The sequence below is a fragment of the Mobula hypostoma genome, chromosome 11 (assembly GCF_963921235.1).
Source record: "Mobula hypostoma chromosome 11, sMobHyp1.1, whole genome shotgun sequence".
Classification (NCBI taxonomy): domain Eukaryota; kingdom Metazoa; phylum Chordata; class Chondrichthyes; order Myliobatiformes; family Myliobatidae; genus Mobula; species Mobula hypostoma.
In genome coordinates, this window is record NC_086107.1 from 48,475,149 (window position 1) to 48,993,163 (window position 518,015).

Below are 518,015 nucleotides of genomic sequence, written 5' to 3' on the forward strand. Positions count from 1 at the left end.
GAAGCTAACCTCCAGGCACAGCTATAGACCATAAAGGCTGCTACAGCAGCAGAGGAATCAAAAGGCATTCAACATTCACTCGCCTTCCGCAGTCACCTCGATGCTTCAATTTTCGTTGTTGCTTGAATAATGGAGGCTTTAATTGACAAAATGGAACCAATCATTGGTTCATGTACTGTCTAAGTTTCTTCACCTCGAGGTCTCAAGATTCGAGCTCAGAGCCAGGAATCTTCTTGGAGACAGCAAAGCATTGCATTACTCAGTCAATCTCCACATTGTAAATCACGGGCTCCAACTGTTTCAGAAATACAGTTAAGATGAAAAACAGATACAAAAAAAGTGAAATAAATACTTTCGTGGTCTATCCAGAAGATGTCAACCAAGGGCATGTTTTACACTGAGGCCATCTTGACCAATTCTTTTAGATTTGGAGAATGGGAGAAAAAGTGCACAAAATGCACTCAACTGCATCAAAAGGTGACATTTAAACACAGTAAGAACTTAGGGGGACCTCCACCTCATATTCACCAAGGTACTAGATTCAGACATGGCAAAGGTGCTCTCATCTGGTCAACTTTACAATGTCCTCTTCATAAAAACTTAGAGGCTAATGTCTATGGAGAGTGGTCCCATAATTGAATCAAGAAACACCTTGAAATTCTGTAATATCCTTCAGCAACACATAATTGCCAAAACCCAGGTTGAAAGATTTTCAGCAAAACTGTAAGGACAATCAGTCTCAATCTCATAATAATGTCCTCATTACTACAGACTGTTCTTCAGGTAATTTGATTCCTAACTCATGGTGTCAAGAATTGGCAGAGAGCACTAAATACAGCGAAGGCAATGGGACCAGAAGAATTGCAGAGGATCTGTGATCCAGAATTAGCAATATCCCGACACAAACTGCTGCAGTCCATTAACAACACTGGCACCAAATCGATGATTTGACTGGCTAGTCGTTACTTTTGCTTAGGTCACCATTGTCAAAATTGTGGGGGCCATCAATGACTGCAAACTTAACTACAGACTAACCAAATGGATACTATACCTTTTAGACCAGTTCAGAGAAGAGGTGTTCCATAATGACTTAGATAGTCATAGTCATAGTCGTACTTTATTAATCCCGGGGGAAACTGGTTTTCGTTACAGTTGCTCCATAAATAATAAATAGTAATAGAACCATAAATAGTTAAATAGTAATATGTAAATTATGCCAGTAAATTATTAAGTAAGTCCAGGACCAGCCTATTGGCTCAGGATGTCTGACCCTCCAAGGGAGGAGTTGTAAAGTTTGATGGCCACAGGCAGGAATGACTTCCTATGACACTCAGTGCTGCATCTCGGTGGAATGAGTCTCTGGCTGAATGTACTCCTGTGCCCAACCAGTACTTAGGTAGTGGATAGGAGACATTGACCAAGATGACATGCAACTTAGAGAGCATCCTCTTTTCAGACACCACCGTGAGAGAGTCCAGTTCCATCCCCACTACATCACTGGCCTTACGAATGAGTTTGTTGATTCTATTGGTGTCTGCTACCCTCAGTCTGCTGCCCCAGCACACAACAGCAAACATGATAGCACTGGCCACCACAGACTCGCAGAACATCCTCAGCATCATCCAGCAGATGTTAAAAGACCTCAGTCTCCTCAGGAAATAGAGACGGCTCTGACCCTTCTTGTAGACAGCCTCAGTGTTCTTTGACCAGTCCAGTTTATTGTCAATTCGTATCCCCAGGTATTTGTAATCCTCCACCATGTCCACACTGCCCCCCTGGATGGAAACAGGGGTCACTGGTACCTTAGATCTCCTCAGGTCTACCACCAGCTCCTTAGTCTTTTTCACATTAAGCTGCAGATAATTCTGCTCACACCATGTGACAAAGTTTCCTACCATAGCCCTGTACTCAGCCTCATCTCCCTTGCTGATGCATCCAACTATGGCAGAGTCATCCGAACACTTCTGAAGATGACAAGACTCTGTGCAGTAGTTGAAGTCCGAGGTGTAAATGGTGAAGAGAAAGGGAGACAAAGACAGTCCCCTGTGGAGCCCCAGTGCTGCTGATCACTCTGTCGGACACACAGTGTTGCAACCACACGTACTGTGGTCTGCCAGTCAGGTAATCAAGAATCCATGATACCAGGGAAGCACCCACCTGCATCGCTGTCAGCTTCTCCCCCAGCAGAGCAGGGTGGATGGTGTTGAACGCACTGGAGAAGTCATAAAACATGACCCTCACAGTGCTCGCTGGCTTGTCCAGGTGGGCGTAGACACAGTTCAGCAGGAAGACGATGGCATCCTCAACTCCTAGTCGGGGCTGGTAGGCGAACTGGAGGGGATCTAAGTGTGGCCTGACCATAGGCCAGAGCAGCTCCAGATCAAGTCTCTCCAGGGTCTTCATGGTGTGGGAGGTCAATGCCACTGGTCTGTAGCTGCTGGGGCGCAGTGTCTTCGGCACAGGGACGAGGCAGGACATCTTCCACAATACAGGAACCCTCCGGAGCCTCAAGCTCAGGTTGAATACATGGCAAAGTACTCCACATAGCTGAGGGGCACAGGCTTCGAGCACCCTGGTACTGACACCATCCGGTCCTGCAGTCTTGCTTGGGTTGAGACGTTTCAGCTGTGAAGCCCACCGTGGTGGTTTCATGTGGGGAAGGGGTATAGTCATGAGAGCAGGGTGGGGGACTGTGAGGAGGGGTAGGAGGGGAGAGTGGAATATGTGTTGGTTGGGGGCCGACAACAGATGGCTCATGTGTGGGATGGGCAGGGGCCACACTGTCAAATCTATTAAAGAACAGGTTAGGTTCATTAGCCCTGTCCACACCACCTTCCGCTCCTCTGTTGCTAGTTTGCTGGAACAGTGATGGTCCTCATCCCCCTCCAGACCTCTCTCATGTTGTTCTGCTGGAGTTTCCACTCAAGCTTCCTCCTGTACCTGTCTTTAGCCTCCCTGATCCTGGCTTTCAGGTCCCTCTGTATTGCCCTCAGCTCCTCCCTATTTCCATCTCTAAACGCCCTCTTTTTAGCGTTCAGGATGTCCTTAATGTCCTTTGTCATCCATGGCTTGTTATTTGAATAACAAAGGACAGTTCTTGTCGGAACATTGCAGTCCACACAGAAGTTGATGTAACCAGTGATGCACTCTGTGAGCCCATCAATATCCTCTCCATGTGGCTCACAGAGTGCCTGCCAGTCTGTCACCTCAAAACATCCCTGGAACGCCTCATAAGCCTCCTCCGACCATTTCCTCACTGTCCTCGAGTTTGCAGGTTTGCTCTTCACCAGAGGCACGTAGCAGGGTTTTAGATGCACCAGGTTGTGATCTGACCTTCCCAGTGGGGGGAGGGGAGAGGAGCTGTATGCATCCTTAATGTTAGCGTACATCAAATCCAGAGTCCTCTCCTCTCTGGTTGTACAGCTCACATACTGCGTGAAGTTGGGCAGTGTTCTAGCCATGGTAACATGGTTGAAGTCACCCGAGATGATAATGAGGGCACTCCGGTGCGGGGTTTGTAATCTGGCTATGACGGTGTAAATGCTGTTACACGCCGACGTCGGGTTGGCAGAGGGAGGGATGTACACAACAACCATAATTGCATGCGAGATTTCCCTTGGTAAATAATATGGCCGGAGTCCAACAGCAAAAAGTTCAATATCCGGGCTACAGACCCGTTCCTTGATCGTAATATGCCCAGGACTGCACCATCTGTTATTTATCAGAACCGCCAGCCCCCCTCCTTTAAGCTTACCGCTCTCAGTGCAATTCCGGTCAGCTCGAACGGTCTGGAAGCCCTCTAAGGAAACGTTTTGATTGGGATACTCCGTGCCTCCTCATTACCTTTCCTCCACCTGTAATACACACACCAAGAATGTGTTAGAATACTACTCTGGCTAATGCAAGTCCAACAACAATCAAGAAGTTTAGTACATTTGTAAGAAGTCATTCTTTCTACCACTAGGCAGCATTATTTCAGTGTGTAAACTACAAAATGCACAGAAGCCCCTTCCCAAGGCTTCTTTCACAGACCCTCCATACTCATAGCCTCTCCAGCCCTTCAAGGTTAAACTCGAGCAGCAGCTGCAATTAAAGGTCAGCTCTCAGAAATGTTCTCTCTCAGAAATGTTCTCTCTCAGTCACCCTTCAGCTGAACTCAGAAATAAATTTCCAGCATCTGCAGAATTCCTCGTGTTTACGTTCAGAAGTATATTGCTATTTTTTCATTGCCAATACTGGACTGTCCATCCACAGCTTGGTGGTCTTACCCATCACCAGCCAAGCTGTGGCAGTTCACTACCACTTTTTCAAGTATATTTATAGTCAGGCAATAAAGTCTGATCCTGACAGCACTGCCGTCATCCCATTTTTAATCAGTCTCCTGAGTGTGAGTCTGTCACAATTAGTATGCTTTGATCCATATTTTTCTCCAATAATACATGATGGGTGTGTTCTCTGTAAATATGCTGCAGATGGTGGGAGGGGTTTGCTGATGGACAGTGGAGTTTGCAGATGGGAAAGGAATGACATATTACCTCCTGTTCAATAATTCAGTAGATGGCGCTGCAATTACAGGTGTCACCAGATCTGCTTGTCAAGTTCAAGTTCATGTTTAATTGTCATTCAACAATTTATGAATACCCGTGAATTCACGCAAAATAAACAGCGCTACTCCAGGGCCAAGGTGCAAAACGTAGAACCAACAGTCATGCACAGCACAAGGCACATATAGCACATATAAGATAGTAAGCACACATAAGACATCAGTAAAATATGGTCACACAAAAAAAAATAGGGTCCAAAACCCTGAGTCCATGAAAATTGCAGCAATCTGCAGTCAAACACATTGCAAGTTGTCTTCTGCTGAGTGAACAGATGTCTACTCAGATGTCTCTCTCCTGGACAGCTGCAAACAGACAATGCCGTGGCTTCAGGCCTAGTCCTCACTATAACCAAGGTTACACAGCTCCCTTGCCGTCCAATAAATCAGTGAATCAGGCTTGCAGTATTGCATATTGCTGTACCTGATTGAAAGAAATCAAATAGCATTTATATTGTTACTTGTGGCCTCAGGTTATGCAAAATGCTCAATAGTTAAAGAAATGTAATCACTGTTCTCATTTAGAGAATACAACAATAAATATGCATTGGAAAATATATCTGTAGTTATCAGGCAACACACACAAAATTTTGGAGGAACTCAGCAGGCCAGGCAGCATCTATGGAAAAAAATATAATCAACATTTCAGGTCAAAACCCTTCAGCAGGACTGGAGAAAAAAAAGATGAGGAGTAGATTTATAAGGTGGGAGGGGAGGGGAGGGAGAAACACAAGGTGATAAGTGAAACAGGGAGGTATCTGTAGTCATCAGTGTTGGGTAAGGGAGATGGGTAGTTGGGTAATTGGAGAGTATATCTGTAGTCATCAGTGTTGGGTAACTAGGGAATGTGCTGACACATTTTCCCTGAAGGGTTCCGTTAATCTCAGGGAAATGCTGCTATTCCTTCCCTGTTCAGCAGACCCCCAAAGCCACAATCTGGGGTGAGACCAGACTGCTGGACAGTTACAAGATTGTTCAACCTCTTCAGCCCTGTGCTATGGGTGTCTAAAGTTGACTCTGCAAGGTAATGAATCTGGAGAAATGACAAGAAATCCTCTACTTTGGAATACAATGCCCAAATCTTTGTAATGCTTATTAACTTCAGCCAGGATGTGCCAAGGCAGTGGGGGATGATCTCAGAAAAGGTTTATTCTAACAATGACTGGCAATTCAACTGGCGGTCAGTTGATGCTGCTCAGGTGGAGGGCACTTGGACACCCAGTCCTTCCTGTATTACCACTGGATTTAACATGTTCAACCGATACAGGAGCTGTTCAGTATACTTTGTGAGTAACTAGAAGTACTTTCTCAGTTGGAGAATCCACACCAGGGGTGCGTAAAAAGAGCTACTATTTAATCAGAGCAGTGACCAAGATTTCAAAGGCAGAGTTTCACAGCAGCTTCTCTGAGTTGAGGAGTGACCAATGAGCAAAACAGATTCATTAGAAAGGGCCAATAAAAATAGAATGTACAAGTAGAGCTGCCATTGTGAGTGTGTTGGTCTTTGGAGTGGTTATGGATCATCAGGCTTGGTAAATTGGCTTGTAAGTTACTCTCTCTGTGTTCTTATTTGTTCATTCCTCATCTATTGGTGCATAGTATAGTGAGAAAGACTCCAGGGGCTGCATTTTGTAATGTGTGTGAGATGTGGGAAGTCTGGGAGACTGACGGTCTCCCAGATAAACACATCTGCACCAGGTGCGCTGAGTTGCAGCTCCTGAGAGAATGTATTAAGGAACTGGATGACCTTCGACATATGGGAGGATGAGGAGGTGATAGGCAGGAGCTACAGGGAGGTAGTTACTCCTAGCTTGTAGGAGATAGGTAACTGGATGAGTATCAGGAGAAGGAGGGTAAATGGGCAGCCAGTGCAGAGTACACACCTGTCCATTCCCCTCAATAATAAGTATACAACTTTAGATATTATTGAGGGTGATGACCTACCAGGAGGGAGCCACAGTGACTAGGTCTCTAGTACTGAGTCTGGTGCTGTGCCTCAGAAGAGCAAAGAGGAGAAGAGGACTGAAGTGATGATAGGAGATTCTTTAGTCAGAGGAACAGAGATGAGGTTCTGAGGGTGCAATAGAGACACCTGGATGGTATGTTCTCTCTCTGGTGCCAGGACCAGGGATGTCTCAGATCATGTTCATGGCATTCCCAAGGGCAAGGGTGAGCAACCAGAAGCCTTGGTGCATATTAGCACCAATGACATGGGTAGACACGATGAGGAGGTCCTGAAGAGAGATGTTAGAGAGCTAGCTAGAAAGCTGAGAAACAGGACAAACAAGGTAGTAATTTCTGGATTGCTGCCTGTACCAGATGCCTGTGGGGGTACGAATAGGAAGATCTGGCAGGTGTATGCATGGCTGATGAACTGGTGCAGGGGGCAGGGGTACAGATTTATGGATCATTAGGATCTCTAATGGGGAAGATACGACCTGTACAATAGGAGTAGTTTACACTTGAACCCAATATCCTTGTGGGCAGGTAGGCTAGAGTTGTCTGAGTAGGTTTAAACTAATTTGGCAGGGGAATGGGAACCAGAGTGATAGTGCTGAAGATGAGGTTTATAAACAGTGGCAATATGTAATGAGATTCCTATCAAGGAGAGGCTGATGATAGGGCAAAATTGCTGTCAAATAGGATGAGTTGCAATGTAAAATGTGGACAAAATTGAAAAGGGTGACTACAGGACCAAAGGTATTATGTTTGAATGCGCACAGTATACAGATGCTGGAGAAGTAGTAGTGGGGGAGCAAATAATTGGCAGATGAACTAATAAGCATTTTGCACTGTAGAAGTCACTAACAGTATGGTAGAAGTTCCAGGTGTCAGGGGGCATGAAGTGTGTGAAGTTGTGATCACTAGGGAGAAGGTTTTTGGGAAGCTGAAAGGTCTCAAGGTAGATAAGTCACCTGGACCAATTGGTGTACACCCCAGGGATCTGATTGATGCAGCTGAAGAGATTGAGGAGGCATTAGTAATGGTCTTTGAAGAATCACTAGATTCTGGAATGGTTCCAGAAGATTGGAAAATGATAAATATCACTCCACTCTTCAAGAAGGAAGAGGGACAGAAGAAAGGAGATTATCGGCCAGTTAGTCTGACCTCACTGGTTGGGAAGATGTTGATGTGGTTTCAGGGTACTTGGAGGAACATTATAAGATAGTCTGCAGTCAGCATAGTTTCTTTAAGGGGAAATTGTGTCTGACAGATCTGTTGAAATTCCTTGAAGTAGTAACAACCAGGATAGACAAAGGAGAATTGGGTGATGTTGTGTACTGGGATTTTCAGAAGGCCTTTGACAAAGTGCCACACATGAGGCTGATTAACAAGCTATGAGCCCATTGCATTAAGGCAGTGTCTGACTGGCAGGAGGCAAAGAGTGGGAATAAAGGGAGCCTTTTCTGGTTGGCTGCTGGTGACTAGTGGTGGTCCATCGGGGTCTGTGTTGCGACTCATTTCTTTTATGTTATATGTCAATGATTTGGGCGATAGAATTGATGGCTTTGTTGCAAAGTTTGCAGACAAAATGAAGATAAGTGGAGGGCCAGGTAGTTTTGAGGAAATAGAGAGGCTACAGAAAGATATAGCAGATTAGGAGAATGGGCAAAAAAAGTGGTAGATGGACTATAAAGTTGGGAAGTGTATGGTCATGCACTTTGGTAGAAGAAATGGATGGGTTGACTGTTTTCTAAATGGAGAGAAAATACAAAAATCTGAGATGCAAAGGAATTTGGAGTCCCTAAAGGTTAATTTGCAGGATGAGCCTGCAGTGAGGAAGGCAAATGCAATGTTAGCATTCATTTCAAGAGGACTAGAATCTAAAAACAAGGATACAGAGTTGAGATTCTATAAAGCACTAGTGAGGCCTCGTGAAGTATTGTGAGCAGTTTTGGGCCCCTTAGAAAGGATGTGCTGAAAGTGGAGAGGGTTCAAAGAAGTTGAAAATGTTTCCAGGATTAAGCAGCTTGTATATGAAGAACATTTGATGGCTCTAGGCCTGTATTCACTGGAATTCAGAAGAATGAGGGGGTTGACCCAATTGAAACCTATCAAATGGTGAAAGACCTTTATAGAGTGGATGTGGAGAGGATGTTTCCGGTGGTGGGAACGTCAAAAGACTGATTTATACTTCTGCGTTAACTTGATGCCATAACCTACGCAAATGACCTATGCGTGTTGTGAGCAATTATACTTGTGCGTTGGTGTATCTGCGTCACTCTGCAATTCGTGCAAGTCACTTGTGTGCACACCTGCCTGTGCAAGGCTTCGTGGTCATGGTAATCTTTCTCGGGGTAAACAAGAAGCTAGTGTCTTTTTTCGTAAAAGCGAAATGTGTCCTCCATAATTTCGGAGGTCTGTAAAGCTTTATGGAAAACATTGCAGCCAGAGTTCCTTCCCTGCCCTTCAGTCGCCCAATGGGAAGCTATTGCAGCGTAGGCGGAAAAGCGATGCTACCAAGCGGACCAATCACAGCTGCTGTGATCTGTGTTGCCACGACGCGTAGTTACATTTTGAGAGAGGTGCGCGTCAGGCTACGGCGTAGAGATCTGCGTAGGCACTGCATAAGGTTTGTGGTTATGCCATACCTACAGTGCCAAGTTGACGCAGAAGTATAAATCAGCCTTAAGACTAGAGGGCACAGCCTCAGAATAGAGGAGCATCCTTTTAGAATGGAGATGAGAAATTTCTTTATCCAGCAAGTGGTGAATCTGTGGAATTCGTTGCCACAGGCAGATGTGGAGGCCAAGTTTTTATGTATATTTAAAGGAGAGGGGAGAGGTTAATAGATTTTTTTGATTGGTCCGGGCATGAAGGGATACAGGGAGTGAGGGCGGGAGGCAGGAGATTGGGGCTGAGAAGAAAAATTGATCAGCCATAATGAATTGGCAGAATAGACTCAATGGGCCAAATGGCCTAATTCTGTCCCTATATATTGTCTTCTGGTCTTTCTGCTACTCAGATCCTACTAGAAGGAAAAAAAAAGATTGATCAGCTGAGGAGATGAGAAAGAAAAATCGGGATGAAGTTTCCTCCCAATATTTGATCTGAAGCCATGGGATTTCAGATTTGATAACAAATGTGTCTAACAGCACACACACACACACACACACACACACACACACACACACACACACACACACACAGCAAAACGTCAGCAGGTCAAGCAGCACCTGAGGAGGGAAATAAACATTTGGCATCTCAGGCCAAGATCCTTCATCAGGATTGCTAAGTATGTCTGTATTATAGTCTATATAGTTCTGACTTGAGCACAGGGAACACACTTGAACACAGGGAAGCTCTTCCTGTTTTGGTCAGGCTTCTAGATGCTACAGAGGGGTGGTTTGCAACATCAATAATTGATTAAAGCTATTTGCTACCACTTGCTCATGCTTCATATTTCCTCAAACACAGAAGGGTATTCAGCCCATTGAATCAGCTCTTAAAACAAACTTCAACTTCCCTGCGATTTATTCTCTCACACCTACTGAGTAACAAACCCCGAGCCCTGATTCTCCTGCCACACCACAACACTGGAAGTAATTTACAAGAGCCATTTCTTCTAACAACTGGCACATCTTTGAGGTGTGAAAGGAAAACAGATAATCTGGGAGAAACTCACATAGCCACAGGGAGAAACTTTTTATTTAAAAAAAAGCACCAGAAATCAGAATTAAACCTGGGTCATCATTTCTGCTGAGACTATTACCATAATTGTCCACATGTTGAATAAATGATCTAGTTTTGATTTATGGCTATGATATCTTGTCCTTAACTCTTCCACCAGAGAACAGTTTTTTCTTTGTTTACCAACAGACTGAGAGAAAAAAATGATTTCAAAGTCTTTATAAAATTCAGTCAAATAATCTTCTATATTCCCCAGAATAATTTGCACACAATTTCTCTTGGTCTAACCACTGAAGCCCTAATAAAATTTTAGTTCGTTTTCGATCCTTTTTTCTAGTGTGCAGTTTCCAGTAATGAACTCTGTTCTTCCCTTGTGGCCTGCTCTGGGTTTTGTACAATTATAATAAAAGGCCTTTTCTGTTATATACCCGTCTGCTCGTTTTAATGGCTAACATTTCATTGCACATAAGTTTTTTGAATAATTTATTTAGTATTTTAATGACCTGTATGCTTAGATTTTAAGCTCTTTGGACCTTGCAGTACAGGCTACCCCCTTAACTAACTCCACAGGCAACGCCTAATAGCAAAACAAATTACCAGAACACTAGATCTCCACTTCAAAGTTCAAAGCATTTTATCAGCTGAAAACCAAAGTAAAAGAAAATGGTTTCATATAAGGCTTGATAAACGATACAGAACTATTTTAAATTGCAAATATTAGATTGGTATTGAACTAAATTTAAAAAGGAAACACTTCTTAGGTATCATCATTCTGGATTTTCACCAACTTCTGTCCAGCAGAGTCCAACAATTCATCTCCTGATGACTTAATCATTTCCAGATGCAGTTTACCCACATTTTGACTCTTGATTTATTTTGTACATGGCACTAAACCTGTAGTTAGCAGTGCTGAAATTAAGACTCTGCCTGGCAATAAAGTCACAACTATCTTTTCCACATTTGAGAACTGGTTTAAAACAGGGAGTACCACAAGTATTTCAGTGCAGTTTTGAAAAATACTTCACTTGATATCATTTATTCATGTTCATTTTGTTCGTTAGCCTGTAGTGAGGTCCTTTCACTCCATCTGCTAACTTTTCTAAGGAAACTACTGTCTTGTTGTGTAACAAATAAAGTGGCTCTTGTTTCTGAAACTTCATACAGATTATCACCACAATTTCTGACAGTGAGGTGAAGCTAAAAGCAGAACTAAAGCTGATTCTTTCCTCAACTGAAGTCTAAAAATATGCATTTAAAAATACCAACTAATGAAGCATTTGTAATGAAAGTTCTGACATTGCCCCTCGAGAGGGCTTCTCTGAATTGATTAACAATGTCCAAAGTTTTTGCAATTAGCTGACAATCACCTGGGAGGTTATTAGCTGACAACCATCTGGCATGTTAGAAAAGGCTCTGAAATAAATGGGGAGAATTCTGGTTAAGAATTATATTCTCCCAAGTATTATGACCCGTAGCTTCACATACGTATGCTTGTGTTTTTCAAAATAGTTTCCCTTCTTGGAAATTCCCTGTCAGGGAATGATTGTTACAGCAAAAAACACAGCCTAGAGAAGATCCAAGGATGCAATTTACATGGTGGAGAATGTGCGTATAATAGTCCAAAAAGTTGGCAATGATCACAGGATTTCAAAAGCTGAGATGGGAGGGTCAGAGGATTTGGCAATTTTTGGGGAGTGAATGATGACTGCCAGGCAGATTGGTGGTTGTCAAGAGAAATTCTCAGAAGTAGAATCAATGAAACTTATAAAATGGCAAACTAAATTAAATTTATCTTGACTATCAATGAACCAATTTCCAATCAAATGTTAGTGTTTTATTTAACAAATGTCCTACGTGCCACTACAAAAACTTAGTGAGAGCATATAGTTTGTGGCCTTTCCTTTATTAATATTTTCCACTCTTTCCTGAAAAAAAATTATATTCCCTTTTGTAAGTCTTTCCCACTGTCCTTTATTAGTAAATTTATAAACTGACCAGCAATTTACTAACTTACTATCATTTCTTGGAACTTACTCAGCTTTATTGATAGGCTGCTTTCTTGTTTTTACCCATTATAGCCCTTTTTTCATGAACAGGTCTCATATTAGTAAATTTCCAGCCCTTTGTCACAAATTCAACATCTCACAATGTTTGAATGTTTGTGGTTATTGGCATTCTGTAGCATTTGAAGAAACAGAATGTTGTGGTCTGCACTCCCATGCTTTCAGTTCCTCAGTTTTCCACACCACCTTACCAACGTTCTGCTTTATTATTCACCTTTCTCTTTGTAAGACAGATCTGTTGTAACTAAAGAAAAACACTCAGTTAGTTATTTGCATCATTTCACCCTTTGCCCTGGGATAATTTGCTTTTCCCTTTCTAATTGGTCATACACATTATTTTAGTTCAGCTTTTTACATATATATAAGATATCAGAATAAGGTTTAATATCATCAGCATATGACGTAAAATTTTTTAACTTAATGGCCGCACTACAATATAATACATGATAATATAGAAATAAATAAGTAAATCAATTACAGTAAGTATACATATATATTAAATAGTTAAATTAAAAATAGTGCAGAAACTGAAATAACATATATTTAAAAAGTGAGGTAGTATTCTTGGGGTCAATGTCCATTTAGGAATCAGATGGTAGAGGGAAAGAAGCTGTTCCTGAATCAATGAGTGTTTGCCTTCTGGCTTCTGTACCTTCTTCCTGACAGTAACAATGAGAAAAGGACTTGTCCTGGGTGATAGGGTCCTTAATAATGGATGCCACCTTTCTGAGGCACTGCTCCTTGAAGATATCTTGGATACTACAGAGGCCAGTACCCTAGATGGAGCTGACTAATTTTACATTTTCTGTAGATTCTTTTGATCCTGTGTAGTAGCCCACCCCTACAACTGACAGTGATGCAGTCTGTCAAAATGCTGTCTGCAATGCACCTGTAGAAGTTTTCCAGTGTCTTGGGTGACAAACCAAATCTCCTCAAACTCCTAATGAGATATAGCTGCTGTATTTCTGCCTTTATAGCTGCATCGATATGCTTGTTGGGACCAGGTTAAATCCTCAGAAATTTTGACACTCAGGAATTTGAACTTGAATATTTTGTTACTTCCCATTTGGCTCATATTTGTCTTCCTATTCTCTCTTCTTTCGCTCTCTTACTCTTTTTTTCTCTTTCTGTCTGTCTGTCTGTCTGTCTCTCTATTAGAATTTATAATTGTTTCTTTCTCTTTGTCATTTATAAAAAAAACACTTAACATATACAATAATTAGGAAGGGTCACTTTAATTCACACTTTAACTTGAATGAAGTAATTTCAGATGCTATTTTGGCAATGTTACTAATAAAAGACAAGGAATTGAATATAGAACAGTGCAGCACAAAATAGGCCCTTTGGCTCACAATGTTATGCCAAACTAATTAAACTAGAAATTAACACCTAAATAAATTATGCCCTTCTGCCTAGATGGAATGCTTATCCCTCCATCCTTTGCACATTCATGCCTATGGCTTAGCCTGGCAAGTAATACATGTAATCTTTTCAGATGGCAAACACTATTTCTTGATTCTCTTAAGAGTATAATAACAAGAGAAGGCTGTTTGGCCCTTTGAACTTCCTTAGCCACTCATTGAGATGGTGGCGAATCTACTACTGAATCTCATTGTACTCCCCTTCTCCATAGCCCCAGATTTCCTTAAAATCCAGAAATCCACCTGTCTCTCTTTTGAAGAATCTCTGAAGTCCCTGTGGAAAGAATTCTAAAGATCCATCATATCTGCGTGAAGATGCTTAATCTAATCTCAGTCCTAAATGGCTCAGCCATTATTCTAAGATTGTGACCCTTAATTCTAGACTCTTTAACCAGGAAAAATCCTCCATGTATCAAGCCAAATAAGACCAGAAGAAGTTTGTAAATGTTAACGAGATCTCCATTCATTTTGCTAAACCCCGGAGAATTCAGGCCCAATCTATTCAGTGTCTCCCTGTATAAAAAAGGCAGGAATCAATCTAGTGAACCTTTGTTGCATCTTCTCTTTGGTAGTTATATTTTTAGGTAAGAAGACAAAGAATGTGCACAAAACTCCAGATGATGTCTCACAAAGACCAGAAATAACTGCAGTAAGAAATCTCCATTTCTATACTCAAATCTTCCAGTAATAAAAATCAATTAATGTTTCTTAGCATATTCCTGAAGCAAAGTGCTGCATAAGTTAAAATATGTACTGAAAATAGTTACTAATATGGTTTTATTTAAGTGATGGAATAGAAATTTCATCACGATCTGGTCCAATTCAGAAAGGCTATTCTTCTGTAGAGAATAGTCTGGAGAAAGTTTCAGACAGAAATAGGTTTTCTGAGGCTAACAGTAAAAAACAGGGTAGATTTTAAAGGAACAACCACATGTTCCAGTCTATGATGAAGTGGCATCTGCTAAGTTACCCTTAACCACAGTGTCCTTTAAAATAAACAGGTCATCTGGTGGTTAAGTAGAGAATGCAGCATTTGCTTATTCCGCCTTTCTTTGTCTGACTGTAATAATCCAGGGCTAAATCTTGCAGACCATAAATTTGTCAGAGCAAATCCTTTGGGAACAGCGATCAAGTCTAATTGATAGTTACAGAAGGTAGTATATATTTATATAAAATTCTATGGAAATTGCCATTAAAATATTTTTTTCGGGGGAAGACACCAGGCTAGATTTCCAGAAGCAGCTTCTGGGAGGTCTTGAATCAAATGTAATTTTCAATACTTCAAATTCCAAATTTTGGATTGAAAATGAAACTTACCTTACTGATCAGCTTAATAGACTTCCTTTGTTTGACATAAACGTTGCCCTTAAATTCACAACCCCAATGAGAGGCTTGAGTTGTTCCCCAATATGATGTAAAGGCAATGAATTAATTTAGACACGATCAAGTTGTACTGTCTGCAGACAATTATTCAAGCAGTTGTCTCAATTTTATAATAGTTTGTACCAACTGAACACAGTGGATGAGCTAACTATCACCCACTTGCCAACTTTCCCATTGTTATCTACCAACCTTTTGTAACACAGATCTGCTATAAATAAGAAAATAATCTCTATTTCCTATTTGCCACATATTTGTCTTCCTATACTCACACTCTTGTCTCACCTTCTCTTCTCGAATCTATAACTTTCTCCTACTCTTTATCTTTTATAAAATTCATTCAGTGGAATATCTAGATGCAGTTTGCTAAATGAGCTAGCACTATTTAATCCAATCTCTAGGTATAATTCTGTTCAAACCTTTGTTGGGATGGATCACAATTGTAAACTTCTCCTTTGTTTCAGTCAGGTTATTTAGAAACTCACACGAGCTACTGTCTTCAAGTAGTGTACATTGATTTCATAAACAAGAGAAAATCTGAAGATGCAGATGCCAAGCAAGACACATCAGAATGCTGGAGGAACTCAGCAGGCCAGGCAGCATCTATTGGGTCCTGATGAAGGATCTCGGCCCAAAAGGTTGTCTGTTTACTCTTGTCCAAAGCTGCTGGCTGGCCTGCTGAGTTCTTCCAGCATTTTGTATGTGTTGCTCATATTGATTTCACGCTTTCCTTAGTCATCTTCTGCTCTTTGGAGCCACTTTTGACTATTGCAGTAATTAAAGCGCAGGAAAGCTGAAGTGTTAAAATAGTCCGGCACCATAACGTCAACTCGAAGGTAAAATTCTCCACCAAATGAAGGCATGTACACTCAGTGGCTACTTTATTAGGTACACTTGTACACCTGTTCATTAACACAAATATCTAATCAGCCAGTCATGTAGCAACCACTCAATGCATAAAAGCATGCAGACATGGTTGAGATACAGACCAAACATCAGAATGGGGGAAGGAGATGTAATCTAATTGACTTTGACCATGGAATTATTACTGGTGCCAAGCAGGGTGTTTTGAGTATCTCAGAAACCTCTGATCTTCTGGGATTTTCATCCACAACAGTCTCTATTGTTTACAGAGAACAGTGCAAAAAACAAAAAAAAAAATCCAGTAAGTGGAGGTTCTGATGGTGAAAACAACTTATTAATGACAGAGGACAGAGGAGAATGGCTAGAATGGCTTGTGCTGACAGGGAAGTACTTGAAGGATAAGCCTTGAAGTGGACGGGCTACAGCAGCAGAAGGCAACAAATGTACACTCAGTAGCCACTTTATTAGGTACTGGAGGTACCTAATAAGGTGGCCACTGAGTGTAGTTACTAATTAGTAATTTTATTGAAGGGAATTGAAAGATTTGATGTGTTTGTGATTGAAGGCAGTTACAGGTATTAATGGTCATTCCTCAAAATAGACAACTTCCTGACTGAGCTGGATGTTCCACATGAATGGTCCTTGCCACATTCCCACCACTCATCTCTCTCTATTGGCATAACCTCTGTATCAAGTGTGCATAACTCAAGAAGTGTAATGTGGTGGAGTCCACCTCCCTCTTTTATCTCCATGTTGCCTGGGAAATAAGTCTTCATGAAGTACACAAGAAATAAATACCATGGTATTTGTGGGAATACCAATTCTGTAGCTGGTTAATGCACTAGCAAACTACTTAACCAAAATGACTTCAATAGAAAATCAAAGCAATTTGTTAAAATCATTTCCAAAGTTTATTGCTTTTGATAACTCATTAGGAAAGTAATTAGTGAAATTTGTGCTCTCTACCATGTTAATATTTTCAAGTATCGTGTCTCATTCACTTGCTAAGATACTGAGAGATTAGTGGTTCCTTAAGCTGATAAAAAACAGAGGTGTTTTATTTCTGAAATAAATTACAGAGAGCCAGGCAGTATTTCTCCATTGTGTATTCAATCCACAGAATTAAGGAGCTTCTGAGAAGTTCTGTGTGAAAATATCGTTACTACAAGTGTAATGCAATTGGTCGCATGATACAATTCATAATGTGATACCATTCATTGTTATACATGCCTCTCATGTTAGGAAAATATCTTCTACTTGTTCACTTTGCTCCACAGTGCATGTGGGCCTTCCCCCTCACAGACAGCTAATAAATCTTGGAGAGTGTTGACAGGAGTTAGCTTGGACTCAGCCAAAAATCTCAAGCCATACAGGCCAACCATTTGATGGCAGTGGGTCCTACATGAGTATCACAGCTTGGCTTTTGACAGTGGCATCTGATGATTAAACTATTTAATTTCTAACTCGTTTTCCAAGTTGCTTATGTGGGGAAGGGATTCATCACCCGCCCCCCAACCCCATCCTATAAAGCAATGCACCATGTAGATTGTAAACCTCTGATTGTGAATACATTATTGGGCAAGTAGTACTAGTTGGAATTGTCCAATCCCAGCTCCTATGCTGAGGTTTGCTATGCTGCAGATCTCAGGGCCTGGGGCACAGGTGAAAAGGATCATTGTTGTTTTATTGGATCCTGCAGCAGTTGGAGCTCTACCACAGCCCTACTGCCATTCAACAAAGATATCCATGAAGCATTGACCCTGGTATTGATGTGCACACAAATGCTCAAACATATGTTTATTGTCATTATTATATCTGACCTGCAGTTTGTTATATCTAACCCTTGACTTCTGAAAACCAGAATTTATTTAAACAAGGAGTATCCCACCTTAACAAAATCTCACTCTATTCCAATGCCTGGTGATATTCAGTTGCCAGCAAGCAGTATAGAGGAACAGAGGGATCTTGGTGTCCAAGTCCATAGATCCCACAAAGTTGCCACACAAGTTGACACGGTGGTTAAGAAGGCATGTGGTGTGTAGGTCTTCGTTAGTCAGGAAATAGCATTCAAGAACCATGAGATAATATTGCAGCTCTATAAAAGCTCTGGTTAAATCACACTTGGAGTATTGTATTCAATTCTGGTCACCTCATTACAGGAAGGAGATGGCAGCCTTAATGAGAGTGCAGTGGAGAGTTACAGAATGCTGCCTGGATTAGAGAACATTCTCTTTGGAGTGAAGGAGGATGAGAGGAAACGACAAAGGTATATAAGAGGAAAAGGGGCATAGATGGAGTAGACAACCAGCACCTTTTTCCCAGGGTGACAATGACTAATATGAGGGGGCATAATTTTAAGGTGATTAGAGGAAAGTAATGGGGGATGTCAGAGGTAAGTTTCTTGCACAGACAGAGGTGGTTGCGTGAAACAGGTGCATTCAGGACATTTAAGAAACTCTTAGATAGGCACATGGATGATAGAAAAATGGAGGTTTATGTAGGAAGGAAGGGTTAGGTTGATCTTAGAGTAGGTTAAAAGATCGGCACAATATTGTGGCCGAAGGACTTGAACTGAGCTGCACTGTTGTGCTGGTGATACCATTCAGACCAAGATATATTGTAGCTTGTTATCCTGGTGCTGCAAAATTTCATATTGCTTGAAGCTAAGTAGTCATGAGCAATCAATCTGTCCTTCCACACTTAATGGACCCAAAGATGAAACTCGTAGAAGAAAATGGCAAGGATTAATGTGAGATTTGTGAGTCACAGGTGGTACATTTGGGGGATTGAGGAAGCGAGGGAGTCAGGGAGAAATGCAAGGGGATGGAGGTTGGCATATATTTATGGGGGAAGTTCAACATAAAGGGGGTTGGATGAGGTGTTGGTGAAGGTGTGTGGGACATAGGCAAGCTGGAACAAAAGACATAAATTAATTTAACATGAACATTCCTGAAGCCTGAACTGATTTTGGACTGTACATCCTGAGGTTAGGCAGGTCCTTACCAATTTGTGATGAAATACTGGTTTTGTTATTGGTATGAGTTTATTATTACCACATGTACCAAGGTACAGAGACAGACTTATCTTGCAGACTGCTCATAAAGATCAAACCATTACACAGTGTATTGAAGGAAACCAAAGTAAAACAATAACAGTGCAGAATAACTGTAAAAGCTGCAGAAAAAGTCTAGTGCAGGTAAACAATAAAATGCAAGATCATAACTGTAGTGGTGGTTAAGAGTGATACCCGTATGCCACTCCCACATGGGAGAAGTTCACATATTTCACAAGCAGGGTTGTCAATAAAGTTCAGTTGAGCATCCTACGGGCTGGATTCCCGGTGTGACTGGACGAACCCTCAATATTGATCACAACATTGTGCCAGAAGTGGTTGATCATTGATGAATTTGTGCTACAGGCCAAGTGAGATCCCCAACAAGAAAGAATTTACAGTTCCCCTCTAACTGTGAAAAATATTTAGAGACTTATCAACCTAAACTGCCTATGCCAGTTTGCTAATTGTATGCACCATGAGACCTGATCTAGGAAAGGGCCAGAGTTGCTAGGCAACGTCTTCAAGCTACACCCCAAAGTGGATACATTATAATAATTTATGAGCCACTAGCCTGGGAAAATACACAAAGACACTGACACAGCAGAGAAGTCAGAGAAGTTGGTCAAACTCCTGGGGAGAGAAAAGAAGACCTTTGTAGTCCAAATAAATAAAATAATAAGTAAACAAACAAACAGGAAAATTGAGCAAATACCTGCAGTACCTACATCTACATTCCTAATAAAGACCCCGGTGACATTTGATTTCTCTAAACCAGGGGAATTTGAGAGATGGCTCAGACGCTTTGAGAGATTTAGGGTTGCAAACAATCTCTTTCAGGTTTCAGAAAAGCATCAAGTAAGCACACTGATATACCGCATGGCCGACAAAACAATGAAATCATGGGTGGATTAGGACTTACAAATACTCAGAAAAAGGAGTACAAAACAGTACAGGACAAATTCGAAGAATATTTCACAGGAAAGCAAAATGTGATATATGAGAGGGCAAAGTCCAACTCCAGAAACCAGGAGCCAGATGAAAGTATAAATAACTTCATCACAGCATTGTATGCCCTGTCAGACAACTGTGCATATGGAAATCTGAGCGATGAGTTCACTAGAGACAGAATTGTTGTCAGTTTACTAGACACCAAATTGTCAGAGAGACTTTAGTTGCAGGCAAATCTCACACCAAGGAAAGCTATTACTATGGCCAGGGAGTGTGAGAGTGTCTGTCAGCAACAGGCAGAACACAGGCACAAAACAATGCTGAAGTAAAGCTAGCAGCTGTGCTAAAGAGGGGCACAAGTAAGGTGCAATCAGAAAGAGGGGACAGTAGAACTCAGCTCAGACAAACTAGAGAAGTGAAACAGAGAGCAGGTAAAATTTCCAGCTGCGGGAGATGCAGCAAGTCTCCATTCAATGTCAAAGAGCTCTGTAGCAAAAGCAGTGAAATGCCACCAATGCAATTGAGCTGGCCATTATGAAAGCCATTGTCATTCAACAACAGTTCTTCCGGATATCCAAGGAGGCTATGATTCAAATCCAGAGAGAATTTTCCTTGTGGCTCTAGATTCAAATTAAAAAAAGCTGATGTACTACAGTTCAGTTGCAAAAGGAGGAAGTGAGAAACAGTTAAAAGAGGATGTCTATGTTGTTCAGAATCTCCTCTTGCAACTACAGGGATGACATGCCATCAAGCAACTGAACCTCATTGCAAGGGTGGATTTGCTAAATAATGTTCAGAGGCAAGAGAAGTGCCTGGAGTTGGTCACAGGCCTGGGGGTACTGAAAGAAGAGAATCTTATCCAACAGACGCCAGGAGTGACACCCTCCTCTCTGACTACAGTGAGGCACATACCAGTCCAATTGATGAGCAAATTTAAAGATGAACTTGAGAGAATGGAGGTGCCTGATCATAACTAGAGTGAATGGACCTACTGACTGGTTTGTGGGCATTGTTCTTGTTCCCAAGCCAGATGGCACATTGAGGACCTGGGTTGATCTAACAAAATTGAATAATACAGTGAGGCAGGAGAAGTTTATTCTGTCCCCTGCTGAGCTCACATTGTATATCTTGGGTGAAGCAAAGTTCTTCACCAAACTAGATGCAACTCAGGGTTCTGAAAGATGTGATTTAGCTCCTGAGTCTTAGAAGCTCACAATCTTTATCACATTATATGGAAGTCTTTCAGATGAGGATAAACCAAATTTCGGAGGCAGGAGTAGTCTGCCACATAGATGATATACTCATCTTCAGAGGCTCAAGTGAGGAACATGCCAAAAGAGTGGAAGATGCCTTGGAGAAACTGAAGCAGGCTAGAGTCACCCTGAGCAAAAAGAAACGTTTATTTGCAAAGTTGGATGTGAAGTTCTTAGGCCACCATCTGTCCTGAGAGGGAGTTCTACCAGATTCAGACAAACTGGCAGGAGAACAACCTACAAATGTATCAGAGATCTGCAGTTTACTTGGCAAGGTAAACCAGCTGGGAAGGTTCATTCTGGATTTGGCAGAGAAAACAAGGCCATGACATGACCTCGTTTCTCAGAGAAACATCTGGACCTGGGAAACACCACAGGAAAAGTTATTCTTAACACTTAAAGCAAAACGTATCTCTCTGCCAACATTGGCGTTCTTTGATCTGAGTATAGTGACCAAGGTCCCAGCAGATGCCTCTTCCTTTGGCCTAGGGAGAGTGCTCATACAATACTGCAGTGGTGTATGGAAACCGGTGGCATCTGCATGAAGAGCACTGACTCCTACCAAGCAGTATTACGCTCAAATTGGAAAGGGGATGGTGGCTCTCGTGTGGGCTTGTGAATGCTTGAGCTGCTACTTGACAGGCACTAAATTCCTACTTGAAACAGACCTCAAGCCACTTGTCAGCCTCCTCAGCTCAAAACTCTTGGATGACTTACCTCAACATCTACAAAGATTCAGGATGAGGGTTATGTGATACTGTCATGACATTGACCATGTCCCCAGCAAACCTTTCACAATACCAGACTCTCTGTTGAGGATTCCTTACAGAAGTGAGTGGATGGAAGCTGTCTCCACCCTCATGGAAGATACCAACATCCACTTGGCTCAGGTACATGAAAACTTTCCTGCATCATAGAAACATAGAAACATAGAAAATAGGTGCAGGAGTAGGCTATTCGGCCCTTCGAGCCTGCACCGCCATTTATTATGATCATGGCTGATCATCCAACTCAGAACCCAGCCTTCCCTCCATACCCCCTGACCCCTGTAGCCACAAGGGCCATATCTAACTTCCTTTTAAACATAGCTAATGAACTGGCCTCAACAGTTTGCTGTGGCAGAGAATTCCACAGATTCACCACTCTCTGTGTGAAGAAGTTTTTCCTAACCTCGGTCCTAAAAGGCTTCCCCTCTATCCTCAAACTGTGACCCCTCGTTCTAGACCTCCCCAACATCGGGAACAATCTTCCCGCATCTAGCCTGTCCAATCCCTTTAGGATCTTATACGTTTCAATCAGATCCCCCCTCAATCTTCTAAATTCCAACGAGTACAAGCCCAGTTCATCCAGTCTTTCTTCATATGAAAGACCTGCCATCCCAGGAATCAATCTGGTGAACCTTCTTTGTACTCCCTCTATGGCAAAGATGTCTTTCCTCAGATTAGGGGACCAAAACTGCACACAATACTCCAGGTGTGGTCTCACCAAGGCCTTGTAGAGAGTAAACTGGACAAAATTTTTGCTGAGTTGAAAAAGGACCAAATCTGAAGCAAGGTCATACAATACTGTAAGCATAGATGACCAGCTGTTCCAAAAGGAGCTCACAAACTCGCACCTTACTGGCTTGAAAGAGACACACTCACCATTCATGATGGCTTGCTGCTAAAGTGCTCCAAAATCATCATTCCTGCTTGTATGCCACTCAGAAGTGGTGAAGCTATATGGGTTTCAGATAAATTCACCAAAAGAGCAATAGTTGGGCAGCATATACCATGGTCCTTTGTGATCAGAACATCACAAGGTGAAATCAGGCAGAACAGGCATGCACTTGTGCACCTTCGAAGTCCACAGTATGTAGACAAAGAAACAGAGTGGCCTGATCCTTATGACAAGGACCATTTAACTGAGGCGGACGCACCTGTTCAAGAATCTCCATCTGTTCTAACACTTCCAGGAACCTATATTAGATTGGGTCATTTATCTGTCCCAACACAGATATACTCCATAGCTTAATAGCTTCGGGCAAGTGACTAAAGAGGCAGAATAATCCTCTCACTTTGCCAGAGCATTCAAGTAGCCTGCCCTGAACTCCATTAGATTTAGTGCTTTAAAAAGAGTTCTAAGGTTGAAAACATTTCAGATGAGGAGACTGTTCTTAAAACATGGGAACTGGTGAAAGAGGAGGAAAACAAAGAGAGAGAGACCATTAAAAGCAAAGAGAAAGAGAAAGTTATAATGTTAGTAATTCTTTTTTATGTTTATGTAAGGAGCATATCTTATGTCCTATGGGTAAAGTGAACTGAATTGCTCACTTTCAGTGACTATAATTTCAATGCAGTTCTATAGACAAGAGGTACATACTAATTTTTTCTTTTTTTTTAAGAAGGGGAGATGTAATGGTAGATAAAATTGTTATTTTCCTATGCCACTCAGATAGCCACTCTCACATGGGAGGAGCTCACACACTGTACAAGCAGGGTTGTCAATAAATTTCAGTTGAGTATGCCGCAGGCTGGCCGTGAATCTATTGGGGCTGTCAATTGTGTTTGGTGCTTGATGCACTATCAATTGCTCCAAAAGACTGGAAGTAGAGTAAATACTGAAAGACTTTTATTAGCAGTAAAATGTGACCTCGACCATGCTGAGTATCTGCCCTGGACTGAGGGGAGGAGCAGTGGCACAATCGCCTTTATTCAGGGGTCTGTGGGAGGAGCCACAGGGGTGTGTCTAGACAGGTAACCCAGTTACAACATATATATATGTGGTTTACCACATTCACCCCTCCTTTTTTTAAAAAAGAGTCCCACAGGGTGAAGTGACTAACAATATTTAAAACAAGTATATTTACAGGTCAAGTCTATCAGGCGGTCGAGTCCGTCGATGTGATCTACGTAGCACCGCTGGTAATTGCATCGGCGACGGCGGTTGTGCTGGCTCCGGCCTGACTTCAGGTGCCAGCACGTTAGGCGTTGTTAATCCCTTGTGCGTGTGTGTCGCGCCTGGTATGGGAGTGTCGTGTGGTGTCTGTGTAGGGCTTGGAGTGTGCGGTGTCTCATGGGTATATATATCGGTGGGTATGGGGTTAATAGTCACCACGGAGTGTTCAGGGTCGGGGCCCGGTGCTCCTGCCGGCGCCAGGTCGCGGATACAGACCGTGTCCTCCCGCCCGTCAGGTAAAACCACATAGGCATACTGGGGGTTCGCATGAAGTAAGTGAACCCTCTCGACCATCGGGGAGTATTTATGGCTCCTCGCATGTTTCCGGAGCAGCACTGGCCCCGGGGATGTCAGCCAAGTTGGTAGGGTGATCCCAGTGGTCGACTTTCTGGGAAAAGAAAAGAGCCGTTCATGAGGTGTGGCATTAGTGGCTGTGTATAACAGGGAGCGGATGGAGTGGAGTGCCTCGGGAAGGACCTCCTGCCAGTGGGAGACCAGCAGTCCCTTTGACCTGAGGGCTAAGAGTGTGGCTTTCCACACCGTGCCATTCTCCTTCTCCACCTGTCCATTCCCCCCGGGGATTATAGCTCGTGGTCCTACTGGTTGCAATACCTCTAGCCAGCAGGGATTGGCGCAATTCGTCACTCATAAATGAGGACCTTCTGTCACTGTGGATATAGCATGGGTACCCGAACAGAGTGAAGAGCTTGCGCAGAGCTTTTATAACTGAGTTGGTAGTTGTATCGGGGCAGGGGATGGCGAAGGGGAACCGCGAGTACTCGTCGATAACGTTAAGAAGGGAAGGGGGTCCTTAAAGTCGACACTCAGTCGCTCAAAGGGGCGGGTGGCCTTGATTAGTTGTGCCTTTTCGGGTCGGTAGAAGTGCGGTTTGCACTCTGCGCAGACTTGGCAGTTCCTGGTCATCGTCCTGATCTTCTCAAGGGAGTAAAGCAGATTCTGGGCTTTCGCGAAGTGGAAAAGCCAGGTGATCCCTGGGTGGCAAAGATCTGCATGTAGGGCGTATAGCCGGTCGATCTGCGCGCTGGCGCACGTTCCTCGGAATAGGGCATGGGAGGGCTCGTTGAGCTTCCCAGACCTATACATGATGTCATAGTTGTAGGTGGAGAGTTCAATTCTCCACCTCAGAATTTTATCATTTTTGATTTTGCCCCGCTGTTGGTTACTAAACATGAATGCGACTGAGCGCTGGTCAGTTAGCAGGGTGAACCTTTTGCTGGCGAGATAGTGCCTCCAGTGCCTAATAGCTTCCACTATGGCCTGGGCCTCTTTCTCCACCGCAGAGTGCCGAATTTCAGGGCCTTGAAGGGTACGGGAGAAGAACGCCACCAGTCTTCCTGCCTGGTTGAAGGTAGCAGCCAGCGCAAAGTCGGAGGCGTCACTCTCTACTTGGAAGGGAATGGCCTCATCCACCGCATGCATTGCTGCTTTGGCAATGTCCCCCTTAATGCAGCTGAAGGCTGCGCGGGCCTCGGCAGAGAGGGGGAATGTGGTGGACTTGACCGGGGGCGGGCCTTGTCTGCGTAATGGGGAGACCCATTGGGCGTAATATGAAAAGAAGCCCAGGCACCTTTTGAGGGCTCTGAGGCTGTAGGGAGTTCCAACAGGGGGCGCATACGGTCAGGGTCAGGGCTAATGACTCCATTCTCCATGACACACCCAAGGATAGCAAGTCGGGTGGTTCCGACACACACTTGTCCTTGTTATAGGTGAGATTGAAAGCTTTGGCCACTTGGAAAAATTTTTGGAGGTTGTTGTCGTGATCCTGCTGATCATGGCCGCAGATGGTGATGTTATCCAGATATGGGAACGTGGCCTTCAGTTGGCACTGGTCCACCATCCGGTCCATTTCCCTCTGGAAGACAGATACACCATTTGTGACACTGAAGGGGACGCGCAGGAATTGATAAAGCCTGCCGTCCGCCTCGAAGGCAGTGTAAGGGCGGTCCTCCCGGCGGATGGGGAGCTGATGGTAAGCGGATTTTAGGTCTACGGTCGAGTACACCTTGTACTGTGCTATCTGATTGATCGTATCCGTGATGCAGGGTAGAGGGTACACGTCGAGCTGCGTGAACCTATTGATGGTCTGGCTATAGTCCACGACCATCCTATTTTTCTCCCCGTTCCGAACAACGACCACCTGCGCCCTCCAAGGACTTGTGCTTGTCTCAATGGCCCCCTCCCTAAGCAGCCGCTGCACCCCGAATTAATGAAGGCTCTGTCCCCCACGCTGTACCTCCTGCTTTTAGTTGCCACGGGTTTACAGTCGGGGGTCAAGTTGGCAAACAGCGGTTGGGGAGGGATTTTGAGGGTGGAGAGGCCACAAGTGGTGTCCGTAGTGCGGCTGTTGGCATGGTGTTGGATGGGATGTGCAGGCCGGTGTGTGTGTGTGTGGTCAGTAGCAAGATATGTGACGTATCCCGACAAAACTGGGGATTTACGACAGTGATTGGTGGGAGGGGCCCGTCATACTCCATTGTCACACTTTTCAGGTGGCTCTGGAAGTTGAGCCCCAATAGCACAGGGGCATACAGTTGAGGCATGACCAGTAATGTAAAGTCTCGATACTCTGTGCCCTTCACTACTAGCGTCGCTACACAACCCCCCCCCCCCGGATGTCTGCTGTATGCAACCCGCAAGCCATGGAGACCCTCTGACTTAGCGGCCGTACCGCGAGTCCGTAATGCTGCATCGTGTCCGGGTGGATAAAACTCTCCATGCTGCCCGTGTCAAACAGGCAGCTTGTCCTGCGCCCCTCTACCAGGATGTCCATTATTGTTCTTGCCAGCTGGTAGGGAGCGCTTTGGTCGAGGGTCACAGAGGCCAGAGTTGAGTAGCTGTCTTGGTCCGGTGCGGTGGGATGCCTCGTGAGCACCCGTGGGTCGTAGGCAGTGCGAGGTGGCACCGACGAAGATGGCTGCCCCCATGTCTCGCACATGGTGGCGGTGTGCAGGCAAGATGGCGACCCCCATGCCTCGCACGCAGCGCTGCTCGATCCCGCTCGCGGTTTGGACTTACAGGCCTTGGCGAAGTGGCCCTTCTTTCCGCAGCTGGAGCAGGTAGCTTCTCGGGCCGGGCAGCGTTTCCAGGGATGCTTCTCGAGTCCGCAGAAGTAGTGCTTCGCAGACTCGTGACTGGCAGCAGCCGCAGTTGATTCGTCGGTGGGTTGTGTGGTCTGCAGCATCCACGAGGCCGTCGGGAGATCGCGTGCCTGGAGAGCCTCAGAGTTGGCCAGCTCAATCGCCGAACGTAAGGTAAGATTGGCGTGTTCCAGCAGCCACTGGCGCACATACACTGACCTGATTCCCGTGACGAAGGTGTCTCTTACTAGAAGCTCTGCGTGCTGTTCAGTCATCAGTTCTCGGCAATCGCAGGTCCACATGAGTGTCTGTAGGGCTGGACGAACTCAGCGCTCAACTCTTCGGGCCGCCACTGCCGCGTCGCTAAGCAATGTCGCGCATAGATGGTGTTTAACGGCCACAGGTATTGTCTTTTGAGGGCGCTCATCACACCGTCGTAGCTCAGCTGGTCTCTGATCATCGAGTAAACTCGTGGACTGACCCTGGCAAGAGAACTCTGCGCTTCACGGTGGGCTCGGTCATTTCAACCTCTTCCAGGTATGATTCGAAGCAGGCCAGCCAGAGTTTGAAAGCGTTTCCGGCTTCTGGTGTTTGTGGGTCGAGGTCTAACTTGTCGGGTCTCAGGACATGTTCCATGCTTTAGAATTACTGCTAATAAAAATGATGCACTATCAATTACTCCAAAAGACTTGAAGTACAGTAATTACTGAAAGGCTTTTATTAGCAGTAAAATGTGACCTCGACCATGCTGAGTATCTGCCCTGGACCGAGAAGAGGAGCAGTGGCACAATCGCCTTTATTCAGGGGTCTGTGGGAGGAGCCACAGGAGCAGTCAGCAGAGGGGCGTGTCCAGACAGGTAATCCAATTACAACATATATATATGGTTTACCACAGTGCTCCCAATGCACCTTCCCTACATTGGTGAGACCTGTCGTAAATCGGAGGACCACTTCGTTCTGCACCTCCACTCCATCTGCCAAAAGCAGAACATCCCGGTGGCCAAGAATTTTAATTCCCATTCCTTTTCCTGTTCCAACATGTTGGTCTATGGCCTCCTCTTGTGTCACGATGAGGCCACGCTCAGGGTGGAGGAGCAACACCTTATATTCTGTCCGGGTAGCATCCAATCTGCTGGTATGAATATTGATTTCTCCTTCCAGTAAAAAAAATTCCTTCCCTCCTTCCCTCTTCTAATTCCCACTCTAACCTCTCATCTACCTATCACCAGCCCTTGGGTCCCCTCCTTCCCTTTCTCCTATGGTCCTCCCTTCTCTTATATCAGATTCCTTCTTCTCCAACCCTTTATCTTTCCAACCTACCTGGCTTCACCTAAGACCTTCCAGCTAGCCACCTTCCCCTCCCCCTCACCTTTTTATTCTGGGTCTTCACTTTTCAGTCCTGAAGACGAGTCTCAATTCAAAACTTTGACAGTTTATTCATTTCATAGATACTGCCTAACTTGCCAAGTTCCTCCAGCATTGTTATGTGCTGCTTTCGATTTCTAGCATCTGCAGACTTCTGTGTTTTGCAGTTTATGGAGATACTCAACATGTCAACCAGCATTTGAAGAGGGAGAAACAGAAATGTTTCAGGTTGGTAGTCTGTAGAATATTCACACAGTTCTGGTTGACCAATAATGATTTGGAGGCACTGGTGAGGATGCAAAGAAGATTTTCAAGAATAGCATGAAAATGTGAGGGAATATGCCTCATGAAAGAGTGAACAGAATATGTCTCTTTTGTCTTGAGAATCAAAAAAGCTCAGGGATAGCGTACAAAGTGCCGTATTTGATAGAGTGGATACGGAGAGAATGTCTCCTCTTGTGAGGAAGAGCATAGCAAGGGGCCTTTATTACTGTGTAGGGGACTAGCCGATACATCCAATTCAGAAGAATCTTATTTACCCTCAGAGGGAACTTGTTTCCTCAGGGAGTGCTTGAGGCAAATAGTATAAATACTTTGAGGGGAGGCTGGACAACCATCCAAAGAAGAAGAAAATAGGTTACTTTGATAGATTTAGTTGAAGAAAAATGGGAGTTGGCTTAAATGGAGCACAAATGTCAGTGTCAAAAGACTCCTGTGCATGTGTCTCAAATAAATACTCTGCTATATGACAGATTTCACATCACATGCCGATGATAATAAACCTGATTCTGATTCTGATGTATTTCAAGTTTATTTTCAGATCCTCTGGTGCCAATGTAGCAACTTCACCCTCTTCTACAACAAAACGGACAATGAACACTGGCAAAACTGTAACTCACCTTGTTACTACATAAATAATCATAAATCTGTTATTATATAATAAGGAAAATCTTGCAACCAATGTGCATTGTCATATCTGTAAATGTTAGTAAAATTAAAATAGAGAAGATGGTTCCAGCTTTCTCTGCCTTTATTGATCCTTGGGGTTATTAAAACTAAATTTAATGCATCACAAGGAAGCTGACACCTAAAATACAGCTTCTTCATTTCTATAGAACCATAGTGCTCACAGGATATTAAGATAGTTACAACATTAAAATCTCAGTTTTACAGTGTGAAATAGTGAAGGAATACTTATTCAGAAGAATGAAATTTCTAAAGCACTCAAAGAGTTAAGGGTTTGCCAGTTCTTTATGTATGAATGTTTAGAGAAACCAATCGCTCAAAGACGCCAGAATTTGTTTCATTTTGGGTAAAATATAAGAGGTGAGGGGAGCTGAATGCCAGTGTGCCCCTGCCTGAAGGCCTCCTCCTTTTGGCACAGCTGGAATGAGAGAAAGGCATTTCAGCTCAATTTCTCCGCAACTGGCTTCCTGTTTGGTCAGGTTTTACTTTCTAACATTACAGGAAGAATAATCACCCGCTAAAGCTCAGCTGAACACTTCCCTGAGCTTTTTGCTTTCCAAAGGAAAGGGGAAACAAAGAATAGGCAAGGCAGGATGGATGACTTGGAACACCGACCTAAAATGTGGAGACAGAAACGTGAAGAGCTTTGGCGTCAAGCAGAGAGGTACGATTTGTTGATGTTTTGATTGTGGTCTTGCCTCTGTTCTCTGCACAGCAGCTTGTGCACACTGCAGAATGCAGCAGTTCCATGGAGTTAAGGCATTAATAACACAGCATCTGCAGTCCCCACTTTGTTATCATTAAGATTGCTTTCAAGTCAAGGCACAAAGTTATTCATAAATCTAACTGATCATTTTAACTGAACCTAAAGCTCTGGAGTTTTGTCAAATGGAAAATGTAGACTAGTGACTTGGATCTTTAATAGTGACAATTAACAAATGGATCAAAGATATTTTTGCACAATGGTAACCTTTGGAGAAATTGTTTGAATTTATCTTTTGGTTTATGCTGTAGGCTAATTTTCTGTATTTACAAACATCTCTCATGAGTACTGATGAGTGATGGCATGTTATGGATATTGGCTGATCCAGCTGTAATTTACTCTCTGGAAATAAGAACATAAAATTTATGTATTTAACCCTTTTTGACATATTCTGTTAAAGTTGAGAAACCCACGAGAAGGCCCGCATCCTTCTGTAGACCTCTGAAAACCCAAAGAATTTGCTTTTATCTATAAATTCTTTCTCATTTCAGAGTGTGCACTTTCTCTTTACAATCATTTTTGCTCGGTAATGATAATAATTGGCCCACAAACTTAGCATCATTATCTCTGTGTGATAAGCTCACAAATAGTTATAAGACTTCTGGGATGATTGTGGTGTTTAACTGTACAATAACTATTTTCACTTTCCCAGCTGAATCCCCAGCTGGGAAGGTTTTGATTTTGATGGAGTCACAGGAGCAAGCATCACAGGGGATGAAAGTTAGAAATGTTATTGTGTAGATTTGCATTTTTAAGCAGAATATCATGGGGCTTCTTCAGAATCCATTGCTATTATATATGTTATATGTGCAGAGCAGGCTCCTGCAATTTATACTGCATAGATGTCATGGTGCAGTGTTTCAATATGCTTATTCTGTCGATGAGTGACGTGAGCCTCGAGTGCAGAAATAATTCTTTACCAGAGGTCAAAGGCCTGTTCCTGTATTATGTAAAAGCTCATTCTCTAGCTGGGCTACTGTGAAGAATCGTCAATTAAATTTTGTTCTTCCTTAAGGTAAATTGTTGAATTCCATTCATGTCATTAGTAATTGCCTCATGCACCCCTTCCCATGTCTACCTTCACATCCTTCTGCCCTTACTCCCTTGTCCCTTGCCAACATAACTGGAGTTAGCTGTCTTCCAATTCATTTCAGGGCCCTTCAGAGCTTCCCCTGATCCCTGACCACCTTTTTACTCAGCCTTCAACTTGACATCCTATGGGGAAAATACAAGATTGAGTAGAGAGATGAAAAATGTTGGAAAATAAATTAGCCATGGGGCTATTGAGTATAGTTTTCAAAACAATTTAGTGTTTGATGATCAGACTAAAATATCCATAAACAAATTCCTCTGAGCTGAAGGAAAATTAAATTTAGTGAAAGAGAATGGGTGGTAGAGTGATGATACAGCTAGCTTGGTTGTCTGGCATCTGGTGTTGTCTGAGTGACATTTGCACATTCTCTATGTGACTACAAATACTCTGGGTTCCTTTCACATTCCAAACATGTGTTAGCTGATCAGTGAACTTGCTTCTTTGAATTGTCCCTGATATTGTAGGATGGTGGGACAGTCGGTGGGGTGGATGGGCAACTGGAATAGAACAGGTTGTGGAGAAATAAGTGGACAATGGGATTGATGGGATTGTCCAAAGATGGATATGAACTTGATGGGTTTATTGCCTCCTTCTATCTTGAAAGGACGAAGCTATGCAATCAACTGTCTTCAGTTGGCAAAATTATGTTATGATCATTGCAGGGTTTTCAATGACAACCTCAAATTAATGAATAAGTTGCTGGCTCGTAGTAGTGAGTGTTTAGCACAGCAGAACAGGGGCAGTGAGGTCGTATAAAGATCACTGTGGATAATTTATAAATACCATACTTTCAAACTAATATTGAGATATGGTAAAGGGTGTAAAAAGTTACAAGTATGTTACTCCAAATATTACTAGAGACTGAACATGTTGGCTTTTCTTTTGTTTTGAAAATTGTGGTCTTTAATTTGTAAAGCAAATAGATAGCATGTGCTAACAGGTAAATTGGATCAGGTCACACACTTCCCGTGTGCAAATCATTCAAAAAATAATTAAATCTGGAAAAGATTGTGTTCTTAGTGACTTTTATCAGCAAACAGGACAGGCCACTCTTGTGTACTTTTCATATTACCATGTCCAATAATTCTTTGGCATATGATGTATACCTAATGATATCACTGTTGATGCTGTGGCCATTGCTATCTTCACCAATACATATTGGAGCTTTAGAGTGTAGCCTACATTCATCATGGAACAGTCTCTGTACCACGGGACTGAATTATGCTGGTTATTTACAAGAGAAGAAGTAGGAGGAAGAAGGCTACTGCAGAAAGAACCCTCTCAGCACCCACAGTGGTTAGCACAACACTTTGTAGCATTAGTAAACCCAGAATCAATTCCCACTGCTGTCTGTAAGGTGTTTGTACGTTCTCCCATGGGTTTCCTCTGGGTGCTCTAGTTTCCTCCCACAGTCCAGTTGGTAGTTTAATTGGTCATTATAAAATGACCCGTGGTTAGGCTAGGGTTAAATCAGTGTTGTTGGGTGGTGCAGTTTGAAGGGGCAGAAAGGCCTAATTCAAGCAGTACCTCAATAGTCAAGTAAATAAACTTCAGCCAACCTCTCCTCCACAGCTAACCAGTGAAAGAGATCCTGCCAGGTATAAAAAGGACTCTTAGATAAATGAATCTTTTTGTTACCCAAGTGACTGTCTCCACACTCCAATTGATACTAACAACCAAGTATACCAATACTGACCGGGGAACCCAAATGACAGTGAATAACTCTTCCCATGTCATACACATCCCTCTGTGAGTGTCCTGCTACGTATTCCTTTAGGCAGATGAGACTTATTATTTGCATTCGGACAATATTCAAATATAGGATGTTAAATGGTTTGTTTCAGGTTTCTAGATAGGGGGCTGCGAGTACCAAATCCTTGCAAAGTTAATAACTTCTTGCCGGGCTGCAAGCTGTTGGGAAGTGTTGCACTGCAGACTGATTCACTGAAACTTAAAAGAGTACATCTGTGGAATGGGAACTGTAAGAGTCAGACAACAGCTGAAACTCATTAGTCTGTCAGGACAAGGTCCTGCGAGTGGGTGTTTATTTAGACTAATCTTAAAAGGCAGATCGTGAGAAGAATTTACAGTAACTTGGCAAAAGCTCACAAAAAATATTGATTTATTTGTGCTTTCCATCAGAACTCACTGATTCTAAAGAAGCATAATTCACTTATTTTAAGAAAAGGTTGTAAATAATTTAAGGTCCTTCGGCTTGTAATGAGGAATTGGAGATGATGTCAGAAACTATGTAATATCTTTCTCATGGTAAACACTTTTGTAAGTGTTACAATACATTCACTGAAAGGAAGTCTCCTTGTTTTCAGAAAATCTTTGCAAACCATGCCTATAAAAATCACCTTTCATTCACAAAATGAAAGAGAAAATCATATTCAGTAACAGTTAAGAGGAACATAGTCTGGAACTGGCTAACTGCTGGGTAATGCCTCCAATGCTACCAATGACACTTTCCTTTGCAAACAGCTGCTGATTGCCTCAGCATGTAAATATTCTTTGTCCACATTTTCAAACCTTTTAATTTATGAAAGAAAATGTTCCATTTGTGTGCATTCTGCTTGAGTACCACATTTTCACACATTTATTTTTAACACATGTCAGATTCATATGACTGGATATTACAGTTAATCTGAAGAGAAGTGACTGCATTGAGAATCCAGAAGAAAGAAATGATGGAATTACACAGTGGGTCAAAAAGGATCTTTGATCACTGGCCTTACATTGCTATGAATAAAGTTGCAGCTCTCCCTAATTTATATGAATGAGAAACATTCATTTATTTTATCTGTATAAGAGGCATTATTTTAAAATCACCATAATCTTCAGAATATAATACGTTATAAATATCACAGATTTATTTATCTTATGAAAACAGACCTCTGTATCAAAAAGCAGAGGAGGTCAGTATCTTAAACTGAGAGTGAAGTTGCATATGTGGTCAATTCTGTTCAATTACCCCTGCCCTGCCCACCCCCACAGGTTCTACAATTCATTTGCACGTCTTTGGGATGAGGAGAGAAATTGATCATGAGATTTAGAACAGTTTGCCAAATGTCATTTGTGAATCTGGGCAAAATTGGTGAGAATGTTAGATTAATGAATGGTTAATGGCTAATATGGGCTGAACAGCCTCTCTCTGTGAGTCAGTCATATTCCTACAGATACACCGACATTTTCAGTAACCCTCTAGTTAGCGCAATCCTGAAGATAGTGACTGTAATCTGATCATCAGATGAAATCTGTAATGAACTGTGTTGAAAAACTCAGAAATCTTTCTGAAATGTCACTGTCTATAAAATTGACTTTAAAATTGAAAGATCTATGTGCATTAGAATATAATCTAGCTTGATCATCATCATCCTCAGTATATGTAATTCATTTTGACCACCAAACTTTGAAAATTAAATATTTCTCACATATTTCATCATTTTTTTTTCAAAACCTATTTAGATGATGTTTTATGTATTATATCGCAAAATCAGTGAGCCAATAATTAATGAGAAGGTGTTCATGGAGTTCACCTTCACTAGTTGCTATCCATGTGGCACAGTAGCACGGTGTTTTGCACAATGCTTTACAGTACAGGCGACCAGGGTTCAATTCCTGCCACTGCCTGTAAGGAGTTTGTACATTTTCCCTGTGCCCATGTGGGTTTCCTCTGGGTGCTCTGGTTTCCTCCTATAGTCCAAAGAAATATTGGTTGGTAGGCTAATTAGCCATTGTAAATTGTCCAGTAATTAGGCTAGAATTAAATCGGGGAATTGCTGGACCCCATGGCTCAAAGGATACACAGTATTTCAATAAATAAGAAAATAATATTGAACTGTGCAGTATATAACAAGTAAGTGTATAGAGAAGTACATAAGTAGCATATGAGGAGCTCTAACACACTTGCTGAATTTATTAAACTGGAGAGGTGCGTGATAAATGTCAGTGAAAATAATAGTCCTTCAGCACCAAAATGGAATGGTATAATACAAACAATGATCCTTTTTCTTCTGCTCCTTATCAGAGAAACCAGTTTGAGAGCTGATACAGCAGTGCTTAGCAGCCAACTCTTTGTAGAATGCCAAGACTTTGTTCAAAGATGTTTGTGGATAATTTTAGATAGATTCAATTCTTGTATTAACCAGAAACAGTCCATACCAAAATGCTATGTGAAATTAGTGTGGAAGAAAGAGCAATTTCCTTTTATGTAATAGAAAGTGGGAAATTATTGACTTCTTTAATGAATATGATTTGGCATCCAAATTACAGTGTGAATTGCAAGCCCCATAATTTGGAAATCTGTGCAGAATGTTTGGGGTGTGCATTTGCTAGGAGTTTGTACAGTAAGTGGTTGTTCTTATAAATAACCAGGAAGTGTTGATCTGACACAAGCATTGTTAAATGGAGCCAATATCATTAAAATCAATGAACTTTATAAATTACACATTTAAGATGTAGTTAGCCACAGGAAGGTCCTTCCACCACTACCCTTACTCATTCACATGCAGGTTTGAGGTTGAGCTGGACTTTTATGATTATGGAGAAACTAAAATTTTGGTTAATGCAAGTACTTGTTGCAGAATCCTTCAGTCACTGTGCAGGCTGTGAATCTGGTACTTTGGTGGCTGTGTCACTGAGTTGCTCAAGTTAGTGAGGATTAGGAGAGTATCCATTGAGCTGAGGAAACTTATGCATGAGAGCAGGAGGAGTTGTTGGAACTAAGGCTGATGCACTAAGACTAGAAAAGTATAAGTTTGGTTTCCCAACTCTGAATTATAGATGATTCTTGAGCAAACGGTAAATTGTGCCTATCATCTCTCGAGGGAAAACCTGTCTCTTCTGGCATATGAATGCTAGGCAAACTTGAAATTGCTTAAATTCAAAGGTAAGCCAGAATCAGGTGTTTCTGGACAGCATAGAAAGATATAATCAGTTTCTTTCTGTCTTTTGATATCTTTAACCCTTTTCTTGTGAGATCTTTGACCTTCTCTTGACCTGTATTATTCCATTGCAGTGTGAAGAGTAATTGGTGAACAAAAATGGGGGTAATGATCAGAGTGAAAAAATATTTTAAAAAATAGTTTCATCCTCCTGTAGTGCCATTTGTTCATCATAGTCCTTTTCCAAAACTTGATCTGAAATTGATCCCAAACTACATCATAGTGAGATAAATAGAGGTTAGCTAATAGAACAAAATCTCTCCATTCCTGGTCAAAAATTGTGGCAACTAACAAATGATGGAACCTGAAAATCAATATATAGTCACTGTGGAAATACTTGAAGAGCTTTAGTTGGTTGTGATTTGGAGATTTGGAGGAGGGAGCAGAGAGGGACTACTGGGAAGTTTTAAAGATTTTTTTGCTAGAAATTAAAGTAAATTGGAGACTAATGAATATAAATATCCTCTTGAAAGAAGGATCTAATGGAAGTTTAAAACAGTATTCTTAATGAATTACGATGCTTTGGAATTTGCTTTCCAGTCTGATGGAGATAATTTGCTTTTCTCTTGTTTCATGCAGTTTGCAACAGAGAGAAATGATTTTGACAATGTGCTGGTGCTAAATATCCAATATCACTCAGTTAGAAACACTGACTTTTATTTTGGAATTTTCAATCCAGCAAACAGTTTTGTGACAATTTTGAGTAGGTGACCCCATGCTACACCAGATTCACCAGCACCTGCTACAATGAACAACTTATTACTGTAAAAATTAGTTTTTTGAAAACAGACATTAAAACTTTTCATAACTATTTGGATGTTTCCATGCTCATTTACAATAAAATTGTATCATTGCAAAACATGATGAAGAAATAAACTTGGTATGTTCTGCTAAACCATTGTAGATTTTAGCCTGGATACTGGCACCCAAAATAATTTGTTCCTGGAAATAATATTGGATTTATTTTCCTCAGGGGTAAATTTCTTTGCTTTTGAGAAGTTTCAGTTGTTTTTACTTTACTCAACCCTGTGGTATCCCAGCTTTAGACTGTCAATGCTTTAGTGGTTTTACAAACTTTTACCAGCATACAAGCTCTTGGGAGTTTGCAGGCTGAGGGTCGCTCTGTGGCCGATACTATCTAACCCCTGACCTCTGTTGCTCTCATTTCACCTGCCCTACTGAGAAGAAGTATAAAGATGTTCTTTGTATAAACTCACAAGAGGCTATCTGTCAAAAAAACAAGTGCAAACTATTATTAAGGGAAAGAGTGGATTAGGATAGGCACAGCTTAACAATATCATTTTTGTGTATGAATTAGCACTTTTGCCCAAATCCTTTCATGCATAGAGGCTGAATCCTGTGGAGTACTAAAATTCATACTTGCTCAGGACACAAAATGAATTGATTGTTTTGGAATAATTTGCTTAAATTCTTGCAACATCTTTTGTTGAACTGTTAGAATATTTAGTGATGCACCCATGAAGGTTCCCTTTTTGATAAAGGGTAGTACCTAAGAACATAAGAAATAGGAGCAGGAGTAGGCCATCTGACCTATCGAGCCTGCTCCACCATTCAATAAGATCATAGCTAATCTGACCATGGACTTATCTCCACCTACCTTCCTTTCCCCATAACCTTTAATTTCCCCCACTATGCAAAAATCTATTCCACCTTGTCTTAAATATACTTACTGAGGTAGCCTCCACTGTTTCATTGGGCAGAGAATTCCACAGATTCACCATTCTCTGGGAAAAGCAGTTCCTCCTCATCTCTGTCCTAAATCTACTCCCCTGAATCTTGAGGCTATGTCCCTTAGTTCTGGTCTCACATACCAGTGGAAACAACTTTCCTGCCTCTATCTTATATACCCCTTTCATATTTTCATATGTTTCTATAAGATCTCCTCTCATTCTTCTGAATTCCAGCGAGTACAGTCCCAGATGACTCAATCTCTCCTCATAGCCTAACCCCTCATCTCCGGAATCAACCTGGTGAACCTCCTCTGCACCACTCCAAAGCCAGTTCCTCAAGTAAGGAGACCAGAACTGCACGCAGTACTCCAGGTGTGGCCTCACCAGTACCCTGTACAGTTGCAGCATAACCTCCCTGCTCTTAAATTCAATCCCTCTAGCAATGAATGCCAACATTTCATTTGCCTTCTTGATAGCCTCCTGCACCTGCAAACCAACCTTTTGTGATTCATGCACAAGCACTCCCAAATCCCTCTGCAGAGCAGAATGCTGCACTTTGTACCATTTAAATAATAATCTGATCTCTCATTTTTCCTTACAAAGTGGATGACCTCTCATTTACCAACATTGTACTCCATCTGCCAGACCCTTGCCCACTCACTTAACCTATCTGTATCTCTCTGTATCTTCTGCACAATTTGTTTTTCCACTCAATTTAGCATCATCAGCAAACTTAGATGCACTACACTTGTCCCCTCTTCCAGATTATTAATGTATATCGTGAACAGTTGCGGGCCCAACTCTGACCCCTGTGGCACACTACTCACCGCCAATTGCCAACTGGAGTAACACCCATGTATACCAACTCTCTGTTTTCTATTAGTTAACCAATCCTCTACCCATACATCACCCCCAGCTCTATGCATCCTTATCTTATAGGTAAGTCTTTTATGTGACACCTTATCGAACGCTTCCGGAAATCCAAGTAAATAACGTCCCCTCTATCCACTTTGCTCATTATATCCTCAAAGAGCTCCAGTAAGTTTGTCAAGTAGGACCTGCGTCTGCTGAATCCATGCTGCGTCTGCCCGATGGATCCATTTCTATCCAGGTGCCTCACTATTTCTTCTTTAAGGATAGTTTCAAGCATTTTCCCAACTACAGATGTTAAACTAACTGTCCTATAGTTCCCTACCTTTTGCCTACATCCTTTTTTGAACAGTGGCATGACATTCGCTGTCTTCCAATCCACTGGGACCTGCCCAGAATCCAGAGAATTTTGGTAAATTATCACCAAAGCCTCTACTATAACTGCTGCCGTTTCTTTCAGTACCCTGGGATGCATTCCATCAGGACCAGGGGACTTATCTGTCTTTAGGCCCACAATTATTAGCCCAAGACATCTACTCTATATCCCTGCCCTTAGATGCTGCCTGATCTGTTGAGTTCCTGCAGCTGAGTTACTCTGGGTTTTCAGCATCCGCTGAATCTCTTGTGTTTAGAAGATTCTCTTCCAGTTCTTCGTATCTTCATGTGGCAGAGAAGGAGGAGAAATAAATGGAAGTTTAAACAATGATCAACATTTTACAGAAAGGGTTGGTGTGGAGAATAGTGCTTAAAATATACAGAAATTTAATGTTAGACAGCATTTGAGAAGCAGTTTCACCAGATGTGTACATGCTAGCATCCTAAACATGTTTACTGATTATTGTAAAGGGTGGTGGATGGTTGGTAACACTGCAGTTGTGTCCCACTCTTCTGCACGATGTTTTTTAATGATAGAGGTGAATCAATTAACCAATATGGAAGCCTATTAGCAATCTTGTGAAAATAAACCTGTCCACTCTCAACACCAGCCCAATCTGTCCTCACTGCCTTGGATTTTTATATTTTACCCTCCAGAAGTAGCTGTGCTTCACTTCATTTGGACTTGATAGAGCCAATGAAGACAGAATTCCTTACATTGGGTAGCATCTACAGTTGAAGTCAGAAGTTTATATACACCTTAGCCAAATGCATTCAAACTCAGTTTTTCACAATTCCTGACATTTAATCCTAGAAAACATTCCCTGTCTTAGGTCAGTTAGGATCACTACTTTATTTTAAGAATGTGAAATTTCAGAATAATAGTAGAGAGAATAATTTATTTCAGCTTTTATTTCTTTCATCACTTTCCCAGTGGGTTAGAAGTTTACATACACTTTGTTAGTATTTGGTAGCATTGCCTTTAAATTGTTTAACTTGGGTCAAACATTTTGAGTAGCCTTCCACAAGCTTCTCACAGTAAGCTGCTGGAATTTTGTTCCATACCTCCAGACAGAACTGATGTAACTGAGTCAGGTTTGTAGGCCTCTTTGCTCGCACACGCTTTTTCAGTACTGCCCACAAATTTTCTATCGGATTGAGGTCAGGGCTTTGTGATGGCCACTCCAATACCTTGACTTTGTTGTCCTTAAGCAATTTTGCCATAACTTTGGAGGTATGCTTGGGGACACTGTCCATTTGGAAGACCCATTTGTGACCGATCTTTAAGTTCCTGGCTGATGCCTTGAGATGTTGCTTTGATATATCCACATAATTTTCTTTCCTCATGATGCCATCTATTTTGTGAAGTGCACCAGTCCCTCCTGCAGCAAAGCATCCCACAACATGATGCTGCCATCCCCACGCTTCACGGTTGGGATGGTGTTCTTCGGCTTGCAAGCCTCACCCTTTTTACCTCCAGACATAACGATGGTCATTATGGCCAAACAGTTCAATTTTTGTTTCATCAGACCAGAGGACATTTCTCCAAAAAGTAAGATCTTTGTCACCATGTACACTTGCAAGCTGTAGTCTGGCTTTTTTATGGCAGTTTTGGAGCAGTGGCTTCTTCCTTGCTGAGCAGCCTTTCACGTTATGTCGATATAGGACTCGTTTTACTGTGGGTATAGATACTTGTCTACCTGTTTCCTCCAGAATCTTCACAACGTCCTCTGCTGTTGTTCTGGGATTGATTTGCACTTTACACGCCAAAGTATGTTCATCTCTGGGAGACAGAATGGGTCTCCTTCCTGAGCGGTATGACGGCTGCGTGGTCCCATGGTGTTTATACTTGTGTACTATTGTTTGTACAGATGAACATGGTACCTTCAGGCGTTTGAAAATTGCTCCCAAGGATGAACCAGACTTGACATCATTTTCTGACCTCAATACGATAGAAAATTTGTGGGCAGAACTGAAAAAGCGTGTGCGAGCAAGAAGGCCTACAAATCTGACTCAGTTACACCAGTTCTGTCTAGAGGAATGGAACAAAATCCCAGCAACCTACTGTGAGAAGCTTGTGGAAGGCTATCCAAAACGTTTGACCCAAGTTAAACAATTTAAAGGCAATGCTACCAAATACTAACAAAGTGTATGTAAACTTCTGATCCACTGGGAAAGTGATGAAAGAAATAAAAGCTGAAATAAATCATCCTCTCTACTATTAATCTGACATTTCACATTCTTAAAATAAAGTAGTGATCCTAACTGACCTAAGACAGGGAATGTTTTCTAGGATTAAATGTCAGGAATTGTGAAAAACTGAGTTTAAATGTATTTGGCAAAGATGTATGTAAACTTCTGACTTCAACTGTATACACTGAGATATTAACCTTGTGGTTGGTTAAGTGCTGCTGTAAATAATGCTGCTACCTTGCATCTCCAGTAATGAAGATTATTTCTTGACTTCCGATACCCTCCGTGTGGAGCTTACACGTTACCCTTGTGACTATGCGTGCTTCCCATGGATGTTCCAGTTTTCTCAAGGAGCTGTTAATTGGTAGGGTAATTGGCAATTGTAAATTACCCTTGTTGTAGGTGGAAGGTTGGGGAATTAAAGGAAAGTTGATGGACCTGTAAGGGACAGTAGCTTGTAGGAAAATAATTTGGGGAGTAGTTTGGATGGGATATAGACAATGGGTGATATAGACAATAGGTGACATTGTGAGGAAATATGAAAATTATCAGGTAATACATTTTGGAAAGTATCAAAGTTAATTTTTTATGAGTTTTGTAGCCTGGGGAAAAATAGACATGCAAGACAATGAACACTTCTTTGGGTCTTTAATTCCTTTATCTGTTTTAGATGTTTTTAATGCAGAAAGAAGGTATCGAAATAAAAACGAAGAAATGAATAAAAAAACCCAGTTCCTGTTGTTACAATCTCAGATTAATTTCAGACCATACTCTTGTTACATATGCTGTATGAAAATAAATAAAAGAAAATATACAAAACCTGTATGGTAGTGGCAATTCTACTAGGCCGATAAGAAACTTTGCACAACTGCACTATTCCAGCGCTGATCAAATCACTTGCGAAAATCTTTCCTCACCAAACCTGGGAAAAGCATTCGAGCATTATTCTCTCTAGGACATGGCAACTCTTCATTCTATTCCACCCGTGCAAAAGGCCATCACCGTTGTCTCTTAAAGGCACAGGCAGCTGTTTTAGCATTACCAGGGTAAATACATAAGTGCACTTTAACAATAAAAAAAAATGATATTCAACGATCACCTGGTTACATGAGTATTGAGGAAGATTGGGCAAACACATAACAGGTAATTGAGTCATCATCCTCAAGATGTAAATTGAACATTGATGATGATGATGATGGCTTCCGTCTGTCTTGATGGAAAATGGACAGTGGCACTGGAGTGATCTCTCCAAGGCATAAGCCTGGGCAGAAGGTATAGAGATTCTGGGGTGCCCAGTCATCAAGATCCCTTTCTCAGCCTCACCAGTGTAGACCAAAGGAAAGTGAAGCAATACATTTGGCACCAGCCTGGCTGCAGGAGCTACTGGAAGGATGATCAGTGATGCCCAGCTGCCTTAAGGTCTCCACTCCAGACTTTCTGTCTGGGTTTACTCCCGTAGCCTTTGTCTCTGCTGAGGCTGCACACAAGGCAGTGGGGCTATTTACCTCCAGTGGGGGAAATTGGACATTAGTTCCTACTCAACACCCTGGTCAGAATACCACAACCGAGGAGTAAAGTTTCTATTTATATTCTGCCAAGTTAATCACTCTCTACCAGTTGGATCCACTGCTGTAACTGATGCCTTATGTTATATAGCTAACTCTACGATGTAGAGTTGGAAGTGAGATCATGGGGAGCCCTAGTCAGGGGTCACTGCAAAGAGCTATAGACCTATCTCTTCAGCTCATTTCCTTCCCTGGAGCAAAAGGCCATGGAATGAACCATAATATCATTTTGCCAGTCAGGTTTTGACCTCCAACCTCTGTGAAAGAAAGTGCTATGGATAGACTATGGATACATAGTCATATCCCGGGAATTATCACTTCTTCAAAGATCAGCGATGTTAGTGTTTTTGATAGAATAGTTCAAGGAAGAGGCAGGCAAAGATTAAGTTTAACGCCATCTCTCTGTTCTATGGAAGCAGGTCAGGCAGCATCTGTAGGGAGAGAAACAGCTAAGATTTCTTCAGATATGAAACATTAAACCTGCTTTTTTTTCCCCACAGATACTGTCGAACAATTTTTCAATACTCTCAGTTTTATGTTGGATCTCCAATATCTTTTGTATTTTACTTTTGGAGTACCTAGCAAGAGCTGCTCCTCCAACACATTTTCACACATTAGATGTTTGACTGTCTTTGTTGTGTGTGTGTGTGTGTGTGTGTGTGTGTGTGTGTGTGTGTGTGTGCCTGCGCGCGCGTTGTTTTTTAAATGGGTTCTATAGTGTTTCTTTGTTTTGTGGGATGCCTGTAAGAAGACGAATCTCAAGATTGTATATAGAATACATACTTTGATAATAAATGTACTTTGAATTTTAAACTTTGTACTTTGAACAGCACATGTACAATGACAGCAGTTTCTCTTGTCCCTGTGTGTCCTGATCCACTGTGAACTTGGCTGTGCACTCTGTCTCTCACAAATATCTGATGAATGGAACAGGAAACAGATGTAAGGCAGTCCCACTTTGATCTGGTAGCCAAATTCAATAAAGGAGGAAGGGAAAGTTCCATAATCTAATATTGCTTCCAGATTGTACATTCTGTGCAGTTGCCATAGATACTGGGCTTTTATTTCGATGAGCCACACTTTGAAAACTGTGCAATTCTGGTGAAAGACTTCTGAAATAATAAATTCTACTGACACTCATTAGAACCAATTGGTACGGACTAAAGGTTCACTGCAACCAAAATGAGCAAAGATGACCCAACCACTTATAGCTGTCAGAAGGAGAAACTGTACAGATTTTGGCCATGAATTTGAAATGAGCAGCAAAGCACACTTTAGAGAATCACACACCATCGACAGATTTTTATACAACATTTAACTACCAAATGGGTCATTTGTTACTTTTTAGAGAGATATGACTCAAACTGAATGATGTATGTCAAATGGGCATTGGCAAAGGCTTAATAGAGGACAGCTTGCAGACTGGGCACTAGTCTTCCATCTGAGGTTGGTTGTGTCACAGGGAAACAAAATAAAGAAAAACTAAAGATATGAAAGAAATATCAATACTTTTTAAAAAGGCTTAACATTGAGCTGTGTAACAAAAATTATCATAAGATCAAATGATGGGTTAAGGTCAATTTTATCTCTAGGAAATCTTGAATGTTGCTCTTCCGATCAGAGTGGTTATCAAAAGGAAACTTCGGTTTTATACAGAAAATATTATCTGTTACCTTTGCTTGTAATTGTGAGATGTAATAGTTCCATTTTTTGTTGATCAGCTTCAACATGATCCCTCTGTAGTTCATTTTTAACATGCTATTCTGTCATTGAGCACTTTAGACCTTAGAAGACTGAAGGATGATCTTATTGAAATATATAAAATCCTAACCAGGCTTGACAGGAGAGATGTCAAGATGTTTTCATTAGTGGAAGAATTTTTGAACAAGATGACAAAGTTTTAAGGTAAGGGGCTGGTTGCTTAAAACCAAGGTATGAAGAAATTTTAACTTGCAGAAGGTGGTAAACCTCTGGAGTTTTCTGTCTTGGAGAGTTGTGGAAGCTGGATCATTAGAAATATCTACGGTAGAGGTAGATGGACTTTTGAGAGCCTGAAGGATTGAGGGCCATGTTGGTCTAGCACAGAAGAGGAGTTGAGGCCTCTGTCAGATCAACAATGATCTAATTGATTGGTGGGACAGGCTTGAGAAGCAGAGTGACCTGCTCCTGCTCCTATTGTGTTAATTGGTAGGATGGCTAGCACATGATGTAGATTGTCCTATGTGTTCAGCCATGCAACAGTGAGCTTTCGCTCAGTAAGGCCTGACCTCTACTGGCTCGCTGTAAGAATGCTCTGAGAAAATGCCAGCCTCTCACCTTGCCAACACCCAAAGCTATGCCACCTCCACCCTCCAAAGGATAGGAACAATGAGTCATCCTGTGGTTTCGCACGAACCTCATGTTGTAAGCCAATACAGAGGCTCACAGGCAGTCACAGCTCACTCGGTGAAGCAAAAAAGACAAGCAGTTTGGGACATTCCATTGTAACGTGGAGCCAATGAGCAGAATTTCTGAAGCTTAGTTACTGTTGCAATTCAGGAAATGTTTTGTGTGTAGAAACTGAAGCAGATGCTGAACAGAATTGTTATTACATTAAACAAAGAATTTTCTCTCAAATTGATCATTCTGTTGGCTTTGGAGATGGCTAACTGCAAACCAAAGATGAAATAGGAAATCAAAATGTTATCTTTTTAAATAACCACAGTGAAGTCTTTATTGGTTTACAGAGACACAAGAGATTCTTCAGATGCTGGAAATCTTGAGAAACACACGCAAAATGCCAGAGTAACTCAGCAGGTCAGGCAGCATTTACAGAGGAAAGTAAACAGTTGTTATTTCAAAGGGTCTTGGCTCAAAACACCAACGTTTCAAACCCTCCATAGATGCTGCCTGACCTGCTGGGTTCCTCCAGCCATTTTGTGTGTGTGTTACTCTTTATTGGTTTATTCTTTTTAACCTCCATTTCTCAGCGAATTTGTGCATCCAATAACTGATAGTACACTCGTAAACTTCCTGGTATTTTTATAGTTACCAGTTAGCAGAACTAATTTGGTTAAACATGTAGGAAGCTAAATATGCGCTGCTCTCAGCACCAATCCGGAGAGATTGTACTCTTGGTTCTGGCGTCTAAGCACTCAGTGGTTCATACCTCTCATAAATTAATCACGGTATCGACCCAGGCTGCATGTTGTTCTGCCCAGAACCTGGTGCTCTCACAGTCTTGAAGCATCATCACGGGGCTGGGTGCACACTGTGCAGAGCCTGCCTCTTGGGGGCTGTAAGTGGGACAGCAGGTCAGTACTGTAGTGCAGGGCTTGGGGATGCCCACTGGCTGGGTTAGTGAGTGCTGGTGTTGCTAGGACTACCCTAGATGATGACAGACCACTTGGATTTCCTCAGACCCTGTTGAATATGAAGGAAGCTGCCACATGCCCCCTCTCTTTGGCTAGGTTGGCAGCTCCCACTACCCCAGTATAACAGATCATAAGACCATAAGACATAGGAGCAGAATTAGGCCATTCAGCCCATCAAGTCTGCTCCAGCATTCCATCATGGCTGATCCCAGTTCTCATTCAACCCCATACACCTGTCTTCTTGCCATATCCCTTGATGCCCTGATCGATCAGGACTTCCACCTTTAATATATGCACAGACTTCGCCTCCACTGCATTCTGTGACAGAGCATTCCACAGATTTAATACTCTCTGGCTAAAAGGATTCCTCCTTACCTCTGTTCTGAAGGGTTGCCCCTCAAGTTTGAGGCTATGCGCTCTAGTTCTGAATACCCCACCATAGGATACATCCTCTCCGCATCCACCCTATCTAATCCTTTCAACATACAGTAGGTTTCAATGAGATCCCACGCATTCTTCTAAATTCCAGTAGTATAGGCCCAAAGTTGCCAAACGCTCCTCATATGTTAACCCCTTCATTCCCGAAATCATCCTCTTGAACATCCTCTGGGCTCTCTCTAATGACAGCACATCCTTTCTGAGGTATGGGGCCCAAAACTGTTGACAGTACTCTAAGTGCAGCCTGACTAGTGTCTTATAAAGGCTCATCATTATCTGCTTGCTTTCATATTCTATTCCACTTGAAATAAATGCCAACATTGCATTTGCCTTCTTTACCACAGATTCAACCTGTAAATTAACCTTCTGGGAGTCTTGTACGAGGACTACCAAGACCCTCTCTACCTCCGATGTTTGAACCTTCTCCCTATTTAAATAATAGTCCGCACTATTGTCCTTTTATCTGAAATACATTATTGTACATTTCCCGTCTAAATCCTGCTGCAATCGCATTGCTTCCTCAACACTACCTACCCTTCCACTTATCTTCATATCATCCTCAAACTTTGCCACAAAGCCATCAATTCTATTATCCAAATCATTGACAAACAATGTGAAAAGCAGCAGTCCCAATACTGACCCCTGAGGATCACCAGCAGCCGACCAGAAAAGGCCCCCTTTATTCACACTCGCTGCCTCCTGCCTGCCAGCCATTCCTCTATCCATGCCAGTATCTTTCCTGTAACGCCATAGGATTTTGTCTTGTTCAGCAGACAGAGTAGAGTTGTTTGGTTGGCTGGCTTGTTACCCTGGAGGCTGGAGAGAGCCAAGCATCCAAACAAGGAGGTGACAACAGTTTCCATCCTATCCAGAAACAGGTGATTAGAGAACAGTGCTGCTGCCCGAGTCAAATTAACTTGGTACATGGATGGAATTGTGCTGTGTCATCTCAGGTTTGCTTCATTAAATATAAGATATAGGGAGGTGTATATCAGAATAATTGGATTATTAATTGTCTAAGGCCATTCAGCCTATTGAGTTTATATCAGCTCCTGTAAATGCAATTCTATCACTTTTATTCACTGTTTTTAGCCAACATTCCTGTGCATTATTCTTTTCTAAGTCCCTGTACAATCTAGTTCCTTTTTGATACTTTTGAAGGTAATAAATTCCAGACCATAACTATCTCGTGAAAAAAATTCTTGTTCATATATCTCTCTTGAAATATGTAATCTGTGTGCCTGGGCATTAAACCATCTACTAATGAGAACAACTACCATAAGACCATAAGATATGAGAAGAATTAGGCCATTTGGCCCATCAAGTCTGCTCTGCCATTTCACCATGGCTGATCCACTTTCCCTCTCAGCCCCAATCTCCTGCCATCCCCCCATATCCCTTCGTACCCTAACTAATCAAGAATCTATCAGCCACTGCCTTAAATATACCCAATGACCTAGCCTCCACAGCTGCAGTGGCAATGAAATCCACAGTTTCACTACTACCTGGCTAAAGAAATTCCTCCCCATCTCCATTCTAAAAGGACACCCCTCTATTCTGAGACTGTGTCTTCTGGGCTTAGACTCACCCACAATAGGAAACATCCTCTCCACATCCACTCTATCAAGGCCTTTCAACATTCAGTAGGTTTTGATAATTACCTGCTTTTTTGTTAATTAAACTGGTAATGATCTTGTTCTTTCTAATCAAATCACTTCTCAGCCCTTGTTCCTCTGTGGAGAACAAGGAGATGACATTGTAGTTAAAATCCTTCATCTCTCGAACCATTCCACTAAATCTTTTTGGGACCTCTCTGTTTGTATACCTGTTGTGCAAAGTTAAGCATCTTACACTTCTCTCATTTCTTTCATACCATTGTAGGCAACTTTACTTAGTGTTGTTTAGACCCAGACCCTAGAATTTCCTTCCCGTCTCCCTCTCATTCCTCCCTTAAAATCCATCTCTTTGAATAAGCTTTTCCTCATACGTACTTTTTGCATTCTCTAATGACACCATCGTAAATGTTCCTCTGCTAAGGAGTCCAAGCATAAGCTATCTTCTTTCATTATTGGAGGAAATAAGAAATTCTTTAACTATGGCACTGGAGTTTACCCTTGAGGAAAACCGTGGTTTAATACACAGGTGCAGACACAAAGGAATGCCTAATGTCTAACGGAAGGCATAATTTTTGGCAAGAGGCTGAATCATGACTGGATTAAAATCTTTGTACTAAGTACTATGGTACTGTATTTTGGAGTTTGTCATGTGCCCTGAGACCTTCCCCTGCAAAAAGCTCAGCTCTTCCCTCAGCATAAGGTATCAAGGAAGTTCAATGAACTACTGTGAAGTGAAGATTTCCTATTAGGAAGCATCCACTTTCTTTTCACAGCAGTTCCCCTCCAAAGTAATACGTCTTCACTTGACATGAGCACCTGTTATACTATCGATTACCAAATATTCAGCAGCCTGGCTGAAATGTGACTCCTCCTGATCCTTTGATTTAGCATTCAAATAGTAAATCATGCCAAGAGTGATTACATGTTACTTCAGTATGGAAAAATCTATGTTAATGCTGCCGATCAAAGGACAAACCTGGCGATAACAATGAATAGGGGTGATACATATTATATACTGTATAGTACAACTAATTCTGAAGCTAACATTACTCAGAAAAATAAGACTGAAAACCTTGATTTATTAAAGCATTCAAAACATGAGTAGATCATTCAATACCCCAGATCCACCACACCACTTAATTGATCAGATCTGACTGGAACCACAGCTTAATTTTCCTGCTTTGGTTTATGATTTCCTAATAAAAATCAATTGATCTCATGACCTTAAGCAGACGGATTATGCCAGGATCTCCAGACTTTGCAGTCCCACTATGCTAAGTGTGAAAATTTGCTCCCTAATTGCCTGCCAAAATGGCAGAGATCTATTTTTCAAATTATTTCCCATTTTTCTGCACATGCCCTTTTGTACCTTTTCAACATTTTAAATAGCCTTACCTCAACTTTCATTCAGCCAGACACGGAGGGAATTTGGGGTAATGGTGAAGGAGACAGGCCATTAAAATTGGCCCAGGGATTGCAATATTTGATGATCACAGGCCTATTCAATGATCAGTTTCCTTTACCATAATTACCCATTACAATCAGTGCTTTGTGCAACCAGAGCTGATCATGCCACTCCACAGATCTGCTAGAGTCCAATATTGCTACATTTTTAAAGCTAGGTCTACAGGACAAAAGTCTCCTTAAAGGAAGGTGCAATGTGGTCTCTGGTGAAGCCAAGAACATCCATAAACAGCAATGACCACAAGGGTGAGCATAACCCAGGAGTTTTCTAATGCTAGACATGAAAGTTTAGTGGTGTCCTGTATCTGCAAAGGGCCAGAGGCCTACTAAGTATAAGACAACCAGCTAAAAATGCTTAAAACAATTTAATAATTAAGATATTAAGTAAAAGTAATTAAAAGAGGTGTTATTCTGAACATAGCTCACAGCAACCCTGTAATCACCATTCCAAAAAGTGACCTTGTGTGGGTGTTGTGTGACATGTATCCCAACATATTGATGTAGTCATAAAGAAGGCAAGACAGCGGCTATACTTTATTAGAAGTTTGAAGAGATTTGGCATATCAACAAGTACTCTCAAAAACCTCTATAGATGTACTGTGGAGAGCATTCTGACAGGCTGCATCACTGTCTGGTATGGAGGGGCTACTGCACAGGACCAAAAGAAGCTGCAGAAGGTTGTAAATCTAGTCAGCTCCATCTTAGGTACTAGCCTACAAAGTATCCAGGACACCTTTAGGGAGCGGTGTCTCAGAAAGGCAGCGTCCATTATTAATGACCTCCTGCACCCAGGGCATGCCCTTTTCTCACTTTTACCATCAGGTAGGAGATACAGAAGCCTGAAGGCACACACTCAATGATTCAGGAACAGCTTCTTCCCCTCTGCCATCCAGTTCCTAAATGGACATTGAAGCTTTGGACACTACCTCACTTTTTTAAATATACAGTATTTCTGTCTTTGCACATTTTAAAAAAATCTGTTCAATATATGTAATTGATTTACTTGTTTATTTATTATTATGTTTTATTTAATTTATTTTTTTCTCTCTCTCTCTCTGCTGGATTATGCATTCCATTGAACTGCTGCTGCTAAGTTAACAAATTTCATGTCACATGCCGGTGATAATAAACCTGATTCTGATTCTGTTGTTGAATCTCAGAAAGCTCCTCTTTCATTGATGACACAGTGCTGCAGCTTGTAGACCTGTTGACTCACAGGGTCAGAAATCTCCTTTCAATTCTTATGTCCCTTGTTGTCTTTCTGGCATTTTCACATCCTCCTTGTGTCTACGTAGCATTTGCTCTGGGTGTTCTAGTTTCATCCGACCCTCCCCCACCCCCACCAAAGATTGGCAAGTTGACGGTCCACTTTAAGTTGTGTGAATGAGTGGTTAAGTCTGGGGTGAGTTTGTGAAAATAAAGGGAGAATAAAGTGGGATTAATGTGTAAATCGGTGAATGATGGTCAGTGGGTCAAAAGGCCTGTTTCCTTGCTGTATGAATGACTCATGACTCTGTGAGTACATGTGATGTCCAAGGGCAGAGAACAGCTGTGAAACAGCCTGGGAAATGCAGCCAGTCAAGTTTGGATCTCTCATTCATTCCAAATTTTTGAAGGTGCTGGTATTCACATGGATAAATTTATCTGCAAAATCTGGGCCATTACACTCACCACGTTTTCCACTGACTCAGGAAGGTTTTGTCTAAAGATATAAATTAGATCATCAAAGCCTTCTTTCAAAGTTGTGAGTTTGTTATTGTTCCACCTATTGGATGAGCTTCATCTGTTAAAACTGCACTGGAATCTTCTGAACTTTTCTTGCACAAGTAAACCACTTAAATATTTTGCGCCAGTTTGAATGCTATAAAAATTTATTTTGATTTAGTAACATAATTTTTCGGTAAAGTGAATGATTAGTAGAGTCTGGCTTAGCCATTCACTGTTTCCTTGTAGTCTCAGGAGGATCAGGAGGTGTTCTCAAGACCCAACTTAGAAACTTTAAGTCAAAACCAAAAGTTGATGGTTGGGATCTGAAATTTAAAAATCTATGTGTTGGAAATCTATAGGAGGCCAGGCAGCATCTAGAATGTTTCAGAAAATCCTTTACCAGTAATGATAAAGGCAAGACATTTAATATTTAATTCCCACAATCCTGATTGAGAAGTTGCAGATACTGGGCCTCTGTACCTCCCTCTGCAATTGGACCCTTGACTTCCTAACCGGAAGACCACAGTCTGTACGGATTGGTGATGACATATCCTCCTTGCTGACAATCAACACTGGTGCACCTCAGGGGTGTGTGCTTAGCCCACTGTTCTATTCTCTGTATACCCATGACTGTGTGGCTAGGCATAGCTCAAATACCATCTATAAATTTGCTGATGATACAACCACTGTTGGTAGAATCTCAGGTGGTGATGAGAGGGCGTACAGGAGTGAGATATGCCAACTAGTGGAATGGTGCCACAGCAACAACCTGGCACTCAATGTCAGTAAAACGAAAGAGCTGATTGTGGACTTCAGGAAGGGTAAGACGAAGGAACACATCCCAATCCTCATTGAGGGATCAGAATTGGAGAGAATGAGCGGTTTCAAGTTCCTGGGTGTCAAGATCTCTGAGGACCTAACCTGGTCCCAACGTATCAATGTAGTTATAAAGAAGGCAGGACAGCGGCTATATTTTATTAGGAGTTTGAAGAGTTTTGGCATGTCAACGAATACACTCAAAATTTCTACAGTTGTACCATGGAGGGCATTCTGACAGGCTGCATCACTGTCTGATATGGAGGGGCTACTGCACAGGACCAAAAGAAGCTGCAGGAGGTTGTAAATCTAGTCAGCTCCATCGTGGGTGCTAGCCTACAAAGTACCCAGGACATCTTTAGGAAGCGGTGTGTCAGAAAGGCAGCATCCATCATTAATGACCTCCAGCACCCAGGGCATGCCCTTTTCTCACTGTTACCATCAGGTAGGAGGTACAAAAGCCTGAAGGCACACACTCAGCAATTCAGGAACAGCTTCTTCCCCTCTACCATCCGATTCCTAAATGGGCATTGAGTCTTTGGACACTACCTCGCTTTTTTTTTAACGTACAGTATTTCTGTTTTTGTACATTTAAAAAAATCTATTCAATGTACTGTAATTGATTTACTTGTTTATTTATTATTATTATTATTTTTAGTTTATTTTTTCTCTCTGCTAGATTATGTGTTGTATTGAACTGCTGCTGCTAAGTTAACAAATTTCATGTCACATGCTGGTGATAATACACTTGATTCTGATTCTGAAAATCTGTAGATGCTGGAAATTCGTGGCAACACACACAAAATTCCGGAGGAACTCAGCAGGTTAGGCAGCATCTATGGAAATGAATGAACAGTCAACATTTCAGGATGAGATCCTTTTCCAGGACTGAAAAGGAAGGGAGAAGACCCTTTTCATTTGGCACCTTCCTCCCTTCTTATCAGAAATGGTATTAGGTTTCTTTTATCTCAGTCAACTCAGACAACCTCAACCCTGTTCTCAGTACCAGGCTGGCTGGCTCCTGCTTCCTGCCTCTGCCCCAGTCCATAGAGCAGCGCACTCTCTATTGTTTTCAAGTAGGAGGCAGTTCAGCACAACTTAAACAGAATCTCAAGAGTTAATAGGCTGGGATCACATGCCACCATTCATTCTGAAAGTGCACAGAATACTCTACTGAAAACTTGGTGCCTAGTTGCAGTCCTTAATTTTGGTCATCAAAACTGAGCTTTCTCAGGTAAATACAAAAGACTGGGTGATACTGACTACACAAAGAACATGAGAGGTTCTCTGCTGCTCTGCCCTAGTCCAACCTCCGCCTCAAACAGCACATTAAACAGATTAATTAATCTTTTATCATTTTACCTATTGTTTTCCCAGCTGGGCTTTGCATGGGGATTTAAAGTTATCAACATTGTGGGGAATACGTGGGTGTGTTTAACATTATCGGGCAAATATTCAAGCATCTCTGTGATGGTTATTGGTAGCATCCACACCCTTCCTTGTACACATCTCCATTTCCCAATGTGTTATACTGTGAAAATACTTCAGATACTCTATTACGAAACACATGGGAAGAAGTTCTTGGGCAAGAAATCTGCCTTGGGCAGCACCACAAAGTGTGGGGTATTGGACCAGTTCCATTATACGTACAACAATGATGGTAAAAGATGATTATCAGGTGCTGTGCATTATTGCCAGCCAATCTTCTATACTATTTTGTGCCATGACAAAGAAGAATTTCTATCATCTTCTGTTGAACTACATCCAGTCTTCTCTGTTTAATTTTCTTTTTGGTATCTTTAGCACCTAGCTTTCCCATATGGCTGGCTACCCAGGTCAGTTTCGACACATCATGAGCTAATACTTTTTCACAACTGTGACATTAATGTTATAAAGGCATCAGCTGAAAGTAGCATGCTTCTCTTTACAGAAATGCATCAGCCCTGTACATATCGGAGTAGACAGTGTTGATTATATGCCAGATGTTTAAATAATGCTGATTTCCATAGCGATTAACAAACTCAAATAAACAGAAACTCGCACCCAGACTGAAGTCTTCCTAAAGTGCACTATACGGCAGCATAATTATTTTTATGTTCCCATAGATTTCATTGCTCTGTCATGCCCTATCCATCAATTTTGTTCCCACAATGTTTCTGGCTGAGTAATATTGCTGCTATGTCTGAGGCGTGCACGTTGCTTGGCTCCTTGCCAAGAAAAGCATTTTTTGCATGACCCTACCTAACTGCAGGCTGCTGCCTGTGCTTAGGGGGTACTGACAAATGCCAGGCCAAGTGCAATGCGATGTTACAGCAGTCTGAAAGGGGCCAAGGGAATCTTTGCCTAAATATTCACCCAGTACAGCATTAAGGGATTATGTTCATCTCTCAGGCCAGCTTGTATATTCACTTGTGGAGGATCCTTGGTCACATCCATCAGTTTTATCAGTTCTGACTCTCGCAAATGTGTCTTTTGCTTTTGAACTCCTTCAGCGTGAGAGAGGCAAAGGGACCTTTTGGGGAAGCAGCAGGATAGTTTTCTGCCCTTGATAGACATCTATGTTACTGGGTGGAAAATAACACTGGTGACTTCATTTAATTGCATTTCAAATTTGAGTTTTTGACTTTGGTCTTTATTTCACTATAAGAAATGTTCTTGCCTGCAGCTTTGGTAATTTTGGGTAATTTTGGGTAATTTTGAACTATAATCTGACTAAAATACCAGATATTTTGGTGAGTACAATGCTGGAATTCAATGATTCATGAAAATCTTGAAAGCACAACAAAAACTGAACTGATCCACACTGGAAATGGAGCCTATCACGTGATTCTACTCAGCTGAATCCTACTTGAGACTTTATTGTCAAATTCCTACTGTAGTGGGCCTGAGGAAACTTTGGGAACAGTTCTGGACTGCTTCCAGGTAAGGAAAAGGCTTTTGAGTGGTCTACTTTTTATTAATACTGTTCCCAGTGATGTGACTATTGTGGATCCCAATCTTCAGTGGCTCCAATAATTCCTAATATTCAGGGCACTTCCAGCCCTTGAAGTTGCATTATTATCTGCCTCTACACTGGATTTTCCACTGTAGCATCACAATACTTTAGGTATACAGCACTATAATCTCTCCTGACATAAATGTGGCTTTGAGCCATTTGTGAAAGCCTAAAATGGCCAAACCAAAGATGCCATGTGAGGTTAACATCAGTATGAGTGAAAGTTTGGTGAGAGGTTGGATAGTAGTATCAAGCACTCATTACTGCTACACTAAACCCATTTTAGTCTCCCCACATTCCCATCAACTTACCCTACGTTCTACCCACATACCTATAAAAAGTATGATTTACACGAGCCAATTAACCAACCAATCAGGATATGGGAGAAAGCAAGAGCACCTAGAGGAAATTACACAGTCACAGAGAGTGCAAACAAATTCCACACAGACTAGACCAGAGATCAGGATTTGCACTTGGGTCACAGCAGCTGTAAGGCAGAATTTTTATCAGCTGTTTCACGGTGCTGCCCATTTTGATTCCAGTTACCTCTGAGCTATTAAGACAGGAAATTCTAGCCGACTGCTCTTCGCAATCTAATCTAGTTTATATGTTAACTTAATTTAAGTGACAAATTAGATTATGCTGAGAAAAAGCAGAAGTAAATGAAGGGAAATGGCCACGGGACTGTGTGGAGACATCATATCATGGAGGTGTGGCAGAAAAAGGCGATGTTTAGGGAACTGGCAGAGAGGATAAAGTTGTCTGCACCCTTGTGAGAGAGTGGGAGCAAGTAAGGGAAACACTAAAAGACATTTATACAGGTGCATAGAAAACAAAGGTTTAAAGGGATAGGGTCCAAAAATGGGCAATTGAAACTTGCTGAGATAGGCACCTTAAAGGACAAGTTGGGCTTAAGAGCCTATTACCAAGCTGTGTTGCTCTATGGCACTCAGCAAATTTTCTGAAGAGGCAAATTAAGAAAATGTAGCCATAAAGCTGTCTGGGGTAAAGGTCTGTAAGTTCCAGTAATGCCATGCTAGCATTTTCTATCCCCTTTGGTGTCACACAGACCATCTTCCAGTGCTCTGCTTTAAACACTCGGGACTGGGAATAGATTGCCAATTTAAAATAGAAATATGATTAGACTATCTTCAAACTGATTAGTATTACTGATCCATCAGAAACAAATATTAATTATTTGATGGGAAATAACAATTTTAAGTCAGATGACTTTAATCCAACATAATGTTCTAAGAAGCAGTCCAAGATCATTTAGTAATATCTTTTTGAATCATATTTATCTTCTACCATTTATTACTGTAACTTAAACTAAAGTCAAAGCAAACACTCGTGACAGTAATATTTAAGTTGATCAGTACAAATTGGATTAAATAATAAATCGATTTTACATAGTAACATTGATGTCTTAGTATAACCTGTTCAAGCTAGTCTTACTGTTACGATTGATATGATATAAATGGGAGAAGGATGATCTAATGATGCCATCATTAAGTCAGGCCCCTTATTTATGAGCCTGTCTTGTGAGATAATTTTACTTAAAGGGGCCAGATCGGTGTTGCAGCTGATACCCATCTGCTCTGGGAATATTCATCTTTCCATCTATGGGTAACTGATCTTGACTTTCATCTCTCAGCAGCCATCTTTTCTCATGAGGAGAGCTCCTGTAACTTTAACCCTGAGATCAGCAGCTATAGGGTTTCACTGAAGTGTTCAAATGTAAGTCTGCAAGGAGATTTTCTTGCTAAGTTTGTCACATGGCCCAGACTCTTGGCATTAAAGAGAAGAGCAGGTGCTATCTTTGGACGGACTGAATTCGATACCATTGATGGAAGAACGACTATGACACCCACTTTCACAAGACATTCTGTGTAACATTCTGAGAAACAGTCTGAGGTCTAATTAAAAAAAAGACATTAGCATCCTCCCAAATTAAATTTCCAATTTGACACATGCCAATTTTAGCAGACTGGTACTTTATCACTCTGGAAGTTACCTCGGGGCAAAACATATGCATGCTTGTTACTTTTACAGACTCTCTTAAAAGTTTAAAAATCATTCCCACAAGAAAACTAGTCTTCCATTGTTTCAAATGCTATAATTTGTCAATGCTTGTTTCGTACATAAATGATTAATAGAAACTTAGTATTTTCCACAAATTACAGTAAATGCATTTCAAGCTTTCAAGCTTTCAGCCTTCGATCATTACAATACATTGTTCATTGCTTTGCCATCACATCTGAAGGGCAAATCCACATATGGTTCAGCAGACTTTCAATTTAATCATTTTTCTATCTGCCCTGAGTCTATGGAATGGGACTCGGCAACCTTCTGATACTTTCAGCCCTGCTGAGTGTGAGGTTCAGCTGATTATTCTAATCATTTCCAGGGAAATAAACCACACTTGAGAAGTTCTCATCCCACCAGCAATGCTATAATCATACCTAAGTAGTTCCAAATGAGTTTGAACAGTTTTGAGGTGATTAGCACATTGCTTTCAAATCCTAGCCTTCATTTGTTCTGTTTCATTGAACTTTGAACTCCATTGAGAACTAGCAAGCTCCACGACATCCGTGTGAATTGAATTGACTTCATTTCTTACATCCTATACATACATGAGCAGCAAAAAATTTTACATTACATCTCGTCTAAATATGCAATGTGCAATTTACCATGATGTAAAATTATTTTTATTTTTGTGACATCATGTTTTCCTTTACAAGACCCAACTATGGGATCATTGATCTATTAATCAGCCGTGAGGGTGGAGAGGTAAATGTACACCCAAAATGCAAGGGCACCTTTTTTCTTCTCTCTGATGTATGCTTTGTGCTCTAATATGATACTTCAGTGTCAAGTAGGCAGCCAACATTACTTTATTTCCAGAAAATTTACAAAGAATATGCTCAAAAATGAATAGCAGCTTGAACTTTAAAATATAATAGTAATAATAATACTAATAATATAATAGTAATATAATATAATAGTAATAATAATAATAATAGCTTGAAGTATAAAACCAAAAAATGATTCTTAGTAATAAAGCAGTAAACAAATAATAATTAAGTTGAATCAATAAATATTATGTTGAATCAATAGATATAATGTTGATGTACTCTATTAAAATAAACTTTGGAATTACATTGTGCCTGCTAATTTTCATTTGGTTCTTCAGAATTGTGCAGAGTTAGTGAGAAGACGAGCATATCACTGACCAAAGTGCTGTGAAATGATTACTTATCCTCTAGACTCTAGAAAGCTACACTTCACACAATAAATATGCATTGATGTGAGGACACACATTCATATATCAACCTAAAACCTTTCAATTTGTTATTCATTTGGCTCGTTGCTATTTGATATCATCAGAATGGATTGACATGTTATCTCTTCAATAATTCATTGAACTTTAATTTCATTTACAGAGTGCACAGCATTTTGAGGTGTCAAACACACACACTTACACAAGCAGGAAAGAGTGCGTATTGTATCAGAACCCGTCCAATGTGTGAAAGTGTATTACATCTCAATTGCAAGCCTCCATTCTCTTCTTGTTGTCTCTTTCCAGCTGTGCAAGATATTAGCATTTAGCTAATGTTTACTTCTCCTTTGACAGATTATTGATATTTCTTACGAGAAGGCAACAACTTCAAAGGCGTTAGAAGTTGGCAGTATCATCCTCTGAATCTATTTCTTAGGGCTTTAGGTATGAAAGGTTCAATTTTAACCTGCTCATCTGATGGCAGTTAAGACCTCAATCAGATACTGATAGCTACATAGAATTTGCAATCAGGTCTGATGCCATGTTAATTTCTGAACTTCAGCAAATATGTTAAATTAATTGTATCTAAAAATGTGTTTTTCATTTTTTTCCTCATGTTTCTTTCTTATGCCTAACGTATGTGGAAATTGAGTGATGTCATTCCTCCTTCATGCACACTTTCCAGGCCACCCAGCATCTGAAGAGAGACACAAAGCCTCCCTCCTCCCCCCAGTCCTTTCACTACATTCTTCCTTTGTTATTGTTGCTGCTGTTATTTCTCTTTTTAAAAATCACCTATATCACCTCTTTTGTACTCATTTCACGTTAAAGAGAAGTCCCAGGTTTACCCTTCTCTAACTTCCGCTAAGACCCCACCTCCCCCTCGTACCCCATCTGTTACTTATTTTTATGCACACATTCTTTCTCTCACTCTCCTTTTTCTCCCTCTGTCCTTCTGAATATACCTCTTGCCCATCCTCTGGGTCCCCCCCCCTTGTCTTTCTTCCCGGACCTTCTGTCCCTTGATCCTCTCGTATCCCCTTTTGCCTATCACCTGTCCAGCTCTTGGCTCTATCCCTCCCCCTCCTGTCTTCTCCTATCATTTTGGATCTCCCCCTCCCCCTCCTACTTTCAAATCCCTTACTCACTCTTCCTTCAGTTAGTCCTGACGAAGGGTCTCGGCCTGAAACGTCGACTGCACCTCTTCCTACAGATGCTGCCTGGCCTGCTGCGTTCACCAGCAACTTTGATGTGTGTTGCCAGTTTACCCTTAATCTTTTCAAGTAATTATTCACACCAGGCCTTTCCATGGATGGTCACAGTATTCAGATAAATCACAAAAATGGCAAGAAACAGGTCGGTGAACCAGCTTGAAGTTTGAGATCCAGTGCAACTTGGAGATCTGTGAAAAAGGGAGGAAGAGTCCACAGAAGAGAAAATCTCTCCTGAGGCCCTTCAGGGTAAAAACTGGAATTCTTGATGTTACTGTTTTGAAACTGGCAATTAATCAGAAAGATGGGGATCAAATCGGTATCCAGGCAGCAAAGAGTTGTTGGAAGCAAAGAGTTACAATGTAGTTATCAGTGGATAGAATGACTCATTGATATGGACGAAAGTGATTGCAGATGTGGAACTAAATTCAGTCCTCTGTGTCCTCTGTTATCACATGGTTGAAACCTGTCATTATTAGCATGTGTAGGTAGTTGCAGAATCAATTGTTTTCAATAGAAATATTTTTATGACATATTATGATCAAGCTGAGAGAATCCTGTTTTCTGTTCTGAATGTCTTCAAACAATTACAAGTCATATATTATGAGTTTTGCTATTAAAGTTCAATGTAAATTTATTATCAAAGTACAGACATGTCATCATATACAACCCCCAGATTCAGTGTCTTGTGAGCATTTACAGTTAATACAAGGAAAACAATAGAATCAATGAAAGACTGTGCCCAGCAGGATGGACAAACAATCAATGTACAAAAGACAACAGCTGTTCAGTACAAAAAGAAAGAAGAAAAAAATTAATAAATAAGCAATAAATATCGAGAACATGAGATGGAGTGCCCTTGAAAATGAGTCCATGGGTTGTGGGAACAATTGAATGTTGGGGTGGATGAAGTTGAGTGAAATTATCCCCTCTGGTTCAAGAGCCTGACAACTGAGGGTTAATGAGTGTTCCGGAACCTGGGGGTGTAGGTCCTTAGGCTTGTGGACTTTCTTCCTGATGGCAGCATGGCCTGGATGGCAGGGGTCCTTGATAATGGATGCTGCTTTCCTGTGACAGATGTACTCAGTGGTGGGGAGGGCTTTAACCAAGATGGACTGGGCTGTATCCAGTACTTTCTGTAGACTTTTCTGTTCATGGACATTGGTATTTCCATACCGGACTGTGATGCAGCCGGTCAATATACTCTCCAACATATATCTATAAAAGTTTGACAAGTTTTAGACGACATGCCGAAATTTCACAAACCTTTAAGAAAGTAGAGGTGCCGCCATGCTTTCTTTGTAATGGGAGATGCGTTGTAGACCAGGACAGATCTTCTGACATGATTACACCAAAGATTTTAAAGTTGCTGACCCTCTCCCCCTCTGACCACCCAACCCCCCCCCCCCCAATGAGGACTGGCTCATGGATCTCTGGTTTCCTCCCCTTGAAGTCAATAATCAACTGCTTGGTTGCTGACAATGAGTGTGAAGTTGTTGTTGTGGCCCCACTCAGCCAGACGTCCAATCTCCCTCCTATATGCTAATTCAACCAACGACAGCGGTGTTGTCAGTAAATTTAAATTTGGCATTGAAAGTGTGCTTAACCTCTCAGTCATAAGTATAATAATGAGTAGAGCAGGGGGCTAAGCACACAGGCCTGTCATGCACCTATGCTGATGGAGATTGTGGAGGGGTTATTGTTGCCAATCCGAACTGACTGGGAATGAAGGATCTGGTTGCACAAGGAATTACTGAAGACTAGGCATTGAAGCTTATTAATTAGTTCAGAGGGGAAGATAGTATTGAATGCCAAGCTATGGTCAATGAAGTGTATCCTGATGTATGGATCTTTACTGTCAAAGGTGTTCCAAGGTTAAGTGAAGAGCCAAAGAAATGGCATCTGCTGTTGACCAGTTGTGACAATAGGCAAATTGGAGTGGATCCAAGTTACTTCTCAGGCAGAGGCTGATATGTTTCATCACCAACCTCTCAAAACACTTCATTACAGTGGATGTAAGTGCTTCTGGATGACAGTCATAGAGGCAGGTTACTACAGTTTTCCTCGTGTGAAAGACCTCCTAGATAAATCAAAACATACTTTGTAAGTAGCCTCATGTTTGAGTTGTTACAGACTAAACAACGCAGAAGTAAGTAATCATTGTGAGAGGTCCATGGGTTAGAAGAGCTTACAGAAGATGGAACTTGACATAAAGATGCAGGATACTCCATTTGGGAGGAAATCAAAGAAGATAGTTAAGTGATGGAATCACCTCAATGTCTCAATAAGATGGAGAATCAAGAACACATCCATGTGGAGGGAAAAAAGAGGATTGGTAGCTGGAAGTGAGAGATGGATACTACTTTCCATGACAAGTATGTTGTTGTATCATGACAGTAAGGCAAAAATAATGATGGCAGAGCCTTCTCTGTTGTAGAAATATTGAATGTATCCAAAGCATAATAGTACTGATGAAAATCAGAAATATGAGAATGCTGAAAATACTCAGGCCACTAGAAAAGAAATAAACTTTAAGTTTGTGCCTTTTCATTAGAACAGTTCATTTCTGATGCAAGGTCAGCAAGTTAAAATGATCGACCCATGTTCCCTTCCACATATGCTGCCTGACCTACTGAAGGCTTCCAGCAGTTTTGCTCAAGCGAGGACTCAACTCTCTTCTAAAAGGTTTTGAGAGGACAGGAGTTCGGTGTGCACAAACAATATAGAGGTGCAAGATGATGCCTTTGCAATGGAAAAGAACCCTACGTAAGACTGCGCTGTGGTGCTAGATCGTCACGTGCTGAGGTAGCTGTGAAAAAATTGCCTTGCACACTTTCCATACAGATCAATTCATTTCAATGGTGCATTTGAGGTAGTACAAGATAAAACAACTACAGTACAGAGAAAGTGCAGGTAGACAATAACAAGGCAGGTTGTGAAATCAAGTCCATCTGATCATACTCTGGATAGAAGCCATGCAAATTTCTGCTCTGCAGTTTATTGCCAGATCTAAAGACAGTCATTATTTACATTTTCAATTCCCCGCATCATTTCTCATTACAATTCTTTTATCAGTTAGTTTATGATCAGATCCCTCAGGAACTTATAGACAGCTGACAGCAGGGACAACCAATTCAATAGTTGGAGGTATATTCAAAATGGTCTCAAAGGTGAAAAGGCCACATCTAATTCAGCTCCCCCACAGTCTATTAACAATGTTCTAGGATACAGTTCCAAAAAAATGCCAGTTTTGGATGTGTTTGTTGAGCTTTAATAGTCTCAGGCATTTCAGGATATGATCAAAATCAAGTCCTTTGATGAGCAGAATCCTGTGTTGGACAGGAAATGTAGTTTCTGGAACATTGTGGTTTCATTACAAATACAAGGGGTGATTGATAAGTTTGTGGCCTCTCTGAGTGAGTATGCAAAAAGCTTGAAGTTAATAGCTCATCTCTTTCTATCTAAGGCCACGAACTTATCAATCACCCCGAAGATTTATTAATTTCAAACTTTCTGCATAATCACTGAAAGAGTTGAACTGCACGTGCATGTAATGAGAGCTGTATAACTCATCTCCTTCTACCTTAGGCCACGAACTTATCAATCACCCTGCTGTGGACACTTTCTGCAGGTCCAAGATCCATATGCTCCACAACTGCTGGATTAAGTGTGTAAATATAGGAGGGGACAATGTAGAAAATTAAATGTGCTAGGTTTTCTAAAATTGACTCCTTCTACCTTAGGCCACAAACTTATCAATCACCTCTCGTATGTTCAACTCCTCCCCAGCAGCATGACCAGATGTAGCTGGTACGCTCAAAAAGCTGTGTGCATGGGGGCACAGTCACAGAGTCGCTAAATTACTGGACTAGCAGCTAGAGTCAGTCCCCATCTGGAGACATGGGTTCAAATCCCATCATGGCACCTGAGGAATTTAAAGCATTATTGCCAGATTCAGTAACAACAACCATGAAACCATTAGATACTTGTAAATATCCTTCAGGTCACAAGGAAGGCAATCTCACTCAATGTGATTAAAATTATATCTACCTGTTTAACTGTTAACTTCTTTCTCAGTGAAGGGAAATTAAAGATGGATATTAATTGCTGGCATTTATGATGGAATAAAATTATGGGAAACTCCCGAGCTGGAAACCTGATGTAAAAACAGAAAATGCTGGAAATACTCAGCAGGTCATGCAGCATTTGCAGTGACAGATTTCAGGTCAATGTCCTTTCATCTGAGGATGAAATTGTATTTGATCTGAAATTGTAAATCGGTTTTTCCCTCAGCAAGTCAGCATGAATCACTGGAGATTTAACACATCTTAGGCTTATGAACTTGCATCATCTAAGTTTTTGGTCATGACTAAAGTTATAGCATGGCATAGAAATGCATTAATAGACTTTTATTTTGTAGCTCACTTCACAAACTTTGCAAGCATGGAAGTGTTTTGCACCCAATAGAATAATTCCAAAGTGTAATCACTGTTCTAAATGCGTTAGCAAAGGCACTAATGGAACTTCACAGGGATGTTAAGGAAATGGAAGGAAGCTTTTACAATCATTTACAATCTACTCTATTGTTAGTCTACCAGTGTGGTCAAACCTGGATGAGGAGTGGGCTCACAGAACAGGCATTACCCTTTCAGATGCCAACTGGGTATTTGCTGAGATTGTACTTGTAGTACTGCGCACAGAATTGTTTCCTTTATTTAAGGTGGAATATGTTTGCACTGGAAGCAGTTCAAAGAAGGTACACTTCGTTCATTTCTGCAATCAAATTTTTATGAGGAATGATTGAGAAAGTTGGGCCTCTACTCACTGAAGTTTGCAAGAATGAAAGGTGATGTTATTAGTGCACATAAAGTACTAAGGGTGATTGACAGGGGAAACTTGAGAGAACGATTGAGTATGGGGGCATCTAAAACTAGGAGCATCATTTACGAATACCTTCTAGATAGTAAATACATCCAAGCGTCCAGATACAACACCATAAGATACAAGAGCAGAATTAGGCCATTTAGCCCATTGAGTCTGGCTCTGCTATTTCAACATGGCTGATCCAATTTTCCTCAGCCCCAGTCTCCTGCTTTCTCCTAGTATCCCTTCATGCCCTGACTAATCAAGAATTTATCAACTTCTGCCTTAAATATACCTAAAGACTTGGCCTTCACAGCAACCTGTGGCAAAGAATTCCATGGATTCGACACTGTCCGGCTAAAGAAATTTCTCCTCATCTCTGTTCTAAAGGGAAAGAATGTCTATTCTGAAGCTGCATCCTCTGGTCTTAGACTCTCCCACCATAGGAAACATCCCCTCCACATCCACTCTGTCCAGGGCTTTCACCATTCGATAGGTTCCAATGAGCTCACCCTTCATTCTTCTGAATTCTAGTGAATACAGGCCCAGAGCCATCAGACACTCTTCATATGACAAGCCATTCAATCCTGGAATCATTTTTGTTAACTTCCTTTGAACCTTCTCCAGTTTCAGCACATCTTTTCTAAGCTAAGGAGCCTAGACTTGCTCACAATACTCCAAATGACACCTCACTGGAGTTTTATAAAGACTCAACATTACATCCTTGCTTTTATATTCTAGTCCTCTTGAAATGAATGCTAATGTTGCATTTGCCTTCCTCACCACGAACTCAACCTGCAAATTAACCTTTAGGGAATCCTGCACAAGGCCTCCCAAGTCTCTTTGTTTTTTGTATTTTCTCTCCATTTAGAAAATAGTCTGCAGGGATCCCTCTTCAATTTGGCTGGACATTGAAGCCTCACAAACAAAATGCCCTCTTAATAATTTGCTTTTTGTCAATAAGATGAAATTAGTTAAGGAATATTGTCACAATCCAATAATAGTTAACACAATCAGGGCTTGGAGGGCAGTGTGACAAATTGAGGGCAACGCAGCGAAAATATCACCCTTCACTCCAATAACCGGCAGTCCAGATTTTCAGCCTGGCATACTCGATCCTGGATTTAAACTTTGTATTTCTAAGGGTATTTTCCATCCAGAAGACTTGGTTGATGAAGGAACAATGATGTCTTTTAGTCAAATAGTACAGAAATTCAACATACCCAGCAAGGGTCTTCTTCGTTTCTTTCAGGTAAGAGATTATATACGGAAAAAAAACATCATTGTTAACTGATGTTAACTTTTTTTAGTTGTCTTCTGTTGGTTTTTAAAAGCAACCCAATCCTTTAACTTCCCACTAATCTTTGCTCTATTATATGTCCTCTCATTGGCTTTTATGTTGGTCTTCACTTCTCCTGTTAGTCATGACTGTGTCAACTTTCCTTGAGAATACTTCTATCTTTTTGGGATGTATATATCCTTTGCTTTCTGCATTGCTTCCAGAAATTCCAGCCATTGCTGCTCTGGTGTCATCCCTGCCAGAGTTTGTTTCCAATCAATTCTGGTCAACTCCTCTCTCGTGCCTCTGTAATTCCCTTTACTTCACTGTAATACTGATACATCTGACATCAGCTTCTCCTTCTCAAATTTGAGGGTGAATTTGATCATATTGTGATCACTTGCCTGTAAGGGTTCTTTTATCTTAAGCTCTCAAATCAATTCTATTTCATTGCACCACACCCAATCCAGAGTAGCTGATCCTCTAGCTGCTCAAGCATGAGCTACTCTAGAAACCCATTTTGTAGGCACTCTAGAAATTTCCTCTCCTGTAATCCAACACCAACCTGATTTTCCCAATCTACCTGCATATTGACGTCCCCCACGACTATTGTAATGTTGCCCTTTTGGCATGCATTTTCTATCTCCTGTTTTAATTTGTAGGCAACATACTTACTACTATTTGGGGGCCTAGATACAACTCCTAACAGGGTCCTTTTTACCCTTGCAGTTCCTTATCTCTATCCACAATGATTCAACAGCTTCTGACCCTATGTCACCTCTTTCTAATGATTTGATTTCATTTTTTACCAATGGAGCAACGCCACCCCCTCTGCCTTCCTGCCTGTACTTTTGATAAAATGTGTATCCTTGGACATTAAGCTCCCAGCTATAATCTTTCAGCATGATTCTGTGATGCCTACAACATCATACCTGCCAATCTGCAACTATACTGCAAGTTCATCTACCTTATTCCATATACCGCGCGCATTCAGATACAACACCTCCAGTCCTGTATTCTCCACTTCCAATTTTGGCATACCGTGCTCAATCTTTTGTTTCCTGGCTCTGTCCGAGGCCTTACCAACATCTGCCTCCACAACCTCTCCACTAACTGTTCTGTCGCTCTGGTTCTCATCCCCCTGCACTCTAGTTTAAACCTCACCGTGCAGCATTAACAAACCTTCACACTAAGATAATACTTATTCTCCAGTTCGGGTATAAACTGTCCCTTCTCTACAGGTCCCACCTTCCCTGGAAGAGAGCCCAATGATCCAAAAATCTTATGCCCTCCCTCCTACATAAACTCCTTAGCCACGTATTGAACTGTATAATCTTCCTTGTTCTGGCCTCACTAGCACATGGCAGGGGTAGCAATCCTGAGATCACAACCCTGGAGGTCCTGCCCTTTAACTTAGCACCTAACTCCCTGAACTCCCTGTGCAGAACCTCATCACTCATCCTACCCATATCATTGGTACCTCCATGGACTATGACTTCTGGCTTTTCACCCTCCCACTTAAGAATGCTGAGGGCTCGATCCCAGGTATCCTAGACCCTGGCACCCAGCAGGCTACATACCATCTGGGAATTTCATTCTGGTCCACAGAACATCCTGTGCCTTCCCCGAACTAATGAATCTTCTATCACCACAGTATGCCTCTTCTTCTCCCCTTGCCTTCTGAGTCACAGAGGCAGACTCAGTGCCAAAGAACCGATCACTGTGACTTTCCTCTGTTAGGTCATTTCCCCCACGACAGCATCCAAAGTGATATATCTGTTGTTGAGGGGGGTGGCCGCAGGGTACTCTACACTGGCTCCTTGGTCCCTTTCCCCTTCCTGATTGTCACTCAGTTTCCTGTGTCCTGCACCTTGTGTGTAACTATCTCTCTGTATGTCCTATCTATCACCCCTTCAGCCTTCCAAATGATCCAGAGTTCATCCATTTCCAGCTTCAACTCCTTAACTCAGTTTGTTAGAAGCTGCAGCCGGATGCACTTCTCATAGTTGTAGCCATTAGAGACACTGGAGGTCTCCCTGCCTTCCCACATCCCGCAAAGGGAGCATTGCTCTATCCTGCCTATCATCTCTACCTAGCTGAGCAGATAGATGGAAAAAAAACGAGCTTTTCTCTCCTTTGCCTTCTCTGAGTGAAGCCTTTTCTCGCTGAAGCCTCGAAGAGCTAAAGCCTGAAGATCACCATTCTGACTATATCCACACAGACGCCAGCTATAAAAGACTATAGAAGAGTCAGGACTGGAAGTCAAAGAGGCACTGAATAGAAGAACAGGTTCGAAAGGTCACATGTCCATTCCAGCTCCTACTTCCGATGTGCTTACAGATCACACTTCAGCCTGGCAGAGTTGAAATTCATCTGTTAACTCCCAAGGAAAAATGCCTCGCAAATATTCCAAGGTTTGCAAAGGCAGACTGTTGACTACTTAAACATTTTCACATACCCATGAACCATTCTACAGTGCAAGAGTCATATTCTGTTTGGGTAACTAAAATAACCCACAGGCTAGAAGTTACTATGAATAATATGGCTTAAAAAATGCTGTTGACATTGCAGCTGGAGGATCAGAGGCACAACTACCATAGTCACCTGATTCTGGAGATATGAAATAGAGGAAAGAGGAAAGATGTTTCACATCAGTGATGAGGGTCTAGAAATCACTGCCTGAAAGAATGGTAAAGGCAGAAAGCCATCTGCCATTTCACAGTGAGCGGATCTACACTTGAAGTGCCAGAACCTACAGGGTTACAGATCAAGTGATTAAAGATTTAAAGATTAGCTTTATTCATAGAAACTTTAAAACACACGGTGAAATTTGTCATTTTGCATTAACGAGGCTTGTGCTGGGGCAGCCTGCATGTGTTGCTGTGCAACAAGCATTGATTACAACTCACATGATGTCGGGTAACTGTATTGACAAAGAAACAGTGAGCCTACTACTGCAAATTTTCTGTAAATCTTTCACATTATGAAAACAAGTGATTGCTATACATGAGAAAACTCTCTGATCATAAGAGGCCTAGAAATGAAATTTCTTTTAATAATATTTACAAGTATTGATAGAAGCCTAGATGTGTTAGGAGTTTTCTATTTGCTATGTTGTTGATGGACCATTGTGCCAGTTACTCAGGTGTGAAGAGCTGATATCTCTAGGTTAAGATGATGAAATTAAGTCATCTATCTCTATACCCTGAGATGGAAGTAAAATATCCAAAAACACCTAGAAAAAGGAGAGATTTTCAAGATTTGTCCTCAAATTATATCAATTAATCATGTCATCTGTTGATTATCACAGTGCTATTAGTGAGATCCTGCTGAACGTGAGTTATCTGCATTGTGAAATTGGAGAAAGTTTACACTCTGCAGCAAACCAAGCAGCATCTATAGGAAGAGGCGCAGTCAACGTTTCAGGTGAAACGTCGACTGCGCCTCTTCCTATAGATGCTGCTTGGCCTGCTGCGTTCACCAGCAACTTTGATGTGTGTTACTTGAATTTCCAGCATCTGCAGAATTCCTGTTGTTTACTCTGCAGCAAAAGTGTCTTTACCTTAAATTTTCTTCATGAAGACCGCTATTGAAATTTGCATGGAAGCCACGAGGGGGCGCTCGGGATCAACGTCTGCTGGTTACCAGCGGTTTCTTCACACTCAGGTTCGGCAGGAAAGCAATTAACAGCTCTTACCTACACTCAGCAGCTACATTTTTATCAAGGTACACCATCTCTTTCTGAGACTTACATTTCAAATCAGCTATAATTGTTTCCAGCTGTTTTCTCTCAGGTTAACACAGTAGTGGAGGATAGTTTTAATCCACGGCCCACTTTTTCAATACTTCATACAAGATGTCTTGATTGAATCATTGAGGAAGTGTGCTGTCATTGTTAACTGCCATTTCAAACCTTCAGCTCGCACATGTTTATAATTTACAAGGAAACCACAGTGACAACTAGAGCTACATTATACGTTTTATTAATTGCTGAAATGTAGCTGCCATTGCCAAAACCGCCATTTTTTTCTGCATTCTCTGTCCCTTTATGTAAAGAGGTGGGTTTTAAAGGGGGTTTGAACGATACAGTAGAATAAACTTCAGTAGAATGAAAGGCTGTTTACATTGGCTAGACCATACGCAACAGGAGATTATAGTCACAGGAAAAGGGGTCAACTAATCCATAAGGAGCCACGGACAGTCTGCTTTCAAGCATAACTGTCTGAGAGATATACAGTCAGTGACCACTTCATTAGCTAGAGAGGTACCCAGTGTGATCCTCTGCTGCTGTAGCAGCCCATCTACTTCAAGGCTCAAGGACGTTCTCTGCACACCACCGTTCTAACACATGGTTATTTGAGTTACTGTCACCTTCCTGTTAGTTTTCACCTACAGAACTGCCGCTTACAGGATTTTTCCCCCACAATTCTCTGTTAACTCTGGAGACTGTTGTGCATGAAAATCCCCAGAAGATCTGCAGTTTCTGAGATACTGAAACCACTCCATCTGGCACCAACAATCATTCCACAGTCAAAGTCACTTAAATCATATTTCTTCCCCATTCTGATATTTGGTCTGAAGAGCAACTGAACCTCTTGATCATGTCTGCATGCTGTTATGTATTGAGTTACTGCCACGTGATTGGCTGATTAGATATTTGCATTAACGAGCAGGTGTGCAGGTGAACCTAATAAAGTGGCCACTGAGTATATTTATCAGACAGAAAATATGTTCGATTGAATTTATTGATGGGTGTTTGATGCAGTTGTCAGAGATGGAATTTGATAATTTAATCCATGACTTGACGGTGATCAGAAGTCACTGAATCCATGTTCTTAGAACTCAATTCATGGCAGTGGCCTGGGGTGTAATTTTCTCTCATGGGTGTTTGACTTTGGACTCAGAGGGTTGTCTTTACCCTTGAGAGTGAAGGATTGCTCTCTCTCCATCATCACATCCACTGGCCTACAGCCCATTTCTGAAAATTGCTCTCTTCCATGCCCCGTCCTGATTCACTCCAATTTAGCCTCGGACACTAGGCTCTCTAATGATTCAACCTATAGCTGGGGAAGTGATAATCCCTTCCTGTTTAACTGAGGTAACTTATTTTTATTCATTCTTACTTCTCTTCTAATATTTATATATTTGTGTATCTGTGCACTTGTAATGACACTGTAATTTCCTTTGAGATCAATGAAGTCTCTACCACAAAAAAGTATCTATCTCAATAAACTATCTCAATGTAATTAATGTAATGGGCAATTACCATATTCTCACTTTGATTTTTGGATGATGATACATCATTATCATCATTGAACTGTGCTAAAAGCTGAAGCCTTCTTTGTAAAATAGAGTCTTCTGATGTCAAAAGTGTCTATAAAGGGAAATGACAGGAAATGTTGACACAAGAAGGAACTACCCACATTGGGCACACATCAAATGCAAAGTATAGACAGCAATTCAGCCAACTGTAGGAAACCACATTGAAATAATGGAGGAAGGTGAAATACCAACAGTCATTGAAAACATGGTTTTGTATTTGTATAAAGTGGGAAATGTGGTAAACTGTCAATATAAAACCACCAGGAGGAATTCTGCAGATGCTGGAAATTCAAGCAACACACATCAAAGTTGCTGGTGAATGCAGCAGGCCGGGCAGCATCTCTAGGAAGAGGTACAGTCGACGTTTTGGGCCGAGACCCTGACGAAGGGTCTTGGCCCGAAACGTCAACTGTACCTCTTCCTAGAGATGCTGCCTGGCCTGCTGCATTCACCAGCAACTTTGATATTAATATAAAACCACCGTCCTCCACATAGTAAGTTATTGCAGTCAGCAAAAAGAGACATTTTAATGGACCTAGTTATTGAGCTGCCCACTTTTCTGGGTTGGATCTTAAGACTGGCGTGTCCTAACCCTCACATCTTTCATTTGGATGGAAACCATTCTTTTAATCCCAATGTTTTGAAAGTTTACTTCTGCCTTCAAAAGCAAACTGCTGAAACCAAGAAGAAAATCAGAACATAGAGGTTTATGATACTCTGTCGTAAGAGTACTGTACGCATTAATGAAGATGATCTGGAAACTAAGTCCATTAAGGAACGGGTAGGGTAGACTTTTCCCTGCAGCAGAAGTGTCCACAACCAGAGGACACAGATCTGAGGTAAGTGATGGAGGATCTGAGGAAAGATCTTTCACCCAGTGCATGGCTGGAATCTGGAATGCGGGGAGGTGAAGGAAAGGGCTATCACAACATTCAGGTAGCATCCAGACAAGCTTAAACAACAGGAATTCTGCAGATGCTGGAAATTCAAGCAACACACATCAAAGTTGCTGGTGAACGCCCCTGGCAAGGCATGGAAAGCTATGGACCAAGTGACAGTAATTCGACTAGAAGCTAGTTACAGGATGGTGATCATGTACATGAGGGGCTGAAGGGCATGTTTCTTTATTGTTTGAGTCTACCATATAATTTATGCAAATGGTGTACAAAATTGATTTTACCTGAAGCACTTTAGACATCTTGAATTGCATTGTGTTGCATTCCCACCATATCCTTCCTCCCCCACGTCTCCATGGCTTCCTTTAATGCAGCTGTTCTGTGGTCACTGTGAGAGGAATTACTTTAGATTTAACTGCCTTCCTAGACTTCAGTGCAGCAAAATTTGACAATTATGAACTTTTCAGTCAGTTGATATGAAGAACTTTTATTAAATTAATAGGATCAGGAACAGAACATGCTCCACTTTAGTGTATCATTCTGTGTGAAAACCGCTAAAATGTTGTTTCAAATGAATTTTTTGGCCAATTTAATGTATTTTTGAAGAGTTTCAGATTGGATGCAACACATGTTTAGTGCTCTAATAAAAGGGGTGAGATCTAATTTCTAATCAAAGTGCCTAATGTGCTTCACAGCTGATGAAAGATACTTTGATCTGTGTTTTCCATGGTTCATTCAGGAAACACCTAATTTATGCACAGCAAATCTCCACAAACAGCACTGAGATATTGCAAATGAAAACAAACTGTGAGAAAACAGAAAAAGCAAACTCAAATTGTTGGCAACATTCAATAGATAACAGAGTTGATGTTTCAGATTGAAGATCCTTCTTCAGAATAATTCTGACAAACTCAAAGTTAACTGTTCCTCTTTCCACAAAAGCTGCTCAACTTATTGAATGTTTCCAGCATTTTCAACTTTTGTCATGCTCAGACACAGACACAAGTGAGAATCTGGAAAGTCTTTGAGAAAGTTTGCTTGCTGTTGGTGTAATCTGTGTTTGCAGCAAAATTACAGACCAAATTTAGAACAGCTCTTGGGAAATTCTAGGACAAGAAACTGAATCAGTTAAATATTCAAATTGGCTTAAAATGCTTTAAGGCAAATATGAAGAGACTAGGTCTGTTCTGTTGGCTTAAAATGAAGTAGAGTGATTTTTCACAGATTTCTGTGTGACTTACAGACTATCAGGAAATTCATCTCTTCATTTTTCAGTGGGGGCCTTCTTTCTGCCAAACACGTTTTTCCAGAGTAAAACTCCCCCAAATTATATCAGCTGTAGTACATCATGAAGCATCTGTCTGCTCTTCTGCACACCACTGTTGTAACGTGTGATTTTTTGAATTACTGTCGCCTTCTTGTCATCTGGAGCCAGACTGGCCATTCTCCTCTGACCTCGCTAATTCTCTGACTTCTGCTCACAAGGTATTTTTTTGTTTCTTGCACCATTTTCTTTAAACTCTAGAGGCAGTTGTATGTGGAACTCACAAGAGATCAGCAGTTTCTGAGGTAATCATACCACCACATCTGGCACCAAGGCATCCGGCGATCAAAGTCACTTAGATCATATTTCTTCCCCATTCTGAAATTTAGTCTGAAAATCTTGACCATGTCTGCATGCTTTTCTGCATTGAGTTGCTGCCAAATGATTGGCTGATTAGATAAATGCATTAATGAGCAGGTGTACAGGCATACCTAATAAAGTGGCCACTGAGCGTATACAATTGAAACATAATGTCAATTCCTACACTCATTGTCCTGAAAGGTATAAGCAAATGTGCTAAATGCCTTTCTCACCATCTTGTCTTTTGTATAACGCTGCTTTTAATGAGCTACTGTATGCACTTGTACTCGAGGATCCCTATATTCTATGATGTTCACTACTACACTACCATTCGCAATATACTCCTTCACGGGTTTGACTTTCCAGAATGCAGCCCTCCACACTATCCTGTATTGAAATCCATTTGCCACTCCTTAGCAACTTCCCTAACTGATAAAGATCACCCACTTTAATCTACAATAACATTTTTCACTACCAACAACACCAACTTTTGTGATCATTTGCCAACTTGCTGATCATACCCTATGTACTCGTGTCAAAGCACTTATATAAATAACAGATAACAGGGTTTCAACACTGACCCATGTGGCACACCGCTTGTCACCAGTCTCCATTCCAAAAAAAACCTTCAACCACCACCCACTGCTTCCTAACTCTGAGCCAGATTTAAATCTAGTTTTAAATCCAGTTTTAAAGCTAGTTTTGAACTAGCTTTCCTGGAATTACTTGAGACCTGACCTTCCAGACCAGCCTACCATACAGAATCTTGTTGAACGGCTTACTAAAGTTCAAATAGACAATGTCTACTACCCTACCCTCATCTACCTTTGTGATTATGTCTCCAAAGTACTCTAAAAGGTTCATCAAGCAAGAACTTCCATTCAAAATGCCATGCTGATCCCCTCCTATTCGGACTCTGTCTAACCAAAATTGGCGAGCCCTGTCCTTCAAAGCTCCCTCAGGTAACAACCCAACTACTGAAGTCAGGCTAACCGCCTTGTCCTTGCCATGCTTCTTAAACAACAGAACCACATCAGTCACCTTCCAGTCTTGGGGAACTTCACCAGTGGCTAAAAATGAAGCAAATATCTCTACAAGGCTCTCTGTAGTTTCCTCTCTAGCCTCCCAAAGTCCAAAGATGTACTTGGTCAGACCCTGGAGATATAGCCACCTTAATGAGCTGTGAGACATCAAATATCTTCTCCCTGGTAATACAAGTGTCCTCCAAAATATCTCCACTTGTCTTTCTTATCTCTTGAGAATAATCAAGAATAAATTTGTTTAAAATCCTACCAATCTCCTGCAGCTCGAGACATAGATGCTCCTGCTAGTCTCGAAGGGAGCCTGCATTCTCCTCAGCCACCCTTTTACTATCAATCCTGTTTTGTAACTTGAAAGGATAACACAAAGCTGGGAATAACTCTTGTACATTCCTAGTTTTACTTTCAGTAAGACATGCACGTGCAACGTATGCCATTCACTTACTTCTACAATGCATTATGGAAACAATAAAGATGCTTAATCAAACAATATGTTTGCAATATTCCTCAAATATCTTTGAAATATTAAATACACAACAGTCCAGCACCCTGCTGAGTTATAACCTCCAACTCAATATAGAATGCAGCTTAACAAACATACAATATACTATATAGTACAACTACTATATAGACATTCTCAGCATAGTAAATTTTAAATTGTCCCATTCAGACCTAAAGATTTAATCCCCTTCTCGCAATTCCTCCGTCTCTGCCGCATCTGCTCTCAGGATGAGGCTTTTCATTCTAGGACAAGGGAGATGTCCTCCTTTTTTAAAGAAAGGGGCTTCCCTTCCTCCACTATCAACTCTGCTCTTAAACGCATCTCCCCCATTTCAAGTACATCTGCTCTCACTCCATCCTCCCGCCACCCCACTGGGAATTGGATTCCCCTGGTCCTCACCTACCACCCCACCAGCCTCCGGGTCCAACATATTATTCTACGTAACTTCCGCCACCTCCAAAGGGATCCCACCACTAAGCACATCTTTCCCTCCCGCCCCCTCTGCTTTCCGCAGGGATTGCTCCCTACGCGACTCCCTTGTCCATTCGTCCCCCCCATCCCTCCCCACTGATCTCCCTCCTGGCACTTATCCTTGTAAGCGGAACAAGTGCTACACATGCCCTTACACTTCCTCCCTTACCACCATTCAGGGCCCCAAACAGTCCTTCCAGGTGAGGCGACACTTCACTGAGGCTGGGGTGATATACTGTGTCCGGTGCTCCCGATGTGGCCTTTTATATATTGGCGAGACCCGACGCAGACTGGGAGACCGCTTTGCTGAATACCTACGCTCTGTTCACCAGAGAAAGCAGGATCTCCCAGTGGCCACACATGTTAATTCCACATCCCATTCCCATTCTGACATGTCTATCCACGGCCTCCTCTATTGTAAAGATGAAGCCACACTCAGGTTGGAGGAACAACACCTTATATTCCGTCTGGGTAGCCTCCAACCTGATGGCATGAACATCGACTTCTCTAACTTCCGCTAATGCCCCACCTCCCCCTCGTACCCCATCTGTTATTTATTTTTATACACACATTCTTTCTCTCACTCTCCTTTTTCTCCCTCTGTCCCTCTGACTATACCCCTTGCCCATCCTCTGGGTTCCCCCCCCCCGTCTTTCTTCCCGGACCTCCTGTCCCATGATCCTGTCATATCCCTTTTGCCAATCACCTATCCAGCTCTTGGCTCCATCCCTCCCCCTCCTGTCTTCTCCTATCATTTTGGATCTCCCCCTCTCCCTCCAACTTTCAAATCTCGTACTCACTCTTCCTTCAGTTAGTCCTGACGAAGGGTCTCGGCCTGAAACGCCGACTGTACCTCTTCCTAGAGATGCTGCCTGGCCTGCTGCGTTCACCAGCAACTTTGATGTGTGTTGATTTAATCGCTGTGTTGGATTTCTTATTCTTGTGGGATAAAATCTTTCCTGACATGGTGGGCTGGGCGGTCACTCCACTTGGCAGGTGACACATGTAATTGTGCAACAATCTGAGAATCTGGAGCCTCCTCCATGGTGGTTGCAGGAGTTGACTTTGAGAATGCAGAAAGTGATTCCAACAGCTCCAACCACTTTTCTTCTCTAACAATTGATTCTGCTCTCCTCAACTAATCCATGTGTTACCTCCAGATGATATCAGATGCAGTGTCCTCTGTGTAGAGGAGTGGTCCAGTTTTAATCTTTTCATGTACACACTTCTGATCCTCTCAGCAAGACTGCTTGGCCAGGAGTGAAACATTAAACGTCCTTGTTTGAGGAGCCCTCGATTTATCTCAGCTGTTTGCCTTGCATATTCAGGGTCAGTGTAGTGTGTTCTGTTAACATTGCTCGCAGTCCTTTTTTAAGACTCTAAACAAACCTTCTGCTAAGCCATTTGTATCTGGGTGGTACAGTGCAGATGTAATATGTCCTATTTCATTCATTTTCAGGAATGACTGAAACAGATCTGCAACAAACTGTGGTCCATTATCACTGACTAAGTATTCTGAAACACCAGTGCTTGAGAAGAGGCTTCTCAACACATCAACAGTGTGCAAGGCTGTAATGGAAGCTATTGAGAACACTTCTGGCCACTTTGTAGCTGGATCCACTACTACCAAGAAATATGTGCCCATGAATGTTCTGGCAAAATATACATGAGTCCTCTGCTGGACAATGCAGGCTGTTCCTAGGATGGGGCGGTGCTGCTCTTGGCATCTTCTGAACATGGTGGCATCCCAAACAGTGCATGAAATCTGCTTGATTTGCTGAGCTATCCCAAGGAACCAGCCAAAACTTCAAGCCAATGCTTTTATTTTGACCACATCTAGATAACCGGCATGTTGCTCTGCCAATACTTTAGCTCTCAACTTGGTTGATATAATGGATCAGACAAATTTTGCAAAACTTGGGTGTCACATTTTCATTAACACTCTTTTACCCTTGACGTGCTTGAAGTTTATAATGCAATCCTTGAGCATTTCTGTGGCATCACCCAGTACCTTTCTTAATTCACTTTCAGTTGACTCTCTTGTAGGGAATGGAGCATGCAAATGGTGGATGGATATCGAATCAAGTTGTAGTTGTCTCAGCCAATTGTGAAACTCACAATGCTGGCCCTCCTGTTTTTACCACATTTAAGCCCAACGGTTGTTGTATTTCACTGTTACGAATGTCTTTCTCACAGGACTGATCTTTGCTTAAGTCTAAGTTCTTTGTTGGACATCTGCAGGCTTAATTTCAGTATCTTTGAAATGCCATTTTGTGGAATGTCTGAAACAGCCAAGCCAGTGTCTAATTCTATTGTAATTAATTTGCTGTTCGCTTCTGGTGTAAGCCATATTGCTTGTCTCATGTTAGTTTTCATGTTGTTAATCGCAAGGCTACTCAGTCCTATATCACTGTCATCATTTTCGATTTTCTCATCAACAGCATGCAGATTAATGCTTTTTTGAAACTGCAACTTGACTTTTTATGTTTTTCCCTTCCCTGTGCAGTGCATTTATTTCTGTCTGCCCAACATGCTCTTTGTATGTGTCCCAACTTGTTGAATTTTCTGCAAGTTTCACCCTTTAACCTGCATTGTTCTAGTGTATGTGAGGCCCTGCCACAATGGTAACACAACTTCAACTTATTTGGCAAGGTAGTATTCTGTTCAGATGTTGTAACTTTCATTCCTGCCTGCCGCTCAGTTGTGTCTCTGCCTGCTGTTTCCAATGATACAGCAATTTCAACTGTTCTTTAAAATGTGAGTTATACATGTGTTAGGAGCAGTTTTTGGTATACTTTCTAATAAAATTCCACAAACTGAACAATCCCTCAGTGCATCCTTAAACACATTACCAAACTGACAATACTTGGACAACTTCTTCAATACAGCCACATACGCTGAAGTGGACTCTCCTTCCTTTTGATTCCACCTATGAAACCTAAAGCGTTCTGCAATCAACAGTAGTTTCGAATCTAAATGTTCCTGTAATACTTTCATGATATTAGCAAAGCTCATTTCAACTGGTTTGGTTGGAGCAGCCAAATTTCTAAGCAAACTGGTTACACTTCCTGTCATGGTCCGGATCGGGGTCTCTTTAAATTTACTTTGTTTATGTTACGATCCAGACCGTTGACTCCCTGTTTCCCTTTGGTTCCCTGTTTTCCCGTGTCCCTCGGCTTTGGTGATTGGAGGCAATTACTCTCGACTGAGCCGGTAGTTTATAGTCTCTGGCTTTCAGCCGTTCGGTGCGGGAGCGTTTGCAAAGTCACCAAGGTAGGGCGTGCCAATGTCATCTGGTCGGAGTAAGCCTAGTCTCTGCCCGAAGCAAGTGCTGGTAATTCGCCTTTCCTTACCGGAGCAACCTTGTCAAGTTACCTCACCAAAGCGAGCCTGCAAAGTTTCCTCACCGAGGTGGGTCAGTCAGTTAACCCGCCGGAGGGAATCAAGAACCACTCTCTACTGTTCCTGGGCCGAGTCGAGAGCTCGCCACTACCCGGAGGCTCCAAGTCAAGTCCTGGCTCCGGGGGTATTCAAGTACCAAGTCAAGTCCTGACCCTGGCAGCATTCAAGTACCAAGTCAAGTCCTGGCCCTAGCGGCATTCAAGTACCAACTCAAGTCCTGGCTCCGGGGACATTCAATTACCAAGTCAAGTCCTGGCTCTGGCAGCATCCACGTTCCGAGTCGAGTCCTGGCCCTGGCGGCTTCTAAGTTCCGTGTTGAGTCCTGGCCCTGGTGGCTTCCAAGTTCCGAGTCGAGTCCTGGCCCTGGCGGCTTCCAAGTTCCGAGTCGAGTCCTGGCCCTGGCGGCTTCCAAGTTCCGAGTCGAGTCCTGGCCCGGGCGGCTTCCAAGTTCCGAGTCGAGTCCTGGCCCTGGCGGCTTCCAAGTTCCGAGTCGAGTCCTGGCCCTGGCGGCTTCCAAGTTCCGAGTCGAGTCCTGGCCCTGGCGGCTTCCAAGTTCCAAGTCGAGTCCTGGCCCTGGCAGCTTCCAAGTTCCGAATTGAGTCCTGGCCCTGGCGGTCTGTGAGTCCTGTCCTACCCTCCCCCCCACCGTCTGAATCCCTTCTCTGCCCCTCTCGCTTCTAGCCCTCGTCTGCAGCCCTTGCCTGCACTTCAGTCCAGTTCTATCACCGGAGCTAGATAAGTACTGTCTGGTGTTCTTTCGTGTTGGTCTTGTCTTGTCCTCGCCTCCATGGGGTAAGTCAGGCCGTCTTGGCATTGCCCCGCGGGGGGTCATGTCTTGTCTTGTCTTGTCCTCGCCTCCATGGGGTAAGTCTGGCCGTCTTGCCGTTGCCCCGCGGGGAGTCATGTCTTGTCTTGTCTGGTCCTCGCCTCCGTGGGGTAAGTCTGGCCATCTTGCCATTGCCCCGTGGGGGGTCGTGTCTTGTCTGGTCCTCGCCTCCGTGGGGTAAGTCTGGCCGTCTTGCCATTGCCCCACGGAGGGTCATGTCTTGTTTTGTCTTGTTCTCACCTCCGTGGGGTAAGTCTGGCCGTCTTGCCATTGCCCCACGGAGGGTCATGTCTTGTTTTGTCTTGTTCTCACCTCCGTGAGGTATGTTTGGCCATCTTGCTGTTGCTCCACGGGAGGTCATGTTTTGTCTTGTCTTGTCCTTGCCTCGGTGGGGTAAGTCAGGCCATCTTGCCGTTGCCCCGCGGAAAATCATGAGTCCCGGCCCGATGTCCTGTACCCCAAGGAGGGGTACTGGCTCTCTGTTCTGTGTGTGAGTCCTGGCCCTATGTCCTGTATCCAAGGAGGGGTCCCGACTCTGTGTTCTTTGTGTGTGTCCATGGTTCCATGTACCTGCTCTGCCGAGACCGAGGCTCCATTTTTCCATGTTCCTCCTCTCCCTAGCCCATGTGATGTCCTTGCCTGGTTCTGGGGTCCGAGCCCAAGGCAAGACCCAGGTACTGGGTCCTGACCTAGTCTCTGGCTTGGAGTCCATACCCTAGCCTCTTCATGTCTCCTCTAGTTCTGGGATCCGATTCTGAGTCCAAGCCCAGGCCCTTAGTCCCAGCCTAGTCGTAGTCCTGAGTTCTTGTCCAGTTCGCTATTCCTGCTCCTGCCTTGCTCTCCTGGTATGGAACAGTAAACTAAATTTAATTAACCTTACAAGATGTGTCTTGCATTTGGGTCCACCCTTGGTCCCAATGCCCCCGCCATTGTGTCACTTCCACCCAATGCATTCAGCAAAACTAGTACTCACTTCTCATTCACTATTTCGTTTGTTTCGAAACACTGCTCAATTCACTCAGTATACATATTGCAGTTATCTCTTGTGCAATTGAACACATCTATCTTTCTAATGTAGCCAGCCATTTTTGCTGCTTTTTTAAAATTATGATTATTATCACATGGTACTCATTGTTTATGAACCTGTTTCTACCTTTTTCTTAACTCAATGTCCCGCTCTCTACTTGTGAAGAAAAAAGGTGCTTCACTTTTCTTTTAACTCAAACGTCTCGCTGTGCTACAACAGGTCTCCTTGTTTAAAACTTCCTCAATTCCACTGTTATGTTTTGTTACTCCAAAACATAAAAGAAATTGAAAGGAAAACTCAGAGCCAGGAAAATATATGTGTACCTTTTTAGTTTTACTTTTAGCGAGATGCACATGTATGACATGGTGGCGTGATGACATATGCCATTCATGTCATTTTACATATAACCCACAACAAAGAATGCTTAATCAAACAATATATTTACAATATTACTCGATATTTCTGAAATATTAAATACGCAACAAATATAGCCATAGAACCTCTTGGAATTTTCCTTAACCTTACCTGCCAGATACATCTAATTCCCTTTCTTTGCCCTCTTGATTTCCCTCTTGAGGGTATTTTTTACCTTTTATGGTCATCAGGGGATTCACTCATCTCTGGCCTCCTAAAAAGAATGTTTTTTTTCATGACCAGAGCCTCATCAGCCAAGGTTCCCTAAATTTGTGAGATTTACCCTCACTCTAACAGGAGGGTGCTGCACTTGGTCTCTTGATATCACACATTCAACTCCCACTTCCCATTCCTTCCCTTCCCTTCAAACAGGCTCACCTCTGATAGATCCTGCCGAATTCCCCCAAAATTAGTGCCGCTCCAATTTAGGATGTTAACCCTTGTCCTGTCCTATCCTTTTCTATGGTACAGCCCTGCTAAAGGTAGCCTGTTCTTCTACTTTCTAAATTCTACCCGTACGTCCTCACTGAATGATCTCCCAAGAACATCATCTCTAAGTACTGCTGTTACATTCTCCCTTATCAAAAAGGCTACACACCCTTCTCACTTACCTGAAACTCTGTCATACCTGTAGCATCTGTGTACTAGAATATTGAGCTGCCAGACCAGTCTTCCTCTCAGCTATGTTTCCATTATGGCCATAATATTCCAGCTTCCAGAGCCAGTCTATGATCTGAGCTCACCTGCCTTACCTATTAAACTTCAAGCATTGAAGTATACGTAGTTTAAGTGGGTATTTCTTTTCTTGCCTATCCTGATTACCAAGATTGTTGTCGCTGGCTACTGCTTTATCCTATGACTTGCTCTTACTCAGAGTCCCATCCCTCTGCCAATCTGGTTCAAACCCTTTCAGGTACCATTAGCAAACTTTCCTGTGAAGGTGTTGGCCCCTGTCTGGTTCAAGTGCCATCCATCTCTCTAATACAGGTACCCGCTGCCCGAGAAGAGTATGGGGGCCACAGTAGCATAGCAGTTGGCATGACGCTATTATAGCTTGTGGCATCGGAGTTCAGAGTTCAATGTGACATCCTGTGATAGGAGTCTTGGTACGTCCTCCCCGTGCCTTCCAGTTGATCCGGTTTCCTCCCACAATCCAAAGACATACCGCATAGGTTAATTTGTCATTGTAACTGATTCAATAATTAGGTTAGGGCTGGATCCGGTTTGTCGGGGGTTACTGGGTAGTGTGGCTCTAAGGGCTGGGGGGGGCCTATTCTGCAGTGTGCTCTAAATAAATAAAAATAATGGTCTAAGAACCTGAATCACTGCCCTCTAAATCAACTCCTCATCTAGCCTATCTTTCGCTTCCTGACCTCACGAGCATGTGGCACCAGGCGTAATCCAGAGATCTCTACCCTTGAGGCCCTCTTAACGCCTTACCTCAGTCCCTATACTCATTGTGCAGGATCTCATCCTTCTTCTGCCACTGTTGTTTTATTAACATGGGCAATGAGCTCTGGCTATTTACCCTTCTGCTCTAGAATTTTCTGAAGCCACTCAAGATGTTCTTGAGCCTGGCAACTGAGTGGAAACACACCATCTTGGCATCTCTTCTGTAGCCACAGGATCTCCAGGCTGTCCCCCTAACTAGTCTATCACTATCCCTGTCTGACTTCATCCTTTCCCTCTGAACCTCAGAGCCAATCATAGTGCTGGAGACCTAACCCTTGAATGAGCATCCCTGCCAACTGTATCCTAAGAGGTATACTAGTGAGGGGAGTGGACAACGGAGAACCCTACACTGACTGAAAATCACCTTCCTTTTCTTGGTGGTCTCCCATTTTACTGAAGCCTCTTTCTTAAGTGCGACCACCTTATCTATCATGCTCTCAGCTTCCAGGATGATCCTGAGAATATTGAAATCCATGTCTGGTTGCTTGACCTATGTCTGTCAGGAGATGCACCTGTATGTGCAACTGTGTGTACCTCCTATAGATGTAATCATCAGGGAGACAGTAAGGTTTCCAAATCTTCTTTTATTCAGTAGCAGCAACACTCTCACGTAGCTGGAAGAGTGCTGCTTATATTGTGTTATGTGCCTTTAAGAGCTGATGGTCTGGATTGTAGGGCTTCATTCTGACTGCTGAACAAACTTGCAATATATCAATAGCAGTAGCTGCACTAAATCCAATTATTCTATTTAACTGTGGCGTTAAACAGGGAATCTCAACTGCACTGTTCTATGAATTTCTCAGCTGAAGTTCTGACTCATTATGGTGACCTTCAGAAAGAGCATTAGGATGAACCATATTGCTAGTTAAACACCAAAAGAATGGTGTGAAGCAATTTCTAGATCATACTGCTCCCCATTTCATATTTGTTGTTTATTCTCCCCAAATCTGATTCAATTTTATATTTTCTTTATCAATAAATTTGATGACTTTCATTCACACAGTCTAAGGAAGAATATCATTGCTTCAAGCCCTAGTCCAGGCAGAAGATGATACTTGTACAGTACACAGGGGAGTGCTAAACTCTGCAAGGTGTGTTTTGGATAAAATAGTAATTGCAGTTCTTTCTATCTACACAAAGGACTTCACACTCTACTGAAGACGAGTATTCAGACTTCACTAGTTATGTTTGGGAGAGAGTAAGATAAATAATACAGAAATAAAGCAAAGCCTTATCTTTCCTGGTCTTGAGATTTCAGTTTGAAAATGGGCAGCAGAAAATTCACTTTGAAAATTTTGTTCAGCTGATATTGTATTTTCTGCCACCAGTTTTGAGGGACAAGATTAATTGGTGTACAGCTGATACCATTTCAGACAGTTTCAAGCATTCCTTTTTTTGGTATCTTGCAGTTTTCTTTTAGATGCAAGCAGTCTTTCTGAACTTCTTAAGATTCCGATAACAAATGGGGGTGTTACTACTAGCCAGCTTAGAGAACTAGTTACTTAACTGGATGAGAGATAGCACATGTTGTAATGCTGGTTCCTAGCCACTAAGTACGTTCACAAGCGGTGACTGGCCCATTCTAATATAATTGGTCTGTCACATGCTTATCCTGGCTGAGGGACACCACGCCAGTTCCTCACCAATGCTGGACCAGCTCTCCAGCACTGAATTATAATGTTCTGGGCACATTGTTGGCTCAGTGCGTGGTGATGGAGTGCTGAATAAAGACATCAGGATTAAATCCCCTGCAAACCATGGCCTTGGTTGGAGTTTTCCTGCTCTCACCAATTGTTCTCAAGTTGAAGTATGGGCTATCCCTGGTTTACATCAGGATTGCATTGCATGAAGTGACCTTAAGCCAATTTCTCTGTAAGTCAGAAATGTTTTATTTTATATATAGCTACCTATATATAATCACCTTCTATAATCTTTTCTCATTTTATTGAATAAAACATTGAATAAAACACTGTAGTGCTCCCCATAATTAAGCTAAAGCAGACTTTCCAACCATTTATGAGTACCATGAAGCATTTTATTAGTATTTGTTGCTTTCCTATTGAGGTTGTACTGTAACTTTGAAAATGCATGGAAGATTTGCATTCAGTCGGATTTCCATAAGTCCTGTCTTTCGTAACCTCGGGAGCCCTTATATGTATAAAATCCATTTGTATGGGTGATCACCCTTCTAGACCTCAGCCACCTGGCTCCCTCTGGCAACGTTGGGCTATTCTGAAATGAGGAAGAAAAGTAGCACTTTAAAACACACATCCTACACGTTCTTATATTTGGTTCATTTTGTTTTATACCTTTCAGTAATTTTTTAACTCTAACTCAAAATGTTGCAAAATGCCCAGTTAAAAAAAGGGGGCTGGTTAACCTTGCTTAACCATACTTGTTTAAAAACACAACAGGAAAGGAATTGTGTACCATCTTACATTTTGTGCCTTGTTTACTTTCACTGAAGGTCACTTATCTGTGATTGTATCATCTTTCTGAGACTCTCCCTCAACAACTCAGTCACCTTATTTAGGAAGCCATTTTTGTGCTGAACCTCATTGTTTTCCATATCCCAAAAGAAGACTGCAGTTGTGGTCGGTGATGTTAGTGCAAGCTGAGCCCGTCAGAACTGTCTGTGCGTGAATGCTGTAGCAGCAACCCATGTTATTGAAAGCCCCAACACTGGTTCTGAAATGATCAGAGACGGTCCATGTTCTACTGTCAGTCTGAGCGACCCAGTTTATGAGCCAGAATTTCTGTACTGCACACTGCCTGTTCTATTGATGGAAAGTTCATCCTGAGATGATATGTCTTCTGTAGATTTGAAAGTCTCACCAGCTGAGTGGAGAATGAATCTGAGATTTCAGTTCATAGTTGACGATCTTGAGGTTCAAGGGTTCAAACAAGAGTGATACTTAACTTCTGGGTGTCAGGTTTAGAGTCCCTCAAAAGAGTGGTATAAAAATTAATTAGTGTAGCAAAAGACATTTGATCCTCAAAAATTGGCTCCATAGACTTTAAACCAAGCTTTCTTGAAAGCTACCTCAGCAATATGAAAATTAGCTTTACTGTGCAAATGCTTGAGAACTACAGCTTCATTCACATGACTTTCTGGTGGACAGGGCAACTAACCTAGAGGACTTGGATAGCTAAGTGAAGACTGGATTCATTTAACATTTCTTCTGGTTTGGTTTTCATTTCTGTTTGGTTATGCCTCTGCAAAGTACATTAAAATGCTGATAAATAGAGATTTTTTTTGTTCCATGTGATCTAACTGAAAATTTGTAACGTGGCTTTCCAAAGCGGCTGATTGATGAAGTGCTTACCAGTTTGGAAATTTCCCAGAAGAACTTTTAATCCAACTTGTTTTTAAGATTATGTGGCAAAAAAGTACAGTTAATTTGGCTTTTGGATAAAATTGCAGAAACAGATAAAAATATATTGAGGGACAGTCTCAGCTGTCTTCATAATGGGCAAGACTGATGTAGACAGCAGACAACTGCAGCCCATTATGCAATATCATAAGGAGAGAAATGGAAAATTCTCACTTCTATAATGGGCTGAAGTACAAACATGGGAAGCATTGCCAACAGGACTGGAAACAGATCCACACAATTAGCAATACCTGAATTGGACCTTTGAAATGGGCAGTTGTAGTAAGTTAAGAACATTTGTGTTGGTGGAAAATGGGGAGTTCGTTATCTTGCAGCTAATTCTTTCTGTACTTAACATAGAGGTTTTTTTAATGGGATAGAGCTGAGGGATCAATTTATGTGTAACTAAATCTGTATCCGATCCGTGAGCCTTGATGCTCTATTGAAGAATGCAAAAGCAGTTTTACTCTATAATAGGAATTGTTCTGTACCACTGAAATAGTTACTTAGAAATACTTGAAGTTTACAAATGCAAATGAAAAATATTTGTTTCTTCATTTGCAATACTCTTCCCCTTAAAGAACAGAACAAAATAAGTAAATCCCAGTATAGAAATGGGAGCTCAAAGTAATAAAGTTCAGATGAACAACTTTCTCTGTAATAGTCATTATTTGACATATATATTTAAGAACATGGAAGAACACAGTAAATGTACAGCCAAATCAGTTAGATCATCCAGTAAGTTTTTAAAGCTGCTAGACTCTTACCTAACCCTAACGCTTTTATTGGCTTTTATATTACTTAGTGGGTTGGCTGGAAGTGTTAGAATTAAAGAAATAAAGATATGTGAAATGAACTTTAAAGAGTAACCTAAATTTATTTTATTGAATCATTTTCCTTGTTAAGCAATCCTCTTGTTGATTTAAAATACTTATCTAACGGTAAATTCATGGTTAATTTAGTGTCAATGCATAATGCTGCACAGTATTAACAATTATGCAGGGAAATACTGTATAATTAACAATCAAAATGCCATTTTTTGCTTCAATCCTCTGATTTTCTAAGTAATTCTTTAAGGATTTCTCTTTGCTGAAAACATATAAACGATTGATAAGGATTTGAAGTACACTGTGAAAAAGTATGATATCTGAATCCTACCCTCCACCTCCAGTAAGTTTCAGACCCTGGAAGAAAGAGCTTTCAGCTTTGTCTGGAAGCTTTTCTATGTCCTCAGCATTCCACACAGATTATGTCAGTCTGTTGGGAATGTTGGTCAGGATTTTGGGGCAGCAATTGCATTGGACTGGTTTCTTGTGTCTGTAACCAGAGGCGTTTTTTCCACTTTAAAAGAAGAGGAAAATGTGAAGAAATCTATGAAAAAAAAATCAGTGTCTGTAATATGAGGAAGTTACACTTCAGGGGTTGACATGAGATTCTTTATTTTTAATGTTCTGTTTCTCTTTTTTATGCTTTTCTTGTTTCATTACCTCATCCAAATACTTATCAAGTATGGGCAGAGATAGTATCAACAGGACTTTGAACCTTGGAAGACATTACAGAAAGGGCAGAAGTTCAAAATCACAACAGTCACATCAGTAGCCTGCCCTTCAACAAATGGAATTAAATTTCAGTAAGGTTAGTGAGAGGCAACTTTTCAGAATTATTTAAGCAAACATAGGAGAAAGTGAAGGCTTGTTCAGGATGAACAAGCCAAATGGGTTAGATATCCTAGTCCTGCCACATTTTGCTCTCAATGTCCAGATCACAGCTGAGCTCAGTCCTGATCCCAATCAATAAACTGCACACACTTCCTGAACATCACCCTGTGGCAGCTGTGGTTCAGCTGAACCTTTGTCTCTAAGTCAGATAGTTACACATTCCAGGAAGAAAGGTGCAGTTGTCTCCGGCAACCCAGCCAACATTTATCCTTCATTCAACAATATTAATGCAAACTATCAGTTCTATATACACTATTGCTTATAGGAGCTTTCTGTACATAAACAAGCTGGCACAGATGCTACACTTATAAAGCAATGGTTCATTAGTGGCAAAGTGCTTTTAGAGTGAACTGAAATGAATGATAACAACATTTAGATATACATATATACCTTCAAAGATATTTGAAGCATTCATAATATCCTTACCATCTCTTCAATGAAGGTAGTGCCACTCTAAGCAAAGAAGAATAAGGCATATTTGAACTGTACTGATTGTGTACGGGTAGAAGATAGAGGATTATCATTTATTTATTTATTGAGATAAAACGTTCAATAGGCCCTTCTGGCCCTTCGAGCTGCACCACCCAGCAGTATCCTGACTTAATCCTAGCCCAATCACAGGACAATTTACAATCACCTATTACCATACCAACTGGTACATCTTTGGCTGTGAGAGAAAGACCGAGCACCTGCAGGAAACCCACACAGTCATGGGGAGAATGTGCAAACTCCTGGCAGGCAGTGGTTGGAGTTGAACCTAGGTCACTGGCACTGTAAAGCTTTGTAGTAACCACGACATTACTGTGCTGCCTCCTAGCATGCACTGGGACAGAAGCTGCGAGTGTGCTGGCTCTGAACCAAACAGAAACATCATTGTATAAAATGTGATAGGTCAGTGCCACTAAATGTCAGCAATAGGCAGACCTTCTGGAAACAGTGACTGACAATAAAATGTATGTCCTGAAGTACACGCATATGTATTAGGAAAAAGAACATATTCAGAAGCTTGCCCGTGTCAGCAAATAACGGAGGTGATTAAAAGCAACAAGTGGAGATATGCTGGAGAACTATTTTATGTCTGCAGTTAGAATCAGAATCAGGTTTATATCACTGGCATGTGTCGTGAAATTTGTTAACTTAGCAGCAGCAGTTCAATGCAATTACTAATATAGAAGAAAAAAACTAATAATAATAATAAATAAGTAAATCAATTACTGTATACATATATTGAATAGATTAAAAATCGTGCAAAAACAGAAATAATACAGTGTATTCTAAAAAAGTGAGGTAGTGTTCAAAGGTTCAATGTCCATTTAGGAATCAGATGGCAGAGGGGAAGAAGCTGTTCCTGAATCACTGAGTGTGTGCTTTCAGGCTTCTGTACCTCCTACCTGATGGTAACAGTGAGAAACAGGCATGCCCTGGGTTCTGGAGGTCCTTAATAATGGACACTGCCTTTCTGAGACACCGCTCCTTGAGGATATCCTGGGTACTTTGTAGGCTAGTATCCAAGATGGAGCCAACTAAATTTACAACACTCTGCAGCGTCTTCCAGTCCTGTGCAGTAGCTCCCCCTTTCGAAACAGTGATGCAGCCTGTCAGAATGGTCTCTATGGTACATCTATAAAAGTTTTTGAGTGTATTTGTTGACATACTAAATCTCTTTAAACTCCTAATGAAGTATGGCCACTATCTTGCCTTCTTTATAGCTGTATCGATATATTGGGACCAGGTTAGGTCCTCAGAGATCTTGACACCCAGGAGCTTGAAACTGCAAGGAGAAGCTGTTATCACCATTCTGCACAGATTGTGGTCTTCCAGTTAGGAAGTCGAGGATCCAATTGCTGAGGGAGGTACAGTGGCCCAGGTTCTGTATCTTCTCAATCAGGATTGTGGGAATGATGGCATTAAATGCTGAGCTATAGTTGATGAACAGCATCCTGACATAGGTGTTTGTGTTGTCCAGGTGGTCTAAAGCCGTGAGAGAGCCATTGAGATTGCATCTGCCATTGACGTATTGTGGTGATAGGCAAATTGCAAAGGGTCCAGGTCCTTGCTGAGACAGGAGTTCAGTCTAGTCATGACCAACCTCTCAAAGCATTTCATCACTGTAGGTGTGTGTTACCGGGCAAAAGTCATTAAGGCAACTCACATTATTGTTCTTAGGCACTGGTATAATTGTTGCCTTTTTGAAGCAATTGAGAACTTCCACCTGTAGCAGTGAGAGGTTGAAAATGTCCTTGAATACTCCCACCAGTTGGTTGGCACAGATTTTCAGAGCCTTACCAGGTACTCCATCAGGACCTTCCGCCTTGCAAAGGATGAGGAACTCATGTTAGACCTCATGAGAAAACCAATGTTGATTAGCAATAGATACCATAACAGAGGAGACATATGTTATTGCATTAAGTGATATTAAATCCCCATGTCTCTATCCCAGATGGCTTCTATCCTATGGTGTTAAAGGAAGTCAATGTTGGATAGTGCCGTCTATAAGATTTGCTTTTTATGATGGGCAAATATTGACAGATGGATTTCACATGAGAGGACCCATAAGAGAACACAATGGTGGTTGACCTCATCAACAAGAACGTAGGGATGGCGTACAGAGAGGAGGTAGAGCGGCTTGTAGAACGGTGCAAGCACAACTTGAGTCTCAATGTGGACAAGACTAAAGAGATGATTATGAACTTTAGGAAGGCACAGGCTAACCACTCCTCCCTGCATATAAACAGTTCCTCCATGGAGAGAGTTAGGAGCACCAAGTTTCTGGGGGTGCAGGTTATGGATGATCTCGCTTGGACCATTAGCACTACCTCTTTGGTCAAGAAAGCACAGCAGCATCACCACTTCCTGAGGAGAATGAGCCAAACGAGAATGTCCTGACCAGCTGCATCACTGTGTGATACTGGAATTGCAAGGCATCTGACTACAAGACCCAACAAAGGATTGCAAGAACTGCTGAGAGGATCATCGGGGTCTCTCTTCCACCCATCCAAGATAGTTATCAGGAACGCTGCATACACAAGACCCTTAGCATTGTCAAGGATCCCTCCCATCTGTCCCACAATCTCCTTGATCCCCCTTTACCATCGGGCAGGAGGTACTGTAGCATTATAAGAAGGAACGTTTGGAGGGAAAACACCTTCTTCCCCCAGGCTTTCAGACTACTGAACTCCCTGCCACCATCCAGATATCATCACGTATGTGTTAAACTGCTTACTGTTTAACTTTTGTCATAAATGCACCTTATGATAAATGTCAACCTTCTGAAATATATTTTATTACTTTTTAATCTATTTGTGGTTATACTACTTTATCTATTGTGTGTGAGTTATATGTACTGTGTTGTGCACCTTTGTCCAGAAGAATATTGTTTCATTTGGTGGTTTACTTATACAGTATACGATTGAACTTGAACTTGAGAAAGTATTTCCTCTGGTTGAAGAGTTCATGATTACAAGATGGTGCCAAAAATTTGGAGCTATGGCTTTGTTATAAGACATTTTACTGTGTAAAGGATTGTGAAAGTGTCGAACTCTTCTTCACAATTCGCAATTTGTCCGAGGTTAGTTACAAGTGTAAGTTTAATAAATTTTCTACCCAACATTAAGAGACCTAGGTGAACATAGGGGTGAAGTTGAGTCACAAATGATAAATTGGTAAAGTGGTTTAATATTGTCAATGTACTGAGGTACAGTGATAAAATTATCTTAATACCATTCATACAGATCAATTCATTACAAAAATGCATTGATGTAGTTTAAGGTAAAACACAAACAGAATGCAGAAAAAAGTGTTACAGTTACAGAGAAAGTCAGTGCAGGTGAATAAGAAGGTGCAAGATCATATAAAGCGGTAGATTGTATGGCCTAAAGTCAAGAGTCATATAGCAGTGGAATAGAAGCTGTCTTTGAGCCTAACAGTGTGTGCTTTCAGACTTCTGCATCCTCTCCCTGATAAGAGGAGGCAGAAGAGGTAATGTCTGGGGTGGGTGGGGTCTTTGATTATGCTGAGTCAGCAAGGTCTAGACAGAGCCATGGAGATTTCCATGACCTGCTGAGCTGTATCCATGACTCTGCAGTTTCTTGTGTTCACAGGCAGAACAGTTGCTATAGCAATCTATGAAGCATCTGCATAGGATGACTTCTATGTTACGTCAATAAAAATTTTTAGGGTCAAAGGGGATGTGCCAAATTTATTTAGCCTCCTGAGGAAGTAGAAGAGCTTTTGTGGCTGTGGTGGCTTTGTGATTGGACCAGGGCAGGGTATAGTGTTGTTCAATCCTAGCAACCTAAGGCTCGAAATCACTCAATCTCTGCTCTGTTGATGCTGATGCAAACAGGAGCATGTGCACCACCCCTATCCTGAAGTCAATGACCCAGCCCTTTGGTTCTGGTGACATTGACAGCACCATGTTACTAAGCTCTCCGTCTCTTTCTTGTACTATGGATCATCATTATTTGGGTTCAGCCCACTACAGATGTCATCTGAAAACTTGTAGATGGTGCTTGTGCAGAATCAAGCCATGAAGCACCAATAATGATGATAATATTGGAAGAAGTATTGCTGCCTATCCTTATGGATTGTGGTCTGTGATCAGGAAGTCAAGTATCCAGTTCCAGAGGGAGGTGTTGACTGCCAGGTTTAGGAGTTTGGAGATGAGTTTGTTTGGAATTATAGTATCAAAGGTGGAGCTGTAGTCAAAAAACAATTGTCTAACATAGACTATATAACATCTAATTGAAAGGGAGAAAGTATCGAGACCTAGGTATCCTTCACATCTTCCTATGTTTCTCTGTTCGTTAAAGTTAGTTCTATTTTGTCTTTTGGCATGAGAATAGAGTCATAGAGTTATAGAGCACCACAGCACAGAATTAGGGCCCATCTCATCAATGCCGAACAATTATTCTGCCTAGTCCCATCAACTTGCACCTGGACAATAGCCCTCCACATTCCTCCCATCCATGTAGTTAACAGAGAGAATGCAGAGGATAGTGAAGAAGGAATACAATGCCTGTATCCGACAACAATGGCTATGTTTCCTTGATGTCAGGTTTTGCATTTTGTCCTGTTTTGCTTTGGCCTCCACCTTACTGTGCAGGGATCTCCATTGTTAATCAGCCTTAAATTGCCCTTTTATTAATAGGACAGCAATATTCCCTTGAGATAATGCATGTTATTTCTAAACAATGCAGAAAACACAGATAACTGAGTTTGAAAACAACAATAGCGTTTCTATTGACAGCTCCTTCTGGTATTTGTCTATTTTACTGGATAGCTGATTAACAGGATTCATTGGGGCATTCGATTCCATATATCTTTAAGTCAGATAAACACTGTTGTCAGAACATTTACAATTTCCTTCAAAGACACATCCCAGGGACTGGATGATACTAGAGAGTGACCAGTGAAACTTTTATTGCTGAGCCTCAGTGCAGATCATAGTGAGTGAAATTAAATGAAAGCATGCAAAAAATGTTAAGTGAATTAATTTCAGAATTCTGGAATAGTTGAGTGGTTAGCGACTAAGGACAAATAGCCAATGATTTGAATCACTGGGGAACAGACTGACAAGGGAAAATAAAATGTTATATTTTTCAGTATAACTTTTTTTTGAGGTTATGATAAAGGTCACTGTTCAGGCACAAGTGTGAAACTTACTCTGCAACCAACAATATTATATTTGATTAAGGAAAGAAAGATAATAGAATTAGCCACAGGAATGGTCAAAGATATTTCCTTTGTACCTTGATCCACAGTTCATGAAGATATTATTTTTAAAAATTGTTCTTGTATTTTTCATTTTGCAGATTTTTGATTCCTGAAATCAGCACCAGTTACTAAAATGTGACCCTGCACAGAGGGTACATCCAGTGAGATTACAAGTATTAGTCCACCATTGACCTCAGTACATTTCACTTCTCACTTACAATGAGGAACTCACTAAGCTGAAATACAAGCATGCACTGTGCTCAACTTATTGATCATTATTACCGTGGGGGTCGCGGTAGCATAGCGGTTAACACGAAGCTATTACAGCTGGGGGGTGTTGGAGTTCAGAGTTCAATTCCGATGTCCTCTGTAAGAAGTTTGTATGTTCTTCCTATGGATTGTGTGGGTTTCCTCCGAATTCTCCGGTTTCTTCCCACTGTGCAAAGACATATCGGTTAGTAGGTTAATTGGTCATTGTAAATTGTCCCATGATTAGTCTAGGGCTAAATTGGGGGTTGTTGACAGTGCAGCTCTGAAGGATGGAAGGGCCTATTCTGTGCTTTATCTCTAAATAAAATTATAATGTTTTAAATTCATGCCCAATTTCTAATGCAGCCTTGAAAAAGGAATAAACATGCTGGAAACAGCTTGGGAGGCAATGTTAATATTTTTGTGAGTCCTAAACATGTCAATGTCTGGAATGCAGGCTGTTAACTGTGCATTTGACAGAGGGAGAATTTGCAACTTAAATGCATTTAACCATATGTTTCTGACAGACCCAAGTGACTCTGTAGTGGACTAAGGGCGTGTGCATTTGATACTTTCTATAGCTGTCACTATTTTCCATTCAGTTTGTAAATGAAAACGTAGTAAAAGCTACAAGTGGTTGACAGACTCTTGTATTGACATCTTCTTTTATCTTTGAGATCTTAATCAAAATCCTCCTTTGTAATTTTATTGTAGTGCTACTGCTATGCTATCTGAAACGGGATGGAGCCCTGGGCTTTTAATCTACTCACTGTAAGACACTAGCCTCTTTCAGCTCTTTGCCCCTCTGTGCTCTGTACACAGCCACTGCTCCTGAAGTGTGATATGAATGTTTCTTTATGCCATTCCTGTGGTAAAACCGAGAATAGTACATGACTCTCATTATTAGTTTCAATCATTACAGGCACTAAAATATTTTATGTGATTATTATTCATTTTTCTATTGAGCAGTGCAAGGCACAGGTTATAAACCAGCTTCTTAATACAGACCATGAGAGGACTCAGGAATAATTTTGGAAAGATCTCCAGTTTGATTGCAGATTTGTGTTAACATCAGTTGGAGCAAGACGATGCTAGATACACTCAGTGGCCACTTTATTAGGTACACCTATGTGTGAATGCAAGTACCTGGTTAGTCAGTCACCTGGCAGCAGCTCACTGCAGAAGAGCATACAGACATGGTCAAGAGGTTCAGTTGTTGTTCAGACCAAACATCAGAATGGGGAAGAAATGTTATCTAATTGACTTTAACCGTGGAATAATTGTTCTTGCCTGGTGGGGTGGTTCGAGTATCACAGAAACTGCTGTTCTCCTGGGGTTTTCATGCACACAGGAGTTCACAGAGAATGGTATGAAAATCAAAAAAAAAGCATCCAGTGAGTTGTGGGCAAAAATGCCTTGCGAATGAAAGAGGTCAAAGGAAATTGGCCAGACTGGTTCAAGATGACAGTAGGTCAAATAACCATATGTTACAACAGGGGTGCACAGACAGCATCTTTGAATGTTGAATCTTTTGAATCTTGAAGTGCATGGGCTAAAGCAGCAGAAGACCACAAACATACACAGTGGCCATTTTTAGGTACAGGAGGTTCCTAATAAAGTGGCCCTTCAGTGTATATTTTGCCTTGGTGACCCTAGCCTTTCAAAGATGGGGGGTGAGTTTTCCTGTGGCAATTGATGTTACTGACAATACAGTGACTGCTGCTGCCAAGTGGGTGTATGTAACTGGTGGATGAGTGGTTGAGCTGCAATGTGATCAGTAATATTGAACTGCTCCGCACATCTCTAAACCAGCAAATAGCTTGTCCTTTTTCAGTGGAAATAAAATTCGGAAGATGTAGAAATGGGCAGTTCATTTGCAATCACTCACAGTCTCAGATATTCCAAGTCACCCCAATAGTTTTGGAGCTGAAGAAGTACTGCATGACTACAGCACACAGTCCCTCACAAATATGCTTTGCCATCAATAAAATCCTGGCTGATCCCATGTTTCTTCCTTCACTTTACCATGTATTCCTTCGGTGCTCAAAAATCTATCGATCTCATTTTAGCATGTATTCAGTGATTGGCCATCTGGTTCATAGGATTCCTTTTCCATACTACTTTCCTCAATGGATGATCACTTATCTTGGGGCCCATGGTTCCAGAGTATTCAAAGTGCCTGGATATATAGTCTGTGACTTCTCTCGCGATCCAAATAAGATCACCTCCAATTTCTCTAAACTCCAGCAAATATTAACTAGTCTTACTCTATCTCTCTTCAAAAGATAACACCTTCGTCCCATGAATTGCCTACTAAGTCTATGCTGTGTTGACTCCAAGATAAATGTAACTGATGTAAATGCAAAGACCAGAACTACACATTACAGTATGTTCTAGGTGAGGTTTCACCAAAACTCTACCTGTATATCTTCTCCTTATTGTTTGTTCTCTTTGTCTCATAGATCAGAATTCCAAGAATGGTCTAGACTCCTATATGTATAAGTTTCAAGCCAATAAATACTACCAGCTTCTTTATTCAACCCATCAAATGTGCATGACCTCATATTTTCCCATATTAAACTTCACTAGCCACCACCTTGATCACTCATTTTACCACTCCATTAACCATTACAGACTTTTTGTTTCCCCTTGACAGTTATCTTTGCCAACTAGCTCTGCATTGCCAGAAAACATGAACAGATTCTATTCCCTCTTCTACTAGTAATTATTGTGAATTGTAAATAGCTGAGTACCAATGACTATGATACCATACTGATTATTATCTGAAAATTATTTATTCTGACTGTGCTCAAACGTCAGTTTATGCTCATATGTTACTCGAAACCATGGGTCCAGGAATTCCTAACCTTCTTTATGCCATGGACACCTACCATTAACCGAGGGATCCTGGACACCAAGTTGGGAGCCCCTGCTCTAAACCCTCACTAAATATAACAATCTTTTGTGTTGTATCTTTTTAGAAAACTTCTGAAAGTCCAGAAATACTGTATCTATTGATTCCTCTTTATATACTCTGCTGCGTATATTTCAAAAGAAAGCTCTGTAGCTTTGTGAAACTGTCAGTACCTCCAGTTGAACTCTTTTTATGTTTTTCCCCCGGCCATCAGTCTGTGGTTTTGTATTGCCATGTGTTCCTATCCCCACTCCTGCTGTACTCTGGCCCTTGTGTTGCAGAGTACTCCGTCTGTTTCTCATTATTACCTGTATTACTGCCACCTGTGTCTCATTGTGCTCCACCTATCATCTGCCTCTCTGTTTATTGCTCCGTGTATTTCAGTCCTGTGGTTTCAGTTGTTTGTTGCCAGATTGTACCAGTGAGTTTTCCCGAGCCTTTCCAGCATTTCTATCTGTACTCTGTCTGTCTAAATATTGACTCTACCTGTTTCCAGGTTCTGGTTTTTGGATTTCAAAAAATCCAGAGAAAGCAGGATCTCCCAGTGGCCACACATTTTAATTCCACATCCCATTCCCATTCTGACATGTCTATCCACAGCCTCCTCTACTGTAAAGATGAAGCCACACTCAGGTTGGAGGAACAACACCTTATATTCCGTCTGGGTAGCCTCCAACCTGATGGCATGAACATCAACTTCTCTAACTTCCGCTAATGCCCCACCTCCCCCTCGTACCCCATCCGTTATTTGTTTTTATACACACATTCTTTCTCTCACTCTCCGTTTTCTCCCTCTGTCTCTCTGACTATACCCCTTGCCCATCCTCTGGGTTTCCCCCCCACCTTGTCTTTCTCCCCGGACCTCCTGTCCCATGATCCTTTCATATCCCCTTTGCCAATCACCTGTCCAGCTCTTGGCTCCATCCCTCCCCCTCCTGTCTTCTCCTATCATTTTGGATCTCCCCCTCCCCCTCCCACTTTCAAATCTCTTACTATCTCTTTCTTCAGTTAGTCCTGATGAAGGGTCTCGGCCTGAAACGTCGACTGTACCTCTTCCTAGAGATGCTGTCTGGCCTGCTGCGTTCACCAGCAACTTTGATGTGTGTTGTTTGAATTTCTCTTGATGTTTTGATCTCTGCCTGAACTTCAGCGCCAACTTTGTTTGCACCTCAGGATTTGTTACTCAATATCACTGTGTGCACAGTACTGGGTCTGCGATTGGATCCCTGCTCCAGTGTCCTGACAGAAACATGCTTTTCCCTTCATAAGACCAATCCTGATATGATTTACTTAGTATCTTAATTTCTTTAAAGGTTTCTAAAGGTTTCCAACATTTTGCTGACAGCAGATGTCAGGCTAATAGGACTATACATTACTTTTATCTCTCCTCCCTCTCTTACATAATATGTTACATTTGCTTCTTTTTAATCAGCTGGGAAAGTTCCAAGTGAGGAATTTGAAAGATCATAATTAAAGCATCTGCTATTCCTGCAGCCTCCTCGTTTAGAACCTTATATTGGTGTTAGATCTGCGGGGATATTTATGATTTTAATACTGTAAATTTCCTCAGTTCTTTACCTTTCTATATATAAATTTTCAAGTTCCTAACTATCATTAGGTTTGCAGCTTCTGTTGTGTATATTGTGTTTTCTGATGTAAAGACAGACATGAAAGATTATTAACGCTTTACCTATTTCTTCATTCCACTTAGAGACAATTTCTCCTGTCATTATTTTAGTGGAAGCCACATTTATTTTTACTGTTCTTTCACTTCTTACATTATTATTAGAATTCTTCCAAAGGCAGTGCTTAAATCTTTTGTTATTTTACTCACTTGGGTTTAATTTTTATCAATTTCTTGGCCATTTATCGTTGCTTCCTGACATTCTTTCAATCCTAGGCTTACAGCTCTGTAAGGCAACATCATAAATCTTTTTATATCATTTTATGGAATGTGGGCATTGTTGGTAGGAACAGAGCTTCAAAGGTTTCAAAGGTACAGAGCTTCAAAGGTTTCAAAGGTACATTTAATGTCAGAGAAATGTGTACAATATACATCCTGAAATTCTTTTTCTTCGCAACCATCCATGAAAACAGAGGAGTGCCCCAAAGAATGAACAACAGTTAAATGTTAGAACCTCAAAGTCCCCACCCTGCGCGTAAGTGTCAGCAAAGAAATGATGCCCCATCCCCCTACCGGCAAAAAAAAAAGGATTGGCACCCACCAGCGAGCACTCAAGCATGAGCAAAGCAACAGCAAAGACAGAGACTTGCAGTTACTCCAAAGACTACATGTTCACTGGTATTCGAGATACCACAGGTTTTCTCTCTGTCTCTCTAATAAGGCAGAAAGAGATGTCTCCATTTTCACAGCGAGCAGGGAGACATAACAAACAACTCGTTGGTTTACAATATTAAAAGTCTGTTTCATCACTTTTTTCGAGCTCTGTGCCCAGAGATCTCGAGTCTCACAGCCATAGATCTGCTGGCTCCCCCGACAACAAACGGGTCTCCTACTGTGACACCGACCTCTGGTTCGCCTGTCTCCAGAGCCCCAAGATCCTAGGCCTCTGAAGTCGAGCCAAACTCGTAGGCCGAGCCCTTGGCGTACCAAACAACAGCCAATTGTGAAACCCCAAGATGGGTCCCATTCCCGCAAAGAATCGTAGTGAACGTGTAACTCCAGGTCAAGGTCTTCAAAAGAACCCTGAAAAGGAAAAGCAGAGATATTAGAGATAGAAATAGCTGTTTCCGTAGATGCAAGCAAAGGAGGCACCGTTTAGTGCCATCATCACTTTGCTCCTTATCAACATCAACTATATTAGCCTGTCCTTGCGAAGAAAATGAGCCACGACCTTAAGACATTGTAATATTTCTGTTGAAGGTACTCCGATGCTGTATTGGATCGGCTGTTCCAGGATACAGTATAGACCTAGTGACAATGATGGACCAGTACAGCTTTTCCAAGTCAGGTTAGTATGTGGCTGCGAGAGGGCAATGCAGTTGGAAATTTTTCATGAACTTCCTGCTCGTGTCCATTGTTAGGAAGGTGCTTTTAAAGTAGCCCAGGTAGTTACTGTAGTATGTTTTAGTATTGAGTGAACAATGTAGCCAGTGGGCACTGGTGGTGGAGGGAATGACTGTTAAGGATGCCAATCAAGTGGGCCTTAAGTCCTACACAGAAGTCTGGAGGAACTCAGCCTCCAGGAGGAGGTCAGGCAGCATCTATGGAAAAGATTTTGTGTGTGTTGCTTTGATTTCCAGAATCTGCAGATTTTCGTGTCTTTGGGCTTTAAGTCCACTTTCAAGGACTCTCCAGCCTGCACTGATGATCCCTCCTCTCATCTTCAATCTTCCTCCTCTTCCTGGGTACACTGCTATGGTCTTCTGCCTGTTCGGGATCTTTTCTTTGTTAACTGCCAATGAGACATCATCCGTCTTGACTTTACCATTCCTCTCTCCAATTCTAATCTCACTCCTTCTAAAACGCACTGCTCTTCGCTCTCTCTGCACTAATCCTAACCTCACCATCAAACCCGCAGGTAAGGGGGTGCTGTAGTAATCTGGCAGACTGACCTCTTCCTTGCTGAGTTCAGGTGACAACTCGCAGACACCTCTTTTTTCTAATACCTTCAAACAGGGCCCCACTAAGGAGCATCAGGCCATTGTCACCTGCACCATTGCTGACTTCATTAGCTCCAGGCGTCTCCCATCTGCTGCCTCCAACCTCATAATCCCCTTACCCCATACGTCCCATTTCTATCTCCTACCCAAAATCCACAAACCTGCCTGTCCAGGAAGATCCATTGTTTCTGCTTGTTCCTGCTCTACCGAACTTGCATTGCAAAGCTCAACTCTATGTTATCGCCACTGGTTCACTCCCATCCTACCTACATCCATGACACTTCACACACACTAGATCTTTTCAATGACTTTGTTGCCAGCTCTGATTGTCTCATTTTCACCATGGATATCTGGTCCCTTTACACCTTCATAGCCCATCAGGAGGGCCTTAAAGCTCTCTGCTTCTTTTCAGACAACAGACCCAACCTGTTCCCTTCCACCACCATTGTCCTCCATCTGGCGGAACTGGTCTTCATTCTCAATAGTTTCTCCTTTGGCTCCTCAGAATTCCTTCAAACCAAAGATGTAGGCATGGGCACTTGCATGGGTCTCTACCATGCCTGCCGTTTGTCGGCTGCTGAATTTGTTGACTTCATCAACTTTGCCTCCAATTTCCACCGTGCCCTCAAATTTACTGGTCTATTTCCAACAACTCCCTCCCCTTTCTCGATCTCTCTGTCTCTGGAGACAGATTATCTACTGATATATTTTCTAAATCCACTGGCTCTCACAGCTACCTCGACTATACCTCTTCCCACCCTGCCACTTGTAAAAATGCCACCCCCTTCTCTCAGTTCATACATCTCCACTGCATCTGCTCTCAGGATTTTTCATGGAGAGGCTTTTCATTCCAGTACTGATGAGATGTCCTTCTTCTCCAAAGAAAGGGGCTTTCCTTCCTCCACCAACAATGCTGTGCTCAGCACATCTCTTCCATTTTGCACACGTCTGCCCTCACCCCACCCTCCCACCACCCTACCAGGGATATGGTTCCTCTTATCCCCATCTACCACCCACTAGCCTCTGCGTCAAGCAAATAATTCAACATAAATTCCATCGCCTCCAATGGGATCCCACCACCAGGCACATCTTTCCCCCACACCACTTTCCACTTTCTGCAGGGATCACACCTTACATGATTCCCTTGTCCATTCATCCCTCCCCACTGATCTCCCTCCCGACACTTATCCTTGCAAGCAGAACAAATGTCACTCTTGCCCCTACACCTCCTCCCTCAGTAGCATTCAGGGCCCCAAGCAGTCATGCCAGGTGAAGCGACAATTTACCTGTGAGTCTGTCGGGGTCATCTACTGTATGCGGTGCTCCCAGTGTGGCCTCCTGTATATCGGTGAGACCCAACGTAGATTGAGAGACCACTTCGCCGAGCACCTACGCTCCATCTGCCAGAAAAAGTGTGATCACCCAGTGGTTCCCACTCCCATTACGACATGTCGTGATGAGATCACACTCAGATTGGAGGAGCAACACCTTGTATTTGGTCTGGGTAGCTTCCAACATGATGGCATGAATATCGATTTTTTGAACTTCTGGTAATTCCACCCCCCCTTCCCTCTCACCATTCCCTATTCCTGTTTCTCTCTCTCACCTTATCTCCTTGCCCACCCATCACCTCCCTCCTGTGCTCCTCTCCTCTTCCATGGTCTGTTCTCTCCTATCAGATTCCCCCTTCTCCAGCCCTATATCTTTTTCACCAATCAGTTTTCCAGCTCTTTACTTCGCCCCGATCCCTCTCCCAGTTTCACCTCTCACCTCTAACCTATCACCTCATACTATATCCTCTCCCCCATCTTCTTGCACTGACCTCATCTTTTTTACCAGTCCTGAAGAAGGGGCTTGGCCCAAAATGTCAACTGTTTACTCCTTTCTGAAGATGCTGCCTGGTCTGCTGTGTTCCTTCAGCATTTTGTGTGTGTGCTGCTTTAAGTCCAGGAGATACTCAAGGCTTATGAGTCCTGATGAAGGGTCTCGGCCCGAAACGTCGACTATACCTTTTCCTATAGATGCTGCCTGGCCTGCTGCATTCACCAGCATTTTTTATGCATGTCGCTTGAAATTCCAGCATCTGCAGATTTCCTCGTGTTTGCTTATGAGTGTTGTTCAATTGCCACTCATCCTGGCAAGTTTTGATTATGCTATCAAATTCCTGATTTGTAGCTTATGGATGGTGAAAAAGCACTAGGAGATGAGTTACTTCCTGCTCATGTGGACTAAAATCATTGCCCCTCATGTAGTCCTTTCTAAGCTGGCTGATACCTCTCTTTTTTTTTCATTTTAGTTGTGTCTACATGCTTTCAATATATATTTCCAGCCTTTGGTCACTCATGCTTCCACATTTGGTCATTCCTTTGGACTCTATTTTTAAAATTTTCTTACTGAGGTTCAGCGCAGAGTAGGCCCTTCAAGTTGTGCTGCCCAGCAACTCCTGATTTAACCCTAGCTTAATCACGGGACGATTTACCGACCAACTGGTACATCTTTGGACTGTGGGAGGAAACCGGAGCACCCAGATGAAACCCACACAGTCACGTACAGGCTGCTTACAGACAGCAGCGTAAATTGAACCTGGGTTGCTGGTACTGTAAAGTGATGTTCTAAACACCATACTCGCTAACATGTAGAGTGGCAGAAGTTGCAAGTGTGCTGGCACTGAACCAAACTGAAACATCATTGAATAAAATGGGAAGGTCAGTCACCCAATAGCTCTATTTGTGCTTCTTGTTTATCTTTGTTTTTCAAATACAATACCTTTACTTTTATATTTTTACATCAGTCCCTTAAACCTATTGTTGTGCTATTAGTGTTAATTCCTCTCTCTCTTCCTACTCCCTTCCTTTTCCACTTACCACTACCAGCATAACTGCTTTGCTCTTTGGATTGATTGTCTTATCAAATCTATGACTCTGTTCCTTTTGCTTTCAGTATTCCCCAGTTTGAAGTGTTGAACGTAGACAACTGCTTCCATTTTTAAAAACTGATTTCTTATGCCTTCTTATTCATTCTCTATCTCTATAATTTTGCTAATTGTGGTGGGTTATAAAAAAAAACTATTCTTTGTTGTAATTTTTACCAAGATGCTTCGAAGATTTGGGCTATTCTGATTTGGGCTCATCTGTTACAGTGTTTTATGTTGCTCTGCCTCTAATTCAGCCAATATCTGTGTCATTATTTTTGGCATAAAACTCGGCCATTCAGTTATTGGTGCTATGCTGGTTTACAGAAAAATTCAAACATCTGATGATAAAAGTTTGAGATTGAACAGAAAATGCTGGTTACTGCAGGAGCGGCACAGTAGTTACAGTAACCCTATAGCATAGCAGTTAGAGTAACCCTATTACAGTGCGAGAAACCTGCAGTCAATTCTGCCGTTGTACGCAAGGAGATGTACATCCTCCCCGTGACCACATGTGGTTTCCTCTGGGTGCTCAGTTTCCTTCCACATTCAAGACACGTAGGGGCTGGTAGTTGAATTGGTCACATAGATGTACTTGGGCAGTGTGAGCTTGTTGGGCCAGAGGGCCTGTTACCTTGCTGTATCTCTAAATAAACAAAATAAAATAAATAATGTGATAAATCATCTTATCCCACTTTGGAGGCGTATTGAACACGAAGGCTTACCTATGGACTAACAATTTAAATGCAGCAGAAATGAACAGTATCCAGACAAAACAATTTTTAAAATCATTCCAAACTTTGCCCTATTTCAAACGGCTTCATTGTATTAAAGATGTTTCCACTGAGCTATCTGTTTATGTACACTGAATCTTGAAAACAGGCTCATAATTCCTTTGTTTTGAACACTGCTATAGATCCAAACCTTGAGGATAAACTGGGAACGGATTGGAGGCAGCTCGATTTTCCAAATAAACCCAGTTATTGAAGCATCCTCCAACATCCATTGAACAGAACTTGCATTTCCCTCACTTTATTAATTAACTTTGTCAATTATATAGGACATGTGTGGTTGAATGAGATAGCCTGTTTCACGGATCGTACTTTGTTCATCTGCCAGTGGGTCTCCTACTCCCATCAGTGCATAAAGGCAGCAATCAGACTGCATATCGCAAGCAGTTCCAAAACTATGCACGTCACTATCTTGCCTTGAGGTGCAGCCACTGTATGCTTGGTATGAGTGAGTAACACTAGTGGGTTAAATTATGTACAATCCTTCTAGAGTCAAATTCTGCATGGCATGTTAGATCAGTCCCTTGGGCTTAGTCTGCACGTATCTTTTAAAACAAGGATAGCAGCAAAACTGTATAAGCTTCTGATGAAGTGTGTATCCGTTCTAGTCATTCAGCTAGATCTATTTTCATGTCGCCCTATTACATACATGTGACCAATTAATCTTCTAATCCATACGTATTCTTTGGTAAGGCATAATTTTACTGACCAATTACTCTCCTGTAATACTTAGGGGAAAAACACAACATGTAGAGATTGTACCAGGCCAGTGTAATGTTATATGATTGATACTCTGTAAAATGAACATGATAATATAACATAATAACAGTCTCCATGGCAAGACCAGACCCAAAACATCTTTTCCTATTAATATTCAGTTTGTCTCTTCAAGATTACTTACCCTATCCTTGTTGGAAGTGTATTCTGAGTTTATTACAAGCCCACTGATTTTTTTTTTAAATCATCTTGGTCTCCTAACTCTAGCCTCCCAAACAACCACTGGAGTGAACATGTGGCTGATGAGACCAACGTGTGAACCACTGATATTTACATAGATGAGGCAGAAGATGGCTGATTTAGTGAATTGGAGGGAAGTTTCCTCCACTCAAGGCTTTTGTGTGTTCCTGATGTACAGATGCAAAGATCTCAAGACCACTACAAACAAGAGAAAATCTGCAGGTGCTGGAAATCTAAGCAACACACACAAAATGCTGCAGGAACTCAGCAGGCCAGGCAGCATCTATGGAAAAGAGTACGGTCGACGTTTTGGGCCGAGACCCTTCATCAGGACTCACAAATGCTGTTTCTCACAAGACCATCACAAATGCAGTTTCTTCATTCTGTGTGATCATTGGTCAAATGTTCTCAGGAGTCAGTGGGAGTGCTGCATTTCTTCAAGAAGGCTTTGAGCTATTATTGAATGTTTTTTTCTTTTATCTGCCTGGTTATCTTTCCATGACAGAGCATTGTCCTGAATAAATATTTCCCGACTTCACTTTGACATCCCTGGTGCCCTTTCAGCAACTCTCCTCTGCACTCTGTCAAAGGCCTTACTTTCTTTATAAACTGTGGCATCAAAACAGTATGTACTGCACCCTAGCTATGCACTAAGGCTTCACGGAGAGTTTCCTCCACTGATGTGGTTTTTCATCAAACGCAGCCTAACTGCAAGAATGTGAAGATGACACTCGGAGCAAGTCAGGCTGCTGGTGAGTTAAGCAGGGAAGAAGTGCCCCCACCACGAGGTATTTCTTCCAGGGGAGTCTGGAAGCTGTTTCTCACTGTGCGTCACGTCATCTGCAAGACAAGGAACATGAGTGAGTGTTGGATAAAAAGCTGGAGGTGCTTGTAAGCAGACAGGTATGTGTGGCTAACAGAAGAGATGAGTGTGCGTTAGATTTTCTAGTGCTTCAGATTATCACTATCACAGCAGGTGGGAACAGATATACCTGCATTCAAACAGGTGGCAAATTAGAACAATGGTAACTATGATGGTAGGCTGGAATACCAGATGTGCTGCTGTGGTTGGAGGGAGAGGGGTGCAAGAGGAGTCTGCTTCATGGGCAAACAGTCTAACCCGTTGGACACACATGCTCAATAATCACTTGTGCCTTTTTTAAAAAAATACTGTTTGTTTGAATTTGGATGAGTCCCATTGAATGAGGTGCATACTCCCCACAGAATACCAGCCAGCAGAAATAGTTGATCTTCCGGTGGGAAAAAAGCAATTCTGCTGGAAAATTGGTACCAGACCTCAGACAAAATCTGCAATGGTCTCATCTGCCTCTAGCTCATTACAAATGGACTCTCCACTTGTGGATAGCAAACCAAATGTACTAAAAGACTTAGTTTTGCTTGCCACTTTCTCCCTCCTACGAGTCGAACTTTATGATTGATATTACTTGAAATAAAAATAAATTAACAGAATGTGTAATGAATTAGCATCTTTTGTGAACTCGGGATATCAAAGTGCATTTAACGGCGACCGAAGTATTGTTGAGGTGTGGTCACAGTTGGAATGCGTGAGGCACAATCAGTATCTTGCCCAGAGCCAAGTTCCACTGACGGTAGTGCAGAGTTAAGTAAACTTGCTGAGCTCACTATGTTGAGCTCCTATATTTCAATTATCATCAGCTACAAAGATTGTCCTGATAGCGAACCTTTAAAAAAACTCAGAGTTAAAGAACAAATTATCATGTATTTGTTAAAGAATAGATTGTGTATAATTTGTATTCTGTGCATTGTCTGTACTTATAGTACATATCTATCCATACATAGGCGTGAGGAGGTTAGTTCACAACAGGGGGATGGGAACCAGTGCAGAGAGACAGAGGGGTGTAAAGTGAGGGTAGAAGCAAAAAGTACTAAGGAGAAAAGTAAAAGTGGCAGGCCGACAAATCCAGGGCAAGCATTAAAAAGGGCCACTTTTCAACATAATTGTATAAGGGCTAAGAGAGTCGTAAAAGAGCGCCTGAAGGCTTTGTGTGTCAATGCAAGGAGCATTCATAATAAGGTGGATGAATTGAAAGTGCAGATTGTTATTAATGATTATGATATAGTTGGGATCACAGAGACTTGGCTCCAGGGTGACCAGGGATGGGAGCTCAACGTTCAGGGATATTCAATATTCAGGAGGGATAGACATGAAGGAAGGGGAGGTAGGGTGGCGTTGCTGGTTAAAGAAGAGATTAACGCAATAGAAAGGAAGGACATAAGCCGGGAAGATGTGGAATCGATATGGGTAGAGCTGCGTAACACTAAGGGGCAGAAGACGCTGGTGGGAGTTGTGTACAGGCCACCTAACAGTAGTAGTGAGGTCGGAGATGGTATTAAACAGGAAATTAGAAATGTGTGCAATAAAGGAACAGCAGTTATAATGGGTGACTTCAATCTACATGTAGATTGGGTGAACCAAATTGGTAAAGGTGCTGAGGAAGAAGATTTCTTGGAATGTATGCGGGATGGTTTTTTGAACCAACATGTCGAGGAACCAACTAGAAAGCAGGCTATTCTGGACTGGGTTTTGAGCAATGAGGAAGGGTTAATTAGCAATCTTGTTGTGAGAGGCCCCTTGGGTAAGAGTGACCATAATATGGTGGAATTCTTCATTAAGATGGAGAGTGACATAGTTAATTCAGAAACAAAGGTTCTGAACTTAAAGAGGGGTAACTTTGAAGGTATGAGACGTGAATTAGCTAAGATAGACTGGCAAATCACACTTAAAGGATTGACAGTGGATATGCAATGGGAAGCATTTAAAGGTTGCATGGATGAACTACAACAATTGTTCATCCCAGTTTGGCAAAAGAATAAATCAAGGAAGGTAGTGCACCCGTGGCTGACAAGAGTAATTAGGGATAGTATCAATTCCAAAGAAGAAGCATACAAATTAGCCAGAGGAAGTGGCTCACCTGAGGACTGGGAGAAATTCAGAGTTCAGCAGAGGAAGACAAAGGGCTTAATTAGGAAGGGGAAAAAAGATTATGAGAGAAAACTGGCAGGGAACATAAAAACTGACTGTAAAAGCTTTTATATATATGTAAAAAGGAAAAGACTGGTAAAGACAAATGTAGGTCCCCTACAGACAGAAACAGGTGAATTGATTATGGGGAGCAAGGACATGGCAGACCAATTGAATAATTACTTTGGTTCTGTCTTCACTAAGGAGGACATAAATAATCTTCCAGAAATAGTAGGGGACAGAGGGTCCAGTGAGATGGAGGAACTGAGCGAAATACATGTTAGTAGGGAAGTGGTGTTAGGTAAATTGAAGGGATTGAAGGCAGATAAATCCCCAGGGCCAGATGGTCTGCATCCTAGAGTGCTTAAGGAAGTAGCCCAAGAAAAAGTGGATGCATTAGTGATAATTTTTCAAAACTCATTAGATTCTGGACTAGTTCCTGAGGATTGGAGGGTGGCTAATGTAACCCCACTTTTTAAAAAAGGAGGGAGAGAGAAACCGGGGAATTATAGACCGGTTGGCCTAACGTCGGTGGTGGGGAAACTGCTGGAGTCAGTTATCAAAGATGTGATAACAGCACATTTCGAAAGCGGTGAAATCATCGGACAAAGTGAGCATGGATTTATGAAAGGAAAATCATGTCTGACGAATCTCATAGAATTTTTTGAGGATGTAACTAGTAGAGTGGATAGGGGAGAACCAGTGGATGTGGTATATTTGGATTTTCAAAAGGCTATTGACAAGGTCCCACACAGGAGATTAGTGTGGAAACTTAAAGCACACGGTATTGGGGGTAAGGTATTGATGTGGATGGAGAATTGGTTAGCAGACAGGAAGCAAAGAGTGGGAATAAACGGGACCTTTTCAGAATGGCAGGCGGTGACTAGTGGGTTACTGCAAGGCTCAGTGCTGGGACCCCAGTTGTTTACAATATATATTAATGACTTGGATGAGGGAATTAAATGCAGCATCTCCAAGTTTGCGGATGACACGAAGCTGGGTGGCAGTGTTAGCGGTGAGGAGGATGCTAAGAGGATGCAGAGTGACTTGGATAGGTTGGGTGAGTGGGCAAATTCATGGCAGATGCAATTTAATATGGGTAAATGTGAAGTTATCCACTTTGGTGGCAAAAATAGGAAAACAGATTATTATCTGAATGGTGGCCGATTAGGAAAAGGGGAGGTGCAACGAGACCTGGGTGTCATTATACACCAGTCATTGAAAGTGGGCATGCAGGTACAGCAGGCGGTGAAAAAGGCGAATGGTATGCTGGCATTTATAGCGAGAGGATTCGAGTACAGGAGCAGGGAGGTACTACTGCAGTTGTACAAGACCTTGGTGAGACCACACCTGGAGTATTGTGTGCAGTTTTGGTCCCCTAATCTGAGGAAAGACATCCTTGCCATAGAGGGAGTACAATGAAGGTTCACCAGATTGATTCCTGGGATGGCAGGACTTTCATATGAAGAAAGACTGGATGAACTGGGCTTGTACTCGTTGGAATTTAGAAGATTGAGGGGGGATCTGATTGAAACGTATAAAATCCTAAAGGGATTGGACAGGCTAGCTGCAGGAAGATTGTTCCCGATGATGGGGAAGTCCAGAACAAGGGGTCACAGCTTGAGGATAAAGGGGAAGCCTTTTAGGACCGAGATTAGGAAAAACTTCTTCACACAGAGAGTGGTGAATCTGTGGAATTCTCTGCCACAGGAAACAGTTGAGGCCAGTTCATTGGCTATATTTAAGAGGGAGTTAGATATGGCCCTTGTGGCTACAGGGATCAGGGGGTATGGAGGGAAGGCTGGGGCGGGGTTCTGAGTTGGATGATCAGCCATGATCATAATAAATGGCGAAGCAGGCTCGAAGGGCCGAATGGCCTACTCCTGCACCTATTTTCTATGTTTCTATATAATTTCTTTTCTCATTCCTTCTGAGTGGTGTGTATGTGTATTTTTCCTTCGATCTCAGGTCCTCTACCAGATGCCTGGGAGCTAAAGGGTTCAGCACAGTATCCTTGCTGTTCCTGGTGGTAAACTCTTATGGACCGAGATCTCAGATGTTGTTCCCAGGATTTGTTGGAACCACTCTCCCAGTCCAGGTGCCACAGCTCCAAGTCCTCCTATCACCACTGGGATTACTCTGGCTTTAACCTTCCACATCCTTTCTATCTGCTCTTTCAAGCCCTGGTATTTCTCCAGCTTCTCATGTTCTTTATTCCTGATGTTACTGTCATTCAGGATTGTCACATCTGTTACCATTGCTTTTGTCTGGTATTATGTCTGGTTGGTTGGCCAGAACCTGCTTATCAGTCTGTATTTGGAAGTTCCAGAAGATCTTAGCTCTGTCATTCTCCACAACCTTCTTGGGTGTTTCCCATTTGGACTTAGGAGTGCCCAACCCATACTCTGTGCAGATGTTCCTGTACACAATTCCTGCAATTTGCTTGTGCCGTTCAGTGCATGCGGTCCCTTCCTGAATTTTGCACCCTGCTGCTATGTGCTGGATGGTTTCAGCAAATTCCTTGCACAGTCTCCATCTTGGGTCTTGTCTGGTGTGATAGCCCCCTGCTTCTATTGCTCTTGTGCTCAGCGCCTGTTCTTGTGCAGCTATGGGCAGCACCTCTGTGTTGTCCCTCAGCCCTGCCGTTTCCAGCCATTGGTAGGACTTTCCTATGTCAGCCATCTCTGATATCTGGCGATGGTACATCCTATGTAGTGGCTTGTCCTACCATGGCCTCTGGTCCTCTGGCTACTTGGAAATATATTTTAAAAGTTGAATTACATAAGTAGAGCAAAAAAAAGTAGTGAGGTAGTGTCCATGGGTTCAATGTCCATTCAGAAATCAGATGGCAGAAGCTGTTCCTGAATCATTGAGTGTGTGCCTTCAGACTTCTGTACCTCCTTCCTGATGGTAGCAATGAGAAGAGGGCATGTCCTGGGTGATATGGATCCTGAGCAGTGGATGCTGCCTTTCTGAGGCATTGCTCCTTGAAGATGTCCTGGCTGAGTTTACAACTTTCTGCAGCTTATTTTGATCCTGAGCAGTGCTCCCCCTCCTATACCAGACAGTGATGCAGCCAGTTAGCATGCTCTCCACTGTACATCGGTAGAAATTAGTGATTTTTATTGAATCTTCATCTCATTGTACTTGTAATCATAATAATAAATACAACTTGACATGAATTGACTTGAAATCTCACTAAGATTGTACACAAAAATAAAGGTGCACATATATGAAAAATATGTAAATAATGTTTCATTTAGTCGCGTATGGAACCCTGCAGTAAAGAGCAAAGTATAACGATAAAAGACCATGGAAATGACCTGAAAGTAGTAAAGTTACACGAATGTGGAAGGATGTCCTTCAGAAACTTCCATAGCATATGCACACAATTTTATATCTATACATCCTCGACTTACAGTTAGCTTATTTTTATACATTTCCTAAGCAGCATCCTCCACAAAACATGATTTCTTGCTCACAATATGGGGAGAACTGATCTGCTGTCGATAAATTGGCAAAGTACATGATCGATAGCTGACTATAGCAAAATTTCATAACTGATCACATGCTCGACAGCACACCTAGCCCAAGCCAAATCTCCCCATGATGTAACAAAACAAAATCTCTTTCACCTGTTGGTATTGGTCAGTTATTAATGTCAAAAGGACATTTATGCTGTTGGGACAGAGGAAGACCAGTCTACTAATGGTACTTAACTTTGTACAAGACAATTATTGGATGAATTTTAATCGCCTGGTGAAATTGGGTTGGTGGGTGGTTAAAATCTACTGAGTAGCTTTCGAACTCTGTCCGACATCAGTTTTCCTGTATTTTCATTTAACCTGCTCTTTTGTGCAGATAGAAAGGATATCCACCTGATGTTTTGAGAGTCCTTGTTTAAGGATGCACATTGGCAACGCAAATTGTCATTATTGCTTGTGGTTGTAGTGCAAAAGCCGTTGAAGCTTTTCCAGTAGGTGGAAGGCAGTAGGAAGAGACAAGCCCAAACAATTTTTCGGTTTTGCTTTCCTTGCGGGCACAGAAGAAAGAGTTCTCTAAACCCACATGAAAAGTTCTCACCTTGTCTGCTTCAGGCCTTCTCATGCAGTTAAGATCATTTTGCCGCAGCACCTATCTTAGTATTCTCATTGCTTCCATCAAGAAGAAGGCACACGATCCCGACGACATTTCAAGATCAATTCCTTCCCCTCCACCATCAGAGTTCTAAATGGACAATGAACCCACGAACAGTACCTCAGTACTTTTTCTCTTTTTCTGTTCTACTTATATAATTTTTTTACAAATATCTATAGTGTAGTCTATAGTGCTACGATTATGTATTGCAATGAACTGCTGCTACAAAACAGCAAATTTCATGACATATGTCGGTTATGTTAAACCTGATTCTGATACCGATTTTGAAAACAATGGCTATGCTTGGATATGTTTGTTGCTCATTTGTTTTAGTTACTGTGCTGGTTCTGTAGAATTGCATCTAAGGTCACATGCAGTCATCTATCAACCATTCACAGTTTCACTGAGCACTAATATTGCTGGACAACACAGAATATGTGTAGTCTCTCGGTGTTGAAGAGTTTGTTCTGTCATTTACCATTATTATGATAGATGATCTAATACAGATGTACGTGTAAGCTTCAGTACTTCAAAGATTACTACTTCTTTATTATTACCTAGGAATTGTCCTTTTGCGCATAATTTTTCTGCTTATGAATGGCACTGAGAAGCACTATAGCCCATTGGTATTTCAGTTTCAGTGGAATGTGAAGGTTAAGTTCTAGCAAAGATAATAAATGTTACCTCAGAAAGTTGCATAATAAAGAACTTACCTTCTTCAGAGTGACATGTTAGCATAGCAGTGAGCATGATGCTGTACAGCCTGTAAGGAATTTTTACATTCTCCCCATGATTGTGTGGGTTTCCTCCCATATTCCAAACATGTCCAGGTTAGGGTTAGTAAATTGTGAACATGCTATGTTGGTGCTGTAAGCATGGCAACTCTTGTGGGCTGCGCCAGCACATCGTCTGACTGTGCTGGCATTGACACAAATGCACTGCACCGGTATGTGTGAATCTGTAGAAATCATTCCCACAGAGGGAGGTGGAGGCCAAACCACAAGGTTTACTTAAAGCCGAGGTTGACAGGTTCTTGATTAGTCAGGACATCAAAAATTACAGGGAGAAGGCAGGAGAATGTGGTTGAGAGGGATAATAATCAACCATGATAGAATGGTGGAGCAGACTTGATGGGCCAAGTAGCCTAATTCTGCTCCTATGTCTTATGGTCTTATGCTCTCATATATATGTGACAAAGCTAATCTTTAAATCTTTCTTGGGAGGAATCGATTTCTATGCTTTCCTATGAACAGTTCATCTCTGTGCGACAGGAGGACACACATCATTGTATAATAGTCTCTGTTTTATCGTTTCATAAATTATTATCGCACATTAGTAAATTATTATTGTGTATATTATTATTCTGTGCTTTATTATTGGTTAAGTCTGCATGCTGCTAAGTGTGTTTTTAAATGTTGCTGCTGTGACAAAAGAATTTCCCACTCGGGATCAATAAAGTATTTATTATTATTATTATTATTATCATCATCATCATCATCATCCGCCGCGGTTCCATCCCCTTACTATCTGTATGTTTCAACAACCAGCACCCCCAACACTTCCCCCATCTGATTCTAGTTCCATCTGCCCTTAACTTCTCCCTTAACGGTCCACAGCATTACCTTCCTTACTTCTCAGATTCCTGTACTGATGGTCTTTATTTATTGGCCGATCACCCTCCTCTCTGTCTCCCCTTTCACCCACCTTCCCCCTACTTGACTCTCTCTGCCCATCATCCTTCACTCTCCTTAATCCACCAAGCACCTCTCATCCCTATTTCAACATACACCCATCTCCTCTTTATATAGCCTATCTCTCCTCTTCTTTCTTAGTCTTGATGCCATGCTTTGACCTTAGATATCAACAAACCTCTTTCCTCCCACAGATGCAGATGGATGAGCAAATATATTGTTCTCCTGAAGGTAAATCATGGGCCCTAATCATAAACTGCAGGAGTTCCTGGTTGCAACACGTCTGTGGAGATAAAGTTAAAATGAAATTTAAATTTATTATCAAACTATATAATTGTTACTATATACTTCTGTGAGATTCATTTCCTTACATATATTTACAGGGAGAAAAGAAATACAATAGAATTTTAAAAAAATATAGATAAACAGACAAAGACAGGCAAGCAACCACTGATGTACAAAGAAGACAAACCGAGCAAATAAATAAAATAATATAAATGTGAGTAGTTCTACAAAATGCTGACTCCTATGTAGATGATTCAAACCATTGCCTGACCTTCAGTGGCTGCATCAAGCTAAAAGTCAGCGTGGTTACCCAGCAACAGATAGGCAACTAGATGAGTCCACGAATGAAATTTAAGCATTATATCATCATCGACGCTATCTTTTTTTTTAATGTAAAACTGTGGCAATGAACTGTAATTAAGTCCGTGTTTTGTCTTTACATTTCTGCATTTTAAATGGTCTGTGATGCCACTTTCGTAAATTAGACTTGAAGGAGTTAATAGGTGTGAGGGAGGAAAAAATTACATGGTTGAAATTATAGGAATGTAGAAAGTCAAAGGTCAGTGATATTATCTGTCAGTTTAATCCAAATCCCTCCCATTCCTCCTGGTTAGCTCTGTCCTATTTCTGCTGTTGTTGCTGCAGTTGCCGCATTCCATTGAGTTCTCATCTCTTGTCAGCCAGCACCCTGTAATCATACGGATTCCTGTTGTCTTTGATACCATTTTCCTACATTCCCTCCAATCAGTTCTCTAATTTTAATTTAGTTTTTTTAAGTGCAAGATTTTGTAATTTATGTTAGTTGATAGTGAGATGATGATGATTCCCATTGTAATTTTTGAGGACTCATGAAGTAGTAAAGTTTAATCTCAACCAAGCACATTAAAAGGTTTTACAAGTCCTATAATTTTTTTCTGTGAAATTTCTTTCCTGCTGTGCATCAATATGGTCAAAACAGGAATTATTATAACTTTGCATAGCATCTGCCTCTTGTAATGGGAGTGATTGCACAGAATTAAAGATAACAGACAATACAATTACGAGCCATTTCTAAACCGCACAAGTTTCCTGCAATATCATCCATATTATATATGCCTTCTATCACACAATTTTATTCCTCTTTCTCTCATATTCTCATCTGGTGTGCAGTTCTGGTTAAACAGTAATGATTGGCTAGATTAGAGAGATATTCTGTAGCAGCAGTTTACCATCAGTCATGTGCAGTAGCTGTACAATGTCTCATGCCTTTTCTGAAATATCCCACATTGACTTTAATTTCAGAAGCATTTCAAATCCTTAAAATCCCATTCATCCTTCTAAATCCATGTCAGCTTTTTGAAGAGGGATCCAGTTAGATCCATGGACTTTCCATTTCCTTCAGCCATGATATTGTTTTCTCTTCATGTACTTATTTACTAGTTGAAAGCCATAATAAAAATGCGTTCACCATCCACTCGGCATTGTATTCCAGATCAAATCCTTTCAGTGTAGGCAAAGGTTTCTCCTCAAGACGCAATGATTTTTTTTCATCTGTCATTTCAAATCTCCAGTCTCTTATTCTCAGCCCTTTCACAATTGCATCCATTTTTTAAAAAAATTTAATCTTTCAGAAATTTAGATTTTGAACAAATCTCCTAATTAACCTTTTCTGCTCTAAAGAGAATAACCCAGCTTTTGTAGCCTGTCTATGCAACTGAAGTCCATTATCCTTGGGACTATTATAGTGAATCTTTTCTCCAACTTCACTTTACCCTTCTCATGTTTCCTAAAACTTGGTGCCCAAATTTAAACAAAATAGGCCTGTTTTGACAGGAGCAGTCTTTTAGAGTTTATATAACTTATACTCTTTTTCAGATTGGCATCTGCAAAGGCAGATAGAAGCTCAGCTTCACTTTTCCCCTGAAAGATGAGATCTATTAAAACATCATTCAATACTGAACCAAAAAGCACACAACAGAAAGAAATTTACAAAAGTGCTATCTAACTATGGGTGAATTTTAAACAACACATGTATAATGTTAAATGAACTCAGTAAGTCAGGATATATCTATGGAGAGGAGTAAACCATCAGTGTTTCAGACCAAGACCTTTCATCAGGACTGGAGAAGGGTCTTGTCCCAATACACTGACTGTTTATTCCCCTGCTTAGATGCTGCCTGACATGCTGATTTCCTTCAGTATTTTATGTGTTGCTGAGTTTTTTCAGCCTCTGCAGAATCTCCTGATTTTATGGATGATTTTTTTTTTGTTTTTGCTTTCTAATCATGAAAGGAACATATGCACATAGTGAGTAGTCATGTTGTAGCTCTTCATCTCTTAACTATAATTTGAATTAGAATTATAAATTTGAAGAGAGTTGCATATAGGTAGGTCAGGAATAGAGAAAATGGACAAATGGAGAAAGCAGGGCAACTAAAAAAAATGCCAGCTGAACTTCAGTTGAACCAGAAGTGTTGGGAGAAGAGGGTAATAGATATGTCACTTCAGCTAATTTATACTCTAAAGGATAAATCTTTCATTGGCAGGAGGTCACATTCTTGGCTTTTTCTATTGCGTTGTTATCGATAAGTCCAGCCTTATTTGTTAGTTTTAGTTCTGAGTAGAAACAAGAAAGACTCGTACAGGTAAGTTGATAAAGTGTTTCTCTTGGTATTACTTCATAAAAATCATCGGTATTGTTACTTCAGGAAGCATTGGCAATTATTTCAATTTTTATTAAGTTTGACAGGATTGAGAAAAAACATAATTTATTTTGATTTCAGATTAGATAGAGGCTCCAAAATAAATTTTGTGCTACCTTAGCTCAGGCTTTAGGGCATCTTTATTTTAAACTAGTTTTGCAGCACCTCACCATGGTTGAAGAGAGGAGGAGACATGACATGAGCATGTTTGGGTTTAAAATCCCCAAACATCACTACTTGGGTTGCAGTCTGTGAGAAGCCTGAAATTAGTCATGTGTAGGGATACTGGAGGGAATTGAAAATGTGATGTTGGTACATGATGCTATATTAAAGGCATAATATAAATGTAAGAATTTTGTTTGTTTTGAAACAGAATGAGAGTAATAAAGAGGAAATATATTTAAATCTCCCACAAACTGAGAGAGGAAAGTTCATGATTAGTAATGGTAGGATAAAATTTGGCAAGTGGAAGATTTGAGTGAAGCCAACACACACAAAATGCTGGAGGAACTCAGCAAGTCGGGCAGCATCGATGCAGAAGAATGAACAGTCAATGTTTTGGGCCAAGACCCTTCTTCAGGACTGGTGAAGGGTCTGAGCCCAAAACATCAACTGCTTACTCTTTTCCATCGATGCTGCCTGGCCTGTTGAGTTCCTCTAACATTTTGTGTGTGTTGCTTTGGATTTCCAGCATCTGCAGATTTTCTCAGGTTTGAATGAAAGTCAGGATCTGGAAGAGAGAGAATATTTAAATGTTTTTGCTGCTCTAGATATTTAAATGCATCCACTCAGATGATGTCATTGGGGAGATGGGCACTTTGTTTACAAGTATATGAAGGATACCTACAGAAAATGAAGAACTGAAGGCCCTGAATTAGCTTCACTGATTCGTGAGTAAAAGACATTCTGAGGACAGCATTTTCATAAATCACATTTTCATTATTAATGCTTCATTGAATATTTGCAAAAGCATTGTTTTAATTTCACTGACATTCTCCAGCTGCAGTCTGACATTTAATAAGAACTGGATTTTCATTTTCACAAGTAAGTTTTTCATTGTGTGCTTTTAACAGCCTGTCATTCAACTATATGACCAGGACATCAACCTTATAGGTAAGTGGCCCACATTGAACCAAGAGCATACAAACTATGGACTCTGTTACTGACGTCGGCTAGGCAGTGGATGTGTGTTGCTTTGTGGCTAGGAAACAGAGCTGAAAGAGTCCTTATCATCATTGAAATTGACCAAAGCAATCCAGCTGTAAACCGCACATATGTGGCCTTTGGAAAGAAAAGGACACGACTCAGTTGCAATCACCCCACCCGACCCCTTATTCACATGCAAGTGCCTCGGGTGCATTCCATTTAGAATTGTTAGGAAAAAAATCTCTTTGATGATACGTTGTCACCTAGCCATAGTTCAGCACAACTTGATCTCTTGGAATATGCAAATAAGTGTGCTTCATTGCAGACTGTTCTTGCAGATAGGAACATGCACTGAACTCCCTTTGGCACTGATATGATAAAATAACCAAGAGCATCTTCAGTGACATTTAATCTGTGCTTTCCTTTTACTAAGATTGGTCCTTCTGAGTCCCAAAAAAAAGGTCAGAATATGGTAATTAATTAAAAAAAACAATAGCGTTCTGTGCTGGACCCCTGCTTTAGAAGTTGCAGAGGAAATGTTGCCTGATTGCCATTCTGCAAAGTCTCATGGTTGCCATTTGGTATCCCAGGAAAACATGTCGGATGCTGTCCTAGCTTTGCAATAAATGCTGCTATTGCTCTCAGAGAGAGGGCTTTCCACAAGGTGCTACAAGGTAATCATAAGCAAGAGGCAGAGGCTTGAGCGTGGCAGAGTTCAGAAAGAAAGAGGAGGTAGGGGTAGAGAAGGGAAGTAGCAGAAGGGAAAGCTTCATTGACTGCTCCCATAGCTTGCTGTTGGGATGACATATGGTCAGATTGGCTGTGATGAAGACTTCCAAAGTATCCAAACTTGACCCAGGCTGAGGTATCCAATATTTGTTTTGAGGATGCAATAGGAGCATGCATAGGCTTTTATTCAAGGGATTCACTGCAACAACCCACTCCACAGCTATTCCATAAAACTGCACCACTAGCATTTCAGGTGGAAGGTTGTTTGCCATTGACAAGATAAGGAACCTTTCTTGAACTTCTGGTAAATGTCCCCTCTCCTTCACCATTCCCCATTCCCATTTCCCTCTCCCACCTTGTCTCCTTAACTTTCCATCACCTTCCTCTGGTGGTCCTTCCCCTTCCCTTTCTTCCATGGTCTTCTACCCTCTCCTATCTGATTCCCCCATCTCTAGCCCTTTATCTCTGTCACCAATCAACTTCCCAGCTCTTTACTTCACCCCTCCTGGTATCACCTACCACCTTGTACTTCTTTCTTCTCCCCACCTTCTTACTCTGAGTTCTCATCACTTTTTCCCAGTTCTGATGAAGGGTCTCAGCCCAAAACATTGACTGTTTACTCTTTTCCTTATATGCTGCCTGGCCTGCTGAGTTTCTCCAGCACTTTATGTGTGTGGCTCTTTCCTGATCCTACTAAATTGGACAGGGCGAGCAACAGAGACCCACAGTGAACATTTTGACATTGGAAGCATCATTTTGTTTTCTGGGGGCTTCTCACTGGAGCTAAATAACTTTTAAGCATGTACCAACAAAGCATTAGAGTGTCCACAGAAGGAATCAGGCCCTTGCTGTAAATGTTCAGGATTTACCAACAGGAGAATGATGCCAGTATGCCTACATGTAGTTTCTATTGTATAGTCAACCAACAATATTAAATCAGAATTTTTGCCTTATGTTTTGTAGTAGGATATGTTTTGCTCCATCCAAAGCCCTGTCCATTGTGTACTGTAATGAATGATAACCTCTCAGAACAGTTTTACCTGCTCTTCTAAATTAACAATCTTTCTAAAGAAAACAAATGGCTGCCATTACTGGTGCAGGCTGCCATTTTCATGTCAGCAGCTACTCGGAAAAAGACAATGGCCGGAGAACTAATGTTTTAATGATGATAAAGTTGTGTGCGGATATGTTCTAATCACTGTTGACACTGTGGAATCTGATCTGCAATGTAAATGACATATTAGCATCAGGAGCCCAAGCAGCTCTGCAACGTAGAAGCAGACCAGTGGTATAAATGAAGCTATTAGTTTTCCACTTGTAATTAATCTGCAGAGAATGTGTTATAAAATATGAAAGGCAAAGGGAAAAGAAGCACTTGTTTGGCTCTTAGTGAGAGTTTCCAAAACAGATGCACTGAGCAAACCTAACTGGAAATGAGTCACTTCAGACAACTTTGCATCAATGGCTAGGATTTAAAAGGTCAACTGAGATAGAGAAGAGTGAATGAGTGGTTATCCTGTATAATAGCCTGGTGATTTCCTGGTTCTGGGATTTGGCAAAATGCAAATATAATCAATGTAGTCAATTTGGACTCTATTATAATGCTACTTCAAAGTAGGGTTCTTATTAATCTTTATGTAGCTATAAGATTGGTTGGACTTGAACCCCAATGTTAAAACAAAATAAAGAGCATTCAGGAGATCAATGCCATAAAAAGTTATGGCATAGGAAAAGAATTGGGTGAATTGTGAAGCACTTAAGTTTAATCTACTTGAATAAAACCGTTTGAATAAATTTGATTATTTTCTTCAGCCAGAAGTACGAAGGGTTCTGGACTCTTTCCGAACCAACCATGGCCTGTTGGCAGCAGTAATGAATAAATGCAGCCAACATCTGGAATTGATAAAGGGCAACTGAACAGCTTCCTTTCTAATTTAGTCTATAAAAGCCTTTCAGGGTTTAAAGCAGAACAGTGTCTGTCACCCTTCCCCTTCCTAATAAATTCACATTTCTGGGTTTTACTCACCGCGGGATTTTGGGATTGGAATGAAACATCTTTTCAAAACTACCGCCATTCCCTTCCTTACTTTCCACCAAAGCTGGCCATCTTCTTCCGGGGACAGTATTGGGAGCTTCACATTTCAAAATGCAAAAGAGCTTTTTTTAACTATTTACCATAGTAAAGTACTGTCAGTATAAATAGACAGCTGCTGATCTCAGCTTCCTTTGGTTACTTGAGGGGACAAAGGGGAAAGACATTTAGAGGGAAGCTAGTAGGCAAAAAGTAAAGTGATCTAGAAATTTACATAGAAACATGCCGAGACAACTTTGTTCATATAACTCTAAATGAAAGTTGTGTGTGCCTTAGAGAAAAGATCTTAAACTGGAATAGGGCAACTTTGTGAAAACGTTTGGATGTCTAAATCTCTATCTTGACATTTGCTTCCTTACCTATTCTCGGAAGTCTTGCTCTCACTCAGACTTTTACCCACCAAAGACTCCTCTCAAGTTATGTCAGCTGTAGCACAACCTGCAAAAGTCATCTCCAGTCAGGTTTTTATCCTCCTTGGTCTGAGTCATAACAGCCCTATTTGCTTGTGAAACCAAATGATGTTACAAACCCTAAAAATTGGATGCTTAATGGGTCAATATCTAAACGGAAATCTTTGCCCCTGCTGAGATCTGTGACTTCCTTCAGCCTCACATATAATCTCATCTTTGAGGCAGGATCAGCCTGAGTCCAGTTACAGGTTGCTGCTGTTTATCTGTGCCCATCTCACAGCCTGCAGTTTACTGCTTCATTAGGGAAATCACCCAAACTCTATGCTCAAGCAAAAGAAGTTTCATCTCTTTTCCCTTTAGCCCGCAGACAGAGGCAGAATGGACATGCAGATTTTCTGGAAATCTAGGACCCTGCAAAGCACGGTTATACACTGCAACACACACACATAATGCTGGAGGAACTCAGCAGGTCAGGCAGCATCTATGGAAATGAATAGATAGTCGACGTTTCAGGCTGAGACTCTTCTTCAGGTCTTGAGGACAGGTATTCACTGACTGCATTCAAGTCTAAAGCAAACTCCAGGCAGCCTACTTATCTACCTTAATCTCACAATGACCCAGGGCCATCTGGTCCATGTTGCCTTCCAGGGAAGCAATTCCATCAGTCCCATTCCACTCTCCTTATTTCCCTGTACTCCCTCAACTTTCTCTCATGCTTGCCCTCAACTCTCCTTTCATTCTTTTTCTACCTATCTGTACTATTTTATAGTGAACCTATCAGTATGTCTTAGGATATGAGAGGAAACCAGAGTACCTGGAGGAAACTGAACCTGTCATGGGAAAAAATGTGATGCTTACCTGTGAATGCTTTTGTTGTAGTAAATATTTTAGATAAAGGACCAGTTTTCCTTCAGAAACAGGTCTGGCCTTCCAGTATCAGCACAACTTATGTTAATACAATCACAACAATTATGCTGCTTTTAGTTTTTTTTAAGTAATCAGGCAACTCGACCATGTGACCATTCTTTGGTGAACCTTGGTTCTTCTTGTTGACAGACTGAAATATTGTTGTCAGTATTTGAGTCCAGACCAATCTTATCCTCATTTCTGAGCTCCACCCTTTCTGGAAAAGTTCCTTTCAGCATTGGCTGATTGGAAGGAGGCAAAAATAAATGGAGCCTTTTCTAGTTGTCTGCCGGTGACTAGCGGTGTTCCACAGTGGTCTATGTTGGGACTGCTTCTTCTTACATTATGTGTCAATGATTAAGATGATGGAATTGATAGCTTTGTGGTCGGGTTTGCAAATGATACAAAGAGAGGTGGAGGGGCAGGTAGTGCTGAGGATGTAAAGAAGCTACAGAAGGACTTCTGTAGCTACAGAGGCTCTTGATTTGGAGAATGGGCAAAGAAAAGGTAGATATAATAGTGTCAGGAAGAGTATGCCATGCACTTTGGTAGAAGAAATAAAAGCATAGACTATTTTCTAAATGGAGAGAAATTCAAAAAATCCATGGTGAAGAGACTCGGGGGTCCTCGCCCAGGATTCCCAAAAGGTTAATTTGCAGGTTGAGTCTGTGGTGAGGAAGGCAAATGTGATTTTAGCATTCATTTCCAGATGACTGGAATATAAAAGCAGGGGTGCAATGTTGAGGCTTTATAAAGCATTGGTGAGGCCTCACTTGGAATATTATGAGCTGTTTTGGGCCATTTATCTCAGAAAGGAGAGGGTTTAAAGGAAGTTCACAGAAATGATTCTGGGATTGAAAGTTTTGTCATATGAAGAGCATTTGATGTCTCTGGGCCTGTATTCACTGGAATTCAGGAGAATGGAGGGTGACCTCATTGAAACCTATCAAATGTTGAAAGGCCTCGATAGTGTGGATGTGGAGAGGATGCTTCCTGTGTGGTGTAGTCATTCATATCCTCAGATGAGTCCTTGAACACGGCCCAGTTCACTGACTCAAGTCATTCCTCTAACCATTCTTCAGCTTCCCGTGACCACCTCTTAGTTGTTTTATCTCTGGAGCCCTGCTTTTTAGCATCTGTGTGTATGTAGGTCTGATTTGCCAAAATGAGGTCTCTGAAAGGAATGATAGGCATTCCTTATTGTAGTATAACAGTGATCCAGTGGGTTGGGACATCTGGTGCAACAAGTTACATGCTGGTGTTAATTGGGCAGGATTTTCTTCAAACAGGCCTGGTTAAAGTTGCTAACTATAATTTGGAATGTGTCAAGATGGCCTGTTTCTTGCCGGCAAACAACATTATGCAGTTTCTCAAGTGCTTGCTTATAATTGGCCGCTGGTGGTATATAAACTGGATGAGAACTCCCAAGGCAACTGGAATGATCTACATTTAATTGTCAGAAGTTCTAAGTCAGGGGAACAAGAGGTCAACATAACCCCAACATCCATACACCAACGTGAATTGACTAAAAAGCACAATCCACCACCTTTTTTCTTACCAGAGATCACAGTTTGATCCGTTCTGAAAAATACTACTCTTTAAAAGCCCGTTTTCTTTCATTGAAGACGTAAAATGTCAATGCTTGTGATCAGTGCATATTGTTTGTACAATTACTCCAGAATTTAAAAGCATGTAGATTTGCAGGCACAGAACACGTTGCTCTCTGCCAGGTCAATACCATGGCAACTGAATGTGTTGTTCCCAGCTCATGAACTCTAACAGCATAGGAAAGAACTCCTGCCACTGCTAATGGAACAATATAAATGGGATTGGAAGATAAATCTGTCCAGATGTGGTATATCTCCTCAAGAGGTAGCACAAAGCCAGGGAGTCTATAATCTGGCTACATCAGAATCAGAATCAGAATCAGGTTTAATATCACTGGCATATGTCGTGACATTTGTTAACCGTGGCAGCAGTACAATGCAATACATGATAATATTGGGAAACAAAGTAATTAATTAATTAATTAAAGTATATATAGTATGTATATTAAATGGTTAAATTAAAAATAGTGCAAAAACAGAGAGAAAAAAGTGTGGTAGTATTCATGGGTTCAATGTCAGTTAGAAATCGGATGGCAGGGGGAGGAAGTTGTACCTGAATCTCTGAGTGTGTGCATTCAGGCTCAGTACCTCCTTCCTGAAGGTAACAATGAGAAGAGGCATGTCCTGGGTGATTGGGTCCTTAATAATGGACACCTCCTTTCTGCGGCACTGCTCCTTGAAGATGTCTTGGATACTGTGGAGGCTGGTAACCATGGTGGAGCTGACTAATTTTACAACTTTCTGTTGTTTTTTATAATCCTGTGCAGTAGCCCCCACCCCCATACCAGACCATGATGCAGCCTGTCAGAATTCTGTCCATAGTACACCTGTAAAAGTTTTTGAATGTTTTTTGGTGACAAACCAGATCTACTCAAATTCCAAATGGAATCCACTGTCTTGCTTTCTTTATAGCTACATTGATATGTTGTGACCAGTTAGATCTTCAGATATATTGACACCCAGGAACTTGAAATTGCTCACTCTCTCCACTTCTGCTCCCTCTATGAGCATTGGTTCATGTTCTGTCATCTTACCATTTCTGAAGTCCACAGTCAGGTGTTTGGTCTCACTGACATTTAGAACGAGGTTATGGAGGCAATACCACTCAGCTAGCTGGTATATCTCACTCCCATATGCCCTCCAGTCTCCATCTGAGATTTTGCCAACAATGGTTGTAATATCAGCAAGTTTATAGATGGCATTTGAGCTATGCCTAGCCGTACAGTCATGGGTATCGAGACATTAGAGCAGAGGGCTAAGCACATTTCACTGAGGTGTGCCAGTATTGTTTTTCAATTCAATTCAAAACTTTTTTGTCATTCTAACCGTACATCAGCTCTGCAGGGCAGAATGAGACAGCGTTTCCCAGGAGCAGTGCAATCTAAACAAAACAAACACAACACTAAATAATAAACATAACAATAAATAGTAAAACACAACAGCCACATGTCAGTTAAAATCAAGTTATAAGTGTCCAGTGTAAGTTAAAAGTGTCCAAAGCAGAGTCAGGTAGAGCAGCTATTTAGCAGTCTGACTGCCTGTGGGAGGAAGCTGTTTAGTAACCTTGTGGTTTTAGTTTTGATGCTCATGTAATGTTGCCTGATGGCAGAAGAACAAACAGTTCATGGAGAGGGTGTGAGGGATCTTTAATGATGTACCATGTCTTCTGGAGGCATCGACTCTGAAAGAGGTCTTGGACAGAAGGTAGGGAGACCCCAATAACCTTCTCTGCTCCCTTAACCACCCTCTGCAAGGCTTTTTTGTCGACAGCACTGCAGCTGGAGTACCAGGTTGTGATGCAAAAGGTCAGCACATTCTCAGCCACGCCTCTGTAGAATGTAGTTAAGATGTTAGTGGGGAGTGATGCTTGTTTAAGCTTCCTCAGAAAGTGCAATCTCTGCTGGGCCCGTTTCACAATCCCAGTGGTGTTCCTGATTGTCAGTGAGTAGGAGATGTCATTACCAATCCGCACAGATTGTGGTCTTCCGGTTAGAAAGTCGAGGATCCAGTTGCTGAGGGAGGTACAGAGCCCCAGGTTCTGTAGCTTTTTAATCAGAACTGTAGGAATAATGGTATTAAATGCTGAGCTATCAGAAGCTTGATGAAACCAATATGTCAATCAAAAAGGACATTTTAATTCCTTTTTTAATATTTTGTTTTGCTTTGAATTATCTCCATTCCCTTCTTCAAGATATTGCCTCATAGTTCATCAGGGAGTATTTGTGATTAAATGGTGCATAGGAGAGCACTCAGCCGATCCCAGTCCCAACCTCCTGACATCCAGACATCCACAAATTTGCACTTCTCATAGTGAGAAGGTTAAAAAATTAACACAGTTGACCATTCTCTATTTCTAAGAAGAGATATTGGAGTAGATTTTCAACATCACTGATCTGTGAACTTGGCATCACAGATTGGCTTGGCCATTTTAAATACTGCTTATTTTTATTTTCCAATGAATTGACATCACCAATAACTGAATCCTTAGGGAATGGACGAGGATGCAGATTATGGTCAATGAAGATGAGAAGTAAAACCCTCACCACTATTAAGCACTTCTACATGGAGCTCTGCCACAAACAGCATTCATTATCAAAGACACCCATTGTCCCAGCCACACTCTTTTCTTACTGCTACCATCATGCAGGGGTACTATAGACTTAAGTCCCATACTACCAGGTTTGGAAACAGTTATTAACCTACATTCACTACGGTCCTGAACTTCACTTACTACAACTCTGAACTGATTCAATGACCTACAGACTCACTTTCATGGACCCTTTCAAACTTGTGTTCTCAGAATTATTTTCTTTATTTCCACAGTTTGTCTTATTTTGCACAATGGTCGTTAATGTATTGTTTTTCTTAATTTCAATGGCATTTCCTTATTTTCCTTGTAAATGCCTGTAAGAAAATGAATTCAAGGTAGTATATGGTAACATAAACGTACTTTGATAATAAATTTACTTTGAACTTTGGGCTTCAGTGCAGTGAACATGTGATACAGGAATAATCACATTTTAAGAGGCCTGTGATATAGTATGACATTTGATACCCTTCCATTAGCAATCTGGATAACCCACACAAACCAAGCCATTTGCTTGTCTATTTCTCCCTTCCAAACAGATGCTCTTGTCTTGTGTTCACAAAGCATTTGAAACTGCTTGAGGCAGATTTGAAGATTTCTTCAGAAAAGAAACGTTTTCTTGCAATGTATTTATTGTAATGTGACTCAGTTGAAACCACTGATGCTCAAACAAATCATTTAACTTCTTTTGGCTGGTACTAATCCAACAGTACATTTGTACAAAAAGAAACAGTCTGTTTCCATTGGCAAACCCTGCTCAAATTCTTGCTGCTTTTCTTTAAGGTTTCATTGTCCAATGCAGTGAGATGTCCCCTACGTTGGAATTTAACATTCCATTTTGTAGCATCATTTTCTAACAAAGAATACAAATGAATGCAGATGTCAAAACAATGAAATGGCCCTGTCCCCAAATATGCCAGTGGCATCAGGAATTCAATGGACTAAATGGATTGAATTGCCTGCAAAAACATCAGGGGGACTTCTTCAGTTGATCAGGAACATCTCCTGTGATTGCCAGCAGCAGAGATATGGAGGAAAAATCAAAAGGTTGTTGGCCAGTGAATTAATTGCAGCCATAGGTATAGCCTCTCCACATAGTTGCTGTTGTTTTCTGCTGGTAATGTAAAAACAGCAGATGGCTGGCAGGAAGCAAAAACAAGTTGAAATTGAATGCCCTCAAGAAAATGAATCTTAGGGTAATATATGGTGACATACATGTACTTTGATAATAAATTTACTTTGAACTTTTGAACTTTGAACAATGAAGGTCGATGCCAGCTATGCTGATGTCCTGCTCAAAAACAGATGTCTTGGTTGTCACCGCATATCAGATAAATAGGCTAAAATTTTAGTTTTTTTTATATACTACTTCCATTCTTTTTTGAACTCCTTTTAAAGTGATGAAAGTGACATGATATTGGTGAACTGGTATGAGAGCTGTTTTAATCATATACTTTAATGACACAGGAGACCAATCGCATCCTTAGTAGTTCCAACTAGAGCAAATCTGATGGGTTTTAATCCCGCTCTTCTAATTTTCCTGTGTTCTTACTTTCCCTCATGTTTTCACTCCCATTTGGCTCCTTTTGCCACTGCCTACAAAAAGGGTATTTTAGAGTACTTAATTTACTTCCAGCATATCTTCGATCTCTGTATGGCAATTCCAGACTTACTGGAGCAAATTTCAAACCTGGAGTCAATCTTGTCTGACAAACATGAGCTATCATAGTTTCAACTATTCTGGTCTTTCTGATAGCTAGACATGGCTTATCAAAATTACACCTCCTCTGCTGTAGCTGACAGCAGAGTATTGCAAGCTGGTGTGTTTGATGAACTGCACATGAATGCAATAGGTATTCATTCAAGAACAGCCATAGGGATTTTCTTTGGGAATGCTGACATCATCCTATCTATGGTTGTTTCCCATATTGACATAAATTAGACTTCTGATATTTGTCAAGAATAAGTATTTAGGGAGTATAACTGATTATCAGTAAATGCGGCAGTCCCAATATAGGAGGACCATATACACCCCTGGACACAGTTCAAGTCACTGACTGAAACAGAAACAACATTCTTTAGATACAAGGCTAATTGATGTCTAAGTACTTGGTTAGTCAATGATATCACCATCAACACTTTGGCATTGGACCAGAGCATGAAGGTTTCAGATTTAACCTTCCTTGCAAAATCCTGTCCATTCTGAATCATTTCCAACTGAACCAAGGACTTTGGTTGCACATAAAGGATGAGGAAAATCCCCATCTTTAATTACAGCGACAATATTCAGAACATGTTTCGCCTCAGGAGTCCTTGTCCTAAGCATGGATCCTGTTCAGTCGTTGCACAGCATCTCACAACATGGCCTCATCTGAAGCTGGGAGTGGATGAACAGTTATCTGTCCCTCAAAAAAAAATGGAATGGAGGAGAAAGAGCTAAAATTGCATTGAGTAATAGCATTTTACATCTATTTACAATTTTAAATAACTGTGAACATTTCTCCACATTACTATTTGGAAAGCATGTTAATATAAACTTCTTAACAAAGAATAGATTTTTGATAAAGTGGACACTCATTTTGTCCTTGTATTTGCTTCGCACAGTGCAGTAGGAGGATAAATGCGTGCCCCGTGTTCTTCTTGTGGTTAACAACACTGGCAAGAGGAGATGGGGGAGAGTAATAAGATTAGAGTTCACTTCAGGGTTAGCTGCTTAAGAAGATAGAGCTGCGGCTGTAAACAGATGTGTGAGGAATGTGAATTAGTTTAAACCTGTGAGAATAAATGAACAAGATTTGGTCTGAAACAAACAGAGAAAGTGTAAATTGGCTATGGCATGTTGTTTATATAAACACCAGTCAGAGGATAATCCAGTTTTAAAACAAGAATTCAGTGGTGATTACATTGCACAATGTGGTTGAAGACAGAAAAGATGACATCATTGTAAATAAATGCAACCAGATTGATCTATGTTCACTTTGCATCTCAAAGCACAAAGATATCCTAAGCAACAAGTATTCTATTTAATAGTAAACTCATGATCTTTGTGTTGGGTAAGAAAGTCTCCGTGGAGCTCATGTAAAATTAAAAGAACTCAAGGAGTGGAACTCATTGGATATCTTCACCAAAAAGGGAGTGGAGGTCCAATGAGTCAAATGGACTCTGTTGTTGATCTGTGTTTCAATGAAGAGTCAGGTTTTGGTGTGATACTCATCATGTTCAAATAACCTTTTCTAGCTCATACCTCAGACAGACACTTTAGGACAAGGATCTGAAAATTAATCCACAGTTCAAAAGGAGCGCCAAGCTGGCAATGTATGGTGGTCAGTGCTTGTTTTCTGTGTGGGTCTGTGGAATGCCTTACACGTTTAATGCGTACAAAGGCCTTTCTTCTTGTCCCTTTGCAATAGTGAGGTTAATCGGTTCATGGAACCCAAGACATATTATGTTTGTTGGATCATGTAAATTACAGGAGTCATCATGGGGAGAGGCTTGAGAGAGTAGGCTGAGGGAAGGACAAACTTACTGTTGTTAGGGTGACTGAAACCTGAAGGGTGAGGTCAGGACTATAGGGAAGGGGCTGTCAGAGTTCTAATCAACCACTGGTTGAGAGCTTGTGCAGAAACCTGTGTGGGACAGGTCATCTTGCCTGAAGGTTTCAGTGGTGGAAGATAAGTGCAGCACGTATACTGAAATCTCAAAGGGGACTGAGCAAGTGTTGAAGTCTGTGGTAATGGACTAAGTAAACTAAATCTCCTTGCCCTCGCCCACAATAAGGCCACATTTGCACAAATGAATTTTAAATGAGTAATTTGTTTGCATGCTGAAAGACCTCAAATACCATTGCCTATTTCCAACCGGCTCCATAAATTTCACATGCAGATATGACCAGACCAAATATGGCATCAATATAACCTTTAATGGAAATACAATTTATTTTTAGCTGAGATTTGATTTTGTAGCATGGAAAAACATCTTAGTATTTCTGGCACAAAAGTCTTTTGTCTCAAAGCAGAGTCAGAAACAGCAAGGATGAACAAAAATGATCTAAAACAATCCTCACGCTCTATAAATGTTCACATGGTTACCTCTTCTCCATATGGCAGTAGCCAACCAGATGATAAGATCTTTATTGAAGCATCAATCTTAAATTCATTCTATGGAAGGAGAAAAGAATTACAGTGCATTTCAGAGAGAACTAAGCTTCATTTCATGGGATAACTTTATCATTATTATCTATCCCAGATGTGCAGTGATCGTGTGATGTCTACCTGCATGTTTACTATTGCCAGTAATCTTTTGATGTATCCTCCTTATCTATTGTTGGATGATTATGCTATCAGTCTCTCCCCGGTACTGGACAATGATACCTCAAATGGTCCAGTTGCTGACTATGAAGTGTGTATAACTGATCTTCCATTTTCAGGCTCATGGAACTTGTCAGAAACAATGAGAAAGGGTGAAGCTTGACAGGATGCATGGCAAAAATAAAGTTATCTCAGTATTTAGAATGAGAATCAGAATCAGATTTACTGTCACTGACCTATGACGTGAAACTTGTTGCTTTGCAATGGCAGTACAGTGCAAGACATAAAATCTATAAATTACAAAATCAAAGGTGGTGCCATATTGGCACATGAGGCCAACTTTCAAGGATTCTTCATCTCACATTCTCAATATTTTGTCGTCGTCTCGTCTGAACCCTTAGTGCCTAGGTGGTACATGGGCCTTCACAAGGGTTTCTCAATATTTATTGCTTATTTTATTTTCTTTCTTTCTTTCTTTATTTCTGATTACTTTTATATCCATACAGTTTGTTGTCTTTGCACGTTAGTTGTTCGTCCATCCTGTTGGGTGCTGTCTTTCATCGATTCTATTACGTATGGTTCTTGGATTTACTGAGCATGCCCCAAAGACAATGAATCTCAGGGTTGTATATGGTGGCATATACTGTATGTACTTTGGTATTAAATTTACTTTGAACTTTGAATATGAGTCCGGTTGCTACATAAAGTGACTTTAGAAATGGGCAGTTCCTCCAGCTGCCACTTATCTTGAAATCATAAATATGCTGAAAAGCACTGGGCTTGGTTTTCTTTTTTTTAGCAGCTGATAGCAAGGCATTGTCAGAAGAATGCCTTACATTATTTTTGTAGAACCCTATGAAATTTTCCTGTTTTCTATTTCAATAGAAGAAATATCAGGCCAAACCTATTTAATTTTACTTGAGGGCAGTTGTTGACAAATGCAGTAATTCTCTTGTTAGGGACAGTTCCAATAACTTGTAATGTACCTGATATAGGGGAATGCTGTGAATGAACATCAAAAATGCCTCATACACCAACATATCCTTCCAATTATTCTATAATAGAAACACTCAAATGTATTTTTATCAAAAACTGTGAAAATACACCGAATATTGTGCCCATACAGTCATGAATGGTAGCAAATTCCCTCCGTTGCTCTTCAGACAGCCACCATTGGAAAGATGGATTAGCTCCCTATGGAAAGACTGATCATTCATCAGAGAAACCCACACAAGCAGCTGAGGTGATATTCGATTAGTTTTTTTTTCTCCAGCTCTCTGTTAAAAGCCAGGGGGGCCACCTTTTCCTCATTAATCCTGGTCTGCAGGCGGCTAGTAAACATAAAGCAATCGTGTGCAGGGCTCAGAAAACAAGGTATGTCTGTGTTTCTCTTCTCTGCATGAGCTTTCTCCTCAGATTCATGGCAGCCAGTTTGTTTTCATTATCAGGGTTTAGCAGCAGTGAGCCCACCCGAGTGCAGGCACAGGGTAAAGTCCAAGGAACAGTAACCAAATATTCGAGACCACATTTAAGCAAGAATGTCATATGATTATGTTGAGCCTCTTGAAGGATAAATACAGCAAAGCAGTTCTCCTAAACACAAACTATTCATGTTGAAAGCACTTTAAGGAGTAAGCCTGCAGAGTTATGTGCTGAGTAGAATATTGGCAGACCACTTGGTCGAAATGATCCTGTATGTCCTCCACATAGTTCTGCCACCATCATTTTCCATTAAATATAACCGATATATTATCTATTTCCTATATACATCTGTCTTTTACTTAAATGCGACAAAGTGACTCACCTTAACTAATTCTAGTCATTATGACTTCCACATTTAGTTTTAGATTTACTTAGAGAGATAGTATGGTATGAGCCCACGCCACCTTCTTTCTTTTTAAATCTTTTTATTAAATAAGTATACAAAGGGTAAAACATAAAGGCACTAATACACTGTTAGAAATTACAGGAGATATTAATACAGAAGGAAAAATTGATACAAACAGTGCAATTTAAACATAATAATATAGTAAAATAATAGTATACTGATTTTTATATATATATATCAATAGAGAAAAGGGAAAAAAAACCCAAGAAAAGACCCCAAAAAAAAACCCATCGTGCAACTAAACTAAAAGCAAAGCAAAGCAATGGGCTAACTTGGAAACAGGTAGAGTTAAAGAACTTAAAATCACGTCCTCAAACCCGACCTCCATTAAAAACAGTTAGAAAAAAGGCAAGAAGGGAATATAAATATGGAACAAAAGAGAAAAAAAATTACATTAAATGAAAATATTGAATAAAAGATCTCCAGGTCTGTTCAAATTTAAGTGAGGAATCATAAAGATTACTTCTAATTTTCTCCAAATTTAAGCATAATATCATCTGGGAAAACCAAAAAAAGGTAGTTGGAGCATTAGGCTCTTTCCAATGTTGTAAGATACATCTTTTCGCCATTAAAGTAAGAAATGCAATCATTCTACGGGCTGAAGGGGAAAGATTACTGGAAATTTTAGGTAATCCAAAGATAGCTGTAATAGGATGAGGAGAAATATCTATATTCAATACCTTTGAGATAATATTAAAAATGTCTCTCCAAAAAGTTTCCAAAATAGGACAAGACCAAAACATATGAGTTAAAGAGGCTATCTGCCCCGGACATCTAGAGCCCACGCCACCTTGTTACACCCATGTGGTGAATTGACCTGCTAACCTGCACATCTTTTGAATGTGCAAGGAAACTGGAGCACCTGGAGGAAACCCACTTGGTCACAGAGAGAACATACAAACTCATTACAGACAGTGGCAGAATTGAACGCAGGTTGCTGGCACCAGAATAGCATTACACTACTCTCTATTCTACCATGTCACCTGTTCTAACATCCTAACCAATCACTGGATGAAGGTGTTTTTGCTGAATTCTTTATTGTCTATTTTAAGTTCCTATCTTACATTGTACCTTATGGTTCCGTTCTCACCAGGAAATTTTAATATCTTGTGCTGAAATGCCATCACACTAGTTTGGAAATTAGCAACAGCAAACTGATGCCCATTAATTTGAAATAACTTTGCCACCAGAATCGGCTTGCGGGTCATTCCAGGCTCTGGAAATCAGGTCCCTGCAATTCCAAAATAAAGTGGCTTTCTGCTCCTGAAAATTGACTTATGCCAGGATGGAGGAATTCTATGCAACACACACAAAATGCTAAAGAAACTCAGAGGGCCAGGCAGCATCTATGGAAAAGAGTAAACAGTCGAAGTTTTGGGCCAAGACCCTTCATCAGGACTAGAAAAGAAAGGGAGAAGTTAGTTTAAGAAGGTGGGGGTGAGGGGAGGAAGAAGTACAAGGTGGCAGGTGATAAATGAAACCATGACAGGGGGAGAGGTTGCAGTGGAAGAGCTGGGAAGTTGATTGGTGAGATAGATAAAGGGTTGGAGGAGGGAGAATCTGATAGGAAAGGACAGAAGAACATGGAAGAAAGGGAAGGGAGAGGAACACCAGAGGGTAATGGACAGCTAAGGAGATAAGGTGAGAGAGGAAAACAGGAATGGAGAATGGTGAAATTGGGGGGGGACAAATTACCAGAAGTTCAAGAAATCAGTGTTCATGCCACCAGGCTGGAGGCTACCCAGATAGAATATAAGGTGTTGCTCCTCCAACCTGAGGAATTCCAACAAGAGGAATTCTATGCATGTTTCTGAGAGCTTTAGCAGCTGGCAGAAATTTGCATTTTTAACATCATCAATAAACTACAATCTCTATTTGTAGGCCAGCATATCCTGTTGCGCTGTGACGGGCCAAACAGTACTATATTATTTAGTCAAAGACCAAAGTAAATAAGTAGATGCAGCCAGAGACCTGACTGAAGCTACATTTGCAATATGATCACATCAGTAAGAAATTTACACTACTGAATCAGCAATCAATTTAAGTTATTGCCATCCCTGATCAAGAAAGCAAAATGCTATAAAAATGTAAATAGGAAATGCTGGAATTGCTCAACAGCTCAGAGAGCATCAGTGAAGGAAAAACAGAATTAGTGTTCATGTCAATAATCTTTCACACCCGACGATTGTTATTTTTTTCTTCTTCCAACATGAACTATATTCCCACAGCAACAAGGAGGCTATTGCAACTTCAAAATTGCTCAGCTAGAGAAATATCAATATTATGGAGTCATAAGTTATTGTCTTTATTGTAACTTATATGAAATATATTAGAAAAACATTCATTCTCATTGTTTAAACATTTTACATGATGGTTTAAAATTATACTTCAAATGAAAAATAGAAGAATTTAATCCTCTTTCATATTGCTGTATAGGTGGTTAAGACTGCCCTGTTGTTTTTTTTACATCTGGGGCAGGAAAGGGTGTGAGCTGTGACACTGAACCCCAGAGAATATCAGGCACTAAAATCTGCAAAATCGGCAGGGCTGTCAAGTTATAAATCTATCTTAAATGTGATCTCAGTTAAAGAATGTGAAGAAAGGAAATGTATGACGCTTCTGATTTTTAGCTGTTTTTGGTTATTTTCCCTGATTTCAAGAACTATTTTCTGAATAGCATTCACTACATTAGGACCATTTTCTGGATGAGTATTGTCAAGTAACATCATATTTCTGCAATATGTTTTTACTTTAAATCCTTACGTTTGTACGTCGTATTGGACATTACACTGGATGGAAATAGTTAAGTACAGGAAACATTTTTACTCTAAAATGTAATTTGATCTTAAAGTAATGTTCATTCCAAACAAAAAGCCTGGATGTTATTGAAGGATCATTCATTCATAGCCATGTTCCCATATATTAAATTCAATTAGATTCAAGCATTCTTTCATGACTGAACTGGTGGATAAATAAAATGTTACAACCAGTATTTTTCTCTCCCTTTCTGAATGCTTGCACGCTGGCTACATATGGCTTTCTGCTTCCTAGATGCACTCTTGAACGTTACACAATTACTCTTTTTTTTGGGCAAATTCAGACAACATCACGTCTGTGTTCTGTTATATGTGTGATGGACTAGGAAGCACAACCCATTGCCCTGATACGAGGTTAATCTCTTCCATAGCTCCTGAGGGCAGGTTATTTTACACAAGTCACATGGGTGCATGCAATAATATTGGCACCTGAAAGGAAGGCTGGGCAAAACAAAGCACATGTTACTCATGGGGTAAAGCAAGGAGTATCAGCTGAGATCTTTAACAGTCCTATTTATAATATACATCCATTTAACATCTCGAATATTTCAGGTCTGCCTTCAGACTAATTACACTGTGACAATTTACTAGAATAGATATCTCAATGACGTGCAGTTTTAGTTGATGCTGAGTAAGTCAACTTCAGGATACATTCTGGTCCTTTGGTTCCGTTTGCCTGGAGTGGGCAGAACACTTGTCTGTTCCTGCCTAGAGGAAATCATCCAGTAATGACCTTTGAATGGTTGCAAGACAAGTTAATGCAATTGACTTCATACTTTTGAAATCTTGGTATAATTATGGTGAATCAGTATTGAATCCTCTCTAAGGCCAATATATAGTTCCTAAGGTTTTGTGCCGAAAACTGACTGGAGTTTTCCAGATGGAGCCTGACCAATGTTCTGAACAAATGAACCATCACCTCCTCACTAATAAATTGCAGTCCCTTTGGATGGATAAAAATCAACATCTTATTGGTCTTTCTGGATACTTTTTATAATTGCAATGAACATTTGTGATTTTTGTTGTCAGATAGACCAAAAAACCTTGGCTCTTCATTAATCTGTATATTTCTCATTATTAAATACTATGATTTCTCATAGCCAAAGTGGATGACCTCTCAGTTCTCCATGTTAATTGTTCTAATCCCATATAAGAACATAAGAAAAAGTGGGCAACTGTATGCCACTCAGCCTTTCATACCTATCGCACCATTCAATGACTTTGATCTGCTTCCATATCTCCTTTTCTGCTTCAGTTCCCAGAACTTTCTTAATTTATCATCTTCTTTTCATTTACTCAAATGATCTGGCCTCTACAGTTGTCTGGGGCAGAGAATTTCAGAGATTCATTGCCCTCTGCGAGAAGATATTGAAATCCGTTGGCCATTGACCATCTATATCCCTTTGTATCTCCAAGCTCTAATGAAGCCGGAAGCAGACTAATTGTGCGTTAACGTTCTGACACATATACTGTATCAGGCTTAACATCAGTGCTCTGCAGTATAAAGGAAGTCAAAATTCTGCTAAAAGGAATGGAGCAACGCAGTAGACCTTGACATTGCGCTGCAGAGAAATGGACAAAGCTGATTTCCTCTTACATTCCCTGACTTCATTAAAGGTCTGCAATCTTAGTATGTTGTTTGTGAATTAGACATACCAGCACCACTATCCAGAATAGAACTCCCTGCACCTTTCAGAACTGTACAATGAGAAAGGGCAAGGAGTCTTTGTGTCATCTGAAATGTCTCCATCAGAGTGCTAATGTAAAAGTAAAGTCAGAACCTAGATCCACCACACGATCACTTCCATCAGCAGTATTTGATTAATCACTGCTTTGGGGAGATTCTCTCCCACTAATAAGATCACATACTGTATAAAATACAAATTGACAGACATGAGAAGAGGAGTGCTGAGGTGATCACTTTGATTTCTTGGAAAGCTTGTTAAACAGCCATTTACACACATTTTCCTCCCACTCCCCCCCCCCAGCTGTACAGTCAGTTTCTCGTTCAAGTGATTCCTTTTTAAAGGCTGCTACTGAATTTTGCACACCAGCCTTAAGACAGAACTCTTTAATATTGTACTGAAGTGATTCTGCACTTAAATCTGAATGGTGCTTGAAAATGCAGCCTCCTTTCTTAAGTGCTGAGATTATTTTAAATTGCCACTGAGAATAAATGAGTCTCTTTTCTGAACCAGAACCAGAATCAAAAGGGAAGAAGTTGAAAGTGAGGTTATGCATTACTTTCAGTTCCAAATGATATTCATTTCTATCTTACAACACCAGGATATTGGGACAACTGAATTGTTTCAGCTATCAGGCAGTCATCATTTTGCTTTTGCCAGGCATTTCGAGAGCACAAGTTAAGCTGACATCTTTGAAATATAGATTTCAGGAAAAAAAAGCCTGAAGGTATTAGATGCAAAATAAACAAAACTTCATTTCTTATAATATGGAAGCAAACTAAAGCCCATGTATATATGACTTATACACAAGGCATATTGATACTAAAACTAATAAATAAAGGAAATTTTACAATGAAAGTAGTATTTTCGACTTTTGCACTGTGAAGTAAAAGCAGAGTAATTGGAGTCAAACTGCTACAAACAGGCCCTTTGAGAATCGATAGTGGGGGGGCTGTGGTGGGGTTGGACACTTGAACAACAATTGAAATCAAAGCATACAATGAACTGGACTTGCACTCTGTAGTTCTGTAGTTCACAAGACATTTTACGAGCTACATCCGACAATTTGACAAGGATCGTTTATTTCAGTTGAGTCAAATAACTGCTACCCAGGGTTTAATGCAAATAAATGGCTGCAAACGCGCGCGCGCGCGCGCACACACACGCACTGCTGCAGCAAGGCATCCTTCTGAGTATTGAAGGATGATCAGTTTTAAGTGAAAGATGGCAGTGATTATTGGAATGAAGTGCATGGACTTTGCTTGACATTTGCAGCAATTAATCTAAACAGCCTAGAAATTTTATCAGAATGTTACCTCTAGCTTGAAACAGACTACGCTATTTAAACAGGTTGTTAACTCTCAGCCTATTACACTCAAGGGGATGACCGACTGAGGTTAAATGTTATGAGGAATCCACATTACCTTCTCAAGAGAACAAAAATATACAGAGAAGGATTCCTCTAGTCACAATGAGCAACGGTGTCATAAATATAGTTACACAGTTTTTTTCACTTTTGTTATTACTGCCGAAAACATGAATTGACATATTAATTTAAAATATTAAATACAAAAATTATTCCCATTTATGGAATTCATACTTCCATCATCAAATAGCTATCCCATATTTACAAGGGGTGATTGATAAGTTTGTGGCCTAAGGTAAAAGTGGTCAATTTTAGAAAACCTAGCACATTTATTTTTCAACATAGTCCCTTCCTACATGTACACACTTAGTCCAGCGGTCGTAGAGCCCCCTTCTTTGTAGAAATGGTCCACAGCAGGGGTGATTGATATGTTTGTGGCCTAAGGTAGAAGGAGATCATTCAAAGAGTTGAACTGCACGTGCATGTAACGAGAGCGTCTTGGACCTCCAGGTGGTCCATAGCAGGGGTGATTGATAAGTTTGTGGCCTAAGGTAAAAGGAGATGGGTTATACTGCTCTCGTTACAAGCACGTGCAGTTTAACTCTTTGAGTGAAAATGCAAAAAGTTTGAAGTTAATAACTCATCTCCTTCTACCTTAGGTCACAAACTTATCAATCACCCCTGCTGTGGACCACTTCTGGAGGTCCAAGACACCGAATTCTACAAAAAAGGGATCTGTATGCTCCATGGACCACTGGACTAAGGGTGTAAATGTAGGAAAAATAAATGTGCTTGGTTTTCTAAAACTGACTCCTTCTACCTTAGGCCACGAACTTATCAATCACCCCTCGTATTTCAATTTTTTTTTCAAAATCAAGTCAAAGTACTTGTCTGTAATCTAATTTGAATCAGATAGTTAATTTTATTAACAAAGCTTCTGTATTAAATTTCATTATCTTTTACTGTTGATGCTGTTGCTAGGGGAAAATGCTGGCATGCAGATATGAAAGAGATACCTCTGCAATTTTTTGCCATGTGCCACTGATGGATTTAGGGGAATGAAATTGAACTATGATTTTAGTTACAAATAAATACTTCTTCAGTCATTGTTGTGGGAAATTTGAGTCTCTTTGGATTGTTAATGATGCTTGTAATTTGAAATGCTTTGACTCTAGTCCCAGTGACTGCATCAGGGGTTACAGATATCAATGCAATCCGGCACTGACCCTGGGTGATTTATGGGGTAGTAGATGGGACTGGTAAAACTCTTGTCACTTTCCTATACCATATGCTTGGACACTATATCCTTGTTAACTTTTTAACAGAAGAAATAAAAGCAGGACTAGGTCAATCAGTTGCTTGTGTTTGCTCCGCAGTTCAAAAAGACCATGCCTTATCTTTACTTGAAAATTGTTTTCCAGCACTAACCCCATATTTCCTAAAAACTTCATGTTACTGAGGAGAAAGGATCATATGGGTTCCTTTGCCTGAACACTGGCCATACTTTTCTTGGACCTTCCAGTAAAAGAGCTGACAATTATACAAACAAGGTCACATCATCTTCATCCAAACTCCGTTCTGAGTCGACTTTATAAATTCATTTTTTCAGCAACATATGTGACCACAAATGTGAAAAGCAAACAATGACACATCCTATCAATGATTTCTACTTTTAAGAGTGAGCTTGGACATTTATTGAACAATAGTTTGTACTTAATATTCATGGACTTTACATAAATATTGTTTAATGTCATTTCGAGTACACAAGTGTAAAGGAGAATGAATCTTAAAGTGTTTAATATGTTCATAAGATGTTCTTAAAGTGGAAGAACATTGATATCCTTCAATTGCTTTTCTAACCAGGTAAAAGAACAAAGTAAAGCAGGAGGAAATAGGGCTTTTGAATGAATGTATTTTTAAGAAATCTCTTTATAAATAGAGTTCATTGTACTTGTGAATCTTTCTTTGGCTATAAGCCAGTAGTACTGTATCAAATTTAAAATTCCAAGCATTCCTTTTCTCTGTTAAAGAGACAATTGCAATCTATTAGGCAAGTCTTCAGGTGGATTTCTTTCTAATTAAAGGAACGAGCCCAAGTTACTCAGGAGTTTTTGGGCTGAATTGGTGTCTATTGAAGAAGCATTTTCATCTCATAAAAGAGTGTTAGTCCTGGCATATTTCCAGTGAAATGTGTAGTCTGACACTGCCACAAAGGGCTGAAAAGGGTTGTTCTGGTAAAAGTCTCTTTTCATTGGGGAGTTTTAGGCCAGCTCAGTTCGTGTTATAGGGATAGTCCCGGGGGTGGGGGGTTTGGAAATTTTTAGACATATTCAGTTCCTTCAAAGAGGCCAGGATCATCTCAAGGGAGTATTCGGCAAATATTCAGCTCCAATGAAAAAGGCAATCTCACCTAACTTGGGAACTTTGCTGTGAGCTCAAATGCCAAAGGATCATGAATCACTTGTTTTTAAAAGGAAAATACTGCAATGTCCGAATTTAAGAAATAGAAGGATATTACATTGTAGCAAGGTTGTGATGTCTGAAAGTACTTTACAGCCAATGAAATGCTTTAAAAGGTTAGTCAAATGGGGAAATGCAGCTGCCAATATCTAGACAACAAAATCTGGCGCACAAAACTAATAAAACGTAAATGAACAAATAGTGTGTTGCAGTGATATTAATCTAGTGAATGTGATATTGAAAGAACTTCCCTGCCCATCTGAATGATGGCCACTTCTACTTTCTATGGCAGGCGCTAATCAGGCACAAAATCATCAGATAATAAAACTAATCTGAATGTAGTGTGGCTGTCTGAATTTTGCAAGAAGCCCCAGTGATGTCCCACTCTTGAGATTCTCTCTCAAAAGGATTTTGAAAGTGAAACTTGCCAGCTTCCAAAGCCAAGGTACATTTCTTCTTCTTACTTGTTACCTACACCTGTTAGGGTGCATTCTGCAGATACCTTATAAGGTAACCGTAGCCTTCAGCCAGGAGCAGATGTCATCAGGTGGTTCCCAACCTTCACAGAGTGTTTCGACCCTTAACCACAACACTCTCCAGTTGGTGGGCCGGCAGTGGTGGCCAAATCACTGCCCATCTGCTCTGGCTTCCAGCCTCCCTCCTCTCACCTACTCCCAAATCCAACAAGAGACATGTTCTGCCTCTTCCCCCATCCTACGAGCTGCTTGTTTTTTCCTCCTTCATCCAGGCCCAGAGCTGACAACAACCGCCATGCTGATTTGGCTGGGAAACCTCTGCAGCCGATCTCCACAGGGAACAACCATGCCTGCCATCCCTTGTCTTCACACTCCTGCACTAAGGGCTGGTACTTCAAGGCCTTTTTCTTGTGAGCCTGTTCCCATCCCTCCTCCCATGGCACAGTCAGCTCAACCAGAATTACTTTCCTATCTGCAGTTGACCTCAGTGCAACGTCCAGGCGTAGGGTTGTGTGCACCTCATCCGGGAACTGCAGCCTCCTTCCCTCATCTCCCAGGACCCGGCCGTTAGCAGCAGATTGAGCTTTGGTTGTTTGGTTATGAAAGGCCCGGCTCCCTCTTTGATGAAGGTAATAGGTTTCTTCAAATCTGTGCCAGCCGTCCTCTTCTCGCATCTCTCTCACTCTAGTGTGTTAGCAAGGGCCAGAAGCACCTTATCATGGCGCCACCTATACCGTCCTTGAGTTACAGCTGTTTTACATCCAGACAGTATATGAGCCAGTGACCCCTTTTGACCACAGAGCTTACAGTTTGGGTCCTCTCTCATCCCCCATGTGTACAGATGTAATGGCAAACGAAGGGTGTTATGCACGGATCACAAGAGGAAGGAAATATGGAAGGGCTTCAGTCACCATAACTCTGCTCATGAGATCTTGCGCTTGGGCAGATCCCATTTTGTCCAGGCACCCTGGGACCCTTGTTCCACTGCCTTTGACATCCACTTCTCTTCCTCACAGATCCGTACTTCTTCCTGTACCATGTCTCGCCTGTTCCTGATGCTTGCGTTTCCCCACTGCTGGAAGTGAACTGAGCCGAGGCCTTGCCGCCCGACGCAGGGGTTGTCGATGATATCTCGCAGCTTCAGAGAACACACTGCCTGCTCCACAGCTGCGTTGGCTGCCCACTTGCGCCCAGATCTGGTTGTAACGCCTGCTTGCTTTACCAAGAAGTCATTGGAATCTCTCAAGCTTAATAAGGCACTGCATTTTGCCACCTTGAATTCCTCCATAACAGATTCCTCCCTGTTAAGAAGAAAAAAATGTACCTTCTTTTCTTTTTAACAAGGAGAAAAGAAGGTACATTTCTCCAAATAAGTACCGCAGAAGATTACAACAGAAAATGTGGGGGTATATTTGCCCCCAAGAAGAAAGTGGCTTTCTGGTTAATGTTCAGATGTCTGGGCAGCCATCATAAAATGTAATGTACGATTTCCTCCTTTGTATTGGCATTAATACACTGACCACTTAAATCATTAAATAGCCAACATGCTACTTGTCTGCATGTGATTCTACTCTACCTCCTATCTCCTGATGCTCACTAGATTCGATTCTGGAGAAGGTTTGCTGAAATTCTGTGTGATACAAAAGAACAGTGGAAATAGGAACAGAAACATCCATTCCATCTCTCGAGCCTGCTCCACCAGTTAGTGAAATCACAGCTGATTTTGATACACCAGCAAGTCACTGCAGGAAGAAAAACAGATAAAGAAAACTGCATCTGTGTAGTAGGATTGTTTCTTTAAATTTTGTTCTCATGGGAAGACCTCTTTAATAAAGAACCTAGTTTGATGCAGCTCAGTATTTCATACAAAGAGCCTCTATTATCTGTAGGTGCCTCTAAAGAATGAAACAGCTGCTTATATTGTATTCTATAAACACTCTCAAAGGACTTTGCAAGCAATGATTTACTTTGAAATGACTTGTTGGCAGTGGCAGGTGTGACAGCTTCTTTTGCATTTTACACAATCTTATAGCTATGAGTAAAAATGTATTGGTTGAGTGATAAACATTGACCGAACGAGTGAAAAGATATGCCTCTGGAATTTTATCTCCTTTTTCAATTCCTCAAAGTAAATGTTTCTTCCTCAAACTCAAACGTAAATTCCTCAAACGTGCACTATACAGATGTGAATTCATTTTGAATGAATAATTCACTTTTGTACTTTTCTGAAAGCTATGAGTTATTTTCCAAGTATGAAAAATATATTGCTCTTCTTTACAAAAGAAACTTCACTTTTATCCTTGGATCATGTATATGGCTGATGACTGTATAATCAAATTAATGACAGAAGGAAGGAAAAACTGTTTATGTTGTAACTTATTTGACACTAATGCACTTGATCACAAAAGCCTACAAAAAGTACTGGATACAGCCCGGTTCATCAAGGGTAAAGCCCTCCCCATCATTGAGCACATTTAGAAAGAGCGCTATCGCAGGAAAGTAGTATCCATCTTTAAGGACCCCCACCATCTAGGCCATGCTCTCTTTTCACTGCTGTCATCATGAAGGAGGTTCAGAAGCCTTTTGTCACACACCTCCAGGTTCAGAAATAGTTATTGCCCCTCAACCATCATGCCCCTGAACCAGAGTGTATAACTACTCATCCCAACACTGAACAGGTTCCACAACTTTGGACTCACTTTCAAGTACTCTACAGATCACTTTCTCAATATATATTATTTATTGATTTATTATTATAATTTTTTTCCTCTTGTGTATTTGCACAATACATTGTCCTTTGCACATTGGTTGTTTGTTCGTTTTTGTCTGTGTGCTAATGAAGATTGTGTTTCTTTGCATTTTCTGTGAATTCTCACAAGAAAATGAATCTCGGGGCGGAATATGAATTTGGTGACATATATGTACTTTGATAATAAATTTACTTTGAACTTTGAAAAGATGGTGATTAAGACAATACATATTTCCCTCCAAATGCCCACCATTTCTCTGATGGCTTTTTCAGTATGAACATGTAAACAGGTAGTGATTTTCAAAAGGTGGTGAAAATTGACAACACGAATAGTATTCATCCATTTGGCAAAAGAAAACAAATGAATATGGCTTCCTGTAAATGCTTCCTGAACTGGTTTCTGCTCAAAGGCATTCAGCCAACTATTAGTAAGTTGGCAAACCAATGACATTTCTGTTAAAAGGTGAAATATTAGTTCCTTATGAGCTTGCCTTTTGATACCCACTAGAGAGACTAATTTCTGTGTGACAACACCTAAAGGAGCAATAGCAACGCTAAATCTGAATTGTCTTATCACAATTGTGAACTACAGTTGTGTTAGTGCAGTCTGTTTTAATTATTACTCAATAACAAAGAATTAATGAGACGTTGGGTAATCAAAAGAGAACAAACTAAGCAATGATTTTGGAGAAATGATATAGGAGCTCAAGGAATGGTCACCAATGTTCTTACTGTACATTTTAGACCAATAAACATTATGCTTAGTGATTGGGAACTAATGTAGTTAATAAAAAGAAATATCCATCACCAGAGAGACATGGGAAGGAAAGGATGCCAGCCTTCAAATGCCTATCTTTCCATCAGGCACTCAGAATGGATCTACGGTGCACTTTAGTTACAGACAATGTCACAGCTCTCTATCAGGCTACCTGGTGAATGAAGACATAATAGTTGTGCACCTCCCTTACAACAAGCATACACATGGTAGACCTCTTCCTCTCATGCATTCATGTTACTATTGATGGTGAGGACATGGATGTGCTGAAGACCTACAAGTACCTGGGGGTGCACCTGAGTGACAGACTTAAATGTGGTACCAACACACAGGCTGTGTTTAAGAGGAGCCAGAGTCGCCTCTACTTCCTGAGAAGACTGAGTTCCTTTGGCGTATGCAGGCCTCTCCTTCACATGTTCTACCAGTCTGTTGTCACCAGTGCAATCTTCTATGCATTGGTGTACTGGGGCAATGGCATCAACATGTGTGATGCCAGCAGGCTCAAGAAACTGATTAGAATGGCTGGCTCTGTTATAGGAGTCAAACTGGACACACTGGAGGCTGTGGTAGAACAAAGGACCCTACGGAAAATCCTGGCAATTCTGGACAATGTTTCTCACCCTCTGCATGCCACCTTGGCTGAAGAGAGGAGCATTTTTAGTGACAGACTAAGACAACTGCACTGTCCAAAGAACATTATATGAAGTCATTCTTGCTCTTGGCCATTTCACTCTATAATGAGTCAATCTATAGCCAGGGAAGTGATGTCCCTTTCCTGTTAGACTGTGAGATAACTTATTTTTTATTCTTTCTTACTTCTAATATTTAGACAATAGACAATAGGTGCAGAAGTAGACCATTCGGCCCTTCGAGCCTGCACTGCCATTCTGAGATCATGGCAGATCATCTACTATCAATACCCGGTCCTGCCTTGTCCCCATAACCCTTGATTCCCCTATCCATAAGATACCCATCTAGCTCCTTCTTGAAAGCATCCAGAGAATTGGCCTCCACTGCCTTCTGAGACAGTGTGTTCCACACCTCCACAACTCTCTGGGAGAAGAAGTTCCTCCTCAACTCTGTCAGAAATGACCTACCCCTTATTCTTAAACCATGCCCTCTGGTACTGGACTCTCCCAGCATCTGGAACATATTTCCTACCTCTATCTTGTCCAATCCCTTAATAATCTTATATGTCTCAATCAGATCCCCCCTCAATCTCCTTAATTCCAGCATGTACAAGCCCAGTTTCTCTAACCTCTCTGCGTAAGACAGTCCGGACATCCCAGGAATTAAGCTAGTGAACCTACGCTGCACCTCCTCCACAGCCAGGATGTCCTTCCTTAACCCTGGAGACCAAAAACTGCACACAATACTCCAGGTGTGGTCTCACCAGGGCCCTGTACAAATGCAAAAGGATTTCCTTGCTCTTGTACTCAATTCCCTTTGTAATAAAGGCCAACATTCCGTTAGCCTTCTTCACTGCCTGCTGCACTTGCTCATTCACCTTCAGAGACTGATGAACAAGTACTCCTAGATCTCTTTGTATTTCTCCCTTACCTAACTCCACACCGTTCAGATAATAATCTGCCATCCTGTTCTTGCTCCCAAAGTGAATAACCTCACACTTATTCACATTAAACACCATCTGCCAAGTTTCTGCCCACTCACCCAGCCTATCCAAGTCACCTTGAATTCTCCTAACATCCTCATCACATGTCACACTGCCACCCAGCTTAGAATCATCAGCAAACTTGCTGATGTTATTCACAATGCCTTCCTCTAAATCGTTGACGTAAATCGTAAACAGCTGTGGTCCCATTACCGAGCCCTGTGGCACCCCACTAGTCATCACCTGCCATTCCGAGAAACACCCATTCACTGCTACCCTTTGCTTTCTATCTGCCAACCAGTTTTCTATCCATGTTAATATCCTCCCCCCAATGCCATGAGCTCTGATTTTACCCACCAATCTCCTATGTGGTACCTTATCGAATGCCTTCTGAAAGTCAAGGTACACCACATCCACTGGATCTCCCGCGTCTATCTTCCTGGTTACATCCTCGAAAGTCTCCAATAGATTAGTCAAGCATGATTTGCCCTTGGTAAATCCATGCTGGCTCAGCCCAATCCTATCACTGCTATCAAGATATGCCGCTATTTCATCTTTAATAATGGACTCTAGCATCTTCCCCACTACTGATGTTAGGCTAACTGGACGATAGTTCTCTGTTTTCTCCCTCCCTTCTTTCTTAAAAAGTGGGATAACATTAGCCATTCGCCAATCCTCAGGAACTGATCCTGAATCTAAGGAACATTGGAAAATGATCACCAATGCATCCGCAATTTCCAGAGCCACCTCCTTTAGTACCCTAGGATGCAGACCATCTGGACCTGGGAATTTGTTAGCCTTCAGCCCCATCAGTCTACTCATCACCGTTTCCTTCCTAATGTCAATCTGTTTCAGTTCCTCTGTTACCCTATGTCCTTGGCCCATCCATACATCTGGGAGATTGCTTGTGTCTTCCCTAGTGAAGACAGATCCAAAGTACTTATTAAATTCGTCTGCCATTTCTCTGTTTCCCATAATAATTTCTCCCAATTCATTCTTCAAGGGCCCAACATTGTTCTTAACTATCTTCCTTCTCTTCACATACCTAAAAAAAACTTTTGCTATCCTCCTTTATATTCCTAGCTAGCTTGCGTTCATACCTCATTTTTTCTCCCCGTATTGCCTTTTTAGTTAAGTTCTGTTGCTCCTTAAAAATTTCCCAATCATCCGTCTTCCCACTCACCTTAGCTCTGTTATACTGCTTTTTTAATGCTATGCTAACTCTGACTTCCTTTGTCAACCACTGTGGCCACTTTCCCCCCTTTGAATCCTTCCTTCTCCGGGGGATGAACTGATTTTGCACCTTGTGCATTATCCCCAAGAATACCTGCCATTGCTGTTCCACTGTCTTTTCTGCTAGGATATCCGACCAGTCAACTTTGGCCAGCTCCTCCCTCATGGCTCCATAGTCTCCTTTGTTCAATAGCAATACTGACACTTCTGATCTGCCCTTATCACTCTCAACTTGCAGATAAAAACTTATCATATTATGGTCACTCACCCCCTAATGGCTCCTTTACTTCAAGATCACTTATCAAATCCTGTTCATTGCACAACACTAAATCCAGAATAGCCTTATCCCTGGTCGGCTCTCGTACAAGCTGCTCCAAAAATGCATCCCGTAGGCACTTTACAAACTCCCTACCCTGGGGTCCAGTACCAACCTGACTTTCCCAGTTCACTTGCATGTTGAAATTCCCCATAACTACTGCGACATTTCCTTTGCCACATGCCATTGTTAACTCCCTATTCAACTTGCACCCAATATCCATGCTACTGTTTGGGGGCCTGTAGATAACACCTATTAGGGTCTTTTTGCCCTTACTGTTCTTCAGTTCTATCCACACTGATTCTACTTCTCCTGATTCTATGTCCCCCCTTGCAAGGGACTGAATCTCAGTCCTCACCAACAGGGCCACCCCACCACCTCTGCCCACCTTTCTGTCCCTTTGATAGTACGTATACCCTTGTACATTCAATTCCCAGGTCTGATCCCCCTGCAGCCATGTCTCCATTATCCCAACAACATCATAGTTACCCATTCGCACCTGAGCTTAAAGCTCATCCGCCTTATTTCTGACACTTCGTGCATTCAGATATAGAATTTTTAACCCATTTCTCCTCTCTCTGTTTAAATCGCTGCCTATTGTGCATAACCCAGCTCCCCGAACTCTCACCGGGCTATACGCCCTTTGAATTTTGTTGTCCTTCTTAAATTTACTTACTCTTTCTGCACATTTAACTCCATGCTCTGTCAGACCATCCCTCTGCACATGTACCCTCCTTATCACTCGTTCCGCCTCACCTTTCTCTACTTTACACTTAATATTCCGGAACCGTGTAGTCCCCACCTGTCCTTTATACTTCATCTCGCTATCCTCTCTCACAATCAGGATCCCTGCCCCCTGCAAATTTAGTTTAAACCCCCCCAAGCAGCACTAGCAAACTTTCCTGCAAGAATGTTAGTACCCCTCCAGTTCAGGTGTAAACCGTCCCGTCGGAACAGATCCCACCTTCCCTGGAACAAAGCCCAATTATCTAAAAACCTGAAGCCCTCCCTCCTGCACCATCCTCTCAGCCACGTATTGATCTGCATAATCCTTCTGTTCCACGCCTCACTCGCACGTGGCACAGGTAGCAATCCTGAGATTGTTACCCTGGATGTCCTGCCTTTCAGCTTCGCACCTAATTCCCTGAACTCACTACACAGGACCCCCTTCTTTGTATGTTTATATATCTGTGCACTTGTAATGCTACTGTGATACTAATTTCCTTTGGCATCAATGAAGTATCTATCTATCTATCTACACAACTCTGTAATTATATTCAAGTAGCTCACCAGATAGGCACTGACTCAGGTCTAGAAATTACTCTTCTATCTCTTAACAGCATTAAATCAGTGCTGTGGGACATTCTGACACTGTTTATGAAAGCTGCATAAGATTGAGATTCCAGCATCTGCAGAATTCCTGTTGTTTAAAGATTGAGATCTTCAGTTCTGAGATTCACAGAGCAGTGTTGTTGGCCTTCCCTGTGCTGTCGTACTGAAACCTACAGAGTAGACTCAGCAGGACCTCCATACTGAATGACTGAACATTCTTGCTGCTGCCAGCATGTAGCCATGGTTTTTCACCTGGAACCTACCAGCCTTCTCCTTCCCACCCTCCCCCCACCTTCTTTGTAGGGCCTCTGCCCCTTCCCCCTACAGTCCTGATGAAGGGTTCCGGCCCGAAACGTCGACTCATCATTTCCATGGATGCTGCCCGACCTGATGAGTTCCTCCAGTGTGTTGTGAGTGTAGCCATACAGCTGTGATCTCAGCACCCAGCTGTTACAGGGAGATACAATACAGTAGCTTCTATACATCCTGACATTCTTGTTCTTCTCAGACATCCACAAAAGCAGAAGAGTTCCTCAAAGAATGAGTGACAGTTAAAATGTTAGAACCCCAAAGTCCACCACACAAGCAGCAATAAGCGACCCTCCCCATCCCCACCCACCTCCGCAATAAAGCGTCAGCACACTTCACTCACCAAACATGCAGTAGCAAGGGCCCCAATAAAGACCATGATCTGCAGTCCAACAAAAACTAATCGTTCACCCGACAATTCAACATACCACAGGTTTGTTCTCCCCCTAATGAAATGAAAGAGAGGTGTCCTCTCTTGCAGTGAGAGGGAGACATAACAAAACAAGTTACTTATTTACGTTGTTAAAACTCTGTGGTGCTGCTTTTCTCCCCAAGTTTTCCAACTGGAGAGTCGGCACAAACTCTCCATCACCAACAAGAGAGAGGGAGAGAACATGCGATTCGCCTAGTTATAGAGTCCTCATCAGCTGTTCCTGATGTTGCATTTTCGCCTGTGACACTTCATTTGGTGATGCCGGTCTAGAATCAGGACCGCGAAACCCCAGGACCCTGAAGATACGCTCGTCTTCTAGGCCACGTCCTTGGAATTTCGAAAAGTAACCAGTCGTGAACCCCCAGGGTGGGTCCCACCACCACAACGAACTAAATTCTGAGTGTAACTCCAGGTCAGCGTCTTTAACAGAATTCCATCCACCCTGAAAAAGAAAAAAAGAGAGACATCAAAGATAAAAATTAAGCTACTTTTCATTGATTGACTCAAAGGAGTAGCTATTGAGTGCCATCGTAACTCTCCCTCACCTACAAAGCCTACCAAGTGACAGACTTTAGCAACTGGGGATCTGGCAGCAATGATGCGGGGGGAGGGGTGGAGAAGGGGAAGGGTATGAGGTGGAGGAGTGATATCAAGGGTTCAGGAAGAATTAGGCAGACGTGAAGAAAAATGCTGGAGGATACGTTGATTATGGGGAGTGGGGGGGGCGTGCAGAGATACTTTTGTGCTCACAACAAGGTAGACACTGAATGACTGTGCCGAGAGGAAGCCTACAAATGGCTATGTTTGTGCTTTCTGCTACTGTCGTCTAAGGATAGGATGTTAAACTATTATTTTCTCTGCAAATCCTGTTAACCTGTTGTAGTCCATGCTAGCCAGCAGGAGTTTAGACCAAGTACTTCTAACCCAGTTCATGATCGCACAGCTGATGACCCTTCCAGCATCAGGCATGCTGTTAATGACATCATTATTTGCCAAATGCCCATTTCCTTCTTTACTGACATGACAAAATTCATAACATATGTGGGTGATATTTAACCTGATTCTGATGTGGGCCTCTAGATGCAACCAATGGTTTTCATGGAGTGCAGTTAGGAGCAGCTTATCATCTTTATTTAAAAAGACACCCAACTGGCGTTAGGAGAGCTGACCAGGCAACTTCTGAACTGAGGAACTGCTCAAACACTTTCCAAAATTCTCCATGTGTTCGATGTCTAGCAGAGACGGTTTTCCCTGAACTATCTGTTGCTTTCCTGGTTTCTCCTACTAGCTCACAGTGCTACCATTGTAGCTGGGCAATCAATACAAACAAGAGTCATGCAAGTAACAGGGTGGTTGTCACTCAGTCATAGAGTAATACAGCACAGAAACAGGCCCTTTGGCCCCAAAGGTCCATGCTGACCATAGCATTCTCCCTGCTAGTCCGATTGCCTCCATTTGGCCCACAACCTTCAAAGCCTCTCCCTCCACGTACCTATTGAAATGCCACGTGGAGCCTCCACCCACCACATACCTATCCAAATGCGACATGGAGCCTCTCCCCTCCACGTACCTATCCAAATGCCACGTGAAGCCTCTCTCCCCCCACGTTCCTTTCCAAATGCGACATAGAGCCTCTCCCCTCCACGTTCCTATCCAAATGCCACATGGAGCCTCTCCCCTCCACGTACCTATCCAAATGCGACATGGAGCCTCTCCCCTCCATGTACCTATCCAAATGCCACATGGAGCCTCTCCCCTCCACGTACCTATCCAAATGCCACATGGAGCCTCTCCCCTCCATGTACCTATCCAAATGCCACATGGAGCCTCTCCCCTCCACGTACCTGTCCAAATGCCACTTAAATATTGCGCTGTACCCACCTCCACCACTTCATCTTGCAGCCCGTTCCAGGTATCCACTGCCCTCTGTGTTGCAAAGTCATCTCTCAGGGCTCTTCTATATCTCTCCTTGCATCTGTACCATCTGATTTTGGACCACCAACGCTGGGGAAAAGGCTATGAATGTCCAACTTATCCATACACCTGACGATTTTATGAAGGTTTGAAGTTCAGTCTCCTGAACTTCAGGCAATAAAGATCCGGCATGGCCAGACTCTTCCAATAACTCAAGCCCTCTGGTCCAGGCAGCATTCTGGCAAATTCCTTCTACACCTTCTTCAGCCTGACAATATCTTTCCTATAACAGGGTTGTGGGACTCTGAAAGTGATATTCCATTGCAGCGTCTACCTCAGGTACCATACAGTATATGCCTAACTGGCAAAGCAGCTTTATGACGCTGTGCTGGATGCTACACAGCCTTGAACAGCCAGGGAACCTCGGAAACATGAGGCACAGCCCAATGAACAGCAGAAAGTAGAGGGGCATGAGAATGAAAGCTGCAATATTCCAACAGTACCACAATGTCACCTTCTGGTTCAGTGGGTAAATGAGGCATTAATTGCAGAGAATATAGGAGATTACTTTATAGAAGAACACTTTCATAAAAACCCTGTAAAGTCATAGGCTCTGAGAATTTATTGTGTGCAGTTCTGATGTGTTTGAGCTGGAGAGAGTGCAGAGGAAATTCACCTGGATGGTAGCTGGATGTTAGTTATGGTGGAGAGGGAAGTGGATATTCAAAATACTGAATGTGTTTTCCATGAAACAAAGGAGGCTGAGAGGTGACTTGATAGATTTATATAAAATTATGAGAGGGTAGATAGTTAGAATCATTTTTCCAACATAAGGTTATCAAAAAACAGAAGCTTAGGTTTAAGGTCAGAGGAAGGATATTTGAAGGGAATTTTTTTTACACACAGTACGTGATTGACATCTGGAACTCTGCCTGAGGAGGTTATGGAGCCAGAAACAAGAGACATTTAGACTCGTGTTTAAGTTGGCAAGGTAGAGAAGAATTCAGATTCAGATGAATATATTTAACACGTGAACATCAAAACATACAGTGAAATGCATCATTTGCATTAACGACTAACACAGACTGAGATGTGCTAGGGGCAGCCCGGTTGGTATCTTCTCACATTCTGGCACCAACATAGCAAGCCTATAATTGTTTACTGGATAATACATGCAACAACAACAACAAAACAACAGTAATGAAACAAGTCCCATACCTCCCTCCCAGCCACTCATGAAAACACACAGACTGTTCTCCAACCCCAGGATAGGCTGTCTCCAGCCTCTAAGCCTCTACTGTCTAGTGGATTCACTCGCAGATATCACAGATATCAGCCCTTCAACTATCCCAGTGGACTTGCAGACACAGGGTTCCAACCATAGGGCCTCAACTTCCAGACTTCCGATTGACCTTCAGGCTTTAAACTTCTGTATTGACCCAGGTCACGCCCATGATGATGAATGAGGATCCAGAGGAAGACCCTGAACTCCAGGCTCTGAAGACTGGGACCTCCAACATTAGGCCTTGAACTCTGATCTTGCCAACTTCGTGGCTAGATGTTCACTTGTCCACATAGAACTCCAATCCTGAAACCCACTGATGACTCGACGATCTGGGGCGGGTGGTGGGGGACATTAGTCCTCATCCTCTCTGGTCTGCTAGCCCAAAATCTGACCATGGATGTCCTTTGTCTCATCTCCACGTTGCTGACCTTTGAACGCGGATCAGAGGCCTAGACTCCGGCCTGACCACTAACTGCCTCACATACCTGTCCCTAAACTCTAACCTGACACCTAACTCCCCTCCTTGTCCACAAAACCATCTGGAAAACAACTAAGTTTGAGCTGTGACCTCAACAGGGACAGCAGCTCGGCACGAGGTGGAGGATGTGAATCTAATGTGGGCAAATAGGGTTAAGATGTGTAAAGAAATTGATTTGCAAGTGATGGGATGAAGGTCTCTTTTCAGTTCTGTACACCTCTATGACTCTGCAGCAATAAAAGTAAAGTCTGGAACAGATATAGGTAAGCAATCTCACAACCAACAGAATGGATGAAAGAGCTGTAGCCTTGTCAGATCCAGATGTGAATAACGATGGACAGTTAACAGCAAACAGGAAGAAGAAGTTCCATGAGTATTCCCATCTTCAGCAAAGGCAGGCCCAGTATATGAGTGCCAATGAAAAGGCTGAAGCATTTAAAACCATGTTCAGCCAGAGGTCAATCTTAAGCAAATTTGATTTACTCCATGTGATATCAAGGTACTCTGAAGAGCACTGTAAACAACGGCTACAGGACCAGATAGCATCTTGGCTAAAGTACTGAAAGAACTCCTGTCCTTCTGCAATGACAACTGTCTACAGAAAATTGCAAGGCTTCCCTGTTCACCAAAGGCAGAACAAAACAAAGTTGTGTAATTACTGGGAAGTAGTCTGACCTCAGTCATCAGCAAAGTTTTGAATAACATTGCTGATGGTACTAGCAAGAGGCACTTACTTATCAATAACCTCCTCACAAATGTCCAGTTTGTGTTTGGCAGAACTGTTTGGCTCCAAGCCTCATCACAGCATCAACCGTGGACTGAAGAATGAAATTCTGGAGGTAAATTGAAAGTGGCTGCCCTTGACATCAAGACATTATTTTACCATGAATGTTTTCAAGGTGCCCTAGTAAAACAGAAGTACACAGGCATCAAGAGGATAACACTCCAGTGGTCTGCATCATACCTCACATAGCGTACTGATGCATTTTCACCAGCTTCATCAATGACCTTCCTTCCATCCTGAAGTCAGATCTTTTTTTTCCTCTGATGATTGTACAAAGTTAAATTCCTTTTGCAATTCCACTTACATGTTGGGCCTAGTACACTGTCCTTACAAATTCTTTCAGTGATGCCTTGTTTTGTTTTTAACTTTATAGAGAGGCACGTACATATGACGTGGTGACATGATGACGTATGCCATTCATGTTACTTTTGCATGTAAACTACAATACATTATGTGAACAGCAAAGAATGCTTAATCAAACAATATACTTACAAGATTACTCAAATATTACTGAAATATTAAATACACAACAGGCAACAAGGATTACGTAGTGGGCACTAGTGAAGTCTGACACAGCTTTACCTACTTGGCAATCATAAATTTCTTTAAATGTTTAAATTAAAAGATTCTTCAGCATCTTGATGTATCGGTTTAAGGTGGCGCTGGTGAACTTAAGCAACTTCTGGTTGGTGGCAAACAAAACAAGGAAAACAACTAAATACTTTGTTAATCACACTTTTTCAGGCAAATAATCATCAGAAGTAATAGTCTGTAACTTCCCTTTGAACTTGAAGGCAATTTGATGTGGCAGAACTGAGGTGAGGCGGCGTACCCGTTGCCAAGAGTGAGGAGGATGCGGGGTTTGATCGATTTAAGTGCTGTGCCGAAGGCCAAATGGAGACAGTGAGGGCAATCTGATTTGACTGAACTCAATGTTTGGACGGAGACTAAGTAATGTGCTGAATTGGAAAGGTTGGTTATAGGCCGGATCGAGGTTGTGGGATCCAGGCCCTAGAGCATATCGAGGCAATTGAAGCCGAAGTTTAGATGTTGATTTATATGCCCGGCAAGAGTGAGTAAGTCAGGGTGTCTACTCAGCTCTGCACTGAACTGCGGGACTCTCTTGCGGATTACAGTTCAGAACGCTATTTGCTTGCAGGTTTTTTTTCTCTCTACACATTGGGTGTTCAATGGTCTTTTTTATATGGGTAATTTTATTTTTATGGGCTCTTTTTATGGGCATTTTGTGTTTTTTTCTCTCTGCACATTGGGTGTTCAATGGTCTTTTTTTATATAGGTTCTTTTAGGTTTCTTTGTTTTGTAGCTGCCTAATAGGAGACAAATCTCAAGGTTGTATAATGTATACATAGCTGATAATAAATGTACTTGAACTTGGAAGATATGACACAATATTTTCTGTTGAACTAGGCTGAACCAGGAAACACTGGAGAGAAACAAATAAATCTAGGAATGTCAGTAACACTTAGGGCAAAGAAATCACTTTTACCCAATTCAGTACATTTACATTATGCATCAGTAATCAATATTACTGAAGTTCAGAACCGTTTGGGAATTTTTCGGTACTATCCAACTCAGCCCAATGTTGCAGTTTGAAAATAATGTTTTATTCTAAAACAAAGTAAGCTTGAAGGACACATAGAAAAGATAAATGTGACTCTAAGTTATGTCATACTTGACCCATTTGTCTTGTACTCTTATAAACTTAGCACTCTTCCTGACTCAGTGAAGAGTCAGACAACCTTGTGGGTGACTGCTAATCCTGCAATGTAGTCCTTGCCTGTCACATAAACATAGCTCCCTGCATCTGGAGAAGTCTTTCTACCTTTGCACTCTTTCACTGGGGTGAAGTCGGAAAGTTAGAAGAGCCAACAACCACCAAATCTAGGAAGGAAACACAATCAATTGCTCAACATCCATTCTGGTAGAGCCTAGGTTTAGCCCACCATGTTACCAAACGCAAAATGAAATCTCCCTCTCAGCAGGAATAGCTGTCAGACTTTTAAAAAAGATTACAGCAAATGCATACTTTTTTTTCAGAAGAGAGCTGTTTGTGAATTATTTTTCCAAAGAAAAAAAAACTGGATGTAGCTTTCCGATCAGAACTGAGTCATCACAAGAACCCATCCTCAGAGAATAGAGTTGCCAACATCATGAGGCCATTAAAAGGCAAATTTATTATTGAAAAGAGCAACAAAAACCACAGACTTTTAACATACTTAAATCTCAGCAGGATCTTTTACAATCTGTGCTTCTGTCATTAGGAATGAGTGTGATTGACAACATTCCCCTATATGCCTATGTTTTAATTGGAAAAGATGAGTATTGTATAGGAAAGCAAGTCTACCTTAAGTCAAAGGGAACCAGTGCTGCCCAGTGGAAAGCTGGGAGACAATGCAAGCTTGAGAAGAGCAACACATACAAAGCGTTGGAGGAATTCAGCAAGTCAGGCACCATCTATGGTGGGAAATAAACAGTCGCTGTTATGGGCCAACATGCTTTTTCACTGCCATCTTGAGAATAGCAAATGTTCTGATACTGGAGATCTGAAATAAAAACGCAACATGCTGGAAATGATCAGCAAGTTAGGTAGCATTTGCAGAAAGACAGCATTAATGTCTTAGTTTAATTATCTCTAATCAGAACGAGAAAAACAAAATTAGAAATGGGAGAAGCTTTAAGGAAATGGGGAGACATGAGGTGAAAATTAAGAAAGAGAAGGTCTTTTCAAACTTGGAAGACTAAGGGTATTTTACGGTTTTTGGATTTATTTTTAGATGGTTCCCTTATGTCTTTTGAACAACTATCTAACAAATATAATTTATCAAGAATACATTTTTTTAGATATTTGCAAGTTAGAAATTTCCTAAGTACTATACTTTCTTCCTTTCCAATGCTTCCTCCTACATATATTTTAGATTCGATAATTAACCTTAATCCATGTCAGAAAGGTGCATCGGCTATGATTTATAATATTATTATGAAACTTAGGAAAGCTCCATTTGATAAGATTAGGGTAGATTGGGAACAGGAATTGGGGCTTACCATTTCTGTGGATGATTGGCGGCAGATTTTACAATTAGTTAATACTTCCTCTATTTGCGCTAAACATTCCCTAATTCAATTTAAAGTTGTTCATAGAGCACATATGTCCAAAGATAAGTTAGCGCATTTTTACTTGCATATTAATCCCTTTTGTGATAGATGTTCGGGGCAGATAGCCTCTTTAACTCATATGTTTTGGTCTTGCCCTACTTTGGAAACTTTTTGGAGAGACATTTTTAATATTATTTCTAAGGTGTTAAATATAGATATCTCTCCTCACTCTATTACTGCTATCTTTGGACTACCTAAAATTTCTAGTAATCTTTCCCTTTCAGCCAGTAGAATGATTGCATTTCTTACTTTAATGGCGAAAAGATGTATTTTACAACATTGGAAAGAGCTTAATGCTCCAACTACCTTTTTTTGGTTTTCCCAGACGATATTATGTTTGAATCTGGAGAAAATTAGAAGTAACCTTTATGATTCTTCATTTAAATTTGAACAGATTTGGGGATCTTTTATTCGATATTTTCATTTAATGTAATATATACCCTTCTTGTTTTTTTTTCACTGTTTTTAATGGAGGTCGGGATTGAGGATGTGATTTTAAGTTTAACTCTGTTTGGTTTCAAGTTAGCCCATTGCTTTGCTTTGCTTTTAGTTAGTTGCACGGTGGGTTGTTTTTTTGGGGTTTTTTTTTTCTTTTTTTCTATCGATATATATATAAAATTTAGTATACTATTATGTTATCTTGGTTTCTTATGTTTAAATTACATTGTTTGTAGTATTTTTTTTCGGTATTGATACCTTCTGTACTTTTATTATATTTTAACATTGTATTAATGTTTATATGGCTTACCTTTTGGTATACTTATTCAATAAAAAGATTTAAAAAGAGAAGGTCAGCAGGAGGGAAGAGGCCGGGAAAGATTGAGAGAGGTGAGGGCTGAAGGAAGATGGTTCAGTGATGCCATTCTACAGCCACCTAACCTTTACAAATGCTAAACGGAAAGATACCTGGATTATTATCGAGTGCGAATCAGCTTGAAAAAAAATTATATTTTAAACTGAAACTAATTACCTGTGGTGTTGGGAAATTCAATGGTCAGGGGAACAGACAGGAGGTTCTGTGGATGAGAGTGAGATTCCCAGATGACATGCTGCCTCCCAGGTGCCAGAGTCAGGGTCATCTTGGATCGAGTCCACAGTACTCTTAAGTGGGCAGTTGAGCAGCCAGAGGTAGGAATGACATGGGTAGAAAGGGTGATGAGTTTCTGCAAAGTGAGTTCAAGGAGTTAGGTGACAGGTTACAGGACATTCAGGGTTGTGACCTCAGGATTGTTACCCAAGCCACGTGCTTGAGAGGCCAGAAATATGAAGATAACATGTGACTAAGGAGAAGGTGCAGGATGGAGTTCTTCAGATTCTTGAATCATTGGGCTCTTTTCTAGGGAAGGTGGGACCTGCATAGGCAGGATTGTATGCATCTGAACTGAAGGGGGACTGATATCCCTGCGGAAAGATTTGCTAGTGCTGCACAGGGGTGGGATTGGAACCAGAGTGGAGTGGCTGTAGGGAAAGATGTTAAGTCTGCATACAAAGTCAGGAATTAAAAACGTTGAGCATGGTGGGACTCACTTTCTGAGTTGTGTATGTTTCAATGTAAGGAGTACTGGTGGAAAGGTGGATGAGCTTAGGGCATGGAATTATGATACAGTAGCTATTTGTGAGACTTTGTTACAGGAAGGGCAGATCTGGCAGCTCAATGTTTCAGGATTCTTTGTTTTAGATGAGATAGAGCAGGAGGGATTAAAGGGGAAGGGGTGGTATCGCTAGTCAGGGCAAGTGCTCAGACAGGACAGACTGGAGTGCTCATCTACTGAGGTTATATGGGTGGGAATGACAAATAAGAAAGGGACCACATTAATGGGATTATAATATAGACCATCCAATAGTCAGCAGGATTTAGAGGAGTAAATTTGTAGAGAGATCACAGACTGTTGCAGGAAACATAAAGTTGTGATAGTAGGTGATCTTAAGTTTCCACATATTGATTGGGACTTTCATACTGTCAAAGGGCTGGATGGGATAGAGTTTGTCAAATGTGTTAAAGAATGTTTCCTTTACCCGTACATAAAAGTCCCAACCAGAGAGTGTGTGACACTAGATCTCCTACGAGGGAATGAGACAGGGCAGGCGACAGGGTTTGTGCAGGGGAACACTTTGCACCCAATGATCATAATGCCTTTAGTTTTAAGATAATTAAGGACGAGTTGAGATACTAAATTGGAGAAAGGCCAATTTTGATGGTATCAGAAAGGATCTGGCAAGTGTGGATTTGGACAGGCTATTTTCTGGCAAAGGTGTACTTGATAAGTGGAAGGCCTTCAAAAGTGAAATTTTGAGAGTACAGAGTTTGTATGTTCCTGTTTTAGGGAACCTTGGTTTTCTTGGAGATATTGAAACCCTGGTTAAGAAGAAGGAGGTTCCTAGCAGGTATAGGCAGTAAGGAAACATTAGGTACTTGAGGAGTATAAAATATGCAAGAGAATACCTAAGAAGGAAATTAGGAGGGCTAAAAGTAGGCATGAGTTTGTTCTAGCAGACAAGGTGAAAGAGAATCCCAAGGACTTCTACTGATTAACTCAGAGCTAAAGGATAGCATGGGACAAAATTGGTCCTCTTAAAGATCAGAGTGTCATCTATGCATGGAAGCAAAAGAGATGGAGGAGATCTTAAATGGATTTTTTTTTACATCTGCATTCACCTGGGAGATGGACATAGAATCTATAGAAGCGAGGCAAAGCAGCAGTGAGGTCATGGAGCATGTACAGATTATAGAGGAGGAGGTGTTGGTTGTCTTGTGAAAAATTAGGATGGATAAATTCCCAGGGCCTGACAAAATATTTCCTCAGACTTTGTGTGAGGTTAGTGCAGAAGTTGCAGGGGCCCTAGCAGAGATATTTAAAATTACCTTAGGAACAGGTGAGGTGCCAGAGGATTGGAGGATAGCTAATGTTGTTCCATTTCTTTGGAAAGGGTCTAAGAATAAGTGAGGAAATCATAGACCAGAGGACCCTGACATCAGCAGTGGACAAGTTTTAGAAAGATATTCTAACAGATCAGATATATAAGTATTTGGATTGACAGTGACTGATTAGGGATAGTCAACATGGCTTTTGCATGGTAGATTGTGTCTAACCAATCTAATAAAGTTTTTCTAGGAAGTTGCAGGGAAAGTTGAAGGCACAGCAGTAGATGTTATCTACATGGACTTTGACAAGGTCCCACAGGGGAGGTTTACCAAAAAGGTTTATTCACTTGGCATTCAGAATGAGGTAGTAACTTGGTGCTGAGTCTGTTGTTGTTTGCCATCTATACTAACAATCTAGATGATAATGTGGTAAACTGTTCAGCAAATGTGCAGATGACACCAAGATTAGGGGCATAGTAGACAGTGAGAAAGACTATTAAAGCTTGCAGAGGACTATGGACCAGCTGGATAAGTGGGCTGAAAAATGGTAGATGAAACTTAATGCAGACAAATGTGACAAGGCAAGGTAGATCTTACACGGTGAGTGGTAGGGCACTAAGGAATATGGTCGAAAAGAGGGATCTGGGAATACAGATTCATAATTCCATGAATGTAGTGTCACAGGTAGATAGGATCGTAAAGAAAGCTTTTGGCTCATTGGACTTCATAAATCAAACTATTATAAGAGTTGTGATGTTATGTTGAAACTGTATAAGACGTCAGTGATTGAGGCCTAATTTGGAGTATTGTGTCCAGTTCTGGTCACCTACCTACAGGGAAGATATGAATAAGATTGAAAGAGTGCAGAAAAGATTTACAAGGATGTTGTCAGGACTTGAGGATCTGAGCTATAGAGAAAGGTTGAAGAGGTTAGAACTTTATTCCTGGAACAGAGGATAATGAGGGGAGATTTGTTGGAGGTATACAAAATTATGAGGGACATAGATAAGGTAAATGCAAGCAGGCTGTTTCCACTGAGTTTGGGTGAGACTAGAACTGGAGGTCATGTATTAAGGGTGAAAGGTGAACTGTTTAAGGGGAACATGAGGGGGAGCTTCTTTACTCAGAGAGTGGTGAGAGTGTCATGTTGAGAGTCATGTTGACTATCCTGAGTCAGTCACTGTCAATCCAATTACTTACATATCTGATCCCCTCGAGTATCTTTCTTTCACTTACCCACTGCTGATGTCAGGCTCCTCTGGCCTATAATTTCCCAGCTTATTCTTAGAGCCTTTCTAAAACAATGGAACAACATCAGCTATCCTGCAATCCTCTGGCACCTCAGCTGTTGCTAAGGCAATGAACTGCTAGCAAAAATGGTGGAAGACAGTTCGATTTCAACGTTCAAGAGTAGTTTGGATAGGTACATGGATGGGTGGAGTGTGGAGAGCTATGGTCTGGGTGCAGGTTGATGGGACTAGGCAGGGTAATAGTTTGGCACAGAAGAGATGGGCTGAATGGCCTGTTTCTGTGATGTAGTACTTTATGATTCTATGAGGCCCTCTGCTTTTGGACATCAACTGTTGATATTATGTCCTAGCTGTCCACGTGATATGCAAGCCAGTACGCAAACCATGGCAGTACAACGTAGAGAGCAAGCTGATGCCCATGCAGCAGGCATGATTAATCCAAAGAAACGACAGAGACCAATACAGCTTGGCACCAGCAGTGTAGCAGGAGTTGCCAGTCAGCGTTGAACCCAACGTAGGACCGCCTTAGGGACTCCAGCTCCAGATTTTTCCTTGGGGTTTACTCCTGAAGCCTTCCCTGTCAGTGGGTATAGTTGCAAGGTAGTGGAGGTTTGAGGTTAGAGTTTTCATTCTCCTAGATGAGCTGCCAACCACGGCTGATGAGAACGAAGCGACTGGTGTTAAGGCACCAGTAACTGGCCTTTGCACCTTCTCCTGTCAGTAAAAATGGTTCCACCGGGTGTAATAGCTGAGCCAAATGTTGAGACCAGGGGCTGAACTGAGGCATCAGTAACCCACCTTTGCCCCTTCTACTGTCAGCAAAAATGGTTCCGCCGGACTTTATAGCTAAGCCATACATTAATGCCAGGATTGGGCTGGTTGTCAGAGGCTATTTGAGATGCACGCAATTGGGAGCATTTAATAGGTAATGGGAGACAATCTTAAGGAACCATATCTCTATAACCTTATTCTAAATCATAGAAGCATTCACAATAGAGAGAAGTCATGTTAATACACCTGTGTTGGCTCTTTGAAAGAACTATCCAATTTGACCCACTCTTCTTTATTTTCACAATAGCCCTTACATCATCTTCAGATTCAGATTTATTTCTCACATGTACATGGAAACATATGAAATGTGTTAGTTGTGTTAACAACCAACACACCTAAAGGTGTGCTGGGGGCAGACTGCAAGTGTTGCTACGCACTCTGATGCCAACATAGCATGCCCACAGCACTTGGCAGAACAATACAGAACACTTCAAAACAGAACCCAGCGAGCAACAAAGCAACATCAACACGTTTCTTCCCTCCCTCCCACCATCTGACACACATGGACCTCCAATTCCAGGATAGGCCTCCAGTCTCCATTGGGGTTCGGCCATCGGGCTTCAACTTCTAGACTTCTGATTGACCTTTGGGCTTCGAACTTTGATATCAACTCCTGGACAAGCTGATGATGGGACTCCAGGCTCAAACTCCAGGCTTGCCAACTGGCTTGAACATTGATTTACCTACCATCTTTTCCCTCCTCCTCCTTCTCTCTTTTTCCATCCTCCATTAAGGTTCCCTCACCCCTTCTCCTCACCTGTCCATTACCTTCATCTGGTGCCGCTCCTTTCCTTTCTTCCATGGTCGACTGTCCTCTCCTATCAGATTCCTTCTTCTTCAGCCCGATACCTCTTCTACTTATCACCTCCCAGCTTCTTACTCTATTCCACCCTACCCCCATCACCTGCCAGGTTGTACTATGTCTCTTCCACCCCCTCATCTTATTTTGGCTTCTGTCTCTTTCTTTTCCAGTGCTAATGAAAGGACCTCAGCCAGAAACATCAACAGTTTATTCCTCTCCATAGTTGTTGCCTGATTTACTGAAGTCCTCCAGCACTTCGAGTGTCTTGCTCTGGTTCATTACAATTTACTGCACAAAACATTTCTTTTTCATTATCTCCCTCCCGGATTTGACAGAGAACTGACAGATTTAAAAGCAACAAGCAGAAGCTAGTGTCAAAAGGTTAATTTTGAAAGAGCGAAATTAGAGCCAGTTTTCTTTGTCTCCAATATTAGGTGGAATGTGGTATTGCCTGAGATTTTCTCTCTCCCTTTCCTTCAGGAAGGTCACATGGCCTCTGGAGTGTGTGGATTTGGGTGAAGGGAGGGAGGGAAGCGATGCAATGTGCGCTAACAGTGCTGAATGAGAAACACATGCACTATGAGTGAGTGTGGAGTTACTGGGTCTGTCTGACTGCGGAATCGTACAGAGAGGGAGAGAGAGAGCTGAAGGGATTAACACTGCAGTTCGCATGAGAAACCCAAAAAGAAAACTTTACCCAACAATAGGAGACCTGCGTTTTTAGTGGGGGGAAAGCATTTGCTGTACTTATAAGCTATTGAGCTTTGGTACAAGAAGAGACACTTATAGTCGGAGAAAACGGGAGAAGACTTTTTCCTTTGTTTTGTGTTTGTATGATTTACACTGAAGGACATGACCAGTGCAGTCTTTCGGAGAGGATCTAGCAAAGAGGGTTTGAAAAACCTCTTGCGGTAAGTGAAAATGTGCCCGAAGGATTTATTGCCCTGCTAGAATTCTATATGGAACATTTAAGATATATTATGTATTTGTAAGTGAAAGATTTGTCCAGGAATTCAGCTTTCTGTATTGCATTTGTACACAGATTGTATTTTTGTGAGTAGATGTGCTAACATTATATTGCAGTATTTAACGAGTATAGTACTGCAGATCTACACATTTCATGAGATTTGCTCAGGATTTTGCATGAAAATAAAATTCACTTCAATTTATTTTGGAAAGGATTTGATTCAGAGTTCCAGACGTTTTGAATTTTCCTGTTTCTCAAGAGCTACACAATACATTGAGTCAAAGGTTGCTTCCTCAGCTGTGTATCTCTGCTCTGAACCCATAGTAGCTTTCATTCTGCTTTTAAACTTGGAACATTACAGAGATTACCGGATCTCCAGCATTGTTGCTTCAACTAGTTTTACAACGTTTAATCTTAAGAGGCCACCATTCAAAAGAAAAGTTTATTCCATTCATTTAAAATGCTTGTTATAATTTACATGAAAGTACAGTTATGTCATGATATCACATGAAACCATTATAACAATAGTTACAGTTAATGGTCCATGCAGAAAGTCGAAAAAAGCATCTCCCCAAATTTTTACCCTCTTTCCCATTTTTATAAATCTCATTAGCGACCCATCTATCTCCCCATCTCCCACTTTTCCTCACATTTTTCTCTAGCCCTCTGTGTGTCTGTCTCTCACTTTTTATTTGGCTGATTATTCTGTTAATATCTATACAGTAATTTGCTAATAATTGAGATCTTCATTTATTATCCATTATTTTAGCTGCTGATAAATTGATCTAAGATATTTAATAGGATGCTAATCTCCCAGGGGTTATTATCTCTAATTGCGAGCCATCAAGGTACAATGTGGATAGGCAAAGTAAGATGGGACTGAGTCATAGGAACAGTAAGGAATCTGTTCTCTCATTCAATGACATCATGCCGACTTACAACTTAACTACTTCAGCCTATTTTTGCACATTTACCTTCAAATTTTTGATTAATAAAAATCTGTTATTCAGATTTAAAATTAACATCAGTTGAAAAGAGTTCCAAGCCTTTATGATCCTTTTCAGGTATTGTTTCTTTAACTTCATTCCTGAAGGACCTGGCTCTAAATTTCAGACAAAGTTCCCAGGATTCACCAACCAAACACATTTGTTCTTCCGTCTACGCTATCAATACCCTTTATTATGTCTAAAACTTTGAAGTCAATCACTCCACTTAAATATCATATTTCCAGAGAATTGTGCTAATCTTTTGTATCTTTTATCATTTCAATCTTGGAATCCAAGTATTGATCCACTATCGTGTGTCCCTGATCCATGCTTCTGTGGCAACTAGGAACTATATGTAACCTTAGAATACATTTTACTGTTAGATTGGTATAAGGTTGCTGTTGTTACAGAGATATAGCACAAGAATAGTTGGTTGAGCAACTCTTAAATCCACTGTTGCTGTAATTGGAAAATATCATCATAAGTTCGGAAATGAAGTGCAACATGAGCAAGACAGAAATGAAAGAACTGAAAGAGCTTTAGTCTCCAGTGAATTCTAAAATAAAAATTAACTTTCCGGGAAATGGTGGGTTGTATCAATGCAACAGTTATGGCTGCAAAAAGCTCTTTGTAATACAACTACATTGACGTTATCCTCACCGTCATATTCAGCTGTGCCTCAAGGAGAGCAGGTGGCTTCAGTGAAGTGGTAGTGGTTGTGCTTGTCTTGCATCTGAGATTGAATCAATTTATCTGTGTGGAATAAAATGGTTTTTAGTCTGCAACCAGCTTTTTAGAAAATTTCAAAATAAACTTTATAAAATATTTACACAAATATAAAATACACTGTATGGCACTTTGCTTCTGTAGTGTGGTTGAGTCTCTATATTTCATTGTAATTAATTCTATACAGAGGTACTGTTCGCACATTTTGTGTACGTAGTACCATTGCCACATCTGCATTCCTAGGATGACACTAATTTCAGGTGCCTTCAAGGCTTCTCTCCTGGAATGAGACCCTCAGTAATGTCCAGAATAAGGAGGTGGGGGAGTGGGAGGAGTAGGATAGCAGGTGAGAGGGAAGGTGGGTGGGTAGGGTCAGAGGTGATGATGTAAGAAGACGGGAGGTGACAGGTGGGAGAGATGAAGGACTGAAGAAGAAATCTAATGAGAGGAGAGAGGACCGTGGAATGAAGGAAAGAGGGTGTATGTGAGTTCTGCCGGATATTTTGGATGGTCTGCTCACCATCTACCTTGTCTGTCCAACAGTGCCTGCAGGAAATTCCTTGCTGACTACTGCCAGATTTGTGGTCCAAGGTGTTTTCCTGAAAAGGTTTCTGTGAAGAATGGGTTGTGTGGCAATGTCCAGCTGATTGAGATGTTGCACGGCAAATGCCTATCCTTCACAATAACCTTGTGCTTCATTGATTCCACCGAGCAGCAAAAATGAAGTTTCTAATGTCATCACACATTTTGGAGATGTGTACTGTCATCCAATTCCTAAATAGACATTGAACCCATTAACACTACCTCACTTTTTAAATGTTATTAACAGTAGAAAATTTGCAGATGCTGGAAATCCAAGCAACACGCACAAAATGCTGGAGGAAATCAGCAGGCCAGGGAGTATCTCGGAAAAAAGTACAGTTGACATTTCGGGCTGACACCCTTTGGCAAGACTGGAGAAAAAAAGCTGAGGAGTAGATTTAAAAGGTGGGGGAGGTGATAGGTGAAACCTGAAGGGGGAGGGAGGGGATGAAGTAAAGAGCTGAGAGTAAGTTGGTATAGGAGACAGAGGCCATGGAAGAAAGAAAAGTTGGGAGGAGCACCAGAGGAAGATTATGGGCAGGTAAGAAGATAAGGTGAGAGAGGGGAAAGGGAGGTTTGAGGCTACCCAAACGGAACATAAGGTGTTGTTCCTCCAACCTATGTGAGGCCTCAATAGGAGGAGGCTGTGGGTATCAGAATCGGATTGGGAAGTGGAATTAAAATAGGTGGCCACTGGGAGATCCTACTTTTTCAGGCAGATGGAGTGTAGGTGCTTAGCGAGGTAGTCTCCCAATCTATGTCAAGTCTCACTGATATACTGCGTAGGGAGCACCAGATACAGTTCAGGTGACCCCAACAGACTCACAGGTGAAGTGTCTTCTCACCTGGAAGGGCTGTTTAGGGCCCTGAATGGCAGTCAGAGTGGAGGTGTAGGGGCAGTTGTAGCACTTGTTCCACTTGCAAGGGTATTATTTATTTCTGCACTATTTTTAATTTAACTATTTAATATATATATATACTTACTGTAATTGATTTACAGTATTTTATGTATTGCATTATACTGCTGCTGCTAAGTTAACACATTTCATGACGTGCTGGTAATGTTAAACCTTATTCAGATTCTGAATTGTTTTTGAGTCAGTTTTAAGTTTTCATGAACAGTGATGGTTTTTGCTTCACTTAACAGCATACTAATATGACACCAACATCTTGCATCTATGTAGCAGCTTTACAGTGAGGGGGAAAGATTACATGGTGTTTCATAGAAGAGCAAACTGAGTGTTTGCTTTGTCTGGTTTTGTTGGCTTTAGATACTATTTCACAGCATCAAATAAATGCTAATCGCATTAGTTTTAGAAGCACTTGATGCATGGATTTCATGGTGATAATAGGACAAAGGAGTACTGCATGTGAATGGAAAAGAAAATGTTAATTGCTGTCCTATGAAAACTGCAGGAGAACAAGCCTCTAAAAGGCCTGGAGTAAACAATCCTTTTCAGACCCTGCCTGTTAAAAGCTCTGTGATGTTCTGCCATGCTAGACACTTCAGTGTATTAGCAAAATGAGAGACTACTGATAGATGCATTTAAGATGCAGGAACAGAATCATTTCAACATGATGTTAGCATTGCAGAGCATTCCTTATCACTGTCGTGGGTGAATGAAAAGCCCCCTGGGTGGTATTAACCGGAACCTCTTTTGCTTTTAGCTTGGTCTGATGCAATCCAATCTTTTTACGCCTGTGTATCTTTATGCGGTATCCAAACAAACTGATGTAAATGTTTCAAGGCCAGCTTTTGTTGACATTTGCTGATTAGTTTGGAGCTGAGCCAGGTGGACCCGTGATATTTTCAAGATTTTCAGTTAAACTGGTCTCATTTGCAGAGTAAGACCATGCCATTTGGCCCTAAGAGTCTGCTGTGCCATTTGATCACAGCTGTTTTATTATCTTTTTCAAACCCATGTTCCTGCCTCCTCCCCATAACCTTTTGTGCTCTTACTAATCAAGAACCATTAACTTTCACTTTAAATATACCCAATCACTTGGCTTCCCCAGCCAATTGTGAAATGAACTACCCTCTGGTTGAAGAAATTCCTCCTCACCTTTGTTCCAAAGGGGTATCCTTTCATTCTGAGGCTGTGTCCTCTGGCCCTGGACTCTCCCACCATTGGAAACATCTGCCCCATGTCCACTCTATCTATCCCTTTCAATAAGATTCATTGAGATCCCCCTCATTCTTCTCAACCCCAGACCCACCAAACTCGCATGTTAACCCTTTCATTCCTGGGACCATTCTCGTAAATCTCCTCTGGACCCTCTCCAATGCCAGCACATCTTTTCTTAGATAAGGTGCTCAAACCTGTTCGCAATACTTGAAAAGTGATCTTTATGGAGGAGGGGCAGAGTGGAAATAACGACAAACTTTTATACTACAAACAAGAGAAAATCTGCAGATGCTGGAAATCCAAGTACCACACACAAAATGCTGGAGGAACTCAGTGGGCCAGACAGTATCTATGGAGAAAAAAGTACAGTGGATGTTTTGGGCCAAGACCCTTCGGCAGCCCTGATGAAGGATCTCAGCCCAAAACATCGACTGTACTCTATTCCATAGATGCTGCCTGGCCTGCTGAGTTCCTCCAGCATTTTGTGTGTGTTCACTCCCCTCTACTTTTCAGTCCAGATAAAGAGTTTCAATTCAACATATATGAAGTTCTATTTCCCTCCACAGATTGCTGCCCATCCTATTGTGTTCTCTGTGTATTGCTCGAGATTCCAGCATCCGGAATCCCTTCTAATGCCACTATGTACATATTAGCCTGCAAACAGCAGTTATCATTGAAGGGTTTTTCGTTGTCTGGTCCTTTTTCGTGGTCTTACCCGTCTATTACTCTCCTCAGCCGGATGCAACTATCACCTGCCAGGTCTGGCTCGATCCCTTCTCCTCCCCTCTTTAGACTGGTATCTCCCTTGTATTCCTTCAGTCCAAGTTCAAGTTTATTGTCATTCAATTGTACACATACATTCTGTCAAATGAAACAATGTTTCTCCGGACCAAGGCGCACAACACAGTACATACAATTCACACACAACACATGAAGTCATATTACCACTGGTAAGTTAACAAATAATAAGGTGCATTTGCGACACAAGTTAAAAAGTAAACAGTATAATGCCACTGGTGCTTCATGCATGCTGAGACCTGGATGGTGGTAGGGAGTTCAGTAGTCTTGTGGCCTCGAGGAAGAGCTGTTTCCCATCCTTACAGTTCTTGTCCCAATGCTACAGTACCCAGTACTATGGATGGGAGAGATCACTGAGAATGCTCAGAGCTCTTCACACACAGTGCTCCTGATAAATATCTCTGACAGATGGAAGAGGGACCCCAATGATCCTCTCAGCAATCCTTGCAATCCTTTGTCGGGACTTGCAAACAGATGCCTTACAATTCCTGCACCAGACAGTGATGCAGCAGGTCAGGATACTCTTGTTTGTTAAAATTCGTTGGTGACGGGAACAGTGGGAAGCCTCACTCACGTCAATCTCCTCAGGGAGTGAAGACACTGCTGTGCTTTCTTGATCAAAGAGTTGATGTCATATCATCAGGTCATATCGTCTGTTAAGTGCACTCCCAGAAACTTGCTGCTTTTAACTCTCCATAGGTGAGCCATGTATGTGCAATGAAGAGTGGTCAGCCTACAGCTTCCTAAAAGTTCAAAATCATGCGTTTGGTCCTGTCCATGTTGAGACTCAAGTTGTTCTGCTCGCACAATTCCACCAGGTGCTCCAGCCCCTTTCCGTACGCCACAACATTCCTCTAGTTTTTTTTAACAGCTGCGCAGACCAACCATTGCTCTGAGCAGGAACTTTTTACAGGGCCTGAAAATCGTGTGGTCCTTTAATAAAACATTATGTAAATGAAAATTCCAGCTGTGTGTGCGTGGGAGCATTTCAGTTACTGTGAGGCTGTGCACCCACATGGCTTAGAGGAAACTGTGGCCCTGTATCATTGTTGTTGATGAGGCCAACTTGATGATTTTGTTTGAAATGGACCGAGCTGTGCAGTCATACGTCAGCCCCAGGCTGAGCACGGAACCCTAGGGGCGCCAGTGCTCAGCGTGATGGAGCTGAAGGGGATTCTCCCAACAGGAAGTGACGCACAGGGTGGACTTGTGGTCAGTCTGAATGCCCTGCCTCATGCACTTCACAGAAAGGGCTGTATTTCTGTCAAGAAGTCCAAGATCCGGTGACAGAGAGGGCTGCTGATAGACAATGACAGTTTACGCACCAGCCTTTGGGGGATAATCGTGTTACACACTGAGCTGAAGTCGATAAACAGCGTGCTGGCATATGAGGCACCGTTTTCCGGCTGGGCCAGGATGGCGTAGAGTGCAGAGGCTATGACATCATCAGTGGATCGATTTGAGCGATAAGCCAAGTGGAAAAGATCCTGTGTACTAGGATGATGTGAGTTAATGCAATCCAGCTGCTCAAAGCACTTCATTACTGATGAGGTTAGTGTCACTGGATGGTAGTCATTGAGGTAGGTTATACTAGCCCTCTTAGGCACCAGGATGATGGTGGCCACCTTGAAGCGTGAGTGGACAGTGGACTATTGCAGAGACAGAGCCTGCTCCTTGTTGGGGGTGGGTGTGGTGGCATTAGGGGACTTTCCTCTCAGGCATGTTGTTCCATGAATCAGTGTAAAAGACATTCAGCCGAACAGGAAGAGTAGAATCACTGTCTTTGACATGCAGGGTGGACTTGTCAGTTTGTATTAGTCTGAATGCCCTGCCACATGGGTGTCACAGAAATAGCTGTATTTCTCTGTGAATAATTACGTTATCGCCTTCCTGATGGCACAGAAAAGTGCAGCCTTACTGACCTGAGAGCTGTCTTAAACCCCGATCTGAAGGCAGCATCCCGATCTCTCAACCATGCTTGTTAGGCACGCTTTGAAAGGGAGAATGAAATTACAGCTGTGAGAATCCCTGCAGCACCCGGTGACCCTGTGAGCTCTGTCTCGGAGGGCAACGTCAGATCGTCTTTCAAGAGGGTGAACCCTCTCAAGTCGACAGGCCCCTGGTAGGGCTCTGAAAACCTGTGACACACAACTGATGGGCGTGTTCAAAAACATTTCCAATCTCTCATTGCTACATTAGAGTTCCCACCTGCTTCAAAAGGGCCACAATCATTCCAGTACCCAAGAAGAGCAAGATGAGCTGTTGTAATGACTATTGTCCAGTAGCACTCACATCTACAGTGATGACGTGCTTTGGGAGGTTGGTTATGGCTAGAATTAACTGCTGTCTCAGCAAGGACCTGCAATTTGCCTATCGCCACAATAGGTCTACAGCGGATGCGATCTCATTCGCTCTTCGTGTGGCCTTGGATCACCGGGACAATACAAATACCTATGTCAGGATGCTGTTTATTGACCACAGCTCAGCGCTTAACACCATCATTCTAAGGTCTGATCAAAAACCTCCAAAGTCTGTGTCTCTGTACCTCTCTCTGCAACTGGATTCTCGACTTCCTCACTGGAAGACCACAGTCTGTGCAGATTGAAAATAATATCTCCACAGTCAACACGGGTACACCTCAAGGATGTGTGCTTAGTCCACTGCTTTACTCTCTCTGCATCTATTACTGCGTGGCTAGGCACAACATGAATGCCATCTATAAATTTGCTGATGACACAACTATCATTGGCAGAATTTCAGATGCTGATGAGAAGGCGTACAGGAGCAAGATGTATCAGCAAGTTGCAGCAACAACCTTACACTCAGCATCAATAAGATCAAAGAATGTATTGTGGACTTCAGATGGGGTAAGATGAGGGAGTATACACCAGTCCTCAATGAGGGAACAGAGTGAGCATTTTCAAGTTTCTAGGTGTCAGTGTCACTGAGGATCTATCATGGGACCAATGTATCGAAGCACCTTCAAAGAAGGCATGACAGCGTCTATATCTCATCAGGAGCTTGAGGAGATTTGGTATGTCTCAAAAGACACTTGCACATTTCTATAGATGTACCATGGAGAGCATTCTAACTGGCTGCATCACTGTCTGGTATGCGGGGGTGGGGGGGGGAGGGGAGGCGCATTGCACAGGATTCAAATAAGCTGCAGAAAGTTGTAAACTCAGTCAGCTCCATCATGGGCATGAGCCTCTCCTGCATCCAGGACAGCTTCAAGGAGTGATGCATCAAAAAGACAGCATCCATCATTAAGTACCCCCGTCACTCAGGACATGCCCTCTACCATCAGGAAGGAGGTACAGAAGTGTGAAGGCGCACACTCAATGATTTAGGAACAGCTTTTTACCCTCTGCCATCAGATTTCTGAATGGATATTGAACTGATGAACACTACCTCACAACGTTTTTTTTTTGCAATACTTATTTAATTTAATTTTTATTTATATATATCTATATATATATATATATATATATATATATATAGATATATATAATACAAACTTAAACTGAAGTATTGCAATGTACTGCTGCCTTATAACAACAAATTCCACTACATAAGCAGTTGATATTAAGCCTGATTCCCATTCTGAATTCTGTTGTCAGCCATGGCTTCTGATTTGTGACAATGGCCCCATAATCAAAAATCATTGATTTTCATTCTGCAGGTTCTCAAAGAGTGACTATTTTGTTGATGGATAAGAGGGTGCTTTTGGAAACTTGTAACACCATTTTAGGCCAAAAGTGTGTAAGTTATTTTTCTAAAAATGACGAACTTGGGAAAATTTACTTGTATGAAGTTAACATACCGAGTTATTCGGGCAAAAGAATTTTCATTTTATTGAAATCAAAGGAACCAAATTTCAGGATTGTGTTTGACTAGCAGTTGCTACATTAGCATCTGTTTAGCTCTGGCATCTTTAAAAATCACTTATTCGCCTTGTATCATAACATGGGATCGTGCCCTCGACCCTCCTAATTTCGCTAATGTAAGCAACACACACAAAATGCTGGAGGAACTGTTTACTGTTTTCAGTGAATAAATAACCATGCTAATGTACAGGTTATTTTTGTGCTTGTCAATTAGTGACCATCTACACACATTCATTGAAGTTTATAGCACATCTTAAGGCTACACCCACACTACGCTGGATAATTTTGAAAACGCCGGTTTCGAGTAAAAACAACAGGCGTACACACTAAGCGTTTTTCAAAATATCTCTGTCCACACTAACACGGATATTTGGGCGAATCTCCTCTACTGGGCACGTGCAGGACCCACAGAAAAGAAACGAAGAGGAAACGGTATACAGTACTTAGTGCGAGTTTGTCTAGTTACAGAGTAAAAAAACTTAAAAGGAATTGCTCTTGCCTCTCGCGCAGGAGGACTTAAAACTAAAAAAAAATACTGGAGCATATGGAGGCAACCGACAGGGAGTTCATGGACAGTATGACCCGGCTGAGGACCAACATTCAAAAACTGACTAACTCTGTTGCATTAATAAAGCACCTTGTTAAATGTATAAAACATGTCTGCTTCAGTGTTATCTTGTATTTCCATACAATGTTACATTAGGCTGTTATACATCTATTGTCAAAGAAGTACTTGCATAAATAGGTAAACTACTTTCATACAAGCAAGGACAGAAAACAGGGCAAAGTGAGTATACTTATTTATTCAGTAAGCTATGGGTCAAAGTATTTGGTGAGTACATTTCTAACTCTTCTGGCTTCAGTCTCGTTGCCGTCTGTTCTGAAATTGTTAGGTTGTGTGGGGGGTTGCGTTCAAGAAAACAATGAAATGCCGCGCTGCGGCTATCTGTTCCGGCACGTCATGACAGCGTTTTTAAATAGTAAAAAAGCTCACTTTACAATTTAACTCTTACGCCGTTCACACCGACTGCACTTTATAACAGCTGTACGGCAGTGCTTGCGCAGTACCAAGCAGAAGCAGAAAAAGCATTGTTGTTGTGGTGTTGTATGACAGCGTTTTTAAATCTCTCCATTTACCCCGTATACACTACAATGGATATTAGGCGTTTTCAAATTTCTTCACTCTGGAGACCTTTTCTGAAAATCTCCGTTTTCGGGGGATGAAAACGCTGCTTTAGTGTGGACGGAGGGTCAAAATGAAGAGAAAAAGCTTCGTTTTCAAAATTATTTGGTGTAGTGTGGATGTAGCCTAAGAGTTTTTAGTGAAACACCACCCACCTTTATGTGCATTATATCATTTGTATCTTTAACCGTCTCTGGGCTGCAGGTTTGATATCAGCGCAACCTTTTTGACCTGACTGTGATTGGAAATGTATTGAAGTACTTTGTATTTTTATATTTAACAAAGAAACAACATATAAAATGTAAGATGCAGTTTGGTGGATACCTAGGAAATGTTAACATTTTTAGATAAAATCATACTTCAGTTGCCAGTGTGTTTTTTTTATAAATTTCTATTAACCAAAGAGCAGAATGGAGAAGACTTGTATCACTTGTTGATCTTGGGACATAATTTATTTTGTCCATTTATAGCATTTGGGCATCACCATTAACACTTACTGCCAATTTCAAATTACTCTGGTCAATTAGAGCTGAGCTGTCAGCTTGAACATTTACAGTCCCCAAGGCAGAGGAAGTCCCATGTTACTCCCGGGTAAGGAGTTCCAGGATATTGACCCAACGTGAAGAAGGAAAGATTGAGCAACATGTACAAAATGCTGGAGGAACTCAGCAGGCGAGGCAGCATCTATGGAAATGAGTACAGTCGACTTTTAAGGCCGTGACCCTTCCTCAGGGCTGGAGAAAAAAGGATGAGGACAGTAGAGTAGGTCATGGAATAACATGTCAGAATGGGTTTGGCTCCTTGACATGTCACTCCTTTGCCTTCTGTACTGTCGTGGTGAGGCAACAGGTTGGAGGAGCAGCTCCTTATATTCCGTCTGGGTAGCCTCCAACCTGATGGCATGAACATCAATTTCTCCAGCTTCCAGTAATGGCCACCCACACCCCACTTCACCATTCCCCATCCCCCTTTCCCTTTCTCACTTTATCTCCTTGTTTGCACTCTCTAGTGCTCCTCCCCTCTTTTCTTTCTTCCATGTCCTTCTGTCCTCTCATAATAGACTCCCCCTTCTCCAGCCCTGTATCTCTTTCACCAATCAATTTCCCAGCTCTTTACCCCCCGGCCCCCCTCCCCCCCCGGTTTCACCTCGCACCTTGTGTTTTTTCCTTCCCTCCCTCCCCACCTTCTAACACTGACTCCTCATCTTTTTTTCACCAGTCGTGATGAAGGGTCTCAGCCTGAAACGTCAACGGTACTCTTTTCCATAGATGCTGCCTGGCCTGCTGAGTTAGTCCAGCATATTGTGTGTCTTGCTTGGATCTTCAGCATCTCCAGATTCTCTCTTGTTTGTGGAAGGAAAGGTTGATCTACGAGGTGGAGGAGTGGCCATGTACCTGCTTCCCTCAACCCTTTAAGTGGATGATACTGTTATGTGGAAGAATTTGGGAAGAATTGTGATGGTGTATAGCATACTGTACATACTGTAGCCCTGTTTCACGAGTAATAGAGAGATGATAGTGGTGTGTCAATCAAACACACTGACACAGTGTTGTTGATGGAAGTTGTGGAAGATTTCTAATAATAATGCAATTGACAGTCAAGGGGAAATGGTTAGACTCCCTTTTCTAATGGTCATGGTCTAGCACTTGTGTGTCTGTGTGTTAACAATTCTCAATGTTGAAAATCTCAATATTTACGATCATATCAGTAAATACAGAGATTTTAAAATTCTCTGCCTGCAAATCTGCACAGAGATCCACTGACTGCAAGATTGAGAAGACAGTGCAGTTGAATGCATGGCTGAGGAGGTGATGCAACAAAGAATCACTTTAAATTTTTGGAGCATTTGTGAGCTTTCTGGAGTAGGTGAGACCTGTACAAAATGCATGATTTAGACCTTAAAAGAGCTGAAATCGAATTGTTGAGGTGGTTAGTCTATGCCACAGAGAAAAGTGTAAAATAAGTTTTGCAGTGAGATGGGGATCTGAAAGAACTTTCAGTAAGGAGAGAGACCAAGTTGCACATGAAAAGGAGGACGTTAATGAGTTTGGTAGAGAGAAAAAAAGGAGGGAGGTACAGACAACAAATAAATGTGCATTGCATAGACACTTATATGAATGCAAGGATAGTATACAAGTTAATTGCTAGACAAAATAAGGTAAGTTAACAGCCTTTAAATGGAAGTATGACATGATGTAACTATTACTGCAGGGTGGTGAATCTATGGCACATGCAATAATTTTGTTGGCACATAGCATGCGGAGCCATCCTTTGACTCTTCACCTATAATAAAAAGATACATAATGATGGTGAACGCAGCAGGCCAGGCAGCATCTGTAGGAAGAGGTACAGTCGACCTTTCAGGCCTGCTGCGTTCACCAGCAACCTTGATGTGTGTTGCTTGAATTTCCAGCATCTGCAGAATTCCTGTTGTTTGAGATACATAATGATTATCTTTATTGCCAACTGAAGCAGTGATGGGAAATATGTCAAACAATAATGGCTAGAATGTGCCCTTTTTGACAGATTTCCAGAAAAGGATAAAATTTACCATACCACATAAGAACATTTTTTGGAAGATTATCACCAGTTTGGGCAGATGCATTCAACAAATTTCTCCATCCCTATAAATAACAAAATGCCAAGATAACTCACTCATAGTTGAATTGTTTGGAAATGACACTGAGAGTGGGAAGTAAAATGAAAAGGGTCAGTGTTGCTGACGAAGTACCTGCTGCTGTGACGAAGGATATTAAAATGGTCAACAAAGATCTCACATTGGTACAACAGAGGGCAATAAAAGGATAATCGGACTGCTACAAGTATACTATTAACCCCAGACCATTAGGGGGAGATAGAGAGCAAAGATGCAGTCATATATGAAAAGTTCAAAAACAATTCCATATTAATAATAAGGGATATCAATATGTTAATATTAACAGGACCAGAATGGCCTAAAAGGTATGCAGGATGCAGAATTCCTACGATGTATTCGAGCAAATATTTTTAAATAAGTACATAGCAAGCTCAACAAGAAGTAATGGAGATGAAAGATTTCTGAACTTTTGGGAATATTTCTGGAGAGATGGAAAAAAGGAAATTTTTTACTGATCATGATTATACCTGATTAGCAGAGTAATGGAAAAGTGTAAAGATTCAACTGAAAGTAAAAATTCTCAACTGTTCTGAATCTGATTGTATTGAGTTAAGAAATAACTTGACAGGAACTGGCTGGCTGAAAATGATGTGATATAGTGTCAGTTTAAACGCAAACAGGAATTCTGCAGATGCTGGAAATTCAAGCAACACACATCAAAGTTGCTGGTGAACGCAGCAGGCCAGGCAGCATCTGTAGGAAGAGGTGCAGTCGACGTTTCAGGCCAAGACCCTTCGTCAGGACTAGCTGAAGGAAAAGTGAGTAAGGGATTTGAAAGTGGGAGGGGGAGGGGGAGATCCAAAATGATAGGAGAAGACAGGAGGGGGAGGGATAGAGCCAAGAGCTGGACAGGTGATAGGCAAAAGGGGATACGAGAGGATCATGGGACAGGAGGTCCGGGAAGAAAGACAAGGAGGGGTGGGACCCAGAGGATGGGCAAGAGGTATATTCAGAGGGACAGAGGGAGAAAAAGGAGAGTGAGAGAAAGAATGTGTGCATAAAAATAAGTAACAGATGGGGTACGAGGGGGAGGTGGGGCCTTAGCGGAAGTTAGAGAAGTCGATGTTCATACCATCAGGTTGGAGGCTACCCAGACGGAATATAAGGTGTTGTTCCTCCAACCTGAGTGTGGCTTCATCTTTACAGTAGAGGAGGCCGTGGATAGACATGTCAGAACGGGAATGGGATGTGGAATTAAAATGTGTGGCCACTGGGAGATCCTGCTTTCTCTGGCGGACAGAGTGTAGATGTTCAGCAAAGCGGTCTCCCAGTCTGCGTCGGGTCTCGCCAATATATAAAAGGCCACATCGGGAGCACCAGATGCAGTATATCACCCCAGTCAACTCACAGGTGAAGTGTTGCCTCACCTGGAAGGACTGTTTGGGGCCCTGAATGATGTTCTCTGTTCTCAGTAAGGGCCTCACGTTTGTCCCCCTTCGCCCACACCTCAACGAGTTCCGTGTTCGCCATGATGCGGAACTTTTCTTCCGCCGTCTCCGAGCCTACTTCTTCGGCAAGGACTCTTCCACCCCCACCGATGACCCCTTCTCCCATCTTCAACCCTCCTCTTCTTCATGGACACCCCGCTCTGGTCTTCTGCCTGCTCTGGATCTCTTTATCGCTAATTGCCGGCGGGACATCAACCGTCTCGACTTCACCGCACCTTGTCCCCATTCCAACCTCACTCCTTCGGAACGCTCTGCTCTCCACTCCCTCCGCACTAATCCTAACCTTATTATTAAACCCGCCGATAAGGGGGGTGCTGTTGTAGTCTGGCGTACTGACCTCTACCTTGCCAAGGCACAGCGACAACTCGCGGATACCTCCTCTTATTTACCCCTCGATCGTGACCCCACTAAGGAGCACCAGGCCATTGTCTCCCACACCATCACCGAATTTATCCGCTCAGGGATCTCCCATCCACTGCTACCAACCTTATAGTTCCCACACCCCGCACTTCCCGTTTCTACCTCCTACCCAAGATCCACAAAGCTGCCTGTTCTGGCCGACCTATTGTCTCAGCTTGCTCCTGCCCCACCGAACTCGTTTCTGCATACCTCGACACAGTTTTATCACCCCTTGTTCAATCCCTTCCTACCTATGTTCGTGACACTTCTCACGCTCTTAAACTTTTCGATGATTTTAAGTTCCCTGGCCCCCACCGCTTTATTTTCACCATGGATGTCCAGTCCTTATATACTTCCATCCCCCATCAGGAAGATCTCAAAGCTCTATGCTTCTTTTTGGATTCCAGACCTAATCAGTTTCCCTCTACCACCACTCTGCTCCGTCCAGCGGAATTAGTCCTTACTCTTAATAATTTCTCCTTCGGCTCCCCCCACTTCCTCCAAACTAAAGGTGTAGCTATGGGCACCCATATGGGTCCTAGCTATGCCTGCCTTTTTGTTGGGTTTGTGGAACAATCTATGTTCCGTGCCTATTCTGGTATCTGTCTCCTACTTTTCCTTCGCTACAACGACGACTGCATTGGCGCTGCTTCCTGCACGCATGCAGAACTCGTTGACTTCATTAACTTTGCCTCCAACTTTCATCCTGCCCTCAAGTTTACCTGGTCCATTTCCGACACCTCCCTCCCCTTTCTAGATCTTTCTGTCTCTGTCTCTGGAGACAGCTTATCCACTGATGTCTACTATAAGCCTACTGACTCTCACAGCTATCTGGACTATTCCTCTTCTCACCCTGTCTCTTGCAAAAACGCCATCCCCTTCTCGCAATTCCTCCGTCTCCGCCGCATCTGCTCTCAGGATGAGGCTTTTCATTCTAGGACGAGGGAGATGTCTTCCTTTTTTTAAAGAAAGGGGCTTCCCTTCCTCCACTATCAACTCTGCTCTTAAACGCATCTCCCCCATTTCACGTACATCTTCTCTCACTCCATCCTCCCGCCACCCCACTAGGAATAGGGTTCCCCTGCTCCTTACCTACCACCCCACCAGCCTCCGGGTCCAACATATTATTCTCTGTAACTTCCGCCACCTCCCAACGGGATCCCACCACTAAGCACATCTTTCCCTCCCCCCCTCTCTCTGCATTCCACAGGGATCGCTCCCTACGCAACTCCCTTGTCCATTCGTCCCCCCCATCCCTCCCCACTGATCTCCCTCCTGGCACTTATCTGTGTAAGCGGAACAAGTGCTACACGTGCCCTTACACTTCCTCCCTTATCACCATTCAGGGCCCCAAACAGTCCTTCCAGGTGAGGCAACACTTCACCTGTGAGTCGACTGGGGTGATATACTGCGTCCGGTGCTCCCGATGTGGCCTTTTATATATTGGCGAGACCCGACGCAGACTGGGAGACCGCTTTGCTGAACATCTACGCTCTGTCCGCCAGAGAAAGCAGGATCTCCCAGTGGCCACATATTTTAATTCCACATCCCATTCCCATTCTGACATGTCTATCCACGGCCTCCTCTACTGTAAAGATGAAGCCACACTCAGGTTGGAGGAACAACACCTTATATTCCGTCTGGGTAGCCTCCAACCTGATGGTATGAACATCGACTTCTCTAACTTCCGCTAAGGCCCCACCTCCCCCTCGTACCCCATCTGTTACTTATTTTTATGCACACATTCTTTCTCTCACTCTCCTTTTTCTCCCTCTGTCCCTCTGAATATACCTCTTGCCCATCCTCTGGGTCCCCCCCCCCTTGTCTTTCTTCCCGGACCTCCTGTCCCATGATCCTCTCGTATCCCCTTTTGCCTATCACCTGTCCAGCTCTTGGCTCTATCTCTCCCCCTCCTGTCTTCTCCTATCATTTTGGATCTCCCCTTCCCCCTCCAACTTTCAAATCCCTTACTCACTGTTCCTTCAGTTAGTCCTGATGAAGCGTCTTGGCCTGAAACGTCGACTGCACCTCTTCCTACAGATGCTGCCTGGCCTGCTGTGTTCACCAGCAACTTTGATGTGTGTTGATATAATGTCAGTGGAGGATTATCAAGGAAGAGAAAGTGAGTGTTCAAACCAAAAAGAAACAGGAGGGTGTACTGCATTTGAATCTCTGAATATTGAGGGCCAAACAGTGGGACATGATTGAAAGTTGGTGCAGTATTAAAAGATTAAAGAGAAAATAGCAAAATAAAATGAATACATAAATGAAGGAAAGTGCAGTTTATTTTCAGAATGCATTGGGTTGGGGGGGTGTGGAATGAGGGTCTATATAAGGCAAAAAAGTACGTGTAGCCATGAAAATTTGGGTGTGATTCCAAATGACTACATTGCTTATCTCTTCTAGAAAAGGCATCAATTCAGATGTTACTGTGAAGGGGGAAGAGAGTGAAATGATAATGCTAAGAGCATAGAATTAATAATAAACCATGCAGTCTCTCAGACTTGCTCTGTTCTTCAATATCATGACTGATCCTTTGCCTCATCTACTTTGTTCAATCCCCCTGCCCTCTGAATATAAGAGAATCACTGAGTTTGAACAGAGCACCCTCACTTTCTGAGGTGGAGATTTACAATTATTTAAATATGTTTTATTTTAATGTTCCTTCACTTCAACTTAAATAGCTGAATTCAGATAGAGAGAAAATATTAAGTGACTTAGAGATCTTCATTAATTAGATAAATCACCATGCTGGGATAAATAATGTTCTGGGCTACTAGGGGAGGAAGGAAGGAAATAACACACCTCTCATTTCCTATCCTCTGGTAACTACTGTAGTGCTGGAAACATGAAGGTTGGAAATGTGATATTTTATTTTTAAAAGGACAGGTCAGTCAGACAAATGACAGCATGAACTAAGTATTGCAGAAGATTTTGGGTGTGAGTTTGAATCATCTGTTAGAAATGTACTAAGGAGAACTGAAGAGGAAGGAACATTACATATAGCCAATATCAACCCTGGCTAATCTCACAGTTTTTTAAAAAAAGTTAAAACCAGTGAGGCCCAAGCGAAAGATCAATATAAAATTGATTGTGGAACAATGCAGTGTGGGTCTTTGTAACTGGAGGGATGCTGGCAGAAAGGTACAACAGAACTTTGTGTTATGTCTGTATTTTATGCTGAAGATGGTTCTGGGCATAATTTGGACACAAGTTGGAAAACTGGGTGTGTTTTTGATAATGAAGTGAAAGGGTTTTTATTTCAGCAAGATGCAAATAGACTTGGTGGATGCCATAAGTCAGCGGTCCCCAACCACCAGGCCGCGGACCGGTACCAGGCCGTAAAGCATGCGCTACCGGGTCACGAGGAAACGATATGAGTCAGCTGCACCTTTCCTCATTCCTGTCACACCCACTGTTGAGCTTGAACGCACGCGAGGTCATTACCTGCGCGTCATCCATGTCAGCGCGGGAAGGAGATCAACTCCTCAAGCTTGCAAATGACAGCGGGCTGAAAAGTATGTTTGACATAACATCTCTGCCAGCATTCTGGATCAAAGTCAAGGCTGACTATCCTGAGATAGCCACGAAAGCACTGAAAACGTTGCTTCCATTTCCAACATATCTCTGCAATGAATGCAACGAAAACTAAATTGTGGAATAGACTGGACATAAGGAACCCCCTTCGAGTATCGCTGTCTCCCATCACCCCTCGATGTTGCAGGGAAACAAGCCCAGGGCTCCCACTGATTCAGCGATATTGGTGTGTTGCAATGATTTTATACGTTCATACAGGGAAAATATGTGCTGTGTGTTTAATATCTAAACATTACTTAAAACGTTATGATGCTATTGACTTATATAACCATATAACAATTACAGCATGGAAACAGGCGATCTCAGCCCTTCTAGTCCGTGCTGAACATTACATTCACCTAGTCCCACCGACCTGCACTCAGCCCATAACCCTCCATTCCTTTCCTGTCCATATACCTATCAAATTTTTCATTAAATGATAATATTGAACCTGCCTCTACCACTTCTACTGGAAGTTTGTTCAACACTTACTTCAAGCTCCCCTGTCCTCCCCTGATAATTGACTTATGGCTGTATTCATGCGAGAAAAATATGCGCTGTGTGTTTAATATTAAATTCTTTAGATAAACCCTTTGAGAAACAAAATTGGGTGTATTAGCCACTTATCACCTATATTGCTGTCGTGATTAACACCCCCCCCCCGAAACAGAATCGCCAAAAACAATTTGCAGGTAAGAAATCGGCACGAACAGGCATGCGCACTGGCGCCTGTGCGAGGCTTCATGATCATTGTAGTCTTCCTCGGGGCAAACCCAACGTTTTGACTGCTACTCTTGGTCGGCCGGTCAGCAAGAATATTGTCAATATGAAACCGGCCCGCAGTGCAAAAAAGGTTGGCGACCCCTGCCATAAGTAAATTAACTACAACTCACTTTGGAACTGTAAGGTGATGCATTTGGGAAGAGGAAACAAAAAAATGGGAGTGGCAAAAGACACTGAAGCCTCAGGAATTCAAGATCCATGAAGTTGAGGAAGATGAGATCATTAAGACATAAGGGGTACTTGTCTTCAGTGGTGGGAAAAGTAGAGGTGTTATGCTGGGATTGTACAAAAACTCATTCGGTTACTGGTATACTGATGGTTATGGTTCTGGCTTGCAAATAAAGGGAAATTTTATTGGAAAACTGAAAATGAGGTGAGATTTAATAATGGAAACAAGTTAGGGTGAGGAAGAAAAATTTGTCCCCTTGGTAGAGAGGTGATAGTAAATGGGCATACAGAGGGTTTAGAAATGTGTAAATTTTTCGCACAATTAGTAATTGGTCTGGAAACTTGCTGCCTAAGACAGAGACCCTCATTGCATTTAAAAACTCCTAAATGAATAATTGGGGCAGTGTAATCTGTAAAGCGATGGACCAAGAACTGGAGGCATGAAAGTGAAGGTGAATTGACTTCATCGTGTGGTTTAATTTTTCTATAATTGTATGACTGGACAATGGATCTTTTGATCTGATCCATTTGTTAGAGAGTTTCTATGTTGAACGAGGGTCCATTTTTAAATTTTTATTGTTATTTACAGTTTTAAAGTTTTTTATGTTTGTATATTCAGCTGCTTATCTATAAACTTTTAGTAACTGTATTTTCTTTATCTGCAAAGTTGAAGTGCAACTTAGTCAGTACCTAGTCGCAGAATCTCAGCGCAAGAGTGCTCAAATTCCCTTATAACTTCTTAACTTGCCTTGCTTGTTGGTATAGGCTGCCCTTTCTGACCCGTATATCTGTGAGGAATAGCTAATAAAATGGTTGTAACTATAAGATGTTCACCCCATTCTTGACTTCCAGGGACCTTCTGGACAAATTCATGTCCAATCTAACATCTAGCTCTCCTTAGTTTGTGTAATCATGTGTTGTTACTTCACCAACTCTATTTTAGTTATTCCAGCTGCTGTTTGTAACCCTTTCTTGTAAGCCCCGGATTTGCAACAAAAAATCAATGTCACTGAATGTCATTTGGTGACTGAAATTTGTTATGTGTGGGTGCTACACTGTTTCTGAGAATGTGACCCTGCAGTTGTATATGTTGCTAAACTAGCATAGCACTAAACTTCTAAGTAAGAATAACTTGTCTCCTAACTAGGGTTGCCAACTGTCCCATATTAGCCAGGACATCCCGTATATTGGGCTAAATTGGTCTGTCCCATACGGGGCTGCCCTTGTCCTGTATTTCCCCCCGCTAAAGTAGAGCGTTCCTATGAAACCGTACGTAAGCCAAAATGCCGTAAAGTGAAGAAGCAGTTACCATTAACTTATATGGGAAAAATTTTTGACCCAAAAAATAACCTACCAAATCATACCAAATAAAACCTAAAATAACACTAACATAAATAGTAAAAGCAGAATCGGGAAGATTAAGCCAAAGCCGATTTGTAGGAAAATATCAGCACATACACGCATGTGCACACAGGTGCCCGCGCAAGGCTTCATGGTCATGGTATCTTTCTCGGGGTAAACACAAGTGTCCCGTATTTGACTGCTACTTTTGTCCCTTATTTGGGAGTGAGAAAGTTGGCAACCCTACTCCTAACAGGAAAAAAATGTAAGAAGGTCGATGTGTACCAATTGGGATTAATGATAATCCCTTTACAGCACATCCCCAGTTTCAAACATATATGGCTGGACATCTTCGGCTTACAGAATGTTTCGTAGATTTGGTGTTGTACTTCTCTACCTACCACACCTTCATTGCCCCCTGGATAAGTTCTGTAAATTCATACAAGCTCATGACACAAGAGCCTTTGGTTCATCAGTAAGGTATTAATCATATTACACATTACAGCTCTGTTGTTGACGGCTGTGCTCCTACAGAAGAGTTCAAACAGATTGTGTTCCTATGACTTCACTGTTGATTGCGGGATCTTGCTGTGCCAAACTGGCAGCTGCTTAATTTATAGCAATGATTAAACTCCAGATAAACTGTAAAATGTTTTTCTTGTGTGGCGTCTTGAGGTTGGGCATGTAATTATATATGGATGTTTTTCCAATGTGTGATAGTCTGAGCTAGTCTTACTATGCTTGGGGTTGATTGCACAGAGAAGCGAGCATCCTGAATTTCATCTGCCAAGTTCTGATTAATCTGCCAGTGTTTTACCCCAGTATGGTTCCATCTGTTGATAATATGGTGTCCGCAGTGTCCAGTCATCACCAAAAAAGCATCTTTTTATACTTGCTCAACCATAAACATAATGTGATTCACTAAGATTCTTATGCAAAGCTCAACATGCCCTGTGGTTTCTAAGTTTATAATTTAAAAGTTCCAAGTTGAAGGTGAGGAAATTAAATTGTTATTTATAAAGGTAACATTTAATATAAACAGAGAGCATTATTAGAGCAACAAAATACCAGATTCTGGAAGTCAAAATTGGAAACAGAAGCAGAGTTAATTTTTCAGGTCAAGCAACACAGTTAAGTCCATATCTTTCTCCACTGATGGTTGCCTGACCTGTTGAGATTTCCTCAAACAGTTACCCCACTATGACCCCCCCCCTCCATCTGGCACAACTGCTTCTCATCCTGAATGATTTATCTTTCGGCTTCTCTCACATTCTCCAAACTTAAGAAACTTAAGGAGTTGCCATGGGCCCAGCTATGCCTGACTTTTCGTTGGCTACCTAGAACAGTCTATGTTCCAAGCCTTCCCTGGTAATGCTCCCTAACTCGTTCAGTGCTACATTGATGACTGCATTGGATGCTGCTTCATGCACCCATGCTGAGCTTGTCAATTTCATCAACTTTGCCTCCATCTTCCACCCTGCCCTTAAATTCACTTGATCAATATCTGACACATTTCTCCCCTTTCTCAATCTCTCTGTCTCCATCTCTAGGTGGAGGCAAACTGTCTACTGATGTCTTTTATAAAGTTACAGATTTCCACGGCTATCTTGACTACTTCTTCCATCTTTTCTCCTGTAAAAACAATATTCCCTTTCCTCAGTTCCTTCATCCCCACTGTGTCCCAAGGTGAGGCTTTCCTTTTCAGATCAAAGATATCCTGACAGGGTATTCCCTAGGACCTTGAGGGGAATTAGTGTAGAAATAGCAGGGGCTCTGACAGAAATATTTGAAATATCATTAGAAACGGGGATGGTGCTGTAGGATTGGCATATTGCTCATGTTGTTCCATCGTTTGAAAAGGGTTCTAAGAGTAAACCTAGCAATTATTGGCCTGTGAGTTTGACGTCAGTGGTGGGTAAATTGATGGAAAGTATCCTTGGAGATGGTATATATAATCATCTGGATAGACAGGGTCTGATTAGGAACAGTCAACATGGATCTGTGCATGGAAGGTAATGTTTGACAAATAATTGAATTTTTTGAAGAGGTTTTTAGGAAAGTTGACGAGGGTAAAGCGGCGGCTGCTGTCTATATGGACTTCAGTAAGGCCTTTGACAAGGTTCCACACAGAGAGTTAGTTAGGAAGGTTGAATCGTTAGTTATTAATATTGAGATAGAGAAATGGATTCAGCAGTGGCTGGATGGGAGACGCCAGTGAGTGGTGGTGGATAACTATTTGTCAGATTGGAGGCCAGTGACTAGTGGTGTGCCTCAGGGATCTGTACTGCGTCCAATGTTGTTTGTCATATACGTTAATGATCTGGATGATGGGGTGGTAAATTGGATTAGTAAGTATACAGGTGATACTAAGATAGGTGGCGTTGTGGATAATGAAGTAGGTTTTCAAAGCTTGCAGAGAAATTTAGGCAAGTTAGAAGAGTGGGCTGGAAGATGGCAGATGGAGTTTAATGCTGATAAATGTGAGGTGCTACATTTTGGTAGGACTAATCAAAATAGGACATACATTGTAAATGGTAGGGCATTGAAGAATGCAGTAGAACAGAGGGATCTAGGAGTAATGGTGCGTAGTTCCCTGAAGGTGGAATCTCATGTGGATAGGGTGGTGAAGAAAGCTTTTGGTATGCTGGCCTTTATAAATCAGAGCATTGAGTATAGGAGTTGGGATGTAATGTTAAAATTGTACAAGGCATTGGTTAGGCCAAATTTGGAGTATTGTGTACAGTTCTGGTCACCGAATTATAGGAAAGATGTCAACAAAATAGAGTACAGAGAAGATTTACTAGAATGTTACCTGGATTTCAGCACCTAAGTTACAGAGAAAGGTTGAACAAGTTGGGTCTTTATTCTTTGGGGCATAGAAGGTTGAGGTTAATAGAGGTATTTAAAATTATGATGGTGATAGATAGAGTTGACGTGGATAGGCTTTTTCCATTGAGAGTAGGGGAGATTCAAACAAGAGGACATGAGTTGAGAGTTAAGGGGCAAAAGTTTAGGGGTAACATGAGGGGGAACTTCTTTACTCAGAGAGTGGTAGCTGTGTGGAACGAGCTTCCAGCAGAAGTGGTAGAGGCAGGTTCGATATTGTCATTTAAAGTAAAATTGGATAGCTATATGGACAGGAAAGGAATGAAGGGTTAAGGGCTGAGTGTAGGTCGGTGGGAATAGGTGAGAATAAGCGTTCGGCATGGACTAGAATGGCTGAGATGGCCTGTTTTCGTGCTGTAATTGTTATATGGTTATATCCTGCTTCTTCAAACAGTGGGGTTTTCCTTCCTCCACCATTGATGCTGCCCTCTTCCATATCTCCTCCATTTCCCAGACATCTGCACTCACACCATCTTCCTGCTGCCTTAACAGGGATAGAGTTCTTGTCCTCACCTACCAATCCATGAGCCACCGCAGCCAACACATTATTCTCCACAACTTCTGTCATCTTCAATGAGTTCGTACCACCAAACACGTCTTTACTTAGCTCTAACTTTCAGCTCTCTATGGAGCTCTGTGATTTATTTGTCCCTCCCCACTCATCTCCCTCCCAGCACATATCCCTGCAAGCGAGAGAAATGCTACACCTGTCCATTCACCTCCATTCTGGGCGACAAACAGTCCCTTTAGGTGAGGCAACACTTTCACCTGTGAATCTGTTGGGGTCATCTATTGTATCCGGTGCTCTCAAGGCAGCTTCATCTATGTTGGTGAGACCCAACATAAATTGGGGGACCGCTTTGTCGAGCAGCTCCCCTCCATCTGCCAAAAGCAGAATTTCCCTTTGACCAATTATTTTAATTCCGATTCCCATTCCCATTCTGACATGTCATTCCGTGGTCTCCTCTTTTGCCACAATGAGGCCATACTCAGTGTGGAGGAGCAACACCTCATATTCCATCTGAGTAGCCTCCAACCTGACGACATGAACATCGATTTCTCCTTCAGGTTAGTTTTTTTTTCTTCCTCCTTTCCTCTTCTTCCATTCCCTAATCTGGCCTCTTACCTCTTCTGCTCATCTGCTAATCACCTCCCCTGATAGCACTCATTCTTTCCAAACCCCTCCCCCCGATACCCCTTATTCTTCCCTTTCTCTCATGGTCCACTCTCCTCTCCCATCAGATACCTCCTCCAACCCTTTTCCCTTTTCCACCCACCTGGCTTCACCTACTACTACCTAGCTTTTCCTCCTTCCCATCCCCTACCTTTTAATTCTGGCATCTTTCCCCTTCCTTTCCAGTCCTGAAGAAGCGTCTTAGTCTGAAATGTAGAATGTTTATTTATTTTCATAGCTGCTGACAGATCTGCTGAAATCCTTCAGCATTTTGTGTGTGTTGCTCTGGAATTCAAACATGTGCAGAATCTCTTGTGTTTATGGGTGTTTCCCTGTTTTGACTTGATGATACTGTCCTCTACTTTTCATGATTTAGTAAGTGCTGATTGCCAATCCCTTATTGTTCTTGAGAAGGTGATAGCGAGCCACCACTTTGAACTGCTGAGGTCCTTCTGGTGAATGTACAGTTGGCCCTCCTTATCCAGGAGGGATTGGTTCCGGGACCCCTCGCGGATACCAAAAAACGCAGATGCTCAAGTCCCTTATTCAACCTGTCTCAATGCGGTGGACCTTAGGACACAGCGGAACTCCGACCTTATTTAACCTGTCTCAGTGCAGTGGGCATTAGGACCCGGCAGCAGAGCTCTGAATTCACAGTGTTTCTGTTCACGAAAATAATCACGATCACGGTTTAAAATAAAGTGGAAATAATAAAGCGATCAGAAAGAGGTGAGATGCTATTGGTCATTGGAAAAGCGTTAGGCTACAATCGGTCAACGATCGGAACAATTTTAAAGAATAAGATGAGAAAGGCCCTGCCCAATTAAAGTTACAATTATTACTAAGCAACGCAGTGGTTTAATTATTGGGTTTTGGGTTTTTGATCCTCCACATCAACCCGGCACGGATGGACAGCGCGCTCGAGAACGATCTGTCACTGAATCGAACTCGGGAACTTCTGTTCCGGCGCTGAAACATATGTCTCTTAAGTATTTTATATGCGTAGGAAGGTAAAATATATGCTATATACTAAGACAAACGTTTGACTAACTGACTCTAAATAATACCTGATGTACCTGTTCCACCTTACTTAGTAAGAGAACTTTCGTTTTTTTTTATCCCGATCCACGACAACCTACGCACGCACTCCCGTGTACTTTAAATCATCTCTAGATTACTTATAATACCTAATACAATGTAAATGCTATGTAAAATAGTTGTTATACTGCATTGTTTAGGGAATAATGACAAGGAAAGAAAGTCTGTGCATGTTCGAACAATTAAGCGCTGGAAGAGCACTTCTGGGTTTTCTCGATTCGAGATTGGTTGAATTCGCGCATGCGGAACTTGCGGATAAGCAGGGCTGACTGTACTGTTATTGTGCTCTCAGGAAGTCTTATGAACTTGTCTGTGTTCTTCCAAATAGTAGAATTTTTGTTAATTTGGTACAAGTTGTTAGAGTGCCCACGTTTTTAGATGTCACATGTTGCACCCATGATATACTGTACCAGAGGTGGAGAGAATGAATGTTTTGGGTGGCAAATGGGGCATCAATTAAGCAGATGCTTTTTCCTGGGCGGCGTCAAGTTTCTGGAGCATTGTTTTGAAAATGCAATCATCTAGTTAAAGTATTTTAAAGCCCCTAAATTCTGCTTTGGGTGGGCCACGTTCTGGTAAATTTACAGCCTTTGTAGCCGTAGTACTCATGTGGTCGGTTCATTTGATCTTCTGGTCCATGGTGATCCCTAGGATGTTGATAGTTGAGGGCTGTGTGTGGCACACTGACACAGCTGTCAGAGTGCTGTCTCGTAGCTCCAGTGACCTGGCTTGAGATGCTGCCTGTCTCGTTCACTCATTCTCCCTATAAACTGCACTGGTTTCTTCCTGGTGTTTCACAGAATCACTGGGCAACTGAAATAGATAGTGGTGGTGGCATCATTTGGGATTTTGGGGAGCTTATAATAAAGTTTTCAGCTATCCAAAAACTAATACACCCTCCCTCCTCTCCATTAACCCCACCCCCCACCACTACCAGAAATTTAACCTCAGTAAATCAAAAGTGGGGAAATAGATTTCAAATATTCCTACCTTTAAAACACATCATTGACTACATATTGATGTAGTCATAAAGAAGGCAAGACAGCATCTATACTTTATCAGGAGTTTGAAGCGATTTGGCATGTTAACAAATACACTCAAAAACCTCTATAGTTGTACTGTAGAGAGCATTCTGACAGGCTGCATCACTGTCTGGTATGGAAGGGCTACTGCACAGGACCGAAAGAAGCTGCAGATGGTTGTAAATCTAGTCAGCTCCATCTTGGGCACTAGCCTACAAAGTACCCAGGACATCTTTAGGGAGCGGTGTCTCAGAAAGTCAGTGTCCATTATTAAAGACCTTCAGCACCCAGGGCATGCCCTTTCCTCACTGTTACCATCAGGTAGGAGATACAGAAGCCTGAAGGCACACACTCAGCGATTCAGGAACAACTTCTTCCCCTCTGCCACCCGATTCTTAAATGGACTTTGAAGCTTTGGACACTATCTCACTTTTTTAATATACAGTATTTCTGTTTTTGCACATTTTTTAATAATCTATTCCATATACAAGTAAATCAATTACGTATATTTATTATGTTTTATTATTATTATTTTTCACTCTCTGCTTGATATGTATTGCATTGAACTGCTGCTGCTAAGTTAACAAATTCCACGACACATGCTGGTGATAATAAACCTGATTCTGATTCTGAAAATGATTGTCTGCAATGAATGAGTATTTTTGTATTTTTAAAATAAATTTGTTGGATTAAAGTATTTAGGAAAAAGCTTTGGATTTAAAAAAAAAACACAGATCAAAAATTCTATTGACAAGATGCTTGTAACTTCCAGGTTTTTCCGTAATTGTTGACCTCTGGCCTACTTCCTTGAGTTAGGCCTTGGGTGGGCAGTCTTGGAAATGTCCTTGCAAACGGAGTGGTCAAAGGGTGACAAGAACAAAAAATATGCTTACTCCAGAGACATCTGAGGATTTTTTTTTATTAAACTCAATCTTTCTAACAAAGATGTATTCAGTTTCGTTCCTGTTAGATGGAATGAAATACTGACCACCACGGAGCGCTACAGCTATACAGTGTAGCCATGGTGCTGGGTTTCTGCATTTATAGCTGTAAATGACTACTTGCTCTAGGGTCAGCACTGTTTCGAAGCACTAGTTATTTTAATTGATTTCCCTGATAATTTAATTTCTGGAACATATAAAAATGCACAAGTGCAACTGTTGATTGTTCAGGCTCAAAAATATCTCTTTCACAGACAAAAATATACATAACCCCAAACGTGTACTCTACACAATGCAGACATTCAAAGGAATATAAAATAGTCACCTCTACATATGGGGTTGTTTTATATAATCAGTTTTCACATTGGTCCATATGATTATCTGACTCCATGATTGTTTCAGAAAGAATGGCATAACAGTGCAAATGCAACTCCTGGAATTACCTGAGTTACTTCCCACAGAGCAAGCAGAAGATACCTGTAATGAAGTCAATATGTATTGGATGTTGGAATTGTTCTGAATCCGTTTTCATCAACGATTGCTATTGTCTTCTAACTCTGGGACAGAATTGGAGCTAATCAGTGGAAACTGGTGAAGTATCATTTGAAAAGTACAAATATATAATTCCTATAACTCTGGTAATTGAATATTATATTGGGAATCGGGTATATACTTATTGGGAATTGTATCAGTTGTAATTTGATACACAGCAATATTAGAAAGTTGGGAATTAAACAGAGTGATCCAAATAGAATTCTTTCAAACGATGCCAATGGGTTGCATGTACTTGTTGAAATTGGTACAAAATGATAGAATTGGTAAGTTATTGTGTTAATATATTTGTGAAAGTAATTAACAGAAGCCTAATAAAGTTGAAAGAAAATTTATTATCAAAGTACATATATGTCACCTTATACAACCCTGAGATTCATTTTCTTGCATTCACAGTAAATACTTGAAACACAGTAAGATCAATGAAAGACCACACCTACTAAGGCGGACAAATAACCAATATGCAAAAGACAACAAACCATGCAAATACAAAAAGAAAGAAATAATAATAATAATAAGTAAGCAAGAAATATCGAGAACATGAGATGTAGAGTTCTTCAAATGAGTCCATAGATTGTGGAAACAGTTTAGTGATGGGCTGAGTGAAGTTGAGTCAAGTTATTCCCTCTGGTTGAAGAGTCTGCAGGTTGAGGGTTAATAACTGTTCCTGAACCTGGTGGTGTGGGCCTTGATGCTCCTGTACCACCTTCCTGATGGGAGCAGTGAGAAGAGAGCATGGCCTTGGATGGTGGGGTTCTTGATGATGGATGCTGCTTTCCTGTGACAGTGCTCCTTGTAGATGTGGTCAATGATGGAGAGGGCTTTACCCATGATGGACTGCTCTGTATCCACTACTTTTTGTAGGTGTTTCCGTTCAATGGCATTGGTGTTTCTATACCAGGCTGTGAAGCAACCAGTGAATATATTCTCCGCCACACACAAAAAAAAAGTCAAAGTTTTAGATGAAATGTTGATTCTTCCTAAGCTTCTAAGAAAATAGAGGCACTGCCATGCTTTCTTTGTAATAGCACTTGGGCGCTGGACCCTGGATGGACCCTCTGAAATGCTCCTTGGTCCTGCTGACATTAAGTGAAAGGTTATTGTTGTGGCACCACTCAGCCAGATTTTCAATCTTCTTCCTATATGATGATTTATCACCAATGACAGTTAGTCAAATCAAGAACGTCATAGGAGATGTGCTTCAGTGCACAGTCATAAATATAAAGTGAATAGAACAGAGTGCTCCTGTGCTGATGGAGATTGTAGAGGAGATGTTGTTGTTAATCCAAAATGACTGGTGCTTGCAAGTGAGGAAATCGAGGATCCAGTTGCGCAAGGAGGTATTGAGGCCTAGTTCTTGAAGCTTATTGATTGGTTTTGAGGGAATGATATTATTGAATGCTGAGCTGCAGTCAATGGAGGGCATCTTAATGTATGCACCTTCACTGTCCAGGTATTCCAGGGTTGAGTCAAGAGCCAATGAAATGGCATCAACTGTTGACCTGTTACTCCAGTAAGCAAATTGGAGTGAATCCAAATTGTTTCTCAGGCAGGAGTTAATATGTTTCATCACCAACGTCTCAAAGCACTTCTCAGTGGATGTGAGTGTTACTGGATGATAATCAGAATTGGAATCTGATTTATTATCACTGACATTAATACGTGAAATATGTTGTATTGTAGCCGAAGTACAGTTCAAAGACATAATCTATAAATTATAAATATAAGTGTTTAATGCAAAAAGAAAGAATAATGAGATAGTTTTTCTTGGCCCATTCAAGAATCAGAATGAGGTTTAATATCATTGGCATATGTCATGAAATTTGTTTTGTGGCAGCAGTATGTTGTTATACTGTAACAAAAATATTTTTTTTTAATTACATTAAGTATACAGCACCGTGCAAAAGTCTTAGGCACATGTATGTAGCTACGTTATTTTTTCAACGTGCAGCAGAGAGCAAGTTTGTAAATCTGGTGGGAGCAAACGATGTTACAAATAGTGAGGGTGGAGTGCCATGGGAGTGATTGCAGAGGAGTGCCGGGGAGGGGGTTGGTGCAGGTGCAGACACATCCAGCTCTGAGACAAGGCAAGGTCATTGGATTCCAATCAGTTGGTTTATTGATCATTACAGAATATTTCTCTGGTGCTTCCCATTCTCTCCCCTTACTGTTCCCCTCTTCCCACTATGCTTTCCCTCTCCCTGCCCTCTTCCCATGCTCAGTCCACAATAAAGTCCCATATTCGAATCAGATTTATCATTACTCACGTATCTCGTGAAAATTGTTTTTTTTTTGCAACAGTAGTACAGTGCAATACATAAAATGACCACAGTATATATTGCTAGGATGCCCAAGACTTTTGCACAGTACTATATATATATATACACATACTGTATATTCGATAAGTAGTGCAAAAGAGAGGAAAGAAAAGAGTGAGGTAGTGTTCATTGTTTCATTGTCCATTCAAAAATCTAATGGCAGAGGGGAAGAAGCTGTTCCTGAAACATTGAGTTAGTGTCTTCATTCTCCTGTACCACTTCCTTAAAGAGAAGAGGGCATGTCCTGGGTGATGGAGATTCTTAATGATGGATGCTGCCGTTTTAAGGCATCAACTTTTGAAGGTGTCCTCAATAGTGGGAAGGCTAGTGTCCATGATGGAACTGGCTGAGTTTACTGCTTTCTGCAACACACAAAATTCAGGAGGAACTCTGCAGGCCTGGCAGCATTTATGGAAAAGAGTGAAAAAAACTGACATTTCAGGCTAAGACTTTTCATCAGGACTCCTGAGGAAGGATCTTGAACCAAAATGTTGACTGTTTGCTCTTTTCCATAGATGCTACCTGTTCTGCTGAGTTCCTCCAGCATTTTGTGTGCTGCTCTGGATTTCCAGCATCTTCAGATTTTTCTCGTGTGTTTTTGTTACAACTTTCTGTGGTGGTTCCTCCATACCAGAAGGTGATGCAACCATTCAGTATGCTCTCCATGGTATATCTGTAGAAATATGTAACTGTCATTGGTGTCATACCAAGTAATCTCAAAGTCCTAGTGAAATAAAGCCACTATTGTGCCTTCTTTGTAATTGCATCAACATGTTGGGCCCAGGATAGATCTTCAGTGATGTTGACAGACAGGAACTTAAAACTGCTTGCCCTTTCCACTGCTGATCCTTCAATGAGGGCTGTTCCCTTGACTTCCCTTTCCTGAAGTCCACAATCAATTCCTTGGTCAGTGCAAGGTTGTTGTTGTGATGCCACTCAACCAGCTGATCTACCTCGCTCCTATACGCCACTTTGTCACCATCTGAAGTTCTGCCGACAATAATTATGTCATAGGCAAATTTAAGATGTTGTTTGAGCTGTGCTAGCCACATAATTGTGGATGCAGAGAATAGAGCAGTGGGCTAAGTATGCATCCTTAACGTGCACCAGTGTTGATTGTCAGCAAGAACGAGCTATATCTAATATTTATAATATGCTGTTGGGAATGAGAAGTGTTCCTTTAGATAAAATTAAAAATCTTTGGGAACAAGATTTACAGACTTCAATTTCTGAGGAAACCTGGAATCAAATTTTTAAATTGGTCAACACTTCATCCTTATGTGCCCGTCACTCTCTACTTCAATTTAAAGTGGTCCATAGGGCCCATGTGGCTAAGGATAAGTTGTCTCATTTTTATTTAGATAGATCACCGTATTGTGATAAATGTAATAATGGAGAAGCTTCACTCATTCATATATTTTTGACATGTCCGAGTCTTGGAAAATATTGGAAAGAAGTATTTCAAAACTTTTCAATACTTTTTAAAGTAAATTTCAAGCCTAATCCTTTGGCTGCTTTACTTGGTATTGTTGGAGGAAAGGATATTATTTTGGAGCCATCTTATTTGCACATTTTGGCTTTTATGTCTCTTATGGCCAGAAGGTCGCTTTTGCTTAAATGGAAAGATGTGGCCCCTCCTACTCACACCCAATGGTTATGTGATGTGATGTCGTGTTTAAATTTAGAGAAGATTTGATGTTCAATCTCTGAATCTAATCAAGACTTTCAAACATTGTGCAGATCTTTTCTGAATTATTAATGCATAGATGATGACTAACAATCTTTTTTCTTTTTTTTCTACTGATCAGCTTTGGTCTTGGTAGTGGGTTAGATTTTTTTAATATGTAATAAAATTATTATTTTTCAATGTTACGAACTAATTGACTTGTACGAATATAGGGTAAGGAGTCTTTATATGTGATTTAGTTTAATGTATTGACATTTTTTCCCTGTACTCTGTATTCTTATATATTCTTAGATATATAAATTAATAAAAATATTGGAAAGAGCAAGAACGAGATGTTTTTTTCCAATCTGCACAGATGGTGGTCTCTCAGTAAAGAAGTCAAGGATCCTGTTGCAGAGGATGGTACAGAGGCCCAGGTTCTGGAGCTTGTTGATTGGAACTGTGGATATGATTGTGTTGAACACTGAGCTGTAGTCAATAAGTAGCAGCCTGAAGTAGGTATTACTATTGTGCAAGTGATCCAAGGCCAAGTGGAGAGCCAGTGAGATTGCATCTGCTATGGGCCTATTATGGCAATAGCCAATTTGCAAATGGTCTATGTCCTTAGGCAGGAGTTGATTCTAACCATAACCAACTTCTCAAAGCAATTCATCACGGTAGATGTGAATGCCACTGGGTGATAGTGGCTGAGGCAACTCATTCTGCTCCTCTTGGACTCGCGTGATCGTTACCCTTTGACTCTGACTGCAGCAGTGAGAGATTGGAGATGTCCTTGAACACCTCCACTATTGGTTGGCATAGTTTTTCACAGACCTCTTAGGAACACTGTCACCTTCTTGAAAGGTGCACTGACATCGGCCTCTGAGACAGAGATCACAGGGTCACCAGATGCTGCAGGGATTAGCACAGGTGTGGTCCTATTCTTGCTTTCAAAGCAATCACAAAAAGGCATTGAGCTCACCAGGGAATGAAGCGTCACAGTTATTCATGATATTAGGTTTCACTTTGTCTGCAAACCCTGCAGGGCTGACATCCATCCAATTATGTCTCTAACCTCAACTGGAATTGTTTTATAGGTCTTAAAATAGCCTTGTGTAGTTTGTACCTGGACCTCGTAGAGTTCTGGATCACCGGTCCGGAATGCCACAGATTAGCACTTAGTTACAGATCTCCACAATTCGTGGTCTGTGTACCTCCGGTATGTTTTCAAAGGTGCACACTCATCCACAGAGGTCTTGATGAAGTCGATGACAACTCTAGCGTATTCGGTCAGATTCAAAGATGAAGCCCTGCATAATGTCCAGTACCCTCTCAAAGCTGTCCTGTAACGCTCCTTCACCTCCCTTGACCTGGTCCTCACCTCACCTCACCTTCCTGGTCCTCACCACTGGGGCTGCAGTCCTTGGGGCAGCTTGCCATGTTCTTCGTAGGCACCGGTATAATTGAAGCCTGCTTGAAGTAGATGGATATGTCAATCATCCAAAAAGAGAATTATTATTATTATTATTATTGCTATGTGTTTGCCACTGCTTTCCAGACAACAAGATGACATTTCTATAAAGAAGAATGGACCTTGATTCCAGAATGAGGACAACAGAATTTTTCATCCAAAAGTAAGGGATGATTTAAGTAGCAATGATCAAAATATAACAATTTTTTTTCTCTTAGCAGTTACATCACATAGTTAAATGAGAAAAAATAAAGAAAAGGGGATCTAGCTCATGTTAAATGGAAAATGGAGCTGTAAATAAAAATAATAACATATTTAAACTGCAAAAAGAAAAGCTATAAATATAAATGTAAGAAGGAAGAAAGGTCTGTGTCAGGAAATGAGATAAAATTTGAGAAAGTATTAGTATTTATGGGAAAAATAAAAATAGTCTAGGGAAATTTAAAAAAATGTTAAAATGAGATTAGGGAGGCTGGAACTGGAAAGCTAGGAAAGTGTAGATAAAGACAAAGCTCCATAGATTACTTTCTGTAAGTATAACGGTAAATGAATGTAAACACTCTTACCTTGCTAGTCAGCAGTTCCCAACCCTTTTTATGCTTTGGACCGAGAAGTCCGTGGATCCCAGTTTGGGAACCCATGATGCGAGTGATTTCTTGTATAGATTTCAGCAAAGAAAGATAAGATAAAGATTATTTGTAACATATTAATTATTGTGCCTGTCTTCCCTATATTTCTATGGTTTCTGGAAGGATCACCAGGATCCTGAAGAAATACTGGATTAATAGTATCCATAAACCCGAAGGGAAACTCAAGTTACAGCTTATACGGGTCAAAGATGACCTGGGACTCGGGTCGCCTGACAGTTACAGGATTCCCTGTGAATATGGAGCACTGTATATTGGCCAGACAAGACGCATGATGGAAACCTGCATCAAGGAGCACAGGAGGGGTATCTGTTTTGGTTACCCGGAAAAATTGGTGGCAGCAGAACACTGCATTTGCAATGGCCATCGGATTGACTTTGATGGCACAAAACTACTGTGCCAATGTCTTTTGGGACTGCCTGGTAAAAGAATCCTTTGAAATAAAGCTAGAGGAAAAGAATTTTAACAAAGGCGAAGGGCTCACTCTGAGTAAGAACTGAAATTCGATTGTAAACAAGTTGGGAGAGTGGAAAGCTGATTGGATGAGGACTAACCAATCAGGAGGGACTGACTACAGGGGGTATAAATATCACCGGGTGAGACATGCACCGCCATCATCCCTGAAGAAGATGACAGACTTTGTCATCGAAGCATCGGTTATAATTGATACCTCTACCCAGCTAGAAGCCCAAGAAAACATTACTCATTATCTGTGACATGTTCAGGGAAACATACAGTGAAATGCTTCATTTGTGTCAATGACCATCATGGTCTGGGATGTGCTGGGGGCAGCCCCCAAGTGTTGCCATGCTTCCATGCCAATATAGCATGCCTATAACTTACTAACTCTGATCCATGCATCTTTTTAGAATGTGGGAGGAAACCCACATGGTCACAGGGAGGACGTACAAACTCCTTATAAGCAGCCATTGGAATTGAACCCACATCGCCGGCACTATAATAGCTAATCACTATGCTACCATGCCGTCCACATGATATTCAATAGTTCATACAAATCACCAACAATTAACATGACCAATTAACATGACCCCAAATGGAAGATGAATGAATTACAGATGCTGAATCATTCTTAAGTCCTTCCTTCAAGGAAAAGGTGAATGTTCATGCCACAGAACTTTAGAAGCTGATTAGCTGTTATACAAGAAAAAAAAACTTCCAGTAAAGTCAGCAGGGTCTGATTTAATTATGTTTTATGACACTGGGGGTACCTGACTACGGCCTATAATTCTCAGCTGTTTTTCAAATGGGAAAATCATCCTTGCCTTTCTCCAGTCCTCTGTTTATACGTTTCCTCCACAGATTTTAGAAGACCTCCATTCAATGACGATTTTGACGAAGGGTCACGAGGATACCACTTAATTGAACTCTGACTGGGAAGCTATTTGTTGGAAACTGTCCTTTCACTTAACTGAGTTTGTTTTTCTCACTTAATGTCATTTATTACTTTACTGTTCTTAGCTTAAATGTCAAAGAATGGCACTGAGTGTAAAACTCACTCAGTGATATGCCCAATGTGATAAAGCTACTTTGCAGGTCCCTTACAGATGGTACAGATCCCTTACAGATGGTGAACTCTGAACTCCAATACTCTGAGCTGTGGCACCCAATCTAGCTCCAGTTCTTGTAAAGAAATGGGTAATCTTTCTAATTTAGATTCTTGTATTTTCTTACAATTTAGAAGAAGGCCATTCATCAAGTTTATGCTGGTTCTCAGAGCAACCCTATCAATCCCAGACCCTTCCTTATTTTTCTGTAATCCATTCTTTCTCACAATCTCATAAAACTTCCTGATTCTCCTGTCACAAACTTGCACAAGAAGCACTTTGAACCCAGCCAACCTTTGACATGGACAAAAGGAGAGAGCTTACATATCCTACTGACAGCATTGTACTAAGGGAAGAGTAGGGTTTCGAGTGATCTGTTGAGCTGGTGTTGATTTCCCCGTGTCATCATGAAGCCTGCATTATCTCAGTCCGAAAGGACTCTTTGTGTTCAGCTGGGTTGCTTTGCCTGCAACTGCAGGTGTTAGTAATTGACTAGCGCTACTTTGAAGGCCAGCTTGCTATACCAGTAGTCAGATCACTGGAAGAGTCTTGTGAGACATTTGAGTCCTGCACTGATTGATTTTCCAAGCACATCAAAATGGTTTCTTTTTGCCATGTTGAAAGAACATTCCTGGCTGTTATTTTCCAATGTAGAGCAGAATCTGCACCTGTTGCATACTAAATGTAGATGAATGGTAAGCCAATGGCATATAAAATGAATGGGTATATTGCTCCTCCAATTCTATCATAAGCTTTAAGAGTTGTGCCTTGAGAAGGAAATCCCCATAAGATTTTCCTGAAACACTCTAAGGGTTTCTTTTCTGAATGAGTGGATAGTTCAAGAAATAGCGCAGGTTTTCCCAATATAGGGGTAGCACATGCTGGAAGTTAGAATTGCCCTTGAAAATTCCAGTTCTTGCATCCATGCCAGGGGGAATTTAAGTTGAAGCGACTGGATCACTGCAAAGAAAATTTGGTTCATTTGGGATAGCGCGATAAACTCTTTATCATTAGACTAATAGATTATGTCCAAGGACTGAAAAATGTAAATTAATGTTAATGGGCCAGCATTGAAGTGGTCAGGCTTTAGCTGAAAAGGCTTTGGTGAAAACAGATGAGGCGAGTACAAATCGCAAAGGTTTCAGAGAGAAGGCGCAGGTAAGAATAGGCACACTTTTTTATTGTGTAAATCCTTAGTCCTTAGTTCAGTGTAGACAGGATGTTTAAGGTGGTGGGATACTCCTCCTGTGAGATGTGAGATTTCAGGGTACTTGACAGTCTTCCTGATAACTGCATCAGTAGGATGTGCACCCAGTTTCAGCTCCTGACTGACAAGGTCAAGGAACTGGAGCTAGATTGGGTGCCACAGCTCAAGAGTATTGGAGTTCAGAGTTCACCATCTGTAAGGGATCTGTACGTCCTCCCCATGGAATGCATGAGTTTTCTCCTGGTGCTCCAATTTCCTCCCACAGTCCAAAGGTATTCCAATTAATAGGTTGATTGGCTATTGCAAATTGCCCTTTGATTAGGCTAGGGTTAATCAGGGGTTGCTGAGCAACATGGTTCGAAGGGTTGGATAGGACTATTCCACGCTGTATCACAATAAATAAATAAATGTATTCAGAACAATTTTGGAGGCTGAAAGCCTCATCGATTAAACGTTTACTGAGGCCATACCCAGAGCGCAGGCTTCAGCCCGTAGATGGGTGACCAGGAGAAGAAACAGGAGTAAGCAGTCAGTGATTCCTTCCCTGGGACCATTCCTCTGAGCAACAAATATACCCTTTGGATACTGCTGCGGGGTGGGGGAGTGGAGGAATGATCTGTCAGGGGACTGTGACTAGCTCTGAGGCTGAGCAGGGCAGGGTAAAGTCAGGCATAGTGACAGGATATCTGATGGTTAAGGGGACAGATAGGTGATTCTGTGGCTCAGAAAGAGACACCAGGATGGTGTGTTGCCTCCCAGGTGCTAGAGTCCAGGATGTTTCAGAGCGGCTGTAGAATATTCTCAAAGGGGAGTGTGAGCAGCCAGAAGTCATATGCACATTGGCATTATTGACAGAGATAGAGAGGGGAAAGCGGTCTTGCACAAAGAGTAGAAGGAGTTAGGGAAAAGGCTGAAGAGCAGGCCTTCCAAGGTAGTAATCTCCAGATTACTCACTCTGCCACGTGCTAGTCAGGGCAGGAATAGGATGATCGTACAGATGAATGAGTGACTAAGGAACTGGTGCAGGGGCAGGGTTTCAGGTTCTTGAAACTTTGGAACCTCTTCTGGGGCAGGGTTGACCTGTACATGAGTGACAGGTTGCACCGAAACTGGATGGGAACCAAGATTCTGGCTGGGAGGATCAATACTGCTACTCGGCAGGGGAATCTGAATCAGAGCATCATCATCATCATCATTATGTGCCAGGTCATATGATGTGGATCATCATGGTCTTCCGTCTGTCTTTAATCTGAGAAGTTCCAATAAGCTCTTCAAAACTTTAGCCTGTTCATCCCTTGATGTAACTCATGAATGTCATGCGACTTTTTCTTCCATCAGTTTTTCCCATCACTGCAAGTTGATCGAGTTTCTCTTTCCTCGTTACATGTCTCGTAGAATCCAGCTGCCATTTCCTGATTGATGATATCAGCTCTCTTCTTATTCTGGTTTTTCGCAACACTTCCTCATTTGTTCCTCTGTCCTTCCATGACATTTTCATCGTTCTTCTCAAAAAACATATTTTTGCAACTTTGAGTTAGTGTGGAGTAAATGTAGCAGCACAAAACTCTGAGTTGCATACCTGTAGAAATTATGTTATTCTTTAGTATCTTGCATTTAGCATTCCAATCCTCCTAATTTTAACATCAGCCCTACTGTCAGATGTTATTGTGCTCCCTAAGTAATTGAACTTCCACGTTTGCTTATTTGCTTCACATTTCTGTATTTTGTTCTTCCTTGTGACAACCATACATTCGGTCTTCTTGCATATTGATGGTCAATCCTCTCTTTGCACTTCCTTCGATGACTTTATCTAGTATTTCTTGGAGCTCCTCTTTGGAATAAGGGTTTTCAAATTGTATCCACCATTTACCATGCCTGGAATACTGTTATTTGTTTCTTTGAATCTTCTTGCTATAAAGGTTAAGTGGGTTGGGTGAGAGAATACAACCCTGTCTTACTACCCTCTTAATCTGGACAAAATCACTTGTCTCAATTTCAACTCTCATTCCTGCTCTTTGTTCCCAATACAAATTTCTGTCAATTCTGATATCTTTCCCATCAATGTTCAAGTACTGAAGAATTTTTATAAGCTCATCATGTCTCACCTTATCAAAAGCTTTGGTATAATCAATGAAACATAGGTATGGGTTTTTCTGGTCCTCTACAGCATGCTCACAGATCATTTTAAGGATGAAGGTTGCATCTCACATTCCATTATCTTCAATGAAGCCGTACTGCTCTTGCACAATCTCCGGTTTCATGCTTTTATTTGCTCCCATGACTATGATTTGTAGTAGGACTTTCACAACATGACTCATCAAACTAATTCTGTTGTGTAACTGGCGTTCTATTACTCTAGATTCTTTTTGATAGGGCAATAAATAATGACTTGCTCATTTCCTCAGGTATTTCCTCGCTATCATATTTCTTTCAGCGAATCTGTCAACATTTCAATCTGAAAATCTTCCAGCACTTGAATAATTTCTAGAGCAATTCCATGGTCTTATTCTTTTACATGTTCTCCACTGTTGCTTGAACTTCTGATTTCATAATCGGTGGGCCATCCATGTTTTTAGTAATTATTGACTTTTCTCCTGTCGTATCTTCAAACAAGTTGGCTTTGTATTCAAACCATCAAGTCAATGTATCTGCTTTTTCCATGAGCATTGATCCATCTTTCATCTTCAAACACCTACTAGATATACACAAATTAGTGCCAAGGTGCATCCTCACCTTCTTGTTCATATCAGCAGAATTTTTCAGTTTCTCTACCTCTTCACATTCTCTGTTTATTCATTGTTCTTTCACCACCCTGTATTTTCTCTTGATTTCTTTGTTCAAAGTTTTATATTTGTCACTGTTTGTGGGGGTGATTTTCTGTCTTTCTTTCATTAGATCCAGAACTTCATCTGTCATCCATTTTTTCTTTTTTTTGGTGGTAGTGGCAACTATATTAGGGAGTTTTAAGACACATTTATATAGGCACATGAATGTGAGGAAAATGGAAGGATATGAACATTGTATAGGATGAAGAGATTAGTTTAGATGGCCATTTGATTACTAATTTATTTGGTTCAACAAAACATTGTTGGCTGAAGGGTCTGTTCCTATACTGTTCCATTCTGTGTTCTAAATGGAGAATTCAGTGATGTATCACCGCTGGAAACATGAGAGGAGAAAATAAACTGGTTTGAGAAATGAAGCAACAAATGAATTTTAAAAATTACCTTTTTAGAACTGCCAAACAGAATTAAGCTAAAGAAATTGAGCACAGTTATTTTAGTTAAAATTTTCACTGTTAGTGGTATATTATTAGCGGGTATATTAACAGCAATTAACACTTGTCACTTCAATTCTTCCAACTTTTAACATTGCTGCTCTGCCATCATCCCTGCTAGTGAGCCCTTCCAATCAACTTTGGCCAGCTGCTCTCTCATGTACTTCCCTTTACTCCACTGTCATACTGATATATCTGACTTTATCTTCTCTTTGTCAAACTGCAGGGCAAATTATAGAAATCTACAGCACATTACAGGACCTTCGGCTCACAATGTTATGCTGACCATGTAACTTACTCTAGAAGCTGCCTAGAATTTCCCTACCGCCCTCTATTTTCCTAAGCTCAATGTAACTAAGTAAGAGTCTCTTAAAAGACCCTATTGTATTTGCCTTTACCACCTTCGCTGTCAGTGCATTCCACTGTGACGACAAACCAAGTTATCAGATGATTGATGCTAATGAGAGAGATAAGGGAGACAATGGAGAAACATTCAAAATGTTAATGAGAGAGGAGAGAGAGATAACGAAAAAGAAATACAATTCAGAATATTGACAGACTGGTTGCTTTGAACCTGAACTGTTTGAAGTTTGATGGACAGGCGATACCCCAGCAGGGGGATAAAAAGAACAGGTTCGCTAAGGCACGACACACACCATGAGATCACGAGATAACGAGATCCCTGGGAAGAGCAGTGTGCCCCCACCAGTGGTCGGAGTTTGGAGGTCCGGTTCGCGGGAACCGACCTTAGGCTCACAGGGTGTAAAGGTACGATCGGTGGGAACCTGGCGTGCGTGTCCGCCCTTGCCTGGGTGCCGGATTCACTGCGGAAGAACGGTCGTATCCGGAACGGAGGGGTCACAGTCGGTGACCACAGTGGGATAGAAGACATAAAAGAGTCCGCCCGAAACCACCTGTGAAGACATCAAATTCTGCCTGAATCAAATTGCATCTCTCTTTCTCTCTCTCTCTTCCCCCCCCCCCCAACGACACAACAGCGATTACTGCGAACTGCACTAAGCTGAACTGAACTCTGCATCACTTAAGACTGATCATTTTACCCCTAGACTGCGATAGAGCTTGGTTGATTCCTATTACCCTAGTTCTGTGTACATGTGTGTTTTATCATTGCTAACTTGTTGCATTTATATCCTTACAATTACAGTACTGTGTTACTTATTTCTTTAATAAAACTTTAATAGCTCCTAGTAATCCAGACTCCAACTAGTGGTCCATTTCTGCTGGTTTGGCAACCCAGTTACGGGGTATGTAACACCACACACCCACCACTCTCTGTGTGAAAAATTTACCTCTGACATACTCTTGTACCTACTTCCAAGCGCCTTAAAACTTGTTAGCCATTTCTGCCCTAAGAAAAAGCCTCTGGCTTTCCACATGATCAGTGCCTCTCATCATCTTGTACACCTCTATCAGGTCACCTCTCATCCTCTATCGCTCCAAGGAGAAACGGCCAAGTTCACTCAACCTGTTCTCATAAGGCATGCGCTCCAAACCAGGCAACATCCCTGTAAATCTCCTCTGCACTCTCTCCACAGCATCCACACCCTTTCTGTAATGAGGTGACCAGAACAGAATTCTATCATATTTTGATCACTGCCTCCTAAGGGCTCCTTTATCTTAGGCCCCTAATCAAATCTAGGTCATTGCACAACACCCAATCAAGAACTGACTTGCCCCTAGTGGGTTCACCACAACATGCTCTAAATAGCCAGATCATAGGCATTATACAAATCCTGCTCTTGGGATCCAGCACCAACAAATTTTCCCTATCTACCTGCATATTGAAATCCCCCATGACTATCGTAAAGTTGTCCTTATTACATTTCTTTTCTATCTCCAATTGTAATTTATATCCCACATCCTGGGTACTGTACAGGGGTCTTTTTATCCTTGTAGTTTCTTAACTCTACCCACATGGATTCTACATCTTCCAATCCTATGTCGCCTCTTTCTAAAGATTTGATTTCATTTTTTAGCAACAGGGCCAAATCACTCCCTCTGCCTATCTGCCTGTCCTTGTGATACGATGTATATCCTTGGATGTTCAGCTCCCAACTATAATCTTTCAGCCATAACTCAGTGATGCCCACGATATCATATCTACTACTCTCTAACTGTGCTAAAGATCAACCTTATTCTATGTACTGCATGCATTCAAATATAACACCATCAGTCCTGTATTCATCTCCCTTTTCAATTTTACCTCCATGTTGCACTTCAACTCATTCCATTAACTGCAATCGTGCCCTATCATCTGCCTGTCCTTTCTTACAGTCTCACTACCCCCTGCATTGACGTGTACACCAACTGCCCCATCCTTGGCCCTATCACTCCAGTTCCCATCTCCTGCCAACTTAGTTGAAACACTTCCCAACAGCTCTAGCAAACCTGCCCACAAGGAAATTAGTCCCCCCTCAGGTTCAGGTGTAACCCATTCTTCTTGTATAAATCATACCTTCCCCAGAAGAGATCCCAATAATCCGGAAATCTGAAACTTTAAACCTCTTCCTCAGCCACTCATTCATCTGTACTATCATCCAAATTCTGCCCTGACTAGCACGTGGTAGTGGGAGTAATCCAGAGATTACTACCTAGGAGGTCCTACTCTTCTTCCCCAACTCCCTATACTCACAGCATGGGACCTCTTCCCCTTTTCCACCTATGTCATTGGTGCCAATGTGCACCATAACCCTTGGCTGCTCACCCTCCCTCTTGAGAATTTTCTGCAGTCACTCTGAGACATCCTGAATCCTAGCACCTGGTAGGCAACACACCATCCTGTTTTCTCTTTTGCAGACACAGAATCTGCTGTCTGCACCCCTCCCCCCCCCCACCCATCTGTTGAATCTCCTATCTCTGTCGCTCTGCCTGACTTTACCCTTCTCTGTTGAGCCTCACAGCAAGCCACAGTGCCACTGGCCTGGCTGCTCCTGCTGTGCCCTGATAGGTATCTCCCCCAGCAATATCCAAAGGGACATACTTGTGGCTGAGGGGAATGGCCACAGAAGAGCCCTGTGCTGACTGCTTACGCCCCTTTCTTCTCCCATCTACTATCTGAAGCCTGTACTCTGGTTATGGCCATCTCAGTAAAAGTTTTGTCTTTGAAGTTTTCAGCCTCCGAGATGGTCCTGAGTGCATCCAGCTGCAGCTCCAGTTCCTTGATCTTGTCAGTTAGTAGCTGAAGTTGGGTGCACTTCCTACAGATGTAGTCATCAGGGGGACTGTTAGTCACCCTGAAATCCACAAAGTCCACAACGAACTGCCTTACAGTTCAGTCTGTGATCTCCCGCTCTGCGAACACACTCTGACAGGCTCTGCTCGCTTTTTAAAAGTGGCACGTAAAGTCCACGAGGAGCTGTCTTCAGCTGGCTCTGCAATCTCCTGCTCCACAGACCAGTCCCAAAAGTACCCGCTCGCTTTTAAAACTGGCATGTAAAGTCCTCAGAAGGACTTCTCTTCTTCTACAACTCTACTTATTCACACAAAACTGTTGCACCTCATTAGCCGCACTACAATTTTGAAAGCAAAATCTGTTCCATTGTTAAGATATACCGATCAAACTGACCTGCTAACTTGGGTTTGAACAACTGTTTACTTGTATATTGTTTAATACATGATCAGTTCCTGTTCCACAAAATATGCAGTATATTTTGTCTTAACAGATCAGTACTTTAAAACAAACACATACATTTAAATAGTGAGAGCAAAACCACACTAACTTTAGCTAGAGTGTCATCCGTGATATATGACCTCTGTGACCTTTCTTGAGGTGGCGAAGGACTTAATGTAACACACATCAAAGTTGCTGGTGAACGCAGCAGGCCAGGCAGCATCTCTAGGAAGATGTACAGTCGACGTTTCGGGTCGAGACCCTTCGTCAGGACTAACTGAAAGAAGAGCTAGGACCTAATGTGCTGCATCTGTCACTGGTTTGATTGTGGTGATTTGTTAAAAGCATGTGAGCTCCGAAGTATTTTCTATGGTATATTTTAAATTGCATAATTTTCTTTGAGCTGGTAACAAGTCAACAGTATAATTACAGCAGTCACTTGGTTAGATGTTAGGTTAGCTTTCAACTTGGGCTTTCTTCAACAGTGAAGGGTTGGGGGTGGGTGCTTGGAAACCTATTTGGTGTTTTTTCCTGTTCAAGAGGAATTCCATGCACACTATTTTGCAACAAATATATCAGGCTTAGTAACTGATGGTAGTGGACCAGATATGAGGTGATTTGCAAATCCAAATATATCTTCTTTATCGAGGAATATATGATTTTCTTAAAGTATCTTCAATGTGTTTTTACCAGTGCATTTCCCTTTGCATTCTAAAATTTGTGTTCATCTTCTTCAATCTATAGTGAACTATTTTATTACAAGTTGTATTTATTTTCATTATATACAATCAATGGCTGCTTTATTAGGAAAGGAGTGGAACACCATCCATAGTCATAGTAGTCATAGTCATACTTTATTGATCCCAGGGAGAAATTGAAAATTGATTTTTGTTACAGTTGCACCATAAATAAAATTCCATTTCAATCATTATTGATAAAGAACATTTGTGACTTCTTTCCATTCATTATCTATGCAGACTGTGTGTGATAGCTATAATGTCGTTGCTTAGGTGCTCTTCACTGCTCTGCCCACACTTCATTATTAGGAAAAGTAATTGTGGATGTTTGATCAATTAATCAAGTAGCTCCAATTACAGTCCATTCACAGTACACTATTTGTAGATTAATCTTAAACTGTAGTTTCTCATGTTTTTAGTATGCATTAGTTCTAGAACTTGTCTTTAGACCCCTCAATTTTTACTTTAAGAAAGAGAGCTTTGACTGTATGTTTATGTTGCGTTTTTGTATTCCAAAAGATTCTATAGCCAGTGAATAACATTTTTTTAAAATTCTAGTCATAATGTGAATGTAGAAAGCTGAGGCACTTATTTATGTACAATTGACCCCTGTAAACAGTGAGATGATGATTGGATAAACTGTTTAGAGCTGCCATTTGAGGAGTAAACTTTATCCTGAAGTAAACAGGCCACCTGGAAGGACTCCTTTAATCTGCATTGAATAGTGCTAATTGAAACTTCTGCATCTGCAAGAAGATTATTAGACACATCAAAGAACACAGGAAACACTCCTTTAATTGAAGTAGAACAACAATGGGATTTGCACAGATCATTAATTGGCCCAGTATTTAACTAAGAAGGAACATAAACAATTGATCCTTATCTCAGGAAACTGCATTAGAGATGTAAAGACTGATACTTGCTGGCAACAGGAATTCTGCAGATGCTGGAAATTCAAGCAACACATATCAAAGTTGCTGGTGAACGCAGCAGGCCAGGCAGCATCTCTAGGAAGCGGTACAGTCGACGTTTCAGGCGGAGACCCTTCGTCAGGACTAACTGAAGGAAGAGTTAATAAGAGATATGAAAGTGGGAGGGGGAGGGGGAGATCCAAAATGATAGGAGAAGACAGGAGAGGGAGAGATGGAGCCAAGAGCTGGACAGGTGATTGGCAAAGGGGATATGAGAGGATCATGGGACAGGAGGCCCGGGGAGAAAGACAAGGGGGCGGGGAAACTAGAGGATGGGCAAGGGGTATAGTCAGAGGGACAGAGGGAGAAAAAGGAGAGTGAGAGAAAGAATGTGTGTGTAAAAATAAATAATGGATGGGGTACGAGGGGGAGGTGGGGCATTAGCGGAAGTTAGAGAAGTCAATGTTCATGCCATCAGGTTGGAGGCTACCCAGATGGAATATAAGGTGTTGTTCCTCCAACCTGAGTGTGGCTTCATCTTTACAGTAGAGGAGGCCGTGGATAGACATGTCAGAATGGGAATGGGATGTGGAATTAAAATGTGTGGCCACTGGGAGATCCTGCTTTCTCTGGCGGACAGAGTGTAGGTGTTCAGCGAAACGGTCTCCCAGTCTGTGTCGGGTCTCTCCAATATATAGAAGGCCGCACCGGTAGCACTGGACGCAGTATATCACCCCAGCCGACTCACAAGTGAAGTGTCACCTCACCTGGAAGGACTTTCTGGGGCCTTGAATGGTTTTGAGGGAGGAAGTGTGAGGGCATGTGTAGCACTTGTTCCGCTTACAAGCATAAGTGCCAGGAGGGAGATTGGTGGGGAGGGATGGGGGGGGGGGAATGAATGGACAAGGGACTCACGTAGGGAGCGATCCCTGCAGAAAGCAGAAAGTGGGGGTGGAGGGAAAGTTGTGCTTGGTGGTGAGATCCCGTTGAAGGTGGCGGAAGTTATGAAGAATTATATGTTTGACCTGGAGGCTGGTGGGGTGGTAGGTGAGGACAAGGGGAACCCTATCCGTAGTGGGGTGGCAGGAGGATGGGGTGAGAGCAGATTGTGTGTGAAATGGGAGAGATGCGTTTGAGAGCAGATTTGATGGTGGAGGAAGGGAAGCCCCTTTCTTTTAAAAAGGAAGACAACTCCTTCATCCTGGAATGAAAGGCTTCATCCTGAGAGCAGATGCAGGGGAGACGGAGGAATTGCAAGAAGGGGATGGCATTTTTTCAGGAGACAGGGTGGAAAGAGGAATAATCCAGGTAGCTGTGAGAGTCCATAGGCTTATAGTAGACATCAGTAGATAAGCTGTCTCCAGAGATAGAAACAGAAAGGTCAAGAAAGGGGAGGAAGGTGTTGGAAATGAACCAGGTAAATATGAGGGCAGGGTGAAAGTTGGAGGCAAAGTTAATGAAGTCAACGAGCTCAGCATGCGTGCAGGAAGCAGCACCAATACAATCATCGATGTAGCAAAGGAAAAGTGGGGGATGGATAGCAGTATAGGCTTGGAACATGGACTGTTCCACAAAGCCTACAAAAAGGCAGGCATAGCTGGGACTCATAAGGGGGCCCATTGCTACACCTTTAGTTTGGAGGAAGTGGGAGGAGCCAAAGGAGAAATTATTGAAAATAAGGGCTAACTGGTTAGGTCTGGAATCCAAAAAGAAGTGGAGAGCTTTGAGACCTTTCTGGTGGGGGATGGAAGTATATAGGGACTGGACATCCAGGGTGAAAATAAGGCGGTGGGGGCCAGGGAATTCAAAATCATTGAAAAAATCCAGAGTGTGAGAAGTGTTACGAACATAGGTGGGAAGGGATTGACAGTAATGATTGAAGGTGGGTAGAAGGTAATGGACAGATGATGTTTTGTTTCGAGATCCTTTACCTTTCATCTTTGTGTATTTAATATTTCAGTAATATTTGAGTAATATTGCAAATATATTTAAAGCATTCTTGTTTTAAATAATTCATTATGGGTCATATGTATAAGTTTGTGAATGCCATATGTCATTGTGCCACCATGATATAAGTGCGCACCTCGCTAAAGGTAAAATGAAACTAAACACATGCATCTCCTTGCTTCATATTTTTCTTTCAATCAGTTTTATGCTTTGGAGTCAAACAGACCTGAGATGACTACCTACCTGTTGAAGTGCAGTGAGATACTAAGCGATTTTTTAAAAAGTGTGGCAGGTGCTTCTTCGGAAAGGGACAGAAACATTCTAATTTTTTTTAAAAAAGCAGAAAATGGATGAAATACAAAGGTTCATAAACAGTGATTACCAGGTGATAATCATAAATTTAAAAAAAGGAGAATTGACTGACTACATCAGAAAGATAGAGGCGTTTGATTATGAAAGAGATAACTGGATATTGTATACTCAGCAAACTGAGCAGGGTTCCCAACCTTCTTTACACCGTGGAACAGTTTAATATTGACAATATTCTTGTGGACCGGCTGATGGGGGGGTGGGGGGGGAGGTGTTCAAGTTCAACATTACGTGACGGAATGAGGAAATGTGCAGCTGAATTTCATATCGCCAAATCATATTTCCTCGCAGCCCGGTGGTTGGGGACTACTGTTTTAAAGCAAGTGGGAAAGCCAATGAGAAATGGAGTGCCAGTTTTACTGAGTGTAATAGGTGGGAAAGCATCCAGTTTGTTTTGAAGTTTGACAGCTCAACCAAACCAGCCAAAATGAGCTTTGCTGATATTTCATGAAAGTAATGCAGGAACGTTTAGAACTGAAACCATTATTGATTGCAGAACACATTAGGTTTCAAAAGCAGAATCTAAAGGAATGGGAGTCTATTTCAGCATATGAGGCTGAATTGAAGAGATTATCTGAGCATTGTCAATTTGGTGAGGGGGTTTGATGATACACTATAAGATTGTTTAGTTTGTGGAATCTTACAAGAAAGTATTCAAAAACTGGTTCTAACTGTAGCACACCTCACACTTTAAAAAAAAAAGCAGTTGAAATTGCTGTATCAATGGAAACAGCAGACAGAGACACAATTGAGTTGCGGGCAGGAATGAAAGTGAGTGAACTAATTTGCAACATCAGGCCTTTGGTCTGGCTTGGGGTGTGAAACCTTTCGAGCAGTTCTTGTAAAACTAAACTATTGCATGGAAGAGATGTCCTAGTCACTTTCCTTCTATTGGTCTTCATTAAGACACACATAATTTCCAGTTAATAGTAGGACAGGCAATAAACAGAAACCCGGAAGAAAAACAAATCTTAAGAATATACCAGGGATATCAGATGTGAAATTGACAGTATATAGGTGCACTGTACAAAGGCCCCAGTGTCAAAATTTGTGCAAAGTGGTTGTAGTTTCAGTGTGCCATGGCCCAAACAGAAAATACACTGATGTTTTGGTGTGTTACTAACTCTGCTTGGTGGATTTATAAGTTCAAAGTAAAATCTATTATCAGAGTGCATACATGCAGCAAATCTATAGAACTCTAACTGTAAACAGGAGCTGTAAACTGTAAGCATCAGGAACTGTAAACAAACTGCAAATGCAGATAATAAATAAATAGCAATAAATAATGAGCATGAAATAACAAGATAAGAGTCCTTCAATGAGTGTAGTTAACCCCTTTAGTTCAAGAGCCTGATGGTTGAGGCACAGTAGCTGTCTTTGAACCTGGTGGAGTGGGCCCTGTACCTTCTACCTGATGGCAGCAGCAAGAAAAGAGCATGGCCTGGATGGTGAGGATCTTTTGATGATGGATGCTGCTTTTCTACAACAGCGTTTCGTGACAATGTGCTCAGTGGCTGGGAGAGTTTTACCCATGATGTATTGGGCCGAATCCACTACCTTTTGTAGGATTTTCTACCTAAAGGCATTGGTGTTCCCCTGCCAGGCCATAATCAGAATCAGGTTTATTATCACCGGCGTGTGTCATGAATTTTGTTAACTTGGTAGCAGCAGTACATGCAATACATGGTAATATAGAAAGAAAAGTAAGTAAATGAATTACATTAAATATATATGAATATTGTTTAGTTAGATTAAAAATAGTGTAAAACAGAAATAATACATTTATAAAAAGGTGAGGTAGTGTGCATGGGTTCAATGTCCATTTTGGAATCATATGGCAGAGGGGAAGAAGCTGTTCCTGAATCACCTGAGTGTGCGACTTTTGGCTTCTGTACCTCCTTCCTGACAGTAACAATGAGAAGAGGACATGTCCTGGGTGACGGGGGTCTTTAATAAAAGATGCTGCCTTTCTGAGGCACCAAGATGTCTTGGATACTATGGAGGCTAGTACCCAAGATAGATCTGATTAATTTTACAATTTTCTGTAGCTTCTTCCAGTCCTGTGCAAGTAGACCCTCCCCTCCCCGCCCCCCCCACGATAGCAGACAGTGATGCAGCCTGTCAGAGTGCTTTCCGCAGTACATCTATAGAATAGAAGTTTTCGAGTGTTTTCAGTTTAATGCAGCTGTTGTTAATTGTACTTCATAGTTGAATGGTCAGGCTGATTTATTTTGTGCCCAAGTTTCTGGGTTCCACTTTCAAGACTCAATACAAAAATTTGGCCAACATGTCAATAAAGCAATGATTGTAGCATTCTGAGATGCATTCATTTGCTAAAAGTGTTAAACACAGATTCCTTGTCCCTTTCATTTGGGTATGTATGACCTTAATGCACAAGTGTCCTCTATGTTCTGTCCAACATTAATCTCTAAAGCTAAATAATAAGCCAGTATAATTAAAGCCAAATGATTTTGTTATTAACTGATTCATGTTTGCCTGTGCTGTCCATGCATTTTTCATATTAATTCCCATATTACACATACTGCAATTTAGCAGGACAGTGGATTCCGGTTAATTGGGACACATGAGGACCAGTACATTTTGGCCCAATTAAGTGGCTGACCCAATTAGCCAAAATTTCATGGAAATAGTTAAAAGGGAAAAAGAAGTTAAACTGCTGTTTAACTGTGTAACAATTTACCGTATGTATTTAAATGAAATGTAAGAAATACAAAACAAATTAGAACACTATCAATACTTCAATACTATAAACTGTATATTAGTTCCTAGTAGCTTTTGACAATGTTTTAGATGACTGTATCCTTCAAATCTTTATTTTCATTGTAATATTCGAGATGATTGGAGATATCTTCATAATCCCTAACTTGTTGAAGTTGTGAAGTCATTTCACTTTCACTCCCAGCCGGCTATTTCTGGCATCTGTAAGCCTGAATGCTTGAAGCCGTGGTGAGCATAACAGTTCTGTATTGTCTTACTACTTAATTATTTTCAAAATCAGTGACTAATCAGGAAATAGCTAGGGAATCCTGGTTACTTTCTTATTTAGTTTTGGTTCTTTATGAATTGGCCCAAATAAACAGCTGTCTTGATTAACTTTTGGCCCAATTAACTGGAATCCACTATACTTCATTAGCTAAGTGACTTTCAGAGATTCTGTGGTTGTGAAAGTAGTATGCAATTTTTTTACACCTGATCACTTTATTTAAGATGGCATAGGATGCTTTGTTGCTTCTTTTGTATTTAGGAAATTACCACAGAATTGAAGAGAGCGGTGTGGAGAGATGTTGAGATGGTGATCAAACTACTTAGAATCTCATGTAATGCAAATAGACATAGTTGTAACTCTGGTGAAATTAAGCTCTTGAACTATTTTCAATATTTTAAAATATCAGTTATATCTAAGGCACTCAGGCTTTGAGATGGACAACATGATCTTAATTAATAGTGTTAGCTATCATGCAAAGAAATGCAGCATTAAGGGCAGATAACTCAGATGACGTCTCTTTGACCTGAAACTTTTAACATAATTCCTTTTTCTACAGATACTGCCTGACCAGTTTAGTCTTTCTGGCATTTTCTGTTTGTATCTTGAATTTCCCCAAATGCACTTCTTGATTTTTTCATATCAACTCCCTTTCACCTTACTTGTTGATTGCTGAACTTGTTAATTAAGATTTCACTTCACTGAACAGGCATGTCCACATAAATAAATGGCCACCAGCTGTACCTTTTGAAGTTGCTTGTCAGCCTTGTGTGTGACATATTTATGCCATTTAAAAGATTTTGCATTCGTATCCACCTTGCAAAAAATCATCTTGATCACTGCATGTTATTGTAAAGGAGAACTGGTGAGCTTTGAATCTGCTTATCTTTCTATCATGTGACCTATCAGTTTCCCACTGATACATGCATACTCTTTTAGTGTGTTAGCCTAGAGAGCTAAAAACTCAAAATGGCTGTGAATTCAAACCCTAGCTCAACAATTTATGAAGATACATTGAATTATTTATTGCAATTTTTGAATTGGTTCCATTAAAAATGAGCAATTCTTAACTACAAACTAGTTTATAAATCAATTCATAGAAAATTTTCTGCTCTTCATGAGGATTATTTTTTAAATTGGTGCGAAGTTGAAAGGTGATACTTGATTATAGAACAGATGTGGTCTTTGTGTGCCTTCAACGCAATTCACTGAAAACACTGGACAAAAAAGATTTTGCTTCCTGAATACTTTTGGGTGTATCTTCTGGATTTTGAGCTGCTGATCATGAAAATAACCGTGAAATTTTCCTATCACACACCATTTTCTTGTAATCGCCTATATTTGTTATTTCACTTCATAATCCAAGCCAATTAAAATATTGCCCACAATGTAAGCTGAAAAGGTTAGGCATGCTTAGGCAGGGCGGCTGCTGCATGGCAGGACGGGTTTTGGAAGGGCTATAAAATCATCACACTCACACTGTTCAATGAATTGCATTTACATGTATATCGGCTAGCGATCATGTTGACGTGCATGCTCTATACACAGAGCATATTGTGTGTACTCATTATAATAAAGTAATTGTATTTTCAGGAGTATTTGCGATAGCAAAATGACTTGCCAATTTTGCAACAGCCACGATACTTTGTTATATTTGAGGCAAGTTTACGCTTAAATCTCAAGAGGGAGCATGAGTTCTCATATTAAGAGAAACTACACGCTTTACTTTGGGTGAAAAATTGGCAACCAAGGTGGCCTGGGTGATCCGCATTTATTGCACAACGTGCGCTATTGATCTAAAGCCTGATTTATACTTCTGCGTTAACTGGACGCCGTAACCTACGCAAGTGACTTGCGCACGTTGTGAGCATTTATACCTGTGCGTTGGTGTGTCTGCGTCGCTCTGCAAATCGCGCATGTCACGCATGTGTACTCACCTGCCTGCATGAGGCTTCATGGTCATGGTAGTCTTTCTCGGGGTAAACAAGACACGGGCGTCATAAAAGCGAAATATGTACTCCATAATTTCGGAGGTCTGTAAAGCTTTATGCAAAGCATTGCAGCCAGAGTTCCTTCCCTACCCTTCGGTCGCCCAATGGGAAGCTATTGCAGCATAGGATGACATGCGATGCTACCAAGCGGACCAATCACAGCTGTTGCGTTCTGCGTTGCTGCGACACACAGTTACATTTTGGGAGAGGTGTTACATTTTGGGAGAGGTGTGTGTCGCAGCAACGCAGGCTGTCGCGTAGGGTTCCGCGTCGGCTTTGCGTAGGGTTTGCGGCGACGCAGTACTTCCACAGACACGTTGACGCAGCAGTATAAATCAGGCTTTAGAGTATGGCTCAGAGGTACTCAGAAGTCAATGCCATTCCCTGTCCCGATAATATGGTGAGAGCAGAAGGACCATGTGATAGACTGCTACTTCTGTCTGACCAGTATGTCTGGTTTCTCTGCTAAAAACGAGAAATCATTGAATATCCCTATCTCCCTTCAGCCATCAGACCTGTGCCTCATGACGATAGGCTTCCAGTACCGAAGCCACCAGAGACATGGAGTCTAGGGGAGACAGACGAAGATGCAATGATACACGAGCTATGAATGAGAAACATCACTGATACTGATACAGATTTTGAACCCGTGAGCCTCATCTGATAACTCAATCTGAGTTAAATGACCTGGCCAGAGACTTGCAAACATGAGGAAATCTGCAGATGCTGGAATTTCAAGCAACACACATAAAAGTTGCTGGTGAATGCAGCAGGCTAGGCAGCATCTCTAGGAAGAGGTACAGTCGACGCTTTGGGCCGAGACCCTTCGTCAGGACAAAGGGTCTCGGCCTGAAACGTCGACTGTACCTCTTCCTAGAGATGCTGCCTGGTCTGCTGCATTCACCAGCAACTTTTATGTGTGTGGCCAGAGACCTGGGTTTGTCAAAGGAAAAAGCAGGCACAAAATTTTCCGTGAAGGATTTCGATATTTGGGACGGATGTTTCCCAGAATAACTGATGCCAAGATTACGGAAGGCATTTTTGTTGGTCCACAAATCAAACAGGTCATCAATGACAGGCAATTCAAAGAACTTCTAGTCGGACCAGAGAAAATTGCATGAAAGGCACTCAAGTATGTTGTTGAAATGTGTCTTGACAACTACAGAACACCTAACTACATGCAGCTGGTTGACAACATGCTTCTAGCATACAAAGCAATGAAGTGCAACATGTCACTAAAGATTCATTTTCTGCATTCCCATTTAGACTTCTACCTTGCAAACTCTCATGTTCTGTCTGTCTGTTTGTGACGTCTAATTAGCGCAAATGGTTCATTACAGCGGCACGTTTTTTGGCTACATCGAATTAAAATGTGCTAACTTACAGAATGCAGGAAAGTTCAGGGTTATATATTCATATAACATTACTCATTCGCCAAAAATCAACAGGCTCCCTTTTAACCCGAGAGCCGATCCACCATCATGGAAAGCGGGACGCAACAGCCCGACACATGCGCACGGCCAGCCTTAGCAGCGACACCTACCGGAGCAAAGGGGCAGGGCAGCTTTATTTTGAAGGGTCACATTCTGCTGATCACCATCAGCATGTGCAGGATTGGGACAGATCTAACTGCCACCCATCAGTAAAAGATAATTAAATCTTATTGTAATGACGTACTTCGAGACACCCATAAAACCCTTTGCTGCAGTCAAAGGACAGCGGTGACTATATCACGTCCATTTAGGAGAGCGCCAACCACATTACCGAGAATAATTAGCATCCTTTGGTGTTACTGCTTCATCTTCTATCCAGCATTAGGGTAAAAAAAAATGGTCAGCCTGATTATGTCGTGTGGAAAGGGAAGGGAGACTGACGCCAAACGTCGTCGGGAAGCAGCAAGTAGAGGGAGAGGACAAGAATCAGATGAGGCCAGGGCTGCACGACTCCCAAGATCAAAGAGTCAGGACAAGAAAAATCAGAGAAAAGAGACAGAGGAGGAGAGGCATGCACATCTCCAGGATTAGAGACAAACAACAAACAGCAGAAGAGATGAAGAGACGGGGTATGAAAGAGCTGCATGTCTCCAGAATGACAACAAGAGCCACAAGGGTGGCAGATAAACCAGAAATGATGCCATCAAAATTGTCCTTCGTTAAATGAGGAACAGCTATATTTGCTTTGCTTTGCGTCGTTCTTCTCTCCAAAGCAAAGCAACACCAATAGCATTCAGGAAAATGTAATGTTCATTCTGGTCACATCAGACTGCACTACCCTTCTCTCAAAGGGTGCCCCAACGGGTCACCCCATTGCCTAGTTATTCAATTAAAGGCATTCTATTCAACAAAAGTTAATTTTTCTTTTCTCCAAATCCCTATGTGTTACAAGTAGTCTGAAATTATATTTGTGTAAAGCTTCAAGCGGGCTATCATAAACACAAAACATTTCTGAGGAAGCAACACTGCAAAAAAGTTTGCTGTCCAGTGAAATGAGCACACAGCTTCAGCAAGCAATTAGAACGTAAGCAAAATAGTGACGCCCATTCCAGGAGGGTCTGAGTTCAAGAGTAACGACATGGTGCTCCAATCATATAGAGTGCTGATGATATGGCATCTGGGATGTTTACAAATTTGGTCTTTGAATGCAAGGAAATATACACTGCACTTGCAGTAGACTGAGTGCAACAAAGGTTCAACACATCGATTCCTAGGATGGTGAGTTTAATGTACAAGGAGAGATTAAGCAGGATGAGTCTGTAGTTAGACTTTAGGAAAAAGAGTATCTCTTTGAAATGTCTAGAATTCATGAGGGACTTGACACATTTGATGTGAAATAATAATTACTCTGGCTGAGTGTTCAGAATCGGGTCTCAACCATTCAGGTGAGATTTGAGAAGGAGTTCTTCACCTGGAGAATAGTGTATCTTTGGAATTGTCCCTCTAAGATGGCTGTGGAGGGTCTGTCGCTGAGTATATTCAAGAAGGGAAAATATTTTAGATATTTGGGAATCAAGGAATATGACACAAGTTTGAGAAAATGATACTGCAGAGAGAGATTAACCAAGAATGTCAGAACAGATCTACTCTGCTTCTATTTTTATCATTTTAGGATTACCTCTAGTCAGCCCTAGAAATAATTCTACTACACCCTCGGTTGATGCTCAATACTCTCTGATGTCAATCAGCAAGATGTGTAGTTCTATAAGAACTGGTATACCAATCTATTTCTCAGACCAAACAGGAATGGATGTGACCATATGGATATTGTCCATGTCTTTAGGAGAAAACTGGGGGAACAAATGAAAATTACAGTTTCTATTTCTGAAAGATAAAGATAGTTTTGACAGTTTAGTGATGCTGGATCATAGCTGCGAACCCACTGTTGCCCTTACCTCTGTAAAGAAATGAAAATCTATTCACATTCTAATCAATTCACTTCTTAATATGTTCTACTTTATTTGGACCTTGTACTGGTATGAATGTGGTGGTCCAAAAATGACATAATCTCTTTTAGCATAGCCAATCCATGACTTCAGCACTAGGTAAACTGAAATGAAATGGCAATTTGCACCAGAATGCAGGTAGAGTAACTTCCTTCGAGTCCACTCATTCCGTTTTTGTAGAAAAGCAAGCTATGGTGATGGAGGTTAAAAAGAAGTGGAGAAGTCTGTTGGTGATGAGGAATGTTGAAGTTTTATTGGCTTTATGAACTTAACAGCTGTCAGGAAATTCCACAATGAATTAGTAATTTGATATTCATCATTTGGTGTTGCCAACTATTTTGACCACTGCTTAAGTGTCTCAGTTCCTATCTACAGTGGTTATTGTTTTCTAAATTAAGGGTAAATAAAAGCAATTGGTAATCTAGTTGGGAAAAAGTTTGATTTCACAAATAAGCGTGATATATTTGTGAGATTAGACCAATACAAACTGATAATATAGGATCTAAGATTGGATGATTCATAGGAATTTGATCAACTCCACTCTAGAACAGAATCTTCCATTCTTTAAATTGAGATGGAAAAGACAATAAGATATAGGAGCAGAATTAGGCCATTTGGCCCATTGAGTCTGCTCTGCCATTTCATCATGGCTGATCCCGTTTTTCTCTCTCTCAGCCCCAATCTCCTGCCTTCGCCCTGTGTCCCTTCATGCCCTGACCAATGAAGAACTTATCAACCTCTGCCAAAAATATATATACAGACTTGGCCTCCACAGCTGCCTCTGGCAAAGAATTCCACAGGTTCACCACTTTCTAGCTAAAACATTCTATAATGGACATTATTGTGTATCATCTGTTAAAACCATTCCTGAACTCACAAGAAATTGGAGCAGAAGAAACCATGTAGCCACTCCTATTTGTTCCAATATTTATTAAAGTCAAAGCTAACCCTCAGCAACATCTGGTCTGTTCCCTTTACTCTTCAATTTCCTTTGATTCTGTCAGTCTCAGTTTTGAATATACGGTATGCAATGACAGAGCACTTGCACATCCATGTGGTAGAGAATTGCAATAGTTAATAATTCTCATTAAACCTCATCATCGTAGTTCTAACTGACTGGCACCCCACCCAACTTAGTCTGAAACCATGTCACATATATCTCAAGTCTCAGAATATTAGAATCTTCACTGAAAATACCTCTCAATTCTGACAATTCCAGAAATGTTATTTCATTCATAGATTAATTTCTTATCCTAGTAGTTGATTTAATGAAAGCCAGTATTTGCTTTGTGGGCCATTGAGACCAAAATTTTTCCTGTTTTTCCAGGTGTACTGTAGTTTTAATCATGGCCTGAACAATTAAAGCAAGAATTCCCACTTGTGTCTTTCCTACTTCCTAAAAAGTCAACAAGCCCTTTCCATTTCCAATTCCTTATTCTATCTGTACCATGCTCTGTTTTCTGTAACCTAACTTTAAAAATATATTCTCAAAATAACTTAAACCATATTTTAATGCTTCTGAGCAAAATGAATAAATTCTCATTGCCACATATTTTACTCATCTGCCACATTTTTGCTCACAGATCACCTGGCTTGACTCATTTGTATCATCTTTAATACTTCTTTTTACCAGGTTCGATTATTGCCAAGTTTGGATACCTTAGCTACTTTTTAATTTGAAATCAGTTTTGGACAGATATATCACTCTGAATTTCAATCAAGCATTTTGTCATATTATGACTCCTCCTCTGAGGACATCTAAATATTGGGATAACTGAATAACTTTGTAGGCTTGTGTAAGGCATGATCAAAAATAATTTGTCTTATGTTTGGGTGCCATGATTAATTATATTGGAAAACTCATCTCAGATTCATTCTTGGCCTGCAATTCAATTACACAACTACTTTTATCATCATCATCAAGAAATAGTTCTTGCTGGACTGAAATGCAATTTTGGGCTGATTTTGCACACTATCAGTAATTCATTTGGGCACCTCTTCATCTCAACACATGGGATGACATTGACTTCCTATAACATGCTCCTTCTGGAGCATTGCAGGTCATATTTGAACCTTGTCTTTTTCCAGGGGGCACTGCCAAGATGTGTTCTTCTCAGTACACAGGACTAGGGTACCCAATAATTAAATACTTGCCTTCCCAATGGTATTGGGTGTTAATTTCTCTGTACCCACAAGACCCTAAATCGTGTCTGCCTGTTCATGATATTCACCCCACCATCACTTCTCTTCATAAAGCCTGATTGTTAGTTCCCATCCATTCACAACCAGGCATTCAGGCCTCACTCAGAATCAGGTTTATTACCACCGGCATGTGTCGTGAAATTTGTTAACTTAGTTCAATGCCAACGTCCAAACTACTGGTAATCAACCAGTGCCTCCCAATTCTGGTCATCATATCCTGAATAGCCATACCTCACCATTGCTCATAAGGGAAACTGTGTCCTCTGCTGCAGCAGTAGCAGTTTAACATGTTGGGCCATTGTTTGCCTAAAATTAATCCCACACCCTGTGCCCCCATCCTTCAATATGGTTCAGAACTGCCATATTTTTAACCACGTAAACACGAGGAATTCTGCAGATGCTGGAAATTCAAGCAACACACATCAAAGTTGCTGGTGAACGCAGCAGGCCAGGCAGCATCTCTAGGAAGAGGTTTCGGGCCGAGACTCTTCGTCAGGACTAACTGAAGGAAGAGCTAGTAAGAGATTTGAACGTGGGAGGGGGAGGGGGAGATCCAAAATGATAGGAGAAGACAGGAGGGGGAGGGTTGGAGCCAAGAGCTGGACAGTTGATTGGCAAAAGGGATATGAGAGGATCATGGGACAGGAGGCCCAGGGAGAAGGAAGTGGGAGGGAACCCAGAGGATGGGCAAGGGGTATAGTCAGAGGGACAGAGGGAGAAAAAGGAGAGAGAGAGAGAGAAAGAATGTGTGTATATAAATAATGGATGGGGTACGAGGGGGAGGTGGGGCATTAGTGGAAGTTAGAGAAGTCAATGTTCATGCCATCAGGTTGGAGGCTACCCAGACGGAATATAAGGTGTTGTTCCTCCAACCTGAGTGTGGCTTCAGCGGAACAAGTGCTACACATGCCCTTACACTTCCTCCCTTACCACCATTCAGGGCCCCAGACAGTCCTTCCAAGTGAGGCGACACTTCACCTGTGAGTCGGCTGGTGTGATATACTGCGTCCAGTGCTCCTGATGTGGCCTTCTATATATTGGCGAGACCCGACGTAGACTGGGAGACCGTTTTGCTGAACACCTATGCTCTGTCCGCCAGAGAAAGCAGGATCTCCCAGTGGCCACACATTTTAATTCCACATCCAATTCCCATTCTGATATGTCTATCCATGGCCTCCTCTACTGTCATGATGAAGCCACACTCAGGTTGGAGGAACAACACCTTATATTCCATCTGGGTAGCCTCCAACCTGATGGCATGAACATTGACTTCTCTAACTTCCGCTATTGCCCCACCTCTCCCTCGTACCCCATCCATTATTTACTTATATACACACATTCTTTCTCTCTCTCTCCTTTTTCTCCCTCTGTCCCTCTGACTATACCCCTTGCCCATTCTCTGGGTTCCCCCTCCCCCTTTTTCCTTCTCCCTGGGCCTCTTGTCCCATAATCCTCTCATATCCCTTTTGCCAATCACCTGTCCAGCTCTTGGCTCCATCCCTCCCCCTCCTGTCTTCTCCTATCATTTTGGATCTCCCCCTCCCCTCCCCCTCCCACTTTCAAATCTCTTACTAGCTCTTCCTTCAGTTAGTCCTGACGAAGGGTCTTGGCCCGAAACGTCGACTGTACCTCTTCCTAGAGATGCTGCTGGCCTGCTGCGTTTACCAGCAACTTTGATGTGTGTTGTATATTTTTAACCAGTTTCCTTTTCCCCTCAATTAGAGGATGTTAACTCCTGCCTTTTGGTACAGATCCACAAATCTGCAGGTATGCTTCCCTAAACATTGAGCGGAGTAATATGATAATAGATTTTTCAGAATCGGAATCGAGTTTATTATCTCCGACATATGTCGTGTTTTGTTGTTTTGTAAGACTTTCCTTATTTCATAAATACCCCATCACTTAGGACCTCCTGGAAGCTGAACAGACAGTGCATTGTGCAAGGCTCATTGCATCTAGATCAGAAGTGTCCAAGAGCCAGAAATGAATAGATTATGCTTCCTTCAGTTAGTCCTGACGAAGGGTCTCGGCCTGAAACGTCGACTGCACCTCTTCCTAGAGATGCTGCCTGGCCTGCTGCGTTCACCAGCAACTTTTATGTGTGTTGCTTGAATTTCCAGCATCTGCAGAATTCCTGTTGTTTGAGATTATGTCAATCTTAATTTCATGCTATTGAGGACAATTATAGTGCACTTATAAGACTTCATTGCAATCAGACACTTAGTAGGGACTGAACCTGTGACCACATGGTCTTTTATTTTCTTTGGCCCAATGGGAAAGTAAAAAATCAAGCTGAAGTCAGTTCCATCTGGTGTCCAGGGGTGTTATTGTTAGTGTGGATTCCAATATAGGTGCATTTTGTTTTGCCAAAAAAAAACAAATGGTCAATACACTAATCTCTAGTTTCTCAGCCTCATTTGAGGTGGAAAAATAAGTGCGAAGTATTATCATTCCTGTGTGTGTGTGTGGGGGTGGGTGGGTGGTGGTGTTGGAAATTAATCCTGTTGCAATGGCGATGACAAGCTCTTTACAATTTGCTAGATGCCAGCTATTTTTAGGAACTTAATTACATTGTATCAAAGGCATCTGTCTCCCTCCGCACATTCACAGAATTACAAGCAAACTGAAATTCCATTCAGTCTGTATAAAAGTGAAACAGTAGCCAGGGTGGGGACATATTGATAGGTGCTGCCTGTGAGATATTTATGTCTGTGAAAATGCATTTGTTTCACAGAGCTGTCTTAGAAAAATCAGAACAAAAGGCAACCAAGAGGGTTTATTCCCTGTTGAACTTCTGTTTGTTCATGGTCATTTTCAAAGCAACAGTTCAAAGGCCAAAATCCTTGACAATTTCAACTAATAAAGTGATAATTCATCTTGTGGGCCACTTCCCTACTTAGTGTGCAGGCTTACCCTCTGCCAGCAAATCTATTTTTTTCCCCAGAAACTTCTTTCATCTCCATTTGGAGATGTTGAATATTTAATTTTATTTCAGTATCTGAAATTTCTTTAATAGCCATCTTAAAGCATTTAGGAAGCTTTATTGTCTCCTGCACTCATGAGGTACGGGAGTTGTTATGGCAAGCGCCGCCATGAGTTGGATTGTCCCAGTTTCTTCCTTGTCTTCATACTCGGAATTTCCCATTATTTTCCAATTGTGCATTGAATTGCCATTTCCAGGAGGCTTCCAGGTCTTCACCCATATTCCTAATGTGAGAATGTCCAGCTTTAAGTTCTTCGGTGTAAACGTCACTGAGGATCTCACATGATCTGTACATGCCGGCTGTGTGGTGAAAAAGGCGCAACAGCGCCTCTTTAACTTCAGACGGTTGAAGAAGTTTGGTGTGGACCCCAAATCCTAAGAACTTTCTATAGGAGCATGATTGAGAGCATCCTGACTGCCTGGTATGGGAACTGTGCTTTCCTCAATCGCAGGTCTCTGCAGAGAGTGGTGCGGACAGCCCAGCGCATCTGTAGTTGTGAACTTCCCACTATACAAAGACAAGTGTGTAAAAAGGGCCTGAAGGATCATTGGGGACCTGAGTCACCCCAACCACAAACTGCTACCATCTGGGAAACGGTACTGCAGCATTAAAGCCAGGACCAACAGGCTCCGAGACAGCTTCTTCCACCAGGCCATCAGATTAATTAATTCATGCTGACACAAACTGTATTTCTATGTTAAATTGACAGTCCTGTTGTACATACTATTTATTATAAATGACTATAAATTGCACATTTCACATTTACACGGAGATGTAACGTAAAGATTTTACTCATGTATGTGAAGGATGTAAGTAATAAAGTCAATTCAATTCAACTAATGTCAAATCTTTCGCTGTATTCTTTACCTCTACATTGACTGTGACTAGATCAGATACCAACCAGTATGTCAAGCTCCAGGTTTAATTGGCTGGGATCAGTAGAAACAGAATTGTCTTGGGGTCTTTCTGCTCTGATTGCGTTGATCCAATTAAGAAACTGGGAAGAGCAGATAGATTAAGCAACACACACACAAAATGGTGGTGGAATGCAGCAGGCCAGGCAGCATCTATAGGAAGAGGTACAGTCGACGTTTCGGGCCGAGACCCTTCGTCAGGACTAACTGAAAGAAGAGATAGTAAGAGATTTGAAAGTGGGAGGGGGAGGGGAGATCAGAAATGATAGGAGAAGACAGGAGGGGGAGGGATGGAGCTGAGAGCTGGAAAGTTGATTGGCAAAAGGGATACAAGGCTGGAGAAGGGAGAGGATCACGGGGCGGGAGGCCTAGGGAGAAAGAAAGGGGGGAGGGGAGCACCAGGGGAAGATAGAGAGCAGGCAAGGAGTTTTTGTGAGAGGGGTGTCAGGGGTGTTGGGGAGGGGTAGCACCTCTGGTGGGGTAACATGTTGCGTCCTTTTCAAGGGGGTTAGTCCACCTTTGGTCCCCACCTGGCACTCAGCTCTCACCTGTGGCTCCCTGTAGCTGTTTGCATGCGACAGTGGCCACACGCCGGGCAACGGCTTCGACAAGCCGGCTAAACCAGGTGAGGGTAGCTGACGGGTCTCAAACCCTCGGTGAGATAGGGAGTTGTCTATCCCAGCATGTGAAGACAGACTCCAGCAGATTGAGTGGACGAGACCAATGGAAGGTCCAACGGTCAAGAAGGCAATCTCTGCAAGCGTCGTGGAATGTGTAGAGCAGGACAAGACACAGAAGACGTCCTGGTCATCCACTGCGCCTAGTCCCATCTCCAGCCGTCTCGACTCTGTCTTGCCACTGGATCCAGATGGGAATTGGGAAGAGAGAGTGAGGCTGACGCTGCGCAACTCTCCCTCACTTAAATCCAAATCACGCGCTAGTCTCGACACCATCAATAATGGTGTCGAGGTCCTCATCGACGTACGATGGACGAACAACAACAAACAACATTGTGAGAGGGACAGAGAGAGGAAAAAAAAGCGAGAGGAAAAAAATAACAAACAAATAAATAAATAGATAAATAAGGGTTGGGGTAAGAAGGGGAGGAGGGGCATTAATGGATGTTAGAGAAATCAATGTTCATGCCATCAGGTTGGAGGCTACCCAGACGAAATATAAGGTGTTGTTCCTCCAACCTGAGTGTGGCTTCATCTTTACAGTAGAGGAGGCCATGGATTGACATATCAGAATGGGACGTGGAATTAAAATGTGTGGCCACTGGGAGATCCTGCTTTCTCTGGCAGACAGCGTAGGTGTTCAGAGAAAAGGTCTCCTATCTGCATCGGGTCTCACCAATATATAGAAGGCCGCACCGGGAGCACCAGACGCAGTATATCACCCCAGCTGCCTCACAGGTGAAGAGATGCCTCACCTGGAAGGACTGTCTAGGGCCTTGAATGGTGGTGAGGGAGGATGTGTAAGGGCATGTGTAGCACTTGTTCCGCTTACAAGGACAAGTGCCGTGAGGGAGATCGGTGAGAAGGGATGGGGGGGACGAATGGACAAGGGAGTTGCGTACGGAGAAATCCCTGCAGAAAGCAGAAAGAGAGGGGAGGGAAAGATGTGCTTGGTGGTGGGATCCCGTTGGAGGTGGTGGAAGTTACGGAGAATTATATGTTGGATCTGGAGGCTGGTGGGGTGGTAGGTGAGGACAAGGGGAAGCCTATCCCTAGTGGGGTGTCAGGAGGATGGGGTGAGAGCAGATGTGCGTGAAATGGGAGAGATGTGTTTGAGGGCAGAGTTGATGGTGGAGGAAGGGAAGCCCTTTTCTTTAAAAAAGGAAGATGTCTCCTTCGTCCTGGAATGAAAAGCCTCATCCTGAGAGCAGATGTGGTGGAGACAGAGGAATTGGGAGAAGGGGATGTCATTTTTGCAAGAGATGGCGGGAAGAGGAATAGTCCAAGTAGCTGTGAGAGTCCATAGGCATCAGTAGATAAGCTGTCTCCAGAAATAGAGACAGAAAGATCAAGAAAGGGGAGGGAGATGTCAGAAATGGACCAGGTAAATTTGAGGGCAGGGTGAAAGTTGGAGGCAAAGTTAATGAAGTCAATGAGCTCAGCATGCTTGCAGGAAGCAGCGCCAGTGCAGTTGTCGATGTAGCAAAAGAAAAGTGGGGGACGGATAGCAGTATAGGCTTGGGACATGGACTGTTCCACAAAGCCAACAAAAAGGCAGGCATAGCTGGGACTCATATGGGGGCCCATGGCTGCACCTTTAGTTTGGAGGAAGTGGGAGGAGCCAAAGGAGAAATTATTGAGAGTAAGGACTAATTCCGCTAGACGGAGGAGAGTGGTGATAGAGGGGAACTGGTAAGAGCAGATAGATTGTCTCAATTGCAGTCAAAATTTATTGGAGAATGATTACAGCCCATATTTCCTGCTGAGCTAATGAAACAGTGTTGGGGCACAGTGCACTCACCAAACATCATCTTAAAATCCCTCAATGGGGTGCAACAATTTCTTAGTTAAGAAAGGCTGATATAATAGCTTCCGTGTGACTGCTGATAATCTAGCATTGTATACCAATGAAGAACTTTATGTGGAATCTTTGTTGTAATATAGTTAATTTGTCAGCACAATGTTGTATAAACTGCTCCCTACTATCAAGAAAATGTTAAGTTCAAACCATGTTGCTCAAGAGATCAGAGTAAACTTCTGTTTCAAAATAGTAGACTTGATCCTGCAATTTTCTGAATTCATCTGAGCAATGATGACTAACACTTGATACATAGTTGTCAAATAATGTTGGTATATTTCTAGCACATAAGGGAACAGGATGATTGTTCTGATGCTTGACATGTCATTCAAGATGTTACCAAATTTTGAATGTTGACTGATGGAGACTGAAAATCTCAGAAACGGGGAGGGCCTGGAAGATTTTTTTTGCTGATTTATAGGTAGCCAGTGGAACACAATGGAAAAGACTTGAGTCTGAACCTTCTAAGAAATGTGAAAGCTCTCAGTAAAGTGAGACAGCTTGGGCTGAGTAGTGGCCATGGACTTATCCCTCCTGAGGCAGCATCCTTTGGAAAGAAGCAAAATGTAGAAGAGATTTTGAAAATTGCTAAGTTTCCAAGGCAGACCAAAATTATATATGCTGTCTATCAAGGAACACCCTGCAGAGATGCAAGAGGCTGTCGATGCTGTATTTTTTTGAAATGAATTGACTTTATCTCTCACGTCCTTCGCATACATGAGGAGTAAATATCTTTATGTTACATCTCTGTCTAAATGTGCAATCTGCAATAATAGTAATTTATAATAAATAGGACAGTCATTGTAACAGAAATACACTCAAATCAGTGTGAGATAATCAATCTGATGGCCTGTTGGAAGAAGCTGTTGGTCTTGGCTTTTATGCTGCGGTACCATTTCCCAGATGGTGGCAGCTGGAACAGTTTGTGGTTGGGGTGACTTAAGGTTCCCAATGACCCTTCTGGCCCTTTTTACACACTTCTCTTTATAAAAGTCGTGAATCAAGGGAAGTTCACAACTATGGATGCGCTGGGCTGACTGCACCACTCTGCGCAGAATCCTGCAATTAAGGGAGGTACAGCCCCCATACCAGGCAATGATGCAGCCAGTCAAGATGCTCTCAATTGTGCCCTTGTAGAAAGTTCTTAGGATTTGGGGGTCCATACCAAACTTCTTCAACCACCTGAGGTGAAAGAGGCACTGTTATGCCTTTTTTACCACACAGCTGGTGTGTACAGACCAGGTGAGGTCCTCGGTGATGTGGATCCCAAGGAACTTAAAGCTGATTACCTTTCAACCCCAGATCCACTGATGTCAATAGGGGTTAGCCCATTCCTCCTGTAATCCACAACCAGCTCCTTTGTTTTTGCGACATTGAGGGAGAGGTTGTTTTCTTGACACCCACTATGTCAGAGAGATGACTTCTTCCCCGTAGGCCACCTTGTAATCTGGAGCAAAAAAAAATCGGGCAGTATATGTGGAGGCAGAGAGGGATGGTTGACGTTTCAGGTCGAGTCCCTTCATAGGTTCTTGACCTAACAATGACGGCCCCTCTACCTCCACGTGTGCTGGCTGACCCACGGAATTACTCCAGTAATTTATTCTTTCTCCTTACATCCTACAGATATTTATTTTGCAACTTAATCTGTCTGTTTCCTCTTGTTCCTATTCCCTAGATACAAATCTCAGGCAGATCTAAGTATTGGTGCTCAGGAGATTGGATAATGAATAATTCCACTAATCCCATATTTGGTAGTGTAACCCAACAGCTGTCAGCCAGCTCAGTTTGGCTGGTGTAAGGAGCTGCAGCTTTTCAAGTATGTAGCCAAGGGAACTGTTCGGCGTGGCACAATTAAAAAAAAGACTTATCATCTAGACAAAATATTTGAAGCAAGTTGGGGAGTTTTGTAGATTTTCCAGTTTCTGCACTTACAGCATCAGCACTACCTTCCTCGCCGTGTGCTTTCTTGAATTTAATGTGGTACCATCATTTTAATTGAGACAACCTGCCATCTTTTGCTTTAAAATCTTTGTGATCAGCTTCTTAGCTAGCTCTCCTGACTTGTTTTTCTTTAAACATTGGCCTACTGACACACACACACACACACACACACACACACACACACACACCCCTCCTCTAGTTACAATGGAAAGCCATTGACCGATGTCCCCCTCAACATGTTGATTCTTACCTTCACACTTCTGTTTTTTAGGAATGTTCCCTGTTGTCTCTCATGTAATGCCCATTCTTCTTGCAGTTTATCATGTAGATATATCAAGCGTGCAATTATAGATTTTGGCACTCCAGTTATATCTGCCAGTTGATGATGAGTGATAGCTTTTAACTTGGGCCAGTAGGGTAACTTTTTCGACTAGTGTCAGATCTTTTCATGGCATCTTGGCAAGGGGCTGAAATTTTAAGTCAGAATAATGAACAAAATTAACGTCCACTTACTCAAATGGATAACATAACACACGCACACGACTGATGCTATTTAAAAACTGTTTGCTCTAAGCACGGTGTAGAGTCTAACAGCCACATGCAACGGGCGTTATTTAGAAACTGATTGGCAACAGTCTCCAGTCTCAATTAAGCAGCATAGTGTCCAAATGAACAAAGGGAAACTGGACTATTTTCTTAATGTTTTTGTTCTTTAAGAGTTGCTCCAAGTAAGTGGCTGCCCCCAATTAAGTAATGGCCCAGTTAACCAAAATCCATTGTATTTGGAAAATACTTACACCTATTTCAATAGTTTTAATTGTTACTGACAACTGGACATGTTTAGGAACAGTTTAAAGCTGTTGCCTGTGAGGCCACTCCAGTTTATGGAAAATCATTGGGTAAGAGACATCAGCTCATTCAACGCCCCCAACACCACCCCCCACTCCATCCAGAGGAAAGAACCATGGGGAGAGATTGGGCAGAGGACCAAACCTGGTATGACCCTTCTGCCCACTACAGTTAAGAACTAGAGTATAGGGTAAGCTTCCAATCACTGACATGTTGGCAATTTGGGCTGTCCTAGAAGTTAAGATTTTCTTTACTGTGTGGGATCCATCCATACATATTAACTGATCATGTTTGTGTAAAATAGCCGCTAATGAATATGTAATGAAACACCTTCAAAGTGCCTACTTGGGATGCTATAAAAATGTGTGCAGGCATTCCTCCTCCCTCTTTTTTTTCCTTTCTTTCACCCTCTCCTTCCTTTCACCTTCTTCCTTTCACCTTTACTCTATTCCTTTTGCTCTTTTCTCCTTTGCTGTTTCCTCCCCTTCCCTTTTTTTTGCAGCCTTTCCTCTCCCTTTATGCCTCCCCTTTTACTCACCCACTCCTTTTATTCTCACCCCTCTTGGTCTTTATGTTTGCTGGGTCTTTGTCACAAGCTTACAACTGTATCAAGATTTAGATTTTTGGAACAACGCTACAATTCTCGAGAGCTCACATAGCAAAAGATAAAGGTACTTACAAGCACTTACACACCATTGCATGTTGATGGGCTCTTGTGCAGTCTCAGCTAGGGTGGTCTTGATTAGATTAAGTCAATCCTCAATACTCGAATGATATACATTGTTTGTAGTACTTAAGTGAATTCAGAGATTATTTTGCCAAATGTACATGTCTGTTAGTAATCAAAACCCTTGCCTTGGCTGGCTAATGTCAGTGAAATAATTACCTCAGACTACAGCTGAAGAAGCCATGTTGAATGTGGTCTCTTTATGGTGTGAGTGTCACATTGAACAAGTCTGTATGTTTTTCCAGCCTCACTGGTAGCTGTGTTGAAAGATTGTCAGACAAATTGCAAACAGTGTGAAAAGATCTCGGCGTTCAGTGCAGTTTCCTTGATCCTCTGCAAAGGTTTGATAGGAGTGTAAGAGAGCCTTTGTAGAAAGCCTGATCACTCTAAGCAAACAAATTCATGAACTACAGACAATTGTGTTCCATCTTTGTTAAGGTATCTTCTGATAAGGACAAGTTTGTTAATGTATGATATATTGGGATTTAGGCATCCCATTCACTGTGTATTCTGATAACTACCTAGGTTGTAATCTGGTTACTGTGGTATCCTCCTGTTTGTTTCCACTAATTGTATCATTATCATTTAAAACCTGTAATCATCACAAAGTAAGTTTCTACAACTGTATATTAAGAAACTGAAGACTAAGAAAATGAACTGCAGAAACAAACATTATTTCAAGTGGCATTAGCCAAATTTGATGTTCTTAGTATGTTAATGTCAGTCATGTATAAGATGGATGACTTGGTTGGGAGGTTGTGTACCAATGTACGTGGCATCAGGCAGTTCCTTTTCATTTCTCATAGTCTGACAGCACAGAAACAGGCCTTTAGCCCATCTAGTATGCACTGACTGTCAACCATGGTTTACTTTAAGAAAAATTGTATTATAGCCCAATTTATTCTCCCCAGTTTAGATTTCCAATTTTCCACCTCACTCACACCCACCCACCCAGCCACCAGCTCTCAGGGTGAACCTCAAGTCATCCTCATGCCCTGAAACCTTGCCTCAAGGTCCCTCCAGGCTCCTTCTACTGAGACATACCACTTGTGACATTTTTGATAAGTGCAACTTTTGCATTCAAATTTGGAAGAGGCATTGGACTGCTCTCTAAATTACAGGCCTTTATGGAGCACTCTATTGTCTTCACTCTGCCCTCCTGCACCTTACCTCTTCAGAAGTCTGTACAGGTTCCTTTGCCCGTGAAGGACTCTTTCAGCCTCTCCTTCCTCTATAAGCGAGGTTAAACTGAAACCTTGTATTGTGGAGCGATTTCTATTACTTCCTGAGGTCAGAGACAAGAGGAAAGACATAACTAACATGGGCAAACGCTTGTGAACCAATTGAGTTCACAAGTAATGTTTTGGACAGGTGGTAATGAATATAAGAAGCACATTAAGGAGTTCATTAGCACCAGAAAAAAATGTGAATACTAATTTCTAGGTTTTGAGTATCTACTGAAAGCTTGTTGTTTTTCACAACAATTTGGAATTCCGTGCAAATCAATGTGATCACAAAATCTGATGCATTTCCAAAGAGGAAGTAAAATGGTCACAGATCAAGAAAGTGGTGAGGCAAAGAGATCAGAAAAGGCTATCTGGAGAGAAGAAGCTGAAGAACTGAGGAACAGCCATCCTTGTGGGTGCTGAGGATGTAAGGAAAGAGAAACCACTTCTGTTTGACAAAAAAAACCATTTGAATAGCCTTTACTTACAGGAGGAGATCAGGGTGGGTGCTGGAATTTAAGTCTGACTGTTTTTCGAGGGGCACTTTCAACATGTGTTATGACACATATCCTTGAGTGTTAAGCTGCCTGGTTACTGGGGAGTAATGACTTGGCCTTTGTGTTGCATCCTCCTCCCTCCCATTTACCCCACCTGCATTGTTCCAATCCCTGCCTCAATCCCATGTGCTTCTGGAGGAGATAAAATGATGATTTTTGTATCTTCAGAAACCCAGTTTTTTTTTCTTTGGCTTTCGAATCTGATCATAAGCAATTGAGAAAAAATATTTTAGTGTAATCAGCATGCTTTCTGCAATTATTCGTCCAGAACTTCTTCCCTACGCAAGTGAAAATGCAGTACTCGCTAATGTTGATCTTTCTGCCATTTAATTTGCCGTCTACTGTGAGCAGATTAATATAATTTCAAATTGCTCTTTTCCTAGGTTGACTGCACAGAGGAGTATAGAGGACGAGGAGGAGATAGCCCGTGAGCGCCGGCGTCGGGCACGTGAAGCACGGCGATATGACGAGGATGACAATGGGTCCTATGCTAGCAGCACTTCCACTCCAGTGTTTGAGAGCCACCTAACCACTAAGGAAAACCAGTAGGTCCTTGCTCGTGAACAATTGGTCATGTTTACCCAATCTATTAGAGTTTTTCGAGGAGATTACCGGGAAAGTGGATGAAGGGAAGGCAGTGGATGTTGTCTGCATGGAGTTCAGTAAGGCCTTTGACAAGGTCCCGCATGGGAGGTTAGTTAGGAAGATTCAGTCGCTAGGTATACATGGTGAGGTAGTAAATTGGATTAGACATTGGCTCAGTGGAAGAAGCCAGAGAGTGGTGGTAGAGAATTGCTTCTCCGAGTGGAGGCCTGTGACTAGTGGTGTGCCACAGGGATCAATGCTGGGTCCATTGTTATTTGTCATCTATATCAATAATCTGGATGATAATGTGATAAGTTGGTTCAGCAAATTTGCTGATGATACAAAGATTGGAGGTATAGTGGACAGTGAAGAAGGTTTTCAAAGCTTGCAGAGGGATTTGGACCAGCTGGAAAAATGGGCTGAAAAATGGCAGATGGAGTTTAATACAGACAAGTGTGAGGTATTGCACTTTGGAAGGACAAACCAAGGTAGAATATACAAGGTAAATGGTAGGGCACTGCAGAGTGCAGTAGAACCGAGGGATCTGGGAATACATATACAAAATTCCCTAAAAGTGGCGTCACAGGTAGATAGGGTCATAAAGAGAACTTTTAGTACATTGGCCTTTATAAATCAAAGTATTGAGTATAAGAGTTGGAATGTTATGGTGAGATTGTATAAGGCATTGGTGAGGCCAAATTTGGAATATTGTGTTCAGTTTTGGTCACCAAATTACAGGAAGGATATTAATAAGGTTGAAAGAGTGCAGAGAAGGTTTACAAGGATGTTGCCGGGACTTGAGAAAAAGTTACAGAGAAAGGTTGAATAGGTTCGGACTTTATTCCCTGGAGCATGGAAGAATGAGGGGAGATTTGACAGAGGTATATAAAATTATGATGGGTATAGATAGAGTGAATGCAAGCAGGCTTTTTCCACTGAGGCTGGGGGAGAAAAACCAGAGGACATGTGTTAAGGGTGAAGGGGGAAAAGTTTAATGGGAACATTAGTGGGGGCTTCTTCACACAGAGAGTGCTGGGAGTGTGGAATGAGCTGCCAGATGAAGTGGTAAATGCGGGCTCACTTTTAACATTTAAGAAAAACTTGGACAGGTACATGGCTGAGAGGTGTGTGGAGGGATATGGTCCAGGTGCAGGTCAGTGGGACTAGGCAGAAAAATGGTTCGGCACAGCCAAGAAGGGCCAAAAGGCCTGTTTCTGTGCTGTAATGTTCTATGGTTCTAATTTATAATAATTTTCCATCAGCTTGGTGATGTAGTTTTGATACGAGGAGACACTAAAAGAGGAATGCTTTTGCACTTGGTGAGCATGAGCAGTGAGGTACCTGCACTTCATTAAGGGTTTTTCACCCTATGGAAGCTGAAAGCCTCATTGTTCCTGTCACCCTTTGTGTCAGTTTTCATTTTATGACTCTAGTGTGCACTGGACATCTCCAGAGGAACCTGCCTCTGGCGCTGCACCTTCAGAGGGGATGGTGCCATCTGGCTCGGTCCTTCCCGACTTACTGATTTCATGCTGCAGTTATGTTTCCACGATCAGGTGCTTGTAATAGTCATATTACATTTGGAAATGGGAGATAAAGGGCTTTTCGGGAATGGTGCAAGTGGGGAAGATAAGCTAATCAGAATAATGCACATACCTTCTTGTGGTAATGCCACATCTTGGAGCTATCTTTCATTATCAGTTCACAGTGAGCAGAAGATTCTGGGGATTGTGGTGGGCGAGAGGTCCAGAATGCATGCAGAGGTCTAAATCTCAAGCTGTACTCTATTCAGTTACTCCATTTATACAACAAATGCAAGTTACAAAATTTGCTGGACATGTTGTACAAAAGGATTATGACTCAATATGTTTTTCCATACTCCTCTGTTGTTTAAGCCAGAGTACAGGAAGGAACAGAACACGAGATAATTGTAACAGAATTTTAACCTGATGTTCTCTGGAAGTAGTTTTGGAATCTTACGACTTAGCCCTTTGAAATCCCTGGGCTATCAAATCCAGAAGATAGGCATCTAACCGAATGCCTACCCCTCCTCATAAATTAGTTTTCAAAGTTAGTCCTTTGTGGACTTTTTACCGGCATTTAAAGCATTCTTCCTTTGAAGAACCGGATAGATCTTCCTGTGGATACTGCGCTGAGCTGAGTTTTTCCCAGGTGAAGGCTGTGGTACAGTTTTCCATTCAGTATGGAGTCAGCTGTGAGACGCCGGCACTGTGCAACAAGAGATTTCCGCAGGTGTCCTAGTTTGTGAATAGAAGATCCACCCACAAAAACATGCTCGGTTAATGTGATGCTTGTATAGCAATCCAATGGAAATAAATTGAAATTGGCTGCCAGATAAAGTAAAAGTTCTTATCTGATTTAATCAGGAATATTTAAATTAAATGTTACTAATTTGCATGTGCATCTTCGGTCTCCACAGCTCAAGAACAGAATTAGGGTGGGGGTCATGGTGGTATTGTAGATAGTCTGCAGATATCTGAAGATCTGGATGGAGGGTGTACATAATGCAGTTGAGTTAGCTGAACACTCTTGCATTCTTTTCTGCTGTCAAGACCATCACAAGTCTAAGATAGCTAAGTACTTGACCAGAAGGAAAACTGACAGCTCATCGGGGATGGGGAGACTGTGCCTGCCTGATGGGAGCCCTTGGGAAGGCATCCTACCTAAAACTCAGCCTTTGGTGCCATTGCCCAAAACTCCATTCCAGAGCTTGTTGCATGTTACAACCTTATAACTTCGTAAGAAGGTGAATCTGCCATCCATCCTCTTGGGAAAAAACAAGCCCTCAAAGCAGACAAAATCCCGGCCACAGCCCAAAACAACACATAGTGAAAAAGTGAATGTGGTGTGAGTTCATAACTCCATCTCTCTCAGAATGAGAGTCAGAATGAGGTTTAATATCACTGGCATAGGTTATGAAACTTGTTGTCTTTGTGGCAGCAATACATTGCAATATATAATAGAAAAGCAAATGTGAATTACAGTAAGAATATACTGTATATAGATATATAAATATATATTTTAAATAATTACATTAAATAAGTAATGCAAAAATTAAAAATTAAAAAAGTAATGAGGTAGTGTTCATGGGTTCAATGTCTATTCAGAAATTGGATGGTAGAGGGGAAGAAGCTGTTCCTGAATCATTGAGTGTGTGCCTTCAGGATTCTGTACCTCCTTCCTGATGTTAGCAATGAGAACAAGGCATATCCTGGTTGACGGGGGTACCTTTTTGAGGCATCGTTCCTTGAAGATGACTTGGATACTATGGAGGCTAGTACCCATGAAGGAGCTGACTAAGTTTACAGCTCTCTGCAGCTTATCTCAATCCTCTGCAGTAGCCTTTCCCTTCCCCGCCCCCCCCCACCCTCCCACTTTACCAGACGGTGATGCAGCCAGTTAGAATGCTGTCCATGGTAAATGTGTAGAAATTTGCGAGTGTCTTTGGTGAGGAAGAGGAAGGTATACCAGGTGCTCTGAAAGAAGTCAACTGATTGGAGTGATTACACTGTGCTCTCTTTGCTGTCCATCACAGGAAAAGATGTTATGAGACATTCTCCTCCTTAGTGACCAAAGGGCTCCTTCGGATTTAGAACGCATATTCTCCCATTCATAGCCACAGTCGTCATGATCCTTACAGCAAGCCCTAGAAAGCAGCACTGACATCTCATCTTCTGGGACCTTGTAAAAGTCATCAACTTGATTAACTGAGTGGGATTATGGAGAATTCTGTTCAGATTTGGTTATCTAATAAAGTTTGTCACTATCGTTGCTTTGCTGTACAGTGGCATGAGATCTGGAATCTTCAGCAGACCCAGTCTCATTGCAAAGAGTCCTGCAAGGTTCTGTTATAAGTCCAGCCATCCTGTCAAATTTCTTTCACCTCCAGCCAAAGCACTGGCCCTCTGGAGTGGAGTTAATCTATGGGACTAACAGGGAACTGTTCATCCTTCATCAATTCCAGTTCAAGACCAAGATTGCCCCAACTACAGTATATAAATATTTTTTGTGTTCCTTTCCAGTCAGAGGCTGAACTTCAAACCATCAGTGATTTGTTCTTTTTTTTAAAAAAATGTACTAGAGATAGGGGGCCCACTAAATATCCATAGATCAAACGTCCACACTAACTTTCATCTGCTACCGAATACCACACCCTAAAAATCAGGATTCACAATGAAACTCTGGTCAACATTGATCGCTCCTCCTACCTTTGGGCAAACCCATCAGGGGTAGGCATATATCAGTGGCAAAATCCTCAGCAATTTCAGTGCATCAACACAACATCTAGCTATTGGTTTAACACTGTTGGCAGTCCAAAACCTCAGTTTGGCACCGAACCATTGATCTAGCATGCAGCAGTGATGCTTCCCTCCAGTAAGCAGAAGGGCCTACTGTAAGAGACTGGGTGATCTTACAGTAGGAAATTCAGAGCACAATGCTGTCATTGCTGAAAAGTCTCCATTTTTGCTGATAGGATGGACGAGCAATTGTTAGGGTCTCTTCCCAGGCCAAGGTCCCTCAATCTTGAGGCAGCCAGCTCCTTCAACCAGCTTTGAGTAAGCCTCATCATCACCAAACTTCCAAAGGGCAACCTACTCCAAGGTATGACACAGGATTCATAGGATTACAGAGAAGCCAATAAGCTCTTTAACTCCTACTTAGAAAAACTGTGACATCTTCATGGTCAGATGGGAATTTCTGATGCAAGACTATCAAACTTTTGAGTTCCTCCAGTGGGGGTCCATAGAAGCCAATCACAAGTAGAGTGGAAGGTGTGTGCAAGGACATCAATTATCCTCCCATCTGAAGAGATAATGAAAATTGCAAACATTCTTTGGATGATCAAAGTTATCTGTTTTACGTATTAGCAGAGTACACTGGGCCCCGAATAATGGATTTTACTCCTTTTCTCATAGATTTCTTATTAAATTCAATCCTTCAGATTCCAATAGCTGCAAAAGCATGGAAAATTTGTGTTTTGGGTGATTTTCATAGGACAAAAATCCCTGCTAATCAATCCAGTTTCAGAGCATGGCGTTCAAACATTTCCTCAAGGGAAATAATCTGTAGGACGTTCTATTACACTTTGTGCTGCCAAGTGCTATTACATAACAAGGTGCTTTTTTTTTCTAATTGTGTGGTTGCATCCTGGATCATTGAAATTAGGCCCAAACACAAAATAATCTGCAGATGCTGGGGTCAAAGCGACACTCACAACATGCTGAAGGAACTCAGCAGGTCAGGCAGCATCCGTGGAAACGTCGACTCATTGAATTTAGGCCGTTGTCAATGTTTTAGTTGGGAATGTTTTTCCATTTACAGTGGGCTCTTTCAAGTGTTGCTGAGGTCTTTATAATTTATGATGAGGAGGCTTGCATTCCAGTTTTTGTGAAAGTTGAGGTACAATAAGTATTCCTGATAGTTCCTGCCTAACTGTAAAAGGGTGGAATGTCCAATTGTTCTTGTGCATGGGTGTAAAACACTATGTAAAGCAGCAGCCCATTTTATTGTAATAAGGAGAGATAGAAAACGTCTGGTATGAAACATTGGGTAAGTCACGATCATTCTCTTTATCTTATCTGTGTTGGGCACGTGGCCAAGTGGTTAAGGCATTCGTCTAGTTACCTCAAGGTCGCTAGTTCAAGCCTCAGCTGTGGAAGCGTGTTTGTGCCCTTGAGCAAGGCACTTAATCACACATTGCTCTAGTCTGTGTGAGGAGTGGCGTTCCACACAGACTTCCAATCTGTGCCTTGTAAGGCATGAAAATGCCCGACGCAGGCCTCTCATGGTCTGAGTCGACGTTCCCCATGTGGGCACGTGGCCAAGTGGTTAAGGCATTGGACTAGTGATCTGAAGGCCATGAGTTCGAGCCCCAGCCGAGGCAACGTGTTGTGTCCTTGAGCAATGCACTTAATCATACATTGCTCTGCGATGACACTGTTGCCAAGCTGTATGGGTCCTAATGCCCTTCCCTTGGACAACATCGGTGTCGTGGAGAGGGGAGACTTGCAGCGTGGGCAACTGCCAGTCTTCCACACAACCTTGCCCAGGCCTGCACCCTGGAGAGTGAAGACTTTCCAGGCACAGTTCCATGGTCTTGCAAGACTGATGGATGCCTTTATCTTATTTGTACTGATTTATGTCACCCGCAAATAAGGCTATCACAGATGACATCCTCCACATGCTCCATGAAACTGCTTCTTTCACTTCTTTTGCGCCTTTTCTTCTCTTTCAAATGCGAGCAAATGAGCAATCTGGCACTTCGCTGTCTCTGAGTGGGTTCCGGGAGGCGAGTGGCCTCCTCGAGGCCAAGAACCTTGGAGACAGGGCATCAGCCCATCATCGGCCTCATATCTTGCCAATAAAAGCAACGAGGAAGATTGAAAACATCGAGGTGAGTCAGTGTTCAGCACCTTCTGCCAGCTTCTCATTTCCTACTGCTGGAAAGGGTGTCTACCTGTGACGTTATTGATGCTGTTTGTAGATTGGACTGTAGCTCTCATTACGATGTGTTTTCTTGTTTTCTGGTCGCTCCTTTTCTGTCGCTATTTTTGGGATATTTTGAATCAGGATGGCCTGCAGAAAATGTTCACTGAGCTGATCTGAAGATGGACTCTTAAGTTTTTGTATTTTTATTCTGTGTCTTTGCTCATTCTTTTTGTTGCCGTTTGCGCGGTGTTGTTTTGCACGTGGGTGGGGTGGGGTTGATGTTTTTCTTTGAACGGGTTGCACAGCTTGCTTTCTTTCATGGCTGTCTGTGGGGAAGATGAATCTCAGGGTTGTATACTGCAGGGGTCCCCAACCTTTTTTGCACCACGGACTGGTTTAATATTGACAATATTCTTGCGGACTGGCCGACCGGGGGGTCGGGGGGGGGGTGTTCAAGTAGGGTTAAACTACCTCAACATATCTTTTACAGTTAGGGTTGCCAACTTTCTCACTCCCAAATAAGGGACAAAAGTAGCTGTCAAATCCCGGGACACTTTACCCCAAGAACGGCTACCATGACCATGAATCCTTGCGCAGACACCTGTGTGCGCATGCGTAATATGCGCATGTGTGTATGTGTCGATTCTTTTCCCCCCACAAATCGGTTTTGCCTTCATCTTCCTGACTACTGTATACTGTACATACATTATTTCTACTTTATATAGGCTGTGTATTTATGATATCATTCCTGCTTTTACTATATGTTAGTGTTATTTATTTTCGGTTTTATGTGTTATTTGGTAGGATTTGTTAGGTTATTTTTTTTGAGTCCGGGAACGCACAAAAATTTTTCCCATATAAATTAATGGTAATTGCTTCTTCGCTTCATGCCGTTTCGGCACGAAAGGTTTCATAGGAACGCTCTACCTTAACGGGGGAAATACTGGACCAGGGCGGTCCCGTATGGGACAAACCAATTTAGCCCAATATACGGGATGTCCCGGCAAATACGGGACAGTTGGCAATCCTATGTTCAAGTTCAACAGTACGTGACAAGGAATGAGGAAAGGTGCAGCTGACTCATATCGTTTCCTCACAGCCCAGTAGCACATGCTTTGCGGTCTGGTGGTTGGGGACTGCTGGTATACTGCATACACACTTTGATTATAAATGTACTTTGAATCTTTTGAATTATAGTCCCATGTCACAAGCTACAGTGAAGAGATTTATTTTTGCAAGCTGTCCAGATAGATGAAGCTGTGTATAATTACACTGAGGTAATGAAAAGAAAACAGAATAATAATAATATGCTGTTGCAGGTACAGGTACAGAGAAAGTGCAGGCCGACAAAGTGCAAGGGCATGACAAGGTAGAACGAGAGATCAGGAGTTCGTCTGCTATGAGGGGCTCACTCAAGAATGATAACTGCTTGAATCTGGTAGTTCAAGTTTTCAGACTTCTGTATCTTCTCCCCAAAGGGAGAGAGGACAAGAGAGAATGACAGGGGAAGGAGAGGTTTTGATGAGGTTGGCTGCTTTCCTGAGGCGGTTTGGAGTGTAGGCAGAATCCATGGTGAAAAGCCCTTTTTTTTTAGGTGGATTGGACTATGTTCACAACTCCGTAATTTCCAGCAATCCTGGGCAGGGTACTTGACACTCAAAGCTGTGATATATCCAGAGAGGATGTAGATAGTGCATTTATAAAAATTGTTAAGAATCATTAGCGACATCCTGAATTTTCTTAGGCTTCTGAGGAAGTAGATGTGCTGGTGTGCTTTATTGATCATCGTGTCTGTGCGGTTGCACCAGGAGGAGTTTTTGGTGATACTTTACACCTGGGAACCTGAAGCTCTTGGCCACTTCCACCATCAACAGCACTGGTGCAAAAACCCTACTTCCTGAAGTCAATGACCAGCTCCTTTCTTTTGCTGATATTGAGGGAAGATATTGTTGCTTTGACACCAAGTTCATTGTCAAAATTGCTACCACTATGCTTTGTGGTACTGATCAATACCAAGTTTTTGGCACAAGCAAGAAGGCTCACGTACTGCTCTCCTTCCTTCAGAAGTTAAAGAAAGAGGTAAAGAGAGAGAGAAAGAGGAAAAAAAGGGGTGACATAGGATTAGAAGATGTAGAATCCTGTGGGTAGAGATAAGAAACTGCAAGGGTAAAAAGACCCTGATGGGAATTACATACAGTCCTCTAAACATTAGCCAAGATGTGGGATACAAATTACAATGGGGATTAAAAAAAAGGCATGTAAAAAGGGCAAGGTTACAATCATCACAGGGTATTTCAATATGCAGGTAGAGCTGGCTGAAGTTGATTGGAAGGGGACAATAGCAGAGATGAAGTCAGAACAGCAATGGCTAGAGTTTTGGGGGGCAATTGGGAAGGTGCAGGATACATGCTACCCAAAGATGAAGAAGCATTTTAAAGGAAGGATGAGTCAACTTGGCAGAGAAGGGAAGTCAAAGGCAGCATAAAAGAAAAAGAGAAGGCATATGATGCAGCAAAAATTAGTGGGAGGTTAGAAAATTAGGATGCTTTTAAAAACCAACAGAAGGCAATTTAAAAAGCCATAAGGAGAGAAAAGATTAAATATGAAGGTAAGCTAGCTTATAATATAAAAGAAGATGCCAAAAGTTTTTCAGCTATATAGAGAGTAAAAGAGAAATGAGAGTAGATATCAGACCACTGGAAAATGATGCTGGAGAGGTAGTAATGGGGAATGAGAAAATGGTGAACGAACTGAATAAGAATTTTGCATCAATCTTCACTGTGTAAGACACTAGCAATATGCCGGAAATTCTGTCATGGGGCAGAAGTGAGTGTAATTGCAATTACTAAGGAGAAGGTGCTTGCGAAACTGGAAGGTCTCAAGGTAGATAAGTCGCCCCAATACAGAGCTCTGAAAGAGTTAGCTGAAGAGATTGTGGAGGCATTAGTAATGATCTTTCAAGAATCACTAGATTTTGGAATGGCTCCGGAAGACTGAAAAATTGCAAATGTCTTTTTACACTTTAAGAGGGAAGGGGGCCCCCGAGATCCTTACTAAATTTTATTGATGCCTCATAGGAAGCATCCTATCTGGATGCATAACATCTTAATATGGTAACTGCTATGCCTATGGCCTTAAGAAACTGCAGAGTTGTGGACACAGCTCAGCATGTCACAGAATCCAGCCTCCACTCCATGGAGTTGACAGTTCTCACTGCCTCAGTAAAACAGCCTGTATAACCAAAGGCCTCAGGCGCCCTGGAATTCTGTCGTCTTTCCTTTCTCATTGGACAGATGACACAAAGGCCTGAAAGCACATACCACCAGGCTCAAGGACAGCTTCTATCCCACTGTTGAATGGACCTCTTGTACAATAAAAGGAACCTTTGACCTTCTGATCTAATACATTATAATGTTGCACCTTGTTGTTTTCCTGCACTGCATTTTCTCTGCAGTGGTTACACTTTATTCTGCATTTTTATTAATTTACCTTATTCTAGCTCAATGCACTGTACGATGATCTGATCTGTGCGAACAATATGCAAGGCAATCCTTTCACTGTATCTTGGTACACATGACAATAATAAATCAAACCAGGAAAATCCTGTTGAGTTCCTCACTTGTTTGTTAGCTTATTGAAGATTGTGCATTGAACAGAGTTACGTTCAGCACTTACGGAAGAGAAAAACGAAAAACATCCATGAACTTTAGCTGCCAGTGGAAAAAGAGGAAACTAATTCTGACCATCTTGGGAATTGATGTTTGTCTTTACCTGATGAACTATCTTGGGAGCTCATTCGTATGTATGGGTGCCTGTAAGTTAGGTCATTACCAGGGGATGGCCTTTAGTTGATGTTGTTCACCGCCATTAAAAGATATTATTTTTTTGAACACTTATCCTTGTGACCTGCATTAGTAAACAATCAAATATAGAATAATCAATTCAAAGGTTCAATATAATGTCAGAGAAATGTATACAATATACATCCTGAAATGCTTTTTCTTCACAAAACATCCACGAAAACAGAGAAGTGCCCTGAAGAATGAACGACAGTTAAATGTGAGAACCCCAAAGTCCCCCCCCCCGCCAGCTCCCCCCTCCCGCACATAAACGATGGCGAACAACGATTCCCCCCTCCCCCACCGGCAAAATAAAAAGCGCACCCGCGACTGAGCAATTGATGTTACACTGGCCTTCTTTTGCCTTACATTTTTAAAAACTTCTTCTGCTTTCAAGACTACCTGTCAGCCAGAATTTTGCTCCCAGCCAAAGCATTTTGCACAGAAACAATTAAAACCATTGTCTTTTATAGAGACAAGTAGATGGGAAACTGTCTTTCACCTTTAGTCAGTATTATTCTTGTTCTTCTCAACTGCCCATTCACACTATTGCAATATACAACATAAATGTAGCTGCTGCTTCATTACGATACATAATGCCACACTGCCACACCTTTCAAAGGTATTTATCAATGGAATTCTGAAAGTACTTGCTATTAGCATATTGGTGAGCACTCTCCAGTGTTTGTCGTCCATTGGAATATATAAGAAATAATAGAGAAAAAGCAGGCCGGTGGAGGAATTCAGCTGGTCGGGGAACATCTGTGCACATTGAGACTCCAGATGATGGTCTCAACCTGGGTCCAGATGAAGGGTCTCAATCTGAAATGCCAACTGTCCATTTCCCTCCATGGATGACATCTGACACATTGAGTTCCTCCAGCAACTCTTCTTTTCCCTCCAGATTTCAGCATCTGTAGTCTCTTATTCCATGAATATATGAGGGGTGATTGATATGTTTGTAGCCAAAGGTAGAAGGAGTCAATTTTAGAAAACCTAGCACATTTATTTTTCAACATAGTCCCCTCCTACATTTACACACTTAGTCCAGCGGTCGTGGAGCATACGGACCCCTTCTTAGTAGAAGTCCAATATGGGTATCCCAAGCTCTCCGCTGCATGCCATTCAATTCTTCTCCGCATTCCCACAGAAGTATTTTCTCTTCTCCTAGCCATCTGGTTCTGGTTCCATCTGCCTTCCATCTCTCCCTTAATGGCTATCACCTCCCTTACTTAACAAATACCAGCACTGCTAGCCTTTTGTGTTCCTATTAATCACTCTCCCAGGTGTATCCATCTTCAACCTTACTTGTCTCTGACTGCCCCTCTTTTGTTATTCTTTGTGTGCACTTCCATTTATCACAAACCTGCTTCTGCCTTCTAATTCCACTCAAGTCCTCTCCTACCTGGTTTAATTTGTTCATAATCCTTTATCTCTTGATCCACCAATCACCTCTGTCTCATTATTCTCCCTCTTCATTTATAGCTACCTGCATGTCCATTCTTAGTCTTGATTTAGGGTTTTGACCCAAGATGTTGACAGTCCACTCCCCAGATACCACTTCACCCACTGAGTTCCTGCAGCAAACTGCTTGCAGACAAATGCTAGAACTCAGCCCTTCAGTAGAATGTGAAACAAAAATGAACAATGTCCCAGCCTCCTTCATTGACTTACAAAATCCCACCCCCCCCCCCTCTCTCCATCACTTTCATTGAACATAGTTTTTAGTCCTTGGTGCTCATCTGCTATCTAGGCTAAGTGACTGTTACTGTTCCTCTTGATAATGAGTGCAGGCAGGCTCTTTGTGTCTGGGTATAACGAGTGAGCTGCATCCCATCCTAAACAAGGTTCCCACTTGTTCGGTCCAGAGAGACCAGCCCTGTAATGTTCTGTTATGTCTTGTAACTTCAAAACATTAGACTACAAACTTTGTAATTCAGCGAAACTCCCAGGAGTCTGTAAGTACAAGTGTAATTCAAGTTTACTTTAAGCGAGCAAGTTGTGCACACATCACATGTATAGGTAGCGTGATGACTTATGCACTTATTGTATTTTTACATATAACCCGTAATTTAAATTATTGTAATATTAAATACACAGCTAAGTCAGTACTTATTTCTTTCCTCAGCAGGAAGGGCATGAGTTCCAAGTTATTTTTCACAACCTGACCTTTCAGGCTGACAGTTTGTTGCAGCCGTGTGGGATACTGTTCTTTATGCACTTATTGTTTATACCACTTTTTGTTTGAAATGTTAAGCTAAAATCTCATCTGCTTGTTCGAATTGTTCAAGTGCAATTTAAAGATCCTGTGGCGCAATTTCAATGTGGTTCTCATATCAAATTAATGTTTTTCCTTTGAAGCAAGGAATAGATAACTTGTTCAATAACTTTCATAACTGTTTATATGAATTTTCTGTATGCATGGCACTGCATTTAACATGGTTATTTAAGTAAAGTGGGGAATATGGTAAAATACTGTATCAAAACTATTTTCCTTATTTTTTCTTCTTACCATTCATTTCCTAACCTACCCTCGCTAAGTGTGCTTGCTAGGAAGGATCCCAAACATATTGACCTGTGTGCCAAAGACGTTTCAGAACAGAACCTGGAAAATATGACATTATCTTCTAAGACTTCCAAGATCAAAACAATATGTTTTCCCAATTTATTGATTTTGACATTTTTAATGCACTATTGTGATAATTTCTTGTGTATTCTTTAAACTCAGTTTGGTCAGTTGCCACAATACTTTGTAAGCTGAGATCACATGAAACGTCCAGCTCAAAGTGAAGAAAGATAGATATCTAATTGATCCCAAAGGAAATTCCAGTGTCACAGTAGCATTACAAGTGCACAGATATAAATATTAGAAGAGAAGTAGAAAGAATAAAAAGTAAGTTACCTCAAGCAGTCTAACAGGAGTGGGGTCATCACTTCCCCAGCTATAGGTTGACTCGTTATAGAGCCTAATAATTGAGGGTAAGAACGACCTCGTATGTTGCTTTTTGGAGCAGTACAGTTGTCTTAGTCTATTGCGAAAAGTGCTCCTCTGTTCAGCTAAGGTAGCATGCAGAGGGTGAGAAACATTGTCCACAATTGCCAGGGTTTTCTGTAGGGTCCTGCAAAGATTATTGTACATTCTAAGGGCATTGTGAACACCCATATTCTGGTATGTCTGTCCACGGCCTCCTCTACTGTAAAGATGAAGCCACACTCAGGTTGGAGGAACAACACCTTATATTCCGTCTGGGTAGTCTCCAACCTGATGGCATGAACATTGATTTCTCTAACTTCCGCTAATGCCCCACCTCCCCTTTGTACCCTATCTGTTATTTATTTATTTATTTATTTATTCATTCATTCATTCATTCATTCTCTCTCTCTCTCTCTCTCTCTCTCTCTCTCTCCTTTTTCTCCCTCTGTCCTTCTCACTATACCCCTTGTCATTCTCTGGGCTTCCCCCCTCCCCCTTTCTTTCTCCCTTTGGCCTCCTGTCCCATGATCCTCTCATATCCCTTTTGCCAATCAACTTTCCAGCTCTTAGCTCCATCCCTCCCCCTCCTGTCTTCTCTTATCATTTCAGATCTCCCCCTCTCCCCCCCCACTTTCAAACCTCTCACTAGCTCTTCTTTCAGTTAGTCCTGACGAAGAGTCTCAGCCCGAAACGTCGACAGTACCTCAGCCTATAGATGCTGCCTGGCCTGCTGCGTTCACCAGCAATTTTTATGTGTGTTACCCTTATTAATTTCTGGCTTGTATCTTTAAGTGTAATTATAGACAATGTCACATTACAGGAACTATCACAAAAAATCTTGTCTGTAAGATACATCAGTGTTTCCCCAAAATCAAAGCTGACGTGTGTTGGAGCATTGTTCAGTTGAAGTCAGCATTTTCCAGTATCGTAACTGGGTTAAGTTTCACAGGACGAAAACAACTGCCTCCTCCTCTATTAAGTCAGATGTAAGTGTCATCAGATATTCTGCTTGATGTATGTTGTTGGTCGTCTGTGAAACTTGAAACATATGCCATTCTGAAGCAAAGTTATCATTCATTTTAGAATCTTCAGATCCCTTGAATTATTTGGCAATCTATTAAAAAAAACTCAACATGTACACATGCAGTTGAGTCTTTACTCCACTTTCATAAAATAAATATCACAATGACACACTCTTTTCATAAGATTTTTATTTAGATTTTCTCATCCAGTTAAAGTTAGTAGTTCAAATAATGCTAAATGGAAGATCAAGACCTTGTATCAGGGCACCAAGAAAGGCTCCAACTGATAAATTATAACCATCTTTTCTGCTTGGAAAGTGAATGGAGAAATAGTTGCAATGCTGGAGAATTGCTGACTTCAAATGACCAATGCTTTAACACATGTCAGCTATGATCCTGGGGAAAAACCAGTATAATTTACAGACAAGATTTTGTGATAGTTCCTGTAATGTGGCTGAAGCACCTTCAATAATTTCCAAAAGGCTGAAGTAGGGTAAATACTGAAAGGCTTTTATTCGCAGTAAGACGTGACCTCCATGCTGAGTGTCTGCCCCTGGTCTGAGGGAGAGGAGCAGGGCAAAATCGTCTTTATTCAGGGGTCTGTGGGAGGAGCCACAGGGACAGTCAGCAGAGGGGTGTGTCCAGACAGTTAACCCAGTTTCAACTGTTAGGTACCCCGTAACTGGGTTGCCAAACCAGCAGAAATGGATCACTCAGTTGGAGTCTGGATTATTAGAACTGAGGAAGTTTTATTAAAGAAACAAGCAACACAGTACTCTAATCAAAAGGATAATGAATGCAACAGTTCAGCAATGATAAACATACATGTACACAGAATTCAGATAACAGGATCAATCAAGCTCTATCGTTGTCTAGGGATAAATGACCAGTTTCAATGTGACGCAAAGTTCAGTTCAATTTAGTTCAGTTCAGTTCGCAGTAATTGCTGCCGTGGGAGATGGACAATTTTTGGGGAAGGAGAAAGAGAGCAAACGAATGAATATTCAAAACGACTTCCACACAGACCTTCGCAGTCAGCTTCCGGGCGAGTCCTTTGTGATGTCATCTGAGGTCACCGACCGTGACCCCCTCCGTTTCCAGATACGAATCGTTTCCCTGCGGTGAACCTGGCACCCAGGCAAGGGTGGACACACACCAGGTTCCCGCCGATCGTGCCTTTCCAAAACTTCCCACCAACTTGTGAGAGACGCACCGCTTCCAGGGTCTCGTTACCTCGGGTGGTGTGTGTGTGTCCTGCCTTAGCGAACCTGTCCCTTTTATCCCCCTGCTGGGGTATTGCCTGTCCATCACTTCAAACAGTTCAGGGTTCAAAGGGGGAGCCGCTCTTGACAGCTCTCCTTCCTTCATTAACATCTCCAATGCTGCTCCATTGTTTTCTTTATCTCTCTCTCTCCTGAAGACAGGTGGCAGACCAACTGCTGATTGCACTGGTGCCAGCACAGGACAGCTACATCTTAATCTATGTGTATTCTCGTTACACACATATAAATATGGTTTACCACAGTGGCATTGCTGTATAATCAACTTAATTGTTAAATTTACAGAAAGGTGCAAGCCAGAAGTGAATAAGGGTGTTCACAATGCCCTTTGAATGTACAATAATCTTTGCAGGACACTTCACTCTGTGCTCGATATTTCTTGTGATCTCAGTTCACAAAGTATTGTGGCAATTGACCAAACTGAGTTTAAAGAATACACAAGGAATTAGCCATACATCTTGTTTCAATGATTCTCCTTTAGAAAGCGCACAGTGGCTGCAATGATGAACTTGTATTACAGTACACGCAGTCATTGAACGACATTAAACTATACAACAGGAAACCACACTATTAATGTTTGCTTTCTTTCTGAGCCAAGATTTTTGCTGGCAAGTTATCTACAACCTAATTAAAAGCAGGACGAATGCTTGTTTCTTATACCGTTAAAAAACGTTTCAGAGATTTAGCATAAAAATTCAGTGTTAATTCTCCTGCATCTGTGCTACTTGACACTTAGCATGGCTCTAGTCTGCAGATAATCTTCAGAGACTCTGCAACTGGCACAGCCTAAATTCTTGGGAGAGAAATTCTTTTAGTTGCAGTATTCAGGAAGAATAATAACTATACATGCTATTTCCAGCAAACGACTTCAAATATTGTAAAAAGTGAAACTGGGGTCTGTCATGCCTACATTGTCTTTACAAATACGGGTTTGCTGTAGATGTCTTACAAGGTGAGGCATCCAGTAAGGTGCCTTGTAAGTGCTTATTACATAAAATACTGGCTCAGCGTGTTGGAGTAATATATTATTGCGGATGAAGTTCAGCAAATAGGAAGAGAGAATAAATAAGTTATAATTAACTTGGTGGTAAGTTATTAGATAAGGATAATTGGGAAGTGATGTACGTAGAACTGAGTGTAAAACAAACATTGGCTAATGATACAATGTTGTGTGGGAAGAGGTGCTAAAAGGAGGACCCAGAGGAATCAAAAAGTTTTAAAAGGGCTTCTGATAACCTGTGCACAAAATGAAGTGATCAGGAAATAGAATGGAATGGTGCAAGTACATTGTCATGCAAGAGTATGTTGCCGAGACCACACCTACAATACTATCTATGAATTTGGTCACTGTACATACAATTTGTTCTGCAGTTCAATAAAGTGATTCATCGGGTAAGAGAAGGTGACATTTGTTAAGAAGGAAATTGTGAATGTCATTGTTCAGAAAGGAATCATGTGCCCTGACCTTATTAGTGCTCCCACAATGCCTCCCCACATTTTCACCTGTTTTAAACTCCATCCACCATTTTTCAGCCCCTTTCAGCAACACGTATCTGTCTGCAGACCAAGACTGTCTTCTGCACCATCAACAACTCTGCCAGTCTTGGTGTCATCTGAAAACTTACCAATCATGCCTCCCACATTCACGTCCAAATTATTCTCATATAACAGCAAGGCTGTCAGCATTGCTGCTCACGGGCCCCAACTAGCCACAGAAACAGCCCTCTACTGTCAGACTTATCAAACAGATGCTGGGCATGATAGATCTAACTTTCCTTGTACTGTGTCTCAGATAATAACATAGGCCACCACTGAGAACTGCAATAGATTCCAAAATGAGGTGATTTGCATATTTACAGCATGTTTTTGTGTGCCCAATCATGAAAGAAAACATCAATGAAAACTTCTGGTGAAACGAGTTTTATGACGTATTACTTTTGTGACGAGAATACACATAGATTAAGATGTTAGCTGTCCTGTGCTGGCATCAGTGGGATCAGCAGTTGGTCTGCCACCTGTCTTCAGGAGAAAGAGAGATAAGGAAAACAATGGAGCAGCATTTGGAGATATTAATGAAGGGACGGGAGAGTTTAACGGAAGGAGAGCTGTCAAGATCGGCTCCCCCTTTGAACCCTGAACTGTTTGAAGTGATGGACAGGCGATACCCCAGCAGGGGGATAAAAAGGGACAGGTTCGCTAAGGCAAGACACACACGACACCACGAGGTAACAAAACCCTGGAAGTGGTGTGCCTCCCATAAGTCAGTGGGAAGTTTTGGAGGGCTTGTCGCGGGACCAAGCCATAGACGTACAGGTTGGAAAGGCACGATCGGCGGGAACCTGGTGTTTGTGTCCGCTCTTGCCTGGGTGCCAGGTTCACCGCAGAGAAACGATCGTATCTGGAAACGGAGGGGTCACGGTCGGTGACCTCAGAAGACATCACAAAAGGCTCGCCCGAAAGCTGACTGCGAAGAATATCGAAGGTCTGTGTGGAAGCCGTTTGAATATTCATTCGTTTGCTCTCTCTCTCCTTCCCCCCACTGTCCATCTCCCACGGCAGTGATTACTGTGAACTGAACTGAACTAAATTGAACTGAACTTTGCGTCACTTTGAAACTAGTCATTTACCCCTAGACGACGATAGAGCTTGATTGATCCTGTTATCCTAATTCTGTGTACATGTGTGTTTATCATTGCTGAACTGTTGCATTTATTATCCTTTTGATTAGAGTACTGTGTTGCTTGTTTCTTTAATAAAACTTTCTTAGTTCTAGTAATCCAGACTCCAACTGAGTGATCCATTTCTGCTGGTTTGGCAACCCAGTTACGGGGTACGTAACATAAGTGGAGTTCTCGTCCGCGATTTTGAACGCTAAATTTGGGACGGAGTAAATTGATTGGGTTAAAATTCCCGAAAGAAAGAAAAGACAAACAGCAGAAATGGAGGTTGAGGAATTTATAAAGGCGCCGACCTTGGAGGCATTAGAGGATGCCAGGAAAGCGGAATTGGCAGCTGTGGCCAAACGGTTGAATCTTGTTAAGGGGAAGTCGACAATGAGGAGAGAGGAGATACACAGAGCTATCGTAGAGCACTATGTATCTAAAGGTGTGTTTCCCCAAGGGGAGCTGGAGGTGGTGTCTATCGAAAAACCTGCTGGAGACACGGTACAGGTGCAGCTTGAAAAACTGAGACTCGAGCACGAGTTCAGGGTACGGCAGTTAGAACACGAAGAGAAGCAGTTAGAAAGGCAGGAGAAAGAGAAAGAGTTAGAAAGGCAGGAGAGAGAGTTAGAAAGGCAGGAGAGAGAGAGAGAGAGAGACAGTTGGAGCGAGAGGAGAAACAGAGGGAAACGGAATTTGAGCTGGAGAAGTTAAAGATAAGGGCAGAGCAGGGGCCCGTGCCGAACCAAGGTGGAGGGTTCTGGGCGACCCAGGAGGTTAGGCTGGTTCCCCCATTTGACGATACCGATGTGGATCGGTACTTTCTCCATTTCGAAAAAGTTGCTACAAGTCAGGACTGGCCGAGGGATAAGTGGGCTGTTTTGCTTCAGAGTGTACTGAAAGGGAAAGCCCAACAAGCTTACTCAGCTTTGTCCGCGGAAGATGCCCAGAGGTATGAGGTGGTGAAAGAGGCCATCCTCAGGATTTATGAGTTGGTCCCGGAGGCATACCGGCAGAGGTTCCAGAATGCGAGGAAGCAGTGGGACCGCACGTATTTAGAGTTTGTCCGTGAGATGCAGACATATTGTGAGCATTGGTGCGCCTTGAAGGCCTTGAAGGGGGTAGATGGGGATTATGACAGACTGCTACAGCTGATCCTGATTGAGCAGTTTAAAGGTTGTGTCCCTGGGGGTATGAGATCCTACCTAGATGAGAAAGAGGCAGCCATGTTAGCCGCAACTGCTAAGTTAGCGGATGAGTATGCGTTGACGCATAAAATGAAGTTTGCCCCGAGTAAAGGCTACCAGAAGGGTAGTCAGGGCGGTGGGGAGAGTTCGCCAGAAAAGTCAGAATGTAAGCCGGGGACTAGTGAGAAGGATAAGGTAGACCGGGAGCAGTCTGGTCGGAAGTCTCCTGGGATCGTCTGTTATAATTGTGGGAAAGTCGGACACTTGGCGTCCAGGTGCTTTGCCCCAAAGAAGGAGACGGGAAAAGGAAAAACGGCGATTTTGACTGGCTGTATCGAGCTGGTAAACGAACCGCTAGGAGAGGAAAGGTCTGCCAAAGTTCAGGAAGGGCGCGAGAGGTTTATCTCGGCCGGATTGGTGTCAGTGAAGGAGGGGTTAAAACCAGTTCCAGTGCGGATCTGGAGAGACATGGGAGCGTGTCAGTCATTGATATTGAAGAGTGTATTAGAGTTTAGCTCAGAGACCCAGACTGGGGAGGTCAAGGTCAAAGGTATTGGGGGAGGGACAAAGGCAGTCCCTTTGCACCAGATACACCTACAAAGCAACCTGGTCTCTGGACTAGTCACGATCGGGGTGAGACCCAAATTACCGATGAAAGGCGTGGAGGTCTTGCTTGGTAATGACCTCGCCGGGGGAATCGTGTTCCCAGCCGTGAGATTGACAGGTCAGCCTGCCAGCATTGAGGCCCCGCCCAGGGACTCACAGGTTCATCACGGGACTGCTGAAGTAAATTTAGCTGAGACATTTCTGACAGCCTTGTACGAGAAGGGGGTAGAAAGTGAAAAGAAGGAGTGTAGTGAGGCAAGAGGTAGTGAGGGAGCTGAGACAGACTTAGCATTAGCCAGGAAAGAATTTGTGCAGGCACAGGAGCGAGATGAGAGGCTGATGGTTTTGGGGGAGACAGCTCTCTCTGATGCAGAATTAAAAAGGGAACCAGTTGGCTATTGTGTGGAGGAGGAAGTGCTAAGGAAGAAAGGGAGACCAAGTACCGTACCCGCAGATGAGGAATGGGGGGTGGTGCAAAAGAGTTATGGGGATGAGATTTTTAACCTGGCCCACAAGGTACCCCCCGGTGGACATTTTGCGGTGCTGGAGGAAACAGTTGGTGGAATCATGAAAGGGGTTTACCAGCTGCACAGGAGGAAGGATGTTATTGATTATGGCAGACGCGAACTGAGACGGTCACAGGCTTTTGATATGCTAACAAACCTAGTCGGTGTTAGCGCGGAAATCAATGAAGCTAGGGTCCCCCTGATAAGAGAAAAAAAACATTTTGAAAAGATGAGTATGGTACCGACCAGATGGGAGAAGGCTATTGTTTTGGCCAGCTCTGCTGATAAGGTCTCTCCCTTAATCCCCGAACAAAGCGACTCTTTAGGAGAAGTAATTAAACGACTCGCACACGTGTGTTTGATTGTCCCGAGGCGATGCAAAGAACTGGGACGCTGGGTGGTGTTTGTTACGCTAGGTCAGCCTAGTGAGCTATATAGAATGAGTAATTCAGTGACAAAAGGGCTGACGAACACAGAGGTGTGTATTGGCGATGTAATACGGCTGTCTGAAGCCAGCTTGATAGTGAACCTTGAAAAAAATGAGTTCGATCACACGAAGGTCACTTATCTGGGAACTGTGGTGACACAGGGGCAGCTGGCAGAGATGCAAGCTAAAGTGCGGGCTATCTCTGACATCCCAACCCCGACAGACAACAGGGCCCTCAGAAGGCTCTTGGAGATGGTGGGGTACTGTAGGAAGTTTTGCAATAACTCTGCGGTTACAACCCCTCCCCCTCCTACTAAGCCCTTGCGAGAGAAAACTAAGTTGGAATGGGACGACCCTTGTTATTGTGGTCCGGGACGAAACCCAATGAGAGGTTACATTGATCGCAATTCATCAGTGTTTTTGGCCACTATGAAGTTTGCTAAGTTGGAGCCTGGTCTAAGGGATTATTAATAACACATATAAAAGGAACAGAAAATGTGATGGCTGACTGTCTGTCAGGTGTTCACAACTTCAAATTCGCTGTATTAGCCAAATAGCTGATAAAGATGTATATTTGTGTGTATCAAATAATGTATTCATGTTTGTAATTTTTACCCCGGTAAAAATCCTTAAAGGTGGGAGGTGTGACGAGAATACACATAGATTAAGATGTTAGCTGTCCTGTGCTGGCACCAGTGGGATCAGCAGTTGGTCTGCCACCTGTCTTCAGGAGAAAGAGAGATAAGGAAAACAACGGAGCAGCATTTAGAGATGTTAATGAAGGGACAGGAGAGTTTAACGGAAGGAGAGCTGTCAAGATCGGCTCCCCCTTTGAACCCTGAACTGTTTGAAGTGATGGACAGGCGATACCCCAGCAGGGGGATAAAAAGGGACAGGTTCGCTAAGGCAAGACACACACGACACCACGAGGTAACGAGACCCTGGAAGCGGTGCGCCTCCCATAAGTCAGTGGGAAGTTTTGGAGGGCTGGTCACGGGACCAAGCCATAGATGCACAGGGTGGAAAGGCACGATCAGCGGGAACCTGGTGTGTGTGTCCGCTCTTGCCTGGGTGCCAGGTTCCCCGCAGAGAAACGATCGTATCTGGAAACAGAGGGGTCACGGTCGGTGACCTCAGAAGACATCACAAAGGGCTCGCCCGAAAGCTGACTGCGAAGAATATCGAAGGTCTGTGTGGAAGCCGTTTGAATATTCATTCGTTTGCTCTCTCTCTCCTTCCCCCCACTGTCCATCTCCCACGGCAGTGATTACTGTGAACTGAACTGAACTAAATTGAACTGAACTTTGCGTCACTTTGAAACTGGTCATTTACCCCTAGACGACGATAGAGCTTGATTGATCCTGTTATCCTAATTCTGTGTACATGTGTGTTTATCATTGCTGAACTGTTGCATTTATTATCCTTTTGATTAGAGTACTGTGTTGCTTGTTTCTTTAATAAAACTTTCTTAGTTCTAGTAATCCAGACTCCAATTGAGTGATCCGTTTCTGCTGGTTTAGCAACCCAGTTACGGGGTATGTAACACTTTTGACAGAGGTATTTTTATTCAGGCTCTGTTCAACTTGTACAACTCTTCCTTGTATAATAATACTGAACACCAATACCATGTTTCTCTAATGTCCTCTTAAGTGACAGGTCCTAATTTCTCCTTTGAAATCTAAGGCTCAGAGACCAGCAGGCACTGGTTCTTACAGCTTTCTCTTTGATGATCTTGATAGCTGCCTGTGTGATGGCTGCTCTTTTAGACAGTGTTCATTATCAAGGGTGATCCTATTATGTCAAAAAGCTGGGTTCATCAGGTACCAGTGACATCCCAACACAAATAGCAGTGTATGTTTCTTCGTTACTTTTTTCACTGATGGGAAACATTATCATCTCAAAATTTCACTAAGAAATGAATGGGATTAAATTTTATTATTAAGATAAAATATCAAGATTTAATTTTTATCAAAGTTCTGTTTAGGAGGGAAACAATTAAATAGAATTTCTTGGTTATGCAAATGAGCAGCGCTGAACTTTATATCAGGAATCAGCTCTTCTGATCTCATGTCAGACATTGAATGCTAGGAGGTAATTTTAATGTTCCCTGTTGATCGTGTAAGTGGAAATGGTACAAGTCTACCCTACTGTAGAGTAATTCCCATTGAATTCCCATTGGTTGCCCTTTGAACACGCTGCTATTGGCCAGATGAGCTGCTCTCAAAGACAACGAGAACCTCATTAATAACATGCTAATTGAGGTTTCACAATGCAGATGCCACCATGTAAACAATAGTCACAATAGTTCAGTGCCATTGAAAATCAAGTAACTCTAAAACTGAACAGATAAAGGCTTTCTCCATTGACAATGAGGTTTAAAACATCATAGACCAGGCTCTGCTGCTCAGACTAAATATGTTGAGAGACAGCTGCTTGCATCATGGGAGAACTTGACTGTATATAGTCATCATGTGACCTGCTTCCCTTGCCCAACCTGAAGAATTGCCAACTGGACTTGCGTGTCAACTTTATCAATCCATATTGTCCTTGGTAAGCAAACTGTTTAGTGAAATAAATCCGACTTTGTGTTATCGATATGGAATAGTTCAGATTTAAAGGTATTTTTGTGATGATCAGTTTTAGTTAATATTCCTTTTCAGAATCTGGTATCAATGGCAAGGCCACATTTATTGTCTATTACGTGTTGCTGTTTTCCCTGAAGTTGTGGTGAGCTGCCACTTTGAACAGCTCCAGACCTTCTGGTGAAAGTACTCCCACAATGCAGTAGGACAGGGAAGCAATATACAGGCAATAAACCACTGTACTGAATATTCAAATCATAAAGGTGTACAGCTTGGTGAGGTATGAGGTGAAATTCCCAAATACATACTGCCTGTTCTTCTCCGTGGTAGAGTTCAGGGATTTGGAAGGTGCTGTCGGAGTAACCTGACAAGTACCTGCAGTGTGTTTTGTATATGATACACACTGTGGCACTGTGCAACAGTGGTAATTAAGTGTTAATTTATTCAATCATACTTCTAAGCTTGAAACTACCAAACATTAATAAATAGGGGGTTTTATTTATTTCTTTTTTTCTCTTGGTTAATCACAGATACGTCTTAAGTTCCAAGTCAACCAATTCTGCCCTGGATGAGGACGAAGGTTTCAGTGACTGGACTCAGAGGAGAGAAGAGCGTCGGCAGAAACGTAGGGAGGAGTTGGGATTCACAGAGGAAGACCATGTCAATGAATCGGCCATGGAGAATAGTTTTGCTAGAGAAAGAAGAGAGCAAGAGGACCAGAGGGAGCTGGGTATCGGTAAACTGAAAAGGTGGCAGGTGGAGGAGGAGGAGGAAAGAAGGATGCTCCAACGGGAACAAGAGCAAGAGGAAGCAAACTATCAACAGCGAGAGTATGAAAGGAAGCAAAGAGAGAAGGCAGAGATGGAGAGAGCTCAAAAAGAAGACAGACAAAGGTTGAAGTACCTGAGAGAAGACAGAGAACGATTGGACCAGGACAAAACGGAGAAAGAGAGATGGACAATGGAAATAGGAAAGGTAAAATAAGAAGCCAACTCCTACAAATTTTTGGTCTGTTAGAATTTTCTGATAGGTTCAGTAATTGTGATGACCCCATTAGATAGTGTTAATGGCTTTCAATCAATCGGTTTTGTGCCTATCCTTAGAACCTAATTAAAGTAGATCAATTTATTCTCAGTTCTTGCACTGTTCAATAGGAATACCCTTAGATCAGGGGTTCCCAATCTTTTTTTAAGCCATGGAGCCTTACCATTAACTGAGGGGTCCATGGACTCTAGGTTAGGAATCCCTGCTTTAGATTTTGCTGTACGTTTTTGAGTTTTGACCCACTCCTTGATTTGCCCAACAATTTTTTCTCTCTCTCTCTACCTACCAATTCCCCTGGTTATAAATGCCAGGAATTTCTCTCTGAATCACTGAAAAAATTTCAAAGTTATCTGGTGTATATTTTTCCAATTTCAGCTGAGTTGATTGTTATGTACACAGTGCTTAAAATGACAGAGTGACATACACAATTTTAAAGGAATGTTCCCAGATTGGGAGGGAATGAAAGGAATATTTCATCCGTTCCTTTCATCTATTTTCCTTGGTAGTCATTCAGCCCTGTTTTGGCAAATCTTTGTCCCTGATTTAGAGTTACATTTCTTGGATTGTCTGATGTGCTAGTCTTCCTCAACTGCAAAAATGGACCCAATATATTTACTTACCCTTCCACACAACTCCTAATCTTCATTCGTAATATCACTATCATCAGTCTTCATGGTATACCTTGGATCCAGAAGCCTCCTGCTGAAATGCGCTAAGAAAAGTTAAGATAATCAAATTAAATATGTCAGTTCGCAAAAGTAGAGGCTTATGTGGCTACTTGGTGATAGTAGTGAACACATCATCCATTTTGTGTCAGTGGGCATTAAATGCCAGATGCACTGTAACATATTGTTCTACCATTCTCCAGGGTGTGCTTCTTTATATTTGAGTGCTTTTAATGCCAAAGGTGTGATATTTCATTGTGAGTTGGCTTATTTCAGATCCTTGATGTGACAATAAGGGATACTGACTGAGCCATTTGGATCAAGAAATATAACTTCACTAAAGCCAGATCAGCCCAAATATTTACTACTTTTTGATTCCACTGCTGCAAGGTCAGTGGTTACAAGTCTAAGCCGATCCCTATCATCATGCTAAGCATAATGGTGAATCGCCCTTTGTCTTGGGTAAGGGTGAGAAGTGAATGACTGATAAGGCAGAGGTATCAGTGGAAGTGAGCAAATAACCATCTTGTCGTCACCAAGCCAGGTTCTAGGGCCTGGTTAGTAGGGCAAGGGCAATCTCATCTTGATTAGATTAGATTACATTCAACTTTATTGTCATTGTGCTGAGTACAGATACAAAGCCAATGAAATGCAGTTAGCATCTAACCAGAAATAGTGTTATTTACAAAATAACTGCAAATAAAAAGTGCTACAACACACAAATATAAAATACAAAAAGTGTAAAATATATAAAAGTATAAAATACAAAAATATAAAATATAAAACACACATAAATATGGGTGCAATACTGCTTAGCGCTGTGATGTGAGGTTCAGCAGTGTCACAGCCTCAGGAAGAAGCTCTTCCTGTGCCTGCTGGTGCAGGAACGGAGGCTCCTGTAGCGCCTACCAGATGGGAGGAGAGTAAAAAGTCCATGGTTAGGGTGGGAGATGCATCCTTGATAATGCTTTTCGCCCTGTCCAGGCAACGATTATGGTAGATGTTCTCAATGGTGGGCAATTGGGTGCCGATAATCCGCTGGGCAGTTTTCATCACACGCTAGAGTGTTTTGCGGTCCGATACGGGACAATTTGCACACCACACTGAGATGCACACTGAGACTCCCCCCTCCATCTTGGAGGAATGAGGGAGACACAGCTGATGTATGCACTTGTATGTTAATCATTAGTAAATAGATGTCAAGATGTGCAGGGGATCATCGGGAAAGCAGTACTTTAAACTTGAAGCACGTGAGATTCAATAATTATTTAGAAATAAGTGGGAGAGTAGTTCGGAGAGTCAGCATTAACACTGAACCAAATAGTCTCCATCTATGTCAAAAAAGTAAGAAATAGGAAAACCCGTTCTGTCAGTCCATATTCTCAAGGAGGACCCTATCAGAAACATTTCTTGTATCTGATTCATAGTTTATTGTGTGTCCAGGGCATTTTCTATTCTTTATTCTGTTTTGAAACATGCATGCTATTTTTTTTTCCCCTTTTCTAATGTATAGAACTTATTGCTAATTCAGTAACAATAACTAAAGCAACTTCATTTGACCCAAGATCCACAAACCTGCAGGTCCTGACAGACCTATTGTCTCAGCTTGCTCCTGCCCCACCAAACTCGTTTCTGTATACCTCAACACGGTTTTATCCCCCCTTGTTCAATCCCTTCCTACCTATGTTCGTGACACTTCTCATGCTCCTAAACTTTTCGATGATTTTAAGTTCCCTGGCCCCCACCGCTTTATTTTCACCATGGATGTCCAGTCCCTATATACTTCCATCTCCCATCAGGAAGGTCTCAAAGCTCTCCGCTTCTTTTTGAATTCCAAATCTAATCAGTTCCCCTCTAACACCACTCTGCTCTGTCTAGCGGAATTAGTCCTTACTCTTAATAATTTCTCCTTTGGCTCCTCCCACTTCCTCCAAACTGTATGGGGCCTAGCTATGCCTGCCTTTTTGTTGGCTTTGTGGAACAATCTATGTTCCGTGCCTATTCTGGTATCTGTCCCCACTTTTCCTTCGCTAAATCGACGACTGCATTGGCGCTGCTTCCTGCATGCATGCTGATCTCGTTGACTTCATTAACTTTGCCTCCAACTTTCACCCTGCCCTCAAGTTTGCCTGGTCCATTTCCGACACCTCCCTCCCCTTTCTTGATCTTTCTGTCTCTATCTCTGGAGACAGCTTATCTACTGATGTCTACTATAAGCCTACTGACTCTCACAACTATCTGGACTATTCCTCTTCTCACCCTGTCTTCTGCAAAAATGCCATCCCCTTCTCGCAATTCCTCCGTCTCCACCGCATCTGCTCTCAGGATGAGGCTTTTCATTCCAGGACGAGGGAGATGGCCTCCTTTTTCAAAGAAAGGGGCTTCCCTTCCTCCACCATCAACTCTACTCTCAAACGCATCTCCCCCATTTCACGCACATCTGCTCTCACTCCATCCTCCTGCCACCCCACTAGGAATAGGGTTCCCCTTGTCCTCACCTACCACCCCACCAGCCTCCGGGTCCAACATATAATTCTCCGTAACTTCCGCCACCTCCAACGGGATCCCACCACCAGGCACAACCTTCCCTCCCCCAGTCCCCCCTCCCCCCCCTCTGCTTTCTGCAGGGATCGCTCCCTACGCAACTCCCTTGTCCATTCGTTCCCCCCCATCCCTCCCCACTGATCTCCCTCCTGGCACTTATCCTTGTAAGCGGAACAAGTGCTACACATGCCCTTACACTTCCTCCCTTACCACCATTCAGGGCCCCAGACAGTCCATCCAGGTGGGGTAACACTTCACCTGTGAGTCGGCTGGTGTGATATACTGCGTCCGGTGCTCCCGATGTGGCCTTCTATATATTGGCGAGACCCGACGCAGACTGGGAGACCGCTTTGCTGAACACCTACGCTCTGTCCGCCAGAGGAAGTAGGATCTCCCAGTGGCCACACAGTTTAATTCCACATCCCATTCCCATTCTGATATGTCTATCCACGGCCTCCTCTACTGTAAAGATGAAGCCACACTCAGGTTGGAGGAACAACACCTTATATTCCATCTGGGTAGCCTCCAACCTGATGGCTTGAACATTGACTCCTCTAACTTCTGCTAATGCCCCACCTCCCCCTCGTACCCCATCCGTTATTTATTTATATACACACATTCTTTCTCTCTCTCCTTTTTCTCCCTCTGTCCCTCTGACTATACCCCTTGCCCATCCTCTGGGTTTTCCCCCCCTCCCCCTTTTCCTTCTCCCTGGGCCTCCTGTCCCATGATCCTCTCCTATCCCTTTTGCCAATCACCTGTCCAGCTCTTGGCTTCATTCCTCCCCCTCCTGTCTTCTCCTATCATTTTGGATCTCCCTCTCCCCCTCCCACTTTCAAATCTTTTACAAGCTCTTCTTTCAGTTAGTCCTGACGAAGGGTCTCAGCCCGAAATGTCGACTGTACCTCTTCCTAGAGATGCTGCCTGGCCTGCTGTGTTCACCAGCAATTTTGATGTGTGCAACTTCATTTGACACTCTTGGTCTGTTGGAATGTAGACTCATTTAAGTGGTGAAATCGATCACTTGTTGAGATGTGCTGATAAATAAATCATTTTCTTTCACCTGTCCATCACAATCATATTTTTGCTTCAAGAACTCCAAGGACAGTAATCTCCTCCTCTGACCTGTTTTCTCTGACTCATTCACCGTGAGATGCCATTGTTAACTATTATATTTGCATAGCACCCAACTTAGACATGGTGACTCTTACAGCATTGGGGGGGGGGGGTTGCAATTGACTTACAATTGTCAGAGTAATGCTAATGAAACAGTGCTTTATACAAGTAGCTGATTATTGAGTTTTGGGTTTGTAGGTGGACTGCATGTAGGTAAAGCTTTGTGCAATCTGGATATTAAAATTGATAAATGGGTGTGGCAAATTTTAATCCAGTTCCCAACACCTGGACTAGATTTGATATAATTTGTTGAAATTGCATGATATTATCATAAGGAGGTCTGTGTGATAGATCATTCTCCACAAGTTCCAGCATCTTCAACAGAATCCTACCACAAAATGCATCTCTACCTCCCCCTTCCACTCTCTGCTATCCAGAGGGACCACTCTCTCTCTGATTCCCTTGTCTAGTCATCCCTCCCCACTGATTTGCTTCCTGGCACGTAACCCTGCAAGTGGAAGATTGCTACATTTGCCCATTCACCTCCTCTCTCACCTCCATTCAGTGCCTCAAACCATCCTTCCAGGTGAAGTAACAAAGTAAACCCTCCAATGTAGAATGAGGGACAGCTTTGTCAAGTGCCTTCCCTCCATCCGCAACAAGCAGGGCTTCTCTGTGGCCAGCCATTTTAATTCCAATCCCCATTCCCATTCCAACACGTCAGTTCATGATCTCCTCTACTACCACGATGAGAGCACTTGGAGGAGCAATAGCTCATGTTCCATCTGGGTGGCATCCAACTTGATAGAATGTACATCGGTTTCCCTAACTTCCAGTAATTTTTCCTCACCTCCTCCCCATTCTCCCATGACCCACCTTCCTCTCCAATCAGATGCCTTTTTTTCAGCAGTTTCTCCAGCTACCACCTCCCAGCTTCTCATTTCAACCACCCTCCAACCCCCTCCCAACCTGTCTTAACCTACCATCTTCTAGCTAGTATTCCTTCCTCTTCCCCCACCTTTCCATTCTGACAACTTCCCCCTTCCTTTGCAGTCCTAATGAAGGGTCTCGGCTTGAAACATTGACTGTTTATTCCCTTCCTGACCTGCCAAGTTCCTCCAGGATTTTGTATGTGGTTCTGTGTGATAATTTGAACCTTCCAGATGTACAACGTGCTGCCCTGAGGATGGTAATAAACTCTAGTTTATCCAACAAGAGCTTTATCCTGTGTCTAATCTAAGGGCATTTATTAATGATGTTGGGGGGAGACGTTTTAGACCCCTGTACTAACATGATTGAATTTAAAAATTAATCAGATTATGTTTGAAACCTGAATTCACGGAGTCCTTATTTTACTGTCTTCCATGCAGAGACCAAAAGAGAATGAGGCCAAGCTGTCCAATCCAGCCAGATCATGGACTGAGCTTCATCATTATGAAGTTGAAAATGACGACATGCAGAATAAAACCACACCATATCATAGCCTCAGAACGACCAAGACAACACTGAGGTAATGTTGTGCATTGTAGCAAAGAACAAGTAAGGAAAACCCTTCCCAGTTGTTTGCATCGTGTGCAGTGCAGTACTGTGATACTTCATTCTCAAGTTTTGAATTTTAGAAGCAATTATATGTTGATTCTACTATTGTGCATGCAGTTTAGCAGATTAAAAACGAGAATGAATTTCTACCACCTGCTCATTTTATACAGCCTCTTGGTTGGGAAAATACCTTTAAGCATTTTAACCACCCCCTCCCCACCCTGTTCAGTTCCAACTCATCTTTATAACAAAATTTGAATCTGACATTTTTTTTCAGGGAAATGCAACCTCTTCCAAGTCAGTTTATTCGGTTGTTGTTTTAGTCAAAGGTACAATGAAAGACATCTCATGGAAATTATTTTATTGTAAATAAAAACATGTTCACTGAGAGAAATCAGTATCTCTTTGAATGTCATGCAATTTCCAACCAGGAAATTTACAACTGCATTTAACCAGCTTGCAGGAGAAGTTGGAAGTATCAAATCATGTTACTTAGGTAAAGCAAATAGCTGTAACGCGAGCTTACTCTGCAGTATATGAATTGGGTTCATTAGACCAGCAATTGGTCAGCCACTCTGAAGAGGCATTGTGTAGTTTGTTCACAGTAGCCAATGATCATTTTGTTTGAGGACTTCTCAAGGGAAAACACAGTCATGAATGAAGTTCTAGGTATCAAGCACCATGAAAGAGGCCTTGGACTCTTCAGAACTTTCCTTTATATTCTTTACTGGGAGATTGCATTAGGTCAGGTTGCAACTGTGATTTGCAAGAAAAAGGCCTGGAGATTGGGTTACCTAGACTATTTGATAAATGGATGGATGAGATCAAGGAAGAGCATGCCAGGTGATCCAAATTACTGGGGGTAGGTGGAGTGCGGTCACTGGGTGGTTGGAGTATAGAATTGATATTTGGTAGGGTAGGCTTCATATTTGAATGGATTATTGGTGGGAAGAAGGGAGAGTGCAGAGGGGTTGTGATTGCTTCCATTGTTTTCAATTTTGTCTTTAGAAACTGACCAATATGAAGTGTGTTATCCTGAAGATACAAATTAATTCTGAATTGTAGCAGAGTGTTATGGCTTCATTGTTTTGGTTCTAAGTACCAGATCCTTTTGGCAAATTTCTTGAGGAATTAGAAATGAAGATCCATGAACTGAGTTAAGGTTACTTTTTTTTCTTCACTTCAAAACAAGGTCATAACTTGTTATTTTAGGGAAATGCCCTACTTGATCTAATAGCAGAAAGGTCAACGATTTGAATCACAATCTGTGCTGAGTTAGTTGATTCAAAATGGGAAGCCATGTTGTGGGACATCATCTCCCACATGAATCCGTTGGATCAAATTACTGAATTTTCTCCTGAACTGCTGAGCTTCATGTGGTGATACTGTTCATGTGGTGGCTGGCATGAAATCAGTTTGTTTGATTCGGAAATTGGTTTATTAGTGTCACACATACTGAGGTACAAAGAAAAACACGTCTGGCATACTATTCATACAAAGCAATTACAAGAATATAATGAGATGATGCAAGGTAAAACAAGAGAGTAGAATAAAGTGTTAAAGTTGCAGAGAAAGTACACTGTAGATAGACAATAAGTAATAAAGTCATTGCAAGGTAGAAGATGAGGTCAAGAGTCCATTTTTACCATATTAGGGAACTGGGCAATGGTCATAACAGCAGGGTAGAAACAGTGATACGTGCTTTCGGACTTTTGTATCTTATGCCTGGTGGGGGTGGGGTGGGGAGACGAAAGAATATCAGGGGTGTGTGGGGTCTTTGGATATGCTGGCTACTTTACCAACGCAGCAAGAAGTGTAGTCGCAATCCACAGAAGGGAGGCTGTTTTCTGTGATATGCCAAGCCGTGTCCATAACCCTCTGCAGTTTCTTGTGGTCATGGTCAGAGTGGTCAAGCCATGATAGGATGTTTTCTATGTTACATTGATAAGAATTGGGTCAGAGGGGACATGACATTTTGTTTTTGGCCTCCTGAAGAAGTGGAGATGCTAGTGAGCTTCCTTGGCCATAGTGTCTATGCAGCTGGATCAGGACAGGCTGTTGGTGCTGTTCACTCAGTTGGCTTTGGAATTAGTTCATTGTTGTCACAAATACCTGGGCAGAGTGGAAAGCTTATTGTGCCCGCGCTTCATATGGATCGCGTCATTGCACAGTGCACTGAGGTAGAACAAGGTAAAACAATAACAGAATGCAGAATAAAGTGTAACAGCTGCAAAGAAAATACAGTGCAGGTGCAGAATAAGGTTCAAGATCATAATTGGATTGATCAAAGTTGAGAGTCCATCTTATAATACTAGGGAACCGCTCAATAGTCAGAATCAGATTTATTATCACTAATGTATGTCACAAAATCTGTGTTGTTTTGCAGAACAGTAGAGTACAAGACATTAAAATGACCGTAAGTTACAAAATAAATAAATACTGCAAAATAGAAATACAGGTTTCCCCCGCCATCCGAAGGTAGAGCGTTCCTATAAAACGGTTTGTAAGCCGGAATGTCGTAAAGCGAAGAAGCAATTACCATTTATTTATATGGGAAAAATTTGTGAGCGTTCGCAGACCCAAAAATAACCTACCAAATCATGCCAAATAACACATAAAAACTAAAATAACAGTAACATATAGTAGGAATGACATGATAAATACACAGCCTATATAAAGTAGAAATACTTTTCTACAATCATTGCCGCACTGTTCTCCGTGGCGAAAATCTCACACAAGCACTCTCGGCAGAAACACTCTCTCCAGTAACCTTTAAAGTATGAAGCTGCCAAATCATACCAAATAATGCATAAAAATGCACAGCCTATATAAAGTAGAAATAATTTATGTACAGTGTAGTATCACTTACGGGAATCAGGAAGACAGCGCCGAGCACACTGATGATGGTGTGTTAGGCTGAGTCATCGGAGGTTGGGGTGGTGCAGTGATCCCCAACTGCCGGGCAGCGAACCAATACCAATCCACGGAGAATGCAGCGATACAGTGGTAGTCGGGACGTACCCAACACATATTTAAGAAAAAAAACCCAAAATAAACAAGCTAATTAATTAGGTGCCACCCGGCACATAAATGTCTGCCCAGATCAGAGGCGATCATCTTCTTCTATGTCTGCCTGCCTCGATGTCGATAGTCGAAGTTCATCATCTGCTGTGGCTGATGTGGAAGACTTGAAAAACGACAGTATGCTTGACTGCTTTCCCTTGCGCATTTTTCTATCATCTCATGCAGTTGCTTCACGTTCAGTTCCTGGACGACTTCACTTTCAATCTGTTTGCTATTGCATTCAGTTTCGATTGCTATCCTTTCCTCTTCCAATTGCATCAGCTCTTCATCTATCAATTCTTGGTCATGGGATGCCAAAAACTCTTCAACATCATCTTCGTCAACTTTCACAAGCCAAACTCACTTTGTCCTTACTTCGTTCACCACAATCGAAATGCTTAATTATGTCTAGTTTTATGCTAAGTGTAACACCCTTACGAGCTCTTTTAGGCTTTTCCGATACCTTAGAACTCATCTTGCAAACAGATGCTCAAAATAAATTGACATAAAACACAGATGCTCACAGGCACGTGTTTAAGCAATGCCGGCTAGAATGCAGTTCCGGGCGAGGAGCTTGGCTGCTCAGGGCGCGCGCTGCTTTTCCCGCGCGCTACCTTTTTCTGCGCGCTGCCTTTTTTCGTAACAGTGAAAATGCCTTCCGCCGTTAGCAAAAACAGGTAACTAATGTAGGTCTTTCGTAATAGCAAGGTTTCATAAAGTGAACGTTCGAAAAGCGGGGGACACCTGCAGTGAGGTAGGATTCAAGGACCATTCAAAATCTGATATCAGAAAGGAAGAAGCTTTTGTGTCCTTTTGTATTAGGCTTTCTTATCTTTTGTTCGATGGGAGGGGGAGAAGAGGGAATGTCTGGGTGGGATATGTTGCCTAGGAGGCTAGAGTTAATATTTGGCATGACCAGCTTTTTGAAGCAGTTCATGATGGTAATATCAGAATCAATGGGGAGGAGACATGAAGACAGCTTACCTTGTATGTCTTAGGTACCGGGACAATAGTGGCCTTTAAGGGAGGTGGGAACCTCAGATTGAAACAGCGAGTGGTTTAGGAATATCTACAAATACCCCTGGCAGATGATCTGTGCGGGAACAAAGGACATGGTTGTTCAGGCCAGAAGCTTTCTGCAGATTCACTCCCCAAGAGGACTAATCCTACATTTGCAATAGTGATTGTGGACACAGGTTTATTCAAGGCACTCATGGTGGGTGTGACGTTCTAGTCTCCTTCTGTTCAAAACCAGCATAGTAAGTGTTAGGCTCATTGGGAAGAGATGCCCCTGTTGTCAGTGATGCTGCCCAACAACTTCTGGCTGTAAGGAAATCGAGGGATATGGGTGTTAGTACAGGAACATAGAGATGAGAAAGAACATGAACTAGAAATTTGAAAAGCATATGTAAGGGGTTTCTTCTTTTATGTTACTGTGTAGTCTAATTAAAATGGCTTCTTTGTTACATTATAATTGAAATGGCTTCTTTGTTATGTTAACTGCTGAGAAAGTCTTCCCGCTAGAAGTTTGTTTGGATCATGTTACTGATAAGAGGGTGAACAAACCAATTTGGATAGATGTTATTCTTTCTGTGTGTCTGTAAGTTAGTGTGATGCGCGGGTTTTTGGGCAGAAGGCGGGAGAGAGAGACAGAGGATGGACAAGGTGCTGTAAGTCCGCTAATGGGGTCAGATGCCGAGCAGGAGTCCGAGTTCCAGGGTGTTTGGCAAGGAGAGGAGACGGAGACAGACTTGTGTGGAGCGTCTAATCGACCACCGTTGTTGGTCCCAGGCAGCAGGTCGAGGTGGTCCGAAGGGTCGCAGGGTGAAGAAGGAGGGTCCTGAGCTCCAACCATTTGTGCACGAAGAGATTGAACTTTGATAAGTGTGGCACCTTTTATTTTCCTTTTATATTTTGTTCTCTATTAATTATATAGTTCCAGTAATATCTATAAACTGTAAATCACTTAATTGTATCTGGTGTATTGTCTGTTATTTGGGCGGGGTTGGGTACATCACACAGCATCCACACAAACTATTACCCAGTTTGGCGGGGCCGAGGGCTGTTTCCCTAGACAACAGCGAGCTGAGCGACCCTGAGGCTGGCCAGGGGGGCTACACATATAAAAACAGGTTCAAAGGGCCAAGCTCTGTCCTTAATTCTCGTTTTCTTATGTTACAATATATAATAAATTTCAATATATTTATTGATACAGTATGGATCAGGCCCTTCCGGCCTGACAAGCTGCGCTGTCCAGCAACCACCCATTTTAACACGAGCCTGATCACAGTTCAATTCACAATAACCAAATAGCCTACTAACCAGTAACCGGTACGTCTCCAGGCTGTGGGAAGAGACTGGAGAAGCCAGAGGAAACCCATGCAGTTGCGGTGAAAACATACAAACTCCTTCCAGACAGAGGTGGAACTGAACCCTGAATTCTGACGCCCTGAACTGTAATACAATCATGCTCAATGCCACCCGACTCTGCTGTGTTTCATTGACGTTCTCTTAATAGGTAGGTCTTGAAACAATGATAATAGGCTCATTGTGGTATACTAACCTTCAGTTAATGGACAGGCTCTGACTGCAAGGATTCAATGTGCTGGACAAATTTCACGACATATGCCAGTAATATTAAACCTGATTCTGAACCCTGTCAATGGATACATTGCCATTCTGCAGAAGAATGCACTTCAAATCATTCACATTCCATTAACTTCTTTATGTAAAACATTGATAGCCTCAAGTGCAATGACACCTCTTTCTGACCATTGCAAACAATAACTTGGACATTTTCCTGGCTCTAAGCTACCCAAATATGTTGAGGAAGAATTGTGCAGAGATCAGAATGGGAACCATGCTAGAGATTTACTGAAAGTGCTGGAGCTGGTGATTCTGACCACAAGACTGGCTTGCCTGTGGCAGCAAGCACATTGTCTTGAGCTGACTCTACCTCAGACAACTATTTCCAGCCCCAACCTTTGAGTTCTGAACTCTAATCTCTCTTTATATATGGCTTATCTTTGTCCACCATTGATAGTGCCCTCATCCACATCTCCTCCATTTCCCGAACATCCATCTTTCCGTCGCCCTATAAGTGATAGTGTTTCTCTTGTCCTTACCTACCAACCCGTGAAGCTCCGCATCCACCACATTATCCCCCGCAGTTTCCGCCCCCTCCAAAGTGATCCTACCACCAAACATATCTTTCTCCTCCCCCCCACTCTCTTCGCTTTCTGCAGTGATCGCTCCCTCTGTGATTCTCTTGTCCATCCATCCCTCCTGGCACCTATCCCTGCAAGCAGCCAAAGTGCCACGCCTTCCTGCTGAGGTTGTCTATTGTGTCCGGTGCTCACAATACAGCCTCATCTACGTTAGTGATACCAGCCGTAAATTGCCGGACTGCTTTGTCGGACACCACTGCTTCATCCGCCGAAAGCAGAACCTCCCAGTGGCCAAACATTCTAATTCGGATTTCCATTCCTGTTCCGACATGTCTGTCCATGGCCTCCTCTTGTGCCAAGATGAGTTCCCCCTAATTGTGAAGGAGCAATACCTTATATTCCTTCTAGGTAACCTCCAACCTGATGGTGTGACTATCAATTTCTTCTTCTGTTAAAAATATTTTCCCTTCCCCTCTCCTCTTCTTCTGTTCCCCACTCTGGCCTCTTACCTCTTCACATCTGCCTATCACCTCCCCCTGGGGCCGCTCCTCCTTTCCTTTTTCCTATGGTCCACTCTCCTCTCCTATCAGTTTCTTAACTCTTTAGCCCTTTACCTTTCCTACCCACCAGGCTTCACCAATCACCTTCTAACTATCCTCTTGCCCCTTCCCCCATCTTTTTATTCTGGCATCTTCTCCCTTCCTTTACAGTCCTGAAGGAGAGTCTCAGCCCAAAATGTTGGCTCTTTGTTCATTTTCATAGATGCTCTCTAATCTGCTGAGTTCCTCCAGCATTTTGTGGTTTGCTTTATTTTTCAAGTCAGCATGTAACATTGGTATGCCGTCACTATATTCCTAAAATGAAAAAAAAAGGAAAAAAACTAGACAGCCAGCATAGTCAAAGACCCCACCCATCCCAAATATTCTCCCTTCTCCCCTTTTCCATAGAGCAGAAGATGCAAAAAGCTGAAAGCACATACCACCCGGCTCAATGGCTGCTTCAATCCTGCTGTAATAAAGCTTTTCACTGGTTCCTACTACAATAAGATGGACTCTTAACCCCACAATGTACCTTGTTAAGATCTTGCACTTTATTGTTTACTTGCATTGCACTTTCTTTTTTTTTTGTAATATAATTTTTATTGAGTTTTCAAAAAGAATACATGAAAAGATAAAGTCTACCCTCCCCCCTCCCCTTAACCCTCCCCCCCCCATATATATAGTCCTACCTAAAAAGAAAGAAAGAGAGAAAAAAGAAAAGAACCGCCTGGGTATTGCTCCATGGGATTCAAAATAAATTTGGTATAATTATTCGTTACTTTCCCCAAGGGACCAAGGTCTTTATCGGAGCACTTAAATATGCATCCTATCTTTTGTAAATAAGGGCACCAAATATTCAAAAATGTTACATATTTATCTCTTAAATTATAAGTAATTTTTTCGAGTGGAATAGAACTAGCCATTTCATTATTCCAACGATCCATACTTAAATATGAATCAGATTTCTAAGTAACTGCTATAGTCTTCTTAGCTACTGCCAATGCAATTTTTATAAATTCTTTCTGATATTTATTCAATTTAAGTTTCGGTTTTATCCCTTCAATATCACCTAATAGAAATAATACAGGGTTATGTGGAAGTTGAGTTCCAGTAATTTGTTCCAATAAGACTCTTAAATTTATCCAAAAGGGTTGAATTTTAAAACAAGACCAAGTAGAATGTAAAAAAGTACCAATTTCTTGATTACACCGAAAGCATTTATCAGATAGATTTGAATTTAATCTATTTATTTTTTGTGGTGTAATATCTAATTGGTGTAAAAAATTATATTGTACTAATCTAAGTCGAACATTTATTGTATTTGTCATACTGTCAAGACAGAGTCTTGACCAATTTGTTTCATCAATATTAATATTCAAATCTGCTTCCCACTTTTGCTTTGACTTATGGGTTCCTTGTTTAATTGTCTGTTCTTGAATCAAATTATACATACAAGAAATAAATTTCTTAATTTTCCCTTTTTGAATTAAAATTTCAATTTCATTAGGTTTTGGCAAAAACATTGTTTGACCCAGCTTACCTTTTAAGTAAGCCCTTAATTGAAAGTAACAAAAGAAAGTATTATTAGATATTTTATATTTATCCTTTAATTGTTCAAATGACATCAATATACCTCGTTCAAAACAATCTCCTATAAATTTAATCCCTTTTTGGTACCAATTATATAAAAGTTGATTGTCCATTGTAAAAGGAATAAGTCTGTTTTGAAACAAAGGTCTCCTTGCTAATAGAGATTTCTGTGTTTCATTATCAACATTTATCTTATTCCATAAATCAATCAAATGTGTTAATATAGGAGATTCTTTCTTTTCCCGTATCCATTTAGATTCCCATTTATATATAAATTCTTCAGGTCTATTTTCTCCTATCTTATCTAGTTCTATTTTAATCCATGCTGGTTTTTGATCATCGAAGAAAGATGCAATAAATCTAAGTTGATTTACTCTATAATAGTTTTTAAAGTTTGGAAGTTGTAACCCTCCTAACCTAAATTTACATGTCAATTTTTCCAATGATATTCTTGACATTTTACCTTTCCAAAGAAATTTTCTCACACATTTATTTAACTCTTGAAAAAATTTCTGTGGCAATTGTATTGGTAATGTTTGAAACAAATACTGTAATCTAGGAAATATATTCATTTTTACAACATTGACTCTACCTACTAATGTTATTGGTAGTATCATCCATTTGTCAAAATCTTCTTGAATTTTTTCCAACAGTGGTAAATAATTAAATTTATATAAATTCTTTACATCATTATCAAGTCTTATACCTAAATACTTTATACCATTTACCGGCCATCTAAATTGGGTTACTAATCGACATTGACTATAGTCTCCTTTAGTAAGAGGTAAAATTTCACTTTTATCCCAATTTATTTTGTAACCTGATACCTTCCCATATTCATCCAATCTAGAAGATAATTTATGTAACGAATGTTGTGGGTTTGTTAAATAGATCAAAACATCATCGGCAAAAAGAATAATTTTGTATTCCTCCTGATTAACTCTAAAACCCATTTGCCCTTGTTCTAATTGCATTTATTGTTTTGGAAGCTTGTTCTGTTTTCAACTGCCAGGCAAGAATTTTATGTGCTCTCTCACCTAACTCATAATACCTTTGTTTAGTTCTTATAATTGCTTTTTCCGTTCTATATGTCTGAAGCGTATTATATTGTAACTTCTTATTGACAAGTTGTCTTCGTTTTTCTTCTGACATATATCTTTGAGATTCTTTTTCTATTTTTGTAATCTCTTTTTCCAATTGATCTAGTTCTGCCATATATTCTTTCTTAATTTTAGACGTATAACTTATTATCTGGCCCCTAAGATATGCTTTCATCGCATCCCATAATATAAATTTATCATCCACTGAATGAAAATTTGTATCCAAAAAAAATTGAATCTGCTTTTTCATAAAATCACAGAAATCTTGACGTTTTAATAATGTTGAATTAAATCTCCATCTATAAGCCACTTCTTCCTTATCAGCCATTATTATTGTCATTAATAAAGGGGAATGATCTGATAATATTCTTGCTTTATATTCCATATTTTTCACTCTGTGTTGAATATGCATTGATAATAGAAACAAATCTATCCTTGAGTAAGTTTTATGTCTATGGGAATAGAACGAATAGTCTCTTTCTTTAGGATTGATTCTTCTCTATATATCAATCAAATTTAAATCCTTCATCAATGATAAAGTTAAATTTACTACCTTCGATTTTATAACAGCCTTGGTTGATCTATCTAAGACTGGGTCTAAGCAAAAATTAAAGTCTCCTCCAATTAATATTTTTTCATGTGCATCCGCCAAATTCAGAAAAGCTTCTTGTATGAATTTTGCATCATTTTCATTTGGTGCATAAATATTCATAAAAGTCCATAATTCAGAAAAAAGTTGACAATGTATAATCACATATCTCCCCACAGAATCAGTTATTACATTTTGTATTCTAATTGGTAACGTTTTATTGATCAAAATTGCTACTCCCCTCGCTTTTGAATGAAATGAAGCTGCAACAACACTTCCCACCCAATCTCTCTTTAGTTTCTGATGTTCTGTTTCTGTTAAGTGCGTCTCCTGTAAAAAAGCTAAATCTATCTTCATTTTTTTAATATGTGTTAGGATTCTTTTTCTTTTCACTGGTCCATTAAGCCCATTAACATTAACATTAAAACTCAAAAAATTCAATAAATTAGTCATTATTCTTAACAAAGTTACTCCAATCTAAAACATTACTTATCTTCTCAACTCTCATAGTCCCTTGGGGAATCTCTTTAAACTTCACCATGTTGCTATGTGTTTCCCTCCCAACCTTCCAGGCAAAAAGAAAAGAAAAGATAGAAAGAATACAAAAAAAGAAAAAACAAAATACCCCCCCACTAATGTTGTGAATGAAAAGATACACAACACTACCCCCCTCCATTTTATGGGTCGTGGCAAAAGCCACGCTTGCACACATGATTAGCGTAGCAATCGATCAGTGCTTCTTCCAGCTCCCCCGCAACAAAATAAATTATATATATATATATATATATATAGGCAAAATTAATGTTACTATTCCCAACTAATATTCCTCCAGTTTTAACCTTTCTTACCCCCCTCGAAATTGATATCCATGATCCCATGGGGTTTTTTTCACTGGATTAAATTTCTTCCTTCTCTTCAAAAGTTCATAACTTTTATCAGGGTAGAAAAAAACTTTGTTCCCTTTAATTATCAAAGGCCCTTTTCTATCCTTGGCAGCTCGAGCAGCTGCCTGTAGAATCCTTTCCTTGCCTTGAAATCCTAAGAATTTTATTAAAATCGATCGTGGATATTGGTCATCTTTTGGTTTTGGTCTTAGAGCTCTATGTGCCCGCTCAATTTCAATTGGTCGAACCTCCTCTTCCATTTTCAAAACATCCGGGATCCATTTTTGAAAAAATTCTATTGGTTTTTCTCCCTCCGTACCTTCTTTAAGACCAACAATTTTAATATTATTATGTCTACTGAAATTTTCCAACATGTCCACTTTCTCCAAGAGTCGATTTATTTCCGAGTTCCAGACAAGCAGATCATTTTCTGTTTTTTCCACTCTATCATTCATATGCCCCATTGCTCTTTCCATCTTTTGAAGCTTCTAATCCATTTTGTCCTGTCTTTCCATAACTTTATTATAGCACATCTTCGTATCTCTAAGCTCTTCTCTTACTTTTCTTAGTTCAGCCGTTAATTGCAATATAGCCTCTCTTATGTCTCTATCATCTCCTTTACTTCCAATCGCTTCCAATTCTTCCTCCTCTTCTTCATCTGTGTTCTCTGCAGAATCCAGTTCTGACTCTGAGTCATTTTTAATTGCAGTGGCTGTCGGTTCTTGTAGTTTGCGTTGTGTCAATTTGCGCATGCGCTCTTCTTTGCGCATGCGCATTTCCGGTGTCTTCTTCGAAGAACCCGTTACCACCGCCATTGCTCCCTGTTCTACCGAAGGAGATCCAACCTGAGTCCAAGGCTCCATCGTTGCAGTAGGCCCTTTTTTCTTCCCCTCTCGCGGCTGCTTCACAACAGCAGACTTCTTTTGTTGCGGTTTAGGAGGCATATCGTAAAGTAGGCTTACAAAGTTTATAAATAGTTTTCAGAAAATATCTATTAACTTTGTTTTGTTTAAACGGTACTTTACTGATTTGTTGCGGGAGAGCTGGATTTACATGTCTCAATCCCACGTCATCACGTGACGCCCCCCTGCATTGCACTTTCTTAGTTGTTGCTAGGCTTTAATTTGCATTCTGTTATTTACCTTGTCCTATCTCATTGCACTGTGTAATGATTTGATCTGTGTGCAAAACAAGCTTTTCACTGTATTTAGTACAGATGACAATAATAAACCAATATCAATACCAAATCAGAAATAAGGAGCAAATGATGGAAGGAAGCACTCTGCAAGTCAGGCAGCATCTATAGTGAGAGGAGTAGAGGTATCATTTAAGATTGGGACCCTACTGTGAAAGATCTGCTTGCTGTCTGTTGTTGAAATCTGACCCTTTCAAAAGCACTGTGGCCCTCAATGTAAGCACTGTGACATTCAGAAATCATTTCAGAAGGCAACATTCCATGACATTCAAATAGAGTACATAAAAGTTAATGTTTCTAATAAAGCTGGCTGTTTGCACGTGCCTTCCAGATAGTCAATCTCATAGTGGGTCACTTTACCTCTATACCCATCCCCAATACCTAATTTTCAGTATTAGATTCACATAGGAATCCCTTAAGTTCATGTATGTGTGCTGGTTTCTAACAGGAGTTATATCTGAAATGGAAGATGGGGCAGGAATTACTGTTCAAAAAATACTACAGCCGTCATGTCAATGATCCCTTTTTTAACAATATAGTTTGTGTCAGAGAGAAATGTGTACCACCAGTACTGCATCTTAGTGGAAACAGTGGTAGACAAGTGACATCAATAGTACATGCATACCGGCTGATTCTGTACTCCACTGTTTTCATGTCAGACAGATAACCTCCAGATCTGTACACATGCACCCAAGCTGGATTTATATTCAGGTTCAGAAGAGTGAAATGAGCTCAATAGTGTCCCTGGCCTCTAGCCCCATCCTCACCTTAATCTGGCCGCAGTCTTGGTGTCTACATTCTGATTTGCAGGGCCATTTATTTCCTGGTCCTTCATCTGGACCCAATCTGGTTCTTGGACCTCTAGCTTCAGGAGCCAGAACCAGAAAGATTTCTGTCCCTGAGTCCTGGTCTCAGCCCCTGCCCAGTCTCTGGGTCTAAGGCACCTTGGCTCAGTCAGGTCTCTGATTTCTAGTCTGTTATCTCTGGGACCTTGGGTATATACAGGGCCTGAGAGAGCAGTCGTCCATCTGCAGTCTTCAGCGTTGTTCCTGGTCACCACACAGTGAAGGGCTTATACATTATGGATGGACGGCACAGTGATAATACCTACCACTTATTCTAAAGTGCTGGGCTAAACCTAGACAACCCAAGCATCCCCCACCCCCATGGTCTCTCTGTGACCTGCATAAGAAAATCAATCACCATGCCAAAATCAGACAGGTCAAGCAGAGTTCTCCATCGATATAGGAAGTCCCACAACATTAAGAACCATTGACTACCTTACTTCGCCATTAGCCAGAGTTGGAGCTTCTCCTTACCCTCCTAATCTTCCACAGTGCCCTTCCCTCACAAATGGAACCTGTGTCAGAGAATCCTCTGACCCTTACCATTGACTGTGTAGGTATTCTGGGTGTGGGGACTCCTGAGTATTCAGAGTTATGTAACTTTTGACCTTCTGTTAAGAGCCACCTTAAAGTTGTTCAAGAACCCTGTTTGATGCATTTGTCGCTTTCACAACTCCAGGAATGCTTTCCACCTTGATGCATTGGTGATCTATTAAGTGGCTCATCGATGTGTTCTTCTGGATTAATAATCAGGTTTTAATGCACCAAAATCTTCCTAATTAATCATATTTAAAAAAGCAGAATCTATCATCAAAGATCCCCACCATTCATGCATGCCTTCTTCATGCTACTGCCATCAGGTAGGCGGTTTGGCAGTCTTGGTTCCCATATCAGCAGGTTCAGGAACAGTTATTACCCTACAACCAACAGGCTACTGAACTGGTGTAGCTAATTTCATTAACTACTACTCTGAACTGATTCTACAATCTACAGATTCAGTCTCAATGACTCCTTACAACTCATGTTCTCAGTATTACTTTTATTTGCAGAGTTCGTCTTTGCACCTTGGTGTTTGTCAGTCTTCGTTTATGTGTAGTTTTCCATAAAATTCTGCTGCTACTTTTACCTTTAAATGCCTGCAAGAGAATTAACCTGAAGGTAGTATGTTTGTAACACATTCAAACATTGATAATAAATTCGTGTTGAACTTTAAACTGTGAATATGCTCCTGTGAATTTGAATCCTTCTAGTGCAACATTTTAAGTAAGATGGAACATGACTGATCAGAATTTGTGAATTAGTATTAGCCATTTCAGAATAACAGCTGCAACAGAATGATACAAATACCACAAATAGAAAGATTACACCCACTTATTTCCAATAACTCTAATGATAGGAGTTGTGGTGACATTGCAGAGGATTAGCTGTGATACTGATAGAAAGCATGACATCACCATCTTTCCAAAGGACTGAATTCGCCTCTGCTTTTCACAAAACATCTGTCACAATGACTCACAACTGAGCTCTGGACTTTACAGCATTTACTTCACTTCCCACTTCCTAATGTTCTTCATTATCTTTTTAACCAGAGTGTGATGAGCCAAGTCTAGGGGTCGACATTTCCCCCTGTGATTTAAGCAGCACATTAATAGTATTGGAATGGTAATTCTGTGGTCATAGTGAAATGTGGGTGAGCAGTTTAATTGCTAATGTTGCTTACTAATGTACATGTTGTTCTATCGATTCAGGATCAGTTCCTGCGGATTGGAGGGTAGCTAATGTTATCCCACTTTTTAAGAAAGGTGGGAGAGAGAAAACAGGCAGTTATAAACCAGTTAGTCTGACATCAGTGGTGGGGAAGATGCTGGAGTCAATTATAAAAGATGAAATTACGACACATTTGGATAGCAGTAGCAGGATAGGTCCGAGTCAGCATGGATTTATGAAGGGGAAATCATACTTGACTAATCTTATGGAATTTTTTGAGGATGTAACTATGAAAATGGACATGGGAAAGCCAGTGAATGTAGTGTACCTGGACTTTCAGATAAGGTCCCACATAGAAGGTTAGTGGGCAAAATTAGAGCACATGGTATTGGGGGTAGGGTACTGACATGGATAGAAAATTGGTTGGCAGACAGGAAACAAAGAGTAGGGATTAATGGGTCCTTTTCAGAATGGCAGGCAGTGACTAGTGGGATACCACAAGGCTCGGTGCTGGGACCGCAGCTATTTACAATATACATTAGTGATTTAGACGAAGGGATTAAAAGTAACATTAGCAAATTTGCAGATGACACAAAGCTGGGTGACAGTGTGAAATGTGAGGAGGATGTTATGAGAATACAGTGTGACTTGGACAGGTTGGGTGAGTGGGCAGATGCATGGCAGATGCAGTTTAATGTGGATAAATGTGAGGTTATCCACTTTGGTGGCAAGAACAGGAAGGCAGATTACTATCTGAATGGTGTCAAGTTAGGAAAAGGGGAAGTACAACGAGATCTGGGTGTCCTTGTTCATCAGCCACTGAAAGTAAGCATACAGGTACAGCAGGCAGTGAAGAAAGCTAATGGCACGTTGGCTTTCATAACAAGGGGAATTGAGTATAGGAGCAAAGAAGTCCTTCTGCAGCTGTACAGAGCCCTGGTAAGGCCCCGCCTGGAGTATTGTGTGCAGTTTTGGTCTCCAAATTTGAGGAAGGACATTCTTGCTATGGAGGGAGTGCAGCGTAGGTTCACTGGGTTAATTCCAGGGATGGTGGGAATGTCATATGTTTAAAGATTGGAGCGACTGGGCTTGTATACACTGGAATTTAGAAGGATGAGAGGGGATCTGATTGAAACATATAAGATTATTAAGGGATTGGACACGCTAGAGGCAGGAAACATGTTCCTGATGTTGGGGGAGTCCAGAACTAGAGGCCACAGTTTAAGAATAAGGGGTAGACCATTTAGAACGGAGTTGAGGAAAAACTTTTTCACACAGAGGGTTGTGGATCTGTGGAATGCTCTGCCTCAGAAGGCAGTGGAGGCCAATTCTCTGGATTCTTTCAAGAAAGAGTTAGATAGAGCTCTTAAAGATAGAGGAGTCAAGGGTTATGGGGAGAAGGCAGGAACAGGGTACTGATTGTGGATGATCAGCCATGATCACAGTGAATGGTGGTGCTGGCTCGAAGGGCAGAATGGCCTACTCCTGCACCTATTGTCTATTGTTCAGTACTTGGAAGTTCGGAGTCAGTGGGTCAGTGGATGACCTAGATTTGACTGGCTTGTGATTATCAGATCTTGGTCATCACTCGAAGCACCACTGGCACAGCATAGATCTGGTCATATGTACACTAGAAGGAGACGGGATAACCAAAGAACAATAGCAAGCTAACAAGGATTCTCAAACATTTGGCGGCTTGATGTTGTGTTCAACTGTAAGCCCAGCAGTTTCCAAGTTTCTTGAATGGACTTTTGCAAGTTTCCACAGTGGGATAGGAACTTACATCCTCTGAATTTCTTATGTAGTAACACTAATCCATTATACCTTTCTTTTCCTTTACTGTTTCGCCAATAAAAGTAACAACGCATGTGGCCTCTGATATTCTCACAGGAGTTGCTACCTGTGCTCAGCATTGGGGCAAGCTTTGCTGTTAGTACTGGGAGAAAAGAAGGACTGTACGAGAAGAGTAAGGTTAGCTGAGAGTGACCCAGCTGCAGTAAGATCTTCAGCAAACACTGCATGCACTGATCAGCACTCAACACACCACTGAATGTGACTCTCCAGTTATTTACTGAAGGTGCACTGCACATAGGGAGATGAATACTTTCAGACTGGGTATTAAACTAATTCTAGTTCTCACAGATGTTATCAATGCCATGGCATATAAATGGAGCAATCACTTTGGCTGCCTTATTGGAAATCAAAAAGGTAAAATTTATACTACGCTATATAACACTATGATTAGATCCCGTATGGAGCATTGCAATAATCCTGGCCACCCATCTTACAATTCATGTAGAAGGCCTTGATACTAATGCAGATTCAGAGTAAGGTACTGAACCCAAGGAGAGGATAATATAGATTATTTGCGTTGATTAAGAAGTATTCAAAGTGAAGTGCTCAGGATGATTGAAGAGTTTCATCGGCTACACAAAGAGAATTTGAGCAAAGGGACATAACTAGAAAATCAAAGCAAGGCAGTTCAGGAATGTTGCCAAGATACAATACTGAAAGCAATAGTAATTGGAGATGCAAAAATCTCAAAGTAGTTTGGCATTTTAATTTGGCATAATATCAGGATTGAGGGTTAGTACAGGTCCACAATCCTGTATCTGAAATCATTGGGGCCAGTTGCATTTCAGAATTCAGAATTTTTCGGATTTCAGAATCCCTCCTTATTCAACCTGTCTCAGTGACGGTGAACTTAGTAGTCATAGTAATACTTTACTGATCCCGAGGGAAGTTGGGTTTCGTTACAGTTGCACCAATCAAGAATAGAGTATAGATATAGCAATATAAAATTATAAATAAATAGATAATGATATGTAAATTATGCCAGGAAATAACTTTAGGACCCGGGGGAGTTCTGGACCTACGCACTTCCTCCTGTATACTCTAAATCATCTCTAGATTACTTTTAATACCTAATACAATGTAAATGCTATGTAAATAGTTGTTATACTGTATTATACTGAATAATGACAAGAAAATGTGCATGCTCAAACACCGAGTGCCGGAGAGAAAACTTCCGTGTTTTCCCGTTCCATGCTCTTTTTAACATTTTCACAGCTGGACTCCCGAGCAAAGTTTCCCGAGTTCGAATCCAGGGCAGGCCACTCCCGAGCACGCTTTCCATCCGTGCCGGGTTGAGTGTCGAGCTAGCCACTTGGCCTCGTAAAAAGTACAAAGGTCGAGTCAGGAATGTTCATAACGTGACCCGGTTAATCCTGGCACCACGTGCCAGCCAAGAATGGCTGAATGTCTGGTATGACACGCTTAAAAAAAAACAGTGAAATTAAACACAAAGTCTACAGTGAACACAGAACATATAGTTAAGTGATTCATCAGCATTGTAAATTTGTTCAGGGCTAAGGTTTTCATCAGATATTTTCTTGGCAAATTCATCAATGTAAGACGCCGCACAGACAGACCATGATCAAGCTTCTGCAATAACTCTACTTTCTGCGTTATTGATGATAGATGCTTCCTTCTCTCTTTTCTCATTGTTACCTGTAGGGGTATCTGCAGCTCTTTTTGACATTTTCACGGTGAAATTAAACACAAAGTCAACAGTTGAACGCAAAATATTAGTGAACAGCAAATGCATGTGTTACCAGTACGGACGCTGAGCCACAACTGACGTCTGGCGGCCTCTGCTAGTGCTGCCATGTCACACCTGGGTGATGTCAGCTGTTGGCGCGCCAAAAATTTCGGTTTTCGGAGCTTTTTGGATTTCAGAATTTCGGATAAAGGGTTGTGGACCTGTACTAATATAGCCACAAGAAGATTGCAGACCGTGAAAATGTGAGCAATGTGCAGGGGATGCTGGAGAAACACTGCAGGTCAGGCACATCTATGGAGAGAAATGACCAGCAGACATTTCAAAATGTCGACAGTTTATTTCCCTCCATAGATGCTGCACGACCTGCTATGTACCTCCATCGTTCTGTGTGTGTTGCACAGAACTTCTGTAATCTGATTGAATCATGGGACAATCTGAAGGGATAGCTCTGCCTCCTCCTCCTACATTTCCTTAATGTTGCAGTCATCACCAATGATTCATTGGAGTATTTTGAGACAGTATAATAAAGTGCTGATTACATGAAGATTGTCTAATTTTGTTGTCTCAGAGCAAGACAGTTTGTTATTTTAGTTTATAAACATATTTCCAATTTTATAAATTATTTCAACATGACAATGCTGCGCCTAGTACTTTACAAATACGCATTCCAAATGCTTGGACCGTAAGGTGTTTACTTTAGGATGTGCAGGTGCTGTGACCTGAGAAGCAATATTTCTGGTTACAGTAGGGCCCACTAAGGAAGCGCTTAGAAGTTGGGAAGCATTGCTTGGATTCCCTAGCCAATTTTGTGAAATAATGTGCAGTTCTCTTCATAAAAGCTGGTTGACATCTGCAAATTCGGGCGGCAGTAGCTTAAACTATGCAATACATTATAATATAAGGACAAACATTAGAGATGTGTCTGAAATTAGCCGTCATCCAATAGCAATTTATAGTTACTGTTAGACTATGAGGTGTTGAGTACTGACCGAACTGGAGGAGCAAATTGCAAAACAAGTGCTTCTGTGTATGGGCTGACGGAGATGTTTTGAATCCAGGTCTTCAAGGATTAGTCAGGAAATACCCAGTGTGAATCAGAAACATGGGGATCAGGATGGTCAGTGTTTTAATTTCCAGCACGGCATGATATCTGCTGGGAGATACTGAACTCTGCACTGCTGCAAAATACACTGACTTGATACTCTTGATAACCTTAATCCCATCTCTCAACAGTTGTGCTGAGTAGCTCTTTCTGTATCACTCAACATTTGATTCTCCATTGTGAATCACTTTGCAGTGCCACTGATACTGGTGCAGAGGAAAGGGGGAGGCAAGAGTGAAAAGGTTGCATGAGAGTTCAGTCGGAGAATGAAGGTCATGGTCAGAGGCTAAACAAGGACACAGAGATGGAGTGAGTCACACTTTAGAGATGAACCCAGGGGTCATAAAATGTCAACTGGTGGGTTTTGGTGTCTGCAAGATTATGGAAAAGAAAACCTGAGTCATTTAATCCTTGGGATATTAATAGTGAGATTCCTGGTGCATGAGAGGCTGTCTCAAGCTTACAGTTTCAATATGGAATCATTAACTATTTACTTCTGCAGATATCCCGAATGAATTTTTTATGAGCAACTTAAAAAAAAATTTAAAGTAAAAAAAAGTTTAAAATCTGTATGCGGTGCTCCTGGTGTGGCCTCCTGTGTATTGGTGAGAACTAACATAGATTGGGAGACTGCTTCACCAAGCATCTACGCTCCGTCCACCAGAAAATGTGAGATCTCCCAGTATCCACCCATTTTAATTCCACTTCCCATTCCCCTTCCAATATGTCTATCCTTGGCCTCCTCCACTGTTGTGATGAGGCTACACTTAGGTTGAGGAGCAACTCCTTATATTTCTTTTGGATACCCTCCAACTTGATGGCATGAATATCGAATTCTTGAACTTCCGGTAATGCCCTCCACCTCCACCCCCCTTCACAATTCCCCATTCCCTTTTCCCTTTCTCACCTTATCTCCTTGCCTGTCCAGTACCTCCCTCTGGTGCTCCTCCCCCCTGTTCTTTCTTCCATGGCCTTCTGTCCTCTTCTATCATTCTATCATACTTCCCCTTCTCCAGCCCTGTATGTCTTTCATTAATCAATTTCCCAGCTCTTTACTTCATCCCTTCCCCTTCAGGTTTCACCTATCATGTTGTATTTCTCTCTCCCCTACCCCCACCTTTCAAATCTACTCCTCAGCATTTTTCCTCCAGCCCTGCTGAAGGGTCTCTGCCCAAAACGTCAACTGTACTCTTCCATAGATGCTGCCTGGCCTGCTGAGTTCCTCCAGCATTTTGTGTGTGTTATTTTAAAATTTGTAATTCACTTTGAAAGATTTCAAGGGAAACGTTCTCCTTTAGTAAATAGTATCAGTTGTATTGCTACATTAAAATTGATTATGGAATGAGTAAACGAGGAAAACTCAAGTCAAGTTTCAAAACTTCATTTATTATCAAAGTATACAACTCTGAAATTCTTCTTCTCCAGATAGCCATGAAACCAAGAAAGAAAAGAATGGCAACTCAATGACCAACGCCCAAATCTCTCCTCCCTGAACAAAAATGGAGCAGGCACATCGACCCCCATAACCCCCTCCCCCGTACACAAAAAAGTGAGAAAGACCGGGCGAAAAATATAGAATATAAAAAAATCTGTAAATGGGTGAGGGCAGGGTGGGAGTGTCTATAGTGCAAATCCATATCCAAAATGCAGAAAACCTGGGTAACATTCTCCGGGCACAACGACAGTCCTTTACCTTTGAGGCAGCAGAGCGATCAAAAGGCAGTCTACCTTCTCCGTAGCAGAGTGACCTTGTCAGTGATCAAAAGGTAGGCAGCTGGCACTCACCCTCCGCATTCTCCTCGATGTTTCAATCTCCCTCGTTGCTTTAATCAGCAAGCAATGGAAGCTTTAATCAGCGAAATGGAGTTGAACATTGGTTTCTGTCCTGCAGGCTTCTAGCTACGAGGTTTAGATTTGTTGCCTCTGCTTCCCAGAATCCTCAGACACCACAGAGCACTGGAACACCCAAATGGTCTGCAAATTGCAAATCACAGGCTCCGTATTTGTATCAGGCAACATATTTGCTAGTAATATAGACTGTGCTGTTTGTACTAACATCTTCAGGGATACCTTGCAGGAATTGTGTTGGGGACAAACAGAGGAGCAACATGGTAGCTTCTTCCCACCTATCATCACATTTCTGAATAGTCCATGAAAACATGAACACTACCTCGTTATTCTTTCATTTTACCCTATTTACTATATTTTATAACTTATAACAACTATGTCTTTGCACTCTAATGTTGCCACAAAGTAGCAAATTTCATATCATACAAAATAATGATAATAAATCTGATTTCTGATGGAGGCCTTTAAAAAAATTTAAATCTCTGATATGTCACAGTTAAGAAGTAAAAGAGTGTTCATTGCATTTATTTATTTGTTGTTTGTTTTGTTTATGCTTCCCAGTGAGCCACCTATTTAACCCTAGCGTAATCAGAGGACAGTTTACAATGACCAGTTCACCTACTGATCTGGAAACTGGAGTACCCAGAGGAAACCCATATGGTTCAAGGGGAGAACATACAACCTATTTACAGATGGCTCAGGAATTGAACCCTGAACTCCAAAACCCTGAGCTATAATAGTGTTGCATTAACCGCGATGCTACTGTATTGGGAACTTGGTGGGAGAAGGACTGCACCATGAAGAAAGGAAGAGAAATTTGCATCATGTTAGTTGTTATTTGTTGCATATGAACAAGTGGTCTTGGAGTTATGGGTACATCATTTTCGTGTTGGAAGTAGAACATTTCCCATATCTAGGAAGCCTCCTCACAATGAAGACAGACATTGATGAAATTCACCGCTGCCTACTATCAACTATCACAGCCTCTGATCGATGGATGAAGTGTCATTGAAGACAAAGACCTTGGTCTTGGCATAAAGGTCAAATGCTTCTGAGACCTGGAAAACTTATGGCAATCATCTCAAGATTTTGGAAAAATGCCGATGATGCTGTCTCTGCAAAATGTAAATTCATCACAAGTAAAAGCAAACCAATGTTAACGTCCTTTCCCAAGCCAACATCGCCAATAAGAAAACCTTAATTATTCCATCGGTTAGGTTAGGAAAGCCATTGTTTGCATACCCAACATCAGGCACCGGAAAAAATCTATTATATGTTTTGTCAATGGAGGAGTTTACCAGGTAGACAGAGGAAAAAAAGTTAGGATGTGCTTAGAATCTTCATGAGGAGATGCAATACCCCCTCTGACACCCGCGAATCCCTGGCAGTTGGTTGCTCAAAGTGGAGGAGCAGCACTTGGAAAGGTCGGGACAACCTCAAGCCCATGCTTTGGGAGTATGTAGAGCCCCTGCAAATGCCACAGAAGAAGTGGACCACATCACAAGCTACCTACCTGCCTACCCTATCACCAACACCTGCCCCCTCTTTAGATGTCTGTTGCATCCACATTGGTGTCGTTATCTACCTTAGAACCTACAAAACCACAGTGGATGTTGTCCTTAATCCTAAGGGACAGTCCAAATTGTTTTAGCATGGAACATGCCAGAAAGTCTGGATATTTTCCAGCTCTCCTTCGGTATCAAAAGGAGTAAATGAGAGAGGCTGAAACAAAGAGACAATCGGAGGAGAAAGTTTCTATTCACAGAAGGATTGAAACACTAATTGCAAAGATGGACCTCTTCTCTGAAGCCAGTTTTGCACATTTCTTCATGTAGAGAAAAGTTGAAGTTCAGCATCATGCCCATACCTTTGCTGAATGTTCTAGGAGAGGGATTTCAGGGGCATTTTCCCTACCCTAAATTGTGAAATGGCAAAAAACACCTCAAGCTGCTTGTGAGAGTTAACCCTTGTGGGTTAACCCATGTGTTGTGGTTATGTTTGCATAGCTTCCTTCCTGTGCAGCTCCTTCTCTATTTTCTGTCGTTGCTCTGAGGCGAGAAGCAGCTTAATTTCTCTGATGGCTGAGGGTCAGCGGCGTTCATCACGACACTCATCGCACAGGTAATACAATCCTCACCGTCTTCTGCAGGAGCACCCCCGGGTTCACTGTCCGATCCAGAGTGGCGCTGTTTGAGCAACTTAGATTTACGACGCCAGTGTACGAGTCACAATGGGCTTCTGCGAAGAAGCGAACTTGTGCAGTGTGCTTCCCGCTTCAGCTTCTCGTAGTTGTGTGATTGCTGATTTCCCCAGGGGTCTCAGTCGAACAGAGTCTTGAGTGGACACACCCATGAAACTGCTGCTGGTTTACTATGAAGTTGCAACTGAATGCTCATCCGGACAGGATGGAACCTGCCCCAGAACTTTTTGTATGCTGTTACTTTTTCTTCCCCTTATGCTATTAGCAATGTAAATTGGCCCAATGAGAAAAGTACAAGTTACTTTTCTACTCAAGTATACAAGGATGATGATCCTGAATACTTGAGCAGTTGGAATCATAGGTCTGACCCACCTAATGATCATTGAAGGAGTTGCCCAGCGTGGTTCTGCTGTGAGCATTCTTGGCCAAAAGCCAAATTTTATTCTGAAGTACATGCAAAGAAAATTGTCTGAGCCTTTCGTAAGTGAAGATCCATCATTCCCTGCTTGAAAGAACACATGTTGGGGGGAATGAGCTTGGCCATGAAGCGTGTACAATTTTTAGGCTGCACTTTAAAAATACATGGTTGAGTTGGGTATAGGAAGATTAACTGCTACCTATCAGTATGTCTTAGGAAGTGATTCTAACCAGTTTTGTTAATTCTTACTGAAGGACAGGAAAAGGAATTAACCCTAAATCTGCAAATGTTCCAGTGACATTCTGTATATTGGTTTAATGACAAAATGTGTGAACATTATTTTAACTTTTGTTTTATTTTGCATTTGCACATTTTCTCAGAGTGGGATACAATGGCAGGGGCAAACTTGTTGACATCTTTGATAACTGGGAGAGGGGGCTTCTCTGTGAACTACTGCTGTATAAGCTGATGTTCTCACAATAGTGATGCAGGGGTACTCTGGGACTTTGACCTTGGTGCTGAATGAAAGCCTGTTGTCTGCCCTGTCAAGATAATGCTTCATTTGCTGTGAAGACTTAAGCTTCTTCCTGTTCATCCTTCTTGGTAGGAGAGAGCATGAAGCCAGGAAGTAGTGTTGAAAGATGTTTTGGCATGTTGTGTTCTGTATCCTGTCGATAGAACACACTGCAACCACATTGCCTTGGCATTTGGAGGAGGAGATGTATATTAAGCAAGTCATGTTATCTGGCATGACATTGAACTTGTTGAGAGTTTTGTCCTCTGCCATGGTGTTGACTGTTGATGACCTTCAGGAATTTGATTGTGGGTAATTAATACACATGTTAACATTTTAGATCAAAGGGAATATGATTTTTTTCTACAAGGTTAATAAGAATCAAAAAAATGAATTGATATTGTTCCTTTTGCAGCTTCAGGAAGTGAACAACTGACTTGTGTTGTGCTTGTCTTGCTCACCAGGCATTGTTGACAATTGACAATCAACTAAATAAGATTGCCAGTATTTTATTATCATGTTTCCTCTGATAATGCATATAGACAGGGAATCGGAATACAGCATTGGACACCATGTGCAGTTGAAAATAACTAAACACTCCTATTACTTAATCTGTCTGTCTAACAGTTTTCCATGCAATGCACAAATTGCTGGTGTTGAGATGGGTATTTCAGCAAAACTCTGAAAGTGTTGTTATTCTGGATTTGGAATGTTTCATCCTGCTCTCAGGGACATAACACTACTTTTGTGTTAACAGATGTTCACCTCTCAATCTCATTTGGTGAGATTAGCCTGACAAAATAGGCTAAAAGGAAAATATTGTACATGCTCAGTGATCATTCTTGAGCAAAATTATATCCTGGGCTGATTGCAATAATATTTCCCAACATTTAATTGGCGCTTTGACTGAACTAGCCATTGCTGCCTATGGCAGAGCAGTAGAAATTTTTCAAATTTATTGGTACTTAAATTCACAAATATTGATTATTTTATGAAATAAATCCTTAAGTTTCAGAAATAATCATCTTTATACCTTTGTCCAATGATTACTAACCTCTCATGGATGGATTATGCTCGAGGAGAGGAGAGATAAATCTCACCTTTACCGATTCTTGAGAATTATTCAAATTATTAGTGATCATTTGGTCATTCCGAAACTCACCCTGAGGTGATAAAATGTCATGAGGTTGTTTTTAAAAAGATCCTTGTGTCAATTATATAATCGTTTTTCTTGAGAGCCAAGTAAAGCCCATCATTGTTAAATCACAATTTGTATACCCAAATAAATACATTAATCAATTTTCATTAATCTTGTGAGAGGATGGGTGGAGGCAGTAAAGGGTTAAAGAAGAAACGTATTGCCTGCAGAATCTTTTGTGTTTTCCTGTTCTATGTTTATTCTCTTTCTCACTCCTGCTTGTCCCAGAGGGTGCCCCTTTCTCCCCTTGGCGTTTTGCTTCCCTTCACTTCTCGCTGGAATGAGCAATGTACCGCAAGGATCATACTGAGACTCAATTGTTCATGTTTTATGTTAGTACTGCTAAAGGAGGAATGGTTGCCAAATTCATTGACAATGCAGCAACAATTGGAAAAGTCAGTTGCAGAAGATTTAAATGAGACAAAAATGGATATGTTCAGGTATAAGACCATAAGATGTAAGAGAATAGGGCCATTCAGCCCATTAAGTCTGCTACACCATTCTGTCATGGCTTCTTCCACCTTCCAGTCCTGATGAAGGGTCTTGGCTTGAAAGGGTCAGCTCTTTATTCCCTCCATAGATGCTGCCTGACCTGCTGAATTCCTTTAGCATTTTAACTGTAATTCTAAACTATGACTCAGGATTAACTCCATCTCTGCATCATTTATGCTTCACACAAAAAAAAAGCAAAACATTAACCTTTAAGAACAATATCTTATTACGTAAGAGCAGGAGAAAAAAGGAGCAGGATTAGGCCTGCTGATCTTTTGTGATTCAGGCACTAGAACATCTAGATCCCACTCAACTTTGCTTATTTGTCTCCATTTAGATGATAATCCACCTTTTCATTCTTCCTACTGAATGCCACACTCCATGCTGTTAGGAACACCATAGACTGTAAGACATAGGGACAGAATTAGGCCATTCAGCCCATTGAGCTTGCTCTGCTATTCTATCATGGCTGGTTTATTATCCTTCTCAACTCCATTCTTCTGCCTTTTCCCCATAAGCTTTAATGCACTGACTAGATAAGACCCTATCAACCTTCACTTAAAATATATTTAATGACTTGGCCTTCGCAGCCAGCTGTGGAATGAATTCCACAAATTCACCACAATACACCCAAGTGCAGTCTGACCAATACTTTATAAAGCCTCAGCAAAACATCCTTGCTTTTATATCTTAATCTCTCAAAATGAATGCTAGCATTGCATTTGCCTTCCTTACCACTGGCATAACCTGCAACTTAATCTTCAGGGAATCCTGCATGAGGACTCCCATATTCCTTTGCATCTCTGAGTTCTGAATTTCTCCCCATTTAAGGAATAGAATACACCTTTATTCCTTCTGCCAAAGTGCATGACACTTTCCTGCACAATATTCCACCTGCCATTTTTTTGTCCATTCTCCTAATCTAAGTCCTTCCCTGATTCATTAACATTATATGCCCCTCCACCTATCTTTATATCATCCACAAATCTTGGCCACAAAGCCATCAATTCTGTGGTCTGAATCATTGACATATAATGTGAAAAGCACTGAGTCCAACACCGACCCCTGTGGGACACCACCTGTCTCAAGCAGCCAACCAGAAGAGGCCCCTTTATTCCCACTCTTTGCCTCCTGCCAGTCAGTCAATCGTCTATCCATGCTAGCTTCTTTCCTGTAATACCATGGGCTCTTATAAGGTAGTCTCTTGTACAGCACCTCGTGAAAGGCTTTCTGAAAATCCAGGTAAACAACATCACTGACTCTCCTTTGTCTTTCCTATCTGTTATTTCCTCTAAGAATTCCAACATATTGTCAGGCAAGATGTCCCCTTATGCAGACTTTGACCTATTTTACCCTGTGCCTCCAAGTACATCAAATGCTCTTCCTTAATAATGGAATCCAAGATCTTCCAAACCACTGAAGCCAGGCTAACTGGCCTATAATTTCCTATCTTCTGCCTCCTTCCCTTGTTAAAGAATGGAGTGACACTTGAAACTTTCCAGTCCACCCGAAGCATTCCAGAATCTAGTGATTCTTGAAGGAACACTACTGATGCCCACAGAATGCCTTCAGCCACCTCTTTCAGAACCCTGGTGTGTAGTCGCTCTGGTAGAGGTGATTTATCTACCTTCAGATCTTTTCTTCCCTCTGCCATCAGATTTCTGAATGGTCCATGAACACTACCTCAGTATTTGGTCTCTTTTGGCACTATTTATTTATTTTAATATATTATTGTAATTTATAGTAATTTTAAGTATTGCACTGTATTTCTGGTGCAGAACAACATTCTTCACAACATGCAAAATGTCGGTGATAATAAGCCTGATTCTGACCCTGACACTGAATTCTGTTTGTCAGGTATTTGCCCAATCACTCAAAATCCAACAGTATGCTCCATTGCAGGGTCACAACATCCTTATCGCAACATGCCTTTTCACCTATTTTGTGCCTTTTGTGTTACTTCCCTGTGTATCTTGCAATTCTTGCACAAACATTGACCAGCATTTATTTATGCCCTTATTTTTAACTGTTCTAAATTAAAGCATAACTTTTGCGTTTTCATTCACTGTCTCCTTTTCCAATATTCCCCAGCCTGCTCACTTCCTTTGCAAGAGTTCATTCTTTGCCTTTAAATAGCTTATCGCTTCTGAACATTATTTGACTGAAGTGTATATTCACTGTCACCTTTATTATCTGCAATCTTTTCTTTTCCGTTTTCGAGAAAAGCTTTTCTTCTGAACTATAAGCTTGTGTGTTTCCTCTATTTTCTGGCATGATGCAGAATTGCATGGATCTTTATGAGTCATCTGCCATACATAGCTGTTAATGCTTTACATGCAGTAAATCAGCTCCTGCTCCACTTCACCCAATGCTATCAGTATTAAAATTATTTTCTTCTTGTGTTTTTCTAGTTTAAACTGAAATGCATCTCTGCTGCACACATAAACCACTCCTGGCATGTCTGAGGTTTGAGCTACAGAGGATTTTTGTGGGTTTTTCTTGATGGTGTGGAAGAATTGTGCTGAAATGACTCCATAGACTACAGGCCCTTCTTTCTTCTGCCTCTGCTAGCTCAGCACCAGCTGTGGATCCTGCCCTGGACTAACTGATCTGTGGAATTCAGCACTGAGCTGGGTTATTTTTAAAGACAGGTTCTATAGGAGCGACAGTTTAGTTTTGATGAAAGTTTGTACAGGGCATGTCTTAGTTCACTCCTGTCAGTAAAACTTTGTTGTAAATCTCCCCTCCCCTCCCCGGATTCCAGTGAGTTTCCAGACGTCGACGAGGATGGAGAGACTGCGCGCCTGGAGGCCGAACAGAAGCTGGAGCGGATCCGCCGGAGCCTGGATGAGAAGGAAATGCAGGACTTCGAGCGCCTGCGGCAGCGGGGTCATGATATGGAACTTGAGCTGGAGGAGCTGAAGAAGAGGAGAGAAGACCGGCGCAGAGTGCGGGAGGAGGAGGAGCTACGCCGGCAGCAGCAGGAGCAGGAGCTGCACGTCAGAGAGGAGGTGGGTATGACTCTGGCCTTTTCCAGTAGTTGATGGTGCCGACTAGGGAAATTCCTGGTTTGGTCAGCATTAGTGATGATTAGCAGCTCTCAGTCAAGCATGGGTCAATGATGTCTTAAAAGAAAATTACTTTGAGCATTGCAGAATCACCTTCATTTAAAATAGTGATATATGGGCAATGGTGAGAGGATCAGCCCTGTCTTGAGTGTCTTGAAGAGTGATAGAGTCATTGAACACTACAGCACAGAAACAAGCCCCTTCACCTAGCTAGTCCATGCTGAACTATTAATCTGACTGGTAGCATCGACCTGCACCCAAACTGTAGCCCTCCATATCTCTCCCATCCATGTACCTATCCAAATTTCTCTTAATGTTGACATTGAAACTGCACCCACCACTTCCACTATTTTTCACAATCATTAGCTTTGGGCAAGTTCATTTGGAGTGTGGGATTGGAGGGTGACTAGTCTCCCCAAGGAATTGTGTTGTAGCCTTCCATGCTGCAGATTGTTTTCCATTTACACAACCATTCTTTCTTTAGCGTCCCATTTAAGAGATGTACAAATCACCCTTGGTACTACTTTGAAGTTTAAAACGGATCATGGATTATAAATCTTGGAATATAGCTGAAACCTACAGTACTTTAACTCCCAAATGAGAGTGTTGCCAAATGATCCAATTTAACATAATAAAAATTGATGTGGGAGACAGGTAGTTTTCCTGTTTTTTGATCCTTTGAACAGTTTGAACTTTATTGTACAGAATGTGATGCACATCAATATATAGGTGAGGCTTGTGTAATGCAGCATTTCATTATATATTACACAACATATTATCCAGTTTTATGGTGGAGCTAGCACTTGAAGACAAAATATTCATAGATGATCTATAGTCACTGAATTTAATCAAGATACTTTCGAAATCTTGCAAGGATTTGGGAAAAGCCTCAGCAAAATATTTACAGGCGATTCTGGGACTAATATCCAAGTGAGTTGTACATAAATTTTCAAAATCCTAAGATTTATGTGATTATTGGACTGTAGTTTATATTGCTGTCCTTCAGTTTTCTGCATTTTCTTTCATGTTGCCAGTTGACGAGTTGGGGTTCCAGGTGGGCAATCTGTTTGTTTTTGTGAGAGGGAGGGGCTGGGGATTTGGGGTCTGATGATCTTCTTGGTTTTTCTACGTGGGTGATCTGGTAGTTTTTGTGTATGAGAGAGGGGGTTGGGATTTGATGCTATTGTCACTTTTTTTTTCTGAGGGACGGGGTTGGGGTTTGGGGTTTGATGCTCCAGCCACCATTTTCTTTGTGGGTGATCTGTTAGCTTTTGTGCGGGGGGCGGGGTGTGTTTGATGTATTTTCTTTCATTTGACTCCCATGGTTTATTCTGTATTTCATGGCTATCTGGAGAAGATGAATATCAGAGTTGTATTGTCCATGCATATTTTGACAATAAAATATACCTTAGAACCTTTGAGAATAAGGCATAAGCAAGTAAAACTCATCACTGGCACTTTTAAGTAACGCTGGTTTGCCTGTGCTATAATAATCATGCAACAAAGTCTGGAAGACACTAGCAATCCCAGTAGAATGTAGAATGATGGAGACAGGGTAATATGGAATAACAGCTGATTCAAATTTTGGTATCACCCAATGTAAAGAGAAATTTATGCATATAGTTGTAGATGTTTGTTCTTCTCTGAAGATTTAACTATTTAAAGGAATCCTTATTTAGTAGCTAGTATGCTTGTTTAATAGACTAATATTCCACTTTCTCTGTTGTCATTGATGGCCCACACACTACCTCTTCAAAAAGAAACATGAATAGAAATTGCTGGAATACTCACCAGGTCAGGCAGCATTCCCAGTGAGAAGCAAAATTAACACTTCAGGTCAAGGATCTCAGCTTTTCAGCAGTTGTTGCATTTTCTGGTTGCCTCCAGTTTGCTTCATGAAGACTCATGTGTGTACTACCCGTGAGCAGATAAATTGCATTGATTTCATTCCCACTCCCTTGTATTGGGATGATTCAGTTTGAAACCTTGGCCATGCCTTCAGTTCAATGAATGTGACCCCAAACCCTTTCCATTTTCTTTAAGATAGTCCTACATCCCTTTCTTCAGCTTGGTTTTGCTCTGGCAGCTGATCAAAGAATTGTTGTATTTCATTTTGTCATAAGGACTACATAAATAGATGCTGTTGCTCATTTGTTATTGTTTGTTTTGGCTTGCTTATAGTCTGCTCAAAGCACACAGAAAACAGAAAATGCAACTGCCTATTTGTAGGGCTTATGCGTGATCACATCGAGAAGAATGATCCAGTTTACTATGTTTGATTATGTACCTTTGTGTGATCTTAGCATTTGTTAATTTAAAGTACTCCAAAAACATTGCAGTCGTTAAGACAATAAGACATAGGAGCAGAAATAGGCCATCTGATCATGACTGATCCATTTCCCTCTCAACCCCATTCTCCTGCCTTCTCCCTGTAATCTTTCACACCCTGACTTATCAAGAATCTATCAGCCTCTGCCTTAAATGCATCCAGTGGTCTGCCCTCCACAATCGTCTGGCTAAATACAGTCCCCCTCATCCCTATTCTAAATAACATCCCTCTATCCTAAATTTGAGCCCTCTGGTCCTAGAATCCCCTCCCAACTATAAGAAACATCCTCTCCACATCCATTCTTTCAATGCCTTTCAACATTCGATAGGTTTCAGTGAGATCACCCCTCATTCTTCTAAATTCCAGTGAGTACAGGCCTAGAGCTATTAAACACTCATCATATGATAAGCCTTTCATTTCCAGAATCGTTTTTTGTGAACCTCCTTTGAGCCTCTCCAATGTTAGCACGTCTTTTCTTAGATAAAGTGAGCAGCCTCACCAGTGTCTGGTAAAACTGAGGCTTTATAATCCTTAGGGAAATTAAAGGTTATGGGAAAAAGGCAGGTAGGTGAAGATGAGTCCATGGCCAGATCAGCCATGATGTTTTTGAATGGCAGAGAAGGCTCAACAGGCTAGATGGCCTACTGCTGCTCCTATTTCTTATGTTCGTATCCTTGTTTTTTTTTAATATTCTAGTCCTCTTGAAATGAATACTAACATTGCTTTTGCCTTCCTCACCACTGACTCAACTTGCAAGTTAACTTTTAGGGAATCATTAATGCTGGTAATATAACATAAACTTAGAATAAACAGGTAAAATAGAAACCAAAGATAATTTTGCTAACAATAAAAATAGATATTTTGAGATGTCATGGTACATTTAAAATATTAAAAGGCATATTGGATGGACTATGCAATACAATATAATTTTACCCTCACAGGAAGAAAAAAGAAGAATGAGAGAAGAGAGAGAGAAGCGGAGGATGGAGGCAGCGGAGAAACGCCACAAAGTGCTGAGTATTTCAGGTAGTGAAATGGAAGACCCATTCCTCCCCCTCAGTCCCAGGAGCCCAACCTATAAGGTAAGAATTCCTATCGATGATTTTGTTTTGACAGTGTCTCAGTAAAGGCTATGCTCCACAAGGTTAACAGCACTATATAAGACTCAGGGTTGATAATATAAGGAGAGGGTGGGGGGTGCAGAAATAACGCCACTGCATAACATTAAATTAGTAATGCATTTACACAAAAGGGCACAGAACAAAATTCAACTCCTATTGCATTTCCAGTCTCTCATCTACATTAAACCTCACTGTAGTATGTAGTGTAAACGCTGACCTGGAATGCCAGGAATCAGTTCACAAAAGAGTATCATGGAGTTAGCTCACAGACAATTATAAAAATGATTACATTTTTTGTTTGCTCTAAAAAATGTTTGTAATCTTAAGCAGTGGTAGCCTAATGCATATGAACCTTTGTTCATTGCATAGGATGACATTATGGCATGGCAGCTAAGACTTCTATCTAACCAGCTTCACAACAGAACTGAAAATATATTTCTCAAGTCTTTACATATAGATTAATTTCTGGTTGATTTGTTGGTGAGACAAATTTACACATTGTGATTTTTATTCAATTGAACGTGTATTTTGTTTGCTCTTTAATGATATCTTAAGTCTTAAATGGTGCTCTAGCCAATGTGGAGCCTTGCTGTCCAACTCTGACAGTGCAATTAATCTTTCAATATATCAGAATCTTCGGTAAAGGAAAGGAATATAGACAGAGACACTTCTGTGTTCATGTAAGTAATGCACACAAAGCATTATCTTTCATTGCCTTCTATCAACCAAGTTAATCTAAAATTGCATTTTATTTAAAGTACAAGCAAATGTGGGAGTAAAGTTTGATTTGTGCCTCAATAAATGGACAAAGAGTTACTTAAAAGAGAGAGTGGGTTTTGAAACTTGTCATCTAGATGGGACACATTCTAAGTTACCAAAGGTAGAAATCCCAGAGGGTCTGGCAATAATTGTTCATTCGTCCTGGTTCGGGTGGTGCTGCCAATGTCACATGCTCTTCTAATGTGAGAAACAAAGCAAGAAAAGATCCATCAATCTTTGGAAAAACTTTGAGACAATAATCTGGGGAATACCCTCGTGATTCGGAAATCTTCAGGTTAGTAAACAAAACTCAGCATGGTTTAGATGCAAGTCACCTTCAAGTAATGATTAATTTTTTAATGGTCTTAATGAACAAGTCCACAGCAAGTGCAACAACATTGCAGACTTTCTCTCAGTTTTTCTAGTTATACTTCTGCACTTCACCTAGTGCAGTTAATCTATAGGACGTAGCCTCTGGTCCAAAGCCAAGCCCATCCCAACTTCATTTATCAAGCTGTAGTACATAGATGGTGCATGCATTTGTGCACGTTCAGAAGCCAAGCTGCAAATCATCGCCTATTCATTTATTGAAGTATACAAGAGAATAGGTCATGCACTTAACCTGCTCCCATGGTGTAACACTGACCTCTGACAAAAATGGTCTGGGGTGGGACTCTGGGAAACTGGGACCAATTCCTGCATCTAGGAGAATCAACTTTCGTATCGGTTTATTATTGTAACATGTACTAAGATACAGTGAAAAGTTTGTCTTGAATTCTATTCATATAGATCAACTCATTATGCAGTGGATTAAGCTAGATATAAGGTAAAACAATAACTATGCAGAATAAAGTGTAAAAGCAACCATAAAAGTGCAGATAAACGATAATCTGTAAGATCATCATGAGGTAAATTGTGAGGCCAAGGGTCCATCTTATTGTACAGGAGATTCATTCAAGTGTCTAATAACAATGGGATGGAAGCTGCCTTTGAGCCTGGTGATACATGCGTGCATTCAGGATTTTGTATCTTCCTGATGGGAGAGGGGAAAAGAGAGAATGTCCGGGATGGGCGCAGTCTTTGATTATATAGGCTGCTTTACTGAATCAGCACGACCATTAAAGATAAAGGATATCAATGACCTAACGTAGGTGTTGATCCTTTGAGGAAAAGGGTGTTTGAAGGTCAAAGTCTCAAACTCAGCGCAAAACTCATTGTCTGCCAGGATGCAGTGATCTTTGCCTTACTGACTTTCCTGCAGCTTAAAACACTAGGGAGATACCATCAATACCATCTCTGCAAAATGTTCAAAGTCATGTTACAGATATGTCCAAAACAAAATTATCAAAAAAAAAAGCTAATCTTGATCATCCTGAAATCCTTTCCACTGTCCACCAGGTAGAGGTCTCTTCCCCATCAAAGAAAGAGATCACCTGGTGGACAGTAGAAAAGATTTCAGGATGATCTCAAAGCCTCTTTGGAAAATGTTGGAGCATTAGGGATGGCATTCAGAGCCTGAAAAATATTCCATCAGGAACACAGAAACCCAATGTAACTGACAGACTTCCTCAAGAACTTTCCATCAAGAACTTTTAGGTCCCACATTGGCCTCATCTGCTGTCCCAAAAGCCCAAAGAAACTAGAGTGGCAATAAGTCATCCTTATTCCCAGGGGATTTACTGAGAAGAAGAAACTTTCAGAAAGCACTTGATAAACATGGATGAAAGTGGTATTAACCACAAAGCTCCAAAACTTATTTAGAGACTAAAGTAAAGAAAGTTAGTGGATGATTTGTTCTTCACACTGAAGGGAGATGCCCTGTGGTATCCTTTGGATGGAGGTTGAGACCAAATTGGTGGAAGTCAGCTTTGAATCACTGCTCTCCTTGTAACAATGTAATAATGAGCAGGTAAAAATTGCCAGTTTCAAAGCTTGCAAATGACACGAAACACCAAAATGCCACCAGGATTCTAGGACATAGCACTTCCCAGGAGAAAATAGGCTTAATTTGATTCTTTCACTTCCAAGGATATATCTCTTCAATATGTGGCTTGCAAATATGTTGCTGAAGATTGCAGTTGCATGGCTTAACTTGAATATGTGTGGTACTAACAATGCTGTCTGCATGGTGCATGGCCTTTTAGTTTAGAAGGTTTTCAGTGCCAATTAATGACGAAGTTGATATCTATCCTGGTGATGCACCAGTGTAAGCAATTTGTACAAATGCTGTAGGAGTCGCAATATTATAAAAGTCAGCTTGCTTCTGCCAAGGAGTTTTCATTCATCTGTCAGGTGCTGCACAGTAAAGCCCAGCACTTAGTGCACCATCCATATCGGGCATTAAACCATCAGATCCAGATTCTTTCTCGTCGGCTAATGTAGATGAACCGAACACACTGATGAGGGAGAGGGAGAAGTGGAGAGTCCATCATCGTGCCCGACGCCAGCCCCCTAGGCCTGAATCGATGTAGTAGTAGTGTGGGTGGTGGTGGTGGTGGTGGTGGTAGTAGTAGTATGGGTGGTACCTCAAGCCCGCTTATCACTTGATCTGGTGGGACAGCGGACAGCAAGAAACTTGCATTGTGCAGCCATGAGCAAGTTTACAAAGGAATCCATGTGGAAAATGGATCTAGTGTTTTCCCGGTGTGTATGATGAATAAACTCTTCTTGGGCTTCCGGCCAGGCACGGGTATTGATTATAACCAATGTTTCAATGACAGACACTGCCATCTTCTTCAGGGATGGCAGAGTTTGTCATCAAAACGTCAGTTGTAATCAATACCTGTACCCAGCTGGAAGCCCAGGAGGAGTTTATCTGAATCCTTGTGATTTTATTCTCGAAGACCATCCCATTGTATTGCCACACTGACCATTACTCCTCTGTTACTGTGAGAATTACACAGGTAAGACACTGCGTAAACTGAAATAAAATCAGAAAATGCAATTCCGAATCAAATATTGATTGTATCTTCAATTGTGCTTAATGGTCTGATGATCTCATTTACACATGTCAGGCTTTGTGAGTGGTTTGCTTGCCTAATGCAGGTGGTAAAAAAAACTCAACCCTTCCTTTCAAAAACAGCTTGATCCTTTCAGCCCAAGTGATTTCAGCTCAATTTAACAATGTCCTGAATGTTCCTTTCCATAAGTTAGACGGACCACTTGAACAAATAAAAGCTACTTGCATATTGAGAGCTCTGTTCCTCTTTTGGGGTAGAAACTATTTGTTTAGTGGGTTGCCTGGACAGCAGGAGCACCTGTTTCCTGTTTCCTGACTCCATTTTCCATTCCCCACATGGACAATGTTTGTCACATTTAAAAGTTTGCTTCTTTAGTTGCAGTATTCCAAATCTTGACAAATATATTGAGATCATTGTTAAATGTTTGTAAAATAAATCTTTTTCCACTGCTTATTAGGTTATTTTTTACATCTTCTGCATAAACCTGACTGGAGCTCAATATCGGCAATAAGCTTTACATTCAAATTTAAAAAGGACTTTATTGTTGAGGGTCTTGCCACATGCTATTTGCGGTCATGGCCAGATCAAGGTGTTCCACTTTAAGACTGATTTTCATTTTATTAATCTACCTTCTACTAGACGTAGTATTTTTTTTAAAAATGGAGGCCATGCCTTAGAATTATAATATCAATAGAAGAATCTAAGCCAAGAATATTATGTATCTTGTCCAAATCTGTTTAGCTAGTCTCCTCCTCGCTGATTCCTCCCTCCTAATGTGCCAAGGCGAAATTCATACATGGATTAGAGAATGGGAGATATTCTTAAGAAATCACATTATTGTTAGCTATAATAGAGAGGAAGTGGAGCAGTACTGGAGAAACAGATGCTCCTACTGTCTAGGCAACGCACTAAACAAACAGTTTCTACCCCAAAAGAGGAACACAGTTCTCAATATCCAGGAGAATAATATGCACAGTATATCCTTCCCACTAATCAACTGGCAATGTTTTATCAATAAATACAAAGTATTGATATGCCATTTTAAAAATGAAACAGAAATATAGGTGGTCAGCTTCTGAAGTAAGAGTACTTGTCTGCATAAGATCAGAAGCAGGATTTGTTTTTAAGATTGAAGTCCACAAGTGGGATATTTAAAGATTGCTATTTCATTTCAGGTAGGAAATGATGAACAAAGTCTAAAGAATGTATATCTTTCTTAATTGTGATTAGTTAACATGTGTCTGCAAAACCATTTTTTTTTCTCCTGGAAAATTCTATACAGGAATGACAGGCTCAACTGAGGGTGAAAACACCATGTGGTTTGCAGAAGTTTCTTTTAGTCACTCGATGTAGATTGTTGAGTTTTCTCAGGGCAGAAACAATTTGAATTGTGCTGTGAACTTCGTTAACCTTGTGTGGCTGACTTTAACTTTGCAGCTACATGCAGTTACAAAAAAGGAATTCAAAACAAAAGGGTGATGAAGAAATTTAATCTTATAAATGAGGCACTGAGCATTAAAAATGAAGAAGTGATATTGAGTTTGTTCAGGATGTTGGTTAATATGTTAAGTAATACAGTCAGATCTGACACTCAGTTATGGAGTGGGCATTTGTGGTGTGTATGAGGAATTATTTATGGGAGCCTTAACAGAAACTTGCTTCTCTCAGCAAATAATAAGGCATGACCTAATCGTGATTTTTCAAATTATTATGAGCTCTCGTAGGGTAAATAATACCCAGCAGTCAGTAACCTATCTTTTTTCCCAAAAAGGCTTAAGGTCTGAATTATCTAGCCTGGGAAAGTTTTAAGGATTTAGACATTTTTTTAAAATTACTTCTTTCTATTGAGGCTAAACTTGACAGTACTTAAAGGAAAGATGAATAACCTTTGAAAAGTGTAGAACATTAAAGGCTGTAGGGAAAGAAAAGGGACCGGGGATTACAGTAGAAAGTTCTGATTGAAAAATTGGCAAAGGAAGAAAGGATGACTATCCTGCCTTTGTCCTGGAAGTTCTGTGATTATATAATGGAAATGAGCTCCTTGAACCAGACGTGACTTCATATAAATCCCTCAGATATATGTCGGGCTTTAACTCATTGCTACTTCTGTTGTTAACCTCCCGTTTGATTCAGGCTTCATTATTTTGGTGTGTGTTTTCCTCAAGATGTATCTTTATGATTATGCTTGTTGGATTCCAGACATTAACTCAGCCTCTTCCCTACATATTAATAAATTATTAAACATTGATTAGATTTCATCTGTAACTGAAATTATATTTTTTTTAATTCAATCATGAGATACTAGAATGACCTGTATTTAATGCATATTGACAATGACCATTGCAAAGGTAGCAGTGCGCATCATTGTGGCATGCTTTCTTGCCCAGGTCATTTTGAGAGTTCCAGAACTTGGAACCAGCAAAGTTAAGGAAATGTGTCTAAGTCAAAAGTTGGGGGATGTGGTAATGGTGGGGTTCCACTGCCTCCTGCAAGTTCTTGGCTGTCCATTTGTAGAGGGCATAGGTTTGAAAGGCAATGGGGAAGAAGCACTGGCAAATTTGGTCCCTGGAGCACACAGCAGCTGCAGTTCACTGACAGTAAGCAGAGGGAATATTCATGGTGGTGGTTGGGGTTTCATCAAATGGGTTGTTTAGTCCAGGATAGAACATAGAACAGTACAGCACAGGGATAGGCCCTTCAGCACACAATGTCTGTGCAGAACAAAAAAATTAAACTAACCCCATAAGTCTGCATAAGGTTTAAATTCCTCCATTCTCTGCCTGTATATGTATCTGCCTAAAACCTCTTAAATGTTGCGATCATATCTGATTTCACCAGATACCTGCCATTCTGTGTAGCCTGGCAAATCTCCTTTAAAATTATCCCCTCTCCACTTAAATCAAATATTAGAGGACAGTAAATCTACCCTACCCTGGGAAAAACGCTGCCTATCTATCATATCAATGGCTTTCGTATTATAAATACTTTTGTCAGGTAAACTCAGGTCCAATGCTCCAGGGAAAGGAACTCCTGATTGCTAAATACTTTTTATTCCAGAATGTTGCCTAAATCAAGGTATTAGAGAGGCAACATTATGGATGGCTCTTACGCACCCTCTCCAAAGCTTTACATTCTTCCTGTAATGCAGTAACAAGAATTGCACACAACACTCAGTGTTGCATAACTCAAGATTAATACTGTTGCAACGTGATTTGCCAACATTGATACTCAATAGCCTGACTAATAAAGGCAAGTATACGTATGCCGCCTTAATTACCCTCTGTCGTTGTGTTGCTATTTTCAGAGAACTATGGGTGTTCACCTCCGTACATCAACGTTCTGAGTGTCCTGCCATTTACTGCATATGTTCTGCTTACATGTGACCTCCCAAAGTGCAACACTATATTCTTCCCTGGATTAAACTCCATTTGGCACTCCTCCACTTATATTTCCAACTGCTCTCCATTCTGCTGTGTCCTTTGACAATCTTGTTCATTGCACAACTCCCCCATTTTTCACGTTTTCTGCAAAGTTAATGAGTCCATTTACATTTCCGTCCACATCATTTAAATACGTATCACAAATAACCGAGGTCCCAGCACTGATCCCTGTGGAACACCACTGGTCACGGACCTTGAATCGGAATTGCTCCTCCGCTAACCTCTGTCTTCTATGATCAAGCAAATTTCGAATCTATGAAGCTCCCATGGCTCTGATGTGCCTTAATATCCTGGATCTGCCTGTGAAATGCTGGTATTGAGTGTCCTGTTTCTGCAAAGAGTTTTTTGATTATGCTTTGGCAGTAGATTGGAGTAGATTGTTGTTTAGATAGTGCTACCTGAAAAATGATGTCTATCCTTTAGATAATAATTAAAAGTGAACTGGTGGGAAGGGCACTGGCCAGACTAGATTTGTCTTGCATTTTGCAGACAAGATCTAACTGGCTTCTTCCCTCATTGTTTCCAGTCCTGGTGAAGTGTCTCAGCCGGAAACGTAGACACTATTCTTTTCCATTGCTGTTGCCTGACTTGCTGAGTTCCTCTAGCATTTTGTGTGTGTTACTCTGGATTTCCAGCATCTGCACAATCTCTTGTGTCTAACTGGATGCTTGTGATTGTACTCATACTGGAACAACTTTTCAGCAAGTGCAATTGCTTCTATGACTCTTATTTATCACTGTAATCAGGATGCAGTAAGGGACATAGACTTTACTGCATCCTGCACATTCTGCCATTTCTTGATATCTTCTGAGGTGATTTATTTATCGAGAATACGATGCAGAATAGGCAGTTTGAACCACGCTGCCCAGCAATCCCCCAATTTAATCCTAGCCTAATCATGGGACAATTTACAATGACCAGTTAGCCTACTAACAGGGGGTACATCTCTGGACTTTGGGAGGAAACTGGAGCACTCGGAGGAAAGGCTCAAAGTCACGGGGAGAACATACAAACTCCTGACAGACAGCAGCGGGAATCGAACCTGGGTCGCCTGCACTTTAAAGCGTTGTGCTAAGCACTACTTGACTGTGGATGAAGATGGGCCTCTGATATGTGTACTTCAGGAGAGGTGAAGATGGATTTCAGCTGTTGCTTGCATCCACCATTGGAACCTGCAGCCTGAAATGCCCATCACTGAGCATGCACATAAGGGCCTTGTATCAGGGCAACCAGGTGTCAGGGACTGTACAAACATTGCTTAATGTTTGCAGCCATGCAGAGGTGCTTCTGGCAAAGCTTCTCACTAAACACTTCAGCCTTTACTTGTCTACTTGTCTGTTGGTTTAGGGTGAAGTTGTTTTGGACCCTTCTCCTTCCATTAGCCATTTAATTGCCCATTACTAATTATGGCCGGATGTGACTGGAGTGCAAAGCTTTAATCTAACCCTTTGCTGTTGGATCATATTGCCTGTCTGACCATGTCCAGGCACCCATTACTTTAATATTTATTCTTAAAGCTGTGGTGCAACTTGAAATTCTATTGTGCAGCACACTGATTATGTGCATTGCATAATGGAGTTTCTTTGGTAAGTTTGCTGGTAAGAGGGATCCTGCTTTTATCTGAGCAGTAAGTTTGCTATTTTGCTTCATGCCCTCTATGCTAATAATGTATTGAAGCTTGGCTGGCATACGGCTTTAGATATAATGGGGTGTTATGTAATGGGTCTGGATGCCAGTCTCCCTCATATACCTCCATCCTTTGTAGCCCAGTCTCAACAGTTAGTGGTTAACTCCTCTCGTTCCACTCTGGCAATGGACGAAAGGCCTGTCAATGCAGGGACAGTTCATTTGTACATGATGCCTCTGGAAATAGAAGAGACATCTTTACCACACAGCCGTTGTTTGTTTCACCCTCCAATTTAAAATCAGCTCCTTTCTGCACTGTGGTGATCACTCCCTTGCAGTTTTTCATCCCAGCAACTCCATGGTCCTCACTTATGTACTTATGATTATTTGTAGCAATTTGACCTGTTCTCAATCCTTAAGAGAGATGGTAGTTGAGAACATTATTATTTGCATTTAACATGATCTATCTGTAGTTTATCTTCTCATGAGTGACCACAGACTGCTTGAGGCATTTGATGAGTTGTGAAACAGGATGTTGTAAGGATTCATTCTGTCATATTGCTTACAAACAACATGTCATATCTCATCACACCCTCCTTCATCAAAGGTATGCACCCGGAACTTTGCATAGATACTAAGTACTCTTGTGGAGCATACTCCTAGCAAAAGAGACACCCTCACTGAAGGCTTACAGGCTTTGATTACAACTATTAACCCTGATATTTGCAGGGGGGGTGGGGGGGTAGTGGTGGACCCAGCAACAACGGAGAAGTGTGGAAATCGGAGGACGTGCAGGCCTGCTCCTTTTCATTTTCTAATTATATTTCCTACAACTTTGGCAATTTTCCAGGCTTGCCACCTGTAATGGAAAAAAAAACTGCATCAAGATGTCTTTGCTGTGAAGAGCCCTTGTCAATCAGATTAGAATGAGTTGTATTGGAATGAGAAGAGGGCATCAAATGGCCACGGAAGATTGGTACTTCTAACGGGGTTTGCTGGAAGCTCAGTATTTATCAATTACAGTGGTTTAAAATGGGGCAATGTTAGGATTAGCAGAGACAAGGTTGGAGGAGGAGTCATAAGGGATGATATTTACTTGGATGAAAAGGACTCGTAGGAAGTGCTTCTGGGGGAATTTTATATCAAGCTCATTTTCTCAATGCAGACGCCAAGCGTTCAATTTCAGTATAGCGGTGACTTATTCAATTGCCTTCTTTCTCTCACTGAGCAGGGAAAAGGAAAAGTAAACTGCTCCAATGGACTTGTTGGAGTGCAGACATAGAATGTGAAAACTGATTTCTGGTAGAAGGAAGGTGGTGGGTGGGGCTGGTGAGACGAATCATTAACTAAATGGAGTCTAGCAGTCACTGATCTTAGCACTTTATAGATCCCAATGTAGTTAGAAATATTTTGTATTATTTATATTTTTAAGGGCTTTGTGTTTTTTTTAGTTACTATGTCATAATAAGTTTAGGTAGGTGTTTTAATTGCTGAGAATCATTGTTTTTTAAAATACTGAAAAAAACCAACTGGAAACTCATGGGGTACTTAAACAATGCCAACTCTATCACCCTTATGGATATTGGTGGAGGGATAACATAGCATTTAAATGAGAAGATTATATTATTCAGTTGTTTTCTTTATTATTTTTCAAATGAGATACATTTGGTAGATTTTGTTTTCTGCCTATCTTTGTCTTCCCGTTATGGCATTAAGTCTATGTGTGTGCGTGTGTGTAAGAGCAAGAAGCAGAAATGAGTTGGTGCGGTGCAGCTATTTATATTAAATGAGTAACTATCTGAATGCCATTATTCGAATCATGATTGCTTCTGGAATGTGTGAATCTCAAAAAAACTGAGATGTCAGTTAGAGATTTCAGATCACGGCCTATTCCCTTTCTACAGCCAGTGTTAACAAGGAGTTTCTGCATGCAGATGGAGTTAAAGCAACTCCTTTTAATTTTGCATGCATCTATTTGAAGAAATAAAATGGATCAGTCGCATTAAATATGACAACCTGAAACTTCCTTTTCTGTAATATAGAACATGTCTGGGAAGATTTCAGTGTGTCATGTCTTTTATTTACTTTCCCAAACCCCAAATGGACCTGGCCATTGCATTTCTGAATTCTCTTTGATGACTCTCCTGTATCTCTGCCAATAACACTAACAAGACTTGCTCTCAGTTACCTTTGGCCTGTTACTAATTTTCTGCCTTTTCGTCATGGCGTTCCTATCTCCTATCGCCTGTGTCTGTAATTTCAGAAAGAGTTTGACGAGGGAATGACATCAGAAACAACTTGCTTGGTGAGTCAATCAAATGCACAGTTAAAACCAAATGAGCCATCTTGTTCCACATCATGTCAGTTGATACCATCTAAATAAATCTCATATTCAGTCATCAAGCCAATTAATTTGGTTGCATTGTCAGTCATTTTGTAATTACAGTTTAGCATCCATTCGTCAAGTGGATTAATTATACAAGGTTGACAGTAAAGTTGCACTGAATTCAGTCATATTAGCATTTCCATTATTCTGACTCAGATCAGCTAACTAAACAAAAGGAAATAGTGGTGAGCATAGTCCGAAGATCAGGCCTGAGGCTTTTCAGTCTTGGGGCTAAGCTTAGTTGAAGGAACAGCATTTGTTATGAGTCATCTCAGATGGAAAGTGGCTGGCTGGTGGTGTAGTGGCATCAGCGCCGGACTTCGGAGCAAAGGCTCTCGAGTTCGAATCCAGCCGGCTCCCCTGCACGTTTTCCATCTGTGCTGGGTTGAGCATCAAGCTAGCAACTCAGCCTCGTAAAAATAAGAAAGCCTGCTGAAAAAAAACGCTGACGCATGACGGTGTCCCGATGACTCCATTCAGAGTTAAGGGCTTTCTTCTTCTTCAGAAGGAAAGGCTTGTTTAACAATGCGAATATACAGTATACAGAACCATTTCCACAATTTAAAAAGTCTTCCCACCTTCCCCTCTCTGCCTGCAGTGACCTGTACCGGGGTGATATCGCCACCTCTTGACCAGAGCTGAATTCCCAAGTGACCTGGCACAGTTTGCAGACTTCAGATTACTTTTTCCCATGGCGTTTGATTATTCTCCATTTTAAAGTGGACATTTTGGTCTCTGGAGTGAATCATTTCAATCTCTCTGCTAAGTTTCAATTTTTAAAATGTCTACAGATGTCCTGCGGCAGCACTAAGACTCAAGATTTTAATTCCTGCATAATCCTACAGGCTTTGCAGGAGATATTAACTCAAGCTCCATCAGACTCCCAGCAAACCTAACTGACTGAGTCTTACCATGACACATACCTTTAAAGCACAAGCCATTAAAGTTGTTTAAAATACTTACTCTGTAGTTGTAAAATCCTACAGTTACCAACTATTTCTGCTAATGTTGTTCCAGTTGAATCTTTAAAAGAATTGGGAGAAGTTAGGGGGGAAAGATGATTAATATCAGAAAGTATAGAATTACTGAAGGATCATCACTAATTCAATTCCCTGATACTGACTGAATTGGTAACCTATTTATTCCTTCGTCTGACGATAATTGCTTCCGTGCTTTGAACTCTGGTATCGCACACTGAGAAAGAGGAACATGATGCACATTTAAACAAAATGGAGCTTCTGCTTATTTTTTAATGAGAACAATTATTAATGTTTATTCTTGTTTGGGAGCTGTCACTTTTGCTTTCCATCTGAAGAAAACCTCCACGTGCAGTGTATGGGACAGCTGGCCTGTTCAGAAATGCATTCCAATGGAGAGCCTTCAGCTGCTGAAGATATAATTCCTCTGCAGTAATTTTGCTGCTTTTGAAACAGATTTATCACCTCCCTGACGATTACATCCTGAACTTTTTCCTCTTGTGCCTATTTTTTGAGACACATGGCTGAATTAAGCCAGAGGAGTGTCCATGGTTACAGCAAATAAGTAATCTGTTTCCCAGGATGAAAAGCCTTGGCTCAAGTCAAAATTGGCCAGAAAAACTTGAGTTGCCATGAAACAGTGAGGCTAAACCCTGCTATGTTTCTGATTTCCAGATCAGTGAAAGAACGGAATCCTTGAATCGCTCACTTAAGAAGAGGTATGAACACTTTTGGCATTAACACTTTTGCTGTGATCAGCCCCTGAATTGTCTCTTTGCTCTCTCTTGGCTTCAGGTCACTCAGTTTTCCCTTTCGATGTTCCTCCCCCACTGGAATGCAGTCTACATGATAGAAATCTTTTGAGCCTGTTATGTATGACAGAAGCCCAGGATCAAACTCTTCTGGGGCCTGGTTATCTGACTAGTTAAATTCTTCCAGCACATCAACTGGTGCTGTGCTCCTTTGATTCCAGAATCTACCCACTTTCGACTCAAAATCTGGACAAAGGTTGACATGGGCTCTGAACTAATTCCACAGTGAACCTTTCTGCTATGTCAATTGCTATGTCTCCCTCCCTCTCCTCCCCATCCCCCCCTCTGTTCCCCTTTCTCTCTCTCTCTTTCCCCTCTCTCTCTCTCTCTCTCTCCCACCTCTCCCCCTCTTCCCCCCACCTCTCCCCACCTCTCCCCCCTCCCCTTCTCCACCTCTCCCCCTCCCCACTCTCCCCACTCTTCCCCTGTCTCTCCCCCCACCCTCACCCTCACCCCCCTCTCTCTCTCACTCACCCTCTGCCCCACCCCTCTCTCACCCCCCTGTACTGTATACTTCCCTGCTATCCTTCAGTAAGGGAAATGCTCTACATATTCATGACTGAAACCTCAATTTCTCAATGCTGAGTACATTCTGTGGTCTTCAGCTCTGGCATGACACATCCAAACACTTCCTTCTACTCCACACTTTTTGAAACTCCCCAATGATGTTTTAATCACACTTTATTCTGTTTTCTTTAAAAACTTGTGCCAGTTGACTGGACACTTAACCTTCTCTGGACCATGATCTTTCATTTGTTGCATGTTTATCCCGTAAGCTCCAAACATGATAAGATTGCCCCAACCAAACTTTACAAATTCATTTACCCTGTTGCGTTAGTTAACTCAGGAAAACATCCTATTTCACTCTTACAAGTTCAACAGAATATATAGCTGATCCAGCTGGAATTGAAGCGGCTTCAACACCCTTCCTTAAACTTGACTTTGCTATGCTATTCTACCAAACCTCGCCCTGCAGAACTTTTCATATTTCCCAGTGATCCTGGAAAACAATGACCTGACTATTTTGTCTGCTTCGGTTTCAGTTCAATTCCTCTCACCTCCAGTCTTGCATCTATCAGAATGCAAGAACTCAGGCTTTAGTTCTCACATAGAATTGAATCGTTGCTTCCGCTAACCCAAGTCCTATCATTGATGAAGCAATGAGTCCATCTTGTCAATAAACTAAGAAATTGACAGTTGTGAAGAATGGTTCCCCTTCTTAAGTTCCTGTATGATTGTGCAGTCTTGTTAAAAAGCTTTGTTATGCAATTTTACTTTTAAAAACAATTTTGTATTACAGTAACAGTGTTAAGAAGAGTCAGCCCATAACTAACATATCAAAGATTGATGATCGATTGGAGCAATATACCAATGCCATTGAGGTAATTTGATTTATATTGCAGTTGCAGCTCAGTATTGATTTTTATCCACATATAAATTAACGCATTTAAAAAACTGCAGTTGGGTGTACATCTGTGAGTTTTATTGTTTTATCTTTTTTTTAAATCAAACTGTCATTGACCTTTCCAACCTGCAGAATAGCCTGGTGGAACATTTAATCTCTTCTGTTGTTGTTAATGTGATCCTTGGTTGCTAGTTTAGTAATCTCTGTTAATAATTTATATTGATTTGAAATAGCCATTCTTTCAGCCTTGAACCGATGCATTACAGCATTCTAACCCACCACTCCACCCCACACATATCCTGCTATAAGGCCTCTGCATTCACTATTGTGAGTGGATACATTTTGAAAACAAATCATCGGAAACGGTTAGAGAAAGCTAAACAGGATGTTCATGCTCTCTTTGACCTTGGCACTTCCCAAAGCATTTTTTTACAGCTAACGTAATACATTTGAAGTGTAGTCAGTATTATAGTGTGTGATGGGAAGGAATTAATGGTGTAACTTGCTCGTGGAAAATGGACAGATGTTCTTGAATTACCGGTAAACTAATTAAAATGTCTTTCATTTGTCTTCTTCCAAGAGGAGCATGTAGCATTTTGATGTGTCCTCTTTTAGGTATTAATTTTTGCCCCACTCTTTCCCATTAATATTGTAAAATCACCAATCCCCCACGTTTTAGTCCTCCAGTCCTTTGCTAGTAATTGGACCTGGACAGTTTGTGATAACGGAGGGGTTTGAGCCATACTTTCTAAAGTCTTATGCCAGCAAGTTATTGCTTGTTGATCTATACATATCAATTTTGCTCTCTGTTTTGATTTCTCTTTCCCCTTCTCTCTCTCACACACACAAATAGAGCACAACTAAGTCCCTGCGACACACGTCATTGGACATCCCTAGCCTATCAGAGGACGTGGCCACCATGAAGAACCTATGGGAGACAGGTGATGCTGCCAGTAGCACAGCTACCAGAGGGACACCAAGTAAGGTTGGGAATTATTTTTACTACCTATGTGCTACTTAAGAGCATTATCCACAAGTGCACACTGATCCACTGGACTTGACATCCAGAGTCAGATGAGTTTGAAACCTGATCACTCCTGTGGGGCTCACTGAGCCTTCCAGTTTAATGTTGAAAATCCAAGGCTTTGTCAGCTGTCACATCCTGTAGCTCTGCATAGCATCACAACTTGACTACCTAAGAGGATATCTTTTCTAGAAACATCACGGAAAGCTACTGTGAGTGGAAATGGCAAATCTGTCAGAACGTGGGAAACGAGTGTTCAGTAGAGGCAAATATCCAAATTTTGAGACTCACTTCAACACCAGAAGTAGAGGAGATAAGTCTCCAGACACATCATGGCAATTGGTTTAGCTGTTTGCAAGGCAGCCAAGGAATAATTGCAAACATTCTTAAACTTCAAATGCATCGTTAGAGAGCAAGGGTCAGGCTCTTTAGCATCAATCAACTCCATGAGTGCTTTTGCATTTGATAATGCAGCTGATAGTGTCTACACATTTTCCAAACTAAGAAATTTAAAGCATATTGAGGGTGCAATGAGAGTTAAAGTGGGTGATAGGCTCTAGAATCTTTGATTATCATTTATTTCATTTGATATGAAGAACTATGTAGTTAGCAATAAAGTTCAAAGTAAGTTCATTATTAAAGTACATTTATGTCACCATATACAATCTTGAGTTTCATTTTCTTGCGGGTGTACCTAATAAATCTAATAACCATAACAGAATCAATGAAAGACCCCACCAACAGGGTGGACAACCAGTTTGCAAAAGACAACTGTGGAAATACAAAATTAAATACTAATAATAAATAAACAATAAATATTAAGAACTTGAGATGAAAAGTCCTTGAAAATGAGCCCATAGTTTATGGGAACAGCTCAGAGTTGGGATGAGTGAAGTTTTCCCCTTTGGTTCAAGAGCCTGATGGTTGAGGGATATTAACTGTTCCTGATCCAATGAGATTAATTTATAAATATTTAAAATTAAATTAATGGTAATTTTGTTAAAGGCATCCGTTTAAAATAAAGTAAAATTAGAACATTGCTGATCCTTGCCAAAATAAATAAACAGGTTGAAGAAGAAAGTGTTCATAAACAATGAGTGCTTACTTTGGCCCAGAGGAAGAGCGCCTTTCTGAAGTAAAGCTTGCCCATTCTTAACACACCAGGCAACTGAGCCATCAGTTCCCACATTAGTGGACAACACTCAGCCTTGTGTTAATATATGGCAATTAATGTCTTGACCAAACAGGTTCTGGTTGATGACCATAACGAACACCAAAGGGTGCAAAAAAATTATCTGTGACATGCAATGACAGTATAATTTCAGAATCTCATCCCTGATACTCCAAAAACAGGGATTGGAGGAGATATCATTGAGAAGAAACTCCCACACAAATGTTGTAGGTCAAAAGCTGGATATCGAGCAGCAATTGATTCACTGGAGTCTTTCCTCCATCTTGAATGCACAAATTAATAGAATACTGTATGGTCCCAATAACACTCAAATGATTCAGGGCAAAGCAGCCCACTGTGAATTGGTACTCCATGTTCAACCAAAAAGCTACTCTGCTTTGAGTCCAGTGGTGGCAGAATGTAGCCACCATGAACATGCTGCAACAATTTCATTGACAGCATAACCAGTGGTAACAGGAGGAGGTTATCTGGCATCCAAACCTTGCTGCAATGAACCTACAGCATAGTACAGTACAGCACAGGAATTGGCCCTTTCCCCAATGATGTCTCTGCCGATCAATTTGCCAAGTTAAACTCGTGTAATATTTCTGTACATAGCCCGTCTTTCTCCATCCCCTGTCCGTTCATGTGCCTGCCAAAATGCTTCCTAAATGCTGCTATCATATCTGCTTCAATCAACTCCCCTGGCAGCACGTACTAGGGACCAACGCAAAATGCCAGAGGCAGCCTCTGGGGAAGGAAAATGGAGAGTCAACGTTTTGGGTTGAGACCTCTAAGTGGACAGAGAGAGAGAGGGGTGGGAGATAGTTCACCTCTTTATACATCATCAAAAGAAAATCTGCAGGTGCTGGAAATCCGAGTAACACACACAGGACTGGAGATAAAAAGCTGAGATGTTCCCTTTTCCCCCTCTTACCTCATCTCACCAATCAACTTCCCAGCTCGTCATTCCACCCCCCTGCCCCAGGTTTCACCTAGCACCTGGTGGTTGCCTCTCCCCTCCTCCCACCTTACCCCACCAAATCTACTCCTTAAGCTGTTTTTCTCCAGTCTTGCCAAAGGGTTTCAGCCCGAAACGTTGACTGTACTTTTTTCCATACGTGCTGCCTGGCCTGCTGAGTTCTTCCGCATTTTGTGTGTATTGCCCCTCTTTATACAGTACTGGTGGTCTCACCTCCTCTACCTTCTATCCTATCTCTTTATCTCTTGATTCCTCTAATGTTCAGAAGTCTGTCAAACACTGTTCTGAAAGCAGATAAGAACACTCTCCAAAACCCTCTGTGGCAGTAAACTCCAAGCATTCACCAGCCTCAGAATGAAGACATTTTTCCTCATCCCAGTCCAAAATTGCCTTTCCCTTTTCTTGAGACTGTAGCTCCTGATTCTACATTTCACAGTCAGAGATGTATCCTGCCCACATTTACTCTGTCAGCACTCGAAGTATTTTGAATTTCTCAATGGTATCACCACTCATTGTTCTTGAGAAGCACATCGATGCCTAGCCTAATCAATCTGTCCTACCATCACGGAGACCTGACTGATAACTCTTCTTTGAATTCCCTCTATAGCTAATATAACATGCTTTAGGTAAGGATACCAAAAGTGAATGAAGCAGTTCAAGTAGCAGAAGTATTGGAATGCCACCATCTGAAAGTTTACCCCGAGTTGCAGACTATCCCACTTAGACATGTCATTCCTCCTTTATTCTAATGGAAGTGCCTTTGGAAAGGAGATCTTTGATTGACAAAAGATATAAGGGTGCAGTGCAAAAGGGAAAAGAAATGGGTCCGGAGGAGATGTACATAAATGAGAGCAAATCAGTCTGAATCTATCTCAATTTGCATGTTAGTACACAAAAGCAACAGATTTGTACAAATGCAGCTGCTGAGAGAGAACTGAAGTGACAAATCTCTGCCCAGCAACAGAATCTTGTGCAAAGTGAAGGAACAGAATCGGTCTCCCCATGTACTAGCTGAGAAGGTCTTTGTCAGCTGCAGGTTTTTGACACTAAGAGGCATTCAGAACTGTAATAATTACTGAACTTCAATTAATAATTTTAAAACAATGAAATCAGAATAGTTGACTATGTTATGTTCTATTTTGGGTCTACAGCAGCATCTAAAGGTTAGACAGCTCATAAGTAATGAGTGCAAGTTCAAACCTTCTGCATGTACAAGTCTTTAACATCCCAGTACCTCGAGGGTAAATACAGGCAGGTCCATGCGGATGCTGCCAGATCATTGATATTTACAGTGCTTTATGATCTCATTGCAAGTTTCCAACATTTTTGCTTTCATGTAAATTTGAATCACTGTCATCATCACCTAGGAACTTAAGTGTATTTTATTTCTTTGAAATTAGTATGAAACTTCTACTATAGAACCAGTTATTTCTCTGTAAACAAATCTTTGGCTTTTTTTTGATTAAAAATTGCTTAACTTATGCCAAGGCCAGCTTTGAGTTCTCTAGTTGATTGCATAATTTTTGGATGTCACTCACAGTTGTAGTTTCTCTTGCAGCCAAGTTCAGTTGAGTCTTGTGTATTGTTTAACAAAATCCTAATCTAAAAAGAATCAATAAACCAAACATGCAATCAACTTATTTCAACCAGAGCACAATTAACAGTCGAGAAATGCTTAGTAGAAATAAAGAACATTGAGATAGCCAATTCCTGCTCTTTGATATCAAAAACAGATGTTTGTAGGTGATTGGTTTGACACTTGGGTGAAGACCATCTTTTAATGTTTCAGTAATGAGCATTCTATCTTCTCCAATATTGCCTGTCTTTATCTAGGATACCGAAGGACTGAAAATAGGTGTCTGTGACCTCATCAACCAGTGGGTCAGTAAGAACCCAGAGTCCAGTGTCAAGTCTAGTCCCTCCAAACTTGCCGTAAGTAAAATTTTCCACCTTCCCACTCTGTACTTATCATTTCACTGGTAAATAATGATCACAAAATACGTTATTGCAAGGCCACAGTCTCTCTAATACATCACATTTTTGTACTACCACTATTCTTATGTGATTAACTAGAAATTAATGTTAAAAAGTTAAATAAATCAGTAAGTGGCATTGTAGGTCATACAATACAAATTTTTATTTGCCCCTAATCGTAAGCATAATAAAAATTAAATATCAAAAGCAAGTGAAGAACTATTGGTTTAATCTTTCTATAAGATGCGTCATCTTAATATTAACCTATTTCATTTTACATCAACATTAAAATAGTGCCAATGGGAAAATCTAGGCAATTAAGCCAAGTACAGTGATTTTTTTTTGTCTATTGCAGAATTTGGTACTTCGGGATTAGGTTGCCGACCATTGTTTGCACTTAACAAGAGAATTAGAAGCATTTTTCGATTGATCTCCAGTCAGCAGAGAGACTGCAGGATTGTACATGTACATGGATGTCAGACATCCCTTGCAGTCAGACAAGGTGTTATATTCGATATCTTGGCTCAGGCATAAAGCAAGCCCATCTGCTGAGGGGTAGCAGAGAATGCCCGGCACATGTGAAGACGTGCTTCAGCCAGGGCTAGTATCTGTAGGAGAAGAGGAGAAAACATTGAGAAGGGAAAATCTACAAGTTTATGACCTTTCAGAAAATTTGTGAGCCTGCAAAAAAAAATGTTTTGCTGTGCTAGGTACACAGGTGTGATCAGATGGAAGGTATTGGGGGGGGGGGCGCGGAATTGGTAATTTGGGTCAGGGTGTTGTCTGTTGGCATTAAGAATAATCCAAAAAGAATATTCATGAGATCATCATCCAGAAATCTTGCGAATCATACCAACAGTTGTAAAAGTCCAGCGTTACCTCAAGGATTTTGTGCATGTTGTAGATTACAGATTCTGCATAGACTATGAATTCTGAAAGACGTACCTGGATTGTGTTCCAGTCAAAGGATTCAGAATAGACCACGTAATGAAAATGCTGCAAATAGATTGTATTATCTGGCAGAATACCAGCCAAGTCTTCACATTCAATTGCCTTATCCTTTACTTATTGATTCCAGCCATCTCTGTCTGTTTTTCTTTTCAGATTCCCACTCAGTGAAATCCACTCCTAAGTGGTATTTAGGACTGAGTTAAAGGCTAGAATTTTATTGAGGGATGAATACAGTGCTATAAACTTAGACCACAATGTAAACTGTTATCCATTATGTTTTAGAACGGCGATGAGAAGGATTTTCCTTAGCCAGAGGGTGATGAATCTGTGGAATTCTTTGCCATAGGCAGCTGTGGAGGCCAAGTCTTAAAGTATATTTAGAAACATAGAAACATAGAAAATAGGTGCAGGAGTAGGCCATTCGGCCCTTCGAGCCTGCACCGCCATTTATTATGATCATGGCTGATCATCCAACTCAGAACCCCGCCCCAGCCTTCCCTCCATACCCCCTGACCCCCATAGCCACAAGGGCCATATCTAACTCCCTCTTAAATATAGCCAATGAACTGGCCTCAACTGTTTCCTGTGGCAGAGAATTCCACAGATTCACCACTCTCTGTGTGAAGAAGTTTTTCCTAATCTCGGTCCTAAAAGGCTTCCCCTCTATCCTCAAACTGTGGCCCCTCGTTCTGGACTTCCCCAACATCGGGAACAATCTTCCTGCATCTAGCCTGTCCAATCCCTTTAGGATCTTATACGTTTCAATCAGATCCCCCCTCAATCTTCTAAATTCCAACGAGTACAAGCCCAGTTCATCCAGTCTTTCTTCATATGAAAGTCCTGCCATCCCAGGAATCAATCTGGTGAACCTTCTTTGTACTCCCTCTATGGCAAAGATGTCTTTCCTCAGATTAGGGGACCAAAACTGCACACAATACTCCAGGTGTGGTCTCACCAAGGCCTTGTACAACTGCAGTAGTACCTCCCTGCTCCTCTACTCGAATCCTCTCGCTATAAATGCCAGCATACCATTCACCTTTTTCACCGCCTGCTGTACCTGCATGCCCACTTTCAATGACTGGTGTGTAATGACACCCAGGTCTCGTTGCACCTCCCCTTTTCCTAATCGGCCACCATTCAGATAATAATCTGTTTTCCTATTTTTGCCACCAAAGTGGATAACTTCACATTTATCCACATTAAATTGCATCTGCCATGAGTTTGCCCACTCACCCAACCTATCCAAGTCACCCTGCATCCTCTTAGCATCCTCCTCACTGCTAACACTGCCACCCAGCTTCGTGTCATCCGCAAACTTGGAGATGCTGCATTTAATTCCCTCATCCAAGTCATTAATATATATTGTAAACAACTGGGGTCCCAGCACTGAGCCTTGCGGTACCCCACTAGTCACTGCCTGCCATTCTGAAAAGGTCCCGTTTATTCCCACTCTTTGCTTCCTGTCTGCTAACCAATTCTCCACCCACACCAATACCTTACCCCCAATACCGTGTGCTTTAAGTTTACGCACTAATCTCCTGTGTGGGACCTTGTCAAAAGCCTTTTGAAAATCCAAATATACCACATCCACTGGTTCTCCCCTATCCACTCTACTAGTTACATCCTCAAAAAATTCTATGAGATTCGTCAGACATGATTTTCCTTTCACAAATCCATGCTGACTTTGTCCGATCATTTCACCGCTTTCCAAATGTGCTGTTATCACATCCTTGATAACTCACTCCAGCAGTTTCCCCACCACTGACGTTAGGCTAACCGGTCTATAATTCCCCGGTTTCTCTCTCCCTCCTTTTTTAAAAAGTGGAGTTACATTAGCCACCCTCCAATCCTCAGGAACTAGTCCAGAATCTAACGAGTTTTGAAAAATTATCACTAATGCATCCACTATTTCTTGGGCTACTTCCTTAAGCACTCTAGGATGCAGACCATCTGGCCCTGGGGATTTATCTGCCTTCAATCCCTTCAATTTACCTAACACCACTTCCCTACTAACATGTATTTCGCTCAGTTCCTCCATCTCACTGGACCCTCTGTCGCCTACTATTTCTGGAAGATTATTTATGTCCTCCTTAGTGAAGACAGAACCAAAGTAATTATTCAATTGGTCTGCCATGTCCTTGCTCCCCATAATCAATTTACCTGTTTCTGTCTGCAAGGGACCTACATTTGTCTTTACCAGTCTTTTCCTTTTTACATATCTATAAAAGCTTTTACAGTCCGTTTTTATGTTCCCTGCCAGTTTTCTCTCATAATCTTTTTTCCCCTTCCTAATTAAGCCCTTTGTCCTCCTCTGCTGAACTCTGAATTTCTCCCAGTCCTCAGGTGAGCCACTTTCTCTGGCTAATTTGTATGCTTCTTCTTTGGAATTGATACTATCCCTAATTTCTCTTGTCAGCCACGGGTGCACTACCTTCCTTGATTTATTCTTTTGCCAAACTGGGATGAACAATTGTTGTAGTTCATCCATGCAACCTTTAAATGCTTGCCATTGCATATGCACCGTCAATCCTTTAAGTGTCATTTGCCAGTCTATCTTAGCTAATTCACGTCTCATACCTTCAAAGTTACCCCTCTTTAAGTTCAGAACTTTTGTTTCTGAATTAACTATGTCACTCTCCATCTTAATGAAGAATTCCACCATATTATGGTCACTCTTACCCAAGGGGCCTCTCACGACAAGATTGCTAATTAACCCTTCCTCATTGCTCAAAACCCAGTCCAGAATAGCCTGCTTTCTAGTTGGTTCCTCGACATGTTGGTTCAAAAAACCATCCCGCATACATTCCAAGAAATCCTCTTCCTCAGCACCTTTACCAATTTGGTTCACCCAATCTACATGTAGATTGAAGTCACCCATTATAACTGCTGTTCCTTTATTGCACACATTTCTAATTTCCTGTTTAATACCATCTCCGACCTCACTACTACTGTTAGGTGGCCTGTACAGAACTCCCACCAGCGTCTTCTGCCCCTTAGTGTTATGCAGCTCTACCCATATCGATTCCACATCTTCCCGGCTTATGTCCTTCCTTTCTATTGCGTTAATCTCTTCTTTAACCAGCAACGCCACCCCACCTCCCCTTCCTTCATGTCTGTCCCTCCTGAATATTGAATATCCCTGAACGTTGAGCTCCCATCCCTGGTCACCCTGGAGCCATGTCTCTGTGATCCCAACTATATCATAATCATTAATAACAATCTGCACTTTCAATTCATCCACCTTATTACGAATGCTCCTTGCATTGACACATAAAGCCTTCAGGCGCTCTTTTACAACTCTCTTAGCCCTTATACAATTATGTTGAAAAGTGGCCCTTTTTAATGCTTGCCCTGGATTTGTCGGCCTGCCACTTTTACTTTTCTCCTTTGTACTTTTTGCTTCTACGCTCACTTTACACCCCTCTGTCTCTCTGCACTGGTTCCCATCCCTCTGTTGTGAACTAACCTCCTCACACCTAGCCTCTTTAATTTGATTCCCACCCCCCAACCATTCTAGTTTAAAGTCACCTCAGTAGCCCCCGCTAATCTCCCTGCCAGGATATTGGTCCCCCTAGGATTCAAGTGTAACCCGTCCTTTTTGTACAGGTCACGCCTGCGCCAAAAGAGGTCCCAATGATCCAAAAACTTATTTAAGGCAGAGATGGATAAATTCTTGATTGGTCAGAGCATGAAGGGATATGGGGAGAAGGCAAGCGATTGGGGCTGAGAGGAAAATTGGATGAGCCATGATAAAATGGCAGGGCAGACTCAATGGGCCAAATGGCCTAATTCTGCTCCTATATCTTATGGTCTTAACTTATATTTGAATAAGCCCTGATCAGTCAACACACACAAAAAATTCTGGTGAACGCAGCAGTCCAGGCAGCATCTATATGAAGACTGTCCTGACGAAGGGTCTCGGCCCGAAACTTCGGCTGTACCTCTTCCTATAAATGCTGTCTGGCCTGCTGCGTTCACCAGCATTTTTTGAGTGTGTTGACTGATCAGGGCTTAACCTTTCCATGTGGGCTATCAGCCTAGTGTAGAAGTCAGACAGGACTTTTTTCCAGAGATGCTAGCCATGGTTCTGTCCCTTCAAATATAAGGTAAGACCATAAGATATAGGAACAGAATTAGGCCATTTGGCCCATTGAGCCAGCATCTGCAGATTTCCTCGTGTTTGAGCCTTGATTAGTAGCTCGATCCCAAAAGCTTCTAACTCATCTGTGCTATTGATAAATCACAATAAAACCAAAATTGTTTTATCCTTTCCATGTGGGCTGTCAGCCTAGTGTAGAAGTCAGGTAGGGTTTTTTTTTTCAGAGATGCTAGCCATGGTTCTGTCCCTTCCATTATTCGTCAGCCTTAACCAGCGCTATATATTTTTTTAAAAAACAAGTTTATTGTGTATGGACACTATTGATGAAGAGAGATTGTTGAATTTGCTAATGAGTAGCAGTCATAATACCCATGTGTAGACATGAATCATTCATTCCTTGGAAAAAGGAAGCAAATTAATTGTCGTAAATCTTATGAGCAAAAACGATTTTTCATCTTGTGTATTTTTATTCTTTCCCTTCTCTTCAGGCTCTCTCCATTTCTTGGATTTGCTTTGCCTCTGGCTTTGACTAACTCCTTCTGCATCTTCTGTACCTTTTCTTAAATCCTCCTGTACACTGGCTTCTCAAAAGGTAATTTTTCTGTGGATTTGAACTAACTGCAAGGCGTGTTGAGAGGCATGTGTGACGAATGCAATGGCAGAGACATGGCTACACTGCAGCTGAGTGTGCATTCCTTTCTATTCATCAGGGTTTCCTGGGTTTGTGTTGCGAAATACCCTGAGGATATTCTATTCAACATCATTGCAGGTCCCCTTTTCAGTCTCAAGTACAAATTCTTTTGGGATTTTCTAGGTCATTTTGTAAATGTTTTCAGTGAAACCCCCGTGTGTTGTGATCTCTGATGATGTTTCACATTATCAAACAGAAAGGAATTGACAGAGAAATTACTGTGGGAGCGAGAACAGTGATTTCCTTGCATAATATCTTCTTTGTAGCAGGGACAAGAACAATACTCAGGCGCCACTGTTTACCCTCATTTTCCCATCCAAGAGGCATTTTCTGTGTGTGAGTTGCTTCAATTAATGCCATCTTTATTGCATCTGAGGTCTACCCTGTTCTCAGTTGGCATTCTTTTATGAATACTTGGTCTCCAGCTACCCCACCAGACCTGCTTCCTCACTCAAGGTACTTAATCTTGATTTTGCAACCACACCACTGTCTTTACTGATTGACAATGACTGGATTCTGAACTTTGGCTAAAAACTGCCAATGGCGTTCTGTGCAGGGATGCCCTCTCTAGCATGGAGTCCAACTATGCCAGTCTCTTGTGTGCTGGTTAAGGGAATCCTAAGGCAATGTGACACTATTCCCACTCTCTCTCCTCCCTCATCTACCTAACACCCTCCCTCCTTACCTGGATCCACCTATCACCTTGCCAGCTCTTGCTCCACCTCTTATCTCTAGCTTTTAATACTGGCTCTCTCCCTACTATCTTTCAGCCCAAATGAAAGGTTTCAAGCTGAAACACCGACTGTCCATTTTCCTACACAGATGATGCCTGATCTTCCAAGTTCCTCCTGCACTTTGTATATTGCTCAAAGTCGTCTTACTACTGGCAATAATATGCAGACGATACTAAGATAGGTGGTGTTGTGGATAAAGAAGTAGGTTTTCAAAGCTTGCAGAGAGATTTGGGCCAGTTAGAAGAGTGGGCTGAAAGATGACAGATGGAGTTTAATGCTGATAAGTATGAGGTGCTACATTTTAGTAGGAATAATCAAAATAGGACATACATGGTAAATGGTAGGGCATCAAAGAATGCAGTAGAACAAAGGGATCTAGGGATAATGGTGCATAGTTCCCTGAAGGTGGAATCTCATGTAGATAGGGTGGTGAAGAAAGCTTTTGGTACGCTGGCCTTTATTAATCAGAGCATTTGGGATGTAATGTTAAAATTGTACAAGGCATTGGTGAGGCCAAATTTGGAGTATTGTGTACAGTTCTGGTCACTGAATTATAGGAAAGATGTCAACAAAATAGAGAGAGTACAGAGGAGATTTACTAGAATGTTACCTGGGTTTCAGCACCTAAGTTACAGAGAAAGGTTGCACAGGTTAGGTCTTTATTCTTTGGAACGTAGAAGGTTGAGGGGGAACTTGATAGAGGTATTTAAAATTATGAGGGGGATAGATAGAGTTGACATGGATAGGCTTTTTCTATTGAGAGTAGGGGAGATTCAAACAAGAGGACATGAGTTGAGAGTTAAGGGGCAAAAGTTTAGGGGTAACATGAGGGGGAACTTCTTTACTCAGAGAGTAGTAGCTGTGTGGAATGAGCTTCCAGTAGAAGTGGTAGAGGCAGGTTTGATTTTGTCATTTAGAAAAAAATTGGATCGGTATATGGACAGGAAAGGAATGGAGGGTTATGGACTGAGTGCAGGTAGATGGGACTAGGTGGGAGTAAGCATTCGGCATGCACTAGAAGGGCCGAGATGGCCTGTTTCCGTGCTGTAATTGTTATATGGTTATATGGTAATAGTTGGTCTTAACTTTATTATTATTCAGTTCAAAGTAGTTGGTCTTAACTTTATAATTATTCAGTTCAAAGTAGCTGCTTGTTTGCATGACTAAATGTACTGAGCCAGTTTTATTACTCAGGGATTACAGCAAGTCTTTGAAAATATGGCAACTAATGTAAAATCTTTTGGACAGTTATGATTTTAAGTAAGGCTGTTCGGAGGTTATTATTAAACAGCATTCAATTTCAGTTTATGGGAAACAGAAATATGAAGAAATTAATTTAACTGCAGAAACAATCTGTAGTTTTACATGTTATGCACGTTATATTGCATGTTAAATTATATGTTATAAAAAACCATTTTAATGTTAATTGAGTTGTCCGATTATTTTTGGGAGCTGCTGAAATAATTGTAAATATTCAGACTTTGCCTCTAATTTGTGGTTGGGTGATGGTCTGGGCTGTTGAATAACCTTCATTAATGTTGTTCTTCGGTACCTCACAACGAGGTGTTTAAGAAGGCTGACAGTAATCTTTGGCTGTCCAGTGAAGGTAATACCTGGAGAGTGTTTAGCCTCCACGCACCTTCCAATCCAACAGCACAGCTGAGGCCATTGTTTACAAACGTATTTGTCCTTCCTAATAGACACTTGAAAGACCACTATTGACCAGATGACAACTACTGACTCAATTAAATCATCACCTAATTTAGTCTTGGGTGAATTTGAGCTGGAGTTATCTTGATGTGGAGAAATAGGGTGATACCACGAACGGGAATGTTGATGCTGCTTCAATTTGTTTTGACCAGTGACTCTGCTTTTGGTCACCCAAAGCAAACATCAGCCAAACCAACACAAATTGCATCTATGGAACTCTGATGTATTGCCTTAGCTTTATAAACATGACACAAATGACTGACCACAATAAAGATTAAATTCATTGGGAAGAGCCTATAATGTGAGCTTTGTCCATACAGCATTTATGTTTGTATAAACAGCAGTGTTTCTCACAGCTAAGTGGGTGATTCACTCAAAAACAGCTTTAGTGCTTGGGACATAAATTCTTTTGTAATTGCATGAATTTGCTGAAATAATTTAATCAGAAACCTGATCTCTAAGCATGATTAGGTCCCATCTGTATGGGTCATGTGTTTGTGAAACATTTGGGCCATCCATGTCCATTCACATGGATATCATTGGACACCTGCAGAGTATTAATGGAATTGCATTGAGATACCAACCTTAAATATGTAACAGAATGATCTAAGCAAAGTTTATTTCTAGTTTTGTTCCAAACCAACACCCAGTTTCTTAGGAGGGAGGTAGATTTTGCATGGTGCAAATCACCTTAGTGCATCCAATAAGGTTTCTGTGTCTAGTATACATGGAATGATGTTATCCCCCTTGCCAAACTACTTTTAGAGCATTTCCCTGGATGCTGGTACATATTGTTCTGTAGAGCACCCGTGTTTAGGTAGATCGGGGGTAGGATTCCTCTTGGTTAAGTACCATTATTACCTTCTGTTTCTAAGGCTCCTGACCCTCGCGATGGTAGCAACTTTCCACTTGCTAATCTTACCCCAGAATCCCCGATTGAGGTCCCAATTTCTCCACACTGGCCAATGAGCCAGATGTTCCTTACACAGTTTCCTGACACATTACCAGAGATCTCTCAGTGAAGTAACAGGATTCCTTCAGGAAATGTTGAATGTTTGGTGTGGTGAAAACTCATGTTTGAAGGGAAGTGTGAGATTATTTCCCCCCATACGCACCCTCATTGGCTTTGAAGTTCCAATGGAATTGAGCAGGAAGTGACACAATGGTGCATCTAGCACAGCTCTGGTGACCCAGGTTCTATCCTAACCACCCATCCTGGTCGTCATCGAACCCCTGACCCATCCTGGTCGTCATCCAACCCCTGACCCATCCTGGTCGTTATCCATCCCCTGACCCATCCTGGTCGTCATCCAACCACTGACCCGTCCTGGTGTCTGCGTGGAGCTTATTAATCTTCAGTATGGCACAGTGGCATAGTGGTTAGCACAATGCTTTACACTACCAAGCAAACCGGATTCAATTCCCTCTCCTGCTGTAAGGAGTTTGTACATTCTCCCCGTGACCATGTGGGCTTTATCGGGGTGCTCCTGTCTCCTCCCACAGGCCAAAGACCTACTGGCTGGCAGGTTAATTGGTTGTTGTAAATTGTTCTGCGTTTAGGCTAGGGTTAATTTAGGGATTGCTGGGTGGCGTGGCTCTATGGGCTAGACAGGCCTGTTCCATGCTGTATAAATCAATTAATCAATCAGTAAGGTTCATTGACATCCACATAAGAGTCAGCAGAAATCTGAGTGAAAGTACCTTCTTGAAATTTGCTGTTTGCAACCAAAATGCAAACGTTTGGCCTGTGTGCTCTGTTGTTTTAAGGCAAGTTTTTATAACCAGCAGTAATTCTTTGGAATCCAAAGCAGGCAGCTGGATGATAATTCCTTCACCTAGCCCTTTGTTGTATTAAATGAAAATAGAGCTGGGTTGTGTTCAACCTGGAGATCAGAAATGTATTTACTTTCTTCTTAAATCCAAAGAAATGCCAATTCAGTCCCTCCAAGATTTAGTTCAGAGGCCTAGAAATTAAGAAATTCAGCACCATCTGAAAATCATTTCATTTTTTCGCTGGGGGGATTAAAAAGGTGATTCCAATCTTTTCCAGGTTAAATTATGCCACTCTGAAAATTCAGTTGGAAATTGCAAATGGTTTATTATTGTAATATGTGCCAAGGTACAGTGAAAAGCTTGCTTTTGCATGTTTTTCGTACAGATCGGATCATTACACAGTGCAGAGGATAGAACAATTTTTTAAAAATACAGAGATTGTGCAGTGCAGGCAAATAATAAGGTGCAAGATTATAGCAAAATATTTGTGAGATCAAGAGTCCAATTTATCTTACTAGGGAACTATTTAATAGTCTTATAACAGTGGGGTAGAAGCTGTGCTTATGCTTGGTGCAAATCACCCACATGCATGCAATGCAATAGGATTTCTGTGTCTAATACACATGGAATGATGCTATTCCCCTTGCTACAATACTTTTAGAGCACTGCCCAGGACGATGGTGCATATTGTTCTGCAGCGATCTGGGCTAGGATTCCTTTTAGTTATGTACCATTATTACCCTCTGTTCCTAAGGCTCCCAACCCTCTCAAAGGCAACAGCTTTCCACATACTTTTCTGAATCTCTGATTGAAATCCCTATTCCTCCACACCAGCCAATGAGCCAGCAGTTACTCTCACGGCTTCCTGACACATGTCATGTATCTCGATGTAATAACAGGAATCCCTCAGGAAATTTTGAGTGTTTGGTGTAGTGAAAACTCATGTTGAAGAAAAGTATGAGTTTATTTCCACCCACGTGCACTCACATTTGATTTGAAGTTCCGATGACATTGAGCAGAAAGTGACACAATGGTGCATCTAGCACAGCTCCAGTGACCCAGGTTCAGTCCTGACTGTGTACGGGGAGTGTACTCGTTTTCATTGAGACTGCATGGGATCTCTCTAATTTCCTTCCACATCGCAAAAATATAAGTAGATAGGTTATTCAGCCACTGAAAATTGCCCCTAGTGTGTAACTGAGAGGAAGAATCAAGGGCAAGTTTTTGGGAATATGGTGAGAATAACATTAGGCTACTTTAGGATTAATGTAGAAATCTATGCATGACAGTGTGGACTCGATGGGCTGAAGGGCATGTTTCAGCTCTTGACTCCCTATGACTAAAGCTTAGTTAAGCCTTGCAAACAATTTATTCACAACTTTTAATTTGCAGTTATTTTAGTTTCCATGGCTGGTGCCAATATAGGGCGTTGAAGAGTACTGTCAGGATTGTTGTGTTCCTATCTGTATAGATCCACCCCCACAATCCTTCACAACTCAGTTCCAGTGGATATTCAGTTACCGAGGTTCAATTTACATAACTGTATTTTAAAATTCTCCAGTGCATTTCTAAAATACTCCAGGATTTTGTCTGCCTTTAGAAATTTAAGTTCCTCCTGATATGAAACTGTTCGAACATCTCAAAGCAAGGCTTTAACCTTTCACTTAAATGAGCTCCTGCCCCTCCAGTATTTGGGGCTGATGTTCTTTTCCATGGCCACGAGGAGGTCAGAAGGGAGATGAAGGACACCCCAGTCAGCCCTTGCTACATAAGTGCTATGTGGATGCTGGAGGCATCTCTAGCAGTCGCTGGAATGGAGCCAGGTGGCAAGTCTATGACTTGGGCTCTCCTGCCAATTTGCTGTGTCAGTCAACAAAGTAAATATTAAAATGGAGGGAAAATATGTACCATAGTATTCCATGAGCTGAATGTTTTAATGCCTGGATATTGATACAGTGATGTGCCTCCTACAGATGTTTGGTAGCATTCAATGAAATTAATGTATATTTAAATCAAAATATCAAAAGCTAAAATGCTGATTTAATGTGTTCCCCCTGGAGTGTTTTATTTCATCAGCTGATGAAGTTCTCCTGCATTTTTATTCTTTTAGCACTGAGTCTTGGGTCAGCATTAGTATATATTGGGCTCGTGCAGGTTGCTCATTACAGGTCACAATTCCCTCATTCATGGATCGCTGAGCTGAAGCGCTGTTGATCATGGGGCCTGCAGGTGAGCATTAGACCACTCAATGCTTGGGAGACAACATCTCCAGCTGCTCCCATACTCCCACTGCTTGTTCAGGCACCGCTGCCCCATTTAATCATGTCTCCATGGCAATGGTACCCGTCGAGCAAATGGCAGTGCATGCAAAGTGCTTTTCCTTTCTGTAAAAGTCATGTGCTTCAGAGGAAGGCACACTTGGCTATTTTATGATGCATTACTTTATTCTATGGTACTCAAGAACATATGAATACGTAAATCCAGCAGGAAAGTCGATGAAGCTCTTCACAGACATGACACAACAGCTCTTTAAGATTCCCAGTGTTTTCTGCCACCTGTAATGATGCTAACAAAGAGAGCCAAATAAACAGATTATATGAAGTACTCAAGCCATTTCAAAAGTAGCTTAGGAATTTTCTCTCCAACCCCATGAGGTGACTGAAGACAAATTTCTAGAGATCAAAGTGTCCAGGAGGCCCAGACACTGGTCCGTCTTCTATGGGGAGAAGGAAGTCCAGGGGCAAAACATGAAGTTAGAATTTATAGTCAGGTAGATCTGTTCTTTCCAAACTACTTTCAAAACTGCTATTTTTGGTGGATTTCACTTGGAGCAGTCTCTCCTCACAAGGCCCTCTAGCTAGTGGTGGTTCCCTTTAACCCTTGTATAATTCTGAGAGGGAGGGAACTTAAGGGCTAATACACTGGGGTCTGTTGGAGGACATGAGATTATAAGATAGTGGCATGGAAGTGGAGAAGAATACTCCGAGTGAAAGGATTCAGGGAAGGAAGAAATGTACATGGGACAGGTCATGGAGTATGAGCAAATGGAGGATGCATTGACTGATTGTATCATAGCCTGGTATGGAACACCAATGCTTTAGAATGGAAAAGCTTACAAAAAGCAGTGAATAGCCCTCCCCGCCATTGAGCATGTCTACATGAGCACTGTACAGGAAAGCAGCATCCATCATTAAGGACCCCCACTATCCAGGCCATGCTCTCTTCTCTCTGCTGCCATCATGAAGGAGTTACAGGAGCCTCAGGACCCATACCACCCTTCGACCATCAGGTTCTTGAACGACAGGTGACAACTGAGTGAAGTTTTCTCATAACCAGTGGACTCACTTTCAAAGACTCATCATCTCACTTTCTAGATAATTATTGCTTATTTGTTTTTTCATTCTTTTTGTGTTTGCACAGTAGTTGCCTTTTGCACATTGATCGTTTGTGGTCTTTTATTGATTCTATTATGTTTTCTTGTATTTACTGTGAATGCCTGCAAGAAACTGGATCTCAGGGTTGTAAGTGGTACATTTATGTATTCTGATAATTTACTTTGAAGTTTGAAGCAATGAGCAAACCATTAGCTAAGGGTGTGTGTGTGCACGCACGTCAAAGAAAGAAAAATGAGGAAAGAGCAGATGTAGCCAATAAACACTAGTAAGTAATGTATTAATATAGTAGTTCTTGCACTGAAGGTTTTTTGCCAATGTGGCCCTTTTATTGCAAAATCATGAAGATCACTGATCTAGAGAGTGGAATCAGTAAGTCTTTCTTCTCTTTCTTTCTCACACACACACACACACACACACACACAATAAACTCTCTCTCTCTCTTCCTTTTGTCTGATGGTCATGAATTCTTAAAAGATAAGTAAAAATGTAGTATTTTACAATTAAATTGCAATGATATATTATCAAAATCAAACCCATGACTTTTTTTTTGATTTGGAGGACTCAGTGACTTAAATCAAAAAACTGAGGTTCATTGAAAATCAGTCTCATGAGACAGTACATGAATACCAAATCTGATTCTTTTCACAGGAGGAGGAGATCAGTAATTTACTGTCTCTTTGTGCTTTTCAAATTGGAAATATTCTCACTTAAAATAACCTCACACAGAGTAAAACCATAGTTTGAAGTTGCAAGGCAATAGCACCCTCTCCTGGCCTTGTCTACCAGTTGTAGATAGGGCAAACACAACATGTTCTTTCTTTGTCTGCACTTTCAAACTAGATAGAAAATTACGAATAGAAGATTGGTGTTTAAAAGCTTTCAAGAGTAAAGTATTCCTAGTTCAAAAGGATGTATCAGAATAGCATTGGGATACAAGGTTTATGGTTTCCTGTGGCGGTCCAGTTTACTGTGAGGATACTAAGTCTTGGATACGTAGAGCTACTAGGACTTGATGTTTCAATCCCTATGGTAAGTCGGCACTCTCGATGTTGGCAGTGGGCTTGGAGTGGTGACGAGGAGGGAGGGTAGGTACGTCATCGGGGGTCATCAGGTGGGCACCCTCCTTCTTTGACATTTCGTTGATAAGCCCACGGCATTTCTAGAGGGCTCAATGGCGTCCCAGATACACCCCCCTCAGTTCCACACCCTCCTGTCTTCATCTTGCAGCCCAGTTGTTGTCTTTCCTTTTAATCCAAATCCAATTGCTGCTTTTTTCTGCTGCATTTGACAAGGACTTGATTGCTGCTTGGAGGGAGTGACCCCTCACTCCCATCTTCTTCAATAGACTGGTCATAGATGTAGCAACATATCCCCTGCGTCCCACTTCCAGCCATTCTGGGCAGCTTCAGTTGCCAGTTCAGTTGAGTTGAAATGAGAACGTGAAGACCTGGTCCCAAACAAGATGAGGATGATATCCCAACATAACTAACTCCACCAATACTACCAAAATTAGAGCAGTTGCTTGTTCATGTTGTTGGATTTGGTTTGTACATCGGAAACAACTTGCTGAAGCTTTTGGGGAAAAATAAAGTTAATTTCAAAATATCTGAAGTGTGCTGGATGAATCCAAGCAACACACATCAAAGTTGCTGGTGAACGCAGCAGGCCAGGCAGCATCTCTAGGAAGAGGTACAGTCGACGTTTCAGGCCGAGACCCTTCGTCAGGACTAACTGAAGGAAGAGTGAGTAAGGGATTGGAAAGTTGGAGGGGGAGGGGGAGATCCAAAATGATAGGAGAAGACAGGAGGGGGAGGGATGGAGCCAACAGCTGGACAGGTGATAGGCAAAAGGGATACGAGAGGATCATGGGGCGGGAGGTCCGGGAAGAAAGACAAGGGGGGGGGGAACCCAGAGGATGGGCAAGGGGTATATTCAGAGGGACAGAGGGAGAAAAAGGAGATTGAGAGAAAGAATGTGTGTATAAAAATAAGTAACAGATGGGGTACGAGGGGGAGAAACTTCTGCTAATGCCCCACCTCCCCCTTGTACCCCATCTGTTACTTATTTTTATACACACATTCTTTCTCTCACTCTCCTTTTTCTCCCTCTGAATATACCCCTTGCCCATCCTCTGGGTCCCCCCCGCTTCTTGTCTTTCTTCCCGGACCTCCCATCCCATGATCCTCTCGTATCCCTTTTGCCTATCACCTGTCCAGCTGTTGGCTCCATCCCTCCCCCTCCTGTCTTCTCCTATCATTTTGGATCTGCCCCTCCCCCTCCAACTTTCAAATCCCTTACTCACTCTTCCTTCAGTTAGTCCTGACGAAGGGTCTCGGCCTGAAACATCGACTGCACCTCTTCCTAGAGATGCTGCCTGGCCTGCTGCGTTCACCAGCAACTTTTATGTGTGTTGCTTGAATTTCCAGCATCTGCAGTATTCCTGTTGTTTGGATGAATCCAAGTTAGTTTTGTTTTCCCTGGGAGTTGGCTCCAGAAATTGAACTATGAAAAGTTAGAGAATCAGCTTTATTTGGACTTCCATAGTGCAGATTGTTTTTTCTCCATGTGTTATTTTAGCATGCTTTAAAATAAAGTTTTAATGGTTAGGTTATTTTGGCATTCATTTGTGTCAGAGTAATTCATGACATGTGTCTTGTAAAGTATTTTGTGAATACACGAGTCTTCAAGAATATGTTGGACCTATCATCAGTTAAAACCAATTACATTGGCTTGAATTTTTATACATTGGCTCAAGTTATTTTGTTTCAAGATAGCATTAAAACATTAAAACGAACCATTAGCTTAAAGCACTGAATTGTCATTACTTGTGCCAATTAGCAGTTGTCAGTAGCTGCTGCTTTGAATGAAGTGTTTATTTGGCAAATAGTTGTTATTTGTAGTTAAAGATTTTGTTGTTTAAAAAAGGCAACATTGTCACCTAAGCGCTTGTGTATTTTATGCGCAAGTAAAATCAATTTTTACAAAGGGTCATATTGATATATATTTCCTTAATATTTCCATCAGTAGATTAAGCAGATCCAGCAAAGTAATCGGTATCGTATCATTACAATTAATGTTGTATCATTGCATTTCTATAGGAAATTAAGACAGGGGATGTGAAGAGCAAAAAGAATATTTGGGAAAACAAGAGTGATTCCGATTCTTTCACCAAACTACCAAATGCTGGAAAGGTGAGTACACTACCTATTATCTCATTGTTAGGAGGACTTCAAGTAGAAACAAAAGCAAGCATTGTATGGAAGTTAACACACACAGTGCTGGAGGAGCTCAGCAGGCCAGGCAGCATCTAGGGAAAAGAGTAAACGGTGTTTGTGATAATATGAGAGTACTTTATATGTTAAAGTAATCATTATGTGACAAATATGCAGAGTATTGGGTCACTGATTCAGATGCAGATTTCAATCAATCAGCTGCTGATGTGAAATTCAAGTAATTGAATAAAATTTGGAATTTTAAAATAAAGCTATGCTCAATAATGAAAAATGGGAGGTTTTGCACATTTTTAACATTGTCAGTGCCATCTTTGTCTACGACTTGTAGACTATTATCCCTTAACTGATGCCAATAGCAAGTGCACAGACAAATAGCATCAATATAGTTGGCCCTAGTTCCACAATTATTGCAATAGTTCATTGCGAAATTACTTAAACTTACACTGTTTTGCTGCCTTGATGTAATTTCCCAAATCACATCAAATTTAAGTGTTTTTTTAAACATAGTAGAATATTGTAATTTTAGCCATAGTATGTTGTTATAATCTAGGTCACAATCTATTAACATTGAGTGAAACAATATTCTGAAGCTATTTTAATGTTGTCAGTTAAGCTAATTTTATTGTATTTCTTTCTAGAGTATGTAGTGAACAAATAATCCTGTTGTTTGCTTAATTCTAGAATCACCCCTCCAGTGCAAGGTACAAGTTTGTGATAACTGGTCATGGCAAATATGAGAAAGTCCCCATTACTGATGATGAACATGGTACCAATGAAAATAGTTAATCAAGTGAGTTCAATTCTCTTTGATGTCAGCATGCAAATCACAGGTTGGGTTTTAGTAGGCCTTCAGTGAAAGTAAATTCCCATTGGGTTGAAATGCTTGACAGTGGGTTTTTTGACAAACCTACTGTACACCAGCACTAGACTCATAGTTGCAGCCTGTGGCACGTACATTATTGGCAATCCTACTGACTGAGTTCACAGTGTACGCTGCACTATCTTCCATCTGCCCTCATTTTGGGAAGGTCATCACACTTGATGATGGCATCACTTCCTTTGATTTCTATTGATTGACATAAAATCCTAGACAATATTACTTGGCTATGTATTGTTTTTGGATGGAATGTGGCCTCACTCCAAAGAAAGATGGCAGCTGAAACAACATCTGGGTTTCCATCTCAATCCTCTATCTTTAATTAATTATTTGCCTCAAATGTTTCTGCCACCTTGGCTGTCACTTTGGGTGAACTGTTACATAGCTAAGTTGTTTTCCCTCCTCCTTCCCCACCCTGCATTGTACTCTACCATAGATTGGGTCAGAGATCCTGGGAGAGGCTGCAGTCTCACTCAGCTACAAGCCTCTTGCGATTCAGCTGTCAAGTTGCACTAGTAGAAGTAGATTGCTGAACAAAGGGAGCTGCCTGTTGAAGCAAAGGCTGGGAAATTCCACAGCACTATGGGAAACAAAGGATATGACTCTGTTAACGTACAAACAATCAGAAGGTAGCTAGTTCAATAACTCCACTAGTCTGCCACCTTTTGAATGGAAAGGAAGATAAATCCTGCCATTTATTCTAGTGGTTAGTAAGACAGTCTGACATATTTTACACTAGTTGGTTATTATGGATTTGGAGTTGTGAGCATCTTGGTCCAGCCCTGGTGATCTCTGTCCATGACTCATTTGAACTAGTTTTAATACAGCTGCCAAATTACTTGCATATTTTGAAATTGATCTAAATGTAGATCATGACAGAATGTCCAAATCTGAATCTGAATTAGGCATATGTCATCAAATTTGTTATTTTGTGGTAGCAGTACATGGCAATACACAATAACAAAAAGCTATAAATTACAAGCAGTGTATAGAAAAATTAAATTCAATAAATAGTGGAAGAAAGAAAGGGAAAAAAAATAGTAAGGTAGTGTTCATGGATTCATTATCCATTCAGAAATCTGATGATGAAAGGGAAGAAGCTGCTATATTGGGAAGACTAAATAGGGTATGGATTTGCTCAAATTAAATTTAGATAGATAGTCTCAATATCTTAGTATATTTGTTTAGTGTTTCAGCTTCATGCCAATCCCTAGATTAAGTAATTTAAATCATTTTATAATGCTGCAAATCTGCGCAATAAAACAGAAAATACTGGTGAAACCCCATTGACTTGAAATGCCAACTTTGATTCCTTCTACATAGATGAGGCTGGACTTACTGAATATTTCCACTTTTGATCTTAAAGCTTTTAGAACTTCATTGGGGCATTCAGCTTTCGGTACCATACAAACATGTCTGATATTTTAATGCAAACACATTTAATTTAGTGCAACCTAATGTTCTCAGTGAACCCTGGATTGCTGGTCCTGGTCCCTACATGGACCCTGAAATTCATAATGGAAATATTGAGTCTATCATTTCTTCAGTCCAAGGCTTGATGATGCTTAATTGGCTTCAATGATTTGGAGGGGGAAGAGGAGATGTATTGATCTTCTGTTATAAGTAACTCTGATATTATTTATAATACATCTTGTTGTCGAGCAGCATTGTTGCACAGACATCCGTTATTTGATATGAAAGGTTATCTCGCTTTGAAGTTTTTGATTCACTTGTTATTAATCAGCCAGAGCGCCAGTTACTCTGGTGGTGTATAGTTACCTCCAGGGGAACTGTATGAATTGAGAGTCATTGTGGAACAGATCCATCTGTCTTTAGTTTGTCAAAGTTATCCAAATGAAATGTGCACTGTGGCTTTAGAGTGATTCATACAGGAATGTTTGTTTAGATTAGCCAATTCAGCAGTCTGACATATACCAATGGCATTAGGAACGATGACAGGTCTGAGACTCGTGTGTTACATGTTACTCAGCCCTATGTATAGATCTGTGCTGTCTGGCGCAGATTTCCTCCTCACCTAATTATAGGATTCTGCTGGTCAAAGCAATATTTTAAAAATATCAGCTCCTGTTGCTTCTCTTCTAGTTTTTAGGTTTCTTTGATTAAAATCTAAAACTGCTGAATGATTTTAGATTTGATTTTTGTTGCATTTCTTGGGTATTAAATCAGAAGAATGCAAAATTAAAGCTGATTTATTTGTTATATTTTTGTGTTGATCATAATTCAGCCTTTGCATACTCTTCAATATGATAGTCGAGAACCAGGCAAACGCTGTTTCGAATGAAGGACCTCATTATGTCCTTATCAAACATTGCCTGTTCATTACCCTTTATGGATGCTGCCTGACTGAGTTCCTCTAGCATTTTGAGTGTGTTGCAGGAGATTTTCCAGAATCTGCAGAATCACATGTGTCCCCAAAAAGCTGTTTCCGACTTTTATTTTGTCTTCAGCTGAATACCCTTGCATATTTGAGTGATCCCTGAGATATCTTTTTTCATATTTCTCTCCTTTCAGCCTGTTTGGTTTCATGGATGCTACAGTAGCGTAGTGGTCAGCCCAGTGCTATTACAGCTCGGGGTGTCAGAATTTGGAGTTCAATTCTGGCAATGTCTGGCATGCAAATGAGTATAAGGGTGTGGATCACACATGATGCATAGCTTGGAGGTGGAAAACCTGGATGCAAGAATGATTAAAACAATTGGAATTGGGGTGTAGATTACTACTTTGATTCACCTTACAGATTATCCTATAGAATTCTGTTCTCTCACAGAGGAACCTCATGTGGATGTAGAAATCTATTCGGAATTCTGAGGACCATTTCTTAGTGTTCACAGAGATTTCTTAGATCCTCAAAGTACTTGCTGCATATCAGTGTCCATTACCTGAATTTATTTTAGTCTACACAAGATTTTCTGGGGGTCATCCTGTTGCAGTCCTCTGTTGGCAGTTTGGAGAGGAGCTGGTTCAGTAGATCTGTGATAAGTTTTTGTTCAAGTAGTAGCCCTCTGAGACCTCTTATGATTCCCTTCTCCATGCCTGTGTGGTGCCAGGCTAACACCTCAAAGCTTTTGAGCCATTTTGCAAGGGGACCTCTGTTGTGTCACAGCTCAGTTTTGTTGTTTTTTAATTGTTTAATTTTTAGTTTTTTTTTAAGGTTCATAAGGATGGATTTGGAGACAAAGGGGAGTTAGAGGTGAGGTTGGGGTTTAAGAATAGGGATGTGGGGGAATTAGAGAGCAGGCCAGAGTCAAAGTCTCTGCTCTGTGTTCAGAGACTAGCAACACAGACATGGGATGTTGGTGGTTGGATGTCGGACCAGCAGTAAGTGGAGAGGGTCTTTCCCCCAGGTTAGCAAGTTGTTGCTGTGTTCTAGAATTAGAGCTCATGAATTGATGAGACCAGGTTTCAAGACCTAGTGTTCAATGTCCTGCTATCAGTGAGACTAGAGTTCGAGACCTCTTGTTCAGTGATCAAGTTGTCCTGGGATCAATACAGAGGATCAAGGCCTGAGGATGAATCAGAAGTCTGGAAGTTAAGGCCCAGTGGCTGGAGTCAAGTCTACAAATCTCTGCGAGTCTGCTGGACAGGTTGAAGACTGGTGTCTGCAGGCATGAGTCTATCTGCTGGAGGCCTCTCCTGGGGTTAAAAGATTGTGTATGTGTGTGAATGGGAGGGAGGAATGAGGCTTGTTTATGCTATTATTTATTACTTTTTGTGTTGATGCTCTGCTGAGCATTGTAGACATGCTACGTTGACAACAAAATACATGGTGACACTTGTGGGCCGCCCCCAGCACATACTCGGATGTGTTGATTGTTAACACAAACGATGCATTTCCCTGTATGTTTCAATGTACACGTAACAAAAACACTTGAATTGTGATCTTTGTCATGTTAAATAGAAACATTAGCTTTGACAGAGTATTGGGGCAAGTACTGATAGAAAACAAGGTTGGAGAAATGTGTCTAGAGGATCCATTCAGGAGATTAAATGGGTAAGACATGGACTAAATAGATCGTACGCTTATGGCGGACCAAACGTGCCTTGTTCCATTCTTTGTTTTTTTGTTGCTGGTATGTGTGTATCTCATTAGCATTGTGACATCGGAATTGTGTTAGTAAGACTTTCCACTATTTAGTGTTCCCAAACCTGTGATTTTTCAGAAAGTGTTTCTCATGGATGGAAATGAGTTAGAAGTTCATTTTAAAGAGCCTCAGCCTTACCTGTTCCACGCTCCCACTGGGAATTGCCGGGCTAGGGTTATATTTCAAATAGGATACTGGCCTCTTATCAGGAAGTTATCCTAGACACGTGGAGGAATAGCAGTGCATTTCAGGTTTCCTCCCCAGAACTTCTGAGAAAGTGATCTTCAGAATAATTGACGAGGAGCTTCTAATCATTCCAGATGATCAAACTCTGTCGTTAGCACAGGTGCTTTGTAGAATGGTATGGAAAAGATACAATCAGCTATATTAAAGTATGTACTAAACTCCTTGCTCAGCATGGTTAAGCTGAATAACAATCAGAAAGAAACTCAGTCTGGTGGAAAACTGAAGTTAAAGATAGACAACGGTGATCTTATACAAGTGTATTAAATCATAAGAGAGATAGGTAAGTTAAGGCTCTCAGTCTTTTACCGAAGGTTAGGAAATCATGAACCAGAGGGCATATATTTAGAGGGAAGAGGTTTAATAGGACCTTGAGACAACTTTTTTTTACACAAAGAGTGGTATGTGTGTAGAATGAACAGCTAGAGTAAGTGAAAAATATGAGAAAGTCTGCAGATGCTGGAAATCCAAAGCAACACACACGAAACACTGGAGGAACTCAGCAGGTCAGGCAGCATCTATGGAAATGAATAAACAGTTGACGTTTTGGGCCGAGAACTTTCTTCAGGACCAGAAAGAAAGGGGGAAGATGCCAGAATAAAAAAGTAGGGGGGAAAGGAAGGAGTCTAGATGGAAGATGATAGGTGAAACCAAGTGGGTGGGAAGGGTTAAGGGCTGGAGAGGAAGGAATAGGCAGGTGAGAAGAGGTAAAAGGTCAAAGTGAGGAACAGAGGAAGAGGGGAAATGTTTTTAGCGGTATGAGAAACCATACAATCTAGTTGGAGCTACCAAGATGGAATGTAAAATGTTGCTCCTCCGTCATGAGGGTGGCCTTATCTTGGGATAAGAGGAGACCATGGACCTAGTAAATGGTTGAGGTGGGTACAATAATAATCTTTTAAGACAGCAGGACATGTAGGATTGGAAAGGTTTAGAAATTATGAGCTAAATGCCAACAAATAGGACTAACTTGGATGACATATCTTGGCTGACAGGGACCCATTAGGCCAAAGGTTCTGTTTCTGTGCTGTATGACTCTATGAATCACTCTGCAGGTCAGTGAACACCTGTATAAATTGAAACCAAATTAATCCTTCAGTTCTGACAAAGGGTTTTTGAACTGGAATGCTGTCTCTTTTTCTCTTTCTGCAGATGCTGTCTGACTTGCTAAATGTTTCATATATTTTCTGCTTTTATTTCTGGTTAATTTGAAGACAGTGAGAATTAAGGTTATGTGTGTTCCCATTATGGCTAACTATAAAAGATCTACTAATTTTTGGATAGAATATACTGCAAACATCACTTTTGGGAGCAAATTGTGGCAGTGAAATTACTATCAAAAGATCTACTTGGAACCAACAGAATGACTCGCGGGCTGTCCTACCTTCCAAAATCATCATCATCTTTTGCTCGTTACGCCACTGGTATTTAGGGAAACAATGAAGGACCTCCATCTCTGGTGGTATTCACGGCTTTTTCATCACATCAGTAGCTTCCTCTCAATTTACTGTCAGATATGCGCTTCCCAGGTGAAGACTTGGGAATACTGTCACACTCAGATGTAGAAGGATTCTTTATTGTTGTTTCAAACAGTTTTGTTTGACCAGTCGAGGTTGTTAGCCCTGAGCTCAGCCGCCAATCGGCGGACCACTCTTCATCTGGCCTCTACCCTTTGACCTTGGGTTTGGCATGGGTGACCCTACCAAGAGCCAAAGCATAAAACCCTGACTCCAACCAGCATAGCTCTCTGAGTCATTGAGGTATGCAAGCCTCCAAACCACAACAAGGTTTGGTCCTCTTAGAGGTAAATATCTTTGAATATATAAAAAGAGGAGGAAAATCTGCCCCATAGAAATACTAAAAACATGTTATCCCATGTTTTTACTTCTTCGCATTTGAAAACACAAATTTACTGTCTTTACTATGTAAATAGGCCAAGTGTGAATAGATTCATGATTAAATTTAGGGCATCATTAGACGGTCATTATTATTGTGTTTGTTCTGCTTTTTTTTTCACTATTCTGCTTCAGATCCAGAATAACAGTCATTTAATTTTCATTTACACGTGTCCTGACAAATGACAAAAAACAATCTCGAATCTTGAATCAGAGAGCAGGAAGCGCCAGTTTCCAACATCTTCACACCTTCCTCTTTCACTTTGAAGGCTGTTTCTGTGATAAACTTCCATTGAACCAGAGAATGTGAATTGAATGCACAAGTTATAAAAGTAAGCTCCATCATTTATGTGATGTACTATATTATATAAGTATCTATTGAATTAACACTCTGTTTTTATGTTGTCCGATTTTAGCCCAACGACCAAAAATATATTTGATCAGTAGAAGACCAGCTGGTGGCTGAATTACAGTGGGGTTTTATTTTTGTCTGCTCTAAGTTGGGCAGTCCAACCGATATTTTATCCTCAAATAGATATCCCTGAGCCTTTCTTCTTAAAAAGAAATCCCACAAAGAGGCTTGATACAGAAGCGTGTAGCTTGGTTATTTGATACACCCAAATACAATATATTTTTCATTAGTGTAGCCTAGTAGCAGTTGCAGTAGTTAGCAGCAAGAATAAAGACTTGCCATGTGCTTTTGTTTTTTATTGGCCCCCTTCCCATCTTGTGATTTATGCTCCTTTGGATTTTGTCTTGCATATTTTCTGGCAGGATCTTATTAATCCCAAAATCTTTAGGGAGTAGAGAACACACTGGATTATGGAATTCAATGAGGACACGTGATGTTAGCATCCAGGAAGGTAATGTGGTGAAGTTGATAGTGTTTTGTGTGTGGAGAAGGAGAAGAGTTTTATAAGGATATACAAAAAGAGGCAGAGATTTGTATCCATCCCTGAAAGTGTATTGGAAGAATTGTTCCTTGAAACGTACAGAATGTAACATCATTGAATAATCATCAATCCAGTAATCATAGTAAAAATATGCATGCACAGAGGCTTTGATGAGAGATGATTTTCAATTGAGCACCAAGTGGAAATGAAGCTCAACTGCACATCAAATCAACATCAAAGTGCATTCATTATCAAAGAATGTATAAATTATTACAGTCGTGAGTTCTGCTTTCTCACAGGTAGCCACAAAGCAAGAAACCTGAAAGAACCCAATTCAAGAGAAAGAAAAGACCAACACACCCAATATGCAAGAGAAAGAAAAAAAAATACAAATCATGCTAACAATTAAAGTGAACAAGAACAGTCCACACCAACATTGAGTCCAGAGATTTGAAGGCCAGAGTAGGGCCAAAGCCATGCTTATCAGTTCATCAGGCTAATGAACGTGGAGCACAGCAGCCAAAGCAGTCTTCATAGTCTCAGTGCCATGGAGAGAGGACTGACCATTGCAGAGAACGAGTTAAATCGGCTCTCGCCTCGGATCCCAATTCTCTCTTTTCAGTGTGTCTGGGCCAATGTTTAAATTGACCAAACAACGAACAGCAAAAGGCTCCTGCGCCCTAGAGAAAGGAACGAACATTGCGGACAGCGAGTGAAATTGGCCCTTGCCTCCAATCTGGGTGGATATTTAAACTGTCTAAACAGCGAATTCTACCTCGCACAAGGGCCTGGGTACCACTGCAGCAAAAGGCTTTGGGCCTAGATCACGCCACCCAGCGACTCGCGCCAGGCCCAGATTTATACTAGTGCTATCATGCAGCTACTATCTATTAATATCTAATACCTATTAAATTTCTTTGTGCATTACATTTATCCTATGTGAGAAGCCAGGAACCCGAGACTTTCTGAAATAAATGAGAAGTTTCTATCCATTAGGACCCAGATGTGACTGGGAATGAGTGACAAGGAAATAATGTTCTAGAATGTTCAGATGGTGTTAACTCGTGTTACAGAAGATGAGAAGCAAAGAATTTGGAGCAAATATATCACAATGACCATTTTATGAAACGAATTATGATTATTAACAATGCCTTGAATATGAATTCAAAAAAGATAACTAAATCTTATATTAATGGCATCTATTAGCGCAATCTCTAATCCATCAGGCATCACATCAAAAATGAACTGGAAAGCTGCAAATATCTGGGGGCAAAACAAGAAACACTGGAATTACAAAGACTATTTAAAACCTGTCACACCCTTAATGAAAACAAATAGTTCTAGTCTGGTTCTGATGTAAATGGTATGTCCTAAATACATTTTCACCGGCTGAACTGTTGTTAATTTCCATCTGCTTGTCTTCAGTTTCTCCCCCGATACTTTCCACGCATTGGTGTGAAATCAAGATTTAAGATTGTTTATTGTCATTCTTCAATATACAAGTGTAAAGGAGAATAAATTAAGATTGTTCCTCAAGGTCCAATGCAGCATAATAACTCCCACCCCCGCTGTCCACTGCCAGTGCACAATAAGTTTTAACTGTAGCGTTAATCTGGAAAAGTTTGACACTGTGTAAGTAATGTTACTTTGGAGATGATAAAAAAAAGCTTGATATTGGATTATCGTTTTATACGTACTTCCCTCCATTTTATTGCCAAGGACCTCAACGAAAAGCACAACAGGGAAAAGTATTTAAAGGGCTGCTGATTCAATGTTTCCCACTTTACACTGCATTTTATAAAAGTTAAAATAGTGCTACATTGAAAACAACCTACAAGAAAAAGAAAATAAATTATACATACCAAAGGTGTATACACTCGAGATATGTGAAGCGTGCAGTTGGTTACATCTAATCTACTGAGCTGTCCCAGAAATATCCCATGGTCTAAGGTTTAGTCATCTTTTTTGAATTCATACTCAAGGCATTGTTAATGATTGTAATGTCTCATTCTTCAGATACCTGGATAAGTTTTATGTGCTTAATGTAAATACGTTTTGTCATGTAATCTGGTGTCATACTGGCAGTTTCTGAGTATTTGTAGGTTAGCAATTCTTGTCTAGCTACAGATTAAAAATTTAAAAATCATACTGAATTCATGTAGTATTGAATTGTGAAAATTTCCGATCCTTATTCATTTGAATTGAGATTTTACAAATTGCATAAAGTGAATTCAAAGCTGAAATTTTTAATTTCCTTTTTAAAACCTCTCCTAGCTAGGCTTAACAGTACTGTCACTGAACCGGGTAGTATCTGTGCAACACACACAAAATGCTGGAGGAACTCAGCAGGCCAGGCAGCAACTATGGAGAAAAGTAAACAGTTGATGTTTTGAACCGAGGCCCTTCATCATTTCCTCATGTTTGTGGGGGTAGCATCTGTGCTGTGTCTGATGTAGACTTCATTCTGCAGTGCCTATAATATATGCCAGAGACTTGTTTTCCCACTTACCTTCATCACACCAGGTCTCGCTTTTATTGCCCAGCTCTACATCAAGAATTCATGGTTTACCTCATAGGTGTCAGCCTTTTTAGAAAACACACGCGCACACACAAACACACACACTAGTGCAGTTACTGAATAATGGAGCAAGTTAAATAAATTCACAAGAACAGAATCTGGATGAAATTACTTTTTATTATATTTAGTAACATAGTTGTATTTAGTTTAAAAAATCTAATCCATTCTGGCAGTAGGGATGTTACTCTAATTTGTTGGTGTTCCAGAGGTAAGGGTATACTCTGGATGTCATCAGGGCACTTTGTTTCATTAATTTGCATAACTAGGCTGCTGCTTTTAATTGCCAACCTCTTGCAGTTCGATTAAAATCCTTCAGCTCTTCAACATCAATAGCTTTGCGATGCAGACCTGATTCAAACAAAGTGCTACTAATCCTCTTCAAAGGACCTTTAGCTGCTTCTTTTAACCTTCGAGCATCAAATCTAGGCCTAAAAAGTAGAAGCGGCAGACGTGAACTGAACCATGTTTTCTGTTGCGTTTGTGTGGATTTATCTGGGTCTTGTTGGTCTGGTTTCCTTGTCTCTGTCAAATGCTCTTTCAATGCAAACATTTGAAACAGCATGGCATCCCACATCTTGTTGGCTCGTGAACCCTTTGCTTTCTGAGTCTCAAGATTCTTGTTCTCTGCCTCGCTGTGATTCTCTTTTTGAGCTTCTGACTCTCGCTGTTCTTTCTCTGGCTCTGGAAATGTTGGTGGTTCTTCTTCCACCACCATATGTTTCTTGAGACGAGACCATCCACTTACCGTACCTCTCGGAGGTTTAATTCTGTCAGCAGCTTTCAGTTGAGGAGCTGCTTTTGGAAATGATTTCACTTCTTCTTTGTTTACTGTTTTAGCAACTGAGTTAGATGGCCTGAGTTCAGTCATTACTTTGTTTTTCTCCATGGTAGTCATCTCTGTATGATGTATTTCCACATTAGCACGACCAGCATCAAATGTAAGAGCATCGTCATGCACGGCTGTGACACTGGTGGCCTTTTTGGTGACGCTCCCATGAGGCACCTCCTGTGTAAAGGGTTTTTCTCTTGGGATTTCAACGTTTGGTGTCTTTGCCCTCGGAGACTCGAAGGTGGGAATCTTCACCCTCGGAGGCTCGAAGGTGGGAGTGTTCACCCTTGGAGGCTCAAAGGTGGGAGTCTTCACCCTTGGTGGCTCAAAGGTGGGAGTCTTCACCCTTGGAGGCTCAAAGGTGGGAGTCTTCACCCTTGGAGGCTCATAGGTGGGTGTCTTTGCTCCTGAAGGCTCGTAGGTGGGAGTCTTCACCCTCGGAGGTTCATAGGTGGGTGTCTTCACCCTCGGAGGTTCATAGGTGGGTGTCTTTACTCTCACAGGCTCGTAGGTGGGAGTCTTCACCCTCAGAGGCTCGAAGGTGGGAGTCTTCACCCTCAGAGGCTCGAAGGTGGGAGTCTTCACCCTCGGAGGCTCATAGGTGGGAGTCCTCGCTCTAGAAGGCTCGTAGGTGGGAGTCTTCACTCTCAGAGGTTCATAGGTGGGTGTCTTTACTCTCACAGGCTCGTATGTGGGAGTCTTCACCCTCAGAGGCTCGAAGGTGGGAGTCTTCACCCTCAGAGGCTCGAAGGTGGGAGTCTTCACCCTCGGAGGCTCAAAGGTGGGAGTCTTCACCCTCGGAGGCTCATAGGTGGGAGTCCTCGCTCTAGAAGGCTCGTAGGTGGGAGTCTTCACTCTCAGAGGTTCATAGGTGGGTGTTTTTACTCTCACAGGCTCGTAGGTGGGAGTCATCACCCTCAAAGGCTCGTAGGTGGGAGTCTTCAACCTCAGAGGCTCAAAGGTGGGAGTCTTCACCCTCGGAGGCTCGTAGGTGGGAGTCTTAGACCTCAGGGGCTCATAGGCGGGTGCATTTGCTCTGTTGAGGTCAAACTCATGTCCTGTAGACGTTGTCACAGTGCTCTGAGAACCATTGGCCTTGTATTGCTTAGCAACATGAAGTTCAGGTCCAGGGCTTTTGTGTTTAATATATTCAACTGTGGAAATGTTTGCAGTGGGAATCTCAGTGCCAGGCTGCGTATAAAAACTTGGGGAAAACCGAGGTGGTATAGCAAGCATTGGTGATTGTTTTTTGCTACCTGGTTGATCTGTGGAAAAGAAAAACGTCTTTACAGGAACCACAGGCTGCAGTTGTTGACCATGGCCCTGCCTGTGAGGTTCAGCTGGTATCCGCACGTCACTTACTTGTGCCTTTTGAAGGATCTCTATCTTGCCCTTGTAAAATGTTTTCCGAATGGGATATAGACTTATGCCATGCATTGGGGTTACTGCTGTCAGGTATTGTCTGAGAGGCGGCAAAGTAGATTTTGGGGATTGAGGCGATCGAGTCCGGCGTTCACGCTGCTCCGGGTCAGGACTGGCCTCACTAACAGGAGACAGAGAAGCCCGGAAGGGCTTGGATGGGTATGAGTGTGGCTTCTCCGATGCATCCTCAGGTTGTACAGATATTTCTGCAACTTGCTGCTTTGCAATCCGCTTCAAGATTTTTTGTAACCTGGCATTGTCTTTGTTGGGCTTTGGTGCCAGAGGTGGAGGTGGCATGGGGCGCGGAGATACGCAGTGTTGCATAGCCATTAACATTTTAATTCCCTGAAATACAATGAGAGAGTACTTAATTCCACCCTGATTTCACATCACACATTGCCAATTCAGTTCAGTTTCTCAGCAGAAGGATCTTGTGCTGGATCCTTTCCATTCGGCTCTGATCTACAGTACGTGATAGGACAGGACAGGACAGACTCGAGGTTGAATGGCCAGTCCTGTTTGTGTGTTGGCTAAAGCAGAGACATCTGCACTTGTCAGTGGAAGGGTACAAAGTGTTGATCCTTCCAATTGCTTACAATCCACAACATCGGGGGTAAGAGAAGAACAAAAGGAGCAGAAATAGGGGGTGGAATGACTTTTCAGCTCCTCAAACCTGCTCTATAACCTCAGTGCCACTTTCCTCTACCAACCCATAGCCCCTAATTCCCCTAATACTCGAAAACTATTGATCAGTGTTGTGAGCATACTCACAGACTGTGCCTCCACAGCCTACTTGGAAAGAGAAGTTCAAAGATGTACTCCTTGATGAAGAAACTTGTTTTCATCTTTGCCCTGCATGGGCTTACTTTAACAAAGTGATCATATTTTCAGACATCCCAGCTAGGGAAGACATCTACCCCACCGAGTTCCAGAAGAGTGAGAACCAAGGGAGAAGAAGCCCTATATTTAGGACAACTCCCTCCCCAATCCCAGGAACTAGTCAGAAGAATATGTGTTTCTTTCCTCTATTTTAAGTAAATCCTTCCTTCTTTTTATAAGGAGACCAAGCACATACACAACATTCCACGTTCAGTTTCACCAAGGCCATTTAAAAAATTTGGAAAGACATTTTATTCTCACATCGAAATTTACATGCACTAAAGACAAGTATATTTCTGGCATTTCTAATCGCTTATTTTAGGGGAACGTCGACTCAGACCATGAGAGAGAGGCCTACGTGGGGCATTTTCATGCCTTACAAGGCGCAGATTGGAAGTCTGTGTGGGGCGCCACTCCTCGCACAGACACTAGAGCAATGTGTGGTTAAGTGCCTTGCTCAAGGACACAAACACGCTGCCACAGCTGAGGCTCGAACCTGCGTCCTTCAGATCACTAGACGAATGCCTTAACCACTTGGCCACACGCCCAACACAAATTTTATTTTAGCTGCACATTAACTTTCTGGGATAACTGGACACTGACGTTTCAATTTTTCATGATTTAAAAGAAATACTATATTTCTGTTTATTTTCAACAAGTATATGTTATCACCTTTGTCATATTATATGTCATCATCAACCATTATGTATGTATCCTTGTGGATACACTCTGCATTGTCTTCACAACTCTCACTGACACCCAGCTTGGTATCATCAGCAAAAGCATAAATGCATCAAATCATTCCTGAAAGGCAAAGGGCTTGAAATGATGCAGCTGCTTAACTAACACTGGAGAAACCCAACACACGTATCGCAAGCTAGAGTTTCAGCTTGTGTTACTTCAAGGTACAACCAAACTTGAGGATTGGCACCTTGGCTTCCATTATGTCAATTCAGTGAATCACTGGCTCCTGCTATCTCTTTGAAGATGGAGATCTGCTTGGAGACTCTTTCTATGATTAGCTACCTCATAGTCACAGCTCAATATGGAATTCTGTAACTAGGTAACACACAGAAATTGCTGGAGGAACTTAGCAAGTCAGGCAGCATCAATAGTATGGTGTGTAATAAACAGTCAATGGTTTGGGCGAAGACCTTTCAGCAGGACTGGAAAAGAAGGGGACAAAGGGTATGAAAAAAAGGGTGGGAGAGAGGAAGGAGTACAAGATGGCAGGTGATAGATGAGACCAGGTGGGGGAGGTGGATGAAGTAAGAAGCAGGGAGGGGATAGGTGGAAGAGGCAAAGGAATGAAGAAGAAAGATCTAATAGGACAGGTCAGTGGACCATGGAAGAAAGGGAAGGAGGAGAGGAACCAGAGGGAGGTAATGGGCAGGTGAGGAGAAGGGGTGAAGGAATAAACAATGAGGAATAGAAAAAGAGAGAAGGGTGGGGGGGAGGGGTTTGGAGGAGAAAGGCCAGAAGATAGAGAAGTTGATGTTTATGCCATTCATTTGGAGTTTACCCAGATGGAATATGGGGTCTTGCTCCTCCAGTTTGAGTTTGGCCTCATTATGGTAGTACAGGAGGCCATGGCCAGACATGTCAGAATGGGAATCTCTTGTGCTTATAACTTCAGGTAACTTGTTTTCTCAACCTTTATCACAAGTGGTCATCCATTAGTTATACTGGCTCAGTTGATTCTCTCTCTATATCTACATCCAACATTTTGTAACTTTTATGTTTCTTTATTTGTGTTTTCACTCTCGAATTGCCCTCATTTCATGTTTTTATTCATTTTATCTCTCTCACAAATTGCTCTCATTTACCCATTAACCAGATGAACTCTACAGTTGATACCCTTGTTGTCACTCCATCAGAGATGCCCCCTTTGTCCTATCTGTCCCCCCACCCTGCCTCCTCTACATTTGCTTTATCTCTTTCCTAGTCTAGATGAATCATCGATCTGAACTGTTAACACAATTCCTCTTTCCACAGATGCTGTTTGACCAGCTGAGTGTTTCCAGCATTTTCAGTTTTTATATTAGACTTTCAGCAGCTGAAGTTTTTTTTTTGATTTTCACTTATGGAGAACTACTTGCATCAAGTGGTAGTTGACAGTTTCTGGGCCAGCTCTTACAGTGTGACAACCGCCTGTTGATCTAATTTGCACAAGTAGTGTGTGTAAGGTGAGATGTCAGCAGGAAGGATCATTACTTCTGTCCTTGCGCCAGCATCTCATAATTTAGAGAGCTCGTTCAGGCCATTATGCAGAGTCAGCCATTCTTACCCCCTCCTCACTTCAGACCAGAGTTCAACCAGTATAAGATGCTCCCCAGAAAAGAAACAGGGCAATGTGCAAGTCAGCAGCACTCAATGTAACTAACTTTAATAGATAGAAGCTGCACTAGCTCACTGTTTATGGGAACAGGGAAATGTTTCTTGATGAGAATTCTGCCAGAAGTTAATGTTCCCCATGTTTGTGCATTGCCTTTTCTTAGGATATTGACCCCATTTGGGATATAAAACAACTCTGATTTTCCCAATAGATCTTGAAAAATCTGAGATTAGAATCAGCCCTTTATTCTCTTTTGGGTAGGCTTAGTTCAAGGAAGGATTTCTTTTTTGCTAAACTTTTAAACTTTTATTGGGTCTCAGTTGGCATCAAAATATTAGGCAAGATTTAGGGTCACAAAAATTATGCAAAAGAACCTTTGTAATACACATACTTAGTAAGTTGTCCCTTATATGTGGGTGAGTAATCAAATCTGAAAGTTCGTGGTGAGTGGTGAGAATAAAATGGCATTAGTAGTTCAGTTTTTATGGAGAGATGCTTTGATATGAGATATGAAATGTAGTAACTAAAGGACATAGGCTTAAAAGACTAGAGGGTTTAATGCATTTTTTTAAAAAGTGCTAAAAGCCAAATCAATAATTACTTTGAAAAAATTATTTTGTATATGGAAAGGAAAAGTTTGCAGGCTTTGCAGTATTTTTGTAAAAAATGCTGCAAAACTTCACAGTACAGGAATAAATGAAACTTCTGAAAAGCTCATCAAATGAATAGAAAACAGTTATTGTAGAAGATTTCAAAAATCTCAGATGAATGACCAGTTAATATCTTTTGAGTTGCATTTGCTGAAGAATTCAACACCTTGTCCGTTGCACACACCAGGACAGTAGGTGATGTTCTTTAGAGGTGGAAGTTACAGTACATAATTGGAAAAGAGTAGAGCATGCTTTTACTTTGAAGTATCCAATTTAGGGGTGCTATCTTTGTTTTAGTTTGAAAACAAAAACTCAATGTTTCAGTGCCTGGCACAAGTATCACTCAAAAATGAAATAGAAAAGAACCATATTACGAAACATATACTATATAAAATAATTTCCCTTTCTTTCTTTTCTCAGCTGCAGTTGAAAATTACGATAAGCATATTGAAGAACTGGAGCCAACAAATGAACCAAAAGCAGTTGAGATTATTAATTTTATATATTAATTTTTGTTTATGTATAAACTTGTTATTGCCACTTATATCATCATTGTTATGTCTTTCACCACTGATTCTGCAGTAGCTTAGAGAGCATTTGTATCTAAAGAATGGAAATCCCTCATTGAAAAGTTATGAAAAGGTGCGTATCTAACACAGGGATAGAATATCCCTATTTAAGGACCACTTCTTATTCCATTTCCACTATCTTGTTGATTATTAGATAGCTAAGAAGATCCATTTATTGCTCCAACATCTAACCTGCACAGCAGAAGTAATGTACACACACACACAATACACACAATGCATACTGCACACATTTATGAGAGATATAGTCCTGGAAAAGACTATATTTTTAAATGCCTGTGGAGCAGAACCTGTTTATCCTGATTTTGTGTTCTTGTTATTAAGTAATGGACACAAGCCATTCATGTATCTCCTTGGTAGTAGTCTCACCATTGAACCTAAGTTCATTTTAGGTTTATCTTGTTATGTTGCATATTTAACATTGATACAACTTGCCTTGGGTGAATGTTATACTTGCAGTAGCATGTCCATAAACGTTGCTCTCTTTCTTCGGTCCTCAGCATTGTTTTCAAAATCTCATCTACAATAAATTTGTTTATCAATAATATGGAATCTGCATAATCTTTATGTAACTTTATATATGTGTATAAGATTATGAAAGGCATTGATCGTGTGGATAGTCAGAGGCTTCTTCCTAGGGCTGAAATGGCTAGCACAAAAGGGCACAGTTTTAAGGTGCTTGGAAGTAGGTACAGGGGAGATGTCAGGGGTAAGTTTTTTATGCAGAGAGTGGTGAGTGCGTGGAATGAGCTGCTGGCAACGGTGGTAGAGGCGGATACGATAAGGTCTTTTAAGAGACTCCTGGACAGGTTCATGGAGCTCAGAAAAACAGGGCTATGTGTAACCCTAGGTAATTTCCAAGGTAAGGACATGTTCGGCACAGCTTTGTGGGCCGAAGGGCCTATATTGTGCTGTAGGTTTTCTGTGTTTCTAACTTGATTAATGAATTTGTTAATTATCTCCCATTCCCATTAGATATAGTCTTAAGCAAACTGAGGGTCTGCATTACTGTTTGCACAGCTGTAAAGCTTTTCTTTGGAATGATGTTAGTATTTGAAATTGGATGACAAATTGACAAATGAAATTTTAAGAAAGATTTTTTAGTTATCATCATCAGAAGAGGAATAGCTGACCAGTGTTCATCAGCCCTCTAGTGTTTCCAAACCGTTTGCTAGTTGTTCGGGAAATGGAGGAGTATATTGTGACCTGGCACAGAAAATATTGCTGGACCATTGTGATGGAGCAACATGTACAAGCAAAAACAGACTGTTCTGAGTTCCTAAGCCATTTACCTAGTTCTCTTCTCAGTTCTGAACATATTAATGAAACTGTCTGCTGTTAATAATCACTTTTCTTTCAATATTAAAATGTGCTATGTTTCAATAAATAGCATACTGTAACAATTATTATTCAATTTTGCCACAGCTTTTGTCAGGCAAATGGTTTCACCTTTGCAATAACATATATGTATTGTGCAATTTTGTGAAATTGCTTAAATTAAACAGATCATACCTTTCAGCTCAGTTTGTAAAAAGAACAAATTTACTGCCACAATTAAAGCAAATTGCTTTATATAGGATTTTCTCTCAATTACTGCATCTAACAATCTATTCCATATATTTATTGTGCTCTCTTGAAGAGTAGCCTCCTAATATCTATTATATCTGCCTTTCACTAACTACAAATGTTTGTAGAATCTCTACTACATTGTCCCACCATGTACAACATGAGCTGTTGCACCAGATTTAACCAATATTTTGAGGATCAGCTTATATAACTTTTTTTTTTCTTAAGTCTCTTGGTCATCTTAACCAGGTTGATTTTTTTTAATATAATCACCAGCTTTTTCCCATAATTCATTCGGTCTTAGTCCAGATTTTCTATACACTTCCAGTGAAGTTTTTGAAATTCGTTGAATACAGAATGAGTGGTAAATGTTGAGCTAGCCTTCCTAGGTCATGTTTAACAATTGCTAACATTTTATTCCTTTCTATAGAGCAGGGGCTCCCAACCCTTCTCATGCCATGGACCCCTACCATTAACTGAGGGGTCTGTGGACCCCACATTGGGAAATCCTGCGCAGAGCGATACAGTTGGGCTGCATGTATTGCAATAACTCCAGAGAACCTGGTTCAATTCTGACCTCTGGTGGAATCAGAGGGGAGTTGGTTCATTTGTCCCAGGAATTCTAGCTTCCTACAACACCCCAGTTAGCCCTACTGTAAGTGAGTGGTCAGAGAATCAGTGGAGTGGAATTGATAATGGCTCTGAGAGCAGGATAGTGGACTGAATGGCTTCCTTCCAAATGACACATAAAAGTGCTGTATGCGGAAGTTTGGATGGTGTAGTAAGTACTGCAGATGGGAGTAGAGAGTTGTGAATATGTATCAATGGATTGAATGAGTGAGACAAATGAAGTTCACTGGGAAAATATGAGGTTCATTTCAAACACAAACAGGAGTGAACAGAGTTTCTAAATAGTAAATTACTCAGAATTCTGTTGGAATAGAGAGAGAGAGAGATAGGGTTTCAAGTGCCAAATCACTAATAACTATTGTAAGAAAATTTTAAAGGTCTTCCCCAATGTTAAGCTTTATCTCAAGGAGGCTGGACCACCAAAGTGAAGTGTGTGCTACAAGCTTAAATACCATCATTTCTGGGTCCAGGAAACTCAAGGGCTTAATTGGCTTTGGTGCATATTGTGGTTGGCAGCAGGGGAGTTGCAACTTGGGTTCATTATCTAATTTAAATTTGTTTAATTACAGACAAAGTTTGCATGCTTTGTATATATAAAAGATTAAAGAATGATATAATTGAGCTGCTTGAGGTTAGATGGATGAGAAAAAAGAGAAAAACTGGGAAAATCCAGAACCATGGGTTTTACCCTTAAATCAACAGTTGGATGTGCTAAAGATGAGTAGGAAATATTTGCCATGTAAGTAAAGTTAAAGAAATCAGGTCAGCTGGAAATTGTAAAATCTAAACTAGATCGGGTCAGGATGTTGGAACACATGCAGCAAAAGTACGTAAGTACAGGTGAAGTAAAAATCACCTAATCAATTTGGAACCCTTTCAATGACTGAAAAGCTTTCTTTCATTTCTAGCAGTTCCAACTTAGCCATAGTATAACTCCACCTCAGTGGAGGAAGAAGTCACATACTCTGTGCCAAAAATTTGTTAATGCAATTTTCAGACCTGAAGGAGCACACCCCAAGGGTCTACCAGAAGTCTGAGGCTTGTTTCAAATATCCTCAATAACTATGGTGTTCTGTAGCCAACTGTGCAGCTTCCAAAGGCAGCTTATTGGTCACCACAAGTAATAGTCTCATTGCCTCCCTGCTCTACATAACACTTTGACCGTAGCCTTGAGTTATTGTGTCACAGACAACATCAGTGTATTCAGTAAGAATGGGGAGAGGAAAGCACTGCTTTGGAAAACACTTTCTGGAGGCTTTACTTTAACATTTAATTGAAATACAGTATTTTGTTTAATGTGAAACAGCTTGTTTTGTATACTACTGTCATGAACAAAAGTAAGGTGTCTGAGAAGGAAATTGGATTTATTGTAGCTATTGACAGTTTTATTAAATGTAATGTTTGGTCTAATGTGATGTTGTCCTTTCTTTCATTTACAATGAACACATTTCACTTTGCATTGAAAGGAAACTTAACACGCAGTCAGATTACTGCCCCTTATAATATCACCCCATTAGGTTATTGAGAGCCAAAGAAATTACTGTCATGGCGAGGTTAATATCTACCCTGAAAACTTCCTCAAAAATGTTTAAAAGCAACCAGACTATTGATGCATTCAGTCAAGTTGCTTGTCTAGTCCAAACTGGTTTGTAAAAGACATTGAATAACTCCACTGCTCAAAAATCTATTTGACCTCTAATATTTGAGTGACATCTTGTTGACTCACTATCCCAATCAATCTAAACAGCAGGTAAGACACTTTCTCATTGCTTGAAAATGCTTACTCTGGTTACTCCTATCAGTTTGAGAAATTGACAGGATATTTAGCCCACTTTGGCTCTGGCTCACTGAAAGAATCCTTCTGGCTCCATTTTGCTGGGAGACCCTGCCTGCAAGATGTCTCTGGTATCTGGTGGCAGAGCCAGGAAGGAGCTCTGACTGTTGTAAATGTTGCAGGGTATCTTCAAGATTAAAAAAAAAGTTTCTGATATTCAAGTATTTTAAATATTAAACAAAAATTAAGAATTTTTAAAGTGTAAGTTAGTAACATATGTGTTTTTAAGACAGACAAATCAGTCTTTATCCCTCCTAATTCACAGGTCTAGAATTCTCCCTGAAATCAATGGGGTCTTAGCTCAAAGTGGCAATTTTCCCAGTAATAATACAAGGTAATTCCAGTGTTGAACATCCCCTTTAGACCCTACATGGGGTAGAGGCTGAGCTCAGTGGTGGAAGTGATGTCATCTGTCATTCAACAAATCCCAACCAGTTGAAAGCATATACTGCCATTAAGTGATTGAGCATCAATAGTTTCCATTAGAAATGTTGGCAACAGGCAGAGGAATCATATTGAGTGTGATTTACATTTTTAGTTGATCCATGTATTAGCATTTTCAAGTGGTGCAGCCATCATCAATTGAAAGTTGTGGGGGGGGGGGTTGGTGTAGCCAGGTATATTTATCTCAAACTTTTAGTAATAGAACTCATGAGATCGATAGTTAACACAGCATAAATGGAATTGTAGCTGTCCTTCTGTTCCTGAGCATGTTGTACACAACCCACGATGAAGGACTATCAATCAAAACAAGAAAATAGTAAGTAATAAGTTTTAATTTAAAGGCATTGTCCTTTACATGGCATATTGTAGAATAGAATCCATCTGGAACAGAGATTAGTGAATTCTATGGAATAGCAAAAGCACCATGTCTGTTATCCAATCAAAAGGTAAGTCAGTTCTGGGAAATGAATGGTGTCAGGCCCCCAAGTTATGGATTCAACCAACAGTGTAGTCTTTCTTTCTATGAACATTCTGGTCCTTTATAGATCAAGTTGGACTGCCATGAACTGGCCTGGAATAACATGGGTCGACTGTCCTTTTCGGACCTGTGAATTATGCAGATCAAGCTTTTTTTAATTCTCAACACTCAATATCAGCACGAACCACTTCCAGCTCAGTTGAGCACAGGAAATTCTCACATCTACCCGGCAACAGGCCCTACTCACACTGAGAATGAGACTCCCTGTAGCTGTCCATGTTCCCATTTTTCATTGTCTGAGCTATCTAAGTGTGATTGCCATGTCAGTGCTGTACTGTAGGCTGTTTTGTGTGTTGCACATCCTTATGTGCAGAGCTGAAATCCTGTACAAAATGAATGTCTTTTGACCCTCATCAACTGTGCTCCATGGTATTTAACAATTGATACTCCTTTGCCCATGTTATCATGCAGGAATTATTCTAGTTAAATCTCCTGTGCTGATATTAATTGCTTAATGGTAGTACAGTCTAGTGCTTTGCTTTTACCTTTATAAAAAATGTATTGCAGCAATGTTAAAAAAAACTTACAAATTTTGTTTTTCTCAAGATACCATGTATGTTTTCTCTTACCATTTCATTAGATTATTTATAAATGTTATGGAGATATACTCCATTTGTCATTGGTAACTTCTGAACATCAGAAGAAATCACTATCATTCAGTGGGAATCACGGTGCACCAAGTCATGCCTAAAAGTAAAGAAAGAATTAATTTTACTTGCATATTTCACAAGCACGCCCTTAAATTGCCTCAACGATAAAGAATGTTTGCAGCAAATTTGATAGAATTTTTATAATTAAATAAATCTGCTTAAGATGGAAATCTGAATTGAAAGAAGAAAATACTGGAAGCATTCAGCAGGTTCCGGTAGCATCTACAGAAAGAAGTAGTAAATCTTTCATGTCAAAAATCCTTCATCAAACCTTCATCAAAACAGAGTAAAGTTGTACATTGCTGCTCAAGCTTGATTTTCCATTGGAAAGTGAAATGTAGGAATTATGCAATGAAGCTGCATATTCAAGGCGGGCTTCAAGTAGTGTTGACCTTAAAAAAAAGTACCTTATGATTGAACTTGTGTTGTATCTGACCTACATCCCTGTCTTGATATCAGCATGCAAACTATTCTCCAGTGCTGATATCTCCCATCATGGGTAAAAAAAAAGAAACCAAATTGTTTTTAGATGGGGGCAATAAAAAAGGAAATTTCCAATGTTGACAATGTTCCCTCTAATATTTTTTCCACAGCTTTATGGACCAACCATTGCTCTAAGCAGGAAATTTTTACAGGGCCTGAAAATTGTGCAGCACTTTAAATGTTTTTTTGTTGTAATATGCAAACTATGAATATTTAGAATGAAAATTGAAAAATCACATAATTTTGATTTTATTTATTAATTGAGGGGCATAATGAAATACAGTATAACAAAGAAAATCTTTCATATTTTGTAAACTTTTAAAGTTAGATGGCCTTATTATTTAGAAAACTTAAGGATTATATACATTAACATAATTACAGAGTATTTTACAATTATATTAGCCTAATTTCCAAATTATATTAACAATATATGAAAGAAAATTACAGCTGCACACCAACAAAGGCTATGTGCTCAGGAGCATTTCAGTTACTGTACAGGTGTACCCACGCAGCTTAGAGGGAACAGTGAGTGTTAGTTACATGCTCATTAATATAGTCATACTAAATCCAACTACTAGTTTAATAAAGTTAAGTCTATTTAAATCTTTAAAAGGTAATTGCCCATCAAAAATTCCAATTTTAAAATGCTTGAGAATCGGATGAAGATCCGGATAATGAGTTTAAGAAACAAAGTTTTATCAGTATTATCTATCTGTACTATTAAGGCTGTATCACCACACTGCAGCACATTAAAGCTTTCCAAGAGCTTATCCAGAAGTGACAAGATATTGCTGGTATAATGTGTGTTATTGGTAACCATAAATTAGTAATAAAATAAAAACCATACTGGAAATACTAAGCAAGACAAACAGCATATGTGGAGGGAAAAACAGTTAACTTTCTATACTGAGTTCCCTTCTTCATAGTTCTACTGGGTGGGCATCAAACTAAAATGTTGATTCTGATTTTCTTTACACTCCTGTGCAATATTTTAATCCATATTGGCCCCGGATGGAGCTAGCATCATGCAGATGTTTCTGTAAGAACCTCTGGTGCTTTGAGGTGCCAGTTAAAAGTTGGCCATTTCTCCAAATGGTATAGTAGTTTAGAAACACTGCAACTAATAGACAATAAACACAAGGAAATCTGCAGATGCTGGAAATTCAAGCAACACACACAAAACATCCTGGTGAATGCAGCAGGCCAGGCAGCACCTATAGGAAGACGTACAGTCGACATTTCGGGCTGAGACCCTTCGTCAGGACTAACTGAAAGAAGAGAAAGAGATTTGAAAGTGGGAGGGTGAGGGGGAGATCTGAAATGATAGGAGAAGACATGAGGGGGAGGGATGGAGCTAAGAGCTGAAATTTGATTGGCAAAAGGGATGCGAGGCTGGAGAAAGGAGAGGATCATGGGATGGGAGGCCCAGGGAGAAAGAAAGGGGGAGGGAAGCCCAGAGGATGGGCAAGGAGTATAGTGAGAGGGACAGAGGGAGAAAAAAGACAGAGAAAAACATTTTTTAATATAATAATAAATAACGGATGGGGTACAAAGGGGAGGTGGGGCATTAACAGAAGGTAGAGAAGTCCATGTTCCATGCCATCAGGTTGGAGGCGACCTAGATGAAATATAAGCTGTTGTTCCTCCAACCTGAGTGTGGCTTCATCTTTACAGTAGAGGAGGCCGTGGATAGACATATCAGAATGGGAATAGGACGTGGAATTAAAATGTGTGGCCACTGGGAGATCCTGCTTTCTCTGGCAGACAGAGCATAGGTGTTCAGTGAAGAGGTCTCCCAGCCTGTGTCGGGTCTCGCCAATATATAGAAGGCCGCATCAGGAGCACCGGACGCAGTATATCACCCCAGCTGACTCACAGGTAAAGTGTTGCCTCACATGGAAGGACTGTCTGGAGCCCTGAATGGTGGTGAGGGAGGAAGTGTAAGGGCATGTGTAGCACTTGTTCCGCTTACAAGGATAAGTGCCGGGAGGGGGATCGGTGGGAACGGGTGGGGGGGGAACGAATGGACAAGAGAGTCACGTTTATGGGTGATCCCTGCAGAAAGCAGAGGAAGTGGGGGGAGAGAAAGATGTGCTTAGTGGTGGGATCCCTTTGGAGGTGGCGGAAGTTACGGAGAATTATATGTTGGACCCGGAAGCCAGTCGGGTGGTAGGTGAGGACAAGGGGAATCCTATTCCTAGTGGGGTGGCGGGAGGATGGGGTGAGAGCAGATATGCGTGAAATGGGAGAGATGCATTTGAGAGCAGAGTTGATAGTGGAGGAAGGGAAGCCCCTTTCTTTAAAAAAGGAAGACATCTCCTTCATCCTGGACTGAAAAGCCTCATCCTGAGAGCAGAGAATTGCGAGAAGGGGGTGGCATTTTTGCAAGAGACAGGGTGAGAAGAGGAATAGTCCAGGTAGCTGTGAGAGTCCGTAGGATTATTGTAGACATCAGTGGATAAGCTGTCTCCAGATATAGAGACAGAAAGATTAAGAAAGGGGAGGGAGGTGTTGGAAATGGACCAGGTAAACTTGAGGGCAGGGTGAAAGTTGGAGGCAAAGTTAATGAAGTCAACGAGCTCAGCATGCATTCAGGAAGCAGTGCCGATGCAGTTGTCGATGTAGTGAAGAAAAAGTGGGGGACAGATATTAGTATAGGCCTGGAATATGGATTGTTCCACAAGGCCATAATAGACCATGAGCCTTTTACCGGCATTAAATGTATCTATCTTCAAACAGCCTTTTCCCTGGCCGGTGTGAGTGCACTGTTGAAGATGATGAATTTCATTATGTTTTTCTTCAGTGGTGGCTCTCAAAATTGGCAGGCGTTTCACATCTTCCAGCATCTGATCATTGACCTCTACTACCATAGACAGCATAGAAGGTTGGTAATGAGCTGCTCCTCCATTGGGCAGAACTGGTCCTCACCCTCAACAGTTTCTCCTTCAGCTCCTCCCACTTTCTCCAAACTCAAGGTGTAGCCATGGGCCCCAGCTATGCCTGCATTTTTGTTGGTTACGTAGAACAGTTTATGTTGCAAACCTTTCCTGATAATGCTCCCAACTACCTCTGTGATGATTTCATTGGTGCTGCTTCATGCACCCTACTGAGCTTGTCAATTTCATCAAACTTGCATTAAATTTACACCCTGTCCTTAAATTCACCTGGTCCATTTCTGATACCTCTCTCCCCTTTCTCAATCTCTGATTCCATTTCTGGAGATAAACTACTGACATCTTCCGTAAACCTACCGATTCCCATGTCCATCTTGACTATACCTCTTCCCACCGTCTCCTGTAAAAATGCTATTCCCTTTTCTCGATTCTTTCATCTCTGCCACGCCTGTTCCCAGGATGAGTCTTTCCAGGACCTCAGAGATGTCCTCCTCCAAAAAAAAATGGTTTTCCCTTCCTCCACCAGTGATGCTGCCCTCACCCACATCTCCAGTTTCCCAGACATCCATGCTCACCCCATCTTCCCACTGCTTTAACAGGGATAGAGTTCCTATTGTCCTCGCCTACCACCACATGAGTTTCTGCATCCAACACATCATTCTCTGTAACTTCAATGGGATCTTACCACCAAGCACATATTTACTCCCCCCTCCCCAACTATCTGCTTTCCACACTCCCTCCATGACTCCTTTGTCTATTTATTCCTCTCCAGTAATCTTCCTCCTGGCATGAATCACTGCAAGCAAGAGAAATGTTAGAGTTTCCCATTCACTTCCTCCCTCACCACCATTCATAGCCACAAGCAATTCTTCGAGGTGAGGCAATACTTCATCTGTTGGGATTGTCTATTACATTCAATGCTCCTCTACATTGGTGAGACTTGTTGTAAATTGGGGACAGCTTTGTCAAACACCCCTGCTCCATCTGCCAATGGTGGAATTTCCCTGTAGCCATTTTGATTCCTTCCCCCATTCCCACTCCAACATGTTGGTCCATGGCTGCCTCTTCTGCCATGATGAGGCCACCCCTGGGGTAGAGGAGCAACACCTCATATTCCTCCAACCTGATGGCATGATTTTTGTTTCCTTTCCCCCACTCCTCTTCCTCTCTTCTTCTATTCCCCACTTTGGCCTCTTATCTCTTCTCCTCACCTGCCAATCATCTCTCTTTGGTGCCCATCTTTCCCTTTTTCCCATGGTCCACTCTCCTCTCCTATCAGATTCCTTCTTCTCCAGCCCTTTCCCTTTTCCACCCACCTGGCTTCACCTATCACCTTTTAGCTTGTCCTCCTTCCCCACCTCCAACCTTTTTGCTCTGGCATCTTCCCCTTTCTTTTCCAGTGCTGCAGAAGGGTCTTGGCCCAGACCCAAAATATTGACTGTTTATTCATATCCATATATGCTGCCTGACCTGCTGAGTTCCTCCTGCACTCTGGATTTCCAGCATCTGCAGACTCTTATGTTTATGATCTGTTGCAAATCAGCAAAGCAGTCACTGATATCTTCACAATGAGAATCAAGTTGTTGCACGGGGCGACTGAGGAGAACCCAAGAGCAGGACACCGGCACGTCGACTGAGTTGGGGACGCTGGCGTGGACATGAACGTAGAACAGCAAACCAGAGGAATCTTGACAAGGAGATGGGATCTACAGGGACTATCTTGAAAGTAGAGCAGAACTTGGAACTAAACTTAGAACTAACGGTTCTAAGCGGACGTGAAAACGAAGTATCACACAAGAATAGACCAACAAACTGGCAACCCGTGTGGTGATGCCATTGTACTTATTTCACAGTCTCTGGTGCAAACCAGGTGTATCGTAATTAAGTAAACTAGCAGCAATTGGAAATCTAATGGCTGAAATTAGGGCATAATCAGGGAGAAAAGAGCGTTAAAGGGGAACAATCAAACGGAACCATGACACGTTTAATATCACTGGCATATGATGTGAAATATGCAGCAGTACATTAAAATATATAAAAATATATAAATTATAGTAGGATATATATAGTAAGAGAAATATATATGAGAAATTAAATTAAATAAGTAGCACAAAAAGAGAGTGAAACAAAATAGGTGGTATTCATGGGTTCACTGTCTTTTCAGAAATTTGATGGTGGAGGGGAAGAAGCTGTTTTCTAACATGTTGAGGTGTGACTTCAGGCTCCTGAGCTCCTCCTTGGTGGTAACAATGAGAAGGGAGCATCCTGGGTGAGGAGGGTCCTCAATGGCAGATGTCACCTCTTGATGTCCTCGATGCTGGGGAGACTAGTGACCATAATGAAGCTAGCTGAGTTCACATCTTTCTGCCGCTTCCTCTGATCCTGTGCAGTGGCCCCTCCATACCAGACAGTGATGCAACCAGTCTGAATGCTCCCCACGGTACATCTGTAGAAATTTGCGAGTATCTTTGGTGACATACCAAGTTTCCTCACACTCCTTTTGGAATATAGCTGCTGTCATGCCTTCTTTCTAATTGCATCAAGATGTTAGGCCCAGGATAGATCTTCAGAGCTGTTGGAACCCAGGAACTTGAAACTAATCACTGCTGATCCCTCGATGAGAAGTGGGGTGTGTTTCCTCTACTTCCCCTTCCTAAAATCCACAATCAATTCCTTCATCTTACTGATGTTGAGTTAAGGTTGTTGTTTTGACACCACTCAATCAGCTGATTTAGCTCTCTTCTGTACAGCTCCTCGTCACCATCTAAAATTCTGCCAGCAATAGATGTGGCATTGGCAAATTTACAGATGGCATTTGTGCTGTGTCTAGCCGCATAGTTGTGGGTGCAGAGGGTAGAGCAGTGGGCTAAGCATGGCATGCACCCTTGAGGTGCAGCAGTGTTGATTGTCAGTGAGGAGGGGATGTTACTTTCGATCTGCACTTATACTTGGGCCCCTATACATAGTCGAGTATTGTCTGCCACTTCTAATTGAGGTGGTTTTGGAACAGATTTCCATTTGCTCTGTAGATTAACGGAAGTTCGATGAAGGAGATGTGCAGCACTGCAAGGAAAAAAAATGATTAGGTATTGGCTAATTATGCAGCCCTGCATATCCAGGGAAAGATTGTAGAATTGGGCTGAAATAGATGCCCAAGGAAAATGAATACCAAGGCTTGTAGATGAGGCTTTAAGACAAGCAACGAGGTGGAAGATTCTACTGAGGGAAATGTTAGAAACTTAGATAAACTACGGTATTACTGTTTTTAGCAGAGTCTACCATTAGAATACTCCCCCCAATTATAATCCAAGCAGCAGAAATGGTAACTGGACAAAACTGAAGGTTCTTTATCTGATTTACCCAGATTTGTCATAAAATAGACAAACTGTGCCATAACTGGAATAAATGGCTGTGGTGGTCATTGCAGAGAACTAGTTGTAATGTAACCAAGGTTGAGGATTAAATACTTTCAAATTCACAACCTTCAAAAGGTAGATGCAAAATGGAAGATGGTACCGATGAGTAATCTCTGATAATAAAGATCAAGATTTAACCAAAAGTGAACAGGCATCGAGAATGAAGATCTGGAAAAGATTTGGAGAAGCTAAGAAACAGAAAGAGGCAGGCAACACACATCAAAGTTGCTGGTGAACGCAGCAGGCCAGGCAGCATCTGTAGGAAGAGGTGCAGTCGACGTTTCAGGCCGAGACCCTTTGTCAGGACTAACTGAAGGAAGAGCACTCTTCCTTCAGTTAGTCTTGACGAAGGGTCTCGGCCTGAAACGTCGACTGCACCTCTTCCTACAGATGCTGCCTGGCCTGCTGCGTTCACCAGTAACTTTGATGTGTGTTGCTTGAATTTCCAGCATCTGCAGAATTCCTGTAGAAAGAGGCAGGAGTCATTTGTGTGAGCTTTCTATAATCCACACCCCCCCCCCCCACCAACCCGATACAATATTACTTCTGAATATAAATCAGGAAATTAGCAGTGTATATAACAAGGGCAAGATTATGGGTTCTTGTATCAACATATAGACTGGCAAACCAAGCCAAGTAAGAATTAATTGAAAGCATCAGACTGTTTTCTAAATCCAAAACCAATGCAGGAACAGGCCATTTTATGTAAAGCATTGCACAGTAAGAAAGGGCCTTTGATGGAATTTTATATGAAGACTGAAAGTGATTTATTCAACCTGAAATTATGACACAAAACTTTAAAAAAGCAAACTAGAAAGAAATGAAACATTGCTTGTCTACAGTCATTTGGGGGAAACTAAATTTAAAAGTTTGATGATAGATGAGTAATGGTTAATGTTTAAGGGATTGGAACATGGCTTCCAACAAATATACACCCCTTTATGACACAAACCCATCATGAAGATGAGACCTGCTACAGTTAACAAGGATGGTTAAAGATAGTATTAGGTCAAAGGAAATGGCTTATCATGTTATTGAATTGTACAATAGGCCTGAGGATTATGAAAATTCCAGAATTTGGCAGAAGTAAACCAAGTAAATAATAAGAGAAAAGGAAAGCAGAAAATGGGTAACAGCATCTAACACGTAAACAGGAAAAGATTAATAAAGTTATATGGGTTCATTATGGAATGAGTCACTGGAAAGTATGTTGGAAAAAAGAAATTAAACAATTATTTTGTCATCTGTCTTGAGATACAATTAATATCTGGCCCTTTAATTTTACATCAGCCACTTGAATTAGGTCACTCACCTAGATAGAGATAAATGCAACTAAATGGATTGTTTCTTTTCCTTTATTTTACTAAATAATTAATTAGTTTTTGGTCATTAAAATAACTTAAACAATTGTTCTTTTAATTACTTAAAATATTTAAACCATTTATGTGATTATCTTTGATAGTTGTGCATTTAATATTTCAGTAACCTTGTATTGCTTGATAAAGCATTCTTGTTCTTTTCAATATTTCATTATGGGTTATGTGAATTGCATAAATCATCATGCAACCACATGATACGTACACACCTTGCTTAAAGTAAAGAATGAAGCTAGACTCTCAATTTGGAGTCCTGGGTCTTACTTTGAATTAGTTTAGTGCTTTGAAGTTACAAAACATAACAGTGGTAATGAAGTACTTTTAAAAAGGAACCTGATATGACGATCGACCAGTTGGAGTGCAGCAAAGAATGGTGAGTTTAAAAAATCGCTGCAAGGCATGGCAAGTAAAAGAAACAGTGCAGCATGTGCAGAGACAGTTAGGTTAATAAAAATGTAGCATGTGTTGCACTGAAGGGAAGATACTACTGAGTTTTATTTTAAAGTTGGAAAATGAAAGGATTCACTGGTTCATAGAGACTAAGTACTGGGTGATAATTATTATTAAAAAATCAGAAATGGCTGGCTACATCAGAAATATTGACAGGTTTGATTGCTCAATGGGTAACTAGCTAACGTATTCTGAGATAATTGAACAGTATTTTGAAACAAGGGAACTGGCCAATGAGATGCGAGTACCAATTTTGATGAGTGCATTGGGTTTAAAGGCATAAACCTTTGAAGTTTGATTGCTTCAACCAAACCAGCAGAAGTGAGCTTTGCTAATTTTGTGACAGTAATATCAGAGCATTTACAACTGAAACCATTGTTGATTGCAGAACACTTCAGGTTGCATAAGCAGAATCAAAAGGAAGGGGAGTCTATTTCAGCATACAGGACTGAGTAGCCTTAAGAATTACAATGTGAAAACTAACAATGGGCAAGCAATACGGCTTACACCGGAAGTGAATAGCAAATTCATTAAAATGGAATTAGACACTGGTTCAGCTGTTTCAGTCATTCCACAAAATGAGTTTGAGAGGCTCTTCAAAGATAATAAATTGAAGCCTGCAGGTATCCAACTAAGACCTTATACGGGAGAAAAGATAACTCTTGTGGGAATGACATTCATAACAGCTAAATTCAGTAAATGACAAACCACATTGGGCTTGTATGTGGTTTAAAAAACAGGATAATGTGATTGGTTGAGACAACTACAACATGATGGAGATCCATCCACAATTTGCATGTCACGTCCCCTGCAATGTAGCCATCTGAAAATGAATGAAGAAAGGTACTGGATGATGTCACAGCAGTATTCAAGGGCATTAAAAAATCAAACATATCAAGGGCAAAATTGTGATAAATGAAAATACTTCACCCAAGTTTTGCAAAGTCTGTCCGGTTCCTTATTTCATCTGTCATAAAGTAGACAGTGAGCTAGATCGCAAGGAGGTTGAGTGAATTCTTTCCATAGATAAGTGAAGCCCATGGGCAACGTCAGTGGACCAGCAGGTGAGAAGAATGGGTCTGTCCGGATTTGTGGTGATTTTAAGATTACCATCCACCCAGTGCTGAAAGTAGATCAATACCCTCTGCCGAGGGTAGAGGATGTCCTTGCAAACCCTTCTGGAGGAAAACAATTCAGCAAAGTGGACTTAGCTGAGGCCTACTTGTAGATGGCAAGGAAGAAGAGTTCAAAGTGTTTCTCATTATTAACACCCATAAAGGGCTTGGTTAGTATAATATGCTTATTTTTGGAGTTGCATCTGCACCTGGATTTTGGCAGAATGCTATGGACCAGATGCTGCAAGGGTGCCCAGGCACTCAGTATTACCTGGATAACATCATTGTTACCGGGAGCAAGACAAGGAACATCTCCAAAATCTCAAGACAGTGTGAAAAAGATTAGAAAATGATGAACTCAGAACATGATGCGATAAGTGTGAATTACCTAAACCAAGCATCACTTACTCTGGTCACACTATTGACGCACAAGGATTACACAAGTGTGCTGAGAAAATTGAAGCAGTTGTGGATGCCCAAAGGCCAAAGGATATGTCACAGTGTGGTTCTTTTTAGGACTCATCAACTACTATAACAAGTTCTTGCCAAACCTGGGAAGAAATGGCAATGAATAAAAGCAGTGTGAAGTGGTTTTCAAAAAGGTAAAGGAAATAGTGAAGTTCGACATTGTACTGACACATTATGATCCACATCGTCCAGTGAGGCTTGCTTATGGTGCCTCGCCCGATGGTATAGGTGTACAGATGCAGTCATGTCACATGTTTTAACTGATGGAAGTGAAAGCCCTATATCCTTTGCATCATGTTCCCTTACCACTGCAGAGAAAAATTACACACAAATTGACAGAGAAGGCTTGAGTCTGTTTTGGGGTGTAAAATATCTCTAGCAGTACTTGTTACTGATCATCAACCATGAGTATCCATTTTCAATCCACAGAAGGGAGTTCCACTAACAGTAGCAGGACGAATGCAGAAAAAGGCTCTGTTTCTTGGATGACTCAATTACAAGATTGAATTCAAGAAGACGACTAATCATGGAAATGTTGATGGTTGTCCTGTTAACCATTGGAAAAGGAAATACCTGAAAAATTTGCAAACAATAAGACACTCCTCTTGATGTACTCTCCCTTACATGAAACAAAAGTCTATTACAGCAACGATGAGCTAAAGGGAAACCAGAAAAGACACCACACTGTTTCAGTTCTACATGGCTGAAATATGCAGCAGAAACTCCAATTCCCCCATTTTTACCAGCACTGAGATGGACTTGGTCTTGATGGAAGTAGCCTTGTGTGGGGATTGAGAGTTGATGTACCATCCAAACTGGGAGCTAAAGTCAAAATGAAAGCACTGGCTCTAGCTTCGGCTGGTGGCCTGGGATAGATCAGCAGATCGAGCAGATTTCTATGCACTGCCAACATCCCTGAAAGATGCCAAGAGCAGAGGCTCTCCATGGCTGGGAATGGCCTGGATTGCACTAGCGGAGAATTTATGTGGAATTTGCCGACCTTTCATGGCCAAAAATTTCATGGTGGTAGTGGATGAATTTCATGGTGGTAGTGGATGCAGCTACAAAGTGGCCTGAAGTGTCCCCAATGGCCTCCACTACAGCCTCGTACACTGTTGATGTATTGAGAAGCCTCTTCACAAGGACTGGTGTCCAGAATGCTTAGTCAGTGACAAAGGACCACAGTTTGTTGAGGAATACTTTCAGTCATTCCTAAAAATGAATGGATTGAGACATATTACATCTGCACTGTACAACCCAGCTACAAATGGATTAGCGAAAATGTTTGCCCAGATTCTAAAGAATGCACTGAGAGCAATGTCAGCAGAACACACTATACTAACACTGAATCCCAAACTCACCAATTCCCTCTTTGCATATTGTAAAGCAGTACACTCCACAACCAATAACTCACCAGCTCCTCTGCTCCTGGGTGGTTCATTGCATTTACACTTGGATATCCTTAAACCCAATCTCAGAAAGAGTACGCAGTACAAACAGCTGGGACAAATTGAAGGCTCCTCAAGCAAGAAGGTTCAATGTTTCACTCCAGTACAAGCAGTTCTGGCGAGGGATTACAGAGGTGACCAGAAGTGGGTACTCGGAAAGATTAAGGACAGAATAGGACCACTCTGTGGAGTTTGTGCCTGATGTCATCTGGAGGTGGCACATCGATAGGTTGAGGAGAGTAGAGTCAATTGTTAGAGAAGAGAGGTGGCTACTGCTGTCAGAACCATTTCTTGCAGTCTCAGAGTCAACTGCCACAACCACAATGGAGGAGGCCCCAGAACCTGAGATTGTTTCACAGCCACAAATCTCACCTACTAAGCAGAGTGACACCCCTTGTAAGGAAAGACACTATCCCACAAGAGTAAGACACCCTCAACGGTGATTAAATCTTTTTCTTTTTAAATCTTTTTATTAATTTTTCAAAATTATAAACGCAATAACAAAGTTGGTACAAAGAGATTGGAAAAATGTTCATCAGCATATATAAAATGAATTTTAAGTAACATAGATATAAAAGACTTCCAAACTCATAATGAGACTAAACATTAAAAAAAGAAAAAGAATAAAAATATAAACAAAAATACCCCAAAAGAAAAAGAGAAAACAAAAACCTCCAAAAAAAAGCAAAACAGGGATAGACCAACAGCTTGTATCAGACACATTCAATAATGTCGTTAACTCCGCTTCTCTCATCATATAATTTAAGTTTAGAAAAAAGATTCAGAAAGGTCAGATTACATCACATGAAAATGTTGCATAACGGTGATTAAATCTATAGTCCTGAATGGGACAATTTAAACTTTATGATGCTGTGGATGTCCGTATATAGCAGTTGAGATGAATTCTCTATTGAGTTAAAGTTTATAACTAAGCAGAGAGGAGTGTTGTGTATTTATTATTTCAGTAACAGTTGAGTAATCTTGTAAATATATCACTTGATTAAGCATTCTTGTTCATTTTAATAATTCATTATGGGTTATGTATAAATATGTGAATTGCATAAGTCATCACACTACCACGTGATACGTGCACGCTTTTCTTAAAGAACCAAGTTGGACTCTCAATTCGGACTCTGGTGTCTTCCTTTGAATTAGTTTAATGCTTTGAAGTTACAAAATGTAACAGCAGTATACTGTAAAAAGGTCACTAAGGCCTCAGGATCTGCCATTCAAGGCTTCGTTATCACTTGCACAGCACTTGACTTCCTGGAATGGATAAGACAGTGATACATTGAGCTTATATTGTAACTCCATGCAGTGTAAAGTTAATGTAGCCATGGGGATGGTGTCGACATAGGGTGAGTGTGGGGCATGGGTTGGATCAAATATGGATCTACCCATCAGCTAAATTGAATCTTGTTCATTTCAATGTAGATGTGTAGCAGCATGGTAAGTGTAAATTAATCCCAGTTAGTTGTTCTGAGTTTGAAACTAACTGCAGTAAATGTGGAGTTTCATTTTTTCAGTACTTTTTTTTTGTTGTGAGAGATTTAAGAATGTAAAATGTATTTGTTTCCTTTTCTGTGTACTAATCGCATTGTACTTTCTGTCTCTTTATTCTCCACCTGATAACCCACTGGATTCCCCCAATCCAATTGAACTTCTTTCCCAATCATTATATTATTGCATTCACCGCGGTTCATTCTGATTGGTTAAGGAAATGTACAATTGCAGGTCCTGTTCACCCAGTTCTTAATTTTTCTCACCTCAGCATCACCAATCTAAATTTACAATAACGTGGCATGTATTCCTAGATAAGGAAAATCTAAAACATGCAAGACAAATGCCTCACATAGCAAAGTTTCAGCTCATTAACATTGTTTCTTTCTTCACCAATGCTGCTTGATCTGCTGAATGTTTGCAACATTTTCTATTTCATGTATGAGTACAAGGCTTCTGTTTCTTGCTCAGATATCAACTGCTAGGAACTACTTACCTTGTGAATGAAATCAAGCAACTTAACAAAAATGGAAAATAAAGACCAGATATGATTGCCCTCATTGAAATAAATTCCTTCCTTGCCCTGTTGAAAGTTCCTTGACCTAATTATAGAAGAAGCAAAGTCCCACTGCCATCTGACACTGTCACCTGTTGTCAACTTTTCATGATACTGGGTTCAAGACTGTCACAAACTTAACTCTTCCTTCTAAACATTTTTTTTTTCTGATATGACAGAGATATTATATAATATATCACCAAATGCACAACTGTTTCAAAGCAATTAACAAATACGCAAGAGTCATCTTTGATTAAGTGGCTGAAAAAGGAATGTAACGTTTATTTGAACAGATCTCAAACACTGAATTTAGGTTAAATGCAGGTAAAGTTTTGCCATTTTGTGTGGCTACACCCCCCGCAAATACATTCACCTTTTAATATTGTGTTTTTTTAACTTTCCCTTTCCATTTTCTGAACACGATTTGATCCCATTAAATGTACTAAATTGCATCAGAATTTCAAAAAATATTGGATCTATGAATGTGAAACAAAGGATTTAGCTTCTACAAGGTTACTATTTCATTCTGTCACCTTTGAGCTAAATTCTAGTTCAGATTCAGACCAATAGAAAGAAATTATTCCAACTCTCAGAGATAAGTTTCCTGGAAATCTTTATGAACACGAATTAAAAAATGGGAAAGCACTTGTTAGTCAAATGCAATGCTCTAGGAGCATATAAAATTAATTTGGCCAGAGGTTTTATGCAATGCATTCACAGCAAAGAGAAAGTTCTACAAAACTACACCTTGTTCCTGCAAAGGTACGAGGGGTGATTGATAAGTTTGTGCCCTAAGATAGAAGGAGACAATTTTAGAAAACCCTAGCAGATTTCTTTTTCAACATAGTCCCCTCCTACATTTACACACTTAGTCTAGCAGTCGTGGAGCATACGGATCTTGGACCTCTAGAAAGTGTCCACAGATGGATGATTGATAAGTTTGTGGCCTAAGATAGAAGGAGATGAATTATACAGCTCTCCTTACATGCACATGCAGGTCAACTCTTTGAGTGATTATGCAGAAAGTTTGAAGTTAATAACTCATCTCCTTCTACCTTAGGCCACGAACTTATCAATCACCACTGATGAGTTATTAACTTCAAGCTTTCTGCATAATCATTCAAAGAGGTGAACTGCATGTGCATGTAACGAGAGCTGTATAACTCATCTCCTTCTATCTTAGGCCACACACTTATCAATCACCCCTGCTGTGGACACTTTCTGGAGGTCCAAGATCCGTATGCTCCACGACCGCTGGACTAAGTGTGTAAATGTAGGAGAGGACTATGTTGAAAAATGAATGTGCTAGGTTTTTCTAAAACTGACTCCTTCTACCTTAGGGCACAAACTTATCAATCACCCCTCATATGTCTTTTCAACCTCAAGATGTACTTATCTAACTTTATATTCACATCAGAATCTGTTGTTTTACTTCACCCCATAATTCAACGATTTCATATATTGTAATCGAATACTTCAACCTATTTCCTCACACACTTGTAAGACTGTAGGAGTTATCACTGCATATCTATCCCTCATTTAAAAACAATAATGCAATGTTAATAGCTTTACTCAGAGCATTATTCTTCTTAAACATCTACTCCCTTCAGATTTTTGTTCAAAGTTTAGTATACTCATTTTTTTTTCAAATTCCTGTAGATTAATACAATGTTCCACAAACAAAATTTGCATTCCCATTGAATGACTGTTCCTGAAGCTGTGAAGAAAAAGACTTGTGCTCAGGCCTGTCAACTATCTGGATAATCCTGAAATACTCTACCAAGTTTGGTTCATGCAAAAGATACAGTTAAAATCAAAAATGTGAAGATGCTCTTAATCTGAAATAAAAATAGAATGCAGCCACGTTTGTGGAAAGCAAAACAGTTAACATTTCCAGTTCCAGACAAGCACATTAGCTGTCTTTCCACAGAATGTGCCTGACCTGTTGAAGTTCTGAAGCCTTTAGTGTTTTATTTGCATTTCATTGTATTAATTTTGGAAATAAGACTGTTTAATAAAATTGAGGCACTGCTGTAACTTTGCGCAAAACGCCACAGAATCCTGGAGGAACTCTACGGGTCAGGCAGCATCTATTGAAATGAATAAACAGTCACGCTTCAGGCTGAGACCATTCTTCAGGACTGAGAAGGAAGTGGGAAGATACTAGAATAAAAAAGGTGAGGGATTTGGAAGGAGGCTAGCTGGAAGTTGCTTAGCTGAAGCCGGGTGCGTGGGAAGGTCAAGGGCTGAGGAAGAAGGAATCTGATAGGAGAGGAAAGTGGACCATAGGAGAAAGGAAGGAGCAGGGGAGCCAGGGGAAGTAACAGGCAGGTGAGAACAAGGTGAGAGTAGGGAATGGGGGGGGGGGTATATTTTACCAGAAGAAGAAATCGATATTTGTGCTGTACTTTCGCTGTATTCTTCAGACAGAATTATGCCACACAAAAAAAACTTTATTAAAATTGTCCCCGACATGAAATAGTTACAGCTTTTGTAAAGGAATCTCACCACAATGACACATTGTGGACCTTGGGTCAATGAAGTGAACAAAAAGGCCATGTCAGCCTCTTACAAATATTCTTTTATACAGAGTGATGTATTATCTGAGAAACACATAATTACAATACCCAAGCAAAAGAAACCAGGGAAAAGAGGAGAATGGCACTGCATGACTGAGTGTGAGCTCGAAGGTTTTCATTGGCTGCTCTTCAGGCCTTTTAGAAAAAGGTGCAAAGTAGGGGAAATTTATGAAAGCAATAGGTCACGGTGACTTTTAAATGTATGCGAAGAAAGCATTGGGAGTAAGTATTTGGGGAGGCCATTGGCTGGAATAGAGCCTCAGGGAACATGTAGCAGAGCAATGAAAAGTTCAATTACCTTACTGGAAAGCTCAAGGTCAGGGAATGCATCTTGAAATGTCACAATGGTGTCAGGCTCTTCAGTTGGCCTGATCTGGGTAACAGACAATTTAAGCAACTGGGAAGGTCTAAATTCAATCGTCTGCATGTGTTGTGTTAACTAATTTCTTGGTGAGCCATTGATACTTCAGTTAACTCAGCATCCTTGTCTAGAGACAAAAGTTGTTGGTGTTTCAACTCCGAGAGTTGTTTATAACCATTGCTGAAAGGTTTGGGTTCGATGTTGAGCCCTAAGTTGTGAAAGGAGGTGCTGACAGCCACTCAAATGAGTAACATTTTATGAGCAGCTACTTTTTTTAAGTTTCTGGGAAGGTCAAAATCAGCATAAACTGCAATTTACTGAGATTTCCCCACTATGTGGAACTCCTGGATATTTAAAAAGACTTCTTATGTATCTTTCACTAAAGTTACGCAAATCAACAGGAAGAATCCTCAAGGCAATTTAACATTTGAGTTGATTAATCATGTCATGGGTTCAAACCCTATAAACCAGAATGAAATCTCTGTTTACATGGATGGATGTGTTAATTGAGATTGAAGCTGATGCCAAGTTTGTCTTGCTGTCAAGTTACAGTATTCTCCTGAGCATCCAAGCAAGTATTCATCACTCAAATGCAATTCCAATGGTGATTATCCTTCAGAAGTATTCAATTGACCAAGACGTCTTTTCCAACTTCCTGAGGATATGACAAGTACTTGAGGATCACAAGCACTTTCATCTTTCTAGTTAGTTACAATAGTTCTGGAGTTAAATTGAGATTAATGAAACGTAGATTCAGAACAAGCAGAACTACCTTTTCATGTTGGCTTCAGTTTCTTTGACAAAGCAGGTTAATCTTTTTCCAGTTTTCTCAATTCTTGATGAAAATCTGGTACTGATTCATGTTGGGTCTATCGCAGTGCAAATGACAGAATCTCAGTCATCTGCCCCTCCCTCAAGCACGAGGCTACCAACGAGATGTAAGGAAAAGGCAGCCTAATCCATTTCCATTCACAATAAGTTCAGGAGCTCTACAATTTCAAACTTTTTAATCGGCAATTGGGCACATAATTTTTTAAAAATCTACACGAGTTGTGCGAAAAATTTTGAGACATGCAAATAACATTTTTCATTTATCAGGGTGCTTACCTAAAACTCACAACCTGACCCTTATCTCATTCATGGCTCAATTCACCTCACATCTATCAATCTTTTTTTTTTGTCTGTAGAGGAGATAAAGATTATGGTGTACCAACAATAGAGTTAAGGCTACATTCTGATGAGCCATGTTTTTAGTGAAAGCCAGAACAGGAACCTATCCTCCAATTCCTATTTTTCCCTTTCCTTTTTGAAGGGGAATGTGTTGGTTGTGACATTCTTGAGCACTTGCTGCTCCTCTTGTCAGAGGATAGAGCTGGTGTTAAGTTTGGTAGGTACTGTTAAAGAAGCCTTGTTAAGTTGCTGTAGTGCACCTACAAAAAGTTTAAAGCAGAGATCAACATGTTTTCAATAACACAAAGTTGAAAAGTGACCGGGGTAGACAGGAAAGCAGAGCTGAGACTACAATCAGTCTAGCCATGATCTTATTAAATGGAAGGGCTGGCAAGAAGCCTGCTACTCCTAATTGGTATGTTCACTTTAATCCACCGTGCACTTCTGCTAAAGAGAGTGAATGCTTGATACCTGATCGGTGGCATACAGGAGGGAGACCAAAAATCTGGTTGAGTGGTGCCACAACAACAAATTCTCATTCAATATCAGCAAAAACCAAGAACTGTTTATAGACTACAGGAGGAAAAGGCTGGAGGTCCATGAGCCAGAGGTGGAAGAGGGTCAGTAGCTTTAAATTCCTTGGAGTTAACATATCAAAGGACTTGTCCTGAGACCATCAAGTAAGTGTCATCACAAAGAAGGCACAACAGCACCTCAACTTTCTTAGAAGTTTGTGTAGATTTGACATGTCACCAAGAATTTAGACGAACTTCTATAGATGCATAATGGAGAGTATACTAACTGTTTGCATCAGGGGCTGGTACGGAAACACTGATGCCTAGGAATGGGAAAAAAAAACAGAAAGTGGTGGATACAGCTCAGTCCATCACTGGCAAAGTCCCTCCCAACCACTGAGTACATTTACCTGGAGCCACAGAAAGCAGAATCCATCATCCAAGACCCCCATCATTCAGGCCATGCCCTCTTCTTGCTACTACTCTTAGGCAGGATGTACTGATGCCTTAGTTCCCATAATACTAGTTTCTAGAACCATTATCCTACAATCATCAGGCTCCTTCACCAACATGGTTAACTTCAATCACAGCTACTCTGAACTGATTCTACAGCCTACAGGCACTGTAGTGATTCCAAGACAATTTTGGGATTTTTAGCACTCTTTCCAAGGGAAAATTGTGACAAATACTTTAAGGATGCTTTCATGGTGAATGCCACAGAAAACCATATTGGTGAGGGCATTAGAGCACTTAGGGTCAATGTCACCAGACCTATGCATATTGTGATGTCATGGAATTGCCTGGATCACCCAGTCGTTATGGCATAGTTGATGGGTGTTTGTTGCTATGGTGCTGCAAATCATTTGATTTAATCGTTGTTTTTCAAATAGCAAGGGGTGTAGCAGTTGTTTAAGGACTTTGTTCAAACCTCAAGTCTCAAGTCTCCTGGAAAAAACAATTGTTCCTGTACATGGTTGGACACTTCCCCTGAAAGAAAGTGATTGGGAGAATGAAAAAAGGACATTAAGGCAGGCAAATAGAGGGAAGAAGAGAAAGGGAATAGTTCTCAGTAGGAGATCATTTCTGCCTCGGGTTTTCATGAAGCAATTCTTCTATCTGAACTTCAGTATGGCACAAAGTATAAATACATCTCTGAACCTCAGCCACAATGCAACTCCCCATTCAGTCGGGAGAAGGGGTTGGAATGGGGTCTGGCCCTCTTTACGTAGTGGTGGCCAGGCTTTTAAACTTTGTGCCCTTCCTACCGAGATGTACAACTATTTAGGAGCTCAGTTAGCCTTGTCAGATTCTACATTGGAGCCAGATGATCCTCACAACTTTTAAGGCACTATTCTATTTAGTCCCCGCAAACCCAAGATTTCCTCTGTGCCATTGAGAATGAGAACATTGTACTTGTTCACCACAGACCTGTTAGACACATCCTTAAAAAATCCATTCAAATTCCAATCACAGGAACCCAAATGGAACTAATCCTTAAAAGAGTATCACACACAAAATGCTGAAGGAACTTAGCAGGTCAGGCAGCATCAATGGAAAGGAATAAAGAGTCAAGTTTAAGGTGGAGACTTAAAGAGTATGCTTCATTGTCACAATGCAAACTGTTACCAGAAAATAAATGTAAATTTTCATGTTTGATGGCTAAGAAGTTGTCTATTAATAGACTGTCTGGATGTAGAATGTCACATAGAATTGTAAGATATTTCACTTCAAGCAAAGCTTTCATGTATTTTAAAAATAAGTTACATTAAATAAGATGCAAAGGGAGTTTTACGGGAGACATGACATTACCTAGAACATCTTGTTGATTTATTGTGCAGTCAAAGTGATATAAAGTTGTGCAATTGCATAGCAAATTTAATGTTACCTCAATATTGTGGTTCTTAATTTTTCAATTTTAATGTTTCATTAAACGATTATTGCAAAGACAACATGAGATTTTAAATATTTTAAATTATGTGTGGCACTTTCCAATCAAGTAAAAATTCCATTGTACAGAAACCGATTTGTGCTGGCCACGTGTAAATTACATCAGTTGGTTTTTAATAACATTGTATTAACATGCCTACTGTCCCATAATTCTGATTTATGCACACCTACTTCGCCTTACATGATGAGTTAACATAATACCGTCACATTAAAACTCCCTTGGGAGTTATCTTTCTCTGCACCCAATTCCTGTTTTTTTTTTCTCCTTTTGGTAAGCAAAGCTAAAGTAAACGGCATTTACCTGCAGCTTTTCAGTGAGAATGTAAGGTGCTTGCTACAGCTTGCAGATCCTGGTTAGCTCGCTCAGTAAGATTTGCAACTCAGACCCTGGGGCTGCAGATTGTAGAGCTCATCTTCTCCAGCCTATACCCTCCCGTAGCTGGAAGGGATGTTAACCCGGGCTCAGAGACAGAGAGAGAGAAAAAAAAATCCCCTGAGATGTTTACCACTTGGGCATTTACTAAAGCTCCGTTACAGGGATGGTATGCGGTCTCCCTGATTCAGGGCGCGTTTCCTTTACCCCATTACTTTTGTAACATTGCCCAGAGACAGTGAGTTTCTTTTAACTCCGCTCCAGGGAAGTAGGTTCCTATTGGTTTGGGGTCTGAGATGAGACGTCGCCGTTTCATATCCGTGCGTGAACGGCACGGGAGGTGGGTGCCGTTGAGTTGAGGGTGGGGCTGCTCATGCGATGGGGAAGGGATCGTGCTGGAGGTGCGGTGAAGGTTTTTGTTGGGGCTGCCATAGTTGATGGGGCAAGAGGGGCGGGAGAGGGATGTGCCTCTGGTAAGGGTAGAAGTGTGGGAGTGTACATGGTATGGGGAGAGGATGACTTTTTCTCTCTGTGTGTGCCTGTTCGATTTCCAACCACACCCAATTATATAATATAATCGCATCCTTGTGAAATTGTACTACAGTCGAACGATGTCGCCATGAGTATCTTGCACCCTATTCCGAAACTACAACATTAGAGTTGATCATTTTGAAGATAAATTACACCAAAGGGGCTCTGGGGTTCTAATGGGTTTCCTTTCATTCATCCTCGCGGGAGGAGGGGGCGTTGTTTCGTGGATGTCTGCGGAGTAAGAATTTCAGGTTGCATATTGTATACATTCTCTGATATTAAATGGAACCATTGAACCTTCCGCTGTGTATTTTTTTAACGTTTGAAAAGTTAAAGAATTATCCAATGGTAATAGCAGAGGGAAAGCCCACTTAGCCCATCCCACCTGAAAAAACAAACAAGTCAGCCTCTGCAGAGAAATGTCTGATCTAAGATAATGCGGGGAAATGTTGTGGTCCCCGTTAATATTTCCCCAGTATGACACTTTTAACGCTGCAGACCTTACTGCGTGCTGAAGTCCCACAGAAATCACGCGAACCTCAACTTGCTCCTGTCCTGCATACCCGGTACACTTCTTTGAACTGCTAACTTTAGAGGACCTTTTCTTCTCTCTCTCCTTCCCAGTACTCTCGGGAGCTTGAGACCAATCCGCGTTCTCCCCGGATCGGGTTTCACTATAAGATCAGGGCATTTTCAGCTGGTGGGGTGCAGCAGATCCGACTGCTTGTCAAAGCCACCAAAGGATCTCCTTTCCATCCTTCGCGGTAAGATTCACAACGGCCTCTTCCCTTTTTCCACAGGAACTTTCTTAAGATGAAGGCCAATCTTTAAAAAATGGAGAAGTTTTCATGTTGAATTGCAATGCGATTTTACCAACCTATATTGGTATAAATGTGTAGTTTTTTCCCCCCTAAATAGTAAGAGCGGACTAGTTAGTGGTAGGTGTGGCAGAGAATTTTATGACGGGCGACAACGTCTCTGTTCTGGACTAGTTCTTTCTTGGAGAGTAACTTGTACTGTTAGTATCTTGCTTGAATCCATACGAGTGAGATGTGTCCGCCAGATCTAAGGATTTAGAGAGGACAGGATCTAGTTCGAGGTACAATGTGGTGGGAATCTATCTAGTTGTTGGAAGTTGCGTATTTCCAACATCTATAATAAAACTCCGCCCTGTGGTCCTCCTTCTGCGCCGAGTCGGCCTAAAATACTCGAAATGGGGAAGGTAAGGAAAAGAGAGTTGCATCTAAGGGGAAGCCTCGACGAGTGCGTGGAATTGCACGCTGCTCTGTGGAGTGGGCGCGACGCGGTGTGAGGATGACGCCGCTTGGATCTCCCGTGCCAACGGGAGGACCGGGATTTCGCTGAGGAGCTGAGTGAAGGGAGATTAGTGGCTTAACTCTGAAGAGAGGGGAAACGGTAGTAATTGAACGCTGAGATTGTTCTACAGGAGCAAGTTAAAAGATAATCGACTTTGAAGTGATATTATTATTGAACCGTAGAAAAGAAGCAGGGAGGAGGCTAGAGATGAGAGAACGGGAGAGGCAACAGATGCAGGAAAACATTAATGTTCAGTGACAGCTTTACAGTGGAAGAGTTAAAAATCCGTTAGTCATCTGCCGTCAGAGAACGTAACACGACAAGGCCAGGTACTAAAAAGCGTATTAGAGCACAGGCGTTATTCAGGGCACGAAATGTTTTTTTTTAAGCTAAACCTTGAGTAAGTTTGAAGTCCTGATAACTGGGTATATGGTGATGAATCCAGTAGTTCAGAAAATCACATTGATTAATTTAGCGTCTCGGTACTGTATAGCGAATGAAATGTTAATAGATTATCACCATTCATAACTCTTAACCCAGAGCTGTGAATGAGGATTGCAAAAGACTGAACCCCGACTTTCTGTGAAAATGGCCTGAACCGCCTTTTAAATGGGAACAGAGTACTATATAAATGGATTCTGACATTAACAGCGTGGCTGCGATGAAAAGGTTTGTTGGTGAATGGGCAGCAGCTGCCGCTTCGCCGTGTCTCAGACGCGGATTGTCCTACTGGACGTTAAAGAGGCATCACCTAATTAGGAAGTAGAGCGGCTGGGCAAGAAATATCCCAGTGATCGCCAGAAACTGAAGACGAGGAAATCGGATCTTGCAAAAGCAAGATTCAACATTCCCAGCTGTTGGCTGGGACTCTTCTTGCTGATCTTTAATAAAGGTGCTTATAAGTGGAAATATATTCAGACGCTGTGCCCTTTGCAAAGGGTATCTCCAGGAGCTGCTCAGGATGGTTCTTAGACGGACTTTTCCTTTGTCTCTGGCCACAACGCAAACCTATTTAGTTATTTTAAAAGACGTAGGATATTCTGAGTAGTTCTGCAGGATACCCACTGTTGTGGGGTGGGTGACGTGCTGATGGGGTGGGTAACATATGAGCTACGTTTATGTAGTTGTGATGGCCGGCTGACAGAGCGGTGCGGGAAGAGGCACTTTATGACAGTTACATTTTATATGTGACTGGGCGCTTTTCCCAATTCATACTGTGTGCTTACCTGCATAGTGTATGTAATGGTTGTTACCGCTGTCCTTTACATCCGTTCAGAATGAATCCTGTTTTGATTTTACTGGCGTTAGATTTGGAGGATACAAACCCCTCTAGTATGTTCCTTTTAACAGTTTTCAATGTTGTTTCAATTTTAAATGCAGGAAAGGATACGCGCTTTGCTGGTGTGTTATAAACATATTACAACATCAAAAGTTAGGAGGAAATTTTGTATATATTCTTTGGGGACGTAATGCTGTGTCTTATGAAACAAAATATCTATTTAAAAAACAACTAAGGTTTCAGAGACATTTCCTTTTTTCTCGCTTCTTATATCAGTTCTATTGCTATGTTCAAAAGCAGCCTTATTGGATTTCCACCCCCCCCCCCACCACCTGAAAGCTGAAGGGTTCACAATGGTTCTCCATCCTGATGCCCTCATGAACACAATCCAAGACTGCTCTTAGCACTGATCCAGGCACTACCCACTCCTAGTGTGAGCCTTCACACCTAAGTTATAATTATAATGTTTTATTACCTAAATTTAATGCCTTTCATTTGGTTCTAAGTCCTAAGTATTGCTTTGCCCAAATGAAATAATGCAAGTGTGTTGATTGTAATTCTCTGGCATAAATACTTTTGAATGTCATGGATCAGTTGGGCTTGGTCTCCCATTGCCACACTTAACTGTATCGACATGGTGGGGCTTTGTCATGGTGTCCTGTGGTCTAAGTGGCAGGGGGGCCTTGGGCATACATTGAAAAGGGTCAATTCCAGAACTTCACTGGTGGCCTTGACAGGCAGTAAACCCTTCCATATAAATAGCTGTAAACACTCAAGGTCATCTTTAATAGATGTTCTATATTTTTCTCTGTCAGAAATTTAAAAACAACTGAAATTGAAGTACATAATTAAAAGTTAAAAATATACGTAAGTGACAACCCCCCCCCCCACCCCATCACCCAGGTGCTCCAACTTCCTCACGCATCTCAGGGACATGCTGGTTATTTGGTTCACTGATCATTGTAAACCACTGGTGCTGTGAGTGGGTGGAAGGAGGATCATGGGGTGTTCAGGGGCTCATGTGAAAGCATTGGTTAGGGAATAATGTGAGGGAATGTGTTAGCTATGACAGCTGGGCTATATAGTCAAAATATCATATATATATATAAAGCATTAAACTAAAATAAATGTAAGAATTAACTTTGGCATTAATCTGAAGTACTATAGCCCATGGAAATCAATGATCTCATGTTGGACCTGATCTGGTGCAGTAGCCAACAGCCAATGTAAAGATGGAGATTCTCTGTATGATGGTTTCACAACTTCAGAAATCAAAGGCACTTAAAGGAACAGATGAGGGCATTTACCAATGCAAGCAACACTCAAGTTCCTTCCAAGCAAAATTACAGAAAAAAAAGAATTTAAACGTTCAGTTACAATATTTGGAAAAATAGTCTGACAATCAACGTTGTTAAATTGTTCATTGTAGAAGACTCTAGCCTAGTCTATAGACACACCACTCAGGAAACTTATCGATTTGGCCTTTGAAATCCCTGACTTGTGGATTTGGCAGCGTTTGTATAGAAGTGGGGTGATGCCACAATATATATGCCTAAACCCTGATATTTCTATTGGAATCTCTGGCAGTGGTAAACAAAATCAAACCTATTGGACTTTATTTATGCTGTTTCAGATTTTAATAATCCTAAGAGTATCTTCCAATATTTATTAGCTGTTCTGTAATATTTAATGCACATTTAAGAAAAGAGTGCGTTTTCATTTCTGGATCCTAGATTGAGGGAAGGTTTTAAATGTTTAGCTGGAGAGCGGTGTTCCATTGGAGTTCACCTCTGACATTAGCAGAGATCTGAAAGGGGAAATTGACACCACAGTGAGTTTGAGGTCTCTGAGCTGCTTTCCTTAAGGTCAGCGGTAGGGAATCATCACACTGCTGACCATGAAAGCCATCCAATTTTTGCTGATAGCAGATGGTTTTGATGTGGACATGATTGATGGGTTTCTTGGTGAAGTTGACCCAAACAACCAGTTTTGTGTTTTAATCTGATCACAATGCTTGGCTTTATCAAAATATTGCAGACATTTATTTGGCAATTTTCTAGATTTGGCAGATCAACTGTAAGTACAAAATGATAATCCCAGCAGCACGAGATGGGCTTTGAAGAGAGAATATGGTTGATCTCCATCACTACATGGACAGCTGCTGATGTTGCTATGCAGATGAATATGTGGCCGCAGTGCTCTCTACCCTGTACTTTTGGTGACTATAAACGGTATAAGCTTTGCGCTATTAATGAAGGTGCTATTTCTGTCTGGTGGTTTTTATTACTTGAGGCATACTTTAAATTGCAAGAGCAAAGGCAGTGCTCCTTATATGTGTGGCCATTCTAAGACACACTCTCTCTCCTTCTTTATTGCAGATCTAAAGGGCCCAGCTCAAAATGTCTGACACTGAAGAAGTGTAAGTATTTATTTGAGTTTAAAATCGGGACTGGGATGGCCCAGTTGAAAGGGATGAGTTCTATCCTATTTCACCGCATGTCAAATAATGTTTCATTTTTATTTTCATTGTAATTCTTAAGTTGCTTTATATTATGTGTTATTTGATCTGTTACTAACTTTGTTATTTTTTCTCATCTGTTACAGGTACGAAGGTAAGTCCATTCAGTCATTTGTAAGCAAAATGCGGTCAGGTGAGTTTATAATCTACATACGCACATTCACATACTTAACAATACAGAAGGAAATCGTTTCTGCCAAAAAATTCTGTGCTGATTCTTAATCCATGATCCCACCAGTCCATTTCCTCCCACTTTCCCTATAACACTGCAAATTATTCTCGCGACCATCCCAGCAGACAGTAAGTTCAAGATCATTATTATTCTACAACTAAAACAGTTTCCTTTACATTGTGTTTTTATCTTTTGACCAAATTGTTAAAATACTGGCCCTGGGAACTGCTTCCCACTATTTATCCAATTTAAAACAATCACATTATAGAATCACAGAGTCATACAGATCAGAAATGGTCCAGATTGGACCAACACATCCATGCTAACATTTTTGCCATCTACACTAATACCATTGCCCACATTAGGACCATATCCTTCTAACTGTCTTGCATCTTTAAGTGTCTATCTAAATGCCTCTTAAAATTGTAAATGAACCCGATTCCACCACCATCTCCCGCTTCATATTCCAGATATCAAGCATTCTTTGTGTAAAGAATTTAACCTCAGATCCTCTCTAAAACTACTTCTGTTTTCTTGTGTTTGATGCCCCTACCAGTGGAAAAAGATTTTAACAATCTACCATGTTTGTGTCCATATTGTGACCAGGTCACTCTTCCTTTGTTCCAGAGAAAACAAGGCCAACTTGTCTGATCTTTATCATAGTCCTTCAACTATGTAATAGTTGTGATGGATCTCCTCTGCACTCCCTCCAGTGCAACCATATGCTTCCAATAATGTGGCAATCAGAACTTCACACAATATTCTAAATGCAGTCTTATAAGAGTTTCATAATGTTGTAGAGTCTTCTGCAGGCTCTACAAAACCTTCACTTTTTTCCTGTAATGCATTGCAACAACCAGAACTGTGCACAGCTCCAATTATGGCCTAACCGAAGTATTATATAGCTGCAACATAACTACTTGACTTTGATATTCAATGCCTCCACTGATGAAAGCATGCCTTCTTTAGGACCCTATCCACTTACGTTACCTTTTTTTGGAAGCCACGGACTTACACTCCAAGATCCCTCTGTCCATCAATGCTCCTAAGGGTCCTGCCATTTACTGTATACCTTCCTCCTGTATTTGACCTCCCAACGCACCAATTTTGAACTGTAATGTAAAGAGCAATTTTGTTGAGTTTTAATGCTTAATCTTGCCTAATCTTTTTTTTAATTTCATACATTGGCATTTGTAAATTATTGGGAAAATTTAAAAAATATTCACAACTACGTTTGATCTTGAGGAGGGATTATGCAGGATTCCAGTAGCCCATCTGTTCCAATAATGAACCAACCAGAGTCATTCTGAGCCACAGGACATTTTAAATAAAACCAGAGACATGCAGACTTTACGTGCCAATCCCAATACACCAGTCCAGATTTGGACTGGCTTAATTTTGAATGATTACATGATGACCAGCCAGAATCAAAGCCACTTGCACTGAAGAAGGTGGAGTTTGTGGATTCCTGGCAACGTTTAGATGAAGGTGGGTTTACTTTTTACAGTGTTTGATGTAGTACTACTGCTATTTATTCCCGAGTCCACATAATTAATCTGAGATTTGTAGTAGCCTATTCACTTGTATTGCTGGAGAGACTGGCCAGAAAGTGCATGACAAAGACTTGACTGATTTAGTCCTTAGACCACAGTCAGGGTTCTATTCGTGTGTATGTTAGAAGGGGGTTTCCCACTTGAAATACTGAAGGCAGCTTCAACAAGCCTCTGGAAAAGTCACTGTAGGCATTGAAAATCTAGCTTCATTTTAAAGCTGGTAGTACCTCATTCCCTTTGATTTTGGCAAGTTAAAATCAGTTTACTGGTTTGCTGGTTATTTAAAATCATTGTAACAGTAGCCAAAGCAATGGCAAAGGAATTTGCAAAAATGCAACACTGTCCATTCATTTATTATAAAATTTCCACAAAAATATGAAATGTAGCTCACTTTTTTCAGTATCAGAATCAGGTTTAATATCACCAGCATATGTCATGAAAATTGTTAACTTTATTGCAATGCAATATATGATAATATAAAAAAGACTGTGAATTACAGTAAGTAGATATATATCTTTAAATCAACCACACCTCATGATTAATCAAGACTGTATCGTCTAGCAGTACCCAGTCACAATAATGATCCATTATTGGACAAAGGAATAATTAGTAGGAGTACTACATCAAACTTTTTAAAAGTAAACAGAGTTTCTGCTTGGGAATCTCAACATCCACCCTCCCCAATACAAATGATTTTAAGCCTAGCAGGTAAGCAAGCATAAACACTCAAAATTAAGCTAGACCAAGGTTGGAAGGATGTATTGGAATAGTAAATGTTTGTGAATATGCATGTACATTAACTAAAAATAGAATCAATGGATATTTCCGTTGCAAGTTTTTGTATTATATTAGTTATTCCATTGACAATGTAATCTATAGACCATAGAACTCTGATGTATTTGGCTAGCTTTAAAATACAATTCTGATATCTTAGATTATAAATTACATTCTATGTTCATAATAGAGTGCAAAAAGGTGATCTTTTCAAAATTGGATAGAACTCATTGAATATATTCACTACATTTTTGTGCACCAATGTAATCTTCTACAGAGATATTTCTTTGTTTTAAATTTGTCTTATTTAACCTTGTATTCTACAATTATATTGATTTTGAAAAATACTCAGTTGTTATTTTGTAGTTTTCTTACATAGGATGCTGAGATCTTCTGTAGCTTTCCAAAACTGTCTTTTGAATGAGACCTATTTACTTTGCCTTGGTTAGGGATTTATCTGGGACTTTTGAGGAGGAACAAATTTGTTTTCTCCAATTTACAGCTAGTTAGTTTCTGCACTAGAATTTTGTGCATAGTAGATGTAAGTGGCTGGAAACTTTAATTTTGTCTTGGTTATTCTTAGTCCCATAGCAAAGCCATACAGTGCCATTTGGAGGAGAAAGAGAGAAGAGAAAGAGATAGAGAAGAGTAAAGAGAGGGAAGGAAACAAAAACAAGTTCTTGGTTTCCTATTAATTATTTTTCAACATTCTGTTCTTTCTCTTGGACTCCATCTTGTTGCTAGTTGGATTTTATTGTTCAAAAATTTATTACCTTATTGGATTTGGAAGAGTTCTTTTAGGATAACATCCAAAATATTAGAATCTGCCACTTTCTCTGCACTTGCACAATTAATGCCATCTGCTTTTCTAGGGAATTATTACATTGTTATTAGAAACACTTCAAGCCTTTTTTGCAAACTTGAGTTGGCCAGCCAGATATGTGTTACTATAATTTTTGACCCTGCGCTGACCTGATGTCCCTTTATATGTACTTTTCAGCAGCGGTCACTGAACAAATATCTGAATGATCCCGGAGTGCTCCCGATGTGGCCTTTTATATATTGACGAGACCTGACGCAGACTGGGAGACCGCTTTGCTGAACATCTACGCTCTGTCCGCCAGAGAAAGCAGGATCTCCCAGTGGCCACACATTTTAATTCCACATCCCATTCCCATTCTGACATGTCTATCCACGGCCTCCTCTACTGTAAAGATGAAGCCACACTCAGGTTGGAGGAAGAACACCTTATATTCCGTCTGGGTAGCCTCCAACCTGATGGCATGAACATCGACTTCTCTAACTTCTGCTAAGGCCTCACCTCCTCCTCGTACCCCATCTGTTACTTATTTTTATGCACACATTCTTTCTCTCACTCTCCTTTTTCTCCCTCTGTCCCTCTGACTATACCGCTTGCCCATCCGCTGGGTTCCCCCCCCTTGTCTTTCTTCTTGGACCTCCTATCCAATGATCCTCTCGTATCCCCTTTTGCCTATCACCTGTCCAGCTCTTGGCACTATCCCTCCCCCTCCTGTCTTCTCCTATCATTTTGGATCTCCCCCTCCCCCTCCTACTTTCAAATCCCTTACTCACTTTTCCTTCAGTTAGTCCTGACGAAGGGTCTCGGCCTGAAACCTCGACTGCACCTCTTCCTACAGATGCTGCCTGGCCTGCTGCATTCACCAGCAACTTTGATGTGTGTTATCTGAATGATTTTCTTAGTTTAGAATGCTGAGTTCTTGCTCTAGCTTTCCAAATTGTCTTTTAAATGAGACTTATTTACTCTGCTTTAGTTAGGGATTTATCTGGGAATTTTGAGGTGGAATGATTTTGTTTCTCCAACTTACAGCTAGTTCCTGCACTAGAATTTTGTGTCTGGTATGTAGTTAATGCCAATGGTAAAAACAGGGTAAGTATTCTCAAGTGAGAAATCGACCTTCGTCTGTTCTCTCTGGTGTTGGATTACAGAACATGAAGAACATGAACATGAACATCATGAACATGAACAACATGAACATGAAGAACATGAAGAACATGGGGGACATGAAGAGGGAGGTAACGATGATTCCAAAAGTTACTCTTTTTGTTCACTGTCACATTTTTTCTAACATAATACTACCAAATAACTCCAGTGCTCTTAACATTGTTATATCCAACTTGTGCAAACATTAAAGCATTTTCTGTAATACTGAAACATTGTCTCCTTGATGTTGTTGAGTTATGTGTACATAACTTCTGATGACACTCTGCTGTTTTGCCTAGATATTCTTCTTCTGATTTGAATCAAGGTAGAAATATTGGCAGACTTATTTTAAGACTTACCCTTTCAGATACTGTAGAATTTACAGGTAGTATTCAAATGTAGGAGATGATAGTTAATACTTTTCTCAAGGCTTATTTCGGAATGAATGAATGGATGAGAGCTAGATGTTGAAGCTGGAGGTTTCTTTATTTGGATGGATCTGTATTTTCTTCTTTCCAGAAAGAGATTCCTCTTGCTTTTCTTTTGTCTTCTCTTATTACATACCACCATGGAAGAGCTGGTTAGAGCTTATTTTCTGATTTCCACTTGGTTTGATTTAGTTGTTGAGCTCTCTGAAATTTCCAGTGATACAAACCCTTTGCACAGGTGCAAACATAGGTTTTAATAAATAATAAATATAGTGGAACTCCATTGAAATCATATTCTATTTGAGTGTTAAAGAAGTAGATATTAAAGTGTGAAAGCTTCCAGAATGGAGTAGAAAATGTAGGTTGTTTTTTTTTCAAATTTTAAGTTAAGTCCTAGCTTGTGCTTGAAGCATAAAGTATTTTAAACACTGACCATTAATGAAAATAATTATATTTTAACAGAATAAGTTGTCAATTAAATATATTTACCCAATGTTTTTAATTGTTAAGGGAAAGTGAATTTCTGATATGTGCAATACTTCAGAAGTTATCCACTCCTATATTAAGTTCAAGGATGGCTTATATTAGTTTTCTGCTCCGAATATAATTTGTGTTGGTTTAGGACATTACTGGGTGAGAGAAATAGTTAGCAAAGTGTAACACAAGAACAAGTTGGAATTGGAAATCAAAATACATGTAAAATAAATGTTTGCATATACAGTATCATTATTTCAAATTGGTTTGAGTTTGGAAAGAAGAAAATATGTTTGTCAGCAAGCGTTCTTTCAAGTTGCAGTTCTAACACTTCAGTCTCAGTGTTATAGAATAATAACTGTAAAGTTTTGCAACAAATGTGAGTGCTTTCAAAATGTTTGGAAAATTTACCTTTTTGAGCAGTATTGGACATGCTGGTGAAACTTATCAATCCCAACTTGAAGTGGGGATTCCACTGTAATTACAACTATTTGTTCATATATAAAACTTAAATTTTAAAAACTGGCAATTATTTCATGTTTTAAAGCCCAAACCTGACACTTCATAGTTAGTCCTTTGTCATTAATCTAAACTAATCTGCAACCATTTTGAACCCTTAATGTACCATTCAGTGTAGTCTTTTGACATTCCTTGTGATTTTCCCATTTAACAGCATTGAAATGATTGTGAATTTCGGGTCTAACCTAGCCAAGAATATTTCAAAATGATCTTGCTTTCACTGTGCCATATGTCCCAACAAAATTATACTTCAGACAACTTAACATCAGTTCATAGATATTTTTAAGCTTCAAGAAGAATACAAACAGAATACTTCGAAAATTTGTCAGTCTGTGTAATTTAAGTGCCTTTAGCAAAGTTAAATCTGAAATGTAATGGATTTGGCATAACAGGAATTTCTCATTTGGGTTGTTGCATAAGACATGCACTCATAAGACATTTAATTCAGTAATTAAATCATATTTGTGGATGTTAGGGTTGAGCTAATATGGACTAGTGTTTTGCTTTGTGTGTAGATTTTTCTTTAATTATGTACTGGGCTCTCCAATATAAATCATAAAATGTTTTCTGCCAATATTGTTCCTTTTCCTGCCTTCTCGGTCATGCACCTTCTGATCCCTGCATTGCTGCTTTGCTGCTTGCTGTACGCTAACACCATCCTCAGAGGAGGTTGCTGAAGAAGGTATGTGATGCAATATCTCCTTGCTCACCCGTTACATGGTTATCTTTTACTCTCATTCTCTTTTTCTTCATTTCATCATTCTTTTCACCACTGTTCATTTGTCATCAATCTCCCCTTCCTCTCTTTAGGTACACTCTTCCCTGATTCAATTTTTCTTCAGTGCCCCTTTTCCAGTCTTCCTATTTATATTTTCATTTAACTTTTATATTGCCATTTTTTTCTTTAGTTTTACCATTATTTCTCTTTTTTCATCTGTCTTCCATTCTAAATAGCATCATCATAGTGCAAAGTTATTCTGAGTCCTTTTCACTTTATCTAATTATCTTATATTTTCCTTGTCATTCTACTTCTGTCATCATCATCAATTAGTGTGCAAATTCCTGAATCAGATTTCAACTTCTATCACTTCTGATTATAGTTCCTTATTACCATTATCCATTCAGTAATCCATGACTTCCCAATCTTTTTGTCCTACTCCATCCTTTCTCCTTAATTATCTTGAATGTATAAGAATCTCTAATTATTCCATTTCACTCATTATCCCATTTTATATGATGGGTTACAGTTTCTTTCATTATTAGAATTTCAAGAACTTTTATTGTGAAGAATTAAAATAGGCAATGATAATATGAGCAAGATATTGCAGATACTTAATTACTGGACTATCTTTTGGACTGTGGATAGACAGTTATTGAGTTGTTTGAGTCAGTGATGCAAAGGAAATGGTCCTCTTGCATACTGTGGTCATTTGTTACTTGTTCTTGGTGTTGTCCTTTGTCTGTTGCCTAAGTAACCTTTGCTCTTCAACATGCAGTAGTAATGTACCGTATATTTTGGTTCTTTATATTTGATGCTGCCTGCATATACTTGACCTCTCTCAGAAGCACATGCTGAAGAAGGTATGTTCCTTTTGAAAATCTCCTTTCTATTTATTGTGTCATATCAGCTACATTTTGTGACTCATGTTTCTTGACCAGGGATAATATTTACCCACCCTTTTGGTACACAGAATATCCATGCAAACACATAACAACTGGCTATTTTTTGGCTCTCTACCATCTTAATCAAGTCCCTTTATAGTCACTTGATGCCTATTACTATTGCCCTCAAGTAGAGGCAGTAGAATCTTCAATAATACTTGTAAAATTAAGACCAGTTGGTACCTTGTGAGCTTTCTGGCTGCAATGCCCATCCTGACTTCAGTGAAATATCATCAGAAAGAAAGGGTCCAGGCCCACTTGGATATCCAAAAATTTTCCTCAGTGGAGCCAGGAAGGATTGGAATATCTCAGCTTCTGTTTCTTGTTACTTCTCCACACCCCCCCCCCCCGCATCCCCCCTTAGAATTTGGCATTATCAAATTCGTCACTTTTGTCATTTTCAGGCAATTAATACTTACATGACAGGCTGCATCTTCCTTCAAGTGATGCTTGGGAGTTAAGGTCATGATCTAAAAGCACTGGTGGATTCTTCAATCTGCCTGCCAAAATCCGCCCCAGCTCATGACCCCCCCCCCCCACCATGTCTCGGCAGATAGTAATTTTTCTCCCCAGTGCATGACCTGTGGCTCCCTAAACCCAGATGCTCCAGGCAATACAGCTCCTCGAGATATAGCATGTCGTGGCTGGGGAGCCATAATCAGGTAACTCAGCTCCCAGGGCAGGATCAGGCTTGTGATCAGCTACTGGGGAGGTGAGAGGTTCTGAAGGACCAAGATACAGCAAACCCTGACACCAAAAATGTTTTTTACTTGGAGGGTGGGGGTTGCAACAATGAGCTGAGTTGTCATGTTTAAAATACTCCAACCTGAAGCCAGTACTTGGCGTCGCACTTCATATGTCAGGAAGTCCTCAGGCATCTTTTCCATTAGTTATCCTGAGGTGAGGCTCACTTGTCTTGTGGAAGGCTGCTTCTGCTTGAATAGCTCCAGACACCTACAATATTTCTGCACTATTCTCTTTTATTTTTCAATTCCAAACACAAAGACGCTTAGCTTAGAAATTCTGTCATGGTTGTGGGTTATTTGAACCACTAGTAGCATTAGATCCTCCTTTTTTTAATCACCCAGGATTGTTTTCATATTTCAAGCAAGTCTATCCTGATTTTTAGTATCTGGTTTAATATGAAAGCAATTGTGGATAGCCAACTCGGAAAGGGAACTATTTTATCCTATTCAAACTAAGAATCGGATTAAAATATGTGATTATATGTAAAATTCACATTCTCAGTCATACCAAAACTAAAAACAAACTGAAGTGTAAATGTTACACATTATACTTTACCTAGTGTATAGTTTGCTGTCTTTTAATATTTGAGATCCCTGTGGAATGTTTGTCAACATTCCAGAGCTTGTTCCTGGGCAAAGCATCAGATACAGCTGTAGGAACACATACCAGAGCTTCATACTTGCATGTGGAGATCAAAAGCCTAGACTATTGGCAAGGAACCAGCTTGGAGGTCTACTTTTGTTCTGTCACTCAGACTGATTTTATTCTAGAAATGCCTGCAATTCAAGGATGTTTGAATGATATATGATTTTTTAAATTCACTTGTGTTCCCTTATAAGTACCCTTTATTTCAACAAATAGATGATATATACATATGTTGAAGTGAACTTGAATTTACATAGTGTTAAAGGAGTTGAGGAGTGAAGCTTTGTTTTTTTATGGTTTTCTTTATTTGTATATATACAGTTTTTTTTCTGCATCAATATTGTTTCTTTTCTGCTCTCCGTGATACCTTTCTATCTCCTGCTCTGCTCTTTTCCTGCTTGTCCTTCACTAACAGTTTCAAAGGAGGTTGTTATCCCAGAAGGTATGTAATGAAATTTCCATTCATCCTCTGGTTTCTTTCTTCACTTTATTCATCTTTTTTTCTTTGCCATTTATGTCATTCATATTCATATCATTTCATTCTTTTTGTCTTTCTTTTTCTACATTGATTTTTCTTCTCTTCATTTTTCTGTCTTCCTTGTGTTCTGTTTTTCCTTTATTTACCATCACTTTCCGTCACCATTTCTACTTCTCATGTTGTCCTTCTTCAGTTTGTTGATTTTATTTTCCTTTATTCTCAATCATCCCATGTCATCAATATTCCTAATTATTCCATGGATGTTATCTCCAATTATTACGGGTCACTTTTTATCCTTCATTGTTTCATGTCTTGGAGTTTCCCTGGTTATTTCTTCCTGAAATTGAGGGAATGTTATTAGCTGCGACTTAAATATTTATTAATCATAGACACAATGGAAAGGTTGTAAACAAGCACACTTGCAGCAATATTTTAAATTATGGGATTGACAGTATTCAATGATGAAATGACTGACGCTGGTAAAGAGGTTTTCATTTGATAACTTGGTGACTCTTCTTAGAGTAATCCTTGCTGCTTTAGCATTTTTTCCAACACTCATTAACATGTATTTTGCTTCTTTGTATTTGCTGCTCATTGCATGTACCTGGCCTCTCCCAGAAGTGCACCATGAAGAAGGTATGTTGCTTCGTTCTTCCAAATCACCTGTTCAGTAATTGTTTCAGACCAGTTACATTTTGCTGCGGAAAAGTCTGCGGCATTTGGGACAACTTTGACCACTCAGCCTAGTCAACATGTGGTTAGATAAAGTGTACAAAGTCCTACCACCCTCTTCCAGCTTGATGCATGCTTGCTACTATCTTGACTTTTGGCTGAGATCCAGACTAGCCACATTAATTTAGAATCTATGGAATCATTAATACTTGAAAGGCATTTTACTGCTCTATTGCACAGGCATCCAGCTTGAACTCCCTGCTCAGTAAAACCTAATGTAAGTTGCTTATTTTGGTGTTCAGTTTGCTTTCTCAGGAAAACAAAATATATGGTGTAATCCCACAGAGGTTGCTTACATTTTAAGCAATATTTGAGTTAAGTATGTGTAATTAAATTTGTTACTTTCTTGACCAAATTTCAACATAATGGCATTACAGTAAAAATTGGACATTCTTATGCATTGGAACACAGTGCAAGTTTGATCAGTGTTTAGACTTTGCTGATGGATAACCTGAGACACAGCTGTCTGTGGTACACACCAATAGGTTTATGCTTGGAATTGAGGATTACATTTCGGCTTGGGACAACGCACAAAATACACTTGAATTCCAATTCTATAAATAATTTTATGAGCTTCAAAAGGAACATAATTGTTGTTCACCTAATGATGAAAAACAAAATCAGGGGATTTAATGAACAAGTGAGGTCCAATTTTTCTTAATATGAGAGGAAGATTAAATCCAGTTGGTAGACATATTGTGCCTGTCCACAAGTGCATTGTTGTTTCTGACCAACTAAATCATTTTGATTGTATACATCCATTTGATGACTCCAGGCTTCCATTAATTGTAAGAACTAAACAGGATTGGAAAGATGATTGACATGGATAAATTGATGTTGAGCATCCTGTGAAATAGTCCTTGTACAAAACTTCAGTACAAAGCTGGCTACATGTTGAGGCTTAACTATGGCCCATTTACATGTCCAACTGGAAATCAAAGTTTGTGGATATTGAGTCTATTCTGACCTCCAAATACTGAAGTAAATGAGGTATTTTGGCCCTGGCCAAATCTTCAGATCTGTGTTGCTCACTGGTAACCTTAAGTCAATCTACAAATGTCATCTATTGTAATTATTATAGTAAACATATTGATTAAATCTTATTTTGTTCTGTCATATTTTCTCATTGCAATTCACAGTTTATGAGAATAATGAAAAAGACAGTATTTGGGTTTGATCATCAGAAACCATACGTTTATAAATTCTAGCTTCAGAGAACTAAACTCTTAACCATCTTTCTCTTTGTTCAGTTCTTCGGGGCTAAACTTGTAAATATATGGCTTGAGGTAATTCCACAGCGGACTATTTATTTGACACACTATATAGGTGCAGAGTCATCAATCACCTTAACAGATTTCAGTGCAGTGTTCATTAAGTTTTGTTTATGGTTCAATTCACAAAGCAAATTTTAAAAATGTTATATTTGTAAATTATACTCTCAATTTCATAATCTGTCTTCATTTCCCACATAATTTTTAACATGTAAAGTGTCATGTATCATTGACGATATCATAATTGTCTTTATTTCATGAACTAATCTAGTTTCTGTGAGTGTGCGTGCTTGTGATGTGAGTTGGGAAGGTTCCATTGAGTGCATAGTGGGTGGCTCGTTGGAAGATAAGGGTATCAGAAATATCAAACCAGCTGGATAAAAACAGGAGTGGATTTAATCCTTCCGCACGTTCAAAGGTTATGCGGAGAAGGCAAGAGAATGGGATTGAGAGGGACAATAATGATGGAGTAGCAGAGCAGACTCGATGGACCAACTGACCTAATTCTACTTCTATGCCTTACGGAAACAAAGGTTATGCAGATTTCAAAATAATTTCCGTCAAAAGATAATCATAGAAAATATTTTAAATAGTTTAAAGCGAAGCCATTGTACAAAATATTTGCCTGTCACACAGAGAGACATTATCAATTATTTTATGACTGGCACTTTTGTTTACATTTTTTACCCTAATTTCCGCTGGGAGGTAGAATAACACCTACCAGACAGGAGTCTAAGGCTTTGAACCACTTCACTGGCTTTAATGACACTGCTGTTGAAATTGATATATTTGACATCCATATTTCACTTGAACAATCCCACCTGTCGGTGATTTGACAACACACATCAAAGCTGCTGGTGAACACAGCAGGCCAGGCAGCATCTCTAGAGATGCTGCCTGGCCTGCTGCGTTCACCAGCAACTTTGATGTGTGTTGCCTGAATTTCCAGCATCTGCAGAGTTCCTGTTGTTTGGTGATTTGACAAATCTGTTGAGCTCAGCTGGTGACAGTCACTCTGTAGCTGAAACAAAAGTGGCATTGTATGTTGGCAGTGTGGACAATGAGGAAAAATAAATCAAAAAGGAAGAACCATGCATTATGAGTTATTGTCACTTGTTCACAAATGTCAAGGTACACTAATAAAATGGTTATGCCGAAACTCCAGAAACACCTAATTAAATACAGAAACTAAACCGACCAGGGCTGACAACTAGTAATATGAATAAATTACAGAAAGCTTGGCTAATAACGAGGCCTGCTTCAAACAGAAATTTTATTTATTTAACTGGGGAATCGTGAATAGTTTTCATCCCAGTGACATCATGTGACTTGGCACTTTTCAGTGTGTTTATTAACAAGGACAAAGTAGCATTTGTCACATTCCATATGGGATTATTCACTTCAAAGGTGAAATTTCAACACATTTCATTATTAGAGATAGTATAAAGTTGTTCTTCCTCTGAATGATCACCCCTTCACCTTTATACAATTCAGTTCTGTTAAAGTCACCAGAGGACACAGTCTCTCCACAATCTCCCTTTTAGTTTGCTGCCTGATTTTGTAAAATCTACATTGTCCAGCCAGAAGCTGCTTCCCTTCAGCTTAGGTGGGCAGCAACCGTGAAAATGAGTTCAACAGGACACATGGCTGACCTGTACACACTTGCAGATGAGGCTGGGTAGTGGGACGATAAGTCAGGCTGCAGCCACAGTGAAAGTGACCAAAGGAGGGAAAATCCTGCGTGCAGAGCCTTGTTCCAAATTCAGGATGACCACACTGGAGGGAGTAAACTTAAATGTGGAATGACACATTCAAGATGCGTTTTTGAACGTGTTTGATATCAAATGGTTGATGTATGCCTGGACACTTGAAGGATTCTGATTAAAGATATGAAGAGAGAGTTACTTTCCATCTGGTTGCCATGCTGAGGTTTGTCTGTAACAATAGCTGGCAGGTTCCTGCAGACCTCTGTGAGGGTTCTGCAGTAGGGAGCTCACGGGGCTTTTCATTGTCTGACATAGTTAATTCACCAGATTTGCATGTGCTTGTATATGTGTGTGTGTGTATGTGTGTGTGTATATATATATATATATATATATATATATATACACACACGCATGTGTGTATGTGTGTGTGTATATATATATATATATGTATTTATGTATGTTTGTGTCTACACATATATATTTTTTGTTAATTGGTTTCTAAAGAATTGCTTTAGGCTTAACATTCGGTAGATTTTAAAAACTGTAAAGTTCTGTAACTGAAAAAGCAAGATCCTTTTTATTGAAGGATTGATTATCAGCTCATCCCATTGTGCCTAACAAGCATATTCTTGAAGTCTTAAAATCTTTTGACAATATCTTTTGACTTTATTGAACCCAAAATGGGTGACAATTTATAGCCACAATTTAGATTCATAATTTAGATTCATCCATTCTGTTGTGGTAATCTTCTGATAAAATTCCTTGATTTATATTTGGTTTTTTTCCACTCTCCTGCTGCCACTTCCAGCTCCTGTTTTGTTCTTAGTGTGCTGACTCATGTTGATGGACAGTTTTCAGGCAGTGGATGCATCATCACTCTGCTATGGGCAGAAATGATCAATAAGTGACCAGTTGACTACATTTCTGAAGCTCCTGAAGGGAGGACTCTGTTCATGAGCAGAGGGTTAGGCTCATCTGTAATGTTTACAAGGTTTGAATGGTTGTCTGGGATTACCTATCAAAGTATAGCAGCTGAGAAGGGCCATTTGGATTAGAATATTGAATGAAAGCCATCCACTGCAGAAGAGTCCCCAATAAGGAGTCAACACTCTCAGAGGAGTGAACTGGAGAGCAGGATTGCATTTGTAGTATACTAAATTTTCACTTATTTAATTTCTTAAGAAATTAAACATTTTTAATGTTGTGTTGCATGTTTATTTTTAATTGTAATTAATGAGGCTAAGTTCTATTTTGCTTCTTTTCTATTCTGCAGAGGAGGGAAAGCACAGACTAAAGTGAGTAGAAACTTTTCATGAATATTGAGATTTGTTTAATAGAGGAATACCCAAAAAGTGCCAGGTCAAGACCAAATTCTTCACCATCTGTATTTCACATCAGATCCGCTATGCACTTCGTGTTCACAGTTTTCCAGTAGTAGTCACTGAGCAACACAATAGCACTTGAACTTCGAGTTGTGGACCCATCGATGTTGTTGACCTTAGTCAATCTTCATAATTCAGGGGTAATTTGTATATGCTGACATTTCCATTGATACCCATGCTCTACGAAAGATTAATTAAGAAATAATCCCAAAACCTAGACTTTGGAAATCGATATTAAAATGGTTTGACAGAAAAACTAATGATAGCTATCTTATAAAACTGCCTGTCCAAAAATCTTACTCCTTTGATAGAAAAATTCATGACAACATTTAGCTTTGTAAATGGTTAAATTAATATTTTCTATTTGTGCACGAGGCGATATTATCTCATTTGACTGCCCTTCTCTGTCAACACTTTTTTTTGTTTCCCTTCTAACTGAAAGCAAATTACTCTGAATATTTTTCCTGCCTTTCTCCTTCCCTAATGTCCTTTATTTCTCTTTCTGTTTCTTTCTCTTCTCTCCTTCCCTATCACACTTCCCTGACTCGTTCTCCTCACCTTTTTTCTTTGTTTTCTTCTCACCTCCATTTCTACCTTTGGCACTCCTCTTCTGTATCGTCCCCTACTTTTTGCCTCTTTCATTCACTTGTTTATCTGGCACTTCTTCATCTTTCGCTTTGCTGTCCTTATCCTTTTATTTTTCTCATTAATGTATGTTCACCAGTTTTTCTTAAAATTCTGTCCTTCCTTGGTCTCATATTCATTCTCTCTCTCTCTCACTTTCACTCTCTCTCTCCCCTCTCCCCTCTTCCCCCTCTCTCTCCATCTTCCTCCCATGTAATTCCTTAAGCTTATATTCTTTGCATTTAAACTTGTCAGACAGAGCAGTCCTAATTCAACAACCCATTGGTTAATTTACCACTTTGCTTTATTCACACCCTTTTTGGACTTTATCCACATTAACTCAGAATGGGGAAAATACACTTGAAGAGGAACTAGACAGATAGAGATGTTCTTAAATTTGGACAGTGTCCTAGAGCACAGAAGAGACCTGGCTAGAGTTACTATAACCATGCAGGGCAACAATGACAATAATTCTCTTTTATTTAGTAAGGACAAATTTTACTTTGGTAAATATCAGAAACTGATCAGTCACTAAATGAAGAACTATCAGATTTCCACTCACCTACAAAGTGAAAATGAATACTATATTGATAATATGCGAGTATAAGGTGGGTGAGGTTAGGAAGGATCACTGAAACTGAAATTGTTTAATGCCCCTGCATGCACACCTTCACCATGATGAAGGACAATTCAACATTTTTCATGTTCCATTTAAATTCTTACTGCCATCAACATCTCACACTGTTTTTCTCTCATAGAATAAGTGCTCCCAAAATCCCAGAAGGGGAGAAAGTTGACTTTGATGTAAGTGAAGCATTTGTCAAATAATAAATGTACATATTATTTGCAATTTGTACACTACTGCTTTAATTGATACTTTCCTGAAACTTCCTTCTCATAATACCGTTTATCTATAAACAATACCAATTGATAGAAAATAATGAACTACAGTTTCTATATTGAGCAGGATCAAATTCAGCATTCACCACTATTATGGACTATTTTCTAGAACTAATTGTGATTAATTAATAATAATTAATCAGCCATTCTATATATGTATGTGTCAGAACAGTAGGACTATTTGTAAATCTGTTTGGGATGGATCAGAATGATAAGGCAAAATATTGGGTGGTGGATGAAGATACATCTCTACCAAAGGAGGTGTAAGGCCTGCCTTCCCTCCGCTAGCCCGCAGGCCAAACTTGGGCAAGGTCTTGCACCTGCTTAGCCCCCCCCCCCCGCCGATTAGGGTCATGTGAAGCCATGGGATCAGGTGGTGGAAGGTCATATTAGCAGCTGGTGTATTGTCACAAGTCCTGGTTGTGCAACCACTGACACCAGGTAGGCAATCTCTGACGAGTATTGATAATGGCTGGGGTCACCCATCTTGTAAGTACACTGCCCAGAAGAAGGCAGTGGCGAAGCACCTCTGCAGAAAAACTTGCCAAGAAGAATCATGCTCATGGATACGACCATGATCACCCATGTCATATGACGCAGCACGTAATGATGATGAAGGCAAAATATAATTGTACAGTATACCCTCTGTGGCCACCATTTTAGGTACACCTGTACACTTGCTCGTTAATATAAATATCTAATCAGACAATCAGCAATAACTCAATGCATAAAAGCATGCAGTTATGGTCAAGAGGTTCAGTTGTAATTCAGACCAAACCTTAGAATGGGAAAGAAACAGGACCTAAATGACTTTAACCATGGAATGATTGTTGGTGCCAGACAGGGAGGTTTGAGTATCTCAGAAACTGCTGATCTCCTGGGATTTTCATGCACATCAGTTTCTAGAATTTAACATCCAGTTAGGGGCAGTTGAGTGGGTGAAAATGCCTTGTTAATGAGAGTGGTCGGAGGAGAATGGCCAGACTGGCTCAAGCTGACAGGAAGGTGACAGTACCGGCCGGTTTAGCGAGCAGAGCGGCGGACACCCCTGCTGAAATCTGGAGGAAAACACACAGTTTCCAAACTTGTTTTATCTCTCTGTACTGTTGTTGGAGAGGAATGGAGTCGTCGACACTAAGGTTTTCTTCTTTTCCATTTTTAACTTGTTAGTTTTGCCCAAGTCTTTTAGTTTAGTTCATTAATTTTGTTTTTCTTTGGGGATGGGGTTTGTTTTTTGGTTTTGTTTTTTTTTTCTTTTTCATGATTTTTTTTCAGTTTTTTTTGATTTGTATTATCCGTTGTCAGTTCTGCATGATTGGGAGCTTTGTTAACTTACACTATTTGATTTTATAATTACTTTTCTTAAGTGTAACAATATATCTCCTACTATTTGTATTATTGCTATGTTTTGTTTCTATATTTTGAAATTAATAAAAAGATTGAAAAAGAAAGGAAAACACCCAGAGGATGCAGAGGGGGATCACAAAGTGAAGGAAAAAGGACCAGGTTGAGACAACAGAGACTTATGGAGAAGAGGAGTTTGGAGGGTAATAAAATGGACGAGTTAACAGCGCTAGCCAGGCATCAGAGAACATTTCAGGAGTGCAGTGTTATGTGTTTTACTGGGGCTGCACGAGGACGTACCCAATCAAAACTTCTCCATGGACGGCTTCCAGACCGCTCGGGCTGACCGGAAGTGCACTGAGAGCGGTAAGCGTAAAGGAGTTCGCTGCTTACTGTTCTGGTTAACAACAGATGGTGCAATCCGGGTCATATTACGATCGAGGAACGTGTTTGTAGAACTTTTGAACTTTTTGCTGTTGGACTTCGGCCATATTCCACCGAGATACAACACTGGGCGGCACGGGAGGTCGTTCCTGCCTGTGGCCATCGAACTTGCAGCTCTTCCTGTGGAGGGTCAGACACTCTGAACCAATAGGCTGGTCCTGGACTTATTTTCCATCTGGCATAGTTTGCATTTTGTTGTTTGCTTGTTTGTGGTTTTTGTATTGCTATATTTATGCTCTGTTATTGGTTGGAGTGGCTGTAACGAAACCCAATTTCCCTTGGGATCAATAAAGTATATCTATTTATCTATCTAGTAACTCAGATAACCATGTGTTAAAACAGTGGTGTGCAGAAGAGCATCTCTGAAGGTACAACATATCAAACCATGAAGTGAATGGACTACAGCAGCAGAAGACCATGAACAAACACTCTGATTACTGAGGGTATATGTCATAGCTGACTCAGATTTTTCTGCCAACTCCTAATATTTGAACAGGCTCAACCAACGTCCATAAACCAAGGATGCCATAGGACACAACAAAACTAGAAACTGACTGAAAGTTCTTCTTCTGCCTGAGATGAATAGCATTGTGACCTGCAGTGGCTCTAGACTGAGATATCAAAGTGAGATTGCAAGACTATTTCATAATACCATCTTTACATCCCTTTAATATACCCAGATGTCATTTTCAATTGCAGTTGCAATGAATACGGTACCTGCTTTCAAGTGCTAATTTTAGCAATGTGTTTCAGTCATTTGTACAAAATAAATCAGCTAACAGATACAAAATTAATTAACAATTGTCAAAGAATTAAACAGTTTATAGAAGTTATCTCCATTTCCAGGTGAACAGAAAATGGCGTAAGGATATTACTAATAATAGCTAATGTCCTGTTGTATTCCTGAATGGAGTTTGGGTTGTAATGTTTGATAGTGTAGACCTTTTGAGTATATTGCTGAGGTGAAATAATATTTGTGATGACTACAATTTTAGAGGACAATTGTTGAGGGAAATTCCCTTAGATTGGCAGTTCACGGTACTTGCTAGATCCTGCAGGTAGAAGAGTCAGATTATCAATATTAGTAAACAAAGCAAGAAACACCTGTCTTTCTTTATACAGTTTTTATTCTTTCAAGTGTGAATTCTGAGCTATGTTGTACGTACAGCATGTACAATGTGTTAATATTATAATAGATTAGTGTGGTTGGTAACATAACACACAGCAGTGTTCTAGGCTATACTGTTTTCAGCATGCTTTCACATTTTTGCTATTCTACCTTCTGTCCAAAGCTCAGATCTTACTTTGTTCAGTCAGATGGAGGTGTGCTATAAGCACTATGTCCCATTGATTTATACAATTCAGTTCTATTAGGGAATTGAAATTAACTTTGGATCCAACATTTCTTTTGCTGCTTAATTATCATTTTTATGTTTGCATGGTGTTCAGGACATCCAGAAGAAGCGGCAGAACAAAGATCTGGTTGAGCTGCAAGCCCTGATTGATCTTCACTTCGAGAACAGGAAGAAGGAGGAAGAGGAGCTGGTTGCCCTGAAAGAGCGGATTGTGAGTATTGCATCAATAGTTAGATAACCCGAGGGACTGCTCCTGCTTACGTCACTATAGAATTCTGTGTAGGAAGTCATCTCATTCTGCATCAACGTCTCAAACTGGCTGTGGTTTTGTTGCATAGCCACAACTTTCCCTGCTATACCATCCCAGCTCCATTGCAATAGTAGAGATGGCTGCATCACTGTGATAAGCCTACAGATGTTACTCTAACATTCTTTATGGATTGAAATTAAAAAGACACTGTCCTTGAACCCTAAGTCATTTATATATTCTCTACTCTGCAGGAAAAACGACGAGCAGAAAGAGCTGAACAACAAAGGATCCGCGCTGAGAAAGAGAAGGAGCGTCAGGCTAGGCAGGCAGTAAGTCACTGACCACTCTGGGCTTAACTACTTCAGTTCTTACCATCCTGGGTGGCATATAGCAAACAAAGCTATTAGAAATGATAGTTAGCATCAGTAATAAGATGGGTCACAAATGCACTTTTCCCACCTTGTGGTCTTCTCCCTGCTCACTTGAAAGCACGTACCCGTGCTGAGTTATTGTTTCTTGAATGTTATATGTCATAGAGAATGGCAGTGTGAGGCAGGTGGTAGAGCTGTTGTCTCACAGCTCCTTTCAGTAAAGTTCAGTCATGATCACGAGAGAGCTGCGGCATCCATCCCTAAAGACCCTCACCATCCAGGGCACACCCTCTTCCTGTAACTATCATAAAGGGGGAGATACAGGAGCCTGAAGACTCAAAATCAACAAATCAGGACAGCTACTTCCCTCTGTCATCAACCTGAAAGGTTCATGAATCCATGAGCACGACTGAACATTTTTTTAATACTATTTACTTATTTTGTAATTTATTGTAATTTTATGTGTTTGCACTATACTGCTGCTACAAAACAAACCACTTTGTGTAAGACAGTGATTCTGACTGAGTGCTTTATCTATGGAGTTTCTACTTTCTTCTACCACGTAGATTTTCTTTGGATCCCCCCCCCCCACATCCCAAAAGCATATGGGTAGGTTGGTTAATGGGTCACATACATTGTCCCCAGTGTCAAGGTAAGAGGTAGAATGAGGGTGAGTTATTGTGAATATGGGGAGAGTCGAGTGGGATTAGTGTAAAAAGGGTCTTGGTGCTCTGAACACACGATGTGCTGAAAGGTCTGTTCTTATGTTGTTGATTCTGAAATTTCATTAAATGTTGTCTGACACTTTCCTCAATTGTAATCTTGGAGTATGTTGAAATACATTTTGACCTTATTAAGTGGATATCAGTCAGTTTGGAATCTATCAAACAGATAAAGTGTTAATAAATTCAAGCAAGTCCTTTATCTGTTTGATTTCCTTGAGTTAAATCAACCACTTGGTTCCTGAGTTTTGTGCTGTTTCTGAAAGTGATGTTTTTAAAATCTCTTATTATTCATTCAATAGGAGGAGAAGGCAAGAAGGGAGGAGGGTGATGCCAGGAGAAGGGCTGATGATGATGCCAAGAAGAAGAAGGCTTTGACCAGTATGGGTGCTCAATACAGCAGCTACCTTGCCAGGGTAAAATGCCAGCGTGCGGTTAAGATTTCTTGAAAATATAAGCTCCATATCTTTCCTTAGCTCTCGCGATTACATGTGGGCACTGTATAATTATTCAAAGCTCAGCCCAGGATTAAAAGTATGGAATGAAGGATGTACTAGAGTTTATCAGAACTTTATCAGGTTAAAAGTCACAGACTAAACCTTAGTTTACCTTGAAAATTTTTGGTGGGTGCTGAACAAGCATATTAACAAATTCCGATCAGACGAAATTCAATTTTCTGAGTGTTAAAATAAAAGGTTTATCAATTTATACTCTCAGTGCATGCCAAGGCTACTGAAGTAGCAAATCCAAAGCAATTTGAGATACTGATTTGCAAGGATGAACTGGTTGAAAAAATAATGGAAGTGGAAATATGTATCCTTAAAATTAACAATTACACTTTTGTTGCATTAGGCTGATCAGAAGAGAGGTAAGAAGCAGACTGAAAGGGAAAAGAAGAAGAAAATCTTAGCAGAGAGACGCAAGCCACTTAACATTGACCATCTTAATGAAGACAAGCTTAGGTGAGTCCTGACAAGTGAACTCCTGTGCAAAGGGTAATGGGATCCTATTTTTGTCCTTGTGACTTTGTCACCTTGGGTTGGTTAATACTCACTTTGAAGGACAGATAGATTTATTCAGTCACAGCCTTTGCACCAAGGAATTTGTATCTTTTCCTATGACAAAGAGAATTATTCTTCATGTAATTCAATTAATCTGTTTGTTATAAGAGAAAGAACAAAATAACTAGGATCAATGGAAATTCAGAAAGGAAATTGCATCTTAAGGTGTGCTGATAGTTGGATTTATGGAGGGCTGTTGAATTTGACAGCACATACTTATCCAATTAATCTTATTTTTGTGAATTTTCAACCTGTTGATTGAAACAAAAATATTTAAATCTTGGTGGTAGAAATGTTCAAATCAGAAATAATCTGGCACTTGCTGCAAACATTCCAGATGTGATAGGCTGAGCACCTTGTTGTGTTTTGAATTTTTTGTATGCAATTTTTAATTTTAAAATTTAAGTACTTTTACTATTTTTGACAACAGAGTTGACTCCCCACTTTTTAAGCAGCTTGGTGAGGATCCTCTTCCATGAAACCACTTGAAATTGGCTGACAAAACTAAAGGTTATCTGGATAATGAGTCTGAATGCTGTGCTTCTAATCTTGAACATCAAATTTGACTTTTTTTGTTCCCCGTAGGAAGGAGTGAGATTGTCTGATTCCACACCATTTGTCCTCCACAATGTGAGGATGAAGGACTGGTTTAGATACCCAAACAATTTTCACCCCATTTTGCCTTTATTCTTGCTAAACCCTGTGAGAGGATGACTAAATTATAATTTGCACCTCTTCATTATCTTTATCGTTATTGTTTTCTTAAACTACCAGGGAAAAAGCAAAGGAGCTCCATGATTGGCTGTGCCATCTAGAATCTGAAAAATTTGACCTGAGTGAAAAACTGAAGAGGCAGAAGTATGAGGTATGCATCCATTGAGGTCCACCTTCCATTAGGCTTCCTAATTACTTGATGTACCATGTGCTGACTTTTTGTGTATAATGTACTATTGTCTGTGGATGCATATCAACCTTCCTCCTTGATTATTGCATAATTTGTTCTTTTTTGTTCTTCCCTCTAATGTGGACAACCTTATATTTTTGTATATTGTACTCCTTCTGCCAAGCTAATCTGTTTTGTCACCTTGCAGGCTCTTTGTTTCCTACTTTGTGTTGGCACGTTTAGACTCGCCCACCTTTGCATCATCAGAAAACTTTAAATGGCCCTTTAACTTGGTCCTTTCTTTCAAGTATTAATTGGTGGAGCACCAGCACTAATTCCTGCAACTCCTCACTGGTAACTGACTGAGAGTCAGAAAAGTGACCGACTTATCTAGACTTCCTGTTTTTTGTTGTTGGTTTGTCACTCCCCCTCCCCATATTATCCTCCAATCCTATGTGCTCTTACCTTGTGCAGTATCTGTTTATGTGGCTCCTTATCAAATGTCTCTGGAAATCCAGATATATTACATTCATCGGTTCACCTGGGAATGTTTCTTCTTTTCGTACCTGGTAGTTAATAGTGCTATAAAATGCAGCAAATGAGAAAAAATTAAATTGTACGAAATCTTTACCAATGCTATTTTAAATGAACTCTTAATTACAGTTAACTTATTGTGCTTTCAAACTTAATCAAAGATATTCTTTTCCTTTTTCAATATTTTTATTAATTTCTTACATAAAAGAATACAGAGTACAGTAGGATATATAATATACATCAATTACAATATATTGAAATCACAGATGAAGTGTAATTACCCCATATCGATGTAAATTAAATTTAAACATAATATTAAAAAAAGAGATAATTTTATTATACAAAAAATCTAAACCCACTACCAGAAAAAAACAGCTGTTTAGTTAAAAAAAAAAGAAAAGGACAAAATCCTTAACATATAGTAAAACATATTATTAGCCAATATCTGTGCTTAATAGCAAATCAAAGATTTTGAAAATGATTCAAAAAAGGTCCCCACAACGTCAAAAAATCTTGTCTGGGTTCAGAAATTGAACAGCAAATCTTCTCTAAGTTTAAGCATGACATAATGTCATGTAACCAATGAGTATGAGCAGGCGGAGTGGCATCCTTCCATTTCAGCAACAATGCCCTCCTGGCTATAAGAGACATAAAGGCCAAAATATGCAAATCATGTGACTCCAAAATAATATCATTTCCTCCAACAATACCAAATAAGGCACTTAAAGCATTAGGTTTAAATTTTACTTTAAAAAGCACTGAAAAAGTTTGAAATACTTCCTTCTAATATTTTTCAAGACTCGGAAAAGTCCAAAACATATGAATTGGTGAAGCTTCTCCATTGTTACATCTATCACAATAGGGAGCTATATCCAAATAAAAATGAGACAGCTTATCTTTAGACATATGGGCTCTATGAACAACTTTAAATTATAGAAGGGAATGACGGGCACACGATGATGAGGTATTAACCAATTTAAAAGTTTCATTCTAAGTGTCCTCAGAAATTGAAATCTGTAAATCTTGTTCCCAAAGATTTTTACTTTGATCTAAAGGAGTATTCCTCATTCCCAACAACATACCATAAATATTAGATATAGATGCATTATGGAAGGGTTTCAAATTAAAAATTGTACCAAGTAAATTTTTATCTGGACTTTTAGGAAATGTATGTACTTGAGAACGCAAAAAGTCTCTAATTTGTAAATATTAAAAAAAAGTGAGTTCTCGGTGGGCTATACTTAACTGACAGTTGTTCAAATGAAGAGAGACTATCTGCAACAAATAAATCATGAAAACATTTAGTACCCAATCTATTCCACTCTTTAAAAACTACATCAGACGTAAAAGGACCTTCCTTTTAAAATTGTAAGAAATCAATTTACTTATTTGGGCATAACAATTACTAGGAATTATAAATTCCTTTTAAAGAAAATTTTTTTACACTTCTGAATTATGTTAAGAAGGCACTATCAAATTGGTTGCCCCTCTCTTTATCGTTGATTGGCTGAATCAATTCTATTAAAATGAATATTTTTCTTAAATTTTTATATTTATTTCAGTCCATACCTGTTTTTATTCCTAAATCCTTTTTTGATTCTTTGGATTCTATTATATCTTCTTATATATGGAAAAATAAAATTTCTCAATTAAATGAAGTTAATCTTCAAAAAGCTAAAAAGAATGGAGGTTTAGCCTTACCCAATTTTAGGTTTTATTACTGGGCAGTCAATATATGGAATCTTACATTTTGGTTATATTATATTAATCTAGAGGTCTGTCCTGTCTGGGTTTCTTTAGAAGCTAACTCTGTTAATAAATTTTCTATCATTTCTCTTCTTGGATCCTCAATTCCTTTATCTTTATTTAACTGATAATTTTGTAGTTAAACACACTTTGAGGATTTGGGTACAATTTAGAAGATATTTTGGTTTATTGAGTTTTTCACATTCCAGTCCTATTTTTTCTAACTTTTTTTAAACCTTCTATGTCTGATGTAGTTTTTTAAAATCAAAGATATTCAATCCTCTCAACCTATAGTGTAGCCCAACACACCTATTTGTGAACTAGTAACGTAATTTACCATGAAACTGACAGCAGAGAATTTTCCTTCTTTAATCTTTTTTGAGAGACAGGTCAATAGAAATGAATGGAGAAAAGTTGTTTCATCCATTTTAGTTATCCACACCTAGTTACAGTGATACACATAATATCCTACATGTATAATATCTTGGAAGCATCTCATATATTGTTGTTCAGTGTCCGCTTCTCAATCCATCTCTATGAATGGTGGCCAAGTAGATCAACAGAGCAGCTAATCAGGAATTTTAAAAAAATATTCTATTCTCTATAATAAGCCTTGTCAAAGTAGCAGCATTTTATTAAGAGTTAATCATTTCCACAATCTTATTGTGAAAATTAAAAAAAAACAATATTGTGAAATTATCTTACATTATGTAACTTAAGCACAAAATGGTATAGTTTTATATGAGGCCCAATATTTAGCATAGACACACTCATGTTTTAAATTAAAGAAAATTGTACACATTACTTCCTGACATAATACATAATGCATGTTTGTAAAATTCCACTGAACTACATATTGCTGTAATTTATTTTAGACTACGTCACTACGTACAAGATTGGAGCTACTCTCCAAGTTGTAAGTATTAAACACAGCCACAGTAAGTGCCACAGCTGTAGGGGTCCTGCCTGGAATATGCATGGGCCGGCTGCATGGTAAGCCAAAGAGACACCAGATACGCAGGGAGAAGGTAGCAGGTTACCATTCTGATTAACATCCAGCCCCTAGTCAAAAAGATGACAAAGTACAAGTGATTTTTAGTTACTGGAATAATCTCTTGATTTTAAAATTTGATTTGTCTCTCAAATTGAAGAGGCTATCTAACCAATCAGATGATCATACTTTTGTTTGGCCAATCACATTAATTGTCAAAGTACAATTCTTCCTAGAAAATAATCCAGTGTTCAGGCTTTTGGATCATGTTTAATAGTTAGTATTTATCATGCCATTATATTAAGTTATGCTTGTTCTGGAGTAACAGGAATTCCACACAAATTATTGCATGGATCTAGAAGATGAATGGATGATCCTTCACCAGACAGAAACAAGAGAATGTGACTCATTTTTTTCACTTCATCTTTTCCTCGTTGTGAGGAAGTGCATCCAAGGATGAAGGGATCCTTCCTGTAGCAATATTAAGAGTGCACTTTGCTTGTAATAGTGGCAAATAGATGGAAGATATGCTGCTTTGATCCAAGTCCACCGAGTAACTTGGTGTTTCAATATCTCAGAGAATTTGCACGCTCAGTCGTTTACTTAGGATTTAAACTGGAATACTTATTTCAAAACAAAGCTCAATAAAAAACATGGAGACAAACTCACACATGCAGTACACTTTAATACATCATTATTCTCCAAAAGCAAATGAATTAGTAACTATTTAGCTAATTACACTAATGAAGGGAATGTTTGTCCCATCATGAGCATAATGGGATCATTATTACTGATGATTACTGATGTATTATTTGCCATCTTTGATGTAGATAATGCATCTTACAGTATTTTAAATTGCACCCACCCACCTGCCAGTTGATTCGGGTATCACAATCAATGTAGTTTTGAAGCACGTTCTGAGCAAGATCAATGTCTTTTTGCTAGCAACAGTGGTGTACTTGGCATAAAAACATAGAGCCACCATTTCTTTTAATCCTTCACTGAAAGTGTGACATTGTTGCATTGATTAATTGACCTCTGGTTAAACCTGCTACCTCTTCAACAAGCTATCAGGCTAGCTACCACAGTTCAGTACAGTTCTCGAGCCAGGTTGTCATATATCCAGGGTCCCTCATTTTCCATAGGGTGACAAGCAGTGGGATGGATGGAGGAAGATGACACAGTAAGTATTGGTCTATGTCTGCACAATGGTGGACAGGTAAAATTTCATCCAACAGGTTCCCTTCTGCCTCTACTTGAGTTCGTGTGTGAGAACAAACCATTCAACAGCCAAGTGGTCCAAACCTCCAAAGACAGGTAATTGTCAGTCTTCAGCAATAGGCACTAATGAGTGTATATTGTTTACAGATCACTACAGCCAGAAATCGCATTGATGAACTTCAAAAACAGTAAGTATATTGCTAACCCCGACTCCAAACTTTCATCAGAGGGAACTCACAAGCATGGCCATCTAATGTATCTACTATGGACAAAGCTAACAGGAATTCAATTCAAACAGGCATGGTACTGGTCTGCAAGTGAAAACACAATACATTACTATTATAACTGGTAATGTTAACTACTATTATGTAACTACTATTATCACCAGTGCCTGTTGGAATTAAATTAGTTTTTTTTCTGAAATGCCAATCCAAGATTTTAAACCATATACGAAATGTCAGTCTCCACACAACTGGGCTATAGCTAGACCTTGTAGAACAAAGCCTCTTGATTATCTTCAGATAACTTAAGCAATATATATCTTACTTTGGAAACACTGAAATGATGAAGGAAGCCATGAACGTAGACAAAAATGGAGGACCTTCAGTGGTGCCCCAAACACCAATGGCATTACAGGCAAAAGAGAAGAGAGACCTTGCTTTTTTCACAATATCCTTCATCAAGACATACATACATACATCAGATTACCTTTTCAGCCATGCCGAGAAACTGAAGTTAGTTAATGATTCCTGTTAATGAGTACCTGATGGTTAGCTTGGACATGTTTCTGTGCTGTGTGATTTTATGATCAATAAACAATAATCCATTATACTTCCATAACTGAGGGAATTTTGTGAAAATGATGCTTTCAAATTTCAGAGACCATACAACTAATTTCTAAAGGCATCCTCTTTGATGAGCATCTGTGTTCAATAACAATAAATAGTATCAGTGCTTTGCAATTTTATATTAGGGATAGATTTTTTTCTACATTGGTTTGTGTAGATTATGATCATATAATTATATAACTATGATTGTAATCATAGTTCCATTAAAAATGCCATTTTCCCTTTAGAAATACCAAAAATTGTAAATTTTAAGTTCAATGCAGAATTAACAGCACAGTTACAATTGGCCTTGGTATTCACAGGCTAAGATAAAAGTGTTTGCTTCTCAGTGACAATGAAGAGTCAATATGCAGATGATACTGCGATCAATTTTAGAGCCTTTCACAATTGAATAGACTATTGATTCATTGCATCTAGGATCACACAAAGCTTAAAACATATTGGAAGACTGCTGATGTCGACAAAATTTGTTTCCTTGCATTTAATGCCATCGTGAATTAATTTCCACCGTTGATGTTTTACATAGAAAACCTTTGATTAGCCTAAAATCCAGTTGTGTGGAAACTCCATAACCTTTAACCTATTTAGACCCATATTGATACACTGACAAGATATTATGTTTCTTTCTATTTAATCCCTCTTCTATTTTATCTAGTTCACTGTTTCCCTTCAGTGGATTTTCACTTACATACAGAACACACTGTCTAATCTGATGTTGACTTCATGGAGCTTGTCAAACCATGGTGCAGAGCATTGTGAATAAATCTCTCAAAACATTCCTTCCTTCAATGATCATGGAGAAAATCTTCACCCATTTATATTTGAAGAACACTTTTATTTTCAGTTAACCAGCTGGAAAAGTATTTTTGAGGACAATTATTTTTTGAAAATAAGAGGATACTTTTTATATTATTGGACGTGATTTTCAAGTCCTAACTCAATCAGGGCAGAGGTTATGATTTTTTTTTAATTGTTTTGTACTAAAATGGTACTAAGTAGCCCAAATAGTTGTTAAATATTGAATATGTTCTTAGGTAGTTATGGGTCAGTAATGCATCACAATCATCAATTATTCAGAACAGGCATAATGCTATTGCAACAATGTGTAAAATGATACTCCACATTGGTGCAGTTAGTAGAGTCACAACACTAGAGATCTGGGTACAGTACTGATCTCTGATGCTGTCTGCAGAGTGGAAATTACAGGTTCTCCATTTCACTGTGTAGGTTTCCTTGGAGTATTTCTGTTTCCTACCATACCCCAAAGGCAGCAGGTTGATAGGTTAGTTGGCAGTTATCTATTACCCCTGGTGTGTAGCTGAGAGGAGTTAATGGGATTGTGGGAGAATAAAATGGAATTAGGGTAGCATTAGTGTAAATGGATAACCAATAGACCACATGGGCCATTTGGGCCGTAGGACCAGTTTCTAGTGCTGTATGATTCTATGACTATCAAACACAAGTATTAGGATTAGATAATCAAAGGAGTTTTATACATACACAAGACTAGGTGTAAAATTATATGTTCCTGGGGTATTGGGAAGACTATCGTGCCCTCTTGGACAAGGAATATGCAAACTCTATGACCCTTCTCCAATGAGAAGGTTTTTCTGAGTTCCCAGCAAGCACAATCATAAAAGATCCTTGATGGAGCAAAAGAAGCTCTGGATGAGACCTCTTTGCTAATACTACATGATATAATAGTCTGACCACTTACTTTGTGCTTAAAGTTACCCACAATGCTTTGTACTAAGGTTCCTGTATTTGCGTGATTCCCTTCACTGTTTGTTCCGCGATAACCTTTGTCTTTACGTTATGCGATTGATGCTGGTTCTGTGCTGCATCATAGATAATCTGAAACCACGTGGGACTGAGAGCCCACTGTTTCCATTCACAGCTCCAGTCAAAGACTCTATAACGATTGATTTCTTGTGAAAGTATTGTGACATGACATGACTTGGGATAACAGCCTTCCCAGTTGTATTGTTTACAAGTCCACAAATAAGCAAGTTTAAAAATACTCCTAATGGGACAAAATATTGGAAAGTGAACTGAATTGTATCACAGGAAAAGGAATCACAATTTTCCTGGAAAGTGATGAATTAATTTAACAAAACAAATTTATTTTCTTTAACTTGAAGAATATTTTATGAATTGAATACCAAAGGAAAGAGAATGATCCATTTTCTCATGTTGCCACCATGGTGTTTCTGTCCTACTGTACAACAATCCTGTTAGGGTAAGATTTAGTTTTGACAAGGTAAAAAATCAATGCAAATTTTGGAACGTTGCCCAGACTGAATGAGGATCAAGTCATAAAGTTAGGTCATCCATGGGAATCCCACTCTGAGTTTCACTGGAATCCAATATAGTTGTCTTCTTTATAATATTCAGAAGATGGTTGGTAGGCTGGTCTCTCCTGCTGCATTATGTAAGTAATTTATTAATCTACATTAAAGACTACCAAGACTCCTTATTGGTAAGTGAAGCATGTCTGTTTTCTCAAGACCCAAAGTCATGCTGGCATGTTGACTTTTATGATTCAAGCACAAAGAGTAGCATGCACTTTTTAAAAATAAAGCTTGCAAAGGTATAGAATGAAAACTATGGTTAAGCAGGTAAGTTAAGTATAAGGATACGAGACATAAATTGATTTTGCAAGAGTTCTTAGTCTTCTATATCTGACAATGAAATACTTCTAATGACACAATGGGACAAGAAGATAAATGGATTTGTACCTAATTCCATATCCTGCCTGCTTGTTTCTTTGAAAATGCACAACAAATTCCTCCAAAAGTACCTTAGAATGTAGGAGTAGGGATATATACACACACACACATACATATAATCTAAATATGGACTCTGCATACTATTACCAATTCAATAAACCACATGATAGAATATACCAGACAATGACTTTGCCTAACAACTATTCTATTAATCATGATTAGTTCAGACAACTGAAAGACTCACTACATAGTTTTAAGTACATAATTACATAATTCTTTAGTTTCACAACTCTTCTAGCTACTTTCACAACTTACAGAACCCACTACTTGTACTCAGACATTATTCGCTATTTATGAACCTGAATGGGATTTAACCCAGCAAGTTTTTCTCTGAGTCTGTGACTCTGCGCTATTTGTCTCCGGAGTTATTGCTGGTCATCTCCTAAGGCACCTTTTCATTATTTCTTTGCATACTTGCCAAATATTACTTAATTCTTTATTGCATTTAAACATCTCCAATCCTAATCCTTATCCAGACCAGCGTGTGTTTCATTAACTTCTTCAAATTGCACGATGCCATCCTACACTTACTTTACCCATTTAATTCCTAAATTACCAGAGTGTTTATACGAGATTTGTAATCTGCCAAATATCTTTTTCCATAACATGTTAGATCCCAAATACCCACCTTCCCCATCTGCTTGTCCTGTCTTTGGGATAATTTGCAGTGGGAGATTCACGATAGGATAGTCCACTGAATTGTAAAACTGTCCCATCAAGCACTCTGTTGAGACAAACACTGTGCCCCTTTGTTCTGTGGCTTCTAACCGCTCTTCCTAGGCAGCAGAGTATCTTCCCAAAGACTGAAGAAATGCTTGACATCGCACCGGCTGCTAAATTTTTTTAAGTTCTGAAAATCAAAAAACAATTGACTAAAAATAAACCATGAATCATGGACATTAGGGGAATGCTTTTCAGCACCTCAGTTGCTGACAGTACACCCAAATTCCTTAACTTCTAATTCATCTCTGATCCTGAAACACAGTGCGAAGAACTAGTTTTTCTATCTTTCCTGTCAACTTTATGTTTGTCACCTTAAATTAGATAACATTTTAATTTTCTAAACTTCAAGAATATCAATCTGGTCCTCGTGAATTATTTCATTTTACCCCTGTCATTCCTTCACCCCCCCTCCCATATTATTATTAATGTCACTCATCATAAAATTAGTTTGGGTATCTATGAGCATTCATCTGCCTCATGCTGCCCCACATCACAGCTCAGTGGTATACCGGGATATGTACTTATTAGATAGAACCACAGTTTTTCTCACTGAGTGAATCACTGAACAACGTTACCTGTGCATGTAAACAAGGACATCCAGTGCTAATCCTGGTTCAAATGAGCAAGAAACAAAAAATAAATAAATAAGGCAATAATATACCACTTTACATTACAAAAGTTAGGATAAACATTTTGAAACCAAATGATTTTGAATATGTTGTCTTGCTTGATGTCTATAAAATGCATACAATCTTGCCAAAGCATGAGGCTGCTTTTTTCATTTAAAATAATGTAAAAAGAAAATATTTTCATCTACTTCAATTTTAGGTAAATATAAATTGGTATGATCTAAATCTGAAGAAGTCACTACCTCTATTTTTCCGGACTGACAACTAATTAGGGGTTAAGCTCAGCTACTTTGTATCACTCTCTTCTGATTTTCATTTTGGGAGCTTTCATTGTGTAATAGTTGACAGTTCTGATATTACTGATTTCACACCATGACCCAGTAAAACTTTAATTAATCATCATGTGACTGTTGGAAAATGTTGCTAGTTTAGCATCGATTCACCAAGGCTGATTCCTGCACTCCCTTTCACAAAATGGGGCCCATTTCCCCTACACCTTTGAAACTCGCCAGGGTCCTGGTTCTCACCATTCCTTGAAACTCAGCTGTTTCCTGCCTCCTCAGCTCTCCAATTCGAGCTTTCCTGAAACTTACTGGACCCTTTATTCCCATGCTCCTGTGAAATATATCATGTTCACTGGATAAAAATTGTTACTCTATGGTAAATATAAATTTAATAGAAATCCATAATCTGAAAAATCTGCTGATCTGGCATCCAAAGAGCACCTGATTAACAGAGCTTCCCTTTGCCCCATTTGAAATGTCTGTTTAAATTCATACAAAGGACACTAATTGGCAACATGGTTTCTAGAAAAAAAACTGCTTGCTTCCCAGTCGAAATCCTATTAGTATCTGATGAATGTTTCATTTTCAGATTAAACACTGTCATTTCTCCTCAAATCCACTAGATGGACCACTTTCCAAATAACGAGAGGAGACATTGGGTTTTGGCAGTGCCCCCTGGATAGGGAGCACTGGGCACAAAATATATAAATTAAAAGAAAAGAAACATATCATTAAATAATTATCCCTATTCATGAACAACTCATGCAGACAGCACACTGTTCCCCTGGTTTACCTTTTAAGGCAAAGCTATAAAAGAAAATGAGAAGCCAGGGTGACATCTCCAATGGATTTACTTTTATTAGGAAAATCTTCACACGATATCTTCCGGTGGCAGACAGGAATCCCTTGTTAGTTTGAAAATGTACCAAGAGGCCAAATTAGTTTCTCAAAGAGGAACTGGACGTTGGTTTTCAGGAAGTAACTGACAAAGTTTTTTTTCTGTTTGTGACTTGCAGCAGCAAGAAGGGTGCTGGCAAGGGCAAGGTTGGAGGTCGCTGGAAGTAAGCCGTTGAAGAGGTGCCTTCTGTTGCAGCATGACCCGATTGTATTGCCTCAACTTTGGATTCTTGCTAGGCGTTTCTCTTGTGGCAAAACATTCTGCAAAATTATTACGTCCAAGGCTTTGAAACGAACAACAAGTTATCTTAGTCTATATTGCACATTGGATCTATGACAATTATCCCTTTATTTACTATGTTAATATCATGCCCATCCTCATCTACAATCCTTGTTTTTGTAAATAAAGTGTGGCATCTAATTTATTTTCTTTCCAACTGAATATTTGTTTCTGTCTCATGTACAGTGAGGCAACTCAATAACTGAGGATCCAGATTACAGTCTTTGGAAAGATTAATCAGGTTTGAGTCTTTTATTTAGATAGGAAGTGATGAAAGTGGGGAGTGCAGGATGCTGTGGTTTTGAAATGGAGGATGGGCTGAAAAAGATAGAGCTAAGAATAGTTCTATTGGGAGAACCCATATCTGGAGGGCATCTACTTAAAATGATTATAGATGGATTAAAGAATAGAATAAAGGTAAATTTCTTTCTTCAAAGAGTAGATTTGGAAACACACTAACATCTATAGTTTTTGAGGAAGGTAGATATCTTCAAAATCAACACAGTGTAGTACATGGAATGTAAGTTAATTAGAGAGTTATGCTTGATGTCACTTAGATAAAGTAAGTAAAAAATTAATCCTGACGAAGGGTCTCGGCCCGAAACGTCAACTGTACCTCTTCCTAGAGATGCTGCCTGGCCTGCTACGTTCACCAGCAACTTTTATGTGTGTTGCTAAGTAAAAGCTTATGTGAGTTTAAGCACGAGCACAGACTACTTGGGTAAATATGGGATGTATAACCTATGTAATTCGATGAATTTCCATGTATGTTTTGAAATGCATAAAGAATTGAATGTCACACAGGCAGAAACCACTCCTTATGTGCTAACCTTGGTGGAGAGCAATCTCAGCCTTGAATCAAAATGTTTGTGCATTCTTTACCAGTTTGAACATTTACAGAAAGAATGCAAGATGACATATGGTTGGTTTATCATGCAACTTCTCAGTTGTTGGAAGAAATATTCACTGAATAAAACAAACTCAGGAAAATGCAAGGACATAAGTAAGTTTTATCTAAAGAAAGGAATATACCTGGAATCCTAGTGGTTGTTCTTCCCCTTAGTAAATCATCAAACACTGATTATTGCCAGCTTGAATCCACTGTTGCAGGCACATAAATGTTATTACTACAGTAATAACTCGACATCAATATACTTGACTGGCTGGGTATTTGATCCTTCACAATATTCCACATGGGAATTTAAACTGGAGGTGGTGTTTTTTTTATGAGGTTGAGTTGCGAGCTGGACATCAACCCGGCACGGATGGAAAGCGCACTCGGGAGCGGTCTGTCACTGGATCGAACTCAGGAACCTCCGTTTTCGTGCCCGGCGCTGATCTCACTGTGCCACCAGCTGACCTGGGTTCATGAAAAGCCCAACATAAATGCAAGCTGTTGATAAAGGTAGAGTCTTTCTGGTAAGATGGTGGCGCACTCTGATGCATCGGGCTCACTGGGTCCAACCAAAGGAGCAATTGTTCATCTTTTATGTCACTTACAATCTCAAGACACTGCTGACTATCGAGAACGGCAGATCCACCCCACTAGCAAGTTGCTGGATAGAGGTGGAGATGGACTTGTTGCGCACTGTCGTAAACTGTTTCAGCAACCAGGGAGGAAGGCAAAAGAGGCAGCGTGTGGAGGTGGAACATGATCCAACAGACAGTACTGGTGGTTGTCTTGAATGTAGTTGTTGTGATCACAAGACTGGTGGACATTGGTAATGTAGAATACTGCAAGTTCGATTCACTCATTCGTTGGCAAAACCAATGGCGGGAGAGCTGCGTGGCCTTGGTTGTTGCACGGTCCAGGTCTCATTCATGCTCAGAGTCCCCTATTGCAACTGCCGAGGAAGATGATGCCAGAGCTGGCTGTGTGCCGCTAGATTCCTCACTGGGTTGGAGTCTGGCCCCTCCTGTTGGTGCTGCCCTCCAGTGTTCACTCAGAGTAAGACAAGCTGGATTGCCTTTGTCTGTGGCTGCACTGCATGATACATGGAACTGCAGCAGGCTGGTGTTGCAGAAACATGTCTCTAGGACGACGTCCATGCACCATCAAAGTACAGGCTATGACACTCAGGAACTTTGATAATATTGTTTTTTTTTTGGTGACTATGTTTTTCTGTTCTCGTAATTACATGTGCTATAAGTGCTGTGTGCTGTCTGTGACTGTTAGTTCTCTGTTTTACATCCTGGCCCCAGAGGAACACTGTTCATTTAGCTGTATTTCATGTGTATGGTAAATGACAATTAAGCTTGAACTTCAACTTGATTTTCTTTCCAGATGCCAAACAAATTCACAGTGCTGCACTGTTAAATCTGAACTACCAGAGGCATTTTAATAGTAATTTAAGTTTTATTTTTATTTAATTAAAAATGTACTGTTTTCATCCTTTTAAATTCCATCCATATTTCAATGGAACAGAACATGTAACCCTCAGAAGCTTTGTCAGTCAAGTTAATACCCCTCTTTTATACTCTCTCCACTCTTCTCCTTTCACCGCTGCTAACCAATCTTGAAATCAAATGGCATGGACATCGGTTTCTCCAGCTTCCGGTATTTTATTTTACCTCCCCCTTTCCTCTTTTTCTATTCCCCACTCTGGCCTCTTACCGCTTCTCTTATCAGTTCCCCCGGTGCCCTTCCTCTTCCCCTTTCTCCCATGGTCCACTTTCCTCTCCTATCAAATTACTTTTTCTCCAGCCTTTTGTCTTTTCCACCCATCACCTCCCAACTTCTTACTTCATCCCACCTCCCTGGCTTCACCCATCACCTTCTAGTTTGTCCTCTTTCCCCTCCTCCCCTCCTCCTCACCTTCTTACACTGGCATCTACCATGTTCCTTTCTGGTCCTGATGAAGGGTCTCAGCTCAAAACGTTGACAGTTTATTCATTTCTGTAAATGCTGCTTGACCTGCTGAGTTCCTCCAGCTGAGTTCCAGTGTTTTGTATGTGCTGTTCAAAATCAATTGTTTCCTCTGTCAGAACATTACCTCTTCTGCATCTTGTCAGCCCCGTAACCCAGCCCACCATTATTTGTCATCCATGCAAACTTCTCATTTGTCTTTACACTTGGCCATTGTAACTCAAACACAAGAGATTCTGCTAATGCTGGAAATCCAGAGCAACGCACACACAAAATGCGAGAAGAACTCAGCAGGTCAGGCAATTTCTATGGAAATGAATAAACAGTTGACATTTTGGGCCAAGAACCTTCTTCAGGACTAGAGAGGAAGGGGTGGGGGGAGATGCCAGAATAAAGGATTGGAGAAGAATGAATCTGACAGGAGAGGAGAGTGGTCCATTGGACAAAGGGAAGAAGGAGGGGCACCGGGGGAAGTGAGAGTCGGGTGAGGAAAAGAGATAAAAGCTTACTGTGGGGAATAGAAGAAGAGGGAAGGGGGAAGGAAAAAAATTACTGGAAGAAAAAATCAATGTTCATGCCACCAGGTTGGAGGCTAACTAAATGTAATATGAGGTGTTGCTCCTCCACCCTGAGAGTGGCGTCACCATGGCAAAAGAGTAGGCCGTGGACCAACATATGGGAATGGGGATAGGAATTGAAATGTTTGGCCATTTGGAAATTCCGCTTTTGGCATATGGAGCGGACATGCTTGACAAAATGTTCCTCCAATTTACTTTTGGTCTCATCAATATAGAGAAGGCCACATAGGGAGCACCAGGTACAATAGATAACCCCAAGAGATTCGCAGGTGAAGTGTTGCCTCACCTGGACTACTTAGATCCCTGAATGGAGGTGAGTGGGCAGGTGTAGCATTTCTGTCACTTGCAGGGGTATGTGCCCATCGGGGACATTAGTGAGAATGGACAAATGGACAAAGGAATTATGGAGGGAGTAATCCCTGTGGGAAATGGAGTGTAGTGGGAGGTGGCGGGAGGGGGAAGGTAAAGATGTATGCAATCCTCTCACTGGCCTCGTATGCAAACTTGGCTCACTACCTGACTCTGCTAACAGCCACGGGACTCAAGTGATGAGAAAGCCACCTTTCATAAACAATGTACGTCTAGGATCATTATGATTTTGGGTTCAAAAGGGAAGTTAGGACATTCCAATTAAGGACACATAGGTTGTAGTGAATGCTGTGTAAATACTGCCCATACACTGTTATCAGTAGCCCAGAAATATCATCGTTCCCCAGCATAAGATTATAAAGAAGTTTAATTTACCAAATTTTCAACTTCAACAAATAGTTACAGAAAAAGAAAAGAAAAATAAAAGTATTTGCCACATTCCAAACCTCCCTCAAAGGCCATCTTGAACAAATTGGCTCTCTCTCAGCAGCCACTCATCTGCACAAAGCACTTGCTGCAACGGGGACTCTCCTTCCAACAGCATTCTGTGGCATCGTCCCTCGTGCCCCACTCCGCAGCTCCTGCCAAAATGCCCCAAACCAGACTGGTGTGGTGGCATCCATTATTCTCGTGAGACCATGGATTCGCGCATGGAAAGGTTCTCCAGGGCGCAGGCCTGGGCAAGGTTGTATGGAAGACCGGCAGTTGCCCATGCAGCAAGTCTCCCCTCTCCATGACACCGATGTTGTCCAAGTGAAGGACAAGGGCCGATACAGCTTGGCACCAGTGTCGTCGCAGGAGTTGCCACAACGAGGTTGAAGGCAACGTCGGACTGCCTAGGGACTCCAGCTCCGGACTTGTCCTCAGGGTTTACTCCCGAAGCCTTTCCCATGAGTGGGTATGGCCGCAAGGCAGCGGAGGTTTGAAATCAGAGTTTTTCCTCTCTTAGATGGACTGCCTTCCCAGGCTGACGAGCTCCATCTACCCGAAGCACTGGTTTTAAGGCACCAGGGCCCGCCTTCGCCCCTTCTCCTGTCAGTAGAAACAGTTCCGCCGGGCTTAGAGGCTAAGCCACACGAGAAGGCCAGGAATTGGACTTGGTTGTCAGAGGCTATTTGAGGCGCATGCGGTGAGGAGAATGTTTAGGTAGTGGGAGCTTGTCCCCACTACCACTCCTCTGCTTGACAACCTTGGAACCCAAACCAAACCAGACTCAGAAATCTGATCCCGCCCAGTTCTCCCAAATCTTCCACTGGACAGAAAGTTACAATTGGCTGACACAACATTCCTAAGTTGGATAACATCGCCCTTCAGCCAAAGCCAAAACACTCTTACCAGCAGAACACACTGCTTTTACAGAAAATGCTAAAATAAAATACCTCACAGCATAGCATAGAAATCTTACCACGTGTTTGGTGGTAGGATCTCGTTCAAAATGGTGAAAGTTGTAGAGAATGATGCGTTGGAAGCAGGGGCTCATGGGATGGTATGTGATGACAAGAGGAACTCTATTCCTGTTAAAGAGGTGGGAAGATGGGATTAGCACAGATGTCCGGGAAATGAAAGAGATGCGGGTGAGGGCAATGTCTATGATGGAGGAAGGGAAACCTCATACTTTGAAGAAGGAAGACATCTCCAATGTCCTGGAAAGGAAAGCTTAATGCTGGGAACAAATATGGTGGAGACAAAGGAACCAAGAAAAGGGAATAGTTTTTTTTACAGGAGAGAGGGTGGGAAGAGTTATAGTCAAGACAGCTGTGGGAATTGGTAGGTTTATAAAAAGATGTAGTAGAGAGCTTGTCTCCAGAGATTGAGAAAGGGGAGAGAGGTGTCAGGAATGGACAAAATGAATTTAAGGGCAGGATGGAAAAAGGAGGCAAAATTGATTAAATTAATGAGCTCAGCATGGGTGCATGAAGCAGTACCAATGCAGTTGTCAATGTAGCGCAGGAAGAGTTGAGAAGCATTGCCAGGGAAGATTTGGAAGATGGACTGTTCTACATAGCCAATGAAAAGGCAGCCATAGCTGGGGCCCACAGCTACCTATAACAAAGTTTGTGAACCTGTTGTTAGATGTTACCTTGGCATCTGCCCTGTAGAGGCCATTAAGACTGAGCTATAAGCTTTTAGGAGCAGTGACCAGCAGCTTGATTTACTTTCTCGAACTAAATTTTTGTAGGCATCCTAAATAGAGACATTAAGTTAAGCACATCATTGTTGAATCACTGGAAATAAGCATTTCTATGTTCAAATATGGTTTAACTTCTACTGCTAAACTTTATTAAATGCATGAAAACCTTGATATCTGGGCAGTAGTTTTCAAACTACAGCTGAAACCTACATTACATGGATAAGAGACAGAACTGGATGAGGATTATGGGGAACAGGCACAGAGGACAAGTTGAGGTCAGCGTAGATCAGCCGTGATCATATTGAATAGGGAGTAGACTTGAAGGTACAGAGTGCCCTATTCCTTCTCCTATTTCCTTGTACTGTAGTGCATGGAAGTGGAAAGGCTACAGGTTTAATAAAAAGGGGTTGAATACAGGACAAGATCTGCAGATGCTGGAAATCCAAGCAACACAGACAAAATGCTTGAGGAACTCAACAGGCCAGGCAGCATCTATGGAAAAGATTAAACAGTCGATGTTTCAGGCCGAGACCCTTCATCGGGACTTGAGTTGGAGAGCAGCAGAGATCACAGAGGGGGAGCAATGAGAAAGGGTTTCACTGAACTCCTGTCAAAGGGAAGATTTGAACTTCTTCAGGGTAGTCATCCCTGAAAGAGACATCGCAGTGTAGTCGTAGCACAAAGATGAGAAAATTGGCAGATGCTGGAAACCCAAGGTAATGGTTTCTCCGTAAGGTTTCACTGCTAATGTAATGGTTCCTCTGTAGCAGCAATGTTTGGGTTATGACTAGAGATAACAGGGGCTTTGGAATGTGCGCCATCCAATGCGAGGAGTGTTGTTTCTTTCTTGTGTGGCTGAGAGGAGGTATTCACGGTCTTTTGTTGGCGAGAGATGGAGAGAGCAGTGAGCTGGTAGACTGCAGGACGGAGTGGACTTGGAGTGAGGGTCCGGGAGTCGATGACACTCGGAGAAAAACGATGGGGAATTCAAGACAGAAAACTGTGAGCTCCTACGTACACAATAGAGTGTTTCATTAAAATGGGCCTTTTTTCTTTTCTGTACTAACTCTATAGTCAAATTATGAAGCTCAATTGTTTAATTGCATACGGTGTACCATCTGATCTTTCATGGTACTGAGTTGTAACAGGGGAACACATCACGCAGCATCCACACAAACGAAATTTCACCAGTTTGGCGGGGGGGGGGGTGACTGTCATCCCCGACAGTAACACAGCCCGCCAAACCTGGGTTACACCAAGCATCTGCAGGAGTTGGAGTACAGTATTAAGTTCAAGTTGTACATGATATTGGTGAGTTCAAATTTAGAGTATTGTAGGTAGATAGGCAAGTTTAGAGTATTGTGTGCATTTCTGGTCTCCTACCTACAGGAAAGATATTAATAAGCGTAAAAGAGAACAGAGAATATTTACAAGGATGTTGCCAGGACTTGCGGACCTGAATTACAGGGAAATGTCGAATAGTCTAGGACTTTATTCCCTGAATTGGAGGAGAATGAGGAGAGATCTTATAAGGGTCTAAGTTACGAGGGGTATACATAATGTGAATGCATGCAGGCTTCTTCCCCTCAGGATGAATGAGACTACAGCTCGAGGTCATAGATTTAAAGTGAAAGGTGAAATACTTAACGGGAATCTGAGTAGAAACTTCAGCACTCAGAGGGTGGTGTGACTGTGGAAGGAGCTGCCATCTTAAGCGGTAAATACAGATTTATTTGTAACATTTAAGATAAGTTTGCACAGGTACATGGATGGGAGAGGTTTGGAGGGAAATGGTCAGGGTGCAGATAGATGGGAGTAGGCAGAAGACCAATTCTGCATGCACTAGATGTACTGAAAGGCCCTTTTCTATGCTGTAGCACTCCATTACTCAATACGCTCTTCAGAAACAGGCAGTATTAGAAATACTTAGCACACAGTTAAACAACTAGACAGTCAGGGTAAGTAAAGGCAAACTATGTTTTTGGAATGGTCCAAATGTTCAGCCTATAAGATATTGTAGAAGAACTGTAACTATGGAAGCAATAACTGACAAGATGAAGAAAATACATGCAAGAGCTGCACAAGGGTACACCTTGTTCTTGGAAAAGCAGCTATTTAATTTATAGAACTAACATAGGGGTAAGGGATCAGAACTTCTGCTTGTATTATTACTATATAATCTATTATTGTTTAAAAAGGCATTTTCCATTATTTTCTCATAAGGAGGATTAAATAATAACAATACAAATTGGGATGATAAAGGCCATTGCTTTTTACAGCTAGTAAAGGAAGAAAATGACTAATTATTAAAAATGCTTAACTTGACTATATTTGTCCATAAAGGACTTTATAGTTGTAATTACAGAAATTAAGTTTAACGTAAGTTTGGGGGGGGGGGGAAATAACCTGCACAGTTTACAGTTCCAGCTACAATTTCTCCATTTTATCCAATCTGGAGGGGGGGGCGGAGAGAGGGGGATGAGGATGAGAGAGTGTGCGTGTAAGTGAAATGCAGGTATAGTGTGTGGTGGTGGTGGGGGGGAGAGAAGCAAGTAAAAAATGCATTTTAACCGTATAAGCAGGTTAGAAAATAAACGTTGTTAACTTCCTCAGCATGATGTTCTGTCGAAAGATGCTCCAGAAAACCAAGACCGAACTGTATGTAACGCCTCAGCATCTCAGATTTGCGAGACCACGAGTAAAATGCAGTTCAGTTCCCATCCTAGAATCTGGTAACAAGATCATTAAAACGCTTTTAAAATTTTATGTGGTTAACATGCCATTGAGTGAAGCACCAGAAAAGGCTACGAAGTATCAACAAATTAATGAAATTCAGCCTGTGGAGCTTGACATGAGTTGGAGGAGAATGGGCGGAGAAACCGGGGGAAGCGTAGTTGCGAAGGACGGTTCCGAGGCAATAGGAACAGTAGGCGTCGGGCCCGGGGAGTACGAGAGCGGGGAGCAGAGGTTCCGTGTAGGTCGCTGCGTGGCTGAGGGTCCCTTCTTGCTGCAGAGGGCCGGAGCCATGTCTTCTAAACCCAGCTGCCTGATGGTGTTGAGCGCTGCTGCCGGAGGTGGGTTGAAGGAGGGCGGAACTCCGCGGCCAGTGAGTGAAAGGCCCAGAGAGTGGAGAGGGAAGGCACCTGCAGCCGAGCTCAGGGCGTCGGCCGGTGGTCGGTGGTCGGAGGGCGGTCCTATCGGACTGTGAGGGTCGGCACGATAGTGAGAGGGCGACTGACGTGGAAACAAGCACCAAAAATTGTTATTCGGCACACGGTGCCTGTGTTGCTTTTTTGAAATCCATTCCCAGTTCCTGTATTGCAACCCAGCGAAGTAAAGGGTCACACTTAAACGAGTAACAGATTCTGATTCATTTGAAAATCCTTTCTCTCCAGTGCAACATGTCATATACTGGAGGAATTCAGCAGGTCAGGCAGCATTTTAAATGCAAGTAAGTAAACAGTTGATATTTCGGGCCGAGGTCCTGCATCACCGTCCCGATGTAGGGTCTCGGTCCGAAACGTCGACTGCTTACTCATTTCCATAGATGCTACCAGACCTGCTGAGTTCCTCTAACATTTTGTGTATGTTGTTCTAGATTTCCAGCATCTGCAAACTCTCTTGAGTTTATGATCTGTTGGAGGAACTGTGATGCTGTACCGCCTGTTGAGTCCCACCGGCAGCTGTTGCACTGGAAAGTCCAGATTTGCAGATGAATCTGCAGTCTTCTGTGTCTCCGCTGTATTTTCCAACGGCGTTCAGAGGATGGCAATTTTAAACACAAATCTCGGTAATTGCTAGCTTACTGCACCTTGGATACCTCAAACTTTTAATTATGGTCAATATATCCTCTCTCCACTTGTCTTATTGTAGCTTGGTTAAAGTGGCAAGCTGGGGCATGTGTTCTGGATGGTTTGTGTACGAAAAAGTCAAACAACTATGATGAACCTGGGGTCACATTTTCTTGAGCATCGACAGAGACCATTGGAGCTCCCATTTAAAAAAAAATCTGGCACATATACTGTACTCTATTTGCCAAAACGATCACTTGCAGATGAAAAGCATGCCCTGGAAAATGTGTTCTATCTGCAAGTTTTCAGCTTTGTTTTGCCCAAGTCTCTTGCTGTTCCCCCATTGGCCTAGTGTGTGCTATCTTTAGAGTTATTAAAGTTTGCATTGTACCCATTTATACCAATTAGTTTATTGTTGTCACATACTGAGGTGAAATGTAAAACTTGTCATGTATGCTGTTCATACTGATTAAATCATTACACAGTACATTGAAGTAGTGCAATGTAAAACAACAACTGAATACAGAATACAGTGCACAGCTATAGAGAAAATGCAGTGCCAGTAGGCTATTGGGTGCAAATCATAACGGTGTAGATTGTGAAGTCAAGAGTACATCTTATCATAGTAGGGTTTCATACAATAGTCTTATAACAGCGGGGTTGAAGCTGTCCTTGAGCATATTGGTATGTGCTTTCAGGTGTTTCTATCTTCTGCCCAATGGCAGAGGGGTGAAGAGAGAATTTTCAGGGTGGGTGGGGTCATTGATTATGTTGGTTGCTTTACTGACGCAGTGAGAAATGTTCACAGAATCCATGGAAGGGAGGCTGGTTTACACGATGTTCTGAGCTCAGCCGTTTCTTGAGGTCACAGGCCATACCAAGACCTGTTGGCCAGTTGCCATACCAAGTCGTGATGCATTCTGATAGATGCTTTCTATGGTGCATTGATAAAACGTGGTAAGGATCAACAGAGACATACCAAATTTTTTAAACCTCCTGAGACTTTGGTGAGCTTTCTTCGCTATGGTATCTACATGATTGGACCAGGAGAAGCCATGGTGATGTTTACTCCTAGGAACTTGAAGCTCTCAACCTCGGCACCATTGATGAAGGTAGGAGCATGTGTACCCCTCCCCCACCCTTCCTGATGTCAATGACCAGCTGTTTTGTATTGCTAACATTGAGGGAAATGTTGTTTTCATGATACCATGTCACTAGGATCTCTCTCCCCTTCCTGTTCTCCATCTCATCATTAGTTGAAATACAACCCACTACAGTGGTATCATCTCCAAACTTCCAGATGGAATTAGAGCAAAAAACAACATGCAATCAAGAACATACAGGGAGTAGAGAAGAGCGCTGAAGAATCAACTTTGTGGGGAACTGCTGTTTAGAATAGTCACAGTGGAGATGTTGCTGCCGATACTTACTGGCTGCGGTCTGTTGGTAAGGAAGTTGAGGATCCAGTTGTCAAGTGAGGCATTGATTCCCAGGTCTCAGGGTTTGGTGATGAGTTTGTTTGGAATTATGGTATTAAAGTTGGAGCGATAGTCTATTGTGGTTGTCTTTGCTGTCCATACGCTCCAGGGATGAGAGTCAGGTCAGGGAGATGGCATTCACTATAGACCTATTTTAGGCGGTAGGTGAAATAGGTGAATTGCAGTGGGTTGAGATTGTCTGGGTAGCTGGAGTTAATGCATGCTTGACTTCATAATGCTGGATGTCTGACCCACTGGGTCATAGTCATTGGGGCATATTACCTTGCTTTTCTGAGGTACTGGAATGATACTGTCTTCTTGAAGCAGGTGGGAACTTCAGGTTAAAGTAAGGGGATATTAACATACAAGGTCTAATGACACCAATGGGCCAGATGCTATCTGTGTACTTTCCAATCATCTGCTAAAGTCTTCCTTTATAAAGTTGTTTATCTTTAAGGTTTGCATTACTTCTTAGACCTTACGTTACTGAAAATTGATTGTATATTCTATTAAATTTAATGAGAAGTCACAGTTCATCAATTTACTCCTTTTTTTCTCAGTCTACTATAATAATCTATGGAATGTCTGAAAGTAAATAGCACTGTAAACACTTGTTGACTTTTATATGCTGGTTTTCTTTCTTTGAATAAAAAGCAGATTAATTTTTAAGGTATTCAATAGTTATGAAAAAACACAATCATGTTTAACAACTGTAGAAAGTAGTGGTACAGCAATGATTCCCTGAGGGACCATTAGGAGAAATACAAGTTGTCGGGGGGAGGGGGCAACCTAACTTGAGGCACAACACCTGACCAACTGTGTCAACTGGTTGCCGCCATCAACAGCCGACAGGCATCCCCAGTTTGTGTTTATTTTTTATTTTAATTGAGCCCTTTTAATGATGGATAAATACGTATGGCACGATCTCTATGAGTCTGAAGGCAGTGAAGCCTTGGATTTTAATTCTGCTAAGAAACAGAAGCTACAGAAAGTGCGTCAATACAGTGTTACATACCTGGAGTATGATTTTTTCCGTTCCTGCCAGATCAGCAATGCCCCATGTGTCTTATTTGTAATATTGTACTATCTAATGAAGCCATGAAACCATCAAGATTTATGGAGGTATTCCTGCAAAGACACACTGTAAAGACTGCTTATTGTATTATCCAGTTCCAGAAGATGAAAGAAGCAGTTGAAAAGCGTTGCACACACTTTTGCCAACAAAGCTAAAAATGACCTTGATAGTGGTCTCATTGCTTCTTATAAATGACCTTGATAGTGGTCTCATTTCCAAAATGATAGCAAAGTTGCAAAATCTCATACAATTGGTGAAAGATAAATAATGCCTGCTATATCAGAAGTGTTCACCACTGTTCTCAAAATGGATACCAGTATTTTAAAATCAGTTTCTCTGAATAATAACGCTGTAGCTCGTCATATTGATGAAATGAGCAAAGACATTGGATATCAACTATGCACAGAGCTACAAAAACAGAATTTGGGATACAACTGGATGAGTCAACTATGCAGAACAATGAGGCATTGCTAATGGCATATACACACACTGTTTATCAGAAATGATGAAGTTTATTGATTCCCTTTTGTAAACAGTTTAAAAACAAATATAAGTGGAGAATCAATCTACAACGAGCTCAAAATGTATATTGAGGTTGAAAGTGTTCTGATTAGGAACATGATTTCTTGTGCAACAGATGGAGCATCATATATGACAGATCACCATGTTGGTTTAGTGGCATTTATGAAAAAAGAAATTCCAAGTCTGTTTGTAATCCATTATGTAATTCATCGTCAGCATCTTGCAGCCAAAAACCTCAGTGTGTCTTTTATCAAGCATGACTCTTGTAATATCTGCAATCAACAAAATTAAAGCTCATCCATTAAATAGCAGAATATTTCACCAGTTAAGCCAAGATAACAGTGAAGAATTTGAACGCTTGCTTCTTCACACTGAAGTGTATTGGCTGTCGAAAACTGTTGCTGAAAATGTTTCTTTGATCTTTTTGACAGTGTGGTTGAATTTTTGCTCAAAGTTGACAAGAGCTTGGGAAACAAGATTGAACTTCTATGTGGAGATGTGGCATACCTAGCCAATCTGTATGACAAAATGAACGTCCTAAATATGAAGCTGCAGGGTGAGAATTTCAACTTAATCTAGGCAAAAAGTGCAGTGTCCACTTTTATTGGAAAATTGGAAATAAATAAGCATAACAATGAGAAAAGATTGTTCTCAGTTTCCCTGCGCAGACAGTGATTTGCAAGAGTACTGCTTACATCTGCAGTCACTGAAGAAGGATTTTCAAAATCAATTCAAGGATTTAAATGATCTGGAAATTCCAGACTATGTAATTAACCCATTTCTTTGCAAGGTGGAAGAACAGGAAGAGAGCTTGCACAAAGAAAATATTAAAATTCAGAATGTTGAAGAAGCAAAAATGCTTTTCAAGAATGTCGGCTTTTGTGGTATGTGACTACACTGTTATACAAAGTGTCTGAAAAGAGGATGCTGTCTAAGTTGCATGCCATCTTGGTCAATGTCTCCCATCCACTACATAATGTACTGGGTGGGCACAGGAGTACATTCAGCCAGAGACTCATTCCTCCGAGATGCAGCACTGAGCGTCATAGGAAGTCATTCCTGCCTGTGGCCATCAAACTTCACAACTCTTCCCTTGGAGGGTCAGACACCCTGTGCCGATAGGCTGGTCCTGGATTTATTTCAAAATCTACTGGCATAATTTACATATTACTATATAACTATTTATGGTTCTATTACTATTTATTATTTATGGTGCAACTGTAACGAAAACCAATTTCCCCCTGGGATCAATAAAGTATGACTATGACTAAAGGTTCCTCATCTTTGGAGAGGAGTTAAACTGCTCTTTCATTGCATTCCTATCCTTGTACCTTATTGAAAGAGGCTTCAGTGCAGTGAACCACATACTCACAAAAAACAGAAACTGCTTGGACTTTGTTGCACGTGGGGACTTTATGCTTTTATGGTCACAACTTGAATCAGATATTTCATCTCTTGCAAAAAACCAGCAAAGTCAAGAATCACAGTGATATCGAAACTACTGTACAGTGCACAGGTACCAAGTAAGCTAAGTTTAAAGAAAAATAAAAATTTAAAGTGGGATCATTTTTCTCATGTTAGCATATGGTAGTTTTTACAATATGGGGGGTGCCAGAAAGTCCATTGTGCCTAAGAGGGGTGTTGGCAAGTATTAAGGTACTTTAAGAAGGTGATGGGCTGAAAAAGGTTGGGAAATACTGCAGTACAGGATTCTATTAAGCTGTTACTTTTTCTTTCCTTCCTTCCAATTACCCTCTTGTTACAGGAGTATCTGCACAGTCCTTCCATCAGTCTTTTATGCTTTGCAGCACAGCTTTTAACCTCCAGATTGCCACTCCAGGGGTAAGAACCTTGGAGTTATCTATTTTATTGGGATGTTTACTTTTGTGATTGTAACTGTAATGTTGTATTTTTGCATGGGTGAGCTGTCATTGAATCGGTGAAGGCCAAAGTGCAGTCATTATTATCAAGCTATTTCTTGTGGCACAAAGTATATTTGCACCAACTTTCTGTCCGTAAAATCTTTCTTTCCGTGATCACATTTTATCACAAAGCTTTCCATTAATAGTGCAGATATGAATAGCTTCCAGAATGATTTCCACTGTCATCTTGCTTTGCTGCAAATTTAGCCTTCTGTCTGATGGCATAGCAGTAACTTTGTTTTCATATTTAGCTCCTTTGGCAGGGACAAAGGTTATTCAAATACAGATCACTTAAACTTGGCATGTGAAAATAAATCCCATGGATACTATCAGATTATACCATAAAGTAATCAGAGAAACTCTAAACTTCTACGTGCTTTGCTGTCTTCTTGCAGTTAGGTGTACTAATTAAACTACAATATTGACGTATTAAGTAGAACTAATGGCTTTTAAATATTTTGCTCAGATTACGTAAATATATTTAATCACACTTAATTTCACCAAGGATAATCTTGTGGAAATTTCAACTAGTTTTATTAAAATTTTGTAGGATGCAATTTTCTAGTTCACAGACTTGACTTCAGCACTTAAAGCAATGAAGCTATGTTTTAAGCACCAGCTTTTATGTATTTAATGATATAGTCTACAACTGTTGTCAATGAATATTAATACTTTGGCACTTCCCTACTGTGTGTAGCAGCATAATTCTGCCCCAAGTCAGGTGACATCCACTTTGTGGAGGCCATTATCTGAAATCCTTTATCCATATGTATTTGTAATAGGGGAAGCCAATAGAATTTGTGGAGCTGGATGAGAATAATATTCGTTGGATAAATGATTTTCGCATGAAGCCATATGCCAACCCTGCTAAACTAGAGTCAATTGATGGTAAGGTTCTCATCCACAATGATGTGTGTAATATTTGATAAATTCAACGTATAGTAGAAAATATATATTCTGTGGGTGTGTGTCATTATATCTGCCTGTATTTCAATGTTAAGGTTAAACATGATGGCTGTTAGTAGTCAGAAATTTGTATATAGAATACAAATATGTTATATATTGAAGTACAAAATTTGAGGGAGCATGTTTGTATAAGAAATGTAATTAACTGTTTTTAATTACAGTAAAGTGATTGAACACATTGCATAAACCCAGATCATATTCCCAAGGTTTCAGTCATTAAGGATATATTATGTTTTCTGAGCATTGCAATTTATAAATTCCAGAAGCAATTTAATTGGCTGTAATTGAGCAGGATGAAACTAGCAACAGACTTGAGTGGAAAAGTGAGTACAGGAAAAAGGAAAAGGTAGGAATCTGCAACGTATGAATGAGCAAAACAAACATGAAGATGATAATAGGTATAACGAGAGAGACTGCGAATGCCCTTGTGGCTTCAGGAATTTCCTTCCCCAACAGTGAATCACATTCACTAATTTTAATGAACAGTACAATAGGGTTTAAACTATTTTAGTCCTGAAGCATCTCGAAACTTAATATTTTGGTTTATGATTTTTTATAATTTGCTCTTAATTGACATATTTTGTGTCTCAAGGTGCTAGGTACAATGCTATCTTGATTCCTAATTGTCCCGGTGCTATGGTAGATCTTGCAACCAGTGGATATCTGGCCAAGATTCTTCAGAATTTCTGCACTGAAAAAAGTGAGTAACACATTCACAATCATAATAATAACTTATATAGAGGTGTGAGGAAATACGTGCTTTCTGGAAAAAAACCTTTGCAATAAATTTAGTCATAGGAAAGTACGGTACAGAATCAGGTCCTTCAGCCTATCTAGTCCGTGCCAAACCAATTAAACTATCTACTCCCACTGACTTGCACCAGGACCATAGTCCTCCATACCTTACCATCCATGTACCTATCCAAACTCCTCTTAAGCTTGAGTTTGCATGCACCTCTTGTGCTGGCAGCTAGTTCCACACTCTCACGACCCTCTGAATGAAGAAGTTCCCCTTCACGTTCCTTTAAACTTTTCACCTTTCATTCTTAACCCATGACCTCCGCTTACAGTCCCACACACCCTCAGTGGAAAAAGCCTGCTTGCATTTACCTTATCGATACCCCTCATAATTTTGTATCTCTATATCAAAACTCCTCTCAATCTTCTCCGCTCCAAGGAATAAAGTCCTAACCTATTCAATCTTTCAATCTATTCAATCAGGTCCTCCAGACCCAGCAACATCCTTGTAATTTTTTTCTATATTCTTTCAACCTTATTTATATATTTCCCGTAGCTAGGTGACCAAAACTGCACATCAATACTCCAAATTAGGCCTCACCAATGTCTTATACAACGTCAACATAATATCCCATCTCCTGTTCTCAGTACATTGATTTATTCTGGCCAATATGCCAAAAGTTTTCTTTATGACCCTGTCTACCTGTGACGTGACTTTCAGCAAATTATGGACCAATATTCCCAGATCCCTTTGTCCTACCACATTCCTCAGCACCCTACAGTTCACTGTGTAAGACCTACCCTGGTTGATCCTACCAAAGTGCAATACCTCACGCATGTCTGCTTTGAATTCCATCTTCCATTTTTCAACCCATTTTTTTCAGCTCGTCCTGATCCCCCTGCAAGCCATGACAGCCTTCCTCATTGACCCCAACACCCCCGATCTTGGTGTCATCTGTAAATTTGCTGATCCAGCTGAGGGGATTCTCTTTCTGTTATGAGATGTGAACATTTATTGTTGAGACTACTGGCCTTTGAAAAGGTGGTGCTGCGCTGTCTTTGATTAACAGCAGCCCTGCTGCCGATTATAATCTAGAGTGCTGTGGGACACTGAGTTCCAAGGTTTCAACCTAAAATGATAAATTTCCTGTTCGGAATGGTGTTTGACTTTGGAAGTTTCAGGTGATGATGGTCTTGTGTGCCAAGGCTCTTGTTTTTCTTGGTGGTTTGGGAGGTCCTATTTAGTGAGTAATTGCTTTGTAGTTCTTGGGCGGTACAGAGTGGGGGAGCAATTCAGTATTTAGATAGGAGAGAGGGTCAAGTGTCCTTCTTTGACCTGGATCACATTGAGCTCCTTGAGTACTGTTGGAGTTGAACTCATTCAGGCATGTGAAAGGTATTCCATTACAAACCTGACTTGTGCCTTGTTGATAATGAAAAGGCTTGGAAATGACAGGAGTTAAGGCACTTAACATAGGACACTTGCTTTTGGAGACACAGAATCTGATCCAGTCTGCTCAATGGTAATGCCATTGAATGGCAAAAATAGGTATTTAGGCCATGGTAATTGTTTGACATTTGCATATTCAAAGTTGACTGAGGAAGCCAACTCATAGATTCTGCTCCAGATTGCTATCCAGTGACCTCTCTGGAAGAAGTACATGTGATTGGCAAGAAAGAATTTGATTAGATGGCAGTAATATAATCAGTTTTGCCAACATTTGGAAAAATGTACAGGCTGCTCCAGAGCTGTTTTTCCGTGTGGCAGCATAGGCTAGGAAACCTGGGTGGGGTCAGAATGGTGAGGGATCATGGCTCCATATGAAAACAGTGTGTTGAATCACTGGAGGAAAAGAAGACAAAGCGGCAGATAGGAAATTGGGAAAGACAGTAAACATGAAGGAAGTTTTAGAAGTCCCATTTGCAAGCTGAAGTGATTATGGAATTATGCAAATCACGAGAGTGAACATTTCTCCTGCACTGCCCGCAGCACTCAGGAATCGGAAGCAGATACTGTTTGCTGGCACATTGTGCTGGAAAGGCTACTCAAAGAAAGTGAAACACATCTGCTGAGATCTGAAAGCCATATTTTACAACTAGAGTGATGATTTAGAGGCAAGGGAAGCAGGGATGCTAGGCAAGGATGAGTAAATTTAATATGCCAAGATGGACTCTAGCTGCATATTTTCTTTTCATCATCTTTTTAGTGGCAAATAGGCACTGGAAGTAAATAGCTTTCTAGGTGTCACCCACATCCCTTGAAAGAATTACAACCACAAATTTTAAAATTTCATCCTGAATTAATATAAAAAAAACCTGCAATGCTGTTGGTCATACACGAATAGTATGGAGTTGTACTTGCTTTCATGGCCTTTCAAAAACTGCTTGGTAAAGTGCAACATAAGCTAGTTCTGTTTTCCTTAGAGCAGAGATGGTTTAAAATACCAGACGTGGGTCTTTAGAATTCTGAAAGATGAGATTGAAGCTTAGATAGACTCCAAAAACTAAAGGGCCAATAAACTGAATATTTTTCTTATAAACAGGTGAAGGAGACCTGGTTAGCATTTGGATTTGTTTTGTTACTAATCATTTTTTAAAATTGGAAAGTCTTAATATTGCTCAGTCAGTAAATACTCTCTGAAAACTGAGAGAAGTAGATGGGAGTGAAGGAATTAACTTTTTAAGATTTTGTGTTAATTTTGTTTAAAACTGCACTGCCTTTGGTCTTTTCACCTGTTTGAATTTGAGTTTTGATTTGCAGCTCTTCTGTCTGCTTTATCATCTCATAACCGTCTTTCAGTGGTCAAGATGATGCCAGCTAAGGCTCAGACCTAGTTGTTTTTTAGGTTCGTAGGCTTGGTTTTGAGTTTGACAGGGGAAGTAGGGGTCAGGTTACAGTTCAGGGACAGGCACGTGAGGAGTCAGATGCCAGGCCTGAGTCTAGGCCTGTGTTCCACATTCAAAGGCCAGTGATGTGGAGAAGAGACATAGAGACATCCATGCACGGATTTTGGTCCTGCAAGTGCTGTGGAAGAAGACTAGTGAGGATGAGGTATGGTGTCCCTCTACATCTGTTCCCCCCCCCCCCCCCGGTCAGCAATTTGCCCCCATTGGATTAGTTGGATCAGAGGTCCATGTGGCCTGGAAGCATGAGGGCAAGATATGTGAGTTCACAAGTCCAGATTTTGTGGTCCCATCATCAGCGAGACCGAAGTTTGAGGCCTAGAATTTGGGGTCCTATCATTGCTGAGTCCTGGGGACAATACCAAAAGTCAGTCAGAAGTCCAGAAGTCAAGATACGATGGTTGAAGGCCTAGGTCTGCAAGTCTGTGAGCCCACTGGGGAAGTTGAAGGCCTGAGGATTGTGAGTGTGCGAGTCTACTGGAGGCTGGAGCTGCCTGGGGTTAGAGAACTGTGTATGGAAGTGTGCGGGTGATAGATGGGTCAGAGGAAAGGAGCTTGCTTTGCTGTTGTTGTTATTCTGCTGGACATTGTGGATATGCTATGTTGGCATCAGAACGTGTGGCAACATTTGCGAGCTACCCCCAGTATATCCTTAGGCTGTGTTGGTTGTTAATAGAAGCAATGCACATGTGATAAATGAATGAATCTAAATCTGATCTGCTGCTGTCCTCTGGATTTCTCATCTGTATCCCCCGACAAAATACCAACACTTCGTTTCCCCAGCTTTGGATTATAGATAATCAGCCATTTATTTTGCTTTTATTTGTCTAATTGCAGAGCCAATTTGTGTGGTGGGACATGGAGTTGCTGCTTTGTGCTGTGCTACCAACCAGGAAAAGTCATGGATATTTCATGGCTATAGCATGACTGGAGTAAGCATCCAGTTTAACTTCTTTTACATAAGAAGACTTGTATTTTGATATATCCATATTTATCATTGTGACATTCATCAATCGCTTCAAAAAGCTCTTGGGAAATGTCAGTTGGTAATTGTTCTGAAGGTAAACAAACCAGGGAGAGAAATAGGGCATTTGTTGCTTCAAGACATTCAAAAGATCATGGCTGATCTTTTACTTCAGTGTTGTTTTTCTGTATCGACACATGTTCTTCAACTCATTACAAACTGAATGGTGATTTTATTTTCTTCCTCATATGTAAAGTAACAAGTTTTAGACATCCTATATACTTTCCAGTTTCTTGCCATGTGTGGTACTACTACATTGACCATTTTTCCACATGTAGCCTCTTATACTTGTAATATATGAGCTATTTCATCATGGAGTCTATTATCATAAATTATCATTGCTTTCATGCACAGTGTACACCCATTGTTTCTTGAAATCCTAGTTAGCTCCTCTTTTACCCATCTCAGTTTCAACTTGGTCAATAAGCTATTTTAATTGGAACAGAAGGACAGACAAGGCAAAAGCATGTGACTTGCAGAGTTTTTTTTGCAATTTTTCAGCCACTAAAATTTGCATTGATTTTAAACTAATTTCTTGTGATAACTTCAATGGAAGTAAAAAAAAATGCCATTTTTAATCAGCTGAATATGCTGGTTTCATTCTTGGGGAGCACTGAGAACTTTACAGCCAAGAACATCCTTGAAAATCTTGTATTTTGTACATATTTAAATAAATAAACAAGTTACACTTAATTAGATCATTGAGCAATCCAGTTTACTAATCTAACCACATCATTAACACCTTCCAGTCCAAAGATGATGATCTGATCAGGTCTGAGCTTTTGTATTTTCAAAATTCAGGATTGTTTTTATATCATTTCCAGTACGCAAGTGTAAAGGATATTTTATAGTTGGTCAATTTTTTTTGTAGCCTTCTGTCTATGAGCTAGTGAGGAGAAAAGATTTTGCAAGCCTTCCAGTCATCGTAGAGGATTTTGTGAAAGACTCCAGAGCCACATTCAGTGGTAAGTCTGTTTTCGTCCTCTTGTTAGTGCATGGTTGTATCTAAAGCCTTCCTTTACATTTAAAAGGAGATGGATTTAACAACTTTCTTGTTAAAATATTGGCTGATTTCTCTGTAGCTGAATGCCACATTGTTGAGTCGAATAGTGCAACTCAAGTCTGGATTATGGAAAAAAATTTCAAACTGGTGTTTAAAACTTCCAGCACTGCAGAGGGAAAGGAAAATAGTAATTGGTCTTGAGTGAATGAATGGATGATGAACAGTGTTCCTTTGGAAATGTACTGCTCTGTGGTTGCTCTTGTACCTTTGTACCATAGAACAAAGTTCTGTCCTGCAGGAGGGCACAGGTGAAAAATAAGAAATGAAACAACAATAATCTGTTATTGGTATAATGTTTATTTCAAAATATCTTAAAAGGATCAGTATGACATTTATGATATAGAAATTATAGAACCATGATCTTTAGGTAAGGTTAGAAATAACATTGTCTTTTTAGAGGAGCCAATAGAAGTGTGTCTACATGCAGTTTGGATGTTCTATTAAAGTGTCATTATCCTCTTCACATTTGTCTTTTTAGCTAGTGAACCTGATGCAGTTCATGTGGTGATTGACAGGCACTTAATAACTGGGCAGAATGATCAATCTACTCTCATTGCTGTCCAGAACCTCATCCTATTCTGTAATGTCAGGTGAGAAATTATTCAAGATAATGGTTTATCCTCATGCAATGACTCTAGTCTTAAAAATAAATACCAGGATTCAGACCATGTTCTTCAGTGCTCATAAATTCATCTACTACCTTCATGCAGTACTAGCTGCAGATCTTTTCATGTCAAGTAATGTGAAGGAATTCCAAACTTCACACAATTTAGACAAGTTTTCAAACCTTTGGTCAATTTCTAAATGTTTTCCAAAATTTGCTCTGAGTCTCCGTAACGTTGAGCTTAATTGGTACAGTCGCGTAGTGGTTGTCACAAAGCCTTACAGTACCAGCCATCCAGATTCCATTCCCACGGCTGACTGCAAGGAGTTTGTAAGTTCTCCCTGTGACTGCATGGGTTTCCTCTGGGTGCTCCAGTTTCCTCCCACAATCCAAAGGTTATTTGGTCATTGCAAACTGTCCTGTGATTGGGTTAGGTTAAAATCAGGGGATTGCTGGATGATGCGGCCAGAAGGGCCTGTTCCTCACTGTATCTCAGTAAATTAATTCATTCTTTAAGAGGGAGGATTTGTCAACTTCAATTTAGAAGTCTGGGTGAACTTTTCTCTTTATACAAAAAATGCGTTTACCTCAAAGAATATTCATAGATACTGGTGGAGTGGAATCCTGCCAGAGTCTATGCTGACTTAGTTATTACACACTTGATCTGAAATTATTCAATTTGTTTTATATTGAAGTAGGGTCTGGTAGTTGCTTGTGTTCGATTATCTGTTTTGAAAATTATATCATTTTTGATTCATTCTAATTCCATGGACATCACTCCAGTGTAGATGGCTTTCTCACAGTGAGATCTCCAACCTCCTTCCTGAATACTTATAGAAAAATTGTCGGTTAATCCAGAGAGCTCATTTGTTTGTGATTTTTATTAAAATTCTCAGTGCCATTCTGTAGTCCTGAGGCTGGAGTAGATTGAAGAGGAAGGAGTGGAATATAACTATATAACAATTACAGCACAGAATCAGGCCATCTTGGCCCTTTTAGTCCGTGCCGAACTCTTTCTCTCACCTAGTCCCACCGACCTGCACTCAGCCCATAACCCTCCATTCCTTTCCTGTCCATATAGCTGTCCAATTTAACTTTAAACGACAACATCGAACCTGCCTCAACCACTTCTGCCGGAAGCTCGTTCCACACAGCTACCACTCTCTGAGTAAGGAAGTTCCCCCTCATGTTACCCCTAAACTTTTGCCCTTTAGCTCTCAACTCATGTCCTCTTGTTTGAATCTCCCCCACTCTCAATGGAAAAAGCCTTTCCACGTCAACTCTATCTATCCCCCTCATAATTTTAAACGCCTCTATCAAGTCCTTCCTCAACCTTCTACGTTCCAAAGAATAAATACCCAACTTGTTCAACCTTTCTCTGTAATTTAGATGATGAAACCCAGATAACGTTCCAGTAAATCTTCCCTGTACTTTCTCTATTTTGTTGACATCTTTCCTATAATTCGGTGACCAGAACTGTACACAATACTCCAAATTTGGCCTTACCAATGCCTTGTACAATTTTAACATTGTAAAACTTCTATACTCAATGCTCTGATTTATAAAGGCCAGCATACCAAAAGCTTTCTTCACCACCCTATCCACATGAGATTCCAGCTTCAGGGAACTATGCACCATTATTCCTAGATCCCTCTGTTCTACAGCATTCTTCAATGCCCTACCATTTACCATGTATGTCCTATTTTGATTAGTCCTGCCAAAATGTAGCACCTCACATTTATCAGCATTAAACTCCATCTGCCATCTTTCAGCCCACTCTTCTAACTGGCCTAAATCTCTCTGTAAGCTTTGAAAACCTACTTCATTATCCACAACTCCACCTATCTTAGTATCATCTGCATACTTACTCATCCAATTTACCACCCCTTCATCCAGATCATTAATGTATATGACAAGTAACACTGGACCCAGTACAGAACCCTGAGGCACACCACAAGTCACCGGCCTCCAATCTGACAAACAGTTATCCACCACCACTTTCTGGCATCTCTCATCCAGCCACTGCTAAATCCATCTTACTACTTCAATATTAATACCTAACGATTGAACCTTCCTAGCCAACCTTCCGTGTGGGACCTTGTCAATATAGACAACATCCACCACTTTCCCTCATCAACTTTTCTAGTAACCTCTTCAAAAAATTCAATAAAATTTGTCAAACATGACCTTCCACGCACAAGTCCATGTTGACTGTTCCTAATCAGACCCTGTCTGTCCAGGTACTTATATATACCATCTCTAAGAATACTTTCCATCAAGTTACCCACCACTGACGTCAAACTCACAGGCCGCTAATTGCTAGGTTTACTCTTATAACCCTTTTTAAACAATGGAACACATGAGGAATACGCCAATCTTCCGGCACCATTCCAGTTTCTAAAGACATTTGAAATATTTCTGTCAGAGCCCCTGCTATTTCCACACTAACTTTCCTCAAGGTCCTAGGGAATATCCTGTCAGGACCCAGAGAATTATCTACTTTTATATTCCTTAAAAGCTCCAGTACTTCCTTTTCTTTAATCATCATAGCTTCCCTACCTGTTTCCCTTATCTTACACAATTGAATATCCTTCTCCTTAGTGAATACTGAAGAAAAGAAATTGTTCAGAATCTCCCCCATCTCTTTTGGCTCCACACATAGCTGTCCACTGTGATTCTCTAAGGGACCAATTTTATCCCTCACTATCCTTTTGCTATTAATATAACGGTAGAAACCCTTGGGATTTATTTTCACCTTACTTGCCAAAGTGACCTCATATCTTCTTTTAGCTTTTCTAATTTCTTTCTTAAGATTCTTTTTACATTCTTTATATTCCTCGAGCACCTCATTTACACCATGCTGCCTTTATTTATTGTCGATAGCTCTCTTTTTTCGAACCAAGTTTTCAATATCCCTTGAAAACCATGGCTCTCTCAAATTTTTAACCTTTCCTTTCAACCTAACAGGAACATAAAGATTCTGTATTCTCAAATTCTCACCTTTAAATGACCTCCATTTCTCAATTACATTCTTCCCATAAAACAAATTGTCCCAATCCACTCCTTCTAAATCCTTTCGCATCTCCTCAAAGTTAGCCTTTCTCCAATCAAAAATCTCAACCCTGGGTCCAGACCTATCCTCCTCCATAATTATATTTAATCTAATAGCATTGTGATCACTGGACCCGAAGTGCTCCCGAACACAAACCTCTGTCACCTGACCTATCTCATTCCCTAACAGGAGATCCAACACTGCCCCTTCTCTAGTTGGTACCTCTATGTGTTGCTGCAAAAAACTATCCTGCACGCATTTTACAAAATGGTTTGCATTTGCTGATGCATATGGGTACGTGGATGGTTACAGGTCTGTATGAGTGAAAATGATGTGGTTTTTATAAAGACATTGCTTTAGGGGGATCGCAAGTGTGATGATCCAGCACCTCAAAACTGAGCATTTCTGCAGAATCAAATTTAATATTACTGACATATGTCATGATATTTGTTATTTTGCGGCAGCAGCAGCACAGTGCAAAGACATAAAAATCTAAAACTACAAAAAATAAATAGTGCAACGAAAGGACTAATATGGTGGTGTTCACAGACCATTCAGAAATCTGATGATAGGAGAGGAAGCTTTACCTAAATCATAGTCTTCAGACTTCTGTACCTCCTGCCTGACAGTAGTAAAGAGAAGTGGGCATGTCTTAGATTGTGAGGGTTCTTATTAATGGAGAAATAAATGAAGGATTTTGTTTAGTCACATGTACATCAAAACATTCAGTAAAATACGTTATTTGCATCAACAGCCAACACAGTCCAAAGATATGCTGGGGCAGCCCACAAGTGTCACCATGCTTCTGGTGCCAACATATGCCAACATAGCATGCCATAACTTAAGTGGCTCAAGTAACCCTAACTGGTACACCTTCGGAATGTGGGGGAGGGGGGAATCGCAGCACCTGGAGGAAACCATAGGTGTCACAGTGAAGACTTCTTGCAGACAACGGCAGGAACTGCACCCTGATAGCTGGTCACTGGCGTTGTAAATTGTTGCACTGACTGCTTTGCGACTATGTTGCCTTCCTAAGGCACTGCTTCTTGAATATATCTTCCATATTGGGGTAATCTGTGCTGGCTGAGTCTATAACCCTCTGCACCCTTTTGCAATCCCAAACATTGGAGGCGCCACATCAGGCTCGGATGCAACTGAATGTTCTCCATCATACAGATCCTGTATAGGAGTGTGCAAGTCTTTGGTGACATACCAAATCTCCTCAAACCCCTAACAAAATATACCTCCTTTGTGTTTGCATCAATATGTTGGGCCCAGGATAGATGAGTGATGTTTTTAACAGAAGCAGAGTTGCATGCCACCATAATCTGAAACTTCATGACTCAATATCATAATTCAAATGACTAACCAACTCTATTATTCAGTGGAGTTGATATGAACACCCTCAGGAATTACTTAGAATAAACTCAGTCAAAGTGCAACCCTAAGAATGGTGGAGTAAAGGAAGTTGAGCTATTCCACGTTGTATGGAACAGATCAAGGTTTTAATGCTAAGAATAAGTAGTAACTATTCTTCCCTCCCAAAAAATGCAACCAAAAAGGGAACATAGATGAACTTTAATATTGTAATATTGAAACTTTTAGTTCTGTAAAATATCTTGAAATTGTTATCAAATAGTTTAAAGTTGTAATCTTGATCCACTGAATGATTTAATACTTATTTTTGTTTCAGGAAATGATTGCACTTTAATTCATGATTTTATTCAGAACAGTGGTTTGGCTGGTAAACAGGAAATGCACAATCTCAACTTCCGGCTCCAATGGTAGAAGAAAGAATCTATGGATGCATATCAGGCAAAAGGCAATTCCTGAAGGTGCTACAGTCCTGGTGAAGAAATCTGCCAAATATTTAATTTTCAACTCCATGTTAGTTTGCACAAAAGACTGTGAATTTCTAAATAGTCGTAAAAAAAGAACAAAAAATATGTGACCTAGTAATGTTGAACTTGTTTGTAGTGAGTGACCAAATAAATCTTCTGAATGAACTTGTTTGTACATTGACCATTCCCGCAGACTAACTGCAGCCACGTGAACATTTCCAAAAGGAATGGAAAATCTGAAGATCTTTAATATGAACCTCCATAAGAAAATGATAACATAAGCATGGAAAACAAAATTGATGAAATACACAGCAGAAGCAGCATTTGTGAAAGAGTTAACAGTTCAGTAGGATATGATGTTTATGCTCTTATTTCAGATTTGTAGCATTTGCTGTCTTGATTTCGGAAGCACTTTTTAAAAAATTGTTAAAGCATTAATTTTTTAAAGAATTGTATTGTAGCAGTGGAAATGTTAAGAGGGACACATTCGAAGCACGATAGGTATTGGTGTGATTGTAATTGTGTTGGGAGATATATATATATCTCTTAATTTATATTATAGCATCTGCGGTCAGTGTTTCCAGTGTAGTTCTCTGACCAGCTTGAAATTGTAAAGCTGTGCTATTCACTGTATCGCTGCACAGGAATCTTGATCCCATTGATAATTTATAAGCTATCCTAATAGTAAGAGTGAACTTATTTGAGAATACTATAAACTAACAAGAAATAATTTTTAGCTTAAGATATTAATGGTAAGTAGATTTTGCCACATTGAACATGTTTGTTTGAGGTAATTCTAAATGCACTATTTATTGTAAAAAAAAATCGAATCTCTTTAATTTGAACATTCCCCATCATTTAAAAGAGAATAAGTTCGTGATGGACTAAAAATGTTCTTTCTCAAAAGACAATACTAAGTCTAAATAGTAGCACTATTTTTACGTAGCACAAATAGTTTTCACTTGGTACAAGATGTCCTTGCTGGTTCAATAGAGTGAGACCTGACACTTCAGCTCCAATTCTTTGGGCGTAACTGTACCTTGTGTTCAACAAGGCATAGGCATTCTCATCCAGAAAGCATTTTGACCTAGAATTGCCAAAAGTAATTTTTTTTTTAACATGTTGTGTTGCTTCTGTTCTGACTGGGAAACGCCTTACATCCTGGAACAGTTCCACTGATTGTATTGACCAAGTATTATTTCCAAGAGTTGGATAATTTCGGCAATGAATTGGACTACCTTGAAAGCTTCCGTTTTGGCAATGCCACTACAGCAATGAAAGAATCTGGCCTGGTAAGATCTATATTTTAGTATACTACTGGGGACAAAACATCAAACTGTTAACATTCCTTTGACTTTAAACCATTTTAAAACCCTCTTTGCTTTCAGTCCCACCAAAAAAGGGCATTGTGCCGTAGTAGTTGAGAAATGTATGCATCAGTGCAGTGGCACTGATCTGGAGCTTACGAAAATTATAAAACCCTGAGATTAAGAACATTTTGAAGGATGTGAATCTAAGGAAAAGTTCTTATTTACATGTTTATTTCTGGTATTTCTAGATGTTGAGTAAAGCTTTGATATAGCCACAGTTAACAAACTGAAGAGAATGCATGGCAGTGAAAGTTGGAGGCTGGTCTGGGGATGTAGCAGGACTTTACCTGGCTCATTGTGCCTTTACGTTCTAACAACTTCAGCACAATAGCTTAAAGTATTCCCTCTTAAATGATAAATTGTTCACGCTCATTGGAGTTTGCAGGCCTAATAGGTGCATGGTAGAGGATGGGACCTGGCTCAAATACCAATAGAACTACTGTTTCAGTAATTTCCAAATATCCGATTCAAAAGTTAGGTTGTTCAGTCCCAAGCTATGCTGTAGATTTGTGATCAATTGCATACCTAAATATAAATGGGACAGGATTGTGGTTTGTGCTGTTTTTACCAGATTAGCTGTTGCAGTTAAAATGGGGGGGGGGGGGAGTGTTTTAATGTCATATGTATTTTTCATGGAAAATAAAATTTTGCTTCAAAATTCATACGTGACAGCTAATCTGTCTGGAAATTGTACTCCCGCTTTCCATTGTGTTGGAAATACCCCAGCTTTCATTCTTGGTCTGCTAAATTTTCTAACCCTAATTGGGCTGGGCATTTAGTGTGTCCAGTGCTAATTCAAAGGGGAGAAAGCTTTCTGTTGATGTACAGTACTTCTCTCACAAGATAAGCATGTCAGCATTTAAACTGGAAAGATCGTCCATGACTAGGTGCAAACTGTTGCTGATGCTTAATTAGTTTGAAATGAGGGGTGTATTTGCTTTTTATTTGGCAACTATAAGGAACTGATCCTAATAGGTGTTTGCACTCTTAGAAAGTTGGGGTGCAGGCCATTGAATCGACTTTGCCCAGTGTGGTCATGTCAAGTGGAAGTTAAGGATCCTCTATTAAAGTTGGTATTATGGGGGAGTTGATGATTTGGAGGTATAGTCCTGGTTGGTGGAATATTAGATGCCGATTTGCAATAATTTATGTCAACAAATGTTTATGATTATTGTTGAAGTTATATTTGACATTTAAGCAACTAGGAGGTCCAGGTAATCAACCATACAAAACAACTTCCACGTGTATAACTCCTAGCAAAATGCCCCAAGACTGCTTGCAGGGGTGTCATACAGAATGGAATTTGGTCCACCACATTTTCTACAATTTCTCTCAAACCCTTTGTCACCTCTTCTGATTGTATAATCATGTACAGAGATGTTCAGAGGAATCTGTGGAAGGATTGAAAGCAAAGACAAGAATTTTAAAACCAAAGTGTGAGTCAGTGTAACTAAGAGATGATGAACATATGTTTTCTACATGTTAGGACATGATAGAGAAGTTTACCTGCTTTCAGGTCCTCGACATTAGAAAAAGATAACTCAGGTTTGGAAGCTTAGGAGTGGAAAAAAAAGGCTTGTATCGGGGAGCTGAAGCAGTTGAGTTGGGCAATATTAGGGAAGTGAAAATAAGCAGGTTTTGTCCCAGTACAGAATTGTGGTCCAAAGCTTTATTATGGCTCCAATGTTTAAGCTGCCTGATTCAGTTTTGGACATTTGTCAAGAAGAGAGATGGAGAGAAGATGTTTGCCCATCCAGTACTAGAAGTTTGACGAGGTATCTGACAATTTAGACTTGGTGGAGAGATCAAGACAGAGGCAGAACTGGATGTTACCAATGTATGAATACTGCTGTTTTCAAATAATGTTTAGTGGCAGCAAGTATAGACTCACGGGGGGTTACAACAGGTAACAGCGCGGTGCCAAAGCTGGGAATTTTGTGACCACCTTTGGATTGGTAGGAAGCAAACAACTGAAGTTCCACCTGATGAGTCAACAGAGAAGCTGTGTCGTTTGGTCAACCATGGTAGAGAACATTGATGAGAGATTGTCATTTGTAACTTCGATCAGATCCTTTTCATCCTGCAGCATGAGAGGAAATCTGATTGAAGGGATCTTAATAAGAAATTTTAGGTAAAGAAAATGAATTTGAGAGGCTGAAATATGTTCAAGAACTTTGGAATGGAAAGAGATTAGAGATGGAAATGCGAGGACTGATGGGATCAGTAGTTACTTTTAAGGAGTGATGGCAATTTTAATATAGAGTGTGGGTTGGTACTTGAACAGTGTGGAAGACAGTATGGTGTTTATGGGAGTAAAAAAGCAAGAGATTGGAGAGAAATGAAAAGAAGGCAAGCATGGAGAGGCTAGAAATTCTCATTCCATATGGACACATAACAAAAAGCTGAATTAACTCTAATTCTTATAAAGTTAGAGGCAGGATTTTAAGAGCAGTGGCTCAACTCAGTATTCCATACAGGTACTTATAAAATAGTTTTAATCAATGTGAATAATATAGCATGAGTCTTGCAAAAATGGCTGAGTGAACTGGAATTCAAATCCAGAAAACAATTACTCGATCTGTTCCAACCCATAGAGAGAGAGCCGCACACAATTCTGAAATCTGCAAGTGTAGGGTGTGAGGCATCTAACTAACAGCAGAGGGAGCTGTAGGAGGAAAATCCAAAGGGCCGAACCACATTAGATGTCCGGAAAAGCACAGTGCTCGGCCTGTTGACTAGTTTATCAGAATTGTCTGGATCGAGTGGATCTAGTATTGCCTTTGTAGTATAGTCCCACAAAAGATCTCTTCAACAGGATCAAAACAATATAGATCACAGTGCCTCCTAATGCGAGTCCAACTGTAATGACAGCGTAGTTAGCACCTTGGATGAAAAAGGAAAGAGTATTTAAATCCTAAAATGTTACACAACAACAACATGTTGGTATTGCAGCATTCTGTTTTTACATCAGAGACATTAACTTTTGAGGGGGAATGGCAATAACTTTCAGATTTACTGACTGGTGGTTTCAGGATCGAGACTGAAATAATATTTAAACAATGTAAGCCACTTCTTAAAAACTGAAATTCTATCTATTGCCTTGATATTTTAAAATATGTAATAGAAAGGTTAGAGAAAGCACAGGACACAAAACAGAAAACGCTGGAAAACTCTGGTCAGACAGCATTTGTGAGAAGAAACAGTTAACATTTCAGGTCTGAAACTCTTCGTTCTAATTGAGGGAGAAAACACTTAGCCTTGGTAGCGAAAAGAAGGTGAAGGAAGGCAGAGGATGGAATGAAGAGAATTTCCCTGACAGGGTGAAATAATAGGGCAGTTAAGTCCCTATGTTTGTCAGTTGCTAATGTTGTAGAACGGTCTATTGCAAAATGCAGGTTAAACCACATTATACAAAAGAAGGAAAAGAAATTTTGTTTGGTTGAGGGTTACGGGGTGAAGGTGGGAAAATGGGGATGACAGCAAAATAAATCAACCATGCTTGAATGCTGGAGCAGACTCCATGGGTCAAATGGCTTAACTCTGCTGCTCTATATCATGTGGTGTTTTGAAAATAAGGTATGGCAAGCAAAAAAAAAGACAGTGCTGATGCAACTAGACAAAGAGTGAGTTGTCTAAAATTGGAGAATTCAATATAGAGTTCTACAGGCTGCAAATGTGCCCAGAAGGAAGGCAAGACCCAGTTTCCCAAGCTTCCTTTAGGAAGTCAGAGGAATGGGGAAAACTGGGAGTGGGTTGTTGATTTAAAGTAGCAGGCAACTGGAAGGTCATGCTCACACCTGTGAACTGAGTGGATAGGCTCTGCAAACACGCAATCTGTGTTTAGTTCTTCTGTGTAGCGGTCACAACATGACTACAAAATACTGTACACTATATTGGAAGAAGTGCAAATGAATTGTTACCATACATAGAAAATAGGTGCAGGAGTAGGCCATTCGGCCCTTCAAGCCTGCATCACCATTCAATATGATCATGGCTTATCATCCAACTCAGAACACTGTACCTGCCTTCCCTCCATACCCCTTGATCCCTTTAGCCACAAGGGCCATATCTAACTCCCTCTTAAATATAGCCAATGAACTGGCCTCAACTGTTTCCTGTGGCAGAGAATTCCATAGATTCACCACTCTCTGTGTGAAGAAGTTTTTCCTCATCTCAGTCCTAAAAGGCTTCCCCTTTATCCTCAAACTGTGACCCCCTCGTTCTGGACTTTCCCAACATCGGGAACAATCTTCCTACATCTAGCCTGTCCAATCCCTTTAGAATTTTATACGTTTCAGTAAGATTCCCCCCTCCATCTTTTAAATTCCAGAGAGTATAAGCCTAGTCGATCCAGTCTTTCATCATATGAAAGTCCTGCCATCCCAGAAATCAATTTGGTGAACCTTCTTTGTACTCCCTCTATGGCAAGAATGTCTTTCCTCAGATTAGGGGACCAAAACTGCACACAATACTCCAGGTGTGGTCTCACCAAGGCCTCGTACAACTGCAGTAGTACCTCCTTGCTCCTGTACTCGAATCCTCTTGCTATGAATGCCAGCATACCATTCGCCTTTTTCACTGCCTGCTGTACCTGCATGCCCACTTTCAATGACTGGTGTATAATGACACCCAGGTCTCGTTGCACCTCCCCTTTTCCTAATTGGCCACCATTCAAATAATAATCTGTTTCCTGTTCTTGCCACCAAAGTGGATAACCTCACATTTATCCACATTAAATTGCATCTGCCATGAATCTACCTGGAAAAACTCTGTCCTGCTGGATCATGGAAATAGAAAAGGTGAAAGAACCTCTGTGGTTGTGTGGGAATGTGCCTTATGACAGGAAGTGGGTGACAGGGATGGAAAAGTAGACTAGACCAGAGAACCACAAAGGGAGAGATCTCTTTGAAATGTTGAAAGGGGAGGGCAATGTGTGTCGGGTGATGGAGTTAGCAGAAATTGCAAAAGAGGATCCATCAAATGCAGAGAATGGCAGGAAGGTAAGGGCCTGGCAGACTCTAAATTTTTCATTATCTTTTCCTTATCCAGTTTTGGACTTGACTGAAGTCATTTATTTTAAAAATTTGTTATAGAAACTAAATGTCTGCAAACTGGGTCGCAAGTTATCTCCATATCACAAATTAGTCACCCACAAATCCTATTCAGGTGTAATGGATGAGGGCTAAGTTAATGTAAATTCTGCAAAATAGATTGGCACTTGTTAGGCATCTATTAAAATTAGGCCTTAGTCATTTTAATTATAACGTGCATCTTTGGGGTTTCCCTGTGAATTCCTTTTTGCAGCATTCGCTATTACTAGCAGAATTCACCTAACTGATCAGGCATCTTTAACTGAGCATTCATAGACTGGTGACATTTGTCAATTAACTGAGGTGAATAAACAAAGGCCGCTTTTGCTGAGTGTGCCACCTGTGTGGTGTGTCTTCCAGAGGCTGATACCAGCCATCTACCATTTTCCTATGTACACCTAGGGAGAAAGGATGATGTATTGAATCATTCCCTACAGAATAAATACAGTGCCTTTAAAAATATTCACCCCCTTGGAAGTTTCCATGTATTACTGTTTTACATCATTGAATCACAGTGGATTTAATTTGACTTTTTTGACGCTGATCTACAGGAAAAGACTTCTGGTTCAAAGTGATAATGGATCTCTACAAAGTGATCTAAATTAATTACAAATATAAAACATAAAATAATTGATTGCAAAAGTATTCACCCCTTTCAAATCAGTATTTAGCAGATGCACCATTAGCAGCAATTACAGCCTTGAGTCTGTATGGATAGGTCTGTTTCAGCTTTCCACATCTGGACACTACAATTTTTACCCATTCTTCTTTACAAAACTGCTCAAGCTCTGTCAGATTGCATGGAGATTGTGAGCAAACAGCCATTTTCAAGTCCAGCCACAAATTCTCAATTTGATTGAGGTCTGCACTCTGACTTGGGCACTCCAGGGCATTAACTTTCAGGTTTTTAAGCCAATGCTGTGTAGCTTGGACTTCATGCTTGGGATTATTGTCTTGCTGGAAAACAAATCTCCCAAGTCACAGTTCTCTTGCAGACTGCATCAGGTTTTCCTCCAGGATTTCCCTGTATTTTGTTGCATTCGTTTTACCCTCTGCCTTCACAAACTTTGCAGAGCCTGCTGTACTGAAGCATCCCCACAACATGATGCAGCCACCACGCTTCACGTTAGAGATGATGTGCGGTTTAATCTGATGGCCAAAAAGCTCAATTTTGCTTTCATCAGACCACAGAACCTTTTTCCAGCTGACTTCAGAGTCTCTCACATGCCTTCTAGCAAACTAGCTGAGATTTCATGTGAGTTTTTTTTTCAATAGTGGCTTTCTTTTTGCTAATCTCCCATAAAGCTGCAACTGGTGAAGCACACGGGCAACAGTTGTTGTATGTGCAGTCTCTCCCATCTCAGCCATTGAAGCCTGTAACTCCTCCAGAGTTATCATGGGTCTCTTGGCTGCCTCCCTCACAAGTCCCCTTCTTGCATTGTCACTCAGTTTTTGAAGACAGCCTGCTCTAGCAGATTTACAGTTGTGCCATATTCTTTCCATTTCTTGATGACTGACTTAACTGTACACCAAGGGATATTCAGCGACTTAGAAATGTTTTTATATCCAACTCCCGGCTTGTGCTTTTCAATAATCTTTTTGCGGAGTTACTTGGAGTGTTATTTTGTCTTCATGGTGTAGTTTTTGCCGGGATACTGGATCAACAGCAGTTGGACCTTCCAGATACAGATGTATTTTTACTATAATCAATTGAAACACCATGACTACACATGGTGATCTCCATTTAACTAATTATGTGACTTCTAAAACCAATTGACTGCACCAGTGATGATTTGGTGTGTCATAGAAAGGGGGTGAATACTTATAGAATCAATTATTTTGTGTTTTATATTTTAATTGAGATTAAATTGATATTTTAATTGAGCATAGAAGGTTGAGGGGGGACTTGATAGAGGTATTTAAAATTATGAGGGGGGTAGATAGAGTTGACGTGGACAGGCTTTTTCCATTGAGAGTGGGAGAGATTCAAACAAGAAGACATAAGTTGAGAGTTAAAGGGCAAAAGTTTAGGGGTAACATGAGAGGGAAGTTCTTTACTCAGAGAGTGGTAGCTGTGTGGAACGAGCTTCCAGCAGAAGTGGTTGAGGCAGGTTCGATGTTGTCGTTTAAAGTTAAATTGGACAGCTATATGGACAGGAAAGGAATGGAGGGTTATGGACTGAGTGCAGGTCGGTGGGACTAGGTGAGAGTAAGAGTTTGGCACAGACTAGAAGGGCCGAGATGGCCTGTTTCGGTGCTGTAATTGTTATATGGTGATGTGGTTAGTTGGTAAAGTTTTCACTTTGACACGAAAGTGTCTCTTTCTGTTGATCAGTGTCAAAAAATGCCAAATTAAATCCACTGTGATTCAATGTTGTAAAATGATAAAACATGGAAACTTCCAATGCAGGTGAATACTTTTTATAGGCATGATGTATGAATATAATGTTACGAATGTTTAAGCAAGCCCTGCCCTGTGACTCATGGGCAAGTATACTTCCTGGTAATACTGACCTGGAAAATTTGAAGTTGACTAACTTCTAGATTAACTCAATACGCTACATCAGCTCTGTAGCCATTTCTACTGCGTTTGGACCTTGAATCAAGTACAAGACCGTACCTTGCTGTGATGGGCCTTCATCATTCAAATACCATGTTTAGGGAGATGAACAAATGTAGGGAAAATTGCTCGATTCAGGCTCAAATCTGAATGCCATTAAATGTAAATGAGCCAATTTCACTGGGCTTTTGTGGCCCTGCTGCAGGAACAGGCAAGTGCATTGCAGTAGTCTTGTGTAAGAGATGTCATATTTCCTGTTTTGCATGGCGTGGAGCCAATAGCAGGTGTGAGTTAAATCCAGCTACTTCTTCATATCTGTTGTTCTCTAACTGCTATTGTTAGAAAACTAACAGAACACCAGCATATGCTGCCTGTCTGGCTGGAGACTAGGAGATTGCACGGAAAACACAAGATTCCTATCATGATAATAGGATTCCATTCACATACAAGGAATTGATTTGTATTGATGGCTTCTAAGAACCTTTTGCATTATATTGGAATGCTCAACAGCATATCATTGATGTGACAAATAATTTGTAGTTAATTCTTTACATTTTCTCTACAGTATCTGAATTATTTTGGTTAAGTAAAAGAAAAGCACTGTCGATGATGGAAATCTGAAATAAAGAAAGGAGAACTTTGTAGGTTCGATAGCAAATTCTTTTAATAATTGGTTGAAGTATTAACTGTTTTTTTCCCTCTCAGCTGAAGCTGACAGACCTGTTAATTGTTTCCAGTACTTTTGGCCTTTGCCTAATTTCCAGCATCGGCAGTGTTTTTTTTTAATCTGTTGATTCTTTCACAATGACTGAGTGACTCTCACCAATGAGTCATAAGGAGTGGTGGGCTCCAGGTCTGATCCCAGTGAAAAGTTTGTTATAAACAGAGTCTGGATCAAGGGAAAGAAAACCTGTTTCTCATTGCTATTGGTAATCTATAGTGAAACCAGGATTGGGTATATGGAGCAGAATAGCCACCTTCGACAGGATAGCCACCATTGAGGCTTGGAGGAGAATAGTGTCCATTTCAGCAAGGTCAGTCTCTGAACCATATTCTCACAAGGGATCAATAACGCTTGGGAAAAGAAATCAACATTTTAATTCTCACCAAAGTCACTCTCCTTTGTAATGTGAACTGGTCCAGCGCTGACTCGTTGCATGTTTGACTGATAGGCTTGCGAACCACTGCTGGAGCGACATCCCAGTGTGCATGAGCTGGAGCTGGACGTATGGGCACATAACTGGACGCTGCAAGTAACAAACACCTGAAGGAGAAAACATACTGATTGGCATTGTATTAGCTTTTGATGAGAGAGACCCTAAGAGCAAGCGATCACATATTTGATCCCCGAGTCTAGTTTTGTTTCTCTGGCAATATTATCTGATGTTCCTCCCTCTCTCAAAAGCAAGAGGAGAAAAACATTTTATGTACATATCTTCTGTAACCTTTGTTTTATGATTCTCCATCAGTAATGTTCTTAGGAAAGGAAATCTGTCATCTACAGTATATACACCTCCAGATCCACCAAACTGGTCAACTTCTAATTACTTCCTTAGTCCAGCTGACAATTAGGAATGAACACTAAATACTCATGCAGCAGGGTCCCCCCCTCTACACACAACAGAGACTGATGAAGTTTGGCACCAACAGCATCACAGGAGTGGCCAGTCAGTGTTGTGCTCAATGTTAGACTGCCTTAAGGACTGCAGCTCTGGATTTTTCCTTGGGGAAGGCTTCAGGAGTAAACCCCATGAGTGAGTATAGCAACAAGGTTTGAGATCATAGTTTTCCTTTCCCTAGATGAACTGCCAACCGCAGCTGCACAACAACTGCCCGAAGCAACTGGTTTTAAGCCACTGGTATCCCACCTTTGCCACTTCTCCTGTCAGTAGGAATGGTTCTGCTAGGCTTACTAGCTAAGACATATGTGAAGGCCAGGAGCTGGACTTAGGTTGTCAGAGACTATTTGAGAGTCATGCCATTAGAAGCATGTAATAGGTAGTGGGAACTTATCCCCACTATCTGCCTCCACTATGATAACCTTAAGGAACCTGTACCCTGTGAACAAAAAAAAAATTATCTAATTCCTAGAAGGTCCTTGGCAATCTTCAAGAGTTGACTCCTATTTACAGGCAAGGAGGGTTGGTGGTATTGTGGGAGAGATGTGGAGAAGCAGGGTTTAACGTTGGAGGCCCAGCAACACAGAACATTTACCTGAAGAGAATTAACAAGTTTTGTACTTGTATGTGCTGTTTTTCCCTTCAGCTAGTCTAAGTCTTCCTCTTTGATTCTCGGCTAAATTAGTTGCCATGGTCAAGTTATCACTTCCAACAAGTTTGTTGGAATTCTACAACTCATCTAACAATGCCATTGAGAATTGTGACACAACAAAAATGCAAAACAAATTAACTTGCTTATGTTCAAGCTATGCCTTTTTCATATGAATTGGCTGAAAGCAGAGCATAGAGATTAGTTTTAACCAACAAAGTCAGATTATTTTGATCTTTGAGGAACAAACATGCATAAATTTGACTATTAAATAAATGGTTTAAATATGCCACCAGACTGGTCTAAGCTGAGTTATAAACAACCCTGGTTCTTGCATCACAATTCATTTTAATGTTGTCATTTACAGTAATAATATGCTTTCTCGGGAGTTCACAATTTTGAGTACGACCTGGGATTTGGAAGAGGAAAATATACTGGTGTCACTCTCTGACACTAATACTAAAGCACAGTAATGTAGATGGCGTAATTCTGAAATCAAACCAGAACATGTGAGAACATATGAACTAGATGCTGGAGTACACCCGTCAGCTCCCTGGACTTGCTCCACCATTCAAAAAGATTGTGGCTAATCTTTTACTTCAGCATCACTTCCCTGCTCTAATTCCATATCCCTTGATTCCAGTAATATCGATAAAGCTACTAAACTATCAAACACACTCTGACTGATCTTCCATAGCACCGTAAATTGTAACATGTAGATAGAATCGATGGGGGTGAGTGTGATGGATAGAATTCGTGTATATGGGGGGGGGGGGATTAAAATGTAAAAGTGTGCTTGATAAAGGCATTATACTCAGTGGGCGGAAGGGCCAGTTCTTGTGCTCTATTACCTAAATTCATGTATTTAAATAGCATTAAATTACATATTAAATGAATCTACAAATATGAAACTATTCGAGTGCCATAAAAATCCATCTGGCGCACTAACGCATTTCAGAATATCTGCCAAGCTAATGTGGTCTGGCCAAGACTGACTATTTAACTCTTAACTGCCTCCAACTTGCAGTGAAGGATGGATAACAAACATGGATGGTGCTCATCCATGAACGAATAAGGAAGAAGTTCCAACACTTGTTCAAGCAGTAGCTAGAAACACAACATAACTTTTTTTTTGACAATTTGAAAGAAATTGGATTGAAAAATATTGCGGTTTTAAAGGTAGATGCAGAGAGGTAAGAAAACTGTTGTGTTTGAGATTGTATAGGTGTACAATAAAGATAGAAAATGCAAGAAATATTCAGCAGACCAGGAAGCAAATGTGAAAAGAGAAACGGAATTAGCTTTTTAGATCCCAGACCCTTCATCGGATGAAGGTCTGGGACCTGAATCTTCAGCTCTGTTTCCCTTTCCGTAGGTGCTACCTGACCTACTGAGTGCTTGTAGCATTTTCTGCTATGTGATAAGAGTTAATACAGTTGATTGACCTTTGGAGACATTCACATGTACAGTAGTAGTAGAGTTAGAAAGAGCACATCAGGGAATCAGTGAGTTAAAGGAACAAGAGTCAAACGATTGAACAAAAACAGTCTGGAGCATAACTGTAATAAATATGAAATGATGCTCTGTTTATAAGTTTATGGCATTCTGTTAATGGATCATTCCAACAGAAATAGACTAACTGGGAATTAAATGTGTGTATTGTTCTTTAACTCCATACTTTAACATGAGGCTAGGTAATATATTCATTTACTGAGCCAATAAATCTTTGATCCTAATTTCTAAATTCTTTTCAAACATGTTACAATACACAAAGTCAAGGTAAAGATGACTTCCAGTGAGTACTGTACCTGGCCGCTGTGCCACGGTAAAGCGGACAGTTTGATGGAGTATACTTTCTCTTTTTTGTTTTCAGTTTGATGTTCCTTTGCTGTGCTGTTATTTAAGCAGCTGTTGCAAACAAAATCAGAAAGAGACTGAGTACTGTTCGATTCCAGACTCTACCTGTTAGCAATGCATTGACTTGACTAAGTTATAGCAGCTTTTACCCTGGCTCAATCACAAACAACCTTGAACTCAGCCCAAATTCACATTAGAATATAATAAAAGTAGGAATTAGTTATATGATTGTCATTGATTAAGTGCACTCTTGACAACTTGATTTGTTTCTTGATCACACTTATTTACTTGTGCACAAGGACAGTTCATGCCTTGTCACCAAACTGTTCTGAGACTCAGAATTGTCAATTATTATACAGATAATTGATCTCATTGAAACTGTGTGCATTTTCCAATTTCATTTTTTTTGCATCTATACTGTAAATACCAATTCACAATACATTTTTTCAGATGTTAATAAAATCTACACATTACTAAAAAAAAACCTCAATTTTAGTAAATTAACACTCCGCTCACTAGTGTGTGCCCAACAAACCTTTATGTATAACTTCGTCTTGGTATGCCTGGTGCCCTTGGGTCCTGAGCTTGAACAAAGAGGCTGTGCAAAGAGGAGCTGGGTTCTCAAGGACTGTATTCAGCACACTGTCTCTGACAACATATCATCTTAACCCTTGCCTTACTGAAACTTCCATATGGACCTTGTCATATATGTAAATAACCTGGATGAAACCACTTGATAAGTAAGTTTGCTGATTGACTTATAGATTGTGAGGCTTGTTGCCCAAGGATATGGGAAACATCGATCAGCTGGAAGGTTGGGTGGAGTGGTGGCAGATGGAATTTAATCCGGTTGCATGTTAGGTAACGCCTTTAGATGTGAGGTAACTCACCTAATACTGGCTAGGCATATATAGTAAATAAGACCAAAAGACATAGGAGCAGAATTAGGCCATTTAGCCCATTGAGTCTGCTCTGACATTCCATCATGGCTGATTTATTATCTCTCTCAATACCACTCTCCTGCCTTCTTCTCATAACTTTTGATGCACTTGCTAAACAAGAACCTATCAACCTCTGCTTTAAATATATTCAATGACGGCCTCCACAGCTGTTTGTGGTAATTAATTCTGCAGATTCACCACCTTCCAGCTAAAGAAATTCTTCCTCATCTCTGCTCTAAATGGGGGTCCATCTATTCTGAGGCTGTGTCCTCTGGTTCTAGACACACCCACTGTAAGAAGCATCCATTGTAGCTAAGCACTGCAATATTCAATAAGTTTCAATGAGATCCCCTTAATTCTTCTAAACTCCACTAAGTACAAGCCCATAGCCATCAAATATATATTCTCATATGCTAACAATTTCATTCCTGGAGTCATTCTCGTGAACCTCCTCTGAACCCTCTCCAATGCCAGCACGTCTTTTCTGATATAAGGGGCCTAAAACAACTCTCAATACTCCAAGTGTGGTCTGACCTCACAAAGCCTCAACATTACATTCTTGCTCTTATTTTCTAGACCTTTTGAAATGAATGCTAACATTCCATTTGCCTTCCTTATCACCAACTCAATCTGCAAGTGAATCTTTAGGGAGTCCTGCCCAAGGACTTCCATGTCCTTTTGCTCCTCTGATATTTCAATTTTCTCTGTTTAGTAAATAGTCTATGCCTTTATTCCTTCTGGCAACGTGCATGACCATTCACTTCCCTGCACTATATTCCATCTGCCACTTTGCCCATTATTCTAATCTGTCTAAGTCCTTGTGCAGACTCACTCCTTCCTCAATATTATCTGCACCTCCACCTATCTTCGTATTGTCTGCAAATTTGGCCACAAAGCTGTCATTTCAGTCATCTAATTATTTGCATATAGTGTGAAAAGAAATGGTCCCAACACCAACACCTGCAGAACACCACGAGTCATTGGCAGCCAATCAGAAAAAACTCCATTTATTCCCACTGTTTGCTTCCTGCCAGGCAGCCAATCTTCTATCCATGATAGTATCTTTCCCGTAATACAATGGGCTCTTGTTAAGCAGCCTCATGTATAGCAAAGGTCAAAGGTCTTCTGAAAATCCAAGTAAACAGTATCCACTGACTCCTTTGTCTATCTTTGCAGCACACACAAAATGCTGGAGGAACTCGGTAGGTCAGGCAGCATCTAAGGAAAAGAGTATGCAGTTGATGTTTCATGCAGAGACTTTTCATCAGGAATTTGTTTATTCTACCTGTTATTTCCTCAAAGAATTCCAACAGACCTGTCGGGCAAGATTTCCCCTTTAGAAAACCATGCTGACTTTGGCCTATTTTATCAGGTGCCTCCAAATACCTCAAAACCTCATCCATAATAATGGGCTCTAACATCTTGCCAACAACTGAAGTCAGGCTAAATGGCTTATAATTTCCTTTCTTCTGCATCCCTCCCTTCTTAAAGAGTGGAGTGACATTTGCAATGTTCCAGTCTTCCAGAACCATTCCAGAATCAAGTGATTCTTGAAAGGTCATTACTAATGCCTCCACAACCTCTTCAGCTACCTCGTTCGGAACCCGAGGGTGCAGTCCATGTGGTCCGGCTGACTTATCTACCTTCAGACTTTAAACTTCCTAAGCACCTTCTCTTTAATAATAGCAACTACATACACTTCTGCCTCCTGACACTCTCTAATATCTGGCATTCTGCTAATGTCTTTCACAGTGAAGATTGATACAAAATACTTCTTCACCATCATTTTCCATCAATCCAATATCCACTCTTGTCTCTCTTGTACTCTTTATATATCCAGGAAAGAAAAAATCTTTTTGTAACCTCTTTTATATTATTGGCTAGCTTACCTGCATATTTCATCTTTTCTCTTTTTTTTTAGTTCTCTTTTGATGTTATTTTAAAAACACATCCCAATCTTCTAATCTCCCATTAATTTTTGCTCTTGTATATGCCCACCCTTTTCCTTTTACTCTCTTTGTATTCCCTTGTTAGTCATGGTTGCCTCATCCTCCCTTTTGAATTCTACTTCATCTTTGGGATGTATCTATCCTGCCCCTTCTAAATTGCCCCCAGAAACACCAGCCATTGCTGACCTGCCTTCATCCCTGCTAGTGTCTTCTTCCAATAAACTTTTGCCAACTCTTCTCTCATGCCTTTGTAATTCCCTTTACTCCACTGTAATACCAATACATCTGACTTTTATCTTCTCCCTCTCAAACTGCAGGTTGAATTCTATTACATTATGATCCCTGTCTCCTTTACCTTAAACTCCCTAATCAAATCTGATTCATTACCCAACGGCCAGTCCTGAATTGCCTTTTGCCTAGTGGGCTCAACCACAAGCTGCTCTAAAAAGTCATCTCGAAGGCATTCTACAAGTGAGAACATAGAGCAGTACAGCATAGGAACAAGCCATTCAGCCCACAATGTTATGACAAAAAACAGTTAAAAAGCAAATCAAAACACCCTAACACTAATCCCTTCTACCTACACCATGTCTATATCCCTCAATCTTCCTTACATCCATGTGCTTATTCATTCTCATCATCCAGCTCCAAACCGATTTTCCCATTCTACCACCCATCACCTGTCCTTATTGCATGCCTTTTCTATCTCCCATTGTAATTTGTATCCCATATCCTGCTTATTATTCAGAGACCTGTATATAACTCTCATCAGGGTCTTTTTACTGCAGCAGTTCTTAACTCTACCCACAAGGATTCTACATCTTCCGACCCTATAGCACCTCTTTCTAAAGATTTTATTTCAATTTTCACCAACAGATCCACTCCACCCCTTCCACCAATGTGCCCTTGGACATTGAGCTCTCAGCTATGATCTTCTTTCAGCCACGTTTCAGTGACACCACAATGTTGTACCTGCCAATCCCTAACTGCACTGCCAGATCATCTACCTGAATCCGTATACTGCGTGAATTCAAATACATTATTAAGGATGAGATGTTGCGGTACTTGGAGGCACATGATAAAATAGGCCAAGGCCAGCATGATTTTCTAAAGGGGAAATTGTGCCCGACATATCTGTTGGAATTGTTTGAGGAAATAACCAGCAGGATAGACAAAGGAGTGTCAGTGCATGCTGTTTTCTTGAATTTTCCGAAGACCCTTGACAAGGTGCTGTGCATGAGGCTGCTTAACAAGCTAAGAGCCCATGATATTACAGGAAAGGTACTAGCATGCAGCCAGCTGGTGGCGCAGTGACATCAGCGCCGGACTCCGGAGCGAAGGTTCCCGAGTTCGAACCCAGTCGGGCTGCTTCCGGGCACACTTTCCATCCATGCCAGGTTGGGTGTGAGAAGGACGTGGGGGACCACTCACAGAATCTTTCCTCCAAGACAACCACTTGAAAAAAGGTGGTCACCGAGGCTCTAGCAGAGTATGGCACACAAAAAAAAACTAGCATGCATTGAAGATTGGCTGACTGACCGGAGCCAAGAGTAGGAATAAAGGGGGACTTTTCTGGTTGGCTGCTGGTGACTAGTGGTGTGCCAGAGTGTTGGTGTTGGCACTGCATCTTTTTACATTATATTTCAATGATTTGGATGAAGGAATTGATGGCTTGGTGGCCAGGTTAGTGGACAATACAAAGGTAGGTGGAGGGGCAGGTAGTGTTGAGGAAGGAGGATTCCTGCAGAGGATTTAGACAGATTGGGAGAATGTGCAAAGACGTGGCAGATGCAATATAGTGTAGGGAAGTGTATGATCATGCTGTTTGGTAGAAAGAATAAAGGTGTGGACTATTTTGTAAATGGGGAGAAAATTCAAAAATCAAAGATTTGGAAGACCTTGTGCAGGATTCCCTAAATGCTAACCTGCAGATAAGGAGGTAAGGTGGTAAGGAAGACAAATGCAATGCTAGCATTCATTTCAAGAGGACTAGAATACAAAAACAATGTTGTAATACCAAGGCTTTATAAGGCATTGTTCAGACTGCACTTGGAGTATTGTGAGCAGTTTTGGGCCCCTTCTCTAAGAAAAGATGCGCTGGCACTGGAGAAGGTCCAGAGGAGGTTCATGAGAATAATCCCAGGATGGAAGGATTTAACATATGAAGAGCATTTAATGGCTTTGGGCCTGTACTTGCTGGAGTTTAGGTGAATGGGCGTGGGGGGTGATGTCATTGCAACCTATTGAATATTGAAAGGTCTGGATAAAGTGGACGGGGAAAGGGTGTTTCCTGTAGTGGGGAAGTCTAGAACCAGAGGGCACAGCCTCAGAATTGAGGGACATCCATTTAGAACAGAAATGATGAAAAATTCCTTTAGCCAGCGGGTAGTGAATTTGTGGAATTCATTGCCACAGATGGTTGTACAGGCCAAGTCATTAAGCATCTTTAAGGCTGAGGTTGATAATAATCAAGAGCATCAAATATTACAGGGAGAAGGCAGGAGAATGGTGGTTGCGAGGGACAATAAATCAGCCATGATGGAATGGTGGAAAAGACTCGATGGGCCAAATGGCCTAATTTTATCTTACAATACCACAAGTCCTGTATTAACTCTTCTTGATTTTGCACCCCCTCCCCCCATTTTACACTTCAGCTCATCTCACTGACTGCAATTTTGCCTTATCATCTGCCTGTCCTTCACAGTCTCACTACACAGTGCATCTACTTGTATACCAACTGCCCAATGCTCAGCCCCATTACTCCAGTTTCCATCCCTCTGCCAGATTAATTTAAACTATCCCCAACAGTTCTAACAAGTCTTCCCACTAGGATATTGGTCACCCTCAAATTCAGGTGTAATTGTCCTCTTTGTACAGGTCATACCTTCTCCAGAAGAGATCTCAATGATCCAGAATTCTGAAACCCTGCCCCTTGCACCAATTCCTCAGCCACACATTCATCTCTCAAATCATCCCCTTCTTATTCCTCATCCTACTCCTATATGCCAGGGATCTTGGAAGTATTGATGTAGGAAGTGCACTCGGAATGCAAGCTCTTAGCTCCATGAAAATGGTGACACAGGTGGATAGGGTGGTGATGAAGATATTGAGCTTGAATTGGAGATTATGCTGCAGCTGTGCAAGATGCTGGTCATTGCCGCACTTAGGATTTTGCGTGCAGAAGAGATTCATTAGAATGTGGCCTTGAACGGAGGGTATTATTCTGAAGGGAAAGTTATTCCACAGAGTGTGGTGGATATAGAAACCATAGAAACTACAGCACAGAAACAGGCCTTTTGGCCCTTCTTGGCTGTGCCGAACCATTTTCTGCCTAGTCCCACTGACCTGCACACGGACCATATCCCTCCATACACCTCCCATCCATGTATCTGTCCAATTTATTCTTAAATGTTGAAAAGGAACCCGCATTTACCACCTCGTCTGGCAGCTCATTCCATACTCCCACCACTCTCTGTGTGAAGAAGCCCCCCCTAATGTTCCCTTTAAACTTTTCCCCCCTCACCCTAAACCCATGTCCTCTAGTTTATTTCTCCCCTTGCCTCAGTGGAAAAAGCCTGCTTGCATTCACTCTATCATAATTTTATATACCTCTATCAAATCTCCCCTCATTCTTCTACGCTCCAGGGAATAAAGTCCCAACCTATTCAAACTTTCTCTGTAACTGAGTTTCTCAAGTCCCGGCAACATCCTTGTAAACCTTCTCTGCACTCTTTCAATCTTATTTATATCCTTCCTGTAATTTGGTGACCAAAACTGAACACAATACTCCAGATTCGGCCTCACCAATGCCTTATACAACCGCATCATAACGTTCCAGCTCCTATACTCAATACTTTGATTAATAAAGGCCAATGTACCAAAAGCTCTCTTTACGACCCTATCTACCTGTGACGCCACTTTTAGGGAATTTTGTATCTGTATTCCCAGATCCCTCTGTTCCACTGCACTCCTCAGTGCCTTACCATTAACCCTGTATGTTCTACGTTGGTTTGTCCTTCCAACGTGCAATACCTCACACTTGTCAGTATTAAACTCCATCTGCCATTTTTCAGCCCATTTTTCCAGCTGGTCCAAGTCCCTCTGCAGGCTCTGAAAACCTTCCTCACTGTCTACTACACCCCCAATCTTTGTATCATCAGCAAACTTGCTGATCCAATTTACCACATTATCATCCAGATCATTGATATAGATGACAAATAACAATGGACCCAGCACTGATCCCTGTGGCACACCACTAGTCACAGGCCTCCACTCAGAGAAGCAATTCTCTACTACCACTCTCTGGCTTCTTCCATCGAGCCAATGCCTAATCCAATTTACCACCTCTCCATGTATACCTAGTGACTGAATTTTCCTAACTAACCTCCCATGCGGGACCTTGTCAAAGGCCTTACTGAAGTCCATGTAGACAATATCCACTGCCTTCCCTTCATCCACTTTCCTGGTAACCTCCTCGAAAAACTCCAATAGATTGGTCAAACATGACCTACCACGCACAAAGCCATGTTGAGTCTCCCTAATAAGTCCCAGTCTATCCAAATGCTTGTATATTCTGTCTCTTAGTACTCCCTCCAATAACTTACCTACTACCGATGTTAAACTTACTGGCCTATAATTTCCCGGATTACTTTTCGATCCTTTTTTAAACAACGGAACAACATGAGCCACTCTCCAATCCTCCGGCACCTCACCTGTAGACAGCGACATTTTAAATATTTCTGCCAGGGCCCCTGTAAATTCAACACCTGTCTCCTTCAAGGTCCGAGGGAACACCCTGTCAGGTCCCGGGGATTTATCCACTTTAATTTTCCTCAAGACAGCAAGGACCTCCTCCTTTTCGACCTGTACAGTTTCCATGATCTCACTACTTGTTTCCCTTAATTCCATAGACTTCATGCAAGTTTCCTTAGTAAACACAGACGCAAAAAACCTATTTAAGATCTCCCCCATTTCCTTTGGTTCCGCACATAGCCGACCACTCTGATCTTCAAGAGGACCAATTTTATCCCTTACAATCCTTTTGCTCTTAATATACCTGTAAAAGCTCTTTGGATTATCCTTCACTTTGACTGCCAAGGCAACCTCATGTCTTCTTTTAGCCCTCCTGATTTCTTTCTTAAGTATTTTCTTGCACTTCTTATACTCCTCAAGCACCTTATTTACTCCCTGCTTCCTATACACGTCATACAACTCCCTCTTCTTCTTTATCAGAGTTGCAATATCCCTTGAGAACCAAGGTTCCTTATTCCTACTCACCTTGCCTTTATTCCTGACAGGAACATACAAATTCTGCACTCTCAAAATTTCTGCTTTGAAGGCTTCCCACCTACCAATCACATCCATGCCAGAGAACAACCTGTCCCAATCCACACTTTTTAGATCCTTTCTCATTTCTTCAAATTTGGCCTTCTTCCAGTTAAGAACCTCAACCCTAGGACCAGACCTTGTCCATGATCAAGTTGAAACTAATGGTGTTATGATCACTGGAACCAAAGTGCTCCCCTACACAGACTTCTGTCACTTGTCCTAACTCGTTTCCTAACAGGAGATCCAATATTGCATCCCCTCTAGTTGGTCTCTCTATATATTGACTTAGAAAACTTTCCTGAACACATTTTACAAACTCTAAACCATCTATACCCCTAACAGTATTGGAGACCCAATCAATATATGGAAAATTAAAATCCCCTACCACCACAACTTTATGTTTCCTGCAGTTGCCTGCTATCTCTCTGCAGATGTGCGCTTCCAATTCTCTTTGACTATTGGGTGGTCTGTAATACAATCCTACTAATGTGACCATACCTTTCCTGTTTCTCAGCTCCACCCACAAGGACTCAGTAGACAAGCCCTCTAATCTGTCCTGCCTGAGCGCTGCTGTAATATTTTCCCTAACAAGCAATGCTACTCCCCCATCTTTCATTCCTTTGCCTCGATCACATCTGAAACATCGGAACCCTGGAATATTAAGCTGCCAGTCCTGCCCCTCCTGTAGCCAAGTTTCACTAATTGCTACAACGTCATAATTCCACGTGTCAATCCACGCCCTCATATATGGACAAACTGCCAGATATGGTGGTAGAGGAAGGTTGATGGATAGGTTGAAGACATTTAAAAAGTATTTGGACAGGTACATAGGCAGGAGAAGTATAATGGGCCAAATGCAGGACAATCAAATTAGCATAGATTAGCATTTCAGTTGACATGGACAAGTCAGGCCAATGTCCTGTTTTCATGCTGTTTGACTCCATGAATTTATCAATCTAAGAGCGAGCATTCAGCACGTTGAACATATTCCTTCGAACTTCCACTGGAGTTTATTTTAAAATTGAATCTGCTTAACTTGTACACAAATAAGGGAATCCATAGGGAGCAACAAGTCCTGCATTCCACTAATCAAGTTCCTTTTCACTTTTCACCTCGGTTCTCCACTTCCTATGTACCTAAGGGGTTTTATTAAGGAGTTTTATGTGTATGCACGTATGCAGTGGGGAGAACAACATTGCTGAACAGCTAATGCTCATGATTTATCATTGCAGTTTCATTCAGAATGCTTTACCAGGACTTTTGACAAAGATAATGACCTAGATTTTATCCACATACATGGCATTATTATTATATGAGTTTCTATTTCAGATTTTTTTTAAAGCTACCTTATGGCCTAGGATCTCAGAATTCCTCAAGGTTAATTTTTGGTTGTAAGGCTGGTGTACTAGGTTGCATGCCTCTGATGCATCAAGATGAACACAGACCACCTGCCCACACCTTCTTAAGTGCCTCCACACTTTAGAGTTCTGTCATGGAGTGGCTTATCAACCCAGCCTCTGCATATTTCTGCTGGTGAAGAGAGTTCTGAAGAAATTGTACTCTTTACTCTTCATGAGAGACTAAAGATCTTGCAACAAACTATTAATGTTTTTACTAGGGCTGTGGTCATGCCATTTCCAATTCCTCAACATTTAAATATTTTTCCTCTCAGGACTTTACTTTTATTGTCGATAATTTCCTCTTCGGGGATAGTTGCCAATAGAATAAATATACTGGCTAATAATTCGCTCTGTATGATAAACTTTCTGTGAAGAAAGATTTCTAAGGGAAGAGAGTAAAACAAAGCGTTGGTGTTTGGTTTAATATAAAGGAGAGCCAACTTAGGCCCGATGGGTTAAACAGCATCTTCCTACTCTTTGAACCACTATGGTTCCATCAGACAGTAAAATGATCTATTTCCCTCAGGTACAATAGGCTGGATAATAATTATTTCAATCTGTTTACCACACTCACTGCCTGCGAAGGCCCTGTGACCACACTAAACTTTTGTGGCCCTTCAATTCATGAAAGTCTGAAGGGCTCACTTTAGTGGCATTTCTGGGATTGGAGCAGCCTGTAAGTGGTTGCCAAACCTCTGGATGACACATCCCAAGCCTCTCTCCCAGCTCTCTTCTGTCAGCCTTTAATAGCCTGTGACTTGGAAGGACACAAATTATATTTTGTAGTTCCAAATTAAAAGGAAGGGTTTAAAAGAGGAGCTTCAAAGTATAAAATCTTCCTTACCCCTGTCGTAAAAGTGTAACTCCTGTTGAAGAATTATACTCTCTAAGTATTTGGCAAGACTCCACGTGGAGCGAGACGGCAGTCTCGTTGCTTTTGGCAATGATGCTCATGTATAAGTAATCCTTACTGGTGGCATTAAATGGAGAATCTGGTCCAGCTACCCTCCAGCTTGAGTTGAATTCTTTGCTGAACTGGATTTCAAAGCTGTAGACTTCAAAGATCTTGTGGATGGCATCACCGAGTACATTGGCTTGTTGACTACCTTTACTGGATCGAAGGAGTTTGCACATCAGTGGGATAGCCACCCTCTGCAGCTGCTTTGATGTTTTGTTTCTGCTCCGGCTGACAATTTTATTTGTGAAGATATAATGAGTTTCATCTTCCTGAAGGAAAGAAATAAGTGACATTAATCCAAATAAGAGGGAAATGTTCATTTTTACAGACACACTGGGGAAATCTCTTGCCCTCTGCTGGTTCTGCAGTATTGGCAGGAACATTGAAGTGCAGCCCAGTCTACTGCTTTTCCAGTTACCCTGTATTCCATTGTCATTGTGCAATAAGGCAGGAAATTATTACACGGCTGGAGGAGAAGGTTGCGGTGTGACACAGCGCACGCAGCCTCTCTGGTGATGAATATCTGTAAACTGTCAAGTAGGGTGCCGTGCACAATTCTGATTTGATGGAGACAGACGTGAGAGCAGGGAGGAACATCTGGTGAAACTTCTGAAATGCCTGCTTCGCTGCTGCTGCTACTGTATGATCCGAAATTTCTGGAGGAGAAGGCCCCGAATCCTCGGCTTTACCTGTTGCTTGGCGGCCGCGGCCGGGGCCGGGACCGAAGCGCTCGGCAGAGGATGGTGCTCGGTGCTCGGTGTCAGAGGGCTGGTCGGAGCCTTGAAGTTTTCGGACGGACTCAGAGTCGGATTGTGGTCGGGTGCTTCCAGGGTGCTGCATCGGCAAGTTTGCAGTGCTGGAAGCTCATGGCAGGGAGAGTTTCTTCCTTCTACCGTCTGCGAGAGATGTTGGGGCTATCGGGACTTTGAGACTTTTTTTTTTACCATGCCCATGGTCTGCTCTTACCAAATTACGGTATTGCTTTGCACTGTTGTAACTATATGTTATAATTATGTGGTTTTGTCAGTTTTAGTCTTGGTCTGTCTTGTGTTTCTGTGATATCATACCGGAGGAACATTGTATCATTTTTTAATGCATGCATTTCTAAACGACAATAAACGAGGACTGAGTGTCCCCATAATCTAATCTAATAAATTAACAAGGCCACAGAACGTTTTCTTTTCCCGGTGTTTTAGTCTGTGAGATGGCAAGCCCAAATGAACTTTTCATTGGAGATTATAGGTAACCTTTGCAGGCTGCAGAGTCTAAACGAGGACAAGCAACAAACTTCCAGTATCTTCAGAAAGGTAAGCAAGACATTGTATCAGTGTACAAGTAGAAGTGACAGGTGTTGGAAACAATCCACTGTTACTTCCCTAGCAAGAGGAGCCACAAAGGCCACTGATGAGGGATGGCATACATGACAATGTTAAGCTTCCACAAAGCCAGAGTCCAAGAGTCGATGAATCATTGATTAGAATGTGCCCAGAAAAACCAGGTTACTAGGCAGTGACCAGCTCAATGCAATGCACATCTGAAAGCACAAGGCTGAAATTCATCACTACAGTCCCACACAGTGGGCAGAAAATTAACTCTGAGGTCTATTATGAACCTGCAGCCCTGACTAAGATATACCCATCGCATCTGGCAGAATGTCCAAGGACTCTTCCTTCATCACCATAGCACTGGGCAAAGGCAGCTGCTGTAATCTGATTTCTCTCCCAGCCATGCCTAAACATGCTATGTGGGAGGATGTACCAGAAAGTCGCTGCTGTGGTTTTGATATTGCATAAGGAAGGTTTCCAGTTGCCTCCTTTCTCTCCTTTGGCCCCAATGACATTTTGTGGAAGTCTCAAGCTCTCCAGGGGCCTGCGGGGCTGCCTCTCTCATCATTCATGGGGAATTTTTGTCTCCTTTGTCCTTACAGTCCTGTTACACCCTGCTCTAGGCTAGTTGCTGACTCCATCATGGTGCCGTCAGTCGACCACAGATATTCCATGCCCCCCCCAAAAGGAAATCAGAGGAATGGGGTGGGGGAGAGAGGATATGGCCGGGCAGTTGGAATTTGGGCGAGAAAGGTTTAATTCTAGCGAGAGTGTCAGCAGGAACTGCACAAATGAGCACATGTTGATACTGGAACAAGTCATGCAGCATCTATGGAGGGAAGATAAACTGTTATTGTTTGGGGCCAATTCTGGTTCAATGGGTGATAATTAGAGCTGGAAACACTGAACCATTTTCCAACACTTAACCAAGTTTCCTTGATCCATCTGGGATCAAACAATCTTTCTTGCATGAGGAACTGTAAGTAAGCTCTCCCACCCGCCCCTCCCCCCACTTTCATGATCCCAAATACAGCTACTTACATACCAGTAATTCAGTGCCACACTCTGAGAGGGGAATTGCCAGCAGCAGATGAGTGCTGTTCCCAGTAATGTTACAGGAAGCATCATTGAGTTGCAAGCTGTCGTCCGGTAGATTTGCTGCCAAATTCCTTGGGGCAGACAGAATCATTGCATTGGACAAACACTGCAAATCTGTGACAAATAGAGACATGGATGAGCCTTCCTGCTATGTTGCAATAAACCTACATGTCCTTTACACAATGAACAGTGTTAGCTTCCTTTGTGAAATAGGAATTTATTTCTCAATATAAATTCCTAATTTCCTAATTTGGTGTCAGCTGTCAACTGATGCATTAAATCTCCCAGCCCTGTAAGTGGTGTTATTAAACACTCTCTATCATAAAGCAGCAAACTAGCTGGATAATCCAAAACTGTCATGTATCAAGAGCATCATCATAGAAATTTATATAGGCAGAACAGATCACTCAGTCCACTGTTTCTTAGGTTATGCAAGCTGTATTCAGAAAGTTCTGAAGGAGCTAGTTAACATAACAAATCTTTAAACACTGAGCAGCTGAAGGATTTTGGAGAATAATTTTTTCTTTATAATTAAGAAAATACATATTGCAGCAACTGTTGGCTGGTTCTCTTTGCAAAATAAATTCTCGCTTAGAGGAAGTTTAATCCCTTGTAAGACACTTAATGCTTTCAATGCAGCCAATTTATGAAACTTCTTGAGAAATCTGGTTTTGATAATTGTCATACTTTTTTGGTGACAAACAAAGGGCCCTAGAGCAGTGTCATCAACAAAGAAACAAAAAAATGACATGGGGGAACAGGAAGAAATGTTAGGAAATTTGCCAAAGACGGTAGGTTTTAAAGAATATCCAAAAGGAGGGGAAGCAAAATTTATGGAGGAAATCTAGTGCTTTGCATACATCAATGTTAATCTCAAATATTAAATTAAACATTTAAAAGTACTATCCCCTTTTCAAGTTTGTCCTATTGTTTTACTTTAATGTTATTGCATTGAGTAAACTTTTATAAAATCAAGATTGTATCTTCCACCTGTCAAACTGATGGAGGAAAGTGTAAAGACCAGTGATGAAGAGGGGGAATCAAATTATAGGGCAGAGCAGTTGGAAATTAACTTAGTTGCAAATAGAGATTGAATTTAGCGGGTCAGGTAGCATCTATGGAAAAGTGTAAACAGTCAACGTTTCAGGTGAAGACCCTTCATCAGGTCTGACATGGTGACTATTTACTCTTTTCCATAGATGCTGCCTGGTCTGCTGAGTTCCCCCAGCATTTTGTGTGTGTTACTTTGGAATTTCTTATGTTAGAGATTGAATTTTTCAGTTTTTACGTTTGGTTCAGTTCAATTTACCAGTTATAATATTTGGCAAAATTGTTCATTTTCAAATATTTAAAATTTGATATCAATGCATCAATTTTTGGTTTCTATAACAAGTTGAAATAAATCAATAATTACCATAATTAATACTTGCATATTTAGTCACCTCACGTTTCCCACTTTCACCGGTTAATTTTACTTCAGCTATCCCCCATGCCCAGGTTTTGCATTTCCTAGTGTAAGTTATGATGTGTCTATAGACAGATGCCATTAATCAGTTAACTGATCCGTATTTTTAAAGTATTATTCTTAATGTTAACATTACAGAACATACTGCCAATGTGGAGTTTTATTATCAAAACAAATGTCTAGGTATTGTCTTCAGAAGTATGCTTCTTATCATCAGTAAAACCTCAAACAATGAAACTGGAATTATAAACCAGCAAAAGATTTATTTTAGCTAATGCGATCAAACAGACTGAAGATCATAATATTGTTTTTTATCGTATGACAAGCATTCTGAAATAAAGAAACAATGAAAGAAGGCATATTATTCTTACTTTCTTAACACTGGTTTTTCTGATAGCAGTCAGTATTAAACATTAGCAGAGAGTTTTCATTCAGCATCGTTTTCTCTACAAAATTCTCTTTCTTAAGTAAACACAAGATAGTCACATCACCTGTGATTTACCACTAGCTCTCAGAGGAAGGAGATTAAGCAGCTGTGAATTAAAACAGCCTTTCCAGATGTAGTTTTGTAGACCTTAAGACCATAAGATAGAGGAGCAAAATGAGGCCGTTAGGCCCACTGAGCCTGCTCTGCTATCTATTTTCCTTCTCAGCCCCAACCTCCTGCCTTCTCCCCGTATCCTTTCATGACCTGTTTTACTGTACTGAGTTTCTCCAAATTAAGATGTTTAAATTAGCAGTAGAATTCGATAAAACAGCATTCAGTAATTTGGAAATTCTGATGATCTAGCGCCTGGCTCACTCGTTTATCTGAACTGTGAGCTAAGAGCTAGCCAGAGCTGGCATCAGGAATGTGGCAGGGACTGGGGTCCAGACTGTGTTCCAGGTCTATGTTGGGAACATGGGGGGGGTGGGGGTGTTCAGGGGGCTTGGTAAATTTGTAGCTGGAACCAATCTCTAAGGTGATTGATGAATCACCAAATTCACTGGAAAATTAGCATACTGCTGTAATAACATGTGTTTTTGGGTGTTAATAGGAGTAACTTGCAATAGTCCAGGAAATCTATAAGTACGAGATTATTGGAGTTGTCTATCATTGTTGTAGAATGTGTATGCTCACTGGGTTTACTTTGAGGCCCATTTCAATGTGTATAGACTAATACCCTCCATATTCTACCTCTGGAACTCACTGCACACAGCAGTACTGCCCAGGGAACATCACAAGACAATCCTTAAAACGGGCGAGAGCTCTGAAGGAATATTTGTTGTCCACAACTAATATTTCAAACACTGCAGTTGTTCAGGACTCCACTGAACACAAAATTACATTTAAATCAGTCAAAATTAGGTCATTCAGAAGTAGTTTTATATTCAACCTGGACGATATTAGTTTGTGGGTATAACTACCAGCAAGAGAGAAGCAAATGTTTTTAATAGAGCTTTCTTTTCTGCGGTCAACTACAATTCAGAATAGAACATAGAGCGCAATAGTACAAACAAAAGGGTTTTCAGCCATTTGTGAATGTGCCAGCATTCTGCAAGTGCAAGTCTCCTCCCCCCTTTAGCCCAGCATTTCAAAGATTCAAAATACATTATCAAAGAATGTATAAATTATACAACCTTGAGGTTTGTCTGCTTACAGATAGCCACAAAGCAAGAAACCCATAAGAACCCAACTGAAAAAAAAACACCCAACGCACAAAGAAAAAAAAGCACAAATAATGCAAACAATAGAAGCGAGTAACAGCATTCCGAACTGAATTGAGTCCTTAGATCTGAATCCCCGGAATAGACCCAAAGGCTCAGTCTCAGTTCGTCATATTAGTGGGTAATATTGCCGCAAAGCTCACAGACACTAAGCACAGCAGCCAGGGGCAGTCTCACACCCTCCGTGTCGCAGCGAATATCGAAAATCACCCTGACTCTTGCCTTTGGTCCCTACACCCTGCCTTTCCAGCTATTGAAGTACTGAATGCACACAAGGTGATGACATGAAATTTGAAACTGATGAAGTGCTTTTTGTTGAACATGAAAATTCCTACCTGGGGCTAGTGACTGTTCTTCAAGCAAATCTACAGCAAATAAAAAACAATAAAAATTAGGATCATTATTATACTTCTAATTAGTTAGGCTAAACTAAATAATATCAGTACCATAACTTCCCACACAACTTTATGCCTTTTATTTCTAGTGACTTGGCCTCTACTGCCTTCTGTGCTGAAAGGGTCCACAGTATTGCCTCCCCGAGTGAAGAAATTTTTCCTCATTTCAGACCTGAACATCTTCCCTTTATTCTACCACTATGACCCCTTGTTCTAGACTCTTTATCCAGAGGAAATAGCCAGTCAGTCTGGTTCTGTTCTGTCAGAATTCTATTTCAAAGTGGCGCACAAACACGTTTCTAAACTAGTGAATATAATCAAGGCACCCCGATCCCTCCTCTATGAATATTGCTGCCATCCAGGAGTCAGTCTGATAAACCTTTACTGCACTATGGCAGTATATTCTTTCCTAGAAAAGAACATCAAAATATCAATCACAAAATTCCAGGTGCAGTTTCACAAATACCTTGTATATATGTAACAAGACATCCTCAATCCTGTACTCACAACCTCTTTCAGTGAAGGCCAGCATATTATGGATTTTCATAATTGCTTCCTGCATCGGAATTTATTGTTATAACAACTGGTGTCCAAGAACACCCTAGTCCCTTCATACGTCAACATTTCCTAGTCTGTCACTATTTAAATAAACTTCCTATCTTCTTTTATATTTATCAAAGTGGATTAATGTCATACTTATGCATATTATACTAGATCTGCATTTGCTCAATCATTCAACTTGCATCTTTGCAACCTTACAATCCCACCCAGTTTCAGACAATACTTTAAGCATTTACCATTGTGTCATCCCACTGGCCATCCCTCCACCAACCCATGGATGTCCCACTGTTTTGTCTGAAGACTTCCGATTGGATAATTAGCCTTTGATTGTTGCTTTATTGATCAAGGAATGTGCAATTATTATATTATTAAAACTTACTTTTAATTATTTATTCATTAAAATTATTAACTCATGCTTTAATGATATGATTATGCCTTACAAATTTGAGTCCATTGCTATAATTTTCAAATGTTTATTCTCCTGTCATGAAATTGCTGGTTGCCATTCCATGTCATTGGCGATGGGTGAAGAACCTGCCTGTTTCATAATTTTACTGTAAAGAACATCATAAGAACTAAATACCCTCTTGACCTGATCCTCCCACCAATACATGTTGCACTGAGAATTCCTGAAAGATAATGAGGAACAGAAATTCTGGTTAGATATTCCCCTCATTTTTTCCAGAGATAAACCCAATGAAGTCTACTATCTCAGAACAAAGCAAGGATCGAAGCTGAGGTTTTGCTTTTGAATGGGAACTATTTTAATGGACAGGCTGAGCTTTTCTTGATTTCATTTTCCAGCTGGCATATATTCCACATAACTCCAGAGAATGCAAACAAATTATTCAACTGAAAATCACAGCAAAAAATTACGTAACACTGAATGACAGAGAATGAAGATGCTTCCAAAGAAAAGATATGTACAGTACTTGACATAATTCTGAAAGCTAAAACTTGCTGAGCTCTCATTTAGATCCTATGCTCAAGTCATTGGAAGACTTGGATATAAAGATTCTCTATCCCCGCAACAAAACATCTTTGAAAACCTTTAATTCATTTCCACATTAGAATGAGAAAGTACAATTAAAACTGTAGTTTTAGCAATACATACTCAGCACAATCCAAATGCATCGTGGTTCTGACTGTAATCTGAATGAACAGAAAATTAACAATTAGGAGCCTTTCTAAAGTTTGGAGTAACAGTAAAACACTAAATTTTCCATCTATTACACAGGATCATGACTGAAATCTTAATCTCCACTACTAAAAGGGTCAGTGACACAAAATACAATTCAAATTACCATGGTAACCCTTTCTCAATCCTAGATGCATCTGGTTTGAACTCTAGTCCAGTTTTAAGAACATAACACTGAGAGAATGCTGGACAACCCCAACCTTCACCTTTTGAATGGATTACTAAACAGGTCCATAGTTAAATAGCGACTGAATATCCCACAATATAATTTGAGGAGTTCTTTTCTCTTGATTTACTGGCCAACATTTTTCAATCTTACTGAAATCATGATATGAAAAATACAAGTTTTATTCAAAATAAGAATAGGGAAGGGCAGCTTTGATTTCTTTTGGAGCTTCAGAACAATGTATTTTTTCTCCTACATAAAGGAAGATTTATCTCATCGGATGTATTGAGGGTGGGAAGTGATGTACTTGACCAAAAATCATGGTTTTCATTCACCTTTGGGTTACGTTGCCGTAGTTTTATTGCAAAATAAATCTATTTCATTAGTACTGATAACACAATTTCCCTCAAATCAGTTTTATTTTGATTGAATATTTGTTTATTTTCAATGGAGACTTAAATCTTATTGAAATCCTTCTAGTTTATTTATATCCCATAGATATGTGTAATTATTGATAGAAAATGTTGAAGCGATGACATTCACTCAATCTGAAGGAAGACTCAGTCCGACCATGACCCCTTGTTTAGGGTAGTTGTTTACCCTGAAGATGTTGTTGAGAGAAAGCACACTGGAACTTGCTTTGGAACACCATGTACACCCACTGACCACGAAACATTCACTGACACAGATCTGTCATCCATACTCCAGGTATCTGACTTGACCAATCCATGGGGACCCACCACTGTAAAGGCAGTGATCCTGTCAAAAGAAATATAGGAAGGTAAGGAATTAAGGATCTCCTTAGCTCTCAACATTTAAATCGTTCATCATTGTCCCTGTACCTAAGAAAATCAAGGTAGCATGCCTGAACAATTGGCATCTTATTGCACTCAACTCAATTATAAGCAAATGCTTTGAGAAGCTGGTTAAAGACTACATCTGCAGCATGCTACCACTCACACTGGACCCCCTACAACTCATCTACCAAAGGAGCCAGTCTACCGATGACACCATAGCCACAGCGCCACACACTGTCCTCACTCATCTGGGGAAGCAGGATGCATACATTAGAGTGCTGTTCCCGGACTACAGTTCAGCACTCAACACCATAATTCCCTCCAAACTTGACAGGAAACTTAGAGACCTTGGCGTTCAACCTGCCATGTGCAGCTGGATCCTGGACTTCCTATTGGATCGCCGACAGGTGGTAAGAATGGGTTCCCTCACCTCGCCCCTTTGACCCTCAACACAGGTGCCCCCCCAGGGTTGTGTCCTGAGTCCCCTCCTCTATTTTTACACCTACAACTGTACTGCCACACACAGCTCCAATCTGCTGATCAAATCTGCAAATGACACAACATTGATCGGCCTTATTTCTAGCGGTGATGAGATAGCCTGCAGAGGAGAGGTTAACACCCTGACATAGTGGTGCCAAGATAGTGCCTCTCCCCCAATGTCCAAAAAACAAAAGAGCTGATCATGGATTACAGGAGGAACGGAGACAGGCTCGCCCTGATCAACTTCAACCGGACTGCAATTGAGAAGGTGAGTAGTTTCAAGTTCCTCAGTATACATATCACTGATGATCTCACCTGGACTGTACACACTGGCTTTGTGGCAAAAGAGCACAACAGTGTCTCTTCCGCCTCAGGCGACTGAAGAAGTTCAGCGTGAGACCCCAGATCCTCAAGACCTTCTACAGGGGCACCATTGAGTGCATCCTGACTGGCAGTATCAACACCTGGTATGGGAATTGCACCAACCTTGATCACTGGGCCCTACAGAGAGTGGTACAGGCAGCCCAGCGCAGCTGTGGGTGTGAACTTCTCTCCATTGAGGATATTTACAGCAGTAGGTGCGTAAAGAAGGCCTGGAAGATCAGCGGGGACAAAATAAATTGTTTTAGCTGCTTTTGTCTGGCAAACGGTACCACAGCTTTAAAGCCAGGACCAACAGGCTACAGGACAGCTTCTTCCTACAAGCCATTAGACTTATAAATTCACATGTCCTGTACATTGTGATGGGGTCATAACGCAGAGCTTTTTACTCCCCCACGTTGTGGGTGGATGTAAGATTTAAATAAATTCTAATCGAGTCTTTACATTGTCAGTGGAGTTAAGACTAAGCCCCTCAAGGTAAACATTAGAAGCTTCGCCACATTCATTGGTAGGGAAGGGAAGTCATTGACAGAACAGACTATCGATGGAATGCTTTTGAAAGAATGAATGGTCTTTTGACATGACTTTTTTTGTAAGCCCTAATTCTTCAATGAATTTCACACACCTTCAGGATTGCAATTTGTGTTAATAATATTACTCTACTCACTTTAAACCTATGACCATGTGGCTAAGCACGGCTCCAATGCCATATTCAAGTTTGCTGATGACACCACTGTTGTGGGCCGTATCAAGGGTGGTGATGAATCAGCATACAGGAGGGAGACTGAAAATTTGGCTGAGCAACCACTTATCACTCCATGTCAGCAAGACCAAGGAATTGACTAGGAGAGGGAAACCAGAGGTCCATGAGCCAGCTCTCATAGGAGAATCGGAGGTGGAGAGGGTTAGTAAATTTAAATTCCTGGGTATTACTATTTCAGACGTCCTGTCCTAGACCCAGCATGCAAGTGCAATTGCAAAGAAAGCACTGCAGTGCCTCTACTTCTATGTCATGCCTGCAGCAATTTGGCATGACATCCAAAACTTTGATAAACTTCTATAGATATGTAATGGAGAATGTACTGACTGGCTTCATCATGGCCTGGTATGGAAACATCAATGCCTTTGCATGGAAAATCCTACAAAAGACAGTGGATTCAGCCCAGTGCACCACAGGTAAAGACCTCCCAACCACTGAGCATATCCATATGAAATGCTGTCATAAGAAAGCAGCATCCATAATCAGAGATCCCCACCACTAAGTCACACACTCTTCTCGCTGCTGTCATCAGGAAGACTGTACAGGAACCTCGGGACTCACACCACTAGGTTCGCAACCAGTTACTATCCCTCAACCATCAGGCTCTTGAAGTAAAGGGGATAACTACATTCACTTGCTCCACCATTGAAATGTTTCCACAACCAATTATGTCACTTTAAGGACTCTATCCCATGAACTCATGTTCTTGTTATTTATTGCTATTTATTTACATATACTGTATTTGCATTTGCACAGTTTGTCTTCTGCACTCAAATTGAGCTTTCATTTATTAGATTAGATTAGATTCAACTTTATTGTCATCGTGCCGAGTACAGATACAAAGCCAGTGAAATGCATTTAGCATCTGACCAGAAATGCAAAGAATAGTGTTATTTACAAAATAACTACAAATAAAAAAGTGCTACAGCACACAAATATAAGAGTACCGAAACAGTACAATACAGATGCAATACTGCTTAGCGCTGTGATGAGAGGTTCAGCAGTGTCACAACCTCAGGGAAGAAGCTCTTCCTGTGCCTGCTGGTGCTGGAGCAGAGGCTCCTGTAGCGCCTACCGGATGGGAGGAGAGTAAAAAGTCCATAGTTAGGGTGAGATGCATCCCTGATAATGCTTTTCGCCCTGCCCAGGCAACGTTTATGGTAGATGTTCTCAATGGTGGGCAAGTGGGTGCTGATAATCCACTGGGCAGTTGGTGAGCATGCTCTCAATGGTACAGCGGTAAAAGTCCGTCAGTATCCTGGGACAGAGAAGGGCTTTCTTCATGCTCTGCAGGAAATAAAGGTGCCTTTTTGATCAGGATGGAGGAGTTCAGGGACCAGGTGAGATCCTCGGAAATGTGGACACCAAGGAATTTGAAGCTTGATACATGCTCCACTACAGTTCCGTTTATGTAGATGGGGACATGAGTGTGACTCCTGGCCTGCCTGAAGTCCACAATAATCTCCTTGGTCTTCTGGGTGTTAAGGGCCAGGTTATAGTTACTATTCTATAGATTTGCTGAGTATGCCCACAGGAAAATGAATCTTCTCAGGCTTGTGTATGGTGACAAGGGGTGATTGATAAGTTCATGGCCTAAGGTAGAAGGAGTCAATTTTAGAAAACCTAGCACATTTATTTTTCGGCATAGTCCCCTCCTACTTGTACACACTTAGTCCAGTGGTCGTGGAGCATACAGGTCCCTTCTTTGTAGAAGTGGTCCACAGCAGGGGTGATTGATAAGTTCGTGGCCTAAGGTATAAGGAGATGAGTTATACAGCTCTCGTTACATGTATGTACAGTTCAACTCTGAGTGAAAATGCAGAAGGTTTGAAGTTAATAACTCATCTCCTTCTACCTTAGGCCACGAACTTATCAATCACCCCTGCTGCGGACCACTTCTGGAGGTCCAAGCTGCTGACTTCTACAAAGAAGGGATCCGTATGCTCCACGATCACTGGGCTAAGTGTGTAAATGTAGGAAAAATAAATGTGCTAGGTTTTCTAAAATTGACTCCTTCTACCTTAGGCTACAAACTTATCAATCACCCCTCGTATATGTACTTTGATAATAAAATTTACTTTGAACTTTATATTACAAAGCAGAGAGACAGAACCAAACTCTGTCACTTTCATTAAAGAAAATGAAAAGTGTCCCCAGTAGGTAAATACATTATCCAATATGAAATTAAGCCACATAGACCAAAACGAATATTAATCCAGTTTCAAACACGTACTAACTGAATTGGCCACAGCGCTTTGAGGGTAAATGCATTCTAAGTATTTGAGCAAATTGGTATTGGATTTGGATGGATTAGAAAGACTCCTTGGAGTACTCCATCTATCGGATTTTATTTATCATCGGGGGACAAGAGAGTTTGAGTGAAAGACAGTCCAGGATGGTATCAGTTATAGGTTCTTAATCACATAAATTATGTGTAACCACAGCTGAGAAACATAATTCAGTTTAACTGAAGTACCTGTAACTATGACTTTAAAACATTGAGTGGATGACATGACTAAATGAGATAGACAATCTGTATCATGAGTATTTCCAATGAAAAAGTGATACCTTTCATTTAAGCTGATGGCATTTATTGTAAAGTTAATCTCATCAGAATTTGAAGCATATATTCTTGCTCCATTGAGGGGTGTTGGATGTATAAATGCAGGACGAAATATTCCAAATGCACATTCTGATATAGCCTGCTGCACTACAAGAAAAGACAGACTGTTCAATGGATGCACAGAATATATTACGTACACAGTGAAACCACAATATCTTAAGTTATTGCAATGTTTACTTGGCCCTTCACATACTTAAACGTAAATAAATTCTGGAAATTACAAGTACGGTCACTAGGAATGCTCAGTACTAACATGGAGTTTTTCTCTTTGCTCTTGATTCAAAACAAGTTACTACAGGAGGTCATTCTTACACTCAGCCATTAGGCTCTATAATGAGTCAAACTACAGCCGGGGAAGTGATGATCCCCTCCTGTGAGACTTTTTGTGGTAACTTATCTTTTATTCTTTCTACTTCTCTTCTAATATTTAAATCTGTTCATATAAATGGATGTATTGTCAATGGAGAGAGTCCAGAGGAGGTTCATGAGGATAATTCTAGGAGTGAAGGGATTAATATTGAGGAGCGTTTGGCAGCTTTGGGCCTGTACTCAATGAAATTTAGAAGAATGCGTGGGGATCTCATCGAAAGCTACCGAATGTTGAAAGGACCAGATAAGGTGGATGTAGAGAGGATGTTTCCTCTTGTGGGGGGTATCCAGAACTAGGCATAGTCTCAAAATTGAGGGGCAGGGTTTTAGGACAGAAGAAAGGAGGATTTTTTTAAGACAGAGAATGGTGAATATGTGGAATGTGCTGCCACAGACTGCAGTGGAGGCCAAGGCCGTGGGTTTTCAAAGCGGAAGTTGATATTTTCCTGATTTGTCAGGACATCCTGGTGAGTGGGAAAATGTACGGAGTTGATGATGAAATGACGTAGTGGACTTGACGGGCTGAATGGGTTAGTACTGGATCTATGCCTTATGGTAATGCTACTGTGACACTAATTTACTTTGGGATCAATAAAGTATCTATCTATTTACATTGAAAAGATTACAAAATGATGTGAAACAATGAGTTCAAGCATTTGTATAATAACATCACTCAGAGTAATTTCCAGTCTTTCTTTTCCCAATCCATGTTGCTAAAGGTACTGTATACACCAAATAATTGACATATAACTTAACAGGAATAGTAGCTACTATAATAATTACAATTATACAATGTATTTGAACTACTATTGGATACCAAAAACTTAGCTGCAACAATATTTGTTTGCTTCTTAAAGTTGCTCATTAATGTGCCATCCTGACCCTCTGCAGATAGCAGAACTCTTTCACGACACCCCTTATGAAGTCACAAAATTACCTTCGGCCTCTTTCTGAGTTATCTACAAGTCTTGTGCAAGAGCAAATTGAAAGATCACACCGAGCTGGAGTTCAAAATAATGGGTGATTTATTTAAAACTGATGGGCACTCAAAGACGAGTCAGAAGTTGATCTGTCTGAGATGAATTTGGGAGAGCTTTCACTTGATGAGATTACTAGTAAAACTACGTCTTGTTAACAGAATAGTGGCTACAGGAAGAATTAAATAAATATTGGGATATGTCCTGATTACAGAGCAAAATGATGTCCACAGGTCTAAGGGTAAATCCAGTTCTCTACACAAAAATGGGTGCACACTATAACAATAATTAATGAAACTCCTGAAAATTGGATGTCATCACTGCTGTGTTCCATGATTCTACTTCCAGGCTTTATCTGTGGTTCCCTAATACCACATTAGCACAATCCACATCCCTATTTACTAATTACTAGCCCCCTCTATTCTTTTCCCTGCAACACTTGCAACTCTGCCATCACTGTTCGCAGCCTGTCTTGCCTCATTCTGGTTACATTGTATTGGGCTAACACTAAGTACATGCTGCTGATCACCTTGCTCAAGATCTTCAGAACTGCCTCTCTTTGCAGTGCAAGTTTCTCTTAAACACAATCTTGCTTGATTCAGTAACCGTGTAAACAATAAGAGTCAGGTAGACCCTTGGCTGTTCCCCAGTCTCACATTCTCTAACAATATTGTCTGCACCAGACTCAATCAACATTTCTGTTACTGTCTTTTGTTTCCCATTTTGTTTGTAGATTCTTGTAATAGGCAAGTTATTGTCCTGAAACATATGAATCTCTGCTTACATACTGTACAGACTACTTTTCCGAACTTCGTGCCATTAGCTTTGGGAGTGTGAAGGTGAGTTCCTTCACAGTTATGCCTTTGACTCGGTCTGATCATAATGACCTAACTTCCACTACCATTGAATTGAAATGTCTTTCACTCTGGAAAACATTATCCTGATCTACATTTGTAACTATCTGAACAACTTGTTACTTTGTCATACAGGTCTCTTTTTCAACCTCGTGCAAACCCACCTGTGTCCATAGCACATTCCCCATCACCGTCCCAGGCAATACATCACACAAACCTCACCTTAATTTCCTCTGCAATTTGCCAGCATTGTGTGCATCGACCAAACTGCATTTTACCTCATCCCAGGAGCATCTCCGATTTAACTGTGTCTTCCTTTTAGCTCTAATTAATATTCCTTGTCAGATAGTCTGTGATCAAACTCCATCTGCAATGGTGCTACTGTATCACTCTATGTACCCCATCTGCCTTGGGGACAGTTGCATATATTCAATGATTTCTGATGCCTGGCAATAAGCCCACTCATAGTATCTGTAGAAAAGCCACCAATCCACTCATTTTTTCCATGTATTCCCATTTTTCCAAATGTTTGCTGAGTTCAACTTAGTTCTTTGGGTGGAGCACGAGGGAATGGAGACCCAAGCGTCCCAATATTAGCTGAATTAGGCTGGACATCTATTGGGAATGCTTCATCCTGGTAATTGCAGTCCGAGAAAGGGAACCTGCCACTTCCTGCCCCTGACCTTTAGTGCATATGAAGCTGCAATCCGGCCTATTACTCGCAGCCCTACCTTCTATAGAGTTGAGTCATCCATTAGTGTTTCCACCTGGAGGAATCTCTTCAGAAAAGGGGCAAAATAAATAGGAAAAAATACTTACCAATGATTGCAAATTGCATGGGAATGGAGCTTAAGGCTTTTGTACTTTGAATGAATGAAGTGGAAGAAGCATCTTCAAAAGCAGAGTACATTGTCTGTGTCCCGTCACTGTGGGCCAGAAGAATGGTTTCTCTTGGATATTCTTCAACCATCAGTTCCACTGGGTACATACCACTAGTACCAAGCCCATTGTACTGAAGGACACAACGTTCCTGCAATGATATCAGGATATACTTTACTCCTCATCTCTCCACATCTGTATTATTGAGATCAAGGGTCTTTTATTCCCTCTTTGCCAGAATTGGTGCCTTGGAACTATCATTCTATTTTGTTTTCCTTCTGCATAAGCTAGCTTTTAAAAACCCAGCTTTGAGAAAATCAATAGCTTGGTGTTGCAGGTAATTATTTTACCTGCAATGCCAAGCTAATGTTCAATTATATTAAATAGTCACAGTGGGTTTGTAATTACATACAAACGATAAAGATCAAATCATCACCAGGGCAAGATGGTTCGAGTTTACCTGCAGCTTATGGACCAGTCTATTTCAAAACTCGTGATGAATTGCAGAGGTTTGAAAAGAACTGTAGTCAGCACATCTGACTCACAGCATCACTGGCTGAGGGCAAAGCACTGAGCTATGAAAATAGCTAAGCCCAGGAAGCTAATTTATTTACTTTACCTTGTTTCATTCCATTTTAAAGCTTTTATTTATTGTTAGAGTTTTGACACAGTTTCATTATATCTTATGTTTTTAACATATCCTTAATTATGTCAATCTATTTGAATAGCTTTCATATGTTCCCGACTGTCAAAGATGTATAACAACAATTCCAAAGACCTTTATTGAGGTGGAGTGTCTGGAATGCCTTCCAGATACAGAGACGCTCAGGTCAATCTCCCAAACGGAATTATTTACTGCAGCTGGGAATGGCAGATCCAGTTCAAGTTCATCAACACTTCTAATAGGGCTATAACAGTGCCAAAAAACTTATAAAATAATCCAGACCAAATGAACTTCAGTCATGTAATTCTGCAATCTAAAGGAGGGCATTTACAGGGAAGTTTGTAAATGGGCGACTGGAACTCCCACGTGAAATCAAAGTAACCCCAAAGAGAGTGACCTTTTAAAAGACCAGTTTAAACTAGAACATCCGAAAGCTGTGCTAACTACCTGATCCAAACTGAGGAAGTGATGTTGGTTACAGTGGATACATTCATGTTTTGTCTGCAGTCCATAACGGCAATTTAGAACATCTCCATTCCCCTCATATATGGTAAGGTCATAGGTAGAATTGCAATTCTGAGGCACCCTTGAGAAAGAGAAAAAAGAAATAAATGTGTTCACTTGGCAATGTATTAATCCAGTCAGCACTGAATGCACAGGCTGATCATTCTTCTCTGTAAAACCTCATGCTTTTTAAAAAATTAATTACCCCATACTGGTTAACCTCCCTTTATACAGTATTACCTCATACAATCTACAACTCAAATTCTCTTTACTTCCCTCTGATTTCCTACACACAGCTCAAAGACATGTTAAGATACCAGGTTTGCACTGTAATGCTCATATCTGAGCGCTTTCTACAATTAACATCCACATAATTTCAATGACATCAAAGTTAATTGATTTTGCCTAGTTAAACATGAACAAAAAGTTCAGAAATTTATGCCTGAGTGGAACATTTTGGCCCAATAACTCAGCAACCAGAATGTGCCAGTGTGATCCCTCGTTAATTTTAGAGTGTTTATTAATGTTTAAAACTGGCTGTATGGAAACTGATTAAATGACAGCGATGGAAAAATTCTTTTGATTGCTTTTCTCAAAACAATGCCTGCGTTTAACTTAGCCCCATAAAGGGCCTTGATAGCATTGCAGGAAAAGATTATTAAAATAATATGACAGCAAATGTGAGGCTTGTCTGTGTTGTTTAAACCAGCCCGTATAATAGACAATGGTTATAGCAGAGTTATTTACCTCAGAATCTTGAGTGAAGAAGTCTTGATTACTATATCAGGTTATTGCCGGAAGGATGAGCTTGTTCAGGATTAAGCTGAAGAGCCTCTATGGTTGTACAATATATTGAGGCTCATTGCCTGGGGTCAGCATGCATTATTATTGCATGCAGCACCCAAAAGTACCTTATGGGCACATCCAAGTTCAAGTTTATTGTCAGGCAACCATATATATGTGTGCTGCCAAATGTAGCAATGTCCCTCTGGACCAAGGCGCACAATACAGTACATATAACTGACATACAACACAAAGCAGTATTACTGCAAATATATTAACAAGTTAAAAGGAAACAGTATAACGCTTCATATGTGATGAGACCTGGATGGTGGCAGGGAGTTCAGTAGTTCCACAGGCAGGAGGAAGAAACTGTTTCTCATCCGAACAGTCCATCCTAATGCTATGGTACCTCCTGACTGATGGTAGAGTGATTCAGAAGAGATGGCAAGAAAAATAGGTAGCATAACTGAAGATAATAATTACTGTTATTAGCCAAATGGTTCAGCCTCCCAACATCTCTCAATCACAGGGCAAACAACTAACCCCAACAAACTCTGCTTAGCTTTACCTTAAGACAGGTAACAGGGGCAGCTGTGGAGGTACATTAACAGCTCCATCATCCGAGCGTGTTCCCAAATCCACAAATAGAGAAAATGTAAATTTAAAATTCTCCGTTTCCCTTGGAGACTTCATAAATGGTGGCCAACAACAACCAAGAGACCTGTAAAACAAAAGATCTTGTTTAATGCCTAAAGGATGCTAACTGGAAGTTGCAGAGTAGTAGTGCTAAAGTGAAGTTGCAAAGAGAGAGGGACAAAGCCTGGCTCTGCCATCTTCTTCCCCTCTTACAGACACCAAACTGTGACATTGTAGACCTCAGCAAAGCTGAAAAGGTTGCTGATTTTTGACTTTATGGCTCACCTTTATCCTTTCACTCACTCCCTATCTGATGGGAGCTCCAGCCGACATTCACAACACTTTGCTATGACTAACACGAGGAATTCTGCAGATGCTGGAAATTCAAGCAACACACAAAGTTGCTGGTGAACGCAGCAGGTCAGGCAGCATCTCTAAGAAGAGGTACAGTTGACGTTTCAGGCCGAGACTCTTCGTCAGGACTAACTGAAGGAAGAGTGAGTAAGGGATTTGAAAGTTGGAGGGGGAGGGGGAGATCCAAAATGATAGGAGAAGACAGGAGAGGGAGTGATGGAGCCAAGAGCTGGACAGGTGATTGGCAAAAGGGATATGAGAGGATCATGGGACAGGAGGTCCGGGGAGAAGAAAAAAGAGGGAGGGGGGGAAAAATCCAGAGGATGAGCAAGAATTATAGTGAGAGGGACAGAGGGAGGAAAAGGAGAGTGAGAGAAAGAATGTGTGTATATAAATAATGTATGGGGTACGAGGGGGAGGTGGGGCATTAGCGGAAGTTAGAGAAGTCAATGTTCATGCTATCAGGTTGGAGGCTACCCAGACGGAATATAAGGTGTTCTTCCTCCAACCTGAGGGTGGCTTCATCTTTACAGTAGAGGAGGCCGTGGATAGACATGTCAGAATGGGAATGGGATGTGGAGTTAAAATGTGTGGCCAATGGGATGTGGAGTTAAAATGTGTGGCCAGTGGGATGTGGAGTTAAAATGTGTGGCCTGTGGGATGTGGAGTTAAGATGTGTGGCCAGTGGGATGTGGAGTTAAAATGTGTGGCCAGTGGGATGTGGAGTTAAAATGTGTGGCCAGTGGGACTCCACATCCCATTCCGACATGTCTATCCATGGCTTTCTCTACTGTAAAGATGAAGCCACACTCAGGTTGGAGGAACAACACCTTATATTCCGTCTGGCTAGCCTCCAACCTGATGGCATGAATATTGACTTCTCTAACTTTCGCTAATGCCCCATCCGTTATTTATATACACACATTCTTTCTCTCACTCTCCTTTTTCTCCCTCTGTCCCTCTGACTTTACCCCTTGCCCATCCTCTGGGTTTTTCCCCCCCTCCCCATTTTTCCTTCTTCCTGGGCCTCCTGTCCCATGATCCTCTCATATCCCTTTTGCCAATCACCTGTCCAGCTCTTGGCTCCATCCCTCCCCCTCCTGTCTTCTCCTATCATTTTGGATCTCCTCCTCCCCCTCCCACTTTCAAATTTCTTACTAGCTCTTCCTTTAGATAGTCCTGACGAAGGGTCTCGGCCTGAAACGTCGACTGTACCTCTTCCTAGAGATGCTGCCTGACCTACTGCATTCACCAGCAACTTTGATGTGTGTTGCTTGCTATGTCTAAGCAGCTTTTAAAGTTTGAGCTGTGCACTTAATATATCTCAATCCTACAGGTATGGTGCAGTAGGCAGAATTCTAAGATATAAATGAAATTCAGAAAACTCACCAACAATGTAGTTCTGCTATTTAAGAAAGGAAGGAGGCAGCAAAAAGAAAATTACAGACCTATTAGTTTGACATCGGTGGTTGGAAAGATATTGGAGTCAATCCTCAAGAACGAGGTTATGAATTACCTCGAGGTGCATGACAAGATAGGCCGAAGCCAGCATGGTTTCAAGAAGGGAAGATCCTGCCTTACCAATTTATTGGAATTTTTTGAGGTAATCTCGAATAAGATTGACAAGGGAGAGGCTGTGGATGTTGTATGTTTGGATTTTCAAAAGGCCTTCGATAAGGTGCCACATATGAGGCTGCTTAATAAGATGAGAGCCCATGGAATTATAGGAAAGATATTGAAATGGGTGCAGCATTGGCTGATAGGCAGAAACCAAAGGGTGGGAATAAAGGGATCCTATTTTGATTGGTTGCCGGTTACTAGTGGTGTTCTGCAGGGGTCAGTGTTGGGGCCGCTTCTTTTTACGATGTATATCGATGATTTGGATTATGGATTAAATGGTTTTGTGACCAAGTTTGAGGATGACACCAAGATAGGTGGAGGAGCAGGAAATGTTGAAGAAATGGAAAGGTTGCAGAGAGACTTAGTCAGTTTAGGAGAGTGGGCAAAGAAATAGCAGATGAGATACAACGTTGACAAATGTACGGTTGTACATTTCGGAAGAAGAAATAATTGGGCAGATTATTATTTAGATGGGGAGAAAATTCAAAAATCGGAAGTGCAAAGGGACTTGGGGGTCCTCGTGCAGGATACCCTAAAGGTTAACCACCAAGTTGGACTGGCGGTAAGGAAAGCGAATGCTATGTTGGCATTCATTTTAAGAGGAATAGTGTATAAGAGTAAGGAGGTGTTGATGAGGCTCTATGGGGCATTAGTGAGACCTCATTTGGAATACTGTGTGAAGTTTTGGGCCCCCTATCTTAGAAAGGATGTACTGATGTTGGAGAGAGTTCAGAGAAGATTTACGAGGATGATTCCTGGAATGCAGGGGCTAACATATGAGGATTGTCTGTCGGCTATTGGATTGTATTCATTAGAGTATAGAAGAATGAGAGGGGATCTCATAGAAACATTTCGAATGTTGAAAGGGTTGGACAGAGTAGATGTGAAAAGGTTGTTTCCCTTGGTGGGTGGGTGAGTCCAGGACAAGAGGATATAGGCTTAGAATTAGAGGGTACCCAGTTAAAACAGAGATGAGGAGAAATTTTTTTAGCCAGAGTGTCGTGGATTTGTGGAATTCGTTGCTACATATAGCTGTGAAGGCCCGATCATTGAGGGTGTTTAAGGAGGAGATTGACAGGTATCTAATTAGTCAGGGTATCAAGGGATATGGGGAAAAAGCCGGAAACTGGAACTAGATGGGTGAATAGTTTAGCTCATGGGGGAGCTGCGGAGCAGATTCGATGGGCCGAATGGCCTACTTCTGCTCCTTTGTCTTGTGATCTTGTGAAGCCTTGGAAGAGAACGGAAGCTGCCTTAAGAGAAAAATATTATTTGACAAGACAATCATGGATCAGAATTACTCATGTGCATTAAGGGAGCATTTAGAGAGAAGAACTACTGTCTATTGCTGATATGCTAGTCTTTCATCTAGTTCTCTATGTTTTGCTATTAAATTTGTTCTTTAAAAAATAACTGTTTACAACTGAGACACTCTGCTGCTCTTTAGCAATGAAAATTATTCTTATCTTGACCTGCAAGAGGATTTTAACCAGCTGGCTACCTGATTCATATATGCTACTTCGTATCAGGATAGTAATAGCAGACTTCTTGCAATATTACTGATACAGTAAGTAGTGGATGTGGCTATTCTTGCTGACCCAAAATTGTCCCAGTCTCTAAGGGTGTAAGCTTAATTGGTGACAGGGCTTATAATAACCCCATCCCTAACACTTGTCTGAAAATAATATCCATCCCCAGCAGCAGTATAAACCATGTGATGTTTTCATTGTTTCCAAATGTTTTTATTAAAAGCTCATAAAATGAAGTAAATAATTGGCAAAAACGGCTGATAGCATTGCAGAGAAGAAGGCATTTAGCTTTCTTGCCTTCATATGCAATAGTTTTGAGTAGAAGAGTTGGGACATCATATATAGAACATTAGTTAGGCCACACTTGAAATATTGTCTGCAGTTCTGCTCCTCCACACTACAGAAAGGATGTGATAGCACTGGAAAGGCTGCAGAAGAGATACACCAAGGGTTTGCCTGGAATGAAGGGATTTGGTTACAAGAAAAGATCGGATCGGGAAGGGTTTCCCTGGAGTGACGGAGGCTGAGGGGTGACCTTATAGGGGTTTATAAAATAATGAGGGGCATAGTTACGGTAGATTGTCAAAGTCTTTTTCTAAGGGCAAGCGAGTCTCAAACCTAGAGGATCTAGTTTTAAGGCAAGAAGGGAGAGATATAAAGGAGATCTGACGGCAAGTTTCTCCTCACAGAGGATGGCGGGTTTATGGAAAAAGCTGCCAGAGAAGGTGGTCGTGGAAGATGCAAACAGCATTTAAAGTTAATCTGGGCAGGTACATGGATAGGAAAAGAATAGAGGATATTGGCCAAGTGCAGCAAAATGTGGTTAGTGTAGATGGGCAACTTGATCAGCTGAAGGGCCCGTTTCTGTGCTGTAAATTTGCTTTATTTCTCTGGCGATACAGCACAGAGTGGGCCTTTCTGGGCCTTTCCAAGTTACACCGCCCCAGCAACCCCTGACAAACCTGATTAACCTGAACCTAATCATGGGACAATTTACAATAACCACTTCACCTAACTGGTACATCTTTGGACTGTGGGAAGAAAGCAGAGCACCTGGGGAAAATACACACATTTCACGCTGAGGGCGTAAAGACTCCTTACAGAATGGTCTGGGGATTGAACTCCGAACTTCAGAAGGCCGCAAGCCGTAATAGTGTCACGCTAAGCATGGCATGCTTTGATGTAGACTCCGATTTAGGCATGGTGTTTGTCACACAGACGTTCTGATAGAATACGTTAAGAAAAATGATACAGAAATACAGTCGGCTATTTGCAGGGTTGAAGAAAACCTTTGTCTGTAAGATGATACTGCATGCTTGCAGGGAGCAGGATAATAAGCAGTGATGTAAGGCAGCCTGAAAGCCAAGGTCAAGTAACTAGCAACAGTAAAGAGATAAGGAAAGATAAAGAACCATAATTTCTCATTGAGATTAAACTGGCTTTGACCATGGTGTCTTAGATCTGTGTTAAACTATTGCTGAGGTGGGGTTAAATTTGCAATAAAAACAGAGGATTAAGTTGAAGGAGGGATGAATCATAAATCAGTGAAGTGAAGGGAAGGATAGATCATCTCAATCCAGTGCTTTGCTTCATGTTACATAGCAAATTTTAGAAAGAAAAATATACACCTACCTTACATGCAGAGCATTAGTGTTGTGATTAATTACTGTCTCTCCATCTATCAGGCACCAATTTGTCGTGTAGTTGCTGTCTTCCACTGCTCGAGTTCTGCAGTAAGAGCAGTTTAAAGCAGCACAAATTTCATCCGGGCCTTGGGAACATGGCAGATTGATTCCTCTGTAATTCACACGCACCTGTCATGTGCAAATTAACAGTCAATAAAGCAAGAAAGCCAGATATACTTCATATGAAACAATTTGCTAGTGTTGCATATTAATACAACTGATGTAGAAAATGGGTACCTGCAAGGTGGCATTAACCAAGGAAGTTTCCAAGCCAAAGGAAGCACCAAAATAGGAGAACTGCGTGGAGTTGCAGCCTTGGAGGACAGCACCTATTGCCAGCAGCCACACATGAAACTCCATAGCTGTTCACAAGTTGCCAGTAAAATCAAAATAGTAGAAAGAGAGTATTTGACATTTTGTAAGCCTCCTCAGTATACTCTGGTTAAACACATAGGATAGAAACAAGCAGTATACAGTCCTCCACTCAACTTCACCAAAAGTGAATGTGCAAGGGAAAGAATGTTAAAAACATTTCACAGCACAAATTGATTTGTTACTACAATTGCTCACTGTGATTGGTGAACACAGGGAGGGTTTTTTTCTTCCATTTGAGCAGCTGCCAAGATTCAACCTTGTGATATTTTGCAAATGTACTTAAGGCCAATTTTGTAGCAGAATTTAACTATGTGAGGGCAGCAACACCACTTTCTTGATGTAGATCATGTCTTCCTCAATCCTCACTCCCAGACCAATGTATTCCAATAGCTTCAATTGTATTAGTGTAGTCATATCCTCATGATTCTAATTGTCGTTTCTTGGTTGTAACATTTTCTTGGGAAGATTTTCAAATCCTATTCACTCTTTCCCATTGAATACAAGCTTTCAGTTTTGGTATTCTGCTAGGACTTCTCTTTTCATCTTCTGCGGTGCCATTGTTGTTTTTATAATGTAAAGGGTTTCTTCTTTTATGTTACTGCTAAGGCTAATGGAAAATGGCTTCTTTGTTATGTTAGAATAAAATGGTTTCTTTGTCATGTTAACTGCTGAGAAAGTTCTTCTCTCTCGCAGCTTGTTTGGGTTATATTACTGATAAGAGCATTGTATTCATTTTTTTACCAATTGGGATAGATGTTAGTCTTTCTTGTGTGTCTGTAAGCTATTGTTTCGCGGGCTTTGGAACAGAAGGTGATGGGGACAGAGAAAGGAGATGCGATGCTGTAAGCTGGGCGGTGGGATGGACCCCGAGCGGGAGTCCAAGGCCCAGGGTTTTCGGGAGGAGACGGAGACAGACTCGTGTGGAGCATCTGGTCGACCACGGTGGTTGGTCCCAGGCGGTGTGTTGAGGGGGTCGGAGGGGATCGAATGGCGGAAAGAAGACCCCGTTACTTGAACTCCAACTGTTGTGCACGAAGTGGTTGAACTTTGATAAGTTTGGCACCTTATTTTCCTTTTATATTTTATCTCTATTAATTACATAGTTCCAGTAATCTATAAAGTGTAATTATTTAATCGCATATGGTGTATTGTCTGTTATTTGGCGGGGTGGGGTACATCACACAGCATCCACACAAACTTGATTATCCAGTCTGGCGGGGCCGAAGGCTGCTTCCCCTAGACGAAAGTGAGCTGTGTGAGCCTGAGGCTGACCAGGGGGCTACAATAATATGACCAAATATTCTTTCTCGTCTGACTCTGTAGCACACTTGCGGAGTTTAAAGTGAATGCTTCTGATATCTTTACTAAGAAGACCTTCAAAAGTCTTCAGAAGGAAAATTAGCAATTGGCCATCTAACTGCTGTATTTTGTGTTTTAAACAGAGTTAATTAGCTGCACCAAAAACATTTGCTACAGGGTCATCCTGGTTGCAGTGTACATTCCACCCTTGGCCAATGTCAGGCAGGCACTGGAGATGAGCATCGATCAGCAGTCACAAGACAGAGCACCCTGATACCTTTCCGGTTATTGAGGGGGACTCAACCAGGCTAGCCGGAGGAAGTCTCTGACCAATTAGCACCAACATGTTGCCAGTGGACCAGAAAAGCTAACACACTTGACCACTGTTATACCACCCTCAAGAACACTCACTGTGCCATTCTGTGCCTGCACTTTAGCAAGGTCGATCACCTGGCTGTACTTCTACTCCCAGCATACAGACAAAAACTGAAGAGAACAGCACCAGTGGTGAGGTCCATGAAGGTATGGTTAAAAGAGGCGAAGGAGTGCTTTACTGGACTGCTTTGAACTGGTTGACTAGGCAATATCATCTTTGGATCTGAATAAATATGCCACAGTTGTCACCAGCTTCATCAGGACTGTGTGGATGAGTGTGTTTTTGAGAACAAACTAATCATACCTAAACCAGAAGTCATGGACGAACCGTGAGATTCACAGTCTGCTGGGAGCTAGATCTGTGAACTTCGAGAACTGTTCTAGATCATTGGTCAAGTAGTCCAGGTATGACCTATGGGAGGCCATCTTAAGAGCGGGAAAGCAATTCAGTGTGAAGGTGGAGACAGAATCAGATGCACGTGAGTTCCGGCAGGATTTGCAGGTCATCACTTCCTACAAAGTGAAACCTAACATCATAAATAGCTGTGACGCTTCACTCCCAGATGAGCTCAATGTTTTTTACGCACACTTTGTAAGGGAGAATTAAACTACATCTGTGCAAATCCCTGCAGCAGCTGGCTATCCTGTGATATCTGTCTCAGAGGCCAGGTGTCAAAACGTCCTTCAAGAGGGCGAACACTCACAAGGTGTCAGGTCCCGATGGTGTACTTGGTAAGGCAGTGAGAAACCTGTGCCAACCAAATGGCAGGAGTGTTCAGGGACATCTTCCATCTCTCACTGCCAGTCCAAAGTTCCCAGCTGTTTCAAGAGGGCATGAATCACATCGGTGCCCAAGAAGAGCAGGGTGAGCTGACTTAACAGCTATCACCCTTTTGTACTCACATCTACATGATAAAGTGCATTAGAGGTTGACCTTGGCCAGAGTTAACTTCCAGCAAAGCACGGACCTGGATCTGCTGCAATTTGCCTATTGCCACAACAGCTCTACAGCAGACGCAATCTCATTGGCTCTCCACTTGCCTTGAATCACCTGGATAACAGTATTACCCAAGTCAGGCTGTTGTTTATTGATCATAGCTTAGTGTTTGACCCTATTATCTTCTCAGTACTATTCAAAAAGCTTCAAAATCTGAGCCTCTGTACCTTCCTCTGCAACTGGATCCTTGACTTCATTGGGAGACCACGGTTAGCGTGCATCAGATCTGTTTACTGACAATCAACATCAGGGAATCTCAAGGATGTATGATCATCCCACTTCTCTACTCTCCCTATACCCATGAACGTGACACCAGGCACAGTGAAAATACCATCTTTAAATTTGCAGATAGCGTTGTTGTGCGAATAAAGTCACCAGAGAAAATTACTGGTAAATACAAAGCAGCTTCTTTATTCGACAAAACAAAGTACAGCAGGCATCATATGGATACGCTTCGGTGGAAAAGTCTGCTAGCCCATCATGGAGCTCAACATTTTATGTGCCAAACATCAAAGGACAACTCTATATTTACAATTTATGGACAATGCTTTCTTTGACACTACATTCAACCTTCACACCTCCTGATTCACATCCAAATGAATTTTAATCAGCATTGTCCAGACTGGGATTTACAGCTTTTAGGTCCTAAACCCAAAAATCACTCTAAGAGATTACAACTGTTGTCAGCAGAATTGCAGATGTTGCCCAGAACGTGTATAGGAATGAGATAGATCAGCTGGTCGAGTGATATTGCAACAACAATCTTGCACTCAACGTCAGTACGACTAAGGAATTGATTGTGGACTTCAGGAAGAGGAGATCAAGGGAACCCACACCAGTCCTTCTCGAGAGTCAGCAGTGGAAAAGATGAGCAGTTTCAAGTTCCTAGGTGTTAACATCTCTGAAGACCTTCCCTTGGCACAACGTACTGAATGAATTTGATTCGAAGAAGGAGTCTGAGAGCCTGAGTGGGAGTGCCGAGAAAGAGATTTTTGAAATTTTCGTTATTTTTTTTTCTCCAACGGCTTTCTGAGAGGCGGGACTGCGCAGACGTGTGACGTCGAGCAGTGCAGCGCGGCAGATTTAAAAGGAACAAAGCCTCATAGAGCGGGCAGCGTAGTTTGCGGGCGGTGGAGTGAGCCGGGAGCAGAGTGAAGACTTAAGGGCTTCGGCGGAAGCGGGCGAGGCGAGGAAGGTTTGACATTCATTTTCTGTTGCTATTTGAGGAGAGGGGCATTATGACTGTGAGGGCAGTTTGCTGTTCTCAGTGACGGATGTGGGAGGCCCTGGAGTCTCCAAGCCTCCCGGACGTCTACATCTGTGCCAGGTGCATCGAGATGCAGCTCCTAAGGGACCGCGTTACGGAACTGGAGCTGCAGCTCGATGACCTTCGTCTGGTCAGGGAGAGCGAGGAGGTGATAGAGAGGAGTGGAAGGCAGGTGGTCACGCCGGGGCCATGGGACGCAGACAAGTGGGTCACGGTTAGGAGGGGGAAGGGGAAAAGTCAGGTGATGGGGAGTACTCCGGTGGCTGTGCCCCTTAACAACAGGTACTCCTGTTTGAGTACTGTTGGGGGGGACAGCTTACCTGGGGGAAGCGACAGTGGCCGTGCCTCCGGCACAGAGTCTAGCCCTGTAGCTCAGAAGGGTAGGGCAAGGAAGAGGAGGGCAGTTGTGATAGGGGACTCGATAGTAAGGGGGTCAGATAGGCGATTCTGTGGACGCAGTCCAGAGACCCGGATGGTAGTTTGCCTCCCTGGTGCCAGGGTCCGGGATATTTCTGATCGTGTCCAAGATATCCTGAAGTGGGAGGGTGAGGAGCCAGAGGTCGTGGTACATATAGGAACCAATGACATAGGTAGGAAAAGGGATGAGGTCCTGAAAGGAGAATATAGGGAGCTAGGAAGGGAGTTGAGAAAAAGGACCGCAAAGGTAGTAATCTCGGAATTACTGCCTGTGCCACGCGACAGTGAGAGTAGGAATGCGATGAGGTGGAGGATAAATGCGTGGCTGAGGGATTGGAGCAGGGGGCAGGGATTCAAGTTTTTGGATCATTGGGACCTCTTTTGGCGCAGGCGTGACCTGTACAAAAAGGACGGGTTACACTTGAATCCTAGGGGGACCAATATCCTGGCAGGGAGATTAGTGGGGGCTACTGAGGTGACTTTAAACTAGAATGGTTGGGGGGGTGGGAATCAAATTAAAGAGGCTAGGCGTGAGGAGGTTAGTTCAAAACAGAGGGATGGGAACCAGTGCAGAGAGACAGAGGGGTGTAAAGTGAGGGTAGAAGCAAAAAGTACAAAGGAGAAAAGTAAAAGTGGCAGGCCGACAAATCCAGGGCAAGCATTAAAAAGGGCCACTTTTCAACATAATTGTATAAGGGCTAAGAGAGTTGTAAAAGAGCGCCTGAAGGCTTTATGTGTCAATGCAAGGAGCATTCGTAATAATGTGGATGAATTGAAAGTGCAGATTGTTATTAATGATTATGATATAATTGGGATCACAGAGACATGGCTCCAGGGTGACCAGGGATGGGAGCTCAACGTTCAGGGATATTCAATATTCAGGAGGAATAGACATGAAGGAAGGGGAGGTGGGGTGGCGTTGCTGGTTAAAGAAGAGATTAACGCAATAGAAAGGAAGGACATAAGCCGGGAAGATGTGGAATCGATATGGGGAGAGCTGCGTAACACTAAGAGGCAGAAGACGCTGGTGGGAGTTGTGTACAGGCCACCTAACAGTAGTAGTGAGGTCGGAGATGGTATTAAACAGGAAATTAGAAATGTGTGCAATAAAGGAACAGCAGTTATAATAGGTGACTTCAATCTACATGTAGACTGGGTGAACCAAATTGGTAAAGGTGCTGAGGAAGAGGATTTCTTGGAATGTATGCGGGATGGTTTTTTGAACCAACATGTCGAGGAACCGACTAGAGAGCAGGCTATTCTGGACTGGGTTTTGAGCAATGAAGAAGGGTTAATTAGCGATCTTGTCGTGAGAGGCCCCTTGGGTAAGAGTGACCATAATATGGTGGAATTCTTCATTAATATGGAGAGTGACATAGTTAATTCAGAAACAAAGGTTCTGAACTTAAAGAGGGGTAACTTTGAAGGTATGAGACGTGAATTAGCTAAGATAGACTGGCAAATGACGCTTAAAGGATTGACGGTGGATATGCAATGGCAAGCATTTAAAGGTTGCATGGATGAACTACAACAATTGTTCATCCCAGTTTGGCAAAAGAATAAATCAAGGAAGGTAGTGCACCCGTGGCTGACAAGAGAAATTAGGGATAGTATCAATTCCAAAGAAGTAGCATACAAATTAGCCAGAGAAAGTGGCTCACCTGAGGACTGGGAGAAATTCAGAGTTCAGCAGAGGAGGACAAAGGGCTTAATTAGGAAGGGGAAAAAAGATTATGAGAGAAAACTGGCTGGGAACATAAAAACGGACTGTAAAAGCTTTTATAGATATGTAAAAAGGAAAAGGCTGGTAAAGACAAATGTAGGTCCCCTGCAGACAGAAACAGGTGAATTGATTATGGGGAGCAAGGACATGGCAGACCAATTGAATAATTACTTTGGTTCTGTCTTCACTAAGGAGGACATAAATAATCTTCCAGAAATAGTAAGGGACAGAGGGTCCAGTGAGATGGAGGAACTGAGTGAAATACATGTTAGTAGGGAAGTGGTGTTAGGTAAATTGAAGGGATTGAAGGCAGATAAATCCCCAGGGCCAGATGGTCTGCATCCTAGAGTGCTTAAGGAAGTAGCCCAAGAAATAGTGGATGCATTAGTGATAATTTTTCAAAACTCGTTAGATTCTGGACTAGTTCCTGAGGATTGGAGGGTGGCTAATGTAACCCCACTTTTTAAAAAAAGGAGGGAGAGAGAAACCGGGGAATTATAGACCGGTTAGCCTAACGTCGGTGGTGGGGAAACTGCTGGAGTCAGTTATCAAGGATGTGATAACAGCACATTTGGAAAGCGGTGAAATGATCGGACAAAGTCAGCATGGATTTGTGAAAGGAAAATCATGTCTGACGAATCTCATAGAATTTTTTGAGGATGTAACTAGTAGAGTGGATAGGGGAGAACCAGTGGATGTGGTATATTTGGATTTTCAAAAGGCTTTTGACAAGGTCCCACACAGGAGATTAGTGTGCAAACTTAAAGCACACGGTATTGGGGGTAAGGTATTGGTGTGGGTGGAGAATTGGTTAGCAGACAGGAAGCAAAGAGTGGGAATAAACCGGACCTTTTCAGAATGGCAGGCGGTGACTAGTGGGGTACTGCAAGGCTCAGTGCTGGGACCCCAGTTGTTTACAATATATATTAATGACTTGGATGAGGGAATTAAATGCAGCATCTCCAAGTTTGCGGATGACACGAAGCTGGGTGGCAGTGTTAGCAGTGAGGAGGATGCTAAGAGGATGCAGAGTGACTTGGATAGGTTGGGTGAGTGGGCAAACTCATGGCAGATGCAATTTAATGTGGATAAATGTGAAGTTATCCACTTTGGTGGCAAAAATAGGAAAACAGATTATTATCTGAATGGTGGCCGATTAGGAAAAGGGGAGGTGCAACGATTCCTGGGTGTCATTATACACCAGTCATTGAAAGTGGGCATGCAGGTACAGCAGGCGGTGAAAAAGGTGAATGGTATGCTGGCGTTTATAGAAGAGGATTCGAGTACAGGAGCAGGGAGGTACTACTGCAGTTGTACAAGGCCTTGGTGAGACCACACCTGGAGTATTGTGTGCAGTTTTGGTCCCCTAATCTGAGGAAAGACATCTTTGCCATAGAGGGAGTACAAAGAAGGTTCACCAGATTGATTCCTGGGATGGCAGGACTTTCATATGAAGAAAGACTGGATGAACTGGGCTTGTACTCGTTGGAATTTAGAAGATTGAGGGGGGATCTGATTGAAACGTATAAGATCCTAAAGGGATTGGACAGGCTAGATGCAGGAAGATTGTTCCCGATGTTGGGGAAGTCCAGAACGAGGGGTCACAGTTTGAGGATAGAGGGGAAGCCTTTTAGGATCGAGATTAGGAAAAACTTCTTCACACAGAGAGTGGTGAATCTGTGGAATTCTCTGCCACAGGAAACTGTTGAGGCCAGTTCATTGGCTATGTTTAAGAGGGAGTTAGATATGGCCCTTGTGGTTCTGAGTTGGATGATCAGCCATGATCATAATAAATGGCGGTGCAGGCTCGAAGGGCCGAATGGCCTACTCCTGCACCTATTTTCTATGTTTCTATATGTTTCTATGAATTCTGAAGAGGGCACACCAGCAGCAACATTTCATTAGGAGTTTGAGGAGATTTGGTATGTCACCAAAGACTCCAGTACTTCTCTACAGATGTATTGCTGAGAGTATTCTAACTGGTTGCATCACTGGTGCTGCTTCACAGGATCAGGAAATGGCAGGACAGTGCAAACTCATCCAGCTCCATCATGGGCACTGGCTCCTCACATTGAAGGCACCTTCAAAAGGCAATGCCTCAAAAAGGCAGCAACCATCATTAAGCACTCCAATCACACAGGACATCCCTCTTCTCATTACTACCATCAGGGACGAGGTTCAGGAACCTGAAGATGGTTCAGGAACAGCTACTTTCCCTCCACCATCAGATTTTTGATAGGACAAAGAACCCATGAACACGACTTATTTATTTTTATATCCATTTCTTGTGACTTACAGTTTATTTTAGGTATTGCACTGTACAGCTGCCACAAAACAATGGTTCACAATATATGTTAATGTCAATCCTGATCCTGATTCTGAATATGCAGCTAATCTGGTAAAGATCTGAATCATTAACTATAGAGGAAAGCAGATTAAGGCTGAGGTATAAAGACAGATGCATATTTTGGGCTTTTTAAATGTATTTTTTGGATAAGTAAGTGCACAGGCAGAAATTTTCCTAATGAAATTAAATAAATGGAGCAGAATCCATAGCATTAATGATGGAAAGTAAGTTCACAAAACAGCTGCAGAATCCTATTATTGTAGATAAGAAGCTTGTTCAATCACTCATGAGTTACACATTTCAAATTATTTAGAAGCAAATTTTGCAGGGTCTTGAGGACAAATTAGGAATAATGTCAGAAAATATTTCTTTATTTAGGAGCTTAACCAAGGTGTAGAATATAAGAGCAGGGATGTGGTGTTGAGACCACACTTGGAGTATTGTGTGCAGTTTTGGGCTCATTCTAGAAAGGATATACTGACATTGGAGAAGGTTCAGAGAAAATTCACGAGAACGACTCCAGGAATGAAAGGGTTACTAAATGATGAATGTCTGGTAGCTCCTGGGCTGTATTCCCTGGAGTTCAGGAGAATGAGGGGTGAATCTCATAGAAATATTCCGAATGTTAAAAGGCCTGAACAGATTAGATATGGCAAAGTTATTTCCCATGGTAAGGGAGTCTAGGACAAGAGGGCACGACTTCAAGATTGAAGGACGTCCATTTAAAACAGAGATGTGGAAAATTTATTTTAGTCAGAGGGTGGTAAATCTGTGGAATTTGTTGCCACGAGCGGCTGTGGAGGCCAAGTCATTGGGGGTATTTAAAGGCAGAGATAGATAGGTTCTTGATTAGCCAGGGCATCAAAGGGTATAGGATAAAAGCAGGGGAGTGGGGATGAGTGAAAGATGGGATCAGTCCATGACTGAATGGCGGAGCAGACTCAATGGGCCAAATGGCCTACTTCTGCTCCTATATCTTATGATCTTATGAACTTGAGAGAAGGGGATGGCGTTTTTACAAGTAACAGGGTGGGACTGGGTATAGCCAGGGTTTATAGACATCGATGGATAAGCTGTCTCCAGAGACAGTGAGATTGAGAAAGGGGAAGGAGGTGTCAGAAATGAACCAGGTAAATTTGAGGGCAGGGTGAAAGTTGGAGGCAAAGTGGATGAAGTCAATGAGTTCAGCACCAATGCAGTCGTCAATGTAGCACAAGAAAAGTGTGGGATGGTCACCAGTGGAGGCTTGGGAGATAGACTGTTCCACGTAACCGACAAACAGGCAGGCATAGCTGGGAACCATGCGAGTGCCCATGTCTACCCCTTCTGTTTGATGGAAGTGGGAGGTAACCAAAGGAGAAATTATTTAGAGTGAGGACAAGTTCCGCTAGGTAGAGGAGAGTGGTGGTGGAGGGGAACTGGTGTCCAGAAAACAAGACGGAGCTTTGAGGCCTTCCTGGTGGGGGATGGAGGTGTATAGGGACTGGACATGCACAGTAAAAATAAGATGATGGTGGCGAGGGAGCCTGAAATCATTGAAAATATCAACTCACCTTAGACAACATCAGAGAAAATGACAATGATCTTCACCACGCCTTTTCCCTCTAGGAGATATTTATACTACTGCTACGTCAGACGCATTATGGAGATAAGCTATTCAGAGAGATCTGATTAAATTACCCTAGTCAGTCAGAGATCAGTCTGTAGGTATTTTGGTACGCCTTTCAATTGGCGCAAGGTGCTGTTGACTTCATGCACATCTCTTTGTACACACCGCATGCCAGCTCTGTCCTTTATCCAGGACCAAAATGTATCCTATTTCCCCAATGTTCTGCTAGTGCAAAACCATGGACTTTGAACAGCACAGGCCAGTATCCAGTATCTTACCCAGAGCCATGATGCTCGGTGGTTTTGCAGAACTGATGTGCAAACTCCTTATGAACCGCCACAGCAAAATTAAAGGGTGGCCAAAAGACAATAATGATTATTCGTTGATACCATGTCTACTAATTCCAATGTACAAGTGCTTGCTCACAGCATGCATTCAGAGCCAATCATAGCTATGACTTAAGAATTCTGCTGACTGCTCTGGAGAAGCACCTAACTCTCAAGATCATAATACTCCTGGTGCTCCCTGCAGATCTTTACTTTCACATATGTAGTTAGGTAGCGTTAGCAGGAACTGCAGGATGTTGGGAAAAACAGAAGATGACAGTCACTTGCTGTCCCGTTAGTGCAAGAACCTTAGAATAAAACAGTAACTATATCCAGCAACTGACCTGCACCTCACCTCCCTTCTGAGGGAACTGGACACTGACCAGAGTACCACTTTGGCCACAATACAAAAATAAAACTTACTCCAAATAGACAATCCTAACCAAATTTCTCAACTTAAAAGAAAAACACCCCGTGCATTCTCCTAGTGCCCAGGAAGCCACTGGTTAAAACTTCAAGGCTCCATTGGTACTTATCCATGACATGAACTTCAGATATCTTACTAATCTCTTCCGGAACAAATTAATGTACTGCTGAAATACATCACAAACTTATCTACTCGCTGCTATTTCGATTTCTGTTGATCCATCCATGTTATCATTTCATTGCTTTGAATAGCCCAAAAATAATGACCCTTTTCACACAAGCAATGCCATTTCCTAACATTAGCTTTTTACAGCTTCTTGGCATTCTTCATGAGAACTTGAATGTGCAACATGATTTCCACACCAGAGGTACCCATCGCAGCAAATATTCTCTAGTTTTTCCTGAGCCAGCTGTGGTAGTAAACAGTGGAATAGACTGCTATTCTTGTACCTTCCAAGACCACAGTAGAGTAGCAGTTAATGCAATGCTCTTACAGATTGGGGCGGAGTTTGAAGTTCAATTCCGACATCATCTGTAAGAAGCCTGTACGTCTTCCCCATGGAATGCGTGGATTTTCTGTGGGCACTCCGATTTCCTCCCACAGTCCAAAGACGTGAGGGCTAGGTTAATTTGTTAGTAGGCAAATTGTCCTGTGATTAAGCTAGAGTTAAATTGTGGGTTGCTGGGCAGCGTGGCTCAAAAGGGACAGAGGGCCTATTTCATACATAAATAAATAAATAGATAGACTTGCTTCAGATCTGAATTGAAGCATCTGCACTCTTGCACTGGCTACAAAGAACTAATTCTGTATGGTCAACAGAAAGCTGAGGAAGATCCTTATATACTCTGGTTTTTAAAAAAATTGTTTGTAACTACAGTAAACATCATTACTGAGTATTAATAAATGAAATTCCTGCAAATACATTTAACTTATTCTGATTCCTTTCCTCCAACGGTCAACTGCTTAAAAGTCATGGTATTTACAGGGTTAAACGAGTCATGGATATTGTTTCAGTTTAACATGGTGCAGAGGCATCTAAAAGTCAGAGCGTAATGGAAAAATAATCCTCTTGCTTTGTTCTAGAAATGACATAATGAAGTCTATTTCAAGAGTTGTACTGCAGATGTATTCATTTATTTTTGCCCAGACTCTTTTACCCTGTAGTGATTGTTGGCAATGAAATAATTTTGCATTCCTAAAAGACTTGCAATAAATTGCTTATGTCCACCACTGTAGTAAGCAGTCAATTTTTCCTCCAGTGAATGACATTATTTTTCTTTTTATGTTCTACTTTAAAAGGCATCCTCTATCCCTCATTAAAGTTAATGTAATGTATAAATACTCAGGCTCACCCTGTTTGAATAAAGTTTGAAAAAAATCATAATGTTCTTCAGAGAAATAAATCTGCTTTCCTTTGTTGGTTAGGTCTATATTCAACTCCAAACTGAACAAACTTGGGGTTGACTCTTAAATGCCTTCTGAGATTACTCAACAGCAATTAGGAATGGGGCTTTACCAATTCTCAAAAAGTGTTCTTAATTTCACTGATACAGTGCCTTTAAAAAGTATTCACCACCACCGCGCCCCCGGGCCAGGAGTTTACACATTTTACAACACTGAGCCAGAGGATTTAGTTGGCTTTTTGACGCCGATCAACAGAAAAAGACTCTTTCATGTCAAAGTGAAAACAGATCTCTATGAAGTGATACAAATTAATTTCAAATATAAAACACAAAATAATTGATTACATAAGCATTCACCCCCTTAAATATGACACACCAAATAATCACTGGTGCAGTCAAGTGGTTTTAGAAGTCACGTAATTAAATGGAGATCATTGTGCACAGTCAAGATGTTTCAACTGATTGTAATAACAATACATCTGTATCTGGAAGGTCCAACTGCTGGCGAGTCAGTATCCTGGCAAAAACTACACCATGAAGACAAAAGAACACTCCAAGCAACTCCATGAAAAGGTTATTGAAAAGCACAAGTCAGGAAATGGATACAAGAAAATATCCAAGTTACTGAATATCCCTTGGAGTATAGTTAAGTCAATCATCAAGAAGTGGAAAGAATATGGCACAGCTGTAAATCTGCCTAGAGCAAAATGTCATTAATAACTGAGTGACCGTGCAAGAAGGGGACTAGTGAGGGAGGCCACCAAGGGACCTCTGACAACCCTGGAGTTACAAGCTTCAGTGCTTGAGATAGGAGAGACTGCACATACAACTGTTGCCTGGGAGCTTCACCAATCGTAGCTTTATGGGAGAGTGGCAAAATGAAAGCCACTATTGAAAAGACCTCACATGAAATCTCAGCTAGAGTTTGTCAGATGGTATGTGGGAGATTCTGAAGTCAGCTGGAAGAAGGTTCAGTGGTCTGATGAAACCAAAATTGACCTTTTTGTCCATCAGACTAGACCGCACATCATCAAAACACACCATCCCTACTGTGAAGCATGGCAGTAGCTGCATCATGCTGTGGGGTTGCTTCACTGCAGCAGGCCCTAGAAGGCTTGTGAAGGTAGAGAATAAAATGAATGCAGCAAAATACTGGGAAATCTTGGACGAAAACTTGATGCGGTCCGCGACTTAGAAGATTTTTCTCCAGCAAGTCAGTGACACCAGGCATAAAGCTAAAGCTACACAGGAGTAGCTCAAAACATCAAAGTTAATGTCCTAGAGTGGCCAAGTTGGAGTCTGGACTTCAGTTCAATTGAGAATTTGTGGTTGGACTTGAAAAGGGTTGTTTACGTATGATTCCCATGCAATCTAACAGGGTTTGAGCAGTTTTGTAAATGGAGAAAAATCAGTGTCCAGATAATCAGATGTACAGGATAATCTTTCTGGATGGACACAAGCAAAAGTTTTTCACTATCTTAGTAAATGTGAAAATAAAATTCAGAGATAATGCAATAGTTATCCTGAAATCAACTACCATATTTATGGGATAATTATAAATTCCTACTCATATCTTGTGGATTTTGTGTATACTGTGTCTTGTGTATACTGTATATTGTATCTTGTGTATGCTGGCTCCTGGAAAGCTAAACTGCATAATATTCCCTGGCTCGAACTCCCTGATGAGTGGAGATAGCCTCTACCTACTTTTATTAGTTCCCCATTTGAAAATTCATTTTCTAATTTACAAGAGGCATAATTCTAATTTGGATGATTTATCATTGCATTTTAATCCTTGGAGTTCAAACAAGATGCTGGTAAATTTATACTTGGTGTTCTGAGCCAATTATACATGCAAAATGCTGGAGGAAGTCAGCATGTCAGGCAGCACCTATGGAAAGGAATAAACACTCGAGGTTTCAAGCTGAGCCCCTTCATCAGGACTGAAAAGGAAGGGGGAAGATAAGCCAATTTATCTTAAGAAAATGATGTCCATAACTGCGTTGGAACTGCCATCAATGTGATAACTACTATATATACAAAGCTGTTTCACCCTTTCATTATTTAAACAAGTTTTCTGTTCTATCCTTTTTATGTTTTGTTCCTATGAGCATTCAACTTAGTTGAAAAAACTATACTTCATAAACCTACCTGGAACTCAATGAGCTGCTTAGGATAATTAAGTCAACGTGGCAGTAGATACCAAAATAACCTGTGTTCATGATGTTGCAGAGAGAAAAATCATACCTGTGTCAAACGATTATTGTGCCTTATTTCCAGGAGAGTTAACCCCAAAATGATATATGTTGTTTATAAAAGTGGTTAGTGCCCATTTACAGAAAAAAACCTTTTTAAATGATACTGAAGGCTCATACAGAACATTATTTAAATTCTCAGAAACTTTCTCCTGCAACCAGAGGTAGAGTACTGTACAACTCTGCAACACAAGTCAAACTGGACTCTAGCCATCATATCCAAGTATTATCAGGTTTCCTCTCAAAATTAAGTGGCCTGAAATGCCAGAAAGCATCCAATCTTATGGAGAATGAAGCAGTGTTCAAGTTCAGATGAAAAATAAATAAATGATAAACATATTTGAGAATAGAATGGCATCTAGAACTTGAAGTTTCCCAGAGGTACCCTCTAACCACACTTCCTAAAGGAGCAGTGACAATGGAACTCTCTTTATTCAATATGATCTCTGAAAACGTTCAGGTACAGGATCCTCTTTGTGCATCAGCAGATTGCTCTCGAAGTTAGGGGTGCCTTCATTTTTAAAAAGCTCTGCCTTAGGATCTTAGCAGTATATCTCTGTTGACATACTGTATATGGCACTTTGCTACTCACTGCTGAAATGTGCAAACAAAGGTTCCCTCCTTTGTAGTAGTGCTTCAGACATCTTTACATTCACGGTTTCATTTGGCCACACCGTAGAGCACACAGGAGTGCAGGCATTCATAAGAAATGTATTCTTGCAGACATATCCCTGACAATTCAGCTCTATAATTGTTTTGTGCAGAAAGTAGCTGCCAACTGCATACACTCCTCTACCACCTCTGCCTCATCCCCCCTGAAATTTTGCCATTTCTCCATTATTGTAGCATGTACCAATCTCTTGCCAACATTCTCCAGTAACTGAGGTGAAAAGTGCTAGTTGAATTGTCGTGCTTCTGTGTAAGATCTTCCTCCTAGTGTCAGAGCTGTGAGGAAAGGAGCTGTCTGAGCATTGATAACTACTGTTCCTGCAATAGTAGTGACATTATTATTCCAGTACTAGTAAAAACAATGTGAGAAATATTACTAATGCAATGTGAGAAATATTACAAAATGATCAAGTAAATTATCATTCCCATCCAGGTTGCCATTTGAACTTAAACTTGTTTTCAGTCTGACAAATTCTGTGCATGTCCCAAACTGTGATGTAATGGAAACAAAGCATTGAAATATGCATTGCAATATGTTTCATAAAAGTTACTGTGATGCAACCTGTTTCACTCTTGCCGCATTTTTCACAATTTTTCATATTTCAAATATCTGCAAGCCTATTTGTTCATTGACCCCCCTCCCTTCTATCAAATCATTCAGCCACTCTGAGTTATCCACCATATTCCTAGTTTTCAAATTACTTCCCTTCGATTGTGGAATTAGCTAATAAATTCTTGTCACACCACACTGTCTGACCCAAATAGCACTGAAAAACAACATCACGAGTTTGTATGTTAAAAGGACTGTAGAAGTTATAGTTTTACTTGCCAGAATAATACATTGTTTACTGATAGCCTGGTATCCAAGGTATACTTCCATATTAGGAAATGCACAAGCATTTTGCGTATTAGGTCACAGTGCTAGAAAATGAATTAATTTCTCTGTAAGAAAGTGGTTAAATATGTGACTATTGCATCAGAGCATCTCCACCATGTGGCATGAAGTGGTAAAGACCAAGTTAAATCAACGTTTCTGTGATCCAGTTTAGCTTGGAGAGGCAGATAGATTGGAGTCACTCATAGCACATTAGAGCACAGAAATGGGTCCATCAGCCCATCTAGTCTGTGATGAACCATTAATATCCATGGTCCCATCGACCCACACCACGAGCATTGACCTCTCCATTTGTGTAACTATCCAAATTTCTCTTAAATGTTGAAATCAAACTTGCATCCACCACTTGCGCTAGCAACTTGTTCCCACTCTCACCACCCTCTGAAGATGCTCCCCTTAGACATTTCACCTTTCACTCTTAGCCCAAGACCTCTCGTTGTAGCCTCACCCAACCTCAGTGGAAACAAACCAGCTTGCATTTACTCTATCTATACCCCTCAATTTTGTATACCTCTATCAAATCTCCTCTCAATCTTCTACGTTCCAAGGAATAAAATCCTAACCTATTCAAGCTTTCCTTATGTCGCAGGTACTCAAGTCTTGGCAACACCTTTGTAAATTTTCTCTGCACCCTTTTAATCTTTACAGCTTTCCTGGAGGTAGCTGACCAAAACTGCACACAATACTCCAAATCAGACCTCACCAATGTCTGATAACATTTCAATGTAACATCCCAACTCCTCTACACAATACATTGATTTATGAAGGCCAATGTACCAAAAGCTTTCTTCACGACCTAATCTTCCTGTGACGTCACTTTCAAGGAATTATGGATCTGTATTCCCAGATCTCTGTTCTACCAACTGCTCAATGCCCTACCACTCACTGTGTAAAAACTACCTTAGTTTGTCCTCCCAAAGTGCATAATCTCACAGTTGTCTGCATTAAATTTCATCTGCCATTTTCAGCTCATTTTTCCAGCAGATCCAGATCCCGAGCCTTCCTCAATGTCCATTACACCCCCAATCCTGGTGTCATCCACAAATTTGATGATCCAGTTTACCACAGTATCATCCAGATCATTGACATAGATAGACATAGACAGTACAGCACCAGAACAGGGCAATCAGCCCACAATATTGTGCCCAACCAGCTAAAAATTAAAAACACCCAAACATTAATCCCTCCTACCTACATCATATCCACATCCCTCCAACTTCCTTACATCCATGTGCTTATCCAAATGTCTCTTAAAAACCTCCAATGTATTTGTCTCTACCATCATACCAGGCAGGAAATTCCAGGCATTCACCACTCTGGGCAAAAAAACCTTACCCCTCACATTCCCTTTGAACCTATCCCCTCTCACCTTCAATGCATACTCTCTGGTATTAGACATTTCTATTCAGGGAAACATTTCTATTCTGTCCACTCTATCGATACCTCTCATAATCTTGTAAATATCTATCAAATCTCCCATCAGCCTCCAACACTCCGGAGAAAACAAGTTTATCCAGCCTCTTGTGAAAGCACATGCCCTCTCACCAGGAAGTACTCTGGTAAACCTCTTCTGCATCCTCTCCAAAGCCTCAACATCTTTCCTATAGTGTATGCAATACACCAGATGTGGCCTAACCAGAGTTTTATAAAGTTGCAACATAACCTCCTGACTGTTGACTTCAATGCCTCGACTAATAAAAGCAAGCATTCCATAAGCATCTTATTGACCTGTGTAGCCACTCACAAGGAGCTATGAACTTGGATCACAAGATCTCTCTGGTCAGCAACACTGTTAAGGACCTTGCCCTTAACTGTGTACTGTCTCCTTGCATTCGCCCTACCGAGGTGCAACACCTCACATTTATCTGAGTTAAACTCCATCTACTATTTCTTAGTCCATATCTGGAATTGATCTACATCGCCCTGTATTCTTTGCCAGTCTCCTACACAACCTACAACTCCTCCAATCTTGGTATCATCCACAAATTTACTAACCTACCCATCTGCATTTTCATCCAGGTCATTTATATACATCACAAACAGCAGAGGTCCCAGCACAGATCCCTACGGACCTCCACTAATTATAGACCACCCCCCCCCCACTTCCCCAGCTTGAATAAGTCCCTTCAACCACTACCCTGTCTTTATGTGCAAGCCATTTCTAAATCCAAACAGCTAATTTGCCGTGGACCCCATGCATCCTAATCTTCTGGATTGGCCCCCATGAGGGACTTTGTCAAATGCCTGACTAGGCAACATCCACTGCCCTACCCTCATCAAATTTTCTTGTTGCCTTGTCAAAACACTCAAGATGGTAACGCATGACCTTCCACGCAGATGGGTTTCCAAATGCTCACATCTCTTATCCCTGAGAATTTTCTACAGCAATTTTCCTACAACTGTCATGAGACTCACTAGTCTTTATTTCCTAGGATTTTCCTTGTTCCCTGCTGAAGTAGAGATGCAACATTAGCTCCTCGCCAGTCCTCCGGCACCTTGCCTGTGGTTAGAGAGGACACAAAGATACTAGTCAAGGGCCCAGCAATCTTGTCTCTTGTTCCCTTCAATAACCTGGGGTAAATCCCATCAGGTCTTGGGGATTTATCTACCTTAATACTCATTAGGAGGCCCAACACTTACTCCTCCTTGACCCCTAAATGCCCCAATGTAATTATACACAGTCCTGATCTCATGGTCTTCCATATCCTTTTCCTTGATATACACTGAAGCAAAGTACTCTTTAAGTACCTCAGTCAGATTCTCTGCATCCAAGCAAATGTTCCCTGCTTTATCCTTGAGTGCACCCACCCTTACTCTTGATGTATAGAATGCCTTGGGATTCACCTTAATCCTACTTACTAGGGACTTTTCATGGCCCCCTCTGGCTTTTCTAATTCCCTTCTTTATACTCAGCTGCTTTTCTGGCTTCTTTATACTCGCATGCTTTGTTTGATCCAGACTTCCAAAGCATTACGTACTTTTCCCTTTTCTTGTCTAAACTCATCACCTCTCTGGATTTACAAGATTTTCTTATCCTTACATCTCCTTCTTTCCTTCTAACAGGAACATACCTTTCCTGTACTCTGTGCAATCAGTCTTTAAACACCTTCCACATGTCTGATGTGAACTTGTCAGAGAAAAGGTGTTCCCAATTAATGCTTCTTAGTTCCTACCTATCACCCTCATAATTTGCCTTACTTCGATTTTGCCTCTCAATACCTTCCCTGACATCTACCTTTTGGTCTGATCCTTCCCTTTCTGACCTAGTGCTCCAGTTCCCAGCCCCCTACAAAACTAGTTTAAACTCTTCTGAGTAGCATCAGCAAACCTCACGGCGAGGATATTGGTTCCCTCCCTGTTCAAGTACAACTGGTTCTTCTTGTAGAGGTCACCCTTCCCCAGAAAAGGTTCCAATGATCCGAGACCTAGAAATCTTGTTCCATCTCCACAGCCACTCGCACATCTGTGCTGTCAGCCCCATTCCTACCTGCACTAGCCTGTGACACCAGATTACAACCTTGGAGGTTCTTCTCTTCAGCCTCTAACTACGCAGAGGACCTCTTGCTCTCTTCTGCCTGTCATTGGTGCCAATATGTACCACTACCTCTGCCTCTTCCTCCTCTGCCTTGAGAATATCCTGAATCTGCTCTCATCTATCATTGACCCTAGCATCAGGAAGCAACACAGCATCCTTGTGTCTCTTTTGCAGCCACAGAATCTCCTTTCTGTCCCACTAACTATTGAGTCCCCTAAAACTACTGTATTGCCTGACTTTACCTTTCCCCGTCGAGCCTCAGTGCCGGCCACAATGCCACCAACCAGGCAGCTGCTGTAGAAATGGTGGGCCCATTTCTCCAATGGTATCCAAAGAGGTATACTTGTTGGAGGGGAATGGCCACAAGGGGACCCTACACTGACTTAATACCCTTACTTCTCCTGCTAGTCACCCATCTATGGTACAAAGCCTGTAACTGGGTGGGATCACCTCTCCAAAAGTCTCACCTGTAATAACTTCAGCATCCCAAATGATCCTTAGTACATCCAACTCCTTGACCCAGTCAGTCAGGAGCCGAAGTTGGGTGCACTTCCTGCAGATGTAGTGACCAGGGAAAGCGTCAGGTAACCTGAATTCCTTTCTCTGAGAGGAGCAGCATTCCATTCTGACTACTCTATACAAAAGATAGACAAAAGGCTTGGCTATTCTTAACTGTGCCTTGGCCTGTAAACCAAAGACTTTGCAGTATCACTGGCACACTCAAGCAATGGCTGCTCCACTTGAGCCTATCCTCCTTTTATTTGTAGCTGAGATTAGGCTTCTGATGCCAACACTTTCCTGGTCTTGCCTGAATCTGCTCTTTTTAATCCTCTCTCCTGACTTCTGTCAGGCTCTAACACCAGCACTCACTCCTCTTGCCGGAGGTGCAGAAAAAAAAGATAACGAAGGACCCAGCACTTATCCCTGTGGTTCACCACTAGTCAATGGCACCTCGTCAGAGAAGCAACCATCTACTACCATTCTCTGGCTTCTCTCATGAAGCCAAAGTCTAACCCAATTTAATACCTCATCTTGAATGCCAAGCAACTGAACTTTCTTGACCAACCTCCCATGCAGGACCTTGTCAAATATCTCGCTGCAGTCCATGTAGACAACATCCACTGCCTTGCCTTCAACTTTCCTAGTAGCTTCCTCAAAGAACTCTAAGATTTGTTAGACAAACCTACCATATACAAAGCCATGTTGACCATCTTTAATCAGTCCGTCTATCAAATACTTCTATATCTGGTACCTTGGAATAGCTTTCCCACTGTGGATGTCAGGCTCACTGGCCTATAATTTCCTATCTTATTCTTAGAGCCTTTCTTAAACAAAGGAACATTAGGTATTCTCCAAACCTCCAGCACCTCAGCTGTGGCCAAAGGTGTTTTAAATATCTCTGCTAAAGCCTCTGAAATTTTTGTACTAGCCTCCCACAGGCGCTGAGGGCATGTCGTCAGGCCCTGTTGATTTATGCATCCTAATTTGCTTCAAAATAGAAACCACCACCATCTCTAATCTGTACAAGTTCCATGAGACAAAGCAGCAGCAAGGTCATTTCTAGACACTATATCTGTCTCCCAAGTAAATACAGATGCAAAAAAATCCATCTCTTTCGGCTCCACACAGATTACTGCTCTGAATCTTCCAGAGGACTAATTTTGTCCCTTGCTATCCTTTCACTCTTAATGTATCTTTAGACGCTCTTAGGATCCTCCTTCACCTTGACTGCTAAAGCGGCCTCATGCCTTCTTTTAGCCCTCCTGACTTCTTTCGTAACAGTTCTCTTGCATTTCTTATTTACCTCATTTGTTCCTAGCTGCCTATACCTGCTATGCACCTCTTCTTTCTTAATCAGGATCTCAATATCTCCAAGAATACTAAGGCGCCCTAAAACTGTTTTCCTCATCTTTTATTTTGACAGGCACATACAAACTGCTCTCAGACGTTCACTTTTGAAGGCTTCCCACTGACCAAGCACACCTTTGCCAGAAAACCCACCTGTCCCAGTTCACACTTGCCAGATCCTTTCTGACACCATCTAACTTGGCCTTTCTCTGACTTACAATCTCAACTGGAGGACCAGATCTGTCCTTTTCTATAATTACCCTAAAACTAATGACATTATGATCATTTAATGCAAAGTGCTCTCTACATAAACTTTTGTCACCTACCCTGTCTCATTCCTAATAGGAGATCTAGTATTGCACTCTCTAGTTGGATTAAAGAAACTTTCTTGAACACATTTGACAAACTATCCCATCCAGCCTTTTTAGAGTATGGGAGTGCCAGTCGATATGTGGAAAGCTAAAATCATCTACTATCACAACCTTGTTTCTTGCAGCAGTTTGACTTTTTTTTTTACCTATTTGCTTCTCTAAATCCTGTGGAATTTTGTATAGTCTATAATAAAATCCCAATACAAATCTTATTGAATTTTTTGATGAGGTTACTAAGAAAGTTGACGATGGTAAAATGGTGGATGTTGTCTATATGGACTTCAGTAAGGCCTTTGACAAGGTTCCACACGATAGGTTAGTTAGGCAGGTTCAATCGTTAAGCATTAATATGGAAGTAGTAAAATGGATTCAGCAGTGGCTAGATGGGAGATGCCAGAAAGTAGTGGTGGATAACTGTGTGTCAGATTGGAGGACGGTGTGTAGTGGTGTGCCTCAGGGATCTGTACTGGGTCCAATGTTGTTTGACATATATATTAATGATCTGAATGATGGGGTGGTAAATTGGATTAGTAAGTATGCAGATGATACTAAGATAGGTGGAGTTGTGGATGATGAGGTAGGTTTTCAAAACTTGCAGAGAGATTTAGGCCAGTTAGAAGAGTGGGCTGCAAGATGGAAGATGGAGTTTAATGCTGAAAAATGTGAGGTGCTACATTTTGGTAGAACTAATCAAAATAGGACATACATGGTAAATGGTAGGGCATTGAGGAATGCTGTAGAACAGAGGGATCTAGGAATAATGGCGCATAGGTCTCCAAAGATGGAATCTCAAGTGGATAGGGTGGTGAAGAAAGCTTTTGGTTTGCTGGCCTTTATTAATCAGAGCATTGAGCATAGGAGTTGGGATGTAATGTTGAATTCGTATAAGGCATTGGTAAGGCCAAATCTGGAGTATTGTGTACAGTTCTGGTCGCCGAATTATAGGAAAGATGTCAATAAAGTTGAGAGAGTACGGAGGAGGTTTACTAAAATGTTGCCTGGGTTTCATCTCCTAAGTTACAGAGAAAGGTTGAACAAGTTAGGTCTTTATTCTTTGGAGCGTAGAAGGTTGAGGGGGGACTCGATAGGGGTGTTTAAAATTATGAGGGGGATTGATAGAGTTGACGTGGTTAGACTTTTTCCACTGAAAGTGGCGAAGATTCAAACAAGAGGACATGAGTTGAGAGATAGAGGACAAAAGTTTATGGGTAACGTGAGGGGGAGCTTCTTTACTCAGAGTGTGGAACGAGCTTCCAGCAGAAGTGGTTGAGGCGGGTTCTTTGTTGTCATTTAAAATTAAATTGGATAGATATATGGACAGGAAAGGATGGAGGGTTATGGGCTGAGTGCAGGTCGGTGGGACTAGGATAGGGTAAGAGTTCAGCACAGACCAGAAGGGTCGAGATGGCCTGTTTCCGTGCTGTGATTGTTATATGGTTATATTAACATGGTCATACCTTTCTTATTCCTCAGTTCTACCTGCAAAGCCTCACTAGATGAGTTTTGCAGTCTGGCCTATCTAAGCACTGCTGTGACATTTTACAACCCCTTTAATCCTTCACTTTATATCACTTCTAAAACAACAGAACCCCAAAACACTGAGCTGCCAATCTTACCCCTCCTGCAACTAAGTCTCACTAATGGCTACAGTCATAATCCAAAATGCTGATCCTTGCCCCCAAAATCATCCAGCATCCCACAATACTTCCTGCATTGAAATATACATAGCTCAGAACATTAATCCCACTGTAGTCAACCTTTTGATTCCTGACTTTGTAGGTTTAACAACATCTTCCTCCACAACCTCTCCTTTATACTCTGGTAATCTGGTTCCTATCCCTCTGCAGGTCTAGTTTAAACCTACACATGCAGCACTAGCAAACCTTCCCACTGGGATATTAGTTCTCCTTCAATTCAGGTGCAAACAGTCCCTTCTGTATAGGTCCCATCTTCCTTGGAAGAGAGCCCAATGATCCAAATTTTGAAGCCCTCCCTCCTGCACCATCTCCTTGGTCACACATTAAATTGTGTGATCTTCCCATTTCTGGCCTCACTAGCACGTGACATGGGTAGCAATCCCTGAGATCACGACTCTGGAGGTCCTGTCCTTTTAACTCAGCACCCAATTCTCTGAACTCACTTTGCAGGACCTCATCACCCCTCCTACCCATGTCACTGGTACCTATGTGGACCACAACCTCTGGCTGCTCACCCTCACACTTAAGAATGCTGTGGGCCTGATTCGAGATGTCCCTGACACCAGCACCCAGGCGGCAACAATCAGGGAATCTTGTTCTTGTCCACAGAATCTCCTTTCTATTCCCCTAACCAACTAATCCTCTACCAATACAACTCGCTTCTTCTCTTCCCTTTTGAGCTACATAACCAGACAATGCCAGAGACCTGACTGCTATGTCATCCCCCAACAGTATCAAAGCAGTATATCTGTTGCTGAGGGTAATGGTCACAGGGGTACGCTGCCTCTATCTTTCCCTCTCCTGACATTCACCCAGTTACCAGTGTCCTGCACCTTGGGTAACTACTTCCCTGTATGTCCCCATCAACTCAAGTTCCAAAATGATCTGGAGTTCACCCAGTTCAAAGTCTGTTAGTAGCCGCAGCTGGATGCATTTTTTGCAGGTGTAGTCATCAGGGACACGGGAGGTTTCCCTACTCACCCCATATCCTGCAAGAGCATTCCACTATCCTGCCTGGCAACCCCCACTGCTCTAAATATGCAAGAATAAATTATGAAAAAAAAAGTTCTACCTACGGCTTATGCCTCTCTTCACTGAAGCCTCGATGAGTCAAAGGCTCAACTCCCCACTAACACTCGCCCAATCACCTCATGGCCACTCCACTTAAACACAACTTTTTATTGAACCTTGTCAAGTGCCAAATTATGTGCAATTCAATGTCTCCTCTGGAACTGTGGCATGCAAAATGTACCAGCTTCTCCCATTCTGTTCTTTTAAACTCTCTCCCTCTATGTAATCGAATGTCTCCCTGGGAACTAGAATGAGGAGTTCCAGAGGAGAATTAGAATGTTAATAATGAACTATTATAAAGTCCAAAAATTAACAAGTTATACTGACACCACCAAAACAGTTCACTTCTTCAAACAAAGTTAACCTCTCAGTAACATAGTTTAATTACACTTCTAAGGAACAATCCTTAGAGCAGATCATGTGCAAGTTTCCAGATTTCTGGTCTTATTCCAAAGATCCTGTTAAAGAAAGAGAATGGTCCTAATAACAAGCAAGCTAAACAGTTTCCATCACTGACTTTTAACTATTACCATTATAATTTTCAAATTTAATTTGGTTAAAATTTGTTTGATTTTCTTTCGCTACGAAGTTCCTTGAAAATATTGCTGAAAAATTTCATGCCCGCTCACCATGTGACAACAAAATGCTTACTTTCATTATTACCTTTATATCAACTGCGCAAATGATTAACATTACAGTTGGCCATCTGTATCCACGGGTTCCGCATCTGTGGATTCAACTAACCGCGGATCCGGAGAACTCCGAAGTTCTCTCTCCAGCACTTGTTGTTTGAGCACTGTTTGTCTTGCATCCCGTTCGGTCACTACTTGCGTTGTGTGCACCCTTTGTTTCTGTGAAAAAATGGCTCCTAAAAAGTAATTAACCAACCGCGTATTGAAAATACTGTACAAGTATCCGCTACCGTAAGTAGAGCGTTCCTATGAAACTTTTCATAAGCAGAAATGCTGTAAAGCGAAACAATTACCATTAATTTATATGGGAAAAATTTTTTGAGCATTCCCAGACCCAAAAAATAACCTACCAAATCAGACCAAATAACAAAACCTAAAATAACACTAATGTATAGTAAAAGCAGGAATGATATGCTACCAGCAGAACCAATAGTAACATAGGCAGCTTTCAAGGTTCTTTCTCTCTGCGTGTAAATAGTGCGAATGGTGGACGCAGG

At 41.1% G+C, this 518,015-nt stretch overlaps 5 protein-coding genes and 1 long non-coding RNA gene across 11 annotated transcripts; 4 read left to right on the forward strand and 2 right to left on the reverse strand.

The window, feature by feature from the left end:
- Positions 1–164,256: 164,256 nt before the first annotated feature.
- lsp1a (lymphocyte specific protein 1 a) lies at positions 164,257–355,702 on the forward strand. Of its 2 annotated transcripts, XM_063062013.1 has the most exons (14): positions 164,258–164,652; positions 235,539–235,700; positions 259,804–260,248; positions 266,013–266,152; positions 294,959–295,205; positions 298,533–298,673; positions 309,761–309,802; positions 311,536–311,579; positions 312,973–313,054; positions 313,931–314,062; positions 318,088–318,186; positions 334,680–334,772; positions 335,496–335,604; positions 351,939–355,702. In XM_063062013.1, exons 1-13 carry the CDS (start codon positions 164,594–164,596, stop codon positions 335,598–335,600), a joined length of 1,791 nt encoding a protein of 596 aa, XP_062918083.1. In that variant the 5' UTR covers positions 164,258–164,593; the 3' UTR covers positions 335,601–335,604; positions 351,939–355,702. The 2 variants fall into 2 exon arrangements, with proteins under 2 accessions (XP_062918084.1, XP_062918083.1); XM_063062014.1 differs by lacking the exon at positions 309,761–309,802 and having other exon boundaries at positions 164,257–164,652.
- prr33 (proline rich 33) lies at positions 342,126–379,517 on the reverse strand. Of its 3 annotated transcripts, none has more exons than XM_063062011.1 (3): positions 379,450–379,517; positions 357,687–357,804; positions 342,126–347,999 (listed from the first exon to the last, which is right to left on the reverse strand). In XM_063062011.1, exons 2-3 carry the CDS (start codon positions 357,687–357,689, stop codon positions 345,666–345,668), a joined length of 2,337 nt encoding a protein of 778 aa, XP_062918081.1. In that variant the 5' UTR covers positions 357,690–357,804; positions 379,450–379,517; the 3' UTR covers positions 342,126–345,665. The 3 variants fall into 3 exon arrangements, with proteins under 3 accessions (XP_062918081.1, XP_062918079.1, XP_062918082.1); XM_063062009.1 differs by lacking the exon at positions 379,450–379,517 and adding an exon at positions 378,347–378,615; XM_063062012.1 differs by lacking the exons at positions 357,687–357,804; positions 379,450–379,517 and adding an exon at positions 378,347–378,615.
- A 57-nt stretch (positions 379,518–379,574) lies between these two features.
- LOC134353722 (uncharacterized) lies at positions 379,575–384,211 on the forward strand. The gene is made up of 3 exons (XR_010019666.1): positions 379,575–379,713; positions 383,924–383,964; positions 384,150–384,211. It is a non-coding gene; the product is annotated as an uncharacterized LOC134353722 (long non-coding RNA).
- Positions 384,212–386,477: 2,266 nt separating this feature from the next.
- Positions 386,478–417,610, forward strand: tnnt3a (troponin T type 3a (skeletal, fast)). The gene is made up of 14 exons (XM_063063101.1): positions 386,478–386,496; positions 388,531–388,617; positions 391,510–391,527; positions 393,416–393,442; positions 394,097–394,114; positions 398,461–398,482; positions 399,952–399,997; positions 403,331–403,447; positions 403,738–403,815; positions 404,882–404,995; positions 405,432–405,541; positions 406,415–406,505; positions 411,163–411,203; positions 417,305–417,610. The coding sequence occupies exons 1-14, from the start codon at positions 386,478–386,480 to the stop codon at positions 417,351–417,353; spliced, it is 837 nt and encodes a 278-aa protein (XP_062919171.1). The 3' UTR covers positions 417,354–417,610.
- An 8,679-nt stretch (positions 417,611–426,289) lies between these two features.
- Positions 426,290–446,358, forward strand: gatd1 (glutamine amidotransferase class 1 domain containing 1). Of its 3 annotated transcripts, XM_063062017.1 has the most exons (9): positions 426,344–426,483; positions 427,008–427,199; positions 432,041–432,117; positions 432,980–433,085; positions 433,756–433,863; positions 437,643–437,737; positions 438,701–438,794; positions 439,371–439,482; positions 444,242–446,358. In XM_063062017.1, the coding sequence occupies exons 2-9, from the start codon at positions 427,061–427,063 to the stop codon at positions 444,246–444,248; spliced, it is 738 nt and encodes a 245-aa protein (XP_062918087.1). In that variant the 5' UTR covers positions 426,344–426,483; positions 427,008–427,060; the 3' UTR covers positions 444,249–446,358. The 3 variants fall into 3 exon arrangements, with proteins under 3 accessions (XP_062918086.1, XP_062918087.1, XP_062918088.1); XM_063062016.1 differs by lacking the exon at positions 427,008–427,199 and having other exon boundaries at positions 426,290–426,483; positions 444,242–446,350; XM_063062018.1 differs by lacking the exons at positions 426,344–426,483; positions 427,008–427,199 and adding an exon at positions 427,989–428,312 and having other exon boundaries at positions 444,242–446,350.
- Positions 446,359–446,547: 189 nt separating this feature from the next.
- Positions 446,548–492,536, reverse strand: LOC134353723 (uncharacterized). Its single transcript, XM_063062015.1, has 14 exons — positions 492,158–492,536; positions 491,868–492,049; positions 486,665–486,817; positions 485,257–485,395; positions 484,086–484,296; positions 481,012–481,153; positions 476,626–476,784; positions 475,776–475,813; positions 474,041–474,070; positions 470,481–470,647; positions 467,997–468,379; positions 457,486–457,585; positions 454,517–454,673; positions 446,548–448,642 (listed from the first exon to the last, which is right to left on the reverse strand). The coding sequence occupies exons 1-14, from the start codon at positions 492,278–492,280 to the stop codon at positions 448,503–448,505; spliced, it is 2,124 nt and encodes a 707-aa protein (XP_062918085.1). The 5' UTR covers positions 492,281–492,536; the 3' UTR covers positions 446,548–448,502.
- Between the last annotated feature and the right edge of the window lie 25,479 nt (positions 492,537–518,015).

Bases quoted from the DNA above. Each gene is read 5' to 3' on its own strand.
- LOC134353723 (XM_063062015.1), bottom strand. From the start codon at position 492,280: ATGGAGTTTCATGTGTGGCTGCTGGCAATAGGTGCTGTCCTCCAAGGC. The intron at 485,396-486,664 runs GTAAAGCTAAGC...CTCTTTCTCAAG, and splicing joins CCCCTGTTACCTGTCTTAAG to GGTGCCTCAGAATTGCAATT. The intron at 476,785-481,011 runs GTATCACTTTTT...TTCTTTTGACAG, and splicing joins GCCATCAGCTTAAATGAAAG to GATCACTGCCTTTACAGTGG.
- lsp1a (XM_063062013.1), top strand. From the start codon at position 164,594: ATGACCAGTGCAGTCTTTCGGAGAGGATCTAGCAAAGAGGGTTTGAAA. The intron at 164,653-235,538 runs GTAAGTGAAAAT...CTCTTTTCCTAG, and splicing joins GGTTTGAAAAACCTCTTGCG to GTTGACTGCACAGAGGAGTA. The intron at 318,187-334,679 runs GTAAGTAAAATT...GCATTTCTATAG, and splicing joins CTAGTCCCTCCAAACTTGCC to GAAATTAAGACAGGGGATGT.
- tnnt3a (XM_063063101.1), top strand. The intron at 399,998-403,330 runs GTAAGTGAAGCA...CATGGTGTTCAG, and splicing joins GGGAGAAAGTTGACTTTGAT to GACATCCAGAAGAAGCGGCA. The intron at 406,506-411,162 runs GTATGCATCCAT...TATTGTTTACAG, and splicing joins TGAAGAGGCAGAAGTATGAG to ATCACTACAGCCAGAAATCG.
- gatd1 (XM_063062017.1), top strand. From the start codon at position 427,061: ATGCTGTACCGCCTGTTGAGTCCCACCGGCAGCTGTTGCACTGGAAAG. The intron at 433,086-433,755 runs GTAAGGTTCTCA...TTGTGTCTCAAG, and splicing joins TAAACTAGAGTCAATTGATG to GTGCTAGGTACAATGCTATC. The intron at 437,738-438,700 runs GTAAGCATCCAG...TTTTTTTTGTAG, and splicing joins ATGGCTATAGCATGACTGGA to CCTTCTGTCTATGAGCTAGT.